The sequence below is a fragment of the Aphidius gifuensis genome, linkage group LG3 (genome assembly GCF_014905175.1).
Source record: "Aphidius gifuensis isolate YNYX2018 linkage group LG3, ASM1490517v1, whole genome shotgun sequence".
Taxonomy (NCBI): domain Eukaryota; kingdom Metazoa; phylum Arthropoda; class Insecta; order Hymenoptera; family Braconidae; genus Aphidius; species Aphidius gifuensis.
The window spans coordinates 5408911-5894090 of NC_057790.1; the positions used below are offsets into that span (position 1 = coordinate 5408911).

Here is a 485180-nt window from a genome sequence, read left to right on the forward strand (position 1 = left end):
ATTTCTAAAATAAAATTTGATAATCATATATTAATAAATTTTATTTTACATATATTGACCAATCACTGATAAATTTTATTGTGGGTTATGCATACACATAAGTGACTCATCTTCAAGGTTTATATATATTATGATAGATTTATTTTTTTTGATGAGAGTAAGGTGGGAATGGAAGTCGTGGTGATTGTTATGTCGACCGTTGGTTTTGGTTTTTAAGAAATAGCCAACCAACCAATGGAATCGATATATAAGTAAGTTGTTGGATGTCTAAAACACCGAACGACACTCCGAAACGACGTACGCTGAAAAAAACGATGCCGCTAGCGCAGCGGTCTAAAGTACCGGTCCCGTGGCGTAATGGAATATTTCTTTGCCAGGCTGAACTGACGGGAAGAACTCGAGGTCCGCTGCAGCAACTTACAGGTACTTACCGTTGCGCTGCAGGTACTTACCGTTGCGCTAGCGGCATCGTTTTTTCAATGTACATCGTGTCAGAATACCATAAAAATAAACAAACAAACACTGAGAAAAAGATATTCAGAAAAGCACTCCCAAAAAACCGTTGGGTATAAAAAAAAAAAAATGTATCTGTAATGATTTATGGTTCCATTTGCGAACAATGGAAAGAAAGGAAAAGGTCATCACAAAAGGGTATTTACAAGCACCTTTTACAAAAATTAAAAAAAAAAATAAGTCTATTATTTTGAATTTGGCAAAACTAGACGAAGTAAAAACAAAAATGACTAAAGAACGGTCATGGAAGCCAGAATGGACGACAAGTCACGTCCTGCACCCCTGGAGTGCCTGGGCCTGAATTCGGACGTTGCCCCGTGAAGATTCATAGACAAAAAAAAAAAATATATCCTATATACCTATATATATAAAATTCAAAAAAAACCCGAGACGAAAAATTTGTGTTGAAAATACGTATTTTTTTGCGGCTCTATTTGGGGGTGCCATTGTTCGCTGAGAGAGCCGCAATGAAGCTCATACGTTTTCAACAGCAGCTCTATCGCGTCTACTTTGAGGCTCTCTCGGAAGCTTCTAAAAAAAACAAAAGTAATATTCTGAAAAAAAAAAAAAAAAAAATATATATATTAGACCGTCATATTAGACCGTGTTTCAAAAAAAAAAAAAAAAAATTTTTTTTTTCTCTCCCGCCCCCTAAATCTTAGTATTCAACAAGACAAACAATCTACTATTTTCAATTTTTTTTTTTTTTTTTTTTAATGTTGCTCATCGACTTGGAATATTTTCCATTTAAAATACATGTAAGCAGAGTGTTCATTTTATATTTTTCATTTTTTTCATAATCCTTTCAGGGACCATTCGAAAGCCTAAAAAAAAAGCTCAAAAATACATTTTTTCATTCATTAAAAAAATTTTTTTTATTCAATATGTATTTTAGAGATTTTTTTTTAGGCTTTCGAATGGTCGTATTTCCAAGTCTCTATACCTGGAAAATTGATAAAGTTATGAAGCGATATACTTATAAAATACAAAGAAATACAACAAAAACAAATGGTCTCGTGTCCAGCCTTAGGTACGAAATGGAGGTGATATGACTACTTGACGATACAAGACGAAAATTACGATACGATACGATATGAGAGGCCTTATATCGTATCGTATCGTTGCATCACTAATTATTTAAAATTACGATATAGTGGATTAAAATTTCTAATTGGTTTTTTAAGTTTGTTTCGCATTGTTAATTAAGCAAGACTTTAACCTAGGTTAGGCTTAGTCTTGATACATATTAAACAATATATATATTATATTGCATGATCTCAGGTATTCTTGGTTCAACTTGGATCCATGGATTAGTCATCCTGATGAAATTTCATACTTGTGAATATTCACGCAACTGTGACTACTGACAATATACATGTATATACGAATATATAAGTAGAAGAGAATATCGCGTTAAAGAGATTACTTCAATAGGCAGTCTAAAAGCGTTTTAATCGTATACATGTATATATTTATAATATTCAACCAATAGCAAAAGCATAAAGAAACACGCCATGCCAACTTGGCCAATCAAAGATCTGACCCTTTTTTTTATATTTTATTTTAATATACTTATTTGCCATTGGTCCAGTCCCAAAGACTCTGAGTCACAAGTGAACACCGGGATAACGACGACATAACACAATTTTTTTTTTTCCTCATTTTTTTTTTTCATATAAATGTCTCTTTGGGTGTTTTATTTTTTAATTCTATTCTTTCTCTTTTCTTGTATGATTATTTTTTTGCTATCCAACTACTAGTATATACGTGGTTTTATTATCAAAAACTGATAATGTTGACTCACACTTTAACTTGATGATTCAAGAGTTTACCATTTTAATGTATTTATATTTTATCTTTATTATTTATTTATTTATTTATTATTTATTTATCATTATACTGCTACTTAGATATTTATTCAGCCTATATGCTTTTTATAAATTTTTTTTTTATTTTTGGCTATGCCTATACGAACAAACTTTCTACTTTGACTCACAGCATCAGAGAGTAGTAATTGTGAATCACAGAATAATATGATGAATTTAAAAAATAAATTTTATTATCAATATGACGAATTAATGGATCGTGCAATATACTCGATTAACTTTTTTTTTGTTTGTTTTTTTTTTATTTTATAAAACTAACTATATCTTGAATGAGCAGCGCAATTAAATTATACATATTAGATAAAAACTTATCAAATCAGTAATAATCCATGTTGAGGTTTTTAATTTTTTTTAAGTATTAAACTAAAAATAAAATTATATAACATTAAAATTATTTAAAATGAAAAAAAAAAAACAAAAATTAACTAAAGAACGGTAAATTTTATTGAGTCACTCAGACAAAATGTTGATGATTTCCGTTGAACGAGACATGTTAGTCAGAAGACAGATGATTCAGGTAATTTCAACTTGTGCCTTTAATTTTTTTGCTTCTTTATTATTTTATTTAATTTTTTTTTTTTTAATTTTTTATTCTTATTCAGTGGAACTAATCACGTATATCTATCCCTCTAACTATGTACATAAGTCCGAGACAATGTCTGGAGTCTTTGGCTCCATAGGGAACGCAGTTTTGCCCTTCAAGTATCTGTCTACAGTTGCTAAGAAAGTGGGCTCCATGATGACTCATCATTGCAAAGAATAAAATAAAAATAAATAATGACTTTTTATAACTATTTAAATTGAAAGTCATTGTTACAGGTGTATTGAATTAAATACAATATTTTTTTTTTTTTTGTATTTTCAAACATAAAATGTCATTATAAAAAATGAAAAATAGAACGTGCCTTTTGGGCTGAGATGCGTAAAATATAATATTCAAACCTTCTGTATATATTTTAGCTAAAAATTCAACAAATATGACAAATTTCTAATTTTTTTTTTTCATTGAAAGCTTTCAAATAGCATATGATGCTTGTATATTTACGCATGCAACAAATGAAAACTCCTATGTACACTATTCATGTGGTGTATCGTTTGGGCTTCTCATAATAATTAGCGCAATACATTTGTATGGATGTATTAACTATGAAAAAAATTCTAATCAATGTTACTCATAGAAAAATATTTTTAAAAAAAGTTTGGGCCAATGTTCATTGTAGGTAGTAGGACTCCTCTGAGTCTGACCAATCAGATGAGTTTTTTTTTTTTTTTTTTTTTTTTTTTTTGTCGGGTTTAAATAAAAAGGCTGGGGGGTTAAAACATCAATGGGAAACAGACCCCTAGTTTTTTTTGTCCTTTTTTTTTTGCTTTTATTTATTTGACAGAAAAAAAAAAAAAAAAAAAAGAAAATGTTTTGTATATTATATTAAAAAAAATTATTTAAAATTGTTATGACCAGGTTTGGGAAATTCGTCTGTTATTTCAGATCGCTGAAAATACCAAGAGACAAAAAAAAAGGCCATTTTTAAGAAGCCAAAAAAAAAAAGCCTTTTTTCAAAGGCCATTTTAATTTTTAAGAGGCCAATAAAAATGAGGCCTTTTTTAAACGGCCATTTTTTGAGGCCATTTTTCCGATGTACATGTACGAGGTTCAAATCGTCTTTTTTCTTACTATTTTTCACCATGTTAACATGGTAAATTGTCATGGTATTTTCAGCGATCTGAAATAACAGACGAACTTCCCGAGCCTTGTTATAACTACTGATTAACACTTATGCATACTTAAATATCATTAAAAAAAAAAAGAAAATATAATTATTTTTTAAATGTTCAAGAGTATCGGGAGCTTATAGACTTTTTTTTTCCCACTTGTTCCAAGTGCGTGTGGGTTTGTGTTGATGTTAGTAATACTACCAATAGTCAGTAGAATAATAAAGTGTTGAACAGACGTAAACAGACTCAACTTTGTAATAATATATACACGCGTTTAAATAATAAAAAATAAAAAAAAATTGTAAATGTAAACAAAGAAACAACAACTATCAGTCCATCGACTGGTAATATAATAGATATACACACGTAATAATTATACCTATGCGTATATTTAGTCTCCATTTCACAATACTCATATTTATTTAATTTTCTGTAATTTTTTTTTACTCCGGAAAAAAAAAAAAAAATTCGCTAACAATCATTTAGAATAATTATTTTTTATTATTTCCTTTTAACAATCATTGATGAGTTGATGACACTTTTCAACTGAAATGAGTTTAAAATAGAAAAAAAAAAAAAAAACACTATGCGTTCTTAATTGTAACCTTGATGATTATCAAGATTTTCTTTGAATTCATAAATGTTTTGAAATACACACTGATCAATCAGCCTCGGTTCCAGACAGACAGACGCCAAGGCTTACTTGTTTCTCTCTTCTATTTATTTTCCTTGTCTTTAGCTTTTTATTATGATTTTATTTTTTATTTTCATTTATTCTTTTATATTCTTGTTCAGCCTTTTTCTGTTTTTTCTTTTTTTTTTTTTACGATTCAATCTTTTATTTTTGGCGTGCTACCACAAGTCCGCTAAAGCCACACACGCATATTCCACTTTATTTTTAATTTTTTTTTATCTTCATATATATATACGATAAAAGTAAATTTTTGGGTTTTATGTACTTGAAATGCTGACATCTGGGAACCATTGTGTTTGTTAAAAAAAAAAAATAATAAATAAAAAAAGTCTACATATATGTAGGTATTGAAAGAGGACGCGAAACCTGACCTTACTCAATACCGAGGGATATGGCATGACCATGGTGAAGAGGGGCGGCGTTTACCATGCGTACCCATTCGTCATGAAGCAAATTTTTAAAGCGACAAGTGAGAAAAGAAAAAAAAAAAGAATTAACATCCATACGGAGTAAAAAAGATGAAATAAAAAAAAAAAAAAAGGTAAAGTAAGGAAAAAAAAGAAAAAAAAAGGCTCAATGCACTGCTTGCAACCAACTGAGCCTTTGTCCTTCGAGGTTTTATTTGGACCAAATCTCTGAATATTGGATAAATTTTTTTTGCCGATGGCAGTGCACCTGCGCGTTATAACAGGTCGTAGCAGGTAGGTACTAGAGCAGACCGTGAGCAACCCTGGGGTCTCTTTCTTCCACCTACCCAACAACTTGATTTTTTACTGAAAAAACTCGTTTGCAATATATACCTGCAGACTAAATAGAGAAGCGATCGACTCTTGCTAAGATGAACAAACCACACATTAAGATACTCCAAAATATTCTGAAACAAAAATCAAATATTGATTTGAATTTTTTTTATTAATTGTTAATGTCCAGCCATGAATTAACTAATTTAAATAGTTATCTTTTGAGCTAAAATGGTCACTGCATTAATTAAACTGTTTATTAAATTTTGTTGCATCATTTTTTTTGTAAATTAAATTTATTTACTTTAAATAGTCATATGAAGATAATTTTTCACTTTTTGACACGAGAAATCCTACTCTTTCAAAGGACCTAGTCTTTGAATTAGTGTCACAGCGTGAAAAATAAAATAAAAAAAAAAAAAAAACATTCTCTCGTATTTTACGTGACTATATATACAAGGTCAAAATTTTCATTTGATCAGATGCTTGTTTTTTTTGTGTATATACTTTCAAAATTTTACAAAAAGAGCTAAAGAAGACAAAGCATGACAGAAGGAGAAATAGTAAAGCAGAAAAAAAAATAAATAAAAAAAAAAGACCCAAAGAAAGCTGGTCGTGTGGTTCGAATATATTTTAATGGAAACGGTCGAAACCCAAACAGCAGCACTTCCACCAGACACCCTCATATCAGAGACGTAGTAGTGGACCCAAAAAAAGATTCGGCTTCCAAGAAATCTGCGTCGTTTTCTTGGAGCTCGATTCTATATACAACGAACACGATGATTTTTTTAAAAATTTTTTTTGGAGCCAAATAAAAGCCCGTGGTATCGACCCAAACCAAACTATACATTTATGTTTTCAATCCGAACCAAAACAATTCTCAAGGCAAATGTATATAATACTTTGTTTAAACCGTTACAACTGTCTTCCTTTAAAATTAACAAATTTAAGACTCTTGAATATATATCGTCTTATATATTCTCTGTTTTCGATGTATTTTATTTTTTTAATTTTGTATTGGAGTAAATTTACTGCGATTGAGAGGAAAAAAAAAAAAAGTAGAAAGTAAGATAATTGGGCCAAAATTTGAAACAGTGGTTTATCAGCGTAGGTGGATCTTCAGTTGATCTGATCACAGTTATTTTGCAACATACATTTAGTGATCCTATGCATTATAATCTTTGTTTTATTTTTTACAGTAAAATTTTAATAAACTTACAGACAACCCTCTGAATATTATTAGTTTAAAAAATTAAAAAAAAAATTAAAAACACATATAAAAACAGTGAGAAGCATCCCTACGTGTTTTTTTTGCTGTATGGGAAAAAGCCTGGGGCCTCACTTCCAACGTGCCAGTAATAGGTGGGCGTGTGGATGAAGATTATGGCAAACCAAAAATAATGATAAATCGTTGGGTCCTTTAAACATGTGAAATGGAGTCGCTCCGTTCAAATCTTATTGAAAAAACTCGAAAATAAAAATAAAAGAAATAAATATTTTGAGAATTGATAATTTACACAATATATAATCCTATATGTTTGTCATCATTCCAAAAAAAAAAAAAAGAATTATTTTCGGTTTGTTTAATTCATTTTTTTTTAATACACTATTCTCACGATGTCAATTTATCTTGTAGGAAAATTAGAAAATAAACCGTGGGATAAGTAAATATGTAAATCAAGTGTCAAAAAAAAAAACGTATTCTCTAAGGCCACCATATCATAATCCCTTTGTCCTCTTGGGACCGTAAAGAAGAAGCCTGTCGTGTTTGCACTTGGGCTTAAAATTTCGATGCGCGCACTGCTGGAGATAACTGCGCGTGTTTCAACAAATTCGACACAAAAAAAAGTAAAAGAAAAGGAAAAAAAAAAACAGCCTGTAAGAATGGATGAAAATAAAAGAACTAAAAAATAAATCACAAAAAAAGAGTAAAAAAAAAAAATGCAAATATCATTTGAGAAGAGAGACTTGATGAATGAATGTTATGCGAATTTGGCAGTGGAATAATAAGTAATAATATTCGTAAGCATGGCTTAAGAATGCGTTAATGTTGGGGTTAAACGAGTCGTGACGATTTCGTTGGTAATTTGAGAAAATGCATTCTATTAAAAAAAAAAAACAGTGAAAAAAATTAAATAAAAACGGGTAGACGACCTGACGGCAAAGAGACCGTTGTGTCACCTGCGCCGTCAGGCATATCGTTTGAGTATGTACCTGTGTATATAGATGCGTCATCTAGAATCACGATCCAGGCATATCCTTGAGTGCAACGTCCGGCTGCACAATATATATAAACATAGCATAACAATCATATATAAAAATATAAATATATACGCCCAGTTTTATTTTATCCTTTATCCTGATACTAACCTATACCTTCCTCTTTATCCTTATTTCGACGAATTGAGAATGACTGAATTGTTGGTATGCATGTGGATTTATATATACTGAAATTAAATTTCTGCAGACAAAGACATACCTTGTTTTCTGAACAAGTTGAAAATTAAAAGCACAGTTATTTTGAAATATTTTATTATTATATTTTGTTATTAAATGTCAATCTGATTAGCTTGATATATATTAATTAATTTTATTTATTATTATATTTTTATCTCTATATTAATATTTATATTTATTTATTTTCCAGACACTACCGCAATCAGGTGAATATAATTATGAAATTAAATGCTCTGTGATGACTAAGAGCAACCGTTACGAGTACATAAACACATGATGAAAAAAGGGTCATTTTTGAGGGGGAAAGTATTCCGCCATCATCACCATCACCACCACCACTATCATCATCATCATCATCATCATTGCTATACAGTACATATATATATATATTACATATCTATATAGTCTTGCATACGTGAGTCATCGTCTGGGTCCCATATAAAAGTCCCCACCAAGTTCAGAAAAAAATTAAAATATATATAAAAAACAAAATGAAAAAAAAAAAAAAAATGAGGGAATAAGAGGCGACGTCTCAAATCCACACTAACTTGAGTATATATCTCTAGACTTTACTGTGTTAATCTCGTTAGACAGTAACGTACGCCTGGCACTTTGATGCTAATTGCTTCAAAAACTATATATGTGTTTATATATATATTCAAAAAATTTATTCCATGTTTTGTTTTGAGGTTTGGTCAATATGATTATCTGACTTTCTGTTGTGTATACTCTCAATTTTTTTTTTTTTCTTTGGATATATATACATGCGTCTATCAATCATTGAAAAAATAAATTTATAAAATTATAATATTTTATTATTCTTATTTAAATTAATTTTTCGATGATTATTTTTTTATTTTTTAATTTGGATAAATGTCAGTCACCGGAAATGTGGTGTATTAATCGATTACATAGACCAGTTGAAAAATAAATATACATATATAGGCACGCATATAATCACTCGTTTGTTATAATTTGTACAGAAATGGATCCTGGGTAAAAAGTGACTGAAGTCATTCAACAATGTCAACGGTCGTGCCCACGGGGAATAAAATTAAATGCATTTTCACCGTATAGTGCATACTTCGATACTTTTGCGTTATACTATTAATATTGCTATGACAGTTTGACTAATGATCTGGGTCCACTGTCAGCTTTAGACATTACGAGATTAAAATCCACGCGTAAAAAAGAAAAAATAATCATGAATAGTATAAAAAAATGAAAAATAATATAATATAATGAAAATAATCATAATGAATATTCAGTGAATATAGGAGGGAAATGAAAAAGGATATATTTTTCATTATAATATTTTTTTATTGTATGCATGTCTCAATACGATTATTTGATATGGACGTTTTGCTTCAACAGGCAGTACTCTCTAGTTTCCTTTGAATTAGGCTTGTTTGTTTTTTTTTATTCAAATTATTTTTCTCTAATTAGTAATTTTTGCTATTATTCAAAGGTTTAATTTTTTTTTTCTTCTATTTTTTATATCATATTCATTAACGATGAATTGTTTGTTTTTACGAAAATTGATATGGAAAATTCAAAATTAATAAATGAATGAAATGGTTATTTTTCCATCAAAAACTATTATATTTTATAAAATTGATTGTGTCGACAGGTGAAGCTTGAATTAAAAAAAAATCGACAAAAATAAATGAATAATAATAATAATAAAACAGACAGAAGTTACATGAATTATTACCAAGCTGACGGATAATTTACTTTTATTATCCTCGGTTCGGTTTCACCGGCTTGGTTAGTCACGCGTCTCGACAAGAATGACGGAAGAAGAACAATAAACTAAAAAAAGAAAAAGTTGTAGTTTGTTAAAAAGAAAAAAAAAATCTCATCCCCTTGGTGCTTTTCGTTTGTTCCCCGATGTCGATTATCACTCAGGGGGTAGTTGACCATTTTTTTTTTTCTTTCTTTGGTCTTGTTTTCTAGCTGAGACTTTTTCGAGTATTACGTGCTACTACGTGATCCTGAAGACTCGTATTTAACCCACCAGTCAATGCCAATAAGTTGGAAATAAAAAACTACCAAATGATAAAAAAAAAAAATAAACGAAAGAAATAAATTCAAAAAAAATACAATAGACTGCCCTTATGTATTGCCCCCCAAAGTTCATAAATATCCTGATCGGATTGATAAGTTGAGGTTAATAACGTCGGGATTAATAAAGACGCCCCCCCGTTGTCCTTATCAGACTCGATCAAAGGGTAAACCAGATGCACACATACATTTTTTTTCATATCTATTTTTTTCGTCCACTTATATATTTATTTTTTTTCAATATAATTTTTTTTTTACTCATATCGAAATTGATGAGATTTTCATGGTATCCCAAAAAACAGTCACTACATTATGCTTGAATATTTTTTGTCTCTCTTTAGTAGCATATATACCCCTCGATCAAAATTCGATGGGCTTCAATCGTGAAAGAGTCACGTGAATTATTAACTGACGCATTTATATTCACGAGAATTTTATACTCCTATACTCTTGTCAGCAGATAAAATTAAAGAGCAACGCGTGCAATCAACCAAAAGTCAAGCTATTTATAATCGAATTTGCAAGGCCACAAATTGGATTGTATCTAGTTACTAAAATTTTAAAATCATATCGATGAGCGACCACTCTTGGGCTTGATTAGTCCTGCCAACAGCTCATCATCTTCAACGAGCAGAACGAATAAAAAAAAAAAAGAGTTATAAAGGGGAAAAAAATTTAAAAAAGAAAAAAAAAAGTCGAGATTTGTGGAAGTGGCATGCAGGAAGAGTACGATAAAGTTGAAGTGAGCAGAGAAATGAAAAGAATTAAAGAGAATTCAGCGAAATTATCGTTCATCACTGTAGTATTGCACTCTTCTACTCTTGGGGGTTTTGGCCCCGTGGGAATTTGAGCTCATCCGCCCTTTGTTACGAAGCAATTAAAATTAGCGCTGTTAATTATCAACACGCGCGAATAAAAGCATACGAAGTGAAGCTTCATACATTAATGCATATATATATTTACTTTTTATCTGTTTTCTCGTTGAACTGTCCAAGGTTCATGTACTCGGCTTGTTAGTGACCAGACTAAAACTACAAAAACTAAGCGTAAAACAAAATGTAATGCACTACGTCTAATGGTTATACTATATATACCCTCTATGAAAATGAACATCAGGGTTTTTGTTTTTTCTCCTCGTTTTTCTTGGTTTTTTTTATCATTTTTAAGAGCAACTGTAAAAGACATTAATGTCACTTTAGTGTACGTATTATATAGTTAAATTTTTTTTTTTTCAAAACTTGTACATTAATTTGCAACGTTACATAATAATTATAATATACATAAAAAAAAATAGTATTATATCTATAGTATATTCCGGGTAAAAAAAATAAGTCTTTTTGAGATCTCATAGAGATCACTTCTAAATCTAAAATCTCGTTTGTGAGACGGATAGAGATTTTTCAGAGACAAATTGAAGAAGAATTGAAGGAAAATTAAAGATAAATTGAACAAGTTAACAACGAATAACTTTTTGAACTTTTTTTTCAATAAATATCTACTTGCACTGATTCCGACTCTACGTTTTTATTTGAATATGGATTCTAAGATTGACCTAAACATGTGTAAATAAACTCTTCAAATTCAATAATAACACAATTAAATAAGTATACATTCAAATTTCAAAATTCAACAATATCTACTTGCACCAGCTGTTGGATATATTGCCCGTTAAGGGACTTATATCTGATAGAATGTGATAACATGGAATAATTATTGAATAATCAACTCTTATAAATTTTTTAATTAAATTATTACCTTTAATTATCACTGAGTTAATTTATCAATTATCATTTTGTTTATTTATTAGATTATTATTTAATTTATTTGTAAAAAAAATTGTTTAAATTTAAATTTTGTCTTCAGCAAGATTAGTGACAAGAGATCGATCTGTAGGCTACAAGATTGCGAATGCAACTAACTCAAAAAAAGTCCAGGATGCTAGCTCAGATTCTGGGCCTCAATATTGAAAATTCTGGAAGGCTACAACGACGCTTGTATAACCAAGCGTTGTTGGGCCTGGGAAACTTTCCAAAATGTTTTTACATTTATTATTTTGTTTTTTTTTACAGAGGACAATGTAACGTTCGAGGTCATCGGCCCAATCCTTGTTTTCCTCGACTTTGCAATGTCCGTTTAATAGCCAATATTGCAAGTTTGAGAAAACCGACCGGCCTTGGCTGGTGCCGTCAGAGAATTAGGCACGGTACCCGACGCTGTCCTAACATTTTTTTATGTTTTTATTTTTTTTTTATTTTTTTTATTTGATTTTCACCTTTTTTCTCTCTCTCTTCTAACTTACCGCTCTTTCCGACGGAACACCAGCTCTAACTCTGATCTTAAGTCCGATTTTGACCTTAAATCCAACTAAATAGATAAACACTTGAATTTTGAAATTAAACAGTATCTACTTGCACTGGCTTTAACTCTGACCTTCAGTCCGACTCCGACCTTAAATCCGACTCTACTTTTTTTTTTGAAATATGGATTCTAAGATTAACCTAAATACGTGAATAAATTTTTTTAATTTAATAATAACACAATTAAATAAGTAAACACTCAGATATTAAAATTCAACAATATCTACTAGCACCAGCTCTAACTCCGACCTCAAGTCCGACTCCAACCTTTAAGTCACTGGGAAATTTGTCTAACACTTTTAGGAGAGATCTTCATGAGATCTCAAAAAGACTTAATTTTTTTACCCCCATTATATAATACAAATAAAAGTTCTTTGCATGATTTTTAAATTTCATTTATTTGTTTTTTTTTAAATTAATTTTAGTTCAAATGTTGTGGACAATATCAATCTCGCATGTGCATTTAAATAATAATAATACTGATTGAAAATTGGGGGTATATAATATATATTTGTAGGCGGGTTTGTATATATATACTATTCAATTTGTGTCCCTCTCTTTTCTTGGTTGATATGTTCTCTCGTGCGTAAGCTTACTTGCCGGAATCATCCGTGTTTGTTAAACAGTTGCGTAAGTACCCACAAACGGTTCTGTGATTGCGGTCACGTGGCGCCTCACGTCTCATACCATAGCTATATATATACATATATATTAATATAAATAAATTTTATATATATACATTTATATAGTCCAAAGTAAAACATGCTATTGCGTCGGTGGTAGAAGGGTGATTTCTCTGAATGTCCACTGATTGTAATCGTCCTGGCGTAAGTAATGCGACTCTCAATTGTCATGAATGCGTATAAACTGGACTCGTATATGTATACCCAAATAATCCTCAACTCATTCGACCAAATCTCATCAATCCTATGTGTTTCAATTTAATAACCTTGAAGTGCTAATCATCATTTATTTCAATATGTTTTCATCTGATCAAATAAAACCATTTCAACTTTATCAAAATTATTATTATTTTCTTTTCATTATATTTTAATTTTATATATTTTTTATTTACAGGAAATATATATATATTTTTTGATGAAACTAATGGCTGTTGATGGGATTTTAAAATGGACATCCCCTTTTTTTTTCACGGTGCTACAAATATTTGAGGGTGATACGCTCGACCGATCTCAGGTGTACACAACATACTTGAACTTTTGAGAAAATGTAAGTAAATTGTCAACATGCATGCTCATATATATTTATAGTTATTTATTATAAATTTTATTAGGGTGTTTTGTGATGAATTAATACATATATAAATATGTATTGAATTCATTTATATGCTTAGACAGACATTGATACAAATATCTCTTGTCAAAAAGGCGAAAAAAAAATAATATAAATATATCTATTCAGTTGATTCATTCATTCGTGATAAAATTAAAGCAACTAAAGATTATTATTACTTGTTATTATTATTATAACATTATTATGTAGTGTATAGGTAGACGAATTTTATTGGCAACGATATAGAATGTAGGAAATATACCAGCCGGTGCTCGTAAAGCTCAGAAATCGTCTGCTCTGTTAATGGAGGCTTATTCGCTCAACGATCGAACTTAAATCTATCCGATAGTAAATCATCAATGCTGATGGCTAAATTTATATATACATTTTTTTTTTTTTTCGTGCTCCTCTTTTTTTACAGACACATATATGTCCAAACGTTATTTCTAAAAGCCTCGCACAGTGGGTAACAGATTAATAAAAATAAAAATAAAAAAAAAAAAGCCAACTGAATTTGACAGAACGAAAAGTCGTATAAAATAGCAATAAAATAATGTATATATATACAAAAAAAAAATGTCATTGATAATAGAAAAATAGAGAGGAAAGGAAAAAAAAAAAAACGAAAAAAATCTTTGACAAGAATTTCAACACATGCCAACGGATTTATATAGACACGTTATATCGGACAGGTTGGCAAAGAAGGCATTTGCGATAACTTGTACTCAAGGCACATGTATATACATATAAATAAATAATAAATATAAATATAGTAGGATAGTTTTGCCTACGCATTAAACTATCATGTACCTCAAGTCATAAATAATCCAAGTATTATAGTTTGTAAAAGTCAAAGGTGGCGTAATTGTGTAATTTTATCTCACGCGTCTCGTGGGCTCATTTCAATACTCGACACTCTTTGCCAAGGGATTTGCGTAAATATATTCTGTGTTTATTTATTTTTTTTCAATTTATTAATATAATTATTATTATTTTAAAAACTTGATTACATATATCGTTAGTATATATTATTATTTGCAATTATTAATATACACATAGGTATATAACACGCATGGATTTTTTTTTAATCTCTTTTTCATTTTTTTAATTTTTTTATTCAACATGTGTGCTGCACAATTTGGAGGGTTAAAAATATGTGTCAGAAAATGAGTTAACATATATGAACCCTTCATAATCTAGTAGGATAATTTTTGTTCCAATTCAATGGATACACAATTTCAACCTTATGCTCAAATTTTTTTATTTTTCCAACAAGTCTATTTTTTATTATTATTTATTATCATTATTAAATTTTTTTTTTATACTCATAGATATTTATAATGACTTTGTTTATATGTATATAATTTAATAAGGTGTCTAAAGCAAGTGAAATGAAACTTTTCAACAAGATTGACACTGGCTTTCTTTGATTTTATGATTAACTTTGTAATATTATTTTTGATGGTCAATCCTTCCGGAAATAATCAATCAATTCCCATCTAATAATATACGTATAATATTATAAGTGTTATTTTTCAATATCCGGATTTTTTATTTTCATTAGTATTTTATATTCATATATTTTTAATTTTTCTACAAATAAATAACTTTTAATATGATCAAGTAAGATAAGCACATACAGACATTATTTACTTTCTATTTTATTTAATTCTGATGTTTTTATGCATCAATATTTATATAATTTTTATGAAATAAATATCGATGATTATTTATCATATACGATAAATTTAATTTTTGACATAAAGTAATCAAATGTATTTAAATTAAATGTTTATATATAAATGCATGCTGTGATAAACATAAATTTATGTGAATAATTTTATCAAATTTAATTTTGATATCATTATACGGCGAGACATCTCTAGATTCTAGAACGTTTAACTTCCGTCAAAAAATATATGCGTATACAACTAAAGATATAAAAATATACGCGTATATAGATATTTTTTGCCTTTTGCGATCGACCACACGACAACGGAAGCCATGAAAAACATCCTGTGTAATATGCTCGAGTATATTATATATGCGTAATACCAATACATCACAAAAGTAGAGAGACTTCATCGGTAAATCTGGATGAGTCACTTGACTATACTGATACATATATATATACATACATGCGAAAACATAATAATACCTGTATATTATTATTTAAGCAGTATGTAGACCTAACTCTCAAACTGACTCATCAGACTGGACAAATGGTTTCATCGTATTTTTTTTTTTTTATTTTTTTTTTTACATATATGCAAGCGGAAACAATAACAATAAAAGTCATTGACCTACTTGCACTGACAAACGAATCATAAAAAATAATCAACAAAAGTCAATAGTCAAGTGCAATAACTTTTTGTTTGACCTGCACTTGACTATTTTTTTTTTTTTTTTTTATTCCATCATAGTTGTCATTTTGTTTTTTTTAATTATAAACTTGGGTTAATTATTTATTGATTAATTTCAAGTATGTAATTTAATTTTTTTTTTTTTTTTTTGGTATACCCTCAATGTTTTTATTTTGATTAATTTTTATTTACGACAAAATGACAAATAATAATTAAATATTTATACCAATTAAATTGACAGGTTATTTTTTTCAAATTTTTTTTCATTTATAAAATATTTTTAAAAATTTCGTGTTAAATTGCCAATTAAATTATTTGGTTATTGAATTATTCAAAAGATATTTGATTTGAATTTTTTAAAATTATTATTATTATATATTTGATCAGATAAAATTTTAGTCGATGGAATATTTAGGTAAAATTTAAATGTACGTCTGTCATGGAAAGATTCCCCTTTTTTTTTTTATTTGGCTCGCGTTTATATTGGCCAGTTTGATCGGCCATCCTAAGCACACACCCTTTTCCGGCTGTGTGAGTCTCTGGCCATCCAAGTGAGTCGATTTTGAAAATTACATGAGTGTGAGATGGACAGGGCACGCGTTGAGAATTCGACCACGTGTAGCTTTATGAATAAATATGTATATGCGACCCTGTGATGGTATATCAAGATTGATCTATGTTAATGAAAAATCATTATGATGCATCCAAGGATTCCATATCTCTGTAAAATCATATTGAAATTAGAATATTATCGGCACAGGTGGGACAATTGCGTGTCTACTGACAATGACCTTATTTATTTATTTATTTTTTTCCTATTTTAAAAGGACCACATGTGCCATTGCTTCATTTATACTTGTTAAATAAAAAAAAAATTTTTTAAAAAATATATTAAATAATTGAATAACATAAAACAACTCACAGATTGCTGAATAATAATTACTATTGTAAAATTAAAATCAATTTACCTTCGTTTCTTTGATAATTTTACGATCAAAATTAATGATTCGTGTCTATTTTTTTTTTGTTATTTTTTTTGATTTTATTAGTAAATACGGGTTTATTATTTTTTTATTATTCATTTTAATTGTAAAATAAGTTTACTTTTTTTTTTATTCTTTATTCATATATATACGTATTACAGAAAAATAATTTTTACAATTATTTTATGATTTAATGACTGTTCATTATTGCGACATTGTTTTGATTTACGTAGGATAGTTATTGAATAATATATTTAATCAATGAGCGAGTTGTTTAAAAATACTGATTTGTATAAATGTGAATTATATAATTGTTTTTTTTTATTTTTTCGAGTGTTGATAATTGATTTATTCTTTTAAATTTAATTTCAATGCGGAAAAATGAGGAAGTAAAGTGTTAGGAGAAATGAGAGGTTTGCATGAGTTACAATAAATCCAGTAAACGTCTCATAAATTAAAAAAAATATAAATGTAAATTCATAGGAGGTTCCTAATCGACTTTCGTACACCTGCAATCACCATATGGTACATTTTGAATATTTTTTTTGTTTGTTATATTTAATACCTACTTCCATTTCAATACTTGTAGAATAGACATTGGATACAACCAATACAATACTTTTAAATAATTTTTTTTTTTGCTTGGGGCTCTTTACCCTCTATATTTTTTTATTATTATTTTGTCCCTTCGTGTATAGACTGTTTAGGTGAATTTGGTCGAGTCACCCCAACCCCAATTACCTCCACTACGACTAGACGGATTACCAGCCATTATCATTGTAGAGTCAACGGGTCATATAGGGTGAAAATTATAACTAAAAAAATTATATTTATAAAGTAAATAAAAAAAAAATTGTAAAGATTGAAAAAAAATTAAATATCAAGACAAAAAAAATTTAAAATAATTTATCATATTCATAAAATGTCAACACACTGTTTATTATCAAATGATAATCAAGCATAATTAAAATTACAAAAAAAAAAAAATTCTTTTATCTCGAATTAACGTATTTTTTTTTTTTTAGCGTTGTATTTATTTTTTTGTGTAACTGGATTCGGAATAATGAATTTCATATCAGCCAAAAGGATATAAATAAAACGCAAATAAAAAAGGGAAACAAAAAAAAAAAAAAAACCGATAATTTTTTTATTTCGAGAAAAATAGGGAATGAATTTTTTTTATTTTTTGATTTTGTGATTGTGCAAATTGAAGGATTTAAAAAAAAATAAAAATATAAAATTGTTATTTTTATTTTTCTCTATTTTAGATCAAGTTATATTTTCCATTTTACTCCCTTTCCATCAGCTTGATAGTTAAATCAAAATTCAAAGCACCCAAACACTGATGTTTCTGAATCATCCTGCAACAAACGATAGCCAAGGTCTCGGTTCGTTGGTTTTCTCAAAAATAGGTCGAGTAATAAAATGGTAATCGGATGCAAGGATCTCGCTTGCCATAGGGCTATTGGTCGTAACGAACGCGAGTGAAATTTTCCCGAGGGAATATGAAATTCGAATGGTCACGTTTGTTTCGATTTTTTTTTTTCTATATTTATATCTTTTATTCTCTTCTTTTTTCTTTTCGTTTTTCTATTATCTATTTTTTTTTTTTCCATTTAAAAGTTTACAGTTTTTTATTTTTCCATTCCGTGCTTTTTTTCCCTCCTTTTTCGAAACATTCAAATATAAAAGAGTAAGTGCATGGTCCTCTTTTCCTCACCACCCAACAAATAATATACGCATCGTCGCGGTGAATCCTGTTTTACGACGCGAGATCGGTCGATTACCTTTCGTTTCATCCTGTTTATTTGTTTTTTTTTTTTAAACTCTTTCTTTATCCATCTTCCCTCAGAACCCAGTTGTTTTCTTTATCCGCTTTGTCTTATCCTGCTTCTCACTTTATCACTTTTACCTCGGCCCTTGTTTTTGATTTTTTTATTTCTTATGTTTTTAATTTTTTTCTTTTTTTGTTTTCACGTTTTATATTCTTGTTATGATTATTATCATTTTATATATTTTTTTATTATCAAGTAATTTTTTTTTTTCTTATTTTACGTGTAATCTGGCACGCCTTTTGGCGTTATATATGCCAACGGCTTAGCCCGTGTTACGCTGTTGTATGCAACAGTTTATTATCGTGAATGTGGGCTTAATGTGTGTGAGGAGATTTTGAAGACGACATCGTCCGGTCTGACTACTACTTATTTTTTTTTAATTTCTCTCTTTTTCATTTGTATACTGCTTTATGATGCATGTTGATTTCCTTGGAGTGACATACGTAAGATTCTCGTTATATTATTTTGAATGACAAACACAACAAATATATGCGTATATAAATTCGAGCATAATTTTCAGAATAGATATCATTTATTTATATTATTATCAGTTTTTTCTTCCTTATTTTTTTTTAGTATTATTTTTCTGTGATTAATTGAGTATGAAACTTGATATCACAGGTCTGAAGATAAAGGGCCATTGGCCTAGATCACTATATCCTGTAAAGATATGAATATTCTCTGTAATTCTTTTTTTAAATTATATGCGTTAAAAATACATCATTCTATTGTAAATAAAACTGACACGATTAAGTGACTAAAAAGAAAAGGAAAAACTATATTTTTAAATAAAAAAAAAGGGGTCGTATGAAAAATATGTCAGCATTTTTTTATTTTTTATTTCGGTGGTGGATAAAGTCCCGTAAGTGCAACGTCGAAACAAGATAGCAAGTACATGGTTGAAAGAAAGAGTAAGAGTAAGGTTAAAAAAAAAATAATAAAAATATTATATATTGAAAGATGGTCTTATGGGTGCGAGAAAGAAAAATTAAGAACACGACGGTGGTGGTGGTTGTGGAGGTTGGCGGTGGGCGGTAAGGAGGCAGTAGAAGCATAGGTGTTTTCGAGTGGTCTTTTGAATTTCTGATCGTTGACCCCCTCTGGTAAATAACGAATCTTTTGAAATAATGAGTAGCAAGAGGGGAAGCTGATCTGCAGGTGTGGGATGGGGATCAGCTACCGGGCTACACAATCCAATGGCGTAGAAATATACCATTTGGGCCTTGGGGCCTTTCGTGATCCGTGAAATTTGAAACGAAACGTGCGCTTCTGCGTCTCTTATCTCTCACATTTATTTTATTTATATATCTTTTTTTTCTTTTTTATATATATTATTTACTCTGTTTTATTTTTTCTCGTTCTTTTTCTCTTTATTATTTTTTTTTTTATAAACAAAAACAAAAAAAATAAATTAACTCTTTTCAACATATATTTAGCTTGAAAATATCCAGGTAAAACTATCCCAATGTTTTTATTTATTTATTTTTTTTTATGTTGTCCAATAATGTATCTTCAGCAATTTCATTTGTACCAAAGAGAGAAAGAGAGAGATACTTAATTGCTCTCGATGCTCCCTTGTGAATCTAGCATGTCGCTCGTTAGACGCATTCTTTCTGTGTGATGCTTTTTCGTATCAAGTATATATAGTTTTGTTTATTGTTGGGTATGTGTACAGAGGTGAAACTGAACTATGTACACCAAAGAGAGGTAAATAACGCGAGAGAGAGAGAAATTAAATATATAAACTAAAACTATCAAAAACCAGATAGAGACAAGCGAAAAGAGTAAATGAGATACAGAATAAGAGAAAAGATTCACCACCATCACCAACAATAATACATAACGTTGTATATTTTTGTTCTGTATAGACAACTTGGATATTCTGGAATGTAATTTTGTCTTGGTTAAATTCTCTACTGGTACAATCGTGTCCGTTCCTTATTGGCTCTTCATGTGGACTAGCCAAAGAGTCAGTACAGACTACACTGCGATGTCTTGTCGACGACAAGCAATGTGCCTTGAATCTATAAAAATTGTATTCAGCCATTATTAAGCTCTCGGCTATGTACCTCAAACAAAACCATATAAGGTTTTGATACATAAATGTATGTGTTTATTTATTTAATTTTTATTTGAAAATTTTATTATTTTTCATCTTCGCAATTTGTTTAAATCGTAATTAATTAATTTTCAAGTAAATGTCAGCCATACCATATTTGTAATTTTAATGAAAAAACAAATACAATGCTAGCAAACTGCAATTATTACAAATTCCATTGATGGAAATAATTACAATTGATATTTTAAAATTTTTTGAATTGTTTTTACTAAAATTTGAAGAAGTGATAAGGATGATGATTGAATGATGAATCAGACCAGAGTGCATCAAATGTGTTTACACAACGGGGAATCAAACTATATACCCATGGCAATTTTCAAATGTGCAGGGGTGTATATATTTGTATGTACACATATATGCTGCATCTATACATATATTTGGTATTAGGATTTATTTATATATACATGTATAGTTAGTGTGCATTTCATCAGTTGGCTAGTGTCGACACGATGTTGTGATGTTGGTTATATTGATGGTAGTAGTGGGGGTCATGACTTTGATTTGCAAACACGAACCTCAATTACACGGTGCTATTCGTCTATATTGTAACAACTGAAGCTGACCGTGCATTAGCTTCACCAACAATGCATTATTCAGAGCATACATTACTCTCTATGTTTACGTATTTTCAACGTTATATTCGCGTATGATTGCTCTCACATATACAATATTATTATATGGATAAGCCAGTGGGCATTTTAAAGTTTTTAAGGATATTCAGTGAGGATGAGTATACATGGTTTGGGGGATGGTTTAACAACTGTATGGAAAATTGCTCGGTATGTGATAATGCTAAACAAAAAAAAAATATTTAATATATATTCATGTGTATGTGTAAACAAATATGCATATAGAAAATAACAACAAACATATTTTTTTTTGCTGACATAAAATAAATCCACTTGATCATGGTGGATTTAATTTTTATATTTTTCATCTTTTAAATATTGACAATTTAATTTTTCATTATTATTTTGTTTATGATTTATTATGTCGACAATAAAAATTTTTTAGTGCTATCAATATTACTATTCACGCACGTATATATACACAGATGGCCACTGATGCAATATGCACCCACAACACTGTAATTAATTGAATGACTCGACAATATACTGAGACTGAATCAATCACTTTAAGCTATATTATATCGGCACAACTATTATAATTTATATTGTTGATGTTTGAAAAAAAAATAATTATTATATTATTAAAACTATCATATGGATAGTTTTTGAAAATATAATTAATATGGATGACATGTAGAATGAATAAAAATGATGATATACCAAAGTATAAAACTATTAAACTCAAACTAAATTTCTTTGGTAACTTTGTTAACTGTCAATAATTTTCTTCAATTCTTCTTCATCAATTTGTCTCTGAAAAATCTCTATCCGTCTCACAAACGAGATTTAGAAGAGATCTCTGTGAGTTCTCGAAAAGACTTAATTTTTTTACCCGGTATATCTTTAAAATCAATATTGGTTCTATTTTGATATTAAATTATGCATAATATTGATGACAGCAAAAGTCAATCAATGCTGAAGGTCCTAATATAAAAAAAAAAAATATAAGAAAGGAGATTATTTACGTTCGTTCACCTTACCTTAGATGAAATTGATAGAAACAGGCGATCTCTCGTATACACATAAACTTCCGGAACGATTAAATACGTCGCGCTCGAGTAGACTCTGGCAATCGATGCTTGATAATTAACTCGATTACTATATACACGCTTTATATCTGCATTCGATATCTCTATGGTTTAACAATATTTATAAATATTATATACACAATAACAACATAAAAAAATGTTTATATAATAAAAATTAAATATCATTTGTTATAGCGTAAAATAATATTTTATATATTATAATTTTTGACACAAGTTAATATCAATAAGATATCCATATAAGTAGATGAAAATAAATAAAAAAAATATATAGATATATATTTATATACACGAGAGTTTGTAGTCGCAAGATCGTGTGTGAAAAAGACGTTTGAATGATTTTGCACGTATGGTAAGCGTGACTAAAATAGCAATGATGACACTTGGCCCATTGTATTGATATAAACTGATAGGTAAAAAAACACACAGATTCAATTCATGTGTATGCCTAAAGCTTACTTACTATTCTTCTCTGGCTTCCGCGTACATGCCTAGATTGATATCCATCGAGCAAACACAACGAATGTCATTAACCGATTCACCAAGCAAAAAACTGATGTCTATCATTATTTTATTTTTTATTTATTTTTGAATAATATTTTTCATTAAATTATTGATAGTATTAAAACAATTTTTTCTAAATTTAAAATAATATAAATGTTTTTTTTTTTCGTTTTTTTATTTATTTGCTTTTATTAAAGCAATAAAATGTGATAATAGCAAAGCTTGAAGCGATACAACAATATTTATTTGACGTTGATTTATTAACTGATATTTTTCGTACATTCAGTTATCGTGAATTTTTTTTTTTTCTCTTTACTTTTTTCATTAATTTTTTTATATTTATATATAGTTTTTTTTTTTTACTGTTAGCTTGTTTGGGCATCATTGGCGTTGTATTAAATTAGTAAAGTTAATCAGCGTGATCTATTTACCCAAAGAGCCTGGGGGTTGAAAAAACGAGATGAAAATCACATGGCACGACAATGTATATATATATATTATTTTTTTCTATATGCATAGGTGTATATAATAATAAAAATAATAATAATAGTAACTGCGAGAGAGAATAAAATGAAAGAGAAAATATATATATGAGATAAAATTTTCCTGTTAGAGTCAACGTGACATAACCCTCGGAATTGTTTAGATGCGTGAAAGCTTGGACACGATAATGAAAATGTCGGGGGTGGTAGACCGGCTGATATTCATTTATTTCATGAGTGAGGAAAGAGGGAAGAATGAGAGGTAGAGGTTGGCCATCAAATCAGTCTGTCAATTCCAGGTATGACAATATAAACAACAAATAAAGCCAAGGAAACTATTAATAAAAAAAAATAAAAATAAATATAAACAAATAAACAAATAATATACATTCCCGTGGACAATAGTCGTAAAAAAAAAAAATTAACTAAATAATTTACATTTAACTATTACAGCAATTATATTATTTTACAAGAAAAAAAACTATAAAAATAAATAATAGGATGAAATGTAAACATATCTATGATGGGGCAGTAAACAATATCCTCGTTCTCGTTTTCATTTAAACGTGATGATTTTTTATTTTTATATTATTATTATTTTAATTTTCTTTGTTTTATTTATTTATTTATTTTTTCAACAAATTATATTCATACTTATTTTGCATTGTCTAATGATCAATTATATAAATGCGCGGGAAAATTAGGATATATACTGGTGGGACCTTGATAAAAATGAGGGCGAATATATATATTTTTATGAACTTTAGCAATACTTGTAAATTCACAACAACAAGCCAATAAGCTAAATATGACAAACTCACATTAAATTCATAATGTGACCTACGGGCAACAACAAATTTGCCCGAGACCTCGTTCTTGTTTAATTTTTCATCATCATCCATCTTTTTCTTATTTATACCCTCAGAGAAAATTATTTACAAAATCAAAATACAACTCGTTAAATAGAAATTAATATTATAAAATATAATTATATTCTCATTTGTACAATGATAATTATGTGAAATATCATTAGAATAAAAATAAAATAAATTTTTTTAACTTTCATAAAATTTTTATTAACAATAATTAAAAGAGTATACATAAATATATATAGATCATATTATTATTACAAGTATGATTAAGGATAAAAGGCGAAAGTATATAAGCGCAATAAGGGAATATAATACTAGTCAATTATTATTTAAAGATAGAAATTTAACCACTGCAGTTACTAGATTTTACAAAGCTGCAATTTTCAGTAAATCGTTGAGATCAAGGTATATACATTCAGCAATACTCAATTCACATATAATATATATATATAAATATACATATCAAAGTATGTAATATGCATCAGTTGAAGTTTGGGATACGTTGAAGTTGGACAATGTTCAAGTATACGATCACCACTGTCCCTCAATGTTACACGTACAAAACCAGCCCCCAAGGTTTATTGGTTCAATTTAAATAACAGCACCAGTTAAAGTTTAGTTTGTACGTGCGAGTTTATACCACCCCTCACTTCAATATTCAACGTGTATATCTGCTCTGAATCTTTTTGGGTTGACTGTTAAATTTATCTGTATATATATTGTATCCATCAACAAGTAGGGCTTTTCTCAACTATCATCATCAATGTAAAATACCCTGTTGTCGCACAACACTGATGAGTGAAGGATTTACGAACTTTTATTGCTGTACTCTCGTATTTATCTCAAATAGTCCAAATGTAAATTAAGATCTTAGAAAATACTATGAGAGCAAAAGAGACATGTTTGATGTTTTGCAACATCCACACCATTGGACACAAGGAAAAATAGGGTGATGAGTTTGAGGTAGTTTTGTCATGCTATATATATTTTTTTTTATGTCAATACAAAGTCCAGGGATTACCCAGGTAGGAGTTCTCGGGCTTGAACAACTGTGCCAGGCTTGTGCGAGGGTCGTGTATCAAGCCTTGGGAGCACAGGCTTGACACAAGCTTGTGCCCATTGTTTTCCCTGGCCTCACACGAGCCTTGTTAACACAGGCTTGACACAAGACTGTCCCCGTTGTTTTTAACCAGCCTCACACAGGCCTCAATAATTCAAGCCTGTGTCAAGCCTGTTTTTTTTGTTTTCCCGGCCTCACACGAGCCTCGTTAACACAGGCTTGACACAAGACTGTCCCTGTTGTTTTTCCTCGTCTCAAACAGGCCTCAATAGTCCAAGCTGGTGTCAAGCCTGTTTTTTTTTGTTTTCCCCGGCCTCACACGAGCCTTGTGTCAAGCCCGTTTTACCAAGCCTCACACGGGACTTGACTTGTGCATATATTCAATTTAAAAAAAAAAAATAAATTAATTAGATCTATAAATTGTGAATAGAAATTTTAAATAAAAATTATTAGGTTTTGACTATTGTGCCAGGCTTTTACAAGGACTGTGTATTGACTCTCGAATAAATTCATTCATATAAAAAATTTTGACTGACTCTTTTTCATGAATCCCCGTGGTCAACTCGATAGAGCATTGGAGTTCCAATGTAGGAGACCCAGACGATCCCCCTTATGCCGTTTATTTCGTTTCATATAATCATCGTTAATTTGAATTGTATGCGAAAATTATTAAACTTATAAATTAATAATAATTGTTTATTTATATTTTTATAATTTTTTTGCAAGCCGGTGTCAAGCCTGGGAACACAAGACTGTGCGTCAAGCCTGGGAACACAAGACTGAAGGATTTCAAATCAAGCTGTGTCAAGCCCGATACACTAGTCCGACACCAGCAAATACATCGTGAACACCAGACATTTGATGTTTGCAACATCAGGCCTGGACACAGGCCCGAGCCGGGTGAGTTTGAGGCTTGTCCCAGGCTTGTGCCCGTCGTCACTTCCTACCTGGGTACATTACGAAACTTATTCAAGCTTTCTTTTTTTTTTTGTCCAATTGAGCTGAAATTTTTTTATCACTGTAAAATTAAAGCTTGGTAGTAATTCATGATGAGATCATTTATATGCACTAGGTGGTATAAATATATATATGTACATCCAACATTCAATACGGTCATCATCTGGTCCTGATACGCTTTTCCACCATATGCCATTCATTTATATGTCACTTTTGACTTTATACAACACATGTTCATACATCATGTATACAACATGATTGCAATGACTAAATTGAAAATATATATATGTACATAATATATTCCAACAATTTTTTGTCATTACTCGTCATCCTCGTTAGTATGCAATGTTACCTCCCCTAATAATTATATTCTTATATATATTTGAAAAACAAATTTGGTATGAAAATAAACAACCATATGATAAGTGATGACATCTGGAATCAAATTTATTAATTGGAAAACCTCTAATTATATTCTAGTTCTTTAATCACTCGTTTTAATAAAATAACAAGGAATTTTTTTCTATTCTTTTTTCATTAGTAGTATACTTAATAAATAATAGACAGATTGATGAATTAATCTGAATGAAAAAAAAAAAAAAAAATGATAAATAATACAAAATCAAGCGTCAGGTGTTGCTTGTATCATCCACTGACTCCTCCTATTTACGTGAATAATGTTGTCATGTGTGTATTTATATATATTGTATATAATTTTGCCATATGTCGATAACCACACACTTTTCATTGTTAAATTGTCATTTTTTTTTTTTTTTTCATCATTCTCGGTACTTACACCAGAAAATTTGTATGTGTGGCACGTGGTCTTCTTCTATGATCGTCTGTTGTTAAAAAATAAACCCCCTGCAAATTTTATATGTATGCATTTGTAACTTTGAATACATATACAATCCTTTTTTTATTTATAACAAACCATAGTAAGGGCAAAAAAAGCATTCTCTACTCAAATACTTGATTGTTCATGTTTTACGTAAATGTATATTAGTTAATATGTATATGTATTATATATAGATGTGGGTGGATAGGTGTATGAAAGAAATTGCAACTGTCGCTTTATATAATGTTGATGGGGGGTCGTTGGCTACCAGGTCAGACCAAGTGTCTTTTTGTATGCTTATAAATATAATTTTTATGAATATGCTTGTGTGTGTGGTATGCATTTGAAGGGGAAAAAAATCAAGCTTGAGGCATCATACGGTGTTCTTAATATAAGTTGAGGGTGGAGATACATGTCATGCGAGAACTTGACTTCACATATTTGCCTGAGGATACATATTATATATATAGTTGATGCGTATATATATATATGACAATGTAACTGTCTAGTTGTATTTCTTGTGGGTGCAAGTGGGTGGTCATCGATTAGACTTGGACATGTCTACACACGTCGAAGGGAAACATAATGAATTGATATTCGTGCTTCGATGATTCCAATCGATTTTGACTATATAATATATATACAATGTATAGGGATATATTTGTTGAAGAAGGGTTAGTGTAGAGACAGCCAATCGGTCTTTATGCTAATCATTAATCCAACTTGGAATAGTACATCTGGACTTGTTCATGATTCTGTATACATATTTAGTCCCTAAATGGATATCAAAATGAAAAGAAAAAAATTAATTTAATCCAGATTGATTTGATGCACGCACATTTATATATTTATTTATATATTCAGCACAACAAATTAAATCTTGAAAGAATAAAAAATATAAGAAAAAATATAATGACGTTAATATTAAAACAAAAAGTAAGAAAGTAAATTAGAGTCAATAATATTATGAAATAAAATAAGAACGGAAAGACGTATAAATGAACGGAACATGTTGAAGTAGCGTAAAGTGAATCGAAGCAAAAAACCATTTACCGATACTATCAGCTTAACTTGCGTATCGCGCCTCATTTGATTGCATGTTACAAAAGCCACTGCGTGCGAATTACCTATTGGTATATAAAAATTACCATCTTTTGTGGTCTATCAACAAGAAGTCAGTGTTACGGTACTCTCAATCATGATCATTTGGATTAGGCGGAAAATAATGAGTAGCTAGCGGTGATATGGCAATATCAGTAGCAACAAGTACAAGTTTTATTTTTTAATTTTATTTCAATATTTTTTTACTTATCAATACCATCAGTTTATTATTTCATAAAAATATATAAATAATAATTTGTGAAATTATAAAATGAACAATAATTTTATTATTAAATTGATAATAGTGTTTGTTATTTAAAAATGAAAAAAAAAAAAATTACTTTTAATCATAAGAAAATAGTAAATATATTTTTAGGGTTTTTCAACGATAATTAAACTCAACTCTAGCCACTATACCTCTAGCTTCTACCTCAATTATAACACACTTGTATATATCAAAAGTTTTAGATGATGTAAAATAAAAAATGAAAAGTCTTTTTGGTCAAGAGTTTTGATAGAGTCTGAAGAGGATAAAAGAGATGAAAAAAGAAATGGAAAAAAAAAAAAAAAAGAGTTAATTCAGCACACTGGAGAGCTTTATCCAGGTGGCTTCTATCAACTTTAATTTAACTTGACATATCCTGAAAGAGCGTGATACACGTAACGTGTGTATGCTGTTTATATCGTTGAAAACATCAAATAATTAAAAGCAATAATACGATATAGAAGTTTGTGTCTGGATAAGAGGGTTTTCGTTGGGGACTAACACCAAACCACAAATGGTCATAAGAGTGATAGAGCTTTTCCATTGGGCTCGCAACTTTGGTTAAAAACATTGAAGGATACGTGCTTTACCACTAATGGCAGCTGGATGACATGGCATTGGACTACTACTCTAGCCTCTAGCCTTTGGCTATATAATTGCCTAGCATTAGTTAAGGCAAATGGTCATATTCTTGCATATCACAAGGTACTTGCTTTGCGCGCATGCTTTATAATATTCATTATCTTTTCTCATGACTGTTACTCTGTATATATAGTCAAACTATGCATTAGTGTTTTTTTTCTTCGCATATACCCTATACATGAAATTAAAAATAAACAAAATGACATGAAAAAAAAAAATATATATATGTAATAATTTGTTTGTTAAATTACATGCACGCACAGTTGAGCACAACAGATATACATCTTTTTTGATTGGCCTATCACACTGTGAGATCAATGTAACAAGATCAACTGGATCTTCTAAAGCCCCTCGAGCAAATATATTGTAGCAAAAACACCGAGTATATATGTCTCATCTTGTCTTCACGCATATCATGCAAAATCAGCAGCAGTGTTTAAAATTTATAACGCATACTATTCAAAATATTATCAATAAAAAAAATATATAATGATACACGTATAGTTATTATTCAAAGGAGACGCATTCAACCAAATAGAACCTGATATTTAATAATAAGTATAGTCAAAAACCAGATAAAAATAAATAAATAACTAAATAAATGATAGTAATAACAAATTTGCAAAATAAAAAAAATGTCAAACGAAATGGACATAACAAGTTGTCGTGACCCTTATCCATGGAATCGAAGCGTGACCTTTTTTTATATACTCTCTCAGTTATATACACGGTTATCTTGCTAAGCGTGACCACAAGTACGGTAGTCGTGCGTGTGTCGCACTTCTGGTATAGGTAAAACTCTCATGGCTTTTGGCCCTACCATGAGGACAATTCACTATCCGGAACATGCACGCGTGCCATCTTATACATATATATAATCTTGCATTTTTTTTTATTATTATAAATCTTTATTGGCAAAAGATATATGTTGCATGCAACACTGTGGTCATCATTTGGGTTGAAACATTGGGCTTTGCTGACAATTATACATATCAAGAGAAGCTTCGTTGTCTTATAATAAGCAGTACAGTACTGCAACGTAACAATTTATTTATATATGAGGGGAATACAAAAGTGAAAATATAAAAATTCATACATCTACTTAGTTTGTAGATTATTTATACTATAATAGCCTAGTAGTATAGGTAGTCTGCGTGATCTACCTTTTGATTTACCTTACACCGGATATGAATATATTTTTTTTTTTATTTCTAATTTATTTTTCTTTTGTTATAGTGATTGTATTGTATACAGCTGATGAAAACAAGAACACTGGAGTTGATGTTGAACAGCCAAAAGGAATGGGTATGTAATAATTTAATTATTAATAAACAATTTAATTCATATTTTAATATGATTTAATTTTGTCCGGGCTAACGACTGATTATGCTTAATAATAGAAATATTTTTGTTAATGGAAAAAGAATAACTGAAAAAAAAATCAGTTGAAAAAATAAATAGAAATAATAATAAACATGTTTAGACATATAAAAACGTGTATGCACGTGCTGTTCAACACGCAAACAAATAAAAGGAAGCTATAAACAAAGTTGCACTGTTCATAGTCTCGTAAACAACGCAACAAACTGATTCGATCGTACTGCATCATTGATTCTTTCTTTAGATATTATCGAAAAAAATAAATAAATGTATAAAAATAAAATTGAAAAAAAATTTTCAGTTGATGATTTTTATTTTTTTAAGTTGACTTTGTTTTGAGTACACCTGGTAAAGATGGAAAATTTTATTATAGAACTTGTAGAAGAAAATATAAATAAAAAAAAAACTAGCATAAATGATGAAAACAAAAAACGAGAAAACATGAAGAAAACAAAAAAAAAAGATATAATAAAAAAAAATCGAGGCAAAGATGCAAGTGGCAACGAAGAACAGCTACCGGGTGTACGTTGCTGCACCTTTTGCAGTATGCAATAAGAAGATAATGAGTACTTGGCGTGGCCTCTTCGCTCTTTTGCAGATAAAACAAGATATTACGATGGGCGTAAGAAAACTACTACTACTATTACTATATACTAAAGAAAAAAAAAAAAATTGATGAAATGAGAGCAACGTCGATTGGGTCATATAGAAGAAGTAAAAAAATATATCTTGGGGATGACTAAAGTTTAGAAAAATTGGCAAAATAGATGAAAAGGTAGAATTCATCTTGTATTTTTTATAAAAGTGTATATCCATGAAATAATAAAGAAAGAAAACAGAGAGAAAGCAATATTGTACGAATGACAAGAGAAAAAAATGAGAATAAACTACGAAAAAAAAAAAAAGAGACCGGGCGTGACTTGGCCGTGACATCGCGATTACGTTTGCACACCTGTGCCAGAGAAGAACAACTTTAAAAAGAACTCATGGGGACTTTGACTCGAAGTCAAGCCACTTACTTCACAAGCACACTCATCACACACGCCTCAAGAAGCTAAGCCACGCGTACGTGAATCCTCCATGTCTGTCAATATATTTTGTATTTCTATATATATATTTATATACCTGAAGTCAATTTAACTCAATTTTCTTTTTTCTTTTCTTATTTTATTTTTTTCATTACACTAAAATACTCCATAGCTATTTGATTTTTTAAATCCATTAGTAAAATTAAATTTACTTTGAAAAATATTGAATTATTTTTTTTCATTTCATACTACTTGTACATTGTTTTTTTTAATATCTAAAATCTAAAGGGCTATAATATATTAGCGATTTAAAAAAGAGGTAAAGCTTGACTTTGATATGTCGAGATTGTTAGCAGGCGCGGTCTTTTTATAAAAAAAAACCAGTGAATACCAGACAAGCTGGCACATGCCTTAAGTGTGCCCTGGTACTCTTGTATTGAGTTACAACTATCCTCTTCTTGTATAGTGTTACTTCATGGAAGACATGTACATGCTACTCTACGAAAGAAGCCCTATGGTCTTAGAAAACACATGCGAATGATCGCACATTTTACATGATATATTTATTATTTTTTTTCATTTTTTAAATTATATTATTTATCATAGTATTATAGCTCACTTGAAAATACCATGAAACTGGAAATACGAGAAGTAAATATAACTAAATGTAATATGTGAAGCTTCAGTTGTGTGTCGGTCCGAGAAATTAATCTACTCACTACGACCCCACGATCTTGTGGATGAACCCCAATCGCCCTTTGCTCGAATCTACTCTTCTCATTTCACCTCGTTGGTACACTAATTAACGCATGTGCCGGCTATTCAAGTATAAATATAACGACTTCAGTATATATACAAGAGACACCAATGTAAACTTTAACAGTCAGTACATCATCATCATCAAAGAATTAAAAAAAAAAAACAAGTAACAATGTTTAAAAATAAAAAATGGAAAATGAACGAGAAAAAAAAAAAGTAAATAATAAAAAAGTTATTCCAGGTGGTCTGGGAAAATCTCGGGTTTCACTGTGAATTCAACCTTTTAGCTTGAGCCACTTTTTTTTCTCCCATCGACTGAAAATATAAAAAAAAAAAAAATTAAATGAAAAAAATATCATATATTTTATTATCACAAGAGGGGCAACGAAGTGACGTGTCTGAAGGTGGATGAGAAATTTATATAACAAAAGAAATCACATGACGTTCATTGAACGACATCTGATATGAAGATTGAAGGGAAAAAAAAAAAAGTAATAATATAAAAATCATATACACGCCTCGTGCGACAAAAACAGATTCACATTATATGTGACAGTAAAAATGACAACTGAAACCTCTTTTCTTTGTATAAGTTGAGACAGAAACAACAGTTTGTCGAGTCATTGAAAGTCGCGGGGAAATGTATAATTATTTATCAGACTCAATCAAGTCAATACGGGCAATAACTCGATAAGTAGATAATAACACTGTAATATAATAAGACACTATATAGCATATATTATGAGTTAGTTTTGTACTATACATTGTTACATAATTCAGTGTGTGTTGAGAGAGCACGCGCCACATACAATCGCGTCAATTCTATACTGCCAAACATCTGTGTAACTCTTTTTTTATTTTATTTATTATATTTTTTTTTTCTTTTTCTTTATTTCATATGGTATATCATATGCTTTTTTAAATTCATCATTGTAAGATTGAAACAATTGAGACTTTCTTTTCAACTCAGCTCCTGGAATTGAAAAATTAAATTGAGTTGAGTTGAGAGGATGATATAAAATGAAATTGATTATACTCATGCTTTGAACATACTTCAACTTGTGAAATAAAATATATATTTTTATCGAAACTATTCTCTAAAATTATTTTCATGAATATTGATAAAATATATTGAATTTTATTTTATTTTTTATTCTGCATATATACAATAACAAGTACTCGACATTTAATGAACATTTGGAAAAAACAAAAAATTCATAATATCGTTCAAACTTGACAGTTAATTTACTTGCATGCACTATTTCGTAAAATAATTAATAATTATTTTATATTTATTTTATTTTTTAATGTTCATTTAAAAAATTTAATTATTTTTTTAAAAGAAAATAATATTGTGGTATGGTGTACTTGTTAGTTTACCAGTAAGTTGAGTCAACCAATATGTTTTAACACGCCATAATTCATCAGAGCCCCATGAATACACATATATATATATACACCGGTTTAAATAGCCGTGACGAGTTGTAGCAAACCATGGTACACACATACATACACACCCAAGATTCGATTCAGTGCACATGCCACTTGTAAACATTCATTTTGTATCATCATGTTAAATTTCTATATATTTTAAAGCAAGTCAATTTGCCACTTCTTTTTTTCCCCTCTTATTTATACAACTCATCATCTTATTGCCTTTTTACTTAATCATTTTTTATTTTTTTTTTCTATAAAAATTATTTCCTCATTAACCTTTTTTTCTTTCTTTTCAAGATATTTTTTTAATCAATAATAAAATAATACTGTTGATGATTATAATGATAATGTGTGTATATATGCAAAGTAGATCAGAGTATATATACTAAAGTTTATAATTTACAGGGCGGAGTCGGAGTGAGGATCAGAACATCTGAAAGGCAGAAGCATCAAGAAGCACAATGCCCGAGGCTTGCATCAATTCATCTCGTCTATTCCGGATCTGTGCAAAACTACCCCTCAAGCATTACAAAAAACATGTATCGAGTTGGAAAAAAAATATTATATGGTAAAAAAAAAAAATGCAGATCCAAGACTTGAAAGCAGATTTAAAATTTTTTATTTCTCAAGTATAGATTTGAAAACAAAAAAAAAAAAAAATTAAGAAGATAATATAAAGATATAAAACGCATATATACAAGAACGAAGCGAGGTAGTGGAAATTTAGGACAAGATAAAATTCAACTTGGTGTGGACAAAAAGGGTTGAATCTGGAGTAAAAGTGAAGGGAAGGCAAAAAAAAAAAAAGGATACATAAGGATGAAAAAGCAAAAGCATGACAATGAATGCTGACATAAGTAGCAACTAAATAAGATTATGAAAAATAAATGTCAGTAAGTATAAATCTACTGTAAAATTTATTTAAAAAATAGTGAGAGGTCGTAGTATAGCTATTATGAAATGAGACAAAAAATGTCTTGAGTTTTTTTTTTATAAAAAAGCTTCAAGTGAAAAAAAGATGAAGAAAAAAATATTTATATACATGTATGTATATATGAAAAGTTATAAAGTTGGATGAAGAAAAAACACCTGAGAGATGGAGTAGTGTGATGAGGTGAGGTAGAAAGAAAAAATGAGTAAAATAAAAAAATAAAAAATAAACAAGTGAAAGAGTCAGGTAGAAAAGTGTTTGGTATAGAAGGCAATAAAGACAAACGATAAAAAAAAATTCTATCCTAGTAGTAGGCTGTATATGAGTGAGCAAGAATATAAAAATAGAAACAGTTTAGTGCAAAAGCAAGTGAGGAAAGAAGATGCAATGATTTACCATATAATGGTACCCTGAGGGCGCATAAGCTTCGCCACGACGCAATTTCTTACTTCGTCCCTTCCAGTATACCGCATTCAAACGGTACGTTATGTCTTTTAATTTTTGTTTTTATCCCCAACAAATTATTTATCTATTCAATTCTTGTAAGCAATTTTTTTTTTTATACATATTAGCTTTTTTTAATTTCTACTCTATTGAAATTTATTTATTCATGCTCTAAATTAAACAAATAAATTTAAATCACATAACCAGAGGATATTCAATGATAAAATACTCTCAAATATATTTTTCTATTATTTTAAAAATTATCCAAATTCGTTTACATACATTAATGTCAAAGTAAAATTAAAAACCACATATATAAATTTATCAAAAAACTTGAAGTTTATTCAACAAACAATAATAATACCTTCCAAAGAATAGATAAATATAAATTTCAAATCCATGAGATTTAAATTTATATATTGAATATAATTTTATTATTATAGTAATTTTTTTTATTATTTTTTTCACTACCATTAGCAATCACGAGTATACATATTTACAAAACGAGGGTCGGTGGCATTAAATGTGTAAACTCTATGTATATGTATATTATGTTTATATATATACTGTATGTATATTTGTGTATCTGTCCAACCAACTTGCGTTTTGTGAATGTGTAAGTATATATAAAAGCATTCACTATCGTCAAGATGTATAGAAGAATAAAAAAAAAATATTAAAAAAATAAAAATAATAATAATAAAACGAAGAATAAGACGTAGCGGGGGTAAGATGAGGGTAGAGTTAAGGAAAAGAGGGACTGTGAAGGCCTACAGTAAAAAAGTAAAGGAAAGAATAACATTGGCATTGAGATTATATTGGAGAAAGAGAGATAATATGTTTAGCTGCATTGGAGGCAATGAACTTCACCTCACCACAAACACGATTGCTTTTATATGTGTATAATGGTTCGTGTTTATGCCATCGTACATACAGTGATGTACAGTACATATATATACGCATTATATGCGTTTAAATACACGAACAACGTTCTATGCATCCGTAAAGGATACTTCAAATACTTATATTTTCTATCTTTTAAATTGTATTGTATATATAAACTGTACAATAGAGTATATGAACATAAAAAAACAGCTACCATCGTACTTATGGCTTTTGGTTTATCCGCTTAACCCCCTCTGACAATCAGTTTGATCCTTAAGGTTCCAATGGGAATCAACTTTGTCCCTCTTTTAAATTCTGTTGTACTTTGTGCTTAAAGTCAGCCTACGAAGACGAAAAAAAATATATTTAAAAAAAAAAAACAGCAAGACAGTGAAAGACAAGGGTAAAAAAGAAGAAAAAAAAAAATTAAATTTTACTGTGATGCAAATCAAAAAAGCTTTGATAATTAATTTAATTTTTTTTTCTATTTTTATTACAATTTTTTTTTTTTTTTTACACATCTCTGTGTTTCTTCAGCCATACAGTACATTTAACTTGTTCCAGAATCTTTAGGGCTCATTTCATTTTCTCTATATACTGTACTTTATGTATGTACAAAATGTGTGTATGATAATAAACATATATACATCTGGCACGTGATAAATGATTGCCAGTCTGTCACGTGGAGGAAGAAAACTCTTCTTTTTTTTTTTCTTTAACTTTTTTATTCTGTTTTATTTTTTTATTTTTTTAGAAGGAGAACGTGTCTGCTGTGTCAATTGAACAACTCGATTAACGTATACTATAACTCGTTGACTTGTGGATCTTTTGAAAATGTTATAAAGGTCAACTTAGAATAATCATCAATCCAAAAAAAAAACCAGTAATAAACATGTCATTAATGATCAAATAATTGTAAGTAATATTATCTATTAAATTTTTTATTTAGTCAATTTTTTAATTTACAAAAAAAAAATTTCAAAATTATACAAAAAAAAATAAATCACTGGTAGTTTAAAAAGACATTTTAATATATATATTTTTTTCAAACTAAAAATTATATTGATTATATTATCATCTCACCAATTGCAAGTTTCTGGGTAATTTTCTTTGAGTCTCCATCAGCTACTTATTCTCATTTATATGTTCACGTTTACATCATCGTAGCACTTAAGTGCTACTATACTCACCACAGGTGCGCTCTGGTTTTCCGTTTTTTTTTTTTTACTTAATTTTTTATTATACCCTGCAAAAAGAACGAAGTAAGCAAAATACAACGGTCGTGGTACTTTTTTTCTTTTTTTGCTTGATCATATTTTCGTCCTCTTATTTTCATTTTAAATTTTTTTAATTCTTTTTCATTTTTTTATTTAATGGATTTTCGTTTTTTTTTTATATTTATATTTATTTGTATTAACTTGGGTTTACCTGTCCATCTGTCTCACTCATTCTGAATATACCTAACGAGTCATAGCCTATCATTATTATCTGAAAACTTCTGGGCATCATGATGATTCCCCGGACCCCCTGCCATATATACACTTGGGTGTGCAGATTATCCTCGGAAATTTATTGCGGTAAACTTGGACAATAACGACGGAATCGAATGTACCGTAGTGCCTTGGGCAACACGCTCTCCTTATACCCTCACAATTTTTTTTTCACTTTTTTTTTTTTGCTCATGTTGCCCATTGAATCTATATACACATAACACCCCCCTGCAAAATCGTCATTTTTTTCCATTCTCATTCGATGGTACGTGACCACAGCTACTGGCTATTTTTTTTTACTTTCATAATCTTTTGCTTTGCCACTTTACTTTACCAAAAAAAAAATAAAGTAAAATAAAGAAAACAAACAGAAAAAAAAAAAATTAAAAAATAATAATATGTGCAACGAGCTAACTGAGTACAACGAACGACGCAGTACTCTACTTTTTATTATTTTTTTTTTTTTTTTTTGTGATACCTACCTCCGAGCCAGCAATTATCAGCATATTATGCCATAATATGTATGCGTGTAAAATTGACATAAAAAGTTATACATTATAGTTTTGTTTTTAATTTATGATGTAGTTTTTTTTATTTTTTCTTTTTTATATTATTATATTAATGTTTTTTTTTTTATTTTTACAGATCTAAGGAAAACACTATCAATTGCTGCAATTTGTATGATCATTATATGAATTGAAGACTGCGGAAGCTTGGTAGACATCTATCCAAAGGTTCCTTTTGCCAACAATTATCTGAGTTACAAGGAGAGAATTCATGGTATTTGTTGATCTGTCATAGACACTCGACCATAAATATTATACAAAAGCAAGATGGGTATATAGTTTGTACTTAATGTTTGTTTCTCTTATACGATGAAGAATCATCACCCACGCATCGTAGATCTTCTTCTTGATGCTGCTGCTTCTTGCATTACGTCAGGTAATATCAAACAAAAGAGAGAATCAGAGAGTTTAACTGAAGGGAAAATAATATATATATATACAATATAAAGTGGCTCGCGCCACAACGACGCTTTTGCCCCAAGGTTACTTCGTGTCACGGGCACAGCTGGGCACTAAGAGTTCGCTGACTCCAACGAATTTGGTGATGGTAAGAGTCATGCACAGTGTCCAAATACAATTGTGGATAAAAACCCAAAAAAATTATATACCTTTATATTTTATTTATATAATTTTTTAGAAAACTTTTATTCATTTTTTAATTTTTTTGTCTTATTTTTCGCTGAAACAATATATGACTTTTTTTTTTTCTTTCTAGATGGAGTCAGAAATACAATGTGTATGTGCAGACTTTTTCTAATTGTTCAACAATCCAAGAACTGCAGCAGCATTGAAAAAGAACTAAAGGAAAACAATTGAAACTTTTCAAGAACTTTTTCTAAGAATATCAACAAGTTAACGTTGATTGACAAATGTCTCTTATGTCAACATGTTTTCTTAATGTCAAGGTAAAGTTGCTGAATCTATCAAATATTTTATGATTTGCAAATGAAAAATAACATTGATTTATTTCAAATTCAATTTTATATTTATTTTTAATTTTTGTTTTATTTATATTTCAACAGCGAGTCAAGTTAATTTATTTAAAAATTTGAATATAAATGTTGATGATTTTTCTGATGGAATAAGATTAGATTGATGTGGAAAAAAATAATCATCAAAAGATGGGAAAGTAGTGAGAAGAAAAAAAAAAAAACCTAAGGGAAAAAGTCAACGTCAAGGTGGACATTGGGAAAAAAAAGGTGATTTTTTGAACAATTTTTTTCATTACTCGTTCAGTATACGTTTATGTTCTCGCTCTCGAGAATCGATGTGCTCCTCGTCGATGGCTTCGAAGAGCCTCCAACGATAGGTGTTTTTCAGGGCATGGTGTTGGTGTTGACCGCATGAGTAACCGGTTTGACAGGTCTCCAGGAGTTGCACGCACGCACGCATCTCCACCTCTTACTATACTCTTCTTTTCTTTCTTTATTTTACTTTTTTTTATTAATTTTTTTTTTATCATCATCATCATTCTCTTCATCGTCTTCTTCTACCGTATACAAGAACTCTATCTTTTTTTTTTTCTTTTTCATGGCACATATACATTTACCCACATGTACACAAAGATCCAGAGGGGATCCCTCGTTCTTCCGAGGTGGTGTTCGTGTATAATACATCGGGTTTACCAGTCTAAATATAGCTGCGCATTTACATGCAAGTCCTCAGGCCCAGGGCTTGAGGATTAATGTCAAGAGTGGGGCGGAGGCGCCGACCTCGAAGGATCGATTTCCCAATCGATGCAACATCGACACGCTTTTCAAAAACGTTTGAGAATATATTTTTTTTTATATATATATTCTACGTATAATAGTTTTTTGTTATTTTATTTATTATATATTATAATTTATTATTTTTATTTCTTATGATTATTAATTTCTTATTTATTATTATTTTTATTTTATTTTCTGAGGATGATGATGATGCGCAGAATGCGAAAACAATTCTTGATCGCGTGTACTGTCCTTGGTCATCTCGTGACGATCCATCTGGTCGACACTGTGTCTCTCTTTAAAGTATTAATTCTTGTGGATTGCGAGAAATGAATACGAAGCACTACAATGCCATTTTTACAATAAATATATATTATGTGATAAAAGGTAAACTTCTTACTGGCTGAATAATGGCAAAATTATATTTCTTCTTTGGTTACATATAATTTCACTTGATATTATATTGTTTAGTCTTGTATTTTTTATATTTATTATTTTAATTTTTTTTATTTTAACAAATCATTATACATGTATGAGTAGTCGAGACACGCAAATTTTGTTGTATATATAATTTGTTTTGTTTATTTTAATTTTTTTTTTTCTTTTTCAGCTGCAAATTTTATACTAACGAATACAAAAGAAGAGAGACTAGGTTTATAAAAATTTGAGGGTAGTATTTTAAAATTCAGTGATGGTCAACAAGGAAGAAAGAAGAGTAAAAATAAAATTAAAAAACAACAATGATGACAACAACAGTAACAACAACAAAAAACAAGAAAGATAAAAAAAAAAAAATATGGGAGAGCATGTTGGAAAACAAATGGTCGACTTGACAGCTCCACTTGGGTTGAACGAAGTTGAGATGGAACGAAATAAGTAACTGAATAGTTGAGGCAGATGAACAAAGATACTAAAAGAGTAAAACGGCAGAAACGTATCCACGGTGGGGCGTGGAATTGAGATAAGAAAAATAAAGAAGCTCAAAAAGTAAAAGAAGCAAAAAAAAAAAAAAAATGGAGAAGAAAAAGGTAAAAAAAAAAGCAACACAAGATAAAAAAGAAAAATCAGAGAGGCCAAGCCCTCTTCTTGAAAACTAATTATCAACGCATCAAATATAACTTGGTCCGGGCTACTGTATTCTTAAGCTTCTTCTCTTTTGCTTCTTTCTTCATATTATCTTTTCCCTTCTTCATCATCCACCATCCTTCTTATCCTGTGCTGCTTTTATTATTTATTTTTATTTTTTTATTTCCAGTTCAAGACCAGGAACATTTAATTGGTCGATTCTAAAGCCTGCAGCCTGATGATTTTTCTTTACTCTAAAAACTAAACAAAACAAAAAAAAAAAAAAAACAATTACGTAAAAAAAAAAAATAAAATGTTCAACACTTGGAATATTATTTTTTTATTCAACAAACTAGGAAAATGAATATTTTACGAGGCACTTTGAGTGACGAGAGTTCGTTTTGAGGTCTATAAATTTTATTGTCACTCAACCCAGTGTTTTTTTTTTGTCTCATCTGTTTAACAATGTTATATTATAATTTTCTTTTTGTTTTTCTCCATATTTTTGTGTAATTCACGTACATGAAACTATAAAACCCTTTTTCTCTATGTTTATATAAGAAGTATAGTGTGTACTAGAAGCCGAAATATATACCAAGGGTCGACAATTTCCACGAGTTGTAAAAACCTCTTGCGCATAATTTAACGCTTTAAAGGGTAATACTTTGAGTATTTTTCAGAGTGGGATAAAGACAAAAAAATAATAAAAAAATAAAATCAGAAGAAAAGAATGAGGACCAACACGAGACTCATGGTGCTTCAAGGCATAGCCCATTGCGTACTATGAAAAGAAACTCCTGGGGATAAATGCTAACTCAGCTGCTGGACCATTGCCAGAGTCACGTTCATAAATCCGACCACGTCGCATTGCTAGTTAACGCGGCTACCGTGTTTTTTTCCTTCTCATTCTGTTGATTTTGTTTTTTTTTTTTTTCTGTTTTGTCTTTATATCTTGTTTTTGTATTTACTATAATTTTTATACATGCGTATAGATAAATATAACTTTTTTTTTTCTATTCATTTCAGAATTATTTATTATTTATTTTTTTAAAAAGACAATCATCGCCTTTGAGACGCCTCGGCAACCTGTTAGCCATTTAACTAACAAGCATAATAGAAGAAATCAATTTATTTGAGTTCATCGAACGGAATATTTTTCATCATTTGCAACAGGAAATACTTTGGTAAAATAATTTCCAATTATTTATATATTTATTTTATTATTTTGATTTAACACAGAGAGATTTATATCAAGCTGATTTACTTTTTATTTCAGAAGCAAGTATATGGTTTATTGGAAATTTGTTTTAAGGAGTATTTATGTCATATGCATTTTGCTTATACTCAAAGAGAACTACCGAACGTTCTTTGAGGTAGCTAAAGACCGACAAGGCCGATGTTGTGACCTTCGCCTGACCAAACATTACGCATGGTGTGTAAGCTTATGTTTGCTCGTATTCGCATTTACTTGCATATGTATATTACGTATATATATAAACCTATAAAAACCTGGAAGAGAAAAAAAAAAACATAATAAAATGTTAAACTCACGTTGGCAGGTATGTAATGCATGTATACAAAAGTTAAGACCACGATTTTGCACGATTTAGTCACGTTTTGCGTAAGTATAAAAAATATGTCATTGACCTTTTAAATTTAAAAGAAAATTAACGATCCTTATTTTTTGATTTTATAATAATTAATCAAGTTATTTTGTATTTTATTTTTGTCATAAATTCACGGGTTTATGGGTCAAATGACGTTAAATTTGGTTAACCACACAAAATGAGGTAGAAAAAAAATTAAAATAAATAAAGGTATATATATAAATTTAAAAAAAAATATATATACGCATAATCTTTATACTAAAAAAGACCTGTCATATGCGATAACCCTTTGCCCCAAATAGAATGACACAAACTACCGTGACAAAAAGTCTGTTGAACCACAAACGTATATATAATATGAAAAAAAAAAAAAAAATTTAAGAAAAACAAATAAAAATTACTAAAAAAGCAAACCATGTACAAAGCAGAAAAAAAAAAAAAAAAGTAAAATAAAAAAAAACACTTCAATCTTAATTTTAAAAGGGAGAATTTTTTTTTTTTTTCATCCTCATTTCTTCCAACTAATTCTATTTTTGTGAGACATATACAGCAATACCCGCACAACTCTTCAACTATACATATACCTACTCTGTTGTAATATACTTGAGCTTGACACGCGCAACGTCTGTCTTTGGTTTCACTCTTTTTTTTTTTATATATACATATATTTTTTTTATTTTTTCCTTTTATCGCTCTTGGCATATATATAGTACACGTGTATGATCTTGATTATAATCCATAAAAATATTTTAAAATTATTTGATCAATTTAAATATACAGAAAAAGAAAAAAAAAACCAACAAATTTTAAAGGATTAAAATTAATTTCGTCTGATGCAGATTCTCATGTCTCATTAATAAAAATGAAAAGAAAAAAAAAAAATTATAAAACAATAATGATGAAATTTATATACAAAAATGTTTATCGCGTGCTTTGTAAGCAAAAGACAACGAGTGGAGGGCTGTATAGTTGAAGTCTAGTGAACACGCGATCATTATTGTGAACCTACGATCTCGTCTGTCCATCGTATGTATATGTATATCCATATAGCAAAAATAAAAAAGGGAAAAATTAAAAAAATATAGTCGACCAACTGACGAGGGAGGTGTGTGAGCAGTACTCTGATTAGTCGCAGGTAAATATCGTTGAATCTAAATGGACTCTAGGATATGGCAATGCAAGAGAGACCCACGCGGAGGCCATCGATCTTACCTACGATAAAAAGACAACAAACCGGTCTCACCTGTCGCGCTACCAACCTATGGATAATCATGCCCCAGGTGAGATCCAATCTATACACCACGCCGATTTAATACCAATTATTTTGAGGGTTGCTGATATGCCTTTTTTTTTTTTCACTGCAAATTGCAACAAATATACTCAAGAAAAAATAAATTTTTAAAAAGTAGGGGAAAATATGATCGTGATCATACACGAAACCCGTGACCAATAACTTGGTGTATTTGCACACTGTTCAAAATAAATGAAATAATAAAATAAAAAAATAGAAAATATTAAATAAATATAAAAAAATGTAATTAAGATCTCATTACTGATACATCGATTATTACCCTGAAGCAATTTAGATTTTTTTTTTAATTTTTTTGTAAGACACTTATTGGTTCATAAAATAAATTAGAAAACTGTTGACAGATGGTTTGAGCTGATATTTTACCTATTATATATTTTTATACATAATTTTCTAAATTAAAAAAAAAAATGATATAATACATCTAATTGGAATATTTAACTGATATGATGAATCATATGAGGAAATAATAAACAATGCATACAGAGGGAATGAAGAAAAAAAACAATATATATTTATATAGAAAAATATGTTTGAATGAAATCAAAAAGCGTGTAATAATAAGTACAAACGAGTACATATACAAAAGTGAGTAATGAGTAATTGCTGTGTCCTATGCATAGCATAATTGTAATAGTCAGCAATTAAATATTGTGCGGTAAATATAAGTGGGTGCAATATTGCAAGACATAATATAATTTAAATGAGAATTTTTTTCATCAAATATCAATAAAGAAAAACATTTATTTTTTAATTTTTATATAAACTTATTAAACTGAAAATAATAATTTGTATTTTTTTGTTTATGATTTTTTTTTAGTTGTATAAAATAAAAGCTGCGAGGAAGATGGCATAATAAAAAATAAATATATACATATATGCAGTGAAGCGAGAAAATCGTGTGTGGACACATGGATAGACTCAAACCAAGCAAAAGAAACTAAAGACATCGGCTGATATAGAAGAAGAAGGAGAAGAGTGTGAGCAAGTTGGTTGACCTGCACAACAGCAAAAGGCAAAACGCCAAGAAGTAAAAGTATATAAGATAAAAAATGAAAAAAAAAAAATAAAAAAACTTTTCAATAGCAAAGAGAGTGCAAGAGACAGACGTGTGCCTGTCGACTACCTTTGGCGCGACTTACTTGTCCTAAAAGAATATCGTCTTGACGCCTGTGATTTCATTTCGACGTCGTACTTCCCATTCTACAATTTAAACCAAGAAAATTCACTGTATATCTAGTATTTCTATCTACCATAATCCCCTGCAGTCACTGCAAGTATATATAAAACGAAATTTTTCAATGCATGAGAATTTTTTTCCTTATTATTCTTGCTAAATTAAGTTGCAACTGAAAATTTTATTACTGCACTGTTTTATTTTTTTTAGATAAATACAGTGTTGCACTGGTGAATTTAAAAAAAATTCAAGTTGCAGTATGAAAGTAACAATGATTGTGTTGAACAGAAAGAAAAAAAAAATAAATAAATAAAAGTATATATCTTTTTATCATAAGAAAACTGATAAGAAAGAAGATTGAGAAGGAAAAGAAAAATCTCTGGTGCGATATTCAGCTTGTCGAAGATTACCAATCTATGTTTGTTAGTTTTTTCGTGTTGTGATGGCCACTGAGAATCGAGGAAAAATAATAAAGAACAAGTTAAAAAAAAATAAAAAATAAAAACAGTGAAAAGATGCACGAGAGAAGAAAAATAAAAAATAAGAAATAAAAAAAGGTAAGGGTAGAACTAGACATCACGTCGTCAATCATGGCCCAGTTGTTTCCATATGTGCTTATGCACACATGCTCCATTGCAAAATTGTAACCACACATGCTACACTGAATTATACAATATATGCATACATGTTTATATGTGGTGTTCACAAATAAATAAGTAATGTGGTTGATAATATGTTTAATCATCCCTGTCAATGACCTCAATTTTAATTGTAGCAAAGATTTGAAAGACTAGAAAAAATTGAGAATAAAAAATAAACGATTCAGGAAAAGGGTGAAATGAGATAGTTGAAAGAAAAAAAATAAGAAAAGTCGTTGACCCCGTATGACGATATTGTGTACTACTTCAGTTTTAAGTCGAACAACTGAAGAAGTTAGTTGGAAAGAAACAAGGACCTCCTCAGCCACACTCAGCCTTGCTCCTTGGTCATGGATCATTAAATGTATAAAAGAAATATATAGTTCAAAAATTCACCAAATCTCAAATATTTCAAATCTTTTGAAGCTTCAATTCTACAATGTTCAAGATGAATCAAGAAAGAAAGCAAAAAAAGAGCAAGTAAAAAATTTCCACCAATTGACAGTTTTTTCAATTGAAAATGTTTTTATCAAAAAAAAAAAACTACCGAAGCATTTTTAATTTATTGGTTTTTTTATAAATAAAATAAAGCCAATCATTTTCCAATCAAAAAATAATTTTTGGCTTTTTGAATATAAAAACAATTTTGATTTTAAAATTCGTACGTGACTGTACAACTACGACGTAATGTGATATTTGTGATTTATTTTTTTTTTTTTATCGTCAAGTGTAAATCTTTTGCCTGTATATTTTATACAGTTTTATATGCATGAGTCTATAGACTCTCTTTGTCTATGTCCAAGACATCTGTGCATATTTATTTCGTTTTATAAACGTATTCATGAAGACATATCGATGCAAAAAAAAAAAAAAGAAGAAAAAGAAAAGCATAAAAATATGGAGACAAACAATTTAACTATAACTGAGTGAATTTTTGTTTTAACTTTGTTAAAAATTGAGTGGCTCTCAAACGGTTGACCGCGCCCCAGTCAAGAATAAAGATATCGCAAGTCCAGCAGCACACAAACAACAGTCAAAGAGGTAGCCATGAAGATTTAACGATGCATCCCGTTAGCCCTGCAGCGCAATCGTCAATTTAATATTTTTTATCTTATTTTTTTTTACATTTATTTCATTTATTTTCTTTTGCTTTTTTTATTATTTATTTTATTTTGTTTATCATTTTTCTCTCAATTCTTTATAGTATATATTCACTGTACTTCAAAACATAATTCCTTGCTCAGTAGTTTTACGATGTTTCGAGAAAAATAACGATAGAACAGGACTTTCTTTTATACATCCACACAGTAATTTTATTTCAAGTCTTTTGCACAATTTCTTTTGACTAGATAATTTGTTATTCTATTCATTCGTTTTGCATAATATCCAGTGAGAGACACAGACAACGCACATGTATAATTTTTTTTTCTATTCTTTTATTTTTTTAGTCAATTGTGGAAAGCAACAAAACAAACGGAAAATACAAAAAACAAAAAAACACGTACAACCAAATTGTTGCAGTATGGTAAAATACACTATGTAGTGACTTCAAAACCGGTCGTCGTCATCAAATGCGTGTGGTTCTCTCATTTTAATAATATTTTCAATTTGTCTGTCATGTTTATCCAGGTAAATTCAATAACCATAAATTGTACATTATATAAATTCAATTAGTTGTATTGAGTCACTGAAGAAAAAAAAAAAAACAACATAATAATACAAATTTATTTATTTTACAGAAAAAAAGAAAAAAAGATTCTACTTATATTTATTAATAACCAACACATATAAATTTAATTTAATGGAGAAAAATGATTATAAAAACACCACTATATTATTTGAAGCTATACAATTTTCCATTGTATTCAAGTAAGTTTTTTTTAAATTAAAAATAAAAAATACAACAGTAGTGTTTAAAGACACTGATGATAACTCTCTTACAAAATAATAAGTAGCATGTTCAGGGTTTTATATAGGGCGCATCAAAAAGAGTCATCAAAACTAAGCAAAAAGACAGTATTTGAAAGAGTAAAGTCTTCTCATGTATGAACGCAACAAGTACGATAATTTTTTATTATTTATTAACGTCAATTCGCGTCTGTATAATTTGCTCACGCAAGACGTTTTTGTGCATTGGGTAAGCGTGCAAAAAAGAAAAAGAAAAAGTCACGTGCCCCTGAACGGGTTCGTGTGCTGGTCATTTTTTCTTTTTCACTGTTTATATGATGATGAATAAAAGAAGTATAAAGTAAAAACATTGTAATCTTATGCACACGCTTCAGGTACATACTGCATACTATATGTATACACCATATAAAAAAAAATATATATATTTTCAATACCGTTAGACGAAAAGAAGGCGTATATTCTCGTCATCATTTTAGCATCACAACAAAAGCTTGACTTGTGATGTATCCTTGGTATCCTTGACGTTATACCGATTGGTAAGAATATGTATATGCAATACTTGAAGACATATAGAAATAATATAACACAAACAAGATAAGTTAAAAGTGAAGATGGCGGTAAGTTTGGTACAGTGGGGGATTTAAGCCAGGATTGGCGTCACGCTGTCGGGTACACCGGTTTCGAGTTGCTCCTTCTTTTTTTTATTTATTTTTTTTTTTTTATAATTCTTGTTTTTCCTTTCTTTTTTCTCTATATACTTTTTCGTTTTTTTTTTATTATTCTTCTCCGTCTTTTTCTTTTTATTTTTCTTCTTATTCTTGAGGTAGTTTTGCATCAGCTTCATGCAAGTCAACTGTTAACAAATACGACCCATACGACGACTACAACAACGACGAAGAAAACAAACTGGGTGTACGTAGTTTTACTGTCGTATCAACGGGATACATCGGCAGTCTAGGCACATGTGCCTGTAGTTCCTCTTTCAAAGTAAAAAATCTAAAATAAAAAATAAATAAATAATAGTAAACTAAAAAAAAAAAAACAATTTATATAAAAAGATATATTAGCTTTCAAATAAGGAAGAGAAAAGAATTGAGAATTGATGACAAGCCAATTGAATTATGATGAAATTGAGACTTTTAAAAAATATAAAATAAAAAAAAAAAAATTTATATTGCAGAAGGACATGAACAAGCATGAGGTAAGCAATGTAATGAGTATAGACATGCAATGTAATGTTAAATGTAAACATATTGTTTGTTGACGTATAATTACTTATTGACAATATAAGTTTTGTCGTAAATGATGAGATGGTTATATATATTTTATGTATGTCGACAGGGTTTGTGCAGTGGTTTTATCTTGGCTTCTGAATATATTGAAAAATTATATATATTTGTTACAGAGGTTGCCAAATGTATTGAAAATTTTGACCAGAATTTAATATGGTGTTGGTAAAAGTTTTTGAATATATAATATATAAAGTACGATAGGCTGTTTATAATATGCCTCAAGAGTAAAACTTGTATATTGCATGTGAATGAGGATGAAAATAGAGGATGTTCGCTTCAGCATTACCCTCATTTCTGGACTCTGCAGTATCAGAAGATGGAGAGAGTTGCAAGACCACGTTTTGTACACGGTAGCCCACGGGCAACACGCCCTGATGTACGTGGGGATGCTGTTAATAACATGCTATGCAATTTCGTAGTGGTTGTTTTGTGTGCTACCGGCCCTTTGGACAACGGCCTATATATACCCATAGCCTTGTAAGTATTATATATATATACATATTGATAATATTATATTTGTTAAAATTGTGCTCAACATTATGGTAAATACTTTTTTCTTTTTAATAGTTTTTTTTTTTCAATTTATACAATTTGATTCAATCGATCATTCTTACCAACTTGTTCATTGTTCATTAAATATATATTTTTTTTTTATCTTTAAATTTTATTTTCATTGTGCCGTTAAATTATTTCGTAATATAAATATTACTTAATTTCAATTGAAGTTATCGACTATTTCACAATAATATTACAACAAAAAATTAGAAAATCATACTTTTTTTTATTTCTATATTTTGCAATAATATTTGAAAATATTTTTTACGTTTCTTAGAACTATATAGTTTTTATTTAAAAAATAATATTTGAATTTGATGATTTGAATTATTCTTTTAATATTAGTAAATTGTTACAAATATTATTTATAATTGATAATAAAAATAAAATTATATGTTTTTCTAATGTATAAAAAAAGTGTCGTGTGGATATTATGAACACCAAAGAAAGACCGCCTGGTTCGCAATATTTTCAAAGCATTGTTTGGGTGTGACTAATCTTTGTCCAAGATCCTGTATTGACAAATCGCATACTGTATTTATATATGTTTATTTTAATTTTCCTTCTTTTGCACGTCGACGAAAACGACGACGTGCAATTCTTGGCTTTTGTATATAATACACGTCATGCGATTGAACTCCAGTAAAATAAATAGTAGTGCAAAAGTTGCAGGTGTGCGGTCGATCACCTAATTACAAGACGTTATGGACGATCGCCTTTTTAAGACTACATTTTTCACATTATAATTTCATATATATTTATTTATTTATTTCATATTTTTTACAGTATTTTTACTTGAGTGCTGACGCAATATGTCAGCTGATTGACGAATGAAGTGTGCTTGTTATTCCATTAACGGACAATCAGCAAAGTTTATATCGTGATTGAGTGTCCCAATGATCCATCATACGCAGATTGACTTGTTACAACGGAATTTCATAAAAGTAAAAAATTAAAAAATGAATATTCTTCAGACAAAAAAAGGTAAATAAATTTAAATATCAATAATTCATATTTTATATACATGATCAAAAGAATTTTTTATTTTTTCGGAAGCATATATCGAGTGAATAAAATTAAATATGAATATTATCTTTTAAAAAATACAAATACATTAGACTTGTGAGAGTTTCAATCGTAATTTTACACAATTCTCATCTGAGCTCTAAAAGATACTGACTTTAATTTACAAAAATAATAATGTTATTTTTTTTTTTTATTTTTATTCTTATATATACTTATAAAAAGAATTATATTCTCGTATATATGAGATTTCTGGGTTGTTATCGTTCTCGCTCCATTCTCCAAAAAATACAATCACATTCGAGTTTATATAACGAAAACTTTTAACCCAACCTCATATATAGTATATACTCTATACAACAAGCACGATATCATTTTCCTCGTGTATATTCCATTTCAAAAATCTTCTCTCATGTGGACACAATTTGTCCCAAAATACATATTTCAGATTTAACCACAAGATATATATTATATATATATTAATCGCAGTCCATTGCCCCTGAATTTGGTCGTTGATTTGGCCCACTTTTGTAAACACACACAATAGATCAGGTAGTAGTACCATCATCCAGTTTGTTTTTTTTTTTTTTTTTAAATTACTGATTTCATGCTTCATTTGAAATTTTCCAATCAATATAATTTCTATTGTAAGAAAAATAATAATTTATTTATTCATTTTTTTATACTTGTGGTATTGGACATTTGAGCATTATATTTATTCGAGGTATATGTATCTAGAAAATATATACATCCAAGAGTTTATCAGCTGTGGTGTATAGATATCGTAGTCGTAGTCAACGTCAAGGACCCCAGGACAATAAGACCACGATCATCCTGGCGATTGAATCTACTTGGTTGCCTCTTGGACCTGCCAAGCATCGTGCACACTTTTATTATTCCTCAGGGTATACAAAATGTACACAGCTAACCTGTCGATTAAATAAAAAGGTGTACATATATATTCATAAATAAATATATCAGTATATATATGAAAACAAAAAAGATATAACCCAGTATTTCATGTTAACAACAATAAATATAAATATTGGTGGAAAAGATAAATAAATATACTTTTTAATTTTTTTTTATTTAAAACTTTTTTTTCTAGACACTGGTGATATGTGTCCGTGTGGTTTATCAGTCTTATCTTGGGTCCAAAGAACCAGGCGAACGCGAGTAAATCGAAAAAAAAACAAGGCAAACTTTATACGTCGAAACGCAAGCAACACAAAACGAGGGTCAAAATCCTTGCGCTTGGAAAGGATGGGATGCGCAGTGGATATTGTGAGAGGTAGGGATTGTGTTGGTAAACCAAGAGAATGAAGAGAGTGTGAGGTAAAATGAGTGAGTGAGAAGAAAATGAATATTGTAAATGTAGGTTGAATAAAGATAGTTGTGTTATTGAAGAAAGAACGATCATTTGTTTCAGGTTGATGATAAAGTGAGACGAAAAATTGGAACCAAGACTACTGCGCGTTTAGCTGTGCCTGTAGTACTCCAACTTCAAGTTGTAAGCATATATATATATTTATTTATTTATTTATTGTTGCACTTTCAGAGAAAAAGAGAAAGAAAGAAAAAAATATGATAGAGAAAAAGAGATAGAGTGGCTCACCTGAAGACAAGTTACCCCGCAATAAAAACGCCGAGAAAATTATATGCCTGAGGCAGCGCGAGCCATCAGAGAGAGGCTTCTTTGGTATACACCATAAAAACTACTTCGTATTGCTTGGCTACTTGCTTTTGCTACGCGCTTACATGACACAATACAACTAGTCCAGACTTCATCCCATTGGTAGCAGTAGTAAAATGATAAAAAAAAAATTATATTGCAAAAAAGAAAAAAATATATTTATAAACAAGACTTTGCCACACTTGCGGAAGGTAAAGTTAGTTGAAGGTGAAGAAAAGTAATTGAATTATATTTTTATCCAGGAAAACATTCATAATGATTGCAAACAAACAAGCGTTATAATTAAATTTTTAAATGTTTAAAAAATCAAGAAAATAAAATAAAAGCATCAAAATAAATAAATAAAAATACAAATATGAAATACAAGAACCAAGTAAGATCAGAAAAAAAAAAATATATATATATAAAAAATAAAAACCACAGTGTAGATTGTGATATTGAAACTTGGTTTTGTCACTCAAGCGAAACGCGAAAGGGAGAGCTTTTGCCACAAAATGAACCGAAGAAGCCTCGTAAATTATCAAGAAGGTTTGTGGTGGTTTGTAAAGATGAAATTCTGGATTGTACACAAACTGAAAGTTTAACTGTCTCTTGTATTCTGTATTACCTGAAGATATTGTGTCAACAATACGATACAAAGACAAGAAAATTTACTTGAAGCGAGCATCTGGAACGTGCAAATGCACTTTGTCCCCACAAGACAAGTTAAATTAATGAAAAAAATAAATAAATTAACTTGCAGTATATATATACACAAGACAATTGAGATTATTTTAAACGAAATTACTTATAGACAATTTCCGGACGTATTTGATTCACTTTAAAATCATCATCAATTGCTCACAATTATATCCAAGTATAGCGAGTCGAAGAAAAAAGAATAAAACAATATATATACATTTATAAGTGTATATAATAATACTGAAGAAATAATTTTTCTAGTGTTATTTTGAATTATTTCGCGTGATATTCAGTGCTTCAGAGTAACAGGTCAAACAAAGAGACGCATTGGATGAAAAAAGATACAACGACAACAGACCAGTCGTACCAGCTGATGAGCTGGTTCTTCTCCAATCCACGCACTTTTATTTTATCTTATTCTCCTCTCGTTTTTCCATGGTTTTTTATTTTTTATTATTATTATTTTGTATTTATTTATTTTTTTTTATTTTACTTTTGATCTGTTCTTCTTCCTTCTTGATTCTCCCTATGGAGTTCTGGTTTAAAACCCGTTCACAATCCAACTTGCTTTGCCCTTACAGCACACCATGCTTGCCACAAGTGAAGAAATCACGTATACACATTTACTTTATAGGTGTGTACCAAGACTTTATAGTACAGAGAATACATTAACCCACCAATTCAACCATACAAATTGTCAGTTTAATCAGATTATTTTTTTTTATATTCTTTATTTATTTTTCGTTACTTCAATTTTTATTTTTTTTAAATTTATATTCATGCCAAATATATTTCTTTTTTTTTTTTATGATATTTTTAAATTCAACAATCTATTTTGAGACCTTAAAAAAAAAAGTAAAAAATTAAAAACCAATGTTTTACAGTTTTATGATAATAAATTAAATATAATTTAAATTATTTATTTGATATTAAAAAAAAAAAGAAATAAAATATTAAAGCATTTATGACAAATAGAGTGAAAGGATAGATTTCTTATGATTTTCATCGTGACAAAATAAATTGACATGAACATATTATAATTTAACTATATATACACATATATATTTAACTGTTTGAATATGATTTGTGGCAATGAGTTCATTGCTTGAAATAAACCAAGTAATAATATTATACCACATATTGTATAAATATATACATGTATATAGACAAACCATGTGTTTGTATTTGTAAAATTTTTTATAATTTTACAATAATATACTGTACTATATATAAAACACAAACATGTGTGTGTGTATAAAAATATATACATGTATTTTTTAACGTTGAACATGAAAATTCAGTTGTATATGTGTTGCTGGTGTTTAAATTGCGCAACGATTTATTTTTTATTGCAATAATATAGTATATGTATGAATATACAGATACGAATATATATTGCTTGGTTTCTTGGTGCTGCAGTCATGCACATACAAACTGGTAGTACAACTGGCCTTGAGTACCATAGGCATTACGCGATGGCATAATGCATATACAACACATGCAACACATGCACCAATATATATCTCATGGGTATTGGTGAAGGAGATTCAAAGGAGCCCCAAGGGGGAATAGGGTGAGGAAGGTTGCTGAGGCGAGAAAGAGAACTTGAAAATGTTTGAGAAAAATAAAATTGGTGGAAGATGAGAAGGATGAGAGGAGGATGAGGATGAAAATAAGAAAAAAAATTACAAGTGAGGATACTGGTATACACTGCTTGGTTGTAAAAGAGGTTAAGGAGTTGCTTGTACGACCAGCTGCGTACTGAGGATAGGATATACACAGGATATATATCAGCATCAGCATCATCGACCAAGTCCTCTCTTATTCTCTCTATACCCTCTTTACCATCGATGTCGTCACTACCGTTATATTCTCTTTCTCTTTTTTTTTTTATATATATTTATATATCTTGTTCTTTTTCTTCTACACCTCTCTACAATCGCACTTGCTTATATAAATTGACCTTTTTTTTCAATTTTTTTTTTCCATGTTCTTATCTTTATTTAATATATTTATATACACTCAGTCAAACACCATCAAGCGATCTCCATGATTTTTCAATTCAATTTAATCAAGATATCAAAAATATGTTGCATGCTTTATCGTCAATTCTGTGAAAGAAATCACATAAAACCTGAATAATTCTGTCAATTACAATTTTATTTATATTTATATATTTTTATACAATCATTTAACTATTGTTTTTCTTTTTGTTTTTTTTAGTGTCCAATTTTATTGCTGAATAGATGGATAATATTAAATGAAATTGTTAGATATTAACATTTATAATAGAAATCATTTTTATGATCTGTTAAAATGTTTAACAATTTTACCAGTTGTCTGTTCTTTATCCATATACATATTACACTGAGAAAATATAATGAGTTTACTTGTCTTCCAAAATGGCGAGGCTAATTAGACATAGCAGTATACCAGTGAAATCCTATGTGTATCCTTCTCAATGGGGAATGACTGTATATCTAGAACACTGAATGGTAAGTTTAATAGTTTTGTCTGGGTTAAATAAAAGCAAAATTGGTTTGGGGCTAAGTAATAAAAGTGTACGATAAAGGTAAATGAAAAAAAAAAGAAAATTACCATAAAATGTTAAAAGGAAATAGTGAAAATTAAGACAATTATTGTGTTTAAAATATGTGATGACAAAGTATATAAAAATATAACAACGAAATAAATGAAAATACAATATAGGTGTTGACCAATAATTGTTGAGTTGCTATATAGATTTAACAATTTTTATAGACAGCTGGTCAACAAGTCATTAAATAAACTCTCCAACATTATGCCTATTGACCTCGTCAACCAGAAAAAAAAAACTATTCTGTTGTCGTGAAATCAGTTTTTTTATTTTATTACAATTTTACTTTTTTTTTCTTTAAGCCCTCGGGACAAATTCATTCTCATTGTATTATTATTAGAATTCTGTATTGTCCAATTTTTTTTATTTTTTATTTTTTTATATTTAATTTTTAATACGTTCACCAAGTAATGACCCTGAGTGTATATATCCCCGGAACATTTGCAATTGTCTTTAACAATTTACTGAAGATTCATTTTTTTCTCTTCCGTGAGAAAACATATAACACACTCATCGTGCATCAATGTGTCCTCTAATGTCGTTCTGTCAACCGGATACTCAACATCTGACGAATTTTTTTTTTTTTTCAAATATATAAAATATTATATTTTTGCCATTCTCTTGCCATAAATAGAAATTACCACGATATATATTTTTTTTTATTTTTCCATTTGTTTACTCATATATCTTTTGTGTTTGTATGTAATATTTTATTCTCTCTTTGACTGTTTACATTATTTCGTAAAGTTTTAAAAATTTAAAGTAAAAAAAATAAATACAAGAGAAGAAAAAAAATGGTTTCCATTTACTTTCTTCATATATTGAAATGACTCGAGTCATGGAGAGTGAGACATATATTTTATAAAAATTCTAAATGTGTAAAACAGTAGGATAAACTGCCTGGTCCTTTGGCATGTTTTTATTACATTCTGAGCAGCAAAGAGATCAGTTTGCCAGAATGATGATTTATTTAGACTTCTAGTCAACAACACGTGTTAAAATCTTTACGATTAAACCCAACTTTTAAAAGTTTATTGAAACACGTGGTCATATGCTATTTGATGCTTTTGCCTTTTGCTTATATTACACATAATAATGTTCTGCAGGACACACATTTTGAACCTGCATCGAGGTCGTATACATGTGTATATCTATCCATCTATCTATCATGCAAGTTAGTCACACTCCCTCGTTGCACATTTTTATATATATTGTTGTCATTAGACTTGAGGTTTAAATATTTCAAGGAATATATTTATGAAAAGCACGTGAAAGGCTGGCCATGGACGAAGAGTATTCACCAGATTATATCAAGGAAAAACAATATTGTATAAGTTTTATAAACAAAACATTGTATAATTATTATATCTATAAATCTTTTTATCCATATATACAATAAATTGATTTTTTTTTATAAAAAAAAATTATAATATAAAACAAAGAAAATATTTTAATTTTTCAAATGATTTGATCATCATTATTCAATCACTCAAGATTGAAGTAAATACTCATTATTTTTTATTAATAAACAATTTTTTTTTTTTTTTTCATTTTATTTACAAAATTATTTTACCAGAGAAAAATAATAAAATTAATAATAATAATGTATTGATTTTTAAAACAATAAAATAAAAAAGTTTATTGTATATATGAAAAAATATAAAATGCTAATAAAGCAATTAGTTAATCGATTACATTATAGAGATGACGTGAAGATACACCTTGGATAGTCAATCATGATTGTGATTATGATAAAAATTTTATTACCCTTCTTTAATGATAATTATGGATAAAAAAAAAATAATAATAATTATGTATAGGGACGTAACTCTACGATGTCATTGTCAGGGTATATATATAAATAAATAGATAAACTGATAAAAATAAATAAATTTAAAAAAAAAAAAAATACATGTACACGTATATATTGTGCATCAGTTCAATGATATACAAGTATACTTGTATGAGTTGAGTAAATATATTAAGAGACGCCTGGTTGTCTAACTCAGCAAATACTGAATTCTATCGTCGTCAACGTATGTTGTCGTCGATTGAAAGTGATCACTCAAAGATCAAATGATGATCTAAACTTGGCCTTGCGCCACACATCAAGATCTATTCTCGAAAGATTATTTTCAAGATTATATTTGTTTCATCTTCATGCAACTTTTATTCGTCTGTGTGTGTTTGTGTTTAGTTTGTTTTGTTTTTTTTTTTTTTCTTTCGTCTTAATCATTTTTTTTTTATTATTATTGTTGTTTGGTTATTTTTTTTTTTAATAAAGATATACGCATGAATATGTACATTACATATGTAGTATGTATTTTTGTATTAATGTATCTATTACTTCCCTCATAAAGACTATTTTCCTGATGTGAATACAAACAATATCGACCATGACACCTTAACCTTCCACAACACTTGATTATCTCTTTGGGTATCTTCTTAGCAAAATTATTTAATACAAAATATTGCATTGTTTTTATTCTTGTTCTGTATTGTGCGGCATCAATATAATAACCACTGTGTTCAACAATGATTTTTATAATGACACCATAATTATTAAACTAGAGTATAATATCATTTTATGTTAATCATAATGTTAAAGAATCGTGATTTGGCTTGATAATATTTTTTCTTTTGATTCTTTAATTTATCATTTATTATTATTATTATTTTTTCGATTATTATATTGATATTTATTCATAATTTTTTTCAGCATTCAAAGTGTCAATGCGGAAGGGAAGAAGAGTGTCTTTATTATTCTGCTGGAGAGTGAAGAGGTAGAAAATATTATGCAAAGTCGATTCTCGGACAAGAAGGACTCAATAATACGGTAATGTGATCACAACATTTATTAATTTTATTATTTTTACGATTTTTATCTTATTATTATTATGCAAAAAAAATAAATTTCTATTTTATTTAATTCGAATGATAATTAAACTCACGACATGCAGTTGTAAATGAAAATTATATTTTGTATTATTTTCTTGAGGAGAAGGTTAAATTTATTTTTTATTTTTTTGATTAATGTATTATTTTGCATTAATGCATTTTAAAAACTGTCGGAATGATTTATTGTTTTTCAAACGAAGTTATTGTGTACATTAGTAAGAATATATAATTTTTTTTTTCTTTTTTTTTTTGTATTGTGCAATGCATCAAATAGATTTACAAGTAAGGAAATAAAAAAAAATAAAACCTGAAAAAGAAAAAAAAAAAAGCTAGTGCGTAATGCATTGAATCGGATCAGATAAGCAAAGGCCAATGTATATATCATATCATCAACAATTCATTTGGATAATGTAAAACAGTGACAATGTAAATTGGTTCACAGTGGTTTTAATGTCATACTTGTTTGATACTATAGTTATATATATGTCAATAGATACAAGGGTGATATATAAACCTGACAGCCACAGGTATATACACGACGAAAATAGAAATAACTTTGAATACGTTTGAATTGATTTGTCGAAAGATGAAAACGAGATAGAAGTGGATAAAATTGAGGTCAAATAGAACATTGAGTGTCCGACAATTGAAATTGGACCAGTAGTTATTTAAAATGAAAATCTCATCTCAATGTGAATATAATATACAGTGAAATTGCATAGTCGGTTTTCAAATTCAGAAGTTTCAAGTAGTATATAAATATATATTTTGGAGTATGAGGTAAATGGAAAGAACAAGACAACGATAAAGAGACGTTTTACTGGACTCTAGTTGAAATCTGGGTTATTGCAAATTATCAATCTTCAATTTGATTCATTCAATTTCAATAAAAAATGTATACTATCAGATATGTGTATTAATAGTTTAGATTGAATTGGGGGGAGGGCAAGTTGATATAATCATGTGACAATGATTTTTTAGGCAAATCGATTATCTTAAAAATACATCAGAAAATGAGAATTGTACATTGGGGATACAAGAGTTCCCTGACCTTCTGTTCAAAGGCGAAGATTTAAAAAAAAAAAATAATAATAAAAACACTGATCGACGGTGAGGAAGAGGAGTGAAGTAAGGGGGTAGTTTAAAAACAACCTCATGAAAGGGTCCCTCACTCTTCTTTTTCCCCTATATGTGAAACGTGTGGGCAGACGTAAGACTCAGGTTAGTCAACAGGTGGCTAACCTGTCAGGAAAAAAACAGAAAGGGGGATTTATTTTGCCCAGAGGGGGAGAGATAAAAAAATCAAGGGAGAAAAAAAAAAAAAAAATGAAATAAAGATAGAGAGGAAATCAAGGAGAAAGATTTAACCTACACAAACAATGTCGAATGCACAAATACAAACCTCCCTTTGAAGGTATATATATATAATAACAAAAAAATATAATAAAAAAAATATATGGGGAGCAAGAGACGAAAAATAATAATAATAATAAAAAACGAGGTAAAAAAAGAAAAAAAAAAAAAAAGTGAATACTCTTATATCTCAACTCACACATGTACTTATACCAAGCCAATGTTGGTCCCTACGTTCGGACGAGTACACGTTCACAGGGGGGACTTGGACCATTCGAGACTTGCACGTGTTTCTAACGTACCCAAACCCCCTTTGCCTTCATCAGACGGTTCTCAATTGCTTCTGCTGATTATTTATCTGCGATATAATTTTTTTTTATATCATAAAATTCAACTCAATATAAAACCCCGAATTATAATCATTTTTTATTTATCTTTTCTTTTTTTTTTTTTTGGTGTAATCGATAAATTAATTGGAGTAATATTTTTTTTAAATATATAATTTTTAGATTTAAATTGCAAATATCTAAAGCCTACTTGGAAATTAATAAAAATAACAATTGTTGATAAACAATGAAATTAATTTTTAAATTTATAAATTTTTATTTTGGTTATAAAGGTGATACTTTGTGTTAAATAAATTTAACTTGCAAAAGTTAAAATTTGAGAACCACTATTTTCTTCACCACGGGGAACCAAGTTCGTGACTCATCAGGCCCTTCTCGATTCTCTCTTGTACAGGAGCAAGACCCAAAAACGAACAAAACACTATATAGCAAAGCCAGTGTCTGATCGATTTACATCGTCCCCTCCAATACACTCATAAACTTTGAGTAAATCTACGATAAAAAATATAAAAAAATATCACACATTGATTATATTTTAGATGAAATCCAAAACACACACTCGTCTGCTGACAAGTTTCTTATTTTATTTTATTTATTTATATTTTATTCAATTTTTTCTAATCCTAAATGTTCTTTATTTATTTTTTTTTTTTTCCTCGTTCTCTTTTCGTTACATTTATATTTTATTATAGAGGCAACATCTAAAACCCTGCAAAACTAGAAAATAAAAAAATAAAATTTATCTTTTTTTCATCAAACTCTTAAATAGAAAGTTTGAGTAAAAAAAAACGTAGAAACTTGTAGTGTGGTCAAGGTCAAGAGCTCTAAAATTTAGACTTGCCCTCCAATATACATCCAAGGATTTAACTTGTTTTGTTGAATTTAGTATGTTCCCTTTATAGCATATAGGTATATCAAATAGCCTGCAGTAGAAAATAAAAAAATAAAGAAACAGTAGAAAAGGTATATACGTATAGTTCTATTCAATTTTTTTTTTATATTTTTTTTATTTTTATTTCTCAAACTATATATACGAGTCAGTCAGGCCTGACATTGAATTGTGATTTTTATTTACTCAATCAGCAATTGACATTCGATTTTTTAAAAACTCATCTTATACAAATAAAATGAGACATTTGCTTTATAAAATTTCTTTTTCATTATTATTTATTTCTGTTATGAGTCATTCTCACTTGGACAAACCATCTTTATAATTTCAATGTATATAATACTCAAATTTCAATTTAAAAAAAAAGTAAAAAATATTTCATTTTACAAAGGTGAAATGAGGACGATATGTATGATACTCAAGGGATCGTGATCAATGCAACCCCCTTCGTTTGTATAGTTACATCAATATATCCCATGAGACTTTGTGCAATGGTACTCTTGACCCGTCGTCTATCTTACTCCCCTTCTTTAGTATCAAATTCCCATACACGTGCATTTTGAGTAGTGTCATCACCTTCAAAGCAACCATTTTGTTTCTCATATATATACATAAACTTGCGCATATACAGTATAGAAATTTAAAAAAAAAGAAAATAATAAATATGAATATTTTTTTTTTACCTCAAGGCTTGTGTACGTGTATCAATGATGAGTACCAAAAAGTTTTACAATATTTTTGAATATTACATTTTAATATTGAGCATTTATTGTCATCCTTGTCTTACTCAATAAATTTTTTTTACTCATACCATTGCCAAAGGTAACGTCAGACAGACTTCATCATAGAAAACTCTGCACCTGTGAGATTCCCATACATGAATTTTTTTTTTTTATTTCATTTCTTTTTTGCCTGTTCCCTTCGAATGTATACTGGAGGGTCGCCCTCATGTAGCATAAAGCTTCCTGGGGTTATGTACCCATTGAGGGAGAAAGAAAAAAACCGTTTGTAACCGCTCACTATGGCTATGTAACATTAATTAACACACGTATATAGGATTCGTTCATTTGATTATTTTTTCAACTATTTTTATATTATATATTTATTTTTTATTATTTTGAGGTGAATAGGGTGGGTACACCTGCGAAATCTACCAAGGGTGAGATTGAGCTCAAGGGATCTATTGATATGCAGATGGCTCGTTATGCTACACCTCTTTTTTCTTTTCGACTATGATAAAAATATATTCGAATGAAGAGATGAATAACAAAGACGAGGGTCAACATACTGCAATTTTATATGTATATAGATTCGGTGGTCAAAGAATTACAATTACTGCGTAACAGATTCAAAGATATAAACATTTATTTATTAAGTTTTTTTCGTGGTCATTTCGTGGAAATATTAAATAAAATACAAAAATATAAATTTATATAAATATAATAAAGAAACCTGATTTAATGATTATTCATCTTGTGATCATTCAACCAACTGTTTATGGTTCGTTGATTTGGATGCTTTTTTTTTTTTTTTTTTTCTTTTCACTGATTGGTCTGTCATTTTAAGTGACAGACAGTGAAAGGTTTTTTTTTTTTTTCTTGTCATTTAAAATTTTAATTTTTCTATAGATATATTTTATTATATATTTATTTTGTTTTTTGTCCTGATAAAAATTGAAATGATTAAGTAAAAAAAAAAATAAAGGACTACTGCGTATTACGAAAAAATTTATGTATTTTTTATTTTTTGAAAAAAGATAGTCACAATTATATAGAATGAATGTCTCGATGCTTGTTTAAGTATGACGAATGTGATGCCAGGTATAAGATAATCATTTAACTTGGAAAAATAAGAAAAAAAAAATCTAAATTTAAAAATAATATACTCATATTTAATTTATTTTTTTAAAAAATATTTTTGTATATATATTTATTTATTTTTTTGGCATTCGTACTTAAAAAAGACTACATTACACCCGTATTTTCATGTGTAAAGTTTTCAATATACACATTAATAAAAATAATGTGTAGTTTTTCATTTTACACATTGTTTTGACTGAAATAATGCGTAAAATGAAAAACTACACATTATTTTTTTAATTTTTAATGGGAAACCACCAACACAACTAAACATTGTATGACGGTGTGATTTTTTTTTTTTTTTATAAACTGGTGCAGCCCTCTGACGACTAAACATGCTGAACATTGAACTAAACATAACCATGGCTTTGTATACATTCTGTCTAAATATAAGTGACAGCTTGAGACAGTTTAACAACAAAATACAATCTTATTTCAACAAAAATTAATAATTAAAATATATCATATTAAGAAAAAAAATTAAATAAAATTGCAAAGACTGTTTTAATGAGTGATAATGTCATATGTGACAGTGAAACTAATCAAAAGAGTTTATATATATAAAAAAGCATACATGGAATTTAAAAAAAAAAAAACATTTAATAAATTGTTGAGATATATCAAAATAGATAGATATTTTATAAATGTAGGATACTATTATTTTTTTTTTTTATTAAGGCCATCTGATTTATTTGTTATTCTTATTTATTCAAAGCAATATTGTTATTTATTAATATCAATTTTATTTTTTGTATTCATGTTAATTTTATTTTTTGTGATCATATTAATTTTCTTTTGTTTAATCATATCATTTTGTTTATTTGAATCATATTAATTTTGTTTATTTAAATCATATTAATTTTGTTTGTTTAAAATATTAATTTTGTTCATTTAAATCATATTAATTTTTTTTTTTTTTTTAATCATATTAATTTTATGGGTTTCACCCCACCGACGAGGGCTCCGCCCTTCGAACCAGCTGGGCTGGTTCGTTGATTCGCCAGGGCTACTCGCCCTGGACCCAGCCAGGGGTTGCACCCTGGACCCGTATTACGGTCCCACGTATTTTGATCGTAATTAATATCAAATTGTCTAATTATTTTGTAGTCCTTCTGGCTTATGCAAAGATAAAATAAAGTATTACGCGATGATGATTTTGTTTCTCGACATGCTAGTTTCAACGTATAGAATCTGATGTCTCAGCTTGCCCGACATCATCTCCACCGTTAAGCGGCATGCGCCTCGCTTTGCCTCAAAATCGTGCGAGTATCATCAGCCTTACACCCTAGTAAAGCAATGTACTATTTCTTGTTTTATTGGTTTTTATTTTTTATTTATTTTGTTTATTTATTTTTTTGTGATGATGTGTGTCTGATGTTAACGGTTAATTTTTCAAAGAGTATAAGCGACGTTATCTTTGAAGTGCTGCTATAGAAACAAACAAAAGGAAGTAGCTGACTCATATGGTGTAACATCTTGGTAAAATTATGTCACTAGTCGACTTGTTACGGAGGACCGGGTTAAGAATAAGAAAAAAGAAAGAGAAAGATACTTGGGCAAGTGGCCAGAGTCAAGATACTTAAAAAATAAGTTGTACGATTGGATAAAGCTCTCTGCAAATACTGGATGATTCACTGAATTCTCTGTTTGTGTATATGGTATCTCTATGCTTTATACTACACGTAAAATATATACCTATATTTAGTTTCTCAAAAAAATAAAAGCTACGGTGATATTAACAAAAATATACTAAAACAAGATGAAACAAGAATAGACATATATGATAAAAATATATTCTTGTTATTTGCCCTTCAGATAAAACTCGTATATTTCTTTTTTTTTTTTCATTTTGATGACGACTGAAATCACTCAAGCAAAGATTACGATTCTTGAGTCTTTGTAAATTATTTTATTAAATCAAAGAGAAATATATAATAAAAAAAAATTATAAAATCATTTCGAAATTGAAAGAGAAAAAAGAAAAAAAAATCAGCGCACATATGGAGACATGACCGTAATCTTCAAATGTTATGAGACATCACGAATGACTTGACACACATCAAAATCATCTTAGAATCATGATTATCATTGTAAATTAAATAATATAAATTCATTAGTTATTTTCTTCAAGTAAAAAATAATAAATAAAACAAATTTTAAAAATTCGAAAAAACAACTTAAGTTTAAATTTTATTTATTTCATTTTTTATTAAATGCTGCAAGTCAATTATCAATCAAGTTTAAAACTGGGTCAAGTGCCACACGTGACACGTGTTTGATGTTGAAGAGTGAAAAGAAGAAATGCTCAATAACTTTTTTTATTTTTAAACAGACCATAAAGGTATATACAATTCAAAAAACAAGATGAATACTTTCACTGTCAAGAAACAAATGACAAACATTATGATAACCAAAAGAAAGAAAAAAATTGAAATAAAAAAGATAAAAATAATAATTTAAAAAATAATAACTAACATGAATTTAGGGTATTTAATGTTGGTTTATCACTTGGACGACATTCTATGAGAAATATGAGTATATGGTTAACCCAGTGAGTCATTCGGGAACAATACTACCGGGAGCCCTTCATCACACGATGAACAACGAGTACGTGTACCAGAGGGCAAAAGCAAAAGGGAGTATGAGTAGTAGTCCAACGTTGATATACCTGTTGAGTCTTGTGTAAATATACAGTCACATTTATACCTATTTTACATGTGTAAATATACAACAAACTGAAACCCAACAATTCTATATGTATATGCACCTTGTGTCTCATATGTTTATGTACTATCTACAGACACATATATTGTTGTCTATATATTATTTATTTGTTTGCTACGACAAAAAATCCAGTGTGGTGAATCACATCAAACAAAAGCATTTTAACATTTTTATTGTATGACTATTACACATGTATCTGTAATACATCTATACGGGTTTGTGAATAACACGTGTTTAAAAATTTTTAATATAACAAAAAAAAAAAAAAACTCGTGTAAACAGCATTATTGTCATACAAAAATATTTATTATAAATATAATTTTCATTTTTTTTTTGCGTGTTTATTTATATTGGTTTATATAAATTTAAATATAAATATATATATATTAATGAAAAAATAAAAAAAAAAAAGTTTAAATGACTTCGTAGGTGTTGTATTGAAACAAGAAAAAAAAATAATTGAAGAGTATTTTATTTTTAAACTCAATATTCACGAGGTCAGTCAAGATGAAGGGTAAAAAACAAGAAAAACAAGAAACTAAGAAAAAGGAAAAAAAAAAATGTATAAAATAAATAATAATAAGAATAATAATAAACAAAAATAAAATAAATAAATATAAGAAAAAAAAGCTGTGAGCTAAACTTTACGTGCAACGTCGTCGATAATTTTCATTTCACTGTTCAGGGTGGAGTAAAAAGTGAGGAACGAATTTTTACGACTTATTTGCACGCAATCTTTGCCAAGGTGCCTGTTTATCCAAAGACTTTTCAATTCTTACAAACTCTTGAGTTTATATATATATATATTACATACGTATAGTGTACCTAAAATGTCTGCATGCATATATACAATATATGTACGAACCACCGTCAATAATTGCCACCGTTGTCGTCTCCCTCATTCGTCGTCTTTTCTTGATCCTATTTTATTATTATTACTATTATTATTATTATTATTATTATTTTCTTTCGTACATATATACCTTGGTTGGACCTGAGCGTTTCATTAACCGTAATTGCCACGGTCTGCGGTCTCTCTGTCCCCTTTTCCTACACACATCAGGTACACAGTATCATTTTCATAATGACGCGTCTCCCTTTGGGTTCTTCATATCGAAAGAGAAAAAAAAATATAATAATAATAAAATACGAAAAATAAATAAAGTGTAAGATGGATAATAAAAAAAAAATAATAATAATAATAATAAAATGAGAAAAAAAAAACCAACTTGAAGATAAGTAAGAAAAGGAAAAAAAAAAAAACGAATTAAAAAAATATATAGTGATGTGTGTGTATATAAAAAAAGAATAAGAAAAGGAAGACAAAAATAAAAAAAATTAAAAAAAGCACATAAGAGAATATATAGATGTGCAGGAGCGAGACCGATTGGATATATATGTATTGTAGTATGTTGATTGTTCCTCATGGTGGTGTAACCTGGGGTTAAACGAACCCGAGAGACGATATGAAACGACGATGTACGCATATATTCAGAGAGAATTAAAGACGACATGTATGTTGGAAGAGGAAAAAAAAAAGAAAAAAAAAAAGGAGAAGAAATAAATATACAATCAGCCACTTCGTTCTTCATTTTGACCCACTTCAGTGCCCTCAGTTGAGGCAGTTAAGGCATCACGCATGATGCAGAGATCGTTGGGGCCTCATTTGTCTGGCAAGGGGACTGTCTATTGAAAACTGACTTGCAACTAGGGAGCACAATACTCCACCTTAATGCTTTTATTCAATCCCTCTATTATTTTTCCTCATCTTGCCCCTTCTTTAACAACTCACAGCTAGTATCTATCTTTATACCTCCAATACTCTTCTCCATGTAAACTTTTTTTTTTTTTTCATTATTATTTTTATTCTATTTGTATATAATTTTTTTTATTTAATATATTATTATTTTTTTTTATTTTCTCATCTTGAGCCTTCTTCTTCTTCTTCTTCTTAATTTTTTATCTTTCTCTAAACCGATTGCAAGACTTATCCTTTCTGCCATAGTGTTGCTGACCTTGCCCACAGTTTATCGAGGATCCAATTCTTCTCAAATTAAATGAGGGTCATTTAAAAATAAAAAAAAAAAAACTATAAACCAAAAAAAAAATAAAATAAAATACATATTGAGTTTAGTATAAAGTTAAAGCAAGGATGAAGAATATGATGATAAAAAAAAAAAAAAATGGAAAAAAAAGGAGTAAATGTTGAAAAAGATGATGAAAAAAATTAAGTTAATGGAGAGGAAAAAAGGCATATGACATTTGAGGGCATTTGTTGTATGTTACAATGCTTGCAATCTTGACTCAGCATCAAATCGAATAAGTATATTTATATACCTATATACTTTATACATAAAATGAAATCAGGTCTTTAGGAACTCAAGATCCTACGCTACTGCTGGTTCAGCTGCACTCTGCACTTTGCCTCCCCCTTGTTTTCGGTTTTTTTTTTTCATTATTATTTTATTCTGTTGCCCTCACTTTTACGGTCCGGTTTGTCGTCGTTCGGACTTCAACGATCTCTCTACATTTTTATTTTTTCATTTTTTTTTTTTTTTTTTCAGTCTCTTCTATTTACCCGCTCATCAGACTCATGCTACTCGTCCCTACTATGGGTTATCTGCCACTCGAAGACATCCAATTCAACGTCGTTCAAAACCATCCAAACAAAAATCAGCAAAATTAAAAACCCCACACTCCAAAAGACACACTGTTTCGTCTGTTTAAAATTATTTGAATTTTCTTGTATCACCAATATCAGAAAATTAAAAAAAATAAGTCAACAAAACAACAACATACTGATAGACAAATAAAAATATATTGAAAATGTGATTGTATATCGGACACATGCATAAACAAAAAATATGTTTCAAAACAAAACCTCGAATCTTTCGTCAAGTCACGTTTTCAGGACAAACAAAGTTGATATGTGCTTGGGGCGAATATTTTGATACTTCTTGAAAACAAAAAATCTCGATGAGTAAAACGTGGATAAGTAGAAAAAAATAAAATACAAAGAAGGGGAAAAGAAATCGAGATTTTTCCACGGAATAATTCAGGGAAAAAAAATAAATAAGCAAAGGGGAGTATTCTTTTGGATCAAAACACAAAGTAATTATAGGGCCCTGCTCTCAATCGCCTCATATCCTCCCCTCTTTATATTGTATCTTTATATACTCCTTTTATTTATTATTTTTTTTCATGGCCTCTTGTGGACGACTATACAACATCCCACTATATTCTGGATTTACCAGCCGACCTTGGACACCATCAACAAAATGAAGGTATGTTTTATATGTATAGCCAAAAAAAAAAAAAAAATACTGTACTTAAATTTGGTTTTTCTTTTGTAGCTTTTTGGAGCTCTTTGAAAAATGAAAAGACAGTCAAAAGTACATGAACGATTCATTTGATTTTAATTATTTTAAATCATCTAGAGGTTATAATTTAATTTACATTTGTCTTTTCAATTTTTATTATTGTACAATGATTAATTTTTGATATGTTTATTTGCAGGACTTGTAGTCAATATAAAAAAAAAGACGATTGTAAACTTATATTTTCCCAGGATTATATCAGAAGTTGTTAATCGACGCAGCTACCGTTGAGATGAACAGAAAAAAATATAACAAATGTACAGACTAAACCGCAATGAAGCCTTCAGATAATCATCGTTGAACGAAAAAATAAGTACGTGTACAAAAAAAAAAATTGCTCGAAATTTACTTCCGCTAGTTTGGTTTTACCCTGAAGCCTCTTAACATCCGCCCAGGCCCCAGAACTCTTCTCAACTCCGCAGACGATTTACCAAAAATCGTCTCCATCCCCTTTTACCTTTTATTTTTTTAAAACTCAATTTCATTTTTTTTTTTTATTTAATTTTTGTTCTCTTACCTTGCTTACTTAAGTTACTGACAATTAGTTTCTTGCTAGGGTTTCAGATTTGCTCAGTGTAGATGGCTACCGTTCATCCATAACCATTTGGAAGTATCGCTGAGGGGCCCATTAATGTTGTGAGACCGGTTACCACCAGCTCTTGAGTCTTCAGCTAAACTTGATGACTGATGAGGAAGCAACTGAAATGAAAAAAATAAAAATACACATGAAGAAGCAAAAAATAATCAGGTAAATACAGATTAAATTTTATATATAAAAATATATATTTAATGTTGCATTGATGACATTGACCATTTTTTATTTGTCAATATATTTTTTTGTTTTTTTGTGTATAATATAATTTCTTGACATCGACACTTTAAAATAACTAACTAAATACCTTATTCAACATATCAGATGTCTGTATATATGGCTACTTGTTTACCAAGATCGTATTATCGGTCAGCGACACACTGCACATAAGTCGTAGTTTAAAAATTTTCAAGACTTTTTTTGTTTTTTAAATTATTTAATGCAAGTTTTATGTTGCAAACGTCGTTCAACTACATGTCAAGTTTGAAAATAATATAATAAATATTATAATCTACATGAAAAAAATATAATCAAAACGATTCATGCTGAAGAAAAATGCAATTGCACAGGTGAACGAATAGAAAAATAAATAAACATAAAGATAAATAAACACACTGCAGTGAGATAGGGGCTCTTTATAAAACTGTCACAAAATAATGATACCAAACATCTTCTTACAATCTTTTTTGCCTTTCAAAAGCTACACATCATTAAGAATTTTATTTCATTTTTTTTTCTTCTTTTTATATCGTCTACATAATATGTAAACACCCCCTAAACCAAATCATATATCAACTCAAGCTACTTAATCTCTTCAATTTTAATCCACTAAATCATTGATATAAAATGATGAATAATATTATATCAAGTAATTTATAAAATTATAAAAAGCTTAAAAATAACTTAAAAAGAGTTAATAAAAATTTACTCAATAGAAATTATTTATTAACTCAAATTTAATTTAATTTTATTTGATACGTTTTAAATGATCATTTTATTCAAACTGTAAAAATAAATAATAATATAATCATTATAACTGAAGAAAAAATAAAAAAAGTGCATATGTATTATAAATTGCTATATGGTGTTTTCAGTTGGTTATACATTGAAATAAAAATATATAAAAAAATTATAATAATAATATAAAAAATAAATTATTAAAAGAAGAAAAAAAAAAAAGTTAAGGATAAAAATAAAAATTACAAAAGATGGTAAAAGTTTGAGAGGTAGAGGGAAAGAAGAAAAAAATATATATAAATATATACATAGATATATTTATGCGTAAAAAGCAATACGGGTATATAAGCACGTTTTCACGCATACGCGTGCGGAAACCGGTCTAACCACCTCATCACGAACAATCTCTTCGTGTAACTCTTTTTTTTTTTTTCTTATTTTTTATATTATTTTTATACTTGTATATAAGGTTGTCCTTGTTGTGAACAGTTTCAACAAGGTGAGGCTATCTTTGTTCGAAGCCAATCGAAGTCGATAACGGGCCTCATACTCTGTCGTAACCCAAGACACAAATACGAGTGTAGTGTATATGTATATGAATATGATACATGTAAATATGAATATCATACATTTGTACTTTTATGCATATATACATACAACTTGCATTTATATATACTGTATATTTAAATAATCAAAACAAAATAAAAAAAAAGTGAGATGAAAAACCAAGAAGAGTTCGCTGCAAAAAAAGAAAAAGCTTCAAGTAATCGTTTTAATTTTATTTATTTTTGTTTACTTCTCAAGTTACCATGATCATTGTCGACTTGTATTAATTAATTTTCAATTAGACGATCAAAAGATTAATTCAATTTACCAATTATAAAATTATTTTATATCTTATTTTTCTCGACAACAACAACAACTGTATTTACATTGAATAATAAAAAGTTTAATGAAAAAAAAAAAAAAAAACCATAACAATGGCATATTATGTAAAATATATAATATAAAAGTTATTTTCATTTTTTACATCATTATGTTATTGTCCCAATATAATGTTGAAATATATACATGTACATAGAGAGTTGTTTTAAACGACACCTCCATTAGTTATGGGTGTTGATCTGTTGTATTAAGTAAAACTGTCTAAAAAATATATATAATAAAAATTAAATTAATAATAAAAATATAATAATAGTATATACAAAATAAATAGACAATGAATGAATAAAAATTGGTAGACAATATGGTTGTGTTTGAATGTATACAGAGTATATAGAATTCAACAGTCCGGATAATGACACGAACGCGGAACGGCATGGTCATGCTCGAGACGTGGTAAGCTGATAATGCCCAAGTACATATTATGATATGAAATACACAAAACGTTATTGTTAAATATATATATCTGTGTGGCTTCATGTATATGTTAAATATTACTTAATATTGTTTGTAAATATGTAGATACCTTAATCGCAATTTTTTTTTGCATCCACTAGTTGCAGTGCCCCCCTTTCTTGAGGGCGGGTTCGTTCTCTTCTGGATACACTAAATGCGCAGAAAAAGAGATTCAGGTCGTGGTACGCATGAGTGCACACACTAGCTGTAGAATTATTTCGAAATTTTTTCAAGGGGGCGACAGAGGAAGGGAAGTACACTGATCACCCGACATAACATATATAATATATTTATAAAACATTTATTATTTTTGCAGAATTATCTATTAGACCGTCATGAATATCTACGCACATATATGAGATCGTCGTTGTCCTACAATGTCTCTATACAACGATGCGATCAGAGAATTATTAATGGCAAAGACACTTGTGATAATGATCACTGTCCTCAGGCAATACGCATTATAAACTTATATATATTTATATTTTTTTTTTTTTCAAAACTCGCATGGAGTTAAAATGAAAAAAAAAATATATATATTTTCTCAAGATCAATGTATAAATAATTATACCTACTTTGATTTTTAATTCAATACAAAAAAAGAAAATTAAAATAATCGATATAGTTTGAGAATATTATTTGTACATTTAAATTTGAAATAAAAAAAAATTAATTATATTAGGTCATATATTAAGTGAGTAAAAATTGAAAAAAAAAAATATATACCTGTATAATAAATTAATAAATTTTAATTATAAATTAAAATACGTTTCATTTAAAAAGGTTAATTGAGCGGGTTTAATTTTTCTTTTTTTTTTTAATTCTACTAATCAAATGTGTGTATATGAAAATTTAGTAAAATGATAAATTATTAGTATCAGTAAGATAATTTTTCTTTCTCAAACAACCGAGGTCGTTTTGGACAAGTTTTAACCGGTCTGACATAGTGTCAAGGATTCGTGTGGGATATATATATATGAATACATATGTATACTATATATTATCATGATATTTAATATTTATGTTGTGTTTATAGATAAATAGCCACTGGGTTTACGCGGGTCTCCATGGTAACCTCAAGAAACTAGCCACGAGAGACGCGTGTCAAAGCTAAATAATGTATAATACATGTATATATATATTGTTGGCTTTGTGAGCAAAACCAAGTAGTGGCACTGTGGCAGATCAGCGCAGAATTAAACTTTTAAATATATTATATGAAGAATATCAACTTTCGCTGTCGGAGCGTCAATGCCATTGGTTTCTTCGTTCAACGAATCATTGTATGTATGTATATATATAAAATAAATATTAAAAATAAAAAAAACATTAAGTATATACTATGATTATATGAAGACCAGTAGAAGTGGTCAACTGAAACTCTGATATCTGCTACTGACTACGTGTGTTAAAATCATATACCAAATATAATAATACACATATTAATGTTGAGGATTCTGGGCTTTCTTGACATCAACCCACACTTTTAATGTATTGCACTATAAATTTATACTTGTGTTGTATGGCTGTGCTTATAAACTGTATGTCTTGAGGGCATCTGCTCGTCCAGAAAGACGCGTAGGATGATATAAAATATAATACTGAAAAAAAAATATAATAATAATGTATAAAAAGGGAACACAAAACATCAGGTTCACCTTTTTTTTTCTGAGAATTAATTTAATTATTTTGATTTATAACAATGTCACTCCATAGTATATAAACTTTTTTTCTTTTCTGTCCCTTTTTATTATTCTCTTTTTTATTGGTAAATAAATGAAAAAAATTTAAAATATATATGATTTTTTATATATGACATCAAGTATATTGAAATTAAAAAATAAAATCTTTTGTCTATATAGCAATTTATGTTGTTCTGTATTTCATTGAAAAAATGAAAAATAAATGTGCAATAATATATTATATTGTTAATTAACTTAGCGATGTGTTAATGACAAGTTGATGATGCTATAACAAAAGTATAAATGTTAATGATTAATTTTTTAATGACGTATATGATGTCATTGTCCAGATAGAAAATCTTGACATATCTCAAGACGCTAGAGAGATATAAAAATAAATAATAATAATATATAAAAAATATTATATGCGTATTTCCTACAAAATGTAAATTACACATATATTTATAAACATTCAATTTTTTTATATATTTTTATAAATATATCTACCGTTATAACGGCTTGTTGCCACAATTCATTGAACCTCGCCTATGATCCGAAAGTCATATTGCCACTCATTCAAGACACAAACGTAAATACGATTATATATAAATAATAAATATAAATAAGTAAATAAATAAATGAATAAATTTTATTAGCATAAAATGTGGGTGTGGGCACAATAAACGTGTCAATAATATCATATACTTTCGTAAATAATATATCTCCGATAAATGTACCATCAAATTACAAGCTTGAAAAAAAAAAAATATTTCAATAATATATAAAAAACTAATGAAAAACAAAAAACAAGATAATTAAAAATATATTTTTAAATGATAAATGAAAGATAAATACATTTTAAAAATAAAACATTAATTTTTTAATTTTTTTTTTTTTTAGATTCATCATTAAGATTTCTCGATTGAAGATGGAAAAAGATGGGGTAAATAAATGAAATTTAAAAAAATATTTAAAAAGATTATAGCAGTGGATGTGTATTAAAACGATTATGTCCACTTCAGCATTGATAAGTTGGTGGGGAAATTACGATGCAGGTGTTGGCCTTGATAGTTTACACATGCAATAAAAAAATAAAATGAAAAAGAAATATATATTTTCATGTATGTACATTGACACAATCAACATTATGTGAGTATTGGTAAATATATACATGTATAAATCTCACATGAGACCTGATAGGTTTAAAACAAGTATAAGTTCTTTGTTTATGTTGCATTCTGAGTAAATGATATCTACCCGTTTTTACCATAGCCATTATCATTTCTGCTAATCAAATAATTATTATTCAAAGTGTCTCCTATCATTCTTCAAAATTATCCACCTATTAATTTGTCAAGCCATTTAACACATTAAGCAATCCAATAATATTGTTTATAAATATATATCTCTTATTTTTTTTTTATTATTATTTTTATCAATTTGTTGTTGTTTGTTTTTTTTTTCTTTCAATTTCTTTGAATTCATTTTAAACTGCATATTATATATTTAATTTTCACGAGTATATATATGTTTTAATTAAATTTATTTATAATTGCAGGTCTAAATAAAAAATGGCAAACAATTTTTTGAAAAGAAGAATCTTATATTACATCTGAAAATTATCTAAACAAAATTGAATATAAAAAATTCGATAAACAGAAATCATTGTGGCTGCTGGTGTTTTGCCTGTATGAGGTCAAGATGGTAATAAAAATAAACGAGCCACTCCTGTGACGATTACCACATCTGATTTTAGATTCTATCTGCAGAGACACTATCTGATCTTAGTGATAATTTGCAATACTCAATAGATGCATAAGCTTTCGTGTCTCATATATAGAAATTGATATCTCATACAAAATTAATGAATAGGAAAAAAAAAACACCAAGAAATTAATTAATAATCATAAAAATTAAAATGAAAAAAAAAAAAATTAAAGCTTATGGTTCAGTTGTCACTTAAGCATAATTATACATACATTAGATACACTTTAGAACCAGTGTTATTGCGCACAATTGTATGACAAAAATATATATTTATATATATCAAATACATACATGACAAGTACATATATTTGATATATATATGTAGCAATATATCAAATCTTACAGAACACATAAAACTATAGCACGAGCTCTGTACTTTCTCTGTTATTATAAGCTTATTGTAATTTAATAACAATGTTGCTACCTTTTTATTCGTTGTTATTTAAACGGATATATATACGCAACACTTGAAATATTAAAACACATACAGCATAAAAATTTAATTTACAATTGCCATGAAATTGCAGTGTTTTTTTTTTTTTTTTTATTTTCAAATATTTAAAATAATTAAATTCAATTTAATTTTCTCAATAAAAGCCAATGAACTTTTTTTTTCTACGTAATACAAAATTATTAATTTATTTTTTTTCACATTAGTATCTACTTTAATGGCAACACAAAAAACAATCTATATATATATATATCAATTGAAAATATAAAAAAATAAATTAATCATCTCAATAAAAATCAAATATTATTTATTATATTATGAAATTTATTAAGAATATCACTTGGGTAAAAATTGTATATTAATAATTGTCTCATAAATTATAAATTGAAAGTTTTCAATGAGAACAAGATCATGTATAGTTTTTTGTGACGTCATATACAGTGTGACCACGTGCTGAAGACGATAACAAGTTAACGTGAGTAGTATAGTAGCTTTCAATACGATACGCGAGAATCAAGTTTTATTTTTTATATTTGTTTATTTATTTTTTTTTATTTACTAACTCTTCGACCACTGCACTTTTGTATCGTATGTTTGTATCATATACATATATTGCTTACTAAATAAATGTATACATGAAGCGTGACCCACGGATCAAGGACGATTTTACTCGCAGGGTGATAGAGATGGTGGTGGTGGAGAAGGAGGTTGTTGTGTAGCCACGACGACAACGACAAGACACGACGATAGTCAAACAAATAAAAAAGACACCAATAACAACCATACTACAATAATCAAGTAAGAAAAAATAAATAATATATAAAAAAATATATATATTTATCTTTGTGGTTTTTTTTTCATATGTATATACAGCAAGTGGTGCTGGTTTCTATTCATCTGGTAAATTGCAATAAAAAGCATCAATAATGGTAGACCAAAAGCTCGATGAAAACAAATAATAATGAAAAAAAAAAAAAAGAAGAAATTTGCAAGGAGAAAATAAATTTAAAAAACACACACACAAGTGTATATGAAGTTTATAATACATTGCGTGTCTATTGCACTGGAAAAAAATATGAGAAAAAAAAAATATACACTTGATTTTTATTGGCATCTTGCTCAGACTGATGCTTGATATGTATGATATGATCTTGCTCATATATATACGCGTCAGATGATAGAGGAGGAAGAAAAAAAATAAAATAAAATAATAAATAAATAAATTAAAAAAACTGGCGAATGACCGGGACTCACTTGCATATGTATGTAATCACATACACACACAAATAAACTTAATCAACCGCAAAAGCAAGACGACGAGAATTGCGAGAGTATATTAAAGAGTAAGAGAGTTGAATTTATATTGATAGAATATATGAGAGAGATAAATTATACTCGTCTTCGGTAAACGTGTCTCAGCCTGCACGATCATGTACAGTCACTGTCGACACTTTTTATCATAACATTGTATTATTTATAAATTTAATTTAATTTTTTATTCTTTTATTTAAATTTTTACTAAATTTGAAAGAAAAAACTTATTTTTATAAATTCTTTTTTTGTAATAATCATTAGGTAGGTTGTTTTTAATATTGGGTTTTGATTATTATAAAGTAGAAAATAAGATTTATTACTTTATTGGGTAAAATAAATATATATTTTTAATATTTTATTATTTATTTTTTAGATGGGACTGTATATAGAAATGATGAAGGCGCTGAAGAAATACAGTCTGACCACAAGTTGGTTGATAATATTTCGTTGTAATCTTGAAAATGAGAAGCCAAAATAAAAAAAAAAAGAAGATTGTTAATAAAACGTGTCTCAACTTGCACGAGATTGTGTACAGTCAAATAAAAAAATCATATTTTATATACAAATAATATAAAATGATGATAAAAAAAAATGGAAAAAAAAAATAAGAGAAAGGAAAAATGAACGCACAAAACTGCAGTGTGTGTTGTCCTGCAGTTTGGCTGAAGGTTGAAAGGTTCATTTCCTGGAAGAAAATTTCCAAGGAACCTAACGGAATTGCAAATCCTGAAACATGTACCCCTTTGAAATAAAAACCCCAAATATTTTTATTTCATTAATTTAAGCAACAAATAAAATACGCAAAAATTAAAGGGTAAAAACAAAAAGGAAAACTATACATATAGAAATAAAATCTAGAAAATTCTACGTTTTACATATTGTATGATGAAATTGAGGTGATAGTCTTGTCATTTATTTTCTATATGTATATTCATATATATGTTGATAAAATTAATTTATGATAATTTATATTGGGATAGATAATTTTTATGCATGAGTGATAGTGAGATGATTGGAGTGACCTTGGAGAATTAGCGTCAGTGATCTCAGTAATATTATTACACTATTAATGTATGTATATATATACAAGAAAAATATATATGCGCTTAATAGAATACGCAGTTACCATAAACTGCTGAAACTAAAATACTCGGTCATCTAATACAATGTATCGTATTATTACCCTGAACACAATTATTTATGACTGATGTTTGATTGCCCTCAAGCAAATCCATCACTCCTCGATACATATAGATATACATCATAACACATGTGTTACATCTTGACAGGATAATTTGCTATGACCTCTATACAACAATCTTACACAAATCAAAAGTGAAAAAATCTCATTGCCATTTATTATTTGCCTTATATAGAAATATATTAATTTGAAAAATATTATAAAAATATTGTATATATTTTGCATTGGTTCAAGTGAAAGTATATACAGAGGAGTTTATCTGTCTTTTTTATATATTAAATACAGAGACACTTGTAAGACTTCATAACATCAAAAAGTGACAGGAGATTCACCAAAGCTGCTATTACTTTCGTTAAATTTATATACAATATTTAAAAAATATTATTCTCTGGAGCATAAATATTCAAGCTTTATCAATAAACTCGCTATCTTCTGATGGATATAAACCAATTTTTTGGAAAGATTGAAATTACGTTATCACTTCGGTGGAAAATAGAAAAGTACCCAACAAAATGAGGTACACTTACATATTGACCAAAGAAAAATAAATGGAAAAAAAAGGCAACCAATTTCTTCGGAGCTTGTACATGCTACCACATGCGATAAGATCATTTTGGGTGAGTGTTTAAATATTTTCAAAAGTATGTTGTTTATACAAACGGGCTCAAATTTTTTCGCGAAAAAAAAAAAAAAATGAAAACAAAAAAGTAGTATATATCAAGGTCTGATGAAACGCATATATAGCACGAGATAAAAGCGTGCCTCAAGTCACTTTCAACATTTTTATATATTTATAGCAAGATGTTTATTTGATTTGTGTTATGATTAATTTGCGAAATATATCATCTAATGAATTGTCGTCAATCAAACATTACCATCAAAGTTTGTAAACTAAAAATCTGCTTGTAATATATTTTCCAATGAAAATATATTTAGATGCTTGTTGGCATATGTTATTGCTGATGAATACACATTGAACGAGAAAAATAAGAAATGAAAAAAGTCGTTTATTCAACTGTTCAATGGAAAAAGAAAAATTATACTTGAATTTATTTTATTCGAATACTATAAGGAAATAATTATTCTCGAATGAAAATATACTTGCACCAAAATTGCATGATTTTTTTTTTATTAGGAATATATAAGAGTGAAGAAAATAAAATAAAAAAAAAAAGTTTTTCATTCTCGTTTACAATTGAATTCAATAAAGTCAAAGTTAGGATCTATCTCATGTGAAATAAAAGTGTCGAGTTAGATTGAAATTCCGGAAGTAAATGCAGTCACCAGTGTAGATAAATCAAAATGATATCCATAAACGTTGAAAATAAAAATCTTTCGTTTTATCAACTTATCTTCTATCACCAAAAAAATAACGTTTTAAAGTCAATGAACCAAGACGACACAATTTTGTCACTGGTCATTTTCTTTAGACATTGAGAAAGACAGATAAGAGAAAGAAAGAGAGAAAAAGAAAGAGCGAGCGAGAAAGACACAGTGCAGAAAAAAATAAATAAAAATAAAAGACAAGTAAATGCAGAGAATACAAGCTTCTTGATTGGTCAGGAGTATATCGTTCGCGGGACGCACCATACAGATAAGACCTTGAGTGAGGTCAGTGCACAGAAATCGTAATACGAAAAAAGATACTTGTACATTTTGTTACTCTCATATTGTCGAATAAAACTAAACAACTTTTTTAACATACAGATATAAACCTTAAGAAGGATAACGTGATGGGTACTAGTGTCTTTGGTGAATTTGAAAATACCAGTAGATGAAAATTGCAAAGAAAAAAAAAAAAAAAACAATAACAGTGAATAAATGAAAAAAAAAAAAAGTCGTGTAAAAGTGTCGTTGTCACTTTGAAAGTAAACTAAAAAAATACATATATATATATATGAGTGGATGACGCACATCCTGACTCGGTTAAAAAAAAAAGTTGGGGAATTACTGTATTGAGTCGACGTCCTAGATAGAGGATATTCACATTGTTCGTGTTTCAGGACCTACCACAATCACAACCCATTTCCTCACTTTTACCAACTTTAATAATACCAAACATTTGCATTCATAAAATAATAAAAAAAAGTAAACTAATTTATTCAAAAAACTTTTATAGAAAATTTTTTTAAATTTAAATATTATCAAAAAAATTTGATAAAATGAAAAAAATTGAAAATACGTATGAATATACAAAACAAGTAGATGAAACAAAAAGAAAAAAAGATGGACATACTGATAAAAAAAAATATATATTTTTGTACGAGAAAGAACAATCAGAATCTACTTAACAGTGGCAATATGACTGTGAGAATTTCGAAAGAAAAAATCAAGTTGATGGTACAAGGCCTCAACAATATTACCAAGTCAAATAAGCGTGTTGTTTGTATAAAAAAAAAAAAAAAATGTTCAGTGAGACTTTGCTTTAGAGTCAAAGAACTCGGAGGACAACGACGACGAGGATGATACCAATGCAGCAGCAAATCTACTAAAAATATATATATTTTCTTCTTCATTTTCACAACCACCATGATCATTGAGAATAAAGTAAAGTCGTATATAGTTGAAAACTTTTGGATATATTTACTTCACACCTTCTTGCCTCTTCGAGTTCAGGACCTTTTTACTATATTTTTTTTTGTTTATTTCATACTCGTTTTTCTTACGGATTTATTCCTGGATGAATTCACATTGCCATGAATACATATGGGTTCTTCGACCCGATATTTTTATATGAAATTTTTTTATTTTTGTTAAAAAAATATTTTTATAAAAATATTATGCATTTTTATTATAATACCTATAGATTTTATGGTTAAAATATATAGTGTGTGTGTGTATGTTTGGTTTAAAAGAGATAAGATGATGAAAAGCAGGGAGAGGTTTGCGGGTGTACAATATCATGATTGGTGGAGAATGCCTTGCATCAGAGATCACTGTTGGCATTTAGTATCCATATTTATACACAATATGTAGATAAATTTTTATGTATGCCTATGTTTATGTTTTATCCATATGTACATGTCGATGCTGTTGTCCTTTGAAAGTTTTTCCAGCTACATTTATCACAAATAATTTACCTTCTTTGTTTTCACATTGATAAATCAATTATTGCTTTGTGCGTTCAGTGAAAACTTAATCAAACCTCTTCACCCAATACTGTTAATACCCTGTGTAAAACTTTCGATGATTTTCCATGTTTGTCCGATGCACAACATGAGATATAAAAAAAAAAAATTATTTTAATCGACACACTTGCAGTTAAATTGCTTTGTAACAAGTATTGAGTGTTGTTGAGCCGTCGTAACAACTATTCCCAAAGGATAATTTTTTATTTATTTATTTAATAAATATATATGCGTGTAATAAATATACACATACATATTTATCCAGACAAACATATACCACTTAGCACCATTGCTATGTAACTGAGTTTGTATTTTAAATTATGTTTTTTGATTTAATATAAAAATTAGAAAATTAGATAGGCAGATAAAATATGAATTGACTCGCCCAAGTATTACCTTTGCAACACCCTCTTTACTAAAAATTTAAAATATAAAAATAATAAATATTTTGCACAGGTATATGTTGCAGTATATGTTGATGTATATATGTATACAGAGAACAAAATTTTCCGTTCCTTGGCCTTAATTAACATCTGACATACGACGTCCACTATATATACTATTTGTCGATTCAAAACAAATCTCCAACATCACGTAGTATCAAGACTTTCTCAATAAAAAAAGTAAAAAAAAAAAAAAACGATAACAACATGAAAACATATTTATTATATAGTTTTATAAAACAAATTGAAATTTAATGATTATTTATTTTTATTATTTATAATTTATTATATAAATTTTTTTACTTTTTTATTTTATCACATATATTTTTATTTATTTATTCATTTATTTACTAATTTTTTTATTTAATTATTTAATTTAATAATCAGTATGCTAGTTAAACAAAGAGTTTAGCTTGTTTCTGAAGATGAAAAATTTTGATGTAATTATGATTCATTAAATTGCAGGAGCAGCACGCACGCACGTGTAAATTTTTATGAAAAAAATAAATAAATATATTGTTGAATTGGCTATTGGATCAACGATCGACTATTAGCAACGACATCGAGAGTGATTAGTTTATTCACCGAGGACGCATTGGGCAACGAAGCATGTATTAACAGTTAACCTTACACGCTGATTATATATACAACATCCAGAATATATATTGACAGGTACATACAATATACAAATAGATATAATTATATCAACAAACTTTTTAACATACTCGCATGCATTTGATATTTTTGATTTTTATGTATAGGCTTGATTAACGATCATAATATAATATCGATTTATATTATTCATGTCTTTTTTTTTGTTTTATTAATTTTCATTAATTTTTTTTTCATCTTGAATTTTATATTTTATCTTTCTCTCTATATTATTCTCACTCTCTAGACTTCATTATATGCACGTATATTTCATAGTAATAAATTGAATGTTTTTTTTTTTTTTTTCAACAAATTGGTTATATTGCTTTTGTCCATAAATTAAAATTAAAAAAAAAATATTTATCAAATATTCGTGTGTATACAAATAGGAAAAATACTGTAATCAAAGTGATGAACTGATTGCCAATTTAACTTCATTAATTTTGATTTTTCATCAAATTGATTGATCAATGTATTCCAATTTTTAATCTATATTTTTTTTTTTTTAATAATTTTTTTTAATCAGTGGTTTTTAATCATTTGTGTATATGATATTGTTTTTCGTTGATAGTGAGCAAATAAATGACGATACTTTTTCATCGATGTTTTTGACGTTTTTTTTTTCCGTGTGAACCGGAAGCTTGTATTACGTGTGTACACATGTTGAGTGTGTCCGTGAACGTTGCCGCGAATGAGGCAAAAATATATTGTGATGCTCTGTGGCACGGAACAATGGCCACGGTTAGAAATTAACATTTTTAACACGCAGGTTTAGAGGAAAAAAAAAATGCAACATAATGATTATATACGTATGCTGATGTTGGTCCTCTTCAGGGGGTTGCATAAATTTCATTGTTCTAGGAGTTAAATACTTCAAAAGAGCACAACATAGTAACCTTGGCCGCGATATACTATTTGCTAATTGTTTGCATTTAATTTTATAGCCATTTTTTTTTTTTTTTTTTTCAGGTTTATGTAGCAAAAAAAAAAAAAGGAACTAGATGATTAAGGAAAGTAAAAAAAAAATTCAATTTTATTTTAACGATAAAAATAATAATAAAAGAGAAAAAAAAATATAATAAATAAATATTTAAAAATAATAATAATCATAATTTTAAACTTGTGATGTTTAAAAAATAAATCTAGAATTATTTTTTTTTTATTTTTCCTGAACAAATATAAATCGAATGAAAGTGACTGATATGACCCCTTTTTTTCTTGTCACATTACCTGAGAGTATAAAATTTTATTTTTATTATTATTATTTTTTTATTTAAACATTATAAACGGCAAGATAAAATGAAAGATATTGCACTGTGTAACTTGCTTTTTGCGCAGTAACAATATTTCAACTTTCGTTCATTTTTATTTATTTTTTTTTTTTCATAATTTAAATAAAAATAATATATTTAAATTTGAAATATAAAAGTTTATTATATTTTATTAATTACCAAAAAATTTATGACAATTAATTTTGAATTTTTCGGGTATTAAATGTATACAGTATAAAATGAAAGTTTATATATAGATTTAACTTAAAAATTGATGATAATAGTATAATATTTAAAATGAGCAAGAAAAAAAAAAAAAAAAATTACTAACACGGAAATAATTATTTCTACAATTGTATGGTAGTTTATTTAACTGTAGCTAATAAATTTTTTTCTTTTAAAGTTACAGTTTTGTTGCAATTATATATTGAGATCAAGTTGATGCCAGCGGTCATCTAGGAGGTGTTATGGACTATTTTTCACTATCACACATATACACGCATATAATAACATAGTGTATGGATATATTAGCATTGGTTACGAAAAGCTAAGTATTGAATTACCGTTATTATCAAAGAAGTGTAAGTTTGTATATCAAAACAAACCACTAACGTTTGCCACTGGTGTTTTCTCGGTCAATTTAAATTGTCGGTTTACCATATTTTAAATATTCACGCATCTCAATAACCTCATTGTATTGTTAACCTTTGCTTAGACAATTTAAATTCACTTAGTTATAATTTAAATTTATATATATATTAAATAATTATCTTTAATTATCAATCTACTACTCGGCAGAAATATAAAATAAATAATAACATTTTTTTTTCTTTTTTTATAAATGTTAAAATAAGTATAAAGATAAATCGACATCAGGCAAAATGAACAAGGTATGATGATGTAATTATTTTTACGAGATAACCAATGCTTTTAAACTGCATTAATTTGCGACTATTATTGCGCTGGTAAGTTTAATATTTTTATGCTGTTAGCCATCAAGTAATTGGTTCAACCGCGTTAATTCAGCTCAGGGCTAGACTCGCTAACTTTCATTTAACATACATATTATTTTATTCAGCATCACAAAGGGCTCCTCCTTCAAATAAATAATAAATAATAAAATAAATAAATATATATAAATGAATATATAATACATCTGATGGCTTTTCCTGCAATTCAATAAGCTATTATTCCAGTCAGTCAGCGTATACATATATGTCCTTCGATCTGATCCAGGTTAACACGAAGGACTGAACCTTGAGGCAATCTCTAACTGCCTCGGATGCAGTAGTGGTGCATTTTACACAAATTTATACAAAATTAAAAAAATCACAAAAACGAATATAGAATTAAAGAAGAATCAAAATAAATTGAATATAAAATTTTAAAAATTATTTTAAAAGTAAAAAAATAATTATAACAATTACAAATGAATTTAAACGTGGTAAAAATTTTTTTTTTAAAACTATATACGAAAAAAAAAAATCAAAAGACCAAGTCATTTACACAGATGTATATAAATATTATTTTATTTTATTTTATGTTATTTATTTATTTTTTATGAACGCAGTGATTGGCCAATCTATACTGTACAACTTCTTTTGTTCAGTTAAATATATTTTTGCGGCTTTTTTCATGGTGTCATAAGCACAAGTAGCATATAATTACGCAATTCTAGAAATTTATGGTAGACATATATACACTTGTATTTTAAATCAAAACGTGAATAATAATACAACTAAGATTAAAAAATATATATAATTTTTCATTCACATTGCATTAGGTGTATATGAAAAATTTTATCGGGCGATAATATTGGATGAGATCGGTTGAGTCGTTATAATAAACCAATTTCCCTGCATAAAATCATATAGTATAATATATAAGTAAATTTACAATTGGACATTTGAGTATCACACGCAGTTTGCTAGATTGCAATGTTTATAAATTTCAATTCTATAGAAAAATCGTATATACAATCGTGACTTTCGTAATATATAATAGAGTATGTGTCTTTTACTGCCACCGATGTTGTTTTTTTATATATGTGTCTAACTTTAACATATACGATACATATATATATATAAGATTCACAACACAGTAGGCAATTGAATTCAACATAGTCAGGTTTTTGACATGAACAAGTTGCATGTATATACCTTACAAAAGATGAAATAAATACTTGATAAAATAAAATGCCAATCAAACGTCACATGAGGCTTTTGTCTCTTTGGAAAGGGTGAAAAATAAATACATCTACATTTGAGACTAGTAATTTATATATACATATAAATCTATAAAAAGTAGATATACATAATTATATATATTCATTTTCATTTTAAATGTAGTGTATAAATATGTGTTTTTCTTCCTGAATTACTAAATGATATATTTTCTATACTTGTAAAGTTTTAATTAATTTATCAATTTGTTTTTTTTTATTTATTTTTTTTGTTTAATAAATATAACTATATCTTGAATTTTTTTTTGTTTTAAAAAAATTCCAATGATGAAAACAAATAACTTTTATATAAAAAAAAAATTCAAAATGTAGAGATATAAGTTGATTTGTTATCAAGTGGAATTGAGATAACGCTAAAATGCTTGCTACTGGGCTTTTTTTTTTTTTCTTTCATATAAATAACAAGTATGTATATATAAACTTTTTGTTGGTTATATACATATATTCCCGACATATTTATACATCTATAGAATTTATTTTAACTCTGAAAATATATAAATATAAGTAGGTCATAGCCTTAGATAAAGTAAATATAAATCAGATAAATAAAAGATTAATAGTTTTATTTGCCATTGACATTTAATTATATTTTTTTTTTCTTTTTTCATTTTAATATTAATACAAGTTGATGTATAAATATTATATATATTATTTTATTGTTGGAATGATAATATGAGTTTTTATTTTTATTCTGTTATAGGGGGTGATGATGTTGATGATATAACCTGATGAGAAATCTTAATTATCTCAGAGCTCAGTGTGTATGTATATTTTAATGTATTCCCTGGCAATTCACACTCCTAGACAATACAACGTGACACCTGAGACAAACTGGAATTCAAATATGGTTGTCATGCAAACACACCCCCAGACCAAGGGTGTTTAATCCAGGGTTTTCTCGTAAGTAGGTCGTGTGTATGATAATGTTGCCATTATTGAGGGCAACCCTCAATATCAAGACAATTTCAAATTCACGTTGATAAAACATGTCAGATTTTACAAATACAAAATCCACCTGAGACTGCATTAATTTAAAGCTAGTTTAAACCATTGATTCAATTTAAATATTTTTTTTTTTTTTTTAATTTCTTTTTCATTACCCAAAGAAGATAAATGTACACTGCTATTTTATATAATTCTTTGGAAGAAAAAAAAAAAGGGTTTAATAATTTTCTTTAAAACTTTATATATATATTTAATTATTGCAGCTGTGGCTAAAATGAATTTCTGGATATTTCATTTTCTTTGATCAAATTCTTTCTTCTTTCGACTATTCCAGACGACTTACTTTTCTTAAATTAATTTACATCATTGTTACTTTAATAAGACGTATTTTCTCTTATTTTTAACCCTCCCCCCTCTTGCCCCTAACTTATTTTTCTTTTGCAACATTTATCAACCCTTGCTCACCAAATAAAATTCGTATCAAATAAAGTTTAATTTAAAAGACATTTTCAAGTAATTTAAATTGAAAAATTTTAAATTTAAATTGTCAAAAAAAAAAAAACGCTTTATTTTTATTTATTTATGTTTTTTCCAATAAAATTGTAGATTACTTTTTATCATACTGATAAAATTTTTTAAATCGATATTTCGGGTATTAAGTGCAAGGTAATGAATGAAAGGAGGTGTTATAAAAGAAAAAAAAAATCACACTTAAAATTATCTATGATATTATCAGGGAAAGATTTTAATTATCCCCATTCTGATTAGATCTATATTATATGCTTTTATATTTTTCAAGTAGTTTGGGGATATTTTTATTGATGGAGGAAAAACTTTTAGTGATAATCATTCGATCGATTTGCTTGTTATTGCATTGACTGGTCGTTTTGTCGTTTGGTTGAAATAGGTATATATGGATAGAATGGAGCTTCTGATGGGGGCCCCTATATAATACTGATTTATGACTTTTTAAAGTGGCTCAAAATGGTATATTTGAGTTTGGTATATTGCCATTCTACAAGACACCGTTATCTGAAATACGCTTAAACGAGATTAGAAGCAGTATTCGATTCACGAGGTACTTTTAATTTTCTCTTAAAAATAAAATAAATGTCCACTGTGTAGTATTATACAGTAATTTTATTTTTTGTTTCAATTAAAATATCTGTCCAATATAAACGCAGTAAAAATATTTGAATACTTATATTTCCGACTCTTCCAAAAAATTAAAAAAAAAAATAACCCACAACTAAAACCAGCATGTCAAAGATGCATTATTCTCGTTGATAAAGAAACACATTGTTTTGTGATTCTTCGATGATGTTTGTCACGACCTCAATTAATAGTCTTCGATAAATACATATAATTACTTGTAACTTTTAGTCACAATCAAGTTGTCAATGATAAATTTATTGTTAAACACGCGACGCAACATGATAGATAATATATATACTTTGTTAAATATAACAACAGTGTCAATAAAATCATTTCTATAATGAATGACTACAGTAATCAATTAATTTTTTAAAAGAAAAAAAGTAATTACTTAATTAATTAACATTATTTTTCAAGTGACTGAAAGTCCGAGTATATCGATAAAAATTTTGCAAACGTCATGAAATTTTATGATCATCAAAAGAGGGAAAATATACATGAGTGGAATCTACGTTGACACTTTGGTTCCACTTTGATGGTTTATTCACTTTATTCATCAGCAAAAGCGTGTCCATCGTTACCACAGTATCTAATAACCATATACTGTGTATTTCAAAACGTAAATAAATATATATATATATATATATCGTTGTAGGAAAACATACAACAGGCAAGCAGGCATTTTGATTTTATGAGTTCGTTCCCATTCGTATATACGAAAATCACTGGTGACGTGATAATAAAATAATCTGGGTCTTTCAAGTCATTAGGCTTTTACACTGGCTATAGTCCACTTAACGTTCACGAGAACAACCACCCATCGGAGAGTTACACTCTTGTTTTTTCTTTATTATTTTTTTTTTCCTCTGCAATTTTTTTTTTTTCTTTCTCTCTTACTCTCTTGACCAATACAACTATCATTTAAATGATGTGTCTAGTATAACTGGTCGTATAAAACTCACTTAATGTATTTAAAAAAATAAAAAAAATAAAAAAGTCATTTTAAAATTAAGATAAAAAAAAAAATTAACATTTCATAATAGAAAAATAGTTGTATGTAAATAAACATGATGTCATAAAAGTTTATTTTATTTTAATTTTTTTCTTCAACTTTACATTGATAATGAATCAAAAAAAAAAATTTATTCAATATAAAATATAACTTTTTTTTAATTCATGCAATATTTCAATTTTAATATTATTTTAAATTATTTTTTTATCGCTCATTATTTCAATAAAAAAATATATATTTTTATTTAAATTAAAAAAATAAATAAATAAAAAAAAGCGTAGAAATATTATGGTTTTTAAAATATATTTATTTATTTTTTTTTTTTCATTTTAATAGAGATAATTTGATATGGTGAATTGTTTGTTATTTATTTTATCTGTATGATGCTCGTGAGTTTGTTCAGGTTTACCATGACGCAACTAAACGCACTTTACCATACGATGTTATGTCGCACAGCGTATAGTCAGTTAAGTGGATCCAATCAAGCCAGTGGCAGACAGTGTGGTACCGCGTGGGAGATGAAATGCATATACACGTATATTTATATTACGATATTTAGATTGTATATGTGTTGGATAAGCCACAGCGAGAAAGGGAAATGCGAAAGATAGGAGACAAGTTGTAACAGCAAAACTGATTTGTATATATATATATATATATTTGTGATTGGGTGAGCATGAAACATCTAACTAGGAAAAGGGAGATGAGTACATTGAAAGGGAGATGACACAGTTATTATGTTACACGTTACACGCATTTACCCAACCAAGTTGGTAGTTCAAAGAGACTTTATAGTGTAAGATATACAACACCTCGCTTCGATGAATATCATTTATTCAACATTATTATTTTTTTTTTTTTCTTTTTATCATCAATATATTTTTGTTGAATATTATTCAATCATTTTTAAATCAAACACTCTTTTATCATGCATCATTGATTTTTAAATTTCCATCCGGTATTTTGAAAATTGATGTCAATACGGAAATTAAACTTTTTTTTTTTAATGAAAATTTCATTTTACTTAATTTCCGAATTTACAGTACATTCAACGCAAAGTATATCGTTGTTTTTTATTTTTTTTTTTTGTATCTAAATTGTTTGGATATATTAAAAATGATTTGCATATTGTCACTTGGTATATTGCAAAATTACATATTTGTTTTTTTTTTTTTTTTAATGAATAAAAAGATTTGAATATATTTCATCATAAATCATCTAACGAGGGAAAGTCCCCAACTATGTATGCAATTCATATTTCATATATTTTCATAAACGGCTACTGATTTGTGGCTTCTAATGAGACATCAAAATAGAAAATTAATTTTATCATAATATGGAACATATTACAGTAACATAAATTTTCTTTAATATTTTCATATATTGCAATAAACTTTTTTTTTTTTTTAAGTTACAAAATTCTATGGTTAATATCGCGTTAAAGTCTCTAAAGTGAATCAAAATATATTTTCATATCTATAAAACTTGATCTCCAAATAGAAAAAGTAATAAAATAAATATGACGAAGAAAAAAAAAATTGTTTTGAATAGAAACATAATTTAAAGTATGATAATAAAGATATGGGCGTCAACAAGTAAATTATTGATATAATATTTTCAAGTGTACCACATAATTTAATATATATCGAGTCAAGTGACAAAATGAGTGAAATGATGAGGAAAAAAAAAAAACTATAAAATAAGAAAATTAAAAAGAGAAAGAAATAAATTTACTCATGATTGTATTTAACCTATTTATATTATTTAACATTTGTATTTATTTTTTATTTTTTTTACTGTGCAGTTAATTCAAACCTCATCAAAAAAAAAAAAAAGTTGTTTGGCGCGTGCGCGATTATTGCTCACCGCGAGTAAATAAAAAAAAATAAAAAAAAATTACAAACAATCGAGGCCTATTGTTTTCACTGTGAACGGTGAACGAACTGAGAAGCCGAGAACTAATCCTAATGGCTCTCCAGTCTTTTCACTTTAGATAAAATTGCTTCGAAAGGGAAAGAAATAAAGAAAAGAAAGGAATAAAAAAAAATAAAAAAATACATAACGTCTCTCAGTATCTTCGACAAAAGTGGTTTTCAAGACAAAGAAAAATATAAACTACTGGTATGTGTAATATAAAATCCATATAACAACAATTGTTGTTATTATTATATATATTTTTAATATTTATATATAAAATTTTATTATTTTGTTGGTTAAATTTACAACTGGTTTATATGATTTTGCTATCTTGAGAGTGCTTTTAATCAGTATTGAATCGTTTCCACTCGCTACTGAACCTTGATTATTGTCCAATGGAGGGTATAGATAATCAGGGTTATGGGTGTATTGTGGGATTGAGTATTATAGCTCCCAATTGAATTAACTCTGTGTATGTACGGTCATGCTCATAAACTCTTACTAGAGTCAAGTGTTCTCTCGACTACTTTACTCCTCCTGTACCATGTACCTATATTACATTACACCCAAAAAGCTTGCCAATTACTCGTTATGTGTTACCTCGAAGGTCACACCAATAAGTTTCCAAGGATTATAAAATACATGCACATATTGTGCTACAATTTAACTGCAGCTATATATTATTACTACTAAACTATCGTTTTCAATTTTTTCATAAATAATATGTAATACAAAAATAATAAAAAACATAACGATCAATATTATTTTTCAAAAATGACTTCCTTCTTTCAATGATATATCTAATTCAACGTATGTTATATATTTTTATATATTTTTAAACCTTTTTTTAACAACTGTAATTTTACGAATTACAGTTTAACCTTATACTTTCATATTTAACAAAATTGTACAAAACATAATATACATTTTGAGAATTAATATTTTTATTTTAAATAATTTTTTTTTATAGATTTATCTGTATATTGCACGGTCCATTAGCAAATATGCTCGCCCGCACGCGAGCAATGAAAGAAAATAAATAGTTTTTTATTTATTTTAAATATATATGTATAATTTTTTTTTTTTTTATATTTTACCCAAGGGGCTTGTCTAATATCTTACCTATAAGTTAACAGCAGCGTAAATGCAACGAGAGTCTCAAGTCGCAGTATAAGATCGACGGATAAATAATGACAGCCGGTCAAAGTGCCGTTATGGCGTATAAGCTGAACAATAATTTACAAACTGCAAGAGTTCGGGCCTATAATGTCTGTTAATTTTTTTATTTAATTTTTTTTTTTTACTTTTATTTGTTTGATGCTTTCTTATCAATTTTTTTATTTATCATTTTCGGAAAATATTTATCATTTAATATATACCAAGGACACACACGTGACATTTTTTGTTTTTTTTTTCTTTTTCATTAAACCAGTGTCAATAGAAATATTAATATCCTCCCCTGTGTTTACGTGTGGTTAAGTCACATTTAGTATATTGGTTTATACACTTTACAATAATAATAATAATAATTTGTTTATATGAAAATTTGTATATATATTGCCTGGCGTTACAGCGTCGTATTACTACACGTATGTTTATCTACTTAATTCTTACGTAGATTGAATGTCCTGAAAAACTTGTTGAGAGAGAAAGCTGTTTTTCCATATATACAGTACTAATATTATGCTCTCGTCATATATACGACTATTAACAACATCACGTTGTGTGCTTATATATTGGTAGTTGTGAAAAAGAATTAATAAAGTAGAAAAATGAAAAAAAAATTCTGATGCAAAGATGCAAACTGCGTCAACGCACTTTATAATTTTTTTTCTTTTTTTTAATTTATTTATATATGTAGCCATTTGACCTACAAAAAATGTTTTTTATTTTTTATTTTTTTGCTGTTTTTTTTTTTCTACATGACCCCATTACAATCAAAACACAATTAAAATGCGATGCTTCATAATTTATTTGATTTATTTTTATAACTTTGTCGATTGTATTTTCATATAAATTAAAAATTAATCGAAACTTATGAAAAAAAAAAAATAATAATAATGATACACTCATAAAATAATAGTTTATTAAATAATAAAATAATATGCATTTAAATAAAAAAAAAAAAGAATTATTTCGAAGAATAAAAAAAAAAATAATACATATGTTTTCCGGAGGGAGTTTATGTTTATATATTTTTGTTGTTGTATTTCTATGATTACTAAATTTTTAAATTATACTTTCACTATTCTCCGAGCTATGAAAATTATCAATAAAATTTTCACTCTATTTGCACTCGAAACACTTATAAAAATTAAAAAAAAATAAATAAATAAAAAAACTCCCACAAATATATGAATTTAAATCCCACTTGTGTGAATTTTTTTTTTGTTGTATATAACACAACTATTGTTGATAGTTTTGTTGAAAAAAAAGTGAAAACATATTTATCCTAATCACATAGATTAGCAGTAAATGATATACATGTGCATATAATTATATTTTTGACTGACGTGTATTACCTAGCTCCACCAAGGTATATGTATGCATGACAAAAATAAGTCGCAAAAAGCTATGTATATATGTATGAATTTTAAAAGTTTTGATCAACGTTGAATATATTTCTAAATAATGATTGTTTTATTTTTTAAAAGTTCCTAAGAAAAAAAATATATGAAAGGATTTAAATTTGTCGCCAAAACCGCGCTCTTTTTTACCAAAAAATGGCGGCTTGACTATAAAGATAACAGCTGATCCATAAATCAGCAAGACGATATCAACAATAATTATCAACAAAGGTAAATAAACAATAATTGATTAAGTAATCATTAACAAATTTATCTAAGATATTGATGAAAAATTAATTTAAAAATATAGGTCTCAAACATGGATGAGTAAAAAAGTAAAATGGTTTCAATTAATTCAGTTTTATAATAGTCCATGAAGTAACCAAAAATATTGGATGAAGTAAAAAATAAAACTAAGGAATAAACAACAGGTAAAAAAATACAAAATATCATAATATAAGTAGATACATTGGTCATAGAATTTAAATTGACAATTATATTTATGTTTACAGATGCAGTTGCTGGTCAAGCCAGTTGGATCATTAATCAACAGATCAATTACATCAGCAACATGTGAGTCACTTGTGTTAATTGCTTAATTTTAATAATAATTTTAATTGTCATTTTTTCATTGAAACAGAACAGAATCTATTGATAATTATTATAATATCAAAAAATGATATTAATGGAACAACTGAAAATGATTTCAACTACATATAGGTACACATGATTATAACCCAGGTCAAGACTAATTTTCAGTGTCAAAGGTAAAACAATATAAATAATAAACGTTCAGACATGTATATTTGATAATACTACAATTAATTACTTGTCTAACAGGTGATACACATGCCCATGAAAGCCAAAAAGTGATGATGAAGCAATTGATAAGATGGCATTTTTAAAATTAGAATTGATGACTTGCCAACACAATTAAAAGGTAAATTTTTATGTCATGATCGATTGGCAAGTATAAAAAAAATTAAAATAATAAAAAAAAACTTGGTACACTTGAATGCACAAGATGTTGTGGTTCCTGATCAACCAAGTAATGATTTTAATTCACAATTTATTCAAATAACGAAAAAAATATAATTATTTAGCTTATCAACACAAAAAAAATTAATATTTTTTTTTACCTTGAAGCAGAAAGCAACCAGCAAACATCAGGAGGTCAAGGAAATGTCCAAATGTCCAGGTAAAACTTGTACATGTCACATTTTTTTTTCGGAGATAAAATACTCCAAAACACATGCCGTTAACTATTTACAATGTTCATTTGTTTATAATGTATTTTTTTAAATTATTAATAATAACAATTGACACTTTTTTTTTTCAACACAAAAACACTATTATGCTGATGATAAAATCATACTACAAAACTGAATACTCCATTTCACTTAAAAACATATTATTGACAATCAAACTCGTCACCATTCACTGCTTCGAGTAAAATGAAGTTACGAAACATATTTAAAATATTTCCAGATAAGTATTAATTAATAAATAAAGAAGAACAATATGTACAATTACAAACATTAAATTACAACTGATCTATTTTTTTTAAGGTTCCAAGCTGGCAGGCGGCAGCCGCTTCATGTACGTGCAATGACGCTGCGACATTATCGTTTTACCCAATTACCGCCAGAGGGAAAAGCGATAATAATTTGGCGATGAAAATTGAAAATAAGCTATTATTTATTTTGCTGTCACAAAAAAATGGCGTGAGCTCAGTACAGTTTGGAGTAAATATTATCAAATATTATTAAATAGTGTTCAACCAATGAAAACAAAAAATAGAAATTTTATCTGTGCGTGTCCAATGACAGTTGAAGATTGATTTGTGATAAAAAGTTTATTACAAACAGTCAAAGATGCAAATAATTGAACACGAGTGACATGTACAAGTTTTACCTGGACATTTGGACATCATCTTGACCTCCTGGTGTTTGCTGGTTACTGTTTGCTCCAAAGTAAGAAAAAATATTCATGTTTTTTAAATTTTTTGCGGTTAGAATATTATATTGTTTTCTTTATTTGAATTAATTGTGAATGAAAATTATTACTTGGTTGATCAGGAATCATAACATCTTGTGTATTCAAGTGTACCAAGTTATTTTTTATTATTTTAATTTTTTTTACACTTGCCAATCGATAATGACAGAAAAATTTACCTTTTAATTGTGTTGGCAAGTCATCAACACCAATTTTAAAAATGTCATCTTATCAATTGCTCCATCATCACTATCTGGCTTTCATGAGCATACGTAACACATGCTAAATAACTAATTAATTTTAGTATATACATTTATTGCTGGTCTATATATTGAAGATTAATATATGTTTCAACTTTTTTCTAATAAACCTTCAACAATAGTTATAACAAAAAAAAAATACTTCACACACATGAGATGTAAATTAATATTTGTGGGAGTTTTGAGTTTTTTAATTTTCTCAAGTGTTGTGAGTGCAAATAAAGGGAAAATTTTATTGATAATTTTCATAGCTTGAAGAATAGTGAAAGTGCAGTTTAAAAATTTAGTAATCATAGAAATACAAGAATAAAAATATATAAACATAATTTCCCTCTGGAAAACATGTATTTTTTTTTCATTCTTTGAAATAATTTTTAACAAAACAATTTATAGTAATTTATTTTCTCTTGTTATTATTAATCTGTTTATCCAATGAAATTGCAAACCAAGGTGATCTATTATGTTTATAAAAACATAACAGTCCAAATCAAAAATATCTTAATTTAATTTTAAGTGAATCGGTTGCTTGACTTACAAGATAATCGATCAGACTCAAACGCGATATTTAGTTTTATTTATATATTTATAACTTTACTATCAATAATATTACGTCACAAATTTTCCACCATATAAATAAATAAAAATATAAAAAAGATTCGCTACAAATTCTAAAATATGTACTTGAACAAAGACAATGACGTGTCTGTTTATAAACTTAACACGCATTTTTTTTTCTAATCAGACGTAAATACTGACATTGACGTATAAATAACGACAAATTAATTATTCTAGAATATGTATACAGTCGTCATTGTTAGAGTCATTCAACGATTAAGAAATTTTTTTTTAAAATGCAATAATGCAATCGTAGCTTTTGTATTATTACATTATAATTATTATTAATTTTCATTAATCATTTATATAAATGAGAAAAAGAAAAAAAAAATTAATCTTCAACATCCATATATAAATAGAGGAAAAAAAAAAACAATTTTTTAATTCGAGGTGATACAAACACTATGTGTTTAAGATATAAAAACAATATAAAAACTGAATCTCGTTAGATGAATCAAAAGACAATATTACAGTATCAACAATGCACAGTAACATACATGTATAAGTCCAAGGTAATCGCGTATGTCACAATACTGTTGTAGCTTATATACAACTGGTTTTATTATACATACTAATATACACTATGTTACTTGATATATACAAATAAAATATGCGAATGTATAAATGCATTTGCGGTGTGCAAAGTAACAAGGCAATCTCGAGTCATTGATCAGAGTAAAAACGCGGGAAATATCGCGAGACTGTGTGTCTGTATGTGTGTTGTAAAGCCGGTTCAAAAGATAAAAAATTAATAATATTTTCATTTATATTTCTTGCCATATTTTAATTTTTTTTTTTACGTATTGACATGAAAATGAAGTAAATATTTTAATAAGTTAATTGCTTACCAATAAAAACCAAGCATGTTCAAGTTTTTAGCTTTTTTTTTTTTAAATTAATTTAAATTATTTATTCAAGTTCTAATAAAATGAAAAATAAAATCAATGAATGAAAATAATATTTTACAAATGTCGTATTATTTATGCAAGATGACAGTGTGGGTTGTCGTCCCACAGAAACAAACCTCTATTGCACTAATATTTTAAAATTAAAAAAAAAATTTTAATACACTCATTTCCACATATAATGTCATTAATGTTTCTACATTCACAACTGTCCATGAAATTTTTTTTTACAAATTAAATTTTATAAATATAACCATTACCTTTTCTTCTTATATGAAAATGAAATTTAGTCACGTATTAAAAAGTCAGGAAAAAAAAATAAATAAATAAAGAAAATTAAATAAATTCGATAATTTGAGAAAATGGAAGATGTTCGTGTTAAAGAAACATTTGAAATTGAAAATTCGTCACAGAATGAAAAAATAAGTGTATCAGCCCCCCAGTGAGAGATCAGTCGGAAAAAGATGTGTACATAATAAAAGTAAAAGTGTCAAGAAAATTATTTAACAAGTTGGGTGGTCAAAAAAAAAATAAATAACATAATAAATATAGTAGCACAAATAAAATCCATATATCCTTTTGGGTTAGTGTTTGCAACCATTAAAAAAAAAAAAAAAGAAGCCGATATTCGGTAAGGATGAGTCAGATTTTCAAATTCTAACAATACCCTTATAGTTCTAACAAAATTTTATTCAAGCAAAGTTTGCCTTTTGCAACGGTACATAAGCAATATAAAGCAGGCAGAACATTTCGACTTTTCTCTACCTCTATTTCTTTTATTTTCACATTTATATTTTTTTTATTTTTCTATTCGTTACATCTTTCTTCATTTTTAAGACTGCTTATTCTTTTATTTTACCTACCTAAACTGTGTCTAGATTTGTTAGTATACAGTCGGTATTATATACTTTAAAAAAGTCCGACACTGTGTCTACTTTATGCAACTGTGAAAGACCCTAAGTACCATGCTTAAGGGCCTTTTAAGACATACAAACGGCCGTTATTGGTATATGGCAAAAAGAAGGGATATATGGTGGATAGATTTAGCCCATAGGTTGTAAAAATCTTAGTATCCGTGACTCATACCATTGTAGGTAAAATAATATATGTTGAACCGTCGTAACATCAAAAAACTATCACATTGAAAGAAGTGAGATCTTCTTCATCGTTTTCCAGGTATAACAATGACCACCAAGGTGTCAAAGCGATTAAAAAAAATAAAGAAAACAAGATCGTTATATATTTTTTTTTTTTCATTTTAAAATGCAATAAATGTTACAATGTTATTTTTTAAAACTTGCTTATTTATTTATTATTTTTTTTTTTATGTCACTGATTTTTTATTATTATTCTTTTTCAATATTTTTATGATTTTTATTATTACTTTTTTTTTTTAACGACTAACCTTAGTTAAAAAAAAAATATATACCTATATATACGGGTATTATATGTACAGATGAGTTAATCACTTTTGTGTCAGTTATCCTGATAGTTACTTTATAGTCAGTTGAATAAAAAATAATAAAAAATTAATATAATAATGTCAATAGTATACACATAGTATAAAACTGGTTTTTCAATGTGTGATAATGACATTCTGTTAAACTAGTTCAATGTAATAGTTTTTTTTTTATTTTATTCATCTTAAACATTCCCCTTTTTTTTTTTAAGACTTATGTCACTTCAATAATCAGTTTGATCCTTTAAAATTTGTTTAAAATAAAAAAATAAATATTAAATAAAAATTTTTTCAACCATTCAATGTACTGATATATTAAAAAAAGAAAGAAAAAAAAAAAAGGGAAGAGGATTAAGAAGAAGAATAATAAAAAATAAAAAAAATCATTATTCAAGTCTTTGCTCGAATCATCCAAATTGATGATGGAAATTATGCAAAAACATTGATGATGAATGTACACCGATAAAGCGTAAATGCTGTTAAATAATAATTTTTTATTATTTTATATTTTTCTTTTCTTCAGTATAAACCTAAAATTATTATGTTTGGTTTGAAAAAAAAAAAAATTGAGGGGTTTATCTTGAGAAGCGTGAAGCTCGTCGATCTGAAAAACGACTATTGTCATGCATATATGTATTACGAGTTGTTGTTGATTCAATACAATATCAAGCTAACTAGCTATTATTCCTTGGCCACCTCTATCAAACACACTCTCTATCTAGACTGAATAGTGATTTTTTATATTTATTTTTAAACGACATATAACGGTTACAATCAATTTACTAAAATAGAAGCCTGTATATATTAATGTATACACGACTTATCTTTATGATCAAAAAAAAAAAAAAATCTTAATATTTCAACATTAAAATAATAAAATAATAAATAAATAAAAACACCTGTGTATACACACACACGATTTTTCATCATCATTGACCGTGTATTAACAGTATTAACAATCAGCTGAAGGTGAATCACTCTATGAAGATTTTAATATGAATCATTCAATGATGGTGGCCTCTCTAAAACGTGGGAATAAAGGGTAAAGAAACAAACAAACATATTTAAGAAATAAAAAATAAAGTAAAATAAAATACGTACAAAAGACTTAAATGGCGTCAGGTGCAGAGTTTTAAGGTAAAACATGCAAACGAGTTTTCTCACGAATTATTTACGTACAAAAGATATAATACTTTACTTTTGATATAATATATAAATAAAAATTGACAAGATATTGTATACAAGATGTTAAGAAAAGTCTCGGTAGTACTTGGGGGTGTTGTATCATGTCATTCAAGTTAAATTATATACATGCATGTAATTTGAATGACATGATAACACCCTACATACTGTCAAGAACGTATACACATCCTTTTTATTTTTTTTATTTATATTTATATTTTCTATTATACGTAATAGTGTTTGTGGTATATTAATAATTGAAAATCTTTGATTGTTTAGACAACTAATAAAATATCCGAGAAAAAAAAAAAAACATTTATAGTATAATAATTATTACATATAAAAAAAACTGCCATATAAACAAGTGTCTAAATAACTATTCAAAAGGGAGAGAAATATATAAGAAAAAAAAAAAATTGAGAGGGATTGCTTGAGGGTTGGACAGTGAATTTCCCATCGGCTGGACACATGGCGTTTTATTACAGCCCTTTTATCTCTCTCTCTCTCCCTTTGATTGTTTATCATCATGTCGGTATATTGAAAGGATAATATCACAAGAAGTCCCATGCTTATAAATGATAGTAAAAATATATACAACAATTATTACAATTATCCTCGGAGTAATTGCATTTAACATTGCTACTTGTACATTTAATTGTTATGTTTTATCTACCGCTTTTCAAGATCTATTTACGTTTATTTTCTATAGTTTTTTAACTATTATCTTCGTGCGTGGTCGTATCATCTTTCTTTTTTTTTATCACATGACAATTCAATGATAATTTTAGCAATGTCACTATAAACTATTCTTAGTAAATACTATTCTTATTAAAGTGGATAAAAAGACAAAAAAAAACAAACTTTATTTTTCATTTGTTGATTTTTATTATTTAAAAAAAAATAATGGTATCTATGGGTTTCGACTTTTTTGAGCGTGAGTTTTGAGATCTCTACCAACTTTGCCGACAAAGTATTAAAATTCACTGGATGAGTGAGATATTGGTCTTGATATTCTGGGTGGTGATTTTCGGAACATCAAAGTGTCAACAAAAACGACGATTTCTACAAACATTTGTTCTCTTTGTGAATCTGAATACTAGTTTCAATTTGTTATGCCGATCTTACTGAAACTATAAAATTAGTCCTGCCAAGGTGTAGAATATTCAGCAATATATTTTAGGGAAAGATTATTTTATTTTTTATTTTTTTTGTCCTTTTATTTATTTATTATATTTTTATTTTTTTTTTGTAAAAAAAAGTATAGGCAAATGTGGATTACCTTTGGCGGTTATTTAAAAAAAAAAACTATTTAAGTCAAAAGAAAAATTGTGTCCTAACTTTCTAATGGCCTTAAAATATATACCTGTTTATTTATTTCCATGCAAACATATATCATTAACTATTTCAAATTTTAAAATTATTTATGATTTTATCGTAAATATATAGCTTGGATAATTGGCACATTGTATCATTGTTCTGATTTCTTTTTTTTTTTTTTTAATTTTTACAATTGTAAACACGTGAAAGTAAGGTAATTGAATTTTTTGCCAAAATTATTTTTATTTTTACAATGTTTTTTTTTTCATTAAGGAAAATAGAATGATAATATCTTTATGATTTTAATTTGATACTTTAATTAATAAGTAGGTTTTTTTTTTATCATAATGAATTGATCATTGAGTTAAAATTTTATCCATTACATTATCAGTAATATAAGATAATATTTTTCATTTAATAAATTTTAAATAAATAATTTTCTTTATGTACAAAATTTTAAATAAAAAAAATAATATATCAAATTGATTAATCGCTCATAATAAACACGGATGATTCAGTAAATTTCATTAAAAATGTAAATAGAAAAAAAAATATTTAAAAAAAATATTGAGACACGCGCCTCTTGCCGGTCAATTCAATATTTTCAAAACTTGGTACCTGTCCATGACGAATTTTTCCAGTCTTCATATAAAAAGAAAGAAAGAAAAAAAAAAGATGTGTCTTTGTTAGATTAGTGAGACAAAATTTCTGTTTTTTATTTTCTTTTTAAAGATACAAGTCAAGCCCTTTGTCGGCTGACTTATATCTAACCATTTGTTAATTCATTGTAGTCTCACATGAGCATCAACATGTTCTCAGCAAGCATATAATATGTCTGATGATACCAAGAGATGAGAGCTCCTTCATTTTGACCTCCAAAAAAATTTTTATATCATCGAAATTTTCTACCAAATAAATGCAGATGCTCAAGCAACCCACGTCTGATTTATACACATATAAATTTTTTTTTTTTTCAAGACACACGTGAGAAAAACTAAAATGAGGTCAGATCTATGTGTCTACAAGAAAAAAAAAATGAAAAATAAATGATATTATAATATAATAATAAATAATAAACATGATGGATTTAGCCTGACTAATGCACACACGACACACAGCGTGTTTGCATATACATAAATAATAGAACAAAAAATAAAAAGAATAATAATAGAAAATAATAACACAGAGAATAGACACACTGATCGGGGATCACATTGAAATTTAATCGATCGTTTCGTTCGTCACGATTGTTTTTTTTTTTTTATTATTTTAATTTATAATATTTATTATTCAATAGTAAAATACTGTATGATTGCTCAGGGTGACATTGACATTTCTATGACAAATGATTTAAAAAATAAAAAAAAAAACTAATCAGAAAATAAGCAAGACCAATGAGAAAAAATAAAAAAAAAATAAAAATGATAGGGTGATTAACTTGAATTCCTGTCTAACCTTTGACACTTTGTGTGTGCTATATACCGCCCCAGGGATCATCATTGACTGACACACAGTCACATCGACACAACTGCCATAATCTTATCGACCTTTTTTTATTTTAATTTTTTTTCTTTATTGTTACAAATGACATGCCAGTCAATTCAACCTGAATTGGTAGAACACCAGAATATATGAAAGTCCCTCGAGTAAATTTTTTCCTCCCTCGGAGTCACTATCAATTCCCTCATTTTTTAAAATATAATTTTCTTTTCTTATTTTTCTTCGTTTTTTTTTTAATTCAAACATCTTTAATTTCTTTAGATATTTTTATATATATATATTTTTTTTTTTTGGTTATCATGATAATGCATGTGTGTATGACTCTTTTGAATAAACACATGTTATTATTGTCTTCGACATTGAGCAATCACCAATTTGGAATTTTGTAAAATCCCATGTCACCGATATATACAATGTTGGGATTAAAACGTAAAAGTTGTGTGGAAATGCAATCGTTCAATGAGCTTACGCTTTTGGTTACGTGAAAAATTGAACTGAAATTTCATGTCAACTGGGGTCATTTGAGATAAAAGGATAGCAGAGAATATAAGGAAGATTAATATCCTTTTTTTCATTTTTTTTTTATATGTAACTGCTGGTTTTTATATATCTAAAAATATAATACTGCTACATCAACAAATTTAAACTTGGACAGTTTGATATTTCAAATTCTATAGCTTCTTTTTTTTTCTTATTCATTTATTTTATTTTTAATCATATTGCGCTGGATTATTTTTTGAAAAATTACATCAATTTTAAATAATATATTTATATTTATATATTATTTAAATTTTGTTATTTTTTCAATTTTATCATGCTTCATTTTATCATGATAGCAAATTTTTATAAATGCAATACTCAAGTAAGAGGCTGATGAACGACCCGAGGCGCCCATACATTTCATTGGATTTTCCGTCTGAAGACTTTCAGACAGGGTCCTTATTGACCCAAACATACTCAATATACAACTTCTACCAAGCGTAATATATAATGAATTTTTATCCGGTATTTTTTAAATTATTAAACAAAACATACGTATTATATTACTTGTGTAAAACAAGATTTATTTATCCCTTATAATGATGGGATAATATGGCGCCAAGAAAATGTCTGAATATCATATTTGAAAAAAGACAAAAAAAAATATCCATATATAAAAAATCAAACAAAATCACTCACCTTATCACTAGATATACGAAATATTTTTCTGAATAAAAAAAAAGAAAGAAATATCATTTTTCAAATATGAAAAATACCGATGTCTATATATATTTATGTTTTTTTTTTTTTTTTTTTAAATCGTCACTTTTAAATCAGCCACCCTTTATTTATTATGCTTTTTTATTTTTATATTTTTTTACCATTCTCTGTCTTCATATCAAAAGATATCAAAAATGTGTCGCACGCAAAAAAAAAAAAAATTAAATAAATAAAAATATTGTGTGTGTGTGCAAAAAGGTGAATAGAGAGGGAATTTTTTTTTTCGTATCTGATATAAAAAGTATGATCCCTCTCTTCGTCGTCTGTATTCATTTTTATTAACCGACGTTTCTCCCGTAATAAAATCCCATGCAATCTTCATAGAATCTTTGTGAAACACGCGGTATCCAGTATCGTTTCGTATAGTAGTAGACATTTTTTTTTTTATTTTTTCTTCGTCATTTCATATTTTCATCTTTATCTATCATCCACAATTTTCAATTTAATATCAATGTGAATGACAAAGGCAGATAGAGAGAATGAATTTTATCCCCCTTTGGATATAAAACCTGATGGCCGATAACAACCACTAGTCTTTTTGCCCCCCGCCACCCTGCACACACATATACACACACACTATATTGCCACTGTATCCTCGACACAACAAAAGATGTGAGTGGTTCTCGTTTTATTGGAACTATATACACGAACACAAAATATCTCTATATATACACATGTATATTTGTGCATGAAATACACAATGGTTGGGTGAGAAAAAAAGAGGGTAAAGATATAGAGTTAAAATTATATATATATATATATTGAGATGTTTCAAGAGTCGAAAAAATAAAAATAAATAAATGAGAGACGAGTAACTGATGGCCTGACAATATGCGATTTTCTGTCGATCGTATACTGAATTTTCCTTGCTCATCCACCAACCGAGAATCTGGAATTGGAATGAAAAAAAAAAATTACTCTCGTTTACTCTCACTTATAGAATGACGATATAAATATATATAAGAGAAAAAAATATATATAAAAGTAGAAAAGTGCTACGATTATTTCCAGTGGACATTCCAAAAGTTAAGTGTATTTAGCTCTCTTGGTATAAAATGATGCACTGAAAATTACAGATAACTATTAACTAAACTATTATACTTTTATTTTCGTTTTTTTTTATATATATTTTAATCGAATTTGTTGCAATGTTTAATCATTATTTTAATGTACAAAAGACATTTTAAACATTATCTTAGAATTTAAGACAAAAAAAATACATATAATCAAAGAATAATTACAAGATTGAATACGTGAGATTTTATTGATCGTTTTTTTTTTTTTTTTTTGTGTAAACGTATGTGTGGCGGTAAAGATGAAAAAGAGAAATAAAATTGAATTGTTATGAAATTGGATTGATAGAAAAAAATAAAAAGTGATGGGTGGATCAAAATAACTCAAGTATCTTGCCACAAGTATTTTTGATAATACACAAACGTTGGTATGAGAAAGAGAGATATATATGTCATGAAGCTCATGATATTTATGCCCCATAAAAATTGAGGATTGTCTAAAGGGCCATGAGTGCAGGAGTCAAGGGTGGTGGTATTGGACACATCGGTTTTTCGATGAGAATCGATTGTCTATATTGGCATTTGTGTGTGTATTTGTCTTTGGGTTTACATCATCGTACGTGTGTTTGCTCTTATTTTTTTTTTTTCCCTCTTTCCCTTGGCAAACATCCTCTATCTTCATTTATGGCTCAAGTGAAGTGATCGGTGATTCACTTACAATAGTGGAAAAAAAATTAAAGCAAGATGAAAATAATAAAAAAAAAAAATGTAACACCCCTGAGGGCTATTTATGATCAGTAGAAGCTAGATAAAATTTTGCGGTATATATAAAGCATTTTAGTTGAACATACTTGCTATATACATATATAGTTATGATGTATAATGAATATGAGTGTTGGAAATCTTGAAGATTGTATCTTACTCTATAAATCCTATCAGATATTTATTTTTATTGACAAAAAAAAAACAAATAAATAAATAAATGAAAAAAATAATAAGAGAAAAAATAAATAAATAAAATGAAAGATAGCCAGTGGATAAAATGGAAAATCTTTTCCGACCAGGAAAGACCAAAGTGACTTTTCAGTATATCCATTTCCCTAGGGAACCAATCTCAATAAAAAAAAAAGTCAAAAGAAATAAGTGAATATACATATACCTACACACAAAGAGTATGCGTTTACTGCGTGAATATTTGCAGTTACTTGAAATATTTATATACATTTTTTTATTTTTTCTTTTATCGTACATTTTTGTAAAAATTGATAGCAAACAAATTCAAGATCACAGACATACGGTATACAAACAAATGCAAACAGACATCAGACATGATGCATTTGCTATATATTTTTTTTTTCATTTTTATTATTTTATATAATATATTATTTATTTTCTTTTCAACTTATGGTCTGTTTGGTTTACTCACGTTTGAAAGAAAAAGAAGGGTGCAAGTTAAAAAATACTACCCAAAAGTAAAATGGAATAAGAAGAAGAAGGCATCGAGTGCTGCAGAGGGTTAGTGGGTGGTAGTATAATTTTGGAGGAATGAGACACAGTAAAAAAAAAAGGGGGATACAATAGGGGGATGGTTTGCTTGAAAGGTAAAGATTTAAATGCCCTCTCGCAAAAAGCATTTAGCTATTCCCCGTGGCAAACGACCATAGCAGAACGCTAGAAACATATTTTAAACAGATTCCTTTTTCCGATTTTTTTTTTTTTTTATGTTCCCCTTTTGGCTCATGTTGTGCTGCCGCGACTATGGTGTTGTTGCGTGTGGCATTTATACATGCTTCGAGTTTAGTATGAGAGGGTGAAGACCAGTATTTCTATAACAACGAGAAAAAGATGGAAAGATATTTTTGCTTTAGTTTTTTTATTTTTTTTCTTCTGTCGAGAAGCCAACTTTTTTTTTGGTTTACAATTTAAAAGGTCTAGAGAGCGATTTCCCCAAGGGGTGAAACTCACACACATAAACTTATTTTAAAATACATACACAATTTTTTTTTAGATATATATCGACTCAAAACTTTTCACTTCTATTTTTGTTTTTTTTTTTTTTATCATGCATAACACACCCTGACTTATTGCCAAGTCCGGGGGTTATTGCTTCACCAAAAAAAAACAAAAATGTCCTGGTTATATTTAATGTAAAATATATTCAGCGACCTTGTGGAAAAGTGAAAAATGACACGCGAAAAGTATGAGGCGAAAAAAGCAGGAAAATTTAATAATACCCACTCACATGTCACTGAGACAGATATGACGAGATACAAATACAAATACATTGAAGAAAAAAAAATAAAAAAATAATAATAATACAAGTACACACGCACGTATCATATACGATTTTTTTTATTTGACATTTGCGAGAAACATTACACGATAAGAAAAATCTAGGCACCATCAATCATTTGATTTTCTTTCAACACACAAAAAAAAAACTTATGACATGTTGTTTTTTGTCTTTTTATTTTCTTTCCATTATTAAACAATCTATATATATATATATCTATATTTTTTTTTTCATTTTGTTTTCATTTTAAAAAATGGATATATAAAGTGTGTCTTGTAAAGGATAGTCTGAATACACAGTTGCTCAGTCTCAGTTCTCGAATTTCGATATAACTTTGTTTTGTCTTTTTTTTTTTAAATACGAGCACATTGGCGCGCTACGCGCGCCTGTATCTATACCTTCTAAAAGGTTCATTGATCATTGATTTTATAAACACAAGTATCATCATAAAAAAAAAAAAAGAATGAATAAATTGACGAAAAATTTTTTTAATTTATTTATTTACACATAAATCACACATAATTCACACGTAATTTTTAGTCTAATAACATCAAGATTGAATGTTTACTGAAAAAGTTGTGCTACCTTAATATGTCAATTTTAAAAAAAAATATAAAAATAATTTAAAAAAATTTTGTTTTTGAATTATTTCTTCACACATAAATAACACATAATTCGCACAAAATTTCAAGCCCAATTGCATCGAGATCCGATGATTATTAAAAAAGTTGTGCTAGCTTAATATGTCAATTTTTAAAAAAAATATAAAAAATATTTAAAAAAATTTTCTTTCAAATTAATTTCTTCACACATAAAAAACACATAATTCTTTTAAAATTTTAAAGCCGAATAAATAAGTCGGTAATTATTAAAAAGTTGTGAAACAATATGTCAATTTTTAAAAAAAATGTAAAAAATAAAAAAAAAATTTTCTTTCAAATTTATTTCTTCACACATAAAAAACACATAATTCGCACAAAATTTTAAGCCCAATTGCATCGAGATCCGATGATTATTGAGAAAGTTGTGCTAGCTTAATATTTGAATTTTTTAAAAAAATGTAAAAAATAAAAAAAAAATTTTCTTTCAAATTTATTTCTTCACACATAAAAAACACATAATTCACTTTTGCTAATTTCATCGAGATCCGATGATTATTGAAAAGTTGTGCTAGCTTAATATGTCAATTTTTAAAAAAATATAAAAATATTTAAAAAATTTTCTTTCAAATTTATTTCTTCACACATAAAACACATAATTTCAAATTTTAAGCCCAATTGCATCGAGATCCGATGATTATTAAAAAAGTTGTGCTAGCTTAATATGTCAATTTAAAGAAAAAAAATATCCAAAAAAATTTTGTTTACTCGCTTTTTTTCGTTGTATTTTCGTTGCTAACGAAATAAATAAAAAAATAATAGAAAAAGGCAAACAAAGAAATTTGTATGAGAGTAAGTGAGAAAAAAACAATGACCAATCAAATGTTCGGAAGACCGATGATGTTTGTCCTTTTTATATTAGGATTGCTCTCTCTATATTTTTCTATCTTTAAGTCTTTAAGATATACATAGATTCAATTTTTATTATTCTATTGAGATTTAGTGTCTAAATATAACCTGCAACGATTCAACGAACAGGTATATATTATATATAATCGTTGCTGATCATCCTCATATTCTCACGATTAAAATCACAATTTTATATAAGATATACATGTATATCTTATATAATAAAAAAAAAAAAAATGAATGTTGCGATATGAGGGATGATCAAGGGGGCGTAAAGATGAATAAAGATGTCGAGAAAAAAATGACGAAGCTTTTTTTATAGTCTTGTCGAGTAAAAAGGATCGTCTTTAGACAAGTTCCCATGCAATTTAAGGATTGAATACAAGGGCGAGAGAGAGTTGCTCGAGAGGTATATATCTTGTCGTCATACATCGTGTATACATACAACCACCAAACCATAAGTCTATCTATGTATTTGTATTACAGTAGTCTCTTGTCGTTGAAAAAATAAAAAAAACGGCAGCAATATGTAGGTGGAACTTTGCAGATCTAAGAGTATAACTCTGGTGTTCTTCAACGGGTATATGTTCACCCTTATAGAAAAAAAAAAAATGAATAAATAAAAAAAAAATAATAATAAGAAGAAGAAGAGACGGTAGACCATCTTTCTAATGGAATTAATGTGCTTCTTATAACCCGCTCGAAGCGCAAGATTTGCTTTTCATCCCTGAGAATATGTGATCAGGGTATTAGTGCCTCTGTATTATATATTAAGAGATGAAAATTCAAAGGTACGTTATACTTGGTTAAGGGAATCGAAGGGAATGAGTTGGATAGACATATATATTTAATATATATATAATATGAGATCTCAAAAGTCCTCCAGGCAATGGAGATGTTTTTCCTAAATTCAATGCGTGGCTGATTTAAAATTCATCAGTACTCTTTAAAGGCTTATTTTTTCTGCTGCTTCAGGGTATTTATTTTACTTTTTTTTTTATATTCTTTTCGCTTGCTTCCGACTCCTAATTTTTTTTTTTTTTTTTTTTTGTTCTTTTTATTTTTTCTTGTGAGAACGAAAATGAGAATTTCAAGAGTATACAGAGAGACATACTAATCCTATGTATTTTTGTTGATTCTTTTGTTAATAATGTAGTATTTTTTTTTTTTTTCTTTCTTTTAATTTTTATCGAGAATGCATCAGGATTGTTTTACATAACGATGTAACATGCATAAGTACAAGGTATATGTTATAAAAATAGTAAAGTGAATTTTCAGTCTGTCTGGCATGATAACAACCCCTCATCACTCTCAATGCATATCGTAATCTAAAATTTAAGGTGAGGGTTGAAAAAAAGAAAGAGAGACAAATATGCCAGAGTAAAAGGATGAGAAACGTGGCTTTTGGCCCTCGTTGAAGCAATTTAATAAGCTGTGGTTGAGTCAATAGTTCGTTGGTTGTATTCAATTAGCCTAACCCATCCAGACTAAAATTTTAAGCTCTAAGTGAATGACAAAATATATATACCATGTATACATAATATACATATATATATTTAAAATTAAGTGTTGAAATATTTTATTTTTTATTTTAATTCAAACATCAATTATCTTGTAAATAGAAAATTTTGAATATTTTATTAAGTAGGGTAATTTTCGACAAATATATTTTCCTTGATATTTATGTGTATAGATTGCATTAAGTGATATCATGAAAGAAATTACAATACGCTACATTTGACTTGAAATTTATAATGTCTCGTGGATAGTGTGGGTCGATTGGTGATACTAGTGTCACCCTGGGAGCAATATTGTCTCGTGCTAACTTAACATGGCAAATACTGCTGCTACTACCCCCTTGTGTAAAAAAGCCAAATATAAAAAAAAATAAAAAAAAAAAAACAGATACACGAAGTAAAAACCATTTTGCTCCCCCTTTGCAAACCAATAAGCGAGTGAAATAAGGGTGTTTCAATGTTTTTAAAGAATCCCAAACGGTTTGAAATTTTACAGCTTTTTATTTTTTTTTATTTTGCTCTTCATCCTCAAGCCAATGAATTGAAAAAGATTAAGTGTCTATTTATCGATAAAAATAGTTTATATATTTGAAAGCGTTGATAATTTTAAAAAGGATGAAAAAAAAATTTTTAAACAAATAAAAGTTTTAAATATATTCTATTGAAATAATCATTTTTTTTTTTTATTTTTTTTTGTTCTCAATAAATTATATATAGCTAATAATTTTTCATTTAAAAATTAAATAACCAATCAAATGTAAAATATATGAATACAAAATTATATAAATGAACACTATAACAGTGATAAGTTTAAATTATTTTGACAATAAATAGATATAGTGTTGAAACAAGCAAAACAAAAGTTCACATATTTATATATACAGACAATAATGAAAACAAGCTGTATATATATACATATATGAAAATACAATGAAGAGATAAAATGTTGAAAATTAACTGGCAAAGGTTAATAACCTCGACTCGTTATCAAAATATCAATCTCGATTCACAAATATAATTTCGTGTATGACGTTGGATATATAATTACGTAAACAAGTAGATCTCATCATTTTCCCTCTCACTCTCAAAATACAATCTAAATTATTATTATTATTATTATTATTATTATACAGGTATGTATATTAAAACAAGGTAATATTCGAAAACCAAGAGTCAAATCGCCAACGTTATTCCAAATATCAGCATCATTCCACTGAGCACAATGCATGCCCTATTACTGTGATTAGCATACGTTGACAGGCTGTACCATAGTGGCGACCCCTTTTCAACCTCAATGAACAAGAGAAATACACATCATACATATATACATTTATACACATGCATATTATATATAGGATATATTTTCACCCCCTGAGGAACATCTATAACACATAGCTAAAACATAACCAGGCTAACATATCTAGTGCCACTGCCATTGCTTTCATCCAATACATTTGTGAGTATAACGCATAACGCACAATTCGATATATAGGCCTGATGGGTTAACATATTGCAACATACAATTCTAAACATTATGCCAGGCAACGTCAACTAATATAGATCCCACATGCAGTTTACTAGTACAACGCATCTCGTTTAGCCATACTAATACACCCCAAAAATATCACTCTAATATCTATCTACCCCCTAAACTCTCCCTCTCTTCATATTCTGACGTTTAATAATTTTGCATACGTATTTGTCGCATCATCATATATACTACTGATGCAGACACGGGTTACTTTATGTATCTCATCTTGTCATTCAGGCAAATATGGATATACATATGCACCTTCAAGGCCTCTCATTATACGTATTATTCAGTCTGATGTCTGCCAGTTGTTGTTGGCCTACTGGAATATCATCATTCATCTTGTCTATATTGCTGACAATCCCGAAAAACAGGAATATTATTATAGATACAATTTTTTTTTTTTTTTGGAAGTAATTCATTTAGAATAATTCCTATGCAACCACCACCAGCATTTTTTTTTTTTTTCGACTAGCAATAATTGACCTCGTCTAATCCTATTGAGCGAAAAATTATTCAATATAAATAGATGATAATTTTACGCAGAAAATTGATGGACAAAGAGTAACCAGGTGTTCATATAAATATGCTAATGAGTTTGTAAATGTGAAAGAGTATTTTTACTTTTTTTTTTTTTCAAACTGAATTAGATTAATATATAAACATATGTTTGGTAATTTGAAATTACGGATTCGTGTGGTTCATCGAGTGTTTGTAATTTGTCGAAATGGAGTCTGATTATCAGAATAGTATAGTATACAGTAGACTACTTGACGATGCATGATAATCAAGGAGATGCATTTGCATTGGGATCTTGAGCAAGACCAGAAGCAAGTCGGAATAGTAACAGCATCCAAAATCAGAAGGGTGATGATGCTAGGATGATTCGAAGAGAAGGGTGTGATGGGCAGCGGGATGGCGGGGAGAGTGAGGTACATTGATATACGGATTTGCATTGAAGATGTGTATAAAGTGAAGGATCCATTCGAAACAGTATCTACTGATGGACCATACCTTCCCCTTCTGTATTGCTAAGTGCAAGGATGTTGGCAAACGTCGTTACGGGGTTGACGGACTCATTATCATCGGGTTTGCATATACAGAGAGAAATGAAAATAGAGAGTGAGAAAGAGATATTTGTTTCCCGCGATCGCGTCAGTGACATTTCAAAGAGGGGAAGAAATTATAGAAAGAGCTTGACCAGCAATGAGCCAGATATGAGAGCAAAACGTGAATATACACACTGGGTGGTATATAATTTTGAATTTATATATAGGTATAATATATATTGTTGATAGACATATAGGCACTGACCGACTGCCATTGCGTCGAGTAATATTGTATACTATATTTGAGGGGTTGAGTTTGCATGTCCGGCAAGGGAAGCTTTGCACAATAGTACCACTAATGCACAACCGCCACACAACTCACTATATACTGTATATAACCGTAACGGTGATTTCGCGGATATTCTGTATGCCCTCCAGCAAACTACAACTCCCAATACATATACATATTTCCATTCAATATTGGCCGGATGTGACGGCTTATCTACGGTTAATGGTGACATTGAATCGCTAAAGGAAACCAACTCTCCAATCACTGTATTCTCTATTTTCCTATTTTCAAAATACCTCAACACGAAACAGACAACAAAAAAAAAAAAAAAAAAAAAAACAAATTCAATAACGAAAGAGAAATATATGTATGTGGTTTTTGTTTTAATTTGTTGTTTATTTTATTTTCGTATTCTTGATGCAGTCAAATTTTCTGATGCTAATACTGGGTTACGGCAAATTCGTGACATTGGATTACGTATTCGATGAGTGTCTCAGTCGAATGTTAACTGTCTGGCATCGAACCGGAAGGTTTATATTCGTAAGCCAGCATGAGTTTGCTGTACCATATCTTTTCTTGTCTCACTTTCTCTTTCAATAATCATGAAGCAACATTTTCTCTTTCTCTATCATCGAACGTGAGTTCTCTTGCTGATCTAACCCATCAAATTATATTGCATTTGTTATAGGAATATTCTAGAGCATAAGCACAAGTAAGCTAGTGAATATCAGCACAGACACAATATTCACACTAGCAAGTGTCGATATCACAAATTGTTATTTTGTCTCACTCTTGCATTTACTTATCCATGTATATATATATAGATTGTAAGTGAAGCCTTCTTCATCGTTTCCTCTTCCTCTACTGTAACCCTGCAACGTATCAGCACGGCCCATTGCCCGCGAATCCGGCCAATTTCCTGTGTCCCCGATCTGATCATCACTTTACGATGCGTATAGTGCCGTCACATATACGACTCCTAGCCTAGAATCCTCAAATCCAAATGCCTCTTGGTCCAATACACATCAGGCATCCTCTAATGCTAACCGACCATCACATTGACTATCACACCAACCACTAGGCCTTACCAATGTTGAGTACTTACTGATAACAATACAGTTACATGCACACACACTGGATTTCCACAATTTAAACTGTAATCCTGTGGATCGTCACAATTCTTGATATGAATCTCGAGGGATTTTCATGTCATGCATTGTTGATAATTTAGTGCTTTGTTTATGTCTTTCAATTGTTTCATATCAAAATGACAAGATTAATTTAAAAAAAAAAAAGAAATATAAATTTTATAATAGTTTTAAAATAAATAAATAAAACGATATAAAGTTTGTTTTTTTTTTTTTGTTTTTGAATGTAAATTTTAAACAACGAGAAGAGACACTCTCGACATTCAAAGAGTTAGGTATAGTGGCATTTATGAAATACGTGTTTTGCTTTAGCTATTTGTACAGAAAGTTTTGTAGGTTTGCAATGTTGTTAGATTGCATAGAAAATGGATAGAGTACGTATAAAGTGTTACTATGTATGTTAAGTAAAGGCGTGTGTAGAACAGTGGTTATGCCTTTGGCTTTGCTTTCTCTGTATTATCTAGATATAGTTGCAAAAGCCCACTTCCATTTACCTCTTTTACCCCGCGTTCAATTGGTATTCCAGAAGCGTTATACGTCCATTGTCACATTGTGCTACGGTAATACGTTAAAAGCCTATCTGTGTTGAGATCTACGATGTTGAATATTGCTATTGCGGAATTCAAGTCGGCGTAACGAGGTTACCATCATCAGACGAAAGAGACAATCGACCGTTAATGACTGAAGTAATTGAATATGTATATACATATATCTACTAAAATATAGAAAATAGATGATAGAGATGACGATGATGATGATGATGGAAATGATGGTAGAATTTCCAATGAAAGTAGCCTGATATAGGTATATAAATACATCAGGATGTTACTGCTGTCGACGAATGGAAAATTATGGATATAACCCCTTTCTGCGCACATATTCGATTGCACTAGAACTCAGCAGACCAAAGCAGACGAGAGATCCGATGATGACAGTCATTGGGGAGTATCAATTTTCAATGATGATGATGATGAAGAAGAACAGCCAGTTCTGTATATATATACATGTATATATTTATCAACTGAATAAACGATCAACGATAAATCAGTGTGAAAGACTGCTAGTTAACTTGAGTGACATTTTTAATAATTAAAAAATATAACTGATGAATGATAATATTATAAAAGCTCATAATATATACTTTACTATAACTTTTTTTTATACATGTATATTGTATATCTGCAGTACAAACGACATTTTCACTATTTGTATTTATACATCCAATAATTTTTTATATGGAAGCCATTGGGATTTTCCAATGAAAATTTCAATTGCTATAGGGGCTTCAATATATTGCAAATATAACGAGCATCATATACAACACTACATATAGACAAAATGGTATCTATTATTAAACGATAATTCGTTGGCCAGGTGATTCGATATCGGACATTCGATGAAAGCCCAATTTTAGCCCCCAATGTATTGATGGTTTCATATAAATACCACGTCATTAAAGTCGAATGTATAGAAAGTTGTTTTGTTTTTTATTTTTTTTTTTTCACTTTTTTACATTTATATATTTTTTTTCATTTTTCTATATTATTGTATATTTTTTTTTTTACCCTAAAAATGAAAAAAGGAACAATAGTGCTGGGTGATAATAAAAAAAAGGAAAAAAAAATTTAAAAAACAGGATATCCCTTGTGGATTGTTAGACGTGGCATCACGGGCGAATGGACGGCTGACGAGTGCGTGCAAAAATTTTTTTAACGATCAGATTGGTGAAAAGAAAAAAAAAAAAAAAAAAAAATGATAATAAAACTACGAAATATACAAGGCAAAGTCTCTGGTGATTACAAGCGAAAGTTTCTTTTGATATTAACCCTCCTTACATATTATAACTACGTTTATATGTCCAAGCAAAATAATTTCATCCCTTGTTCAACAATTTATTTTCTCCTCATGTTCATTTTATTTATTTTTTATTCTTGACAATCATGAATTTATTAATTGAATAGATGATGATGATGAGAATATGTAGTACATAAATTTGAGTAATATATTGGAACAAGTACGTACAGTGAAATGTCAAAAAATTATTACGGTATTGAGTGTATGAAGAGAGTACTGAGAAAGTGCTGAGATATAATAAAATTGATATGAAAAAGAAAAAAGAAAAAAAAAAAAAGAGAACGAGCCAAACGTAACGATTCATCGAGAATCATTTTAAGACCTTTAAGACATATCTTTGAGTTGATCATGAACAATACTTGATGATAAAACGGATCAAACTGTGTGCAATAAATTTGTAGAGTTTGCCAGATATTTCATAAGGGTGGAATCCATCAATAACTTGAGTTTGGCAGGCGAATATGCGACGAAGAGAACCACATCGTATATGTGCTTCTCGATATGGTCTTACACTTTTCTCTTCATCCTTATTCGCTTTTTTATTATTATTTTATTTATTTATTTTTTTTTTTTCGTTTGGTACTGCTTACTGTCCCCACTATCAAACTGAGGCTTCACCCTCAGCACAAAATGATAAATAATACGATAAAACACGAGTTTGTCAGGCTATCACAAGGGAGGTGACTTCTGTCTGGCACGAAAAATATTTTTACCCCCGTTGTCCATCTTCCCCCAAAAGTATGTGAATAAAAACTAAAAAAAAAAATCTCAATATCTGAATTATAAAATAAAATATAAAGATATGAGAAAAAAAAAAATTATATAAAATTCAAGATTAAATAAAAATGATAAAAAAATATAAAAACAAAAATATGATTTGACCATCAATTCGATTAAATTGCTGGACGAATAGAATATCATTTTGATGTTTATCGATGACAATTTTTTTGTTATTTTTGTTTTTCATTCAGGAGTCATTCAACAAGACAAATGTTACGACCTATTGTTATTGGTTACGTTCATGGTCATTTCGATTGGTTTTTATAGCAAACGGTAAATAATTTTTCATTGACGAGAGAGAAATGCTTTTAGAAGGAACACTTTTTCACAGCAACAATTTTTTCGACTAAAAATAACCAAAAAAAAAAAAAAAGAGGGTAAGAGTACATGTACACTATATAATATACTGCATAAAACCGATGGGGAAAAGTAGAAGCATATTCATAAAATCGTCGGACCAAAACCGCTTTATTTCTCTTGGCTTAAGTAAGAAAGAAAAGTTGATAGTAGTTGTAGTAGTTCATGCTCGTTGTGTTGTCTTTATCACCCTTCAGCGATATGTACACTGAATCAACGAATTTATTATTATTTGTTTTCAAGAAAATATGGCCAACTGCCAATTTCAATAACTCTGATTGTCGAAAAAATATATCTGTATAAATATTGAAGACAGATTTTGATATTAATAATTGTTTCATAATGTTCTTAATTTTCAAGAACAAACAACAATAACAATCAATCTAAAAAGTATATCTTTCATTTTTTTTTTATTGCTATAATTAACGACCCAATGTTTATTTATTGTTTAAATTTTTTCATATTTAGATTTTTTCAAATTGTCTGATTTAATCTAATATATTGTTTATCTTTTTTATTTTTATTTGACAATGCATAATTTTTTTTAGCCACCATACAAACACACGTGCTTTGAAATTTTACGATTTTTAGTATTTTGCCGATTTAACGGCAGCTTTAACGACTTTTGGGCTTTGCTAACATAGTAAGTTCACATGGGGTTGTTGTGGGTGGTAAAATTGAGTAAAATAAAAATCCGGGAGTAGGGGGTTCCCTATACATATATACATTTGTTCTGGATATTATATATGACACATAGAAGGGCGTATTATCGAGTCTCTAATCATCATAACGTCTTGTCAAACGAAATAACAAATGGAAAAACTGTAAAAAATTTAATATCCTACCAGTATTTTTACGGCTTCACGAAACATTTCTGCATCAACATTAATATAATATTGTTCATATAATAAAAATAAAGGGATGATAACAATCTTCTGTCACCAGTGCGATAACAAAAATAAAAAATTTAAAAAAAATAAATAAATTGACGAGAATTGCTGCAATGAGGTTTTGTAAAAATGAGTAAATATTAAATTAATATACAATAAACTTCAATAATAATAAATTGAGTTAGGTATCAGTATCCTCAAGTCCGAGTATTTTAGCAATTATTTGAAGCCATAAACAATGAGGAATTTATGTCTATATTTCGCATAGATATATGGAACATCGATAAACATGATAGCCCGCGGAATACACAACAAAATCATGATGTTTAGAGTTTGGTGTGTGTATATATAATCAACAAAATCGCAAACTATACAGACCATTGAATTCTAGGAATAGATGATGGGTTAAAATGGGAGCAAAGGATACACATCAGGGTATATTTGTAAACAAATATATACCAATATATACACTAACAACACAAATATATTTAACAATGTGTATCGCATGATCATATGTATATATACGGACAGCAAATGGTCCTGAGTTCAGTTAGTTGAATTTAGTTTTCGAGTTTATGTTTCTCTGGCTTCCTGAATTAACCAACCGCGTAAATGCGCGTACATAATATTACGTATAGGCACTTGCAAGTATCATATTCTATTACCCAATAAATATTAAACCGGATGTGTTTGAGATAAAGGGATGAAAAAGATAAATTTTAACTTTAATTTTCATATTAAATCTTTACTCTATAACTATATTCATCTATTAAATTATATTTATTTTCTAAACTGAATTTTTTTGGTTTTGTTTTGTTTTTCTTTTTCATTGAATCAAATATTTATTTGATTGAAAAGATAAATAAATAATGAATATGTTGATGGTGTATTTGTGAATTGAAATATTGTGTGATGTTTGTTTTTGTTTTTTTTTTTTTTTATTGGACACAAAAAGTATTTTGTTTTAATCTTGTATTAGTATTTGTCAGAGTAATATGTATACATAGATGTATTGTGTATCTACCTTGAAATAAAGAAATAAATGATGATATTCAATCAAGAGTGACCCCAACCAGCCAGGACAATTTATATTGAGGTAATGAAGCAAGCAAACAGTCAAGGGATAAGATCAACTACGAGTGATTTCACTATCTTTTTTTCTATGGTGGATATAAAGTAAAGAGGTGTAGGATTGGTTTGCTCTTATCGTTTTGCTCTGACTTCGACCCTAAAACTTATTTTTTCAAAGATCACAACAGGGTCAAAAACAGTCATTTGTCTAGTGTCATGTGTATTTCTTGCGATTGCTCACGTTTCGTTGACGATACTGCAACAAATTTTTCGTTTTTTTTTTTTTTATTTTTCTATTTTACTTTGGTAGTAAGTTGTTTCCCCCATTGACCCAATTTTATTTGAAATTTGTCCGCCTAAATAAATGAAGAGACAGTCGAAATCCAATGAATAAACACATTTGTTTGATCTGAAGAAAAATAAATGGTATACTCTCGGTATAGTATTAGATTTTTATAACTTAGTTTGATGATTTTTCTATCATTAATTCCTGGATCACATAAAGCCTTGACAACAAATCGCAATAGCCAAAAAAAAAAATTAATTAGCCACAAATTCATCCAAAAGAAAGTTCGAATGATAGATGATAAAAAAATTACTAAACTTCCTCATACTTGCATTGATGATTATGGAAATTCTCAACTGATATTGTTGGCTTGTCTCATTGAAATTCATATTATTATCTGCAACAAAAATTTGAAAAAAATATATAATAAAAATAAAAAAATAAAAAACAAAATTCAAAACAATTTTCCTTGTAAAAAATATAGAGCATAAATAAACAAATATATTTTTTGAACTCAATTATTTATAATATATTCATGTCGTCAGGGAAACTCAAATGCTAAATAAAATTGCAAAATGATGGTGCAAATTTCAAGAGATGATTTGTAAAGAAATACCAAGTAAAATGATACGATGCTATATTAGCATTTGTATTGGCAAATCGGTATGTAAACGCGCAAGAAACTTCTTCTATTTATTTGGTATTATTCAAGGCCAGAGGAGGATGATGTGAGAAAGTCAGACTGAAGGAAAATGAAACACGATAAAAGAAAAAAAAAAAAAGGAAATTGGTCCAAACGATTTTCCCCTCTTTTTATTTTATCTTATTTTCTCAGTTTTATTTATATTGAAGTTATCATTAAATGCCAAATTTGCATCAGCCTCGGATGTTCTTGTCTCGAATTTTCAGTTCAGTATTTTCCGTAAATTCACGCTCTAAATTTTGCATATCCCGGACGTAAAAATTTCTTCAACGTGGTGCATCGAAAAATAAAGTCGTAAAACTTCGTATCTACATGACGTCGTTATTTCAAATTTACGAGTAAAATATATATATTTTTTTTTTCTTCTCACTATATTGATGTATATATATATTTTATATTTATATTTTTTATTATATTTATAAAAGAAAATATAAAAAATAAAAGTAAAAAAAATAAATAAATAAAATTTAAACTACAAACCCAGGATAAAATTTGCACTTGACCTGCAGACCCTTTAAAATAAAAATACGAGGTTAAAAAGTGCAAGGGTTAAAAATCTTTTTTAAAAACTTTTTTTCTCTCTTTTTTTTTTTTTTTACACTGAACTACAATTTGCTTCTTTCAACTGAAAGTGGAATATTGACCTACTGAAGCCACCCCCCAAGTTACGTCTTGCATACTATCCCTTCGTTCATTATTTACACCCTCTCATGTGCAACGCAGCATGTCGCCTCAGCGAGCCACATACCTCTTGACGTGCGTTTGAGAAAAGAAATTAAAAAAAAAAAATCCCCATACACACACAAACACTCTCAAAGCAACGAAAAAAAAAAAAAAAATCTAAAAACTTTTCTTAGATAACGAAAAAAAAAGTATGTTCATCTCACTTTTATTTTTTATCCTTTTTCACAACCCCTTAATATCCACTTCTCATATGCTCACGCACTTACTTCTGCATCAACGTTTTTTTTTTTTTTTATTAAAATCCTTCTTTCTCTGTTTGACGTGAGTGTGTGTCATGCAACTAGGCCAGTGGGCTATCGAAGATATGCGTTCCACCCTTATTTCCATTGCGTCATACAAAAAAAAAAAAAAAAATCTTAATGATCCTCCCTCAAGTATATTTAAGATCCCTCTACAGTATGCACCCTTTATAATTCTCACGTATTAACTGATCCTTAAATTATATACATAACCCTTATTTTATAAATATATAATTTTTAATTTAATTTTTGTTTTGATTTAAAAATTTATCATATTTTATATATATAATTAATTAATTTTTTATCACTTGGAAAATTGGTATTTTATCGTTGTATTAATTTATTTATTATAAAATTGATATACAATGCTCACTGATTTTACAAAGTTAATGGATTACATGTAAAATCTCTTGAATTTATTCAAGTTTTAAAGCTAGATAAAGTTTTAGTTGTAAACGAGATGGAAAATATGAAAATAATAAAAATAAAATAGATAAAATACACGATGGAATAACTATATAATATAATATGTATATTATTTTACATAGATAATAAATTGTAAGTTTGGGTAAAAGCATATTTTCGTGAATGTATAACCAACCAACCCTCTGTTTCTTATATATACCTTTGTAAATAACTTTTCCAAAGTTAGACTAATTTAAATATCAGTTTAGTTTTAGAGAGTAAAGCTATGGAAAGAGGATTAAAGGGTAGTTTATTTGTGTGGGTTTTGTAAGTATTGTGCATAGCTTGTAAATCTATCAGACTTTTGCAAATTTATGACTAAAAGGCGCCTATTTCACATATACATATTGGCTTATATATGGATATTTTATTTACTAGCTAACACATACTTTATTTTATTTTATAAAATTTTTTTTTTTTAACCATTCAACTTCTCTGTCATCTGTGTTATTTTTTATTTGTTTTTTTTTTTCCTTCAGTGAAATTCTGGGATATCCAAGGATACATATAAGGTGGCCTTATGAATAAAATATCAGTGCTAATGCCTGGAGGCTGGGCGACGCTTTTTTCTCCCCTTGAATGATGCAATATTATGCAAAAAAAAAAGGATGAAAAAAAAAATACATACATACAAACAGTCAAACAAATTTGTAACGTAGGTATAGGTAATTTGAGCTTTGAGTTTTTTTTATTATTTTTTTTTTAATGCAGCCACGCATTAACCATGGATGTTTATTTATTTTATTTTTTTCTACTGGTAGAATCGTTAATAAAAAATAAATAAAAGAAGAAAAATTGGTTGAATGTAGCGTACATAACGATACGAACTAAAATGATGGCTGTAAAAGGAGAAAAATAAAAAAAATTGTGTGGCTGCTTGAAAATGCCAAACTTGACAAGAAGGGAGGGTGGTGGTATATCGAAAGAGGGAAGGAGGATCCCATCGGTGAGCATCGAGTGGTTTTTTTTTTTTTTTATTTTTCATTTACGAGATATAGCTCGGAAAGATCCGGAACGAATCTGCATTTTATTATTTCTGGCCGGATAGTTAAGTGAGGGGTGTAGGTGGGTTAAAGGGGTGAGAGTAGTAGTTGAGTAAAAAGGCTTTATTATTGGTTCAACTTTTTATTTTTCGCTTCTCTCTTTTCTTATGTGTATAAAGATGCAAAAGACGAGTCGTGTCCAGGAAACGAAAAAACCCGGATACGAGCATCATTTGCATTTCGGCTGTAAAGAGGCAGAAGAAAATGTGATCAATTTTAACCCCAGCCCCCGCGTAAAATTCTTTTTTTTATTTTTTCAATTTATTTCATATATATATGATTCCATTTCCTTCGTTCTATTTTCTAATATAAACTATAACCATCAAAATGAGCTGGATAAAAATCAAAAAGCTTATGTCAGAAATAAATTTTGACCCAACCATATTTTTCTTACTAACGTATACATATCATTTCATTCAAAAACTTTTATTTTTATTTTTACCATGAGGCGTCTTTTTTATCATTTCCTTTATTCTTTTTTATTTTTTATATTCCTTTTTCTTATTTATATTTATATTCTTATTTTTTTTACGTTTTAAAACATTAAACTTGCGAGCCACTGTCTTTTCAGATGTTAAATTTTTATCTTTATATATTTATACGTGGCTCGCCGCGGAAGCTAATTTCCTTTTCACATTTGATTTTTCACGGTGTCCCGTTAACATAACCTCTTGATATTTTTTTTTTACTTTCGCTTCTTTCTTATTCCGTCATACGAAGTTTCAACATATTACGAGTTTTTAGAACCCAATGCAATAACTCTATGCACACGTATATCTAGAATTTGGTATATCCATCACATACTTGAAACATTTTTATATATTATTTTTCAAGCTTCACATTTACACACATACATATTGTTACTTGGTTCATTTTTTATTTTCCCATTTTGTGGCTTTTTTTTTTTTTGTATTTATGCGCGCATAGAACTATTTTATGTCTATTGCGTATATATGATATTATTTATTTCACTACCCCTTCGGGTTTATTACTCGGCTGACCGTTAACGCGGATGTATATCACCCAAGAATCCTTGTCAACGCCTTTATATATGAATATAGATCAAAAAGCTCATTTCTTTTTCTATTTTTATACTGCACCGTATCAGAGAACTAAATAAAAAAGACAAAAAGTATTCATCAATAAAGTTATATATTATATTTATTTATGAAATATTTTTATATTACAATATACATGATATATTTTTGCTCAAATAAATTCAATGAATTTCACAAATAAAATGTAGATGATATTATTTGTTTCAATATGTATATATTTGCACGGAAAAATGCTTTTAACGAAATTATCGACGTCAAATGTATCTGGTAAATATTGATAAACCTATATAACGCTTTTCATCGCTCAGTAAATTCAGTATCGTTAAAAAAAATTTATATCGTCAAGCTCACATCCCTCATCATTCACCCCCTTCATTTCTTTTTATTTATTTATTTTTTTTTCTCGTTTATAAAAAAAAAAAAAAATAAACGTGCGTTTTATGTTTCAAGCTGTATAGGGTTATATTTATTTTTTCTATATGTATATCCGATTTTTTTATTTATTTTATTTATTTTAGATTTTTTACTTTTCTCATTTTATATTTCCTTAAGTTATATCGCGATAGGACCCCATGCTGATTTTTGTACTGTGGTGGCATCTGCTGTGACTGACAGGCTGACGTAAAGTCGAAGAAATAAATATCATAAAATATGCTGTATAAATGCAAACAATTTCTTCTGTATACAAGTTCGATAACAAAAAAAAAAAAAAAGAAATAAAAAATCAAATTGGGGGATTGAAATTTGCAAAAAATAAAAAAAAAAATATCACATATACATATATAGAAAGATACCCTCGAAGGGATAAGGTTATTATTTTTGTTTTTATTGGTTTGTATATGCGACCACGTATAACAGCCCATAAAAATTTTCAGCAATTTTTTTATAGTCAAAATTTCTAAATATAATTTATAAATCCATATGAAAAATAATATCATCAACAGCACAGTAAAAATGATAAATTCAATCATGATACATGAAAAATAAATAAACAAAAATAAAAATATAAGTAAATTGACAAATAAGTAAATTAATAGTCTAATAAAAAAATATATTTACTCATATAACTCTGAAATATCAAATTTGCAAAATAATGTAATAACTTTAAGAATATTAAAAGTGAAAAAAAAAAAAAAAGAATTAGTCGTGTGAGGAAAAAAAAAAGTATCTGATGGTTTTTCATATAGGCTGAGTCAGCGTAAGAATAAAACGGATTGCCATCAAGTCACGTTACTGCCAGCATTAAATAAAGAAATATAGCTGGGGCTTTACTTGACTATAGAACATCGCGCCTAAGCATTCGTGCGTTAGCACTAAACTATATTACCAACCGCACAACGACACCGTGACCATACAATACATATAGTCACATACGATAAGTATAAGAAAAAATATAAAAAATAAAAATAAAACGAAAAATGAAAAAACAATAATAAAAATAAACTAAAAATAAATAAAAATAAAAAAAGAATGAGGAGGATATATAGAGAAGCAATGGCAATGGTGTGGCAATATGGTGAGGATCGACATGACGGATGGCCTTTACGAGGCAGTGATTTATTTTATCGTGAGGGTCAGGTGGTTTTAGTGAGGAACACAAGGGAGGATAGTAAGAATAACCGAGTTATAATCCTGTGTGAAATGAAGCGATTTGCGGAGAGACCACTCAAATATAACCCAACAAATGACGAAATGTAAAAATAAAAATTTTCATAATTATAATAATAATTTATTATTATTATTATTATTTGTCTTTTTAAATATAAAAATACAGCCAGGGATGATATGCATTGTATGTGTATGTGTGCCTGGGTATACAAATGAAAAAAAAGGGGATATAAAGGTTGGACAATGAATGAGAGTGTTACAAGAGATGGGATGTTTAGGTGAGACTGAAAAGAAAATATAAAAAATTAAAAAGGCGATGATTACCGAGTATTACTGTGGCGTCAATGCATCGAAAAGTAAAATAGAAATTCAAAAGAATAGATATATATATAAAAGTTGGTAGAAAATCCTTCAGTTTTTCTCGTTTTAATTTTCTTCGCGGCTTGATATCACCCCTCGAGAAAATATGCACTATCATTTCCATCACCCTTTTACCATTCATACCTTTTCTTTTCTTTCATTTTTTTCTTTTTTTTTTTTTTTTTATTCAACCCTCTGTTGGCCATCGTGACGTTCAGCGCGTCGTCATAGTTGTAGTCGTCGTCTCTTGAAGGAGTGTAAAGTCTCGGCACCCTCGGCTTAAAAAATTGATCCGATATCCGTTGGTTATCCCCCAGGATTTTGACAATGAAAGTCACGAATGGTGAAGATGAGAGAGTGAGACAAGTAGTTGGTAAAATGAGATGAAACGAAAGAAAAGAAAAGGATATCAAAAAAAATAAATAAATAAAAATGTGCTGTAAGATGAAGAGAAAAAGGGAAAACGACGGTCGAAGGGACCTGCCACAGTGATTATATTCAACAAACCCCCAAACTTGCTGAAAAACCCCCCCATCCTTCCACCTTTAAATATCACCATCATTCCTTTTGCCAGTGATCCTTTGCACTCCGAATAAAAATGTTTTAAACCATCCCTTTTTATCCGCGAAGCACTTATATTTAGTACGTCGAGATATCCTTTATACTTTTTTTTTCTTTTCATTTTTTTTTTTTTTTTTTTTACAGGCGCTATATCCTTGCCCACGCCACTCTTTCTCGGGCAATACACATTTTAGGATGAAAAAAATATTGAAACGACGACTAAAAAAGAAAAAAGTAAAATATATATATGCATCGTCATCATTTTGAGAATGTAAATAACATACTTTGTCCTTTGTGATATCAGTTGAATATGTCTATACGACATCCATTTTCTAATATTACTTTAGAGAATAAAATAAAATATTTGATGTTCTTAAGTATAGAGACGCCTACTCAAATTTATATAGTATCTAAAAACTTGAAACTTTATGATATTATAAAGTTAAAAAAATACTGAATACAATGCTTCAGTTGGAAGGTCACCTATCACAACGACCATAATAAAGACAATTTTTTTTTTTTTATATTTTCAATTGCCTCGATGAATGTCAAGTATCTTTGATTCAACTGCAGTCGTTAAATTGAAAAATAAAAAAAAAAAGGAAATTTGCCAAGTGCATATACCCTTGTAAAAATAAAAAATAAAAAAAAAATACATGATGGATAACTACGTGAGTGGGTAAGAATAAAAAAGAGAGGAAAAAAGAGGCCAAGAGGGGAGTAACTTTTAAATAGAGCTCACGGGAGAGTTTGCTACGGAAAAGTGCTTACAATGACTTTGAGAGTGTCTTCGTGACCAACGGATATATTTTTCTCTTTTAAAATTGCCTGATTACGTTGTAACATCGTGGGGGTTAAATTCAAGACTTTCGACCTAAATTTCAATTTAGGTCAAATAATTTTATTTATTTCTTTGACAATTTTACATTTTTACTTTTCAATATTAATTTTGCAAATAAAAGACTGACTCCAAAAGACAGTATTATATTTTTAACATTAAATATAAATATGAAAAAAAGAAAAAATTATCGATGTTATTTGAATGAGTCGTTTATATGATTGTATCGATAATGATTATTGATAAAAAGAAAAAAAATTAAGAGACAGAACAAAAGAGAAAAACAGAAAAAAAAAAAAAAAATACTGACTGGCGCCACTTGAGTAAACATACAACAAACTTCTTCTTAGCACCTTATTTCCATACGATTACAAACCTCAGTGAATGCACACGTTACTATGTATGAATATTTGTTATTTGTGATTGTATGAGTGGGCGACTATGAGGCGCAAGTCATGTTATAACTTCCCAACAGTCTGGTTACAATTGTTACACTCCAGGGAAAAAGAATTTTTATTTTTTATTTTTCTCTAGTATATGTGAATTTTCAGAGTGTCGCGCCAACACCATTCTATATCAAATTCCATTTTACATGATAATTTTTTTTTTTTTCCTTTTTGTATCAATAAAAAAATAATATACTGAAATTGCTAGAATAAGTTTAATTTAAAAGAAAAAGAAAACACGTTACTTGAATAGGTAGTCTTTATCTGACTACGATCTATGATGAGGGGTTGATTTTTTAAATAAAATAATAAACATCACAACTCCATGAATACCATCAACTCCATTAGGGTCTATTGTATTAAAAAAAATTTTTATCTTTTTTTATTGATATTGACAATTAATAACCAGTTTATATATTAATATTGGTCAAATAATAAATTAACCAATAAATATGATTTGAATTTTATTTTTCAGTTTTCCTGAGTCGTCAACAAAGGGTATATATGGTGTTCTGACGATTAGCCGGATTTACGTAAATCAAAATCACCCTAACCAAGCACGAATGAAAATAAGAGGGATGTCTAAATTCGAATGTCGATGCCTTGTTAGATGTTAAGGCCAGCCAAAATGAAATGGTGCGGACATAAAAAGAAAAGCATAATTACTACATAGGGGTTACTACAGCACGACCCCCATTGTGTATAATACAGTACATCCAAAAAGTGTCTCTTGGGTTTTATATGCACAAAGTCAAAAAGAAAGACGAAGAGTGCAAAAAATAAATAAATAAAAACAATATAAATATAAGTGAATAAAAATAATAGTGAGAAAGAAAAGAATAGTTAGTAGAAAATGTAAAGATACCAAGATGGTATACACTCGTAATAAGATATATCGTTTAATTTAATAACCTATCAAAAATATCTACTACCGCCCCGGTGATATTCCCCGGTGAGCGCCAAGATAAGGCAAAACCTGATCGTAAATATCAAGACAATAGTCTACCAGAGTTTGGGGATTGAAACGATTACATTTTAACATTAACCCACCCTCATTTCACCCACTCATATTTCTTTTATATATATAACATGCAGTATGTACTTCAGCCACCCACTTACATTATCCGTCAACTTAAAAATAAAAAGATCTTTTTGAAAATTAATTATTTGATAACTTTAACAGATTTTATTTGAAAAATCAATTTACTTTTATTATTTAAAGTATACATTATTATAAATTACATTATCGTTACACAAAAAGACAAGTGTTATCGATTTTCTTGATTGGTTGTTGATGAAATGAATAATAAAATTTTCTTTCCCAGTGATTCGTTTTTTTTTTATTTGAAAAAACAAATACCTCTCGGCTCATCCTATGTTCCTGTTACGAATTTTTTATTTTTTTCTTGAATTTACAGGGGATTTCCGGAATTATTAATAGAATATGGAGAAAAGTAGGTCCGCATGAAAAAACAAGGAACACCTCTTTGCTCTTCTGATTTTCCTGTTACTGATTTTACAAAATTTTTCTTTAAATTACAAATAATTAAAATCAATATATTAAAAGACTAATTAACGCGTAAATCTTTAAATTTACAAAATATAAATAACAAAAATCAATTCTAAATTGACATACCAAAAAAGTAGATACTCATTTTATTTACTAACTGGTGGAAATAAAAAGTACGAAATTAAAGTTAAATGAAGTGTTCAGTTGGTTTTATTAAAATCATGGACTTGTCGACTGTTGTACCTGTTATTTAAAATAAATAATGTTAATTCGAATAATATGTGTTGAGTATGTAGACACAAAATATCATCAGACAATTTTGAGTAAGAATATTTGCCTCTTTAATTTAGCATGGATATCTTCAACAATCAACACATCCAATTAGCCAAAAGTTTTCTCTAATTTGGCACACGTCTGAATAATTCAAGTTTTAGTTTTAATTTATTTAAATATATTTCTTCCTCGTTTGTATATACACACACACACAAAATAAACAATGTCTCATTAACTTATCAAAAATAATTTAGACAGTTAATAAAATGATTAACATGTTGCATCAAAGTTTGTTAAAAGTATCGACAAATTGTTAACCTTAAAATCGTGATTAGAAGTTTTTAGTTTATGTGATGAGGTAGTGATTGTATCGGGCATATACTTTACCACAAAACAGCTCGAAAATGTTATGCCAAGAGCAACCACGAGGGTCAATTAAAACTCGCTAATTAACTTGGTTTTAAATTAATTAAAATTTTCTTTTATAAAATCTATAGTAATGGAAGTTAGTCTCAATTAAAATACATGATATATGTATAGCCTTAAATGCATTTTTCACGATCGATAAATGTGTTTTTTTTTTTTCGTTCAATGTCTCTTTATTTCTATATTCTCGGATAAATTTTTGAATAAACTGTCAAGCAATAAAAGAGAGAACAAAGTCAAATAAAAAGAAAAATTTAACGGAAAATAAAGATGGAGGAAGAAATAAAACGAAATTGTCGTCTTACCTGAATTTAACGAGGGATTTTTTAACGTATATTTCTTTTCGCGGTCTAGCGATAAGAAGCAGGAGAGTCGCACTTCTCATCGCTGTACGAAACCCCTCTCTGTCCTCTTACTGAGCTTGAAAAAACTGAGGATAAAATAATCCTCATAATTATCAAATTTTGCGCGCTCAACGAACTTGGAGGTTATATACTGCAAAAGGATCGTGAACTTGCTCATTACTGTGCATCAAAAGAAGAATTTTCATTTTTTTTTATTTTCATATTTTCTTTTTTTTTACCCTTATATTTTTACTCTTTTATATTGCTTTGTCGTAGTGATACTTTAACAGCCGCGGATAAAAGAAAAGAGAAAAGTCATGAAAGGGCACAGAGCGACAAATTGCAAAAAACAACCAGAAGAAAAAAATAAATACCAAACCAACATTTATTTTTTAGCAGTTTGTGTGATCTTAAAGGCTGATCTCATAAAGAAACAAAAAAAAAAAAGAGTAAAATAATATATAAGTGATAAAACCAAACGAAAAATAATAGAAGAAAAGAAAAAAAAAACAAAATTCGATGAAAGTTGAAATTGTCAAAGATATAAAAATTACTGGATAACGAAGTCTTTTCGATCTTAATAACCCATTCATGAGTCATACGATGTAATGAGATCGCAGTAGCTTTTTACATCATTACATAGTTAATGGTAAAAGGGACAAAAAAAAAAATAAAAATAATGGTTAAGGGATGATGATGTTGAAGCAATAAAATTGCTAAAAAAAAAAAAAACAAAACAAAACTGTTAATTATGAAAGTTTACGAGGCTACAACGACAGTCTTTTAATATTAAAAGGGAAGTGAAGAAAATAACGAGTCTCACTGCTGTGGGTTAAAAGTCGAAATTGGAATGCTAATTTTTTCTGGTTATGTCGATCAATGTGAATTTAATGTCTGACACTTAATGGGACTATCTACTAGCTCCACATGGCTCTTGCTAATTTATTCCTTATCTCGTGATTTTTAATTTAAATTTTTTTATTTATTTTCTCTTTTAAATTTATACTCAATAGACTTTGTATTTTCAAGGGACAATTGCGTTGTTCTAAGTACAAATATATACACAGAAAATAGACACATTCAATGGTTTATAAATGGCATTAATTTGTGGGCATCACAACTTACGCACACTTAACCCCATCCCAAAACTAACTCATCCACCCATCACACACGTCATCTATTGTTTTTGCTATATATATAAATATACATATACACCCGCATATATACATATATATTCAAGGCAATATATCTCTTAGAACCCTTATTGCTGAGGGTAGTTTGTCATGTTAATTTCGCCCCCGCGAATTTTAAGGGGGGAGTATAGAAGCCGCCCTCCTGGGCTTTTAACGCACTGCCACCATCACGTCGTTCATTTTGTCTCCACTCTGATATGCACGTTTGCTTCCTTTCTCACACTACAATATCAAAATTTATATTTTTTTTATTATTTTTTATATTTATTAAACCCTTTTTCACTCACTTGTCTACCGAACCAATCTACAACTAGTTGTATATCTATATATGTTTATATATACATAGTTAAAAAATAGATAGACAATGTCACCAGTGAAAAAGATGCAAATATGCCTGACGCCGATGAAAGGGTTAACTCGACTGTCGGCCATTAATATGCTAATAGTTTTTGAGTTTCGAGATTCTGGCTTATGAAAGTTATTATCAGGACGTAATGACCCGCAAACGCTTTTTCCGGAAGGGTTACTACAAAGTTCCGGGCGACAAACTTCTATTATTTTATTTTTAAATTTTTCATTTCTATTAATATATTTTTATTTCCAATCTATTATTATTCATTTTATTATCATTTCTTTTTTTTTTTTTTTATCAATAGATAATCTCATTATATCTACTTGCATTATTAAAATAAAATTTCGCTACATATTTGTTTTGATTGTATTGGATTAGAAAGATCAATAAATAATTGTAATTGGAAAAAGTTTAAAATCTTTGAAATAAAAATTGGAAAAGGGTAGAAGGGGGGCATTGATGTTTTATGGGTAGTTGTCCAAAGGGGAATGTTGAAAACTCGTAAAAGCCAAATGAAATTCACGTGCTAATCCAACAGATGATTAAACCTTGGTTTACTACCATACTAGCAGAGAGAAATAACATACAAACAACAACACTATATACACATGAATATCACATATGTAAAGATACTAAAAAATACAAAAATAAAATAAAATAAAGAAAATACTACTGAAAATTCTATGATCTGTGATGTGCTTGTATAAATAGTACTATGTATATAGGTATGTCTCATAAAAAATAAACCTTATTTTATTATTCATGATGTCGTATCATTAAAATCCAACTCAACGTAATTATGTTTCAAGAGTTGAGAGAAAAAAAAACCAAATAAATAAAATAGCATTAAAATAAAGTTAAAAGAAATTAAATATATAAATATTACAAAAGAATTAAGAAAATAAAAAGGAAAAAAAAAAGAGTTGAATGATAAATGAAAATATAAAATATAAATTGTTTTTTGTTTCAAAGAAATATAAGAAAAAATATATATATAAAATCTACGTAAAAGTATTTAACAAGAAATATATTTAAACAAATTAAATATAATATCATCTAGCCTATCTTTATGTCACCAGTCAAGACTTCAAGAGTGATCCTCTTGAGTTTTAATGTATTTGTCATAAAATTAGAATTAATTTCAATTGGTAGATTCTCTTGGTTCATTCACACAGTATCATGTATAAATATAATAGTTATATATATTTCTTGATTATGTGCACACTGTCATAACGTAAAACACTGTACGCACGATGGTTTAGGTTTACGGATAAGGCATATTATGATTAAACATATAAGTGTGGAAACATGAGATATAATATGTATATGGTAAAACTGGTCATGAAGGTAAAAAGAGAGAGAAGACAAGCTTGATGAAGATGAAGAAGAAGAAGAAGAATAAGTGGGGTGTGAGAGGGAGTCAAAAACATAAAACAATAATGGCAAAACATTAAACGACAGAGCACTTAACACTTGATACTTAAACAACTGGCAAATTGCTCCCTTGTCAGTTTGGCTTTAGTTGAGAATTTAGGTGCCGGAACTTGACGTGTATGTTTGGACGACGTTTCTCAGAGACCAAGAAGTTTATATGTACATATATATATCACTCATAACAATCCGCGAATAAGGCAAAATATATATAGACACATTATATTAATAACAACCCTCTCTCTACCACCCTTTGTTTCTTCATACAACTACTCTGGTTCAAGTACCTCACAGTCTGTTTTCTTGTTAAACAATGACAAATATTTATCTATTGATATAATAGTTAATTAACAGACAAACAATATAAAAATAAAGTGCTTTTAAATCATAATATTATTTTTAATAAATTTAATTAAAAATTATTATCAATTATCAATAAAGAAATAATAATTATTTTTTACTGTATATTAAAATATAAAGTTTATAATATATTTATTTTATTAATGTGTTGATTATTATTTATTTATTAAAACAATAATTTATATTTTTATATGTGTCAATAAATGAATATTATATGGATATATTGAACGTATATTATTACAATCACTCGCTCAATTATTAAGTCAGATAATTGGAACGAGTGTACACGTGCAATGAGACTTTATCATGGTCATCAGTATACTTTCCTTTCACAAGTGATTTACGAGTTGACTTTATTTATATACATTGTATTAAATTATAGTCAATACCACCCAACCGCGACAATTTAACTCAATTGGAAAATTCGTAATTCCCTTGATAAAATTGCCCCCCTTTTTTATATTTTTATTGATATTATTATATATTTTTTTTTTTTTGTTATTTTGTTCAGAGTGATTTGGTGTTATCTGTAGAAATCTGTGTCGATAAATTTGGCCCTTCACATAAGACGTAATGAAAGTCAAATAGTGGTTTAGTTTTGACACCCTTCTTTTTTTTATTCCCCATCCCTGAGGCTGACAAAAATGAGCGCTTTAAAACCATATATCGAAAGAAGAAAAAAAAAATAGTAAGGAGAGGCATATGGCTTGTTGGAAGGCATGCACGTGTGTGTGACAAAAAAAAAAAAAAAAATAGGGGAAAAAAAATCAAATAAGAGAGAAACATTGATGAAAAAAAATAAAAAACATAAACCCACTGGTTAAATCATGGCAGGGTTGTGTCCTATACTGGATCATCCTTTGAAAATTGTTCAACCCCCCTTATTATCACCAGCCAAAATCCGTACACTTGGGCCTCTTTTTTTTTTTTTTTTTTCTTTTGGTATGATCATGGAGGGAGAAATGTGATATGCGGGTGTGCACGACGCTTTTTAATTTTACAATATCCCTATAAAATATTCGCCATAACAGTAAAAGTGTTGGCAGGGTGTGAGGATTCTACGGACTAAGCTGTGATTTGCGAGCAACGATATTGCCCCATGGGATGTTTTCCAAGAGTTTAGCCCCATTTAGTTTTTCTCTCTTGGTATCATAATATAAAATAAGATTTTTCGTGGCTTTTATTTTATTTTTTTTTATTTTTATTTGTCGTGCATCTTTTCCCCAACTGCTGGCCAGATAAAATAAATTAAATAAATACAAATAAAAGTCAAGGTATGCTTTGCTAAATTCACTATTATAATAAAATAAATTAAAAAAAAAAAAAACAATTTCAAATATGCTTTTTCATATATGTTTATGAAATTTTTAATCAAATATTCATTATGAAAATTAAATTTGTCATATGTGTGTGTGTGGTTTTATTCATGGTGAAGAAGAGACAACATAATATGACAATGAAAATATATATAAATTAATGAAACCTTTGGTACAATTACTTGTTGAATAAGACAAAAATAGCTAATATAATTTTTATGAAAAAATACCAGTAGATATAATTGCAAAAAGAATTATAAGAATTTTCAAATATAACCCGGAACTTGAATTTTCATTTAAAAAAATCTTATTTGATTATATACTTAATATATTTTTAAGTTATTACTTTATGTCTTTTTTTTTTTTATTTTTGTGAATCACTGATAAATTTTTTGAGGCATATGAGTCGCCCTGGTTATTATCGTAATGGCCGTGTACTTTAACTTTCGTCCATAATAATAAGAAAAAAAAAACAAAATGAAATTGCATAATTCGTTAGAGTTTTGTTTCTTACTTTATTGTTGGGTTTGACGAACTTTTTAAGGTATCCAAAAGTGAAAATAAAAGATAAACAAACTGTAGCAATTCCAAAAGATAAATGCACATGATAAGCACTTGTGAGGCGTGTACACTATCATTATCTTGATTATCTGTCTCATTTTTATACTTACAAATTTTATTACTTTTTATTTTTTATATCTTTTTATTATTTTTAAACAAGACACGCCAGGGTGTCTACAGTGTCGCAAAGGCGTAACTCATGAGGGTGGTTAAATTATTAATTTTTATGCTCGCGGATTACTGAACGATCGATGCTTTTCTTGATAAATAAAAAATTATATTTACCAACAATAAAAATAACCAAGAAAGATGAAAAAATATAATTTTGTTACTAGCAAAAAAAATACTTTTACCACAAAACCCCTATACTTAACCAATAAAAATTTTTTATATATTTAAAACAAAAAAAAAAAGTATACATACTATATAGCAGGTGTATCGATGAAAAGATAAATTTTTATCACCATCAGTGTCCATTAGCAAATGTCACACAGTCAATGCATTTTACTCCGTTACTCGTCATTATAAAAACAAATTTCCGAGTAATTTTCTTTTTGTTTTTAATCGGCTTTGTTCTTTTTATTTCTCCAATATTTACTGAAAATGGAAAAAAAAAATTAAATTAAATTAATGAAAAAGTTATTTTACTATTGTCATTAAATGAACACATATATATATAGAAAAAAAAAAAGATGACAAGAAGTTAGTGATAGTATAGGTGGACACAACTCGAGAGACAATTATTATCATATGAAAGTTTTTGTTTAAATTTTGGGATGATATGGAAATGGTTTTAACCGTGATTATGTGACTTTTCTCAGAGAGCTACTCTTAACCACCATTATAAATATATGTATATCAAACACATTCCCTCATGATAAATAAGCTCGTTCTTTTCTGCAAGCATTATGCGCATTATGCACCATAGAAAACCATTAAAAGCCCGAGGTTGTAAACCGACCTTTTAGACTTTATGACCTTTTATGAAAACGCGTTAGTTACTTGCTGACAAAATGTACATATACATGTGTGTGCCATCCAAGAATTATCCTTAATTTTTTTTTTTCTCTTTTTATCTACTATTAAAAATATAAAAATCTGATAAATTATAATTCAAATTTTTATTTTGTTCTTTTGATAGATCTAATTATTATGTAGTTGGTTTACCAAAGGGGGATGTATTATTATTATTTTTTTTTTTAGATATTGTTTAATCATTTTTAGCTAAAAAAAAAAAATCAGGGTCACGAGTGATGATCATATAACACAAGAGATTTAAGGGTCTAAAATAGAATGGGAGATAATGGTATATATATATATAAATATTCTAGTCGTTGAGAGGGACAATGTCGTGACTTTTTGGGGAGATAATTAATTGCAGTCCTTTAATAACTTTGTCCCTTCTTATGAGTAGGACATTTATTAAGTACCAACAGTCCAACTCTTGAAATTCCATTGGCACATGTATTTATCATTTGTAATGTAAAATTTACCATCAGGGATTATCAACATAAAACTACATTTAATAATAATAATAATATTATTAATATAAGTCTATTTGAAAATATAGCAAAGATTGTAATATTCATTTTTCAAATGAGATGATAAAATGTAAATTATTCTTTCACAATGCTAATTATATTTTCAATTTAAATAACAGTGTCAATGTATCATTAAAGTTGTTCATTTACATAGCAATGTTTTTTTATTTTTTTTTTCATTCTTTGGTTAATGATAAAAATACACAATGGCATAAGACATTTAAATAATAAACCTGCTGAAAGAAACAGAAAGAATATGAAAATAAAAAATTAAAGACAAAGTAATGATGAAATTAATTTAATTCAATGGAAATGTTATATGATGTAAAATCACGTTTACCACCTACAGGTGAACATTAATTATTACAAGTAACAAACACATTAGCAACACAAAGTTATAATTATCAACAAGTCATGCGTGTAACATACACGCAACAACATGATTGTCTATGAATAAAAAAAAAAAAAGATAATCTGCCACGATGAACTAATGATCAATCAGATCACATCGTACTTTAAAATCATAAATAAATAATTTGAAAAAAAAAAATATATATATAATCACCACATATTTATATGAAACATAAAAATATTTAAAATGTAGGGTGTTATAATTATCCATGGTATATGTATATATAACATTGGTGGTAATTTAAACATGTGACGCAATGAAAAAACCGGCTGAACACCTGTGTACGTCCCACACGATGTTGCCATCAACCACATCAATGACAACAACACACACCATATAGGTAATGACAACATTAACGCAACGAAACTAACATTCATAATGTCGATTTAATTTCTTCAATCAAAAATTTGTATTGAAATAATGTAAATAAACAAAACACGCATGCATTTGGTGATTGTCGACAAGATCAAAATCAATGTAGGTCCTTATTTTTATACGTAAAAATATAATAAATGTTCATTAATATCCACTTGACACACAAAGTCAAGGGTGACAAAGCCAGAATGTAAAAAAAAACAGGTGCAAATGTTGTAACCCTTTTACTAATGCCACAAGAAAAATTAATGTAATTTTTTTTCATTTCTTTAGAAAAAAAAAAAGCATAAAATAAATCAAATGATAAAAAAATCCATTGACCAAATGTCGCGTTTATATACAAAACATTTGTAATAAATATATATAATATCAGCAAAATACAAAACCTTGACATGGACATATTTATCCAATATATATTCTACTTGGACTGATAGTTGACATCAGTTATGTCCAATAAATGTCAAAAGCCAAAAAAAAAAAAATGTATTGGTATAAATATATTTGTTCCAATCTGATGTATATCGGTATTGAGCAATTTATTGTACTTGGTGAAATTTTTCACATTGTTCAAATAGCCAATATATATATTATACATACATTGTCCGTTTCATAAAAGGACATGGTGCGATTAATGTTTTTCATTGGTTGATACTGGTCGCATTTAATTTTCCCTCAGCAATGAATGAAAGTCAAGAATAAATCGAGGGCAAAGCAAAAAAAAAAAAGAAAAACCACTGTCAAGGACATTTCAGAAAAAAAATATCAAGACATTCTTGGTGCAATGAGGGAGAATTTTTATTTCGGTGACACAATCATGCGGATTTCGTAAATGAAATAATGAAAAAAAACAAAAGAAATATATTAAAAAATATTTTTTAAAAATGAATAAAAAAAAATTGAACATTATTTATAAACTATGAGATACTTTGCGATAAAAATAAAAAAATTAAAATGAATGAAAACAAAGAGAAAAGAGAAAAATAAAATTATAATAATAATATAAAAAATAAAATGAGGGTAAAAGCTGCTGGATAGCTGGCTGATCTTTTTTGAAGTTATTTTTTTCGTTTTTTTTTTTTTTGTTTTTGACTGGAGAAAAGTGATTATGACTGATTCCCGGCAATATCCACCCTACAGTGTGTTGGTAAAATTCACTTGGCAAGGAAATTAAAAACAGTCGTCCGGAATACGCACCCTGCCCAACCAACGAACGTTCACACTAATGGCAAGCATCGTTCATGTCAATATGGACCATTGCCTGTATTACCATATTACGTATTTTGAATGTATACCATATACACAAGTTATCTATATATATATAAAACAAGGGATATCGCTTATAAATACCTGGCAATTACAAAAACTGCCAAGTCTCTTCCTCCACTGTCATTTACATCTCCACCCACCAATTTTAAATTGTTAGAGAAACTCACGACGATTATATATATCGTATAGATATATCCGAGGGTCCCCTGAATTTTTCGTTACTTTTTCAATTTTTTATTTTTAAATATCTATATATATACAGGGGACAAAACTCCATTTTAACTCTCATTATTTTTTTTATTATCTAAATGTTTTTATATTTTTCATTTTTCAATTTTCTATATTATACATTCATACATTGAAATGAATAATAAAAAAATGAAAATACATAATAAAATTAGATGCAAAAAAATAAAAAAAATGTAATATTCTTTAGTTGATTTGTTTGATATAATTTGGATGAGTTATTTATTTTCAAATGACAAGTAGCGTCAAAGCAAATGTCGAATTTTCACAATGCAAACTCAAATGAGAATAACAATAGAATAAAAAAAAAAAAATGACACGTGCAGCCTCAAGACTTCCGATCAATTAACTTTGCTGCTGTGATCTACTAGTAAAAGCAAGGGACTCAAATATATTTATATGAATGATTATTATAAAAATAAAAAGACATGAACAACCAGAGGTAACATTCAGCATCCTTCAACTCTTGGCTCCCACCCCTTTTGAATATATCCTCTTGTTACTACAAGCTATCTTTTGTCACCCTCGATACATATCGAAACATATTGACGTGAATTTTACAATAGAACCAATATTCTATATATATATCTATACACACATATTATTATTTTTTTCAAGTACACTTACAATATAAAATAGTAAATATTAAAGCACGATCAAGTCACTCAACTATCGTATACAATTGTATATTGAGTATTCTTTTATTATTATTAAATAGTATGGGTAATAGTTGTCATTGAGTTCACCTGATTGACATTGGTATATATACTTTTATTATTTCATGGGAAGCACTTGAAATTTCAAAACCCATGTGACAAAATTATTATTTTTTTATTTTTTCAAGTTTATATATATAATGAGCCTCATATATTCCTCAACCATCCCCATGTCATATATAAAATAATAAAAATATTCATTCAAATATAAAATTTTAAATTACACTCATTTTTTATCTATGCAAAAAAAAAAAATTATAATATGAAGATAAAATTTACTTTGTATTATTTTTAATAAAAATGAATTTTTATTTTTCTTGTTAAAATTATTACTGATAATTTTTTATTTTATTTTATATTGATCATTTAAATTTTTTCCTTCTTTTATTTGCAATCATATTGTAGTTAATTTTTTTTTCATTTACTATCCCCTTGTATATGATTGAACAGTTAATGACAGCATACGTTTCGTCTATTGATAAGTGGTAGTGGGTGCGAGTAAACTTTACAAAATATCACACTAGGAGGGCGGGTACTTGCAACTTTGTACATTCCCATTCCATTTTATTTTTCATGTGTATATATTCTTATATAAAAATGAATCGAAAAAAGAAAAAAAAAAAAAAAACGCGAGGCGCTTCCCACACGTGTCAAGTCACGTGTTTGATAATTAGATATTCTTTAGGGTGTACATTAGGTGGTCATGGGTCTTTCAAAAACTCTCTTTTGCCTCCTTGATTGTAGATGGATAGACATACAACACAACCAAACTTTTGTGTGTATACATTAAATTGTATTCCATTAGAGAGCATCTAACATCTCTCCCTTTTTTTTTTTTTTTGCCCCTGATTTTCTCTGCTCTTTTTATTAATAGTCGATTGATCTAACGGCTGGATAACATGCGAGACAAAACTTTGACTCACCCGCGGGAATCGGTAAACTAAAGTCTTTCGATTTATCCCCTCTGATCTCAGGGTAAAAATAAAAACACAGGTCAATCGTTGAGCTATGTTTTTTTTTTCTCTTTTATTTTATTTTTATTATTTTTAATTTTTTTTTATTATCGGTTTCTCTTTGCAATGTTTTTCTCTCTCTCTCCCTTCCTATTAGTTTACTGAAAATTTTATTTTTACCTTTTTTTATCTCGAGAATCAATTTTTATAGTCGCACTTTTTTTTATTTTCACACCCGTAAGAATAAAAATTAAAAACATAAAACACACGAAAAGCTATTAAAAAATCAAACCAGGTGCTTTGTTATAAAATTGAAATAAATATTGAAAAATATAAAATTAAAATTTTTTATTTTTCTTTAATTTGTTTTCCTTTTTTTTTCAATTTGCATTTATGACTTCTCAATATATGATGATTTATTTTTATTTATTTTAACGTTATTTTGAGGGGTGTGTCTGGTCACTTTGAGACTCATATATGCATTCGTGTTTATGTGCCTATAAATGGAGGCGAATGAGCTGCCTGACAACACTGATAATTGCCAACTCGCGTAAAACCAGTTAAGAGCTTGTCATTTCGATTTGCATATATCTCACAATAATTATTATTTTCTCTTACTAACACACGTGTTTTTTAAACTAATTTTTATTTTACTTTTTTAGAATATATTTTCACCCACTGACGAATTACGCAATCAATCATTTTCCCAATAGTAAATAATTTATCATATTTATTTTTATTCCCATCAAATTAATTTTACATTTTATTTACATTGATAAAAAATTAATGATAACAACAAATAAAATATTGTCGCATTGTTAATTGAATACTCAATGTGTGCCACGTGGCCAATATAAAAACAAACGGATAATACCAACATGACAATGAAAAAAAAAAAAAAATAGAAAATTGAGTTTGCACGGTTAATGTATTATCATCATAATACACAGACAAATATACAACACGTTTGTACATATATACAATATACAAATTGTACTTTTCCGTGTCACGCACAACTCATTCCTAATTTTAACTTCCCTATATGTATATACCAATCTTCAATATGCCCACCATTAAAACATCCTCTTGACACAACAAATGCAAACACGCATGTGTGTATGTGTTTACACATTTTAATAAAAACCACCGAAAAAACTCATATTAAATAAATGCCTTGGGACATGAAAATACACCTCGGTATAAAAAAAAAAAATAATTTCCCCTTTTACATAGCTGAGTAAAAAAAAATTCAAATGCTAAACAAAATCAACGCGAAGAAATTAAAAAAAAAAAAATGAAAAAAATAAATAAGTAAACAGAAATAAAAATAAAGTAGAAAAAAAAAAGGGTTGAAAGGTTCAGCATGTCCAACCCTTGCTCATCCACTCATACTTCAGTTTTTGGTGTGGCTCACCGAGTGATTAAAAACAATTACCGTTTCGACGGTGCCATCGCTCGTCCTAACCCTTCATCCAAGTATAATAATGAGCAAGGGTGGAATCACATCAGACTCCTATTCGGTTTGAAAATAAAAAAAAAAAAAAAATGAGAGAAAATAAAATAAAAAAAAAAACAAGTTAAATATATAAAATAATAATAAATAAAAAAAAAAACTAGCATCTGAGGCCTGCGGGTTATGTGGTTGAATTTGAGTATCACCCTTCTTGTTCTGTCATTTCCGCGAAACATTTGTATGAAAATATCAGACATTGGCCCAAATGGTCTTGGAGAAAGCAACGTCAAAGTCGTCGAAAACAGTTGGGGTTGTGAAATCGTGTGACGCCTATTGGCGCAATAGTATAGAGGGGAGGTAAGGGAGGAAAAGGGTTATTTTGTACACTGACAAAAATATACATACCAACATATATATGTAATTTTAACATCTATAGTATTGGTGGTTAGATTGCGCGAATCATTTACCAAAGAGAATAAGTGGTAGTGGTTTTGTGTGAAAATACCAAAAGGGGCTGTCCAAGTGTACGTGTGTGAATGCATTCTTATACTTCTAAATCACAAAATAACTTCGACCAGGGTGACGGTAAATGGTCGACAGACACACTTGAAAAGTGAATAAGTATGTTAAATAAGTATATATATATATATGCATAAATGTATGTAAAAGAGATTGGGTTCAACATCCCAGTTTTCATTCTCACCACAAAACCCGTATCTGCAAATTGCCGGATGCGAATTGAAGTCTTTCTGGGGATGTTATACCAGAGGATAATATACCCGGAGCAATAGGAAGTTGATAATTATCTTTCAACATATTTAATTAATTATATAACTGCATAAAAATAATTTAAAATAATATAAATTTACTCTACTGTAGATATTTTTTAATTGAATTTTTTTTTGTTTTTTTCTTGAATATATAAAGTAAATAGAAAAAAATTAATTTAAAAACCAAAATATCTCTCAGTTATATTATTAAAAAAAATTAAATAATAATGTATGGCCGAAAAATGGTGATGGTTAAAAACGTAATATCACAAGTGATTAAACAATTTACTTACAGATGGAGTTTTTAACTGGAGCATTTTATGCCTATTAGATTGTGTCCCGTGTTTCTCTCGTTTCTCATTACTATGCATAACCACATAGCTTCTATATTAACACCAACCACATAAATACCAGTGTGATTAAAAATGCTGTTGCTGATAAAATTCATACATTTTTCAAATGTGTTTTGTCGACGTATATTTCTGAAAAAAAGGAAAAAAAAAAAATTAATAAAAATAAGGAATATTTTTGTATTTAGATATAGAAGTGAAGCTTTTTATTTTTTAATAAATTTTCATATTTAAATATATTTTTTAAATACGGTTAAATTGACCCTCGTCCACTAGGTAGAAAATAATTATTTCCTCAGGGATGTTGAACGGAAATTATGGAACAATTACGAGCAGTTCTAGTGCTTGGTAAAAAAAAAAGTAAAAGAAAAAAATATAGTTTTTCGACAGGAAACGATAGAAGAGAAAATATCACGTTAACGAGGCAAGTTAGAACAGGGTACTACTGTGTAAGGGTTGTGAATTTTTTTATTTTTACTTTGTTGAGCCAACCTGTCTCGTATATATAAGCATGAACTGGACAGTTAGACGCTGTCCAGACATACACATGTATATACATTCACACTTTTAGCCAGTTTGCCTCGAGGGAAAATGCAACTCCATGAAGACGACTACCGTCCATCGGCTACTATCTAGATCTTTATGGGGTCGCTTTAACTACATCCACAGTTGAAAATGTGTGGGAGACAAATAATCACACAAACTTCCACACTACACACAAACTAATGGCAATTTTCTGTCTCTTATTTTTCACCCTATTCAACCGGATTCTCTTGGCTTATTCGCGTTTTCTCTGGAATTTTCCTCGACTTTTAGAGCTTAAAAAAAAATTGCACACAATAAAAAAAATAAAAAAAAAAAACAGAACAGAACAGAGAGAAACCACCTTTATTTATTATCAAGTCCATTTTCAACTGAATATTTTACTCAATTAACAATTACTGTGGAGTGGAAAGATAAAAAAAAAAATATATATATAATCAAGGAAAATAAAAAATTAAATTAAATAAAATAACAGTTTAAATAAAAAATAAAAAAAAGTTTAAATATATATATAAAATGAAATGATATAAAAATGTTAAAATGAAAATCAATAATTTTCATTGTGTGTGTCAGTTTTTCTTCCCTACATATAAAACAGGAAAAATCATAAACTTGAATTTTTATGGGACACGTCAAATTCGATATAATAGAGTCTAACAAGTTTATGCATTTTTCCCATTACGAACACAACAGAATCATGCTGAAGAAAAATATAAAAATAAAATACCAAATGCACAATATCTTTCTGGTAAATTATTTGGCAACAAGCTCCATTTTTTTTTATTTTTATTCTATTGAGATTGTCACATATCTCATGTGTTTACGATGATGTGGACGAGTGATGCAGTCATTGGAGACAATAGTACATGTAATATAATAAATATAAATTCAAAAAAATGATGATGATGATTGGAAATACAGTTTTTCGTAAATGCGTGTCGGAAGAGGGAGTGTAGAGGTGGAATAAACTATTCATTGAAATAAAATAGTCGCGTGCCATGTAAATGATAAAAGCATCATAATCATGATAATATTAAATTGAAGGAAAAAAAAAAATTGACAAGACGTCAGACACTCGATCATATGAACATCATAAATCGATTATCTTTATGATGTATAGTATTATCAATATTTCCATCTCTATTAAATTCAATTTCAAGTACTACCATTCCCCTAATTCTCATAATTGTAAATTTTCCTTAATCTCGAAGATAGAGAAGACCCTTTTCTCCAAATTATACCAAAGTTTCATGATTGAAACTCGTCACAAACTGCCAAGAAATACAGTATACCAAAAAAAGAGAGAGAAAGACAGTGCGATCGCTCAATAAAGTCTGATTTCAGATCAAAGGAAAAAAAAAGTAGCTACTCAATGAACTCCGCACTGATATAGAAAAAGTAAAAATAAAAAAAAAGAATGCTTCAAAGTATTAAGTTAGGTAAAATGAACCGAAGAATAAGCCAAAAAAAAAAAATATATTTATACATTGGAATGGGAAAATGAGAATTTTCACATATAGCAAACAATTTTCTTTTCCCCAATATCAAACGTTCTTATCTGTGTTGTATTTGATGCTCAGGACATTCTTTGACATTATTTTTTTTATTTTACTTTTTTCATTTATATGTTGAATAGAGTTATTCCCCGATGTTTATATTGACGAAATAGAAATTTTGTTTTGAGATTTCGGACGTTGTTATACTGAGAGAGAGAGATCTGAAGGAATGAGTTATACATGGCGTATGTAGGGACAATTTGATAGAGATGATTTTGTATATCAGTGAATGATATGTACTCCTCTGTGAATAAACTAGTAGTGTATGTCCTCGTTTGGTCCGCCCATAGCGCGTTTTCCTTTACCCCATCGTATTTCGATTCACTCATATGATATATAAATATCTACATGCTTATATATATTTTATATATAAATTCATATATATATATCAACATTAAAAGTCCACAAACATTCAGTTTAATTTCACATGCAAATATAACATCAAAAAGCCATATCATATTCTATAACTTTTTTTTTTTTTTTTTTCATAATATTTTGTCAATTTACAAATTGAATATTGATAGAATATATATAGACATAATATAAATATATATTTAGCAATTTATAAAATACCATGAATAAATAAATAAAAAATATAAATGAATAAATAAAAATAAATATGTAAATAAACAATTATATTGAAAATTGTTCAAGTATTTGCAGAATTAAAATTACACAAATAAATCAACAACACGAGGGATGATTGGCATAAATCGATTTAACGGATCATAGAGACACGCGGTGTGTGGCTTACACACATCATTCAATAAATTTTGTATACATATACATTATTATATACGTTTTTTTATTATTTGTTTAATGTATATATATATATTGTTGCGTTTGTGATGAGACAGCAGGAAAACGTCATGCCTCGTCGGTTACGAAAAAATGAATTTTTCTTTCTTTTTTTTCTATGTGTACATAGGTATACATATATTTTTTTATCATCCTGATGGGGGTTCAGTGTAATCGATGATGATTCCCTGCTTTTCGTATGCACAAGTCACCCAATCGACTTCCGTGTTCACATTAAGTAAATCGACATTTTTTTCCAAAATACTATTTTTGTCGCCCTAATTTTTTTTATCTTCTTTGCGAAAATAAAAAAAAAAAAAAAATGTACAGACAAATCATCCGTGTAAAGTGGCATACACAATTCATCAGGTCTTCACTCATTCCATTCACCTACGACGTGTTTATCAGACCGTGTGTTTTAGTCGGCCAGACGTGTGAGAGAGCATCATATTTATATATATTTTTTTTTGTTTTTTATTTGATATGACTTGCAAAATTCCCCTATGAAAGAATGGAAAGATATTTTACAAATAATAATGCAAATCATTCCCAGAATGCAGAGGTCCCTGGATATAATATGAGTGGTAAAACTATATACAACGTAAAAAAGAGGGATATATGAGTGAATAAGTATGTAAGAGTAAAAGAGAAAAAAGGAAAATCGTGTTTGAATAAATTGTGTGTTGAGGATGCCTTGGATGTAAATGACATTCAAATTTTGCCAGCCGCGTGGCAAAATGACAAAAATATATGTATGACTGGCTTTTTACCCTTCGCTACTATTTTTTTTTTTTTATTTTTTCTCTTTATTTTCTATATACTGTATACGTAATTGGCTCGTATTCAGATATCGAGGAATTCAATTCAGCCACAATTTTCAACGTGTCGTGGTAGACAATGCTTCTTTTTTCCCCTTTCTCCTTATTTTTCTACAACCCATTTTTCACATTACATTGTATACTAGTATATACTGTTTTTTTTTTTTTACTTTGCAGTTTTTTTTTTTTTTATTTCTACCTTTTCCTTTTTATTTAAACTGACTTGCAAAAAAATAAAAAACAGCCAACTGTAATTTTTTGATAGCCAGATTTTTCCAATCTAATTTATGATATTCATTTTTTTTTTTTTTTTCTATTGGCTATTGTAAGATGAGGGGTATTAGTTTCGGTTGATTAGTAAAGTATCAAAATCAAATAACAGCTGACATATATTCAGCTGTTTGAAATCAATGAATAGATCTGAATATATATACAAATAAATTTAGGTCAAAAAAGATAGAAAATCAGATAAATATATATACAGATAAATTGAACTGGACAATGTCCACTTTCATGTCAAATGTGGATCAAATACAGTAGTCTGTAGTCAAAGCATGTCAGTAAAATATATAATTTACCAGTGGTCAGTTTCCCATCAACACTCAACGCTTTTCCCTCAATTCACAATATTCTCCCTTCATCATCAACAAATACCAAAATCCAGTTTAATAGATATACCAATGATCTTAAATCTTAAATCACAATCAAAACCATACGTTTTCAAGAGAATTTTGATAATCATAAGTACCGTGAGACTAGATTTTATATTATCTGTATACATTGTTATTTTTCAAATTTATTATATCAACTGATTTAATTGGATTCTGATTTCATTTTATGGTCATCTTATTTTTATTTTTTCTTCTGAAGTGTGCAATTAATAATTGACAGTATACATCTTTATGAATATAAGGGTTGAGTGTTCATAGAAAGTGGTGAAATAAATATACGTGTGATTTATTCTTTACACCAACCAATGTCCATTAAAACTTTTTTTAATCTCAACATAATTTGAATGGATATTGCACGTGGTCAGTTGGTTCATCCTCATTTGGTCATCTTGGGTGTATTGTTGATTTTTGCCTAATGAAGGGTATCATTTTATTTTTCAAGGTGTAATATGAAACCGGAAATAATATAGAGATCATTATATTGATATGTGATGTGGCGAAAGACGAAAAAAAATAATAAATATATATATCAATGAAAAAAGGTCCTTTAAGATTCTTTTGTATTCTCTACGATATTTTATGTGTATTTTATAAATTGACCAAAGTCTGTAGAGTCCCCTGTGAGGTGATTCAAGATAGAAAAAAAAAAACAAAAAAATTGCTTGTCTTGGCCAAGGGTTCATATCGGCTTACCCCAATTTTACCCCAATCATTTTGAAACCTTAAACCTCCGGAGTCTACGTATTCTTCATATATTTTTTTTTTCTTACTTCCTTTTTATCTTATATTTTTTAACAGTATCTCCGGACATATTTTTATATCGCGGATATTGATATATAAAATCGGTATAAGACTGGTCTGCGTATGGTTACTTTGTACGTATACATATGAAATGAAAATGAGGGTGAAATAAAGCTAGAGTATGATGAAGAAATGAATAAAATAAATAAAATACAAAAAACGTTCAAGATTGATAAATCGTAGTCTGTCAGAATATTCGTGAGCCAATTTTTCATGATGGTAGGACGCGTACGAATAACGAGTAGCACACTGAGAGACACAGAGATATAAAATTGATAAAAAAAGAAAAAAGACAGAGAGTGAGGTATCGACATTTTTCAAGCACTCGTACGGAACGAGTAGTTTTTCTCTGTATATTTTTTTTTTTTTTCGGACTCACATATTCACAATATAAAGGGATTCGATGACACACGTATACTGTATTTATATACATATATATTAGATGATACCGAGAACTTTGAAAAATGGCTGTCGATTTCCTTAAACCGTCGCTCGTATAACGTAATGCGAGGTGCCGGTGCCAGGAAGTCGATCAACCCCGTTGCGCATCGTCACCCCAAAACACTCTTGAATAACTAAAAAATTGTTTTACTTTTTTATTTTTCATCATCTTCTTTTGCCTCAATTTTCATTTTATTTCAGAGTTCTTTTTTTTTTTCTCATTTTTTGTCTAGTAAAAAATAATATCTAGTCAAAGCACGAGTAAGACAATTTTTAGCAAAATATTGCTAGCTCTATGGACGTTATAAAATATCCAACCCCACGGAGCGGTCATAAAATTCACCACTCGGTTGCAAGCATACCATCAGGTAGATAGGACACGTAACGAGATATTTTAAGGCCAACTTTTTACAACTCTTTGTCCAGTACATACCAACTGCCACTTGTATACAGTGGCTGCATGAAAAAAAAAAGAAAAAAAAAAGTATAATTACGTTTGAATCTTTAACGCGTCCGCAAATATTCTGTGTTGCGAGTGGAAAAAAAAAATAGTTAAAAATATTGCGGTACCAAACAAAAAAAATAAAATAAATATATAAAATGTAAAAAAAAAAAAAGCAACATGACATGAGAACATCCCCTTCCAAGACCATCAAAAAGACCCTTAAAACTACACGTCTGTCAGTTGATGAAGTATTGAGCGTTTCCACTAACTAAATGTGATAAAATTTTATGATTTTTCCGAAACTAATGGAAACTAAATTTACGATAATGTGTAGTCACGTGCACAAAACTAAACAATCTGTATATATACACAATTTGTTGAAAAACTTGAGTGAGAAAAAATATTGTTTCTTTGGCCACAAAGTATAACAATCTCCGACTGTAATATCCGTTGATCTATCTTGATGATTTTCACACCACCCCCGGTAAGTGGTACACCACTACCTACTACAAAATACCATCAATTCTAAAATTCAACAAGCTACCAAATAAAAATGGGCCTCATATACAGGAAATGATTTAAAAGTATCAGATACCAATGAGATTTAACAAAAAATAAAAAATATATCTGATAAATTTAAATGTGATTTGGTGTAGGATATGATAAGAACATACTGGATGCGGGTTTATAAATATAAATTATATAAATAAACTGTACGTGCATATGTTCTAAGTAACAATACATATAGAAATAAAATAATTAAAAGTCGAGATAACACAAGTATGGTGTAGATGCGAGTCATCCAAGCCACACCCGATGCAACAGTAACCCAACAAAACAACATTTTAAGTATTAATGAAGGCAGTGGTTGCTGGTCACACCATCAGGTCACGCCAACGGTATAGTTTCAAACCCATGGGTGGGATAAAGAGGCCATCAGAAAAAATAGAAAAAAAAAATAAATAAAAAAAAAAAAGTGTAAAGGGGCGAGAAAACACAACACACATATTAACAAATCCAAGAGTACATTATATACACGTGTGCATGCGTGTATATTCAATTGTATTTGTATATGTAACACATATAGTATCACATTGATGTAAATATATACAATAGGAAGGTACAAGCGTTGAAGTGAAGCGTAAAGGGAACAAGTCCCCATCGTGAGACCATCTCTTTACTAAAATACAGAGAGAGCACAAACCCCTGCACATACACTCTACATATATGTATGTATATTTAAAAAATAAATAAATATATATATATATTCAACAAGACCCTCATATATACAGTGAACGACACGTGACTGCTTTATAGCGAAGTTATAAGGGGTGAAGAGGGGAATTGATGAGAGAGGAAAGGGAAAATATTAAAGTAACTATGAAGACGAGGGCGCTGGCTCATCTATTGACCATGAAGGGAACCTCAGTGCCATCCAAAATCGATCAAAACTTGCCCCGGGTGTTTATACTCAATGCAACATATTTATCTATGTCTATTGTTTCATTTTAGACCTTTGTATAAATAATAAAAAAAAAAACAAAACAATGAACAATACTCACTTGACCGGACTCACTTATTTTTTATTGATATAGCTTTTTTTTTTTTCCTTTTCACTTTTAGATTTCTGCATTGAGCATAGAAAATTCATCGTTTCCGGCTGGTGAAGGGATATGTGATTAATGAAGAGACACATCTAGAAAAAAAAAATAATAATGATATAGATTATGTATATTTTTATTAATCAACATTAGGAAATATAATCGATCAAACACGCGATGGGATTGTATCGTGAAAGAGAATAAATGTGTGCACAGTGTTACATATGGGATTCCGTGACAGGGTAAAGGATTGTCATTGCTGAGTTAGTAATAGAGGGGAATGAGAAAGAGTTGGTTTGTGCAATTCAGTGAGGGTGAATTATAGGACATTCGTGGGTGCGCCTGGCGATATCCCAGCGTAAAAGTATCAAACCTGACTGCGCCAGAAAGAATAATAGAAAAAATAAAAATTGAAAAGCAAAAAAAAAAATGTATAGAAAAGAAATATATGAAGATGGAATGAAGCGAGACTGAAACTATAAACATGATACACACATGTAATTTTACCAATCGATTTGCCAAGTCAATTCACCGATTGGTTGTAAATCTTTTGACGTGGATTAAGTTCAAGTCATTATCACGTCATTTGATATATATATTTTCGTTTTTTTTTTTATTCTTCTTTTTGTATAGACAATTATTTTTATATATATTGTCTACATGATACAAACTTGGTAGCAAATTAATAGCTTCACATGATAAAAACCGTACCGTATTATCAAGTCCAAAAAGAATGAAAAAAAAAAGGGTAAAATAATGATGATAAAAAAATAAATGTAACAAAATAAAACAGAAGGAGATAATTACCCTAACGAACCAAAAATAATAGCAAGTTAAAATGACTTTTTATTCATGTCGTTAAATTGATTTGTAGCTTCCAAGATAAGTAGGTTTTAAAAAAGGCGATACGGATGGACGCATTTTTTTTTTTTCCTTCTCTATGTATACACTCTCTCTCCTAAAACATATAAAAATAAAATATATTAAAATAAAAATAAACAAATTTTATTACTACTTTGAATTACTGGTCTTTTAAAATTACTTGGCACAGGTGTTTTAATTCATTTAATTGATGCTGTTATAAATGATTGCAGGTAAATGTTTTGGGGTGAAAGTTGTAAATTAAGATAATTGCATGGGAGCTTTATATTTTTTATCTATTTTTTTTTTTTTCAGATTAGAAAAATTACACAGGTGGATAGATTTTTTATTACTTTTATCAAAAATATATATATAGGCACTTAGTGATAGGTGTATTGAGGAAGTATTTGATTCATTGGTTAAATACGGAAGTGGAAATGAGTGTGTCTTCCTGACCCAATGAATTTTTCACTTACCCTAATAAAAAATAATAACATAAAAAAAAAGACAGTTAGCATTGAGGAAGTATTTATTAGATTGGAATCTAAAACGCCCTTAAGTTTGAAAGTGCCTGAAAGCATATTTCCCAAACGCCATAGGTGGTGGTGGTGGTTTTTTTTTTTTTCAATTCCAAAACGGTTTCTCTTGGCTTTTTTTTTTTCTCTTTCGGCAACCCCCAACGAATTCAGACCTTTTCCACACCCTATATATAATCGAACACGCTACTTCAAGAGGGTCACTTGAAGAAATTAGCGGGTTCAACTTTATTAGTATTCGTCACGAATCTGCAAAATAAAATTAATAAATAAAATAAATAAAACAAGGTGATTGAAGAAATTGTATTCGATAAAAATATAGTGTTCTACACATGTATATAAAATTTATTCTGATTCAACATTTCGTGTGTTCCCACCATTATCAATTATGTTATAACTAAAAATTTATTGTCTGCTAATTTAAACTACTATATTACATCTGACCCACAAAATAAAATAAATGAGTAAAAAAAATTTTTAATGAAGAATAATGAGAATAATAAATATACCTGATGTTCCTCGGAAAAAAAACGAATGAATTTTGTTTTTATTTTATTTATTTTTTTTATAGGTCAACGGTGAGAAATAAATAACGAAAAAGTGTCGACTGATGATAAACCGTCAATTCCCATCATTAAATTGTTTAAATGTATTTTTGCAATGTGAAAAATCGAATATAAATAAAAATAAAAAATAATAATATAAATAAAAAAAAAAATCTTAAGTGATTGACAAGTCAAGCGTAAAGTTCAGTATTTATTAAGAAACTAAATAAGAATGATCATCTTCGTTCTGCACAATTTCACCGATTTTATAGATATTTTATATTTTTATTTTCTTATATTTCTTTTTATTAGTTTATGGTTCTCGAATCACAACTTACCTAAAATATCATTAGTGTTACTGTCAAACATCAAGCATTGTCATGAAATTTATGAGATTTTACCTGAGTTTCTTTGTTAGTTGTTATATCAACTATACTATCGCTATGAAAATAATCAATAGAATTGAAAAAACATTTTTACAACCTACGAATAAATGAAAGTATATTGTATATATGTTATTTAAAAACACACGACCCTTTAATACATCCCCACCTTGTGTCTAAAAATTATTTATTGTGACACTTTATTCAAAAATGTGAGTGTCAACGATCGAACTATTCGCAAATCATTATTTGACAAATCGTTGTGCACCTTTTTTTTTTATTTTTAAGCAACAATACATTCGATTATTGCATTTAAAAGATAAAATAAAAATAAAAACTACGAATCATTGGAAAGGGTTGAAATAAAAATCAAAGAGGGTTGAAAAATAAAAAAATAAATAAATACAAAAATATGATCAAAAGAAAATAAAATTGTAGAAATGAATTTTTTTTTTTTTTTTTACATATAACTGAATTGAATAATCGTGAGACCGCAAAATTAATCACAATACTTTTTTAATAATTTCTCATTTTCAATTAATGTCTCGTGGGGCTGAATATCATCATGTAGAAAGTCGTGTGAAACATATTACAAATTACATACAAGTCAATGAGAAGAAAAAAAAAAAGTATTAAAAAAATTAAAGAAAAAAAAGTAAATTCCCCAAGGATTGACTGTGTTTGTGCAAGCAACCTGGTATTTTTTTTTTTTCGAAATAGACGATGACTCATTGATATAGTCATGCTAACACGCAAACACCAGGTTAAATTCAATTCCCTCATGTTTGAATTTCTTATACATTTTCATTGATTTGTATATTATACAAGTGTCGTGAATCATAACTCTTGTATAATCGTATTGTCTCACCTACACAATGAAATTCCTATGACATAGTTAAAGCTTTATAATTCGTCATTAAACAGTGACAAATAAATATTAGTCATATGCAAGATAAAAAAAAAATGTAAAATATATTTTAATATTTTTAAACAGATATATAATTTAATGAAATTAATAATTTTTTATAAAATCAATTCAAAGATAAATGAAAAATAGCCTTTACTTGAATTAAATTATTACTGTGCATTAAACTCCCTAGGGTGTAACAAAAACATTAAATTAACGAGACACTCAATAGTTCAATGAAAAGATCACCAAATGTCTTATTTCATTTTCACTAACCCTCAGAATATTCACGTTGTCCTTCATCGAGAATCTAATGACGTCGAACGATGAGTGTCACACACGCATATATAGGGGAGAATACATATAGTAATTTTATTTTTTTATCTATATTTTTTTAAGTGAAAAAATAGACATATTATAGAAAACTCAGGGGAATAAAATACACAAATAAATATCCTAAAAGTAAAAATGCGTAAAGGTCGAGTGAGCGAATAAGCAGTGATTCAGTGTGTATACTTTATGGTTTTATAATATGAAAGGTTGACCAAAAGAGTCCAGTGCATATTATGAATTGAAAAAATAAAAAAAAAACACCCCATTGTATATATATATTCCATTTGAAAATATTAAAATAAATACATCTAAAGGAAGGGTCACTGTACGCGCCTCTCAATGTCCACCGCGAATAGTGTAATGAGCCGTCACCCTGTCAAAATTTACCCCACAAATAAAATCTATATTACAATTCAGGGGATGAAATTTACTCAATTTTTGGTAAAAAAAATACCCATCCTTTTTTTCAACTTTTTTACCCCCGAAGCTATACATCATTTTCAGTGTTGGCTGGACCATCAGGCAGATGACTTGGGTAGAACCCTAACTGCCCAAAGAATGTAATGTGTATCATATTACATTTTTGTATTTTAAAAGAAAAAAACTGGTAATAAATTATTAAAATTGCTGAAATGTGGATATATATAATTTTTTTTTTTCGACATTTTAAGAGAAATGAAGAAGGGTTTGCATTGGACATTTGGTCACCCCAGAAAGGGTATATATCTACTGTATTTACAATGACTTAACATTAGAGTATTAAATATAACCGAGCATCTGTCATTTTCATAAATTTTTAAATTTTTTAGCTAAATATAATTTATTTTTAATTTAATTTTGAGTAGATCAAATAACTGAGTATTTTTTAAAAATAAATATAAATATATAAATATAAGAATGTGCAAACAATCAACGTGGGAGATAAAACAACTATTTTTACACAACATACGTATGAGCTTTTTATAAACTGCAACAGTATAGATGCGTAATTTTATAAATTTAGACATCATCTCGTGACTTTGCCCACTCACTTGTGAAAAAAAAAAACAAAAAAAAACGTATTTTTCATGTTTATTTCTTAGTTGTGCAGTATAACTATTTTGAGTTGCATGGGAAAGCCCTTCGGCAGGTGCTTCTGTGCGATTATAAATAATCATCTAACATATTCCCTCTTGTACAACCACTCAAACAGTGCTTGGTATATCAAGTGCGTATGTACACACGAGAACCAACATACAGAATTTTTTTTTTTCTCTCTTTTTTTGCTTTAACAAAAGTATGATACTTTACAGGGTGTTTTCTCAGTAAATAAAAAACGCAAAATATATTTAAATGAAAAATAAGGTAAAAAAAAAATAATATGAATAATGTGCAAACACTCCCTCAACAGATTTATATACAACAAGTCTAAATCACTTTAAAAAATAAAATAAAATGAAAGAGTTTTTCTTTATTTACTTAAAAAAAAAATAAAAATAACTAGACTTAAATAAATGGTATTTTTAAATATAAAAATTTCATCATTTAATTAATTCAATTAAAAAGAAAGCTGACTTTTTCAATTGATAAAATTAATCCTACCGTAGCTTTACGTATACACAATTTTATTTCAATTGAATTATAAAAGTCCAATGTGAATTTTTTAATTTAATTTTTTTTTTTCTTTTTTCCATTCTTCTATTGTATTATTATTTTTTTTTTTTACCGTTAAAAAATACCATTGGAATTACCAATAATTGGAAACAAATGAAATTGAAAATGAGACTCAGTGGAAAAACGTCAAGCAATACCTCGACTGGCTTTTGAAGAGAAATAATAAAAACAAAAAAAAAAACAAAAAAAGCATAATGAAAGGAATACGAGAAAAAGCATATGAGAAGAGGAAGAAAAAAAAATATATATATAAATACCCTGAACGATAGATTGAAGTCGAGCAACTTTGGATATGCGGTCGTTTCAACAGGTGCTCTCGGGTGAGTTGGTCCACATGCAGGTATATGCATTTGATTCAGCAAGCAAAAGCACTCGTACGATGAAGGCCTCTCCTCCTCGTACACAATCCACTCATGTACAAAGCACACGTACCCGTATATTTCGCCTTTACATCTCAAGTATACAGACTCCACTTTCTCGTCTAGCAAAGTGGCCAAAGCGTGCCCGAGCGTCTCTTCTCTCATTCTTGCAAACGTTTTCAATTTTTTTTTTCTTCTTTTTTTTTTTCATTATCGTCTTTATTTTCTTCTTCCACCAATCATGGAGCACTCCCTTTGACCCATGGAGAACCACTTGAGTCTGTCATTGTTCCATCGTCTTGAAACGGAAAAAAAAAATAAAATAAATAATAATAGTAAATAATAAAAGAAAAGAGTGTTTCCGCAACAAGCTGCTCCACTCTGCGGTTAATTCACTGTTGGAAAATATGCTGGTCATTAAATCAAAATAAATTTAGGACAAACATACTCTAGATACCAACGCAAGCTGTGAGCTTTTGTGGTTTATTTATTTACTTACATTTTTTTTTAATATTATGACTCAGTGATGAACGTGTTACTATATTTTTATTTTCTTTTCTTCTACTTAATATTCATCTTGTATAACAATAATATTTATGCTGGTCATTATAGATGTATTTTTCAATAGGATTATTGTTCTTATATTTTGAATGATTTGTGTCATCAAAGTATTGTCATACAACTGGCTGAAAATAAAAAAATTTTGAATATATACTCAACACACAATTCAAAATGACAACTGGTATATTAAAAACGAATATCATACTTAAATAACGTACAAATCTCAAGAGAGTTGAGAAAAAAAAATAAGAAAATAAAAAAAAAAATTAACTGAGGGTCAATTTTCTCTTTGACATATATCACAAGAAATCAAGATCCATTCTTCCATCAGGATATGTACTCGAGAAGATGAGACTGTCAGTAACATTTTTTTTTTTTTTTTCACATTTTCACATTTCCAAGTGAGCCGCGGGCAAACGCGCAAGTTGCTTCTTTTTATTTTTCTCATTTTGATGATTGTCAAAAGAATAAAAGTTGGGGAACAAAAGGTCGAGAGATTGGGTGTATCTCTAGTTTCCCCTTGAAGAAGAAAACGCACATCGAATGACCGACCGTATCCACTCAAAACAGAATAAAATAACAAGAAAAAAAATAAAGTAAATAAAAAAAACAACCAAGAGAAATAAAAAAATAAATAAGAAATTGTCGTCGTCAGTATAAAGAGTACATGCTATATATATTTAAGTCTTTTCAACAATGGGGAAGATGTATTCTCTAATGAAGCAAGACGAGTGGATCCCAACTCCTGTGCCAATTATACTTAAATCCATGAGTTCTCATGTTCGAGATACTTTGGCCACTTGACTTATTTCATCCGTATTAAAAACAACTTTACCAAAAAAAAGCGAAACATATACATAAACATAACAAATTAATTTGTTAAAAAAATAATTATTATATTAATTAATAAAAAAAAAGTGATCTCAATTTATTATAAATTAGTTGGATCACAATAAAGTATATTTGATAGGGTCATCGTTTGACATAAGCCTTGATTAACGGATTTAATTATAAGGACTCAATGTAGTTATATAAAATATACATATATTTTACAGAGGGGTGAAAGACCTAAAGCAAAATGTCCATCTGGATAAATTTCATATACGAAAGAATATACATGTATAGTGTGGTCAGAGAGACTAGTTGCAATAACCCGTTGAAATACACATAAGCAGGGTATTATAATCCAATGTGTGGGTGGTCAAAAGCCTCACTAAATCCACTGGGAATAAGACTTGAAATTTGAGTGGTACCCTATCAACATACATGTCTTTCTCTATTTCATTCTGTCAGTTAAAAATTTTACTATTCAATATATTCTCTCAGTTATATAATTTTTATAATTGTAATATATTTTTAATTAAAACATTCATATGTATATTAATACTTTCATGTATTCATCATGAATCCATATAATCAAACCAAAAGAACACGCTTAAATAAGTGACAAAAGTAATCGATCAAAGAACGAACGACGTTTATCCATGAATATCCAAAGTGATAGTTAACACACAGTATATACACCAACATCAAGCACAGAGACTAAAACTTTTGTATAATATGTATATACTATTCTGTGTTAAACCATTAAGGGACTGAGGCATCATTTGTTATAGCAACATGTCAAGGGTAGAGTTTTTGTTAATACCACGTTTCACGGCTCCGCGGATACCATACACTCTGATACTCTTCAACATCATTTCAACGTCAATTTACGTATTGCTTGCCTTGCAAAATATAAACGTATTAGCAACACTAGATTGTTGCCAAGGGGTCAAACAACTATAGATATAATAATATAAATACGAATAAATGGTCATCTAGACTTGAATAGACTCTAATATAAAAATCAAAAAATATTTGGCAAAAATAAATCAATGCTTGAATTAAAATCATGCTTTTTTACAATATTGTTACTGCAATATAAATATAAATTTTATTGATCAATTGATCATAGTTATTAATGGTTTAAAAATAAATTTTTATTTTTATATATTTGTAAATAATAATAATAAATTAACAAGTATTTTATTTATTTAGCCATAAAAATTTATAGCTACTTGAATATTCTGACAACGATGAGGCTATTTATTTGAAACATGTTAGGTAAATGGAATAGTTGGAGTTGTTGAATGTGCAATACCACATATATATTGGATCACATTTACAAAGATTTAGTAGTTTATATATGGTTTATTTGTGAATATAAATATATGTAGAAGAAGGAAATACGAAATAACTTGTGATATCTCAGAGCCAATGTTCTCAAGTGACTTTCTCATGGCTATGATTTTGGGTTTGTCCCTTGAGGCGAGGAAAATCACGGTAAATCTAACATTATGTAAATTTAGTGGTCACTATCCAAGTTTACGTTTTGCATATGAATACAAGGACAACAGAAAACTAGAGATATATTTTATCGATATAACTATATGTATGTATATATATATTGTTTATATGATATGCCTCAAGATGATGCTAATCGAGAAATACTCCTATTCCACTCTATTCTCTATTTTGCATCTTTGGATATACAAAATTGAGACATGGTTCGTTTGGTTTAGTGCCTTCGAGTTTGGTAGTTTAGACACACAGAGAGGAAAACATACAGAGAGACAGAGTGAGATAGAAATTTGTGATTAAAGCTCTTAGTGGCTTGAAAGTCACTTTAAGAACGTCTTAATTTAATGAAACAACATGACATTGCATGTGTTTGGTAGCAGGCAATTATAACTTTGAATTGCATTAGTTTGATTAAATTTTTTTTTTATACAAAGTTATTTTATTTAGTATATAAAATTAAATCCATGTCCATCAAATAATTAAAAAAAAAAAATACCTGACATATTTTTGAAAAAAATTAAAAATATTAAATTCAATTAGTTCATTTTTATCTTTTGTAATTTTTGAAACTATTTATTTATTAAAAAAAAAAAAATAATAATAAAAATATATAAAAATAACAAAGTACCGCTTTTTTGCTTTAAGACTTGAACATGTGTTTGGTGTCAGTGAATTTATGAGGCAAATCATAAGCATCAAATGTACAAAAGTCTGAGTATATATACCACGTGGCCTAAATGACTCGTTGAGAAAAAATATAATCCAACGTATAGTTGATGGGTGTCATGCTGACAAAATGGTTGAAAAAGTTATGTCCCAATTTAACATTGAGTAGAGGATAAATTAACAAATTAAATTGAACCAACGTTGACAATTGTTCTTCATAATATTATAATGGTTTTGTTGCATTGGTAGTATAAAATATAAAGCATCAAAAAGAGGAGTAGATATTGAAGAGGAGAACGCAGTATTACCCTTGAAGGGTTGCGAACCCTCTGATTAAAAATTCTCGCGTGGTTAAGCCTCTGATAATGATCTTTACCCTTGCCATCACTACCACCACCCCCTTATCTAGCTCTTTTTTTTTTTTTCAACAAAAATCTGTAGGGATTTAATACGGTATGGATTAAAATCGATTGTACTTACTCACTCAGCGTGAATTAAAATCCAAAGACCAAAAACAAGAATAGATATACAGGCCATAGCTTGGGGCTGCAATTTGCCGGAAATTTCCTTTTCCTGAAACAAAAAAAAATAGAAAAAATGTAATTATATTCAATAAAAACCCAATGTAACTTTTTTTAAAAATATCAATTTCTCTACTTTGGTTGTTTTTCTTTTAAGTCTCATCTTTGGAGTCAAATTTTATTTATATTTGAATTTTAGACGAAGTTAAATTCCATTATTTTTTAGTAAATATTTTCATCTTTAGAATAAATTTGTTAAAAACTTTTTGTCAAAGCTAAATATGACATCAAGGCATACCTCAAATTTAACTTTCTAAATATAATATTGAATTATTAATTAACGTTATATAAAAGTGTGTAATATTAATGAAAGTGAGACTAATCAAATTCCATGTAACCACTTGAAGGTCATAATCTGACAATTCTGGACTCATGAAACACCCGGATGGGCTCACTGAAATTTGTAATAAACCTAACAACCCTCGCAATGAAAAGTAACGTTTCACTGAATATCAGCCCTTGGATGTTTAAATATTTTCTCATTTTGGTGACAATTTAGACACTCGACAAATCAGACTAATTACAATTTCTTATATAGGTACATAAAATATTGATAAATATATATCAACAAATTAATTCTTGTTTTCCTTTTTATCATCCCTCAACTATTATTTTCTAATTTTTTTTTTCTCTATTAACTATATTGGTTTACAAAAGGTTTAAATCGATATCATAAACCCTCTTTTACTCTATTGTTCATTGTCTTTGTTTATCTCCATTTTGGCTGTCGAAATGTCCAAATGATTAATGAGTTTCGTTAAATATACAAAGAGTCACCCAAAAATATATATACATCTCCAAATACAAATGGAGTTTTGTTAGGGTTCGATATGAAATACATTTAAACAAAAATAAGAAAAAAACAAAAAATTAAAATAAATAAATTAACAAAATAGGGGAAAACACAAAATGTATATAAAAAAAAAAAGTATTGAGCTTTCAATTGTGTTTCAATAATGAAATATTCAAAATTGAATTTGTGTGAATGATGAATTTGTTTTGAATACATGCTATTTTGAAATGACCAGCTTAAGCAAATGAAACACACCACGCATAAATTTTATGTATGTTAAATCGTGATTCAAATACAATTTTATGAGAACATGATGTGTGCCTAATAAATATTTCTACGCTTAACTCTAAACATACATAATGAATGAATTGTGTTTTTTTTTTTTTTTTTTTTTTGTATAAATATGAACACATGAATGTGTGTTTGTTGCTATTGTATTGAACAATAAACACATATACACATACAAAATTGTGACTCGTTTGAATTTTGTGCAACATTGTGACGTGTGACTAATGACTGTTGAATTAACGACCTTACTGAGTCCCTGTAACAATTCGCTTTTGCAATTCTCGACACTATAGTATTCAGGTAAAACGATCCAACATCTTTAGATGAATCGACACTGACTGAATGAAAAAGAAAAAAAAAATCGTGGCTGTACACGAAAAAAATAATCCAGCAAAAAAAAAAACCTAAAAAAAAACATCTGATAATCAGGCAACGAGTTTTTTTTGATCGAATACGAAAGAATAAAAAAAAATTTGAAATGTCACTTTTTCCATTCTCTAAAAAAAATTTTTTTCTTCTTTTTTACCATACGAGACGAATCTGAGTGATGATCGATCAAAAAAAAAAAATAAATAAATAAATATATACTTTTTTATTTTGTAAATAAAAAGCTGTAAGGGTTGAATATATCTACCTGTTTCTAAGCTCATTCAAATCCCCATTCACATTCAAATAAGAAGTTAACGAACAAGGTGGTTTTGTAATAAATGATACGGGCAAAAAGTCGCCAAGCTAACCGTGATTCTATATCTCCCTACTTCTTTTTTTTTTTCTATTTTTTTTTTTTTTAACTCATCTAGCAACTCTTAACCCCCTTGTGCTTCATTCGTCGGTTAATTATTCAAGCAAAGGGGGTTGTAAGCAGATTGGTAGCTCACTAAGCCCTATCTCGGATACATACAACAAGGGCGATGTCGTTGACTATACACAACCTAGTATAGAGCTATGGCATATCATGCAAACCTGCTGCAAATAATCAGTCCCAAAAAAATTTCAAGACAGAGACAGATAGACGATTAACCAACAAGAGACTTAAAAATGAATATATGAAGAAGAAAAAAAAAAAAAGAAATTTATTTTATACAAATCACCCTATGTTTCAGTGACTGGTGGTGTCTGTGATTCTGATTATGAAGGAGAAATATGCTAAGCATCCCTCTTCCAATTATCGTGCTATTACTCTTTTCTCAGCACACTGGTCACATTTATCCAATAAATTCCATCAAGCTAGCAATAAAAATAACATAAAAATTCAAATGTCTACGTTTTAATCCTCCAATGCTTCTAGACATCATCACACGCTCTTTTATTATTATTATTTTTTTTTTTTTCATCCCTTTTTATTGGAAAATCAAATTGAGATTGAGAAGAGGCCAAAGCAGAAAAAAAAACACACTGATTTCAAACAAAATATGAGAAGAAAAAAAAAATGATACATAAAAAAATCTCAAGTATATCCAGGAATTGACAAAAAAACCTTCTATATACAAGACCTGTCACAATTTTTCGAGTGGAAAAAAAAAAGATGAAAACTCGGAGAAATGAAAAAAAGGAAAAAAAAAAAAGTGACGTGTCGGTTGAGTAAAAAGTACAAATAGTAGTATTCGACACAGAAGCCCTTCCGGATCAGAGGTGGCTGCTGTAGAGTTGACATAACCACCCTATCTATTCGTCTCTCGCCACCTCATGCTTTTTTTTTTTTTTATCAACTAAACCGTGAACATCTTTCTGATAAAATCAAAAGGAAAAAAAAATGAAAGGTTAAAAAAAAACACATAAAAAACATAAGACACTGTAGATTAAAAATAAAAAAGAAAATGTAATAAAAAAAAAAAAAATAATAAAAATAAATAAATAAAAAGATTTTAAAACAACAGATGGAAGCGAGACGTTTTGGGATTTGACACGCGTATCTAAAAACACGAGCTGTGGGTCACGTGCCATTTTTTTGGCGTTACTCGCTTGTCTTTCGTCTTCCTCTTTTGACAGGTCACGTGACTCTATAAAAGGGTTGAAATTTTCCAACAAGCCTAGCTCTCTTTTTCTCTTGATTTTTTTTATTTTAAATTTTCATCTTTTTTTTTTCAAGCAAGTTACAAATCTACCGCACCCCTATAGTAAACGTCTAGTCTCAAATAGCGGTTGATGAATCGTCAGCCTAAGTCTGACTGATACACACGTCGGATCGTTGTCCGCCACGGGCTTCGTTTTGATTATGAGATATTATGTATAGTAATATCCTTTTCATACACACACGCCCCTGTAATCATCACCCGTTATTTTAATGACAATTTAAAAACCTTTCACAAGCTGCTTGCATGTATTATTCTACTTGTATTTGTCATAAATCCAATATTTTCAATGTATAAATTATATATCACTTGGTACGATCTGTCAATCGTAAAAAATTATCGCGGCTTTTAATTTATAATATATATATAGATACCTGCACCAGACAACAAACGGAAAAAAATGAATAAAAAATTAATTAAAGCAACAATAAAAAAATATATATTAATAATTGATGTTGATAAAAAAAAAAAAAAAAACCGACGACACGTGTTTAATGGAATGAAAATGTAATTTTCAACTTTGATGGTTAAGTATGATAAGAGTTCAATCATTCAACACATCGGTTACCCAAACAAATAAAATGAAAAAAATAGATTATAGAAGGGAAGTGAGTCTGCGTCTTTTGACGATGTCAGTAAATTTGGCTCCTTAAAAGTCGACCCATAATCCCAAACCAACACTCATGGACAATGCTTTGGCATATAGTAAAAAGATGATATCACAGCTAGAAACCGCCAGCCGACACTATGTCTATATATATATTTAACAATACGAACCAATACAGACAAGTTGTATCCCTCTAAGACTCTATTTTCGCCTTTACAGTTGATGCTGACTGGAAAGAAACATCGAGTGATGGATGCCCATGGTAATCCGTGCTAACTTCCTATGGGATTTGGTTTCTCTTCTCTCAGTGATTTTGCCCAAACGATTTTCCACTGTAACTTAAATATAACAACCCTAAAATTCAAAAGATCTTTTAAAATAACTAAAATCAAGTCAAAATCACTAAGTCGTTTTAAATGTGCGTGTGTATGCATGTAAAATAAATTTTGAAACGTCGTTCTAATTAACATTGTATCAAAATGGCTTAAGGTTTTGAATATTGGTGGGCTTCTATATAAATTGTCTTGAGAAAATCATTAAATTCTTTTCAGGGTGAAACTGACAGATACACAGTGATGGTTGATGGATTTTTCAACTGAATTTAAACAAGGGGTAAAATCAAAAATACAAACAACCAACCAAAAACAAGATCTTGATGGAATTTTGTTTTTTTTTTTTTCACCAAGATAAAAAAAAGAATGAAAAAAATACCAAAAACAATATTGTTACTTTATATGCATGTATATTGCTGTAGGTATATTTGAAGATTCAAATTTTCACGAATCGTTTTTTTTGTGTATACGAGTATAGAGGGTTTGTAACCCTTACTGGGATTAGTGTTTGTGTCCCATCTGGTACAACTCACTGATGGCTCGTTACTGAACGACGAGTTCAACTCGGTCGACCGACAGATATTATTATTTATGGACACTACTAAACAATTTTCAAAGAGGTCTTTTGTATTTTCACAATTTCTCATTTATGAAAATTGTTATTCTCAACAAAATACCACTATACAAAACATTATCGTGAAAATAAATTGCTCATTTCATATATAGTACATATAATTATTTTACCTATTGTATGTAAAATTTTGTAAATTAAAGTTGATAATTAATTATCTATTTACCATGTATGTATGTTAATGTTAATGTTAATGTTGATGATGATGATGATGATGATAATTTTACAGAGATAATAGTAATAATTGATAGCCTGCCCAAGTCAACTCGGCGCCAAAGACAAGAAATAATAAGATATTTGTCACATTTTCATTGTTCTTGGCACCACCAAGCTAAGTTTTGTCGTCACCAAGTTTAATGTTACGCAATTCCTGGCTTTGGGATAAACTATACAGTTGGATTATTCTTGCTAAGGCGGATGTCCTGGTATAACGATATATATATCTATACATTAACAATATATATTGAGAGGCAGTTATTTCACGGGAATGAGCCAATTCCAAGGACAGTCAGGCACTTAGTTTCCACGAGTTTCACATTTATATACATATATATGTATAAAATTGTAAATTTTCGTATTCTCCTTTCTCTTCATCTACTAACAATTCAACTGTAAAGTGTAGAGATGTACTATGGACACTTTGAATTACCAAAATACGGTTTTACTTTAATTAGTTGGGACACCAAAACGACTACAGGAAGATGACCATGACTGCTAGTAACAATTTTCAAGATTAAAGTGTATATAACTTGAGTCACTTCAACTAAAAATAATAAAAAAAAAAGACATACAATTATACAATTTTCTTGTTGGTTGAAAATAGCGATTTTAAGCAAAATTCACTTATACTTGCTTATTGTATATTTCAAATATACAGTAAAATTTTCTCATATAACTCTGCTCTGAAAGACACGAAATATATCCCCAAGATAATTTCATCCCCTTTACTATTCATCTTTAGATTCCAAGACAAGAGAAAATAGCCATGGCCATATAGCTCAAGCCATTTTCTTAGGGTGCCTCATAAGTCCTGATGAGATGTTCAGCAATAACTGTAAGTCTTGTCCAATGCAAATCCTTGGATAATATATATAATGCACCTTGCTTGCTTCATCTAAAATAAAAGGTAATAAAAAATATAAAAATAAACATATATAAATAAACTAAAATATATATGAATATAAATAAAAAGTTTAAAAAATGAAAATTTACATTTGGTTTACATTCGTAAATTTCAAAGTCTGTATACATTCGTTTTAACTGAGGATTTTACTATTCAAAAAAATAAAAATAAGATGCATAAGAAAGAAAGATGATCATCTGAGGGGTTATTTTATTTTTGAAGATTGAAACCAAATGGCCTTTTCGTGATTCCTTTTTCTTTTAACATTTTTTTTTTTTTTTTTCAATAAAAGGGGTCTATTGGTAAATGCCAAAAATAATCATGTAGACAAATACAAAGTATATGCAGCTTGACATTAATTTTAAAATATCATTAATTTTTTTTCTAAATTTACGAGTAAAATACAAGTAATACCAGAAGAAATATGTACAAAAATATCCATCAAACATATGTGACATATATGAATTTAAAGGAATATATTTTTTTTATTTATATATCTTTTGGACTATTTGTCTTTGGACAAACTATAATTTTTAGTACTATTACTGGTGATGCTAGCTGTCAACGAGATAGAGGGGTTGAAAAGCGTGCGGTTGTCTGTCTATGTCTTCAACAAAACAGTGAATATATATTTATGGATCTAAACAGAAACCCCCCGGCAGCAAGTAGTATCAACGAAAAGCTCAACAGAACTGGAAAAAAGCGTCCCACTGGGACGTCATCAGGAAAATTGGATGCGGCATTTTTCAAACCTGACTCGCCCGACAAAAGTATTTCAATGTTGTCGTATTTTTTTTTTGGACAGACTGAAACACATTTGTTTCATTAAAAAATTGAAAAGAAATGACGAAATAAAAAAAAAATAAAACCAGTAAGTAATTTGAATTGAAACAAACAAAAAAAAAACTTTAAAAGTAAAATCAAAGAAAAAAAAAAAACAAAAACTGGTTGTCACTAAATAAATAAATAAAGTAACCACACAATCTATTAATCATTGTGAGACAGAATATCAAGTAAGTGAGACCCCTCTAAATGAGAAACCGGAACTTAACAAAGAACTTTACAGAAATGAACAACACACAGGGTGGCTGCTGGATGTATCGTTATCCAAATCAACGTTGGTTCATTCTAAAAGACAAAGTCTATACACATATATATTTTATAATACAGAGAAGATAAAAAAAAAAAAAAAGAGTGAGAAATGAAAAGAGAAAGTAATATCATTTCTCCGAGTGAAATGGTTTTCCATAGATTCGACCTCATGAACCCAAGGTGATCGCTCACTTGGTGGTATATAGCACTCTTAGATTTAAATCTACCCTTGAGCTTGCAGTTCTAGTTATACAGTTGTATAACTCACCACGTACTCTACACTTGGATAAAAGTGACAGACATCAAGACACTGACTCTATATAAAATCTGGTTAGTTTAAAATTATCTTCAATTCTCTCCCTTCTACATGGCAATTATTCATCTTGCTGTATTCAACTGTTGACTTTTTATAGAATAAAAAAAAAAACATAATAATAATTATAAATATATATACATATAAAACAAGACAGATTGAGTCTATTTATTTCCTTAAGGGAATAAATATATATTTAAAAAATTATTATTTATCTTTATATATTTTTTTTGAATAGCTTTAAAAACTTGCGATAAAGAAATATACTGATTATAGTGATTATTCATGTTCATCTTAATTCCATCAAGACAACGACACCCGAGACAGTTGTCTCAGTAAACGATACAATACTTGTTATATCAAAGTTTCCAAGCCAAATATAATCCGTTAGCAAAACAACAAGAACAAAATACACCAATGAGAAGACAATTCAAAATACTGCCTGAGGCTTCAACCTTCACTTGAAATTTTCGCCATCCATCGTGAATTTCTAGAGTTTATACCAAAGCAAGACCTCTTTCACTTCTGTTCTTTCTTCTTATTTCATAGCTTCCTTTTTGACTATACAAATTCCACAAAGTTTCTCACAAACTTGTTAAAACAATTTTGTCAGACAAATTAGTCACGTCAAAATTAAACTGAATATCTACTTTATATTGTAATAAAAAAAAATAAAAAAAATTTCCAATATTAAATAATAAAAAAAGAAAAATTCATCATGATATTTGAAGGCGAACTAAGAAAATAATAATTTTGTTTTTTTCTTTTTCACTATAATAATAAAATTTAATGAAATAACTTTAACAAGTGTATTTGACTGATTTTATAATTAATCAAGTATTCATGCCAAAGTATAATACACTTTGTTAATTTAACAATTTTGCCTTTAGCTGTGTTAGTGTTCTGTCAGTGGCTAATTAACTGAAAGCAAATCTTATGTAAAAGTCATTGGTTTGAGTAAGCCACATACAGTATTTTAGATCTATAAGAAAATTATGTTTTTTGTTAATCCCTTGGATAAAATTATTGGCCATTTTACAGAAACAACCAAAGTCACTCTCTATGTATATGTGGTTACTATGACACAAACTAAATTGCAAGTGCAGATTAGTCAAGAATAAGGTAGGTGATGAGATAACGCAAGGACGTAAGGTATGTTATATATGTAGAATTACAAGAGTATGAGGGTTGGTAAAATCTAACAAGCTTTTCTTAACTTGATTTTCTTTATGAGAATTCTCAGATATACCACTGTCATCATAAAATCTAACATGCCCAAAGATATTTTCAAGTGTTAAAATATTTTTGGTCTAATCCAGGGCAATATCATAAAGTATACAAGATGAGAGTAGAATGAGAGAAAAACGTATATAACTAAGCATTAAAATGTTTACAAAAGAGAAAAAGCCCTTTTTCAACATGAAGTATCTCATTTTGTTTTAACTTTAAAACATCTATTGTTACGTAATTGTAAAACTAACCACCTGGTCTCTTTTATTTTCTATCAAAATCCATAAATGAAAAAATATATATTATATAAAATATAATTAATTTTATACTTTATATAAATATTAAATTCAATTATTGATTTTACATTTACAAATTTAGACATATATATTTTTATTCTTTTATATTATTATTTTTATATGAAAAACATTATCATGATTGTACTGTCATGAATTGATTTGTCAGCATATGAAATTAATGATATTTATAAATGTTGAATGGTCGTCTACATGATGATCATATAAGCAAAGTGATCCTGTACAATATCTGAAACGTTTGTTGGCATCTAAATTCAATCTCACCGAGGTGACAAGACAAATGGTTTTTTTTCTTTCCTACTTGTCATTAGTATATATGTATATACATTTTTTTTTTTTATTTCTTTATTCTGCATGACTTGGTGGGCTCATTCAAGCCAACGCCCAGAATACGCCAAGTCAATTAGCCAAAAAATTGGGCCAATGTGTGCAGTCTAATATACACCATCAAAGCCAAAGAATGACTGAGTAAATGAATATTCTTAGATGAACAAAAATAAATAAACAAAAAAAAAAAAAAAGAATATATATATAATTCGATTGGAGTTAAAGGGGAGAAACAAGGGATAGTATAGAGAGATAAGTGAGAGAAGATGCCAGTCATCCACTTGTAATTAGTTAAGGGTCGCTTGTACTTGTGTGTAGGTGGTATACTTATACATATATACATATAATGCAACGTGGTTTTCTGTAAAGCCCTCTTTTTGGTATTCCAGGGGCGAAACGTTGACGCTAGCTACACTATCATCCCGCGGGATGTTGAGGCTACAGACAACGAGGGCTGGCTAAAGCCTTCATATCCGACAAGGAAAAAAAAGAAAGAAAAAAAAAATACCTCCCATACATATATATATTATACATATAAATAAAATAACTTTAACTTCGTCAGATTTGATTGATTAACCCAACAAAATAACAGGGTGTCACCGATTCTATCCCTTTTTTTTTTTCACGATAATCTATAATATTCCACAACATTCAAACGCACATATCCATTATGACTCTATACAATCAATTATTTTTACTACCACGAACGTTGCTACAATCAAAACAATTCTCAATAATATTATATTATTATATATAAAATTGCTTTACAAACAAAAGAAAAAAAAAAAAACACTACATGCAGTACCAGTCAAGCGAAAATCAGTCAATGGCAATTGAGGAAAAACTTTTTGACTCTATATGTCTCTGTGATTTTGATTGATTAACCAAGACCAAAACAACGTGTCGCAATGAATGACTCAAGGGGTATTTTACCACTTATTTGGCTCAACTATTTGAAGCTAAATTCATTTATCATTAAAGTCTGGCATTACGATAACGAAATAAAATAAATAAAATTTTGTTTTAGCAATATAATGTAATATTATCATTGGTTTTCTTTTTTTTTTTTTTTTTTGTTCGTATCATTATTTTTTTTTTTCTATTTTGATGCTTCACATGACTAGACATTAACCCCTATCAAAATATAAATTAAATACATGAACAATGTGACTTGAAAAATAAGAAAAAAAAAATGATTGATATCATAAAAGGTGTTTGAGGTGAAAATTGTCAAGTATATAGTATATGAATAGTGTCATTAAAATTTGCTACTGTATTATAGATAAAAAAATATGATGTTCATGCTGTAACGTTATATTACCGGTTTAGAATCGACAGTTTAGTTTTGGGAATGCATTTTGAATACTGTGATGTCGTACAGAGAAGGTTAAGTGAGACAAGGAGAATGTTATATTGCTGATATGTACATGGAGTTGATGTATTTGGTACAGGAAAGGTATTGGTAGTCTCGGACAGTGGTCATCTGTCACTGTCATCCCCTCAATAAGCAAAATACTCACTCGTGGTATCACAGAGTATCGAAGCTGACCCTACTACTAAAGCATAGCTCTCCGGTAGCACGTGCCAATGTCTATTCGCTAAACCAGGTTATGTACAAATTTCACCCTCATATAGCTACGTACATATGTATCAATTTAATACATGCTCGTTTGTACATATGTATCATCATATAATTCCCATGTGCATTACCTTATTTTTTATTTTTTTATTTTTAATTAAACCAAACAAAAGTTGAATCTGTATTTTAACCAATTTGTTTGCCAATTAAATTTTATTTTTATTTTAAATATAAAAAAATTAACGAATGAGTTTAATTTTATTTTAATAAAAAAGTTTTTTAAATTTATTCTCAATATTTTTTATCAAGCTTCATGACAAACGTGACAATTGCTTAATATTTTGGATCTCATATTGGAGTTAAATAAAAGAATTTTATATGTTTTTTTTTTATTTTCTGTTATCATTTTGGCTTGGCTCAATGGGAAAAATATTTTTAAAATACTACTATTGTTTATGTATATGTATGGAAAAAAAATATGGCAATTTCCATTGTCGTTTTGTACAAATTGTCAATTTTTTTTATATTATTTTTTTGTATTTGGAGAAATTTTTTTACTATATACTCACAGTTAAGAGCCTGTATGAAATATTTTTGATTTCGTCGCAACAATATTTTACAATCTAACCGATTTTACAAGAATAATTCCCAACGGTATAGTGAAACTCTTCAATCTTCCTCAACAACACGCCTATGAATATAAATACAAGCCAGTGATTTATGCCGTTCAAGCGCAAAAAAAAAGAAAAAAAAAATGAATAATAATAAAAAATAATGATAATAAAAAATATTATAGAGAATAAAAAAGAGGGCAAATTTTAGAAGAGGAAGATTTGATACTTGACTTTCATTTTTACGTTGCGGTCAGTGTGTTTTTATGCTCTGGATTTAAGCACCATCGTTGAGGCCACACGACGAGACCTCACACTCACCAATTTTTATGACAAGTTTGAATTTTTTCATTTTTTTTTTTTTTATACTCTTTACACTGGCAGCTACTTCTTATTCTTCTTTTCTTTGGTCATCATTTTTTTTTTATACATCATTTTATTATTTAGTTTCTTACCTTTTTTTTTTTTTTCTGCAAACCATCGTACCTTCGACCTTTATGCAGCCACACACACAGCCCTTGATCATTTTATCACCTCTTGGAATGCATTAAGGCCAATGCTCCTGTCGCATACTTTTTGGTTGACGATTTTTTTTAAAAACTCGTCTGCAATATTAAAATAAATATCCACATTGTAATATCGACAAATCCTTATAAATACATCAGAGAAAAATAAATATAAAATATAAATACAAACGATGAAAAAAAAAAAAAAAAAATGTATACATATCATGATAAATAATAAAAAGGATTTCAGTGGATAGATGTTATAACGAGAAACGATGCAAGAGGCACTCATGTTAGAAGATCACAGAGAGAGGAAAAAAAAACGCACTCAATATAGCTTTGAAGAGGAATTAAAAAAAAAAAGGTAATGAGCATACACACACAAACTCACAATGCAAAGCCATGAAATTTCAAGTCTATTGAAAAATACCCCGAAGCCGATATGACATCGTTATTAAGTTTTGATCCACGTTCACTGTTCTGCATTGAGTTCCCATTCATTTTACTCCATTGTATTATTCTCTGATATGCCGCAAATAATAATCTGTCATGATTATGCATTCGCTCACTTTTTTTTCCATCCTTGATTGACAGGTAAAATGACGAATCCTAAAAAAGAAAAAAAAAACCATATATATTTTTATAAATGTGTTTAGTTGAATTAAAATTAAAACACTATAAGTATATTATGATAATTATGTTGGTCATATTAAAATTAAAGTAACAATGGTTTTCATATTTTTTTTTTTGCTTTTCATAGAATTAATATTATATACATAGTCGACTTTGGTATATAGAGTGATGCTTCTGGCTCTGCTTACGAGTTAGGTGAGGGAATGAGGAGTAAAGTTTAATCCTTTTCGCATACACTCATAAGCCTCGTGTATGTCTCGCTGGCTGACTCACTCTGATACCATCCAATACCACGACTATAACGTAATGCATTTGATCCATGGTAAAACGCATTTAGATGCATACGCTCCAAATGTGCTCTCCCTCCAATTCATGCGCTTAAACGTGCTTCAAGGCAAAAAAAATAAAAAATAAATAAATAAAAAAGACAGGACAAACTGTACGCGTATACAAAGCTCGTGTGGTTTTACCGACGGGTAAAAGCTCTCTCTGAAAAAAAAAAAAAAAGGTAAAACCTCAGGCTATGAAAGAAAAAGTCAAATAGAAAAATGAAAGAGTAAATAAAAAAAATAAAATTATATCTATGTATGCATGTAGGAGTTTGAGAATAAAAAAGTTTGTATAGGTTTGTGAATTAAAAAAAAAAAAAGATTTTTATTTTCATTGCATTATTAGAGAAAATCGTATTACGAGTTTTTGAAACATAAAACTTTTTGATTATGAAATGTCGTTTTAATGATTTAAAAAATAAATATATATTTAATTTAATTTTTTTAAACATTTTATATATAAATATTTTTATTCATTTTAATTTTTTGATTAAATGATGATGTTTTTGATAAAAGAAGGGTAAAAGTAGGCGGAGACTATATAAATGACAAGTATTCTATTTTCAACTGGAAATATATATAAAAATCGATTTGTGTTGACGAGTATTACAATTGTGTGTAGGATTTTAATACAAATTGCACGTGAATATCAGCAACGAATACGATTCAGTATTTGAAAATGGAGTTTTTGATAAATGATGGCCATGTTTATATGATCATATTGGATGAATGAGATAGAATATATAAAATGAAAAATATATATCACAAAGAGTCAGGCTATATGTGGTCTATATGTGTGTGATGTAATCAAGCGTTGTATTATATAACACACAGGGTGAAATTTTTGTATTGTTTGGTGGGTGTGTTTGGCTTTCCTCATATTGTTTTTTTTTTATTTTCTACTCGATCATTTATATACATCACCATATCACAAATGATAAATATATCCTTGTCTTTTATTATTAAGCATATCTATATTTGTAAATTTAAATTTAAAAAATATTTAAACAGTCTTAATTTGCATATTTCATTATTGTGAAAAAAAGAGGATAGTATGTTAAATAGATTGTTTTATTTTTATTTTTTGCTTGGAATATTGTGGTGGCATGCATTATTTTATAATCATCAAGGTAGTAGTAGATAGTCAATGAGTACTTGAAAATCTGAGAGTTAGAAAATCCAGACAATTCAAGCCCCTATGACTGCTCGTGAGATTAGAAGATTCGAGAAAAGTTAATCTTAATAAACGAGGGCAATCAACGAGGACCCAACATCGCAATGGTCTTTCAAGCCACAAATGTTAACTCCATGCAAATGTGAAAATATAAAATTCTTTCCCCTTTTCAACAGCTTCATTTTAAAGCATCAGCAGTACCAAGCAACATCACAGCTATTCTTCTTGTTAGTCCTTTTATACTAAAATCATTTGCATACTACTCACTCGATTCATTCGGCTATTGTCCAGTTTAAAATGTCCATCAAGTCTCATACTATTTCATTCAAATCACATTTTCTCTTTTTCTCATATATTGTTTTTATATACATATTAAATGTATAGGTTGAAAACAGTCAAGTAAATAGAATATAGTAAAAGAGAGACAGTCAAATGACCAGCGGGGCTTTAAGGGTCGAATGAGTATTCTGGCCCTTTTATTTGCTGATTGCGTTGAGATTGTTTCGTGATTTAGCATAAATGTTTGATTAGATTACTAACGGCTCGTCTTTCTCGCTCATCTGTTTGTTCAAAGTATCCACGAATGGGCGACGAATTGGATGTAACCCCCGTGTAATTATTTAGCTGTGACAAACATTGAATTTTCAAATGGTTTGATGCACAAACAAACTTTGCAGTCAAAAAAAAAAAAAGATCTTTATATAGTCCATTAGCATTGACTGTATACATTTATGATATCAAGTTTCAAATCAATTTATTTAAATTAAAAATCATATCTATTATATCGGTTCTATATAATGTTAAATAGCAAACAGAATAAAGCATAAAGCACTTTGGTCATATCTATATTTTGACATAATGAGGTCAAGATAATATCTGATATTTTTTTTTTCGAAAAACATTATATTCTAACTATTCAAACTACCTCATAAATGCAAATCACTAAGATTATATTGTTTCATCATATTAAACAATGGAACATTACGTTTAAGGTAAATCCCTGGTAAATAGGTGAACCCTTGTGTCTTAGACTCTTAGTAGATACTTAATACATTGTCTGCTTGTTGGCACGTCTTTAGTAGAAGCATTTTACCATCTAGCTTTACACAATCAACAGCGACATAAACATGAAAAATTTATTATAAAATCAAAATTATACTTCAAGAATGAAACAACAACAATGAAATAATAATTTCAAATACATATGTAACAAGTATAAATTTATATACAATCAACATAATTGATTATACTATATATAAAATACATGTTATTTTCCAGAAAGCATAAATTTGTAAAATTGAATTACAAACATCAATCAATCTTTGAGGTAAATTTTCATCATTAGTAAATTATGGAAAATATATCAGTGAACGCGCATATATATCTTTAATCTATTTGCATAGTTGGAAAAGCAATGTAAGACTCTTATCAAAGTAGCTTCACTTTGAAAACAAAGATAACCATGGTAAGGCTCAATGTGGTAAGACTTTACAGATTCAAGAAACTAGATTGTATTGAGTCTGTGTCTGGGTAAAGACCATGAATGCCAGTGGCAAAATTCGTATCTAACGAGACAAAATATTTGAATAGATGAATTCACTGTGTATATTCACGTATATTTATATACAGCTACTACTATAAACTATCCATCAACTAAATTTCACATTAACACCTACTTAACATCTTGGATGTTTACAATTTCTATTCAATGTCTATACCTGCAGCTTGAACCTACATTGTATGCAATATACTCCATTATTGATGTTGAATTTAGAAGGGGTTGTGATGTATTATTTGCACACAAGCTCCTTGAAATCATCAACTGGGTTATTGCTAATGCAATAATAATACAATACAGACAGTCAATTAAATTTTCTATACTTAAAAAAAAAAATTAAAGTATATATTTTTATATATATTAAATATATTGACTGACAGTTAAATACTGTCTATCGTGTGTTAAATAAGGTATATAAAGAAAAGTCTAAGTGAGTTTTAATGGGGATGATAAAAGAATAGAGAAAATTCGTATACTGCAATGTCTGTTCCCAAGGGTACGATAAGGTATGAACAAATGACCGGTCAAGAAAAATCGTTGGCGTACGTTCAGCTGAAAATATATATAAACTATATTGTTGGAAAATCAGCCCTCTAAGTAAATTCGTATATATCAACCCCCCGAGACACGAAAAGCGTGGGTGATCCGTCATACAAGATTATACCAGGGGAGTAAATAATGTGGGAGAAAAAAAAAGCAAGGACAAAAAAAAAGCTGAACCAAATGATGGAAAGTGGTAAAGGAAAATCGAGTTTACAGCTTAGCCAAAAAAAAAAAATTATTATATTATTTTTTTTTACTTCTACTTTTGCCCATGTATAATGATCGTTGTCCTTTCGATCATTCACGCTTCTCTAGTTTTTTATTTCTCTACAATTTTTATAAAAATTGCACTTTTTTTTTATGCGGTTAAATTGAAAGGAAATTAGATGGAAAAAAAATTATATATATATATATCAATTTAACTTGCTGAAGTGAGAATATTATTTTTGTCTTTTCAATTTTATAAAATAGTATGTCTGCAGACATTTAAGAAGAAAATAAAAAATTAGAGACATGTTTTTTTTTTTTTTTTTCCAGTTGAGTTGTTTGAAGTATTAGATAAATTACCAGCTCTATTATCCAAAGACCGGAAGAATCGACCCCCGTTGAGAAGTCACTTTTCATGATCTTTTTCTCGCAAAAATAAAGAAATACATAACCATTGTCAACAGATATGAAATTCTTAATTTTTTTCATCATGATGAATAAACTTAAAATAAATTGAATGAAACAAAAATTATATAATACTTGAAATAAGAAAAATATAACATTAATGACTTGTTAGTTTTTTCTTTTCCATCATACGTGGTTACCGAGTATCAATAATTTATCTCTTGAAAGAAGTAAAAAAAATTTCAAATGACAATTGCCAAGATGGATCATAATTCAACACAATTATTTTTGTGCCACAAGTTTATATCATTTCCTCAACAAAATTTCTTCAATATGAATTTCAAAGGGGTCAATCAATCACAAACAAAACAATACTTGAGTTTTTATTTTATCAATATCATATTCTATTCTCTAGCATTTTTTTTTCTTTTGATGACGTCAGTATACGTAGTCATTTTCCCCCATTAGTGGGGTGTGATACTGCAGGGTTCTCTCGCGATCCGTTGTGTATGAAAAATCCTTGACAAGGGTATTGTAGAGGGATCGGTAATTATATATTCTGAGGGCGTCTCACCGATCAGTCAATGCTTCCGGTACACAGCATCACGTCGCAATGCCACGATACCCGACAATGATTCGACAATGGACCAGAGATAGCACACAAAAAATAAAAATAAATAAAGACTGTTTATCAAACTAGCATGCTTATGAACTTTGTATATTATATAAATTTAGTGTATATTAATATCAACATCACACACACACACACACAATACCAGTTACACCACCCCTTTTTAATTTTTAATTCAAAACAGATACTTATATATTCATATTTATAAACTGCAGATATACAAAAGATTTTTTTTTTCTCATTCAACAATGTCAATTAATGTTTTTTGATTTAAATAATATTAATAATAGGTGTGCGTATATAAAAAATATTTAATGTAAAAATTAAATTCAAACATGAATCACATTAATTGTACACTTGATTCAATATAAATTTAACGAGCTTCGAGAGATTATATTACTGTTGGAGGATCATAGCTACCAACACGATGCGTGACACATCATTACATATATACATATATTTTACCAGCAAACGACCGATAATGGTATTTGATGTTGACCGCGCCCTTTGAGTTTCACTGTCCGCAGTAGTACAAGTGAGGATGTCGCGCATGAACGAGTTGATTAAATTCAAACACCTCGTAGCACGGATTCCAATGTCAGTTCAGTATGCTTATATCAGACTGGCTTGATGCTCAAAGGGCGCTCCCGACAATGGTCACGCATGATAATGGCATGCCAGTATTACGACTCTGTACATCAACAACTCAAACCCTATACTAACCATCTTTTTATCCCTTTTTTATATTTTTCAATTTAAACTCGACGCTAAAATTATCCAATACCAGTGTAAAAACAAAAATAATAATAATAAAATGAACAAAAGACAATAAAGTTGATAAAAAATAAATAAAAAAAAAAGCAGTAAAATAAAAATTATAATTTTGATTATTTAAATTACATTTAAATGAAAAAAAAAATGATAAATAAATAATAACATGGACATTTGATTGTCAATGTCAAAAACGAAAATAACAAAAAAAAAAAAGCAATAGAAAAAAAACGATTATTCGAGATAGTAGCAATTTAAAATCTGTCAAGTTTTTGATCGATGCGTTTGTACATCGTTTTGTATAATATAAGTGAGATCGAGGAAGAGCATCTATCCTTTGTCGATTCATGGGGTTGATTTTCTCACCCTCATGAAAGCGCAATCATCCCTCGAGGAATTCAAAATGCCGTGTGAAAATATTTAAAATAATAAAAACTATATAGTAACACGATCATGCAACATTATTTTTAATTTGTTTTTTTTATTTTTATTTTTATTTTCACCTTTAGCGTGACGCCCCGAGTCATTATCCAAGTATTATTTTATATATAGTTGCTTGTGGTATTTTTATTTATTAAAATAATAATGGAATAAAAAAAATACTATCAATTTTGATGAGTAAAAATGGCCCTTTCAAACAAAAAAAAAAAAAAAATATCAGTTACAAAAAAAAAGTTAATACAGCGTTTATAGAATAATAAATAAAAATAATAAAAATACGTTTGTAATATTTATTGTTTTAATTTTTCGATATATTGCTGACGGCTCTCTGACTGTTTTTCATGCAAACAAGGTTTGCAAATTCACTATATTCCTTTTACCTATATACACAATCCCTATAACTGGGCGTCGATTACCGCAACACGATTATTCGATTTGCCCATACATATTTTCATACCCCTCCAAATAACACAGTTAAGAGAATTGAGCAGCAGTCTATATGAAAAAAATTCAGTAATCGGAAAAATATTATGATAACCCAATTGAGCAATCTGACCGGGACCAGGCTGGGTATATCGAATCATCGTTATCGGATATAGGATTTATTTTGGGAAAAAAAAAAGAATATATATTTATAAAGAAGAAAAAAAAACAAGGGTAAAAAAATTCTGGACGTGTGTGTCCTAATCCTAACTGAATTTATATAGAATGAAGCAGAAATTGAAACGAAAATGGTCACCATGTGCAATTGGAGCTTGAAATACGTACAATGACGCACTCGAATTAAATGGGATTAAAAGAGTGAGTGGGTGATATGAAAAAGGAAGAGACAATGATCCAGTGTTGTTACTGGATTTTTCAAAATTGAGAAATTTACTGGTAAATCCAAAAATGACGAAGGGAATTAATGTCAAATGGCTTATGCATATACTGTAATGAAATTTAAATTTTAATACTCACGTTTGTATGCGTATAGATGTGACCCACCACATTGACATTTTGAAATTAAATTACATAAAATTGTTATAAGATTTTTAATTATCACGTCCTACGTAGCTGATGTTTTCTCAATTGATAAAGATAATCAGCCACCTTGATAAAACACTGAAAATATTAAAATTAATTTTGTTAATTCACCGTCTCAAGTGTACAAATTGAAAATTTTATTTTCACAATTTAAAATAATTAAATGAATAATATTATGACAAATATATATAAGTAATAATATTTTGAACAAAGACGTGCCCTTATTGTGGTTGGCACAGAGTGTGATGTATACACGGATCAAATGATTTACCAAATTAGTGTGAATTGGAAAGCATCAAGAGCAATATTCTCATCATAAAGGAGAATAAGAATCAACGTCCCGGAGGCACATTTTACCATCCCATGAAAATTTTACTCTCCCTCTTTGAGTTTACAAGATGAATAGGGTGCCAATATATATTCACTGGAACCTTAGTGAATATATGTATTTCAATATTATGAAACACGAGAATACATTTAAGTAATATTTATAAAATGAAAATAAATCTTTGTTTATTTAATAAATATATTATTAAATCATCATGATGATAATAATGAAAAAATAAAAAACAATTTTGAAATACGAGCAAAAATAAAATATACTAGGGGGTATATAAAAAGTATTAAATAAAGAAAATAAGGAAAAAAAAAATATAAAATTAACATTACAAAATGTAAAAGCCAAGTGATATGGAAACAAGAAGCGTCATGATGTCATTTGTAATCTGAAGTTTAGCGTAACGCCCTCGTATTAATTGTGTTCTAATTGATGGATATATGAGAGTGCCAGTAAGATTGATACGCTTGAGTATATCCGGCCAAGCTCAGAACAAAGATTATTATTGAAAAAAGCAAAATGAAAAAAGAAAAAAGTCTCTATTACCACCCCCTAAAGATTAATGATCATTGACAAAAAAAAAAAAATAATAATAAAACCATCAGAACAACGTATGCTTACATTTTATTATATTATAAGACCCCTTATTATGATCACTTTGTCTAACCAACAAAACAATAATAATAAAAGTAAAAATATCAAAATAGATAGCAAAAAAAAATATTATATTCAATACTCAATATGACGACTATATTGAATTGATATAAATAACAAATATATAATCATTGGATTGATTTCTCGAGATTCATTGAGGACACATGTCTACTACAGATGTGTGTATACATCAATTATGTATACACAGAAAGTTTATTAATTTATCCAAGCGCGGAAATGGCAATTAACTCGAGCACCGGTGACAAAAACAGACTTTGGCCGTCGGGCAAACGGGTGTGAGTCCATTCGCGCGTATCTACATGCCCAGTAACCATAGTATACAACCGGAAGCCCTTTGGCACTGATCAGTATACATACGCATATATATGTACAACAAGTCTCTTGAGAGATCTATGCGCTTGGACTAACCACAGCTTCAATATTTAACATTGATATAAGGTAAATTACTCACCAATTGTTCACCTGGTTATGGCGCAATGGAATTATTTTTTTTTCCAACTTTATGTGTATATTAATTGCTTTCATCAAGTACAGCATGATGATTTTTCTTTTCCAAATAATCAAGCAGCAGCATGGAACCCTCGTAATCAACTTGAAACATATATAACACAAATAAAATTTAAATACTCTGTTTAATCATGCTTAAGAATAATATCGACTTAAATATCTAATCAGTCGAAATTGTTGAACGATAAAGTATAGTGTTACAATTATTCTTGTGAAGCTGATTCCACATGGTATGAGAGAATTAACAATGTTAACAAGCAAGTGTGAATTTAGAGGGGAAATGTCAATGTACATATATATAGAACACAGACCAACTAAACATTCTAGTACCTCTCCCTTTTTAAACACCTCCACCCCCTACTATATATATAGAGAGATAAGTGTGACGACCTGTCCAACGACTTTGGGCAAGGGTTGACGCAATCAACGTAAAACGTAACGCTCGTCGGTAAAAGGGGATTAGTTTATCTTCAAAATAGTGCTCGTCAACTAAAATCCTACACTTTATTCCCCCTAAAATTCCACCTTTTCGCGTATTTATTCGACAAAGTGAAGTCTGACTAATGACTAGGATCAAGTATACATGATTGTAATATTTTGTTTTGACAATATATGGTAAATTTTTGCATTTATATACTTTACATGAAGCATTTAAAATAATAAAATAAACATCAAAGTAAAATTTGTAGAAAATAAAGCTTTTGTAAAATTTTAAGGATAAAACATGAGATATTTTTACAAAGTTATTACAACAACAACATTATGATGAAATTAATGTTTCTCATTTTGTAATATATAACTCTCTTAGTGTTAATCTCTTTTTCACTCTATATAAATATCAACGAAGCATAACCCAACTGTATAGTCAGTTAAGAGAGAGAGATGAGTCCTTTGTCACATATTGTATGCAATAATAAGCAAAGAGATATATGTAAAATTATATAAAGGGCATATATATATACTTTTAAATACGATTGCATAAACTTCTCTTGACGACAATGTCCACTTTGGCGTGACGATTCACCAGGCGTATCAGAGTCCACTTTCGTCACCGCATATATTCGCCACATATCACATATTATGATACGATGAAATCTCTATGCTGGACGTTCAACAATCCAACCGGACCAAACCAACCTTCCCTCAGGATTACATTCATAGTCAACTGGCGACACGAGTCTGGAACGATAAATAATAGACGGTAAATTGCTTTTGTATTCATATTAAGGTACCACGAAGGACACTCGTTTTTGTCCGTCGAGTGTGAGTCAAATATTTTTACTTCCATTCGGGATTAATGGCTTGAACGTATTTTATATAGGAAAAGAAAAAAAAAAAAAATGAAAGAGTACAGTAGCACCAAACTGTGGGGTCCATTTTGCAGATATATATTATATAGTAACATGTTAATTTGTATATCTATATTCCATCTTATAATATACATGTATGCAAAGAACTGACCACTTTTTTATTTTTTTCATTCAACATGATGTATCGTTTTTGTCCGGAAGTTTTAAAAATAAATAAAAAATGGAAAATACATTTATATACGTGAATATTTTAATACGATGTTGGGGGATAGTAAACTAAAATTCAAACGGTCAGTTTCTATCTCACGCTCTCCAGGGACATTTAAATCTAGATATTTGACGTTTTAGATATTTTTAAGATGTTGTATATCAGCAAATTGAGAGCAAGAAAGATATATAGAGTCAAAAATAAGATTAAACGTCTTGGACATCACTTGAATAGCTTATCGGCACTCGAATAATACGATTACGTCCAGTTTGAATGATAGAGTTGTGTTAAAATACCGACAAATAGCAGAATGAATTTATACAAAATGCAGTATTTCGTCCCTTACACATATACTTTTCCCAAGTGTATCATTTTTCTTTGCCAAATTCTTTGGGACATATAGAGATATATTTTCTATCTCAATATACTATTTGAAATTCTAAATAAAAAGAAAAAAAAATATTATATTGGAATAAAAAAAACATATAAATTACATTCGCCCAGTTTACGATAAAATGCCTGACTGTGCGTTATAGTCAATTTTTTTTTTTGTCTCAAATATGTGTGACAAAAATTCCTGAGGCGCACAAAATTCATTTTTTGAAAAATATACAGACAACTTATTTTTTACAAAAAAAAAAACAAAGTAAAATTGTGAATAAAAAACATAAAATAAATAAATAAAAAGCAAGAGGTATTTTTCTTTGAAGATATTTGAAAGAAAGTTAAATTTGTAGTGTATTTGAGGGTGGTTTCTTTTACAACCCCTCGTGACCATTATAGCATAGCCGTAGGGCGTCCGCGATTTGAGTGAGAAAAAAAAAATAAATAAATTTCATGTGTATATACAGCATGCGAAAGAAAAAATTTTAAATAAAAAATTCTTGTTGTACAATACGATCGGTCTGTATAACAGCCAAGGGTACATAAGAGAAACGTAACCGGCTTCCTCCGAAAGGGTCGATTGTTGACCGAAAAGTCGCCAATTTAAAAATACCCCCGGCTATTTTTATTTTATTTTTTTTTCATTTTTCTCCACCCCATGTCTTCAATGATACAATCTACTCATCTCTTACTTGCACACTACATTCAGCAGTACTTTTTTTTTATTTTTATTTTTACTTGTAACTCGTGTATTTATATATATATAGTTTTAGCCGCGCACGAGACTGACTCGGAACAAGCAATTATGTTGTTACGAGCTGTTTACAACGGGGATTATTGTCAGTGGCATCTTGGCCCCCCGAGGTGATTCGTAGCTCTGGTACCAAGTCATGCGTATTCTCTTATTATCAGTTTTTTTATTCGACAAACGTGTCCACCCCGAGGGCAATGTATCTTTAGAATTGTAAAGATAGGACATATCACGTGACCAAAACATCCCTCTCAATGTCCAATTTCAAGAGTGGACTTTGTGGTTTAGTCGTCTGTATATATATAAACTTTATTTGAAACTTTTTAAAATTTGTTTTATATAAAAAATAAAATAAACAAGAGTTAATCAATTTTTTTTTGTTTCACAAATGATTTATCAGCATGAAATAAAAAAATTAAAAAATTATGACAGAGTATTTAATTTTTTTTTTTTCATTATAAAAATAATAAATAAATAATTATTCTCATACAAAATTTTCATTTTTTGTCAGTGACAGCAATTTGAAATATTTGCATGCAAATAGCGTTACAAATTGTCAAGGTATGGTGGAGGCGTTTAGTTAATATAATAATAATTTTTGCAATCACTTTTGCGGTCACCCATTGTAATTGAATGAGACGTAAATGAATAAATAATATTGAAATACCACTGTGTTACAACAAATTGAATGAAATTTTTTGCCGCGTGTCACAAAAGGTCATGACTTCGATTACTGAATTCAAAAGATTTAGCTACCTTATTTTAATTTGACTTAATATGCGTATATATGTGCATGTGGTGGTTCAATTGTCAGAATATTATGAACAACCAACTGAGTGAGTTGAAGAAAAAATTACAGGAAGCAACAGGAATGAATGTGTGAATATGCCGAAAGCAAAATTGTCGGACTGACAAAAATTTTTCGTGAAGATTAATTTTGTGGTTGTTTTTTTTTTTTTTTATTATTTTGTGGCTCACTACTGTTCAGTGCTACCGCATACACCGTATATATCAATGTATATAGCGTGAACATATTTGCAACGATTAATGCATTAGTAACATTCTCGTCGGCATACACCAAACAAAGCTGGGTGAAAGGGTTACGAGTGTGGTCAGAAATGACTTTTTATTTCACGGATGTCAACGGTTTTGGATGAAAAATTTGTGAATCAATTTTCAATTTAAAAATTCAATTACAAAAATAAAAAAAAAAAAAAACAATATCAATTTTTAATAATATTATAACGTATAATGTTGCCGCGATAGACGATAATCACGATACGATATGATACGATAATCACGATAGACGATACGATAATCCAAATTTTTATCGTGACGATATGGCGAGACGATACGAGAATTTCCTCACGATAATTACGATAATGCGATAATAGGGTCAAAAATTTGAAATGAGCTATCCTCGTAATTTTTTTTTTATTGAATTGTGTAGAACACCAGCAAGTCTAGAAAAAAAAATAGAAATTTTTGAAACCATCAAAAGAGGGTAGGGAGTGGATTTTAAGGGTTTTTAATTTTTTTGTCAATGATTTTAAGTGTTTTTAATTTTTTTGTCTATGGCAGAGTTGAGCTATCCTCGTTATTTTTTTTTTATTAAATTGTGTAGGACCCCAGCAAGTCTAGAAAAAAAAATAGGAATTTTTGAAACCGTCAAAAGAGGGTAGGGAGTGGATTTCAAGGGTTCTTAATTCTTTTGTCAATGATTTTAAGTGTTTTTAATTTTTTTGTCTATGGCAGAGTTGAGCTATCCTCGTTATTTTTTTTTTATTAAATTGTGTAGGACCTCACCAAGTCTAGAAAAAGAAATAGAAATTTTTGAAACCGTCAAAAGAGGGTAGTGAATGGTTTTTAAGGGTTTTTAATTTTTTTGCCTATGGCAGAATTGAGCTATCCTCGTTATTTTTTTTTTATTAAATTGTGTAGAACCCCAGCAAGTCTAGAAAAAAAAATGGGAATTTTTGAAACCGTCAAAAGAGGGTAGGGAGTGGATTTTAAGGGTTTTTAATTTTTTTGTCAATGATTTTAAGTGTTTTTATTTTTTTTTGTCTATGGCAGAGTTGAGCTATCCTCGTAATTTTTTCTTTATTAATTTGTATAAGACCCCAGCAAGTCTAGAAAAAAGAATGGGAATTTTTGAAACCGTCAAAAGAAGGCAGGGAGTGGATTTTAAGGATTTTCAATTTTTTTGTCAATGATTTTAAGTGTTTTTAATTTTTTTGTCTATGGCAGAGTTGAGCTATCCTCGTAATTTTTTCTTTATTAAATTGTGTAGGACCCCAGCAAGTCTAGAAAAAAAAATGGGAATTTTTGAAACCGTCAAAAGAGGGTAGGGAGTGGATTTTAAGGGTTTTTAATTTTTTTGTCAATGATTTTAAGTGTTTTTAATTTTTTTGTCTATGGCAGAGTTGAGCTATCCTTGTAATTTTTTCTTTATTAAATTGTGTAGGACCGTAGCAAGTCTAGAAAAAAAAATGGGAATTTTTGAAACCGTCAAAAGAGGGTAGGGAGTGGATTTTAAGGGTTTTTAATTTTTTGTCAATGTTTTTAAGTGTTTTCAATTTTTTTGTCTATGGCAGAGTTGAGCTATCCTCGTAATTTTTTCTTTATTAAATTGTATAGGACCCCAGCAAGTCTAGAAAAAAAAATGGGAATTTTTGAAACCGTCAAAAGAAGGCAGGGAGTGGATTTTAAGGATTTTTAATTTGTTTGTCAATGTTTTTAAGTGTTTTTAATTTTTTTGTCTATGGCAGAGTTGATCTATCATGAGCTATAATGACTGGATTATCGTATCGTATCGTATCGCGGCAACACTTAACGTATATTTTTTAAGAAATAACACGAGTTAAAAATGATTGTCCAAAAAAAAAAAAACGACAACGAAATTCTTTATACTCAATAACATATGAATTTTATTTAAATTTTTTCTTCATTTTTTTCTCTTCAATTTAAATATATAAATGTCATGATATAAAAAAAAAATTAGAGATAGTATCATGCTTCTATAAAATCGGATAATTTTTTTGTTAACTTTGAAAAAGACCGCCAATGGTTTTGTCGCTTGCTTTATAGTAAAGAATTGTTATTTGTCATTATAAAGGATCCATATACCAAGTGACTCTGATGATGATACTAAGAAAAAGCTTTCGCACCATTACAGAAAAGTCGTGGACAAAATATAATGCTTCCACGTATTCTCATAACCCATAAATGCGTTGAAGATATTTATGAGGGAACAAATATCTCCCAGACAGTATTCGCAACGGACTTGAAACATTTTTTTTTTTTATTATTTATTTATTTATTTTTTTATTCGTCTTATATTACCAGTTCTCTTTTTTAAAATCATAAATGTCTTATCGAATAATTTTTACAATTAAATTGACGCCAAGTTCAATGACGATAATATTCAGTGAAGGTAATGTGCCTCAAGGTAAGCATTTAAACTGCGGTTAGAAGTTTTGACATTTCAACGAAGTAAAGTGCGATAAAGCTTAAAAAAATATTGCTTTACTTATATGAGGTGGACCAATGTACGACCGCCAAGCAGCCTTTATTATGTATTTTATTTAATACATGTGTGCACGTTCGCAATTTTTTACATGGCGCAACAACCCTTTTTTTTTTTTCTTTTCATTTTGACACCTACGACCTTACCAAGGCGACTCTTTAGAATTCAATGATGCGTTCATGTATATGTATAAATATAATAAGCATGCAACAACTCTTCACAGTACCTCGAGCAAAACCGCAAAATTGTTTGACAAGAGAAAAAAAAAAAAAATAGAATTAAAAAACAATCTTCAATCGTTTGCGCTTTACGAGTTTTTTTTTTTAGTTGATTCTTTTTTTCTCTACCTTCCGGGTGGTCTTGCGAGGCATTTTTCAACACGATTTTTTATTGTTTGAGAATAAAAAAAAGGCACAATGTTAACGATTCGATGATATGGGTGAATTTTTTATTCCGGATTTAAGGAGAAGCCGGTGTTAAAATTTTTTTTTTTGTCTAGGAAAGATGTTGGAAGGCGTGATGATTGATGTGATGGTCAACTTTAGCATCTTGCCAAGTCACCGGATATTAGGGTGTCGTGAATTTTGATCCAATCAACACACCCACTCATCAGTTTCTTTATTCTTCAAACATAAATTTTAAAATATTTTCAATTTATTGATGATATAAAAATAAAAATTAATCAATTGTAAATAAAACGATAACAAATGAAACATTTAGCTCGAGAAAATTGGATAATTGTGGCAATGAAATTTTGAATTGATTGATCAATACTGAATGAAAAGAAGAGTCTAAAATACTCATGAAAGATAAGGCAATGAATTTTCAAAGTGATAGAAATTGGGAATCTAAGTACTCAACTATTCTTGGAATATTACTAGCTAACTCATGAATTTAACTCGACAATTGGTGATACAATCAAAAACGAAATGAATCTATCAATTGTGCAGAGCTTCTTCAACAATATGGCGTGCGGTTAAATTCAAGTATCAATAAAATCTTGATTTTTCTTAAAATAATAAATTATATTTATGTTGTGAAAATATATTGACAAATTTTTTATTTCTATCTATTTATTGTTCATTTTTTTTTTTATATTGAGAGATGTGAAAAAAGTTTGCAAAAGTGGTAGTGTCAATAAGCAGAGAAACATCCACATGATTGTATTAATAAATGGCATCTGTCACCCAAGCATTGCATTGCATTTCGCGTTTATGTTTTATGACAGTACAGTCGGGTTTATCACACAACTTTATGTATATGTATATTCTGAGTTTATGTTTCACACCAAGCGTGCACTGGTCACGCATGTGCATAATGTTATTTAATTTTTTTTTGTTTTATTTCATTGTTTATTTATTTTTTTTTATACTATCTTCTGTTATTTTTTATTTCCTCTATCATTAATACTACCCTTGATAACAATAAACAATTCTAGGCTCAAAATGTTTGCAGCATCAGAAGACACGCGTTGACCAATTTAGTTTTCAATAAAAAAATACTGTACCCGGGGAAAAACGATCCATCGTTCACGCGTTTTTTTACCCAGGAAGATGAGATAGAAAAACGCTGAAGGAGCTGACTTTTGTCACTGAATGATGAATGATATTTTTTTCTAGAAATATCGGAAACAATTCATTCGTCCGTAACGCTTATCCGCGTTCAGTTGAGCTTCCAACAACATAAACTTGTCACACATCAACGATTTCATATGTATATCAAAAAATAAAAAAATATATATACACATGAAATAGTAAAAAAGTTTATATATAATAAGATAAAACCATTATTTTATTATTTTTATTATTATCACGATAATATTTCTATATTTTTGAAGCTCAACATAACGGATCTACTATCACCATCAAATATTTTATACAAATAAATAGTAAATCTTCTTATACAGAACATTGGCAAAAAAAAAAAAAAAGTACCCAACTCTTACAAGTCTTATAAATATCAGTAATACTCATACTTCATTATAATTGCATTGGAAAAAAAAAAATAAATAAATAAAAAAAATTATAAACTCGTTATTTCAATAACGAAAATATAACATAAGCTATATCATTACCGAGAAAATAAATATAAAAAAATACAATAAATTATAATAAATCCTGAAAAGTACACTTTTATTATTATTTTATTTTTATTATATTTCTGAATATAAGTTGGAGGACATTTTTCTCGGCTGTGTCACGAATTGAATCGATTCCACGAAGAGTCGAAATATTCAACTTGGTAAAAATACAGTATGCACTCTTCAGTTTACGAGTGGTTCGTTAAAATCAAGGACACCCACTCTCTTTTCTTGGTATCGTGAATTTTAATATACACGCGAACGTGACGGGAAATAAAGAATTTCATTTCAGGAGCGAAAATGCTTATCATATATATTTATTACTTTTTTTTTTTTTAACTCTTCTCATTCATTATATTCATCAAATTATATTATATTTTTTTTTTTTCTGTTAAGCAGTTGGTGATTTAACTAGGTTCAATGAGAAAATAAATTTATTTATGCACTTATATTTTATCACTTGACTAACTTCATCCCCCTCATATTGGTGTTTTTAAAATCGATAAATTTATGGATTTTTCATATGTTCAACCTGCTAGCCTGTTGAAATTTTAACCCCTGTCTTTAAAAAAGATTTGAAGGTATTAGTTTGATGAAACACCTGATCGCAAATAGGGCAAAAAATCAGGTCTGGCGTCTATCATTTTCAAAAGAATGCGCACAGATGTTTCACTACGATAAAATAAAAAGTGAATCGTGTACGATTACGCTTCACTTGCTGCCCTTTCATTTCTTTTTTTTTTTTTTTCTAGTTGGTTAGTTCATTACAGTCTATCCAAAACATCCGAATTTTTTACCCCACATGTATCACGTTCAATTTTGTAACTAAAATTTTTTTGCAATAAAACATACATTGCATAATAAAAAATATCCCATAAAAATCTTACGGTTTTTTATTTATATTTTTTTGTTTTTTTTTTTTATCACTATTTTTCAGGCATTGTTTTTTTTCCTATAATTCTTAACAGGCTTCGATAGCCTGCGTCAACGCATTTTCATTGCGTTTTTATCGATGTAATTTTGTAACTCGGCGCCAGCATTTCTGCATCAAATGAAACCAAGCCAATCGAGCGCGTACGATTGCAATGTTTGATGGGCATACACAAAAAATAAATAAATAATAAAAAAAAAGAGAATGGAAATAAATGGGAAAAAAAATAAAAAATGAGATGGAATTCGACACCAGTATTTTTCTACATAATAAAAATCTAATAATTTTCAATGTGATAGATTATATAATAAAAATAATTTTTATTTTAAATCAGAGACACCCTCAATTCGTCGCAATTGAACGTAAAGTAATTCATGTTGTATTGAGTCACGAACGAGCATAAATTCAATCAAGCAAAATAGAGTAAAATTAGTTGTCTTTAATAGAAAATAAAATAAATAAAAATACTCAGGTGGAGTCATTTTATGGGTATTGAAAAAAAATTCAAAATACGTGACATAACATTTGATCAGAAGATAATCCTCTTTTGGGTTTCTTTTTAAGCTCAAATAAAAGGAAAGACGAGTAGATCCTTCAGACATTGAAAGTACCAAGTAAAGCCTTGCAGCAAAAATAAAAATCCCATGAAAAAATTACATTGACTATTATCAACTCATAAGTAAATTTAATTAATAATAATATTATGTTTTTAAATAGCCTGTCCATCTGTCATGTCATATGACAAGAAAAATACGAATATCATTATGTTTGAAAAATTATCATGTCTATAATGACCATTAAAATATACTGAAAATGTATAATTAAGTTGGAAACAATAAATTGATGATAAACTCATCTAAATGATAATAAAAAAATAAAAAATTTAAATAAATGTCTAACTGACATACGTGAAAATCTAAATATACATAATTTTACCTTTATGATGTAGTTGAATGTTGTTTTTTTTTTTTCAGTTTAATTTTAAAACCATCTGTCTGCAACTTGAGCGTCCAACCAACTCAATATACCAATTGGATGTACAATAAGAATGAAAATAAAAATTTAAGTAGATCAAAATGATCAACAAAAATATTTATAAACATGAATTGCATCACCACGCCTACACATTTTTCATTCCTTTATTGTATTGTGTATAATCAAGGCAAGTTGTCCAAAACAAAGTGGCCTGTTGTCCAAAGACGAGTGACTTGTACACCTATATATATAATTGTAAGACAATTTTGTTATAGTCTGACTCTGTCACATGTGTAAGCTTTATGTTAAATTCCACATGGTTTGAGACAACATGCTTACGTGGTTGTATGTATAGCTGAATGTCGAAACATACTCAAGACGCATTCTCTGATCCGTGTACATGTTGAACACAGAATATATCAGTACGCGTGTTACAGTCTGTACGTGACCAAGAGACAGTACCATGGGGTTGAGATCATCAGTTGACTGGTTTACTTGAGAGACCCACCTCGAGACTATTCAAGCCAGAACAGAACAGAATTTCACTAAATCAATCCATTGTCACATGGCCTCGATTTCGTGGGCAGGTTGACTCACATACTCACTACAAAGGGACAATATCAATTTATATATATATTATTGAGTTATTCAACACAAAGACTTGTATATAAATTAATAAAAAATACATATAATAAAATATATTTGAATTAAATTATAAAATTTATGGTATATATATTTTATTTTTGATTGATTGATGAACATGGAACTGATGAAAATGAAAGAAAAAAAAAAAATTCAAGACATATTTTTTTTATGCTTGTTATTTTATTTTTTTTTTTAATACTTGATATTATTATTATTAGTAATGCACATTTACCTTTGTATATTGAATTGAAATTACAGTTGATACCGTGAAGAATAAGATATATATTTTTTGATGGATCCAGTTGTAATTTGATGCAATAACGGTAAACAAATTTATCACCAGTGGTTTAACCTTCACGTCAATTGATGCCAAACAATTTTATCCTCTCGTCGTGTAATATGCTGTTTAACCTGAGTATTGTTAAGGCCAAACATATGTAAAGTTAGCGTGACGATCGTGACAAATAATTTCAACGATAATTGACTATTACTTTATTATTAAAGGTCAAATATACGCAACTTTTTCCTTTTTCTTTTTTACAATCAATTTTCTTTATTATCTGAAAATATAAAAAAATATATATAATTAGTATATAATTATTATAAATTATTAATGAGAATAAACATAAAAAATATATATTGTGTAGTAGTAAAAAGTCATTAAAAAATTATCAGAGTGTATGCAGTTGGTTTTATCGAAAAATACATACAAACTTGAAAATTCAATCAAAAAAAAAAAACGGAAATATATAAAAAAAAAGCTTGGTAATAAAGCAGAGCTTTTTTTAAAAGTTCAACTAAGATCATAAACCCGCGAAATCTCTTGAATAAGGACACGACTTTTTTCCATCTCTATTTCCCGTTGTGAATGATTTTAGTTTTTTTTTTTCAACATTCCCCCAAGTTTTAATGGAGACAATTAAAAGCTTCGTATATAACGCTTGAACAAAACTAATTTTAGAGAAGACGTTTTTATTAGCTTATCGCATTCATTTTTTTTTTTTCCTATATATAAAATTTATTTTGTATTTTATTATATCACTATCAAGTTTTTGTTTTATGATAATATGTATATATCTGATCATCATTGAACGCGAGAACTCAACAACAGTAGAATTCACACATGTATGATGTTTAATATATAATTTAAAAAAAAAAAAAAACCATACAACTCACAACTCACTCATTACCATATTATCTCGTGCATAATAATTTTGTTTAAACACGCGGCACAAGACCAAAATCTATATCCTCCTCCATTATTGCACAATAATTTTTATCTCTTTTTATTTGATTAAAATTATCATTATTTCTCCCTTCCTCAATGAAATTTGTTGATGTGGGAAATTTTCAATTATGCATAGTTCAAAATTAATTAATATTGAACATATACGATCGTAATAATTTTCATCCATAATATCAAAGAGGATAAATAAATAATATAGCAAAATAAAAAAATGATTAAACAAATTTTTAAAAATTTGTTATTAAATTAAATTGACGTATATAATATTTTCATAAATCATCGATCAAATAAATATGATGCACGTTAATTTATTAAACTGAAAAATGCACATTATTAAACAATGATTAAATTAATTGACATTTAGATTGACAATATCCATAATAAATATGCAATTTCATTGTAAAAATTTATTAAACAAATATTATATATTCACTATGAAATTGACCATTTAATCAAGTGATTTTTTATTTTTCATTTGAGATAATATTATTACTATTTTAATTTTTAAATAGATTTTTATATTCAATATGTATTTGTATTTTAATGGCTTTGAGTTTGAATGAGAATATTAATTAACTGTTGAATACCACAATGAGTTTATACAGGGCAAGTAATACGATGATGTAAACTGCCCTCAATTATACACAAGAACTTTGACTAGTTAAACTCTGTGGATGAAACACTCAAAACAGTAACTAATTCATCAAAATTTAAGCTTAGCTATTATCCAAAAACTTTAACAATATTATCTCATTCAATATAATTATAATTTACAATGTATATATATTGTTAAAATTATATAGTGTATTAATAATTCAAGAATTTCATTATTAAATTATAATAATAATAATAATATATTAGATAAAATAAATAAAATGAGCTTTCAATAAACAAAAGAAAATTGAATTCTTCATTCGACATTTATTGATACTCATTGAGATAGGCTAAAATGGGTATCAGATGTTTTGCTGATGAAATAAAATCGAAAGAATGTAACAAGATGTTTCGCCTTTTCTTATCATAAAGAAAACGAAATCGCAAATTCTGCAGGGCAAAACAAATTTGACCCTCTGGTATTTTACCAAAAAAAAAAAAACATACATACATACATTTTCTACTGTTTTCTTTTTGCCTTCATATCAGCCCCCAATGACATGACATCGTATCTTTTCTTTTACCATTCTCTATCTTTCTCATTTCAATTCATGTAATATACATTTTTTTTTTCTCTTATTTTACTCTATATTCTATTCTCTCTTGTATACACATGGATAAACTATCAGTCACACCCTGCAACTTTTATTTCTGACAATCATTCCTGTTGAAAATACTATTTTCTCAACTGTAACTTTGTCTCTCTTGATGTTCCAATATACCTAAACACTGGATTCATTTGGTAACTCTAGTAAATGACATTCTGCGTTTATTGTCTCATTACTTTTTTTTTTTTATTATCATTATTTTCTTTTATCAGTTTCTTTTATTCGAAATGAAAAATTCCATAGAAAAAACAAAATATATAATAAAATAGGTATAAATCAATTTTAAAATTTTTTATTCATCATTTAAATTTCAATAGCTGACTGACCGGAAATTCAAGAGAAAGATGGACCAAAAAAAAATGAATATATGTATCGAGCTCATCCCTTTCGGTTTCTTGAATCTTATCATAGTTTTTTTTTTTTTTCATACAGGGGTTGGAAATAAAAAATTGAACGATATCCTTCAACATTTCTCTTTCTCTTCTTTTCACCAGTTCTTTTAGTCTTCTTGACCCCCCTCCCCCCTGAATTTGAGTCGTTGTTGGACAACACTGACCCCACACCGGACAGACTATGTTTTTTTAAGGCTTTGTGTCTCTCCATCGACGTAGGAAAATGAAACCGGTAATGCCCAGGCATTGATGGATTCCCTGCTATTCCCTGAATAGGGGGATTATGCATAGCATAAATACGCAATTTCGTCGCGAATATATATATATTCAAACAAGCCGAATACGATGCGATATACACAACTCTATTTCTATATAACATACATTTTTTTTTTGTTTCATATTTCCATATCCCTTGTGTATACGCACTTTAATACTAAACAACGTCATGACTGATCTCTTCACTATTAGTTTTCATCATTTACAAACAAAAACTATATTTTATATATATACGGGAATTAACAAATCACTTACTATCAACATAAATAGAGACGATTTATTCGATACATCATTACGTGCATGATTGAGCAATTCACTCGGATTATATCAACTTCATTATAGTAATTTTTTTTATCTTCCTTCTTTTTTTTTTTTATTCATTTAGTTTTTATTTTATATTGTCAATATATTGCTTTTGTGTGTGTGTACATATTTTTTATTTTTACTTGAAATAATTACCGCAATGTGAATGATTTAATGTAAAAAAAAAATGAGACAAAACAAGATCAAAGTAAAGTAGATAATATTTTTTTTTCATAAAAAAAAGCATCATCATGGTAGGGAAAAATCAGGTGTGTTTGTGGTAACAAAATACGTATATTCCCCTCTCGATTGATGTTGGGTCATGTATTCATAATGCTAACCCAACTATAAATATATATTCAACAAGAAAAAAAAAAATTTTTTATCCAAGATTCATTGTCAAGGCGACTATTATATACTATTGGAGAGAAAAAAAAAAAAAAACCAATTATTTTGTAAATTTTCTGGGGTGACATTGGTGTCAGATTATCTTCTTCATATGTTGTACATTTTATTATAATAATAATGATTATTATTTAATGTTTTTTTTTTTTTTTTTTCTACCCAGGCACTCTCACCTTTGCCTGCCCCCAAGGTTGCATTGCTTTGCGTGATCTCATTTCCATAGACTGGTTATATTGTGTCCCCTGTAGAATGATATCCAAACCAAGGGTAGTGTTGTATCGAGTGAACGGTTGGCAACAAATATGCGTGTGGTAAATTCATGATATCGGTGAACATCGGAATTTCACTTCCGGTTAACCAACGGCCACCTGGTTTAAAAGCAATGGTCATCCATCCGTGCATTCATCACAAGCATATAACACATACACATCAACCTTGTCCCTTTTTTTAATTTACTTTTTATACAAATTTGTTATTTTAGATGCTACCAAAACACACACGTGCCTACATATATACTTTATTGAATAGCATTTTATTGTTAAACAGTGCTGGTGCTTTAATTAACCAACTGATGTTACTTCCCGTTACGCTTAAATATATCAAGATATATACATGAACATGGCTCGTCAAATATACACCCTAAAAGATTTTTTTCGATTTTTTAAAAACACATTTTTATTACCACAAAATACCGTGAATTTAATGGTTGATTTTAAGATACCTGTTAAACGATACAAATGATATTAAAATTGAAAAAAAAATAAATAAATAAATAAATTATTTTTAATATTATATATACATACATAAAGGAAAATATTTATTGAAATATATAAAAGTGCTTTTGGATCTAGACTTTTATGACGATGAATTTCCGTAATATATATAAATATAGTACTTTTGTATATAAAAGAGAAAAATGATATACACCCATAGTACAAAATACGATATCTCTTTTGCCACAGGATTTATGTGAGACGTTATACGGCCGATGTGACTCTAACACTTTGCGCATTGGACCTGGCAATATTTCTGCGTGTCATAAACTCAAGATAATTAAATTATGGAAATGAAAAATAGAAAAAAAAAAAAAAATAACAATATTAATATAAAAATAAAAACAAAAATAATAATACAAAAAAACATTAAATGTTAATAGATAAAAAATTTAAAATATATATAGTGAAAATGAGGTACAATAAAATTGACACTTGTGAATGGTGAAAATAAAAAAAAAAAAAACAAAAAATCATAAAACCAATTCACTTAGAAAAATTAAAAACAATCTGGATATAGTATCTGAATTTAAAAAAAAAGTATAATAAAAAATTTATTTATGTGTTGATCATGTCGAGTTTAAGTATATGACTAAAACGAGAAAATGAAAAATTTCTATGAGTTATAAATAACAAAGGAGAAAATCATTAATGTTGAAATGAGCAATGAAAACAAAATACACAAAATCTCCTCCCTCATTGTCATTGAATTTTGGTATAGTGGTAATGGTTGCGTTAACATAAATGGAAATCAGATGTATATATGCATACGATATCAACAACCATTACATTATCACACACAACGTCAACTAGAAATCGTATTTTCAAAAACAATATACATAATACAATACAACAAAACTAATCTCACTGAGCATTGATGGTGAATACTGTTGGTCCAATGTCCATAATCGTTTGTGAATTGTCGTGTTAATCAAGTTTGGAAAATACGTAAATGTATAGGCTGGTTACCGAGTTTGTAATTTCATTTTGGTCATATGGGTATATCATGTGAATGGTGCCAGAAAGGCATCACACAGTGTAATATATAGACAAAGAGGAATGAGTGGATTTTAAGCTCATTGGCATACACAACATTTAAGTCCTTTTTCTCTCTTTCCTTCTCTCTTCTTCTCTCTTTATGACATAGATATACAATTACGTGTTTGTACTCTAAATTTTGTTGAATGTATATATATTTTCCAACAAACAGGTAGATGAATGTACATTTGTGAACACATTTAGATACATATATATACAAAGAAAAACAATGAAATGGTTCAAGTTGAAATCGTAAACCATGTATACAGAGGAAAGGGACGATCTTTAACGTTAAATGAGACACATGACAGACTTTCCTAGAACGATATGATAAATAATTCTCTGTGTTTTACTCAAAATACCAAGACAGTATTGTATTTTCCAAGAGAATAAGGAAAATATTGAAGTAAACATTTAACATTGTTCATTTGAAATAGCAAAAAGTAAGAGCACTTTAAGATGATGATGCAAAATACTATGAAAAATAATTATAAAATGAGAAACTTGAAAAATTAACAACAACACTATTATTTAGTGGTATAGTAGTTTTGAAAGTTTTAATGGTCTTATATATTATATGAGAGTTGAGTTGTAAAAATATAAAATGACTTATACTTTTAGCATAAGAGTCACTTTTATTTTCTTTCAACAATGCAAATGACTTAATTTGCACATTGCCATTGTGATAGCTGCTTAAATAAGATAAATATATTGCCTCTTAAAATTGTTAATTTTAATTAAAATTTATTTTATATACCTTTATTTTTTTTTTTTTTTTATAAATTATATAATCTGTCTGGCTATAATTGATGATAAAAATTTTTTTTTTTTTTCCTTTTAAAAAGCAAAAGATAAATATTTTTTATATATGTATTAAATTTTTTTTTCCAGTAATAATAAAAAAAATAAACCACTCAAATGTCATTAATATTTTTTTTTTTTTCTTTTCACTATTAAATACTCAGTGCTTAATCAACCGATGAATTTTTTTTATTTCTAGTGAAGATCATCGAAGTCGACAAGGATAGCCATTAATATTATCCGTTTTTTTTTTTTTCATTTACTTTTTTTTCTACTTTCCCTCGTCACACTGGAACGAACCCTTTCACTGTCAACTAACAATATCGTTTACGCGCGATCGACTCGTAATAATTGCCACACACCGCGGTGCAAAATTTACAGTGGCCAACATCACCCTTAAAAGACTTTTCCTTTTTTTTTTTTTAATATTTATCCCTTAACTTATTCGTTTACCACGACTACTTTAATACTACCCCCATTTTATTTAACCCGCGCTAGAAAAGCTTAAACATGACTTTAAATTCATTTGCGCTTCATGATGATTGTTGAGCCAGCAAGCAAAGTTGCCATTGTATACCCGCATCTGTTCAATAATTCTCTTTTATTTTGATGACAATTTATATATATAGAAACAGTGTTAGCAAGAATAGCAAGCTTACGTGGTTCAATTTCATTATCAGTATGATTTTAAAGTGGCTGTCAAAGCTAAAAGGGAGGTTAAAAAAAAAAAAAAAGGGTGATAAGGGAGAGAGCATAAGAGAAAGCCAAATGTTTCTAACAATTTGACACTCTTGAGTGACGCGTTTTACACAAGCAAATTTTAGAACAGGAAAAGTGGTGTGCGGGTTGTGTCTGAATCATCGCTTTTATAACGTTTTGTTACACTTTACCCTTCAACTTGTTCTTCTGTATCTGTATCATAAGAACTTTTCAAAGGGTGTAAAACACTGAACTAAATCAATTTTAAAATATAAGCTCATGTAAAATTTATTAAATAATTGTCACACCAAGCATTTAATTTATTAGTATATATTATTAATTTTTATATTTTTAAATTTATATAAAGTCGATAATTTAAAAAAAAAGCCATTATTTAAATTTCCAGTAATTGAATTATTAAATATGCATTGTAATAATTTAATCAATGAATATTACAATCATTATATTAATGTAATAATACTTGTAAAATTATTATTGTTAATACAGTAATATATTGTTTAATGTAAATCCACAATATTAAATATCCTCAGGTAATTTACCAGTTAATTATTCAAATTGATAATACATTATTACAATGTAAATAGAATAATTGATATTGCTTGCCACAAATATTATTAAATTTATGAAATTTATAAATATATATATTTCATGTTAATTTGCAACAATAAATATGTTTACTAATGAAGTGTAAATTATACTTTTCACTTTGTGAATTATATAAATGTAAAATGAACAAATTTTATTATATATACTGTATACTATAAAAGACCAAAAAAAAGTTTTAAAAGTTTGTTAATGATTGTAATATTTAGTCATGTGAAAATGTCATCATATCAGCCGTAAATAAATTTAGAGATGTTACAAAACATGCGGTATACCCATAAATCCGCAACAGAGAAATGACGAGCTTGTTATTTTCACACTCAGGAATCAAGCACAGTGACAAGATGTATTGAGATCAGTGAGCTTGCGGTAGAGAGTATAAAAAAATAAGAGATTGAAAGAAAAATAAAAAAAAAATAAATAAATAAAAAAGGGAAAGAAAAAAAAAACAGATTGGAATCCATTGAGTCACCCTATACTGACATAACAAGGGGCAGATTGTAGCGTCAGGGTGAATTGGACGGTACAATTTTCCTTTGAGGTTTTAGTAGGATCGGAGATCGCGACTACTTGCACAGTGAATCGACACACAAAAGTGACCATCGCCATTGGTAACTGATATCATTGTGAGCTGTTTGGTATTTGGTACGGATGGTGTTGGTTGCCTCTTCAACCTCGCACTACGCGTCTGGCCATTTCTTGTATTTCAAAGCTTATTTATTTTTTTTTTTTCTTTCATTCATTCCTTTTTTTTTTTTTTACGTCTTTTTATTCGTTGTCCAATCCCCAATGGACTAACATTGATATCAATAAAAAGATAAAAAAAAAAAGGAACAAAAGCTGACGATGAAGAAGACGATATCTATATATTATATTTTTTTTTCTTGAACCGGGAACTAGAAAATAATAAATGAAATTGGTTGGGTCATAACAGGGTTATGAGCCGTGAGGTTGGGTAGTTAAAGTTTTCAACTATAGCACCACCACCACTACTACTACTATCAACACCAGCACTATCACTAAAAACCATGTAAACCATTGCTTACTTGTCGTAAGTCATAATCTTCATGAAAATTTTGCCATTCAAGAGAATACATGAAGGTGTATATTCATCATACACACATATAATATTCATAGTCGTTTGTTTCTTGTTTTGCGCTAAATTTGTTCGATATATATATATATATATATAACACAACTAAAACCAACTATATCACTCTGTTTCTCCAAACCCTCGCTGATATGGTTTTGGGCCACGAGGGAGAAGTCATAAATCCAACTTGCTGAGCGTTGAAATTGCCGTCGGCACTTCATCATCGGTGTCGCCTGTGTTATGGTGCCATCGCAAGTAATATAATAATCATGAAATTACGATTTCCCGAACAATCGAGTTACACCCCAAACTTCACTTACCACCACACACAGTGGTGATCATAAAATGACCTAAAATTGCGGTGTAGAAAAAAAAAACGAAACAAAAAAATCCGTAAAGATAATAAAGTTGAATAAAAAAAAAAATTGAATTTTGATATGAAACGTGATTTGGATGTATGTTGGTGGATGCTTTTTCATCTGATTTAGCCAATTGCGGTCGACAGTTTGTCGTTCTCAAAAAAAAAAGGAAAAAGACAATCATTAGGACAAAACGTTTTCTTTGATCCTGTCACGATCCACGTGTCACAAGATGGTGCTTTCAGGATGTCCGAAATCCCAACATTGCCCCGGGGTTTGATGCTTCTATTTGTAAATCTTTATTGATATTGGATAGTCCAAAAGGCACGATTTCTACCCATACATATAAACACACGTATATAGATATTGCAAAACATTTGGGGTTACTGTGTGCGGTTAGTATGCCCGCATTGTAACACAACGATCCTTGAGACCAAGTTGTATGGATGACAATAATAAAAAAAAAAGCGACAAGAAGTTGTGATAGGGAATTTAAATGGAACAAGAAAACACAAGTAACCAATTGCCGAAATAAGACACTGAGGGTTGCTGACAAAATAACAAAGAAATTTTTTTCCCTTTTCTTTGCACAAATATAGAGACCTTTTTTTTTAAGGGTAAATTGCAAAATAGATATATAGATGTTAATAATAATTTTCTAATAGCATTGCAATTGTTTTGTATTATCAATAAATAATTAGAAGAAAAAAAAATACTATGGCCTAAATTGAAAGTTGTTAAAACTGTTGATAAACTATTATATTTGGTTTTTTTTTCGGTTGTTACTTTAATCTCCATTAGTGTTAGTAGAATAAAAATAAAAGTGTATAGTTTATTAGTGAATATACAGAGTCCAAGCTTTGTAACAAATATTGTGGTTATGTGGCTGTGGTATATATACAAATTATAACATGCAACTCACCAAATTCCTCGTACGTTGGCAATGATTTTCAACACCTCCTCTCCTCTTCTCTTCGACCGAAAACAAACCAACAAACGCACCGATGAACGCGGTAGCCAACAATTAATCTAACTGTCACATTCATCACGTCGTCACACTATCTTCTTTGGTTATTCTCTCATTGGGCGGGCTCCGTTCGTGAAAAGGGGTGTAGATATCACAACAATTTTACGTTAAACAAGAGGGTTGAGTCAGTTGAATATACAACATACACCACAAGCAAGACCTTTATCATCCAATTTCTCTAAAATGTAGCTTTCATATCACTTGAAAACTTTTTAGACTATTTTCTGCAACAGACAAAACTTGATATGATAAATTATTCAATGAAAAAATAAAATAAATAAATAAAAAACAAACAAAATGAAAATAAAAAAAAAATACTGTTTGAAAAAAAATAAAAAACAACAAAAAGTATAGAATTTTAAAGCTTCCAAAGTTTTAAATGTAATACGTAAACTGACGGTATTTCACGCAACATTAACTTTCCATTTTCATTTTAAAATGAAAAAAAAAAAATAAAACAAAATATATTATTACAAAAAGAATGAGGAGTAACATTATTCTATCACAATTTGATCGATTCAATGCCATAAAACTGCACCGTAAAAACGATCAGAATCACACACGGAAATGTTTTTTATTTTTTTTTAAGCAAAGTAAAATAGAACTAGAAAATTTTTCAAATGACGCAGTCAAAAAGTCGTTGTCGTTGACTTTCACAACTGTATTCAATTCTGCAAATTTCAACATCAGTTACATTGTGTAAAGAGTAGAAAGACGAATGAAAAAAAAAAATATAAAAAAAACAACCAATATTGGCTTCCTGTATAAACCCATCCACAGAAGGGTGCAAAAAAACGTAAAATAAAAAAAAGGGCAATAAGGGAACTTTTGTATACAGATAGTCAGCAAGAGAAAAGTCGTAATTTTAATGTCACTACGTCTTGTGAATTTCGATGAAAGCTTATAGTCGTAACTGATGGACAAAAACAATAAAAATTTGTTGGCCAAATGAAGATATTAACTATCTCTGAGCAAATATTTATAATTGCCATATCTGTAGATATATTTCATATATAAAAATTTTACGATTCATAAAAATAAATCTATAAAAATATACTTTAATATATATATGTTTTTTTTTTCCATTTGTATTATTGTTAATACACATATATATATTTGTCAAGTATTGTATTATATGTACTCTACTCTCAATTATTATTATTAATTGTGTTAGAAATACGATGAAAAAAAAACTGCCTATCGTAATAATAATTATTATTAATTATTAGAACACACTTTATCACAGTAACCGATTATTATGAAGTATTTAATGTGGTTTATTTTTTATTTTCTTATATTCATAAATGTCCATTTCCTGGTTATTGTATATGTCCAAAGTTATGATCATATAAACATTAAATTTCCAACTGCCAACGTATCAATGTTGAGCTCAATGTCCAGCAAAAAAATATAAAAAAAAAACAAACTTATATATCCTTTTGTTTAAGGCCAAAGAAGGATAAAAAGGCTTTTATATTTTTTTTGTTATTTTTACACAAATAAAGATATAAAAATATTAGTAAAGTTAGTAAAGTGCATTCATGCAATAATTTTGTTGCCAAGTAAATCCTCACTGAGTCCTTCTTATGTTGTAAAATGAAAAAAAAAAAAAAAAAATACATTTCATGATACAAAACTGTTGGATAAATTTTTATATTCATATCATGATACGTTTAACGTATTTATAAATACACTCAGTATAGCTGAACATAATATAATATTGAGCAAAAAAAAATAAATAATAATAAAGTGCGATAAACATATACCATTATTTATACACATATATATGAATAAAAAAAAAAAAAAATATAGCCCTCTTTTGGTTTATATATATTTAAACGTGATTATGAAATGGACGGTCGTTAAATAATTATTACTTTGAAGCCATTAGCATCTTTTATTTTTTGTTTGTCTTTGTTCTTCCTCATTCGTCTGTATCTTTTGTAAAAAAATTTTTTTATACTTTTCATATATATTTTAAATGAAGAGAAAAAAAAAAAAAAAAACATAAATAAAATGAAATAAAATAAATCAAATAAAAGCCAAAGAAAACGACTTGACTCATCCAAGGTCTCATAAATAGTTTGATATTACTCATCTGTTGGAGAACCGTGTAATATATATAAACAAAAAAAAAAAAAAAATGAGAGATCGAAAAACCATGTTGTAGCATTTTTGTTCACAGTCTTGTACCACAAGACTAAAAGATTTTAAGAAGAAAAGAAAAACGCATATCAACTGAACAGCAAAGTGTCAGCTGTAACTTTTATTGGTTATAAAGCTCGTGATATTATGCTGAGCTCGGAGTAAATAGGTTTATTTTCTATACCCTTTTTTTTTCTTTCTTATCTTTCTCATTCTTTCTATCGTCATTCATAAATAAAGAGAGAAAAAACAAAAAATAGAGACTATATAAAATTTTTTCTTTTTTCGTATATTTTTCATGAGTACCGTCCACTTGCATTCAGTCGAGTGATATGATAGTGATATTGGTGATGGTAGTATGGTGCTTCAACTGAGAAAAAATAATATCAACTTTGTGAGTGAATACAAAAATGCAAGTTGGTAGTCGAGATTGGTGAGTAAAGAAGCAACGAGTAAGGTCTTATCAATCTAATACATTTCATATTTTATGATACGTCAGTGCGGGTGCCCGTTGAGATATCTTTACGGCTTTCAGACTGCACCTTGTGTGCTTTTGCATTTATTTCAATATATATGTATACTTATTTATCAACTATCATCACACACACTATCATACACACTTCAACGTGAAAAATAAACAAAATAAAAAAATTACTGATGAAAAGTAAAACAAAATATATTGTATAATTGAATCACGCAAAGTTCATATCAATGTAACAATAAATTATCACAACAAGGCTTGGTCAAATCTTCAATAATATATATGTTTTTTTTTTTTTGGTCATTAATTATGATAAAAAATATTATCGAAAATTATTTAAACAGACTTATGTTTATTTTTATTTTAATGTTCTGTTTAATTTGTCTGGTTGTATTATATCATATTGAGAGGTGATCAAAACTGGCAGACGAGCAATAAATCGGATAACAGGTTTTGGTCGAATCGAATACGACCAATTGCCTCCAGGTGTTCATGTCGTTATGACGTAATAACGAAAAGCAAGCACTGCAACTAATTCAAAATTCTATGGATATTTATGTCTGGATGATGCACTGCATAGAGAAATATATGCGCCTTTATCTACCCAGTCTCGTAACCCAAATATGCCAAATCGTTTTCATAAATATATATATACTTCAAGCAATATACAGGATTATAATATAGCTGACACGAGTGGACATATACAGATACTGGCAATGATGATCGTAATATAGTAGACATGTACCCCAATGTCATGAAAAAGCAGTGGACTTTGATGATCATCACGACGTCAACGTGTCTACCTAGCTCACATAGCCAGTTGATGGTCCATCTTGAGTATATCCACCTGATGTCTGTTAACGTTCACAAGCTAGACGCATGTCTAGATCTCTTGTCATTTATTTATTTATACATATCTTGATATATATATGTTGCAAATATAGTTCATATATGTATATACCAATTTACTCAAATTGCAGAACCACATTGAAGACAATGCATCATTTGGATTGTAACCCATGGGTGGTCTTTCAAACTATATAGGTATATATATTGTAGTTTGAATATGTACATATAAGCCTAATCCATTCTATCCATTTGTCCTTGTGCATGATCATGTTGACAATATATGTCCAATGTATTCTCACGTAATCCAACTGTGATCAGCTTGTCGGTGGGATTTCTCATTCACACCTCCATATGGGTTATCAACATTAATATTCTCTTGCTCTAATAATAATCATGATGATGATAATATTTATTTTAGTTATTGGTTTTTTTTTTTAACATAAAATAATGTGTTTAAAAAAAAATACAGCATGTATTTATTAAATCAGTGATTATCGTCATCATTATCATCATGTAAAACACGATTAAATTTGTAAAAAAATATAATAATCTACTCGAGTACAACTTGAGATGCATACATCGTTTATCATTTAGTTCCCTTCAGGCACAATGTGTGTTGCTCTTTAATATATACTCATTAACAGTGCACGGATGTTTGTCTGTTAATTTGATTTGCTCTAACTGTTTTAGATAAATTAATTAATTATACCAAAATACAGTAATTGCACTATGTCAATTAAAGCCAAATGCAAAAAATAATTTTGCATTAAATCAATTGAAGTTAATATATGCAGATCAAGGCCACTGAACTTGACTGACATTTTAAGTTTTGCCTGTGCTTACTTGCTGTGGTTTATTATATATACATCGATTACTTGGTCTTATTAACACTAAATGTATAAAAGACCAAGAATTTATTCTATACACGCATATTTATTTTCATTGGACTTGTTTGTGTTTGACATTTCGGTTTTAGGCAGAATATTTGGTTTATGGAAAAGTGGAAAATTTCATCACATTACTAATATAATGATCTGTTAGTCCCTAGTTTGTTTTTTTTATTTTTATTTTTTATCTCAAAAATATATAGGGAATTTTTCCATATCATAAATATACACTACATAAGATTGCAATCGAGCGTCAACATCAGGAAGAAACCTTGAGGATCATCTCCGGTCTGTGTCTGTTTTTCGTCGCTCTTTTCACTATCATTCGTTGAATATCCGTTGGCGCGTGCGATTATTTAACCTTCCCATGCTCTTAAAAAATTTTGTGATAGCTGCCAGCTCTTGACTGTACAACTACGAAAAACCCGATTCGTTTCTCATGCGCTTCATTTATTTTGAAACGTGTATCCGACCCCCGTGGGTATCAAAAAGTAAAAGCAAAAAAAAACTTTTTAGCACTTGAAGAATACAGAATAGAATGAGAAAGATGGTATATATATAAGAGAAGTTTGAGTAAAATTTTGGAGAATCTTTGGACGCCTCATTTGACACCTTCTATCTTTCTTTAACTCTCAAAAGTATAGCTGATATTCAAACCAAACAGCCACGAAGATTGCTTCAATGAGACTGCAGACGATGTCTTTTCAAGTATATACATGTATATTTATATAATTTTACCAAGAAAATGTATATATATATATGTCATTTCTTCCACGCAATTGTCACTGAGAAATGAAAATTCATTCTATACCATAATATCAAAAGTTTTTTGGGGGACATATATACTTCCTTCATTATTGTCAATTTGAAAGATATGAAAAATCAAAAAAATGAAAAAAATAAAATAAAATAAAACATCAAAGAAAAATAAAAAATTCTTATATATATCTGCTTTGCTTTATTCATATTTTTATTTTTATTTTTTTAATCCAAAAAAAGAAAAAAAATATATATATCCCTATTGTTTTCAATATGAATGAATGAAAAATAATCGTACAACATTGAAATCGAGTGCAAAGGGTTTTTGAAGCTAATGGGCCGGAAGTCAATGAGTAGAGTTACAGAAGGTCGTCATCAACTCATCAGAAGAAAAAAAAAAAAATAATGCAACAGAGATGAATATAAAAAATATATACGGTATGTACACTTTGGCATTGCGACAAGTTTTCTTCTATATATATGAAGGTAAGTAAAATGCCGACTTTTTTTTTTTTATTATTCATTCTTTTATTTATATTTTATGTACTCTTCATGGATCCCTAACTGTAGTATTTTATTTTTTTTTATTTGATATTTTTTTTTTTATTTGAACTGCATATTTCAAAGCAAGCAAAGAACGCGCTTGTAATTAACGATTACAAAGTATTTCGTTCAGATGATTATCAGTCTACGCCGGATACGTAAAGTTCACCATCCCCCATAACTTCCGGTACTTTGATGTTCGGGCCTTCCCTTGTTTTCTGCCCCATTGTACCGGCCACGATTCTATATATTAACCATACTCACTTGTATTATTTTTATCATTTTATTTCTTTATCATTCAGTTATTTTTTTTTTTTCATTTCTAGCATCACAATTATAATTTGTTCAATGTATACGGATGGCAAAAAAAAAAATAAAATTGTATTTATAAAAAATAATAGAATTAAATTTAAATTAATTAATTTTATTATTTATTTAGATACTTTTTTTATTTTCATATAATTTAAAAGAAAAATAAATGTGTATAAACATATTAATATAATTATATTTTTCTCTTCTATATAGCTCGTCTCTAAGTTTATCTTGAGCTCGAGTTATTTATCTAACGAAAAACGTAAGTATACTCTAATGCAAAAAAATGGCAAGCCTAAAGGCATAAGTTGTAAATACTGAGGTGTGGTTTCTTGCTTTTCATCATACATTATTTTAAATGTCAGAAGCAAAAAAAAATAAATAAATAAATATACATGTTGTTTTTTTTTTATATCAAGTAAAATAATTGTAATAATTAGTTACTAGTATAATTACTAGATATTTATTATTTAAAAAATAATATAAACTATAAATTTTATCAATTTATTTTAAACTTTAATAATCTGTGCGTATTTATGTATTTTTTTTTTCTATTTAATGGATAGGTGTAAACGGTAACTGGATAGATTTGTTTACCAAGATTTTGTCCTCCCAAATATACATATAAAAACATCTGGGTTTTAATATGGTTGATTTTTTTTTTTTATAGTACAACGGTTTGTGAAATAAAAAAAAAAAAAAAGGGTATGCTTAGATTACAAGTTTCATGATTCTATAGCGATGAAATTTTATTTATTTCGCGACCCATAGCTGTATTTTTGATTTTAGAGTTTTGTCTGATGGTATTAAAAAAATCTATAAACATTATTTGTATAATATACAACATTAACTGGTACATTATAAATCGTACGGGTGTGGGTACTTTTCAAACCAGGGTTAATGACGTGTCAGAATAATAATAGCCACATCATCATTCACTATATAAAAAAAAAACAAAAAAAAAAAAAAGAAGAATTATAGCGTTGTTGATGTATACCATCACCATTGGTCCTGTTAATATTATCTCAAGATATATATTTTATCCTTCTCACTTATTTGATGTTTTGCATTCAAGGCATATGTTTTAGAGCTTTTCGAGTAATTGTCCATTAAAAAATATAAACTAAATGGGTGTTGAGAAATCGAATGGGAAAAACCAAGTATTACTATTCAACACAATAGACAAAACTATATTCTCTCAAAAGGGTTGAACTCGATTAAATTTCATTATCAAATTTTACGATTATTTAGGGTCTTGTAATATAAAAATATAAAACCAACTAAACCAAAAATAAATATAATAATAATAAAAAATACGATTGAATGATTTTTATTTAAATCATAAATTTATATTCAGTTAAAATTATTATTTTTTTTTTATCTTAGCTGCATATTTTCAAATGCAAATTTTTAATCATGATTTATTACTTTATGACTATATTAATCACAACAAAAAAAAAAAAAGGTTTAATCTATACAAAATTATTTTCTGGTAATATAAAATGTCATTTTAAAATTTAAAAAAAAAATAAAAATCTAGGGTCAATTAAATTAATGTACTGTGTGTGTGTATAATTTTAACAACAAAATGTTTAAATTTTCAATGTGTGCATTAAAATGCGTACGAGTCAATAAAATCAAAGAATTTAAAATATCCCTGGTATTTGAAATTAAACGAGTGACCTCTTTACGAGCACATGTTCCATCAACCGGATTCAGTGTGTCCCGTATGTACTATAATACAAAGGAACAAACCCACTGGTTGGCTAAACGAATAAATAAAATATAAAATGCGTTAAAAAAAAAGTATAAAAAATAAAAAAAATAAATGTATTTAACGTATTAATGTTATACGAAACGAGTAAAACGATTCAACGTTTCAATAGGTGGATACGATATTTTGGGGGTAGTAGTAATAAAGACCGCCTCAATTTTATTGTCCTGACAGAAAGAGAAAAGCTAGCTAGCTATATATGAAAGCTCAAATGTGTCTTGGACCTTTGAATTTCCGGTTTATAAGCGAATAGTATTACGATTCGTGTTTATATGTGAGTAGTTAACGATTAATGATTCATTTATAAACGTTTAGTACACGAAGGGGCTATGTTATTTCAACTTGGTTTACGTATAAATGTGTATATATATAATATCGTCAAGTTGACTCTGATAATGTCGACAATATATATAAAGTAATAATTATTTTTTTATTTTACTCCCTCATTTAAAAAAAAATTTAACAAGCAAGCAGTATACATACCTTTATATTTAGTCAAACACCATCATATATCCAGTACTCATTTTACATCCTCACTTTAGAACTTTAACGTAATTTTTATAATTCGTCTTTGTCCGTTAGTACTCACGTTAAAATGCCTGAAATGCATCTCAAGAGTTGATGACGACTCTCAACGAGCCGATAATGTCCGCTTACTTGCTCACATTACGATCACAGCCTTCATGAATCATTTTATTTATTTTTTTTCTCTCAACTTCCATCTGTAACAAAGAAAAAATTCAGATGCTTAAAAAAAATATATAAAAAACAAATACAAATAATGGTCAAGATTTTTATGATAATGATACGTTAAAACCTACAAATCCAAAAATATAAAAATAATAATAAATGTAAAATAATGAAATAAAAAATTATTTAAGTACAAAAAAATTATAATGATAAATTTATTTTATGTTATTTCATTACTCATCAGCTCATGAAACTTTCCAACACCCACGAATAACCAATTAAATTTCTAAAGATATTTTTCTTATTGTTTTTTATTTATATATTTTTTCCATTCAATAAATGTATATAGTAGCTTGATAATAAAAATATTTCGTCAGTTTTATAAATTAGCATATCATATTAAATATATTTTTTTTTTTATTTTTAATATAATCCTTAATATATTTATTGAGCTTCTTAATGCAATGACCACCGTGATAATCATATCATATGAGTATATACAAATAAAACAAAAAGTTAAGATGAGAGTTAATGTTCTTCTTTAAAAGTATCAATTTAATTTTTTCTTTTTTAAATTTTTATAACAACGTGTATTACTGCACATTTATTTATTTTTTTTTTTCATCATATAGGAGCTTATTTCAAGTACTTTATCATGAAACATAGAAGTGACTATATACAAATTGATACTCACGTAAATATTTATTTATAATAGAATTTTTTACAAGTGTAAAAGAACGAGCAAGATAGATATACATGTATGATTTAGCAAAGTCACTTGACACCTATATCGCATAATTGTCAAGCAACATTTTGCCGCAAGCAAAACGTTGGAAGTCAACCAAGCTCTTAAGCGATTTTCATAAGGTAATACTTTGTCTAAGTATACTCACTTTGTCCATAAGTGCTAAGACGTGATATCGCAATAAGTACATTACAAAAATTTTTTATGTATATATTAATGTATATAATGCAAAAAAAAATAAACAATAAATAAAAAATTATAAAAACAAGAAAATCATCACATACTGTTACAGTCCATATGACACTACTTTATACTTGAATTTTTCTCTTCACTGTTACAACTTTTATGCCATCATGTGATATTTATTTTTTTATATATATTTTTTTTTTAATTTGTCAATGCATTCAGTGAGTGCTGACCAGCATTAATGTCCTCACTTTGATATGACAATATATACTGATATTCATTCGACTTTTAAAACCCGTACACTTCATAAAAGTATATCCATAAATAATAATATTTTGTTAAATGCATTATAATTTATTATTTTAACAGAATGTATGAAAAAAAAAAAAAAAAAAACAATATATTAAATTGTAAAATGTAATATAAAAGTCATATTTTGTTGCATTGTTGTTAGTATTATTCTTTTGACTCTTTTTTGTTTTTTACTTTCTTTTCTTTCTTTATTTTTTTTGTTATATACATATGTTTTTTTGTATTTTGAGCTGCTTGCAAGAGAAAAAAAAAAAAAGCCCTTGGGAAAATGTAAAGAGCAAAATAATCCAGATATAAACATCCTGTAGCATAATTAACCCTTTGAGAACTTTGAGGCTTTGAAGGATTTTAATAATCTTAAAAGACAGCGAGGTTTTTGATTAGTACTTCAACTGCAAATGCTGACAACTATGCTCTTGCATCCATTTGATAAACAGACACATGCACGCATTTTTATTTATATTCTTTATTTTATTTTTTTCCTCGCTTTTACTTATGCTATTTATTTCTTTTTTTTTGCTTTGTTTCCCTGGAGATGGTTTTTTTTTTTACACGTAAATTAAGAAATTAGAGGTATATCAAAAATCATTTCTATATTTAAATAAGGTATTCAATTTAATCTCAGTTACTGATGCATCTAAAAAAATTTTGCATGCTATGGTACATGATCATGTAGATGTATGGTACTTTGAAGTATATATTGGAATAAAAAGTAGTCCCCGGGTGGTACCATTTGACAACAACGAGCGGTAAACATGAAACCGCCCTCAGTGGCTAATAACACACGTGGATTATTTCAAAAAACTAATTTTTCCCTGCGTTACACGTATACAAAGTCAAAGGGTGGCTGTGGCTTGACGTTTTTTTTTTTTTTCTTCTTCTCTCAATGCAGTTGCCCATCCCATTTTCATCTCTTTTGTATGTTTCTTTTTTCTTTATTATATATTTGATATGTGTGTGTGTATACACACACAGAAAAATACCATTTATCATGGTTTATTTTATTTTGCAAGACTGCATATTTTTATGCCACTGCATGGCAAAAATATAAAATCACATAAAATACTAAAAATCAATGTTTTTCAAATTTAATTATGAATAAATAAAAAAAGAATTTTTCTAAATTTAAATGAGTATATTCAATAAATAACCTAGAGTTAATACCTCAAAGGATAAAAGTTGAATAATTGACTCTGTAAATATCAGAGGCACAACAAACTTTCATTAATTTAAAACCATAAGTCACACCAATAAGTCGTAAAATATATTTGACTTTTCAAAATAAGTTATTTACGTATTTCTACTATTATATGTATATTTAAAAAAAAAAAACCAAATCATTATGTCGTGGCTTGTGAGCTGTGACCCCACACACACAAGAGTATAACCAGTTATAACTTTTCAAATCTCGTGAAGACGAATTACTTTTTAACACATATGTTAAATTAGAAAAATGGTTGTGGAAATGACAGGTCACGCCTAAATTGACAAGAAATTAAGCTTAAAAAAGAAAAAAAAAAAAAAACAATATATATTCATAGATTTATCGTTCCGGAAACAAGGATAATTAGTCTTTCGTTTGTATTTGACATTTTTCTCGTGTTGCTATTTATTGAAAAAAAAAATCATGAATAAAATGTATAAATTTATCAGACAGATAATGAAATTTTAAATTGACAATGAAAATTTAGAAACACACACAAGATTAATCTCGAGTCAATTATTAAAAACGATGATTCATCAAGAATAATATTTTGTGAAATAAACAAATTACTATTCTTTGTTCTACTAACTACACCTCATCCATAAAATACAAAACACGAACCCATTGTATTTTAAAGCATCGAATTACTATCCTATTTATATCATACTTGACTGTTTTCAATCGAGCACGAACCCAAAGATAAGAAATAGTATAGTAGATTGGTATATACATCAACTGTTATACACATTTTCCATTTTCTCTCTTCTGTATATCTACACACATCACATACATCAAGCCTTATTCTGTATAAATATGTACACAAAGCTTGAAGTTTTTCACTAAAAAAAACATAGAGACATCGTAAAATATTAAGAGCCCTCATAGAACAACACACAGTGATACCAACTTAAGTTGTTGAAATGTCACGGAAATTGTGGTAAATCAATTTACCATGTTTTTTTAACACTCAACATGAATTTTGTGTTTCAATTATATTAAAAATTATAATTTTATAAAAATATTTTATAAAATAAAATAAAAAATAATAGAGTTAAATTGTTTTAAAATTAAATTAGTCCTATTGAGCTGATGGATTGTAACAAAGTTTAATGATAAATATATATTGGATACATAGGTTGATTATTGAATGGAAATGACTCAAGGGAATAGATAAAATTTACATAGAGAAAGGTGACAGTAGTGTTGAATGAATCCAGAGGGTCTTGACCGTAGATTTTGTCGGTTACACAGATTCAAAGGGACATTACTATGGTTCGATATTCAAAGAGGGTGAAAAGCGCACACCAGGGATAGATTGTCCACGAAAGTTCTAAGTAAATTTGCATAATTGATAGGCAAGTTGAATTCCCTGGTAGAGAATAAACGTAAAATCTATTTAGCTATCTATAATATAATACCTTAAATTTAACTACATATACTTGATATTATTTTTCCATTTTTTTTTTCAGCTAAAATTATTAATCAACATGGACGTTTTGTTTTTATTTATTTATTTTTTCATTTTTTGATTGATAGAATTTTTAACCAATTTATTGCTGATTTATCAATAGTAATTTTAAAAAATTAAAAGATTTTATGAAGAACTTTTTACGGCATGATTTATCATCAAGAATTTTTCAGCAAAGAAGTGTCAATTGTTGTTTAATAAAAAAATGATTATGCCACTCAATTAATAGTTAATAATTATCTTATAAGAAAGATAAATGACTAAGAGTTACGCTAATGACAGTATCAGTATAAAGAGGGAGAAAAAGAGAGGTTAGGAAAAGAAGATGATACATAGCTGGTTCAATACTTTATGTGCAAGTTATAAGAAAGGTGCCAACTGGTACAAAACATCTTATGAATATACAAAAGACACGCAATATCGACATGAAAATTTGCAAAACAAAAAGACTCAATAGCCGTCTGTTTGTCATTTTTTATTGACAATATATTTTTTCCTTCATTTGATTGTTAAAAAAATAAAATAATTCTAAACTTTTATGAGACAAATTTATTGACTTTGAAAGTTAAAAGAAGCTGAACGTAAATATATATACATACGGTATAAAATCAGAATGTAAACGTTTTGCAGCCAAGAATATTGATTCAAAGATGCATATAAAGATGTCAATAAAAATAAAAGTAATGAATCAAAATATTTAACGTCCGTTATAAAAGTCATTTTCTACAATCTATCGTTAATTTTTTTCCTTTTCTTTTCCCCATTCGACAATGATACCACCAGTTCTTTTACTTCTCCCCACATATAAAATGTTTCGGATTTATTCCAATACTGATTGTCCATTAATCATAGACAGCTCATGAATAACTACTGTATTATTCAATTCATTTGGGTTTCTTTTAACTTCCTTAATTATTCAAAACTAGCATTTTGGTTTTTTTTTTTTGTTCAACCCAACGATTTATATACCGGATAATTTTTATTAATCCAGCCGCACATTAAATAAACCATTGACATAAGAATATCAATATAAAATTTGTTTTTATTACGAATAAATTTGAATTTAAATATCTATTGTGTGGTTGGGATTGTTGAATGAAAAAAAATTACAGGTATATTAGTCATGGTGATTTACTTATCGAATAAATAAGTCATAATATTTAGTTAATATCTGGCATATGGCTCTAATGATTTTCTAGGTGACTTTGCGATCCGATTCACAACTGCTAGGTTGGCCGAGCGGTCTAAGGCGCCAGATTTAAGCTCTGGTTCCCGAATGGGAGCGTGGGTTCGAACCCCACACCTAGCATTGTCTTTTTTATTGATTTTGACAATTTTTAATCAATTTTTTTTTTAAATTGCTTGATAAATCAAGCCATACATCTTTTTTTTAACAGAATAACTCTATTTTATTTTTAATAGAATGTACTCTATGATATGATAATTAAGGAAAATAATGTGGCACCACAAGTAAAGTTTTAAATAGTCTTAAGATAGCTCGAACGAGAATTTTGGAGCGGCAAAGAGTGCCACCAGTAGCACCCCTCACTTTTCGTTGGATATACGTCCCTGTTTTCCTACAATACAGTAGAGTGGGTATAAGTAGAGTGACGCCAACAGCGGGTTCAGGTCCGCCATTTCCTGCTTTTTGTATGTAATTGGTATAGCAGAGTGGCGTCATTTCTGGGCAGCTTTTCGCCTTTGACACCACTCAAAAAACTGAGCTCCAAACCTCTTTCATTTTTTTTCCATACGTTTTTTTTTTTGTCTCGTTTTATAACCCAATAGTTTTTTTTTCACGATGTCATATTGTCGATTAGAGATATTGGTGTTTTAATGGATTTTTTTTGACAAAAATCGTATTCTCCATAAGAGCTCATGTTAAAAGTTATCAATTTTGAAAATTAATAAAAAAAATAACGAGCTTTCGAACAATTACCAAAAAATTACATAAAATGTATTAGTATTTCAAGAATCTACTGTATAAATTTCATCTTTCTCATATTCGGAAAAAAATCGTCAAAATCCCTTAACGCAAGATTTCTAAGAAATGAAAAACAAAAGAGGGACAAAGAAACGTTGAAGATTACGTCAGTTTAGTTTTCACTATTTTGTATATTTTATTTATTTTTTTATATATTTTTTTATTATGATATTTGATCTGTGTGTTTATTTATTCTTTTGATATTTGATTTGTTTACATATATATTTTCTTTCTTTTAATTCCACGAACTTTAAAGAATTAAGTATAAAAGTCGTAAAATTGAGATGTTTAGGTTTCAAATATATTTTTTTTAAAGTATCAAGTTTAAAGTACCAAGAATTAATTTTTTTTTTTAAAACATTTAACTCGCAACTCTTGAAAGATTTTTCATCTTTCAGTCTCAACTGCTAGGTTGGCCGAGCGGTCTAAGGCGCCAGATTTAAGCTCTGGTTCCCGAATGGGAGCGTGGGTTCGAACCCCACACCTAGCATTGTCTTTTTTTTTGAATTTTTTGAGTACTCAACACGTCAACGCTCAAATGATTTATCAGTAGATCAATGTGCTAAATTTACGGGTGTTTCAATCCTAATTAGACTTTTGTATCACTCGAAAGATAAGTTTTGGAAGATAGCGTTGTATTTATATGAAGATTAACGATTTGAAGACTTGGCTTCGCACAGAAACTCGTGACACTGAATATTCAAGCATTTAGATAGACAAATGACAAAAGCCTTGAACATTGGAGAATCAGTAATTGTCTGGATATACAGATGAACAATTTAACAAGTAGTTGATACTATCGTCAGATAAGATTAAGCTATTCGCATGTCAGAAAACTTTTATCAAAATAACTATTAAAAAATAACGATTGATTAAAAAATGTTACATGTAAATAAATAATGGACTTGAAATAGCTTCATTAAATTCATTATATAATGAAACAAATGAAGCATAAGTTTTTCATCAGATGTCAGATAGTTGGTACTCTCATACATAGGGGAGAACATGTATGTGGTAGAAAAACGAGCTGATTGAATGAAATTACCAAGCGAAAAAAAAAATGCAATGCAACATGGCAGACTCTTTTCCCAGAAGACCCAGGGGTCTTGAGGTCGTAAAAGTGCCAGGTCGGCTTCGTTGTCGGACACCTCGCATTACTATCCAAAGTTTACACCAAGTGAAAAATAATAATAATCACAATAAAAAAGAAGAATGAAATAAAAAGAGGAGAACCCATTGAAACGCCTGTCACAACAATTTCATACATAACAAAAAAAATATATATATCATATAAGCATACATACTATATATGTGTAAAGAAAAGCAAGGTACCTATATGTATACAACAGAATGGCACTTGTAATTTCGTTCCGTCGCATCTGTTGTCATTCTCACATTACAGCGCATGAGTATTTCTCTCGGGTAATTTTTTTATTCGTGATAAATGAGACAATAAGATAAAAGTATATAAGAAATCCTCAATCAAAAATAGATCCAACAACAAAAATAATAAAATTTACAAAAATACAATTTAACAAGAAAAATACAAACAATAACTTTATAATTCAAATAGCCCATGACAACAATCCAAAAGATATCACTAAAATACAACATTTAGCATATCAAAAAATCAGATGGGAATTCTTGAGAAGAAAAAAGATTTTTCAACACAAAAAGTGTGAAAGGTTGGGCCACGCAAGCTCCAACTGCAATCTACCATACCGTTGTGTAAAGTGTGCTCAATCACACGATCCAGGCAAGTGTACAATTGATAAAGACTCAACAGATAAAGAAAAACTACTATGCGCAAATTGTGGACTGAGGGGACATCCAGCATCATATCTGGGCTGTCCTTTCATAAAAACAAACTTGAGCATCCAAAAACAACAAAACAATATTACCAAACAAATAAATAACAAAAAACCATACGATACCAATTCAGCACTGATAACAAATATGTCTTATGCAAGCATGACCAATAATCCTGGTATTAATAAAATATTAACAACAGCATCAACTCAACAAATACCAAATACCCAACCCAACATCAACCAAGACTGGATATCAAAAATAAAAGAAGAATTAGTAACCAACATCATTCAACAACTAACTTCATCATTAACACACCTAATATCAAACCAAATAAACACCATAAATGAAAGACTTGACATTCAAGAATACAACATCAAAAGCATCATTAATGCCAATATGGACGTCGAGAATGAATAATACAACAAGTACCTTATCACTAAAAATATCAGCAATAAATGTAAATTCGATTATTGCTCATCATCGTAGACTGGAACTACTAAATTTTCAAAAAACACACAATCACCACATCATTCTCACATTACAGCGCATGAGTATTTTTCTCTGGTAATTTTTTTATTCGTGATAAATGAGACAATAAGATGAAAGTATATAAGAAATCCTTCGAACAGGGAAAAAAATAGACCTCACAAATACATAAAATCATGAAACCTTTGAAAATATGTTCAAACAATTGACAATAGTAAACCATGAAAAGAGAATCTTAGGAAGTCAAGGGGTGGTTACATACTAGTCGAGCTGTAAATTGAGGGTTGGCAAGATGAGAATGAAAAAAAGTGAAACAGATAAAAAAAAAAAACCACAAGACGTGTCCACAGATCCCAGCAATTGTCCTCCGACGTCTTTTCTTTTTTTTTTTTTTACTAGAGCTCTTTAGCCTCTCATTCTCTCTTCATCAATATTCAAACTACTTGAGTTCACCTCCTCGATCTATATATTTGCATTTGTTATACATCACGGTCTTCTTGAACATTTTTCTGACAAGAATTAAGGGAAATTGAATCGAGGACAAATCCAGTAGTAACACGATCTTTCAATGTTGAATAAAAAAAAAAAAAAGTAAGTGAGTGAGTGAGAAGAAAAAAAATTCGTTTAAAGTGCTTTCCGTTATCCCGTCGATTTCTCACACCCTTATTCATACGAAAAAAAAAGTGTAGTCTTATTTTCCCTAACCACTTGACAAAAAAAAAAAAGCTCACCATTGGAAAATCGTATTTGTAATACTTAGGCGTTTGAAAAGCGACGTCCCGTGAAATTACGTTATACGGAATTTCGAATATTAAATTTGCTTCTCTGGACCCTGTCTTGTGCCATTTTAGAAATCGTTTGAAAACTCTGTTGTAGACAAAGTGATGAATCCATTAAGAAATAAATCCTCGTAGAATATATTTTTATTTATTTTTAAAGAAATCTAAAAGGTGATAGTAAAATAGATTATTTTTTCAGAAAAGCCATCTGATGACAACTAAAGAATGGAAAAAAAATTCTCAGAAAATATATAAATATTTTTTTTTTTCGTAGCCTGAATACAATTGAAGTTAAAAAGTGGTGAAGATTTTTTTTTCATTTTTGTTCATTTTAATCACTAAATGGCGATATTTCTTGGAAGCTTTTCTAGTACAAATGATAAACACGAGAGGTATGAACAGGGAGAAGAAAAGCCCATAGCTTGGTGAATGTTGATGTATATTTATATATACAAATAAATATATATATATATGTATGTATAACCTGACAACAGGAAGATCGGATCAGAGTTGCGTGAAGGAGTCTTAGGAAGTCCGACATGAAGATAGAAGAAAAAAAAAATTAAAAAGGAAAAATAAGTATAAAGCTCGAGTAGCAATCGTAAATGTTTAATATCGTGATTAAAGGCACCAGGCGCCTCTTATGATTATTTCAGTCTGGAGAATTTTGCCCATGGACTCAAGCCACTACCATTTCCTTACAATTCTCACTTTCTTTTTCCCTTGTTACCGCTCATGTATTTCTATCTTTTACGTAGATGTACTATATTTTACTAAACTCAAAAATTCTCTGGAAAATTAGCTACCTAAATAATTCATAATATCTCTTAAATTCCACAAAGTCAACGCTATTTTTTTTTCGTTCACGCGCTGTCCAAACAGAACATAAAGGACGAAAGAATAATAATAAAGGATATGGTTCCTAGCGTCGCTCTTCAAGTTTTTTTTAGATTGTCAAAAAAAAAACTGTATGTCATTGTTTGCATGCATAACAATGGTATAAAACATCATTTCAAAAAAAGAAAACAAAAATAAAATTCTATATAAAAGTTTTTTTCTCTCTTAAATCATATTTATGATAAAATTGAAAAATAAAGTATCCTTGGAAAAAAATTTAAATTCAGTGACGAATATGGGATGTTCTTACTGTTTTTATTTGATAACCCATTGGTTTAAGGTAATAAAAATGAGTATATTCGTAAATAAAAATTTAGAGAAGGGTGACAAAAATAGTCATACGCTCCAGTGCTGACCCTATAAAGCCTTTGGGTCAAAACTCAATATAACCATTCACCTTTCAGTGATTTCTTTATGTTATTTTCATATAGTTATATCTTTTTTGTACAGCTAACTTACAAGAGCGAATAAAATGTGGTGTCGTTTGAATGAGAGAAATGCCGGACAGAATATTATAACGCTCGAATGAGAGGGGTAATATGGTCACTCTTTTTCTATCAAGTTCAAGCAAAACATGTGAATACCACAGGTCTTATTTTGATCAGAAGCACTCTATTAGATTTCAAAGCCCAAGACGAATTTTTTTTTTTTATAAATCACAAGATTTACTGCTAACCATTCATAACACATCATCGCCTATGAATGTAAAAAATTTCTAAATATCAAAATTTATACTATTCAATTTTTTTATCTACTTATATCTGCATGAATAATTGAGATTATTATTTGATAAATACATAACATTGAATTACATAATCACCGTACTGTATAAAGGCATTTGTGCTAAAGATGAAAATGGCAAATCACTAAACATGTTTATTCTTAGAATTTTCAAAATAATCTAACTCGAAAAAAAAATTCTGGAAATATTTTTTTTTTATTCTAACATCATTCTGAAGATTCTATAAATATGAATATTCAGAGATACGCACTTTTCTTATTAAAAAAAAAGATTTTACCAAACAAAAGCACTCATTCCTTTTTTTTTATAATATAAAAATACCGGTATAGAATTAATATAATGTTATTACTCTAAAAAAAAAAAAATTAATTAAATTTTTTTTCTTCTTAAATAATCGACCGAACCTTGTTATTATCATATAGTTAAATGAAAGAATAAATTAATAAATCGATTTACTAAATAATTTTTTTTTAATGAAAAAATTAAATATTATCGATGTAATAAAAAAGCTAGAAGAAAATATTTGAATTTTCTGAGAGTTGAGGAGTCTGAAAATAGTACGAAGCACCAATGGTCTTATGGTGTAATGGTTAGCACTCTGGACTCTGAATCCAGCGATCCGAGTTCAAATCTCGGTAGGACCTTCAGTGTTTTTTTTTTTTTCTTATTTTCTTATATATTTTGTTATGATATTTATCTATTTATGCAAGATTTATTTATGTATAAACTAATACCAACAAGCATGTGTAACGGCGGTGATAGTATATCTACAATTTCATGACCTACACTACTATACTGCGTGCGATTTATTAATGAAAGACAGCTGTCTAAATAATCAATAACAGAGATAGAGAAACTTTGTAGCAAACTTGACCTCAATTAAAAAACATGTTGGAAAAGCATGTTTTGTAACACATTGTATTAGTCTCAAGGTTTAAGCGGGTAATAGTAAAACAAAGTATAATAAAAAAATAAAAAAAATAAAGCATGCTGTGAGCCTAGGTACAAGAGTTTATGTTTGTTTGTTTTTTTTTTTTCATGTTTTCTTTTTTATGACCAACACAAGCATAGCAATACCACACAAAAAATCAGTTAAATACCTGGGGTATTAAATGGATCATTTAGCTAGAGGCACAACACACACAGAAGAAGCTCTGAAGAGAGCACAAAATGTCTTTAGAGCAAACAGCAAAATCTTTTATAACAAAAAACTCTAGCCTATAGGGCCAAAATAATCTGTTATTTATTATTGATCAGACCAATATTAACATACGCGGCTCCCATCTAGTGGAACATGAGTGCAAACGAGATTGAAGCATTCAGATTGTTTGAACGAAAATGCATCAGAGCTTGCCTAGCAACTTACAGAAAACTATAGAATTTGGCCAATATCACCAGAATTGACAACTTCATCATTAAATTATCCAGAGATTATTTTAGCAAACTAATTCTCTTCAAGAACAAGTTAGTACAAAATTTAACAACACCATCTGATGATGAGATAAACAAAACGAAAATAACATCATACTACGCATCTCAAGCATTTATCAAACTAGACAACATGGGATTAATCCAAGATGACTTCAACATGCCAGAATATACCATTGGCCAAGAAGAAAAGGTGATAAAAAAAAATATCCACAACGTGTATTCATGAGTTATATTTATGAGTGTAAAATACAAAAAAAAAATGACAGCGGTGGGATTCGAACCCACGCCCTTTCGGACTGGTGCCTAAAACCAGCGCCTTAGACCGCTCGGCCACGCTGCCGTTAAGACGAAAACAGCAAAAAATCAAACATAAACTTGCAAAGAAATACAGTTACTTTTGTCATGAACAATTAATAACAGACCACAATATTTAAAAAATGACTGTAAAATCATGTCAGCTTTAAATAATCCACAAAGATACATGTTACAAAATTTATTTCTGTTGGAAATATAATATTATTCTAATTATAAAATTTAAAATGAACTAAAAATTAGTGTGATCGCATGAGGCTGATTCTTGGAATAAATGACCGATGCTGGAAGTGTGATTTGAACAAAGGAATGAGGAAATAATTTTATATCGATAATTCAAATTGGCTCAGTCTAATTGGGACTTTTCCTATTATTATTCTCAATAATTATTAAATAATTTAAATAAATAATAAATATATAAGCTATAAATCCTAAAAATGCAGAAAAAAAATTTGCAGAATTGAAGAACAAAACAACAGACCATTTATGTCATCTTATCAGTAAAAGAGAGTCAAATAATTTGTACGAATATATTTACTCAAATACTTTTTTTAGCATTAAATTTTTCATATCTCGTATACGACTCATTAAAAAATATTGTTTGCTATAAAACTCTAGAATATCTCTTCTTTTCCCAGATAATAATAATACAAGAGAAAAGAAAAAAATGTATATATATATGAAAAAGAATACAGTATCGATGCCCCGTTGGTTGGCAAGTGCGGGGTAATTGCTTTCTTTCACTACAAGAGAGCTCATCTTATAACTTTAACCAAGGAACACCAGGAGCCTTTACTTTTTTGTATTCAACGTTTCCCGATTACTTTCGCACACGATAGCATCTCTTGCGTTATAAAAATTCATACTAGCATGCATAATAGCATGAAGATATAAGTGAGACAGAAATCTTTACTTCGAAATTTCGTCTTTTTTATCTTATCCCGCTGGGAACCAAACATAAAACAGTGGCAGCACCATCAACGTCGCCTTGGAAAAAAATCGATAAATTTACGTGAACATATCTATAATACTGTATTAAAATATTAAATATTTTTTTAGCTTCACGATAAAAAAAATTCGATAGTTCAAAAAAATCAAAATCGTCAACTCATAATGCTCATTCTTTAGACTTAATAAATAATCTTTTAAAAGCCAATATGAAAAAAGAAATATTATATATATTAAAATTCAAAATTATTGAGGACTCTTTAGCATGAAATTCAGCAGTATCACGCCACCACTTTGGCATGATACTCAATTCATGTCATCAAAAATGATAAATGTAGATGGTGACAAGGATGATCTTGATGACTTGCATTGACTGAATTACGCCCGCATGTTGCGCATCATGAAAATTGATACAAGTATACACATACAAAATAAAAAAAATATATATATATAATAAATATATATAAAGCTCTTGGTCGTTTGCTCATGCATATAAGAGCAAGGGACATGGATAAAGAAAAAGGCGTGTATAGACCATATTAGAGATGAACTTCTATCACACAATTGGAAGATGATGAATATTCGATTTTTTGCTAACGTCATGAAAAAGATGCTTCGAAAAAAAAAAAAAAAAAAAAATGTATAACTTAATAAATAAATAATTATCATTTTTTTTTTTTTTTTTTTGGCTCGACAAACAATCACAAAAGCCTGTAAAAATTAATTTTTCAATTTCATAAACAATTAGAAATAAAAGTCGTCAACATAAAAGTGAATAGCATAAAAATTGATATAAATTTTCAATTACTCTGAGCTCTAGATTATTCAAATAATATATTGTTATTACAATTATTTATATATATAGCTTTAGACAACGTCTCTGCACGCTCAGGCAATAATCATAACATTTAATGACAATGACAATTGATGTGCCCCCGGAAATGTGCGCTTTACGCTGAAATCGCACTAGATATTCTATATGTTTCGCATCATCTATTCTACATGTGCCTTCAAAATAGTAAATATATATTATATGTATATATGCGTACATATGTATTCAAATGTTCTATATTAATTTACTCGTATGATAGCATCGACTACGTATCCTTATCTATATATACATGTATATCTCTAATGTATCCAACTATTATATATTTCTGTGGGTGAATGTACCAACGCTCTATTAGACATGATTTATTAATATTTTAGTAGTTAGATATATACATGTGTATACACTGTGTACTAAAACTTGGTGCATATTATTGATCCAATGTATGACTGTGCATACAGTATACATATATAATACAGAAGAAGAAATACGATAGCAATTTTACGTATATATAACCATGAATAGTGATCTCAATTACTTTTGACTTAAAATTTAGAGTATAAACGAGCCTATACGAACAATGAGGGTTACTAAATGCCCGCTAATTGCTATCCTTCTGTGCAATGGAAAATTCAAAATCCGGAAAATCCGGCTTTAACAGTCGTGGTTGGTTTTGGACTGAGAACGAATGGCACTGAGATAGGAAAAAGGTAAAAAGAAAAATCACAGAAAAAGGTCCATTACACAAATATTCAAAATAACACAGAGAATGAAATTTTTTAGCACATAGATAAACCAAAATAAAATGATGCTTTGATAAAATAATAAAGTAAAATTTCATTTTTTATATTGTAGAAAAAATAATGGCTTAAAAAACTGGATTTTGAAAGATTAAACAACAGATATATCAATTATAATTAGCTAAGACTAAGCAATCCTTATGCATGTATGTTTGGATTAAGAAAAATTGTTTTTTTTTTTTTCTGCACTCTGCAATTCGCAGATTGCCTGCATCATTAAGTATAAAGCCCTGTTTTCAACTTCAATTACATTATCTGTATTTGGGGAAAGATAAGTGAAGTTTTATTTAAAATTACGTTCACCCTTTTCTACGACCCTTTATCTTAACTGAAGTAAAGAAATAAATAAAATCAGAAACAAGCAAGAACTGTTTGGTAATGAATAATGATGATTTAAATGCTGACTCTCAGTCATTTTCTCTATAACTTTATAATTTTTTTGTGCATCCAGAAATAATTGAATTCGTGATATATATTTTTCAAAATTTGATGCTAAATGCTAAATTCATTTTGCGTATGCATGCATAATTGAAAAGTGCACTGCAAAGCTGCATAGATATATATGCAGTTTAAAGTTAAATAGATTAGAGACGCAAAGCGATCACAGAACCACGTTATTCCACTGCAGTCAATATGATTTTACAGATGCATGCATTTTTTTTCTGTTTGATTCTTTACTCCTACTGTTTTTTTTCATGCGTCATGTCGTTTTTGAGTAATCCGTTAAAAATTTTTTATATGAATCATGCTTGATAAAATGCAATTTCTAATTTTAAAATACACGAGTTGAAAAAAAATTTAAAAAATGCATTTTAATCAATTTTTCAATGCGTAATAAAATGCAAAATCTACATGTTTCTTTTGAAAAAAAAAAAAATGTAAACTGAAACAACAGTGTAATAAATATTAAATTAAAAAAAAAAAAAACAATGAAATTGGAATTGCGGTGAAATCGAGTCTTTGTTTTATATTTTATTATTATTTTTTATTTTATATATTTTTCTCTAAAACGAAAAATAGAAAAGAAAAAATACACAATAACGTAATAACGAAAAAGCGTCACTCAAAGAGCAATCTTCTGTTGGCCACTCTCTCCTCAACAAAAGATGATGAAAAAATAAAATAATAAAATAATAAAAAACTGGACATCCATTGTTAAGCTATGACCAAAACTAAAATGCCATTGCCAGTCGAGAAAATTAAATCCCCGGAAACCTTTATAAAGTATATATCCCAACGAATTTTGTGATATTCTCGGGCTTCGCAATACACGTAAAAAACACATTTTTTCGCTGATGGGGTCTGATTGTCCAGTCGAGATGGACATGCGGCTTTTAGTTGGCTTCCAAACAGAAAGAACAAAGAGACAAATATATATAAAATAAAAAAAAAAATCGCATATACATAATAATAAAAAAAAACAACAACCATTTTACGTTGATTGTTCGGTATATATATTGAAATATACCCATGCATTTTATAGTTTTCCTGGCAATTTCATTTTTATAATTTGATAAATGCATATATATATATTAATCTATTTTATAAATCATTTATTAAAACTGTTGAGCAATAATCTTTTTTATATTTTAATAAACGATGAAAGGAAAATAAAAAAATTTTGAGCATAAGTAGTTTAAAATGAAAACTCATTGGTGGGTTGAATTGTGGTATTATTGCGCCTATATTATGAGCCCTTCATACGTGCTCGAGTATTATGAGGGTGAGTAAAATTGTTGGAAAAAAAAAACCCCCCACAGAGTGACTTATGTGCCACCTTCAATTCATAATGAAGATATATCGCTCTACATATATGACACTCTAATTCCCTACAAGTCTTTTCTTTCTTTACTCACAACATTTAGTAATTTTTTTTTATTTTCATTTCTACTTATTTATTATTTATTTATTTTCATTTTTATTTATTTATTAATTTCAATTTACTTTTTTTTATAATCATTCTGACATTCAATTATTCATCATAAAAAAAAAACAGAAAAAAAAAGTATAAATTTATAACTGTGTCGAACTGTGAATGATGACAAGAGTGACAAAGTAACAAGAGAACAAATCGATGAGGTTGTGCAATAGAAAATATTTTCCGTTCATCAATACATGACTGTAAATCGGTGGGAAAACTACGCCAGTATTTCAACTATTGAATGATTCATTAGCAAACGAATACCTCACTACCATAAATGTACAATGAGTTTTTATTATTTTTTTTTTTTTCATATATTGTTTTTTTTATACACATTTACTTTTTTTTTTTTGTGATGTAGAAATAATTAAAAAGCTTTTAGAATCACAAAAAAAAAAAAAAATTTAATTGATATATAAATAAAAATTCATATGAGAATAAAAATTTATTTACATTTTTAATTTTTATAAATGGATTAATTTATAAATTAAAAATAATAACAAATATGAAAAAATTATTTTGAGCTAATTATTTAGAAAATAAAACAATTAGATCAACAGCTCATGTAGACAGATTAAAAAAAAAAAGACTATACACGCCTAACGAATTTCAACGTAGAAGACTCATTGACTGTCAATTTTTTTCTTCACAAGATTGTGCAATTACAATTTATTGCTGTCTACATTGATACACATCGTTTAAACAGATGAAAAAAAAAAAAAAAAAACAAGAAGTTAGATGAACGATGTCGAGACCAATTACAAACTTGTTTTTTTTTTTATAATTTATAATTTATTTATTATATTTAATTTTTTGTTAATTCCCTAAGGAAATAAAAGTAATAAATTTTCAACGATGAATAAATATGAGTATATATCTATACAAGTAATCCTTAATTTTCCAGTACACTGATTTACTTGGTATTTCGCTTTGAATCCTTTGAGAATAACAATTAGCAATTTTAATCCTTGAAGAAAAATGACTGAAAGCTGGACTATCCAAAAGAATGAAGTAAAGAAAAAAAAAAAAATAATACGAAAGGCTAATATCCTATTATAATATTTCACCACTGCCATTTTTTTAACTAAAAGAAAAATATACGAAGCAAAGAAGGAAAAAAAAATAAAAGTATTTGGCATATAAGAAAGTCAACTGAAGAATCAAAGGGATGAAAAAAAAAATTGAAGCTATAAAGAAACAGCAAAATGAAATGTTTAGTCTCATGGCAATTAACAGTAGAATTACGAGGAAAAACCCTTCTCAAATTGAAACCCGTGTGTATTTATCCTCAGGAAATGTTCCCATTGGATTTTCACTTCAGCAAAAAAAAAAATTTATTATTATCCCATAAGGAATGGCAATGAATGACTGCGAATATAAAAACAAGGGTGAATTTTTTTGTTTCTTTTTTTTTAAATCATTTAATTTAAATATTATTCTGAGCGTTAATGTAAATACAATATATTTACTGACAAATAAAAACAATATAGATGTCAAATTTTAATACGAAAAAAAGGAGAAAATTCTCACACGTATTACACCATGAAACTGAGATTAACTATAAGTCATTTAAATATTGTGATAAATATCAAAATAAATATTGCATATATGAGAATGAAGACGTGACTTACGATTTCACGATTGGCCATGCTCAATGCAAATTACTCTTTCTACGTTATTTATTATCATTGAGCCAATAACTATATGCGAGCCCTGAAGAAGATGGATAAAGACCTCCTATTGGGATACCCAAGAAAAAGCTAGACACGCACAATTTTATACAAATATACAAACACTCACACACATGTACATTAACAACAATACTACTGACTTGTGTTATGTGAAAACCTACTGTTTTTCGTCTAATGCATAACCATTCAAATAATCACCGATCGTTTTGCACGGGGATTATCAGACTCTTATCGAAAAACACCAGTTAACAGAATGATATTCCCCTTTGTTACAAAGGTTAAATGCCTATTTATTTTTGTATCGTATATAATATTAAATATCATATTATATCTCAACTTGATTTTAAATTGGATTCACTGATTTTTATTTTTATTTATGACCAATGGAAATAATAAATAAAATAAATATATTAAAAATTAATTAAAAACAAAATAATATAAAGAAATTTAATATCTACTGGCTACTTTTTTATGTTTTCTTTTTGCGAAACTGAATTTATAAAAATTTCACGAATTGTGGTGGAAGGTTATACATAAATAAAAAATGTATAGAAACCCTTTCAATTAAATTACACAATCGTACAAGTATTGACTTCAACAAAAAATGAATCCGAGTATTATTAGGTTTACTATTTACTGTCAATTTATATTTATTTTTTTCCACTCGAAATACACATGCCATTGACATTGTTGTTGTTGCTTTTTTTTATTGTATATTTTTTATTCTTTTGTAGGTACAGTGTAAAAATACACTTATGTATTTCATATATGCATAACCCCTTAAAGCCACAACACAATCTACATGCAATGCCCTTTTTAAAAAAAAAAATTTCATTCCCAGAAATTCGTTTCCGATTTAGCGCGTGCTGCTTGTAAAATCAGTATATCCGGGTGTCAAAGCTATGTCATCCCGACACAAGCATGATCGTCTCGACATCATTTTTAAATTCGATCAATGGATGATGTCAACCGTAAAACACTTTTAGGGTTGAAATTTAAAAAGCCATGGGTGCGATACGATGAGCGAATATATACAGTCGATGTAAAATTGCTGTTACAATCGTAAAGAAGATGGAAAATGCGAGAGAGATAATTCAGTTGAGACAAATTGATGATAAAAATAAAACGTACGAGAGAGATAAAATTTGAAAAATAAATACTTGGCAATGGGAGAGAAATAAAAAAATTATTGGATGAAGCAGAAATAAATAAAAATAAAAAAAAAAAAAACTCATGTCAGAGGGTTGTAGTGATGAAACTAAATTCATTTTGACGTGTGTCGGACTTGTCAACTGAGTGTTTTTTTTTTTACATCTAAACGCTTGAAGCATCACCAGTAAACAATTAATGGTAGATGATGTGTGAAAACTATATACTTTTTTGTCAATAAATTTCATTGGTTTTTTATTTTTAAATTACCTATGAGGCTATTTATATTTATGTTACCGTAACATAAATTATTTGCACGAATTTATTTGTAAAACAACTAAAGATATTTGTGTAAATAAATGTTTTATTTTTTTACCTTAAACATGGTCCATCTCGTGTGAGGCATCATTGTCTAGTGGTCATATTGTGATTATTCTCAGCACCAAGATAAATACTCTGCACACAAATATCCAAACTCGTTCTGAAAAATTAATTCAATTACATACAATTAGATATTTCTTATTATTATTCTTTTATTATAAAAACTATATAAAACTATGTACAAAATAAATTTCTTTTAACAATAAATTGATGTTATTTTGTAGTTAAAAAATTTAATAAATGAATGAACAAATCTATTCATATACATGAGTGAATGTCAATTAAATAAAAAAAATAAAAAAGCAAATATAAATTGAAAAAAATCAGTTTAAATTAATTTGGTGTACACTACTCATCCGTGTATAATTTTCGTGTTTCAATCATGTGCCTTAAATTCTCTAAAATCCAGTTATCTATATTGGGAGTACGGATCACAACAAAACTATCTATCTATGGCTGGACAAATGCACTTATACATTGCAATATATTTAGGGGATGCAGGAGTAGTCATAGATGTACCAGACAGATTTAACACTCGTGATCTGATTCTGAATCAATCGACGCTGGTTTACGCTCAATTTACAATCTACTCAGATTTCATGTATCTACCATCCAATATATAAATACAGCCCGATTAAAAAAATAAAAAATAAATGAAACCCAAAAAAAAAAAAAAAAACCTTCAATCTATCCTAAAATCAAATTACATCTTCATTATTATTATTTTCATTTTTCTTTTCTTTCTCAATCAATCACATGTCAAATAAATATAAATTAAAGTATGTGTCATTTAACAAATTGAGATTCAGTTGAGAAATAATATAAAAAAATCAAATAATAATCAGTTTTATAATAAAAAAAAAAAAGCCAACAGCATGCTTATATAGTTTTAAAAACCAGATGATGCTCTTTCTCTCTCGCGAATTACGAAAGATAGTGTTAAACATTGCCTGTGGCTTATATAATTTTTTAAACGTTTAAATTATTATTATAAAAGTAGAGCAGTAACACGTGATTTCAAAGCTATTAATATACACGTGTCAATATAAAATTCTCACACTTGACAAAGATATAAATCTTATTTTTAATTTATAAAAATATATAGCCACATGTATCAATATTATTTAATTGATATTTAATCATAATCGCATAAATAATTATTAAACACCATTAGAATGGAAAATGGATTTTGGTATATGTATTATTATTGAGCATACAGAGAGATCAGTCGAATCGATCACACATGCTGAGGCAATTTCTCCGGTCAGTTGCTCATCAATGCTGATAATGGCACAACCTTACTCTCTCACTCACCTTCTAGAACTTGAGGTTTCTGCTTACATCGCATATACTCGATGTATATATATTATATATGGTAAATATATGTATATGCACAACTCCTCTAATAGGCATATAATCGTTATGCATATAGCGTATATGTGTCCACACACCAACCAACATCCGGCTGGCTCAAATCGACATGCGGTGCGATTACATATGCACATGGCTCATCCTTGCATGATATATACACGCTAACTCAAAACAACTTGATAAAAATATCATGATTCAAAATTTTTATAAATTAAAAATTTATATGTGTACGAAGTAGTGTTGACTACTTTGATAAAGATTAAAAAAAAAAAAATGAAAATAAAATTATATACATTAAAATACTCGAGTCAATTGGCTGAGAATGATTAATGAAATAAAATTGAGTGTATGCACTGTATACTAGTGAAGCTTAAAACAAAAATATATACTGATAAAATATATGAGTGATGGTGTATATGTCAAAACCAACTGTCACATTCGCATAACCGCATTGATATGAAAATTATACTGAATTAGTATAATACTATATATACTTTTGCATAAAACATGTAACGGAAATGTATTTTATGATGAAAAAATAATATGATAATATCAATTTATAAAAGCGGAAAAATAAGAGACAATTGTCAAATTAATTTTCCAGGAAATTGTAGATATAATTGTGGATTATAAGGAAAACTAATTTAATATTACAGACGAATGGTCAATGACCATCAACTGTCAAGTAGAATAAAAAAAAATAATAATAATAAAAGTAGCTACGATCACGTTTACCAGCTAACATATTAAAAGTAAATCACATGAAATTGAAGGGTATTATTACACAAGTCCATGACCATCAATTTTATTTCACTTTACAGCGTCCCTGGATTTTCAAGTACATAAATGTACATAAGTATAAAAGGTCGAATAAAAAAAAATAAAAGAAAGGAAAAAAGAAAAGAGTAAATGTTGAAATGGCAAAGATCCCTCTGCACCTCAAATCATTCACCAAGACAGTTGGATATAAATAATCGAATATTTGCATTTTATTTTTATTCTCTCACTTTTATTCATCGTGACTTTAGCATATATATATAATAATAATAAAAATAATATGCATAGAAATGAGTACCTATACTACTAGCAATTTTCAAAGATAGATGCAGCTACTTCACGAGATATATATGCCGAAAGTTTTAGTGCCCACTAAATTTCAACTAGCCCAGTGAATATATTCTTGGGTGAGAAGAAAAAAAATATATATATGTAATACGACACTTGTTGCATAAAAGGGCATTATGCTAAGTAAACTTAGACCCAAAAAAAAAAACAAAATAAAATATTAAAAATTATTCACAAATATTTATCCCAACAATTTGTCAAGCATTTTTGTATATATAAACAAAATGTAAAAAGAATTTTTTAATATTTGCCTTTGAATTTTGCATTTATAAAATTTTAATAACTAAAATGACAAAATAATGAAATAGTTGATTGAAACATGTTACAAAATCAGCGACCATAGTAATATGCATATTGAAAAATCCATGGAAGTGAAAAAAAAAGGAAATATATATTTTAAATATACACATGAAACAATATAACTATTCATCGATCACCGTCCAAAACAGTGCAATCAACGTCAAGTGATCTTCATTTTGAGGGTGTTGGACACAATAAATTTGAGTGCATACAATTACATTGCATGAGAGACAATAGCTTGTGAGTGATAAAGATAGAAAATATATATGCGAGTTTTGTTACAACGGGTGTGATTGTCGTATGTCCTCCCATCAAAGTGGACAGTTTACAGATGAATTGAATGCGCAACCCTTCTATTCCCTCTGAATTTCCTCTCGCTTACAATCTACGCAATATAATAACATGGAAGCCTATGGGCAGCGCCGGATGCTATTACTCAGGTGTAATTGCATTCGTCGGTATATATTCACCATCAGTTAAAAAAATAAATAAACAACGTAAAAAAAAATTGAAATCACCACCCCTTCATACACACATCTCTTTCCATCAACACCATATACAGAGAGAAAATCCAATACACATGCAGAGATAGAGAAAATTCTATTGTATATCGAACTACACATAACTATTTGATAGAATATATATTCCTTGAAACCTGCAGCTAGTGTTATTGCTTGATGACGAAATTTAATGCCAAAACATATATATAGTTTATAGTATCTTCATGTTGAAATTCAACACACTTTCAATACTGCATAAACTCAACGAGCATTTGCCAGTTTCCACTATTCTGAACCCTCGATTCAATTCAATGCCACTCAATCAGTCAATGTAACACTCTGGACACACTCGTATAACCCATACTCAACCACACTACTGTCCGGTATGGATCAACCACCATATATGTACATAAACTCTTCCAACTGCCAATGAAAACGTATGCACGACCTTTTGCACCACCACAAATCCATCTATTCAAACCATTGCGTCCATCTGTATATATATTTAACAGCCGATGCAATTTCATGTTACAATTTTTTAATGAACAATTGTATATGTGTGTATGACTATTTTTTTTTTTTTTTTTTTGTTTATTCTCAATATGCTCAAAATTGCAATTCACCAGATTTATGAAATCAAAACCATAAAAATTTAATATTAATATTTTCATTTCTATGAAAACTCAATATTGTTCAAGGATTTTTTTTTTTTTTTTTTTCATTTTATATATTTGATTATTATTATTTCTTTGATTTTTACTGACACTGATAAATATCTTTGTTCATTTGAGATGAGTTTGCAAGGTCATGGTAGCGTAACGAATTAATAATCTACGTGAATGACTTAACTAAATTTTACTGGGAGACCAGTAACGGGCCATGTCGAATCGACCCTTTAACTGTATATTGTATATATAAAGTCTTGAACGAATAAATCGGCATGAATTTTGTATATTATTTTATCTCATTTATATTCGCGTTTGTTAATATACTTTCTGTGAACATGCACCATCAATAAACAATTTTATTTCACTCTGTGACAAACATTTATTTCTTTATTATTTTTTTTTTTTTTTTTTAATTTGTTATCTTGAATTAAGGGAGTGTGCTACTTGATTTTTATTATTTCAATTAATCAAGTATACAACCATTTATTGATAATGTCAGAGAGTCATTTTTCTAAATCTATATATGATATAAAAACACGGCAATACATTTAACTCACTTCATTTTGAAGGCTTTTTATTTGCTGAGTCATTTGTTAAACGAATTAATATATCAAAAAAAAAATTGAAATTAAATCTGTAAATTATATTTTGGTGTAGTACCTAAGTATTAGAAAAATAATTTCATGAAACTTTTGTTTAGAAATATATTTTCGAACCATCAGGACATCTAGCCGCAATTGTTGACATTTTTTTTACTTAATTCTTTCAAGGGTTTTACTCACGATTGAGGCATAACAAAAGAGGGCTTTTTACTGTCGATTTTCCATGTCGTAAAGAAAAAAAAAATTAAAATTATATATGCAAATACTTCAAGCTTATGATTATTTTTTTTTTAATGATAACGCCATTGTGATATTATTTTGAGTAAGCCCCTCATACAAGTTGCTACAATTTTGAAATATATTCTCTCTTCTTCCCTGTCATTATCTGACTGGACTTGACATAATTACTCGTGCCAATTAAGTACAGATAGGGACAGTGATTTTATACCAGGGGAGATCCAACCAGATTCTACTAAATTCACCTCAATGTGCCAATTCCTAAGCGAACAATTTTGATACGGATCATCCACGTAAATTTTTATTTCAAGCCAGAAACAAATAAATACTACTTTAGTTAGTCAGATTAAAAATATAAAAGAAAAAAATTGAATTTAATTAAAGTAATATTATACTGAATTTTTTTCCTCTATAAACGAGTCTTTTTTTTTTTATTTTTGGATGATTTTTAAATAAACAAAAGAGCAAAACATACCATGATATTTCAAGGATTTTCTACGAGAGTCAGAGAGTAAAAAAAAAAAAAGAAACTTGAAATGAGCCAAAATCTAAAAACAATAGAAATAAAGTAGGTATTAAAATAATTTTCACAAATTATTCATATAATATCTAGTAGTAAAAAATAAGGATTATATTACAAAGACTATTCAAGTTATTTTATGATGAATATATTCATAATTCTAAATGAAATATAATTTATATAAATAAAAAAAAAATATTATATATATAATACATTAAATATTTATACAACCAAATAATTTAATTTAAAATTTATACACAAGAGAAATGAAAATTAAGTGAATATATATATAAAGTCAAGATGTCTACGCAGCAGGTAGTCATGATAATTGCGGTTGATTGTACCAAGTACAAATATAGTCGCACTTTACACATTTAACATATGCAGAATTGAAACTGAAAAGCGTGCTCAAGAGATGAATATGGTTATACAACGTACAATTCGTACAATTTATTTATATATTAATAAATATAGAGAAGAGATATGAAGCATGACTTTTGGTTGACGTTGTGATGCTGTTAAGGTACCTACTTCCTATGCTAATTGGCTAATTAACATAGAGACATCCTAGGGTTGCGTGCGAGTTCACGACTTTTAGAGTCCGTTTTCTCATAAATTCGTCGATATTTTTTTTCATTTATTTTTTTTTTTCTCTTTTTTGAGGGTTGAATTTTACTGTAATGAATGCCTGAATCTAAATATCATAGTTTTCTTCCCTTCTGTCTCTCTACATATATATATATGTCAACTGAATTTTGTAAATTTCGGACATTGAATTAGCATAAAAAGGAAATGTCAATATCATAAACAATCTGGAGGGACATGGTATGACTAGAGTGGCAGAGTGAATGCGAATTCTCAACGATAAATTCGTCGATATGATTTTGTTGACTAGGGTTGAGTCGGGTTTTTTTTCACCAAGTGCAAGATATAGAATATTATAATACAAAAAAAAATAAATAAATAAATAAATTGAATAAAGGGGTTGGACGTCGGCCGAGTCAATATTCCAACATGTTACTGACGAAATATTTCTGGTGACAAGAGAGACAAGTTTAGGTGTCATAAATTCGTCGATACTACTTTTTTTTTTCTATTTTTTTTCTCCACCCTTTTTTTTTTCTTTGAGCTTGTATCTTGACGATAAATAGTCAATACAATAGCTAATGTGCAATATGATGTCTGTCATATGGAATATTATGAAAATAAAAAAAAAAAATGTACATGTTGTAATAGATGAGAGAAAAAAAAATGTGTACAATATAAATGACAAGCTCACCCTAATTTAAACAGAGTAATTTGTTCATCTGTAACTCATACTGAGGTTTCTTATTTGGTTGAACCAGGTACAAACAGTTTTTAGTTTTTGAACTCGTTACTATTTGCATAATGTTGGTGAGAATGTTATACAGTATTTAATCTTTTTTTTTTTTTGCTTTCTTTTTCTAATTTATTTATCATAGCACCAAAAAGGGATATAAAAACCTTGTAGGGGAATTGATAATGCATGACGGTTTGCATTCGAAAAACAAATATCTGGTACTTGATGTGATGTTATAAAAATAATTTGTATGTTCATTTTTTTTTTTTTGGTTTCTTTATCTATTTATTTATTGTGTTTTTTTTTTTTTATTATGTGAATAGAGAGAATGAGAAAAAAAATGAAAAAAAAACTGGTGATTCAAAGCAACGTTTTAATAATCCCGCGAAAGCGTTAATGTTATTCAAGAGTTTTCATAAAGAGTATATTTAATATAAAGATGATAGCACGTTTGCATTTTAGTCGTGCGCCCTTTTTTTTATTTTTTAAATAACACGTTATAATACTAAAGTTAAAGTTTAAACCAGCATATCATTCGTGATAATACTTGGGATTTAAAAAACACGCTGTGCTTGCATTTAATGTTAAAAAATTTTTTTTTCTTATCGATATTGCGTAAATTTTATGATCCATGACTTCGTTTGCATATCAATAGATCGTTTTATCTTATAGTCAAACAAGCAATATCATGTCTTGAATGACACGATATAACATCACCTGTTTAATAAAAAAAAAAAAAAAAAAAAAATCGCAGTGTGTTGAAGAAAATAAAAGAGGGCTAGACACTTGTATTACCATATTGTAAATAAAATGAAAAATATATTATATGAATTTTTCAAAAATAAAATAATATATAACATCTTATTTTATCTATATGTAAAAATCAAATTTACAATGAAAATTGTAAAACCTTCAATAACTGCATATAGTTTTTCAAACAAATACGATTGTTTGAGTTTGACAAAAAGTTTTTTTTTTATATTTCAAGCTAGAAAAAGTTTTAACAAACTTTTCCCATGAACAAACAGATCAAGTGAAAGAAAAAAAACAAAAAATAAGAGAGAGAAAAAAGAGCGACATACAGATAGAAAATAAAAAAAAAAATTAACCAAGTAAAAACGTTTCTAGCTTATCTTAACTTTTCACCAGGGCGAGACTTTAATTACGACGCGTCCATAAAATAAAATACGTTAAAAATAAAATATAAAAAATAAAAGTACAATGTAAACCTCTTGAATCTTTGGTGGTTTAATGACAAAGTTTTTGAGAGATATGTTTAATTTCCTTTCAACTTGATGACATAAACTCTTAATATAAACCTCTATATTTTTATATTTTTACATTTTGATTATCATAAAGTATCAACATAAATATTGAAGATTAATCGAGGTATAATGTGCTCGTTACTGAATGATAAATTACCATGAAAAAAAAAAAAAAGATAAGGTTCAAGTCACTGTCCATCAATATTACCATTTTGCTTCACTCAATCTTTGGCAATTTTTTTTTTATTTCCTAAACCACAAAACGTCAAAAATATACTAGTCACCGGTTATGTAACAATTGACCTTTTTGCATATATCAATAATTATACTAACCAATTGACAACTGTGCATGAAAAATGAGCTAAATATTTTCTGAAACTATTGTAACATAATGAATTGATAACAGCTCTTACTGAGTGATATTATTAATTTATTATTATTTTTGTTTTTTATAAAACATTTCGATTTTTATCAGCACTTGGCTTTTCGTTTCCGACATTTGAACATTTGGCTGGCGCCATTATGCCTCCCTGGTTAGTATTATGCTACGAGGGTTGTTGCGATTACAAGCAACGACCCTTCACAAGATGCAAGTATCACTCCAGAAAGCTGAAAGAAGACAGAGGCCAAGAGGCGCTAAAACGTAAAAAAAAACGAAGAAGAACCGTAGTTGAAAAGGAATATACAAAACAATAATCGTAACGCAAGACAGAAGGTTTTGCCCGAAAATAAAAAAAATAAAAATCTTTTCAAATGACAAATAGTCTTGTAGACTATATCCAAAAAAATTTGTACAAGCTCTCAAAAATGTTGTAAGGATTTGTGTTGTTGGAAGAGATGAAAAATACGAAATATAAAACGCCTTCTATTTACAAGGATCGAGAAAAAATAAATAAATAAAAGAAAGAAAATTCGTATATAGACTACTTGATTTTCATGGTGAAAAATGCTTTTAGCTCAATATCGTATTTACTAAAAGGAACAAAATACTTTGAATTCTTTGTGACATATATCTATATATTTATGTATACTATATAAAATACAATTAAGTTTGAATAAAGGAATGAGGAAAAACGAGACGTTTTGTGTGAATAACCGCGAATATATATTCATTGAAAGCATAGAATAGTAAAATTTAACTTTGACATCACACAGAGAGTGACTTTATTCATTCTCATTTCTTTGGTACTTATATATAGCTGTTTAATTAAGCTTTCTCACACTTGTATAATATGTGTACATATATAATAATTTACGTTTTATATATCCACGATGTCATGAGTGTTATTAAACTCGTATAATCTTTGAATGTGAAAAAGCTCCTTGTGATTTACTTTTGAGCTTGCAAAAGCCTATATCTCATCAAATTCAATGCTTCATAATTTATGTATTAAAATAAAAAAAAAATCCTTATATTCAGATTAAAATCTTTTACGCGTCTTTTTTTAAAAATTTTTTATTCTAAAGATCGTTATTTTAATTTTCTTTTATTTTTGTTAATGTTTTCATATTTATTTTTTGTACATACGTTTTAATATTTTTTTAATATTCGTTTTCATAACATATGTTTGAACCTTTTAAATATTTTTTTTTTTTTTTCTGTACAAATTTTAAATATGAAAAAAAAAAAAAAATAACAAAACGATAGAAAAAATATATATCCTAGTCTGTTTTATATCATACGATGGAGAAACTTGTATTTTATGTCATTAATTCCAATAGCAGCAATGCACACACCCGGTCAACTTTTAATTACCAATAAAACCCGAGGCGTGATGCCTGATGAGAAAAAAATTGAAACCAGGACGACCCTTTGAATTATTTTATATCAAAATATAAAATAGTTTTAATTTATTTTTCATTATATATATTACTCTGCGTATATTTTATTTTTTATTTTTTCCCTTGCAAATAAATGAACAAAAATATAAATATATTTTTTTTTCTTTTCAAATAAATATATCTTTTAAATTTTAAATATTCATAATAATTTATTATTTTAATGTGTTTTATGTGGTATCGTAAATTTTAACCAAACCGGAAATTTTTTTCAATCATTCATGAAAATTGTAGAATAAAATTTATATACGAGCCCATTAACGTATAGAAAATATGTGGATAGACTACAGTGACAATGCAACAACACTTTATATGTTGAAAAAAAAAAAATCTAGATATACGCATACATGTGTACATATATTTGTTAAACGTAAATCGGAAGCGAGGTTCGACGCCGGCATTCAATCACAAACGGAAACAAACCAAGCGAAAAAACATGTTGGCCCCTATACCAAAAAAAAAAAAAAAAACAAAAAAAAGTAAAGATGTTACTGGTAAAATAAAAGGGAAACGAGTGAGTGTCTTAGTATCTAGGTGAAGCAATTGGATAAAGTGGAGGCGTCGATATGTGACGACAGTCGGATATGGCAGCCAAGAATAAGACATTTTATTTTTTCGTCAAAAACCCTCGAAATACTTGTGTCGTTTCAATCTAATCGACCATGATCAAATCTTGGCTATATAAAAGGTCTACTATCACTCTTGTCATTGTCTTTGACATTCTCATCTTTGTCATTTCTTTGTTCCAATAAACAAATGGTTTATTTATTCATGCAATTTTTGGTTTTTTTTTTATTATTATTTCTCTCTGAAATATACTTGATATAATGATGATGACTGTGCATATCAGACGCAAAACTTGTTTGGATAAATCTAATTTTGAAATCAATCAACTTGACTTTTTTTTTCTTTTTATATTTTTTGTTCCATTTACTCGAGACATCTTTTTCAAATATTGTGATTCGTGTATAACCAATCAATTGCATACACTCACTTTTATTTTATCAATAAAAAAAATATATATTTCTTATGTTAGATTTTCTATTACCCATCATCGAGTAATGGAAGAAAAAAAAAATAACCAGTTGGATAGACACTGACGATTGTATATTGAGGAAGAAAACGATTTAGAAAGAGAAAATAAAAGTGTTATTCATGTATCTATATAAATAGATAAAACATGCTAGCTGGGGGGATGAGAGTTACTTTTGTTATAGTGTATATTTGGAGTATTGTACCGGTGCATCGTTGATCCACGCGTCATCAACATTGACGACCTCCGTCCGCTTTTTTTGGACCGATAATATGAAGCCTCACTTGGCACTCAGCCCCATTTTGCCTCACAGACTTTACGATTATTACTAAAATATCTTCTATTTTACCACCCACTCTTTCACCCCATCATACTAGTCATCATATACCTTTCTTTTTCTTTTTCTTTTTTACAACAAAATTATCTACCACTTTAACTCCATGACGTCACTATATATAATTTAGTTTACGCTGTGTTGCTCCCGCATCAATTTCATTATGCAAAAAATGAATAAAAATAATTGACGATAATAATATGAAAAAATAAAAAAAAAAGTGATAAACTGCATATCAATTATTTTCACATCACATGGAAGTTAACAATGTGAAAGTAAAATATAATAATAAATGTAGAGAATCAATTAGATAGAAAATTAATAATTCATTGACAGTTAAAAAAAGTTCGCAGGTGGTCGAAATAAAAAATATTGGATGATGGCCAGTATATTAACACAGCATATGTTTGCTCGAGTGAATCATATGAAAATTAACATATTTAACGTGGTAATTTATATATATATTCAACAATGATATTTGCGTGTTCTTAAAATATACACTTACACCTCTATTAACGTGCAGATAAAAGTTATTTAAATATTTCTCTTTTTTAATTTCATTTTAAAAATTAAAATACTAAATAGTATATATAAAATTATTATATGTATATTACAGCATAATATTACGAGTTGAGTAATGAAGGGAAACAATTGTTTTAGATACTATTAGTTTACCACCTGGAGTGTAAATGTATTTACACGACATAAAAATTGTATAGTACTTGGTGTGATAATTCCACAGCCAACATCAAACACGATATATATACAGTCCATTTACAACCATGGTTCTCAATTTAATTTACGCACCACTACCCCCAATAAAAAAAAATATAAATAAATAAATAAAAATATACTATCCGATAAATTTTCCCTTTGGTACTCTCTGTCGATTGATCAATTTATTACAACGTAATTAGAGAACTCGTTTGCCTATTTACTCGTGGATATTGCAGTGAGCCAAACTCACTAAAAAAATAACGAATTAATTTTATCATTCATCGACTACTCATTTTATCTAATTTACAAGCTATTCGTTATTTTCAAACACTGATATTTTTTTTTTTTTATATTTTCATTTGAATATAAAAAATATTAAATTACAAAAAATAAAAAAAAATCGTTTAAAAAATATGAAATAGATTGGACAATATAATAAAAGGGGGTATAAAAAAGGGTTAATCAATAACGAAATTTAATTACGAAATTCTAGAAACGATCACGTAGATTTTGTGACAAAAGGGAAAGTATATGGATGCCATTGGTGAGTATATGTCCCGCGGGGCATCGTTTCTGAATAGAAAACGCGTGAGTTCAATCACATCCTGGCGTTTGAAAGCTGTGAATTTACAGTACACACGCATATAGTGAGTTTCCTACCAAGTATGTATGTACATATATACGAGGGGTTTGGAGACGCCAAGCCACATATTGCCCTTGTATGGATTTGCAATGCATCAGAACAACCGGATGAATGCAGTTGTGTCTCATCACCCCCCTCAGTATATATAGATTTACTATTTTACCCCGTTACAGTAGGTTGATGCATTCTACTATGCAGTCATATAACACGCATGTGTTGTATATATGTAAAACAACAGAATGCATTCAACACATCTTGTGTGTGAGAATGCCATGCGTAATTAATGAAACCAATAAAGCCGTTTGGTAAAATTTGCTAAATTTAATTGGATGCAAATAATCCCAAATTCGGACAACTGAATGGACAAACATAATAAACAAAATGAAGAAATCTAAATTTAATTACTAGCTTTTGTATATGTAAATTTTAAATGTATATTTAAAATCAATTAAATTAATGAAAATAAGTTGAGAGAAGATTAAAAGAAGATAAATATATATATAAAAATAATACATTGTTGACGAGGGTGAAAATTGACGATTTATTTATATAATATATATACGTGAGAATTTAATATTGAGGTACTCACGTTTATACTGCTTTAAAGCCCAAGGCGTTATCGATAAAACTGATTAAACTTTCGTCAGCATGAATCGCCAGTATGTTTTTTAATATAAACATGTTTAATTTTATCGGACAACGAACAAGTACAGCATCTAAATGTATAAAAAAAAATTTATATAAATAAACAAGTATAATTTAATTATAATTAATAATATATTTTCTATTATTTTTACCTTTGTTTTTCAGTGATTTTCTACTAGATTTTCATCATTGAAATCAAATGCATTAACAGATTAACGAACTCGTTCCTGGTCATGAGAATATTTGCATTGAATTGTACATACTTGCAAATCCCTTTTTATATATATATATTTACTCTTTATCTCTATTTTCGTCAAGTATATATAAATGGATGATGATGATGATAATATATAGATTGGATATGGCATCCATCAGTTCGTGCACTCTCGATTCAACCACTAATTATACGCGTATATAGGCATTCACTATTGAGAATCCTCTCTGTGTGTTGTCCAGGTGATAATTGTATTACTATCCTATCACGATGATTGCCATTCCTGGAACGTGTTCGTCGATAGGTACACGTTTGAAGTGTTCATCGATGAAGCTATTGCTATATCAAAATCCATCACATTCTCGTAACTATCAACACTTCAAGCGCCCTTCATCGTTTTCAGTCAAGTCAGATGACCATCATCATCATTCATTATCATCTATTTTCAATGTAAACTCATCTGTAAAATTACAATGATGTATTAATTTTCTATTATATAATTTTCTATAAAACAATCATTTAAAAATTACAAATTTACAAATTAAAATACATGTATATTTTTTTATTTTTTATGTATGTGTATAAATATAAAAGTTATCGAGTTTAAACACGCGAGCTTTAAGGTAAAAATTCTTTTACCATGACAGTTGATAAATTTCTAGAAATAAAAAAAAAATCTTTACAATGATAAAATAAATTTAAAAGGCATGAGCTTTTTTTTAAAAAAAAAAAAAATTGTAAACGAGTTTAAATTTGTATAGTTTATACTGAGTGATAAAAACATTGTTACTCGTCTCGAGAGTAAAATTATTCGTAATTACTAAAATTCTAGTAAGTAAATGTATATTATACACACAATGTTGGCATGTGACAGTAAAAAGTATAACACGTTGTGGTAAAATTTACTCAGTACTACATATAATGTAAGCCAACCCTTCACTATACTCATGTTACACGACACGCAATATGCAAATAAAGCAAGCATTGAGCATCATCACACAAACGCGTAAATCACACGTGATAATTTCTATTATTATTTTTGTTCTTTTTTTTTTTTTTTTGTCATAAATCTTTGTGTTCTAATGACCAATTAGAAAATTAAAAAAATAATGAAACATAAAAATAATAATAAAAGAATATATGAGTCGTAAAATTTATAACAATTGATCAAATAAATCATGATGAAAAGGAATGATACATGAGTATATTTTCCAAGTGAAAATTGATGAATTTATGAATTGTAAATATATAGAGAGAATATATTTATAACCACTGAGTTATGTTGGCCATGTATGTAAACCACATTTTACACCACAAGCATTTCACCTAGTATCTCTTTAATGTAAAATTCTGGTTTGTTAAATACGACGAGCAAAATTATAAAGAAGCATATATAGTTTAACCAAAATATTCGGAATAATTTAAAATGATATCACTAGCTAAATTATTATTTTTAATGTAAGCTGGTATAATGTAATTGGTGACATAACTCCTTGCTGCTACTACACTGTTGTTAATTAATTTTTAAATATTCCTACATATGATTAGAATCAGCAGTAATATAATCCTTATAATCCTGTGTACACGGTACAAATTAATTGATTGAGAAGCTGAAAGTCTAGATCTTCTCTCTCTCTCTCTATCGCTCTACTGTGTTAATGTTCAACATTACGAGAACCAAGACCACTTACTCAAGTCCCTATATATTCATCTAACATAATCGAATTTGCATCGTAAATACTGAGCAATATATATGTCTGTATTCTCACATATACATTACGACACTCGAGACGCTTGTATATATGCATCTGCAATTTATAGCTAATCTATTGAACGCGGTGAAAGTAATGGTCAATCTCGCAAATATATATTTTGAAATTTTTTTTCATTATATCAGGATATTTTTTAAGAGCAATATGCATAAGGCGCTTATTTCAAGACAATACAACAGATGATGCATTGTTGTGTAGCCAACAATTAAAATTGATTTTTTTTTTTTTTTCATTTGGAGATTATAAAATGCAATTTTAAATTCTGCATTTTTTTTTTTTATTTTTTTGTGAATTAATTATTTATGTTTTACCTTTTTGCCTTAAGTTGCTTTGAAAATATATTCTGTTTAATTTAGTGCTGTCATTGATGAGCTTGTTTATTCTACAAAGATAAATTGTTTTATTATAGATAGTGAAATAATTTTAAATGAATCAAAGAAAGTAAAGCCCACTCACATTCTGATTGATGATCTTGTTATTGTACTATGTTGATCCAGCTTCGTATTAGTATGACACATCAGCCAAGACTCCAACATGCTGGCAAACGACATGGTAGTGCCACCTCTCTGGTAGAACTCCAACTTGGAACGTTTACCAGTTATCAACGAAAAACTGCTTTGTTTGTACAGATTCATCAAGGAACATTCTGTTGAAATTTTAATTTAAAAAAAAAAATATTATTATATTTTCTTTTCAATTACAAAGTAATTTTTTAAGCAACATAAATATGCTTTTTTTTTTTTCAATAACAAAAAAAATATAAACAAAATTAAAAATGTAAAATTTTGTTTTTCTCTTAAACTACGAATTAATAATCAATTTAATTTGGAATTTTATTTTGCGTAGGCAATTGACAAAGTTTTCTCCCACACATAAAAATTAAAAATTTTGTATTTTTATTTTTATATTTTAAAATATAAATTATTAAAGTCAAAGAAAAAATAAGAAGTTATAATAATAAAAATAATAATCAATAGAAATATATATCAACAGCTCGACTTGTGATTCAATGACCTTCCATTAAAATCACTCGCCAATAAAAAAAAAAATGCTATTACACATAAATATATGTGTCATACTTAAGGTATGACACATATATCATTTGTTCAATTTTTTTTTTTTTTATACCTCACATACTTCCGGCAATATTTCTTTCATTATTTTCTTTTATTTTAATATACTAATGCAAATATATCTGTGCTTTTTTCTATTTTTTTTTTTTAATATTAAAAATAATTATATAATAGAATTTTTTTAATTATTTAAAAAAAAAATATAACTGTGATAAATCAAGGTCATTTTTTTGACAGTAAAAATACAAAAAGAATATAAAAAAAAAATATTGAGTGGCTGAGTTGAACAGGATATCAATTTAAAAAAAGTCCAACAAAAATCAATATACTCATCATTTATTTATAAATTATAATCAAAATTATAAATAAATGATGATATATTATATGAAATTCGCAAACTGCCTTGTCTTGAAAACAATAGAGATACTGCACTTGCGACGATGACGCCGACCAGTATTTTAATTCCATCCAAAAATCATATTTAACAATATAAATTATTTATTTTATTTTGTCATAAAAATTAAAAAATTAAAATCAAGCTTTCGAATTAAATTAAAATATTAATTCACATCATTTGTAAAACATATAACGAATAATAATAATAAATCATTTGAAATGAATAGGTATATATTTTTATGTCAAAAATATTTTTAAAAAAAAAAAAATTCAATCAAAATATATTGTTAAACGATAAATTATTTTGTCAAAAATAATAAATTTTTTTTTTTTTCATTTTATTTTCAACTTTTGTTAAGTTTTTTCAATGTAGTCCAGAAGAAGCGCAAAACGGAATTTGAATTTGTCGACAAATCCGCGCGCTTCTTGATCGAAGATGGCGGAGAGAAATGGTCTTCACCTATTGGCTGAAGCATACAACAAAGTTCGGCGCATTTTTTTTTTTTTTCAGCAGCATTTTGGGGAATATTATTATAAAAAAAAAAAAAAAAAACTTGGACATTGATTTTGACAAAAATATTCATTAAAATATCGAATATTATCGCCGATTGTTGATTAATAATTATTTTTATTCAAAAAAAAAAATTGAATAAATAATTAAAATCGCATTAAAAAGTCGAGCGTAAATGAAGTTGGTGTGAGCATAACTCGGGGGAGAAAAAAAGAAAAAAAAAAAAAAGAAGGACGCCAACAAACGACATCGCATTTTTCATTTTTGTAAATGAAATAAATCGTTAAATAATATAAAAACAATAGACGAAATAAAATTTAAAAAAAAAACGCAATATAAAGTCGAAATTGTTATCGCAAAAAATATGATAAATGAAATGAATAAAAAATAAATTTTCGGCTCATCAATAGGGCGGCCATTTTGAGAGGATAGAAAAATGACGCCATAAAAAATCAAATTATAAAAATAAAATAATAAATAATACTAATTAATTGATTGAGCATTGAAAACTTATTTTTTATAAAGAATTAAATAATAATAATGAAATATGAAAGGGCACAATACCAGATATGATTAGCGAGAAGCCGAGGCACAAAAAAAAAGATGGCTTGCTCGGGCTTGATGAAAAAGTTACCACAAAATCTCCGATCCACAAAAAATAACGTCCTTTCTCTTCCAGTTTACAGGAGACGACTGGAGACGACTGATTGCGACTGATCAAAAAATGCGACTGATGGCCACTGGGCAGTGAGGGCACTGATGGCAGTTCGACGAGTGTCCAAGTGCCCGAATGCAGCCGAGAACAGCCGAGTCCTCCCTCCTACTTTGTCCCCCCACAACTGCCGGCAACAACATGGCGGCTTCAAACGCACTTGCGCATGCTCAATTGACAAATTTTCATGTTATAAAAAAATGGAGTGGGAATAAATAAAAAAAAAAAAAGAGATAAAAAAATCTACCTGCTCAGTGCTCCAGAGTGCTCATTGCTGACGTTTCTATCTGTCTTTAAACAACAACGATAACACAGTAAATACTCATGTACTAGTACTTTTTCTTGTTACTCATGCTAGCTAAAAAAATGTAAAAAGTTTATGGGGTAAATCAGGGTAGATACATAATACAGTGACACTAGCAATTGCTAGCAACTAGTAGTGGCTAACAACGTTCAACGTACTATTTACAATAAAAATTACCTTAATAATAATTCATTACTATCGTAAGTACCAAAATAATAAACAAAAATTATTTTATTTAATTAAAAAATTATAGAAAATTATTTTATTTAATTAAAAAATTATAGAAAATTATTTTATTTTATTAAAAAGTTATAGAAAATAAATTTTTTTTTGTTTGAAAAAAAAATCAACACCCCTGGAACATTTAATCGGTACCTTTTTCCAAGAAATTTTGTCGTTTCCAATTCCATTGTCTATTTCATCTCTTTCCTCTTTCCTTTTCTATTCAATGCTCCTGATGTGATAATATGTTTTTTAAAAAACTAATTCTTTATGTGATTTTACAGTGTGTTTTTTGCTGATATAAATTTTTTTATAAAAAGAAAAATAAAAAAACAAAAAAAAATTTTGGAGTAACAACATAAACATGAATCGCCAGCATAGGAGTATTCTTATAGAATTACGTGAAGATATTGTTCGTGATATTGACGTGAATGATGGTGTTTTGGATGAACTAAAAGAAAAATTAAAACTAACAGATAAACATGTTGCTAAAATAATGTCTGGAGAAACAGTTCAAAATAAAGTCGAGATAATGCTGGACATAATCCCAGAGTATGTAATTCATTGTTATTAATACATGTATGTTTTTTTTTTTTTTTTTTACTTTTCTAATAATTGAACTTGTTCATTTCGTCCAGTCAATGACCTTCGTGATCAGTCGCCGATTTTTATGCGTTGAATCATCATTGTCCTTGAGATTTATTTTTTCTTATTTTTAACTACTTTTTATTTTATTTTTTATTATCATCGTTTATACTATTATTATTGTTTTTTTTTGTTTATAATAAATTTTGTTTGTCTCTAGATATGAACCAAATGCTTTTCAAATTTTTCAAAATGCAATTAAAGATAATTGGTGCTGGATATATGAAAAAATGGAAAAATTAAATACAGAACCAAAAAAATCTATATGTATACCACCAATATCACCATTAACTGTACCACGAGAAGAAAAAGTAAGTTTATATTTTGTTAAATTTCATTAATTACATGAAATATTTATATCAAGATAACAAATAATTTTATTTTGTTATGACTTATGAGTCATAACTTATTACTTTTTAAATACATGTATAAATTTTAATATTATTTTGTATTTCTTTGCCATTCTTGCTATCTGATTGGATTTTTTTTTTCCTGGATGTAAGCTTTTTTCTTTTTATATCATGTTTACTTGGAAATATATAATTAATGATATTTAATAATATTTTACAGATGGAACAGTTAAAAATGGCTTTGACAAAACTTGAACCAGGTGGTTATGTAGTTTTACATGGAATGAAAGGATTTGGTAAACACAGTTTAACTGCAAGTACATTAAAAAATGAATCTCTTGTAGCAGATTTATTTGATGTGAGTAAATTATCAATAATTGTAACAAAGATATGTTTATTTTTATTTAAAAAAAAAAAAAACGTGAATGTTTCTTTTTTTAGAATCAAGTTTATTGGATTAAATTTGCATATGCCTCATCTGATAAATTAATTGACACTGAAATATTGAGTCAACTCAATAGTTTGTATCATCGTGTTAATAATGCATCAATGTTATCATTAGGACCAGAATCAAAATTATCAAAAGATAGTCTTATTCAACAATTAAAATATCATTTTAGTAATAATAAAAATGCACTTGTTGTATTAAATGATGTTTGGAATCCAAATATAATTGATTCATTTGATTTTGGCTGTAAAACATTAGTAATAACAACAAATGTAGATTTATTAGGTACTAATAGAATTCATGAAGTTGTTAAAATGATGGATGGTTTTACTGAAGATGAAAGTTTAAAATTATTTGCTGATTCATTAGGAATTGAATCAATTGAACAATTACCAGAAGAAGCACGTTCAATTCATTATGAATGTAATGGTATGCCAATATTAATAGCAATGTTTGCTGCACAATTTCAACAATATAAAGATGATATGAAAGTTAATAATGAACGTTGGAAATATTATTCAGATGCATTACGTCAAAAAGATAAATCAAATAAAGTTATATCAAAATTTCTTGATAAACAAAATGCAATATTTGATATGTGTATTGATCAATTGACTGAACCAACAAAAAAAATGTATAAACAACTAGCTATATTTAGTGAAGATGTTAATATAACAAGTCAAACATTAACAATATTATGGGATGAAGATAAAATTTGGGCTGTTGATGATCATATGAATGAAATATGTAAAAAATCATTAGCAGAAAAACAATTTAATACTGAATTAAATGGTTATGTTTATGGTGTACATGATTTATTATTATGTCATTTACAAAATGCTATGAGCCCAGATGAATTAATAAATAATCATAAATTATTTGTTGAAAAATATAGAAAAAATTGTCGTAATGATTTTTCAAAATTACCAAATGATAATTATGGTTATTCTTATATTGGTTATCATTTAGAACAAGCTGAAATGTATGATGAATTTGAAAATTTATATCTTGATTTAAATTTTATACAATCAAAAATTAATTATTGTGGATTAAATGATTTATTAATTGATATTAATAGATATAAAAATTATATAATAGCTGGTAAACTAGATAATGAAAAAAAAATTGAAGAATGGGAAATTTTTTTAAGATCACATTCAAGAATAATTGCTGAACATAGTAGAAGAAATTGTTTGGATTTAGTACAAATTGGTATAAATGATTTATCACAAGGTTATATTTATAATATTTCACGTAAAATTGCACAAAAAAGATCAACATATCTTTATTTAACACATAAACCAGTTGAAGAACCACAAAGTTATGTAAGTTATGTATCACCAACTGATTTATGTACAATTAATTTTACTGATGAACCAACACAAATATTAATTGGTAATAAAGATGGTGAAATTATATCATGGAATACTGAAACACATAAACGAACAACATATAATAGTCATCAAAAATCAAAATTAAAAAAAGTTATATTATCAAAAAGAGATATTTTTTTTTTAGCACTAAATGACAAAGGTTATATTGAAAAATTTAATTATGAAATTGATCAAGCTAATGAAATTAATAATGATGATCGTCATTGTTTACAAAGTCCACGTGAAAAACAATCATTTTGGTCTGGTATACATAGAAATCCAAAACCATCAAATGTTAAAACATATATGATTCAAGATAATAAATATATTCATATTATTGAAGATTTTGCACTTAGTTCAGATGATACAACAATATCAGCATGTACATTAAAAGGTATAGTTAGAGTATGGAATATAAATGGTGATATTATATTTACTGATGATTGTAAAGAACGTTGTTATAATTGTATTGCATTTCTTAGAAGAGATGAATTTTTAAGTATGGTTGATAGTCGTGCTGGTGTTATTTATGTTTATCATAAAAAATTAACAAGTGATGGTTATATATATAAAACACTATATCGTCCAAAACACACAGTATATCATGAAAATGATAATCCAAAAACTGTTGGTATTGATAATAAAAAAATTATATATTTTAATGAAATACCAAATAATGATGAACCTTATAAAATTAATTTAATAATGATAACAAATTTAGAAGCAATAACTATTAATTTTTATGAATTTATGAGTAATCCTGGTGAATTAGTTAATCCACAAACACGTTTTATTGCTGATATTGATAACAAAACAAATCCAACAATGAGATATATTACTGGTACATTAACACATGATGGTAATTATTTTATAATTGGTGATTCAGAAGGTTTTGTTAAAGTATGGCAAGTATATGGTATTGATAAACCATATATAACATTTACTGGACGTATTAATGTATTGGATACATATTGTATTGATGAAAGTTATCATTTAATAATTGGTGCATCAAATAGAGTTATTCATAAATGGTTATTTTTAACTGATAAAGAAATTGCACCAAAATCACCAAGAAAACCACTTTTTGATGCTATTATGAAACCATATGGTGAATCTGATATTGTTGCTCAAGTAAGTGATAAAAAAATAAGTATACATATTGGACAACAAATAAAACAAACTGAACCAATAGCTGGTGAAATAATAAGTTTATCATTGTCACATGATGGTAATGAAATTTTATATATTGTTAAAATAATAGTTGGTAAAAATACAATATATAAAATATATATTTATGATGGAAATAAAAGTTATGAAATAAAAACATTAACTCAATATATAAGTTTTGCAAAATTTTTAAGAATTCATGATATGAATATTGCTGTTTGGGAACAAGGTAATGATTTAGGTATTAAATCATTAGAAATGGAAGTTGAAGCTAAAAATATTGGACATATTATTGCACTTCATACAATTAGTGTTAATAATGTTAAATATGTTATAACTGTTGCAAGTAATAAAAAAATTATAATATGGAAAGTATCAGATGCTATAAATCCATTTTGGACAAATATATATTCAACACAAAGTACAATTGATGAAACTGTAACATCCAGTGAAATTCATCAAAATAATTATCTTGCTGTATTAAATTCAAATGGTATATTAGAAATATATTCAATTGTTAAACAAGAAAATGATTTAGAATTACAGCTTTATATAACACGTAATTTTATTATAAAATTAACATGTTGTGCATTTTCATTTGATTCAAAATATCTTGCAATTGGTATGGATAATGGTGAAATTATTATTTTTGATATGACATCATATATTATTTATAAAGATTTACCACTTCATTGTAATGCTATCAGACAATTATTTTGGGCTCCATTATCTGTTGATCAACCAATTTTATTATCATTAACATGTGATGAAATGGCATGGTGGAATATTAGTTATATGAAAGATATTAAACAAACTAATAGAAGAAGTAGACATGGTCCTTTATCACGTAGTGTTACAACACCAACAATGGGTATGAGTCCACGTTCAAGTATGAGATTACCAAAAAGTCAAACAACTGATTTAAGTAAATTAACTTTACAACTTGAAAAACTTGAAAACAACAATCATCACAACAATGATGATGATGATGATAATAATAATAACAAAAATAATACCGATAATAATAATAATAATAACAAAATGGATCTCTTTGATAATTCAAGTGAATTTTGGAAGTCAAAACAACCAAGAGATAGTAAAAGATCATTACTTGGATTAACACAATTACCACAAAGTTCATTGGCAAAAGTATGTGTTTCAAATGATTTTAAAAAATTTTTACTCGTTGATGCATACGGTTCAATTAATACATTTGGATTATTTATATGACATAATGTTAATAACAATAATAATAATATATATTGTAATAATAAAAAAATCAAAAATAAAAAAAAACGTGAAAGAAAAAAACGAAAGAAAAAATCGAAACAGAAAATATAAAATATTTGCTGTAATGCTCTTTATTAAGAGCAATAATTAATTTAAAATTTAACTATCATTGTTAACAATTATTTTATTATTATTGTTATTATTATTAATGGAGTATATTTAAGTATTGATAGCTCTTTTTTAAGCCAGTTAATTTGTAATTATTATTTGCCATTAATCATTGAGATTATGTGTTTCTTTCATTCCACTGGGTCAATCAATTTTATTTTTTGAATCGATAATTTTCGTACAAACATGTGCCTTAATCAAATTTTAAAAAAAATTGATTTTACGATTGACCCAAGTTAAATTTTATAAACTGAAAAAAAAAAAAAAAATTTTTTAATCAATTTTTGCGTCTTTTATACAAACGCAATGCATTTATTTTTTAATAATTCAACGAATAATAGTTGCACACATTTTTTTTTTTAAATCAAATATTTTCTACCAATTTTGTTTTCTTTTTATTTTAATTATAAATTTAAAAAAAAAAGAAAATATGACTGCAAATAATTGGTGCAATTATATAATGCCAAGTGATAAAAAAAATCAAATGGCAGCATTTATTTTTTATCCATGTTAATACATGAAAGACTTTGAAATTATTTCAAATGCTCATTTGTTGAAAAAATATATATACTTAATTTTTTATTATTTTTTATTAATTTTATATTTTAATTATGTTAGTGTAAAATAATAATATAAGTAAATTTTTATTGCGTATTTTTGTCGGTTAAATTTTCACTTAATTAATTTTTCTTATATTTTTTTTTTATATAAACAAACATTTTTAGAATTCAATAGTTTACAAAAAAAAACTGACGTAAAATAAAACATAAATTTTTACTTTTTTGTGATACAATATTGAGTAATTGCTAAACATGTTAATTCAGTTTAGTGTAATAAATTATATTGTACCAAATATCATTATTCATTATTCATTTTTTATATACATTTATTATAAAAATGTTAACTGTACAAAATGAAAAAAAAAAATTAAATAAAATTTTATTTATACCTAATAATTTATTTAATGATTTTGTGATTTTTTTAATTAATACCCTAATTTTTTATACTCAATAAAATATAAAAATAATAATAAATTTTAGACACGGAAGTTTTGCGTTTTGTTGACAATGAAAAAATTTTGACTGTACTTGCCAATCATCTAAAAATAATGACAAGGTAAGTATGATATTACGCAAGTTTGTTGATGAGACTGGCACGTCAATTGGAATTTGTCTTTAAACTCAAGGTCAATGTCAACAGATCATCAACATTATTTTTTTTTTTTAATTAATTAATTACTTAATAATAAACAGTGAATTTAATTATAAAAAAAAATTATCCCGATCAATTATTAATTAAATTTTTTCTATATTTAAAAATATTTTTGTATTAAATCATTTTAAAATAATTATTACATTTTGGAGTATTTAATCAACATCAAATTATAATAATAAAAATGTTGAATAAAAAAAAAAATTAATTTATAAATTTTTTAATATAAAAGTGGGGATTAAAAATATGCGCAAAGTAAAATGCGCGGTTCGAAAAAAGAAGAAGAAATGAGAACCTGTCTGTCATTTTTAGTTTGGTGTGGTTGAGCGCGTGGTTAAACTTGTACATAAACCACGCTTCATTTTTTTTTATCACCACAACACGTGATACTGTCTTAAAAGTCAGTAACGATAAGTAATTTATATTGTAATATTATACGTAAATAATGACGTCGTTGGTTTATAAAAATTCAATGAAGGCCATTAGTCGGTTTGTTCCTGAAAAACTTCAACCTTTGTGGAATCATCCGGCAGGTAATTTTGTGTTTTTTTTCTCTAATAAAAAATTACCACATTGCAATGCACATATTTGACCGTTTATTTCCTGTTTTTTTTCTTTTTCTACACAAATTTTTTAATGTGTATGTGTATGTGTACATGTTGAACGGCTGTTTAGCTGGTTGTGTGTCAATTCGTGTGCCAATTGGGTCAAGGCTGTCTCAACAATCCACTCACATACTTGACTTTTATTATTATTTATTTTGTTGGAGTTATTAATTTTTTTTTTTTTTTGTTGTTAATAAATATTTTAAAATGGCAAGTAAATTCGACAATGGAAAAAAAATTAAAAAATTCATACTTGAATGACTTGACTGATTAATGAATTAAATTGAGAGTACAGTTAAACATATTGTTGTGACAATTGTATGCATAACAATACGACCTTTGACACACATGAATTTATATCATTAATTCAATGTAAAAATAATAATTATATTAAAATTTAAATATGCAATTTTTCAGGTCCACAAACAATATTTTTCTGGGCACCAATGTTTAAATGGGTATGTTGTTTATTAACAATTTAAAAATAAAAGATAAATAATTTTATGTTAATTTATAAACAGAGTAAATAAATAAATTTGGATAATTACAGGGACTTGTTATTGCTGGCCTAGGTGATCTTTCAAGACCAGCTGAAAAAATATCAATTAGTCAATCAGGTGCTTTGGGACTCACTGGATTAATTTGGACAAGATATTCTGTTGCAATCACACCTAAAAATTATAGTTTATGCAGTGTTAATTTTTTTGTTGCATGCACTGCTTTATATCAAGTTGCACGAGCAATCAAGTAAGTTTTATAAATCATAAATAAACAATTAAAATCATACTAAACAAATATTATTTCTTGTAATTCAAAGTTAATATCTATATAAATTTTAGCTTATCTTTTTTATCTATAGTTTGTTGCTTTTTCAATAAACTTTGAACTCAAGTATTTATCAGAGTTATGAAAAGATTAATTTTTTATATTGATTGAGTATTTCATTGAATATTACAGATACCAAAGAGATCAAGAAGCAATTGCAGCAGCAGCAGCTACTAATCATTGATAAAAAAAACATTCCTAGATAATAGCTAAAAATTTATTGTGCTATTTGCAAATGCATTGGCCAATTTTACAATTACATTTCTAATTCAATGATTACAAATAACTCGACCATTTTTAAATAAATTTTTTAGATAGCGACGTAATTTTTAAAACGAAAAATTGATTAAAATATTTGACGATATGATATTTAATATATCATCAATACTGTTGAGTCTCACTACACTATTTCTATTTATTTTCTAATAATGCTCAATTATCAATTCTTGATACACATATAATTACTCAATATTTAAATAAATTAAATATCCAGATAATTAAGACAACATGTGCCATTATTGAATAAACATTTTATTAAATAAATATTTATCAATCAAATAATGGTATAATAAATTAAGTTAAACACATAAAAAAAATGGCTGTTTTCGAATCAAATAATATTTAGTAATCAATAATTTAAATAGAATTTTATTTTATATACATTTATTTTTTTTGTGTTTAATTTAATAAATGTGTTGGCTTTTTTGTTTGGCTATTGCCTCGTACACGAACAAATAAATTATTATAAAATATCAGACATTATTATAAAAGAAAGATTAATATATCGTTTATAAAATATTGTGCTATACAATAATTATCAACTGATAAATAATTATTGTTAATTTAATATCAAAGATTATAATTTGTAAAGTACTCAAAAAATATTTTCAAATGTATACTTTTGTTTATTAGAAAAAATAAAAAAGAAAAAAACAATTTTTATGATTTTTAAAATTGTATTACATCAAATGTTTATTCAAAAAATTTATTTAATTTTTCTATTTTGTCAAATGACAAAATAATATTCAAAAACAATTATATTTTTTGCGCGCTTTTCACCATTTTGTATTCTCTAAAAATAATAATAATAATTTGCGCGGAATGGCACATGCGCAATTTTAATTGAGAATAATCATATAAAAAAAACAAATAAATTATTAATTGTTATTAATTAAGGAAAATCAAACTGGCCTTTAAATAAATAAAACATTTATTTAAATAATTAAGTGTTAGAATACCGTGCTGTTTTTCATTTGAGAAATGGGAATTCCCAAAAAAAATTGTAAGCAAATAATATACAAACAATGTTGACTTAATATTAATATTGTTTATTTACCATATTTATTATGTAAATTGATCAATATTGTATATCATTAATTGACTGTTGATTCTTTATGGTAAAAATAATAATGATTCCGAGCTCTGCAATCATCAACAACTTGATACATTATGCTAATTTTGTTCATCTCATTACAGATTGTTAATTGTTATGAATCACCATGAAGATATGGTGATACACCATAAACAACTCAAATAATTGATTGACCTTGTACATGTTAATAAAAATGTTTTTTTGGATTAATTAATACATTTTGATGGCCAGATCCAGCTTGATGGTACAGATGGCTGTTTTTTTTTACTCTAGACCAACATTTTGGTTTTTAAATTTAATGGAGTTTTATATCAATATTATTTGAATTAATAATATTAATTAAAATCACCAACATGGCATCTGAAAATATTTATTTTTATTATTCATCAAACAACATTGATTAACAATAAAACATTTCAATTTAAATTATTTTTAAAATAATAATCATAATAATAGTAAGTTGATCAATTTTACCGTTTAATTAATGACAGCGCGACAATCGATAAAAAAAAAAAAACAATGGCGCTAATAGTAGAAATGCGCAATTCAATATGCGCATTAATATGTCACAAACAAGAAAAATGTGTAAACTGGTGTAAACGCAGTTTGTGAGCTTGGAGTCGCGAAGATAGAACGTCTTGTAGGTTACGTGATTAATAAATTCATGGAAAAAAAAAAAAAATAAATAAAATCAGTGATATAATTAATAGTACTTGTCAATAACTGTAGTTACAGATCAAAGTCAACAAACGTCAACAGTGCCGACAAAAATAAATCATAAAAAAAACAATTGATTTAGAAACGTCAAAAATAAAATATTGACAAATCGTGATAATTTAAGAAAAATAAATTAAAAAAAAAAAAAGGAGTAATAAAATGTTTTCGGGTTTGACAAATCAAATGTCCACTTGGATGGGCAAAAAAGGCGAGGATGGTTCTGAATTGACCGAAGAAAAAGTGGCTTCACCCGGTGTTGAGGGTGAACAAGACTTTGAAAAAAAAGACAGCAGGTATTTACTAATTTGACATTTCATTTTTACATTTATAAATTTTATTATTTTTTTGCCATTATTTTTTTTTTTTACCTTATGTTTTGTCAATTATAACTAGATTCATCAACAACTTGATGACAATGACATTGTCGATAAACTGTCATCCAAAATTCCATCAAATAAATATAAAAAAAAACAAAAGCCCATTATTGTTCTAACAACAATAACTGTTTCAATATTTTCCATTTGTATGTACCTTTTTTTTTTTGTTTTTTTTTTTTTATGTACTTTTATTCAACAACTTTTTTTTATGCTCATAAATTCTCTCTGTACTTTTGTATTCGCTCATGATAGGTACCTAGGGTGTTAAATTATTACAAATATTTTATAAAGGTAATGTGTGTATATTTTTTATACATTTTTTTTCATATTTCTCTTTTGCACCTAGTTAAACTATTTTTCCTCATTTTGTCTCCAATCAATAAACTACGACAGTTTATCGCACAAAAGTGCACTACTTTTCTGTCTGTATAAAATCATTGATCCATTTTATGTTTATAACTGTCTAAATATTATCAATAATATAATTTTTATTTATTAATAATACATAAAATAGATATTTTTTTAATCTTATTCTTTTTGATATTCAACTTGATAAGAAAAAAATAAGTGACGAAGCTTGTTTGGCTTTGCAGAAAAGAATAAGGTCGAACGGGGCAGGAATCCTTAAGAATTTTTTTTTTTTTATTTATTTTTCTTTTCCCCTCTTGTATATCCTTGGATTGCGTAACACATATAAAAGCCCAACTAGTCGATAACATAATACGCGATGAATCAATTCATCATCACTTTTATCAAATTTTTTTTTTACTTATTTGTTGTCATTGCTAATACTTTTGTACAAATATAAAAGTTTTGATAAAACTCATCATCACTTCATTGTATCGAAAACTTTATTTTTATTATTATTATTTCTACCCCTTGTTAGATATTGTACAATTTTGTACGACAGTATAAAGAGCATTATCGATTGACATTTGATTTTATATAAAATGAAAATTATGTCACCTTAGTTCCAAGTAAAATTGTTATATAAATAAAAAAAAAATGAAATTTTCAAAAAAATTTATTATTTCGATGAATTAAATAGTGTCTCGTAATTTATTTACTGGTATTTCATTAAATCGATTTAATGCACGATGAGAGTATGAGTAAAACGTTGCCCCGGTGATCTTTTTTTTTTATTTATTTATTTCACCAATGGCACCACCACAAAATTGTCTCTCCCCTGATTGATCTCGATAATTCTCTTTAATTTTATTTATCTATATTGTCAATTTTCTATTGTCCATGTATGGAAGTTAACATTGTTAATACAAATATCCTGTCAATTTTACACTCATCAATAGATAATCAATTAATCCAAAAGAATTTTTCACTAATAAATTATTTAAATAAATTCTTTTCATCCAATATATACTGATGAATCATTGAATTTTAGTGTTGGTTGTATTGATTAAGACATTTTGTTTTTTTGTTAAATTTTTTTCTACCTTTATTGGGCGTTAAATTGTTGATGAAATTTGATGAAATGACGAGGTAACATTTGATGAGCTAGTTTAAAAATTTGCATTATACTTGAAGTCTTGCTGATGACAACTTGATGTTCATAGCACTCGGTAACAAGTTATGAATTTAACAACCAAGGTTAAACATAATAACTTAATAATTACATACATAAATATATGATAAAGTTATATTGAAGTTCCGTTATAGGAAATTACTATTATCATCTTATTAATAATTCAATTAATGCAATTATTAATATTTTACCAAAAAAGTAAAATTTGCAAACTTGCAGTTTATTATTTTATGGAAAATAATTTTTTTATTGACAAGGAAGGATAAAATTGCATTTGTTTTTGATGACAAGTATATCATAAAATTAAAATTAAACATTTACATGAGAAATGAGGGGTAGAATAATTATTTTATCTCAAGTAGTAACATGCCCAACGAAAGTTGAAGACACTAATAGGATTTTGGTGACGTGTATCGTCGCACGATTAAATTACTTAAGGGAGAGACAACCACAAATTATAGTGTTGTATGTACACATCAAAGTGTTGAAAAAATTTTCATCATCACTTTGACAATAATTTATCCCTACATCCGTAAATATATATAATTTATTTTGGTAATCTTCTAAATTTAACTGCCAATATCCTTCATATAATAATAAAAAAAATCTATCAAAAAGAAAAATCCGATCAATCAAGCACTCGAAATATATTGATATAAATTGTTGGTGAATTAATGGGAAAATTATTTTTTTTTCTCGGGTGAATAATGGTATTCTTACTTACTTTATATGCAGTATGCATGAAAACTTATAAAATTTATATTGCCAATAATAATAATAATATTAATAAATGAATAAAAAAAAATTTCAAGAATCCCTGTACTTGATTTATTGAATTACACATAGACTATTCCATTGTAAAAAAAAAAAAACAACAAATAAAATAATAAATCTGACAAACAGAGAGAATTTTAAATTAACTTTAAATAAACCAGGTAATGGGTAAATTTAAATAAACTTGATTTTATGGGTTTTTATTTTTCACCTTCATTGCTAGTTAATGCTACAGTGATATATATTTTTAGATCAGCACAGCTAGTGGTACTTTCAGCACGCAAGAATATATTTGTATATATTTTTTTTTAACAATTTAATAATATTATTTACATCTACATAACATTAATCCATGCCTGTTTTTTTTTTTTTTTTTTTAAACAGAAATAAACTAACATACCTAAAAAGATTTTATCACTTAAATTATTAACATTTCACTGCCAAGTGTTGATGCAATTCTTTTTTTTTTTTTCCTTATGGCAGGCCGAGAAAAAAAAAACAAATTTTAATCTGCTTTTTATATATTTAGAAATGGTGTTATTATTATTCAAGCAATTACACTGCTATATAATTTTTATTATTTAAAATCATAGTAGTTTTTCAGTGCTTTTAAGTTTTAAAAAAAAAATATAAAAAATAAATAAGAGTATTGATCCAATACTGAATTTGGCACGGATTTTTTTTTTTATATCAAATTATGTTGATATGTCCTGGTGACGTCTCACTGCACCTGCATGATATATAAATTATTTTCACTTGAAATCAATAATAAAATAAATATTAAAAATAAAAAAAAGCAAAGAAAAGAATATTTCTATAATTTTGTATATTTTAATTTTTCAGTCCAACAAAAGGTGCTGGTGGTAGAATGGAAATGTTAGCTGGTGTAAAATCACAAATGACTGGTTGGTTAAGTGGTGGAATACCAGGTCTTAGTGGACGTGGTGGTGCTGAAACAGGTGAAGGTGAAGGACAATTACCACCAGCTGAAATAATTGATAATCAATCAACGCGGGATACACAGAGCAATATGCCTGATAATGTAAAAGACGATGACGCAAGCAGGTGGGTTACAGGGTATGTGGATTCTGTAAGCTGATGGTACTAAATAAAAAAAGTTCCAAATCAACTAGATAACCTAGTCCGCATATCGCACTATCATTAAACATATACACCAACAACAATTAATATTTACTAAATTAATTATTTTTTGTATTTTAATTTTCATAGTGCGACTGGTGGTGCTGACAGTGGTCCAGCAAGTCTTGAAGGTACACCAACAGAAGACAAAGATGGACAACAGCCATTTGGAGCTGGTAAGAGTTAAATTATTTTATCTTTTTAATTTTTATTATCATCACACCTGTGAAAAATATTTCATTGTAGATGAAACAATGTTTTTCTCTTTATCAAATCTCAGTTGAAAATAAGGAAAAAATATTTTATTACATTCTTTCTGTCTTGATTTAAAAAATATGAGTACTTTTTAATGTTTCAACTTGAAATATAGCAGACATAAATTTACTGTACTTTTTCGAAATGAATAAAAGGAAATTTCATAATTTCGACAATTGATCTCATTTGAAAAAAAAAATATTTCTAAGCTTAAATTTGATAAAGTTTTTCTTCTAGTATTTAGACAATACCTAACTATTATTATTCTAATAAAAATATTTGAAATATATATAAAAACACACACTTATAATTTAAAAGTTTAGGATATATAAAAAATATATATCGTCTTCATTTGAACATCATTCGAGAATTTTAGTTTCATAGTTTTATTTTAATTTTTTTTTTTCTTCTTAAAAATAATTGCAAAAAATAATATGAAGGCAATCTCACGTTTTGTCTGCTACGTGACTTGGTTTTTTTTTTTTTTTTTTTTCCATCTTTAATACAAGTACTTTATATCACTAGACTTTTGAATAAATGAAAAAAATATATATATAAATAATATTGCCTATTTTCACCTTGTACATTTAAAAAATGATAAATATAAATTATTTTTTTTATTAAATTAATTATTTAGTATTTATATACGATAAAAATTAATTAAATTATCAATTATTGATTAGTAGTTGAAAAAATCAGATTATTATGAAATGGGTTATTTTTTTCTTGACTATTACGTAAATAATATATATATCTATATGTATTTGTTATACGTAACACGCGCTTGGCATTGCAAGCTCCAGCAATACGAAGTCAGTCGCCAAAGTGCCATCCTCTGCGCCGTTGGTTGGTTGGTCCAAGTCATCCTCGATCAATACGTTAACAAAAACCCCACCAACATTCTCATTACACTCTTTGAGCATCCAACGTGAAGCAAGCTTGGCACACTGGCTGATATTCGTATAATCGACACAAGCCTTCTGCACATCTGAAAGAAAAAAATAAATAAATAACATAACTGTTTCAAGAAAACACCGATTTATATCAAATATTAATTCAACGATATAATTATTAATATTTGTGCTAACGATTATATAAAATATAACAATATATCATCACATTGAAGAATAAATATATAAATAAATTTAAAAAAGTGTGAGATTGAAAACCGTTGCTTGAGAATGGTCAACAATCAACATCAGATCAACTGTGTGACACAACACTTTCATTTTTCGAAAGCACAAAAAGTCATATGATATTATTTCATGCCAATCATTCCCATTTTTTCTACCTCCAATTCTGTTATAAAATTTCACAGCATTTGATAAGCATCAAGATTGATTCTTTTTTTTTTTTCTGTTGTTTTATTTTTAAAAATTACTTAATTTAAAATTTTATTTTTATTATCAATCATCATTTTAAAACAATTTAAATATTATTTTATGATTTATTAATATTTTTTTATTCCATGCATTTTCATTGAACCAAGAAAATACATTTGTTTTTTTTTTTTTTGTTTTTTATTCCTTTATTTTAACCAATAAAATATTTTACAAGAAATATTCTGGAATTCGAAGGGTGAAAATAACCACAGTTAAATTTGCATCAAATAAATTCTGGTATTTTATTGACATTTTGGCTTTAATTTTTTAATTTTTTATATTCTTAAATATATATTTTATTTTTCTAAAATTATTTTTACATGTAGATTTGTAAATTGTTACAAATTTCGTGATAATATGCTGCTTTCAACAGTCAAATATTCTACGACAACTTGCAGCTTGGATTCGTCCATTGAGCCTGCTAATTGCAGAACAGTTGCATTGCAAATTGATAAATATAATCGAGGTGATAAAATAATTTTATAATCCAGTAATAGTCTGATTTTTTCAATTAGATAAATTTATATTTTATTATTGGAATGATAAATTATTACTTTAATATATATTAAAAAAAATAATAGCAAATAAAATTTTCGATAGTAATGATAATGTTGGTTGGGCGATACCACATGTTGTAAAAACTTTCAAGCGCACGTTTTTTTTTTTCGAGGTCATTCAGAGATGAACCCGTCTGTATCTGCAGCCAAGAAAATCCAAGAGTTTTTCGAAATAAGTTTAGTTGGAAAACTCGACGAAATTTTACATTGAATTATTATTTTATTTTATTTTATTATAGCCATTGTATGCAGCTTATTTTATTTTTATAAAATTTCAAAAAATTTCTAAAAATTTTATTTTATTATTTTATCTTTAAATTTTTTTATATATTTATATTTTTTTTTTATCTATTACTTATGTTTTATATTTTTTTCACAGTATCAACAAAAGCATTAGCCAGTGCAAAGAGCCTTGGTGGATTTCTTTACAGCGCTGTCAATAAAGCTGGCAAATCAGTTGCCGAAGCTAGTGCAAAAATTAAGAAAACCGTAGAAGAAAATGTAAGTTTAATAATCCCTTAGTTGATAAGAAAAATGAAAAACGAGTAAAAGCCCATTCAGCTGGTTTATGTTATATCCCAGTTTATTTTATGATGGACACTTGCATTATCTCTCAAGGTTTTTATCACTGATAATTTAATCCAGAAGAGGTAGGTAAATGACCCATTGAATAAATAATTAATGACAACTGCATATTATAAAAAGTTGGTCATGCTTGTATTATACCCTATATGTATTGGATCAATAATATTACTCATATAGTATAATAAAAAGATCCACCCCAAGAAATCAACAATTTGACTTCAGATCAAAGTCACGATAGTATGATAGTAAGTTGTTATCGATCAACTGCAATGCCTACTGTGTGACTAAACGATTTAAAAAATAAGAAAAAAAAAAAAAAAACGACCCTGTCACAATGACCAAGAGGGGTTTGTTAAAAAATAAAAAAAAGTCTACGAGTGTGTGTTGGGGCTGTTTACTGAATATATATGTATTACTCAAAGAAAACGGGGCGGCATGTATTGATCCAGACACACCACCCACTACCACTTTTGAACATGGACACACCCAGACCTTGTTATGGGCGCAAAACCATCGTCGCAAATGTCTCATTCTGAAATATATATATTTATAATTTTATATAAATACAATACACATTTTTAGATACGTCAACGCTTGTTGGTTTGTATGTATATATCAAAATCAGTTACACACATAGTTTGCTCACTTGTTATAGACAAACTATTGGTATTATTAAATACCTTTATTTACAACACATGTAGATGAAAAGCAAATGCAATGATATATCGATTTCTTCAAGCCTTGAACTTTATAAGCTACATATATATTTGTATGTCCTCTATACAACATCTAATTGTTCTTCTAGCACCACGTGGTACTACTATTCATCCTTTCTATTAATTTTTTTTGTATATTTATATATTTTTCTTTATTCATTTGATATACATTTTTTTTTCTTTTCATTACAAATACTTGTTTATTCTATTTGTTTTTTCAACGTTCTTCAATATTTTATTTGTTTATTTTTTTCTGTTTTTTTAGTTATTGTTTGTTCTTATTGTTTCCTATTTCAATGGGAGAGTAAAAAAAGAAAACAATGTTTTCTGCAATTACAAATTAAAGTGATTGAGTATTGATTGATTGACATTTTTTTTTTTTTTATTCAGTTGATTTATTTTTATCATTTTTTAAAAATATTATTAGCTTATATAGTGGTCGATAAACTTTGTGGTGTCGTTGTGGTTACGTTTATGAAACGTTGTTAATTTTCATCTCACTAAAGTGTATGACAACTTTTCCTTTATTCATGTATACTTTAATGACTATATGATCACTTTGTCACAGTGTTCACAATAATGAGAAAATTATTTTGCTCAATCGTCAAGTAATTGAGATTTAATTTGTATAAAATTAAATTATTTGTTGTTAAATTTTACTAGTTTCAATTTTTAAATTACATTATACATATGAACATTTAGAATTTTTAATATTTTCATGTCTGACACACGCTACACTCACAGGTCAATAATCAGGTAATACAAAAACAAAATAGACATTTTAAAAAATTTTAAAAAAAACGTCAAAACAATTGCTTTTTATATCAAGTAATAACAATTATCATTTATATTTCCACTCTGTAAATTTAAATTACACACAATTTGCATTTATAAAATTACATATTCATTGTTTGCATGAAAAGAAAAAAAATGGAATTTCAAATTTCATTGTTGCTTTTCTATTATTTGAAGAAAAAACAAAAAAATTGCTTTTATTTTTTTCTTTAGTATTATTTTCAATAGATAAAACAAATTCATTATTTATTTAAAATAAAAAAAAAGCTCTTATGCTCAAAATGAGAAAGACATACAAGTTTTTTAAACTTTAATTATATTCTATTTTTAATTTAAAACAAAGAAAATTAATTTTTAATGATATCATGACTTTGAAACGACGATTTTTTCTGACTATCGACTTTTAATGTTTTTTTAATTAATTAAATTAATATTTAAATTATCTGCTTTATCAAACAAAAAAGAAAAAACAAGACAAAAAATTAAAACCCTAAATAAATATTTGATAAACTCATAAAAATTATCATGATAATGTAAATAATAATTTTGCACATAGTTTGACTTATGTAAATTTTACAACATTAAGTTTAATTTTTTTAAATAAATTCCATATGAGATAACAGTTTTAACATTTAAGCAAATTAGTATACAATGTATTGACTTTGTTTATCAAAGTAAAAAAAAAAATTATTTGTCGACATTTGTAAAGGCAAAAAATGTGAGTAAATTTATTTGAAGGGTATATAACTGACGTCATCAGTATGAGATATCTAGGTCAAAATAAAAAACAGTCGACCCACATCCCTATTTTTCTATTTTTTAAAAATTCTTTATTACAAACCAGATACAGAATTCTCTTTGCAATTGACCTACGCAATTTTCACTGCTTCTGATTGAAAGTATTTATGCGAACCAAATGGGCTTCATCTGCATTGCTGAAATTTAAATTTTCATTTTCAATCAATAAACCTAAAATACCTTCAACTCGCTAAAGCCATACATCCATTTTTTACATACTTAAAATTTGTAGCTAATTTTCTCTCTATCACCTAGTATTTTTAGAATGAATAATTTAAATATAAATTATTTTAATTTATAAATATTATTTCTATTCAACGTTTCATATATTTTTTTTTTTTATTTCGCTAAATTTATCTAGGTTATTAATATTCACGTCTTATTTAAAATTCTAGTTTTTTTTATAATAGTATAGAATTAATATTGATTATACACAAAAATTTATAAGTATCAATTTTTAATTTTCCAACTTTGAACAAGCTAATCTTGGAAGAAGTTGTACGAACGGTAAGCTTTCCTTAGAAATCATTAATGAATTAATTTTTTTTTTTTTTTATTCATTCGTTTTTATTACTTCGTTCCAGAAAAAGTATATTAGATTTTTTTTTTTTGATAATGTCCAATGCTCTTAATAATTTTTTTACACAGTTATAATATTTTTTTTTTTTTGCCTCAGTAAGGGTTATAGATAAAAATTTGAAATTATTATAATGCTTAGTAATATGATTGAATTTTAAATAACCATTATAATATTGAACAAGTATGCTGAATAAATTTTATTTCACTACTGTACTTCTTGCAGTTTGTATATTGAATCCATTATTTAAAAATGTACATTTAAATATGTAATTTACTTAGAACAGTACTTCTAAAATTTCATGTCACGAAATACATATACAAATCTTTGGTAATAATAAATTGAAATTACTAAAGTTTTAACATTAACTTGAATTTATATTTAAGTTATTTTTTATTATTATTTTCACATATTAATAATAAAATTATCAACATGACTGTTATTTCTTTTGATGTAATTTATATTTTATTATTATTTTATTCTATTTATTCAAGCAAGTTGTTACAATTTATTCAAGTACTATTAAAATTTAAATGTTAAACAAAATATATCATAATTTATAAACTTAAACTGAGTTTATGGAAATATATGGTATATTTTCTACGGTTTTTATGATATAAAAAAAATCAAGGGAATATAAATTTTAAAAAAATTAAAAAAAAGGTGGTAGTGGTGGGCCTTTAGTAAAAGTAAAATTAAGAAGATTTTAAAAGTCTCAGATGCTCTACTTATTCAAGCAAAATGAATATAAAAAAAAGGAAATAATAAAAGAGAAAAAAAAAAAAAACCCTGACGGATATTACGTAAGCTCTAGCAGCTTTTTCTCACTTAAATAGAAAATTTTATATTTTTTATTTTTCCTGGATCAATAGTGAGAGAAAAATTGCATCGTAGCAAAAGTGGAGGTCATGCTCTTCAAATGCTTGACGTATTCAACCCCTTGACTTGGTGCTTTGCTCTTTTTTTAGTTATCTTAACACACATGAAAGTACTGGATGTTGATTCGAGGCCAAGTACATGAATACATTGACCTCCACATCAGCATAAAAGAAAAAAGAAAACAATTTTAAAATGAAATATTTTCAGTAGGGATGTATATTTTTCTACACCTCAGTAAATGTTATTGAAATAAAAAAGAAAATTATATTCAATACATGAAATTTATTTTGAATAAAATAAAATGGGAATATTGTTTTTTGAATATTATATATCATTGGCAAATAAATAATCTTTAAAATCAGTTGAACATTTTGAGCTTTACTTATTTAGGTCGAAAATAAGAAACAAGAATATTGTAAAGAGAAAAAGACTATGAGATAACTTGGGGGAATAAAATATCCCAAGGGATGCGTGATAACAGAGGGGTTCAAGAAAATCGATGTTAAAATCATCTATATACACGTGCCATGTATATAATATACCTCCACCATTAAAAATATAAGGGCAGAAGCTTTTTTTTTTTTTTTGTTTCAAATAAAAAAACAAAATATATTTTCTTCATGGATCAGTTTTAATATTATCCCATGAAAAAAAAAACTTTTTTTTTATTCACTAGGATAATTTGAATTTCAATATAAAATATAAATGAATTTCTTTAATTTTTATTGCATCCTATACAAAGAATTTAATTTATCAGAAAAAAAGAAAAATTTTGCAATGTAATAAAGATTTATATATTGCTTCCTTTTTTTATTATTCATTTACCGAGTTTTATTTTAATCAGCTTTTTATGGATTTAACAAGAAAATGAAAAATATAAAAATACATGGGATAATGAATAAATCAGGTTCATAAATATAATTTTCTCTATCATAACAATTGAAATCTCGTTATTTTAATTCTACTGTATTTGACAGATATATTTATTCAAGTACAAAATTAAGTCTTGATAATATTATCTCATATATATTATGATTTGTTTGTGAAACTGAACAATTGCTTTGAGATATATATATATATTCATGTAATGGTTGCATTGTTTTCCACTGGGAAATTAAGGTTGTCTATTTAAAGTGAGTGTTGTTGTTAACCTCAGTGAACAAACATAAAGATTTTACGTGACCAACTGGACAACTTAACTTGATTGCATTTTCACAATGCAATTTAATAGAAAATCGATTTTCATGAAATGTATTATTTACATTTTTATATTTGTTTATTTGTTTGACTATTGTTGAATGATATAATTTAAATTATTGAAGTAAACATTGATTTTTTTTGTAATTTGTAATTGAATTATTTCAGAGACTTATTGCTGAATTAAACAAGGAACAAGAAGCATTTATTTCTGGCAAAAATAATGAAAAAGGAGAAGCTGTTGCACCATGGGTTGGTGCACCAAATGAAGATGCACTTCGTGAAAAATGCTTAGCTCTTTCGACCGTGAGTTTTTAAATTAAAATAACCAATATTAATAAATAATAAGTAGATTTTTATTTATATTTTTAAAATGTATATAGTTGTTATTGAAAATTGACTTTTTCTTTTTTCTTTACTAGGATCGTCGTAACTTTATAAGAGCTCCACCACCAGGAGTTGAATTTCCTTGGGACTTTGAGGCCATTCAGCCAATGGCACAAGCCACTCTTGCCTTGGATCAAAATCTCGAACAAATGAGATTTGAGCTTGTACCTAAAGAGTATGTAATTATTTTAAATTAATTTGAAATTTATTTTTATTAAACTTCGTTATTTATTTATTCTTTTTTGTTTTTACTGTAGAATAACCGAGGAAAACTTTTGGCGTAATTATTTTTATCGAGTTTCTCTAGTTCGTCAAACTCATGAATTAGACGCAATGGCAAGTCAAGCAGAAAATAATCCCAATCAAAGTCTAACATCAACCGGTAGCATCGATCACAACCAAGGTAAATTATTTCATTATTTTATTAATCTTCTATTTTTTTTATATATATTATAATTTATTAATTATATATCCTCACTGTGCCGACAGTTTTATTAAAAATCTTTATTATGCATCACTTTATTGTAGAAAAATAATGATCTCTTAAGCTTGTTTTGCACTGTTTTTTATCGTCAACTTGACAAGCTAATTTATTTGCTTTTTTTTTTTAATTTTAAAATGAAAAAAATAAATAAATATCATCAAGTTATGTACTATAATATTGGCTCAATGTAGAAAGAAGATTTTTATGCTTCTAAAAGAACAGAAAATTAATTTTCTTTTTATTAACAAAAATAATAATAATAATAGAAGAAGTAGCAGTATTTAAAATTGAATTATTAGTTGATTATTTTCAAATTAAGCTAGATAAAATTATATTAAAACTTTTCATAATGTAGAAAAAAAAAAATTAACAAAATTACAAAATTGATTGCATCCTAGAGTGTAAGTAGATTAGTAGATAATATTCGTAGTTTAGATTGCAAGTTTTGTTGTTGACACCCTTGCATTTAGCTCGAGTAGCGAGTGACAAGGAGACTGATATTATGAGCAACAAAGTTTCAACAACTCAGGCTGTATCAACCGACGAGTTTATTTCCGACAGCTTGAGACCAACGGATACAGACATTCAAGAAGTCAAAGAGGGTATGAAAAAGCTTGGAATAAAATCTCCAAAAGGTTAGTATAAATTTCGCGTTAAAAACAAGATAAATGAAACAAAAAAAATAATAATTTATCATAAACAAAAAACTATATATTCACAACATTAGCTTTTAATTAAAAAGTCTTGACATTGTTTAACATGTTACTTGGTCTTTAACTTGGTTTCAAAAGAAAAAATAAATAACAAGCATGTTTCTTTGTGATTAAAAAAAAAATTAATGAGTTTTTTTCTAAAACTTTTTCATGATAATCTTTTAAAAGTAAATAATACGAGTATTTAATGACTGTTTTTTATGACTTAAAAATAACACAACCGATCATTATAAATTGACGATAAAAATTTATAATAAAAAAAATCAAGATTTAGATACTTTTCAATATTGGGGTGATGGTTGTGATAAAACAGCCAATTGTAAGTATAATTTCTACTCAAAATTGATTGATGCTTGTGCACTATTATTTTTCTATTTATTTTTTTTCTTTAAAAATTTTTTAAGTTGAATTCGAATGCTGTTGAATTCAATATGTATTTTATTGATTTTAATTTAGTCGTTATTAATTTAATCTGTCGGAGTGGCGCACCTCGTTAAAAATTGTCAAATATTTAAGAAAAAAAAAACAAACAAACAATTTTCATTCTATTTTGTCTACAGCCTAAGAAGAGGAGTATGCCGTATACCATTAACCAAAAGCACACCCTTCCGAATAACATTTCCATGTCGTCCGTGACATTTTATTTTTATTTACAATCATGTTATAAATTTAAAAAAAAAAAAAAAAGAATCAATCAAGTAAAGATTGCATTATTTATTTTAATTTTTTTCATATATTATTATTTTATTTAATAATTGTTATTGCGGTCAATAATTTTTTATTTATTTGTTTTTAGATTTCTTGTTAATTATTTCGAATCATATGTCATTCATTAAACATTTATTAACTTTGTCATAATTATATCGTGATCATTATTATCCCGTGTAGAAAATGATTATTATTAAAATAAACAAAAATTAGTAAATTTGAGACAAATTAATTTTAAAAACCGCTGAAAGTTTAATATTATTACTTGATATAGTAGCGGATATTTATTCGTATTAATTATATTAACGGGATAACGATATTATAATTGGAAAAAAAAAAAAAAATTAATTAAATATAAATTAGATGAAACGTTTAGATATTGAACAAAGATATTAGTATTTAATTTAAATTTAAAAATGAAATAATGCAGTGAAAGATGAGAAATAAAATATAAAGTTTAAAAAAAATTAAATTATCAATGAAATTTATGAAAATATAATAATGTTGATAATTTAATTAAATTAATAAATTTTAAAGGAAAAAAAAAATTTAATAAATTAATTAACGTGAAGTTTAAATTAATATCAATTTGACTATCTGTCTGTCTGTTTGTCTGTCTGTTTGTCTAAAGTCAATACTGTCCTTATCTTCACTTTGTTCTCTCCGTGTTGTAAAATTGTAAGTAATTAAAAAAAAAAAATAATAATAACCGAGAGCAGATATGATGATTAATAAAGAAAAATTGAAGAAAAAAAAAAAACATCAAATAAACAAATAAATATCGACAATAGACGATGAAAATAAAAATTAATAAAAACGATATTAAAAGAAAACTTTAAATAGGTACCTAATAAAATTTGTTGAATGACAATACGTGCTCTAATTGGATGCTAAATAATAGTAATAAAATGAAAAAAAAAAACAATATTATTACTTATTAAATGAGCAATTATTTTAACGAATAAAAAATGTTGAGTGTATTTTATCGTGAATTTGCAATAATAAACAATGTGTAACACAAAACACAAAAAAAGATCGTCGCGCTAATCGTTCATGTTACTCTTTGCCTGTGAGAAAAATAATATATCATTAAAAAAAAAAAATTATTATCTATGTTGATAAATAAAAAAAGAAATTATAACTACCGTGAAAAAAAATAATTATTAAAAAAAGAAACAATTATAAAAAACAAAAGGGGTGATAAGCCTATATAAATTTGCAAATGGAAAAACAGAAAATAAGGGTGTAGAGCTGTGTGCTATTTTTAACATTTAATTAATTAATAGCCTAGTATATCGTGAATGTTTTTTCATCGCTTTAAAAACTCAACTCAATTTGGCAATAATATATACTAGAATTAACTGCCTGTGAAATTTTTTTTTTCTAATTTTCTTTAATTTTTATCTTTTTTTTTTTTTATTTTTCACTAATTAATTCATTCGTTCTAATTTAATTATTATATAGCTAAAGCATTTTCATGCAACTTGTTTTTTTTTTTAAATTATTTTTATCATCTCTTTTTTATATATTTATCATTTGAATTAATCATATATATATTTAATAGCACTTATCATATCAATAACACATGCATACAATAAACACATAAAAATAACACAACACACATCATACACAAATAAGCCCAATGACCCTCTGCAAAATAGCTACACTGGTGCTTGTCAATCTTCGCAGAAGAAGAATGGGAAGGGGAATTGGAAGCTGAACTCAAGGACTTTGAAATCGTGCAGAGTGATGATAAAAATACATCAGGAAAAATCAATGATGCCAGTGAAAAAGAGGACTGGGAACAACAGATGGAGGATCTACTCAAATACGATCTCAAATAAATCAAGTGATAAAATTAATATTTAATATTAAATTTTCACATTCGATGTTTCCAAATAAAAAAGAAAATATTTATGTATAAAGAAAAAAAAAAAAACACAAAATCTATGGATTCATATGTACGATTTAATTGAGTAACTTATTTCTCTAATTTGAAAAAAAATTACGTTCATTTCTTGTATACTATTAATCGCACAAAGAAGTAAATTATATAAAAAAAAATTGAATAAATAAAATGTTTAAGTTAATATCAGATAAAAAAGAAAGAAAAATAAAACAATTAAAATTAAATAGAAAATCAACTGATGAGTTGAATTAAAAATCTACGTCAGTCTTTGTACAATGTGATTAATTATAATTGAATAGTCACTTTATCAATAACAAAAAAAAAATGTTATAAATTCATTATAAATATTTAAATTATTATTATATTATTGTTTAGTGATTTATGAAAAAAATAAAAAAAAAAAACGTATGTATGCAAGTACAAGTCTATAATACACATGACATAAAATAACAGTATTGGCAAGTTTGAAATAGAAATAAAAAACTTATCATGAACAATTGTAATAAATAATAATTAACTTGAAATGTGATTTAGTAAATTCTTTGTGAAATGAATATTCAATGTTATTTAAATATTAATTTAAAAAAGAAAACTGTCATTTTGTTTAAATTTAAATTTTATATATATAAATTTATTTTCTTTCAATTCACAAAGAATTTTTAAAATCATATATAAAAATAAACGTATAAAATATTACTTTGCAACTCGTGCGTACGTTTTTTTTTTTTTCATTGTTTTATTTCAAATGTTAATTGTACATTTATCAAAAATATTTTACTTCCCTTTTATTGTTCATATCCATTATAAAAAAGTTGAGTTGTTTTTAGGTTTAATTAAATAATACAACAGTATGTTAAAAAAAATTTAATGAAGTTATAATAAATAAACATTTTAATTCCATGTAAGTTATTTGTTTTGAGCAAGTTTATATTTGCTTAAATAATAAACAAATAATAAAGTTTCAAATTTGAATGAAATTAAAAAAATAAATATTATCAATATATAAAAGCCACAATGCATTTTTTTTTTTTAAATATCTGATAAGGGCCTAAATAACAATGTGCATAAAAAAAATAATAACTTGGTATTTATTAAACAATAAGTTAATAACAGTTGGCCTCTATTTAAACTTTTTTTTTTTTTATTTTAATAATTAAATACTTGATATTATTCTTATTATAATTCAGCCAGTCATTTTTTTTTTTTTTGTTATAATTTATTAGTGTTTTAATTTATTTACATTAACACTATCTGAAGTAACACGATTTTATCAAAATTATAATATTATTATTATTATTTTATTGTTAATTTATTATCGTGTTAATTCAAATTCAGCAATATTAATCGCAAAGGATATGTAAAAAAAGAAAAATAAATTTACATGCCTTAAAAATAAAATTAAAAATAAATAAACATGTGAATATTATAGCAAAAAAAAAAAAAAATAATAAATTGATTGAAAAAAATTATGTATGACAAGCAGAAATAAAAATAAAAAATGTGTCTGAATGACGCTGTTATCTTGAATTAACTAATAATTATAATGAATCTATTGTATTCGGTATAATGGAAATATATATGATTGAAAAAGAAAAAAAAATAAATTACTGATTTCGAAAATATGAGAGATGATTAATTCGGTACTTATATATGTATATTTAAATTATAATATATGTTGTTGAATCTATTGAAAGTATGATAATATGTATTATGATTATGAATATTAATAAAAATTTAAAAAATAAAAAAAACAATCTATAAATATATATATGCAGCTGAAAATATTCAATAATACATTACTCATGTACCTCGTAATAAAAAAATTTTAAAAAATATTAAAACAATCAATTAGTACAGTTATTTTTTTAAATCAACTTTTTTCAGATTTAAATTTGCCGCTTTAAAATGGCGGCAGTGCGACACTGCTGTCAGTTTTAAATGTAAGATGTCAGGACATACAAAAGTCTTCATGATTAATTTTTGTTTTTTTTTTTGATTATTTTCTTCTCTCTCTCGCTCTCTCTTTATCTCTCTTGTTTTTTTTTTTTTGTCTTATAATTTTTTTTTTTCTCTCGAATGTTTGTGTAAACTCGTTGTGCGTCCGGCTTTCTACATCGCGCCGAATTTTATTTGTGATGTGAACAGAATTAAAATTTGTTTTTAATAAAAAAAAAAAAAAGTACAACCATCATTATTAAATAAACAAATAAACAAAAGTATGTTTGTCATTTTAAACAATAAATTTTAAGTAATTATTAATATGCAATTCAAACAATTAAAAATAGAAATTTGAAATTATTAGTATTTATTTTGAGATGTAGAAAAAGTTGGAAAAAAAAAAAAAAAAAAAAAGAAATAAAAGTTTGTCGTGTACACAAAAATTATATTTGCGGCGTTTTTTTTGTTACCGCGTGATTTTCATTGTTTGTGTATTTTATTGTTGTTGCGTAGATAAGAAAATTTAATTAAATAATTTATTGACTATAATTTTTATTATTTGATATTGGTTTGATAAGTAATTGATAGTTAACGATTGGCTCCAAAAAAACGAATTGTAAGCTTCAAAGAAAAAAAAAAAAAATTGCTACCAAGCACTTTTAAAATATTGTTCATAACCTCACTTTTGATAAATCATCATTAAATGCATTTATTTTAAAAAAAAAAAAAGTTTGATATTATTTTAATTGTAATTTATTGATATTGTAATTTTTAAATATTGAATTGCAGATTATCAAATAAACTGATTGATCAATATGGAGGCAGAAATACCTTCAGTTGTCATGGAGGAAGCATCAAATGAAGTTTCTGAGACAGTTGAAGGTAATGGAATAGCTGTGGTTTCAGAAACAATTGATTCTTCAATGAATCAAGAAAAAGATAATCTGACAGCTGATGAACCATCGAGTGTAAATAATGACAGTTCAACAAGCAAAAAAATTGATGAAGAAGTACATACTGATGATCCACCAACTGTTGAATTGCAAAATGACAATGACCACAGTGATGAAAATGTTGATACATCAAAAAGACTGAGTGATGTTACAGTAAGTGATGAGGATAAAAATGATAAGAGTGATAAGAATAAAGATGATGAAAATAATAAGGATAAAGAAGATGAACAAAATAAAAATAAAGAAGATGATAATAATAAGAATAAAGAAGATGATAATAATAAGGATAAAGAAGATGAACATAATAAAGATATAGTTGATGAAAATATTAAAGATATAGTTGATGAAAATAATAAAGATGTAGATGATGAAAATAATAAAGATAAAGATCATTCAAGCAAACAAGTTGATGCTAATGAAACTTCTGTTGAAATTGAGGAACCAGTGATACCAACTCCAAGTGATATTTCAACAGTAAATGAAGAAGAACCAATGGAAATTGTTAATGACGACATAATTACTGAAAATGAAAAATCATTGGATAATGTAATTGAAAAAGAATCAACAGAACCAGTTTTAATTGAAGTAGATGAAAATGATAAAACTGTCGAAGAATCTACACCTCAATCATCAAAAGATATTGAAAATGAACAATCAGAAGAAAAAGAAAAAAATAATGATGATAAAGAAACAGAAGATGTTATTGATTCATCAGTAACATCAACAACAACGACAGTTACCAATTTAGATGTTCAAGAAAAAGATGATTTACCAGAAAAAAATAATTCTGAAACAGAAAACACAGAATTTGTACAAATATTACATGATAAAAATGAAGATTCACATACTGAGGGACAATCAAATGATGCTGAAGATCCATTTGGAGGTGATAGTTTAGTAACAGATAATATCAGTGCAATGGAAACTGATAATGCAAGTGATAGCTTTGGTAATCTTGGTGATCAGGCTGATAATCTTCAAGATGTTGTTAATGCAAAATCATCAGCTGAAGAAAATACAAATAAAACTGATGAGACAATTGAAAAACCAAGTACATCAGCAGCAACTGAAATAACAATTCCAGTAGAAACTGTTGATGAAGAAACAACAGAAAAAAATAAAGAAAAAACAATTGAAGTTTTTGATATTATTGAAGATGAAGAGAGTTGTATGGAAATTGAAAAAACAACAACAACATCATCAACAACAACAACAACATCTACTACTACTGCTGCTACTACTACTGCCACTACTGCCACTGCTACTACTGATACTACTGTTACTACTGCTACTACTCCAAATGATGAAAATGATAAAAATGATGATGAAAAAACAAAAGAATCAAATGAAAAAGAAACTAATAAAGATAATAATGAAAAAAATATTGATGAAGATCATAATGTTACACCAGTTGTAACATCAAGTGAAGAACAGACAACAGTTTTACCTGGTCAAGATGATGAATTATGTATCGTACCAGACAGCATGAAAGTTGTAATACCTCAACCATCTCCAGCTAAAGAAAAAGATAAAGAAAAAGATGAAAATAAATCAAAAGATAAAGAAGAAGAAGAAAAAGAAGGAGAAAAAAATAAAGATAAAGATAAAATAAATTCTGATAAACCAGAAAAAGAAATTGAAAAAATAATTAGCTTAGATGATAAAAATAAAGAAAAAAAAACATCTGGTGTATCAGTAATAAGTGCAGCAAAAAGTGGTATACCATCAACATCAGAAAATCAAAAAATGAATAAATCAACATTAGGTATTAAAGTAAATATTCCAAAAATAAGAAATGTCATTTCTATTGATGAAGATAATGAAGCATCAAAAGATGATGATGTTGTGACAATTGAAAAATGTAGACAATGTAAACAACAAAAACCTTGTAATATAAAAGTTACATTAGGTACTGAAACAGCAAATGTTTGTTCAAAATTATGTCAAGCAAATTTTTTGGGTGGTAGTAGTGCAACATCAACAGATGCAACAACTGATGGTTCAATATCAAAATATGAAAAACGTTGTGCAACATGTTTATTAATTGTTGAAACAGATGGTGAACGTAATTTATCATGGGAAACAATGGAATTTTGTAATGAAGAATGTTTAGGTAAATTTCAAACAAAATATGGTAGTTATTGTAGAAATTGTAAAGGTCCAGTATTACCAACAAGTTTGGGTAAATATTGTGTTAGATTTGGATATGATGTACGTCAATTTTGTTGTTCAGTATGTCTTGAAGAATTTAAAAAAGGTCTTAAAGTATGTAGCTATTGTCAAAAAGATATTAGTTCTGGTGCTGATGGATTTTTAGCACCAGTTGGTGATAGAGGACAATTTAAAGATTTTTGTACACAAACATGTATGGAAAAATATTCAAAATTAAATTCAACAGATGCACCAGTAAGTGAAAAAAAAAAGTGCAGTGTTTGTCAAGTTGTTGCAACAGTACATTGTGAAGTACAAATTGATCGTGGTACACCACAACCAATGTGTGGTGATCCATGTTTAGCTGCATTTAAATTTGTTAATAAAGTTAATCCAGATCAATGTTCAACATGCAAAAAATATTTTGAAGTTATTAATAAAAAAAATACAGTTGTTTATTATAATAATGAACCACATACATTTTGTAGTAAAAGTTGTTTAAATATATTTATCATATCAAATCGTAAAATTGTACCATGTGATTGGTGTAAAGTTAAAAAATATAATTTTGATATGATTAAAAAAGATTTAAAAAGTGGTGGTATTGTTATGATGTGCAGTTTAAATTGTTTAACACTTTATCAAGTATCAATTAATGCTGTATCAGCTAAAAAAATTAATTGTGATTTATGTAAAGAATTTCAACAAGCACAATATCATTTAACAATGTCAGATGCAACAATTAGAAATTTTTGTTCATACAATTGTGTTATGAAATTTCAAGGACAATATACTAAATCACCAATAACAATACCAATTGGTGATGATACATCATCATCAACACCACCAGTTGTACCAACTGGTACACCAAAAAGAACTTATCCTGGTAAACAAACAACACAACAACAACTACAACATCAATATCAACAACAACAGCAACAACATCATCAACAATTGACTGGTAAAAAAACAACTGAAACAATGACACCAACAACACAAAATTCATCATCAAATACCAATAGCAATAATACCAGCAATAAAAAAACAATGCCAGTTATATCATCAGTATCAAGTTTAGCAGCAATGTCATCATCAAATGGTTTAACAAATTCATCAATAACACAAAAAACATCAAATACAACATCAACAACAACAACAACAACACATAATACAACAATGCCAACATCAACATCTGTTGGTACACAATCACAAATTATTTATAAACATCAAGTTATAACAAGACCAACAAGTCCAGTACAAATATCAAATAAAATGACACAATGTAAACCATTAATGCATACAAAAGGTGTATCAGTACGTCCACATCCATGTGTTAAATCAACACAAACTGATGAAGTACAAAAAATATTAGTACCAATACCAGTACCAATTTATATACCATTTCCAGTACATATGTTTTCATTTCCAGTTCCTATACCAATGCCATTTCCAATTCCAATACCTGTACCAATATTCATTCCAACAACTCGTAATAGTGCAAAAGGTATATTTAAAGAAATTAAAAAAATACAAGAAAAATTGCCAACAGATCCATTTGAAGCTGAACTTGTTATGATGGCTGAAATGGCAGAAATGGCAACTGATAAAAAAAGTGATAATCCTGATATAGATTCAGATTCTGATTCTGGTGATAATACTGCACCAGAACTTGGTGAACCAATGAATAATACATTTGATACTGATGCTGATGCTGATGTCGATGATAATGATAATAATGGTGATACATTAACAGATAATTTAAATTTATCATATAATAATTTAGAAAGTACTAGTGAAAATCAAGAAACACCTGCTGAAGAAGATCTTGAAGTAACATTAGCTAAAAATACAATAACAGCACCACCAACATTATCACCACCACCATCATCGATAATACCAGAATTATCAGCACAAGAAATAAATGAAACACCACCAATACTTCAAGATGATTCACAAATACTTGATAAAACTATGGAAATTACTTCTGATGTATCAACAATTAATTCAATTATTGATCCATCAATTGATGAATCAAAACCAGAAGATGATCAACAACAAGAACAACAACAACAACAACAAAAACAACAACAAAATAAACGTAGTACATCATCACAAAAAGGTAAAAAAAGAACAGTTTCAACAAAATCAAGATCAACATCAACCAAAAGAAATCGTAAATCAAGTAGTAAAGATAATATTAATAAACAAACACTTGCTACCAATATACCACCAACAAATCAAGATAATAATTCATTACGTACAATTGATCAAATTGAAAAACCAGATGCTAATATGGCACTTAAATATACATTTGGTGTTAATGCATGGCGTCAATGGGTTTCAAATAAAAATATTGAACTTGAAAAAAAATGTACATCAACAAGAAAAGTAAAATTATTTAAAACTGAATTATTACAATTAACAGCTGATGAATTAAATTATACATTATCATTATTTGTAAAAGAAGTTAGAAAACCAAATGGTGCTGAATATGCACCAGATACAATTTATTATTTATGCTTAGGAATACAACAGTATCTATTTGAAAATAATAGAATAGATAATATATTTACTGATACATATTATGAAAAATTTACTGATTGTCTTGATGAAATAACAAGAAAATTTTCAGTACTATATAACGATGCACAATATATTGTAACAAGAGTTGAAGAAGAACATTTATGGGAATGTAAACAACTTGGTGCTCATTCACCTCATGTACTTCTTACTACACTTATGTTTTTTAATACAAAACATTTTAATCTCGTCACTGTTGATGAACACATGCAATTATCATTTTCACATATTATGAAACACTGGAAAAAAAATCCAGCTGCACAAGCTTCTGCTGTTGCTAACAAAGCACCAGGATCAAGAAATATACTTTTACGTTTTTATCCACCTCAACCAGCACAAGGTTTGTTATTATTTTTTAATTAAAAAAATTAATTATCAATTATTGTTTGACTAGAAATTTTAAGTTATTTTATTTTTTGCTTTATCAGGTGTAAATTCCAAAAAGAGAAGGGTCTATGAACAACAAGTAAATGAAGAAAATCCTTTGAGATGTCCAGTCAAGCTTTATGAATTTTATCTATCAAAATGGTATGTAAAAAAAATTTATATATAATATATTTATTTAATTTTTTTTATTTTAAATTTTTATTTATTATTTTAATTACAGTCCTGAGAGTGTAAAAACACGCAATGATGTATTTTATCTTCTACCTGAACGAAGCTGTGTGCCAGATAGTCCAGTCTGGTATTCAACTTCACCACTTGCTGAAGAAAATCTTGTAAAAATGTTAAATCGAGTTAAAATTGTCAAAGAAATTAACGTTGCTCTTTTAAGCAGTTAAAATCTCGGTAAAAAAACTTCCTTGTGCGTTGTGCCTCATTATTATTTTAATTTTTCTTTTTTATTTTAATTAGTCAAGCATTTAAAAATAACTAAAAAGAATTAAAATTTTATATAGGCAAAGAAAGAGGATACACCAAAATAACTTGTGTAAAATTTTTATACTCGAAAAAAAAAAAAACAAACTTTGATGCACATAATTTAAAGTGTGCTGATTATGCATATTTATTCAAAATTGAATAAATGATAAAAATAATTTGTAAAAAAAAAAAAAAACAAGAAATATTTAATGGTTATATAAAATGTTTTTTTTTTTTTTTTAAATTAGTCTTGTATAAGTTTAATAATAATAATTTTTATCAATAATGTTTTTAAATATAAAAATTATTAAATTTAAATTTTTTCATGAAATACTTTACAACGATGCGTTATCCTTTTTTTTTTTTTTTTTTTTCATTTAAATTGATATTATAATTAATTTTAATTAAAAGATGCATGAACGACGAGTGTATATAATAAAACTATAATAAGACACTTTAGTATTGTGTACGTAAAGAAAAAAAAAAAAAACAATAATTAAAAGAAAAAAAATAAATTAAATAAATGTTGCATACATATTTTTATTTTTATAATTAATTACAAAAAGAAAATGTTTAATGTTCTTTTGTTGGACGAACAAAGCCACGCTTACGTTTCATTTTTTTACGAGATAATTCAAGTTGATTTAATTTACTATGAACTTCTGAGTAGATAGCCTGTTGTTCTTCATCTGGAATTGTTTCTCTATATATTTTCATAAGATCATATTTTTCCCATGGTTTTTTGAATGCTGCAGCACGTTTCATTCTATTTTTACCAGCAATTACTGTCTCTGGTAAAAGACCTTTCATATCATGTAATTCCCATTTTGTTCTCCATGGACGTTCTTTTAATGGTATCACAATTTTATTAACTGGTACTTCAGCACCATCAGGAAGAAATTCAGTTTCCATATCAAGTGGAAATGTACTGTATTCTGGTGGTGCATCTCGAAGATATAATAATTCATCATCTAGTCTCTTTTCAAGTCTAAAAGTTTTATGAAAAATACAAAGAAAATTAATGATTATTTTGCAACAAACAAAATGACATAATGTAAATGATAGATTGACATCAATTGATTACCTTTTACACTCAATTTGTTGAATTGTTGGATCATATAAATAATATTCTTTTTCAATACCCATATGATCAACAACATTTCGAAGTACAAATGCAGCTCTTAATCCACATCCAGTTCTTTGAATACAAATACCTAAAAATCTATTTGTTTTATTTGGTGCATGTGGTTCTGAATATGTTACAGCAACAATTGATCCAACATAAAATTCTGGTATATCAATAACTGATCTTCTTGCCATCATGTCTGTACGTTCCAATTTTTCTCTCAATTTATTACGAAATTCTTGTTTTGGATCAGGCAAAAATTCTGGATAAATATGTCTATATTGTGATGGTACAATTGGTCGTTGTCCTCGAGAATCATAATCTGCCATTTTCAAAACATTTTCAGACTTTTCTTCGGTATTTAATTGAATTTTTTTGGATGATATTGTTGTTGAAAAACATTTTGCTTCATTTACACCTGTTTAATAAATACAACAAAAATTATTTATAATATATTTATAAAAATAATAATAAACTAATTGTTACAACACACCGGTTTATAAATAATTTAGGTTAGAAAATTCTTGAAACTTTGAATATAATACAATTTAATTTATTGATAACTGTCAAGTGCAGTTTTTTATAAGTATATTATTTATTTACATAATAAAATATTTATTAACTTTACCTAGACACTTAGATAACTGAAAATTAAGTCGAAGTGATTTAGACAATATTCTTGTTAATGACATGTTGAGGCAACAAAAAAAGAAAACATAAATGTTATTGCGCATACAAATTAACGCATGTTTTTTTTAAAAAAACCCATAAGATGTACTTGGTACTTATTTAAATAAAATAAGTACTATAAACATACAAAATAATAAATACTAATAAAGGGTTGTAATGTTATCTTTATTGTCAAATCAAATGACAGTGCATTAATGATTAAGTAGTATCAACAAGTCAACAACACACTGTTAACATGTATTTCGATAATAAATTACTATCATACTACTTTTTTATATTATGACAAATTAAAAATTATTCAGTTGTCAAAAGTTATTATAAAATTGATCAACTGATAAAACTGAAAAATTACAAATATTAAAAATCAATGGTTTTTATGACAACAACATTATCAAAGCATATTGTATTGTTGTCCAATTGGTGTTGCCCTTGACAACGAAATCATACTACAGCCAAACATCACACAAAACATGTTCCATTATTAAGTTGTCATTAAAATGTATACAATGACAACATGTTATTAATTTTAATTTTATAATATTAAATAAAATAATAAAAAAATGATTTTAAAATACGTGGGAAATGTTTTGACAAGTTGTGAAAATGAAAATCGTGTTGTTAGTATTTCATGGTCACCAAATAATTTAAAACTTGCTGTTGCTTTGTCAGATCGTATGATATATCTTTTTGATGAATCAGGAATTAAAAAAGATCGTTTTTCAACAAAACCAGTTGACATAAAATATGGTAAAAAAAGTTATGTTATTAAAGCAATTTCATTTTCACCAGATTCAACAAAAATTGCTGTTGGACAAAGTGATAATATTGTATATGTTTATAAAATTGGTGAAGAATGGTAAATATATATTTAAATTTAAGTATTAATAATAATATATAATGATTAATTAATATATTTTTTTATAATAGGGGTGAAAAAAAAGTAATATGTAATAAATTTAGTCAAAGTAGTGCTGTAACTTGTATGTTATGGCCTTCAGATGGTCCAATAATTGTTGGATTAGCTGATGGAAAAGTACGTGTATCAATATTAAAAGCTCATAAAGCACAAACATTATATACTGCTGATGCAATGACAATTGCATTAGCATTAAATACACGTGGTACTGGTTTTTTATCATCACATGCTGATGGAAGTATCATACGTTATTATTTAAATAATGATGGTACAACAGAACAAACAGGTCGTGTTGTAACACATGGTGTTCCAGCTTATGCTTTAGCTTGGCCACATAATCACATATGTGCTGGTGGTTGTGATAAAAAAATTACATTTTATGATAATCATGGTAAAGTATCAAAAATATTTGATTATTCACGTGATAAAAATGAAAAAGAAATATATACTGCTTATTGTAGTCCAAGTGGTCAAAGTGTTGCTATTGGTTCATGGAATAAATTAAGAATAATTGATTGGAGTCCAAAACGTTCAATGTGGGAAGAAACAAAATCACGTATACTCAATAATTTTTATACAGTTACAGCATTATCATGGCGAAGAGATGGATCACGTCTTATTGTTGGTGGTTTAACTGGTGCTGTTGAACAATTTGAAACAGTATTAAAACGTACAATGATACGTGGTAGTCATGAAGTATCATATGTTGGACCAAGTCAAATTGTTATTAGACCATTAAATAAATCAACTGTACGTCCAGTTATAATTAAATCATCAACTGGTGGTGAAATTGAAGATGTTAGAATTTTAGGTAGAAAAGATAATCATATTATTGCAAGAACAAATTCAACATTATTAATAAGTGATATTGAACGTAATTTAATAAGTGAAATACCATGGGAAGATACATCACATGCTGAAAAATTTTTTTTTGAATATCCTGGTGTTTGTTTGATATTTTCATGTGGTGAATTAAATATTTTGGAGTATGGAAAAAATGAATTACTTGGATCAGTAAGAACAGAAGCTGTTAATCCTCATGTTGTTAGTATTAGAATAAATGAAAGACAAACATTAGAAAATCAAGATAATAAACGTCTTGCATATCTTCTTGATTCAAAAACAGTTAGAATAACTGATTTATCAAGTGGTTCAACAATTTGTATTATTAATCATGATGCTAGAGTTGATTGGCTTGAACTCAGTGAGACTGGTCATCGTTTATTATCAAGAGATAAAAAATCAAGACTATGGATTAGTGATGACAAGGGTATTAGAACATTATTACTTACTGGTACTGGTTTTGCATCATGGGTACCAGGTAGTGATGTTGTTGTTGCACAAACAGCTAAAAAATTAGCTGTTTGGTATAATGTTGATGCACCTGATGCTGTTACACTTAGCTCAATAAATGGTGATGCTATTGATATTGAAAGAGACAGTCTTACTGGTAAAAATAATGTTATTGTTGAAGAATCAGGAACAAGAGTATCTTATCCACTTGATGATACACTCATTGAATTTGGCACAGCTCTTCATGATAATGATTTTGATAGAGTTATTGCATTTCTTGAACAGTTGAGTGATAAATCACAGGCAGAAAGTATGTGGGAAAATGTAGCAAAAAATGCAATGAAAGAAAAAAAATTTTTAATTGCTGCAAAGTGTCATGCTGCACTTGGTGATGTTGCACGATCAGAATTTCTTAAAAATATTCATGAAATAGGAGAAAAATATGCTATAGAAACAGGCGAAGATCCACTTTCTTGTCCTGAATCATTGGCAAAATTAGCTGTTTTAAATGGTGATTTAAAAACAGCTGAAACTATTTATTTAGAACAAAATAAACTTGAAGAAGCTTTAGAAATGTATAAAAAATATTGGCACTGGGAGGATGCAATAAAATTAGCAGAAATATATAATTGGCCACAATTAACTGAATTAAAAGAAACACATCTTACTTGGTTATTTAATACTGGACAAACAGTACGTGCTGCAACAATTATTGAAAAAGATGATCCAAAAAAAGCAATTAAACTCTATCTTGACGCTGGTCGTACAGGAAGAGCTGGTAGACTTCTTCTTCAATCAATTGAACTATTGGAAGATGAAAAACTCACGAAAAATGTTATAAAATCATTAAAATCATCAGATTTAATGGAACTTGCTGGTGAAATTTTAGAAAAAATAAATGATTGTAGTGGTGCAATAAAATGTTACAGTGAAGCTGGTGTATTTTCACGTGCTCTTGATTTAGCAAGAACAGCTGAACCAACTGCTGTTGTTACACTTGAAAAAGAATGGGGGCATCATTTGGCTATTAGTGGACAATATGATGCAGCAATAAATCATTTTATTGAAGCTGGTGAAACAGCACAAGCATTGCATGCTTCAATTAATGCAAAACAATGGAAAAAAGCATTACAAATTGTACAAGTTATTGAGAGTGATGATCCAAAAATACAGGAGCAATGTTTAAAACTTGCTGAATATTATGCATCAATTGGTGATTCAAATCTTGCTGAAAATTTATTTTTAAGATCTGATAATGCAAAGAGAGCTGTTGATGTTCATATTAAATCAAATAATTGGTCAAGAGCTCATGAAATTGCAATGGAATATATGGATAATGAGGAGGCTATTGATACATTAACAAAACATGCTGAGGGACTACAAGAAGCTGGTGACTATCGACATGCTGAAGCACTATTTATTGCAATTGGACAGTATGATGCAGCAATTGCAATGTATAAAAATGCTGGCCATCGTAATGAAATGATACGTCTTGTTGCTGAGCATAGACCAGATTTATTAAAAACAACTTATGCATATTTAGCAAGAGAACTTGAAGCTGCTGGCAAAACTCGTGAAGCTGAGGAATATTTTATTGGAGCTGAAGATTGGCGAGGAGCTGTTGCTGCTTATAAAAATGCAAATATGTGGGAAGATGCTCTACGGGTAGCGAAAAAATCTGCCGGAGATACGGCTGCACAACAGGTATATGGTTTGATTGATATTTCTAATGTTATTGGCATAAATGCTAAAACATATTCTGTCTTCTTCATATATCTAATGGCTAACAATAATTTTTTTATTCAGGTTGCTTTGATGTGGGCACGTACACTGGCACCCGAATTATCTGCTCGTTTATTAATGCGCCTTAATTATCTGGACGCTTGTCTACGAATTGCTTGTGAAGCTGGATTATTTGATTGGGCCTTGGATACTGTAAAATATGGAACATCTGATCAACAAAAAGACGTGCATTACAAATATGCAATGGCCCTTGAAGATGAAGGAAAATTCAATGAAGCTGAAAAAGAATTTATTCGTGCTGGCAAAGAAACAGAAGCTGTACAAATGTATATCCATACAAGAGATTGGGATGCAGCTGAAGAAGTTGCCCAGTCAGTTGGACCAGATATCGTTGCACAAGTTTTAATTGCAAGAGCTTCTGAAGCAGCTGATAATCAGGACTATGCATTTGCTGAGTCATTACTACTCAGAGCTCACAAACCAGATATAATCGTTGAATATTACAAGGTACATTTCTTTTATTTATTTATTTAAAAATTTAAATAAATAAATACCTTTATATTATGTAAAAATTGATTGATAATTAAGTACTCTTTATTTTTCTCCTATTATAAAAAGGACACTTTATCGCATTTTATTCGTAATCTCATAGGTCAAAATTTTTAGCATTTGTTTATTTATAATTACCCTTTTATTGTTTTTATCTCTCTCTTCATTTGAGTTATATTTAAAAATAGAAAATAAGAGTAGCGATCGATAAAAATTATAATTATGATATATAAAATCGTTATAATATAATAAAGATACACAAGATTATGTACAATCAGCACCGGAGGCACCAAATCGCTCTTTTATTCAAATAGTAAACGTATTTTAATGTTAAGTAAGTATTCGAAAAATTACCTTCTTTATCATTCTAAATTCCTGATAAAGAATAATTAAAATCTTTGAAAATTACTTCTTCCATTTTCTGTGAGCCTGATATTATTAAAAAAAAATTTGACCGATCCGTAACAGGAGCATAGAATGACTGAAGAGGTATTCGGAATTTCTGAAGATTTACTTCCTCAATTTTATATTTGCCTCATACTTAAAAAAAAAAAAAAATTTCGATTTTGATCAGGAACATAGAATGACTGAAGAGGTATTCGATGTTTTTGAAAATTTACCTTCTTGATTTTATATTTGCTTGATACTTTAAAAAAAAATTTCGATTTGTATCAGGAACATAGAATGACTGAAGAGGTGTTCGATGTTTTTGAAAATTTACCTCCTAGATTTTATATTTGCTTGATACTTCAAAAAAAAAAAAAAATTTGATTTGTATCAGGAACATAGAATGACTGGAGAGGTATTCGGTATTTTTGAAAATTTACCTCCTCAATTATATATTTGCCTGGTACTTTGAAAAAAAAAAAAATTCGATTTGTATCAGGAGTATAGAACAAGAAAAGAGGTATTTTTTGGGTCACACTACGAAGCGCCATCTATTGTATTTTTGTAGAACTATAGGGTAAGAACATTGAAATATCATAGATAAAAGAGGGCTGTTTTATCAGGGTTGTAGAACAGAAAAAGAGGTATTTTTTGAGTCACACTACGAAGTGCCATCTATTGTATTTTTTTAGAACTATAGGGTAAGAACATTGAAATATTATAGATAGAAGAGGGCTGTTTTATCAGGGTTGTAGAACAGAAAAAGAGGTATTTTTTGAGTCACACTACGAAGTGCCATCTATTGTATTTTTTTAGAACTATAGGGTAAGAACATTGAAATATTATAGATAGAAGAGGGCTGTTTTATCAGGAGTATAGAACTGAAAAAGAGGTATTTTTTGGGTCACACTACAAAGCGACATCACCTGTATTTTTTTAGAACTATAGGGTAAGAACATTGAAATATCAGAGATAGAAGAAGGCTGTTTTATCAGGGTTATAGAACAGGAAAAGAGGTATTTTTTGAGTCACACTATGAAGCGCCATCTATTGTATTTTTTTAGAACTATAGGGTAAGAACATTGAAATATCATAGATAAAAGAGGGCTGTTTTATCAGGGTTGTAGAACAGGAAAAGAGGTATTTTTTGAGTCACACTACGAAGCGCCATCTACTGTATTTTTTTAGAACTATAGGGTAAGAACATTGAAATATCAGAGATAAAAGAGGGCTGTTTTATCAGGGTTATAGAACAGGAAAAGAGGTATTTTTTGAGTCACACTACAAAGCGCCATCTATTGTATTTTTGTAGGACTATAAGGTAAAAACATTGAAATATCATAGATAGAAGAGGGCTGTTTTATCAGGGTTATAGAACAGGAAAAGAGGTATTTTTTGAGTCACACTATGAAGCGCCATCTATTGTATTTTTTTAGAACTATAGGGTAAGAACATTGAAATATCATAGATAAAAGAGGGCTGTTTTATCAGGGTTATAGAACAGGAAAAGAGGTATTTTTTGAGTCACACTACGAAGCGCCATCTATTGTATTTTTTTAGAACTATAGGGTAAGAACATTGAAATATTATAGGTAGAGGAGGGCTGTTTTATCAGGAGTATAGAACGGGAAAAGAATTTTGAGTCACTGCGCCATCTATTGTATTTTTTTAGAACTATAGGGTAAGAACATTGAAATATTATAGGTAGAGGAGGGCTGTTTTATCAGGAGTATAGAACGGGAAAAGAGGTATTTTTTAGGTCACACTACGAAGCTCCATCTATTTTTTTTTTTGGAACTATAGGGTAAGAACATTGAAATATCATAGATAAAATTTTTATCAGGGTATAGAACAGGAAAAGAGGTATTTTTGAGTCACACTAGGCCATCTACTGTATTTTTAGAACTATGGTAAGAACATTGAAATATTATAGGTAGAATGACTAAAGAGGTGTCCTGAATTTTCAAAAATTTACCTCTTTAATTTTATAATTGCCTCATACTTAGAAAAAAAATTTTCGATTTGTATCAGGAACATAGAATGACTAAAGAGGTATTCGATGTTTTTGAAAATTTACCTCTTTGATTTTATATTTGCTTGATACTTAAAAAAAAAAAATTTCGATTTGTATCAGGAACATAGAATGACTAAAGAGGTATTCGGTATTTTTGAAAATTTACCTCCTCAATTATATATTCGCCTGATACTCTAAAAAAAAAAATTTTGATTTGTATCAGGAACATAGAATGACTAAAGAGGTATTCGGTATTTTTAAAAATTTACCTCCTCGATTTTATATTTGCCTGATACTTTTTGAAAAAAAGAAAATTCTATATTTGTATCAGGAATATAGAACAGGCAAAGAGGTATTCAAAGAGTAACAAAAAAAAGCGCCAATGTTTGTTTTTTTTCCCAGAACTATTTTGAAAAAACCATTAAAATTAATAGGAAAAATTGAAGTTTTGTATCAGGATAATAGAATTGGCAAAGAGGTATTTAATGAAAAATAAGAAAAGGGATTGATGAAAATTCTAATTATGACGAATAAAATGCTTACAATATAAAGACACATATGATAAGAATATATATACAATCACGTACCGGAGGCTCTTGTATTAAGAAATAATTGTCATTGTTTATTTTATTTTTTTTTTCAAATTCTAGAAAGCTGGAATGTGGTCTGAAGCAATGCGAGTATGTCGTGAATATCTTCCAAATCAAGAATCTGCATTACGACGTGAATTAACAAGACAAAGTTCAGGTATTGATGGTGTTAATACCATTGATGAAGCTCAACGTTGGCTAGAAATTGGAGAAGTACGTACAGCACTTGATATTCTTATAATGGATACAAATTTATCACGTACTGGTCTTATTCAAGCTGCAGATATACTTCTTAATCAATCTGATGCCGAGACAGCTGTACAAGTTGGTGGTGAACTTGGTTCAAAACTTGTCAACATTGGTGAGCATGCATTAGCAGCTCAAGTTTATTTACAAGCTGATAAACTCAAAGATGCTGTTAATGCACTAGCAACTATTGGAGATTGGGTTCGAGCACGTAGAATTGTCAATGAATTAGCACCAGAATTAGAATCATATCTTGAGGATAAATATCGAGATAATGTAATACGACCAACATCAAATCATAATGAAAGAATTATCAGTATGGAATCATCAGACTCATCACTTGATGCACTTGCTAGAAAAGGTCAATGGATACAAGTATTTGAAAAAGCAAGCTTACAAAGTCCAGAATTACTTCATAAATTTGTAGCACAACGTGCTGCTCAATTACTTAAAGCTGGAACACCTGAACAAGCTCTACAATTATATTCACAATTTGGAGCACCATCAATTGCTCAATATCATAATCTTTATTATAGATTATCCGAATCAATATTAAATACATATGATGACAATTTAACACCAGATCAACAATACAAACAACTTGCTGAGCTGAGAAATTTTTTATTTAATTTATCAAAAAATATTGAAGGTTCATTAACAAGTGAAGAAAAATTTGATAAACTTTTACGTGCAACTCATTATTCAGCAGTTAAATTAGCATGTCAACAACATGCATCATTATCAAATTTAACTGTTAAAAGTGCAATTTCATTATTAAGATTTACTGATATATTACTTCCTGATAGATGTTATTATGAAGCTGGTATACAAACAAGAACTAGTGGATTATTAAGTGAAGCATTTGTATTTTTAAATCATTTTTTAGATCTTGAAGAGTGTATACAAGAGGGTGATGGTAGTATATTAGAAGTTGATGATTTAAGAATAACTGATTTTCCATTGGAAGTACCAATTCCAGGATCATTAAGTCTTTCAGATAGAGAAAGAGAAGAAGTAAGAGAATGGATATTGGCAATATCAATGGATCAAAGAGTTGAACAGGGTCTTCCAGTTGATTCACGTGGTGTTTATACTGGTTCATTGACATGTCCAGCTAATGGAGCAATGGCATTACAAGAATGTTCACTAACTGGTTATCCAATACGTGGTTCTGTTGCTAGATTTGAAGGAACAAATCGTGTTGTTGAACGTGATGATTGGAATAAATTAGTTAATGTTGCAAGACAAGCATCAAATAATTATCCATTAAATGATGTTATTAATTTTGTTCAAGAATGGTGTGGTAATATACCAACATACTCATTTTAAATATATAATTTATAGTTTAATTAAATAATCACAAATTCCAATTATTGTTTATAAATATTATTTTTTTTTTTTATCTGTTTATTATTAAATTAAATTGTGAAGAAAATTCTTTAGGCATTCTACTATTACAATGTACATTATTTTTTTTTTTTTCAGCTTTTTTTTTTATCTAATTAAATTATTACATATTTGCATTCTCGTAAATTTATATACGTACATTTTTTAAAAATCGAAATAATAATAATAATAAATGAGCAAAAGAAAAAATATAAAATAAAAATAATCTGTTTTATCTTCGTCTAATTTTAAATATATATATTTTCGTTTCAAATATTTATTTATGTATAATTGTTGTATTAATTTAATTATTTATTTATATATATTAAATTTTGTGTATATTGTTTTTTCTGTTCTTAATTATACATATTTAAAAAAAAAAAAAAAAAAGTGTTTTTTTTTTAATATTATAATAAATCGTCCTAATAATGTTTTTATAAATTTAATAAGAAAAAAAAAATTAAAAATGTTACGACTGTGTAATATGAAATACCGGTCCAATTCGAAGAAAAAATCTTCGTAAAACAGATCGTGGTTCTGGTTTAAGATCAAAACACATAACTTCACATAATAAAGGATAACAATTAGCAGCATGTATTGCAAATCTATTGTCACACATTTTTAATATTCTATTTAATAATAATAATAATATTGATGTCCAAGCATCACGATGTGCTTCATTTGATAATGCCAAAAAATATTCAAGTGCTTCTTTTGATATATCAACAATATGTGATTCAACAATTGACCAATTATCTCTGTGTATTTCATCATTATACATTTTAAATAATATACGTAATGCACATGCTAATGATTGTGTTTCTTGTTTGAGCAAATTTGGTTTAACAGTACCACGAAAATTAGCTTTCCATAATATATTTCTCTGTTCATTATTAAGATTAAAATTTTTAGCAAAACGATGAGAACGAAGTAGACAATCAACAAGTTGTAATAAATGATTTGTATTTAATGCACAATACATTCCTTGATCATCTTTATTATTTTCATTACCTAATCCATCAATACCAGAATCACTTGAACGTCCATTTAACATATCAGCTTGTGCAAGTGCAAGATTTTCTTGATCTTCTTTTCTTGATGTTGCTGGATAAAATACAATATTATCAATTGTTTGTATTAATTCCAATTGTACAACACATTTAATTAATAATGAAGAAAATAATTTTAATCTTGTACCATCATTATTATTATTATTATTTATATTTATTAAACTTTGATTACTATTACTACGTTTTAATACATCATGTGAATTATGAGCATCAAAATCACCAGTTATAACTTCAAGATCAGTTTCTTTATTAATCATTGGTTTCCATGTTAATAATCCCATTGGTAATGTATTTTCAAATATATCAAGTATACATTGTGTTGTTTTAGTCCATGTATTTTCATTAAATTTAATACCATTACTTATAACAAGATTTTCTAAACAATTTGTACCAGATCTAGCAAGTTGTTCATTATCCTGTTGTACACACCATAATAATTGTGAATATAATTGACCAAGTAAAAGTGGTCCTAGTATATCATAAAATTGTGAAAATACATCAACAATTGCATACAATGCATGATTACATGTTGTTGTCATCCATTCAGCTTTTTCAGTATGTTGTTCTGGTAATTTCATATTATCAAATATTCTAAATAGTACTTGAAATAAATCTTTCCACCAGTGTGGTTTAAATGATGAACCATATGTTTTAACAACATCAAATAATACTGTTAATGCACGTGTTCTAACATCTAGCTTACATCTACTAACAACACATGATAATTCAAATAATAATGGAAACCATCCTCTTACCCATGCACGATCATCTTTATCTGATATAATACCACCACTATCATCCATCATACCTTCAGCAAACATTTGTGGATTAGCATCAATGTATGATGCACTTGTACGTATTAATCTAATAGCTTCCATACTTGTATCTGGAAATGATGAATTACATGCAAATTCACCAAGGCACTTGACAGCATCTTGAAATGAATCAACCATAATACTAAAATCTTCACTATATAATTCATTAATTATTTTACGTTCAATCATTGAAAATGCAAGTGATACAAGTGATTCATCACGATCACTAGCTGCATGATGAAATACACTAAATATATTTTTCCATCCAGATCTTATATTTGGTGATTGTGAATTAACAATTTGTGCAACACATCTAACAACCATATCACGTATTATTGGTGATCTATTTTTTTTCATAATATGTTCAAATGGACGTAAAAATTCTTTTTGAAATCTAAAATTTGCAAATTCACCTTTTTCAATAAATTTTGTTGCAAGTTGACGTAATGAATCAACAGCAAAAAATGCAATATTTTGTCTTGGACTACAACCAACACGATCAAAATGTTCACCAACAACTTGCCATATTCTTGACCATTGTAAACGTATTCTTCCCATATTATAATATGATATTTCAACAATTTTTGTTAATGAAAACATACGTGGTTGTGTTTGATGTGATAATTCTTCAAGTGATACTTGACATAATGCTTTAACAAATTCAACAATAGCATCACCATCAAGACGTGTTGAACCAGTAAATATTCTATCAACAGCAACAACAACACTTTGTGAACTTGTTTCACCAATTGATTCTTTAACACTTGGATCAAGTGAACTTAAATTTAAATTATTTGATTGATATAAATTATTATGTGTTAAATTTGTAAAATTATTTAATGGTAATGAAAAATTTTGTTGTTTTGATGTTGGTGATACAAGTAATTGTGGTCTTATACCAGTACCAATTAATTGTGCTAATTCTAATTGTGATATACATTTAACAACATCAAGCCATGAATTACCTAAATAATTACCATCAGTATGAGCAATTGTTATTAATGTTTTAATTGTATCAATATTTTTAGATTTCATTTCTGTTATTGGTGAATTTGCTGTTAATAATGTAAATCTAGCTAATGCCTGTACATATGCATCACGTTCAAGTGACATATGAAATATACATGCTATTCTAATTGCACATCTAATACCATCAAGGCATAATGTTGCTATTTCAGGATCATCACAATCTTGAAGACCAACACTAAATGCAGCAAGAAATGGTGTCCATGCCATTTTAAACATTGGACGTACATGTTCTAAATGTTTTGCTGTTGTAAATGGTGCTTGTACATGACTAACTGAATCCATTAAATTTTTAGCTGCTGTTGATATTAATTCCATTTCCATATTCCATAATAAACGACGTTTTTTTTCACTAGATATAACTTGTTTACCAGGACGATTTGTATTTGATTTCATTTTTATTTCATTACCAGCAATTTCATCATATATTTTTGATAAATATTCTTCTGGTAAATCTTCATTATCACTAATATGACGATTTAATTTAATATATTGTTCTTTAGTCATTTTATTTTTAACTTGTGGTGAATGTAAATCAGTTGTTAACATTATTATAGAAAAACCAAGTACATAAGCTGTATCAGCACTTGTAAATAATCCATTATTTGGATTACATTCACAATAACGACTAGCAAATTTTTCCATAAGTCTATCAATTTTTTGTGCTTCACCAGGTAAACGAAAACCTTCTAAAAAATATCTAAGTGCTGTTACTAAATCTCTATTAGCAAAATCCATTTGATCAATATAATTATACATTATTTGATTATGATTATGATCACCAAGAAAATCACCAATTGCTGTTTTATCTAATCTTTCATCAACATGAAGAAAACGTGCAACATCATCAATTGATGAACCAAGAAGACCTTGTTCTTGTAAATATATTATACCTTTTGTTGGTTTACGATTAAATATATCAATACCACTTTCCCATACTTCTTTTTGTTGTTTTTGTACTTCAAATTGTTCTGGTGAATCATTATTATTAATAATAGTACCACCACCACCACCACCAACAAGACTAGAATTTGCTGATGATAAACTTCCTGCACTTCCATATCTTGGTAATATTATTGAATTATTTAATGAATTTTGATGTATATCTGATGTAGATTCATTAACTACTGATGGTGTTGTTGCTGTTGCTGTTGTTGTTAATTGTTGTTCAATTGGTGCACTTGGATTAACATATAAATCACGACTCCATTCAACCATACATTTTAATATTGATACTAAACATTCAAGACCACGTATTCTCATTGATTTTTCTTGATTTGGTGATGCACCAAGTTCTAATGCTTGACGTCCTTGTGCTATTTTAGATAAATCATTAACAAGTCGTTCAAATAAATTTGCTGCTGATAAATCACAATCATAATTAACATATATATCAACAACACTTTGTGCATCAGCACATATTCTTGTTAATGCATGTATAACCATCCATTTATGTTCAAATGAACTACTTGATGTTTCTAATATATTCATAAATATTTCTTTAAAAAAAACTTCAATTTGCATTTTTAAATGTATTTTAAAACGTGATAATAAAGCTAAAAATAATGCCAATGATAATTCAAATACTTCAGCTACAGATGATACACCATTTTTTGATAATGCAACACAAAGATATTGTTTTATTGCAATAACAAACATTTCATTTGATCTTAATACTGGTCCAGCATTTTGTAATATACCTAATAATAATTGTAATGATAATATTTTTGATCGTAATTCATGTGATTTTGGATCTGGTGTACCATCTGGTAATGGTTTCATTGATAATTTACATAATGCACGAAATACAAGAAATGCATCTTTTTGTAATACATGATTAAATTTTGCTGTTACCATATTATCATTTTCAACTGTATTTTCATCATTATTATCATCTGTTTGTATATTATCAAGACTAGTATCATCAATTGTTGTAGAATTAACAATTATTATTGGATCATCAGGCACAACTGTACTAATAATATCATCAAGTATACCACCAACAATTTGATGTGCCTCAAGTGATGATGCTGATGTCTCATCTTGTTGTTGTTGTTGTTGTTGTACTGATGAATCTGTTATAATTGATGGTATATCACATTCAATATCAGCTTGTGGTGTTAATGGCACTTCATGTTGTTGCTGCTGTTGTTGTTGTTGTTGTTGTTGTTGGTGTTTTTGTTGCTGTTGTTGATGTATTTCATCTTCAGCTTGTGTTTCCATACGTGAAAATATAACATTAATCATTTGTGTTAATGTTGCACGTGCTGTTGTTTGATTAACTAAATTTCTTGATGCTAAATAAACATTATAAACAGTACGTATTGTTAATAATACAGTACCTTCATGTACTTCAACATGTTGACTAGTCATTACAGTTAATAATGCTTTAATTATTTGTAATTGTACACCTTCATCTGTTTGTGGACCCATAAAACAACTACATATTGTTTCAACAATTCTAACAATTAATAATTTATTTGGCTCTGTTGAATCAGGAACATTGCCAGTTAAATGTCCATATGCTATTAATTTTTGTAAACAATCTAATGCTGTTACAACAATACGTGGTGATTTACTTTGACATGCCAATTCAAAAGGAAGAAAATATTTTTCAGCTGATATAACATTTGTATCATTTTTTGGTTGTGGAAGAGCATTTGATACAATCTCTTCTCCTTGTGTATTTGGCACATCCTTTATTTCATTACGTAGATCATCTAATTAATTAATAATTTTATTTATGTATAATAAATATTATTGTAATAATAATTTAATTTTTTAGAAAAAATTAAATACTTACCCAGTGCTGATTCACATGATTTTTTTAATTGTGACAAGTGTGATCTTTTGACATCCTTATCAGCTAGAATTTTTTCTAATGCTCTTACTATAAACATTTCTCTTGTTTTTGAATTATTTTGCATCGTCATTAATAATAAATAATTATTATATTTGCATTATTTAAAATTCAACATAACGTTGAATTGTTTTATATATTTTAATAAAAAAAATATTATAAATATATTTTTACTGATATGTAGAATAATTATTGTTTGATAAAAATTTATAACATTCGAGGTTAAAAATGTGAAAGTACATTGACGTAAGCATTTTTTTTTTTTTTCCTTTAAAAATTAACTATATGTCTTGAGTATGTACAATCAAGGGTTATTAATATCAATAATCCATTAATATTTTTTTTTTTTTGTAATTATATTTTTTTCTAAATACTAAATTCAACTTTTATAAAATTTTTTTTATATGTCTTATGAAATTATTGTCACCAACATGCCACGACTTGCCTTTTGACAAGTGTAATATTTTTTTTTTATTAAGTATTTTTCACTGGACTTAACTGTCTTATCACCAGAAAAAAAAAAATAATTTCTTATATTTTATTTTTTCATATTGTTTCGGCACTGTGTGTGTGTGGCTATCGAAATTGCAATGTTATTTCGACAAAAACTACCCTCAATTTTTAATGTGTTTATTATTATGTTAATTTAGTGTACAATACAAACACACACACACAGTATACATAAATAATATACATAAAAATAATAAGAAGATCCAACAGATACAGGTCGTAGTTGAAAAAAAAAAAATTTAATTGCAGAGGTGTGGTGTGTTTTTTTTTATTTATTTTTCGATTAACGACATTGACGCCATCTTTCAACTGTCAAGTACAATTGTTATTATTTTTTTAATAATAATAAACAAATATTTAATAATTTAAAGATAAATTAATATTGCTATTATTATAAAAATTTCTATTAATTAATCAATCATATTCAAAATTGTTTTTTGCAATTTTGGAGTAAAAATTTGTCAACATACGACTCAAACGTCAAAAGAAAAATCCGGCTTAAATATTATTATCATTGTTTGTATTGTTTATTTTTTTTTTTTTTATATCACAAATCTCGTGTAAAATTTTATTGTGCAGAAAATTATTTATTGTGATTTTGCGCAGTTGTTAAAAAAAAAATAAAATCATAGTAGTGCAAAATCATCATCAGGTTTCATCATAATAAAACAGCTGATTGATATTATTGCACTTGAAAGTACAATTATAATTTTGGAGTATTATATAAAATAAGATATTTGTTGATATCTTATTATGGAAAATCATCATTTATTTTCAAATAATGACAAACCACCTCCATATTCAGCTGCAACTGCACCACCATCAACAGGTTTGTTGTTTATTTATTATCAAATTAATTTTTATATTTCATTAGGTTATGCTAATCTAATTATCTTATAATATAATATAAATTTTTGATAATTTATTTAGGTAATACATCGTGGCAACCACCTCCTGGATATTATCCAACTTATCAAAATTCACAATCAAATTCAGTACCATGTTATGGTTCAACAACGACAACTGTAATTGTGCCTGAAATTATTCTTGTTGGTTCATGTCCAGCTTGCCGGGTAAGTTTTTTTTTTAAATAACAAAACTCTAAATTTATATAAATATATATTATTTTTTATTTTACAATAAAAAGGTTGGAGTACTGGAGGATGATTACACATGTCTAGGTGTATTTTGTGCAATTTTTTTCTTTCCACTTGGTATTTTATGCTGTTTGGCAATGAAAAATCGTAGATGTTCAAACTGTGGAGCATATTTTGGTTAATTATTTTCATTAATTATCTATAATATATATAAGATATATATTGATATATCAAACTGTTATTATTCCCATTAGTACTAAAGAAAAAATTATTTATATTTATACGGATTAACGTAAAGAGGATTAGAAAAAAAAAAAATAAATAATGTAAATTTATTGTTGAAATTGGAATAATTTTGTGATGTTATGGTTCATCGTGACATAAAAATGTCAAGGTAACACTGGAAGCCAGTAGTTATAACTTTTTTTTTTTTCTTATTCTCAATGATTATCGTTATGGATCATAAATTTTCACGCTCTCTCGAGTTGGTTAGTTTGTGATATTAATTGCAATAATTTTTACAACAGTGTATTTAATTATTTTTCATAGCACATATATTATTATTATTTTTTTTTTCATTATTTATTAGCTCCAAGAAGTGGATTAAAGTATCAAGATCCGTAATATTGTGTGATAAATAATAAAAGAGACTGATGAAGTGCATGAAGTTAATAATTACAAATTTAAATTTATTCAAATGTAAATTGTTGGAAAGAAAAAAAACAGAAATTGAATAAAATTTAACTTTATTATCATTGTAGGTAATTGAACCCCATTTATAATATATAAAAAAAAATTTATAAACATATAATTAATTGATTATTATTGTTGTTATTATTATAATATATTTTTTTTTTGAATTAAAAAAAAGAGTTAATTTTTATATCTCCTTGAATTGTTTATTGCTTCCTATTTTGTTACGACGCAATGATTATTTTGACTTATTGTCAATCATAATTATTCTTCTTTTGTCAAACAATATTCATTTTAATTTTGAATAACTAACAAGTAAATTGTTCAGTCAAACTTCGTCGTAGTTGAAATATATTTTATATACCTGCTTTTAAATTACAAGATATAAATGTTGTAAAAAATGAAAAAGAAATAGTCAAATAATTACGTTGTAAGACAACATTCACATCAATTATCTTTGATTTATTTTTCACCATAATTATCACGTCATTTTCTGATTATAAATGAAATTAACTTCAACACACAGAAAACGAATGAAATGTAAATAAATAAAAATCAAACTAGTTGACTTGCTTAAAAGTGTGTCATAAAATAATAAAAAAAAAAAAAGGAAAAAAAAAAATGTAAATCATTATTTACCTGTATTACATCTATTGAAGGATTTTTACAATGTCATTATTTATCATTGTTTTTTAAAAATAAAAAAAAAAAAAAATTTGATTATTAATTTAAAAAAAAAACCTTGATAAATAAAAAAATTTATCATCATGGTATCAATTAATCCTTAAAATATTTTTCTATAAATAATAAAAAAAATAATTTATATAAAATGAATAAATTTGGCAAATTTTATTTTTCTTTTATAACATTGAACTTTAATTTTTTTTTTCGGAGAATGTATGACCTTTTAAATATAAATAAATAATAAGGAAAAAATTAATAAAAATTATACTAAATAAAATCCTAAATCAATAGTAATTATTAATATTTTTTTCTTTAATTTTTTAATCAGGGAAATTTTTACTATATCGAATAATTTTTATGATGAATCATATATATAATTATCATCCGGATAGTTAAATTTTCAAAGGCTTTATGAATTGTTAACTAATTAATGTAAATGTCGTTTTATTATTACCGGTAAAAAAAGTAGAGGGGAAAATATCTGACTGTATAATAGTGTCCTTGATGATTAAATACCTTTTGGCGTATAAAGAACGGTGGAGTTGTCTATTTAGAATCAGATTGTGTGTTGAAACGACACTGTTAATCATGCCAACAAACGAAGGTACAACATTTAGTGAAATCCTCGAACAAACACAAAATTGTGAGGATTTTAATGATGCATTATCAACAAATTCAAAAGAAGATCAAAAAGAACATTCTGATGAAGACAACATGATGGACAATTTGTGGATCAAACCAGCTCAATCAAATGCATCTTTTGAATCTACTCCAGTTAAATCAAAACATGAAATTTTTTTAAGAAATTTCTTTGAAATAATGCTGCAAGATGCTGTATTTGATGTAAGTATTTTTTTTAATTATCTATTGCTTAATTAGTAAATGGAAAAAAATTTTTTTCATGCTTTTGAATTTGTTCAATATATATATCAACATTCAAGTCAAGGTTCAGTGAAAGATAAATTTAAATAATTATTAAAAAATAAAAACATTAACAGAGTGAATGTTATCGAATATAAAAAAAAAATAGCTTTACAGTTTATCTGAAGAAAAAAAAAGAAATGATTTCATTTAGGGTCAATGTTTTATCATTTTTATTTCACACATGCATTTATAGATAATTATATTTCGAAATATTTCAGAGTTATTATTAAATAATCATTATAATATTTCATATTTTGTGTGTTGAAAAAAAAAAAAAAAATAGGGAACATCACGAAAAACCAAGGTCGTTGAATGGATTGAACCTGAGAATTTGTCATCACTGGTGAATTTACACTTGTCAGAAACAGGATCAACACATGAACAATTACTTCAATTAACTCGTAACATAATAAAATACAGTGTTAAAACAGGAAATCCACGTTTTGTAAATCAATTATTTTCTGGATTAGATCCATATGGTCTTGCTGGTCAATGGTTAACTGATGCACTTAATCCATCAGTTTATACATATGAAGTATCACCAGTATTTTCAGTTATGGAAGAAGAAATATTACGTGAAATGAGATTAAAAATTGGCTGGAATAATGGTGATGGTATATTTTGTCCAGGTGGATCAATGGCAAATGGATATGCAATTAATCTTGCACGTTATAATAAATATCCAGATATTAAAAATAATGGTTTATCTGGTATAAAAAGACTTGTTGTATTTACATCAAAAGATGCACATTATTCAATTGCAAAATTATCAGCATTTTTAGGTATTGGTACAAATAATGTTTATCCAATTGATGTTGATAAAAAAGGAAAAATGTGTATTAAAAATTTAGAAAAACAAGTTTGTCGTTCAATTGAAGAAGGTGCATGTCCATTTATTGTATCAGCAACATCAGGAACAACTGTATTGGGTGCATTTGATTCACTAAGAGATATTAATGTTATATGTAAAAAATATAATATGTGGTTTCATGTTGATGCTGCATGGGGTGGTGGTACCTTGATGTCAAATAAATGGAAATATCTTGTTGATGGTATTGAACTTGCTGATTCAGTAACATGGAATCCACATAAAATGTTAGCAGCACCACAACAATGCTCAACATTTTTAACACGTCATGAAAATATTCTTAAATTAGCACACAGTGCAAATGCAACATATCTATTTCAAAAAGATAAATTTTATGATACATCATATGATTCAGGTGATAAACATATACAATGTGGACGTCGTGCTGATGTATTAAAATTTTGGTTTATGTGGAAAGCTAAAGGTACATCAGGTTTTGAACAACATGTTGATAAATTATTTTATCTTTCACGTTATTTTGTTGATTTAATTATAAAACGTGATGGATGGAAATTAATTCAATTACCAGAATGTCTTAATGTATGTTTTTGGTATATACCAAAATCAATGAGACATCTTGATGGCAAAGAACTTGATCAGCAACTTCATAAAATAGCACCAATTATCAAAGAAAAAATGGTTAAAAAAGGATCAATGCTTGTTACATATCAGCCACTTGATGATAAACCAAATTTTTTTAGATTAGTCATACAGAGCTCTGGTGTTACGGAAATTGATATGAAATTTTTCGTTGAAGAATTTGAAAATTTATCAGATAATCTTTAAAAATAATAATCATTTTTAATTTTAATTTATATTACTATTGTACAGTTTTTTTTGTAGATTATTAAGACAAAAGAGAGAGAAAAAAAAAAATTACAGATTATTGTGAATAATATTATTAAGTAATTTGATCAAAAAAGAAAAAAAAAAAAAGAAAATATTATTTACTCAAGTGGATATGTCGAGAGAAATTATATATATACAATAACTGATTTTAGATACACCAACACTTTTAAGCTTACCAGAAGCTCAACAAAATTAATTAAAAACACATCAATAAAATTGTCAAACACACAAAAAAAAAATACATTCATTAATATCATTCATATAGAAGTACATATTATTAAGTTGTTGTTGATCAATCTATCAATCTATAATAAAAAAAAAATTGACTAACTATATTCTTCAAGAAATTTCATATGAAATTCTTTAATGCTTTGTAGCATTGTTTTGATTTTATCTTTTTGTGGTAAAATTGTTGTTCTATAATGATAAGTACCAGGAACTTGTCCAAATCCAGAACCAGGAATAACACAAATACCAGTTGATTCAAGTAATTTAAATGCATAAAATACATCTGGTGCTTTACCCTCTAATTTAGCAGCTTCAATAGCTTTTTTTGGTATTTCAAAACGTGGAAATACATACATTGCTCCCATTGATGGATTACATTTATAACCAGGTATATCATTAAGTGTATCAACAACAAGACTTGATCTTTCAGCAAGTGATTCAAGTACAGCTGTTTTTTCTTTGATAAATTGTGGATATGATGGTTCATTTGGTTTTGGTGGATTAACAACAACATCCATTGCAACTTGTCCTAAAACTGTTGGACAAAGCATTGCTGATATGGCTTTTGATAATACAGCCATAACTTCAGGATCCATATTAATATACTCAGCATAACCACCTCGAATTCCACATTCTCCCATGTATCCTATAATTTTTTTAAAATAAATATTTGTTATTATTATTAAACTTTTAATCATCTTTTTTTATTATTATCTAATCATTTATTTACCTTTTGATATTGTCATAAAAGAAGCCAATTCCATTGTTGAATATGGCTCACCCATTTCTGACATAACTTTTTTAAACGAATGGAATGAAGAATCCTTATCATAAACATTATCTTGATAAACTTCATCAGCAAGTACAAATAGACGATTTTTTTGTGCAAAACGTATAATTTCTTCAATATTTTTACGTGTAAGTACTTGTCCAGTTGGATTACCAGGATTAATTATCACCAATACACGTGGATTACTATTTTTTTTTGCTTCATTATAAGATCTTTCAAGTTCACTAATATCCAATGACCATTTATTTTCTTCATTAAGATAATAACCAATTTGTGATAGACCAAATTCAGCAAGTGCTGCTGAATACAGTGGATATTGAGGTATTGGAATCATAACACCTGATGGTTTACCATCAATTTCTTCATTAAATAATTTTAAAAAAGACTAAAAAATAAAAAAACAAAATATTATAATAAATGAAAAAATTAAATTAAACAAGTATTTAATAATTACCTTGATACCATCAGATGCACCATTTGATAATACAATATTTTTATAATCAGCTGGTATACCATCACGTCTTTCAATATATTCAGCAACATGTCTACGAATAATTTCAATACCAGCTGAATCAGTGTAGGCACCAACACTACAACCTTTACATGAATTAAGTACATCTCTTGCTCTTTTTTTAGCATCATCTGGATATTTTGGATCATCCAATAGTTCTGGTGATACTGTCAATGTTAATACTTGACGTAAAAATGTTATTGGACGTTGTCCCATAGCATGAGCATCTCCAATATTTGCTTTAATCACTTCATTGAATGGCTTTTTTGCTCCCTGATAATAAAGCAATTAAAATTAATATTATTTATACAAAAATAGAATGATTATTTTATTGTTGTGTCTATTAGACAAGGTCAATTTGCATTGATTTTTTATTTTTCAATAAAACATCAATTAAAAGGTCTTATAAATTAACTCACATTGCATTTAAAAAAATATACATTTATTTTTTTTTTTGCATTTATTTATACGAATTAATATGTACAATTGTACATATTGTTATATTTAAGTTAAATACTTAATTGTACACAGGATGTACTCAATAAACACTACACGTGTACATTTAATTTAAAATGACTCAATTAAAAATAACAAATTTTTTTATGTTATCATATTTATAATACAGAGTTTACCAAGATGAAAAATAAAAATTAAATAAACTCTATTTAAAAATATAAAGCATTCAATATCAATTATGTTTTTATATAAATATTGATAATTTTTTAACATTGTGTTTGTTTGCATGTGTGTGTATCAAAGTCCAATGTTTATAAATTATTCCTATAATCAAAAAATAAAAGACAATCTTACGGTAGTTAAGATAAGATATTTTTTCGAATGAATGAAATAATAATATTTTTGTTTATTGGATCATGTGTTTGTTTCAAATTAGCTGTCATAAAAATAAAAAATAAACAACATAAATATAAAAAACAAATAAATAAATAACTTATCGAAAAATTCGAAATCAACATCAAAATAAATATGTATAAAAATAAATTCTAAATTAAAATTAAAAAGACATAAAAAAAAAAAAAAAAAATATTTAGAATGCAATAAATAACCTTGAGGAAATAAAAAAGGCAAAAAATAAATGTAGGTATGTATCTGTCACGTATACGCCCAGTCAACCTGCGTATATTTCATTGGAAAAAATAAACCTACTTAACATGAAAAAAAAGGCGAAAAAAAAAAATGATAATAATGATAATCAATAAATTATTATTATTATTACCTTTTCAAGTTCTTTTTCAATTTCAACAGCTCTAATAAGTAATGGTCCACGTACAGCATATTCCATACGTCGTAAATTTGAGTAAACATTGTCAACAGTTAATGTTTTATCTGTTTGATATTTAGCCATATTGCGAGTTGTAACAATGCCGGTTGCGGGTTGATTTTGTACTGTGAGCATACGTCTCTTTCCCATCAATGCAATACGATATTTATGGCTTGGTGGGACAAATGCCATGCTGCCAAAGTAACGTTGTCTCCCAACCCTTAATAAATTTATTGACGAGTAGCAATCACTACCAATAATATTTTTTAAACTTACAGACATTCTTGTTATTATTATTTTTTTATTATTAATAAAACCGATAGATAGTTCAAATAAAATACTTTTATATAATCACTCACACGAACACACATCCACGCAGTTTTTGGAGTATTTTTATTTTAATTATCGTGACAAGGTTGCCAAAGTTTATCTCGATAAGATTATTTCGTAATCGTTTGTTTATTTTTTTTTTATTTATTGATAAATACAAAGAGACTATTAACACTTGATAAAATGATAAAAGTAAAATACTGTGTGTGTGTAAATTTGTTTGCAAAATTAAGTAGTATGTAAAAGTGTCAATTGTGAATAGTAAAATAGTATTTTATATTTGATGCGCCGAATCCAGAAGGAGAGAAATTAAATGTCTCCAACACTGAGTGTGCACCAAGAACAACTGTGAATTTGCTCTGAGTAAGTTTTCTTTATACACAATATATTTTTTTTATTTATTTTTAATACTTTTATTTTAACTCGGGGTGAAATGTGATATTTTTATATGGCTATCATTATATGTATGTATATATTATCTACTTGCTTGTATATAGAGATAACGAAAATAACCAACTACTACTTTTTTTTTTTAATTTTATTTATTTATTTTTTTCTCTTATTCACGTGTGCATGTGCATGTGTGTAAGAAAGTAGAAATGCAGATGATTGGTTGATTGTTGAAATTCGAATTTAGAATAACTGCATTACCATTTGATGTTATTATTTAGTTTGAATTTAAATATCTAGATGTCGCTGAGGATTTATAAAAAAAACCGCGTGATTTAAATTAGCGGATACCTATTTATTACGTATTTTTAAAAAAATGGTTTGCAAAAATAGTTAATTTATATTACTTAAATTAAAATAAACAATTAATTATATTCTTAGATAAATTTTGTATGAAATTTTTTAATACTTTGTAGCATTCAAAATAATTACTGGGCACTTGTCTAAATTCACAATAAATTGTAATTAAAAAAATGACTAATTAATAATTGACTAGTTACAATTAAACTTTTTCAATAGAATTTTGTTTTTTTTTTCTTTTTGGCATATAGAGTCACTTATAAAATTGAATTAAAAAAAATACGTGTGGGACATGAAATAATAATAAAAAAAAAATGTTGACAGAAAGGGTGGAGTATGCGAATCATGAAAAAGATGATTTCTCTTCCCGGAAGACGCTTCTGGGTGTGGATATATACCTCGAGAGACTATCAGGCAGACTTGACCATGTAAATCTTCATCTCATCTTTAAAACGACAAAGGGTAAGCCTACACACACATCCACATTATTATTATTATTGAATAATATTTGAAAAAAAAATATATATATATAAATAAATAATAAAAAAAAGCATGTGTGAATATATAACGTAGCTCCAAGAAAGGTTCATATTTCTCGTTGATTCAGGTCCACACTTTACTGAAGTATGAATATATATAAAAAAAATACATAATAAAAATACACACAGACACAAAGTTGATGATTACGAGTATATAAAATTCGTAGAAAGTTCAAGTAAATTTTACCAAGCCAGTCGTTTTAATGTTGAAACTATATGATACCACAATACAAGGAAGAAAGATTACTTGCTCGATGAGTTACGATCTTTTTTTCCTGGGGCTTATTCTCTTTTACTGGGCGTATATCATATTATTTTTTATATTAATATATTATATACTACAATTATTTATTTATTTTTTTATTATTTTACATTTTTTTTTTTTTGATGCATGATGGCTATCTGTATTATATATATTTATTCAAAACAGCATTCTTTCATCACTTTTATCTGATTTTTCCATTGCACAAAATATTTATTTAAAAATTATTTTTTTCCGACTAGACATAGATATATTTAAATGTATTTTCAGTTTATCTATTTATAAGCTTTAAATATTCATGATAAAGAGGCTTTTAAAAAATTTTTTTTTATTATGATGAGATTACGTGGAATTAAACGTCATTGTCCTCGTTTCGATTTTTTTTCTTGTTATTTATTTATTTTTTAAACAGGTGAATATGTATTTAAAAATTTTTTATAGGTAATTTTTATGATAAATGTGCCAAAAAAAATATTTATATTGTAATTATTATAAATTTGCGTAGGTCGCGAATTAGTGACGTAAAATTAGAACGTCAGAAGTTATAACGTTGCGCAAATGAAATTTTTTTTCTTGGTATAATTTAATATTCAACAGCGATATGTTTATTAAAATTTTCAGAAATCAATGCACGCACTTGGTATATCAATTTTATAAATTATTATTATAATAAATAATTTTATATTTTTAATTTAAATGTTTGTGCTTTGTCTAGACACGTATATGAAAATATGAAAGAGAAAAAAAAAATTTACATTATTATTTCTGGCTCATCACCTTCGTCGTACGTCTCGTCTATCTTTGAAATTAGTCTAAAAATAAATAGCAACTGTTAACACTAACACGATCATTGGCAATGACTTTTTTGGCAAAACTTGTTGTTTTTTTAAAAAGTGACAAACCAATTATTATTTGTCACTTATTCCAAGAAATTTATACTATCATATATTTTTATATTTATTTAAAAAATAATAATAACCATATTTAATAATTATTAATATTATTATATACATTTATATATATATATATTTTCTTGGAATTGAAAAATCCAACAAAACATTATTGATTACTATAAATATGAAATTTATTTTTAATCATTTTATCCAATTTAAAATGATTAAAACTACAAAATAATTTCTGAAAATTTTTATATATTCTCAGAAAATCATTTACGTCTATATTTAATCTATTTTTTTTTTCCATTTATTTATTATTTTATAAGCCAAGTTTTAACAAATAATATTGAGTCCATATAGATGTATAAATAAATATTAAATAAAGAAAAAAAACCGACACAAAAAGATTAATGAGTATGATTATTTGTTATATATTTTTCTGAGTAGATCTACAACCTTTAATCGACAACAATCGAAAACATATTTTTAATGATATTATTTCCCTAGAATATTAAATATTTCATATTATAATAATTCGTAGAAAATAAGGGTATTTATTTTTAAAAAATGATAAAAATAATTGATTACAATATACAAAAGATAACGTAATAGATAAATATAATATTTCATAATTATTTATCATATATTTTATTATTATTAGAATTATTATTTTACTAAAGATGTTATTCATAGTCAATTTTTATTTAAATTTATTTTGCATTCTCATTATATTTTTTGCTTTTGTATTATGTTTCAAAGGATTATAATAATAAGATATACTTGACAAAATTCTTATGTTTAAAAGTACTTATATACCGTTGTTTTGAGTGACTGAATTAACCTGACGACAAGATTATTCCAAGAAACCACTGAGATCACTTTGAAATAGTCAAGCTGTCAACAATTCGTAGAATATCACCAACTATGGAACCGCGATGACTCCTCAACATACAATTTAAAACTTCAACTAATGATTTTTTTTTTATTTTTCTCTTATTTTTATTTTAAAAAATTTTATTTTTTCATTTATGAAATTTAGCTTTTTTTTTATTCTTTTTTATCTATCCTAATATCTGTGCTTTTTTTTTTCAGTAGAATTTGGTTTATCTTAATCATCTCTTTTTTATTTTATTACTTAAACATGTTGTAAATAAATCACGCGATATTTCGTGATTCGTGGAGAAAAAAAAAAAAATGCAATTTGTCACTTTGAACGATTTTCAATGTCAAATATTTGACCTCATCGTGTTGATTATAATTTTTTTTTTTCATTTATATATTATTTAATAAATTTACAGTAATTGTAATTTCTTGGAAATGTAGAAAGTCAAAGTTTATTACATTATAAAAAATTGAGAAATTTTCAGTAATTTATATATTTTTTTAAATCAATTTTGATTGCTATAAATAATTTTATGATTATAAATGACACTGTTATAATAAGCCCAAAGGCATTTAATTAAAATTTTCCATCACGAAATATACGAAATATTAATTACGACAGTTCGTCGAAATATACCACCAAAAAAAAAAACACATGTTTCATCTCAGCATGTGGTTTTTTATTATTATTATGATATATGTAAAAATAAATAATAATAAAAAATTAGCTACTCTAAAATCTGATCGATCTCCAGTTGATTCGTATATATATTTTATTTATTTTTTTCAAATTTTTATAATCTATAGAGTTGCGAAATTCAAAAAAAAAAAAAAAAACGAGATGAACGGTTTCGCAGTAGCTCCTTTTTATTTTAAAATTCTTCTATTCGAAAAAAAAAATAATAACTCACAATACTTTGTGTATATGAATTCTTTGAAAAAATAGAGATAAATTTATTCAATTTTAATGATTAATGAGAATTTTTTAAATATTTAAAATATAATAAATAAAAATAGCTGTTTTGGCACACTGGTAGACGCATGTTTTTTTTTTTTCCTGATTTTAATTAGATAACGAAAGGAAAAAAAAAACAGATAAACATGTCAAAATGTGTAAAATGTAAATCATTTTATTATCAGTTAAAATAATATCATACTTTGATGATGTGATAATTTGAATACATTTTGATTAGATAACAATATTTGAAAATAATAAAAAAAACTTTTAAAACAAATTAATTAATTATCACCTGAGTTTTTTTCAACGGTTTACTATGTGTACATATGAGAAGTGCGAATTATTCAGTATAACAAAATTTAGCCAAAACAAAGTAATTTGGTTTTTTAAATTTTTTTTCAAGATGATGATATTCGAATGATTAATGTGCCAAGAGAGTGAGCCTTTTTAAAACTCAAGGCAACTTCATGGCATGATGTAAGTCATACTGAGAATTTTATTTTATTTAGACCTCAAGATTCCAAAGAAAATACAGGAAATTTTTTTAATTTTTTTTTCCTTTTTATATGCTAAAGAATTTTTTTTTTTTTCTTTGCCTTTCAACAAAATTGAGATCAGCCAAAAGTCTTGTTGTATTTTAATTTTTCAAGGTATATAAAATTTTGTAAATATTAATTATATATTAATTTTTATTTGTTTATTTGTTTTTTAAAAAAATTCAATTGATAATAGAGAAAGGAAAAAAAATATTCGCAGCAATGATTTATTAAAATTTTGATGTGTTAAATCAAGTTGAAGATTAATTTTTATTTATAATAAATTAACATATTTATGTTTAACTGGTTGTTGTAATATTTTTTTTTGTTTGTTATACTCAAAATATTAAATACTGCGAAATTGAGGAAAAACATGTGAACATGAGTATTCCAGTTAGTCATTACCAATATCAACTTTAACGAGTTTTTGCGAAAAGCCAAAAGTACTTTTTTTTTTTGTTTAAAACTGTTTACTTAATTTTAAATGATTACATGTAAAATGAATATTTTAAAATTGTTTCCAATTAAAAGCTCAATTATAAATAAACGAAAAATTATTTTAAAAAATATACATAAAATTAAAATTATATTTTATATTATTTCAATTAATTTTATTAATTTTTATTTTTTTTCTTTTCGGTTGTCTTGGTAACATTGACGTGATTGAACTACCAAAAAAGTAAAAAAAAAAATATATAAATTCACGTCGGGGTGTATCGATTTATTCTCTATTTATTTCCAATTTTTCCTCTATACAAAAAAAATATAGTAATAATAAAAATAATAATATTATTATAATAAAAAAAATACAATTTTCAAATAAAATTATATTCCAAGTAAATATTAAAAAACAAGTATCATATTGATATTGATATTCACGTATTGATATCAATGATGTGAAATAATCAATCTCTAATAAAAAAATTAAAATATAATAATTGATTTTTAAAAATTTGTTTGTTCAATTTATATTAATATTTATTGTAGCATATGAATATTTTTTAAATATATAACTTGTGACTCAATCGTGTGTCTATATTGCCATACGCGAATGTATCATTTTATATATGTATACATACATCGCAGGTATGTGTATGTTTTATATACTTATATGATATTGAGGAATTTAAAACTAAGAATTCCAGGTAATGTAACCGCTGAATCTTTCATCCGTCTATTTATGGAATACCTTTCTCAGAACAACTTGGTCAAATGTATATCTTTCTCTAATAAACTTTGCGAATATATTATTCAAAATACGATGAGATTGGTTAAGACTAAATTGCATTTCCAGATGTTTTAAAATATTTAAAAAAAAAATCATATTTAAACGTGATTGTATATTATGTATTTTTTTTTTTTTGTATAATTTAAATTATTATTTTAATTTCATCCGTTCCATTTGAAATTATTATATTTTTAAATTAGTATGATACATCAAACAAATTTATATATTTTTTTTTCATCTGCGGTTTATTTTGTCCTTGTACGCGTGTCCACGAAAAATATATATACGACAGGATGTGATGTCGATTGGGATTGTCAGGAACCCCTCTTTATGTTTGCCCTCTTTCCTCTTTTAAAGGACCGCCTACAATTTCCTAGTAAAACCATCAAGCCCGAGGGATTCTCGCGATCGCATTTCAATCACCATTTCCAACAAATAATATATAAAAGTCAAATACATGCGCATGCATTTGACAAAGTAAAATACAAATGAAATGGATATAATTATAATTAACTTCAATGGTTTTAATTTAACAAGTGCACTGCAATATGATGCTAATGAATATAAATTAATTTAATTAATTTCAATTGGAAAATTATTCAATTCTATTAATGTTTTTATAAATTTATTTTTCTCATTTTAGAAATAATAATTTAAATTTCATTTTGCAGTTAATTGCTACATTAATATATATTATGAATTTTTTTAAAATTTTATTATTATTAAATTATCATTTGACATGGTATAATATTTGATTTTTCATTTGAAGGATAAATATAATCAATACGTGGAATTTTTTATTACATATATCCATAAAACATAATAATGTTCACTCAGTGATAACAATCGAGTTTTTATATTGAGATAAAATATAAATGTAAATATCAAACAGCTTGTAAATTATTGTGAGAGTGAAAAGATACTTTCGTAGAATCTATCAATCGTTAAAATGCATTTCTTGTCAATAATAATAAATAGATAAAAATATCTACTTTGTACATAACACGTGTTTTTCTTGTTGAAAAATTTTGATAAAAAAAATAAAATAGAAAAAAATAGAGCACAGTGAACTTGAAGTGTATACTTGTATATCAAAGTAAATTGATCTCTCGAATTTTCAATAAATTTTGCTTCCATGAAATCCCTCTAGTCATGAAACGATCAATTTAAAAAAAAAAAAAATTGAATAAAATATCTAAAATGACACGTGGAAAGGTATTTTTTATATAATTGAAATTTTTTTTTTGTCTGTTTGTCATTATGTATATAGCCTTTGGCCTCTTTACAGATTTAATTTTTTTTTTCTATCTCCCCTTTTTAAATATTTCATGTATTAATCATATTTATTTTTGTAACTCGTTTCACATTCTTTCTAAAATTTTTTTTCTTTTCACGCTATTTTCATACAACTTTTTTTTAACCTGTATAGTACTCGTCTTCTCTTATATATATTCCATTTTAATTAATCATTTTATTTATCTTTGATGTTGTGCAATAAATTCCTATTTACCATAAAATTTAAAAATAAAAAATCTAAAACATCTAGGTCGTTTGTTGAAGAGAGAAAAAAAAATATTGAATGTATTTTTTTTTTTTTTAGCGTGTGTCTGTCATGAGTATTATTTGTATACGATGATGTATGAAGTGAATTATGTGAATTTATAGAGAAGAAAAAAAAAAAAAATTATTGTATGAAAGATTCAAAATGAAGAAAAAAAAAAAGAAGCAGATGCAGGGGTCCTGATTTGAATAAAGCCTTCTTCCCTCCAGTTTCTCGATTTCTCGAAATTGTCTCGACAGATGCTCCAAAACCCCAGGGCCTTTACAATACTCTTATATAAAAAGAAAAAAAAAATATACATAGTCAACTTTTGCCCTGCATATATAACTCCATATATTTTTTTGTTCAAAAATTTATTTATCTTCTTTTTTTTAGGCTGTCATATATTTCATTCTTTTATATCATTATCATCGATAATTTCATGATAATTATATTCAAAAAAAAAAAATAATAATTCAAACTAACAACAGAAATTCAAAGAATTTTTTTAAATAACGACTTTTAGTTTGATAAGAAAAAAATTTTTTTTTTTATCTATTTATGTTTGAATATTAAATTAATATTCATTTCTTGCATGTCACAATTTTTCCATTAGACATTATTTCAATGCACATTTATTTTTTATATATATTATAATTAACGTGAAAAAAAAAAAATTTGAAACTATAGTCGACGGGAATCTCTGACTTCCGTTTCGTCCGCATTTTCAAGACAATTTGTTCCGCGCTATAGTTTGCATGGCTATAGAATTTATACACGTTGACCGGTAAAAAAAATAAAATAAATAAATAAAAAAACGTAATAAGATGGCCTGTCGCCGGGGACAAAATCGTTTCGGGGAATAAATGAGAAACGGAAGCACAGGAAAAGCAAGTAGTTATAAACTAAAGTTGAATTGGACATCAAAAAATAAAAAAAGGAACAGGTGATCACGCAAGCACACTTTTGAATTTCCAGTAGCATATGCACTTCTTCCTTTTCTCTCTCTCTCTCTCTCCCTCTTTACGTTATCTCAGTTATTATCATTTTTTTTTTTTCAAATTAAAAAAAAATTAAATAATGAATTGTAATATTTTTTTTTTTCAACGAATCAAAATTAAAAATTCTAAGAAATATTATCCAGTAAATATTTATTAGTTTTTTTTTTTCATTCTTTTGTTGGTTTATTTATTTTCTATTTTATTTTTTTCACAGTATCGCTCATCCATGAAATTTATTATATACGACAATTGCTTTTATAATGGCATGACGATGCCATTAAAATGTCATTTTCACAATATTTATATAAACCGCAATTTACTTTGCGTTTTTTTTTTTACTTTTTTATAATTTTTAATTCTGTGGTTAAATATAGTGAATTTTTATTTATTTATATAAAAATCTTATCTGTTTATTTTATTATTTTTATTTAATTCATCAAATAGTTTTTGTAAAATTTCTATTTGATAAATAATTTACGAAACTTTTATATTTGATTTTCCCGCTGATTATATATTGAGACGTTCGAAAAGCACACCACCCTTTTGAGTAGAAGGGTAGAAAAAGTAAAAGCTCCCTCTAAAAAAACAGTGCCACCTATTGTTGACTTGAAAAAAATTTACTTTAGTGCACACAAGACAAATGTATAGTCAATAGTCATTATATACTTTTTAAAAATTAAATTACAACACTTTAAATTCTTAAAAAAACATAAAATAATAATTCTTCTATATGTATTTATACAGAAATTTTATTAAGTGTTTAAATGTTCAAAAATACACTGTAAATACTATTGTTAAATATAAAGTGAGCTGGATATACTTATAAATATTAAAAGCCATGAAAAGGTAAAAATAAATGTATTACATAACGAAATTATTCAAAAAATTTATTCATCAATAAATTCCAAAAATAATTTAATCAATAAATTTGATGCTAATGCAGAATGTAGCTATTAATTACACCAGAATGTTATTAAATTAAAAAAAAAATATTATTTTACATCTATTAATTAACAATAAAAAATAAATTTTTTAAACAACTGAAAAATTAAGATAAAAGATAACAGATAGATAAATATTTTTTCGATTTAAAATATTTAAAAATTTTTATTTATTTAATTTCAAAAATTATTATTAATAATATTAAAGTAAAAAATAAATATTTGACATTGACAAAGACCTTGATGATGATGACGATGATAATAATAATAAATATTATATGAAAAATAATTTTAGTGCCAAGAGGTAAAAAAAAAATATATATATCTAGTCGCATTTAATTAAAAAATTTTTTTAACCTTGGTTTTACATGCACACAATGTTACATAAATTTGAATATATATGTAGAACAGTTTGTCAATCGATTACGCTGTCGCTTTCTACGAATTCAAGGGAAAAACTTTGAGAAAAATAAATTGGAACTGGGCAGGCGCAATCAGTTAAACTGTACAAACATTATACCGTTAATATTTGCGTATATTTTACATACGATATAGTGTCAATTTCCTGGTATACAGTCAACGACCGGTCAACTAAAATCGATTGATTATTTTTTTTTTTATTCTATATATTCATGGAAATTTTTGATCATACCTCATTTAATCGAAAACTGTTGAATGAAAAGATGAAAAATAAATTGCATATGTATGAAGTAAATAAAAAAATTAAAATTATTCGAAATCGTTGAAAATCTAGTGAATAAAAAAAAACTAACAGCAATTTTCTCTCTCATATATATTGGTTATCGTTATCAAGCAATCACGTAGTATTATTTTTTTTAAATAACAAAAAAATAGAAGCGTTGAAAGCTCCATTAAATAACGTATATATAATAATATATTATAAAAAATTTATTTTGATTTATCATATATTGTCCCAGATACATAAAATATCTTTGTTTTTTTTTTTTGTGATGTACGTGATATTGAGTTAATTCATCTTATCAAAGAGACAACACGCATAACATAATTTATATATATATCATATCATTTAAATGTTGTTTTTTATTTTTTAAAAATGATTGTAGTAATCGTCATTTACACACATTGTACTTCCGGTTTGTATAAATGTTCATGCAAGCATAAATAAGGTGTCTTTAATAAAAAAAAAAAAATACATAAATACTGCTTTCATATTCTACGAAACAATTTATATTTCAACAGATTTGAATTATTAAATTTCTTTTTTTTTTATTCTACGATTTGTTGGCTATAGCATGTCGTGGTTGACTTCTATAAGAAAAAAAAAATGGTAAATGCAAAACGGTTCAGTGATGTCTATAGAAACAAGTAGAAAAAATATACATATATAAAAAAAAAGACGACACCCACACTGATTTCATATGCTATAGACTGTTGAGTTATGCGTACATATATGCATATAGGGACAAAGGTCGATGAACCTTCACATGAAAAGAGCCACGCACTATAAATATTCAGCTTGACTCCTCAGGGCGACTACATCAACCAATGAAAAAAAAAAATAAGCCATCGGGCTTTTTTTCCTTGCTATATTTGTTTTTTTTTTTTTTAATTTTTTTCCCAAGTTTTCCTGATATAATAAAATCAAGTATCACAAATAAATTACGGTATAAATTCTTTGAAAATATTTAAAACCCATTGAGATAATTTTTGATAAGAACAAAAAAAAAAATGTATGATATAATCTTGAGGATAAAAAAAGTAAATCCGAGAATTGTAAAATAAAAATGTGACATTTTTTTTTATCTTTAGAATTTTTTTAGTGTATACATCATATATTTATGAATATGATAATAAAAAAAATTTGAACATAATCGCTAGTCCCTGTCGATTACTCATGACAGTGACAGACAAATCAAGATTATGATCGACCTGTGTTATATTTTGTTTAAAAAAAAAACAAGTAGGATATATAAATTTATAAAAAAAATTACAAAGTTTATTTTGAGATTAATATTGAAATATTATAGAGCAAGTGAATGAGAAAATTAAAAAAGGTGGATATAAAAGATGAAAGATTGAATTTCAATCGAGAGATGAATTTTGGAAGGAAAGGGAAGATGATGGTTGGGTTGCTGGATGAGACCATATCGTATTTCGAAAAGTATATAAAGCTTGATGGACACAATGATGATGGTGATGGTATGAAAAAAGATATAAATAAGAAGAAAAAAAAAATGAAAATACTCATCTTACTGAAGTTGGTATAAATATAATGAAAAAATAAAAAAATGATACCACATCAAAACAACATACGAATAAAACAAAATAATCTTTATTTCGTATAAAAGATTATAGCAGCCATGAAGATTCATTCCAAGAATCAACTGCGCCCTTTTACAAACTCTATATCACTTTTGATATGCTCCTTGCTGCACTCTCGTCTCTCCCAATATGAAAAAAAAAAAATTAAAACCCTTCACAATACTTCCCGCAGGGCGAATAAAAATTCTCATCATCTCATCTCTCGCGTCGCTAGACAAAAATAAATATAAGAATAATAAAATTCCAGAATATTATAATTTTATGTATTTTATATCAAAGATATATATTTTTTTTAAAACTAATAATTTTATGTATATTTATTTATTTATTTTTGTACAATTAATTGGTTCAATAAAAAAATTGATTATATTAAAATAAATTCAGTAGTTAAATTTAAATAACTGGGGTGATTTCTATCTTTTTATAATAAATTGCAATTCATTTTACATAAATATGATGAAAATATAAAATAATAATAACCAAATTATTAAATTTATACTATAAAAAGATTAAAATTTAAAATAAATTTATTGGAAATAAAAAAAAAAAAGTTTATTAAATTTAAAAACCAATAAATGTTGTAAAAAATAAAAAAAATATGAATCCTATATAAAAGATTGATTATATTTGAAGAGATCAATTTGTAATATATAAATATATAAAATAAAATAAACAAGAAATAAATTCGGTAGCTAAATGTAAATGACTGGGTTATCGTTTCTCCTTATTGCGGGTCCATGATGAATTTTAGCCTGAGGACAAATTTCATTTAAAAAATATAAAAATAAAATCTCTGTCTGTGTATATATATAGGCATTTTTTATTGAGTGACTTACTGAGTGACAAGTTGATTCATCATGACTTTCAAAGGACTTCTAGTGACTCTCAACGACTCACAAATTAACGCATGACTCATTTTGTTTTTTAGTTTTATAAGCCTGGCTCTATTTATCTTTTCATATAAAAAATATGTGAAAAAAAAAATACAAAATTGCAGACTTGATTGCATGATAAATTTCAAAAATAGAAATATAAAAATTAACAGTTGTATATACCAATCAATAATTGACTCCATTCATACTTCTACAAATAGATTTTTTTTTTTTTTCAATTATTGATTATTTCTTTCATTTTTTCAAGCTCAATTATTAAAATTTATCACAAAAATACATTGGCCTTTCAATGAACGTGATGTGAAAAAAAAAAAAAAAATGAATAAAAAAAATTAACTCGTAAATGTAGGATCCAATTTTTGATTTTTTTTTTTGCCACCACGGTTCGTGATATGTGCAATTTCAAACTGACTCGCCTGACTTTTACTGATTTCCCATAATTTTTTAGTCAATTGACCAAGTGAATTGCCCCTTGTACATATATATTTAAATATTCAAGTATAAAAAAAGGTTAAAAAATTAATAAAAAAAAAAGAAAATAATAATTTGCCACGCCTATATAGCCCAAGCTGGCAACGATACGATCCAGCGATTCAGTCGTCGCGGCAATGTTCCTGGAAGGCGTGCAAGAAAGTGCATGAACGATGCGTCCAACAAACAACGCGAGTAAAGTAGTATATAGTATTTTATACAGTAAAGAAACTTTTGCCTGGTTTTGCCTTGCTTTAGCCTGCAGCTTATAAAGTTAAGGTTCAGTCTTACAAACACTCACATGATATACAAACGACGTCTCTTTTTCCTTTTTTTATTCTTTCATATATATTAAAATGCATGTGTGGGTTTTTATATATATGTATATAGCTTGTACATATATATAAGAATACCTGGTGTCCCTGTATGTGCCCTTCAACGATCTCCGGTTCGATCGATCGATCCACGCTTCTCAGAATCTTGCGCGGTCTCAACCTCACACACAACTGCTGCTCCTATAGATCCTTCCTCTATACACATTTATATATTATTTATACATACACACTATTCATTTCTATATATCTATTCTAGAAAAGTTACCTTCTTTTCCTATTTAATTCCCACTTTTAGTTTTCATATGTACTTTTTATTTTTCCATTTCAAGAGATAAATAAATTCATGATCACATACAGACAACACAATATTCGTGATCCAACATTTACCATGTAATGTGTATTCAACTACATACAATTTTTAGCCCTTATACACACTTTATATTTCTTATTAATGTTGGATATAACATATAAATTCTATGTATGTGTACTTTTGTATTTACTCTGTGTAAAGATACATACAATATTCAACGACCACGAGAGAGTTTGCCAAGTATCCACATTGGTATTCTCAGAAAATTTTTATTACTTTCTTCCTATATGGCTTTTTTTTATTTCTCATATAGACAATGGTAAATTTGCGTGGATTACATATAAGTTATAGGTACTTTGAAAATAAAAAAATACATGTTTAATATTTATATACATATGTGCATTTGTAATTTATTTTTGGAGCTATATGTAATTTCTTCTTTTTTTTTTTAAATAATTTTTTTATATATTTTTATTTTTGTAATGGTATTCAAGTGGAGGTATTATGCGAGTACAGTATGTTATTAGGGTGATTATGATGTCTGAGAGAAAAAGTATAAATTTTACATTTCATGTTTTTTTATTATTTCAAATAAATTTTTATTTTATTTTTGTCTGACATGACGTTTTTATTGATGGAGTTTAAAGTTTTTTGATTTTTTTTTTTTATGTACGTGATATGTTTTTATTATATTTATCAGAGAGAAAATGGAAAGTTGGGTTTTTTTTTTTTTGATAAAATTATATATTTATTAATTTGTTTATTTATTTGGCGAGTTATTAACACTAATATTATTTTTTATTTGATTAGATCGAAATTGTGTGTTGACACATGATTTTATTTATTTTTTAACTCGTATATATACAAGTTATGAAAACATGCAATGCATATATTGCAGGTCAAGTATGTCAGGTATTATTTTTATCGATTTTGTCTGTCTAAATTGAATAGAAAAAAAAATAAATAAATAAACAATTCTATTTCTCTGAAAAACAATTAAAAAAAATATAATTAAAAATTCAAAACGTGATAAATAAAAAAAAATACAAAAACGATAAAACATTAAAATTCATAGAAAAAAATTGAATAGATGATAAATAAAAATAACGATTCGAAGAAATAATTAAAATAGTTTATAATAATAATATTTAATATGTATTTTTATATGAAATATAAAAATTATATATTATTGAATTTACTTGTATGCATATTATTTCATTGGAGCTTTGATATTTTTATATAAACAAAATATAAAAAAGGTGGTATTTGTATGGGGGAGAAAGGTAGAAAATGCTTGAACAGATGGCACGCGGTGAGAATGGCAAAATGCAGCTGCAACGATCAGTAGCCTGCAACCATTCTCTCCATACTCAAAAATAAACAACAATATCTTCATATATATATATTAAAAACGCATATCCATATAAGTCTATATCTCGTAATTTTCAAATAAAAAAAAACCATAAAATTAATAATAATTGTATATAACCATTTGTTTTTTCCTTGATATGATTAAAAATAATTTAAAAAATAAAACAACAAACTAATCAATAAATAAATTGTTTGTTTTATTTTTTTTTCTTTATTAAAAAATTAATTACAAGTATAAAAATTTATTGGAAATATAATTAATTTAATTAGGATTAATTTATCATATATGTTTAGTCATTTGACCTTGAAATTTAGAAAATATAATTTTTTTTTTTTTTTGTTAATTAATAATACTGTTATCGACTTGGTAAACATTGATGGATCTAATCACAAATTGATGTTATATTTGTGAATCATTAGTCCGTATCTATAATTTTATCGCCATCAAATTTTTATTGGTTTTTTTTTTTTTTTTTGTTATTATTTTGACGCACATTATTATGACGTCGATGTCAGTTATCAGAATGTTAACACTGGATCCGTCTGCTATATACTAATGGCATTACCGGGAGCTAAATTCCTACCGTAGTTTTACCAATCACATTTACTGATCTATACTTAGAATCAAAAAAATTTTTTTTTTTATTTCTTACGTGGAACTTGTAAATATTTGTAAATACTATCTTTTTTTTTTTTCAACGTAAAATCATATTTAATTAATTTCTTTAAATGACATAAAAAAAATATCGATATTTTAAGAATTTTAAAATTTTCTATTTCTAATAGATGACCGTAAAGATAGTTTTTATATATTTTCTTTCTAGATAAATATTTTACACAATAAAAAAAAGAAAAAAAAAAAAAGAGTAAAATAGAAAAAAAAAATAACAGGAAAAGAGGGTATATACTGATTTTAAAAGTAAAACTCAAACAAGCATATCAACAAATAAAAGGAAATGACACTTTGCACGCTTTTTCTATTGTATATGTACTAGTCACGGTATCTAGCTGTAATCCATTCTCAACTACCCCCTTAATTTCCCCTTATTTTCTTATCCAGCTGTGCCACGAGTTTCATGATCATCCCCCCACTTTTACATCTCAGTATATTTTTCCATCACCTATATATCCCTTCTTCTATATTTTTCAACCGCTTTGTAAATTGTAATGCTATACCAAGTACTTTACCCCTCTTTTTCTTTTTATTCTCTCCTCTTTCTTGCTTTCTCTCCCCCCCTCCCCTGTCTCGTCTTTTTTCCCCCCTCGTTTAACTACATGGGCATTCTCATCTATTCTTTTTTATTCTCCTTATTATTGCACCACCGTCCTTCTTCTTATTATCATCATAGTGTGTGTTTGTATGTGAAACGACAATTTTTTAGAAGTAGGGGTAAAAAGCCGTTGTGTGTATGAGCGAGCGCTGGTAGACTGTGGCAGACCATCAAATTACAAATACAAATTCATTCACTCGAGTGTGCTCGAGATGTGAGCAACTGTTTTTTAACGTTATTAAAAAAAAAAAAAAATATATTTATACAAAAAAAATTTTAAAAAACTAAGTTTTAACAAAATAACAATTTAATTTTTACATTGTGTTATTAATAATTATTATTTTTATATTTTAAATATATAATTAAATTTATATATCAAGTTTGAGTAAAAAAAAAATTATTTTCTTTGTTCAGTGTCAAAAAAACAAATTAAGACACAAGAATTTTTTTTGTTTGCTGAATGTTTTAAAAACACGTTAAAATAAAAAACAATAAGTGAATTTTTTTTTATTATTATTTAATTACGTTGTTTGTTTTTTTTTTTTAATTGTATTATTTATACAATTGACATTGTTGTGTTGTATTTATAACACTGTTGCCAAATGTGCATTAATAGGATTAAAAATTATAAAAAAATTTTAATAAACATGGGATTTTAATTGTACAAGAAGAAGACTGACTAAAAAAATTTGCTTTGGTAAGCTTTATATTTAATATATGTATATAGATTTTAAAAGCAAACTCATGTTAAATTGATGAGTTGTGTGAATAACAGTTTATTAATATTGAGCTGAATTGTCTGTTTTGATTATCAATGACATTGGAATTTTTTGTGTTTATATATACCAAAGTTTATTGATGATTTTACACACATACTAAACTCATCATATCTCATCACAAAGTTAATTAAATAATTTATATAATTTATTATAATTCAACAACAATTTGAGTATTTAAAAAAAAAAAAAAATACTCAAGTTTACGTTGAAATTAAATGGCAAATTATTTGATATAGTGCATCATGATTTTTTTAAATAACAATTTATTTAGTGTGTATGTGTGCGTGTGTGTGTGTTAAGTTACGATCTCTACGAAATTGTAAAAAAAATTTAAGGGGGGCACTCCCGAGAAAAGGGACTTTCTCGTCCCCGGAAAATGAAATGCTTCGCGTCTATAATAAATTCTTTGAATTCATTTAGCATCTTTCTTTAGTATTATATCTCCGTTTCTCTTGGTTTCTTTTCTCTCATTTTATACATGTTTTTTTTCTTTTTTTCTTGTCTTCTTGTGGCGTTTCTTTTTAAAACCTCCTGGACCGTAGGATCGAGTACCACACCAAGCTGTTATACTATACGGAGAAACGACAAGGCACTTCTTGCTGCATTCCATGGTATTTGGCTTCCAGGCCAAAGACACGAAAAAATTTTATCATTTTAAATTCTATACAAAATTATCATTATCTTCAATGTCATTACAATTATTTATTTAATTTTTTTTTTAATGAAAATAACTTAACTTAAATAATTTAAGTCATTGATTATTATTATATATTCGTGTTATATATATTTTTTTAGTGAATGGTTTTAAAAAAATTTCGTGGAAAAAATACGCGTTTTAAATGTTGCATTTTTATTAAAATTTATTTATTATTTATTTCCGCAAAAGTTTTACCTGATCATTATTGCCAAGAAGTCGAATAGAAGGGAGGAGAATTTTGGAGCAACTCCAGGTAGTATGGCTTGTCAAGGGAGGCGCGGCTTTTTTTTTTTTTTTCTTTTTCTTATTTATTCTTTGATGGTATTTTTTTTCTTTTTTTTTGTCGACAGCACTTAACTTGAAACCTCTCCTGGTACCTGGTTTTTCGTGGATTGCTCTGATATATCCCCTCGAGGCATTAAAAAAAGATAGAAATATTGTGCATTGGCTATAAGCAGTATGGAATTTTGTTATTTTTTTTTTTTAGACCTGTTTAGTTTTACTGATTGGCTTCCAGAAAATGCCTTTTTAATGTCCCTGTATAAAACAAGTCGAGAGTTAAATATGTGTTGTCTAAAATTCATCTTGCAGCTGGTGCTGGCTTAACGTAAACAATATTATTTTTTTCTCAAGATATAAAATATTAAAACACTTAGAAAAATCCCTAGAAATTTACTATTTAATTTAATTTAAAACCACTATATTCTGTTATTCGTAAAATAATCTGTAAATAATAAATTCAAATTATTCATACAACAATTCAAAAGACGTAAAATGATTTGCAAATTTTTGAGAATCAAATTGATGGATTTTTCGTAGACTTTTTTTGGATCTATTATTTTATTTTCCAACCTTTATACATGGAAATTCTTTAAGGGCTGTAAAAAAAGAAGAAAAAAAAAAAAAAAAGAGGTATAAAAAATAAAATTGTGTTGCTGTTCATGTGGACAAGATGTTGAGCTAGGTCAGTTATGGTAATGTGAGAGATATCTGACACTAGATGCACCTTTTTTTTTTTTTTTTCTTCACCTCGTTTCATTGGAAGCACTTGATTTCTTAAAATAACGCTTGTTAAGGAATACATTTCATATCCAGGTATCTTATCCTAAATCAATATTAACACAGTTTATTTTTTTTGACATTAAAAACTTTACTATCGAAAAGATAACAAAGTTCTGTATAATATCATTTTCTCTTGTTTCATTTTATCACCAATTCTTTTATTCTTTTCTTTCTTTTTTTTCCTTGATTTATTTATTTTCACGGAAATTGTGTTTGAAACAACATGATTTTTGTTTTCACTAGAACTCAATGCTCTTCCATGAATACATGAAATTAAGATTTCCACATTTTTTTTATCCTCATTCATGGAACTTCAAGCTAATGAATGACATGATTTTTTTTTTTTCTTTTTTTTACTCCTAATTGAACTATAATACCAGTTTTGATATATATTTTTTTTCAAATACTTTTTTGTAATTTAATTTTGATGACAAATGAATATTTATTGAGGTCGACAAGGGAATATTGTTATGCCTCATCATCGTCGCGGTTTACCTGCAACTTTTCTGAGTACACGGTGAAAGCGTACCTTTTTCTTGTTAAAAAAAAAAAAAGAAAAAAAAGTTTTTTATTTTCTCCTGAAAACCATTTCGAATGTATATATATATTTTTTTTTTTTTTGTGATATCTCCCACCCATTATTATCATCATCATCATGATACTCTTTTCTCTCTCAAATTGCCGTTACGTTAAATACCCGGAATAGAAAACGAGTACACGTAATACTTTGTAACAATTGTGAGTTTGGCTCATAAAAGTAGCTTTAAAATTTTTAATGTATTTAACACAATTTTTTTTTTTATTTTTCGATGAAAAAGTATAAAAATCATGATGGAAAATAAAAAAGACCAACTGGTTTCGATAATATAACCTGGAGTTTAGTGTCTTTATAAAATTATTTATGACGTCCTGTTGAGGCCTCCTGTTTTTTTTTTTCTCAGGCACGTGTCAACTGATGCTAGATTTATTCATAAAAAAAATATACTCTATATTTAAAATAAAAACACACACACATTTCTATATTTTAAAAATATACTCATCAAAATACGCAACGTTAACACAAAAATCAACTGACAACTTAACTATATATATTTTTCATTTGAATAAAATTATTAATAAATAAAAAATTATTATTTTTTATTATTTAAATAATATATACAGGTAAAAAAAAAAAAAACGGACATAAGACACAGACAGATAAGAGCATCATATGCCCACACATGAGTGACTTCTAAATGGGGCTTGGCCTTCTGGCATTGCAAAACACATGAGAATATACCACGAATACAAACACATATATAAATTAAATTACTTTTTGCATCACAAAATTGCACATACATATATGTATTTTATAATTGTGTATATGAGAAACAACATTACCAAACGTGAAACGACGTTGATACGATTTCGCGGAAGTTTGCCTTCGCGTATTTCACAAATACAACTTTAAATAATTATATTTAAAAAAAAAAAAAAAAAAACACACCCACACATACACGTGTACATATATATATATTTAATTCACACTACACGTGTCTTTGACGGGTACAGAGTTCAACAAAACATCTGTAAATTTAAAACACAATTTAAACCACTGTTGATTATAATCGAAATACCACTAATCGAATTTTCATTTTTTTTCTTTTAACGATTTTTTAATTTACCTTTGTATATACAATAATACACCCTTGAAACATACATTTTATTGTGTCGTTAATAGTTATAATAATAATAATTCACAGACATTAAATTATGATTAATATGACCTGTAAAAAATAAAAATAACAACTACAAGTAATAAAAAATAAATTATTAATGTATTTAATTTAATTTAAAAGAAAAAAAAAAAAAATATGCATGACAATATAAATGATGTGTGTGTGTGAGTGCATTAGTGTCTATGTACTATCAGATTTCTTGTGAATAAAAAAAATTAAATTACAAAAAATCATGTCAAGGATTTCAATGACTTTTATTCACAATAAATTCAAAGAATTTCGAGCAAAATAAATATATTTCGAATAACATTATGCGAATTTTATTTATAAATATTGTTAATTTAAAATTATATATTAATAAAGAAATTAAAAATTTTCTTTTATTTTGTCTTTTACTGATAATAATTTGTTAACTAGAATTTTATATTTAGCCATGAACGTTGTTATCTTTTTATTTTTTTTTTTTCATTCATTTAACATGAATGTGTAATAGTGTATGTTTGTGTGTTATGTAATAAATAATTTTCAGAAATAATGTATGAATTATTTAGATCAAATACATGTATTCCCGGAAATAATTGATTTTTAAATAAATTGCTAGAAATAGTTATAGTAATAATAGAAAAAAAATTAAAATATGTTCATTTGATTTCCGTGTAATTACTTGACGATGAAATTCCAACTTGTATATTGATTGTTAAAGATAAAATTGAAAGTTATGATTGTGATTAAATTCTTGGAAAGGTTGTCGGTTAATGATGATTATTTTCAAGAGAATAAAAGAAATATAAAATAATAAAAATAATACATAAAAAAAAAAAAAAAAAGGCGATGGAAAAACAGCGTGCGGTAGTTCTTTTTTATTTGCCGTGTGCAACATACGATGGACCTTTGGCGGTCCTTTTTCTTTTTTCGTTGCGCATCATCAATAGATTTATTCTTAGAATCGATATATTGTGTCCCTCAGCTTAGATATGAATTACGCTGAAGTGTGCGGTTTGTTTCTCACTATATTTCTTCTTTTTTTTTTTTTTTTTTTTATTTTTTTTTTTTCATTAATTCCTCGAAATATTGATATTTCCGCTTTTTTTTTATAACACCGCGTTCTGACAATCACTCGCTTTTATTTTATATTGCTCCCTTCCTCTTTTTTTTTTTTTTTTTTTCATTTATTTGATTTTTTCGATCATCATTTTGTTTTTTAAAACATTGAAGTTGTCGGTTTGTGGTTTTTAACGTTTTTGTTTTGTAAAATTGAGTAATTGTTAATTGAAAAAATAATTAATTTAGTGCTAGTAAATATTTTAAAATTATAACTAAATATAAACTTAGATTTTCATATTATTATTATTGTTTAATTTGAAATAGGATAAAGATTATCTTTGGCTTTTTAAATATGACTTCAAAGAATCTCAAGTTTCTCAAGTTTATTTTACAAACTTAAATTTCTGCATAGCTGAAAGACTCAAGCTCAAATCTCGGATTAACATTCTTCAAAGTGTATAGAAAACTAATTTAATTTTTCATTCATAGTTTTTTTTTTTTTTCGTAAAATAAAAAATAAAAATTGATTATTCAAATAAATATTAATGTGTAATTATTTTGTTTTTTTTTTTACAGAATAAACAAAGCTGTGTTATGCTGATAAATTGATGAAAGAAATGATGACATTAATCTGTCCAAATTGCCGTCATCCATTTCCGATGCCGGGTTGTTGTAACCCAGCATCACAAACAAAATTACCATCAACAATGCAACAAGATGATGATAATTATTTTAGTGGTTTATTAGTACCACGTGGATATAATCATAAATCTGAATGTATTATAAATTCATCAACAAATGAATCATCAATAAATGACATTGACGATTCAAATCATAAAGTTAAATTATTAAAAAAAAATTCAGATCATAAATTACAAACAACATGTGATTTATCAAATGGTACACTTACAATAACACCAAGTATACAATCTGGTGGTTTTTTAATTGAAACAACTGATTCTGGTGTATTAATAAAAGCACCAAAAATTGAAATAAAATCAAATAACATAAATGGTTCATTTATTTTAGATAATAAAAATGTTGATAATAATGATAATAATAATCATTATAAAACAGATGAAATGTGGGTATTACCAACACCAAGTGGTTGTCAAGAGTTGCCAGGTATACGACGTAATTCAACAATTAAATCACCATTATCGTGTTCATTGACACCATCATCATCATCATCATCTACTTCTTCTTCTTCTTCATCATCACAAGCACCACCACCACCACCAGTTTATCACAATTACAATTATAATATAAATTATCAAGATGTAAAAAGAAATAATTCCTATAATTCTGATTATCCAAGTGATTATCATAAAAATTATTCATCATCATATTGTAATTCTTCAACACGTGATGATAATTCATTAAAAATACATGCAACAGTACAATTACCAAAAAATATAAGTGGTTGTACTGTTAATATAACAGCAACAACAACATCAACAACAAATGATACATTTAATAATAAAAAAATTAATATTATTAATCGTAATAATTTTAATGGTGGTGGTATTGTACAAAGAGATGATTATGATCATTCAACAATAGGACAAAATAATAATAATAATAATTGTGATAATAATTCACCAACAACACCAATATCTTGGATAACATCAATGCCATGGGATTATAATTCTGATTTACAAAATAAAAATAATTTAAAATTAGGTGATATTAAAAGATTATTACAAACAAGTGGCTGGTATTATGAAGGTTTAAGTTGGCAACAAAGTGAAACATTATTAAAAAATACACCAGTTGGTACATGGTTAATGAGAGATAGTTCTGATCATAGATATACATTTGCTGTATCTGTACAAACACCAAGAGGACCAACATCAGTTAGAGTATTATGGATTGGTAAATTTCGTCTTGATGCTGAACCAAAAATGGCATCAAATATGCCAACATTTAATTGTCCAATTGAAATGCTTGAATTTTATGTTAATTATTCAAATAAAAATGATGATAAATCACATGTTTGGATTGATTCAAGTGGAAAAGTATATAGTCAAATATATTTATCACAACCATTATCAAAAAGTGTTAAATCTTTATCACATTTAGCAAGACTTTCTGTTAATAAACATAAAATTAATATTGAAAATCTTCCATCACCAATTAAAAGCTATATTGATGAATATCCATACACATTTTAATTAGTTGTATTTACAAAAAAAAATAATAATAATCAAACAAGAAAAGAAAAAATAATAATAAATAAAGCTACATCTTCCACTTTGAATTAATCATTTTTAATTTTTTTTTTTCTTTTTTTTTCCTTTATAAATATTCAAGTATTTTATATATAAAATAAAATCTAAATTATTAAGCGCGGGGTCGCAGTTGAAGGTTCCTAAACTTGATGCTTGGATTTAAGTGTTTGTGTAAAAGTATGTGTGTATGTGTATTAATAATATATATATAGATAATTGTATTTGTACAATGTGAAACAAAAAAAAAGTTTGACTTGATATGAGCGGGGTCAAAGGAAAAAAAATATATATATCAAGTCGAATGACCAAAGAGTTGAGCACGATTTGGAACCCCAACTTAGTATTACGTTTTTTTTTTTAATAGTTCAAGTCTTAATTATTATTAATTTTATTCATATGTTTACTCTAATTGAATAGAAAAAAATTTGAAAAATATATAATCAATTATGGCAATTTAAGTAGAGCATAATAATTTTTAAAAATCAATTTAAAACACAATAAAAAATTTTAGGTAATTTTCATAAATTGTTAGTAGACTTTGTATACTTTAGTTTTTAAAAAATTGTATAATTAATTTTATACTTAATCACTTGACTAACTAGCCCTCGAACAAAAAAAAAAATTAATGAATTAATTAAAAAAATGAAAATTAGGGTACCTTATACATACCCTAACGAACTGAAATAAAATTATTAATCTTTCGCTGTATATTTAGGTTTTAAATAAGTAAATAGTATCAAAAAATTAATGAATTATTATTTTTAAATAGTAAAATAAATAGTCAATGAACAAAAAGAAACTATAAAATTATTTTTCATAAAAATCAAATCAAATTTGCTTCAATTTTGAACCAAAAAAAATTAATTAAAAAGAAAAAAAACATGTTAACTGATGCATTGTTGATACATAAAAATAAGTCATGTATATAATAACACATCAAAAAATGTTATTTATGTATCAAACAAATATAAAATATGATATTCTTGGTGCGTGCCTGAGAATAAAACAATATCAAATTTTATTTGTATATTCTGACGTTACCATAATCGAAATATTTTGCAACGATGCAATTACAATTAGATCCAGGTATTTGCTATCAACACATACATTAAATCAACAAATTATAAATAAATATATAAATGTATATATATATCACATAAATACATATCTTTATTTTTTTATGTCATGTGTGAATTCAAGTACCTCGTTGGTTTTTTTTTCTCTCAAATTATTCATTTGGTTTTGTTTACCAATGGCAAACAACATTCAAAATTAAATAAAAATTAATATGAAAAAATTTAGGAATTAATTTTAAACATTAACAGCATTAAGAAAATATGAATGACAATGAAAATTCAATTGTTTTTAGATTTAATTTTAGAAAAAAAATTACTGCCATTATATAAAATTACTGTATATAAACTTTTTTTTCTTTGGATTGTCTCCATGATGAAATAAATAATATTATTAAAAAAATTAATAGTTGTACGATTAATAATTGTAATAATACTAATAATAATAATGTATAGAAAATGAAAGAAAAAAAAAAAGTTAAATTATTAAAAAAATGAAATTATTTATTACGAATAAATTTTGGTGTTTTTATTATTTGTTTGTTTAATTAAATATTAACATTGTTTAATAATATTTCATTATATTTTCTTGGTATTTGTTTAATTTTTATTTAAAAAACTTTGACATTTATAAAATACGGAAGTACAAAATAAACAGTGAAAATTGTCATGTAATTTCCAAGTATAGTTTATCAAAAATTAGGGATAATAATATAAATATACTTGTGGTTATTTAATGATACGAGGAAATTAATGAAAATTATTTAACAAGAATTTCAAGCGTAAATAATTGCTTTAAAAGTGCTTGACATTAAGAACCCCTTTTTTTTTTGTGTATGAGGCACTTTGAAAGTTGGTTTAATATTATATACCAGTCACTCCTCGATTATCATTAAATTAATTTTTTTTTATTCATTCTCTTCCACGAATTTTTCTACTCGTTAATTAATATTTTTATCATGTATATAACCATAAATTAATTTTTATATTATTAATATTATAAAATGAATAAATCAAAATATATTAATATATTTTAACTTGATAATAATTATAATAATTATTTGGTATAAAAAAATACAAAATGTTAAATATAATTTAACATTTTTTTTTTTTTGTTTTTTGGTTTTTTATTGAATAATATTATTTAATCCAATTGCTCCAAGATACTTGCTAAATGCTGTATAAAGTTGACTGGCACGTTTGGCTTCTTCATTTCTGTAAATTAAAAAAAATATAAATTTAATTTTTTTCTATGAATTTAAAGTTAATTTATCTTCATCAATTTATCAATTATTATTTCCAAGAGTGACTATTAAATATTTTTTTTAAAAAACTCACTTAAAGTCATTGAGTTCTTTTTCTCTGTTGGCAATTAATTCTTTAAGTTGTTTTCTCTCACGTTCAATTTCACGAATATTATCAGCATAATTATTATTAATATCATTTAATTTTAAATTCAATGCTGTTATTTCATGTGATAATTTTTGATTTACTGAATTTTCTTCTTTTAAACGTCCACGTATATCAGATAATTCATCTTTAAATCTTTCATTTTTTTGTCGTTCTTGATTAAGCTCATCTTTTAGAACATCATATTTTCTTTGTGGTTCAACAAGTTCATTTTTTAACATGACAATTTGACGTTGTAAACTTGATGATTTTCTTTGTGAATCAATTAATTTTTCCTCAACATTTAATTTATCTTCTTTTAATTTTTCCAGTGTATCTTCTAGCTTTGTATATTTTTTTAATGTATGTTCAAGCTCAGATATTTTTAGCTTTGCATTTGTTAAATTTTCATTTGTCAAACGGCTATCAGCACGATTTTTTTGTAAATGATCTTGACAATCTTCCAATGCTTGGGTTGTTTCTTTAAGTGCATTTTTTAATATATTTAATTCAATTTTATATTTACTATCATTTTCTTTAACTTCTCTTTTTAACTTATACATTTCAGTTTTATAATGCAAAACAACATCTTCATGTGTTTGTGATTTAATCATTAATTTTTCACGTAATGCTAGTATTTCTAATGAAGCTTTTTCATAATTATTTTCATATTGTTTTTCTTTAATTTCATAATTTTTAATACTTGTTTTATTTAACTTATTAATATTTTCAAGTTCTTTGTACTTAGCACTCCAATTATCATCAATATTTTTATAGCTTTCTTTGACTGATGCTATTTCATTTAACTTTTCAATTGTCATTTTTTCATTATCTAATTTTTCTTGTAATAATTCAGTCTTAATTTCTTCAATTTTAATATTTAAATTTTTAATTTCATCATTTTTTTGGGTATTATCAGCTGTTAAGGCACTTATAATTAATGATTTTTCTTGTAAAATTTTATTTAAATCATTTATTTGATTATTAATACTTGATGAATTTGAAATAAATTTATCAAGCTCAACATTATTAATATTTTCACTTTCTAATTTATTATTTTGATGATTATCAATGATTTTAATATTAATTGATGATTCTTTTATCTCATCATCATAATTATTAATATTTTTATTTTTTATTTTTTTACAATCATCAATAGTATCATCATCATCATTATTATGTAAATTATGATTAAATAAAGCTGTATTTTGTTTTTGTTTAATACTATTAATATTTTGTTTGTAAAAAAATAGTTTACTTTGATTATTATAAATAATATCATTAATATTATTAATAATATCTTGAGGTATACAATTACCACGTAAATTTAATTTTAATATACTTTTATTTTTTTTCATTCCATTTAATATTAATTGTCCTCCATGTAGACCAATTGTATTCCATGATAAATTAATATTTTTTAATGTTTTATTTTTCTTGAATAATATTTCTAATGATTCAGCACATTGTGGTGATATTTGATTGTAACGTAAATCTAATTCTTCAATGCTATTATTTGCTTCAAGACCATTGCAAAATTTACTGAATGATTGAGTATCAGCACCAATTGAATTCCATTCAATGAATAATTTTTTAAGTGTATTATTTTGATAAAATATATCACCTAAAAGTTTAACAGTTGGTCCACTTATGTTGTTACCTTTGAGATGTAAAGTTGTTATATTTGAGCCATTAATAAGTGCCTCAAGTATTTTACAAAGACCTTTTGGCACAAGCATACAATCACTGAGATCAAGTATTTTAATTGACGTACTTGATGAAAGTACTCGACATAAAATTTCACAAACTGGAACGAAAATTGATTGACTGTCCAATTGTAGTTGTCCAGTTTTCCTTAAATAAATAAATGAATAATTTATAGTAAAAAAAATTAAACAATTTATATTATAGTTATTATTTATTTAAATAAATTATTTATTCAATTTACCCAGACTCTTTAATGGCATCAATTATTTCAGATGACACTGACAATGAAGCTTTTTCACACAATTGGATAAAAAGTTCATAATCATCCAACATTTTTAATAATAAATACTTCAAATCACTATTAATAAATAAATAATTTTTATGTAACTTAATAGATGTATTTTTAATTATTATTACATTTTTGTGTCTTGCATTATTTTGCCATTTTACAAGCACACAAAAATCAAAATATAAACAACAACAACAGTTGCAAACAGTTGTCAGTTGAGGTTTGTTTATACTGGTGAGTTTTCATGAATGTAATAAAGTTGTAAATCGGTCAATAAGAAAACTTTTTTCTCGATTGCTTTAAAAAACTGTAAAAAAAACATTCAAAAAATTTAAATATCTTTTTTAAATGACCCATGGCGGAGAATTTTCTCTTTTTTTTCTCTGCAACGAAACAATATTAATTTCTCCGAATTTTGCCATGTTTACTATAAATTCTAAAAACTGGGAAAATAGTCGGAGAAAGGGTGGAGAAATTTCCTAGTTGAAAGAAAGTCGGAGAAAATCGGAGAATTTTTTCTAGAAGAGAAAAACAAAATTCTATATTAATTATAAAATAATTTTTTAATTGTTTTTTTTTATTATTAACATTATAGTACCATAATACTTCTATATTTTTATGATTCGGCACATTGTGGTAATATTTGATAGTAATGTGAATCTCATTATTCTTATAACTTTAATTTGAAGATTTACTTTATTTAATTTATAACTTTAAGTGAAGATTTCTACTTTCTAGTCAGCCTATCTAATAAACTTTGACAATCATAGTATTTTATCTAAAATTATTTTTGGAATGAGTCATTGTATACATTTATTTGTTGCATTCTGAAACAGAATCTACATCATCATAAGTAAAAAAATATCAAAATAAATATATGAATAAAAATATAAATGTATTATCCTAAATATAATAATACACACTATATTGTATTTATACAATAATAATTTATATACTACACACATAATGTGTACTATCATATTTATGATAATACATTTTTTTTTTATTTTGTTTCCTTATATAAAAAAAAAAAAAAAAAACAATAGTCAATTGACTTTGAATTTGTTATCAAATGGCCAAAGATGACGCTTTTTTTTTTTTTTTTTTAATTGATACAAAAAATACTAAAAAAATAAACTAAAAATCGCCTAAGTTTATAGATTTACAAAACAAAAAATATTGCCTCCAGAGAGAATTGAACTCTCGACCCCTGGTTTACAAGACCAGTGCTCTGCCCCTGAGCTATGCAGGCTTCGACGAATACGGCAGTTTAAGTGTGGAACAAACTAGCCATCTATCAAATAAAAAACGTAACAAAAATTTGTCAGTTATCTTTTCCACCGGCATTAATTTTTCATGCAAAAGAAAACTAAAAAAAAAAAAGAGTTTTATTAAAACAATACAATAAAGATCATATCATGATTATTATCATCATCATCATCCTTCAGCCTGATGCACTCCAATGCAATTGAATGCAATTAATTAAAAAAAAATGCACATTGCACTGATGCACATCCCCCCTCAGCCAATAAAATTGATACCCGTCAAGTGGCGCCCTGCAACAATACGGCTATTTTATGTATCAAAATAAAATAAATAAAATTTCCGCAAATTAATTCTATCAAAAAAAAAAATAATAAAACAATTAAATATACACAAAGATAGTATAAAAAAAAAAAAAAAAACTTTAAGGGTGGTATGATTATCGTTCACCCTTAAAGTGCAAATAATAATAAAAAATAAAAATTTACATTTTATAATATTAGTGTTGCAAAATTGACACAAGTTGTTGATAGTTGAATTTTTTTTTTTTTTCATTTACATAGATATTGTTTTAATAATTTTTGTGTCAGTCATTATACCACCTGAAATTTTTGCAACGTATTCAAACAAAAAAAAAAAACACATACCTACGCTATTTTATTCTCCGGAAAATCATTAAATATTATTTGTTAAATGTAAATTTGCAATAAATATTAATGGTGAAAATATATAGCATACAAAAAGTGTAGTGACAGCAAGAAAAAAAAAAAAATATTCTCCATGGAGGTTTGGTCAATGTTTTTCTTTTTATTATTATCATTAATTAATTATTGGATTTAATAATTTTTAATTCCATGACAACCTAAATTATCCATAAAAAAAAAAAAAATAAAACTCATAAAAATTAATTCAATATTCTATTTTGTTTATTTGATATTTAAAATTTTATTCATGAATAAACACATAATAAAAATAATTTGTTTTATTTTAATTACAGATTGAAAAATATATTCAAAACAAATAATAGTGACAATGATAAATCGAGAATATTGCAAATCATCAAACACCAAGGTCTTGTATTTACTGTCAACAAAATCAACAATAAATAAACAGTAAATATTAAAATATAAAAATTAAAAAATAAAAATAACAAAATATTATAATTGTGTTATTAATTAAAGAGACAATATTATCATTAATCATTGGTGATTAATAATAAACAAAAAAAAAAAAAATAAAAAAAGGTGTAAATCGAATGGTGATGCGGGGATGTGGATTCGTTTTGATCCACTTGGATGGCGAGAAGGCTGTCGTAATTGTCATTCAGCACTAGTTATAATATTTTGGTGTTCATTAATATATATAACTGATGCCGCAAATATACCTGAAAATACCGGTACATCGAAAAACATTTTGCCGGCATCGAATAATGATTATAAATGTAACAATGTAACAAGCAAACAATCCAACGATTTTGGTAAGCATTATAATCATTTAAAAAAAAATTAATTATTATCATTAAAATTATAAAAATTATTTCAGATACAGGTTTATCAATCGTTAGTAATGAATTTGCTTATCCACTTTCACCAATAGTGCCTCCAAATATATTTAAAGAATTTTTAACATGCAAAAATTTCTATCATGCATTAAATGTTAATCATATATATTTTCAATTGGCAAATATATTTTTTCTTTTATCACATTTAGCACCAAATAGTATACATGGTGTATTATATTTACGATGTACATTACTTATTGGTTGTTCATTTTTATCATTATGGGGATGGACAATTGCATGTTGGATTGATATTGCAATATGGAATTGTTTATTTGTTGCTATTAATTTTATTTATGTATGCACATTGTTATATCGTTTACGACGTATTAAATTTACAAAAGAAGTTGAACAAGTTTATATTGCTGTATTTAAACCATTACGTGTTACAAGACATCAATTTAAAAAAGTACTTAATTGTATGAAAGCAATACGACAATTAAAATATCAAGAAGTATATGCACAAGAAAAAGTTACTAAAGTTGATTCATTATCATTGGTATTATCTGGAAAGTAAGTAAATTAAATTTAATTATTTATATTATTGTTATTAATTAATTTTATTATTTTTTTTAGATTAGTAGTATCACAAAATGGTCGTGCATTACATATTGTCTTCCCAAATCAATTTCTTGATTCACCAGAATGGTTTGGTGTATCAACAGATGAATATTTTCAAGTTAGTTAATCATTTTAAATAAAATAAGATAAACATTATAATAATAATAATAATTTTATTATTTAGGTATCAATAACAGCAATGGAGGAATCTAGAATATTACTTTGGCACAGAGATAAACTTAAATTGAGTATTATTGGTGATCAATTTTTACAAGCTATATTTGATCATATACTAGGTAGAGATGTTGTTAAAAAATTATTACAGGTAAATTGAATAATTACGCAAGTTATTTATTAAATATAAAATTATTATTAACACTATTATTAAATAATAGGTAAGTGAAACAATGTCAGCAAGTGGTCATATACAACAGAATGGTCAAATTGTTAGTTTGGGTCTCAGTGGAGGTGGCAATATGGATACTGATCCTGAAAAAAAGCTATTTGTTGTTAAAAAAACTGGTGATAGTCATGGAATAACTGCTCTTATTAGTCGTCAACTTCAAGGTAAATAAATATATTTTATTATTTATCATTTATAATTTATTTAATTATGTCACTTTTAATAAATTGACACTTGCAATTACACACTCTGTTTAAAATATCATTTATATTGAATTTTTTTTTTATGTGTAATTATCGTTGCACGTTGTTCATTTAGTACACCCATTAAATTAAAAAATATTTCAATTAATTGTTGCATAGGCTATTGCTTTTTTAAGTATAATTTAATTCATTAATTTATGCCCAGAAAAAAAACGTAACAGATGATTATTTAAAGCAATAAATTCATAAAGAAAATTTATATTAAATATTTAGTTATATAATTTTTAATTTAGTTGTTATATTTTTTGTATTGTTTTTTTTTTTTATTTTGATTTGAGTAGAGGAAAGAGTGCCGCTGCTGTATACGAGTCCTGATGTGTTGAACAACGCACTGCATCACCTTAATCACCTTCATGCGCCTCATGTACTTCCTTTAAATCCTGGAAAGGCATCCAACTCTGAATCCTTGCATTCAAGTAACATCGTATCCTAAATAATCAACGTTTAAATAATTTACATGTACAATTTATCCTCAATGTGTACATTAAAATTACAAAACAAAACAAATTATTGATGTGTGTTAAACAAAATCGAAATTAAACAAAACAAAATTATAATAAAAAGTAAATAACGTACGTGCCATAAGAAAATGGATAAATCATTCTATTTTTTCTTCCTCAGTCTAAAGGTGAGTTGGTTATTTTTTTGTTTTTTTTTTCTCCTATTGTTATTATTATTTAAATATAATTTTTTTCCTGTGCCTCTACTCAATTATTTTATTTATGTTCTTTATTTTTTCTTTTCTAAAATGCATGTTTAAATTTTTTGCTAATATGTTTCTGCTAATATATAAATTCCACTAATATTGTTTCGAAAAAATCTAAACGAGAGAATGAAAAAAAAAAACTTGTAAATGAAATTTTATATTTTATTGCATTCTGGGAATAGTTTTTCTGTACTTATGTATTTTTTTTTTCTTGCCTAGGATTGCCTAGGATTAGATACTATTATTGTGGTAAGTTTGGGTTTTTAAAATGTCAATCACTATCATCACAAAATCACTATTATATTTTTATGCTTGTTTTGAAATGAATGTATATTTTTAAATGATAAATTATCTTTAAAAAAAAATGACTAATCATAACGTTTGGATTGCTTTTAAAAATTACAATTACACATTCATTGCTTTCTTTTGTTGTTAATATACTTGAATTATTATTATGTAAATGTAATAGAACAAAAATTATTAATATTACAGCTGGTGGTGATCCAAATGCCTGGCGCTTGGGAAGAATTGAAGAGACTGATCATGAAACACCTGTTTAATACTCGGCCCACCAGTTTGATCAACATCCAATTTGAGTAAATTAATTTTTAATAAATATTTAACATATTGCTGCTACTGCTCAACATTGATGGATGATTAACAATATTTTCAAAAACTATTGATTAATATTTTCTCGTTAAAATCATCAACATCATCATCATCATAACGAAAAAAAAATTGTCAAGTATGTACAAGTGTTTTGAGACGTATTCATTTTGCCATAAGTCATAAAACAATCATCGTATCAATTGAATTTCTTTTTGTTTTTTTTTTTTATAATTAATTTTGTTGTCTTTTTCAATTGTTTGGATATTTATTTATAAAATATTCTACTTAATGCTTCCAATGTTTATTCATGTATATAAATATTTTTTTTTTATATGTAATTTATTTTTTTTTTTGGTGCCATTTATGTAAATGGAATTGTGAATAATTTTTTTCATTTACATTCCTCATTGCATTTAGTATAAATATATTTAAATAATTAATTCCATAAAAAAATATAAATGGCAAATGATTATGAAAAATTAATTATTATATTAACAAAAAAAATAAATTGAATTATAAAAAAACCAAATGATAATTATCATGTTTAGATTACAGTGCTCATCATAAGTACTCGCACATTCCAATTTAAAAAAAAAAATTAAAAAGTATTGAAATAAAAATATTTAAATGATTTATTTCTCTGATGAGAATTCAATGTAACGTGTTTTGTAATTACTGTTGATATATTAATTATATTATATATATAAATTATATGATGAAAAGAAAAAAGAAAAAAAAAAAATGAAAAATTTAAACACAATAAATCTCTTGTTGATTATTTAAATCCTTAAATATATTTTAATTTACAAATTTTTATAATGTTTAATTTCGTTATTTTCAATTATTCAAAATTGAACATTTAATATTTGTTATTAATAATTTTCAATGACCCTAGGGCCAAGTAATTTTTTGTCGTTTTTTCGATTCACTTCCAGGTGATGTCTGTAAATAAAAAATATAATTTCTTTTGTTTAAAACAATACGACACAAAAAACGCTAAAATAATTAATTACCATAATTTCTTCATTCTTTCGTTTATGCAATTTATTATCATCACAATTATTAGATAAATTAATTGTTTTAACATTATTTTTGTCAATTTGTTGATCATTATTTTCATGATTTTTTATTGGTAATATTTTTGATGAATCTTCAATATCATTTGTACTAAAACAACAAAAAAATATATTTAAAAAAGTTATAAAAAATTATAGATGATTAGTTTAATTAATTTAAAACATACCTTAGATTATTTTTATCATCAAAATTTATCATTTTAATACCTCTTGTTATTCTTAATTTTTGGAGTCTTTTACCAAGTTGTCTGTCATTATATTTTCTTTGAGTTATTGGTAATGCAACTCGTTTATAAATTTCAATTAATTTATTTCTATCCAATTTGTTAAAATTCAATACTTCAATACAACTCTGTAATAATATATAAATAATTATACTATTATAAAAAAAATGAGTAAATAATTTATAACCTAAAGAAAATACTCACATTTTTTAATATTTCTTTTAAATTATCATCTGATAATAAATGTGGATAAATTAATTGTTGTGAATCCATCATTAAAACAATTTTTTTTTATTATTTAAATTATCATTTGCATATGACAATTAGCAAGTGTCAATCAACAATCAATAAATCAACAATCGGCTTTTATTTATTTACTTTTTTTTTTTTACTTGACACGAGTTCTCTCTTTTTTTTTTATCTTTAATCTCAAACAGATGACGCCACAAAAATATTCCTACATATTACATGAAACAATAATAAAAATAATAAAAAACAAATAATAATATTTACATGACTATAAAAAAGTGGGAGAATATTGTTATGTACATCGTAGCGGGGGAATCACAGGTCGTTTCAACAACCAACAGGTAACAGGTTTTTAGACATGCATCAGATGCCGATGTGAAAACAAAGTGTATAAAAAATAAATAAATTAAGTAAAGTTGTTTTTTTATATAAATAATAGACATTTAAAATTTATAATAAATCATGATGATAAAAAATTTCAAGGCCATGTGCTCAATCATCAAACAGTGAAGTGTCAAAATATTAAAAAAATGTTATTGTTTATATTTGTTTAAAAAAATCAAAATAAAAGTGAGCATGATATCAAGATTTTCAAATAAATAAATACAAAAATCATTTATTGAATTGAAAAAATTAATCAAATTGGCTAATTGATAAATATATTTGAAAAAAAATAGAAAAAAAAAAAAAAAGTGTGATGGATCCAGAAGATAATTGCATCGGTGCTTGGAGCATTGTATTGTTTGTAATTGGAACATTTTTAACAACAATAATCCTCATTGCAGTTTCAACGTATTTCTATCGGAGATGGCGTCGAAATAAAGGTAAAATTTTAAATGAATCATTGGTAAATTTTTTTCGATTAAAAAAGTAAAAATAAACTACCTAAAATTGATGAGTAATTAGATAAGAAAAATTTTAAATTTTAAACAAATATACAAGTCACGTTTTTCATCAACTAGACAACAACATGCTCTCGTTGTTGTTTATTATAGATCAAGTCCAAGAATGTTTGAATGTAAAATTTGCAAATGTGTTTGAATGTTTTGATGCAAAGCAATGCAAAGCAATGCAAAGTATAAATGTATGCCTTGGAATTCATATATCAACGTATATATTATGAAAGCGTCTTGCTTGGATGCATCTTTCAAACGATACCTGGATCATTTTTAAAAATTTTTTTTATTTTGCACAGATTGGAATCTTCAATGCATTTATTATATTCACTGGAGTTTAGCCACAACCAAGATTATATACAATTTTTACTCACCTGATTATATTTCCATTCATTTTTTTTTTTTCAACATTATTCACTGTAAATTAAATAGATACCAATTTAAATAATATCTAAAAATTTAATAACATTATTTTGTTTATTATTATATATTATATAAAAAAAAGCAATGAAATATAACGTTGACAATTAAGATGTCTGATATATTCGGTTGAAAAACGACATTGATTTGTAAATGAAAAAAAAAAAAAAAAAAAATACTTTATATAAATGTTATAAAAGAACTCATCAAAAAGCCGGCTTGTATATTGGGATATGAATCAGGTGATGAGGCAGAGAAAGAGACTAAAAAATATCATAAAAAAAAAACACAAAAAGCTTTTATTTATTTATTTATTTTTTTTTTCACATATATATAGTTCATTGCACACGGTTTTATTATATTTCATCTTCAACCCCGCGAAGACACCTGATCTCCAATTCAATTTATATTTTATCGTCGATTTATAATAGTGCATTGATTATTATGAATTTATTTTTATTTCTCTTTGAATATATGTACACTAAAAATGTGCATACATATAGCTCAGATGGGATGTGTTTATGTATGAATAAAGCTGGGCGAAATCAGCGAAGGTCTTTAGAAAGTATATATGTACAAAACGATTCTGTGCGGGTCCCCGTTGTGTATTATATGTGCCCCAGGTCGTTGAGTCCGATAGCACTTGGTGTGTTTCATCATTGTCGTTGTGTCCTTTTATATATATTTATTTATAAGTGTTTGTGTGGTATGCACCAGGTATGCAGCTTCAGGGAACCACACAATTTATACATAAATATTTATTATTTTTTAAATTTCAGTGATTTCAACGCTCTGGCGAATTTAATGCACATCATCATCATTTTATTTTCCTTAAAAATTATTGTTTTTCTCTTTATTTCCGTGTATTTGGTTTTTTTTTTTTTTTTTTGAATTGATTATTTAAACATTGTTGATGTTATTTTTGATGTTTCGAAATGATGAAATTTTTAAATTAAAATTTAAAAATCATTGGTTAAATAACGACAGGTGAAACTTGTTGTTTGAATTTTTTTTTTTTCTTGAATTTTATGTTATTTTTTCGTCTACCCAACTCGGATCCAGCCAGTTCTCCGTCATAACAGGTAGCTTGATTCTCCTCACGCGCGCCAAATACCGGATTCCTTGATGGCTGCTCCCTGCCTCAGGTGATTTTTTTATTTTCATCTTATTTCTTTCTTCCCTTTTTTCAAGATTTTTTTTTTTTTTACCATCTTTTTAATCTTGGAACGAATTTTTTAGAATTCTTTTTCTTGTGAAGGGAGTTTTTTTTTATTTTTTTTGGAGCCACGTTTTAATGTTGAGGAATTTTTTTTTAACTTACGTGACAATATCGATGACAAAGTGTGACGAAATTTACTATCAGAGTTATCAATAGAGTATTTTTTTTTATTTCTTTTGTTATTTTTTTTTTTTAATAAATTTATTTATTGATAAAGATTATGTTGTGGATAATGAGAATGCTCGTGAATCAGTGTCTCACGCTTTTCTCAAGCTAACACTGGAATTTCTAGACGACTGATAAAAATAAAAAAAATCACTTCATACAACTTGGCGTAATACTTGTTACTCGCATACACACGCAACATCATGTGGAATTTAAAAAAAAAAGTCTCATCGTTCATTGAATAAATATTTTAAATTATTTATAAATTCTTAAATTAAAATAATTATTTTTTAAAAATATATTTACACATTATAAATACAATTTAAAAATTTTATATTTTCATGACAAAGGAAAATGACTTTTTCAAACTTAACAATATATATGTCATGAAATCTTATCATTCGATTTTATCAACCACTTATCTGTTATCGTCAACTATTTTTTTTTTTTTTTTTTAACAATTTTAAACTTTTTATTTTTTTACAGAACATGGTACGATTTTTTTTCTACAAATCAAATTCCAACACGTTTCGAATAAACAAAAAAAAAAAAAAAATATTAATAACAACAATATTATCATAATAATTTTACTAATAATATATTTAAAAAAAATAATATTCCACAAAGTTGACGTAAAGAATTTGATTTAAAATTAATAAAAAAAATAATGATAAAAATTTTTTTTTTTAATATTAAATTGTATATATATAGATAGAAATTTTTTTTAACCATTTTGACCTATCACTTTCACCAGGCGATTCGCCAGAGGGTATGGAAAAATTATATTTAAAAAATTATTATCATTTTAAAGAAATCTAATACTCGTTAAGCATTTATATATATTTATTTTGTTTAATTTTTCGTCTTGACAGTTATAACACAATATATTAATTCCCATTTTTTTCATTCTGTAATTTTATTTACCCTTTTTTTCTTCTCATTATCATTGTTATCATTGTCTCACTCTTCATTTCTGTATAAAAATATCTCGTTGTCATTTTTTTTTTTCATATAATCTTTATATTTTTTATTTTTTTTTTTGTAAACTGCATATGTATAGATACACCACACCTCACATTTCTGCATAATCAAGCATATTCTCTTGTCACATCAACATCAAATAACACTCAACTTCGAATTTCTTTTCGCAAAGACATTTTTGTTTTTTTTTTTTTTTCAGTTGCTCTATCTGTCATCTGAGACCACTCTACTCATTTACAATAATAACAATTGTTTTTTTTAATTATTTTTTATTATTATTGTTGTTTAATTTTATTTGAAATATATAAGGTTTTTTTATTTTTTAAATTATTTGTCACGCCAGACGCTCCTCGCAGTGATTAGACGATTAGATGACCATCCTCATTCATTGTGTCACCCAAAAACCTGATTTCAAATAAATAGTTTTTCATGTTATATTTTATTTTCTGGGTGTGTCTACATTTTCAAACTTTATTATATATTTTTACTGTACATCAAAATCTATATAATACTTGAAAATATCCAAGTTATTTTTTACCCTCTAGAATTAAATTTAAAATACATGTATTGAATTATTATTTTTTTTAAAGATATATAGTGTGTTTAAATAACCGTTAACATACGTAAATAAATTGAAAATAAAAATCTATAATAAATATGAAAGTTGCAAGACTTGGGTATTTAAAAAAATATCGAAATTTCATCAACTTATTAAGACATTTTCGATGAAGCAAAAAATTTGTTTCTTTGAAAAGATTCAGAAACAAAATCATTATAAAAATTTGTGCATCAAAGAGATGTCATTATTGCGTCATATTTGAAAAACTAATAATAACGCAGTCACGAAAATATTTATGTCAATTTCCATCGAAATATATTCTCATGTTCCAAAGATAAATCATTTAGAAATTTATTTATTTTTCTACAACAAAAAAGGTAATTGTGGTTTTAAACATACACAAATATATAAAAATTGCATATACATATATTAAATAATGATGATGATTTTGTATATAATGTGCTGGTAATATTTGACCTCGGTAAAATATATATTCGACGTAAACAGAGAGTAAAGTCACACATATTAGACTAAGAGTAGCGTGTCATGTCGCATTAAACAAGCACCGTCACTAGAAATTCTATATAAACTAGAATATATACATAAAACTAAAGATAAAAAAAAAAATCAAATATATACACAAACATGCCTATATATATTATACAATTTACACATACCGTATCTAAAAAAAAATAAATAAAAAAACAAAAAAAAAACAATATCCAAAAATGGAAAATTAAAAGAAAAAAAATAAATAACATTACGTCATTAAAACAAATCGATTGACCTTCATAATTAAATAATTTAAACGAAGCATATAGGGGTTAATAAAATGAAAAAAAAAAAAAAGGGTAGTAGTACAGTTTGGCAATGAAAAATGATTGATAACTTGATAAAAAAAATTAATTAAATTAAAAAAAAAAATGATAATTTAATATATATTTCAGATTAATAAAAGGTAAAATATATAGATAAGAAAGAGGAGGGAATTAAAGAGGGTTTAAAGAGAAAAAAAAAATGAAAAAATTTAAAGAGCCATACAATGGCTGAGTTAAAAATCACACGAGAAATATTGGTGCGTATTTATTTTACTATCTTGCTATGTGAAATATTAGAGAAAGAAAAATGTATATAGAAATAAAGACACTGCTAGTTTATGAAGAAGAAGACACGCAGGTGGAAAAAAAAAAAAAAATTAAATGGATATGTAAGATTTGAGGTAAAGAGGGTAGGGGAAAGAGGTGAGCTAGCTCACCTTGATGCTCGTGGTATGCGCCCACTGGCATCAACATCAAAGGTGTAGCCACATTTGATTACAATATTGTTGATATATCATAACAAAATAATATTATAAACCAACTGGAAAATATAACTTGCACATATTTAAATTTCAAATCAATATTTTTAAATACTTTTTACGTATTTATATATTTTTTTTTTTAAACATTTATAATAGTTAATTATCTGCTCCATTCATCAAAATATATTTAACATTATATTCATTTTTTCTTGCAAAAAAAATTGTAAGGCTTGTTTTTTTTTTCTTTTTTTCTTGAAGCAATTTAATACAGCTGTTTTCCACTTTACGGAGGATTTTTTTTTATCTTTTTTCTTAATTTACTTGATGTTGCGTGTGTGAGAGGCGTCATAGATCTTTAAGTGTTATTATTTTTTCTTTTTTACAATAGTAAATATAATGAATCATTCATTCACATACACATCAATGCTCAAATAATATTATAACAAATTATTTTAATATATTATATGTCAATTAAAAATTAATTTAACCAACTGTTTTTATATATTCCTCTTTTAATTGCCATGAATTTTTTTTTTTTTCTAAAAATAATTATTAATCAACATTTGATAGCATTGAAAGATATTTTTTTTTTTTTTACAAATTTTATTATTTTTTACAGCTTTATTTATTCAAAGCTCATTTTTATATATAATGTGTCCTTGATTTTTTTTTTTTCTTTTTTATTCGCTTTACACTTTGGAGTATATTAATTTTTTTTTTAAAAAAAATCATAAAATAAAAAAAAAAAAACATTGTCAAGTTGAATATTTAATTTTCAAAAAAAAAAACAATTTAAATATAATTAAAAAATGAAAAAAAAAAAATAATATTTATGTCAGCAGAAATTTTTTAAATTAATTTATTTTCATTGTTATTTGTTTTTTTTATTATTTAGAATTTTCAACTGCGACATCGGTATGCAGTCATCGATTGCGCATACCAAATACCCGATTGGGTATTACATATATCCATTGCGATTGTTACGTAATTTTTATATTGAGTGAGACCACATTCATACAAGCTCTCTTGGTCCAATGTTGTTAATGCAATAGACAACCACCTCATGACCTTTTTTTTTTTCATTTCATTTCATTATTTCCTCAATAAATTCTTTGATATTAAATTAATTATTTATTACTATTTAAAATTACCAATATTATTTAACAAAACAAATAAAAAAGAATATTTATATATTGTAAATAAATAATAAAATTGAGGAAGTAAATCCGACACTTGTTGATCTGATTGTGTGGCTAGTTGGTTAATGATGCCTCGAGGGGATCAATGTCTACACAATATATTAAATAAATAATATTTAAGAATATATATATAGCGGTAACGCGTGCCAATGAAGAATGTATTTCCTTCCTGTCGTTATTGTCGTCTACATCGTCGTCGAATCATGCCAAACATGGCCTTGTCAAGTTACAAAGATGACGGCACATTTCATCAATAAATCATGCATAATTTCTTAACCATTGATCAATAAAAAACATTAAATTAAAGCTAGAAATAAAAATGAAATAATATAAAATAATTGACAAAATAAACGTTGCTATTATTTCATTAATTTATTTTTTTTTACAATTGATGGAAATAAAAATAATTAATGACTTTATTATTATATATCATTGAGATGCACAATCGGTGTGTTTAAATTGATTACACACAAAAGTCAAGAGTGTCAATTGATGACAATCAAGTATTCTTAATAATTCAATGAAATATATTATTTAATTTTATATTACTCGTATCAATGATGATTAAAATTAAATATATAATGATGATAATAATAAAAAATATTTATAATTAATTGCAGGAAGACACTTGGTACTTGTAACAAGACCAGAAATTGTTGAGGATGCATATGCATTTGATAATCCATGTTTTAAAGATGCTACAACACCTGGTTATAATAGAAGTATGGAAAGAACACAATCTGTATCATTTGTTGAAACAACAACACCAACAACAGCAGCAACAACAACAACACCATCATCTAAAGAATTACCAAAATGGTCATCACCATGGTCTCTCCTGGCATCTGGTGCAAATAATAAACATGAAAATCGACGAACACTTGATGACTCAATACTTGTGGTAATTTATTTAATTTTTTTCAAAGAATTTAAAGAGATGTAGTCAATAAAATAATTAAATCATTCCATTTAAGTTTTATGACGATGATTAATATTTATTTTTATCATATATTCAGCCAACAGCCACACGTGTATCTGTCGTTAGTCTACGAAGTCGAGACTTTACTGGTCTAGGATTTAATGTGTGTGGTAATATGCTTGAAGGAATATTTGTCAAGGATCTTTTACATCGTGGTCCAGCATCTGAATCTGGTCGTATTCATCCAGGTCAGTTTTAAATTAAATATAAAAAATATATAAAAATGCATTAATGCAACTTTCAAATACGTGCGTTTCAACGCCATTTAAACGCGACGTTAGACAAATCGGGCAAAAATAAGTGGAGTGAATCGTTTTAATAAAAAAAAAAAAAATAAACTAGGTAAACAACTAGTTTAAGTATAATTGTATTTTATTATAATTATATATTTAATTTATGTTACAGGTGATCGTATTGCAAGTGTTAAAATAAGCTTTAGAAATATGGCTTATGAAGATGCATTGACAATATTAAGTTATGCATCACCATATGATGTTGAAATTGAAGTTGAAAGTGGTGGTAGTGGTTCACGTCCAACAACATTATTAAAAAAAACAGTTGGACCAAGTCCAACAAGAATATGTCATCCATTATATCGTAGTCAATCAATACCAGAATTTTCACATTATCAAAAAACATCAAAACGTTTATTTGTTAATGATCCAAATGAAACATTAAATAATACAATAATTAATTCAACACTTAAATCAACAAAATCAATTAAATCAACACCAGATAGTCATACATTAAAAAAACGTCATGATGAAATACAAAAATTAAATCATCAAAAAATTGGTATTAAAGTATTACCATCATTAGATGGTACTGTACATCGTATTGTTGATGAAAATGAACATAATACTAATCTTGAAAGAATTAATTCAAGAAAAATTATTAATAAAATAACACCAACAACAGTAATTAATGAAAATAAACATGAAAAAATTAATGAACAACATAGAAAACGTGAAAATCCATTTTTAAAACAAAATATTAATGGTATTGATAATACTGATAATAAAAATGATACAAAAAATGATATTATTATTGTACCAGATGATGTACCAGCTGAAGTTCATAATGCAGCAATGGCAGCACGTAGAAATCGTAAAAGTAGTCTTGAATATTTAGATCAAACAAAAAATATTGATGATACTATTATTGATGATGATGATGATAATAATAAAAATTCATTTAAAAATAAAAGAAAAGCACCAGCACCACCACCAGATACATCATCATCAACAACAAAAGAAGATAATTATAAACGTGATATTGAAACTGAAAATTGTATTGAAAGTATTAATGATTATACTGAATCATTAAATAAAAATATACGTGATGATACAATAGCAAATGATGCTGAAAAACGTCGTCAAAGAACAGATGAACGTTTATCTCAGAATGAATACACAGAATTCATTCATACACACAATTACCAAAACAAAATACTAATGATGATGATAATGATGAAGAAGATGATATAAAAAATAATAAAAATGAAGATGATGTTTATCGTAAAGCAGCAAGTCTTGGTGATTTATCACGATATGAATCAAAAAATACAACAACATTAGAAAGAGCACAGAGTCTTGATATGGCTGATACTGGATCTAAAAAACGTAAAGCACCAATGCCACCAGATGATATTATTGAACTAAGTGAAGATTTAACAAAATTAGATGAACTTGATAATAGATTTGATGGTAGAAAATTAAAAAAATCAAATGAATGGGGAACACTTGAGGATGCATTGTGGGATAAATCAAATGATATTAATAATGATTTACCAATTATGAAAAAAATAATTAATGATACACTTGAAAAATCAAAACCAGTAAACGAAATAAATAATGATAGTACTACTTCTACTACTACTGTTGATGTTGATGTAAATAATGATGATGATGATGATGATTGTTCAATTGAATTATTTAATCTTCCATTAAGTAAAAAATTATCAAAAGAATTTCTTGAAGCTGAAAAAATGTTTAATCCAGATGTTGATAATGCATTAGCAAGAATAGTTAATAATGGACAAGTTATTAAAAGCATGACACCTGAAGAAGTTGAATTAGATTTTAGACAAGCTAAACCACAATTATCTGATAATGATGATGATGATGATAGTGATGATGAAATTGATAAAGAAGCTGAAAAATCATACAAAAGAGGTATTGCATTTTTAGATTTAAATAAAAAACCATTTAATAATATTAATGGTGATAAAGATAATATTTATGCTGATATGAAAGAAGTTTATGAAAAACCAATTAAAAAAATAACAGTAACACATGGTTGTCCTGGTTGTGAAAAACGTGGTGATCATAATAAACATTGTATAATTAAAAAACAATCTAAAAATAATGATGATATAAATACTGAATTACCTGATAAACATAATAATAATAATAATAATATATCAGATAATGAATTATTTAAAATAATTGAAAAACAAATTGAATATCCAAAAAATAATGATAATAAAATTAATAATGATGATATTGATTTAGAATTGCCAATAAAATTTAATAAAACAAAAAATATAGAAACACAAAATGGTGATAATCATAATGTCAGTAATATAAGTGTATCAAGTGGTGAAAATAGTGAGGATAGTGGTTTAGTTGGTGAATCTGGTGATTATAATGATAATGTAAAAACAATATTACCACCAGAACAATCATTATCACAAATAAATCAAAATGATAAAATGAATTATATCACAGAAATTAAAGTATCATCAATTGATACAACAAATAAAACAATTGATAATGATGAAAATAAAATAATATTAGATAAACAACTTAATAATGAAGTAACTATTACATCAAATGGTAGACGTTTATCTGGTAAAAAACCACCAGTACCACCACGAAGAAGTGATTCAACAAAATCACATTTTAAAGGTAATACAAGTGATAAACAAGTTGTTTATGTAACTGAAGTTAAAAATCAAAATGATCCAATAGATATAACTGATAAAAATACAGTAAATAATGATTTTGAAAATTGGATATATAAATCTGATAATAAAGAACAAAATCCTTGGGGAAATGGATCAAGTCAATCACCTCAACCTGTCACAAATATTGTTGTTACTTCTGGTGATCAAAAGCAATCATAAAAAAATATTAAATTTTGTTATTATTATTTTTAAATTGTTTAATTGTTAATGACACTAAAAAAAAAAAAAAAATTAGATCTCGAATATCAAAATATATTTAAGGTTTGGCTGTTTTTTTTTTATTTTAATTACTAGTTTTAGTAGACATACTTTGTCATGAGAATATACTTGACACGGATATTAAATTTGTTACGTCTCTCCTTTGGGAGAAAAATGAAAATAATAGAAATAAAAAAAAAAAAAATTGATATCGTGATACATGTAAGTGTTAGGGGAAGCCAAGTGCCATAATTATAACAAAAAAGGTTTTTTTTTTTTAATTTTTTTGTGGCAATTGCTTTCTAATCGTATGAAAGGAAATTTGTGAGAATGAATGATAAAGAAAGTTTTAAAAATAATAATAATTGTTGAATGATATTTTTATTTTGGAGATGAGAGTATTAAAAGGTCTTCCGACAATAAAAAATAGAGTCAACAGTATTTTTTTTTTTTTTCTTTTTACTGCTCATGTAAATTTTTATGTTGAAGATATATTATATTCAATAATCGTGTATAATTTTATATTTTTTTTCGTAACGGTTATCAAGATAAGTATTGCATAAATATTAGGTTGTAACTGATGATTAATTTACAGTTATTAAGTCTCACAAGATTTATTTTATATTTTTCAATTGATTTATTTCATAATTATTGATAAATTTAAAATGTGTTAATTTATTTTAATACACTGACAATATTATTGATATATATTTTTTGTATATTTTGGTGCCGCATATTTATATTAATGTTAAATTGAAAAATAAAATATATACTCAGTTTATAAAAGAAAAAATTTAATAAAATTATACAAATTTAAAATAAGGTCAGGTATGAAAGTTTGTTAATCGAGAATAAATGAGAACCTTGTAGAGAATATTGTTATTTTATTAAAACAAAAAAAAAAAAGAAAAATAATTAAAAAAAAAAAAATATGAATTAATAAATAGTTATTAGTCGTGAGAGAAATCAATTTTCAAAATAATCAAAAAAAAATGTTTATGTAAATTTAAAGTTATAAATTCATTGCACGATATCATTAAAATTTTATTTTATTAATTTAATAATATTATTCATTGTTACAGTATGTGTGTAACAATAATTTATAACGAAAAAAAAAAATTAAAAAAAAAGATAATACATATGATTGTTTAATTATTTAAAATTTGTTGAATTGAATTTTTTTTTTCTTTGAGTTTTCCTCAATTTTATTTACAACTTATTTATTTATTTTTTAAGCTATATAATTAATTATCTATTTTTATATATGTAAAATAAAATATAATAATATTCATGTAGATGATTGTCTATAATTTTTAGTACTCATTAATTTTTTTCCACACATTGCACATATTGCTTTTTTATAAGCACATGCTTGGCAATAATGAGATCCAACTTGATGTACTTTTTGTCTACATATTTTGCATATTTCAAACTTTGCTGTATATGGATTAAAACGATTTTTCGATGCAGATAATGCTTTATTTTCACCAACTTTACGTCCACCAGATTCAACAGTATTTCTTGCTCCAGATTTCCATGGATCTGGTGTTATGACTTTTCCCAATTTCTTTTCACACTTGTCACAAACCATTATAAATTAATCTGTAATAATAATTTAATAATAATTAATTGTTTATATTTTTTAATTATTTGACAATGTTGTTATTAAAAATTTTAAGGTTAGAAAAATTAATATTGATAATTGTTTCGAAATAAAAACTTACGAAATAATATTTGTTTCGATTAGAAATTGTTTTAGCAGCTGGTTTAATTTATATTAATTTTTTTTATTAATAAATCAATATAAATAATTGTTTATTATATTTTTAAACAATTTATAAAAACACTGGACACTTTTGTCTCTTTCTCAGTCAAGAACAATAATATTTTTATTTTTTTTTTTGCTGCGACATTAGCGCCATGATTTAGTTCTACAATACCACTTGTTGGTGTGTAAGTTAATTAATTTACATAAAAAAAAAAAACACAATCAAAACAAAAAAGAAGCGCAACTTTTTTTGTTGTGCTAAAAGTTTTCAAGACCCCCAAATGAATTAAAGCATTGTCATTAATAAACAATGCAATTTGGGTTATAATTTTTTAAGGTTTTTATTCAAGTCAACAATTATGAATTAATAATTAATCTAACGGATAATTTTTTATAATGAATTATTGAAAAAGACTATTGAAAAGTACAACATGATTTCGTTAAAGCCAAGGTAATAATTAATTATTTTATTATAAATTAATTAATAATAAAATAAAATAATAAAATAATTTTTCAATTATTGATTTAATAGTCAAATTTTACGCTAGTTTTTTTTTCTAAATTATAATAATAAAAATGATATATCCAAATGATGGTGGTACTTGATGCTTTAGAGAGTCTACTGTTACACTCTTATCTAAGCTATAAAAAAAATAAAATAGAAATGACTCTGTCAAGTATTTATTTTTTATGCTTACTATATACTTTTAAGAAAAAAATTCTTTCTGTTTCCAGTTCAAAATGTATCCACATAGAGCCTTGGAATTATTATTTTTTCCAAAGAGTACTTGAATGGGAACCAAAATGGTTTGATAACTACAATGATAACATAACAACATCTCAAATACTTGGTGACAATTTACATATGTCTCAGACTAAGTTGTTTTATAATACTATTGAAGAATATCAAGAGACAATGAAGCCTCTAATTGTTCATGAATTTTTTCATACTCTTATGGAAAATATTGATGATGATGATGGCTCAACTTATAAACGTCGTCGACGACTAGTCGGTGAGATTGGTGATAATATTCCCTCATCTGAATATGAGAATTTTAATGATACACCATATGAAGAAAACTTAGTGACAATTTCTCAATACTTTAAATTAACAGAAATTGAATTACCTCCATCAGAAGATATTAATAATAATTCACTACCACAACGTGGTGATTTATTACACGTAATATATAATGAAACAAAAGTTTTTGGATACCTTGATAAAGTTGTAAAAAAAAAAAGAACTGATTATGATTATTTCTATGTTTTTACAGTAATAACGAAATTAAATATTTCATTTCCTAACAATGAAATTATTAGATTGACAAGTGTTAAATCGTTGCAACAAACTTTACGTATAATGTATGGTCTTGAAAAAATACAAGATTCACCACTGTTTCATATGATAATGAAACCAGATATTAATGACTACATCATATCTCAAGGAAAGCCATTTGAACTTGATGAAATGATGGAAGATAATTTAAATCCAAGTGAATCAATGATGGAAAATGATTCAAATTCAAGTGAACCAATGATCTCTCAAGTGTCAACACTTGAACAAAAATTAAATGACATGCAATTAAAAATTGTTTCTAGTATTTTACAAACAGTTCAAGAATCAAAGCCAAAAATTTGTATGGTACAAGGACCACCTGGTACTGGTAAATCAACAGTTATTGTATCAATAATTAAAGAATTAATGAAAAATAAAATATATAAAATTTTACTTTGTTCACCATCAAATAAAGCGACTGATAGTGTCCTCTTTAAAGTATTAAATATTCGAAGTAAACTGAAGAAAAGTGGAGTCGAATTAAATATCGTTAGAGTTGGAAGAGATGGAAAAATTGATCCAAAAGTCAAAGAAGTTACACTGTCAGATATTTTAAAGAATGAATATAGAGAACATGTGTCTGAATCAAAAAATAAAACTGCTCAACAGCATGGAATTGAAGAAAGTATCATACAACGTGCTGATATTATAGCATCTACATTAACTAGTTGTTATAATATGAAAATGGAAATTGTATTTGGTCAAAGTTCGGGTCATAAAATTCCAATTTGTATTGTTGATGAAGCTGGACAATCAACTGAGCTTGCATCATTAATTCCATTATTACTTGGTGTTAAAATTTTGATTCTTGTTGGTGATCCACAACAATTACCACCAACAATTATATCTCGGGTAAAGAAAATTAATATGTACATGATTTAATATATAAATTATTAATTGTTTAATTATTTTTCAAGGATGCTAAAAGACATGGAATGGATGTATCATTATTTGCGAGAATACAAAAAATATTTCGAAAAGAATCAATAAATCCAATACAGATGTTAAATGTCCAGTATCGAATGGCAGATGAAATTGCCTTGTGGCCAAATAAATATTTTTATTCAAAAGAAATTTTAAATGATACGAAAAATGGATATCCTTACATGTGTCATTATAAAATTTTTAATCACAATGAAAATCAAAGTTCAAATAGACACTCAAATATTAAAGAAGCAAAATTTATTTGTGATCTTCTTGATGTAATTATTGATAAGCTAATAATTGTCAAACAAAAATCCAGTATAAGTATCATCACACCTTATCGTGATCAGAAAAGAATTATCAGTAATAACATTGAACAAAAGTAAATGAAACCTGGCATTTAAATGAAGAAAAAAATTATATATATTTATCAATCAAATCAATTATTAATTGTTTGTTTAATTTTGCTTTTAGATTGTTGGATTTAAATGAAAAATCAGAGCCTAAAAAAACTGAATATTGGGAGAACATTGATGTTAATACTGTTGATAGTTTTCAAGGACAAGAGCAAGATATTATTATAATGTCTTGTGTTAGAAGCAAAGGTATTGGATTTGTCTCAGATCCAAATCGACTCAATGTCAGTTTGACAAGAGCTAAACATTCAATGATACTTTTTGGAAATTTTGAAGCTTTTAAAGTAATTATAATTTTATTTAACATTATATATCTTTATTCATTTTTTTTTTATACTTGTTATTTTATTTTTTTAGTCGAACAAAATGTGGTGTGCTTTGTTGGACGATGCCAAAAAACGTAATGCTTATATTGACATTAATCGAAAAACACAATACAAAGATTTTAAAAAATTAATTTTTTCTCATAATTAATTTGTAGATAAATCTATTAATCTATTTTAAAATATTTTTTTAAATATTATTTAAATTTGATTTCTATTTTTCTTGGACAAGATTTGCATGCATTATAATGAAGTTAAAAATTTATTAGAATTCCTTTGAAAGTGAGTAACTAATGTATATTTGTTTCTTAAAATTCAAGCAAAAATTTAATTAAATAGTTTTTTTTTTTGTTAAAAAAATCGTATTTTTATTTATCTCTCATTAATCAAGTTAATTAATTTAACATAATTTTTAATTGTCTTTGCTTGAAACTGGCGCCATTCAAACTAAAAATGGCGCGATAATATTTTCAAGTTCTGGAATAATAATAATAGTAATAATTTTTGATGTTATTGTTTATCTAAGCAAGTCTATTAAAATATATATTCAGTGTCTCCAAATACAGTACAAAGAAATATAATAAACACACAACATCCATGAGGTTTTTATTTTATGGAAAAAAATATTGTTGACTACGTGGCATTTGTGAATAGTGAATGATTGTGTCTGTTTTGTGTGAAAAAAGAAAATTTAATTAATTACATTTTTGTTGGACAAAATTGTCTTGTTTATATTATTTAATATTTGTTAATTATTAATTTATAAAAAATCAATTATTAAAACAATGAATTCTACCAGGTAATTTGTGAATTTTTAAATAATTTATTTGTGTGTTTTATAAATAAAATAAAATGTTTTAATTATTTCCAGTCAAATATCCAACATCAATGTAACAGATAAAACAGCAATGTTTGATTTTTTTGATGCAATTTTTGGTTGGGATCCTCAATGGTTTGATGATCCAACAGCATCATCATCCAGAGATACTGTAACAATGGCTCAAATACTTGGTAATAATTGTCCAGTGCTTAATTCAACAACACTTTGTTACGACAATGAAGAAGAATATTATTACACAATGATACCTTTGATTATTCATGAATTTTTTTATGGTCTAATGAAGGACATTAATGAAGATCAAGATTCTCCAAGCTCTGATGATGATGTTGGAAAAATTAGCAACAGAAAAGTACTTGGTATTGTCAAAGATTCACAACCAAAAATAATTGAAAGTTTTTTAACTAAAAATATTAATTTACGTTTTAAAATTATAAAAATATCAATAACATCAAAAAAATTTATAAATAATGATATATTTCCACGTCGTGGTGATTTAGTAAAATTAAAATATTTCAAAAAAAAAATATTTGCATATGTTCATGATATAAATACCAGTGAAATAACAGAACAAAATAATCGTTCATTTATTCATGTCTACACTGTGATAACACGTGATATTTTAATTATTCAAAATCAAAAAATTAAATTAAAAAGTGTCATGCCAATTAAACAAAATCTACGTATTTTACAAGCAGTTACAAGTTTATCACAATCACCATTATGTAATTCAATAATAAAACCAAATTATCATGATTATAACATGTCAATTGGTAAAAAAAGTTTGTCATTATCACCAGAGAGAAGTTTAAATCCAATACAAATGAAAATTGTTACTGGTATTGTTCAAACAGTTCAAGAATCAAAGCCAAAAATTCTTCTGATTCAAGGACCGCCTGGTACTGGTAAATCAACTGTTATAACATCAATGATTTTTGAATTAATAAACAGTAATAAAAATATAAAAATATTAATTTGTGGACCAAGTAATAAAGCTGTTGATGGTGTTCTGCTAAAGATAATTGAAGCTCAATATGAAATGAAAAAAAAAGGTTTAAATATAAATATTGTACGTATTGGTCCTGATGAAAAAATTGATCCAAAAGTTAAAGCTTCAGTTGGTCTATCAACACTTGTATCAAGAGAAAATAATTTGACAAGAAATAGAAATAAAAAAGAATCGAAATATGAAGAAGAAGTTATTAAAAATGCACATGTTATTGCATCAACATTATCATCATGTTATTCATACAGAATGGAAATGATATTTGGTAAAAAAAATGGTATTAAAATACCAATTTGTATTGTTGATGAAGCTGGACAATCATCAGAAGCAGTAACATTAATTCCATTGATGCTTGGTGTTAAAACACTTGTTCTTGTTGGTGATCCAAAACAACTACCACCAACAATCATTTCACCGGTATGTAAATAAAATATAAACATTGTCTTTTATATTTTTTATTATTTAATAATTGTTTAATTATTTTTCAAGGATGCCAAAACACATGGAATGGATTTATCCCTATTTGCAAGGGCTGAAAATAATTTTAAAAATACATTTAATAATCCAATATTAATGTTAAATGTACAGTATCGAATGGTTGATCCAATTGCCTCGTGGCCAAATCGACATTTTTATAATGGAGAAATTAAAAATGCTGATGATAATATTAAAGTTTCATTTCCTTTGTGTCATTATAAAATATTTAATCACAATGAAACACAAAGTTTTAGAGAATTTGCAAATAAACCTGAGGCAAGAATAATTTTAAAATTGCTTGATGTTATTGTTGATGAGTTTGAAAGATTAAAAATGATAAATGATAAATATCCAAGTATGAGTGTTATAACACCATATCGTGATCAACAACAAATCATCACAGATATGATTATTACAAAGTAATTTTATTTTTATAATTAACATTATTTTATTTACATTTTTTTTTCATTTATAAATTAATAATATAAATTGTTTTTTTGATTTTTCCAGATGCTCAAAAATAGAAGAATTGCTGATGGCTGAATTTGATAAATTAAATTTACATAAAAAAAATAATACAAATAGTAAATTAATTGATGAAAAAATTAATGATAAAATAGTAGGTAAAAAAAAGAGAAAAAGATGGTATAGAAATAATAAAAAACCATCAGTTTATATTGAAAATAAAAATGAAATACAAATAATGCCATTGATTGAGTCTAAAAATGAAATAAAATCAATACCATTGATTGAGAATAAAAATGAAATAAAATTAACGCCATTGATTGAGTATAAAAATGAAATAAAGTTAACACCATTTATTGAGAATAAAAATCTTGAAACAATTGGTGAAAAAGTGCAACAAAAAATTGAACAAAAATTACCAGTAAAAGTTAATGAAAAAAAGAAGGATATTACTGATAAACAAGCATCATCAAATATTGCAAATGATATTATGAAAATCATCAATGGAATTGCTAAATTGTCATTAAATTGTGATAATCAAGTTGATAAACCTCAGCAGAAAAATTTCTATGTAAATAATAATGAATTTCTTAAAAAATTCATTGGCTCATCATTTGGTATTTGTCGTAATAATAAAAAAAGAAAATTATATAATAAAATTATAAAAAGTGAGGAGAAAAAAGCAAAATTTGATGAACTAAAATTATTTGAACAAAAAATAAAAGATAAAATTATTAAAAGTAAAGAAATAATTGTTTCTCTTTTTGACAAAACAATGAATAAAATAAAAATTCAAGACATGAATGTTAAAAAAGATGAAGAAGAAGAATTTTTGACTCTCAAAGAGATAGAAGAAACTGAGATAACATTAAAAAATATCGACAAATTATTTAAACTGTATGATCAATGGCGAAGTATTGAAGTTAACACTGTAGACAGTTTTCAAGGTCAAGAACGAGATATTATTATTATGTCATGTGTACGAAGTAGAGGTATTGGTTTTGTTGGTGATCCAAATAGACTAAATGTTAGTTTAACAAGAGCCAAACACACAATGATTATTTGTGGTAATTTTCATGCATTTAGAAAAAATATTATGTGGAGAGATTTACTCGTTGATGCAGAGACTCGTGGATCATATGTCAACATGAATGAAAATATACAATCTGATAATTTAAAAAAACTTATTTTTATCAAATAATTATTATCAGTATCTAATGACAATCATCATTGACAAATTTATATTTTATTTTTACTCTAATAATAATTAAATTATATCAGCTAGTTTTTATATATTACTTTTTTAAGACAAGATTTAAATTTTATTAAAAATATTAGATATATTATGTACTTGTTTAAAAAGAAAAAAAAAATTATGAATGTTGCAGTTAGTTAATAGTGTTTATTGTGCTCACTTTTTTTTCTACAGTTGTTATTATGATTGTTGTATTTTATAAATTATATAGATTATATTGTGTTTGATTAAAAATTATGAAAAAATATATTTTAGTATTTATCAATAAAATATTTGTTTTTTTTTTTCTCTTTTTTTTGATTTAATTGCTTGTTTTACATGTGAATTACTACACCATAAGACATAAAATTAAGAATGACTACATAAAATCACTGCAAAAATTGTAGTCAGTTGTCAAGAGTTTTCAATAAAAAATAATATGATATTGTTGTATTGAGAGTCTGTAAAAGTAATTATATTATGTTATTTATATAATAAAAAATTCATAGATCATATTAAAATACTAACTGCAGAAAATAATTGAACAGATAAAACTGAAAAACTGCAAATATTAAGCATCAATGGTTTTTGTAACAACATCACAATTGATGACATAAATTTTTTCTTTCCAAGCCAATTTGAAAAATATATTGATATAATATATTTTTCGCTCTTTCAAAATTAAAAAAAAAAAAAAATTATAATTATTATTAAGATATAATTTACATTTAAAATATATTCAAAATATATTTACTTCTTCTTGTAAATATGATCCAAAATAGCCATATATATATGCTTGTAACAATTTAACTAAAATAAATACAAAAAATTGTATTGTATCACCAAATGATAACAAGTGACTCAACTATAAAATTAATCATTTTAATTATAATAATTCATTATAAATATAAATTAAATAAATTATACATACTTCAACAATCATATATGTTGCAGAAACAAGAATCACAGCATTTGTTATCATAAACCACAATATAAAAGGTCCAAATATTTTTTCAAGTTTATGACAATAACATATTAGATTGACATGTCGTAAGACAACTTCACGAGTAAAAGCATGATAATTATCATCATTATTATTATTAAAATTTTCCATATCATAAGTTAGTTGTCGTAAATGTCCAATTATTTTAATGATATATAAGAAAAATAATGAATCAAAACTGGGCGCTACGAATGCCATCGTTATCGATGATATAGATACAATTAAAAAATGTAAATTATACCATAATCCATATGGTTGTATTGGATACCAAGGATAACTTAGTGGAAAATAATATTGGTATTGTATTGGATGAACACCACTAATAAATTGACGTATAATATTAAACAATGGCATTGAAAAAGATAATAAATATAGACTAGATAGTATTGTAAGTACATGCAATAGATCACAATGCATTCCTTTTAAAATTGTTTTTTCAAATTTTGGATTTTTCACCGATTTGATATAATGTTCAACAAGTGACTCGTATAGATTTTTCAATTGTTTACGATTAAAATGAATAGTTATTATCTATTTTTACAATAATAAATAAATGAATATATATATAAAATTAATGAATATATATTTTAAAATATTTTAACAATACCTTTAATAAAACACCGGTCCCACCTATTAACAAAAAACTGCTATTTATAAAAAAATCGATACCCCCAGAATCACAGATCATAGAATAAATTATTCCAAATATTGTAAATATAAGTGTAAATATATATAAATATGGTCCGAATCGTGAATAAAAATTGCTTTCACTTGCTGGCCAAATTGCAACGCATTTCAATAAAAATTTAACTGTTGATTCAAATGCTTGATATTGAAATGGTATTTTTGATTTTGCCATTTTCGATAAATAATTATTATTATTTTTATATTGTACTTAATTATTTTCCATGTACAATATTGTTGATGTATTGAATTTTTATTTTTTTTATTCTACAACTCACTGTGTTAGCTCGAGTATTATTTTTCAAGAGAGTATGTTATTGTATGACTGTACGACGTTTACTATTACGTGAATTTAAAAAAAAAAACAAACACACGAGAATTGAGACATTAAAATAATGCTTGATAATGTCATTGACATTAATTATTTAAAAAATAATAGTACACGGTAAATATTTCTTGGAAAGGAATTATCTTGTATATATGCAGTAGTTGCAAAAACAACAAAATGACATTGGAAAAACATACACCTGGAAAAATTCCCATCCGCTATTATATTATAATTTATTATGCTGACTGGTATACATACAGTGTTTAAGTGGGAAGTACTCGCCGAAATGACGTCGGCCACGATTTTTACTATACTACTGTAATATTTTCTGTGGATTTCTCACCGTGTATAGGAAAATAATATTGCGACATTGTATAGAAAATATTTTACCATGTTTCTTAAGTAGTATAATTTTATATTCATATACAAGTACTTTTCAAGGAGATAAAATAATAGTTAATATCCGCTGAAAAAGCTCAATAGACGACGTTTAATTTTTTAATATGTAAACAGCCGTAGAGATGAAATATAAGACATAAGGGGTATAGAAAAATAACTCGCTAGCACAGTTGATATTCACCCTCCGTCGAGTATACATTACAATAAATTTTTCCAAGTTATAAAATAAGTTATATAGATTTTTCTAGTGAAAGTTATAACGTTCGGTGATACAAACAGTTCATTAACAATGCATATAATACTTAATTTTTAAATCTCAATTTATACATTCTATATGATTATTATTAGCACGCCATTGTATTATTTTTGGCTCTTTTGTTGTGCTTAATTAGATCATCTGCTAAATAAAAATAATCAACAAGTTAATTGATAAAAAAAAACATTAAAAACAGTAATGGCACCTACCAGGTAAATTAATTTTTCTTATTATTAATATAATTTATTATTTAATAAATAATTTTTTTAATTAATGGTTTTGTAAAATAATGATTGTTAGTGTGCAAAAGCAACATGTTGCATGTAGTTTTTTATAAATCATTTCACTTTAATAACAAGTATAAGCAAAAAGAAAAGTATATTATTTATATGAACTAGTAAATAATGGCATTTTTCCTTTGAATGTCTATAATTTTAAAATACGAGATCACTGGGCGCGCTTCGCGCGCCTGTTTTTCTTATAAAAATGAGAAGATAGTTTTTTAAAAAATATTATCACAGTCATACTTTCTCTTGATGTCATTATTCATTGAGCTATTTTCTAAAAATAGTAATTCACATTTATGTTTCAATTATTTTCATTGTTATTTAGTAATAATTTGAAAAAAACCAACACTCTGTTCACACGAATAAAAGACAATTTTTAAGAAAGATAGAGTTTAAACAAATTCGTACAGCCACTGTTGAAGCAAAACTCATTTCTTTATGACATTTTTGTGGATGTTTAGTTCGAATATTTTTTATTTTACTATTCAGTTTTTCATGGCTGAGTATTTTTGATAACTTAATCATTCAGTTACGAAAAGAGCAAACTATAATTATGTTTTCTTATGTCTTTTAAAAAACCCTTCTCATAATTTACCCATAATACTTTATTCATCAAAGTCTCGATCACTTTATTTTCGATTCTTTTATTTCTGTGATGCAATTCCCAATTAATTAATTAAACATTCATTTCAAAATTACTCATGTTCATAATAAAATATTTCTAAATAGAATTTTCCCGAAATCATGATTCCTATATTCAAAAAACACCTCATGGAAAAAACTACAGGAAAAAAAAAATGTAAATTTTATAAATTAATATGGTTAAGCTTGTGTTTTATTTTTTAAATTGTCAAAATTCATAGTAAAAAAATTTACTTAATAAGCCATTCCATCCCTCAAAATCTTGTTAATCATATTACTAATATATATATATTTGATTATTAATTTTTCTACGAAAAAATTTTTAGGCATTATATTTTCTGAATAACACTTAATTTATAAACTTAATGAAATTTTAGAAGCAGCCTTGATCGAAAAAATCCATTCTAATTTCTTTATAACATTTTTCATTGTTGCTTATTACTTCGACATTTTCATTTTCATTTCGTTTTTCAGGGGTAAAAAATATTTTTATTTTTAATTCAAACATTTCCATTCATTCCGTTTTAGGGGAATATTTTATTTTCATTTTAGTATTTTTAAAAAATTCTTCTTTATAAATATGATCCCGAGTGGAAATCTGGTCAGGCTAGCCCGATTTGACTTCAAGTCTTGATTGAGACTTGATCAATGTTCCCTTAACACTGGAAGCCTGATCGAAATTTGATCAAGATTCTTGATTAAGGATAACTCGATCAAGATTGGATCAAGGAACCCTTAACTTATCCTTAATAAGGCCAGCCTGATCAAGAATTGATGAAGAAAACCTTAACTTCTCTTTATTAAGGCCAGCCTGATCAAAGAACTTCTTCAAAAAAATTGCCTAGCTTAGATACATGAAAATCTTGTAAGACTAATAAATATTTTCCAATGAAATTTTAGTGAGATCATGACTAATATCAAGACAACACCAACATATTATTACCTTTAAAGTTTCGAATTCTCATTTTATTTGTTTCAATTTCTTTTCATTACATAATTCACCACAACTTCTAAACAAAGTGTGACATTACTCATTTTCGTGAATTATTTATAAGATGTGAAAGAAGAAATTATAAAAATAAACCATTTTCATATCATATTGATATAACCAGGTGGAAAAAAAAAATATCAGAAGTATTTTGCAAGACGAGCAATTTTTTCATTGATATTTTAAACATTTTTGTTTATGTATTGCTAGCTATAACAATAATTGATTATGCAATTACTAAATAATGGCAGTAAACGTAGACTTTTAAGTTTAAATTCAGCAATTTTTTCAAGTGTTTATATTTTCCATGTAATATTAGTATTTATTATAATAATAATTATTGCTATACTAATGATGTACTGTTACTTTTATCTTTGAGAATAATTGTGCATTTTAAACAATCTCAAAGCGGCTCAAAGACAAGATGAATACCATTCTTTGGAGTTAAAATAACTGAGCCTTTATCAATTTCATATGGTACCACTGTTGACTTTGATGGTTTGACAATATAATTTTTTAAAACTTTAATAATACCTAGTTTAAATTGATAACCAGCAAACCGAAGTCCTAAAAATAAAAATAATATTTCGAAATGATTAATAGTACTTTTTTGGTTATTTAAAAAAATAGAGAAATAAAAATAAATACCTATGCAATTTTTAGGACCATCCCCAAAAGCTAAAAGTGTCATAGGATGTCTCTGGGCCTTGGCACTATCAGTAAAACGTTCAGGATCAAATTTCTCTGGACTTGGATAATAGCTTGGATCATGATGAATAGCATAAACTGGTATATTAACGTTTGTTCCTTTTTCAATTGTCGTATTTGTTTCTGGTATTTTATATGATCTACAAGCTTTCCTAATAAGCGTTGAAACTGGTGGATCTTTTCTCAGGGTTTCTTGCATTACCATGTCGAGATATTTCATACTGTTAATAACATCATAACTTAATTGTCCATCATTATTCTTCAATGTTTCAATGATTTCGTTTCTTAATTTTTCCTGTATTTTTTGCTCAATAGCAAGTTCATAGAGTGACATGGAAATTAAAGTGCTACTTGTCTCAAAACCTAAAAATAAAATTATTTATAATTATATATAAATTATAATTAAAAAATATAAATAATTTTACAAACCTCCAACAAAAAATGCAAATGCCTGAGCAGTCATTAGACTATCAGTAAATTGAATTTCATTATTATTCTCTGTTTTCTTAATATTAATAAATAAATCAATTAAATCATTTCTAACAATATTATTATTTTTTCTAACGTCAATTGTTTCATTAATTGTATCTATGAAAAATTTATTTATTTTTGAATCTATTAGGCTTATTTTTAAAGAGGTAAACAACTGTGGTGAAATTTCCCTAAATAAACGTTTCATTAGCGTATAAAAATTTGATTCAAATAATTTTCTACCAACTGTACGAAATTCACTTTCATCATTTGATAATGCATTCATATTTATTCCAAATGCACATGAACCTATGACATCAGTTGTAAATTTCGCAGCAACTTCTCGACAATCAATGACGTTTGATTTTTTCAATTGATTTGATAAATATATTTCAAATTGATCAGCACATTCTACCATCAATTCAATCATTTGTTTTAATTTTCCAGTTGTAAATAATGGTGTTAGTTTAGCACGTATAAATTTCCATCTTGGTCCATCAATATTAACAATATTTGCAGTGAGTGGATCAATGTCCTCATTATTACAGCAATTCCACGGCCATTAAATGTATCAAAATCTTTGATTAATATTGTTTTTATCAAATCAAGATCATTGATTATTAATTGAGGACTGTGACCTTTGTAAACTCCAACAAATGCTTCATGTTTCCATTTTGTATATATATTTTGAATCACTTGACCAACTGTTAATTTTTTCAAAAACAATTTAGTAAAATTACCAAATATTGGCACTGGTTTTGGACCAGGTACACCAAGATTTTCCCAGTAATTTAATTTTTTTGTTATCAAATAAAATATTGTCAAAATAATTAAAATAAATCCTATGATATATGTTTGTATTTGAAATTCCATTTTGTCTTGTTTAGACACTATATGTACAATTTTATTGTGCACCTTCTCACTTGCAAAAGAATATAACAATTAGTTAAAATTACTGCAAACAATGAAAATATATAATGCGTAGCTTCTACCTGATGCAGCATGACGTCAGTAATTATCAAGTAATTATCAATATCTGCAAAGATAAACTGAACGTCTTTTTATTTTTTTATATCTCATATCATTCTTTTTTAATAAAAAAAATAATGACAAACCTGTCGCTTTTATTTTTCTTTAAATCATTCGAATTTATTTATTTATTTTTATAATTATGACCTTGAATTATTTTATATTATCAGATAAATAATTATCACAAGCTTGTCAAGCAAATATTTTCGGGATATTATTTTCTTTTATAATTAAATCTTAATGAATAAAATATTTCAGCTACGTCTTTAAAAAAAATTCACAATTTTGTTGATAAAAAAAATATTGTTTTTTCAGGTAAAATAATATTGGTATTTATAATTTTTTATGACGTAGTAGATTTTTTTCTCAATGCACATAAATTTTTAATTTTTCTTAGTATTTTTAAGAATTAAAAAATAATAATAATATTGAAAAATAATTATTGAAATTTTTTTTTAAATGAAAAAAATATAGAATTATTTTGTTTATTTATTTTTTATTGTTACATCTAAACACTGCTAGACATTACGATTATTACTATTATTTTTTTTTAATATTAAGGTGAAACACGAGTTGTTCTTCAATAGTATTTTTTTTGTATAGAAAAGCATACAGACTGGTAAACCAGAACAACTTGTATTTCACCTTAATAAAAAAATATTTGAAAATTGAAGCATTTTATTTTTGTAAAAATTAAGAATAAATAAAAGAAAATAAACATAATAATATGTATTTTTATTTATTTATAATAAAAGTATTTCTACGAGTTTAGTGATGGGGATGGCGATATCACATGATAAAGGCAGTCAACAAATGATTAATTATTTTCATTTAATATTTTTTTAAAGATATTACGAGATGAAATAAATATGCCTATGATATATTTCGATGATTCCCAAGTATAAACAAGATATTTATTAAAAATATAAAATAATTATAAATATTCCTGGTGGAAATATTTCTCCGCCTTTTGTCCAACCATGGATCATTTTCGGTAAAAAGTGGAGAAGTGGCGGAGAAATATTTTCATCAAGGATTATACTTAAAAAAAATAAAAAGCCACCGGTTAAAAAGACATTTTATAAATTTGCACATCGTATTTATAATATTTAGTGACACATTTGAAATTTGAAAACAAACTGTAAAATATTGAAAAAAATATTAATGTAAATTTTTTTATTAATATATTACATAGATTCATTATATAATTTTAATTGAATATTTATTTGATTTATTGAAACGAGAGCGAGTACATTCATCATTTCAGATTAAACCAAGATGTATGTGTAATACAATTGTTTCAACGATTCATACGTTATTTCTCCATTAATTGTGAATGTACTTCTTACAACTACTTCACTTATATTTCATATGTCTCTTGTTTTTCTATCCACAATTACAGTTCTCTAGTATAGTTAAAAAATTAACTGCTAGTTAAATAACAATTAGTTAATTTTTTTAAATCCTTAGTTAACTGTAATTGTGGATGAAAAAACCGGCCTCTATATAATTTTTTTAGGCAATTCTTTTATAGCTTTATAAAAGTATAATGAATAACAATATTCAAAAATCAATTCAATGAGTATTTTTAAATAATTTATATTATTTTAAAATGGCAAGAAGTCACTCGATGATTCAATTCCTTTGATTTGATTTACCAGTCTTATATAAATTGTATAATATTTTATACAGTGATAATAGCTGCAATAATCATAATAATTAATTAATAAAAAAATATAAATAAAAATTTTCATCAGAAGACGAATATGTTATGAATATTTTGTGAAAACTGATTAACATTTTTCTCCGATTTTCTCAGCATATATTTCCGATTCCCTCAGAGCTTTTTCGCAATAAAGTTTTATTAACAATAAAATGTGCACATATTAGAGCCAGGCTGGTATACTCTTGTCAACTGGGTTAAAAATAAATATATTATTAAAACTTTATGAAGTGAAAAAAATTTAATTTACATTATTATTTTTTTTTATTTTATACAGTTTATTTTTCAATTTCAAATTTGACATTATATTTTATAAATACGGTGTACGATTTGAATTTAAAATACCATCGGATTCGTGATCCTTTTTTTTTATGGAATTGGGACCCACTGATAAGGATGGCATACCAGTAGATCAACACATTGAACATTCGACAAATAAAAAAGATACAAATTAAATTTACGTATTAATTGGACACAAAATAATTCATACATTTTTTATTTTTTTCACTATTTCTAAGAATTGAAAAATAATAAAAATATTAAAAAATAATTATTTAAATTTTGTGCTTTAATTGTTCAACTAAATAAAATACAAAATTATTTTTTTTTATTTATTTTTCATCGTCATGTCTAGATACCACTAGACATTACGATTATTATACTGTAATATTTTTGTTTGATATTAATAAAAAAATATTTGAAAATTAGATTAATTTAATTTGCAAAAATTAAGAATTTATTAAATACATTTTAAGTGCTTTTATAAATTCATTAGCTTTATTTACCAAGTACACTTGAAAATAAAAAATGTAAATAATAATAACAAGCATGGATCATTTTCAAAAAAGGTGGAGAAATGGCGGAGAAACGACGAAGAAATATTTCCACCGAGATTTATTAATTAATTATTTTTTTTATTAATAAAAATTAGAAGTTGTATAATTCCCGGGGCCATTGTTATCGTCGTTTCTATACGTGTACTTGCTCATCGTGTCGATGAATTTGAAACAATTCTTTTTTTTTTCACCTCACGTCTATTAAATTATCATTGAGCCAGTGAGTAAAAAAAAAATTTTCAATTAGTATTCTAGAAGCTGAAGATTATCTCGACTTAGTTTTGATTTTCCATGAAAATTTTGACAAAAGGGATTAATTTGACTTATCTGTTCATTATACGATTGATTTATCAATTTCAGAAAATTGATCGATAATTTATTTTCACACAGCAATATATAGTCATTGAACACGACAACTCGTTAATTATTAAAATTTCCCTCTCAAAAAAAAACAACTGTCGTATTCTATGACTATTGCTGTCTGAAAATAAATTATCGATCAATTTATCTATCAATAAGTATAATAAAGATATCATAATTTCAGTTGACAAGGATGGCATACCGATACCAGTAGATCAACACATTAAACATTCGGAACATTCGACAAATAAAAAAGACACAAATTAACGGACCACGGTGTTGTGGATGTTGTTTTTTTTTTTATTCACCCTATATTATAATATCAATAAGTATACCCTAAATTATATCTTGATTTGTCGAAGAAATAAAATCTACCGATAAAGTGGAGAAATGGTAAAAAAATTTCTCCGCCGTTTCTCCAAGCATGGGTCATTTTCGAAAAAGTGGATCATTATTTGCAAGAGCTAAAAATAATTTTAAACATACATTCAATAATCCATATTAATGTTAAATGTCCATTATCGAATGGTTGATTCAATTGCCTCGTGGCTAAATAGACATTGATAGACATTTTTATAATGGAGAAATTAAAAATGCTGACTTTAAATATTAAAGTTTCATTCTGAGTGTCATATACAAAAGTGTCATTATAAAATATTTAATCACAGTGAAATACAAAGTTTTAGAGAATTTTCAAATAAACCTGAGGCGAGAATAATTTTAAAATTGCTTGATGTTATTGTTGATGAGTTTAAAGGTTAAAAATGATTGATAAATATCCAAGTATGAGTGTTATAACTTATAAGTTATAACACTCATACTTGGATATTTATAACTTGTAACACCATATCGTGATCAACAAAAACTCATCACAGATATGATTATTATTTATTACAAAGTAATTTTATTTTTATAATTAACATTTTTTTATATTTGCATTTTTTTTTTCATTTATTAATTAGAAATATAAATTGTTTTTTTGATTTTTCCAGATGCTCAAAAATAGAAGAATTGCTGATGGCTGAATTTGATAAATTAAATTTACATAAAAAAAATAATACAAATAGTAAACTAATTGATAAAAAAATTAATGATAAAATAGTGTACAAAAAAAATAAAAAAAGATGGTATAGAAATAATAAAAAACCATCAGTTCATATTGAAAATAAAAATGAAATAGAAACAATGCCATTTATTGAAAATAAAAATCTTGAAATAATTGGTGAAAAAGTGCAACAAAAATTGGACAAAAAAGTTAATGAAAAAAAAAAGGTATTGCTGATAAACAAGCATAATCAAATATTGCAAATGATATTATGAAAATCATCAATGGAATTGCTAAATTGTCATTAAATTGTGATAACCAAGTTGACAAACCTCAGCAGAAAAATTTCTATGTAAATAATAATGAATTTCTTAAAAAATTCATTGGCTCATCATTTGGTATTTGTCGTAATAATAAAAAAAGAAAATTATATAATAAAATTATAAAAAGTGAGGAGAAAAAAGCAAAATTTGATGAACTAAAATTATTTGAACAAAAAATAAAAGATAAAATTATTAAAAGTAAAGAAATAATTGTTTCTCTTTTTGACAAAACAATTAATAAAATAAAAATTCAAGACATGAATGTTAAAAAAGATGATGAAGAAGAAAAAGAAGAATTTTTGACTCTCAAAGAGATAGAAGAAACTGAGATAACATTAAAAAATATCGACAAATTATTTAAACTATATGATCAATGGCGAAGTATTGAAGTCAACACTGTAGACAGTTTTCAAGGTCAAGAACGAGATATAATTATAATGTCATGTGTACGAAGTAGAGGTATTGGTTTTGTTGGTGATCCAAATAGGCTAAATGTAAGTTTAACAAGAGCCAAACACACAATGATTATTTGTGGTAATTTTCATGCATTTAGAGAAAATATCATGTGGCGTGATTTACTACTTGATGCAGAGACTCGTGGATCATATGTCAACATGAATGAAAATATACAATCTGATAATTTAAAAAAACTTATTTTTATCAAATAATTATCATCAGTACCTAATGACAATTATGATTGACAAATTTATATTTTTTATTTCATTATTAGATTATATCAAGTATTTTTTATTCTACTTTTTTAAGACAAGATTTAAATTTTATAAAAAATATTTTTAAGATATATATTATGTACTTGTTGAAAAAAAAACAAATGATAAATTTTGCTGTTAGTGTTTATTGTGCTTATTTGTTTTTCTACAATTGTTATTATGATTTTTGTATTTTATAAATTATATATAGATTATATTGTGTTTAATTAAAAATTATGAAAAACAAAACTTATGAAAAAATATATTGTAGTATTTATCAATAAAATATTTGTTTTTTTTTTTCAATTTCTTTTAATTGCTCGTTTTGCATGTGTCATAATTTTCATCAGTTTGAATACCAATGACTGCATATGACTACAAGCTACTACACCATAAGACATGAAGCTATAGTATACGAATGACTACATAAAATTAGTATATAAAATTTGTAGTCAGTTATCAAGAGTTTTCAATAAAAAATAATATGATATTGTTGCATTTAGAGTCTGTAAAAGTAATTATATTATATTATTTTATATACATAACTTATAAAAAATAAATAGATCATATTATTAAAATACTTACTGCAACAAATAATTCAACAGATAAAACTGAAAAATTGAAAATATTAAAAAACAATGATTTTTGTGATAACATTATCACAATTGATGACATAAAATTTTTTTTTCCAAGCCAATTTACAGAATATATTGAAAAACTATAATTTTCGCTCTAAAGTTTATAATTATTATTAACAAATAATTTATATTTAAAATATATAAAAAAAATATATACTTACTTCTTTTTGTAGATATGATCCAAAATAACCATATGTGTATACTTGAAATAATTTAATTATAATAAATATAAAAAATTGTATTCTATCACCAAATGATAACATATGGCTCAACTATAAAATCAATCATTTTATTTAAAATTTAATTATAAAAAAAAAAAAAATTTAAATATGAATAAAATAAATTAATTATAAATACTTGTGAAATCATATACGTTGCACCAACAAGAAAAACAGCATTTGATATAGTAAACCATAGTACAAGAGGACCAAATATTTTTTCAAGTTGATGACAATAATGCATTACATTGATATGACGTATGACTATTTTACGAGTAAAACCATGATATTCATCATTGTTATTATTATTAAAATTTTTCATTTCATAAGTTAGTTGTCGTAAATGTCCAATTATTTTAATCATATATAAAAAAAATAATGCATCACAACTAGATGTTGCAAATGGAAATGTTAAACATGATATAGATACAATTAAACAATGTATACTATAAGCAAATCCATGTGTTGATATTGGATACCAAGGATATTTTATTGGAATATAAATTTTGTATTGTATTGGATGAACACCACTAATAAATTGACGTATAATATCAAACACTGGGATTGAATAAGATAATAAATTTATACTATATAATATTGTAAGTACATGCAATAAATTACAATACATTCCTTTTAAAATTTTTTTTTCAAAATTTGGATCTTTTAGCAATTTTACGTAATGTTTAACAAGTGTCTCATAAAGTTTTTTCAATTCTTTACGATTAAAATGAATAGTCATTATCTATTTTTACAATAATAGATATAATTATTGAATATATAAATATATACCTGTATATTTAAAATATTTTAACAATACCTTGAATAAAACACCGGCGTCACCTGTTAACCAAAAACAAGTTTTTATTAAAAAACCAATACTTCCAGAGCTGCTTATCATGGAATAAAAAATTCCAAACATTGTAAAAATAAGTGTAAACATATATAAATATGGTCCAAAACGTGAATAAAAATTGCTTTCACTTGCTGGCCAAATTGCAACGCATTTCAATAAAAATTTAATTGTTGTTACGAAAGCTCGGTATTCAAACGGTATTTTTGTTTTTGCCATTTTACATAAATAATTATTATTTTTATATTATGTCTTAATTATTTTCTATATACATATAATATTGTTGATGTATTGAATTTTTATTTCTTTATTCTACAACTCACTGTGTTAGCTCGAGTATTATTTCTCAAGAGAGTATGTTACTGTATGACTGTACGACGTTTACTATTACGTGAATTTTTAAAAAAAAAAAACACCCACGAGAATTGAGATATGAAAATAATTCTTGATAATGTCATTGACATTAATTATTTAAAAAATAATAGTACACGGAAAATATTTCTTGGGAAAAGGTATCTTGTATATACAGTAGTTGCAAAAACAACAAAATGACATTGGAAAAATTATACACCTGGAAAAATTCCATAAAATATCATTAACTAATTTATTATAATTTGACTGGTATGCATACAGTGTTTAAAATGGGAAGTACATTGCCAAAATGACGTCGGCTATGATTTATTTATTATACTGACTGTATATATTTTAAAAGGTGGATATATATTTACTAAACATAGAAAAATAATATTGAGACAATGTATGGAAAATATTTTATCGATAATACAATGTTTCTTAAGTAGTAATTTTATATTCACATACAAGTACATTTTAAGGGGATAAAATAATAGTTGATATCCGCTAAAATAGGGGAAAATATTTAGCTGAATAAACCGCGGCGTTTAATTTTTTAATATTTAAACAGCAGTAGAGAAGAAATAAGGCATAGGGGTATAGAAAAATAACTCGGTAGCACAGTTGACAACCACCCTCCGTCGAGTATACATTACAATAAATTCTTCAAAGTTATACAATAAGTTATATAGATTTTTCTTGTGCAATTGTTAACGCTCGCTGATACAAACATTGACAATTGTTCATCGACAATATACATATAAAACTTAATTTTAAAATATCAATTTATACATTTTAAATTATAAAATTTAAAAATCTTTTCGTAATAATGTGAATAAATTTTTTTTTCATTTTATACATTGGCAGTGCATAATTTTCTTTATAAACTTTTATTAAAAATTTAATTTAATTTAATTTAACTCATTTAAGTTTTACAATATTTCTAAAAATCTAAACATAATTAGTATTACAAGTGCAGTGATAACACCAAGTGAACAGTACAAGTGGATTGGTCTATATATGATAAAAAATTATATTAATTTAATTAACTATTTATTACATAGAATAAAGGTAATTATACTTTTTTATATTTCATTATTAATATAATCATAATCATTTTTTTGTTTGTGAAACAAATAATTTATCCGTTGATTTTAAAAAAAAGTTGATTTGAAATTAATAAAAAAATATGACAAGTCTAGGGGATTTAATTGCCCTTAAAAAACTAACCCATAAAAAAAAATAACGGTTTAATTATCATGATTATTATTAGCACGCCATTGTATTATTTTTGGCTCTTTTGTTGTGCTTAATTAGATCATCTGCTAAATAAAAATAATCAACAAGTTAATTGATAAAAAAAAACATTAAAAACAGTAATGGCACCAACCAGGTAAATTAATTTTTCTTATTATTAATATAATTTATTATTTAATAAATAATTTTTTTAATTAATGGTTTTGTAAATTAATGATTGTTAGTGTGCAAAAGCAACATGTTGCATGTAGTTTTTTATAAATCATTTCACTTTAATAATAAGTACAAACAAAAGAAAAATTATTTTATTTGAATGAAAAATATAATTTGTGTTTTTTATTTGTAAATTTAATTTTAGTTTCAATAGAGTTGATGCATTCAACTCAGAGTTTTTGCACCGAGTTTTTCAATGGGAACCAGAATGGTTTGACAACCAAAAACAAGTGTCAACAAATGAAGTTACAATACCACAAATAATTGGTGATAAATATAAATTGGTAGAAACTTCATTATCCTACAAAAACGTTGAAGATTATTATAAAACAATGAAACCACTGATGATTTATGAATTCTATCATATAATGATGAGAGATATTGAAGACGAAGATGCAGAATGTAAACGTGCAAATAGACAAAAATATAAACCATTTATTGGTACAATAACTAGTTTTTGTAATAAAAATGTCAGAAGTATACCTGGTGAAAAATTAAAAGTAATTATGGTAGAAGGCAATGTGAATGTCAGTGATATTAAAAGTATACCATGTCGTGGTGATTTGTTACATATTGAATATTTAAATACACCAAAAATATTTGGATTTGTTGACAGTGTTGTCAAACAAAAAGCTGTGTTATTTGTCAAGTGTTGTTATACAATAATAACAAAAGATATACCATTTGCTCTAAACAATCAATGTAGTATAACAACAGTCAGACCAATTCTACAAAATTTAAGAGTAGTACGAGCTCTTGCTGAATTACCAGATTCACCATTATTCTCATCAATAATTGAGCCAAATTTTTCTGGTTACAGTATGTCTAATGCTGACAAAAGAACAATATTACCATTGACATTTGAACAAAAATTAAATGACATGCAATTAAAAATTGTGGCTGATGTTGTTAAAACAGTTGATGATCCAGATCCAAAAATTTGTTTAATTCAAGGACCGCCTGGTACTGGTAAATCAACAGCAATTATTGCAATGATTACAGAATTAATAAAAGATAAAAAACGTAAAAAAATTGTGTTGTGTGCACCATCAAATAAAGCAATTGATGCTGTTCTTTTAAAGCTATTAGAGGCTGCAAGTGATCTTGAAAAGAAAGGTATTCCATTAAATATTGTACGAGTTGGTAGAATTGAAAAAATGGATCCAAAAGTAAAAAAAGTATCATTAATTAATCTTGCACTTGAGAATGAATTGGAGAATTTATCTGTATCACAAAAAAGAGAATCATTTAGAAATCATGCTGCTGAAGATGAAATTCTTTTAAATGCTGATATAATTGTGTCAACATTAATGTCATCATACACAGGACAAATGGAAAATATATTTGGTGTTACAGAACAAATACCAGTATGTATTATTGATGAGGCTGGACAATCATTAGAAATTGAAAGTTTGATTCCACTTCTTCTTGGTGTAGAAAAATTAATTCTCGTTGGTGATCCACAACAATTACCACCAACAATTATATCTCGGGTAAATAATTAATTACTTTTATTTGTATTATTTATGCTATAAATTAATTTATAAATAATTTATTTTTAATTTTTAAAGGAGGCAAGAGTTTGTGGTATGGAGTTATCATTATTTGCTCGTGCACAAAAGTACTTTATGCAAAAATCATTAAATCCAATACAAATGTTGAATGTCCAGTATCGAATGAATAATGAAATAGCAGCTTGGCCAAATAAATATTTTTATGGTGGTGCTATTGAAAATGCTGCTGATGTTTTACCACTTCCAATGTGTCATTATAAAATACTCATGCATAATTCACTTGAGAGTCCAAAACAATTTATAAATAAAGATGAAGCACAAATAATTGTCAATATATTGGATGTTATAATTACAAATTATCATTCGAAACAAAATAAAGAAGAAAAATTACCAAGCATGAGTGTCATCACACCTTATCGTCATCAACTTCATGAAATCTATGATGTCATCAGTGATACAAAGTAAATTTTAATTTCTATATATTCTAATTATAAAAAATAAATTATCTTGAATTATTAATTATAAATATGATTATGTTATTCTATTTTAGATATGCAAAAATAACAGAATTGTTAGAAGCTGAGTATGACAAGTTGGCAGAGTATGACAGACACCAAGATGATTCAAGTGATGATGAAGATGATGATGCTAGTAGCGGTCATATCATCAACGATGTTGATAAAATTCTTTCAATTGGTGATTTACCACCAAGTCTAGAATATCGTGAAAATAAAAAATCAAAAAAACATAAAAAAGGAATATTGAAATTTAGAAATCAAGAATTAATTGAACAATTAATTAGAGAAAAACTTATTAAGAGCAAAAAAGCAATTGCAAGTAAAATTTCTCATGATGAAAAAAAAAGTGAAAATCTTTTTATTGATTTTTATGTTGAAGATAAAGTTCCAGTTGATGAAACTGCAGTTGATACACAACAATTTTTTACTACTAAAGAAATTGATGATATTGAAAAAATTTTCAATGAAATAAGTGATCTAAAAAAACTGTATGAACAATGGGAATCAATTGAAATTAATACTGTGGATAGTTTTCAAGGACAAGAGCAAGATATTATTATTATGTCTCTTGTTAGGAGTAAAACACTTGGCTTTGTTGCTAATCCAAATCGTTTGAATGTCAGCTTAACAAGAGCAAGACATACATTAATTCTGTGTGGAAATTTTAATTCATTCAGAGTAATTATAATAATTTTTTTATCATTTAAAATCTTAAATATTTATATTAATTTTTATAATTTTTATTTTTTGTATTTCAGAACAATTACATGTGGCGTAGCCTGCTGATTAATGCTGAACACCGTGGAGCTTGTGCAACTGTAAATCACGAAACCAATTCAGAAGAATTAAAAGATCTTATATTTATTAAAAAATAATATTTAAATAATCTTTAAAAATAATCAGGTAAAACTCGTTAAGTTTTCTTTTTTTCAGTACTATTATTTTCTTATTAATTTAATATTTAATAATCATCAAAAATATAAATAGTCTTTGGTTTAATTTTATTTTTTCATTGAAGTATAAATTTTGATTGAAACTTCAATTATATACTCTTTAAAAAAATGTTTGTAATAATTATTGATAGTCTATTATTTATTTGTTTTTTTTTTTTTTATTTATCTGTTTATTTTTTTTTCTTTTTATATCGACCTCAAGTTGAGACGTTATTCAAACAATAAGTAATAAAATTGTGCAGTACATTCTAAAATTTAAAACGTAACTTAAAAAGTTTATGAAAAAAATTTTAAATTCAGGATGTATTGAAAGAGATTATTAATTTAATTACTTTATTTTTTTTACTTTATATCAAATAAAATTATGTCAAAAATAATTATTCAAATTAATTGTAATTGTGGTAACATTGATTACTTTATTTTCTCTAAATTAAAGAAAAAAAAAAATATCAAGTCTTTTAATGAGTTTTATTTATTTTATTGTTTAATAATTTTATTTTGTTTTTAAATAATTATTACGACAATGTGTGGTTGCATTATCAGCTGACAATATTTTTACGATTCTTTTTTGATTATAATATGTAAATATATTTTATGAGGTATGTTTTATTTTATGACTGCACCACAGTATAAAATAAAAAAATAAAATAAAATACAATAAATGAGGGAATCCCCGAAGCGCTTGTGGTTCAATTGTTCTTTTTTTTTTTGCTCATATACTTGGAATGTTTAAAGAAAAAAACGACTGGCGAATGCTTATGATTGAAACGAATCCCTTCCACATAAAAGCACCACAGTGAGAGAATTTTTCCATCACAAACGCTTGCCAGTCATAACTGAGAGTTGGTGCCACTAAAACTGTCTGAAAATTTTCTTTTTTTTTAATAAGAAATCATCAAAAAGTCATTGAATAATGCAAAAATCCAGGTAAATAATTTTTTAAATACTTTTAGCTATTGTTTATTGGAAAAACTTCTGGATAATATTCATATACTTGTCACACCTATTTTATTTTCTCAATTCAATCGTTTATTTATACAATTAAATTTTTACAGAAAAATAGATGACTGGAACTCTGAATTCCTCTACAGAATATTTCAGTGGAACACAAAATGGTTTGAAAATGAAAAAAATGTTCGACCAGAAAATATAACAATCCCACAAATTATAGGGGAAGATTTGGAATTAATTAAAACATCATTATTCTATGAAAACATTGAATCTTATTATAAAGCAATGAAACCATTAATGATAAATGAATTTTTTCACACTCTGTTAAAAGACACAGAAGATGAAGAGGTATCAGATGATAAAAATACGAAATTTGAAACTGAACCTTTGACTTTTACTGGTAGAATTACGAGTCATCAAGCTAAAGTTGTTGAAAATATACCTGGTAAAATACTCTACGAATTGAAAGTAGAAGGAGACGTACTTGCAGACCTTAGTGATGATCTACCACGTCATGGTGATTTGTTATATGTTGATTGTGGTAGTTCAAGAATATTTGGATATCTTGATGATATTGTTAAGAAAAGATCTTCTATGCATGAACTTACATGTGTTCTAACAGTAATAACTGGCATTAAAAATATCTTTCATTATTCAGAAATTCGATGTACAACTGTTAAATCAATTCAACAAAATTTAAGAGTAGTACGAGCTCTTGTTGAATTACCAGATTCACCATTATTCTCATCAATAATTGAGCCAAATTTTTCTGGTTACAGTATGTCTAATGGAGATGTCAGTACAATATTACCATTAACATTTGAACAAAAATTAAATGACATGCAATTAAAAATTGTTGCTGATGTTGTTAAAACAGTTGATGATCCAGATCCAAAAATTTCTTTAATACAGGGACCACCTGGTACTGGTAAATCAACAGCAATAATTGCTATGATAACAGAATTAATAAAAGATAAAAAACGTAAAAAAATTTTGTTGTGTGCACCATCAAACAAAGCGATTGATGCTGTTCTTTTAAAACTATTAGAGGCTGCAAGTGATCTTGAAAAGAAAGGTATTCCATTAAATATTGTACGAGTTGGTAGAATTGAAAAAATGGATCCAAAAGTTCACAGAGTATCTTTATCAAATCTTGCGCTTCATCATAAAATAAGTCATTTATCTGTGACGTCAAATGTAACTCTTTGTAATTTGGAAGAAGATATTCTCAATAATGCAGATGTAATTGCATCAACATTAACTTCATCTTTTACAACACAAATGGAAAATATTCATGGTAATAAATTACAAGTACCAGTTTGTATAATTGATGAAGCTGGACAATCCGTCGAAATTGAAAGTTTAATTCCACTGATACTTGGGGTGGAAAAATTGATTCTCGTTGGTGATCCACAACAATTACCACCAACAATTATTTCACGTGTATGTATATTTATATTATTAATAATAAATTTAAAAAAATAATATTTATTAATAAATATTTCATTCATTTTTTTGTTTTAAGGAAGCGAAATCTTATGGTTTGGATTTATCGTTATTTTCACGTGCACAAAAATACTTTACAAAATTTTCTTCAGTTAATCCAATACAAATGTTGAACGTCCAATACAGAATGATTGATCAAATTTCTTCGTGGCCAAATAAGTATTTTTATGGTGGTGCAATTAAAAATGCTGCTAAAGTTTCATCTCTTCCAATTTGTTCCTACAAATTACTCAATCATGAGTCACCACAAAGTGTTACCTCATTTTCAAATCCAAATGAAGCAAAGATTATCATCAAATTACTTGATCTTTTAATCAATAATCTTCCAAAAAACTATGAGCAAGGAAATTCACCAAGTATCAGTGTAATTACACCATATAATGACCAAAGAAAAATGATTTTAAATCAAATTAAATCAACCATGTAGGTTTTATTTTTAAAATTTTCTTTTACCATTTACTTGTATAAATAATTTATATTCTCAATATATTTTTTTATAGATACTCAAAGCTGGTGTCATCATTAGAACATGAGTATAAAAAACTGGAAAAATATGATGATGATGATGATAATAAAGATAAATCCTTAAATGCTGATCAATCAAGTTTAAGCAACCATTTATATCGTGAAAAAAAAGAAAATTTAAAATCAAAAAGAACAGTGAAATTAAAAAATTATGCATTACTTGAAGAAATAATTGAAAAGAAACTCGCTAGAAGTGAAAAATATATTGCTAATGGATATTATAAAGTTATAGTTGAAATTTCTGATGATGAAGATGATGACGATGATGAAGATAATTATGACAACAATTATCCAGCAATTACTGATAAATTTCGTAAGCGAGGCAATGCATTAAAAAAAAAACAAACATTTTTTACAAAAGATGAAATTATTGCTGTTAAATTAATTATCAATGAAATTGATAAGCTGAAAAAACTTAATACTCAATGGGAATCAGTTCGAATTAATACAGTTGATAGCTTCCAAGGTCAAGAACAGGACATCATCATAATGTCATGTGTTCGTAGCAATGGCATCGGTTTTGTTTCGAATCCAAACAGATTAAATGTTAGTTTGACAAGAGCAAAACATACCATGATTCTGTGTGGAAATTTTCATACATTCAGAGTAAGTATATTTACTCATCAAATATATTTAACATTAGTCTTTTTTATATATAAAAATAATAATTAATTTTATTTTTTTTTTCGTTAGAGAAATTCCATGTGGAGGGATTTATTAAATGATGCTGAAAAACGTCGGGTTGATGCTGATATAAGTCACTATACTTCAACTGAAGAATTAAAGAAACTTATTTTTTTATAATAATTATCTTTATATATTTTTTTTACGATTACTATTAATTGCATTGTTTAGAATACAATATTTTTCAATTATTTTTCTTTTAGATTTACAAGTACAACTTAAATGTAAAGCATGACTCAATGTAACTGATAAGAAAATTTTTAACGTCATTAAAATGTCAGAAAATTAATAACAATAATTTTATAGCTTGTAACTTTATTTTTTCAATTAAATTTTTCTTTTAATTCTAAATAGTCTGTAAGTATTGCTGAATCTAGATCAAGTGTGGATCCACTGTTTTCTACATCTCGTGTGCTAGTTGTAACAGTTTATAATCAAATTTATTTGGCCATTATCATTATCATGGAAATGTTTACAATTGAGGGATGTAATTTTATTGGTCGAGATATTTATTACAAGTACAGTAATTGTTTTTAAATTAAACAAGTATTTAAATCAAGTCGATTATTCAAAATCATTTAATAAAAAGTCAGTATTGCATTTCATGAATATTAAAATAATTTATACATTTGTAAACTTTAAAAATATTTCTATAAATAACTTTGTTTAAAATTACAAAAGTTTCAGATTTCAAGTGTGATCCAATTGCTGAGTGTTATATATATTCAACAGTAGTTGTTTGTTTTTGTTCTTTTGTTTTATCAAGCTTGTGTTACCACTAGAAACCAGTCCAGCAAATAATATTATTTTATGCGTGTAATAAAATTGAACTGATAAAAACAATTGAAAACACATGAATTGTGTATAATTATAAAACAAATAACGTTCATCATCATCATAAGTAAAATTAAAAAATTGTAATGCAAAATTATCATCAAAAAATGAATTCCAGGCGACGTACTTCCAGGGACACTTCAGCGAGGTAATATTATTTTCTTTAATCTTGAATTGTTAAATAACATTTTAAAATAATATTTAAATAAAAATTAGTTATAGAATGATGATTTTTCCTTGTCGTACAATGGATTTATGGACTTTTGAATTTTTTTACACAATATTTCAATGGGAAACTGACTGGTTTGATAATCCAAAAAACCATTTAACCAGTGAAAAATCATTGAGAGAAATTCTTGGTGATAATTGTCCTCTTGACTTGAATTCAACGTTATTGTGTTATAACAGCACAAAAGATTATTATGAAACGATGAAGCCGTTGATGATGCATGAATTTTTTCATGGTTTGTTAAAAGATACTGATGACGAGGATGATCCTGGTGATAGTAAAAATTCAAATAGAGCAAAATCAATCATCGGCAGTATTGAGAGCATCCAAGAAACATCTGGAGATTGTTCTTCAACTAAAAAACTGTTGGTAATTAGAATGAAAATATCTTACGATTATGATAAATGGAGAGATCCAACAAAACCACCACCTGACACTCCGCAACGTGGTGATTTAGTCCATGTAATCTACAATGGCAGAAGAAAAGTATTTGGATACATTGATGACATGGATTGGAAACATCAAGATTGTACTTTAACAACAAGACAAATAAATACTAATCATTTAAATAGAAATTTAAAATTAAAAACTGTTAAATCAATTCAACAAGATTTACGTAAATTACGTGCTCTTCAAGAGCTACCAGAATCATCATTATTTAATGCAATAATGAAACCAAATGAATTGGATTATACAATTAGAAAAGCTGGCATTGAATCCATATCACGTTTAAAATTAAAACAAAAAAAACTAAATTGAAATTAAATAATCGAGAAAAAATTCTTCCACTTCGTGAAAAAAATACAAATTTAGCCATGGAGAATTTGTTGATTAAGCTTGTATTAAATCCAACTGAAAAAAATGATGAAGAAGAAAAATTATTTACAGCTGATGAGATCTCAAAAATCGAAATAATTTTTAAAAAAATTGTTGACTTGTCTGAATTGTATTATCAATGGCGAAGTATTGAAGTTAACACAGTAGATGGTTTTCAAGGGAGAGAACAAGACATTATAATGGCAAAATTATAGGGCATTGGTTTTGTTGCGTAATGCACTCCATCGGGTGGACAAAGCACCGTCAGGATGACAACGTTGATCTCGGTGATTGGACATCACCGGTGCCCGTGTCTGTAAGCCCAATCTGTGTACTGACCTTGTGTGAAAACCTCGTGTTTAAAGGCCTCAAGCGTATCATATACTTTCGTATCTACCATACAGTCAGTACACATTTGTCAGTACACATTTTTAACTTGTATATATAGAACGAAAGTCCTACATCACCACATGTGAGAAATAATCTGTCGTTTCATGCAGATCGCCACCTAGCAGCGATAAAAAAAGTACACGTCAAACATTTTACAGATATAATTTATTTAAATGAAAATATATATGTTGGATATTTAAAAAAATATATCATGTTGTCATTAAAATTCAGTTTTTAATTCATCAAATGCAATCATCTGTAATAAATATTTTACATTAATTAATGCACACACCACACACAAACAATTAAATATGTATGTGTTTGTAAAGATTTTTGTGTTTATGCATATTTGTTTTTTAAGCGCCAGCTATTTTGGATTGTTTTGGATTAAAAAATTATTGAGAGAGAAGAGAGAAGTGAGAGAGATAGCCAAAGTTTATATACATGCATGCCCTATATATAAATACAATATATCTCAGTACTCTTGACTCAGCGGACTCAGCGTCTCTATTAGACTCTATTTGTTGTATAATTTTTATTAATAACAATAAATAAAATAAAATATAACAATAATAATAAATTAAAAATGGCAAACAAAGAGACGTAAGTCAATAATTTTATATTGATATTGCAAATAAATGGTGGGGTAGCGTCACCCACGCCCGGCACCATTTATTTTATTTTTTTTTTTTTTTATAAAAAAAATAAATTTTGGTTTGTTTTTATAGCAATGATGATACAACTATGAGTGATGAATTAAAAGAAATAAAAAAAGAACTAAATCTAGCACAATTAGATGCCGATTTAGAGAAGAAAAACAAAAGAAAAAGAGAACAAAAGGAATTGGATGAGGTCAACGAAAAAATTAAAAAAACAAAAAAAGCACTTAATGATGATGATGATAATAAGAAGAAGATAAATTGTAAAATTTGTGGAAAATGGAATCATTTAACAGCAAACTGTTGGAAAAAAAATAATCGTCCAGAGATGGTGGTTGCAACATCGTATGACGAACATTTCATCGATAAACTTGTAAATGACAGAAGACTCCATGGATTGATAAGTGAAATAAAAAAACAATCATTCGTAAATAAAAGACATTACTAATTTTTGTAAGTTTTTTTATTTTTATTATTATTATTATTATTATTAATAATAATATTAATGTTTGTTTGTTTGTTTGTTTTTTTTTTCAGGATTCAGGATTTCAGGATATAAATAAAATATTCCTAAAAATATATCTTTATAAGGATTTTAATCATGGTTTCATCATTAAATTATAATAAATAATAATCAACAACTGTCATTAAAAAAAAAAAAAATTAATAAAATAATAAAAAAAAAGGTCAAGTTATTTACAATATTCTTATTAATAAAAATATTAAAATGATAATTTTTTAATTAATATATTTATAATTGTAATTATAATTATTTTTTTTGTTGTATTTTTACATAAAAAAAAATATCTGCATTTGAAAATTTATAATTGACGATGTTATAATGACGCAATTGCTGGTAATAATATTGGTAATTGTGATGATAAATTTAATGAACGTAGTGGTGATTTAAATGGTACTGAATTTGATAGTGTTGCACCTGTTGGTATTTGATATGGAGCTGGATAATCATTCACACAATTAATCAAATTATTATTTATTTTTTTACCTTCAATTTTATTGTCTTGTTGTAATTTATTTTTTTCAATTGTTAAATCATCAACATCATCATCAGAATCCTCATCTACATTAACAATTCTGCTGAATTTTTTTTGTTTAAAATCTGTTGTTTTATCAATGTCATCACCACTTCATCAAATCTTGCGCTTCATCATAAAATAAATCATTTATCTGTGACGTCAAATGTAACCCTTGGTAATTTGGAAGAAGATATTCTCAATAATGCAGATGTAATTGCATCAACATTAACTTCATCTTTTACTACGCAAATGGAAAATAATCATGTTAATAAATTACAAGTACCAGTTTGTATAATTGATGAAGCTGGACAATCCGTCGAAATTGAAAGTTTAATTCCACTGATACTTGGGGTGGAAAAATTGATTCTCATGACAATTACCACCATAAATAATATTATTTAACTAAAAAATTTCAAGTGTGATCCAATTGCTGAGTATTCAACAGTAGTTGTTTGTTTTTGTTCTTTTGTTTTATCAAGCTTGTGTTACCACTAGAAACCAGTCCAGCAAATAATATTATTTTATGCGTGTAATAAAATTATTGAACTGATAAAAACAATTGAAAACACATGAATTGTGTATAATTATAAAACAAATAACGTTCATCATCATAAGTAAAATTAAAAAATTGTAATGCAAAATTATCATCAAAAAATGAATTCCAGGCGACGTACTTCCAGGGACACCTCAGCGAGGTAATATTATTTTCTTTAATCTTGAATTGTTAAATAACATTTTAAAATAATATTTAAATAAAAATTAGTTATAGAATGATGATTTTTCCTTGTCGTACAATGGATTTATGGACTTTTGAATTTTTTTACACAATATTTCAATGGGAAACTGACTGGTTTGATAATCCAAAAAATCATTTAACCAGTGAAAAATCATTGAGAGAAATTCTTGGTGATAATTGTCCTCTTGATTTGAATTCTACGTTATTGTGTTATAACAGCACAAAAGATTATTATGAAACGATGAAGCCTTTGATGATGCATGAATTTTTTCATGGTTTGTTGAAAGATACTGATGACGAAGATGATCCTGGTGATAATAAAAATTCAAATAGAGCAAAATCAATCATCGGCAGTATTGAGAGCATCCAAGAAACATCTGGAGATTGTTCTTCAACTAAAAAACTGATAGTAATTAGAATGAAAATATCTTACGATTATGATAAATGGAGAGATCCAACAAAACCACCACCTGACACTCCGCAACGTGGTGATTTAGTCCATGTAATCTACAATGGCAGAAGAAAAGTATTTGGATACATTGATGACATGGATTGGAAACATCAAGATTGTACTTTAACAACAAGACAAATAAATACTAATCATTTAAATAGAAATTTAAAATTAAAAACTGTTAAATCAATTCAACAAGATTTACGTAAATTACGTGCTCTTCAAGAGCTACCAGAATCATCATTATTTAATGCAATAATGAAACCAAATGAATTGGATTATACAATTAAAAAAGCTGGCATTGAAACCATATCACGTTTAAAATCAAAACAAAAAAAACTAAATGACATGCAATTGAAAATTGTTGCTGATGTTGTCGAAACAGCTGATGATCCAGATCCAAAAATATGTTGTATTCAAGGACCACCTGGTACTGGTAAAACAACAGCAATTATTTCCATGATTACTAAATTACTTGAGGAAAATTCAAGACGTAAAATTATATTGTGTGCACCATCGAATAAAGCAGCTGATGGTGTTCTTTTAAAACTACTAGAAATTAGAAAATTGGGTTTTAATATTGTTAGAGTTGGACGTGAAGAAAAAATGGATCCAAAAGTTAAAGAAGTCAGTCTTGACTATCTTGCGGATCGAATAAAAGGTTCCAGTGTTAGGGAACGTATTCTTGAAGATGCTCATGTAATAGTATCAACATTGACAAGTTGTTTTACTTATTCAATGGGAAATGTTTTTGGTTATTGTAGAAAAAAAATTCCAATTTGTATTGTTGATGAAGCTGGACAATCAACTGAACTTGCAACATTAATTCCATTGATGCTTGGTGTTAAAACATTGATTCTGGTTGGTGATCCACAACAACTACCACCGACAATCATTTCACCGGTATGTTAAATATTATTTTATCAATGAAATAATTTATTTAATTTATTTAATTTAATTTTACAGTTGGCCAAAAGAAAAGGAATGGATATATCATTATTTTCACGAGCTCAAAAGTGTTTTCAAGATACACCGACAAATCCAATTCAAATGTTAAATGTCCAATATCGAATGAATGATCAAATCGCAGCTTGGCCTAATGATAATTTTTATGATGGTAAAATTTCAAGCTGTGCCAAAAACGATCCAATGCCATTATGCCATTATAGAATATTAAATCATGATTCACATCAGGAAACTGTTAAATTATCAAACAAATCAGAGTCGAGATTAATCATTAATTTATTGAGTGTAATTATCAATGATATTCCAGAGCTTAAACAAAAAAAAAATAAACCTAGTATCAGTGTTATCACACCATATCGTGATCAGAAGAAAATTATAACTGATATGTTAAATTCAAGGTAATTGTTTAATTTTTTATATAATTAAAATACAACATTTAATGTCTCATAATAATTTACAGATCTTCACAAATAAAAAAGCTAAGAAAAATTCAATATGATGAATTAAATAAATACGATGATCTTGATAAAGAAAAAATAGTAGAAAATATCAAAAAAAATAATTCACCAGTTAAAAATAATAATGATATTAAAAAAGATGAAAATGTTGATAAAAATAATTCAACTTTAAGAAAAAGTAATGGCAATGATAAAAATGTCAAGCAACGAAATAATAAATCACTGAGAAGGAATGGAAAAAATAATAATAATCCAACTGGAGGAATATTGATTGTTGAAACTCCAGAAAAAATTGCTGAGAGATTAAAAAAAAAAATAGACAGAAGTAAAGATGAAATTAATAATCGAGAAAAAATTCTTCCACTTCGTGAAAAAAATACAAATTTAGCCATGGAAAATTTGTTGATTAAGCTTGTATTAAATCCAACTGAAAAAAATGATGAAGAAGAAAAATTATTTACAGCTGATGAGATCTCAAAAATCGAAATAATTTTTAAAAAAATTGTTGACTTGTCTGAATTGTATGATCAATGGCGAAGTATTGAAGTTAACACTGTAGATGGTTTTCAAGGGAGAGAACAAGACATTATTATAATGTCATGTGTACGAAGTAGAGGTATTGGTTTTGTTGGTGATCCAAATAGATTGAATGTTAGTTTAACTAGAGCCAAGCACACAATGATTCTTTGTGGAAATTTCGAAACATTCAGAGTAATTATTTATATTATTTTTTAAACATTACACATTATCAAATCGTTATTATTATTTTAATTTTTAATTTTTTATATGTTTAGAAAAATACCATGTGGAATGATTTGCTCATTGATGCAGAAAATCGTGGAGTTTATGCCAACGTAAATCATGATATAAAACCAGACAAATTAAAGGATCTTATTTTCGTTGAAGAAAGCAATAATTAAACAATCATACTCACAGAGATTTTTTTTTTTTTAATATATGAAAGTAATTATTCTCATTATTATAAGTTACGATGGTAATAATCATTAATCAAGTTTTTATATTTGTCATTTTTTTCTATGTTAATTTTAAGTTCATAATCGATGTTAAACATTATTATGTAAATTAAGAAATAAAAATATTATAATCAGAATATTATCCAAATAATTTATGATATAGTTTTCCAAGTTTTTCTTCAAATACTTTTTTTCTCATTTCATTTAGAAATGGGAAATTTTGAAAAAGTGGAAAAAGTATTCTCCGTCCTCGTTTTGTCGGAGACTAGAGACCTCTATAAAATTGATTAGTATGTGGTAAGCCAGGAAATGATATATCAACACACTCACACATGCTTGTTTGTTTTTTTTTTGTTCATACATGTTTTTTAATCTACGACGTAAATAAAAAGTAATTACAAATAACATATGACACATATCCCTCACTGCCAGTTTGACAGTGTCTCATATGTAATCTGAGTAAATTAAAAATTCTTAATTGTCAAAAGGATTTACACAGTTTAATTAAAATAGTCTTTAAAAATTTCGCCAATTATTAAGTCAATTTATTGACCCGGCTACCGGCAATTTTGTGACGTAATTAACAACAATAGATTCACCAAACTGAAACGTAATTATCATTCTTGTTTTTTTACTTTTCCATTTCATTTATTTACCAACTAACAATGAAAACTTTTATTTCAATAATTACATTAATTTTTTTGTTAAAATTAAACAGCAGCAGTATCACCAAAAATTGATAATTGATTTAATTTTTTATGCCAATTGTTGATTTCATAACCATCTAGAAACTTATGTAATCATGTATAAATACAAGTTTTTTTTTTTTAATGAATCGTTTAATAATTATCTAGAAATTGATTATGATTATTGTGAATAACAAACAGCAATTATTAATGACTAATAATTTGTTCTAGAATGGTTGATGAACGTTTAGATGTTGTGATATTTGGAGCAAGTGGATTTACTGGAAAATACACTGTCAAAGAAGCTGCTCGACTATGTAAATTAAAATCATTCACCTGGGGAATTGCAGGACGTAACAAGGAACGTTTGGAATCAGTTTTAAAAGAGTTTGCCCCAGATTCTGGTAAGTCAGCTGTTTTTTGTTTTTGTTTTTTTCTTCACGTGACATTGAGTTAATAATGCATAATAAATTATAGAAAATGTACCAATTATTTTGGCTGATGTCAGGGACGATGAATCCTTGAAAAAAATGGCAGATAAATGCAAGGTAGTTGTTAATTGTTGTGGACCATATCGATTGTATGGTGAGGCTGTTGTGAAAGCTTGTATTTTAGCAAAAACACATCATGTTGATGTTAGTGGAGAGCCCCAGGTAACTAATAAACATTTTCATTTTAAAATAATGCAATAATATAAATTAAAAAAATTTAATTTATCATAGTTTATGGAAAGAATGCAATTGGAGCATGATAAATCAGCAAAAGAAGCTGGTGTTTACATCATTTCAGCATGTGGCTTTGATAGTATACCATGTGATCTTGGTATAATATTTACACAACAAAAATTCAACGGTGAAATAAATAGTATTGAGACATATTTAAATTCATGGCAGACAAATAATGTTAAAAGTGCTGGACTACATTATGGTACTTGGGAATCAGCTGTTTATGGTCTAGCTTATGCTCATGAGCTACGAGGATTACGAACAAAGTTATATCCAAAAAAATTACCATCTTTCGAGCCGAAATTAAAATTCAAAGGTTTTCTTCATCAAAGTTCAATATCTGAGGGCTACTCAATTCCATTTCCTGGATCTGATCGCTCGGTTGCTAATAGAACACAACGTTATCTTTATGAACATGAAAATAAACGTCCAGCACAAGTTCAAACATATTTTACGCTGAAGTAATTAATTTTTGAATGAATTTATTTAAATTTACATTATTCGTTATTTAAATAACAAAATTAAAACAATATTTTATTGATTTTTTTAGATCACTGGTTGCTGTTATTGGTATTGCTTGTGTTGGAGCTGTATTTTCACTCATGACAAAATGTCAATGCGGTAGAAATCTTCTACTCAAGGTTAATATACATAAATAAAATTAATTTTTATTCCAACAATTAATGTTAATTCAAGACTAGCTAGTTATATAATATTTTTATAATTATTATTTTATAGTATCCAAGATTTTTTTCTGCTGGTGCTGCTAGTCATGAAGGACCAAAACCTGAAGCAATGGAAGCTACGTATATTTCATTAACTCTGAGAGCTCTTGGATGGAGTGAAAAATCATTAGAGCCAACTGATCAACACAAGGAACCACCAAATAAAGAAATGATAACAAAAGTTACAGGTCGTAATCCAGGATATGGACTCACCTGTACTTGCTTGATGATAGCTGGCTTGACTGTCCTCAGAGAAGCTGATAAAATGCCTGACAAGTAATTACATTTAATCTTTAAAATAATTTGTTGATTGAAAAAATCCTGTGGATTGTTTATTTGCTAATTTATTAATTTTTTTTTCAGTGGTGGAGTTTTGCCACCTGGTGCAGCATTTGCAAAGACTTCAATGATTGATGAGTTGATTAAAAACGATGTTAAATTTGAGGTAGTCTCGTCAATTGATAAGTAAAGGTAACAACACAAACAGCATTTATTCCAATTTGATGTTCAACAAGTCATATTTTTTTATTATACCAACAACTAATATATTAACAAATACCAAAATAATGATCTAATCAAAGTTTTTATAATTCTAAAATTAACTTAACATAAAAACAAAGAAGCTCGACCAATTAACTGCACATCCTATATTTCAATTTATAAACTTATCTAATATTTTAAATACTTTTCTACGCATCTACAGTTTTTCAATTACTACGTGTAATTTTTTTTTTTTTGTGTCAATTTTTCTTCGTAATTATTATTAATGTATACCCACAGGCTGAGTAGAAATATAATATCTTACGATTGAAATATATACTTAACTTATAAAAAAAATATATATAAAAAAATTAACAATAATAACAACAACATGACGCAACTGATGTATCATAAATGCTCATGTAAAACTAATCATGAAAAAAAAAAATAAAGAAAATACGGAAAAATACAATTTTGAATGAATATTTTTCAAAATAAAAAAATAATACAATAAAAATCCAGTAGCCTTGTTGGTTTAAGTAGTTGAATAATTAAAATTTTATTTATTTTTCAAAGAATAAAAAATGCGTGACTCAATTGCTCCAAGATATGAGCGTGAATAAATTTAATAATAAATATATAAAAATAAATAAAAAATAAATATGGAAAATCCAGATTATCCTGAACGCACTGGGAATTCCACTTGTGACGTCAAAAGATTAATCTAGAAACTAACGGATTTTTCAAATTTAAATGATTCATCATTTTTTTCAGATGTATTATTGTTCAAAAAATTAATTAGCTCAATGACATGGTAACTATTTACTGGAGCAAAAAATAAATAAATAAATAAAAAACGATTGAGCTTGTGACACAAGTTTGGAAAAACGTCAATGAGGTATGTCTATGTATCGGTAATCACTCGAGACATTGTAGGTGAGGTGGAGAAAACGAGGAGAGACCATTCGTTGAAGACTACATTCAACCTTCAATACATTGTATATAAAATCAAGCAACAAGACCGAATATTTGTCCAGTTTATTGTGGAAATTCCATCAAGTCACTCCAATTTTAATTATTTATTTATACAAAAATTAGTCAAATTTTCGTATAAATATATCAAAATTTAATTATTTTAGCTAATACATTTACAATTATAATTTATATTTGTTTTTACAATCAACAGTTTATTGTATTTTTTTGGAAAAATCACTATTGACGTCATGAAGGATGAAAAAGAACAGAGAAATGGCGAAAATAAAGAAGAACGCGCTTGCGTTTTGTCGGAAAAAGGTCAGTGTATCATATTTTTCATCTAATAATTGAAGAAAAATTTTTTTATTTAATTATAAATTATTAAATAATAATTAATTTATAAAATTTAAACTTTAAAAAACATAAATAATTGTTTGAAAAATATTTATAAAATTAACAAGACATTTTTTTTTAGAAATTCTTTTTAATAATCATCGTTATTAAAAATTAATTATAAGGATATACTTAAAATTCATCAATGAATAATCAATTTGATATTAAATAATGATAGTATTGATAATTATTATATAATACTAGGTAAATTATATTTTACCTTGATTGTCTTGTTAATTGAATTAAATATTAATGATATATTATTACAAGTGACTTTCATCTAAATATGCATTAAACTGTGTTGTCATAATGGTGATATAATTGACCTATCTATATCACTGAACAAAGGTAAAATATATGAGGCAAAATTTAGCTACTAAAATCAATGGAGGTCATGAAATTTTTAAAATTTCATTAGTCAATTTAAAAATCATTTTTATATTTCGATTTTGTCTCATCAAATTATCTTGATGGATGAAAAAAAAATTAATTTAATCAATATGTTAATTGGCTAGATGAAAAATGAAACGACAAATTTTTATAAAAATCATTTTAAAATAATGAAAATTATGTGTCATGATAATACAAGATGTAATATGATAATTTTTTCAAGTAGATCAATGAGAGTTTTTTCATTGAAAAAATATATATTTGAAATTGATGGTGTAACATAATGACAACACGTGATAATGTCAATTAAAATGAGACAAAAAAATAGATCGTTAAATCAAAAACTTATATGATATTATGATAGAGAAGCCGCGCAGCTTTCCCGGGTATAATCAGCAAATGTGGGTAAATTTTATAGATATATATTTTATAACATACGCGACAAGTCTGGTACTCTGGTCTTCTTTCTGTTCAGTCGCACGACGTCAGTCACGCGAACAGCCTCGTGTCTTCAAGTCACTTTCAGTATCTCAATCTCATATTAATTTTTCTTTATCAATCTTTTTTTTTTTTTTTTTTTTCTTATATTATTTATTTATTTATTTTTTTAAATTTCTCACCTGGTATTTTTAAATTTTAGCTATTTTTTATTTAAATTTTTTCAAAATTCAAACAGTTTTCATGTTGATTTAAATTTATTTATCAATAAATAATCTATCGATCACGTGAGTATTCAATAATAAATTGTTATATTCAAAATAATTTAGTAAATTAAAAATTTAATTAAAAAATTATAATCATTTTAATTTCTAGTTAAAATTTAGTGAATTATTTTGATTGAAAATATTAAATTTCGAAAAATAAATAGTACAAATATTTCAGATTTCCGGATAATAATCGTAAACTTTTGTAAATTAAAAAGAAAAAAAAGAAAAAGCGAAAATAATTTTTTAAAATAATTTATAATAAACCAAGTGTTTATAAAAAGTAAATTAAAAAATAAAAGTGATGATGAATGGATCAAGTAAATTTGTGGAAGAAGAAAATAATGTATTGGTGGTAAAAAAACCAGGACCATTAAGAACATGGAATGAAAATGCTGCTGAAAGTGATTTAGAAGTACCTGGTACACCAAGAACTCCAAGAACATCAAAAACCCCAGGTAGACTTTGCCTCCCTTTTCATCAAAAATAAACAAATTTAATTTTTTTTTATTTCAATCAAATTTAATGTTCTAAAGTAAAAAAAAAAAAAAGGAAACAAGGAAACAATCAGAGTTCAGTTTCGTTAGGGTTTTTTTTAAATTTTTTTTTTAATTTTGTATATATAATTATCTCATTTATGCTTAATGGATATCTTGCTCATCATGTTTTTGGGTTAATCGAGTTGGTCCAATGATTTGAAAGATAAAAGACAAAGAAAGTAATATCGTGAGAACAAAAGTAAATTACAGTTATCATATGCCTTGCGAATGTAACTGTAGATTTACAAATAGCCCAGTATGCTCAGTTATTATTTCGGCCGGAAAAAGAATAATTTGTTTAATATATTTATTGTCTTTTTCTTTTTTTATTACCATTTTTTTCTCAACGTTAGATACACAATCGAAATCAACAAAAAAGAAATTAATTTGACAATCAAATTTTGAAATATTTTAATTTCAAATTTTTTTACATTATCATGATTAATCAAAGAAATAATTAAAATGTATAAATTATAAAATAACAATAGACTAAAATTTGAATGAAACACGTGTAAATAAATCAACAAGTTTTTCGAATATATATTTTTTTCGAAATAATATTTTCATATGATTTTTCGATGTCAATGTAAAATTTTACACACAAATGAGAGGTCATGATATCGATTGATAACAGACCTTTTAAATTGCCATTAAACAATTTATTTTGTAATAAATATTTTTTATCATTTTAAACAAATATATAATTATTATATTGATTATTTCATTTTGCAATATTACTTGTGAGATTGTCGTAATACAAGACAAACGTTGCACTTGTTTTAATTGCCATTTAATTTTATTAAAATGAATTTACTTATTATCTATTTTAAATATAATTTTTTGTATTTTTTTAGGACATGAAAAATGTACATTTCATCATGATTTAGAGCTTGATCATCGACCACCAACAAGAGAAGCATTACTACCAGAAATGTCAAGAAGTTATAGATTACTTCTTAGTTCACTTGGTGAAGATCCAAATAGACAGGGACTTCTTAAAACTCCAGAAAGAGCTGCTAAAGCAATGCTTTTTTTTACAAAAGGCTATGATCAATGTATTGAAGGTAAATTATTATTTATTTATTTATTATCTATAATTTATTATTCATTGATAAATTAACATTTTTTTTTATTTTTGTTAAATTACTTTTTCATTCATGAGAATGATAATGTAAAAATTCGACCCTCGTGGAAAACAATTACTCTTATATCATATTATTTTTTTTATTTCTTGATTTATTTATAAACCAAGTGTCCAAGTCAAGATAAAAGTATAATACAATAAATAAATAAAATTAGAAAAATACGAATTTATGAAAAAAAAAAAAGTCTATTATACATCCCACACAATTTTTTTTTTTTTCTTTCTTTTTTATCCACTTTTTTTCTTGAAGACTTGTGAATAAAATTCTAAGAGCATTTGATACAAATGCAAGTGAGACTCTCCAACAGCCATATACCACTCAAGAAAATGAATTTTCTTTTATTGTCACGTTTCTGTAATTTTCTATCCTTCCATTAAAGTGTTTAACTTTTTTTTTTTTTTAAGATTTTTCTTTTTTTGTTGTCAATTAATCTGTAATTAACGTCATTTTCTCTTTAACAAGTGAATTATTATTTAACAATAGAAATTGAAAATAAAATTAAATATATCTACAGGTGGATTGAAAAATTATATTTCCTTCAATTTCATTCGAGTATCTTTGATTCAATCAATTTCTCTATGTATTATTCTGAATAATCTAAAATCAAACTAAAAGTATTGTCAATAAATTTGTCTATCAATTGAATAAATTGAATATAAAATACTCTCAGGATTTATTATCTGATGAAACAATAATCTGATTTACTTTTTTCTACTTTTTTTTTACATAAAAATTCAATCAATATTTCCAGAATGAATGAGCGAATGAATGAATATAAATATAGTAAAGTATAATTGAAACAATGAAAAAGATTTTATGTGATATAAGAGATAGCCACTGTGTGATGATGCTGGTGTTGCTTGTTAGGGTTGCCCTGGTAACCATGGAAGAGCTTTTCATACCACTTCCTGCATCCCCTTTGCCACCCAAACAACCCCACAGGACCATTGACACTCGCAATCATAAACTAGGTCAATATCGAATAAATCACGACCAACCTTTTCCATATATTTAACAGCTTGAATAACATAAAAATAATATAAAACTATTCTTACAATTATTTAGATAATTAATTTGATAATTTATTAATTTTTTAGATGTACTTAATGATGCTGTATTTGATGAAGATCATGATGAAATGGTGGTTGTTAAAGATATTGAAATGTTTTCAATGTGTGAACATCATCTTGTTCCATTTTATGGAAAAGTATCAATTGGATATTTACCCTGCAAAAAGATACTTGGTTTAAGTAAACTTGCAAGGTAATTTAATATATATTTTAAAAGCCAATATAAATTAAAATAATAACCACATTATTAATTTGTCACACGGTTCTCAGCTGTTGATACAAGTACAAGGGATATCAAAATATATTGCATGTGGTATCAGTTGTCTACGCTCTATTGACTTTCAGCACTAACTTGTCGTTGACATTCCCACATGATTATTTATATTTTTTTATTTTTTATTTTTTATCGTATCGGTGACTGACGATGGCCTTGACGAAATAACGCGGTTAACTCAGGGAATGCATGTAATATATAATAATAAATTAAAGATAAAATAAATATATATAAAAAATGAATTTAAAAAAAATAATAATAAATGAAGGTAGTTGGTAACTTTCACGTTTGTCTAGAATTTAACAGACCACCTTGAAACAATTTGTAACAAGATTATTTTCAATTTACAATGGAAATTTTGATATTTTATTATCAAGCAAGGCTGAAACAAAAAAAAAAAGTGATATATAATGATTAATTGATGTTTTTTTTCTGTTTAGAATTGTCGAAATATTTAGTAGACGTCTTCAAGTCCAAGAACGTTTAACAAAACAAATTGCAATTGCTGTTACAAAAGCTGTACAACCAGCTGGTGTTGCTGTTGTTGTTGAGGGAGTGTAAGTATTTTAAAAAATATATTTTCAACAATCTCTTGATAAATTTTCCAATCTTTAAAAATTAATAAATTATTGAGTAATATTATTGCACGACCTTGTGCTAATAAACCAACTGATTTTTCCATTCTCGTATTTCAGTTAATATTGTATGTTGACATATATGATTTTCTAAAAATGCAGTTGTTTATTACTATTAACTACCGGTGAATAAATAAATTAAAATAATTCTAGATGTAATATATATATTTTTTTTTATTTATGTCCTTCATGAAGGATCACAGTTACATGTTTAAATTGTAATCAATCTGTATAGATATCAATATGATGTGTGGCATTGTCTAGACTTGTAACATGTGCTCATACATGTAATATTTTTCATCATCTAATAATTAACCTCGACAATTTTTTTTACCTTTTTTTTTTATAAATTAAATAATTTAAATAGTTGCATCATTATTTGATTTATATAATTATTTAATTCATTATTTATCTTTCAGGCACATGTGTATGGTGATGCGTGGGGTCCAAAAGATCAACAGTAAAACAGTCACATCGACAATGCTTGGTGTCTTTCGTGATGATCCCAAGACCCGAGAAGAATTTCTCAATCTCGTTCATAGCAAATAAATTTTCTCATTTATGAGAAAATAATAAAACGACAATTTTAATTGGAATTAAATGAAATAGATAATGAACAAAAAAAAAACAAAATGATTTACCAAGAAAAACTTGATTAAAGCTTGATAATAAAAATTGAAAAGAATAAATAATAGACACAACGAGAAATAAATAAATAAATGAAATGAACTGCTTTACATTCGTGACATGATGACAATAATTTTTCGAAAAATCTTGTTGTGACTTTAATGATGATGATGATGATGATGATGAAAAAAATAGCTCAAGTTTTTCTTGGTTTAAAATAATCATGATATTTTTAAAAAAATAATCAAACGAACAAAGAAAGTACTCGACTGAATAATAAATTTAAATATTCATTTAAAAAAAATATATTATTGACAATAAAATAAAAAGATAAATTCAAGATTCTTACAGCCAGGAATCTTGAAGTAATTATTTTATTTTTTTTCTTTGGTCGAGTTCTTTCGCAATATTAATTTCAAAGCTGCCGATTTATCGTACTTATCATGTTTAGAGATGAATTTAATTAATTTTTAATTTCGTTTTTTTTTTTTTTATTTAAATTGGTCAAGGGCAAATGAGCTTAGAGCAATTGATGATACAGCCATTCATCATTGTTCTTTGTTAAATGTCTTTGTTCATTAAATTATCACAATTATTAATTTTAATTTTATTTTAATTTAATCTTACAATTATTTTTTGAAAAATAATATTGTAATATTTTATAAACTTAGTGTTGTGTTATAGATTTCATTTGACATATTTTTTTTTTTTATTTTGGTAATGGTGATTTATTATTTTTCTATAATTTTTAAAGAAATAATTAGCTTATTTTTTAACATTTAATTATTTTTTTTAAGCCTCAAAAAATAAGGGGAATAAAAAAATTAGAGAAATATACGAAGGGAACAATTATATTCAGTCAAAAAAAAAAATGAAAAAACAAATTGTTAGCTGGTAAGATATGAAAGTGTATAACAACCAACTTGTTGATGACAAATTGAACGTGATAATTTTATTTAAATGTTTCATATTAATATTTATAATAATACTTTCTGATATTATATAAAGTTATATTTATATATGTTAAATATTAACATTGTGTTATTTATTTTTAATCATCATAATATCTTTTTGTTTTATCACAAGGTTCACAATATTTTTGATGACTTGATGCTCCAAAAATATCAGCAATTGCTCTTGAATTTTCACGTACAATTGAACAAATATTATTACAATTATTATGATAATTTGATAGTAATTTTCCAGAACAATAATTTTTATTTTTAACAACATTAGAACGTGCACAAAATCTTGGATAATCAATTGGATTATTATTATTCAATGTTGATTGTCTTTTTTGAGGTAATAAAAAAATCATGCTATTTTGTTTTGATGACTTGTTACAATTACCAGATGAGCCACAACAAATTGTTGCTGCTTTTTTTTTAATTTTTGGCTTTTCTTTTAACTGATAAAGATCATTAGTTTTTAATTTATTACCTTGAGGTGTCCAATTGTCTTTCATGACTTTTGCTGCTTCAATGTTTCTGTTAAAAAAACAAATTTAATATTAATTTGTTGTTGATAAATAATGATTAATAATTCTTACGTTGTATTGTTTTTTGTAATATTACATGGTGAACAAGAAACACAACATGAAAATGGTGATTTTCCTAATATTTTTAAAGCCTCAACATTTAAACATGATACACCACGTAATAAAGCTTGTTGAATTTCATTTTCATACTCAGCATGTTCTTTGAGTATTCTTTCATTTTCATTTTTTAATCTTTGACATTCAGCTTCCAACTAATGAACAAATAAAATTAATAATAAAATTCATTTGATTATTGTTTCAAGTATTTTAACAACCTCTGCTTGTTTTTTATTTTGTTCTTGATCTTTTATCATTCTCAATTGACTTTGATTGACTCCCAGAGTTGTTGGAACACCAAGTGTTTGTTTATTTTGATGATCACTTGATTGAAGAGAAAAAATAAGTGATGGATTCATTCTTTTAAATTCAGCAAAACTTTGTACTTGTTGTTGTGATTGTTGGGGAGCTTTTTGGAATACCTGAGATGATGTTATTGTCTGAATACCAAGTGCCTTGGACTTTAAAAATTAATCATAAGTATATTTTTCATTATGGTGTTATTATAAAAATGAATTAAATTACATTGTTTGCTGTATTTGTAGATTTTTCATATGCAATTTTACTTTCTTCAGCTTGTTTTATTTTATTTTTTAAATTTAACAGTTCACGGTCCTTGGCTTTAACTTCAGACACTTGATTTAATAGTTGAATTTTAATTTTACTCAATTCTGTCCCTGCAGCATCTATCTTTAATTGAACATCACCTTTCCAAGTTTTTATTTTTGTTGTTATTTCTTCAAGCATCAACTTGATAAATATATTTATGAAAAAAAAAAAAGCATTATTATATTTATCAATATTATTTATCTTAATTTACATGTTAATACATTTTGAGCATGTCAACAGCAGAGTGTCAACCTTTAATTCTTGCTCATGATTTTTTTCAATATTTTCCAAGGCACCAGTTGCATCCTTCAAATTTTCAAATACACGTTCAATTGTCTTTTCCAATTTTTCATTTCTAAAATGTTATTAATTATACATTGACAATATTAAATAATATAATTAATTAATAATTACCCATCAATTTGTTCATCTGGTGTTTCAATAATCAAAGGCTCTTCATGATCCAAAATTTCATTGACCTCATTATCAGCACCACCTGTTAATCTACTTTCAACATTTTTTTCTACATATGTTTCTATGCTTGGCAACCTCAAAAATATTTCTTCCCAATTTATAAATGAATCTTTAAATAATTCACTGTTTTTATCAACATTATTATCAGAAATATAATCATGTTCTTTTTGTACTATCCCCCTTGACATTCCCAACAGATATTTATTTTAAAATGAAGTCTTTAAGTAAATATTTATGTAGTTTTTAAATTTATTTTTTTTTCAATTTTCTAATATAAAAAGTTCGTCATTTGTTAGATAAAAAATTGTGTTAATTAATAAGTAAAGTTTAGACTAATTTTTTAATCAAGTAAAAAAACTAAGAATCTCATGAAATATTGAACAAAAGAAAACGAATCATCTAGGTTTTAATTGAATAAAAATAATCAATATAAAAATTTATTTCTAAAAGTATCAATAATTTTTATTTTTTATTATTTTCTTATAATTAAACGTCGTTACAATTAAAAATTAAATATAAATTTAGATTAATATATAATCTATTTTTTAGGGGCTGCCCTGAAAGAACCAACGACAACAGCATGATCTCTTTCGTAAGGTTCAAGTGTAATTTGTTCTTGTGGTTTCAAATTATCAGCAACTAATTTTTTTACTTCAGCAGCAAATACTGCTTCTGGTTTTGCTGTGGAGTCTATACAGCTGGCCTAAATAAAACAAATAAAAACAATTGAATTAGTTAAAAAGCAAAACAAAAATATATTTATAATTAATAAAAATTATTAATAACAATGTCGAAATAATAATTTGTAGTCAATAAATATCATAAATTTATTTTTTACAAAATTATTTCTTTTTTATAGCACTACTTCGACACCAGGTAGACAAGAATGCATCAGCCTGGCTCTAATGTATGCATGTTTAGTTGATAATATTATTAAATGGTTATTACCTTGATGGAAATGACGAAGTGTCCTCCATTTTTAAGGAAATATTGTGAATTTAATGCAACAATTCTAGCTTGATCTGGTTGTGCAACATCAGCAAATACAGTGTCAACCATACCAATGAGCATTCTGTATTTATGTGGATGTCTTGCATCTTCAATAATTGGAATAATATTTGTACGTTTTTTAGCAACATTAAGAAGATCACGTCCTGATCTGTGTGAAAATTCTACAGCATATACAAGACCATCTGGTCCAACAACATCAGCAACATGTGATACAGTTGTACCTGATGCAGCACCAAGATACAATACTTTACTACCAGGTGGCATGTGAATTTGATCAACACCTCCCAAAATAGCAGCAGCCAATTTTGATCTGAATGGATTCCATACTCTGTATTCAATTTTTTCACTATTATCACCATCAACACTTATTCTTTTTTCACCATAAACTTCTGATCCAGGTACCAAGTTACGTGTTACTAATGCATCTTCTTTGCCTCTTGCAATGAATACACCTTCATGACGATGTGGTTCAATAACAACTGTTTTACCACCTTTAAAACCTCCTGCACCACCACGACCTCCTCCACGTGGACCACCACGTCCCCTTGGTGTACCACGTCCACCGCCACGACCGCCACCACCTCCTCTACGGTCACCACCAAATGATCCACGATCACCACCACCACCACCAAAGCCTCCACGACCACCTCGACCACCTCCACGGCCGCCACCCCCACCTCCACGACCTCCACGGCCTCTAAAACCTCCACCAGCTGGTGAAAAATCTGTAAAAAAATTATTTAGTTAATCATTTTATTTTTTTTTAAGTTAAAAATATTGCATTTAGGTTTTTCTAAAAGCACATGGCTTAAAACGTGTAAAATAATTTATTCTTTTAAATTATCCAACAAAAAAAATTTATTAAATAAATGCATTAAAAAATTATTTTTGATAATTATATAAATTTAAAATTAAACAATAAATGTTTAAATAAAAACTTTTTTTGACATTAAACACTTAATAACAATTATTTATTTATTTATGTTTAATTTTTGGAGCATGGTATATTTGTTGGTTACGTGAGACCGCATGGCCACACGTAATCAGCGTAAAAAAAATTAATCAAAAAATAAATTAATTTACACTATTTAATTAATTAATTAATTGCACATTTAATTAACAATTACATACCTGGTCTACCCATTTTATTAGTTAATAATTTTAACTATAATTTGTTATAAATTAATATTCACAATTGAAATAACCAACTGCACGTGTTAAACAGTGTTAAACAGACGCGTTTCACCACACAATACAAGTAAGAAAACCGGCAAATCTTGTTGGATTGTGTTGGATGTTCTTGTTGTTCGGGGGGGCGGATAAATGAACCAAGTCATTGAGTGACTTCCGGTAGCCATTTTAAAATACAAAAATATATTTTATTATTTATTTATAATATTATATAAACGTGATAAATAATTGACGTGTAAATTGTTATTACATTAATAATATTTTTTTTTTAATTTATTAGATTAATTTTCATTATATGCATTTAGTTTATGAATTAAAATAATTAATCGAATTATGCTGAAATTGTTATAAATACAAGGACTTATATTTGTAATTAGAAATATTACTGCAATACACATATGACAAACAGTGTATAAAGTCAGTATGCTTGTATTGTAAAAGATACAAGTACGTTAACTGACTATCGACCACATATAATTTGGATCGTTCCGTAAGTTCTTGATAGTCGCACGAGGTAACTAGATCAAATGCATAAAGTTATATCGAGATAGTAATCTCCTGTTTCAGTATCATTTAATAATACAAAACATACTCTGACAAACATCATGTGTATATGCTCTATTATCAGAGTATGTTTTAATCGCATTATACAAGTACGTTACCATGGTACTACTATAAATAATATGAACTTTTTGAGGCAATTCGTGTATTTCTAGTGTTTATATCACGTTATATATATCAATTTTATAGCAATTATATACATATTATTAAGTGTATAATTTATCGTTTTATATGTTACAAACATACTCTGACAAACATCATGTGTATATGCTCTATTAGTCGAGTATGTTTGTATTGTGCATTGTAAAAAGCGATACAAGTACGTTAGGTACTACGTCAATTATATAGCGGAACGGTTTTTTGAGGCAAGTTCGTCCTCCTGTATTTCTAGTCTTCTTGTTTATTGCATTTTATAACGATAGAATGCGACACATGAGAATATGAGCAAATATCAGCCCCACGTGTTTGAGAATAATGAGCAATAATGAGATGCATCCATGTTGCATTGTGTTGCATCCAGATTCCAGAATCCAGATCAACAGATCAACACAGATCAACACAGATCAATCCAGATTCAGTTCAATTCATTGCAAATTGCAATTCAGTGCAATTGAGTGCAAATTACAAATTATTAAGTTGCATCAGTGTGCCATGTGCATCAGATTTAATCAGATTGCCCGTCTATAAGCATCTACAAGTGTTTATAAGCATCCTGAAGCATTTATCACTTATCATTATCATTTATTGTTTAAAGAATAAAAGTGAATAAAATTTAAAAAAATGAGTGTAATTTCAAAAAATACATTACGTCTTATTGGTAGTGCACAATATGTCACAAAAATACCACAATTTAATTCTCAATACTCTCGTTCCATCTGTCACATTGCCAGTCAATTGAAAGACCAAAATTCAATTAAATTAATTAAATCATGTAATCTTTGTAGATGTGGATGTGGAAAATTCCAACATACTCAAGGTAATAATTATTTTTTTTGTTTTTTAATTTTTTTTATTTATGAAATTTATTTTTCATTCTTGACTTAAAACATCATCTATTCTATGTGTGTCAATTATTTTTTTTATATTTTATTTATAAGTTTTAATTATTCAGTATTACCTATAGGTATATTTTATTATTTATTTAAAAATATTCATTGAGTTTATATTTTAATACTGTTATTATTTATTATTTTTATAGCTGGAAAAGAATCGAGTAAAAAAATCATAAATGACCTTGAAGCAGAAAAAAAAAGAAAAGATATAGAACTGTAAGTTGAATAAGTAGTTGTATAATTAATATTATAATCTCTCATTAATATTTTAATTTACATTATTATTTTTTTATTTTATACAGTTGGCTTTCCAAATTTAAATTTGAAACTATATTTTATAAATATGGTGTACGATGTGAGTTTCAAATACCATCAGGTTCAGGATCATTTTTTTTGGAATTGGTACCTCACTTTCATTCTACTGGCAAGGGTGTCAACCAGTAGGTCGACACATTAAAAGTTCTACAAATTAAATTCAAGTATATAACTAAAGAAATGTCAAAAAAAAAAAAAAAACGAAAATTTATTATCATATATTGTTAAATAAGAATTATCACAGCAATTTTTTTTTTTTTATACAACATAATGAACTGCAGAGTAAGATGTTTTTTTTTTTTTCGAATTTCTAGATAAATTATTATAAAAATCTAAACAAATGTTATTTCAAGTTATTTTTTTTCATCTAGATTTTCCAACGAACTTTGTGAAATGAAATTATTTATTTATTTATTAATATATTTATAAAGTTTATACTGTTTTTATTATTATTATTTTTTTTTATTCCTTACCCTGAACAAAAAGTGCTTGATCTTCAAGTGATAAACGTTTAAAAATTTTATTTTCCGTTTAAACTGATAAAAAATTGAAATAATTAAAATTTGACATTTTTAACAAGTAATTTATTAGTTGACAAACAATAATATTGATGGAATTAATAAATTTTTATAGATTGATTTGTTGAAAATTAGTTTTTTTTTTTTTCATTTGAAATTATCATTTTTTTTAATTACGTTTTTATATAAATTTAGAAATAAAACTTTTTTTTTTCAATCTGTTTCAATCTGTAAATCAGTTCCAATAAAGCCTCCAGTCTCTGATGAAACACTTTGCCATTGATTATAAATAATTTGTCAATATTTTTTAATTTTATCTCAGTTTCTTCTTATATTTTTAATAAAATTTAAATCTTGTCTTAAAAAAGTAATATACAAAAACCAGTTGATAATATTTTTTCTAAATGCATGAAAATTACCACAAATAATCATTGTGTGTTTGGCTCTTGTTAAACTAACATTTAGTCTATTTGGATCACCAACAAAACCAATACCTCTACTTCGTACACATGACATTATAATAATATCTCGTTCTTGACCTTGAAAACTGTCTACAGTGTTAACTTCAATACTTTGCCATTGATCATACAATTTAAATAATTTGTCGATATTTTTTAATGTTATCTCAGTTTCTTCTATCTCTTTGAGAGTCAAAAATTCTTCTTTTTCTTCTTCATCATCTTTTTTAACATTCATGTCTTGAATTTTTATTTTATTAATTGTTTTGTCAAAAAGAGAAACAATTATTTCTTTACTTTTAATAATTTTATCTTTTATTTTTTGTTCAAATAATTTTAGTTCATCAAATTTTTCTTTTTTCTCCTCACTTTTTATAATTTTATTATATAATTTTCTTTTTTTATTATTACGACAAATACCAAATGATGAGCTAATTTTTTAAGAAATTCATTATTATTTACATAGAAATTTTTCTGCTGAGGTTTATCAACTAGATTATCACAATTTAATGACAATTTAGCAATTCCATTGATTATTTTCATAATATCATTTGCAATATTTGATGATGCTTGTTTATCAGTAATATCCTTCTTTTTTTCATTAACTTTTTTGTACAATTTTTATTGCACTTTTTCACCAATTATTTCAAGATTTTTATTTTCAATATGAACTGATGGTTTTTTATTATTTCTATACAATCTTTTTTTATTTTTTTTTGTACACTATTTTATCATTAATTTTTTTATCAATTAGTTTACTATTTGTATTATTTTTTTTATGTAAATTTAATTTATCAAATTCAGCCATCAGCAATTCTTCTATTTTTGAGCATCTAGAAAAATCAAAAAAACAATTTATATTTCTAATTAATAAATGAAAAAAAAAATGCAAATATAAAAAAATGTTAATTATAAAAATAAAATTACTTTGTAATAAATAATAATCATATCTGTGATGAGTTGTTGTTGATCACGATATGGTGTTATAAGTTATAAATATCCAAGTATGAGTGTTACAATTTATAACACTCATACTTGGATATTTATCAATCATTTTTAATCTTTCAAACTCATCAACAATAACATCAAGCAATTTTAAAATTATTCTCGCCTCAGGTTTATTTGAAAATTCTCTAAAACTTTGTATTTCATTGTGATTAAATATTTTATAATGACACTTTTGTATATGACACTCAGAATGAAACTTTAATATTTAAAGTCAGCATTTTTAATTTCTCCATTATAAAAATGTCTATCAATGTCTATTTAGCCACGAGGCAATTGGATCAACCATTCGATAATGGACATTTAACATTAATATTGGATTATTAAATGTATTTTTAAAATTGTTTTTATCTCTTGCACTTTTTCGAAAATGACCCATGCTTGGAGAAACAGCGGAGAAATATTTCTACCGTTTCTCCACTTTATCGGTAGATTTTATTTCTTCGACAAATCAAGATATAATTTAGTTTGAAATTGGAAAATAAACTGTATAAAATAAAAAAAAATAATAATGTAAATTAAATTTTTTCACTTCATAAAATTTTAATAATATAAATTTAATAATAAAAAAAAAATGAACTTTAAAGTTATCAATTAATATTTAACTTACGATTTATTATTTATTATTTTTTTTGTGTCTTTTTTTCGATGATAGTTCTTTTATAGTATTTTTTACTGATTACATCGTACATGAAAATGCTTGTGTTCATTCTGAGTAAATTTTCAAAATTTATTTTTAAAAAAGAAAATATAAAAATATATAAAATTTGTTTTTTAATACAAATATAGAAATTTAAGTTTTAAAAGTTATTAATAAAAATATGATGTAGCCTATATTTGTAATAAATGTAATTAATAAATTTAAAAACAAAAAAATAAAAAAATTAAATAATAATTACTTCATTTAAACATAAGATAAAAAAAAAAAAAATCTGTTGCGATTTCAGATTTCCAGAATCAACCTTAACTTACGATTTATTATTTTTTTTGTGTTTTTTTTTTTCTCCGTCAGATTTTATCGATGATATTTGTTTTACAGGCTCACTTATGATTTTCGGAGTAAATTTTTCTCCAACTTTAAAAATAATAAAATATAAAATATTTTTGATAATTTAAATACAAAAAAAGGGACAATTTAAAAATATTATTGACATAAATACTGAGCTTATATTTTTAGCCAAGAATAAATAATAAATTTAATAAATAAAAAGATTTTAAAAATAAAAAAAAAATTTATTCATTACCTTGAGTATGTTGGAATTTTCCACAACCACAAATACAAAGATTATATAAAGCTGTTTACTTTTTGTTTACTTGCGTGATTTGTATACTTTGAACAATAGAAAGAGGTATTGTAGTGTTAATACGAGAAAAAATTAGATACTGATAAGTGCCAATCAGTTCCAGTTAGAAAAATCTTATAGAAACTACGAAAATCGAAAGTCGTTTTTCGTGATTTCTATGAGATTTTCTTAACTGGGACTGACTTTTGGATGCAGCAAGATGCATATTTAATTTGTAATTTGTTCAATCGAATTTTACTTATCAAAATTATTATCAGTTGCAACTATTTTTTTTAGTTTAGCAACATAAACTGCTTCTCTTTTGACTGTAAAGTAAAAAAATGCAAACACAGATGCATAAATTGCAGAAATAATATTTTCCAGCCCATAAATATCTTATACATTTATTTTTTATCCGGTTAACAAGAGTGTACCAGCCTGGCTCTAATATGTGCTTATTTTATTGTTAATAAAACTTTATTGCGAAAAAACTTGGAGGAAATCGGAAATATATTGGGAAAATTGGAGAAAAATGTTAATCAGTTTTCGCAAAATATTCATAACGAATTCGTTCTCTGATGAAAATTTTTATTTATATTTTTTTATTAATAAATTATTATGATTATTGCTATTATCACTGTATAAAATATTATACAATTTATAAGGCTGATAAATCAAATCAAAGGAATTAAATCATCAAATGACTTCTTGCCATTTTAAAATAATATAAATTATTTAAAAATACTCATTGAATTGATTTTTGAATATTGTTATTCATTATACTTTTATAAAGCTATAAAAGAATTGCCTAAAAAAATTATAAAGGCCGGTTTTTTCATCCACAATTACAGTTAACTAAGGATTTAAAAAATTTAACTAATTGTTATTTAACTAGCAGTTAATTTTTTAAGTACTAGTTAACTGTAATTGTGGATAGAAAAACAAAAGAGACATATATGAAACATAAGTAAAATATTTGTAAGAAAGTACATTTAAAATGAATGGTGAAATAACATCATCCATTGAAAAAAATGTTGAATTAAAATTATGTCACACAATAAATCAAATAAATATTCAATTGAAATTATATAATGAATTTATGTAATATATTAAAAAAATTTACATTAATATTTTTTTATATTTTACAGTTTGTTTTCCAATTTCAAATGTGTCACTACATATTATAAATACGATGTGCAAATTTATAAAATGTCTTTTTAACCGGTGGCTTTTTATTTTTTTTAAGTATAATCCTTGATGAAAATATTTCTCCGCCACTTCTCCACTTTTTTCCGAAAATGATCCATGGTTGGACAAAAGGCGGAGAAATATTTCCACCAGGAATATTTATAATTATTTTATATTTTTAATAAATATCTTGTTTATACTTGGGAATCATCGAAATATATCATAGGCATATTTATTTCATCTCGTAATATCTTTAAAAAAATATTAAATGAAAATAATTAATCATTTGTTGACTGCCTTTATCATGTGATATCACCATCCCCATCACCAAACTCGTAGAAATACTTTTATAAATAAATAAAATACATATTATTATTTTTATTTTATTTAATTTATTCTTAATTTTTACAAAAATAAAATGCTTCAATTTTCAAATATTTTTTTATTAAGGTGAAATACAAGTTGTTCTGGTTTACTGGTAAAGTCTGTATGCTTTTCTATACAAAAAAAAAATACTATTGAAGAACAACTCGTGTTTCACCTTAATATTAAAAAAAAAATAATAGTAACAATCGTAATGTCTAAAAGTGTTTAGACGTAACAATGAAAAATAAAAAAAAAAAATAATTCTATATTTTATTCATTTGAAAAAAAATTTCAATAATTATTTTTCAATATTATTATTATTTTTTAATTCTTAAAAATACTAAGAAAAATTAAAAATTTATGTGCATTGAGAAAAAAATCTGCTACGTCATAAAAAATTATAAATACCAATATTATTTTACCTGAAAAAACAATATTTTTTTTATCAACAAAATTGTGAATTTTTTTTAAAGACGTAGCTGAAATATTTTATTCATTAAGATTTAATTATAAAAGAAAATAATATCCCGAAAATATTTGCTTGACAAGCTTGTGATAATTATTTATCTGATAATATAAAAAAATTCATGGTCATAATTATAAAAATAAATAAATAAATTCGAATGATTTAAAGAAAAATAAAAGCGACAGGTTTGTCATTATTTTTTTTATTAAAAAAGAATGATATGAGATATAAAAAAATAATAAGACGTTCAGTTTATCTTTGCAGATATTGATTATTACTTGATAATTACTGACGTCATGCTGCATCAGGTAGAAGCTACGCATTATATATTTTCATTGTTTGCAGTAATTTTAACTCATTGTTATATTCTTTTGCAAGTGAGAAGGTGCACAATAAAATTGTACATAGTGTCTAAACAAGACAAAATGGAATTTCAAATACAAACATATATCATAGGATTTATTGTAATTATTTTGACAATATTTTATTTGATAACAAAAAAATTAAATTACTGGGAAAATCTTGGTGTACCTGGTCCAAAACCAGTGCCAATATTTGGTAATTTTACTAAATTGTTTTTGAAAAAATTAACAGTTGGTCAAGTGATTCAAAATATATATACAAAATGGAAACATGAAGCATTTGTTGGAGTTTACAAGGGTCACAGTCCTCAATTAATAATCAATGATCTTGATTTGATAAAAACAATATTAATCAAAGATTTTGATACATTTAATGGCCGTGGAATTGCTGTAAATGAGGACATTGATCCACTCACTGCAAATATTGTTAATATTGATGGACCAAGATGGAAATTTATACGTGCTAAACTAACACCATTATTTACAACTGGAAAATTAAAACAAATGATTGAATTGATGGTAGAATGTGCTGATCAATTTGAAATATATTTATCAAATCAATTGAAAAAATCAAACGTCATTGATTGTCGAGAAGTTGCTGCGAAATTTACAACTGATGTCATAGGTTCTTGCGCATTTGGAATAAATATGAATGCATTATCAAATGATGAAAGTGAATTTCGTACAGTTGGTAGAAAATTTTTTGAATCAAATTTTTATACGCTAATGAAACGTTTATTTAGAGAAATTTCACCACAGTTGTTTACCTCTTTAAAAATAAGCCTAATAGATTCAAAAATAAATAAATTTTTCATAGATACAATTAATGAAACAATTGACGTTAGAAAAAATAATAATATTGTTAGAAATGATTTAATTGATTTATTTATTAATATTAAGAAAACAGAGAGTAATAATGAAATTAAATTTACTGATAGTCTAATGACTGCTCAGGCATTTGCATTTTTTGTTGGAGGTTTGTAAAATTATTTATATTTTTTAATTATAATTTATATATAATTATAAATAATTTTATTTTTAGGTTTTGAGACAAGTAGCACTTTAATTTCCATGTCACTCTATGAACTTGCTATTGAGCCAAAAGTACAGGAAAAATTAAGAAATGAAATCGTTGAAACATTGAAGAATAATGATGGACAATTAAGTTATGATGTTATTAACAGTATGAAATATCTCGACATGGTAATGCAAGAAACCCTGAGAAAAGATCCACCAGTTTCAACGCTTATTAGGAAAGCTTGTAGATCATATAAAATACCAGAAACAAATACGACAATTGAAAAAGGAACGACCGTTAATATACCAGTTTATGCTATTCATCATGATCCAAGCTATTATCCAAGTCCAGAGAAATTTGATCCTGAACGTTTTACTGATAGTGCCAAGGCCCAGAGACATCCTATGACACTTTTAGCTTTTGGGGATGGTCCTAAAAATTGCATAGGTATTTATTTTTATTTCTCTATTTTTTTTAATAACCAAAAATTGTATTATTAATTATTTCGAAATATTATTTTTATTTTCAGGACTTCGGTTTGCTGGTTATCAATTTAAACTAGGTATTATTAAAGTTTTAAAAAATTATATTGTCAAACCATCAAAGTCAACAGTGGTACCATATGAAATTGATAAAGGCTCAGTTATTTTAACTCCAAAGAATGGTATTCATCTTGTCTTTGAGCCGCTTTGAGATTGTTTAAAATGCACAATTATTCTCAAAGATAAAAGTAACAGTACATCATTAGTATAGCAATAATTATTATAATAAATATTAATATTATATGAAAATTATAAACACTTGAAAAAATGGTTGAATCTAAACTTAAAAGTGCACGTTTACTGCCATTATTTGGTAACTGCATAATCAATTATTGTTGTAGCTATATAGCAATAAATAAACTAAAATGTTTAAAATATCAATAAAAAAATTGCTTGTCTCGCAAAATACTTCTGATATTTTTTTTTCCATCTGGTTATATCAATATGATCAATATGCAATGGTCATTGAATTATTTCAACTCACTTATTTCCATCACTTTGAATTTTAATTATTAAATTAGGTAAAAGAAAAATTAGTTAAATTTAATTTTCTATAATTATTTTAAGTTGACGAGTCTTTGTAGACGTAGAAATTTTTTATTCATTGAGATTTAATTATAAAAGTAAATAACTTCCCGAAAATTTTTGCTTAGCAAGTTTGTAATAAATATTTGAAATAATTATTCATCTGATAATATAAAATATTTCATGGTCATGATTATTAAACTGAATAAATGAATCCGAATGATTATTTAAAAGAAAATAACAGACAGGTTGGCATTATTTTTTTTTTATTCAAATCAAATCATCTTTAAAGCCGTCAAATTAAAGGAACCAATCACTTAGTAACTTCCGGTAGCCATCTTTAAATAATAAAAGAGAATATATTTATTTATATATTATTATAAAAATTATAAATAATTAATTTGTATATTGTTATTAAATTAAACATGTATATATTTTTAAAATTTATTATACAATTTTTATGATAAACAATTTAATTGGCATAATTTTCAAATTACGCTGTGTTTCCATAAAAAACGATATCAATAATAACAATCAATTAGAAACTCGTCAAAAAAAATTTTTTATTCAAGTTTGTTTGTTGTTTTTTTGTTAAACATATTATTCAACTGTTTGTAAATAATTTATATTTAATTAATTAGTTTTTTAAATATACTTGTTGGTTTTTTTTGTTTTAAAATGGTATCTGAACAACAGTATGAAGAAGATGATGTCATCATTGAGGTAAATTTGTATTAAAAAATACTTTTATTTATAGAAAAAAAAAACCGTTGTACTTGTATTTGTTTGTTTATTAATTTTTTATTATTAATTTATGTTTTTATATTTATTTAGGGAAGTGATTTACACAAGGCACTAACTGAAATGGGTTGCATGGATTTCGAATGTACACCTGTGTTGAGATCTGATTATCCAGATGATTATGAAAATGTAAATAAACAAAGCTAAAGTGAGTAAAGATAATTAATATTATCATGTTTTTAACTGTAATATTTATCATTTCAGAATGTTAAAATTAAACCAGATAATGATGATTCAGTTGATGTTATTAAAAGTGTTGATTCTTCATGGATATCAAATGGTGTAACATCTGCCAACACACTTGAACATCTTAAATTAATTTTAAATCTTGAGCCATTACTTGATGATCATTTTTTAGCAATTGAAAAAATGATAACAACATTTCCAGTTGTTGAAGAACCACGTATGATAAAATGGCTATCAGTATTAATGCCTGGATCTGCATTGACAATGTTGTTCTTCAATAAAGCCTTGAGATTATCTGGTGCAATTGCTTTAACATCATTTGCATCATACACAGCATATAAAAAATATACATACTCAAGAAGTAAAAGACAACTTAAAAATCTTATATCAACTCAAAATGATGTATTTAAATTACACAAAAAGGCATTAAAAATTATAAAAAATGATTACAAAATTCAATTGGATTATCAACGAGTACATAAAAAATTAGTACAACATGAAGTTTATAGATTGAAACGTTTACAGCCAATGTGTGAATATTTATTAAGATCAATTGAAAATTGTTGTACATTATTTTGCAAAAATTCACGTTATCTTGTTGACTTGTTGCCTGAAACAACAGATATTAATGATATGATTACTAAATTTGAACACAACATATTCACAATTCAAGGAGAAATTACTTATGAATCACTAAAGCAACTTTATTATACGTATATTTTAGTTCAATCTGACATGATGCATGTACTTGCTCTCGTTTACAATGCATCATGTCAGATTGAAAACAATATTGTATCAAAATTATGCCATACAATAAATCAACTAAATAATCAATTGAAAAGCAATCAAGAAAAATTAAAATTAACTGTTGATGAGTACTTGAGACCTACTCTTAATCCTGTTACAAAAAAATACTCTGATGTTGTTGGATCAAAGTGGAAAGATCTTTATTTACATGTTGATTTATTGTCAAGAAAATTACAGTTATCATATGACATTGTTAGATCAATACTTGATGACATTGACGAACGTAAACGTGATGAAGAAAATGACCAGTTTGTTGAATTAATAAATCAAAAAATAAATGACGCTCATAATACAATATTAACAGCTAAAAATTATTCTGAATTTAATACATTGTTTATAAATAAATTTAAAAATTCATTGACACCTGTTAATACAGTAAATTTAGATGATGTGAAATCAGCTGATAATGAGCAAGATGATGATGATAAATATATAAAAATTGAATACGACACTGATCCAGATATAATGGATGAAGTTTTTGAAGCATATATCAAAGAACAGTATCTAGAACCACTTTATAAAAATGATGATGATGAAATGACTGCTGAACGTGTTAAACTAGATAAACTACTTGAACAAAATTTTATGGCTGAGCTGAAAGATGTACTGTTTGATAAATTTAAAGCAATGTCAGATAGAGAATCAAAAGCTATTTTAAGAAAAGCCAACAAAGGTAATTGTCAAGTTGATGTATCATTACCACCAGCTCCACCACCATTACCACTTGTTACACCAATTAATGACAATGATATCAATGATAAATCAACACGTACACCAATTCCTCTACCAAGAACTAAAAAATATACAAATTTAGATGATGAAAAATGTAATCAAGATGAAGAGGATACAGAACCAAGACAAAGAATGTCTATTAATATTAATTTTGAAAAAATTAAATTACCAAAATTTACAACAAGTGAAGAGACATTTATTGGAAGTGGTGAAAATTCTGATGAAGAACTTGATAATGATGATAAATCAATTTAAATAATAACTATTATTTTCTAATAAATAAAAAGTTTTCATTAAATTTCATTAATCATCATTTAATTCATCATTTTTATGTATTTTTTTTTTTATAAATAAATTAGTTTTTTTTTGTTATTAATTTTTTGTGTTGAAAATTATTTCTGCTAGATGGCAAGATGTGTATAAATCGCCATGTTTGATATGGCTCACTGCTGACCCATATATTCAATGCTTGACATTTCTCTCTCTTGATATTAAAAAAAATAAGAGAGAGATAAAAATAATAAAAATAAAAAAAAAAAAAAGAATGAATCGATGGAAGAGCGTTCCCCGCGCAATAATCATACCCACTGGGTTGCCAAAATACATATTATTATTAAAAAAATTTTAAATTAAAGTGAAATAAAAATAAATAAATAAAACTATTTGTTTTAATAATTTTATAATAAGTTTATTGATATTTAAGTAATCATATTTTTGAATATTTACTCCAATTTGCTTTGTGGATTTTTTTCTATCTTTTGACGTTGTTGTGTATATATATAATTTTTTTTTTATCAAAACGCGGTGTAACAGAGTGTTGTGATTGAGTTTAAATAATTGTCCTTATGTCGTTGGACAGTTTTAATTAATATTCAACAATATGCTCCAAGAATCAAAAGCACCGAAAACAACATCAACAACAAGTACAATAGCAGCTGTAGTAACAACGACAACAGCAACAACAACAGCATCAACAACAACAACAACATCGACAACAACAACGACGACCATCACCAATGCCACTGGAGGAATTGGTGGTGGAACAACAACACAAGGAGCTTCTGTAAGAACTCATACACGACGAATGACAGGAAATGGGTGCTCAAGAAGGTAAATTGATTTGTTTTGGCATGATATTTGTAAACACACTGACATGTGTGTTAAAAAATCCTTCAATTTAGCTGAAAAATGTATATTTAATTTATAGATCAGATAGAACTTATCATATGGGACCAACATCTGATTTAATTGTCAATGATTTTGATGATGAAAGAACTCTCGATGAAGAAGAAGCCATGGAAGGAAGTGAAGATTCTCATAATGAATTATCAAATTTACAAAAGGTCCATTAATCATTAATTAAATGAAAATTTCTTTTCTTCAAAATGTAATTTGTTTTTTGAAATTTAATTAAATAATTATTGCAGGAAGGAGACATGCCACTTAATGAATTATTAGCAAAATATGGCTACAGTAATTCAGCTGAAAATTCAAATAGTTCAGATCAATTATTGACACGTGATGGTGATGATAATCCAACAGATAATGTTGAAAAAATAGATAATGAAGCTGAAGATTATGAGGATGAAGATGAGGATGAATTTGATGATGATGATTCACAACCAAGTTTACGTCAATTTTATTCTGAAATGGTTAAAGAAAAAGAAGCCGAAATAAGTGGTAAATCATTGTCAATTAATGAAAATGATAAAAATGATGGTGATTTAATTGATAAAACATCAATTAATAATATTGATAATATTAATAATGGAATTAATCAAGATATTGTAGCTGATGATGATATGAATTATGAGGATGAAGATGATGATGATGACAGTGAAGATAGTGAAAGTATTGGTGGTGTTTTAGGTTTATCTGGTGTTCCTGTTGGTGTTCCTGTAGTTGATAATGTTGGTGTTACTAGTGTCATTGGTGTTGAGAATATTGATGGTGGTAATGATAATGGTAATGTTGGTGGTGGAGGAGGTGGAGGCGGTGGAGGTGGATCATCAAGATTATTACGTAGTGTATCACGTCCACAAAGTGAAGAAGAAGATGATGATTGTGATTATAGTCCAGATGATGAAGAATGGAAAAAAACAATAATGGTTGGTAGTGATTATCAAGCATCAATACCAGAAGGTCTTTGTCGTTATGATGATGCATTACCATATGAAAATGAAGATAAAATATTATGGAATCCAAGTTTTATGTCAGAAAATAAAACTGAAGAATTTTTAGATAGAGCACAATTACCTGGTAATAAAAGTACATCATTACCTGGTGGTAATCATGTTAGAGATGATGAACAAGCACTTTATCTTTTACTTCAATGTGGTTATAATTTGGAAGAAGCATTAAGACGTAGAAGAATGAATGTATTACCACCAACTGATGCAATTAGTCTTTGGTCTGAAGAAGAATGTCATAATTTTGAATCTGGTTTAAGAATTTATGGCAAGGATTTTCATCTTATTCAAAAAAATAAGGTAATATTGAAAAAACATTTACATTATAATTGTCAAATAATATATATAATAATTATTTATTTGTTTTTTAAATAAGGTAAGAACGAGATCAGTTGGTGAACTTGTACAATTTTATTATTTATGGAAAAAAACTGAAAGACATGATATATTTACTTATAAAGCACGTATGGAAAAAAAAAAATATGCTTTACATCCTGGTATCACGTATGTATTTACAATAATTAAATTAATTTCTTTTTATTTTTAATATTATTTTAATATTTATTATATTGATTGCATTGCAGAGATTATATGGATAGATTTTTGGAGGAACAAGAGGGTGTACGTGATCGTAGTAGTTCACCAAATGTAAATTATTTATTGCATGGTGATGCTAAAAGACAACGAGGGTTGTCAACAAATAATCATGAGGGTAAATCATCAGTTGAATCATGGGATACAACAACTGGTGATCCTGTTAGTGATATTGGAACTGGTGAATTACCACAAAATATGGTAACTACAAATTCACCAACATCAATTTTACCTCCACCTCCTCCACCACCTCCACCACCACCAGCACCACCTCAGTCACTTTCTTCACAACCAACAACACCTAATAATGAAACACAAACTAATCCACCAATATTTTTAAATTCAACTGGACAAAATTTAATTTCAACAAATCATTCAAATGAAAATTCAATAAAAGAATCATCAACGACTATTGATGCACCTCCATCACATCTACCCCCTTAGCATTCCTATTTTATAATTAAAAAAAAATATTTTATTGATACTAAGATTGTTGGGCAGTCCATTTGGACACACTACCTCCACATTTATTGCCATTATTCACAGAATAATTAATATTAATTTCATCACAAATTATAAAGAAAAAAAAAAAGTTTCATTAATCATTGTTAATAATAATGTTGTCCCCCATGTCCTTGTCTCAATCATTAAATTTTATCCTGCAATTTTTAAATATTGTTAACTATATAATACTAATTAATGATAAAATAATTTTTTTAAATAAAAAACATCAAGCTAATTATAAAATCCAGACATGAATGAATGAAAAAATGTGTAAAAAAAAAAAAGAAAAAACAAAGTTTGGAAAAAAAACTATGCTTTTTAGTACTTTGAATTATATTTTTCTACTTTATCGTAAAATATATATATATATATAAATATTAAAATAAACAAATAAATATTATTATCATTATAGAATAATAGAGATTTTTTTTTGTAGCACGTTAAATCGAGCTACACATTGAATAATGTAAAAAATAAAATAAAAAATGATTTAAAAAAATAAGAAAACATGTATTAATTATAAGTTTTATTTATTAATAATTTTAAAAAACAATTTTTTTTCGTTGAGGATTAAATTAATTATTCAAATTGTGATGAATCAAGTGATTCTAAAGTTGATTTAAATGTTTTGGCAACAAGTGAAAGAAATTTAATTGGTTTTTGTGGTATATCAAAGCATCCAGTTGTTATTGGACTGTCATTGAGTCTTGTCTCTTTTTTAGCTGATAAATCATCACGTCTAATAATATCACCAGGATTATGATCAATTGTTCCAACAGGTACTTTATCAATTGTTGAATCATTGTTTAATCTTGCACGTAAATTAAGATAATTTTTATCAATTGGTTTAACTGTTGTTATTGATGTATCATTAATTAATGTACCTTCAATATTCCAATCATTTAATACAGTTGTTTTTTGTTCAAGAAAATCAAAAAATACTGTTATTTCATTAGCTGTTTCACGTACAATTAATTGACGATCTCTTAATGCAAGTCGGGGACTTTTAATACCTTCTAATGTTTGACAAAGTACAAGTATTAAATTAATTTCTAATGCTAAACGTGAATTATTTTTATCCATTGTTGAAAACCATGGATTTGTATCAATACGTTCATTTTTATTGTATGTTATTGTTTGATTACCACCACCAGTACCACCAGTATTACCAGTACCAGCAGCAGCACCTCCACCACATTGTCTATTAGTATGATGTCCAACAAATGGTGTTGCTTTTGATAATATTGTATTTTCACAAATAAGTGGATCATATGGACGACGAAGTAAACGTGGATTACCCAATACTTCTGGTCCAGATATAAAACTAGATAGCTCAGAATTTAATGGTCTTCCAATATTAAATATTGTACGTAAATCTTTTGGATTAATTTTTCTTGGATTATCTGGTGTTGCTCTTTCCCATTCACGTTTTGCTGAATCCATATTATTATTTTTAGTTGGTGTTGTCATTGATGTTATTGATGATGCAATTGTTGTTGTTGATGATGATGTTGATGTTGTTGAATCAATTGTTAAATGTGCATTTAATGCTTGTGTAAATAATTGTGTTGATGATATTATTGTACCAAATGTTAAACTTGGACCAGAACACATTGACATTTGTGGTGGACCAAAATTCATTTCAGCTAATGGTGTATGCCAAAAATTTTGTGTATATATTGTATCAACAAGTGCATTTAAACGTGGTGAAAATCTAACAAAACATTGTGCACACCACCAATTAACAATAATTAATTTATTAACTAATAATTTAAGTTCATTACTTGGTAATTTTTCATCACAAAAATGTAAATCTTCAGCACTTTCAACAGTAACACCATCAATTATAAATTTAAGTATACGTGGACGTAATAATAAATTAACTGTACTATCATAAATTAAATACATACATTTCATTAAACCTTCTCTAACACTTGGTTGAATAAAATCCCATACTTGTGGTTGTGTTGTTAATGCTGATATTAAACCAACAAGTGATTGTACTAAATCACATGCTAATAAATCAGCAGTATGACGTAATAATGTTGCAATTTCAGTTAATTGATGTTCATGTGAACCAAGAAATAATATAATTGGTGTTAAATGTGTTGGTGGTGTTGTTGGTTGATTTGATGAAAATCCAGTTGTTACTAAACCAGTTAAAAATTCTAATCCAAGTGTATATATTTTCCACCAATCTTGACAACGCCAATTACCATTATATGTACTATCATCATATAATGATGCTAATATACTATTACCTAAACTTGTTGGTGGTATAAGACCAAGCCAAAGTTTTGCAATTGATTCTTCATCATCAATTGGTCTTGGTGATGGATTATAATATGGTAATCTAGCAATTGTACCTAAAAATTCTAATGATGCACGACTAAAACTAGCATATTCATGATGTTGAATTGTTTCATTAAGACAATTCATTAATTCTGGTACCATTTGACGTAAATGTAAACATGCTGATCTATTACCAAATTTATTACTATTATTATTATTACTACATCTTAATAATTGTGTAACCATACATATTGTTAATGTTGCTGGTGTACATTCTTGATATGATTTTAAAGAGTTCATTGATTTACCTTCAAGTACATCTTGTTCATCTTCAGTATCATTTTTAATACCAATTTTTTGATTTTTTTTAACTGTTTCACGTAATTTACGTAATTCAATATTTGATAATAAACATGAATGTACAATTAAATATTCTAAATTACCTCTGTCATTTGATATTGCATCTTTGACTAATTGTATACAGCCAAGAACAAGTGATACTAATATTCTACGTAAAAATATACCATATGATGAATAAGAATGAAAAACATCTTCCATTAATTGTACAATTATTGATACAAAATTTGTTGGATTATCAATACATTTTAATTGCCAAGATGTAACAATTCTTAATGCTAATGATGCAAGTAACATTGTTATTCTAGCATCATTAATATTTTTTGTACATTTAATTCTTGATGATAATGATTCAAGTGTTAATTTTGTCATTAATTGAATTTTAGCTGGTGCCATTTTATTCATTAATTCATTTGATATTTTTGGATCAGTTAGAGTTACAATAAAATGATACCATGCTTCAATATTTGCTTCATACAATGGTGCTTCAATTGACATATTATTATTATCATTATCATCATTTTTTTTATCATTATTAATGTCAAGTCTATTTATTGAATTTTCAATTTGTTGTGGTACATTTTTTAATATATATTCAATAATATTATCCCAATGATTATCATTTAATAATAATTTTTCTAAATTTTTAGTAAAATCATTTTCTGTTGATGTTAATGATGATGATTCAAATAATTCTAATGTTATTATGTCAATTAAATGTGCATAACCACGTGATCCTTTAACTAATGAACGAAATAATGGTGAAAATACTTGTGTCCAATAATTTTCTCTTTTTCTAAAATAATTAACAAGTATAACATTTCTATTGTACCACATTGATCTTAATAAATTCATTGTATTATCATATAAACGATCTTCAACAATTTTTTTTTCATTATATATACGTTTTAAGTATAATATTAAAAATTGACTACATCCTTCAGTTAAAAATTGATCTGGTGGTCTTGGAAATATACGATTTTGTTCAGCTTTATGCATAATATTAAATAATGCTTCAGTTAAACCAGGTTGTCGTTCAAGACATACAGCAACAAGTTCAAGTATTGCAACTTTAACTTCAACAGAACATGTTGGTGACATTAATCTTGATGCAAATGTACCTCTTATTTTAGTACCATCCATTCCCATACATACTAACAATGACATTGAAAAACCATGAGCAAATTTTTTTAATAATCTAACAGCCATTGCTTGTAATGATGGACTAAATTCAACATATAAATAATCAACAATTGTTGGTACAATTAATAATGCATTTGGTAATGATGGTGATGTATAAAGTGCAATTTCAAGTGGTGATCTTTCATCATGTGTTAAACCCAAATTATTTCTAAACATTAATAATCTATTAACTAATGATAATGCTAATTGTACACTTTTAATTATTTTAAAACCTTTACCACTTATCCAATCAATTTCATTCATCATTTTTGTACGTAAATTTTTTTCACCAGTTCTTATTAACTTTAATAATGCATGTCTTGGTTCTAAATATAATAAACTATATGCAACAACAAGTTGTAATTTTTTTCTTGGTTCATTATTTAATAAATTAACATCCAAAACACGATGTATACAAAACATTGATTTAAGCCAAATATCAATTCTTTCTGATTCTGATGAAAAATACCATGAATCTAATTTTGGTAATACACCTTGTAGTATAAATACCATACCAGGTATTTCAACATTTTCCATCATTTCAATGTTATGCTTAACAAGTAAATAATTTAATAATGTATCAAGATAAGCATTTAAAATTGGATATTTATGTTCAATTGTTTCAATACCAGATAACCATGAACCAATAAGACCACCATCAAATGATACAGCTCTTGCTAGCTCTTTAGTATCTTGATAAAAATTATTAAATTTTGGATAAACACCAACTCTCATTTTAGAAAATATTTCATCTGGATAATGTAGTACAAGTCTTGATGTTATTTTAAAACATGATGATACAATATTATATAAACTTCTTGGTAATACTGGATATGAAAAACGATTAATTATTTCTAAACATAAATAATCTGTTGGTATTATCATACTTTGTGGTATATCAACATTTGCATCAAGTATAGCATCAATTAATCCAAAACCTTTTGTTATATTTTCAATGAGAATTTTTTGATAATCATCAATATTATTTAATCCACTTCCACTATGTATAAATAGCTGTTCAATTTTATGATGAAATGCATCACCATATCTTGCACGTATTTTCCATAATACAATTTCATCATCATTAGCATCATTATCAAGTATTATTTTTGGACAATCATCTGGTATACCAAAGGTATTATGATGTAATTTACAATCCATTTCATATGGACGATAAATAGCTGTATTTGTAGTGTTATTTTTTGTTATATTTAAATGACAATTTTTTGGTACTTTAAGAGTTATTGAATTTAAATTTTCTAATTTTTTAACAATTTTTTTAGCACTTGATGTTGATGCTAGTGCTAAACCAGTTGATATTATTGTTAATGGCTCAAAACGATAGGGAAATAAAAAAACAGCACGATGAAAAAATGGCCATAAGCCATTTTCTTCACTTTTATCATTCCAAAAATCAGCAGCAATATCTGATGAACGTAGTACTGATGATATTGCTTCAAATACACCATTAAATTCACTTATTTTATCAACATCAATAAATGAACACAACAATGATATTAAATTATATATACTTTTTTGTACAACTTGTGAATAACGTGTATTTGAACGTAACATTTCACTATCAAGAAGTTTTTTTAATGTATTAAATACATCTAATTGTACAGCTTTCATACCAAATGGTCTATAAAAATTTAATTGTTCTGAATTTTCAGCTTCAATTGCAAAATTAACAACCATCCATGATAATAACAATGGTCCATCTTCAATTGAACTATCACGTAAACATTTATGTTCAAGTATATCTTGCATACTTGTTCTAATATTACGTATTGATTTTTCAATTTTATCAAAATCATTTTTATTATTATCACATTGTTTTTTAATATCAAATATAACAATAAATAATGCTGATTGACATTGACGTATTTCTTCAAGTTTATGTGATATTTTTTTTTTATCTTCATGATTTTTAGAACTTGATAAACGTCTTGGTTCACCACAAATACTACCATATATTTTTTCAAAATTATCCAATTTTGTTGTATCAATAATCATTGTTATAATATGCAATAATTCACGCATTTCAATAAGACTATTATTATATAATTTATGTAAATGTTCATCTGTTAATAAATGACATCTATTATTTGTATTTGTAAATTTTAAACAATCAATTTGTTCAAGTGATGATTGTAGTAAATTATCAAATGTATTTTTTTCAAAAAATGTTTTAAATTCATTATTATATGGATGACTTGAATTATCTTTATATTCAATCATTAATTTTAAACATTTTATCATTGTTATTCTTTCTGAATAATAAAAATTCCATATTTCATCAATTATTTGTTTAATTGATGTTGAATCAGCAAGTTGAGCAGCAAATGTTTCAGCAGAATGACGATACTCATAAAACATATAATTAACTGTTAATTCCCATGCAATTGTAGCGTCAATATTTAATAATGGTGCTAGTTTTGATATTAAATCAAACATACGAGCTGGTGGATTTGTTAATTCAAATTTTTTAAGTGTTTCTCCAGTAAATTTTTTATAAAAATTTAAACCATTTTTAAGTAAATTTGTGGCATTATTTATCTCATGAATTACAAGGTCTTTTTCACAACGACATGTTGTGCCTGATATAACTGACCACAAGCCTTTGCAATATCTACAATTATCAACAACACAAACATTAACAAAAAGATACATATTTATTATTTTTATATTATACAAAATTAAAATATCAAATTTATGTTGATCAATTGATACTTACGGTAAATCTCCCAATGATTCAATCTGCATTTTGATTATTTTTTTAACTCTTTATTTTTAAATAAACAATATAATTTTACTGATGGATCACGTTGACGTTTATTTTTTGATGCTCAACATATCATTTAAATAGTTAGGTTAGGATTTTAACGTACTAATAAATAAATAATAATAATAAGTTGTTGTTGTTTAGCTGTCTCTCCTGCTCTTAGATAACAGTTGGTAATGTACCGGTAATTTACAACAACAACAACAACAACTTGAGTTGTTTATAAACAAACTTAAATTTATTGTTGTTTATAAAAATATAAATAAATATAAGTTCATCAAGTAATTCAAAAAACGGACATTTTTTATTTCAACATGAAAAAATAATAAGAGTTAATAATATTAAAATTGATAAAAGTAAATTTTTTGTTTTGTTATTTTCTTTACAATAACATAATTTTTTTTGTGAATAATTAGCATATACAATACATTGTATAATTACATGAAAAAATAATGATTAATTGTTCCAGTAATTTTCCGGAAATTTTCTAGAATATGGTCATCTGGGAAGTGTTGCTTTTTTTTTTTTTTTTTATCAAAGTACAGACAATTTTAATTGCAATAATTAAATATAATTAATGTTTACGTCTCTTGTCTCGGTCATCTCGTCGTTGATCTCTGTCGTCTTTACGTTTTGATGAGTTAGAAGATGATGATGCTGTAGCTGGTGTTGCTGTTGTTGTTGATGTTGATGCTGATGTTCCACTTGCACGTTTGGCTTGTTTTAAAAATTGATCCAAACCAAATGGATCCTCTTCGTCTTTTTCGAATTGTACTGGACCAGTTCTTACAACAGAACGATCAGTACCACTGAATTCTTTATCAGGAACAAATTTATTTGTTTTAACTAATTTTTCTAGATCATCACCATAATTATCTTTATCAATATTTTTACTGGGACGATATATTTGTGATCCAATTGCATTTGTATCTCGCCAAGGTTTATCATAAACATTATACTCATCATCATGACCATAACCAGAATCCATACCCTTTGAAGTATTAAATAATCTTTGATCAAACTGTGCTTCTCCAGTATTTGATATATTTTTAGCAGGCATTCCCAAAGCAATTTGTTCACTAATATCTCTTTCACGTTCACGTTGAAGTCTTGATCTTTTATCAGGTGCAGCACGAGCAAGATTTCTATCTCTAGCTCTATCTTTGTGTCTTTCTTGCCTGAGCTGATCTCTTTCACGTGATTCTTCAGCTTTATCAAGAGCAGCAGCTGATTTCAAACCAGCTCTTTCATCTCTAGCTTTTTGTGCCAATTGTTTCAAGTAATCTTCTTTCTTTTCTTTATCTTTTTGAGCTATTTTTTTTTCAAATTGTGCTCTCATTTCAACAGCTTCTCTTGCTTTTCTATCAGCAATATATAATGATTCAGCTAATTTAGCAAAATTTTCATTAATATGAACTTGTTGAAGACCACGACCATCAGCAGCTAAACGTTTATCCAATGGTATTGTGTAACCTTTTGCATTTTTCCAGTTACTGATACAAGGTGGAATTTTCCATTCTTTTTGTTCTTTAACAGTGACTTTACGTGTTGGTGAATGTAGCACTGGTGCTGGTGGTGATGGTGGTCCACGTGGTATTTTTTTATTAATTTTAAATTTAGGTGGTTCAATTGGATCTACTTGTGCTTCTACCATTCTTATAACACGTTGTTTAGCACCAGAATTATATGATTGACCTTGTTGTGATGGTGTATAACGTATATATTGTGCTGGACCTAATTTTTCAGCACAACGTACTGGCATTGCTGCTTCAATTTTAGATGATGTTATTTTTTCCAATGCTTTTCTTGTACGTTCAGTTATATCTGCTATTTCTTCTTCAGATGGACGTTGAAGACTTGGATCATTTTCATTCGTTATTTCCGATGGTAACAAATCACTCAATTTACTATAAACAATTTTGTCTTTCGAATGTCCTTGACGAGCAAGAAGATCATATTTAACTTTGCCATTTGCATCTAATTGTACTGCCAATGCATTGCTAGAAGAGTCTTTTCCTTTGAGACCCATACCAAGCTTAAAATCCAAGATGACACTTTAAATTATGCAATTAGCCATGAATTACTTTGTAATTTTTATTTATTAGTATTAATCAAACACTTTGTACCAGTTCAATGATTTGATTTATGTGTCAAACAATGTATTTATTATTTAATTATTAAACATTATTAAAAAAATGATCAACATTCAACATAAATCAACATAAGTCCACATAAGTCATAAATGTTTGCAATGGCCGTCAACGGGTCAACCATGAACAATAGCATTAACCAAGATCCACCAAACAAGATGATGATGCTGATTTCAACATACAACACCTCTAGTTGTAATAAACAATAACAATTTTTGTAGCCACTTGTGTGTGTACTTGTACGACGACAACAACAATTCATGTAAATTTACCATATTAATTATAATATTTGTTTATTTTTGTTCAAGTTATTTATAAAAAGACTGTTTGATAATATTAATATATATTTTTTTTTAATAATATTTTTACAGTTTTTTATTGTATTATTTATCTAATATAAATAATTTAACTTTTAGGTATAAATATTTTTTGGTCTCTTTTTTTTGGGGTTAGGATATTGTTACGTTGATTGTAGTAATGCAATTTGCATTATCAATATAACAATAATAAAATGTTATTAACAAATACATTATTAAAAAATGGATCACGTTTATTCAATCGTCAATTTAGAGTTTTTTATTGTACTCAAAGAAATCAATTATTGAATAATTGTTTGATTAAAGAAAATCATTTATTAAAAACAAAACAACAAATGACAAAATTGTTTATTCAAAGATGTTATTCAAATGAAAATAATCAAGATAAACAAGATGAAAATAAACAAGAACAAAAACCAGTTCGTTTACCACCACTGGTAGATAATCAAATTCATTTAATGCCAAATTTTTTTGTTGCATTAAAAAGTTCATATTATTTACATGGTGTTATTGGTACCAGCTTGGATAAAGAATTTTCAATGTATGATTTTGTTGAAGCTACAAAACAGGTACTTTTTTTTATTAATAAATTATATTTCATATTTTTATATTTAAATAAACCTTTTTTTTATTTACAAAAATAAAAACCAGGCTGCTGAAGTTGTGTCTGAGTATTTATCACAAGAAAATTATGAAGCACTTGAAGGTCTATTGTCAAACAAAGCAATCCAAGATTTACGTCATAAAATATCAAGATTATCACCAGAACAAAAAAAATTAATTCCCATTGATAAACGAGATATTTATGGATATTTTCCATATAGAATTGAAGTTGTATATGAAGGAGAAGGAGGTAATTGATCATCATCACTTGATAAATTGCCAAATAAATTAACTAATAAATGTTATTTTGTTTATCTAGAAAATCAAAGGAAATTTGCAGAAATAACAGAAGTCTTTTATATTTTAAAAGGGCTACATGAACTTCAAAAACGTGATGTTATGCCACCACTTACAATGGGGCTAATGCCAGAATATCAAGAAAAAATATACGTTTGTAATCTTAAATTCAGACGTGATTATACTGATGGTAATGATGCTCCTTGGATAATTGAAATGTACAATCAATTTACTCTAATTGCAATGGTAAATTAATAAAAAAATAATATCATTATTTATTTAAAATAATTTATTAAATTTAACATTAATTATTAATATTATTTTTCAGGATACTTAAATTTGTAAGAAAAAAATCCAAAAATTTACATTGTAAAAAGAGATAATAAAGATATATTAATTAAGCAATTAAGCGATTTTTATTATGATAAAAATCCAAGTATAGATGGAACATGTTCCATAATATTAAATTTAAATTCTCCAATTGCATTATTATTTTTTTTAATTGAAATAGCAAGTGGAGCTTTACAAGTTTGTGGATTATGTATACGAAATTCACCAATTTTATTGCTACAAAATAAATTATTTCTTTCAATTGGTATTGTATTATAAAGATTAATCATTAAATTATCATCAACATCATTAATAATATTTAATTTAATTGAATTTAAAAATGATTTAGTATATTGTGTTATTTTTAATTTACCATTTATTCCACATGGTTGAAAAGTAATATCAATAATTTTCGTTTGAAATTTAGTTAATTTATTTAATAGTAATATATTTTTAGGTATTGTACCTGGATATAATGCATCAGTTAGCCTGTATGGTTTAGTAACAGTCAATGAAAACATTGGTATTTGATTTCTTTCTTTACCTTTGAACCATATATCAATTGATTCACCAACTTTTTCAAATACTTTTTGTACTGGTATATCTTTTGTAATATATTTACATAAATGTGTTACATATAAACCAGTATTACTACTTGAACGTTCATAACTTGGTCTATAACTTGATGTTGAATATGCTTGTATTAAATTACGTAAATTTTTTTTACTTCTATATTCATTTATTTTTGGTATTTCATTATGTATATGTGGATTTAATTCTTTTGGTGGTACTGTTTGACATGTATCAAGTATTATTATTAATAATGATGGATCATTTGGTATAATCATTGATAATAATTCACTTTCACATATTGCATGACAACGTAAATATGATTTTGGTGCATCAATTGGTAATATATAACTTTCTTGCATTTTAAAACCATGTCCAGAAAAATAAAATAAACCATAAACACCTTCATTTAATAGCTTTGAAAATAACAACATTGAATTTTTAATTTGTTGATTTGTTAAATTACATAAACATATTACATTAAAACCAATGTCAATTAACAATTGTGATAATTTTGCAACATCATTTTTTGGATTATTCAGCTTATCATGATTATCATAATCTTCATTTGCAATTAACAGTGCTATTTTAGCTGTAGCTTTTTCACGTGAATATTTCATAACAATATTACATTTATTTGTAAATATTTCACTAATATTATTTTTAATATGACAATAATATTTACCCTCATCATTTTCATTAAAATTTTTAATTAATAATTTATTATTTATTTGGTTGTCTAGCTTTGTATTATCACGATACCATTGATAACTTGGTTCTGGATGACTTTTAACTTGACATGTTAATTCAAGTTTATGATTTTTTTTAATTTCCAAATATGTTAATGGCTGAATTTCAATAATTATTGGAGTTGCTTTTATTATTAAATTGATTGATTCAGTTATTTTTTTATCAATCACATTATTATTACAATCAATTTGTTTTATTAAACAATTATATTTACCTTCTTGGTTTATATTGTTAATGTCAATTATTAATTCATCATTATTTTCATTATTTAATTTTACATTTTCATGGTACCATGTGTATGATGGTGGTGGTAAACCTTTTGCTTTACAATTTATCTTTAATTTATTTCCCAAGGCAATCTTGATGTTTGTTGTATTTTCATTTGGCTGTTTTATTATGATAAGTGGTTCTAAAAAAACAATATTAATATTTAAAATGTTGTCTAGCTTTTTTTGGAAATATTATAAACAGTTTTTTTTTTTTGTTACCTGGATGACGAAAGATTGACAAGGCCATGAGTAAATTACATTCTTCTAATAAATTACATAAAACACCAACATTACACAAACGCATATTTAATTCATCAAGTAAATTTTCAGCTGGTTTTTTATTTTCATCATTGTAAATATTATTTTCCAATGATGATATCCAAGTATTTCTAAAATATTTAAAATCAATATACATTAATATAATAATTGCTTTTTAAATTTATTATTACATACCCAAGTGATCCAATTTTAGCAACATGTTCAGCTAGTTTAAGCCAATTTGAATTCTTTTCAAGTTCATTAACAAGTTGTTTCCAAATTAAAAATGGTATATTTTGAATGATTAATTTATGATTATATTTGTACATATTTTATGATGTATTTAATTATCAATTAACAACATGTTTTCTTCTTATCAAAAATAATATAATGTGAATTTAATTAATGTCATTAAAAATGATTAATTTAAATATTACAAAATAATGTAACTCATCAAGAGAAATTATATATTTTAACTGTCAAATTGACACAAGTTGCTGACGTAAATTTATTATTACAAAAAAAAAAAAAAGACAGTATGAGGAAAAAGCTTTATCAAGGTCATCAACATTCATCGTATGAATCATTAAATTTAATCGAAAAAAAATATTATTTTCATACTACATAACCTTAAATAAATATATTTACAAACTTAAATTAATAAAAAATAATTATCTTTTGGTTTTGATTATGATAATTGAAATAACAATTAAAAAAATAATAAAAATACACTGGTTGGCTGAAAAAGAATAAAGTTAAAATTTGAAATACAACAAGGCTATTTACATGTTTACTACAGACATATATATATTTTTTTTTTTGCCTCGAAATAATTACAATTATATTTATTTATAATTAAAATATAAAATAATTCAGCTAGCTTTAATTATTGAATTAAGTAAGACACATTTAATCCATATTTTTTTAGTAGGTAGTTTTAGAATAAGACCTTGATATCGCTCATTTTAAATATTCCCGCTTTAAATTAAAAAATTACTACAGTCGATAAAGTAGTTATATCATGTCAGCCATCATCAGCTGAGAAATGATTTTAGGCGCGCTCTTACATTTTTCTATAATCGCAGTATGTCATCGTCGTGCGTGCTCTAAACTTGCTCTCTAATCTCTATTAAATAACAAAATAATATACACAAAATTAAAAAAACTAAATAACATCCAATAAATTATTATAAACATAAATAATATCTAAATAATTATCAGTGTCTTGTGTACAATAAATTTTCACAGAAATAAAAAATCAATATTTACAAAAACTTTGAAAAATTGGAGTAAAAATAAAATTATAAAAAAATAAATATAAACAATAATAACAATAAACATATATTATTTTTATTATTACCCCACATGGTTTGTGTCATGATAATGATTATTGTTTCACAATAAAATTGTGAATTTCGATAAGAAATTAAATTAAAACAAAACAACAAACAAACACATTTAAAACATAAAAAAAAAAAAAATCATTTTTAAGTATTTGTAAATTGTATGCATGTATACATTGGCCTCCCGTGGGCTTTCTCTCTTGTATATTATTTTTTTTTCTCTCTCTTAAATCGGTTTTCTCTCGTGTCGGGTTAGATGTTACAAAAGCCCAACCAATGGCTCCACTAAAAACATGAGTTTCTGCGCGATGCGCGTGGCGCGCTGCGCCGCATAATCTTGCGTATCAGTGACCGTCAGTCAATCGCTGAGGCAGTGGTGTACTGTAAAAAAAAAAAAAAAAAATAATAATAAATAACAATATATATATTATACACTGGAAATAAATTTGCTATGAACCTTGTCACTGACAAGGTTTAATACACCATCAAAAACAACAAAAAAAAAGTATAAACAAATTTACTCATTTTAAAAATGATTAATAATTAATTATTACAACAATGATTTGTTGTTTTTAGTTGTTATGTATTACAATGTTAAACAAGTGAAAATTATTAATTTTTAAATAATAATATTCGATAAAACGGAGTACGGGAAGTGGGTTGTTTCGTTTGTGTCTGTTTTTTTTTTTTTTAAATTTTTTTTTAATCTGAGTTTTGTGGTTGTGGCCTGAGTGTATATAAAAAAAAAAAAAGGTGAAATAAACACAAGAAAAAGAAGAAATTAATGGAAAAAAAAAAAAAAAAATTTTTTTATATTTGAGTGACAGGAATAAGGTGATGAATAAGAAAAACATCAAGTGAAAAAAAAAAAGAGGAAATAATAAGAAAATGTTGTGTTGTGAAAGTAATGATTTAAAAGTGTCTAGATTTTATTAAAAGTGAAAGAGAGATAGTTAAATATTAAGCGTAAAAGAGAGACAAATATCAAAGGTGATCAAAAAAATTATTGACCTCTTTGTTTACTTTGTTAATATTAAAATAATATTGATAAATTACCGGTAATAATATTGAGCAAAAAAATATAACAAGTGTTATTAATTTTTTTGATTAATTTATATGAAAATATTTTTAATTAATTAAATACAAGTGCATTTGTGTAAGTGTTGTCTGGTGCAGTTGACATCATGGCGAATCCACGTAAATTCAGTGAAAAAATTGCCCTTCTTAACCAAAAACAGGCTGAAGAAACTGCTGCCTTTGAGGCAATTATGCGTGAAGTATCAGATGTAACAAGCAGAGTAAGATATATATAAATATTCAATTAAAAATATATATATATTAACATACACATATGCACAATTATTATTGTTTTTTAAAAATATTATTATACTTTTAAACATGCGGACATACAAAAGTGGATTGTAATAAAAAAAGAAATAAAAAAAAAAAAAAAAAACGGTGCACCAAATGAGTAAAACGTAAACATACGTGAACGCCCTGACTTGTACATACTTACACTTCCTTGTGTATATTTTAAGAGATGAAACTTTACGTGTATTAAATGACAGAGAAAAAGATATATAATTTTCTTATGTTTCATTTTGGTTTATGCAGCTGCATATATATATTTAAACTCGCAAGGCATACGTATTCGAAATTCCACATGTATTTAGTCGAAAAAATAAAAGAAAAAAATTACTTTTCTTTTTGTTATATATATATATTTTCTTTTTAACTAATTTTGGATGGAGGTACATACTTTTACGAATTTTAGATAATATATATTGAGTATAATAAATAGAATATAATAGCATCAACACATGCGATTAAATAATTATTGCGCGGGAAATTTTAACAATTTGGAAATTTCGATTTTCGCTATATTAATCAATTGTTTAATTTAATTTTTTTTTTTCTAATTTATTATTAGATTAATTGTTATTTTTTTAATCAACTGGTTTTTGTTTAATTTATCATTTAAATGTTGATTTTTATTTTTTTCAATTTCAATAACAAGTAAATTTAGATTTTCATATTATAATTATGACAGACAACATAAGGCGGGAAGAAAAAAAAATATATATATATCTAAAAAGTGAGTAGTAATATATGAAAAAATAAAAATATGAAAATACTCGATTTATATTTGAATATTTGAATATTGTTTTACTTAGCCAGATACATACATTTTGATGGATGGAATATTTTTTTTTTTTTTTTTTGTTTGTTGTCTTTGTTTTTAGTTAAATATTGTTTTATTATTTTTTCTATTTTGTCTAAATATTTTTAAATAATAAATAAATATACACGGAAGCAAAATTAATAATACTGTTTGACTGGATTTTTTTTTATTTTTATCATTTTTTTTTATCAAAAACACATCATTGATAATTTTTATTTTTTTTTGGATTAATCGTAATTGTAGTATATATAATGATATTTATTTTTTACTTAAAGATTCTTTGCTCAAGTGTATTGTAAAATAAACATTTGTATATTTTAAAAAGTTTATTTATTATAGCTTGTCGGATAAAAAAAAATACCAAGACCAGGTAGTCATATATGAACGTGTAAAAATTTATTTAATATATAATTTTAAATATTATGTATTTTTTATTTTTTATTATACATAAAAATACATTTATTTTTTCCTTTTTATTATCAAATGTGTTGAGGAATTTTCGAATTTTTAATCTTCATTCGAAAAATAATAATAATATTTCTAACGGTAAATATTTCGAAATTTCGATTGAATTTTTTAATACATATATAAATTTTAAATACCGTTAGTTTTGACATCATTGATTAACATAAAATATTATTAATATTCCCAAAAATAATATTGAAAATTATAAAATACTTGTTTATGATTTTTAATCATTAAATTTGTTTATAAATTATCAAAAATTTTCATTATTTATAATGAAAAGCCAATAGTAATAATAAAAACCAAATTGATTCGAAAAATAATACAAGCTAATTTATTTTTAAACAAGTTTTTAATTATTATTATTTAAAATATTATTTAATTTAAACACACATTTGCACACAAAAATATGATAGATAAAAAAAAATAATAGGGGGTTTTTATATTGAAAAAAAAAAAAAAGAAATGGAGGTATTTGATGATGAACTTGCTTAGGTGGCGTCAGCAGGAAGTTCAGTTGGGGCAAGTCCCACTGGTACCTGTGGTGTCATTGAGGCCCCATTATCAGTCAAAAGTGCTGGTGCAAGTCCTCCACAATCAAGTGACAGCAAACATCTTCATATTAACCTTGGCAATCAATTCAGGGGTGGTGGTTCATTGCCAAATGTTAACAATCGAGATACAACAAATGATTCTACTTCAAATACTGATGTAATTCATTCTATTGATCTTAAGGTACAAGTCAATATAATGTCAGTGCTTTTTGCTTCATTAGAAAAAAAAATATATACAATTAATAAATCAATAAATTATTTTCTAATTAAGTTGAATATTGTAAATAAATTTACAAAAAAATTATTCATTTTTCTCTTAATTAGTTAATTGTAATTTATTTATTTATTTTTTTATTACTTTGTTGTTGTTATCTTGGTAGTTTGATTGTAGTTAATTTGAAGCAGCATGCAACAATTTAGTGTTCACAAAAAAAAAAAAAAAGCACTTTTTTTTCTTATCACAATATATTATCGATAAAATTTTAACACTCAATTTTTGTTGTGTAGTTATCGTTGTTGATGTTGTCAGGTATTTTAATAGTCATTAATTTCAGTATTTTTTTTTTTTAAATATTTCTACACTGAAAGTTCAATTATCAATATCAGTTTGATAAATAAAAAATGAATTGATGAATTATTTAAATTATGGAGCTGAATAAAGATTGATTGAATTTTTTTTTTTTTTTTTTGTATGATGATAGCATATCTTTATTGTATTTTTTCAATGATTATAAATTTTTTTTTTTTTTATTTGTTTAAATTATATACCTGTGTAGCTAAGAAAATACCCATTAGGCACGTTAATTAGTTTGAAAATTAATTATTGAGCTTGTCTAATTAATTATTTAAATATATATTACATTCATAAAAATATTTTAAAAACACATAAATACATATCAAAGATATTATTATTGATGTAAAATTTAATTTCAAGGTCATTTAATTTTTTTTTTATTTTAAATTTTAGATTGATTATTAAATTTATTTTTTTAAATTTTTTTAATATTTTTTTTTACTTGTTTTTATCTTTAAATTTCTGATAATTATGATGATTTCCATATTGATGTTTTTTATATTTTTGAATTATTCATCTGTTGCTGGTTCAATGGCCAAAATTTTTTCATTTTTTTTTGTCTCGTTTTTTATATTTAATTTTTTTTTTTTATATATACAATTTTGGTGTTATTATCTCATATCATAAACCACATCTTAAAAAAATAAAATTAATTTATTACTCATTTATAATGATTAAATAATAATAAAAAATTTATAATATTTAAATAAAAAAAAAATATAGTTACATCAGGTCTTGTTTGCTGTACACATTTTGCAATGTTAAAAACTTTATCGCAGTCATCAGAGCCAGCTAAAAATTAATAAAAAAAACATTATTACATATAAAAAAATATGTAAAATATTAAATTATTAATTTTTCTTAATTATTATTAATTTTTTTTGGTGTTTTACTAACTTTGAGATGCACATTTATTAAAAAGTTCTCGTCCAGCATCTTGTATACTTTCTGGGAACATTCCAACCAACATTTCAACTTCAAGTTCACCATCTTCGTCAATCTATTATATCAAATAATAAATAAAAAAACCATATTAATTAAATTTTATAATATTTATTAATAATTTTAATCATACTTACAACACCAAAAGTTTCGAATAGACAATGCATATAACAAGTTATAGCTCTATCATTTACAATCGTTCCTTCATTAACCTGATCAATAAGTGCTGTAAATTAATAATTAATTAATCATATAAATAAAATATTTTTGCTAATTATTATTAACAATTATATTTACCTTCTGTTGTTCCATGTAAACCCATGCATTTAGCTTTATCATCAGCTACCATAGCAACCATATCAGGTGTTATAAAATCCGGCAACTTGAAAAGAGGAAAAAAAATTTTTTATCAATTTGTATAATTAAAAATTATATCAACAACACTAATCAATTTTATTTGAAAAAAAAATTTACTTTAGCAGTGATGAAAACTGCCTGCAATAAAATTCCAAAAAATATATATTTAACAATAAAATTTTCCATGTTTTTTAAATTAATTAAATGCACTGTATATTGATGAAAATAAAAAAACGAAATTAGCTGAATTTATGTCTTGCTTCAACAACGTCTCGTGCACAAATATAAATTTTTTTTGCTGATGCAAGGATTATAAAGAAACAAGTAGACGGGATGTAGGCGTGTGTAATTTATTTTTTAACTAATACTTGAATGAAAAAATATAGTAAATAGTTGGAGCTTAGTTATTTTAGATTATGCATTTCCTAGATATTTTACGTCTGTCGATCATATTCATTTTTTTTTTCGAAATTACTACTTTGCTAATTATTAAAAATTGCCATATAATAAACAAAAATTATTTTCACGATATTTTTCAGATATTTGTTATTAATTTTTTACCCCTGACCTTCATTGTATCCTGTTTAAATTACTAACAATTATTTTTTTCAATTTCTTATTCTCATTGTTGTGTATTATTGTCATTTAAATTTTTCGACTAATAATTAATTCAAATTTATAGTTTAATAAAAATTAAAAAACAAATTATATATTTTTTAAAAAAATTTTTCAATCATTTAGTAAATTAGTTTGTTTTTATTTCCGTCAATTTATTTTTTGTTTTTACATTGTTTAATTGCGTAATACAAATTTACCAAAATATTTCCTTTCATAATCATTTACCAAAACAATAAAAATAATTCTTTACAATTACATATTTTTATTGTTTTTTATACATTTAAAAACTGACAATTCATTTTCGATTATCCTTCATAAACATGTCTTTTATCTTGACATTTATTTATAATAAAAATAATTAATTATCAAATTTATTTAAAGCACCATAAATTCTTTATTTCGTTTATCGCAACTTTCTTCAACTTTAAAGGGACATTTCTCAAAAAAACCAAAAAGTTTTCCAGTAATTTCAAGCAATTTAATGTAGAAAAATTAATACTCAATTTGATTTTAATAAATAACAATGAATCCATGTAATTAAAAATATTTCGAAATTAAAAAATAATCAACAAAAATTATTATTACTATTTCCAATTTATCAATAATAATTTCTGGTTATTTAAAAAATAAATAAATAAAAAACAAGAGTGTATGAAATGCTTCATGCGGATATGACCGAGTTTACATTTACCTGAATGAGACTCTAGGCCACCAGCTGAAAGAAAAATGTGTATATACAGTTGATGCATATGTGTGTAGATGTTGAAGGGGTTGATGGATGTTGATGTGAAAGAGAGGCAAGTTTTGTGTTTAAAAAAAAAAAAAAAAGGGTTAAAATAAAGAGAAAATAGTAGAGAAAAAAATATTGTTAAAAGCTTGATAATAAAATAAATTTATAAATAAAAAAAAAGCAATTAATAATAATTGAAATTAAAAAAAAAAATATAATGTTTTTTTGAAAATTTATAGAAAAAGGATAATTGTATATATTTGCAGGCATTTTGTTGATGATATATATATAGATGTATATGTTTGTATATGAATATTAATATGTACATGTATATTGGTGTGTTGAATCAATTGAGGGAGAGGGATGTTGAAGAGTACTGAGGGGAATGAGTATTGATCGTAACTGCGGGTGTACTTATTCGCTTGTTCCGGGCGCGTGCTACGTGTCGCTGCATCCTGCTGCAACGATATTAAAACTACTAAATATTTATTATTATTAAAATTCAAAAAAATAATAAAATTAATAAACACCAGCTGATTCTATTATTAATAATATATAAATGTATTTTTTGTTTTTTATATTTATTTAAAATCAATTTATTTGAATTGGAAGAAAAAAAGGTTGATAAAATGCAAATATTTTTAATTAAATAAATGAAATATCAATAATAAAATTTTAATAATTAAAATGTATATTTTTTTTATACGTATTTATATATTATTTAATTTTCATTTGGGAAATTTTTATATAGTGTTATAATCTATAAATAATGAAATTTATTAAATTTCATTTTAACAAGTGTTTTTTTTTTTATAAATTTTTTTTCTTTTGGGCTAAAAAATATTGGTAATTTGGAGTATTATGTAATATGATATTTACATTTTTATTTTGATGATTTTTTTTTATTTTTATTTTATCGCATGATAGGTCTATTTTTGTATGATTGACTTTTGTCGTTATTTATTCTACAGGTGGTATGAAGGCGGTGGTAGTGTCCTTGAACATGAAGTTGAGCTCAAAATATTATTTTTTTTTTTAATAAAATTTTTTTGAAAATATACCTTTTTATCACTAGTTAATTGATAAATAACTTTTTTTGTTATCTAATTGTTTTTATAAAAATTAAAAAAGAAAAAAAAAAAAATTAAATAGCCGCATGTGTATTCTTTCTTCGTCCTTGATAGAATTTTTTTATTCTCATTTCATCGGACCGATCTAAAGTCTATTTCTAACCACCCTTTTTTTTCATCACGGATATAAAACTCCCTCCAGTCTTTGCAACCCCTTTCCTTCCTTTTTTTCTTTTCCTGCCGCGCCAAGGAAATCGATTGGTCGTTGGAGTTATCCGAACCGCGATTGTTACTAACCGATATTTTACTCAATTCCCTCGACACCACTTCCGGTACGAAAAAAGAATTGATATATAAAAATAAATTAAATTAAAAAAAAAAATACATTAAATATTCAATCCCTTTAAATCCCTATATATTTTCCAAGGTTTTTTTTTTATTTTTTTTTCTATTTATTTACTTGTTTGTTTATTTATTTATATATTATTATTTTTTAAACAAATAACATTTAATTGACATTAATAAACATTTAAAAATGTTTATTAATTAAAATATAGATCTATTTTTTATAAATTTTATTTACAATAATTAATTAAAAATAAATGTTTCTTTATATTTTATCAATTTTTTATTTTTATTGATAATCGTTATTACATAATACTGTAAAATAATTGATGGTAAAGATATAAATATATTGTATGTATAAATATTAATACAGATAACCTCGGGAGTATCGAACCCTCATTTGGTCAAAAAAAAAAAAATGAAATATTTATAAACGAAGATTCATCAGTTCTCAATTTGCCAGATAATAAATTCACCCTGGGGCGTAAAATTTTGCTCAAATTTATGTCAATTTATTTTGTAAATTATAATAAGTTTTTTAAAATATTCACGTTTATAATATGTACATACAAAAATACACAGATACTCCACACATTTGCAAATCATTCAAACGATATTTCGAGTCAGCCACAATTTCATGCAATTAACATTAATTGGATTTACTTTTAATCGAATTAAATCAATTTCAAAAGTTTTTTTTTATTTTTTTCGAATGGGATTAATTTATTCTCTGCAAGGTTGTCAATATAATATTAATTTTTTCAAAAATAAATGAACTTTTGATATTTGAAAATTAAGTAGGTTTTTTATTTTAATATATTAGTTAATTATAATTAAAAAAAAATGTAATTCAAACAAAAAAATATTCAAGATGAATTTATCGATTTTATTTTAACTTTTATCATTTTAATTATCATAATTAAAGATAAAATAAAAATTGCTATTCGCCTTTGTAATAAATGACTCGAATTAATGAAAAATTATAGTTAAATGGTTGCTTATTAATTAAAAAAAAAAATTATAAATTAATTGTTATATTAGAATAATAATTCCACAAAATTTTTATTAAATAATTAGTGAAAATTTTATTTTTTAAATTAGATAATTTTCTAAACAAGTTAATAGGTTTTTCTTTTTATGATAGGTAATCGTAGGTATGTTAAAAAAATTTTAAAGTTAAATAAAAAAAAAATAGCGATCTGAGATTGCTTTAGTTGAAATAGCCAGTTGATGGGAAAGGGGGTTAAAGGGCCGTCAATTAGTTCCTGACCTCGTCAACTATCTTCAAGTGACCACAACATGCTATAGCCTCGTCATTCACTTTTTATATTTCAAGATTAATAAATTTGTCATTGTTTAATTTAATAATATATCTAAACAATCAATTAATTATTTTTAAAGATATTTTTACTAAATAAAAAAATAAATTAAGTCTATAATAATAAAATGAAAAATAATTAAAAACAATATTTTATATAATGAAAAAAATATCAATTATTTATTTAGATTTTTTTTTCTAGCAGATTTAATAATAGTTAAATTTTTTTTTATTAAAAAATTACTAGTGTGACATGAGTTTATAAAGACAAATTATCGATATATAATATGTGTTGTTGTGGAACAAGGCAAATAGCTGTAGTAGTTTAAAGAAAAAAGGAGGGTAGAGGAGGTTTACCTTGAACCTTGAAACCACACGACAAGCTCAAGAACGCATTTACAATTAATAATTTCACACTAACGTTTATGTATACATAACAACACAAACATATAAATAAATGTATATATATACTATGATTTAATAACTACGATTTAAAACGGAAGCGCGAAAGAAATTTTGTACATTTCACATGATTTATTTGCATCATCACATGGCAATCAAAAAAATTCCTTTGATTATTTATTTTAAATTTTAAATTTAAAATTTTTTTTTTTCTTTTATTAATTTGCATTTAAAATTAAAACAAATTTTATTTTTTTATTTTTTCATTCAACAGTAGTAATTTTATGTCCAATTTAAATAAATTTCGATAGTAAAATACTATGACGAAATTATTTTTCTATCAACTCCAGGGTCATATAATTTTTTTTATTTTGTTTTTACATTGTAATAGATCTTTAAATTAATTTAAAAAAAAAACTATTTTATATTATAATAAAAAATACATCAAAGTACAATTTTTTCTACAAAAAAAAAAAAGTTGATTTAATTTTTAATTTATAAAAATGAATGAATTAATAATTTAAAAAATTGTAAATATACATGACAAACACAGTTGGTATTTACAATTTGAAATTATTATTATTTTTTTTTGTATTTATTATGATACCTGCATTGTATATTTCCATATGATTAACAACAATTTCATTGGATGGTTAATTTTAATGTGCATGGTCCTCCAATGAGGAATTAATTTTTCAACAAGACAAGATGACAAAATTCTCGTCATGTATACATCATTAAATTGTACCAATGTCATATGTATATATTATTTTTAATTATTTAAAAATCAAATATACTTGTTCATCACTTTATTTACATTTTAAATATATGTATGCAATAGTTAATGTATGTGCTTGTATGTATATATTGTGTTAAACAATCATCTATATATATTTGTCAACAAACAATGAAATAATAATAATATGTTATTTTTAAAATATTAATAATTAATATTTACCTTTTTTTAATTACAGACTGCATTGAGTAATCTTGAAGAAATGCAACAAAATCCAATGATGTATAGAAATAATGAAAGAAGTAGAAGTCCAGGTGTTGGTCCAATGAGATCAAGACCAATTGAAAAAAGATATGATACATCACCATACAGTGGTACATCTTATTTATCACCACCATTACCAGATACATGGAGACGAACAAATTCTGATTCAGCATTACATCAAAGTGCAAATGAAGCATGTCAATCAACATCACAAATTTCTCATCGACGAGGTAGCGATGCAGATGCATGTTGGTTTTCAATTTTTTTTTAAACTTTTATATTATTTATTTATCATAGTATTTATATTGTTTTTTTTTGTCTTTTTAATTTAAAAATATAATGCCATTTTTAAAATCTTTATTAGTATATTTTTTAATTTGTTTTTTTGATGTTTTAGATGCACATGTTATTGGAAATATATCTGGTGATAATAGAGATGGACATCATAATTTTATTGAACGTCCAAGGTCTTCCTGTGAAATGCCAAGAGTACCTGGAATACAGTATGTATATTTATTCAAAAAAATAATTGATCATTTGGAATTTAATTTAATTTTTTTTTTTTAGTATATATCCAAGTTCACAACCACCTGGACCACAAACACCAATTGGTAATAACACAGGATCATTGCCTGATTTAAGCAATGTTCATTTTCCATCACCACTACACATACCATTGGATCAAGAAGATCATTCAAGTAGTACGCAGTATAGTAACGTAAGTTATAAATTTATAAATTATTTGTTTTTTAATTTTTCTTTCACCCATTTGGGACAATTTTATTGTTATTACTTTTTTTTTCATTCAATTTTTTAAACGTGTTACACATTTTTTATTTCTTTATATAATACTAAACATTATTATCACTTTTACTGTCAAAAAATTTTACTATTATAAATTTAAAATATATATGAAAATTGCTTGGTGTACATGGTCTGATGCTACTTTCATTGAATTGACAAAGGTATGCAAGATTATCTCTTTTTTTATTTTATTAAAATCATTTTTTAAAAACATCACACTATTATTTTTTTTATCGATACACATTCGTTATTGATCGGAAGATTTAAAAAATATAAAAAAAAAAAATGGTCTATGGATTTATTCCAGAGTCCTCAAACGGGCAGTCCTACGACTCTATCACCTACCAGTTTGGCACAAGCTGGAAGGTTATCCTTTTCACAGGAACACAGTCCACCAGGCGCCCAAGTAAATATCCTTGAGGTCTCCTATTATTAATTATATATTATTATTAACCATAATAATTATTTGTCAATGCTTAGATTATTAGCTTTTGCCCGTTTGTTAGACTCAAAATAAAAATAAACAAAGTTATACAACTAAACGTTAATAGAAATATTATAAATCTCAGTAGTAAATTTCGATTGCATTTAATAATATTCTTTTTTTTTGTATTAATGTTGTGATATTTTTGCTTGATTGTCAATATAGATATTTTAAAAAAAAATCTTGCATGTAAGCTTTGTTCTTCTTTGTATTTTATGTAGGTCATTTTTTGTTTTATATTTTATTTTTTAATTCTATTTTTTAACTTTTTTATCTTAACTTTTATTTTTGCTCTTTTTTTATTATCATTATCACACTTGTAAGAGACCAAGCGTGTATTTCGATATCATCCCCAAGCTGATGTAAAATGGAAATAAAATAAAATAATAAAATTTAAAAAAAAAAATCGTAAGTTGGCTGCATGAAAGTGATTACTATCATTGGCTTCGATTATTTGTTTGATTTTTTTTTTTTTTGATATATTATAAAAGCTTATATATATTTAGTTTATAATTTTTATAAAAATATATATTTTTATTTATTATTTTTTGTTATTTTTAAAAAAATTTTATTTTGCATTTTTTTGTAGTGTTTTTTTTTTTTGTCTTTGTTATTTTGCAGAATCATTTATCAGTGCCTGTTAACTCTAGGTATCTACATACGCATAAGGTCAGTATTATTTTTTTAAAAATATTATTATTATTTTCATTGCTTTATTGTTTTATATTGTGTACTGTATAAATATTATATGTTATTTATGCTTGATGCACGTATTTATATTTTATCAGATAAATAAATACACTTAAGTAAAAAAAAAATTTATTTATTTTAATATGGTATTTTAATTAAATTCAAAATAAAATTTTTTTTTGTTTTCATTAGTTTAAAAGATATATTTAAATGTTTTATAAATATTTCGATATTTTTTTCAGTTAAATCAGTTGAAAAAAAAAAAGAAAAAAAGAAAGTTATTTATCAAAAGCAAAATGTTATTTTTGGATTATTATCTTAATTGTTATTTTATTGTTAAAAATAATATGTCACGTATTGACGAGACCATTTAATAAGAAAGAATAAATATCATAATTTTATATTTATTGAATATTTCAGTACTATTAATAAATTTCAAGCTAAAAATTACGATAAAAAAGACAAATGATACTTTGTGTTTTTCCTTTTTTTCATCTGTAGAGTTGAGAAGTTATAAACCTTAATCTTAGTCTGATAGATGCAACTTCCTGGCTTCGTAGAAATCCATCTTGTCTTTTATTCATGAAATATATTAATGTAAACTTATTTTTTAACATGCTGTATCTGCATTTGTATCTATTCCATAAAATCCTTGGGATTTAAAAAATATATATAGGCTAAACAAAGTTTTTAAATTTTAAATAAATAATTTTTTTTTTTGCGAAATAAATTATATTGTCAATATAGAAAAAAAAAAATTATAAAAACATTTGTTATAGTATTTTTTAAAATTGATTTATTAAAAATATATTTTTTTTTTATTTTAAAATAGGGTATTACATTGGAAAATAGCACAAGTACTTCACAACAGGATCTTCAAAATTATGGACAAACGTCTGCTCATCCACCATCATCACATAGTCCAGTTCAGTATATTTATCAACAGCCACATAGTCCAGTTCAGCCACAAAGTCCTGTAAGTTATATATTTCCTTATATAAAAAGGACAAACATCATCGGTCTTCTGGACATTTGATTGGTCATTGTTTTTCTCTCACTTACTCTCATATGAATTTCTTTCTATTTGCCTTTTTCTATTATTTTTTTATTCATTTCGTTAGCAACAAAAAAACAAAAAAAAAAAAAAAAGAGTGAGTGAGACATAGTTTGTTTTTTTGTTGCTAACGAAATAAATCAAAAAACAAAGAGTGATCTTCGAAGGATTAAATCGATAACATATACGAGCGCTTGATAGACCGCGCGACACATAAAATGTTTATTGTTTATTATTGTTATAAACAAATGCATCAGTAGAAATCCACAAAAAATATATTTTACTTCTTCAAAATGTCCTTTATTTAATGGATTTTTCAGAAATACTGTGCAACAAATATTTATTGTAAAAAAAATTGTTTCAACTTTTAAAAAATTTTAACTTCATAATTTTCTACTGGTCTTTTTATTTTCAATATTTTTTTTTACAATAAATATTTGTTGCAAAGTATTTATGAAATATCCATTAAATAAAGGACATTTTGAAAAAGTAAAATATATTTTTTTGTGGTTTTCTACTGATGCATTTTTTTGTAACAATAATAAACAATAAACATTTTAGAAATTATGGATACAGGCGCGCGTAACGCGCCAATGTGTTCATAATTTAAAAAAAAAAACACAAAAAAATTTATTTATTTAATTTTTATAATTTTAATTTTGTTTTTATAGTCACCACAACCTCAACAACAGCAACAGCACCAACAACAGCAGCAACAACAGCAGCAACAGCATCAACAACAACAGCAGCAACAGCAGCAGCAACAACAACAACAGCAACAACATCAAATAAATTCTTTAGGTTCTTATAGAAGTTCACAACAAATTAATAGACCATCTCCTCAATCTTCACCTGGTTTAACAGTTCAAGTAAGTATTTAAAAAAATAATTTAATTAAACAAAATGAATGATAAATATTAAAAATATAATTTAATAAATTTAACAGGGAAGTCCACTGAGTTATAATAGCAACAATGCATCAGCACCACCAAGTCCAACGAGAGGATATAATTCAGAACAACAAAATTTAGAAACTGATAATGCTGATCAAGCAAATTTTTTTCTTCAAACAGCACTTGAACAATTCAACATGGTTAGTATATACATAATTAAATTACCAAATAAAATTAACAATTAATATAAAATCAATAATCTGGCTAATTTAAAACACAAAAAAAAATCATCAATTTTTATTAATTTTTGTTTGTGCTTATCAAGGGAGTGGTGAGTTGATGTTTATCGATTTCTATAAATGTTTAATTAATTTTATATTTATAAATAATCTAAAATTAATTCATTTTTTTTTTTCTCTTTTTCTTATACTTACTTTGGATTAACAAAAAATCAATGAAAATATATTAATAGGAAATTGTAAGTATTTTAATTTTATCAATTAAAATATTGTAAATAATTTTTATATTTATTTTATTAATATTATTTTATAAATTCAAAAGACCAATTGTGGTGTAAATATCAATCGAGATATTTGGATTGCATGATATCCAACTTGTGTATGCTGTTTTTAAAATTTTAAATTTATGTCCCCAATAAAAATATAATTCAAAGGTAAAAAATTATTTATCTGTTAACTGCCTACAATTAGGACTGGACTCAAATTGTTCAGCAACTTATGGACTGTGGTTGGACTACGCAGGTACATGTGATGACTCTTCTTCATCTATCCTTTCTTCATCGAATATATTTATCGTCATAAAATTCCATAAAAAAGGATCCATTTCATTTTATAATTTTACTCTTCTTTTTCATCTTCAAACTTTTAATTTATTTTTTAATTTATATAGAATATAAGATAATCATGAAGATTGCCAGTGATTGATCACCGAAATTAATCAATATATTTATTTTTAATAATGAATTCAATATCTTCTTTTTATAATTTACAGATGGATTTAACGACGGTGGATCCAAGTACCATTTCTTCATTCATTGGATCTTCAAATGATACTTCCAATTATTCACAGGTAAAAATATTTTTCAAGCTATCTTGTTTAAATATTAATTTACATGACTTTTTTTTGTTTGATACAGAATGACATGATAAATGTTGGTGGTGAATTAGGAAGTGATGCTGGTTATTTTAGTACGAGTCCTCAAATTGCATACCAACCAAGGACACCAACAACAGCACAACAATTAACTCCTCAAACTCCGACGATCATCTTGACTGGTAACTATATTTAATATACAAAAAAACAAGATTGATACATTTTCTGAAATATAAAAAGAGCTTTGTAATAATATTATAATTAAAAATGAATATACAGATTTTTCAGGCACTGAAGATTTAACGAGTCAAGAATTTGTTAAAGATCTTGGAACAATTTCTGGTGATTTTGATACAGATTTATTTACCTCTGACGATGTCCTGAGACAGGGCCTTGGTCCAATTGACCTTGACGGTCTACAAATGCTCACTGATCCTGACATGGTGATAACAGACACCAATGCTGAAGATCATTTTAGATTAGATCGTCTTTAAATAAAATAATAACTCAAAATACAGACTTGACAATTAGGAAAAAAAAAGCGAAATTAAATATTATGATAATAATTGACAACAGGCCAAATAAGTCTGTAATGACATAATTTTATTTTACTCATGAAAATTTATTATAATTCCTGATAGATGACTATATTAATGAGACAAAAAATAAAATATATAATAATTTTGAATAATAAATTTTTAAAATACTGAATGTTATTTGAATTTCATTGCAACTTCAATGTGTCAATTAATTTATCAGTCAATTTTTATTAATCCAATTTGTTCCTAATGTTTTTTAAATATATCCATTGGATGTGCAATGAAGTAATTCTCATTTCTATGAGCTCATAATAAATATTAAAATTTTTAATAATAATGTTAGTTGTTAAATTAATGAACAGAAAAAAAAAAAAAGTAAAATTTTAAAAATAAATTTTAACTTGACGTTTATTGATTATTGATGAGTCAAAAAATGAAAAAAATTTATAAAGCCTGTTTTTCATTTGATTTTATACTACTTTGTATATTATATATATATTCTATGATCTCTAAATATGCACAAAATGAAAAATTAAATATTTACGATAATTGAACAAACAAATTAATGTAAATTGAGATTTTATTGTATAGAAATTAATGACTGGATTGACCGTATAGGTAGAAAAGTTTTTTTATTAATAATAATTTTTTTTTTTTCCTTGTCTTATTTAATTTAATTAAAGAATCTCGTTAATTAAAATATAGAATGAATCTTGTTAAAGCATTTGTGTATAGTTACAAAAGAAAAAAAAAAATTCATTTAATTGTTTTTTTTTTTTTCTATGAGATATATAACGTGATGTTCAAATTTATACTTGCCCTAAAATTGTTTTTTTTTTAATTTATATTTTTGTTTTTCACGTTGATTAATTGTTGTATATGCTCATTTAGAATCATTCAAGTTGTGACTGTTTATTTTTTAATTTTAAAAGAGAAAAATCTCATGAATTTTAAGTTTGGTTATTTACAAATACAGGCCTCCGGCACACTGTGATACTTCTTATTTTCATCTGCATATCATTTCAATCATTTGTGAAAATGTTGACACTTAAATAAAAAAAAAAAAAAAACATATTAAATAATATCAGAACGATGTTTTTTAATATAAAAAAAAAAAGAAAAAAAAATGCTCAGGTAGATTTTTTCCTCTGAGAATTGGGACCCAGCAGTAAAAAAAAAATAAATATACAAAAAAAAAAAAAAAATGTTCTTTTTAACAATAAAATAAACAAAAAAAATTCATAATATTTTTGAAAATTAATCATTGGAATATATGCGTGTGTAAATCTATGTAACATGAATTATTATTATTTTTATTTTTTGTTATAATGGATTTCATTGGTCAGGCTGTTGTTTAAAAATTAATAATTGTAAATTAAAATGCCAAAATAGTAGCTAAATTAAAATTATTCAAATGGCACATGAGATACTCCTAGCATGTACCCTCTGCGATTGTCAATTGATTTTTTGAAAGTAAAAAAAATAAATAATACTCTCTATTGTATACACACACACATTAGATGATAAAAAAAAAATTAGGGCAAATGTTAAATTATAATTGCAATCTTTCGAAAGAAAAAGACTAGTGTAACAGAGGAGAATAAATTTTTGTTTTAGTTTTATCTGTAAATTAATTTATTTTCGTTTAAAAAAATTCGAAAAACAAAAAAAAAAAAAATAATTTACATTGTTAAAAATTTGATAAAAGTTTAAATGAATATCTAATTGTATGAAAAATAAAATTAATAGGATAAAAAAGGGCATGAAGACAAAATTAGTTAAAAAAAAAATTTTTCTTTTTTGGGTTTTTAAATATTAAAATCCTTGTCATTCATAATTATGCTTAATGTTAATTTATTTCATGCTTAATGGAATTGTCCCGAGTCTCGTGAATAAAAAAAAAAATTTCATTTTATATATATCAACAACTGAATAATTAAATTTAAAAGAAAAAAATGTTTATTATAAAAAAAAACAAGGTGCCAAGAGGAAACAATTCTGCGATTGATTTTAAAATAAAAAAAAAAAAAAAAGACATGCTAATAATTCATGCAGTTTTTATTTTAATTTTCTTTTATTATTTAATTTATTTTTTTATTTTTTACAAAAATTAGTACTTAATTTAATAAACGTACAACAATTAAGCTGTTATTATTTAAAATACATTTTATATATTCAAAATTATATTATTCTTGATAATTTTGGTATGAAAAAAAAAAATATAGGACTCATTTATTATTACACTTGTTTAATTCAAATAGAAAAAAATGTTTTTACTTTTTTTTTTTTGTTTATTTCATTATAAATGTGCCTTTGATTATCATTTGAAAAATTTATTTATTTTATTTACTGCCTACTTCAGAATTTAGAAACATTTAGAAAATGAAATATATTAATTATTTATCTCACTGGTATGAGTGCTAAAGAGTCATGAAACACTAGTCGTTTTCATTGTTTTATCAAAAAAATTCACAAAATGTAGAGACAAGTATTTATTCTTCAAAAAATATAAATGTGTATTTTTTTTTAAATCATTTTTTCTTCTTTATTTTATAATAACTTTGAAAAGACACTCGAAAAAATGTAAAAATTAAATACTAAAATATCTCTTTAGCTGAAAAAAAAGAGATTAAATTAATTAATAAACAAAAATATAATTTTTTTTTTTTATATTTTACATAATTTCATTTTTTTTTTTCATAGAAAAAAAATTAAAAATTTGTAATTTATTGTAAATAGTTATTAATCGGTCATGAAGGTAAAGAAAAAGTTAAAAAAAAAAAATGCCAAACAAAAAAAAATATATATATTACTTGTCAAAAAATTGCCATAAAATAAATTAAATATGTTTTATCAAATTTTTTGTCAAAAACAATAGAAAAAAGTTCAATTTAAAAATGAAAAAAGTTAGAAAAACATCAAGCGTATGTCGATTGAAATTATGCCTTTAAATAAATATAAAAAATTTTTATTAAAATTCCGTTAAAACGTGAATGAAAATTAAATAAAATTATAAAAAAAAATAATTAAAACAATAGACAGAAAAATAATTATTTAAAATAAAAAAAACAATTAATATAAATAATTTTTTTTCAAGTTTTTCTTGCATTTTAATATTTGATGTTGACATCAGTAACAAAGCATAAAATAAATTTTTCAAAGATATCTTTATGGATTGAAAAAATAAAATAATAATAATAAATTTATTGCGTCAATAAAACAATACTTTTTAATAATTAAATATACACTAAAAATGTATATCTGTTGTACCATTTATAGCTCTCTAAAATAATAATTATCTGTCGTCTCTTTTTAAATGGAAAAAAAAATAAAAATCCCTCATTCTTTTCAGATAAAAAGTTGTAAATAATATGTCATTCACACATTGTGTAATATAATAGTTTATACATTTATTAGATTAATGCTCGAATGGAAGTTAAATGAAGATAAATATGAAAAATAAAATTAAAACCATACGACAAATTTTAAACGCGCACAAAAAAAAAATCATAAAATGAAAGGAAAATAAATGTTTAAAAAAAAAAATAATCATCAAAACAAGATGTAACTTTAAAAATTAAATAAAGACTAAGAAAAAAAAAATTATCAAGAAGTACAATTATGTAATTTGACTGAGTAAAACTTTAAAAAAAAAAGAGGTCAAAATAATAAAAGAGTAAAATAGATTGTAACTGAATACTAAAAACAAAATTAGCACACGAAAAAACACGCCAGATTAAAATCTCTCCTTGTTTGCTTCATTTTTTTTTTTTTAAAATAAATACTTCAAGATGAGAAATAATTGGTGATTTAATAAATTTTTAGTATTAATAAGAGTTTAAAAATAAAATCCAATGTTTTTTAGAAAATTTTGTAAATAATCAAGCTCTATTAAATATTGTCGTTAAATATCAAATTATACTATGAAAAAAAAAAATGAAAAAAATCGATTGCTGTATAGTTTAATCGATTTAATAAAAATTTTAGTTAAAAAAATGAATATTAAATATTAAAAAAAAAATACTTGAGTTTTATTATAATTATTATTAAAATTATTTTATAAATATTTATCTCTTTTTATTCTTTTATAGCGAAAAAAATCGGAATTAGGATCAGATGGTAAACCACCAAATGCTTCTTTATATTCAGGAACAAGTTGAGGACTAATATCTTGTGAATTTGATGCATCAACAAGTCCATCAGATTCAGCAACTGAATCAGCTGAATTATCATTTAATATTTCATCAGCTGCTCTTTCATGTCTTTGATTTTTTTGCTAAAGCAAATAATTAATTTAATTTAGTTTTTATTTTAAATTAAGTAAACAATTTTCTTTTTTTTTTTATCTTTTAAATTTCAAAATGTATTTATGTTTACTTGGCGTTTATGTTTATCAAATTTTCCATGATTTTTTGATAATTTATTATTACTAGATGACATTCCTCTTCTTTGTCGATTGTTTGATTGTCCAGGAAATAAAAAATTTCGATGATCAGCATGATTGAGATTTATCTGTTGATCATTTTTAACATCAATACTGCCATGATTATCACCAACATCTCTGGAACTACGATAATATTTGTTTGCCTGTTTAAAATGTTTATTTTTTTTTTTTTATCAATTTTTAATTATTTATTTATTAAAATAATAAATTTATTTTTTAATTATTTAAATATAATTTACCTCACTGAAACTCAACCTTGGATCAACTTCTAAATCTGGTGATAATTTATCTTCAATTTTAACTTGTGCTCTTTCAGGTATTAAAATTGATTTTTTAATAATTTTTTTACGTTTATTTCTTGTATTATTTTCTTCAATTTTTATATTTCTTTTTTCAATTATTTTATCATCAAAATAATCAGGATTATTATTACCAATTGATTCTTGTAATTCATCAAATTTTGCATTATTTATTTCAATTTGTTTTAGTTTATTTTTTTCTTCAAGTTCACGTTTTACTAGATCCCTAATCATTTCAATTCTTTTTTTAATTTTATTCTCAATATCTTTTTCATTTTGATTGGTATTTTTCATATCATATGTTTGTCTTCTTCCAGCATTATCATATTTTTTTAATGTATTTTTTTTAAATTTATCACTGTCATTATTTTGGCTATTATCATCATTTGTATTTTGATCAAATTCAACTGTTTCAACTTTAATTTTTAGTAGTCTTGGTTGTGATTCAGATGTAATACCAATTGGATTTTCAACTTGACGCTTTGAATTATTATTTAATAAAACATCTTTAGATTTTTTTGAACGTTTTACAAGATTTAATATTTCATTTTCAACATTTTTTTCAATTTTTTCAAGCTCTGATTTAGCTATTTCAAGATTTTTCATTTTTTTTTCATCACGTTTTTCTCTTTCTTCATTTTGATCAATATCAATTTCTCTTTTTAATATCGTTTTCTCTTCAACATCATTTTCCGTATCACTATCATCAGCATCATTATCCTCATAATCATTTATTGAATTTAAATTTTCAACTAGTCTTTTTTTAACATTCAAAGGAAGATCCTCAAATTTAATAACTCTTTTTTGTCTCAGTATCAATGGCTCACCTGGTTTTCTTTCTGATTTTTCCATCAATTCATAATGACTTTCTGACCTTTAATTATACACATTAAATTAATCAAAAAATTATATATTTTCATATTGTTTACAACATACCGTAAATTTTTAGCTTTACATTTGATTGAGCTAATTGTCGATAAAATAATTATCAAATTTACAAAAAATTGTAACGTCTTCATTGTGCCTGTATCATTAACAGGTCAATTATTTTTTTAATCATTTTAATTAGTTTTTAAATTTCAAATGTCAATGATTAAAATTCCATCATGATTTATTTATTTTAACTTATTTAACCTGTCAATTATAAAAAGAAAAAAAAAACAATAGAACGTGTAAATTGATTCAAATAAAAAAATATAAAAAAAAGATTTTTCAAATTTTTAAATTAAATTTGTCTCAATTACAACTAATTTGAAATTTAATTTAATTATTTTTATATTATTTATAATTATTTCTATTTTATTTTCAATCAATTAAATATTAATATTAATAATTAATCGTTAAAATAAAAATAAATATTTACAACAAAAAAATAAAATTATTTAAATAAAAAATATTGTTAATAATGAAATAAATAATATTAATAGTAATTTTTTTCTTATTTATTGTATGTTTTTATCAATGGAGTACATTTGCTAAGATTTCGAAAAAGTACGTTGAGATCCTCGTAGTTTTTCTCTCGAGAAAAAAGTCTATTTTATTTTCGATGTTTTCTAACGAATACCAATATATAAAAAATTTATTTCTATTATAATTGTACATTACTTTAATGAAAGAAAAAAAATAATCTAAATGATAATAATAATTGATAATACGAGCTCCAACTTTTCAATCTAAAAATTGTTTTTTATTTTTCTTTTCAAAATTACATAAACTTGATATACACATGAATTGAGATATGAAAATAAATTTATTTAAATACAATGCCAGTTTGTAAATGATATTATAAAATTATTTACAATTAATGTTTGTATAACAAATAAAAAATTTATAATCTCTTGTAAAATGTATACATTGATATATACACACTCGAGTTTAATCATTTAACAATTGCATTTTAATAATTAAAACGATTGATCAATTGGATAATAAATATTCTCATATTTGTGAATATTTCCATTGAACTCTTGAATGATTTTTCTAATGATAAATGAATATTTCTGAAAAATAAAGTCATAAAACAATAAACAAAATAATGACTAAAAATTAAAATAAAAAATCAAACAAAATTTGAAATGATAAATATATCTTTATTTAAAAGAAAATCACATTAATCAAATAATATAAATGTTTATTTAAAATTCTTATATATGATAAATGGAATAAATACATTTAACAATAAATTGTTGTATAAATGAAAGAAAAAAAAATTAGTAAATAATATAAAATATATGTATTTAATTTGTTAGATTAAATTATAATTGAATGGTAGCTTCAAGTGATCATGAGTAACTTGATACTTCAAGACATATATAGAAAATTAAAAAAGTTAAAAACAATAAACATCAAAGACTTGTAGTACATCTATGATCCTTAAAAAAAATAATTGATAAAGATAAAAAGTAAAATAATGATACAAAATTGATATATCACAATATCCAATTGGACTTGTTGTTAATATAAAATTAAAAATGATATCTTAGTTTGTAACAAGTGGCATGTAAAATTTATGTTTAGGTGTATCACGTGTATGTTTAAATGGTGCTTGTTTAGCTTCAAGTAATGCAGCTGGACATGGTCCTCTAACACGTGGAATATATTCTTTTTTATACATGCTAGATGTTACATTACTACTATCACCAAGACTAATATGTGATACATTTGATTGACGATGAACACGTTCAACTCTTTGTCCCGTAAAATTACCATATGATTTTGCTTCATTATTTGAATAAAATTTACCACCAACAGTTAAATTATCTTTTCTAATAATACGTTGTGGTCTATCATATGATAATGTTGATGTTCCATATGTATTAACATCTTTTGTATTACGATGAATTGATGTTAAACTTTTACGATCTGAACTTTGTGATGAATTTGATATATACTGTCCACTTTCAGCAATATTTGATATACTTTTTTTTTGTGCTGCTGCTGTTGATGATATTGTATGAAGTGCTTCATTTGAAGATGCAACACTACGACGATGTAAAACAGAATTATTAACATCAGTTGATGATGATGATATTATATTTTTTCTATGATGATTTGATTTTATTGTTTCCATATTAACTTTATCAATAACTGTTTCATTCATTGCTTGTTTAAATTCTGTACTTGTTTGACCATTTAATGAGTGTCTTGTAACTGTTTGTTGTTGTTGACGATTTGATTGACGATTATCTAAATGTTCATGATTAAAATCACGACGTGAAGTTGATGATTGTTGCTGATGTTTATCAATTCTTTGATTATATCTTTGATTATCTTGAGTTAATGAATTTCTATCAGTGTGTCTTGAATCATCACGTACAATTTGTGAATGATGATGAGTTGATGAATTTTCAGGTATTGATTGAATTGAATTTCTTGGTGACATTGATCTTCTATCATTACTTTCAATGATTTGTGAATGTGTTGTATGATGTTGATTATATGCTTGATTTGCAGTTGATATACGTTGACCACTTGTTGTTGCTGTTTTTGTTGTTGATACAATTGTACCATCATTTAATATTTTTTTATCTGATGTTATGTATTTTTTATTTTCATTTTGTACAATATCTTTTGATGATTTTTTAGTATATGTATTATAATTTCTTTGATTTGTATTATTATCATCACCAAGAGATATTGTTGATTCAGTATGACGACGTTTATTTATTGGTCCACCAGTTGAATGTGAATCTCTTTTACTTGGTGAATATGAATCATTACTTGTTGTTCTTGTATCTAAACTATCAGTACTTATTTTTAAATTATCCTCATGTCTTTTTATTTCAGCTCTTTCACCTTTGACAATTGTATGAGTTGATTTTTGTGAACTACTACCATAAAAATCACCACTTATTTTTAAATTATCTTCACGTTTTACAATTTCAGTTTTATCAATTTTTCCTGGACCATAATCATTCTTAGGACGACCAATAAAATCACCCTCTGGTCGAAGATTATCATCGTGTTTTATTGGTGATCTTCTTTCACCTGGTCCAATTGGTCTTCTTTCAGGTCTATCAAATTCACCCTCAGGACGTAAATTATCTGGATGTTTTTTAACTGTTGATCTTTCACCAATAACATAAGTATAATCATTTCTTCTTTGTATATCAACAAAATCACCCTCAACTCTGAGATTATCTTCTCTTTTTTTAATATCAATTCTTTCAATTTTAGTGACTTTTTTATAGTCATCACGACTACGATGAATTTCAATTTCTCCTTCCATTCGTAAATTATCCTCATGACGTTTAATTTCAATTTTATTGTCATTTGTAACTCTTCGATAATCATCACGAGATGTTGGACTAACTTGCATGTCACCTTCTGGTCGTAAATTATCTTCATGACGAATTGGAGTTCTTCGTTCAGCTGGTCCAACATTAGTTGGTGAACGTTTTTCAAAATCACCCTCAGGTCTCAAATTATCTGGATGTTTTATTGGTGTTCTACGTTCACCAGGTCCATGTCTGTCAGGACTATAACGCTCAAAGTCACCCTCAGGATGAAGATTATCTTTTGGTTTTTTAACATCAGCACGATCACCACGTTTTGGAGTCTCAGGTCTTGGTCGACCAATAAAATCACCTTCAGGTTTTAAATTATCCGGATGTTTTATTGGAGATCTACGTTCACCAGGACCAACTGATTTTTTATCAGGACGTTCAAAATCACCTTCTGGTTTAAGATTATCTTTTGGTTTTTTAACAATTGGTTTTTCTGCTGGATGAAAACCTTTTTGTTCTGGACGAACAAATTCACCTTCAGGTTTTAAATTATCTGGATGTCTTATTGGTTGTCTTCTTTCAGCAGGTCCAACTGGTGAACATGTTGGACGTTCAAAGTCACCTTCAAGATGAATATTATCTTCGTGTCTCACAATTTCTGTACGTTCACCACGAGTAATGTTGTAATCATCACGACGACGAATGTCAATAAATTCACCCTCAATTCTTAAATTGTCTTCTGTTTTTATTATATCCACACGTTCAATATTTTTAACTGTACGATAATCATCTCGTGATCGATAAGTATCAAAGTCTCCTTCCATTTTTAAATTGTCACGATGTACAACAATTTCTGATCGTTCACCTCGTGTAGGTTTGTAGTCATTCTTTGGACGACCTTCAAATGTTCCTTCGGGTTTTAAATTATCCTTGGGTTTCTTTTGAACTGGACGCTCAGTTTTCTTAGGTGAATAATCATCCTTTGGACGACCAACAAAATCACCTTCTGGATGAAGATTATCCTCGTGTTTTATTGGTGAACGACGTTCACTAGGACCAACTGGTTTATTTTGTGGACGTTCAAAATCACCTTCTGGTTTAAGATTGTCTTTAGGTTTTTTAACAACTGGTCTTTCAGCTGGTCTAAATTCTTCATGTTCTGGACGTACAAAATCACCTTCTGTTCTTAAATTATCTGGATGTTTTATTGGTGATCTTCTTTCACCAGGACCAACAGGTGACTTTTCTGGACGTTCAAATTTGCCCTCAGTTTTAAGATTATCTTTAGGCTTTTTAATATCAGCACGATCACCTTTCTTTGGTGCTTCTTCTTTTGGTTTTTTCACAAATTCACCTTCAGGTTTTAAATTATCAGGATGTTTTATTGGCTGACGACGTTCAGCTGGACCAACAGATTTACAAGTAGGTCTTTCAAATTCTCCTTCTGGTTTTAAATTATCTGGATGACGTACAATATCAGCACGTTCACCTCTAACAATTTTAAAATCATCTCGTGTTCTTGTGTCAATAAACTCACCCTCCATATGTAAATTATCTTCGTATTTTTTAATTTCTACACGTTCACGATGAAGAATATTACTATAGTCATCACGAGATCTATAAACTTCAAACTCACCCTCAGTTGTCAAATTATCGTGTGGTTTGACAACAACAGGTCTTTCAGCTGGTCTAAATTCTTCATGTTCTGGTCTAACAAAATCACCTTCTGTTTTTAAATTATCTTGGTGTTTAATTGGAGTTCTACGTTCGCCAGGACCCGCTGGTTTCTTTTGTGGACGTTCAAAGTCACCCTCAGGTTTAAGATTATCTTTTGGTCTTTTAATATCAGCTCTATCACCTTTTTTCGGTGCTTGTTCTTGTGGTTTTCTGACGAAATCTCCTTCAGGCTTCAAATTGTCAGCATGTTTAATAGGACTTCTACGTTCTGCTGGGCCAGTTGGTTTTTTCTTTTCTGGACGTTCAAAGTCACCTTCAGGTTTTAAATTATCTTGTGGCTTTTTAGCTACTGGTCTCTCAGCTGGTTTAAATTCTTCATGTTCAGGACGTACAAAATCACCTTCAGGTCTCAAGTTATCTTGATGTTTTATTGGATTTCTACGTTCACTTGGACCAACTGGTTTTTGTTGTGGACGTTGGAAGTCACCCTCGGGCTTAAGATTGTCTTTTGGTTTAATGACAATTGGCCTTTCTGCTGGTTTAAATTCTGTATGCTCTGGTCTCACAAAATCACCTTCAGGTCTTAAATTGTCAGAGTGCTTGATGGGTGATCTTCTTTCAGCTGGTTTAAATGGTGCGTGTTCTCGTTCTTGGAAGTCTCCTTCAGGATATAAATTGTCAGGATGTTTGACAATCGGTGCACGCTCTCCAGGACCATATTGTACTTCTTTTGGCCGTTCAAACTCACCTTCAGGTTTTAAGTTATCTTCATGTTTTATTGGTGAACGACGTTCACTTGGACCAACTGGTTTTTTCTGTGGACGTTCAAACTCTCCCTCTGGTTTCAAGTTATCTTTGGGCTTTTTAACAACTGGTCTTTCTGCTGGTCTAAATGCCTCATGTTCCGGTCTTTCGAAATCACCCTCTGGTTTTAGATTATCTTGATGTTTAATTGGTGAACGACGTTCACTTGGACCTACTGGTTTATGTTGTGGACGTTCAAAGTCACCCTCAGGTTTTAAATTATCCTTGGGTTTTTTAACAATTGGCCTTTCTGCAGGTCTAAATGCTTCATGCCCAGGTCTCTCGAATTCACCTTCTGTTTTTAAATTATCAGGATGTTTTATTGGTGTACGACGTTCAGCAGGACCAACTGGTTTATGTTGTGGACGTTCAAATTCTCCTTCTGGTTTTAAATTATCTGGATGACGTATAATATCAACACGTTCACCTCGAACAACTTTAAAATCATCTCGAGTTCTTGTGTCAATAAATTCACCTTCCATATATAAATTATCTTGATATTTTGTAATTTCAACTCGTTCACGATGGACAAAGTCAGTATAGTCATCTCTCGATCTATATGTTTCAATTTCACCTTCAGTTGTCAGGTTGTCTTGTGGTTTAACAACTACACGTCTTTCAGCTGGTTTAAATTCTTCATGTTCTGGTCGTTCAAAGTCCCCTTCAGGTTTTAAATTATCCTGGTGTTTAATTGGTGAACGACGTTCACTAGGACCAACTGGTTTTTGTTGTGGACGTTCAAACTCACCTTCTGGTTTCAAATTGTCTTTAGGTTTTTTAACAACTGGTCTTTCAGCTGGTCTAAATTCTTCATGTTCTGGTCGCTCAAAGTCCCCTTCAGGTTTTAAATTATCCTGGTGTTTAATTGGAGTTCTACGTTCACTCGGGCCAACTGGTTTTTGTTGTGGGCGTACAAAATCACCCTCAGGTTTTAAATTATCTTGTGGTTTCTTGACAATTGGTCTTTCAGCTGGTCTAAATGCCTCATGCTCAGGTCTCTCGAATTTACCTTCTGTTTTTAAATTATCTGGATGTTTTATTGGACTTCTACGTTCACTTGGTCCCACGGGTTTTTGTTGTGGACGTTCAAAATCACCTTCAGGCTTCAAATTATCTTGTGGTTTTTTAACAACTGGTCTTTCAGCTGGTCTAAATTCTTCATGTTCTGGACGTACGAAATCACCTTCTGTTTTTAAATTATCTGGATGTTTTATTGGACTTCTACGTTCACTTGGCCCTACTGGTTTTTGTTGTGGGCGTTCAAAATCACCTTCTGGTTTTAAATTGTCTTTAGGTTTCTTGACAATTGGTCTGTCAGCTGGTTTAAATTCTGTATGCTCTGGTCGCACGAAATCACCTTCAGGTCTCAAATTATCAGAGTGCTTGATGGGCGATCTTTTTTCAGCTGGTTTAAACGGTTTGTGTTCTCGTTCTTGGAAGTCACCTTCAGGATATAAATTGTCAGGATGTTTGACAATCGGTGCACGCTCTCCAGGACCATATTGTACTTCTTTTGGCCGTTCAAACTCACCTTCAGGTTTTAAGTTATCTTCATGTTTTATTGGTGAACGACGTTCACTTGGACCAACTGGTTTTTTCTGTGGACGTTCAAACTCTCCCTCGGGTTTCAAGTTATCTTTGGGCTTTTTAACAACTGGTCTTTCTGCTGGTCTAAATGCCTCATGTTCCGGTCTTTCGAAATCACCCTCTGGTTTTAGATTATCTTGATGTTTAATTGGTGAACGACGTTCACTTGGACCCACTGGTTTATGTTGTGGACGTTCAAACTCACCCTCAGGTTTTAAATTATCCTTGGGTTTTTTAACAATTGGCCTTTCTGCAGGTCTAAATGCTTCATGCTCAGGTCTCTCAAATTCACCTTCTGTTTTTAAATTATCAGGATGTTTAATAGGTGTACGACGTTCAGCAGGACCAACTGGTTTATGTTGCGGACGTTCGAATTCTCCTTCTGGTTTTAAATTATCTGGGTGACGTATAATATCAACACGTTCACCTCGAACAACTTTAAAATCATCTCGAGTTCTTGTGTCAATAAATTCACCTTCCATATATAAATTATCTTGATATTTTGTAATTTCAACTCGTTCACGATGGACAAAATCAGTATAGTCATCTCTCGATCTATATGTTTCAATTTCACCCTCAGTTGTCAGGTTGTCTTGTGGTTTAACAACTACGCGTCTTTCAGCTGGTCTAAATTCTTCATGTTCCGGTCGCTCAAAGTCTCCTTCAGGTTTCAAATTATCCTGGTGTTTAATTGGAGTTCTACGTTCACTTGGGCCAACTGTTTTTTTCACAGGACGTACAAAGTCTCCTTCAGGTTTTAAATTATCCTTGGGTTTTTTAACAATTGGTCTTTCTGCTGGTCTAAATTCTTCTTGTTCAGGTCTCTCAAAATCACCCTCAGGTTTTAAATTATCTTCATGTTTTATTGGAGTTCTACGTTCACTTGGACCCACAGGTTTTTTCTCTGGACGTACAAAATCACCTTCTGGTTTTAAATTATCGTCATGTTTAATTGGTGAACGGCGCTCACTTGGACCAACTGGTTTTTTGTGTGGTCTCTCAAACTCTCCTTCAGGTTTAAGATTATCTTTTGGTTTTTTGACAACAACTTTTTCAGATGGACGAAATTCTTCATGATCTGGTCTCTCAAAATCACCTTCGGGTTTTAAATTATCTTCATGTTTTATTGGTGAACGACGTTCACTGGGACCAACTGGTTTTTTCACAGGACGTTCAAAGTCTCCTTCAGGTTTTAAATTGTCTTTTGGTTTCTTAACAATTGGCCTTTCTGCTGGTCTAAAAGCTTCATGCTCAGGTCGTACGAAATCACCCTCAGGCTTCAAATTATCTTGATGTTTTATTGGACTTCTACGTTCACTTGGACCTACTGGTTTATTTTGTGGACGTTCAAACTCACCCTCAGGTTTCAAATTGTCTTGTGGCTTTTTGGCTACTGGTCTCTCAGCTGGTTTAAATTCTTTATGTTCTGGTCGTATAAAATCACCTTCAGGTTTCAAATTATCTGCATGTTTAATTGGTGTTCTTATTTCAGCAGGTTTAAATGGCTTTTGTTCACGATCTTGAAAATCACCTTCAGGATAAAGATTGTCTGGATGTTTGACAATAGGTGCACGTTCACCTGGTCCATATGGAATTACTTCAGGACGTTCAAAATCACCTTCAGGTTTTAAATTATCTGGATGTTTTATTGGACTTCTACGTTCACTTGGACCCACTGGCTGTTTATGTGGTCGCTCGAAATCACCTTCAGATTTAAGATTATCCTTTGGCTTTTTAGCAACTGGTCTTTCAGCTGGTCTAAATTCTTCATGCTCTGGACGTTCAAAATCACCTTCTGGTTTTAAATTATCAGGGTGTTTTATAGGAGTTCGACGTTCACTAGGACCAACAGGTTTTTTATCTGGACGCTCAAAATCACCTTCAGGTTTTAGATTATCTAAATGTTTAATAGGTGAACGTCTTTCAGCTGGTTTAAATGGTTTTTCTTCACGATTTGGAAATTCTCCTTCTGGGAATAAATTGTCTGGATGTTTTACAATTGATGCACGTTCACCTGGACCAACAGGTTTTTTTACAGGTCGCTCAAAATCACCTTCAGGCTTGAGATTGTCCTTGGGCTTTTTAACAACTGGTCGTTCAGCTGGTCTGAATTTTTCATGTTCTGGTCGTTCGAAATCTCCTTCAGGTTTTAAATTATCTTCATGTTTAATTGGTGAACGACGTTCACTAGGACCAACTGGTTTTTTCTGTGGACGTTCAAACTCACCTTCTGGTTTAAGATTATCTTTAGGTTTTTTAACAACTGGTCTTTCAGCTGGTCTAAATTCTTCATGTTCTGGTCGCTCAAAGTCCCCTTCAGGTTTTAAATTATCCTGGTGTTTAATTGGAGTTCTACGTTCACTTGGACCAACTGGTTTTTGTTGTGGACGTACAAAATCACCCTCAGGTTTTAAATTATCTTGTGGTTTTTTAACAACTGGTCTTTCAGCTGGTCTAAATGCCTCATGCTCAGGTCTCTCGAATTCACCTTCTGTTTTTAAATTATCTGGATGTTTTATTGGACTTCTACGTTCACTTGGACCTACAGGTTTTTGTTGAGGACGCTCAAACTCACCCTCAGGCTTAAGATTGTCTTCAGGCTTTTTAACTACAGGTCTTTCAGCTGGTCTAAACTTTTCATGTTCTGGTCGTTCAAAGTCACCTTCTGGATGTAAATTATCTGGATGTCTTATAGGACTTCTACGTTCACCAGGTGTATACTTGTCTTTAGGACGTCCTTCAAAAGGCCCATCAGATTTTAAATTATCTTTTGGCTTTTTAACATCAGCTCTATCACCAGTTGTTGGTTTAAAATCATCCCTAGGTTTACCCTCAAATACTCCCTCTGGTTTTAAATTATCTTTTGGACGAATTGCTTTTGGACGTTCAATACTTTTTGGTGTATAATCATCCTTGGGACGACCCTCAAATGGTCCCTCAGTTTTCAAGTTATCCTCTCTTTGTACAATTGTTGTTTGTTGATAATCTGATTTATCAAATTGTGTATATTCTTTGTGTGTTGTTGTTTCATTTTTAGTAACATCTGTTTGACTGTAAAATCGATCAGTTTGATCTATCGATGGTTGACGATAAGTCGGTCGATCTAATTCTGTGATATCGTACGTATGGAAGTCTTCTTTTGTGTGAGAAGTTCCCTGATAATTAAAACATAAATTAATAAAATTTAATAGCTTTTAATAATTTAGAAAAAATTTCAGCTGGTCTAAAATCTCCTCTCCACCTTCTAATGTTATTCCTTTCGGACGAATCAACATCACTCCCAGCTTTTTGTAATACTATGATGATCGATAAATTCTGTTTTTGATGTTGTTACATCGATAAAATCACCTTCAACTTTAGTATATGTATTTCGACGATGTGGAGTTGGACGTTCACCAGGTTTTCCAGTAAAAACTAATTCACTTGTTGTTACAGTATCAATTTCACCCTCAGGATATAAATTATCTTGTGGTTTTTTAACTGGTGCACGATCACCAATTGTTACAGTATAATCAGTACGACGTTCACCAGTAAAATCACCTTCAACATGTAGATGATCTTCATGATAATAATTTGTTCGACGATCAACATGTTTTTCATCATATTCTGAGCGATATGATGACACTCCCATCAATGGCTCATGAGGTATATCCAAGTGTTCTTCTGGTTCATTGTGAGGACAACGATGACGTCTAAAAATAAAAACACAATTAACAAAATTAAAAATATATTTTAAATTTATAACAAAACACAACTAAAAATGGTAATAATTTATTGCCTAATTGTGTAAATACGTATTGAGAAAACTTGTTTGATATCAAGTCAATGCCATGCAATTAAATTCCCTTAGAAATCGATATACAATTGCGAAAATTAAAACATATATATCTCTTATTTATCCCACATTTGGATAAATAAATTTTGCAATAATCATGTTAAGAGAAATTTTTAAACGCGACATTTTTCAATGTTAATCATTAAATCAATCGAAAGTCCAAGCACAAAAACAAAAAAGGAATTGAGAAACTTGAATTCATTTGAATAAATGTCCTTGGCCAAAAAAATAAAAAAATTATCAAGTAAGATTGATGATAAATAACAAAAAAATTAAAGTGACGAATTAAATTGACATATGGATTATCGTGAAACATACAAAATAGCGTAGGTTGTCATAAAATGCTTGATACTTTAAACGAATAAGGAAGAGACTGAGCTGGCAGTTACCAGTGAGCTGAATGTTAATATCATAAAAGGCTCTGTTTCGTGTCCCACATGAGTCATTATTTTATCAAGCTTTAAACACTGATAATTCATATGAATTTTTTTAAATACGTTAATTTAATTTGTTCCAGTTTGTTTAAAAAAATGTACCAGATGATTTAATGATAATTTTAAATGAATAATAATTGATTTTGTTAATGAAAAAAAATTAATAATAATTAACCAACTCACCCACAAGTACAAAGCTCACAAATACATTGTTCTTTTGGTGGAATATTTTTAATTACATCAACAGGTAATGATTTATCAGGAGCATCATCAGGTGAATCAGGTGATTGATCATTTTGTTTTGGTTTTTTATCATTTTTTTCTGTTGTTTTTTTCTTATCAGGACGTTCAGGTATTCTACTTGGTTTACCAGCAGCTGGTCTATTTTTTTCTGGTGATACTGAACGTTCATTTGGTTTTTTAATTAATTTTTCTGGTATCACGTTATCTTGTATTTTTTCCGGTGATTTTGGACGATTATTTGTAATTTTTTTAGGCTCATTTGTTTGTTGTGGACGACTTGGTTTACCAGCAGCTGGAATTGATTTTTGTTTTTCATCACGTGGTTTTTGTGATGATGGTTTTTTTGATGAAGAATCATTTGGTCCTTTTGGTAATTCAATTTTTTCAATAATTGTTTTATCAGTGACATCTTGCGTCACCATACTAGTCACCTGTTCATTGGTAATAAATTCTTTTGTTGTTGTCTCGATAACATCTCTCTGTTAAAAATAAAAAATTACTTGTTACCTATTTAATTTAAATGCTTGACAAAATATATTTAGACTTGTATCTAATTATAATTTTTGGTTCAATGTACCAATAAATAAAGTTGATACAAAATTTTTAACATTTTATTTTTACTATTCATTTAAATCAGTTCAATTGACCTTCGTGATTACACAAGACATTGCGTATAATTTATTTTGAAATTGACTTGAATACTATAACAATAAAAAGTATTTATTTTCAATTGGATTATTTTTTATTTCATATCTCTATCATTTGTGAATGAAATAAAAAATAGTGTTCTTGAACTTATATATTAATGTAGGTCATCTATTGATATTTGATTAGCAAAAAAAAAAAAAAATATAATTTCTATGTTAAAGTGTTTTGATCGATCAACAAAATACATACTGTCATGTACTTGTTAATATATAACACATGATTTGTCCGCATGTCCGAGGATATGGTCAATTATGCTATGTTTTTTTTTCATTTTAGTTTGACCTCGTAAACTCGTTACACATGCTTGTAAATTTTTTAAACAAGAAAATCGATTTTTATTGAATAATATATTTAAGATGTGTATGTAATTTAATTTTGTCTTCATTGATATGATGCAAGGCCGTTATACAAATTTATGTCAATCCTCGAAATCAATTTGTCTGGAATTGAATGGAGTTATGGCACGCGATGACATCATTGACTAACGCGGTCGTACAAAAAAATATTTAAAACAAGTGTATGCAAATGCTTTATATTTGTATATTTAGCTGTACAGTGTTAAGTACAATAATATCATACAGCCAAGCTGTAAGACTCATTTGCATTTTTCAATTTATTATTTCATCATATTGGAAATATAAATAATATGACTAATACTTTAATTATAAAATTTAAATTTGAAAAAAATATGATTTTATTAAAATTTAAATTCTTGGAAATTTTAAATATTTTGATTAAAAAAAATAATTAATTTTTGTTTTATTAAAAATATTAAAAATATATTTTAATTATTATTTTTTTTTTTTTTAATTTATCGAGAAAAATTTTTTATTAATTTTTAAAATTTAATTTCTTGGAAATTTTAAATATATTGTTTGATTAAAAAAAAATAATTAATTTTTTTTTTTTTTTATATTGTTTTATTATTAAAAATATATATTAATGATTTTTTTATTTTTTTAATAAATTATTTATCTAAAAAAATGTTTTATCAATATTTAAAAAAAAAAAATTTTATGAGATTATTTTTTTTTTAAATATTTAAAACGCATTTATCATCAAATGTTTAAAATTAAAAAATATTAGTCATTGATTTAAATTGACATGACTAAATAAGGCAACTAAAAATGAAAAAAAAAAAAAATATTAAACTTGTGTTATCTATAGACTTAGCCTTGACAAGTCGATATAAATTAAAAATAAAAATTCTTGACTTATCATAGTTTAAATATCGAAACACTTCTACGAATAATAAAAAAATTAAAATTTAAATATCTATTTAATACTTGACAAAAATATAAAACTCATGCGTTGAAAAAAAAAAATTTGAACTTAAAATGAAAAGATAAAGAAAAAAAAAAAACAATGTATGTTATTTCGAATAATAAAATGAATAAAATGAATAATAGCAATGTTATGACATTTCCGGGCAATAAATTTTGCTTGTATGTGTATTTACCTCAACGATGCATAATTCTCATTAGATCAGATTTATTTTTAAACCGTGTGATCCATGTGTATTTAAAAAACCTTGGAGCCAAGTGAAAGCTTGACAATAAACTCATTCAAGTTATGTCGTTTTATTGAATAATATTTATTTAAAATTATAATTATAACCGCCAAATTTATCATAAAAAAATTACTATTTGTTTAATTTAATTTTTATTTGAAACTCACCACATCACGAGTGTCCTTGAATTCACTTGTATAATTATCAAGAATGATATCAGTAAAACTGGATGATTTATCAATGACAAATGATTGTTCAACAACTTCAGTTACAAATGTTGTATCAAAAACATTGTCTTTAATAATATTACGAACAGTTGAATCAGATGGTACTGGTTTTAAATCTGTTGGTTTTTTTGGTTTTCGGTCAATTGGTTTAACTGATTTGTTGACTGGTTCTTCTGGTGATTTTTTTTGTTGTTGTGGTTTTTCATATGTAAAAGAACCATCCCATGTTGAAGATCCAGGTTTTGTTGGACGCATAGATTTATCAGTTGGACTTTGAGGTGATTTTTCAGGTCCTCTTGATGATTTGCTTGGACTTTGAGGTCTATTTTTTAAATTTTCTGGCTTTTTACCAGGTTGCAATGGTTTTTTAACGTCTGTAATATCATTAACTGATGTTGTAATGACAACATTTGATGTATCAGATGTTTTAAAATCAACAGTTGATGATGTATCAATATTTATATTTTTTGTAATTGTTGTTGAATAATTATCTGTTGTCTGATCGATGCTAGAAATAGTTGGCTTATCATTTGGACGTCTGTCAACATCACCAGGTTTTGTTGGAGTGTCACGGGTAATTTTATCTGATGGATATTTTGGTGTATCAGATTTTTTTGGTTGTTGTGGTTTTTCATAAGTAAAAGAACCATCCCAAGTTGATGATCCAGGTTTTGTTGGTCGCATAGATTTATCAGTTGGACTACAAGGACCCTCTGGATGTTTTTTAATATTTTCTGGTTTCTTTTCTGGTTCTTCAGGTGTTTGTACGAGTGTTACATTGTGCACAGTTTTATTGGTGATGTTTGTTGTATCAGATATTTGAGAATCAATAATATACGATGTATCATCATTAATAATTTTTGTTATTGTTGTTGAATAATCATCAGTAGTTAAATTAGTCAAAGAGACAGGATTTTTATCATCTGGACGTCTGTCAACATCACCAGGTTTTTTTGGAGTGTCACGGGTAATTTTATCTGATGGATATTTTGGTGTATCAGATTGTTTAGGTTGTTGTGGTTTTTCATTAGTAAATGAGCCATCCCAAGTTGATGAACCTGGCTTTGTTGGTCGTACTGTACGATCAGCTGGATTTTTATCTGGACTTTGTGGTCGTCTATCAACAGATGATCTATCTGGTTGACTTGGTTTATCATTTTTATCAAAAACATTAATATTTATTGTTGTTTTACTTGCCACATCTGACACATTTGAATCCCTCTCAACTGATATTAATTTTTCTGATGATGTCATACGAGTTGATGGATATTTTGGCTTTTTATCATCATCAACTGGTGATTTTGTTGGTTTATTTTTATCACTTGGAGACTTGATTGGCTCTTGTGGCTTTTCAACAGTAAAAGAACCATCCCAAGTTGATGAACCTGGTTTTGTTGGACGCATAGATTTAGCAGTTGGACTGCGAGGAACTTTTTCAGGACTCTGTGGTCGTTTTGTAATTGTTTCTGGTTTTTTTCCTGGTCCCAAGGGTTTTTTAACATCTGTGATGTCATGTACAAGTGTACTCGTGATATTTTGATCATCTGAAGTTTCAATAGTAATTACTTTTGTAACAGTTGTCGAATAATCATCAGTTTTAGAAACTGGATAATTATCCCTTGGATGCTTAACATCACTTGGCTTTGAAAAAGTATCACGAGGATATTTATCAGATGGTTTTTTTGGCGTGTCAGGTTTTTTTTGTTGTTGTGGCTTTTCATAAGTGAAAGAACCGTCCCAAGTTGACGAGCCTGGTTTTGTAGGGCGTGCTGATCTGTCTACTGGACTTGATGGCACTTTCTCTATGCCTTGAGGTGATTTTACCGGACTTTGTGGTCTATTTATTAAATTTTCTGGTTTCTTACCTGGCCCCAGGGGTTTTTTTACATCAGAAACGTCATACACAAGTGTACTAGTTTCATTTGAAACATCAGAATCTATAGTTGAAGATTTTTCGACTGTTACAAATTTAGATACACTTGTTGAATATTTATCTGTTGTCTGGTCGATGCTAGAAATAGTTGGCTTATCATTTGGACGTCTGTCAACATCACCAGGTTTTGTTGGAGTGTCACGGGTAATTTTATCTGATGGATATTTTGGTGTATCAAACTTTTTCGGTTGTTGTGGCTTTTCATTAGTAAAAGAACCATCCCAAGTTGATGACCCTGGCTTTGTTGGTCGTACTGTACGATCAGCTGGATTTTTATCTGGACTTTGTGGTCGTCTATCAACAGATGATCTATCTGGTTGACTTGGTTTATCATTTTTATCAAAAACATTAATATTTATTGTTGTTTTACTTGTCACATCTGATACATTTGAATCTCTCTCAACTGATATTAATTTTTCTGATGATGTCATACGACTTGATGGATATTTTGGCTTTTTATCATCATCAACTGGTGATTTTGTTGGTTTATTTTTATCACCTGGAGACTTGTTTGGCTCTTGTGGCTTTTCAACAGTAAAAGAACCATCCCAAGTTGATGAACCTGGTTTTGTTGGACGAGCTGTTCTGTCTTCTGGGCTCTGTGGTCTATTTTTTAAATTTTCTGGTTTCTTTCCAGGCCCCAGGGGTTTTTCTACATCAGAAACGTCATACACAAGTGTACTAGTTTCATTTGAAACATCAGAATCTATAGTTGAAGATTTTTCTACTGTTACAAATTTAGATACACTTGTTGAATATTTATCCGTTGTCTGGTCATTGCTAGAAATAGTTGTCTTATCATTTGGACGTCTGTCAACATCACCAGGTTTTGTTGGAGTGTCACGGGTAATTTTATCTGATGGATATTTTGGTGTATCAGATTTTTTTGGTTGTTGTGGTTTTTCATAAGTAAAAGAACCATCCCAAGTTGAAGATCCAGGTTTTGTTGGTCGCATAGATTTATCAGTTGGACTACGAGGACCTTTATCTAAACTATCTGGATGTACATTACTATCCTCTGGTTTTTTTCCTGGTCCAAGTGGTCGTTGAACATCGTGAATATCATGCACAAGTGTACTTTTAATATTTGAAACATTAGATTTCGTTGAATCCAAAGTAGAAGATGAATTTACTTTCACAAATTTAGTAACAGTAGTAGAATAATTATCAGTAGTTGAAACTGAGTTGTTATCATTAACACGTTTAGTCAAATCACCAGGATATTTTGGAGCATCACGAGGTAATTTATCTATAGGCTGATTTTGTGTAGTTGACCTTGGCAGTGGCTCAGGCTTTTCATAAGTAAATGAGCCATCCCAAGTTGATGAACCTGGTTTCGTTGGTCGTATTGTACGATCAGCTAGATTTTTATCTGGACTTTGTGGTCGTCTACCAACAGATGATCTATCTGGTTGACTTGGTTTATCATTTTTATCAAAAACATTAATATTTATTGTTGTTTTACTTGTCACATCTGATACATTTGAATCTCTCTCAACTGATATTAATTTTTCTGATGATGTCATACGAGTTGATGGATATTTTGGCTTTTTATCATCATCAACTGGTGATTTTGTTGGTTTATTTTTATCACTTGGAGACTTGATTGGCTCTTGTGGCTTTTCAACAGTAAAAGAACCATCCCAAGTTGATGAGCCTGGTTTTGTTGGACGAGCTGTTCTATCTTCTGGCTGTTGAGATAATTTATCAGGTGAATATCTATCTGTATGTAATGTACTATCAGTTCTATCTGAAAAATCAAGATGAATTGAGCTTCTTTTATTTGTATCTGAATGAATTTTTGTGTCTTTTTCAACATTTATATATTTTTGTGTTGTTGTTACATCTTGAGGTCTCATCTCATTAACTGATGGTTTTTTAGGCTGTTCATATGTGAAAGAACCATCCCAAGTTGATGAACCTGGTTTTGTTGGTCTTCCAACACGTTCATCAGATTTTTTATTTCTATCAATTTCAGTTATTTCATTATCTTTTTGTATAATTCTTGTTGAAATTTTTTTAATTGTTGAATTTGGTGATTCAACACTGTAATCAATTATTTTACTAACTGGTTTACCATCAACAATAATTATTGTCTCAACAGATGTACTTGATAAATCATTATTCAATGAATCATGATAACTTTCATGTACACGTGATTGTTCAATAACAAATGATTCTTTTATCACATCAGATGAATCATCATACTCACTAATATCCAATGTTGTATCACTAACTCTTGGTCTTTTAATAGTATCAATTTTATCATGTGATATTGGTATATTTATTTCTTTAGTCAATGACGTTGATCTTGAATCTTTTTTATCAGTAAAACTTGTTTCACTTGCTGATGTTTCAACGACATATGACGTTGTTGATATATCAGCATCATTAATTGTATAATCATCAGTAACATCATGAATATCAATCATTGTTTTATTGCTAATATTTTTATCTGATAAACGTTTTGATATTATTGGATATTTTGGTGGTTTACCACTTACATCAATTGGTTTTTCATTAACAAAATGTCCATCCCATGTTGATTGACCTGGTTTATCATATCTTGAATTATCCAAACGTTTTGGTGTACTTGTATTTCTTGGTACTGTTATTATATCATCTTCTGGTATATCTGATGTTATTGTTGTTATTTTTTCAGTTCTAATATTACCATCATTTGTATCTTTATACTCAACAATATATGTAGATGATTCAACACTTCCATGATCTTCACTTATATCATGAATTTCAACATTATCATGATGTTTATCAAATTTATTATTTACTTGTTTTTTTATATTTTTATTTGTTATAAATTCACCGTCCCATGTTGAATCACCTGGTCTAACATATCTTGTTGTTGTAACACAATGATAATCAGTCTCGTCATTTGAATCCATTGATGATGATGATGGAATTATTTTTTTAATATTACTGCTAGTTTTAATATTACAATCTGTTGAATTTTTTATATTTTCTGTATCACTTTTTATAATTGTATTTTGATTAGCTATTTTTTTATCTTGTTTTTCATAAATAAATTTACCATCCCATGTTGATTGTCCAGGTTTTAATAATGGTACACATTTTTCATGATTATTATCATTATCATCATTAATACATTTATATTTATTAAAATCTTCAACTTTACTATCAGTATAAATATTTTTACCACGACTTGTAACAACATTACCATCTACATCAGTACGATTTTTAGTTTCATCAATATTAACAGTATCAATATACATTTTACCATCTTTTAAAATTCCCTCGGACATTGATTTACTTGATTGATAATTTTCAGATGATGTTGATGATGTTTTTATTGTTGGTTTATCATTGTCAATCATTTTACCATCTTTCCATGATGATGATGACTCTTTAACTGTTGATGATGACGATGATGAAGATGTTGATGATTGTACAATTGATTTTGATGAAGTTGAATGACTCTCAGATGTTTTTTCCATATTATTATTTTTACTATTAATCAATTGACCAATATTATCTTTTTTATTATCACAAATTGATGTTACATTCATTAATGCTTGTGTTTTTTCATCATTTATTAATTTATCAGATAAAATTTTTTCACGTTTTTTTAAATCACTTTGACGTAATATTTTTGGTTCACTTTCAATTATTTTAATAATATTACCTTTTGAATCCATTATCATTTCACGGCTACCACTTGTTGTTTCCATTGTATTTGAATGAGTTTCTATTTCACCACTTGTACTTGCTTCTTGTACAAATTTTGATGATGTTACTATTGTTTCTGATGATGATGTTTTTGTTGTACCAGTTTCTTCATTTGATGATACAATATTTTCTGTACTTCTCTTCTTAACTCGACCACCTTTTTTATTCAATACCATTTTTCAATTATTTAACTCAAACTTTATCAATTTAAAAAAATTCTAAAAATTAAATTTATATATTTATCACAATTTTCTCTTTTCAATCCACTCACATAAAAATTTTTTAACACACTTTTTTATTAATATAAAATATATTTAAATAAATATAAATAAATTTTTTTTTTCTATCTTTATAAATATTAGTTAAATAATTTTTTCAAAAAAAAAAAAAAAAATACAACAATTTCTTTTAGTAATTTTCGTTCGTTTTCGTTTGCAAAATTTTCGTAGTAAAATTTTTTTATTAATTAGTTAATTGATTGAACAATTTAATAGACTTTTTTTTTTTCAGATGATGTTGTCGATTTGAGATCGTTATTCGTTGTGGCACGAGTCGCGGTACGTATGGTTACTACTACTGCCTTCCTACTCACGTTCCCTACATACATTTGTTCTCTTCTTGGCTCTTAAAAAATTTTACCAATGAGTAGTGGTAAATTACACGACAACAATATACCTATATGCAACACATACAGTATTATAAATTTACACATTAATACAGCTTATTTTGTATCCTCATCTTTTTCATATAATCATATGATATTTTATCTTTTTCTTCTATACATTCTTGGCACTACATATCCCTACCATCAACAATTTTATTTATTCTTATCTCATTTGTCTTGTCTCTCCTCTTTTTTCCTCCTCAAGTATATTTATTTATTTATATTTTTACCTATTCTATCACATGAGTATATCTCGATGAATTTACGTGGGAGGTTTTTAACTTGACGATGACTGTATAATTTTAAATTCAAAATATCACTCAACTATATACAAATATTTGTCATAGATTTATTTTTTAACTATTGCATCAATAACAAAAAAAAAATGAATAAAAAATTTAAGCGCCAAATGACTAATAGACTTGAAAATAATTTTAATTTTAAAAAACATTATAATTTTTATAGAAAAATTAACAAAATTTTACTTTTTCTAACGTAAAATTATATTTTTTTCTACATCTTTTCTTCAAGGCTGGTGATTGATACTGTGTCTTTTTTAATTTTTCAATAAATTTTTAATAATCTTTATATTTTTGTTGATAAAAAAACCTATTATTTTTTATTTTTTTTATCAAGACTGAATGAGAAATAACAAATGGAAGTGTATGAGACCATGTTTAACCGGTTTTTAAATTTTTTTTTTATTTCTTTGCATTATGTACCAAATGGTATACCAAGCGATGACGTAGTTGTTATTTCTCTTCAAGAACCAAGATGCTTGTTTAAATTCGCCGAAATGCAGTCTCAGTTTCAATATTGTCATATACACTTTGCTGTTTTTTATTCTGATGCAGTCCTTTCGTTCTCAGACTTATCATTCCTATTTCGGAATGAGTTCTTGCCGTATAAAAATTCAAAAAAAAAAATACATACTCAAAGTAGGTCACGGAAAATGCTAAAATGTTCTTGAAGCTTTTTTTTTTTTATTTCATTTTTACATCAATATAAAAAAAAATTATTTAAAAAGTATAAATAATTTTTTTTTCTCTTTGATCAAATAAAATTTGCTTTATTTTTAAAATGAATGTAATTTTTTTTTTTTAAATTTATTTATTTACTTTGACCTGTTGTAATTACAAGTGTAAAAAAAAAAATGCATTATTAATATTTGAATTTATAACACGCGATTTAATATGTGTCTTGTGTTGAGGATAAATATCGTGTATGAAAATGTTCGTGACCAATGAGTTAACTTGTTAAAAATTAAATAAGATATGTTTTAAATATTCACTAAACATACGTGATATGTTGACGAATATTTTGTGTTAAGAATAACTAACAAGTATCATAATTTTAATCATAAAAATATATTTTTTTTCATTAGTATATTAACGAGGCAAAAATTAATAAATATAATAATTTAAATAAAAATTTATAAATCAATTTTAAAAAAAAAATTCAAGTCAATATTTATTGTTTGTGTTGAAATTTATCGTTTGATGATCAATATTTTTCCCACTCGTTAGAGTGAGTTTTAATTTTTATTTATTTTTTATATTTTTTCCTTCTAGTAATAGTAAAAACCGGCTTTATTTTTTTTCGCATATTAACCCACTTATTGACTTTTTCTTTCATCGACACAAATTGATATTCATGCATACACATAAAATTTTTAACTAGTACAAAGTAGTAGTGGTGAACGTAGTAGTCAGACAATTTGGCAGTCATAATATATCGAAAAAAAAATTCATAAATCTTATCTTAATTTGTATTTTTATTTTACATAACAGATGGCTCATTTGTGCGTAATAATTATTGAGTATTATAATCTATCAATTTATTATTTTTATTTTTAAAATAATTAAATATTTATGCTGAGTTTATTTGAAGAAATAAAATCAAATAAAAAGATAATTGTATAATTTTTAGGTGAAGGATTTTTATGGTATCTTTTGGCAATTGGCCTTGAAATTGTATTGTTGGGGAAGGATATATTATTTTTTTATTTTAAAACAGTATTTGCATTGTCGTTTTATTTTTATTTTTTTTTCAAATTTCCTTGAAATCCAAAAAGGGTTGTTTAACAAATTAATTCATGGAATTTTTTAATTTACATTATCTTGAAATTAAACTGAAAAAATTGAAAATAAATTTGTTATTTTTATCAATGACAAGTTATAGAATTTATTTATTTTTATAAATTCGAAACACTGTTATTATTGAACTTGAGAAAAAAAAAAAAAAAACCATTTTTTCGATTTTTTTTTCGAGTCAATGACCAATTGTAATGTTTAAATTTTAATCTACAAGAATTTTGTCATCTTGAATGGTTTGAATCTGTTATTTCTTTAGATATTTTACTATAAAATACATGGCTTTAAATATTTTTCGAAATCAATTATTTCGACAATCGAAATTTAAAATAAAAATTATTTTTTATTTGAATTTAAACGGTAAATTTTAGAATATATAATATTTAAAATAAAAATATAATTTCATGATGTGGAAAGCGTAGGTTTTAAAAGAACCCACGATATATTGACGTCCTCGTGTTTTCCACTTTGGTCTTGCTCCATATTTGGTAAAATGAACGTCTCGAAAATAACGTGGGCGAATTATACTCCAGGCATCACGGTGAACACCATGTCCAATCATGCAACCCAACATATTTTTATAGAAAAAAAAAATTAAAAAGAAAATTAAATACCACAAAAATTAGTCACTCATTAAAAAAACAATTCATCAAAAATCAGTCTGTAAAAAAAATTCAAATAATTTCAAAAAATTTGGCTATATGTCAACACTCAGCTGATTCATCCACTCGAAAAAAAAAAAAAACAAACAAAACTAAATTTCAATAAATATAAATCTAAAAATAATCACAAGTAAAAAAAAAAGAATTTATTTTAAATGATTCATTTTCATAAATCAAAAATAAACTATTTATTTTGTTAATTTTTACTGATCAATGTGTAGGTAGTTATTTTAAACTGGCAAATATAAAAAACCCACATAAATATTAATCATGCTCTTATTTTTTTTTAATATTTATATCATGAAAAAGTGGGTTTAATAATTTTTGATTATTGTCATTTAATAATATGTATATTTTTAAAAATAATAAATCAAAAAGACAAACAGTAGTCTATTTTTATCAAGCGACTAATTTTATTTTTCATATAAAACAACTTAAAAGAGTAATGAAGGATCAATCGATTTAGTTAAATGTTCAAGTATCACACAAAACATGTGCCAAAAATGGGGATCAGTATCCAAACACTGATGAAAGGAATATATATCAAGTAATTATTATTTATATTTTCATGTTTATATGGCAATTTAGCTCGTATACGTGATACGAAAAATAAAAAATAACATTAATTTACTCTTGATTTTTATTAAAGTATATATAGATGTATGTTTTTTTTTATATTTGTAAATGAAAAGCAAGAATATATTTAATGACCTCGTCGTAAATTAACCAAAGACAGTAAGACGAGTCTCGACGGGTGTCTCAAATCATTATTCAATAATTATTTTGGTACACGTATATCCTTGATATTCATTATTTTTTAAATATAAATTTTATTTTTTTTTATATTTTTTTTTTATTAATTAATTTTATGTCTTAATTGTATTTTTAGATAAATAATAAATTTAGAATAATTAATAAATATATGTTTTATAGTAATTTGTTTAATTTTTTTTTTTTCTATAAAAATATATAAAATTCAAGTGAAAATAATTTGTAAATTTTAAAATAATTAAATATTTTTAAATTTTTTTATTTATTATTGTAATATTATATTTGTAAAATTATTATATTATTATTTTATAAAGAAATATGCATTTTATCGTTTTTTAATATTTTTTTCTAATCGAAATTCAATTTTGTTTCGATCGTTTCGATTGTTTCGATTCTTAAAAAACATTAACATAATCATTTTTTTTTTTTCTAATTTTCAATTTGTTTTTTTTTTTAAAAAAAATTATCTACAAAATTAATATTTGCAAGGTCAATAGTAAATTACATTTGACCCCAAGTTGAATAACTAATAAATGCATTTATCATGATAAACAGACTAAATAAAAATGATGACACCATGCAAGAAAAAAAAAAAACAATTCAAATTAAAAACAATAAAAAAAATAAAGGTAAATAAATTATTAAACTTGAAAAATTAACAAGTATATTTTTCGTTGAATATTAAAAGGAAGTTTAATAAACTTTGATGAAAGTCTTTATGATAAAGTGCATATGCAGACGGTGAAGTCATGATCATATATAAATTTGTTGATGGCTTAAGGGCAAGAGATGAATTTAACTATAAGATAATTTACATTATTATTCTGTTAATATGTATTAAAACAAAACATGTAAAGTACAAGTGAAAGTATAGGTGTCCATCGTTCACTACCACCTACGACCATGACACTAAAAAAAATCTCTCGACAGTGAATCGTCGTTGGCCTCGGGGTAAATAAAACCACCAGGGATCTATTTATTTTTATTATTTATAAATTTTTTTTTTTTATAAATTCAATGAAGGCAAATTTTTCGAGGCTATATTAAATGATTCATTTTGTATTACCATTTCAAGATCATCCCCAGAGAAATTTATAAATATATATCTGCAAATTAATTTTATTTTTGTTGGTTATTATTTTTTCTTGTAACTTTTGTTATTTGGCCCAATTAGTTTATGTAAAGTACTGCATCGGAATGACATAGTTTTCGTAACCAGGGAGTTTGCATCGATAATGCTCACACTGTACATTAATTCATTGAGTTATTTAAAAAATTTATTAATTAATTTGAATGAAATGTATATCTATTATTAGTGACTGTTCATGTTGATGAATCATTTGTCTCAATCGTTAATGATTAATGATAAATATACGATTTAATTGATCAACAAAAATTCAATGATATATTTTTTTTTTTTGTGCAATTATATCGTTTAATTACCTACCTAAATTGA

The 485180-nt window shown here is 26.9% G+C and overlaps 40 protein-coding genes, 8 long non-coding RNA genes and 5 other non-coding genes across 92 annotated transcripts; 34 read left to right on the forward strand and 19 right to left on the reverse strand.

Annotated features, from left to right (window-relative positions):
* The first annotated feature begins 13523 nt into the window (after positions 1 to 13523).
* Positions 13524 to 34562, forward strand: LOC122851647. Its single transcript, XR_006373728.1, has 3 exons — positions 13524 to 13654; positions 30650 to 30718; positions 34423 to 34562. It is a non-coding gene; the product is annotated as an uncharacterized LOC122851647 (long non-coding RNA).
* Positions 34563 to 35036: 474 nt separating this feature from the next.
* Positions 35037 to 38873, forward strand: LOC122851644. Its single transcript, XR_006373726.1, has 3 exons — positions 35037 to 35428; positions 37032 to 37192; positions 38413 to 38873. It is a non-coding gene; the product is annotated as an uncharacterized LOC122851644 (long non-coding RNA).
* Positions 38874 to 40295: 1422 nt separating this feature from the next.
* Positions 40296 to 41056, forward strand: LOC122851648. The gene is made up of 2 exons (XR_006373729.1): positions 40296 to 40429; positions 40653 to 41056. It is a non-coding gene; the product is annotated as an uncharacterized LOC122851648 (long non-coding RNA).
* A 6547-nt stretch (positions 41057 to 47603) lies between these two features.
* Positions 47604 to 77244, forward strand: LOC122851640. 3 transcript variants are annotated; one of them, XR_006373716.1, is made up of 16 exons: positions 47604 to 47707; positions 47803 to 48947; positions 49088 to 49515; positions 50380 to 50577; positions 51725 to 51960; positions 52046 to 52126; positions 55214 to 55485; positions 58306 to 58422; positions 68221 to 68940; positions 69010 to 69095; positions 69173 to 69346; positions 69590 to 69781; positions 72082 to 73267; positions 74563 to 74811; positions 75221 to 76678; positions 76754 to 77244. It is a non-coding gene; the product is annotated as an uncharacterized LOC122851640 (long non-coding RNA). The 3 variants fall into 3 exon arrangements; XR_006373715.1 differs by having other exon boundaries at positions 51725 to 51907; XR_006373717.1 differs by having other exon boundaries at positions 51725 to 51907; positions 73017 to 73267.
* Positions 77245 to 78656: 1412 nt separating this feature from the next.
* Positions 78657 to 85234, forward strand: LOC122851645. The gene is made up of 3 exons (XR_006373727.1): positions 78657 to 79012; positions 82432 to 82638; positions 84292 to 85234. It is a non-coding gene; the product is annotated as an uncharacterized LOC122851645 (long non-coding RNA).
* Positions 85235 to 86813: 1579 nt separating this feature from the next.
* Positions 86814 to 128990, forward strand: LOC122851642. Of its 2 annotated transcripts, none has more exons than XR_006373724.1 (3): positions 86814 to 87030; positions 122436 to 122621; positions 128346 to 128990. It is a non-coding gene; the product is annotated as an uncharacterized LOC122851642 (long non-coding RNA). The 2 variants fall into 2 exon arrangements; XR_006373723.1 differs by lacking the exon at positions 86814 to 87030 and adding an exon at positions 95061 to 95699.
* On the forward strand, positions 93826 to 94666 carry LOC122851643. The gene is made up of 5 exons (XR_006373725.1): positions 93826 to 93957; positions 94037 to 94157; positions 94239 to 94299; positions 94367 to 94493; positions 94567 to 94666. It is a non-coding gene; the product is annotated as an uncharacterized LOC122851643 (long non-coding RNA).
* On the reverse strand, positions 119458 to 249618 carry LOC122851641. Of its 4 annotated transcripts, none has more exons than XR_006373718.1 (28): positions 249451 to 249618; positions 247363 to 247552; positions 247218 to 247288; positions 245073 to 245594; positions 244865 to 244991; positions 231796 to 231900; positions 211517 to 211755; positions 203179 to 203507; positions 193218 to 193545; positions 192680 to 192944; positions 192302 to 192581; positions 183138 to 183354; positions 182120 to 182259; positions 180591 to 180734; positions 173760 to 174060; positions 173330 to 173547; positions 172888 to 173037; positions 166693 to 166957; positions 166010 to 166606; positions 165051 to 165218; positions 161020 to 161112; positions 156868 to 157267; positions 152730 to 153038; positions 152200 to 152350; positions 151354 to 151487; positions 143662 to 143850; positions 136060 to 136233; positions 119458 to 120202 (listed from the first exon to the last, which is right to left on the reverse strand). It is a non-coding gene; the product is annotated as an uncharacterized LOC122851641 (long non-coding RNA). The 4 variants fall into 4 exon arrangements; XR_006373722.1 differs by having other exon boundaries at positions 173369 to 173547; positions 249451 to 249609; XR_006373719.1 differs by lacking the exon at positions 173760 to 174060 and having other exon boundaries at positions 249451 to 249609.
* Positions 216864 to 216947, forward strand: Trnal-uaa. Its single transcript has one exon. It is a non-coding gene; the product is annotated as a tRNA-Leu (tRNA).
* On the forward strand, positions 218029 to 218112 carry Trnal-uaa. Its single transcript has one exon. It is a non-coding gene; the product is annotated as a tRNA-Leu (tRNA).
* Trnaq-cug lies at positions 222911 to 222982 on the forward strand. The gene has a single exon. It is a non-coding gene; the product is annotated as a tRNA-Gln (tRNA).
* Positions 224030 to 224109, reverse strand: Trnal-uag. The gene has a single exon. It is a non-coding gene; the product is annotated as a tRNA-Leu (tRNA).
* Positions 249619 to 249864: 246 nt separating the features above from the next.
* On the forward strand, positions 249865 to 256461 carry LOC122851639. 3 transcript variants are annotated; one of them, XM_044150999.1, is made up of 5 exons: positions 249865 to 250102; positions 250409 to 250676; positions 250930 to 251080; positions 251340 to 251477; positions 251561 to 256461. In XM_044150999.1, exons 2-5 carry the CDS (start codon positions 250489 to 250491, stop codon positions 255335 to 255337), a joined length of 4254 nt encoding a protein of 1417 aa, XP_044006934.1. In that variant the 5' UTR covers positions 249865 to 250102; positions 250409 to 250488; the 3' UTR covers positions 255338 to 256461. The 3 variants fall into 3 exon arrangements, with proteins under 3 accessions (XP_044006934.1, XP_044006935.1, XP_044006936.1); XM_044151000.1 differs by having other exon boundaries at positions 251349 to 251477; positions 251561 to 255731; XM_044151001.1 differs by lacking the exons at positions 249865 to 250102; positions 250409 to 250676; positions 250930 to 251080 and adding an exon at positions 251168 to 251267 and having other exon boundaries at positions 251561 to 255731.
* Positions 256462 to 256687: 226 nt separating this feature from the next.
* LOC122851650 (mitochondrial pyruvate carrier 4-like) lies at positions 256688 to 259429 on the forward strand. Its single transcript, XM_044151008.1, has 4 exons — positions 256688 to 257250; positions 257740 to 257780; positions 257873 to 258069; positions 258280 to 259429. The coding sequence occupies exons 1-4, from the start codon at positions 257163 to 257165 to the stop codon at positions 258329 to 258331; spliced, it is 378 nt and encodes a 125-aa protein (XP_044006943.1). The 5' UTR covers positions 256688 to 257162; the 3' UTR covers positions 258332 to 259429.
* A 663-nt stretch (positions 259430 to 260092) lies between these two features.
* Positions 260093 to 277673, forward strand: LOC122851649 (synapse-associated protein of 47 kDa). 5 transcript variants are annotated; one of them, XM_044151004.1, is made up of 9 exons: positions 260093 to 260529; positions 263771 to 264004; positions 264158 to 264243; positions 266641 to 266762; positions 271977 to 272114; positions 272231 to 272370; positions 272453 to 272598; positions 273150 to 273314; positions 273953 to 274806. In XM_044151004.1, the coding sequence occupies exons 1-9, from the start codon at positions 260396 to 260398 to the stop codon at positions 273955 to 273957; spliced, it is 1170 nt and encodes a 389-aa protein (XP_044006939.1). In that variant the 5' UTR covers positions 260093 to 260395; the 3' UTR covers positions 273958 to 274806. The 5 variants fall into 5 exon arrangements, with proteins under 5 accessions (XP_044006939.1, XP_044006937.1, XP_044006942.1 ...); XM_044151002.1 differs by lacking the exon at positions 273953 to 274806 and adding an exon at positions 275790 to 277672 and having other exon boundaries at positions 260095 to 260529; XM_044151003.1 differs by lacking the exon at positions 273953 to 274806 and adding an exon at positions 275790 to 277671 and having other exon boundaries at positions 260105 to 260529; positions 263771 to 263992.
* Positions 277674 to 278008: 335 nt separating this feature from the next.
* On the forward strand, positions 278009 to 284604 carry LOC122851651. 2 transcript variants are annotated; one of them, XM_044151010.1, is made up of 4 exons: positions 278009 to 278225; positions 278737 to 283971; positions 284060 to 284159; positions 284239 to 284604. In XM_044151010.1, the coding sequence occupies exons 2-4, from the start codon at positions 278763 to 278765 to the stop codon at positions 284411 to 284413; spliced, it is 5484 nt and encodes a 1827-aa protein (XP_044006945.1). In that variant the 5' UTR covers positions 278009 to 278225; positions 278737 to 278762; the 3' UTR covers positions 284414 to 284604. The 2 variants fall into 2 exon arrangements, with proteins under 2 accessions (XP_044006945.1, XP_044006944.1); XM_044151009.1 differs by having other exon boundaries at positions 278089 to 278563.
* A 410-nt stretch (positions 284605 to 285014) lies between these two features.
* On the reverse strand, positions 285015 to 286381 carry LOC122851659 (39S ribosomal protein L19, mitochondrial). Its single transcript, XM_044151022.1, has 3 exons — positions 286247 to 286381; positions 285577 to 286036; positions 285015 to 285480 (listed from the first exon to the last, which is right to left on the reverse strand). Exons 1-3 carry the CDS (start codon positions 286350 to 286352, stop codon positions 285066 to 285068), a joined length of 981 nt encoding a protein of 326 aa, XP_044006957.1. The 5' UTR covers positions 286353 to 286381; the 3' UTR covers positions 285015 to 285065.
* A 117-nt stretch (positions 286382 to 286498) lies between these two features.
* LOC122851652 (intraflagellar transport protein 172 homolog) lies at positions 286499 to 295375 on the forward strand. 2 transcript variants are annotated; one of them, XM_044151012.1, is made up of 4 exons: positions 286501 to 287164; positions 287236 to 290221; positions 290324 to 290767; positions 293861 to 295375. In XM_044151012.1, the coding sequence occupies exons 1-4, from the start codon at positions 286869 to 286871 to the stop codon at positions 295373 to 295375; spliced, it is 5241 nt and encodes a 1746-aa protein (XP_044006947.1). In that variant the 5' UTR covers positions 286501 to 286868. The 2 variants fall into 2 exon arrangements, with proteins under 2 accessions (XP_044006946.1, XP_044006947.1); XM_044151011.1 differs by having other exon boundaries at positions 286499 to 287164; positions 287236 to 290767.
* On the reverse strand, positions 294431 to 301552 carry LOC122851653 (brefeldin A-inhibited guanine nucleotide-exchange protein 1). Its single transcript, XM_044151013.1, has 2 exons — positions 301147 to 301552; positions 294431 to 301063 (listed from the first exon to the last, which is right to left on the reverse strand). Exons 1-2 carry the CDS (start codon positions 301274 to 301276, stop codon positions 295902 to 295904), a joined length of 5292 nt encoding a protein of 1763 aa, XP_044006948.1. The 5' UTR covers positions 301277 to 301552; the 3' UTR covers positions 294431 to 295901.
* Positions 301439 to 303895, forward strand: LOC122851660 (brain protein I3). Its single transcript, XM_044151023.1, has 3 exons — positions 301439 to 302542; positions 302644 to 302786; positions 302861 to 303895. Exons 1-3 carry the CDS (start codon positions 302467 to 302469, stop codon positions 302990 to 302992), a joined length of 351 nt encoding a protein of 116 aa, XP_044006958.1. The 5' UTR covers positions 301439 to 302466; the 3' UTR covers positions 302993 to 303895.
* A 796-nt stretch (positions 303896 to 304691) lies between these two features.
* LOC122851656 (cysteine sulfinic acid decarboxylase) lies at positions 304692 to 307358 on the forward strand. Its single transcript, XM_044151015.1, has 2 exons — positions 304692 to 305030; positions 305395 to 307358. Exons 1-2 carry the CDS (start codon positions 304692 to 304694, stop codon positions 306763 to 306765), a joined length of 1710 nt encoding a protein of 569 aa, XP_044006950.1. The 3' UTR covers positions 306766 to 307358.
* On the reverse strand, positions 307067 to 310316 carry LOC122851657 (alanine aminotransferase 1). The gene is made up of 4 exons (XM_044151016.1): positions 309592 to 310316; positions 308301 to 308630; positions 307787 to 308231; positions 307067 to 307702 (listed from the first exon to the last, which is right to left on the reverse strand). Exons 1-4 carry the CDS (start codon positions 309916 to 309918, stop codon positions 307155 to 307157), a joined length of 1650 nt encoding a protein of 549 aa, XP_044006951.1. The 5' UTR covers positions 309919 to 310316; the 3' UTR covers positions 307067 to 307154.
* On the forward strand, positions 309619 to 334302 carry LOC122851658 (probable serine/threonine-protein kinase clkA). Of its 4 annotated transcripts, none has more exons than XM_044151018.1 (3): positions 309619 to 310329; positions 311041 to 311178; positions 332331 to 334302. In XM_044151018.1, the coding sequence occupies exon 3, from the start codon at positions 332363 to 332365 to the stop codon at positions 333926 to 333928; it is 1566 nt and encodes a 521-aa protein (XP_044006953.1). In that variant the 5' UTR covers positions 309619 to 310329; positions 311041 to 311178; positions 332331 to 332362; the 3' UTR covers positions 333929 to 334302. The 4 variants fall into 4 exon arrangements, with proteins under 4 accessions (XP_044006953.1, XP_044006954.1, XP_044006955.1 ...); XM_044151019.1 differs by having other exon boundaries at positions 310210 to 310329; positions 311045 to 311178; XM_044151020.1 differs by lacking the exons at positions 309619 to 310329; positions 311041 to 311178 and adding an exon at positions 326610 to 327151.
* A 1259-nt stretch (positions 334303 to 335561) lies between these two features.
* On the reverse strand, positions 335562 to 338630 carry LOC122851655 (leucine-rich repeat-containing protein 45-like). The gene is made up of 3 exons (XM_044151014.1): positions 338396 to 338630; positions 336397 to 338301; positions 335562 to 336273 (listed from the first exon to the last, which is right to left on the reverse strand). The coding sequence occupies exons 1-3, from the start codon at positions 338485 to 338487 to the stop codon at positions 336186 to 336188; spliced, it is 2085 nt and encodes a 694-aa protein (XP_044006949.1). The 5' UTR covers positions 338488 to 338630; the 3' UTR covers positions 335562 to 336185.
* Positions 338631 to 339623: 993 nt separating this feature from the next.
* Positions 339624 to 339695, reverse strand: Trnat-ugu. The gene has a single exon. It is a non-coding gene; the product is annotated as a tRNA-Thr (tRNA).
* A 416-nt stretch (positions 339696 to 340111) lies between these two features.
* Positions 340112 to 344161, forward strand: LOC122851661 (popeye domain-containing protein 3-like). Of its 5 annotated transcripts, none has more exons than XR_006373730.1 (9): positions 340114 to 340492; positions 340704 to 340818; positions 340888 to 341183; positions 341249 to 341777; positions 341841 to 341943; positions 342010 to 342150; positions 342221 to 342392; positions 342773 to 343119; positions 343690 to 344161. XR_006373730.1 is itself a non-coding variant. In XM_044151024.1 (8 exons), the coding sequence occupies exons 2-8, from the start codon at positions 340976 to 340978 to the stop codon at positions 343755 to 343757; spliced, it is 1251 nt and encodes a 416-aa protein (XP_044006959.1). In that variant the 5' UTR covers positions 340112 to 340492; positions 340704 to 340975; the 3' UTR covers positions 343758 to 344161. The 5 variants fall into 5 exon arrangements, 2 of the variants coding, with proteins under 2 accessions (XP_044006959.1, XP_044006960.1); XR_006373732.1 differs by adding an exon at positions 343417 to 343446 and having other exon boundaries at positions 340704 to 341183; positions 343690 to 343771; XM_044151024.1 differs by lacking the exon at positions 342773 to 343119 and adding an exon at positions 343417 to 343446 and having other exon boundaries at positions 340112 to 340492; positions 340704 to 341183.
* Positions 344162 to 344650: 489 nt separating this feature from the next.
* On the reverse strand, positions 344651 to 345490 carry LOC122851663. The gene is made up of 4 exons (XM_044151026.1): positions 345311 to 345490; positions 345050 to 345234; positions 344820 to 344973; positions 344651 to 344748 (listed from the first exon to the last, which is right to left on the reverse strand). The coding sequence occupies exons 1-4, from the start codon at positions 345380 to 345382 to the stop codon at positions 344698 to 344700; spliced, it is 462 nt and encodes a 153-aa protein (XP_044006961.1). The 5' UTR covers positions 345383 to 345490; the 3' UTR covers positions 344651 to 344697.
* Positions 345491 to 345688: 198 nt separating this feature from the next.
* On the forward strand, positions 345689 to 357195 carry LOC122853545 (uncharacterized protein PF11_0213-like). Its single transcript, XM_044154046.1, has 6 exons — positions 345689 to 346179; positions 352715 to 352995; positions 353111 to 353261; positions 353479 to 354494; positions 354563 to 355498; positions 355535 to 357195. Exons 1-6 carry the CDS (start codon positions 346053 to 346055, stop codon positions 356198 to 356200), a joined length of 3177 nt encoding a protein of 1058 aa, XP_044009981.1. The 5' UTR covers positions 345689 to 346052; the 3' UTR covers positions 356201 to 357195.
* Positions 357196 to 357441: 246 nt separating this feature from the next.
* Positions 357442 to 358109, reverse strand: LOC122851664 (cysteine-rich PDZ-binding protein). Its single transcript, XM_044151027.1, has 2 exons — positions 357964 to 358109; positions 357442 to 357841 (listed from the first exon to the last, which is right to left on the reverse strand). The coding sequence occupies exon 2, from the start codon at positions 357828 to 357830 to the stop codon at positions 357528 to 357530; it is 303 nt and encodes a 100-aa protein (XP_044006962.1). The 5' UTR covers positions 357831 to 357841; positions 357964 to 358109; the 3' UTR covers positions 357442 to 357527.
* Positions 358110 to 358962: 853 nt separating this feature from the next.
* On the forward strand, positions 358963 to 361157 carry LOC122853546 (uncharacterized ATP-dependent helicase C29A10.10c-like). Its single transcript, XM_044154047.1, has 5 exons — positions 358963 to 359671; positions 359759 to 360195; positions 360261 to 360649; positions 360742 to 360967; positions 361041 to 361157. The coding sequence occupies exons 1-5, from the start codon at positions 358963 to 358965 to the stop codon at positions 361155 to 361157; spliced, it is 1878 nt and encodes a 625-aa protein (XP_044009982.1).
* A 634-nt stretch (positions 361158 to 361791) lies between these two features.
* Positions 361792 to 365151, forward strand: LOC122853547 (putative ATP-dependent RNA helicase ECM32). Its single transcript, XM_044154048.1, has 9 exons — positions 361792 to 361805; positions 361878 to 362239; positions 362345 to 362794; positions 362897 to 363267; positions 363340 to 363375; positions 363439 to 363603; positions 364136 to 364409; positions 364608 to 364819; positions 365131 to 365151. Exons 1-9 carry the CDS (start codon positions 361792 to 361794, stop codon positions 365149 to 365151), a joined length of 1905 nt encoding a protein of 634 aa, XP_044009983.1.
* A 282-nt stretch (positions 365152 to 365433) lies between these two features.
* LOC122853548 lies at positions 365434 to 366140 on the reverse strand. Its single transcript, XM_044154049.1, has 4 exons — positions 365958 to 366140; positions 365781 to 365891; positions 365555 to 365692; positions 365434 to 365487 (listed from the first exon to the last, which is right to left on the reverse strand). Exons 1-4 carry the CDS (start codon positions 366138 to 366140, stop codon positions 365434 to 365436), a joined length of 486 nt encoding a protein of 161 aa, XP_044009984.1.
* A 1723-nt stretch (positions 366141 to 367863) lies between these two features.
* LOC122851666 (probable helicase senataxin) lies at positions 367864 to 383268 on the forward strand. Its single transcript, XM_044151030.1, has 5 exons — positions 367864 to 367908; positions 380491 to 381838; positions 381917 to 382320; positions 382410 to 383055; positions 383136 to 383268. Exons 1-5 carry the CDS (start codon positions 367895 to 367897, stop codon positions 383250 to 383252), a joined length of 2529 nt encoding a protein of 842 aa, XP_044006965.1. The 5' UTR covers positions 367864 to 367894; the 3' UTR covers positions 383253 to 383268.
* On the reverse strand, positions 369761 to 371668 carry LOC122851668 (probable cytochrome P450 6a14). Its single transcript, XM_044151032.1, is given in 4 exon segments — positions 369761 to 370180; positions 370262 to 370684; positions 370751 to 371333; positions 371336 to 371668. Coding segments are annotated over 4 exon segments (1500 nt in total). The 5' UTR covers positions 371666 to 371668; the 3' UTR covers positions 369761 to 370016.
* A 302-nt stretch (positions 383269 to 383570) lies between the features above and the next one.
* On the forward strand, positions 383571 to 387294 carry LOC122851667 (probable helicase senataxin). The gene is made up of 5 exons (XM_044151031.1): positions 383571 to 384257; positions 384386 to 385724; positions 385807 to 386210; positions 386288 to 386918; positions 387006 to 387294. Exons 1-5 carry the CDS (start codon positions 384244 to 384246, stop codon positions 387114 to 387116), a joined length of 2499 nt encoding a protein of 832 aa, XP_044006966.1. The 5' UTR covers positions 383571 to 384243; the 3' UTR covers positions 387117 to 387294.
* A 173-nt stretch (positions 387295 to 387467) lies between these two features.
* LOC122851669 lies at positions 387468 to 390083 on the forward strand. The gene is made up of 4 exons (XM_044151033.1): positions 387468 to 387555; positions 387678 to 387978; positions 388047 to 389868; positions 389994 to 390083. The coding sequence occupies exons 2-3, from the start codon at positions 387917 to 387919 to the stop codon at positions 388816 to 388818; spliced, it is 834 nt and encodes a 277-aa protein (XP_044006968.1). The 5' UTR covers positions 387468 to 387555; positions 387678 to 387916; the 3' UTR covers positions 388819 to 389868; positions 389994 to 390083.
* Positions 390084 to 391421: 1338 nt separating this feature from the next.
* On the forward strand, positions 391422 to 394504 carry LOC122851665 (probable helicase senataxin). The gene is made up of 5 exons (XM_044151029.1): positions 391422 to 391656; positions 391725 to 393051; positions 393115 to 393512; positions 393575 to 394283; positions 394367 to 394504. The coding sequence occupies exons 1-5, from the start codon at positions 391595 to 391597 to the stop codon at positions 394490 to 394492; spliced, it is 2622 nt and encodes an 873-aa protein (XP_044006964.1). The 5' UTR covers positions 391422 to 391594; the 3' UTR covers positions 394493 to 394504.
* A 374-nt stretch (positions 394505 to 394878) lies between these two features.
* LOC122851670 (saccharopine dehydrogenase-like oxidoreductase) lies at positions 394879 to 398052 on the forward strand. Of its 2 annotated transcripts, XM_044151034.1 has the most exons (8): positions 394900 to 395156; positions 395464 to 395636; positions 395710 to 395885; positions 395955 to 396418; positions 396508 to 396598; positions 396696 to 396958; positions 397046 to 397153; positions 397937 to 398052. In XM_044151034.1, the coding sequence occupies exons 2-7, from the start codon at positions 395465 to 395467 to the stop codon at positions 397149 to 397151; spliced, it is 1272 nt and encodes a 423-aa protein (XP_044006969.1). In that variant the 5' UTR covers positions 394900 to 395156; position 395464; the 3' UTR covers positions 397152 to 397153; positions 397937 to 398052. The 2 variants fall into 2 exon arrangements, with proteins under 2 accessions (XP_044006970.1, XP_044006969.1); XM_044151035.1 differs by lacking the exon at positions 397937 to 398052 and having other exon boundaries at positions 394879 to 395156; positions 397046 to 397408.
* Positions 398053 to 398192: 140 nt separating this feature from the next.
* LOC122851671 (GTP cyclohydrolase 1) lies at positions 398193 to 404089 on the forward strand. 3 transcript variants are annotated; one of them, XM_044151036.1, is made up of 6 exons: positions 399286 to 399645; positions 399803 to 400082; positions 401018 to 401227; positions 402406 to 402571; positions 403093 to 403209; positions 403707 to 404089. In XM_044151036.1, exons 2-6 carry the CDS (start codon positions 399929 to 399931, stop codon positions 403834 to 403836), a joined length of 777 nt encoding a protein of 258 aa, XP_044006971.1. In that variant the 5' UTR covers positions 399286 to 399645; positions 399803 to 399928; the 3' UTR covers positions 403837 to 404089. The 3 variants fall into 3 exon arrangements, with proteins under 3 accessions (XP_044006973.1, XP_044006971.1, XP_044006972.1); XM_044151038.1 differs by lacking the exons at positions 399286 to 399645; positions 399803 to 400082 and adding an exon at positions 398193 to 398455; XM_044151037.1 differs by having other exon boundaries at positions 399525 to 400082.
* A 386-nt stretch (positions 404090 to 404475) lies between these two features.
* Positions 404476 to 406843, reverse strand: LOC122853549. Its single transcript, XM_044154050.1, has 7 exons — positions 406532 to 406843; positions 406370 to 406472; positions 406034 to 406258; positions 405727 to 405969; positions 405464 to 405663; positions 404998 to 405401; positions 404476 to 404483 (listed from the first exon to the last, which is right to left on the reverse strand). The coding sequence occupies exons 1-7, from the start codon at positions 406777 to 406779 to the stop codon at positions 404476 to 404478; spliced, it is 1431 nt and encodes a 476-aa protein (XP_044009985.1). The 5' UTR covers positions 406780 to 406843.
* Positions 406844 to 407072: 229 nt separating this feature from the next.
* Positions 407073 to 408892, reverse strand: LOC122851673 (rRNA 2'-O-methyltransferase fibrillarin). The gene is made up of 3 exons (XM_044151039.1): positions 408734 to 408892; positions 407540 to 408327; positions 407073 to 407294 (listed from the first exon to the last, which is right to left on the reverse strand). Exons 1-3 carry the CDS (start codon positions 408744 to 408746, stop codon positions 407130 to 407132), a joined length of 966 nt encoding a protein of 321 aa, XP_044006974.1. The 5' UTR covers positions 408747 to 408892; the 3' UTR covers positions 407073 to 407129.
* Positions 408893 to 409834: 942 nt separating this feature from the next.
* On the forward strand, positions 409835 to 410943 carry LOC122851674. Its single transcript, XM_044151040.1, has 3 exons — positions 409835 to 410330; positions 410553 to 410622; positions 410709 to 410943. Exons 1-3 carry the CDS (start codon positions 410135 to 410137, stop codon positions 410848 to 410850), a joined length of 408 nt encoding a protein of 135 aa, XP_044006975.1. The 5' UTR covers positions 409835 to 410134; the 3' UTR covers positions 410851 to 410943.
* A 5401-nt stretch (positions 410944 to 416344) lies between these two features.
* Positions 416345 to 418103, forward strand: LOC122851693 (probable cytochrome P450 6a14). Its single transcript, XM_044151095.1, has 3 exons — positions 416345 to 417343; positions 417410 to 417832; positions 417915 to 418103. Exons 1-3 carry the CDS (start codon positions 416431 to 416433, stop codon positions 418076 to 418078), a joined length of 1500 nt encoding a protein of 499 aa, XP_044007030.1. The 5' UTR covers positions 416345 to 416430; the 3' UTR covers positions 418079 to 418103.
* Positions 418104 to 419036: 933 nt separating this feature from the next.
* LOC122851690 lies at positions 419037 to 421285 on the forward strand. The gene is made up of 3 exons (XM_044151084.1): positions 419037 to 419175; positions 419287 to 419382; positions 419458 to 421285. The coding sequence occupies exons 1-3, from the start codon at positions 419131 to 419133 to the stop codon at positions 421231 to 421233; spliced, it is 1917 nt and encodes a 638-aa protein (XP_044007019.1). The 5' UTR covers positions 419037 to 419130; the 3' UTR covers positions 421234 to 421285.
* Positions 421286 to 421510: 225 nt separating this feature from the next.
* LOC122851688 (mesoderm induction early response protein 1) lies at positions 421511 to 424772 on the forward strand. Of its 2 annotated transcripts, XM_044151081.1 has the most exons (6): positions 421512 to 422088; positions 422186 to 422321; positions 422406 to 422658; positions 422848 to 423467; positions 423544 to 423671; positions 423752 to 424772. In XM_044151081.1, the coding sequence occupies exons 1-6, from the start codon at positions 421859 to 421861 to the stop codon at positions 424203 to 424205; spliced, it is 1821 nt and encodes a 606-aa protein (XP_044007016.1). In that variant the 5' UTR covers positions 421512 to 421858; the 3' UTR covers positions 424206 to 424772. The 2 variants fall into 2 exon arrangements, with proteins under 2 accessions (XP_044007015.1, XP_044007016.1); XM_044151080.1 differs by having other exon boundaries at positions 421511 to 422088; positions 422406 to 423467.
* Positions 424773 to 424796: 24 nt separating this feature from the next.
* LOC122851676 (nucleoporin Nup188) lies at positions 424797 to 430959 on the reverse strand. The gene is made up of 2 exons (XM_044151044.1): positions 430834 to 430959; positions 424797 to 430728 (listed from the first exon to the last, which is right to left on the reverse strand). Exons 1-2 carry the CDS (start codon positions 430860 to 430862, stop codon positions 424845 to 424847), a joined length of 5913 nt encoding a protein of 1970 aa, XP_044006979.1. The 5' UTR covers positions 430863 to 430959; the 3' UTR covers positions 424797 to 424844.
* A 225-nt stretch (positions 430960 to 431184) lies between these two features.
* LOC122851695 (puff-specific protein Bx42-like) lies at positions 431185 to 432910 on the reverse strand. The gene has a single exon (XM_044151097.1). The coding sequence runs from the start codon at positions 432908 to 432910 to the stop codon at positions 431456 to 431458; it is 1455 nt and encodes a 484-aa protein (XP_044007032.1). The 3' UTR covers positions 431185 to 431455.
* A 347-nt stretch (positions 432911 to 433257) lies between these two features.
* On the forward strand, positions 433258 to 434627 carry LOC122851708. The gene is made up of 5 exons (XM_044151116.1): positions 433258 to 433293; positions 433448 to 433917; positions 434000 to 434201; positions 434271 to 434494; positions 434577 to 434627. Exons 2-5 carry the CDS (start codon positions 433543 to 433545, stop codon positions 434583 to 434585), a joined length of 810 nt encoding a protein of 269 aa, XP_044007051.1. The 5' UTR covers positions 433258 to 433293; positions 433448 to 433542; the 3' UTR covers positions 434586 to 434627.
* A 40-nt stretch (positions 434628 to 434667) lies between these two features.
* On the reverse strand, positions 434668 to 436935 carry LOC122851689 (mucosa-associated lymphoid tissue lymphoma translocation protein 1-like). The gene is made up of 3 exons (XM_044151083.1): positions 436621 to 436935; positions 436387 to 436556; positions 434668 to 436307 (listed from the first exon to the last, which is right to left on the reverse strand). Exons 1-3 carry the CDS (start codon positions 436752 to 436754, stop codon positions 434668 to 434670), a joined length of 1944 nt encoding a protein of 647 aa, XP_044007018.1. The 5' UTR covers positions 436755 to 436935.
* Positions 436936 to 438141: 1206 nt separating this feature from the next.
* Positions 438142 to 455207, forward strand: LOC122851686 (CREB-regulated transcription coactivator 1-like). Of its 15 annotated transcripts, none has more exons than XM_044151064.1 (16): positions 438142 to 439066; positions 440911 to 441150; positions 448300 to 448573; positions 448723 to 448828; positions 448893 to 449043; positions 449437 to 449550; positions 450235 to 450282; positions 451136 to 451279; positions 452029 to 452226; positions 452304 to 452450; positions 452576 to 452581; positions 452723 to 452728; positions 452961 to 453011; positions 453262 to 453339; positions 453407 to 453545; positions 453643 to 454277. In XM_044151064.1, the coding sequence occupies exons 1-16, from the start codon at positions 438953 to 438955 to the stop codon at positions 453855 to 453857; spliced, it is 2031 nt and encodes a 676-aa protein (XP_044006999.1). In that variant the 5' UTR covers positions 438142 to 438952; the 3' UTR covers positions 453858 to 454277. The 15 variants fall into 15 exon arrangements, with proteins under 15 accessions (XP_044006999.1, XP_044007001.1, XP_044007000.1 ...); XM_044151066.1 differs by having other exon boundaries at positions 448300 to 448555; positions 453643 to 454196; XM_044151065.1 differs by having other exon boundaries at positions 449437 to 449535; positions 453643 to 454195.
* On the reverse strand, positions 441274 to 443179 carry LOC122851715 (general odorant-binding protein 69a-like). Its single transcript, XM_044151130.1, has 6 exons — positions 442960 to 443179; positions 442783 to 442867; positions 442623 to 442711; positions 442441 to 442543; positions 442271 to 442335; positions 441274 to 442177 (listed from the first exon to the last, which is right to left on the reverse strand). The coding sequence occupies exons 1-6, from the start codon at positions 443026 to 443028 to the stop codon at positions 442160 to 442162; spliced, it is 429 nt and encodes a 142-aa protein (XP_044007065.1). The 5' UTR covers positions 443029 to 443179; the 3' UTR covers positions 441274 to 442159.
* Positions 455208 to 457190: 1983 nt separating the features above from the next.
* LOC122851696 (MATH and LRR domain-containing protein PFE0570w-like) lies at positions 457191 to 459790 on the reverse strand. Its single transcript, XM_044151098.1, has 4 exons — positions 459582 to 459790; positions 458586 to 459519; positions 458280 to 458489; positions 457191 to 458178 (listed from the first exon to the last, which is right to left on the reverse strand). The coding sequence occupies exons 1-4, from the start codon at positions 459662 to 459664 to the stop codon at positions 457960 to 457962; spliced, it is 1446 nt and encodes a 481-aa protein (XP_044007033.1). The 5' UTR covers positions 459665 to 459790; the 3' UTR covers positions 457191 to 457959.
* Positions 459791 to 461023: 1233 nt separating this feature from the next.
* On the reverse strand, positions 461024 to 480084 carry LOC122851718 (titin). The gene is given in 4 exon segments (XM_044151133.1): positions 461024 to 470174; positions 470225 to 470631; positions 471392 to 471930; positions 473837 to 480084. Coding segments are annotated over 4 exon segments (15870 nt in total). The 5' UTR covers positions 479711 to 480084; the 3' UTR covers positions 461024 to 461124.
* Positions 480085 to 485180: the final 5096 nt, after the last annotated feature.

Excerpts from the sequence above, each read along its gene's own strand:
- LOC122851650 (XM_044151008.1), top strand. The coding sequence starts at position 257,163 with ATGACGTCGTTGGTTTATAAAAATTCAATGAAGGCCATTAGTCGGTTT. Across the intron at positions 257,251-257,739 it reads TTTGTGGAATCATCCGGCAG|GTCCACAAACAATATTTTTC; the intron begins GTAATTTTGTGT and ends GCAATTTTTCAG. Across the intron at positions 257,781-257,872 it reads GGGCACCAATGTTTAAATGG|GGACTTGTTATTGCTGGCCT; the intron begins GTATGTTGTTTA and ends GGATAATTACAG.
- LOC122851659 (XM_044151022.1), bottom strand. The coding sequence starts at position 286,352 with ATGCGCAATAACATTTATGTTTTCTTTTTTTGTTGCCTCAACATGTCA. Across the intron at positions 286,037-286,246 it reads TCAGTTATCTAAGTGTCTAG|GTGTAAATGAAGCAAAATGT; the intron begins GTAAAGTTAATA and ends TTTATTAAACAG. Across the intron at positions 285,481-285,576 it reads CAACAAATTGAGTGTAAAAG|ACTTGAAAAGAGACTAGATG; the intron begins GTAATCAATTGA and ends TAAAACTTTTAG.
- LOC122851671 (XM_044151036.1), top strand. The coding sequence starts at position 399,929 with ATGATGAATGGATCAAGTAAATTTGTGGAAGAAGAAAATAATGTATTG. Across the intron at positions 400,083-401,017 it reads AAGAACATCAAAAACCCCAG|GACATGAAAAATGTACATTT; the intron begins GTAGACTTTGCC and ends GTATTTTTTTAG. Across the intron at positions 403,210-403,706 it reads GCTGTTGTTGTTGAGGGAGT|GCACATGTGTATGGTGATGC; the intron begins GTAAGTATTTTA and ends TTTATCTTTCAG.
- LOC122851657 (XM_044151016.1), bottom strand. The coding sequence starts at position 309,918 with ATGTCTGTAAGTTTAAAAAATATTATTGGTAGTGATTGCTACTCGTCA. Across the intron at positions 308,631-309,591 it reads TTGAAAAAGAACTTGAAAAG|GGAGCAAAAAAGCCATTCAA; the intron begins GTAATAATAATA and ends CTTTATTATCAG. Across the intron at positions 307,703-307,786 it reads TTTTATGACAATATCAAAAG|GATACATGGGAGAATGTGGA; the intron begins GTAAATAAATGA and ends AAAAAATTATAG.
- LOC122851667 (XM_044151031.1), top strand. Across the intron at positions 385,725-385,806 it reads CACCAACAATTATTTCACGT|GAAGCGAAATCTTATGGTTT; the intron begins GTATGTATATTT and ends TTTTGTTTTAAG. Across the intron at positions 386,211-386,287 it reads AATCAAATTAAATCAACCAT|ATACTCAAAGCTGGTGTCAT; the intron begins GTAGGTTTTATT and ends ATTTTTTTATAG.
- LOC122851673 (XM_044151039.1), bottom strand. Across the intron at positions 407,295-407,539 it reads ACTTCGTCATTTCCATCAAG|GCCAGCTGTATAGACTCCAC; the intron begins GTAATAACCATT and ends TGTTTTATTTAG.
- LOC122851676 (XM_044151044.1), bottom strand. The coding sequence starts at position 430,862 with ATGCAGATTGAATCATTGGGAGATTTACC. Across the intron at positions 430,729-430,833 it reads GAATCATTGGGAGATTTACC|ATATTGCAAAGGCTTGTGGT; the intron begins GTAAGTATCAAT and ends TGATAATTGTAG.
- LOC122851658 (XM_044151018.1), top strand. The coding sequence starts at position 332,363 with ATGAAAGAAATGATGACATTAATCTGTCCAAATTGCCGTCATCCATTT.
- LOC122851663 (XM_044151026.1), bottom strand. The coding sequence starts at position 345,382 with ATGATGGATTCACAACAATTAATTTATCCACATTTATTATCAGATGAT. Across the intron at positions 345,235-345,310 it reads TAAAAGAAATATTAAAAAAT|AGTTGTATTGAAGTATTGAA; the intron begins GTGAGTATTTTC and ends ATATTATTACAG. Across the intron at positions 344,749-344,819 it reads GAAAGAATGAAGAAATTATG|ACATCACCTGGAAGTGAATC; the intron begins GTAATTAATTAT and ends TTTTATTTACAG.
- LOC122851666 (XM_044151030.1), top strand. Across the intron at positions 382,321-382,409 it reads GATGTCATCAGTGATACAAA|ATATGCAAAAATAACAGAAT; the intron begins GTAAATTTTAAT and ends ATTCTATTTTAG. Across the intron at positions 383,056-383,135 it reads GAAATTTTAATTCATTCAGA|AACAATTACATGTGGCGTAG; the intron begins GTAATTATAATA and ends TTTGTATTTCAG.
- LOC122853548 (XM_044154049.1), bottom strand. The coding sequence starts at position 366,140 with ATGGAAAATTTTAATAATAATAATGATGATAATTATCATGCTTTTACT. Across the intron at positions 365,892-365,957 it reads CAACATATATGATTGTTGAA|TTGAGTCACTTGTTATCATT; the intron begins GTATGTATAATT and ends TTAATTTTATAG. Across the intron at positions 365,488-365,554 it reads CTGTTCAATTATTTTCTGCA|ACTCTCAATACAACAATATC; the intron begins GTTAGTATTTTA and ends TTACTTTTACAG.
- LOC122851652 (XM_044151011.1), top strand. The coding sequence starts at position 286,869 with ATGATTTTAAAATACGTGGGAAATGTTTTGACAAGTTGTGAAAATGAA. Across the intron at positions 287,165-287,235 it reads TATAAAATTGGTGAAGAATG|GGGTGAAAAAAAAGTAATAT; the intron begins GTAAATATATAT and ends TTTTTATAATAG. Across the intron at positions 290,768-293,860 it reads TAATCGTTGAATATTACAAG|AAAGCTGGAATGTGGTCTGA; the intron begins GTACATTTCTTT and ends TTCAAATTCTAG.
- LOC122851669 (XM_044151033.1), top strand. The coding sequence starts at position 387,917 with ATGCAAAATTATCATCAAAAAATGAATTCCAGGCGACGTACTTCCAGG. Across the intron at positions 387,979-388,046 it reads TCCAGGGACACTTCAGCGAG|TTATAGAATGATGATTTTTC; the intron begins GTAATATTATTT and ends AATAAAAATTAG.
- LOC122851670 (XM_044151035.1), top strand. The coding sequence starts at position 395,465 with ATGGTTGATGAACGTTTAGATGTTGTGATATTTGGAGCAAGTGGATTT. Across the intron at positions 396,419-396,507 it reads CAAACATATTTTACGCTGAA|ATCACTGGTTGCTGTTATTG; the intron begins GTAATTAATTTT and ends TGATTTTTTTAG. Across the intron at positions 396,959-397,045 it reads GCTGATAAAATGCCTGACAA|TGGTGGAGTTTTGCCACCTG; the intron begins GTAATTACATTT and ends TTTTTTTTTCAG.
- LOC122851715 (XM_044151130.1), bottom strand. The coding sequence starts at position 443,028 with ATGGAAAATTTTATTGTTAAATATATATTTTTTGGAATTTTATTGCAG. Across the intron at positions 442,868-442,959 it reads CAGTTTTCATCACTGCTAAA|TTGCCGGATTTTATAACACC; the intron begins GTAAATTTTTTT and ends CCTCTTTTCAAG. Across the intron at positions 442,712-442,782 it reads TTTACATGGAACAACAGAAG|CACTTATTGATCAGGTTAAT; the intron begins GTAAATATAATT and ends ATTAATTTACAG.
- LOC122853546 (XM_044154047.1), top strand. The coding sequence starts at position 358,963 with ATGGAAAATATTGATGATGATGATGGCTCAACTTATAAACGTCGTCGA. Across the intron at positions 359,672-359,758 it reads ACAAGGACCACCTGGTACTG|CGACTGATAGTGTCCTCTTT; the intron begins GTAAATCAACAG and ends CATCAAATAAAG. Across the intron at positions 360,196-360,260 it reads CACCAACAATTATATCTCGG|GATGCTAAAAGACATGGAAT; the intron begins GTAAAGAAAATT and ends TTATTTTTCAAG.
- LOC122851660 (XM_044151023.1), top strand. The coding sequence starts at position 302,467 with ATGGAAAATCATCATTTATTTTCAAATAATGACAAACCACCTCCATAT. Across the intron at positions 302,543-302,643 it reads AACTGCACCACCATCAACAG|GTAATACATCGTGGCAACCA; the intron begins GTTTGTTGTTTA and ends TAATTTATTTAG. Across the intron at positions 302,787-302,860 it reads GTTCATGTCCAGCTTGCCGG|GTTGGAGTACTGGAGGATGA; the intron begins GTAAGTTTTTTT and ends TACAATAAAAAG.
- LOC122851649 (XM_044151002.1), top strand. The coding sequence starts at position 260,396 with ATGTTTTCGGGTTTGACAAATCAAATGTCCACTTGGATGGGCAAAAAA. Across the intron at positions 272,371-272,452 it reads TTTGAGCTTGTACCTAAAGA|AATAACCGAGGAAAACTTTT; the intron begins GTATGTAATTAT and ends TTTTTACTGTAG. Across the intron at positions 272,599-273,149 it reads TAGCATCGATCACAACCAAG|CTCGAGTAGCGAGTGACAAG; the intron begins GTAAATTATTTC and ends CCTTGCATTTAG.
- LOC122851656 (XM_044151015.1), top strand. The coding sequence starts at position 304,692 with ATGATTAAATACCTTTTGGCGTATAAAGAACGGTGGAGTTGTCTATTT. Across the intron at positions 305,031-305,394 it reads TGCAAGATGCTGTATTTGAT|GGAACATCACGAAAAACCAA; the intron begins GTAAGTATTTTT and ends AAAAAAAAATAG.
- LOC122851693 (XM_044151095.1), top strand. The coding sequence starts at position 416,431 with ATGGAATTTCAAATACAAACATATATCATAGGATTTATTGTAATTATT. Across the intron at positions 417,344-417,409 it reads ATTTGCATTTTTTGTTGGAG|GTTTTGAGACAAGTAGCACT; the intron begins GTTTGTAAAATT and ends TTTTATTTTTAG. Across the intron at positions 417,833-417,914 it reads TGGTCCTAAAAATTGCATAG|GACTTCGGTTTGCTGGTTAT; the intron begins GTATTTATTTTT and ends TTTTATTTTCAG.
- LOC122851655 (XM_044151014.1), bottom strand. The coding sequence starts at position 338,487 with ATGTTGGATGATTATGAACTTTTTATCCAATTGTGTGAAAAAGCTTCA. Across the intron at positions 338,302-338,395 it reads GATGCCATTAAAGAGTCTGG|GAAAACTGGACAACTACAAT; the intron begins GTAAATTGAATA and ends TATTTATTTAAG. Across the intron at positions 336,274-336,396 it reads AAAGAACTCAATGACTTTAA|AAATGAAGAAGCCAAACGTG; the intron begins GTGAGTTTTTTA and ends TTTAATTTACAG.
- LOC122851664 (XM_044151027.1), bottom strand. The coding sequence starts at position 357,830 with ATGGTTTGTGACAAGTGTGAAAAGAAATTGGGAAAAGTCATAACACCA.
- LOC122851674 (XM_044151040.1), top strand. The coding sequence starts at position 410,135 with ATGAGTGTAATTTCAAAAAATACATTACGTCTTATTGGTAGTGCACAA. Across the intron at positions 410,331-410,552 it reads AAAATTCCAACATACTCAAG|CTGGAAAAGAATCGAGTAAA; the intron begins GTAATAATTATT and ends TTATTTTTATAG. Across the intron at positions 410,623-410,708 it reads AAAAGAAAAGATATAGAACT|TTGGCTTTCCAAATTTAAAT; the intron begins GTAAGTTGAATA and ends TATTTTATACAG.
- LOC122851696 (XM_044151098.1), bottom strand. The coding sequence starts at position 459,664 with ATGAAGACGTTACAATTTTTTGTAAATTTGATAATTATTTTATCGACA. Across the intron at positions 459,520-459,581 it reads TGTAAAGCTAAAAATTTACG|GTCAGAAAGTCATTATGAAT; the intron begins GTATGTTGTAAA and ends GTATAATTAAAG. Across the intron at positions 458,490-458,585 it reads CAAGGTTGAGTTTCAGTGAG|GCAAACAAATATTATCGTAG; the intron begins GTAAATTATATT and ends CATTTTAAACAG.
- LOC122853545 (XM_044154046.1), top strand. The coding sequence starts at position 346,053 with ATGGATCCAGAAGATAATTGCATCGGTGCTTGGAGCATTGTATTGTTT. Across the intron at positions 352,996-353,110 it reads TTGATGACTCAATACTTGTG|CCAACAGCCACACGTGTATC; the intron begins GTAATTTATTTA and ends TCATATATTCAG. Across the intron at positions 354,495-354,562 it reads AGAATGAATACACAGAATTC|AATAATAAAAATGAAGATGA; the intron begins ATTCATACACAC and ends GATGATATAAAA.
- LOC122851661 (XM_044151024.1), top strand. The coding sequence starts at position 340,976 with ATGTGGATTCGTTTTGATCCACTTGGATGGCGAGAAGGCTGTCGTAAT. Across the intron at positions 341,184-341,248 it reads CAAACAATCCAACGATTTTG|ATACAGGTTTATCAATCGTT; the intron begins GTAAGCATTATA and ends AAATTATTTCAG. Across the intron at positions 342,151-342,220 it reads TTGTTAAAAAATTATTACAG|GTAAGTGAAACAATGTCAGC; the intron begins GTAAATTGAATA and ends ATTAAATAATAG.
- LOC122851653 (XM_044151013.1), bottom strand. The coding sequence starts at position 301,276 with ATGACGATGCAAAATAATTCAAAAACAAGAGAAATGTTTATAGTAAGA. Across the intron at positions 301,064-301,146 it reads ATCATGTGAATCAGCACTGG|ATGATCTACGTAATGAAATA; the intron begins GTAAGTATTTAA and ends TTAATTAATTAG.
- LOC122853547 (XM_044154048.1), top strand. Across the intron at positions 363,604-364,135 it reads AATTTGCAAATAAACCTGAG|TTAACACCATTTATTGAGAA; the intron begins GCAAGAATAATT and ends AATGAAATAAAG. Across the intron at positions 364,820-365,130 it reads GTGATCCAAATAGACTAAAT|ATATATTATGTACTTGTTTA; the intron begins GTTAGTTTAACA and ends TAAAAATATTAG.
- LOC122851639 (XM_044150999.1), top strand. The coding sequence starts at position 250,489 with ATGAATCGCCAGCATAGGAGTATTCTTATAGAATTACGTGAAGATATT. Across the intron at positions 250,677-250,929 it reads ATGCTGGACATAATCCCAGA|ATATGAACCAAATGCTTTTC; the intron begins GTATGTAATTCA and ends GTTTGTCTCTAG. Across the intron at positions 251,081-251,339 it reads CTGTACCACGAGAAGAAAAA|ATGGAACAGTTAAAAATGGC; the intron begins GTAAGTTTATAT and ends AATATTTTACAG.
- LOC122851686 (XM_044151064.1), top strand. The coding sequence starts at position 438,953 with ATGGCGAATCCACGTAAATTCAGTGAAAAAATTGCCCTTCTTAACCAA. Across the intron at positions 448,829-448,892 it reads CCAAGAGTACCTGGAATACA|TATATATCCAAGTTCACAAC; the intron begins GTATGTATATTT and ends TTTTTTTTTTAG. Across the intron at positions 449,551-450,234 it reads CCCAAGTAAATATCCTTGAG|AATCATTTATCAGTGCCTGT; the intron begins GTCTCCTATTAT and ends GTTATTTTGCAG.
- LOC122851651 (XM_044151010.1), top strand. The coding sequence starts at position 278,763 with ATGGAGGCAGAAATACCTTCAGTTGTCATGGAGGAAGCATCAAATGAA. Across the intron at positions 283,972-284,059 it reads TCCACCTCAACCAGCACAAG|GTGTAAATTCCAAAAAGAGA; the intron begins GTTTGTTATTAT and ends TTGCTTTATCAG. Across the intron at positions 284,160-284,238 it reads GAATTTTATCTATCAAAATG|TCCTGAGAGTGTAAAAACAC; the intron begins GTATGTAAAAAA and ends TTTTAATTACAG.
- LOC122853549 (XM_044154050.1), bottom strand. The coding sequence starts at position 406,779 with ATGTCAAGGGGGATAGTACAAAAAGAACATGATTATATTTCTGATAAT. Across the intron at positions 406,259-406,369 it reads ATCATGAGCAAGAATTAAAG|TTGATGCTTGAAGAAATAAC; the intron begins GTTGACACTCTG and ends ATATTTATCAAG. Across the intron at positions 405,402-405,463 it reads ATTACAAAAAACAATACAAC|AAACATTGAAGCAGCAAAAG; the intron begins GTAAGAATTATT and ends TTTTTTTAACAG.
- LOC122851690 (XM_044151084.1), top strand. The coding sequence starts at position 419,131 with ATGGTATCTGAACAACAGTATGAAGAAGATGATGTCATCATTGAG. Across the intron at positions 419,176-419,286 it reads AAGATGATGTCATCATTGAG|GGAAGTGATTTACACAAGGC; the intron begins GTAAATTTGTAT and ends ATATTTATTTAG. Across the intron at positions 419,383-419,457 it reads ATCCAGATGATTATGAAAAT|AATGTTAAAATTAAACCAGA; the intron begins GTAAATAAACAA and ends TTATCATTTCAG.
- LOC122851695 (XM_044151097.1), bottom strand. The coding sequence starts at position 432,910 with ATGGGTCTCAAAGGAAAAGACTCTTCTAGCAATGCATTGGCAGTACAA.
- LOC122851688 (XM_044151080.1), top strand. The coding sequence starts at position 421,859 with ATGCTCCAAGAATCAAAAGCACCGAAAACAACATCAACAACAAGTACA. Across the intron at positions 423,468-423,543 it reads ATCTTATTCAAAAAAATAAG|GTAAGAACGAGATCAGTTGG; the intron begins GTAATATTGAAA and ends TTTTTAAATAAG. Across the intron at positions 423,672-423,751 it reads GCTTTACATCCTGGTATCAC|AGATTATATGGATAGATTTT; the intron begins GTATGTATTTAC and ends ATTGCATTGCAG.
- LOC122851689 (XM_044151083.1), bottom strand. The coding sequence starts at position 436,754 with ATGTACAAATATAATCATAAATTAATCATTCAAAATATACCATTTTTA. Across the intron at positions 436,557-436,620 it reads GCTAAAATTGGATCACTTGG|AAATACTTGGATATCATCAT; the intron begins GTATGTAATAAT and ends TAAATATTTTAG. Across the intron at positions 436,308-436,386 it reads GTCAATCTTTCGTCATCCAG|AACCACTTATCATAATAAAA; the intron begins GTAACAAAAAAA and ends TTGTTTTTTTAG.
- LOC122851708 (XM_044151116.1), top strand. The coding sequence starts at position 433,543 with ATGTTATTAACAAATACATTATTAAAAAATGGATCACGTTTATTCAAT. Across the intron at positions 433,918-433,999 it reads TTGTTGAAGCTACAAAACAG|GCTGCTGAAGTTGTGTCTGA; the intron begins GTACTTTTTTTT and ends AATAAAAACCAG. Across the intron at positions 434,202-434,270 it reads TGTATATGAAGGAGAAGGAG|AAAATCAAAGGAAATTTGCA; the intron begins GTAATTGATCAT and ends TTGTTTATCTAG.
- LOC122851665 (XM_044151029.1), top strand. The coding sequence starts at position 391,595 with ATGCAAAATTATCATCAAAAAATGAATTCCAGGCGACGTACTTCCAGG. Across the intron at positions 393,513-393,574 it reads ACTGATATGTTAAATTCAAG|ATCTTCACAAATAAAAAAGC; the intron begins GTAATTGTTTAA and ends AATAATTTACAG. Across the intron at positions 394,284-394,366 it reads GAAATTTCGAAACATTCAGA|AAAAATACCATGTGGAATGA; the intron begins GTAATTATTTAT and ends TTATATGTTTAG.